This window comes from Amblyraja radiata, chromosome 8 (assembly GCF_010909765.2).
Source record: "Amblyraja radiata isolate CabotCenter1 chromosome 8, sAmbRad1.1.pri, whole genome shotgun sequence".
Classification (NCBI taxonomy): Eukaryota; Metazoa; Chordata; class Chondrichthyes; order Rajiformes; family Rajidae; genus Amblyraja; species Amblyraja radiata.
The window spans coordinates 56,002,503-56,579,218 of record NC_045963.1 but is presented as its reverse complement, the minus strand read 5'-3'; the positions used below and the strand labels follow the sequence as shown (position 1 = coordinate 56,579,218).

Here is a 576,716-nt window from a genome sequence, read left to right as displayed (position 1 = left end):
TGATGGCCTTGGTCTCAGCTCAAAGGGTCCAGTCGCTATACAAATTAAGACTGGACAATATGGTAACATCAACTGACAAGATAACATTCAGAATCTTGGAGCTGGTCAAACAGAGCAGACCGGGAACTTCGGGACTGACTTTGGAATTCCGGGCATACCCACCTGACCTCCGTTTGTGTGTCATCTCACATCTATTGATTTATCTTAGGACAACAAAAGCCTTAAGAGGAAGCGAAATGGCATTATGGGTTAGCTTCAAACAGCCTCATGGTCGGGTGTCAGTACAGACCATCTCAAGATGGCTCAGCCAGGTTCTGGGGGCTGCTGGGGTGGATACTGACATTTTTAAATCTCACTCCACCAGGGCAACAGCAACATCGGCGGCCAGAAATATGGAGGTACCAATGGACCATATTCTGGCAACAGCAGGATGGGCTATGGAAAGGACTTTCCAAATATTTTATAACAAGCCGATATATAATTTAGCCCGAGGAGTGAGTGAAGCATGGATTGTTCCACGGCTTGAAATCACAGATCTTTAAAATCTTCACGTAGTCACTCACATGACTCCGAAGTAAAATAGTAAGATTAAACGAGAACTTACCAGTTTGAAGTTTGATCTTTATTTTATGAGGAGTTACGATGAGGGATTATTATAAAGGTCAACTGGTGTCCTAGTTCTTCTTATCTTACTATGTTTATTTCAATTACTATTACTGTGATTCCACACCGTTGCTTTTAAGAATGTCGCGCATGCGTGCTGGCGGGGTCTTCACGTAAGCCCTCATCGTAACTTCTCATAAAATAAAGATCAAACTTCAAACTGGTAAGTTCTCGTTTAATCTTACTATTTTATAGTGTTACCACGGGCACATTGTTATGTATTGCTTAGTAATTGTAGATTTGTTTATCTGATGGATTGAAGCTTTGCCAACTGTAAATGCGACCGCTGAGACTACAGTGACACTTATTTAAAAATAAATCATACCTCGCTTTGGGCTGCCTACCGTTATTATTCCCGATAACGGTTTCCACTTTATTTCAAAGATTAATGAAGAATTGTGTCAGCATTTTAACATTAAACAGCAATTCCACACACAGGCCACCGGAGTGGTCAAATGGAGCCCTGAAGTCTAAATTGGCTAAATGTGGTTTTGCAGAACTGCAAAGGGTGTTATGACTAAAAAGGGAAGAGGGCCGACACCAAGTAGTACTGCACAGAAAAACAAGTCTGTTCTCGACAATAACAACTGGTGCAAGGAATGTGCTGACTGTGTGATTAAAGGGCCTGTCCCACTTGCATGCGAAGTACACGCTAAGTACGTGCTAAGTTCGCGCTAAGTTCGTACGTGACTTAATTTGCGTCATGCTTACCAATCAGCTGTGCAGGAAGTGGGCCGACTGAATTTGGGCATCGCACGGCGTCGGGCGGTGACGTCATCACGCAACGCCATGCCGGGGGGTGACGTCATCGTGCAACGCCACGCTCTAGGCGTACGCCGTCAAGACGCTGCGTACACCATCAAGATGCTGCGTACGACGTCAAGATGCTGCGTACAACCGCAATGCGCCTGCGTGCCGACAGGCCATTGGCACGCAAAGATTTTGGCCACTGCAAGAATTTCAGAGCCCCACGCGATGTCGGGACCAGCCCCGCACAACTGCGCACTTCTAAATGGGACAGGCCCCACGTGACCATACGGTGCCCTTGCATCTCAAGCGACCACGAGGTCGTGTAATTTGCGAGGCAAGGTCACGTAAGTGGGACAGGCCCATTATTGTGTGATTAGCTGGACCCGTGAATATTCATGTATAAATATACAGCCTGTGGCCAGAATAATTGAGTGGGACCGCGAGGGGTAACGAGTATGTAACCATATTTGTCTCTGTGGGACTGGGTGGGCTTGTACCGGCTGGAAATGTACAATGATACGCTTCTAGCCGGCAGCATGTCAGACTATGAGAAAGGGCACCATCACCCTAATCTACAAGCAAAAGGGGGAGATAAATAATATAAGGAATTGGAGACCATCACATTGTTGAATGTTGATTACAAGATCCTGTCTAAGGCCATCGCCAACTGGGTCAAGTCTGCTCTGGGAACAGCCCGTAAATGACAGAGTCCTCTGTGACAAAGCTGTTCAGACCAAATCGTGACAGGGACCCTTGCAAACCTCTCCAGACTAGCTTTGCAAATCCTGCCAGGAAAATCTTAAACAGCCTGGTGCTGCTGAGAGATACCATTGCCTACATAAAGGACAGACGGGTGGATGCCTGCTTAGTCAGCTAGGACAAGGAGAAGGCCTTCTACAGGATATCACACACGTACATGGGGGACGTACTCTCCAAAATGGGCATTGGGGTGGGAATCAGAAATTGGATCCATTTGCACTACACAATATCTGTAGTGCAGTCCAAATCAATGGGTGGGAATCAGAAAGCTTTCCCATCAGGTCTGGAGTCTGTCAGGGTTGCCCTCTGTCCCCTGTCTTGTTCGACTGTTGTATTGAACCTTTTGCTGAGACCTTCAGGAAGGATGTGAGCGGAGGAGTGACATTGCCAGGCAGTGGGGGCACTCAGGTCAAAATCTCCCTGTACATAGACAATGTCGTTGTCTTCTGCTCGGATCCAGGGTCGGTCCGCAGATTGATTAGCGTCTGTGAACAGTTTGAGTCGGCCACGGGAGCCAGGGTGAACCGCAGGAAGAGCAAGGCCATGCTCTTTGGCAACTGGCCCGACCGATCTTCCGTCCCCTTCACCATCAAGCCTGACTTCTTGAAGGTGTTGGGGATCTGGTTCGGGGGGCGCAGGCATGCGACAAGAATTAGCTGGAGTGGATTGCCAAGGTGGGGAAGAAACTGGAGCTGTGGAAGCAGCGCTCCCTCAATAGCGCGAAAAACCTGGGTCATCAGGTGTGAGGTACTCTTGGGGCTGCTGTACCTGGCGCAAGTGTGGCCTATCCCTCCCTCCTACGCCATAGGGATCACCCGGGCCATCTTCCAGTTTATCTGGGGGTCTAAGATGGACCGGGTGTGATGGGCCACAATGTACAAGTCAGCAGACAGCGGGGGTAAAAGCGTGCCCAACGTCGCCCTCACCCTGATGGCCACCTTCGTGTGTGGCTGCATCAGGTGGAGTGGAGAGCCATGTCACTACCTGCTGAGGTTCTACCTGTCCCCGGTGTTGCAAAGGATGGGCCTGGCGCAGATGCCACGCAATGTGCCAGTCAGCTGGGCATTGCTGCACCCTCTGTCATTCATGGAAAGGTTCTTCCGGACCAACACCTTTGACTACGTCCATCGGTTAATGGTCAGTACGGAATATCCTGCAGGCACTGCAGGGAAATGACTCCATGGATCCTGTGGGGTGGTTTCCAAAGCAGATTGCCCAGCTTGTCTGGCAAAAAGCCTCATCACTAGAACTCACCAACAAGCACCAAGACCTGGTTTGGCAGGTGGCGATGGGGAGCTCTCCTACTCAGATCACCTCTGCACCGGCGGAACCTCACTACCAGCGCACGCTGCCCTCGGGGACGGCTGCTATGGAGAGGAGCCGGTTGCCCACCTCTTTGCAGAAAGCGGATTTGCAAAGCCACTCTGGAGAGGTTTGCAAGGGTCCCTGTCACAATTTAGTCTGAACAGCTCTGTCACAGAGGACTCACGGACGGTGATTTACGGACTGTTCCTAGGGACACATTGAGAGACTGACATTGAGTGCTGCTGGAATGTCAGCAAGACGCTCTTTGTTTTGCCCGAGCTTTGTTGACCTCCCAGCAGAGCGAGATGTCCGTCAGGGATTGTTGCCGACTGGCACGCTGCAGACTGCAGGAGTACGTGCTGAGGAACACACTGAAACTCGGTTCAGCCAACGCCAAGGTTCTGAGGGGGAGGACCGCAGTCGAGGGTCCTCCCATTGCTCGACATGGTGGGCAGGGTGTGGTGGAGACGGCCCTCAAAAATAAGGGAAGAGATTCCACACTAGTGGGCCACATGAGTGGCAAGGGTGGGGAATAAATTGGTGTCATTTGTGTAAACAGTATTGAATGTTTGTCTAGCCTCCAACAATGTCTGGAGGACAACAGTGATGACAAGAGGCATGAGTTCCACAAGGCATTGAAACAGATTGGAACAGCGTGTGAAGATACACAGACGGACATGGTGCATTGTCATAGTCGCATTGAATGGGTGTTGCTGCACTGGATGAAGTACTTGAAGGCGAGGGAGGACTATTTCGCATGGCTGGTAAAGATAAACAGAAGCTGGAGTCTGATCTTGAATCCCAACTGACCTTAAAGGACAAGAAGCGTCAGTTAATCCATCACAAAATTCTGCTGGGCAGCATCTTTAAACATGGTGGTATCCAAATTTTACCAGGAGGCGTTAAAACAAGCCTTGGAATGTGAAATTTGCAGGCGAAACAATCCGATAAAGATGATAAAATGTTCAAAGGGAGTGACACCAATGCCAGGCCGACCCTTCAACTGTATACAGATAGATTTTACTACGTGAAGACCCCGCCAGCACGCATGCGAGGCATAGCGTCTCACGCAGTGCAACAGCGACGGGCGGGGGAAGAGCTCTCCCGCAACAATTTTTAAACGGGTCCTACAGGTAAGTTAAGCTTATTCTGAGGTCGTTATTTCAAACCCTTGCTGTGTTCTCTGTTTTCAACGAACATGGACAAGGGAAGAAAACTAAAGAAGGTCGCGCCCCATACGACTGTGATGGCCCAGGAGGGTTCCAGCAGTGGGGGAAGACCGGCACTCGCTGCGGTCCACAGTTACCGACTCAATCATTGCTCAGCCAAGTCCAACTCCGCAAGCTGCTCAGCTCAAACCACCGCAGCGGGTTGGAGGCAAGGCGAAGCAGAAGTCGGTCCAGCCGATAGACTGGGATGAGTCCGGTCAGGAGGATGCGCTGCCCGAGAGCAGCAAAGGTGACTGTTTATCCCGCATGGAGTGGTTGATGGAGCAGATGCTCCGGGAGATGGAGCAAGCTCGCCATGGGAGTGCTCGCACTCCCACAACAGCACCGTATTCGGCGCTGTCCATCGCATCTCCCTCGACAGAGGGGAGCATTGGGGGCCAGGGCTGGGCTGGCCTGGAAGAGGGGCTCGTGGCTGAAGATACCAGCAGTGTGCTGGGGGTGCAGGACCAGGAAGAGCTGCTGGGAGTGGTCAACAGGTTCACGGTATCACCATGAGCGGGACAGCCGTTGCAGTCAAAACTGGCGGCCAGTATAGACTACCTGTCCTTCCACCCACTGGAGGAACTGGTAGTCAATGAGACTATGGACAAATATACACCTCCGGAGAACTGCATCTCGCTAAATGTACCGGCCGTTAACAGCCAAATCTGGGGGTACATTGGGCTGGGCATAAGAACCCAGGAGGTGAAGCTCCAGAAAGTCTTAAAGCTCCTGACGTCAGCAATAACGTCCTATGCTCGTTCGGTTGATGGGGTCGAAATGACCGATAACCAGCAGGACACACTGGCTCTACCGTGTAACACACAGTATGAGATAAACTGCCTACGGAAGGACGCCATCAGACCTGCCCTCAATCCCAAATTTGCAGGGTTGTGCAAAACTGCAACTGCACAACCACAAATACTGCTGTTTGGGAAGGACTTGTCGAAACAAGTCAAAGATTTGGACGAAGAGTCGAAAGCCGTTGGGCTTATGAGGGCAGGTCCGGGAACGAGTAAAGCCACACAACCCAGGCAGCAGCACCCCTATGCGTCCACCAGCAGGCGTCAACACCAGGGTGCTGGTGAAAGCATTGGGGCCGCACATCAACCCCGGAGGTCTTTTATAGGCCAGGGCCCAGAGCGGCCCTCATGGAAGATGCGCCAACCCCACACTCCGGCGCCTCGACCAGTGAAGAAACAGAGGCCGAAGAAATTAATACACTACCGGTAACCATGGAGGTAGGTAGGTCTGGTTCCTTCCAGAACATAAAAGATGTAGGGCCTGTACTAACAGGGGGAAGGATACACTTGTTTTAGGAAGCATGGAGGACTATTACACTTGATAAATATATACTACAAAGTATTCAGGGATATAAAATTGATTTCATCCAAAAAAGTATGCCACCAGTTCAACATGTACCTCACAGGGAGTTTGTACTCTCACAAGGGGAAAAATGCGAGGGACATGCAGAACTGGTGAGGTTACATGCAAAAGGAGTCATAGAGAAAATGGAACATGACTCTCTGGAATTTGTATTGAATATTTTTACAAAAACCAAGAAAGATGGTGGATGTCGCATCATCATTGACTTAACTACACTGAATACTTTTGTTAGGTATATACATTTCAAAATGGAAACATTTGTTACTGCCAAACAATTAATTTACAAAGGATACTTCATGGCATGCATCGATTTAAAAGATGCATACTATTTAGAACCCATTCATAAGGATCATCGTAGATACCTAAAGTTTAACTGGATGGGGCAACTATGGCAGTATAAAGCATTGCCTAATGGGTTAACATCAGTCCCAAGACTGTTTACCCAGATATTAAAACCAGCCTTGGCAATACTAAGAAAACAAAAACATATTGTCATGGCATATCTTGATGATATTTTGATAGTGGGGAAAACCCTGGAATTAGCTAAATCAGCGGTACAGCTTTTATCCGGAGTTCCGGAAACCGAAAAGCTCCGAAAACCGGCCATTTTTTCCAGGATGTCGTCTGCACACCAAAGCGCGCGTTTGGCGCCAAACTTGACCCGAAACGACCCACGGTCTGGACTACTGTAGCGGCTGCCTCCTCCCCAGAGACCGGGGAGATACTTAAACATCTGTAAATCATTCCTTAAATGTTAGTCAGTAAGTTTGGAGGGTTTTTATGCCATAAGTTTTTAGGTCATGGGGGGGGGGGGGGTGAAGGGGGAAACTTTAATTCTTAAAGAGCAGCCACAGCGCTCCGGAGCTTACCACACGGCGACCCGGTAAGGCATTGCCCGCTCCCCGCTGGTATCCAGCACTGTGGCCGCCGACTCCCAACATCGCGGAGCTGGGGCTGCGGGCGTCCGGTCGCGGGCGGCGCTGGATTTGGAGCGCCGCGCAGCCAGGGGTAGACTTGCCGGGGCCGGAGCTACAACCGGCGCCGCCCACGGCCGGACGCCCGCAGCCCCAGCTCCGCAATGTTGGGAGTCGGTGGCCACAGCGCTCCGGAGCTTACTGCACACCGACCCGGTAAGGCATTGCCCGCTCCCCGCCTCTCCGACCAGGTAGGGGACTAAGAATTAAAGTTTCCCCCTTCACCCCCCCACCCACCACATAAAATCCCTCCAAACTAACTGACTAACATTTAAGCAATGATTTACAATGATTCCCCGGTCTCCGGGGAGGAGGCAGTCGCTCCAGACTTTTCAAGCCGCCCGCGCTACCTACCTAATCTACGCTAAAAATCTTCCATTCCGAAATCCAAAAAATTCCGAAATTCGAGAAGTGTCTGGTCCCAAGGCTTTCGGATAAAAGGTTGTGCACCTGTATTAGCTACCAAACATCTGTTTGAAACACTGGGGTTTGTCATACACCCAGATAAATCTAAGTTGACACCTTCCACAACTGTGCAAGCGTTAAAACAACATGCAGGTCATCGACCTATGCAATTACCAAAAGGTGCAAGCGTTAAAACAACATGCAGGTCATCGACGAATGCAATTACCAGCTAAAGCAATTTCAGAATTACAATTGGTGGAAAGAAAACATTTGGCATATTTCCAGCCCCATCGTTATCAGAAACCCAGCATTCACATTACAAACGGATGCCAGTGCTCAGGGCTGGGGAGCAACTAACATTATATCTAGTACTGGTGGCAGATGGAACATACAAGAATCATCACTACTACAGACACTGGGTATAAGTTATTTAGAAATGTTGGGTGTGTTTTATGGACTAAAAGCTTACTGTTCAGCTATGCACCATTTGCATGTCCGCCTACAAATTGACAACACCACAGTGGTGGCTTATATTAACCACTAGACTAAGTGGGACCCATTGGGTCCCAGCATCACACGGGAGTGCTGGTCACCCAATGCAATATTCCAGCTCTTCACCAATTCCAATATTGCTCGCCATTGGGAAAGGTCTTTCTTTTGCGCTAGTATGGGTGTTGTGGGCCGAAGGTACTGGTTTCCTGATGGCTAGTATAGACATTGTGGGCCGAATGGATTCTTGGGCTGGCAGCTCAGTCACTGAGGCCTAGCAGTACAGTCTCTCGTTCATTTTGTACAAATTCATTTTGTAAACACAAACTTTTTAAAAGGTGAGGCAAACAATTTGGCAGCAGCCACCCAACAACCAAAATTCATTTTGTGAACACAAACTTTTTAAAAGGTGAGGCAAACAATTTGGCTGCAGCCACCCGACAACCAAAATTCATTTTGTGAACACAAACTTTTTAAAACGGCGAGGCAAACATTTGGGCAGCAGCCACCCGACAACCAAAATTCATTTTGTGAATACAAACGTTTTAAAAAGGCGAGTCAAACAATTGGGCAGCAGCCACTTTACAGCTGCATCGAGGGGACTCACCGTGGAGTAGACGTGCGTTCAGTGTTATTCGCAGCTCAGAGAGCCGTGACCCTCTCGCTTCCTGGGTCTGGCAGAGACTGAGTGAGGGACTACACTTCCGGGTTTTATAGTCCCTCCCCCGTCCCGCCAGCGGGGGCAGCAAAGAGAATGGGGAATTTAAAAAAAAACATTAATATCTCTCTGATTTTTCATCGATGGGAAAAATCCTCCGGTCCCGGAAGGCGGAGGGGAGCTCTGAGCGAGGTGGCCAAAAATGACGGCCATAGGTGACGTCATTCTCTCGGAAATCGCAGCATAGTGGTCCAAAAGCGATCAAGATCAGATATGGGTGGAATAAAATCGATATCGTGTGACGATCTGGTCAACACAATCTGGCAAAGGTTTCGACAGACATATTTGGCTATCAGCAACTTACCTACCAGGTAAGCTCAACACAGTGGCAGACACCAGGTCACGAAAATTTAATGACAACACCGAATGGATGTTGAACCATAAGTTTGCTGATATTACAAAGCGGTATGGTACACCTGATATCGATCTCTTTGCATCCAGACTGAATCACCAGTTACCAACATATGTCGCTTGGGAACCAGACCCTGAGGCAGCAGCGATGGACGTTTTTCGCTGAATTGGGGAAAAATAATTTCCATGCCTCCCCCCCCACCCCCCCCCCCCCCCCCCCCCCCGCCTCATCAGTCGGGTCCTACGCAAAATACAAATGGACTCAGCTTCAGGTATTTTGGTAGTACCCGACTGGCCTACACAGCCATGGTTCCCTGTGGTCCTCGACATGGTCTCTGAACCACTCATGACCATTTCCAAAAGACCAGATCTATTGGTCCATCCTGTTACGGGCGAAAGTCACCCGTGCCATGACAGGATAAATCTGTTGACTTGCAGAATTTGAAACGGCCTCTGTTGGATCTGGGATTATCGGACAGGACCATGAACATGATCACGGCGGCCTACCGAGAATTGATTAAGAAGCAGTACCTCTCCAGCATTCGGAAGTGCTGCTCGAGGACGGGTAGCATCCAGATCAGCTACAATTACCAACGTCCTGGAATTCCTATCCAGCCTTCACTTCGATGAAGGACTGAGTTACAGCACAATTAACAGTGCTAGGAGTGCTCTGTCAGCATATTTATGGCAGGCACCAGGACAGCAGTGCATAGGATCTCACCATCTGGTTGCCAAACTAATGAGGGGTATCTATAACACCAACCCCCCCCAGACCAAGGTACACCCAGATCTGGGACGTCCGTGTCGTCCTGACATTACTAAGGGGTTGGTCACCAGCCAAGTCCCAGTCCCTGGAACAGCTCACTCTAAAAACCGTCATGCTGATGGCCTTGGTCTCAGCTCAAAGGGTCCAGTCGCTATACAAATTAAGACTGGACAATATGGTAACATCAACTGACAAGATAACATTCAGAATCTTGGAGCTGGTCAAACAGAGCAGACCGGGAACTTCGGGACTGACTTTGGAATTCCGGGCATACCCACCTGACCTCCGTTTGTGTGTCATCTCACATCTATTGATTTATCTTAGGACAACAAAAGCCTTAAGAGGAAGCGAAATGGCATTATGGGTTAGCTTCAAACAGCCTCATGGTCGGGTGTCAGTACAGACCATCTCAAGATGGCTCAGCCAGGTTCTGGGGGCTGCTGGGGTGGATACTGACATTTTTAAATCTCACTCCACCAGGGCAACAGCAACATCGGCGGCCAGAAATATGGAGGTACCAATGGACCATATTCTGGCAACAGCAGGATGGGCTATGGAAAGGACTTTCCAAATATTTTATAACAAGCCGATATATAATTTAGCCCGAGGAGTGAGTGAAGCATGGATTGTTCCACGGCTTGAAATCACAGATCTTTAAAATCTTCACGTAGTCACTCACATGACTCCGAAGTAAAATAGTAAGATTAAACGAGAACTTACCAGTTTGAAGTTTGATCTTTATTTTATGAGGAGTTACGATGAGGGATTATTATAAAGGTCAACTGGTGTCCTAGTTCTTCTTATCTTACTATGTTTATTTCAATTACTATTACTGTGATTCCACACCGTTGCTTTTAAGAATGTCGCGCATGCGTGCTGGCGGGGTCTTCACGTAAGCCCTCATCGTAACTTCTCATAAAATAAAGATCAAACTTCAAACTGGTAAGTTCTCGTTTAATCTTACTATTTTATAGTGTTACCACGGGCACATTGTTATGTATTGCTTAGTAATTGTAGATTTGTTTATCTGATGGATTGAAGCTTTGCCAACTGTAAATGCGACCGCTGAGACTACAGTGACACTTATTTAAAAATAAATCATACCTCGCTTTGGGCTGCCTACCGTTATTATTCCCGATAACGGTTTCCACTTTATTTCAAAGATTAATGAAGAATTGTGTCAGCATTTTAACATTAAACAGTAATTCCACACACAGGCCACCGGAGTGGTCAAATGGAGCCCTGAAGTCTAAATTGGCTAAATGTGGTTTTGCAGAACTGCAAAGGTTGTTATGACTAAAAAGGGAAGAGGGCCGACACCAAGTAGTACTGCAGAGAAAAACAAGTCTGTTCTCGACAATAACAACTGGTGCAAGGAATGTGCTGACTGTGTGATTAAAGGGCCTGTCCCACTTGCATGCGAAGTACACGCTAAGTACGTGCTAAGTTCGCGCTAAGTTCGTACGTGACTTCATTTGCGTCATGCTTACCAATCAGCTGTGCAGGAGGTGGGCCGACTGAATTTGGGCGTCGCACGGCGTCGGGCGGTGACGTCATCACGCAACGCCATGCCGGGGGGTGACGTCATCGTGCAACGCCACGCTCTAGGCGTACGCCGTCAAGACGCTGCGTACACCATCAAGATGCTGCGTACGACGTCAAGATGCTGCGTACAACCGCAATGCGCCTGCGTGCCGACAGGCCGTTGGCACGCGAAGGTTTTGGCCACTGCAAGAATTTCAGAGCCCCACGCGATGTCGGGACCAGCCCCGCACAACTGCGCACTTCTAAATGGGACAGGCCCCACGTGACCATACGGTGCCCTTGCATCTCAAGCGACCACGAGGTTGTGTAATTTGCGAGGCAAGGTCGCGTAAGTGGGACAGGCCCATTACTGTGTGATTAGCTGGACCTGTGAATATTCATGTATAAATATACTGCCTGTGGCCAGAATAATTGAGTGGGACCGCGAGGGGTAACGAGTATGTAACCATATTTGTCTCTGTGGGACTGGGTGGGCTTGTACCGGCTGGAAATGTACAATGATATGCTTCTAGCCGGCAGCATGTCAGTATGAGAAAGGGCAACATCACCCTAATCTACAAGCAAAAGGGGGAGATAAATAATATAAGGAATTGGAGACCATCACATTGTTGAATGTTGATTACAAGATCCTGTCTAAGGCCATCGCCAACTGGGTCAAGTCTGCTCTGGGAACAGTCCGTAAATGACAGAGTCCTCTGTGACAAAGCTGTTCAGACCAAATCGTGACAGGGACCCTTGCAAACCTCTCCAGACTAGCTTTGCAAATCCTGCCAGGAAAATCTTAAACAGCCTGGTGCTGCTGAGAGATACCATTGCCTACATAAAGGACAGACGGGTGGATGCCTGCCTAGTCAGCTAGGACAAGGAGAAGGCCTTCTACAGGATATCGCACATGCACATGGGGAACGTACTCTCCAAAATGGGCATTGGGGTGGGAATCAGAAATTGGATCCATTTGCACTACACAATATCTGTAGTGCAGTCCAAATCAATGGGTGGGAATCAGAAAGCTTCCCCAGCAGGTCTGGAGTCTGGCAGGGTTGCCCTCTGTCCCCTGTCTTGTTCGACTGTTGTATTGAACCTTTTGCCGAGTCCTTCAGGAAGGACGTGAGCGGTGGAGTGACATTGCCAGGCAGTGGGGGCACTCAGGTCAAAATCTCCCTGTACATAGACAATGTCGTTGTCTTCTGCTCGGATCCAGGGTCGGTCCGCAGATTGATTAGCGTCTGTGAACAGTTTGAGTCGGCCACGGGAGCCAGGGTGAACAGCAGGAAGAGCGAGGCCATGCTCTTTGGCAACTGGCCCGACCGATCTTCCGTCCCCTTCACCATCAAGCCTGACTTCTTGAAGGTGCTGGGGATCTGGTTCGGGGGGCGCAGGCGTGCGACAAGAATTGGCTGGAGCGGATTGCCAAGGTGGGGAAGAAACTGGAGCTGTGGAAGCAGCGCTCCTTCAATAGCGCGAAAAACCTTGGTCATCAGGTGTGAGGTACTCTTGGGGCTGCTGTACCTGGCGCAAGTGTGGCCTATCCCTCCCTCCTACACCACAGGGATCACCCGGGCCATCTTCCAGTTTATCTGGGGGTCTAGGATGGACCGGGTGTGATGGGCCACAATGTACAAGTCAGCAGACAACGGGGGTAAAAGCGTGCCCAACGTCGCCCTCACCCTGATGGCCACCTTCGTGTGTGGCTGCATCAGGTGGAGTGGAGAGCCATGTCACTACCTGCTGAGGTTCTACCTGTCCCCGGTGTTGCAAAGGATGGGCCTTGCGCAGATGCCACGCAATGTGCCAGTCAGCTGGGCATTGCTGCACCCTCTGTCATTCATGGAAAGGTTCTTCTGGACCAACACCTTTGACTACGTCCATCGGTTAATGGTCAGTACAGAACATCCTGCAGGCACTGCAGGGAAATGACTCCATGGATCCTGTGGGGTGGTTTCCAGAGCAGACTGCCCAGCTTGTCTGGCAAAATGCCTCATCACCAGAACTCACCAACAAGCACCAAGACCTGGTTTGGCTGGCGGTGATGGGGAGCTCTCCTACTCAGATCACTTCTGCACCGGCGGAACCTCACTACCAGCACACGCTGCCCTCGGGGACGGCTGCTATGGAGAGGAGCCGGTTGCCCACCTCTTTGCAGAAAGCGGATTTGCAAAGCCACTCTGGAGAAGTTTGCAAGGGTCCCTGTCACAATTTAGTCTGAACAGCTCTGTCACAGAGGACTCACGGACGGTGATTTACAGACTGTTCCTAGGGACACATTGAGAGACTGACATCGAGTGCTGCTGGAAGGTCAGCAAGATGCGCTTTGTTTTGTCCGAGCTTTGTTGACCTCCCAGCTGAGCGAGATGTCCGTCAGGGAATGTTGCCGACTGGCCCGCTGCAGACTGCAGGAGTACGTGCTGAGGAACACACTGAATATCGGTGCAGCCAACGCCAAGGTTCTGAGGGGAAGGACCGCAGTCGACGGTCCTTCCATTGCTGGACATGTGGGGCAGGGTGTGGTGGAGACGCCCCTCAAAAATAAGGGAAGGGATTCCACACTAGTGGGCCACATGAGTGGCAAGGGTGGGGAATAAATTGGTGTCATTTGTGTTAACAGTATTGAATGTTTGTCTAGCCTCCAACAATGTTGGATTAATTGTTTTGTATTGTTCCTGTATTGTTTATATTTATTACTTGAATAAAGTCTATTTTGAAATTTAAAAAATACTGTGGTTGCTCTCCCACTTCCGCATGCATAATAAAAAGGGATTGTTACATTCTTAAAGTGATTAATGTCGTTTGTTGTCCGATAGCGGATAGAACCTTAACATTGGCGTAGTCGGCAGGATTTCGCTGGGAACCATCTCCGACGACTGAGTAAGTGGCTGCGGTCGCCTCGAGGTAAAAAGTGCACCATCAGATCTATTGAGTCTGAACACCCGAACAAAAAGATTTTCGACTATTGTCGGTAGCTTTATCCAAATGTTTGGGAGACGAACCTTGGCCAGTAGGGGGAACATGGAATGTTGAGACTATTAAACAAACAGAAGGCTAATTGCCATGATATGATTGAGTCACAAAATAAGCAACATTGGTAACAAAAAAACAGGTGCCAAAACGAGAATTCCCCATGGATCCATTACCTGGCATAGCGACCCTGTTCATTGATGAAGAAGAGGAGGAAAGCGACTTAGAATGGAGCGTTCCTCCACCCCCTTATGCCCCATACCCCAAGCCCAGGGCAGCCAAGCAGCAGGAGGACCGGGACGCTGACTGGTTCCCATCGCTAAAATGGCTGTGCAGGGAACAGAGGAGGATTTTGAAACTTTCTTCACAAATGTTCAGTCCTGGTTGAAAATAATCCAGGAACGTTTGCAAGTCACTGACAATGTTGAAGGACCAAAGGAAGCTCCGTACGCCAGGCTGAAGGAGACTGAGGAAATCTTGGCTGAGGAACCTGTAGGAAGAATGAGGATACAGTTGGTACAGGTAAAGGCAGATTTGCTCCTGGAGGACAACAGTGATGACAAGAGGCATGAGTTCCACAGAGCATTGAAACAGATTGGAACAGCATGTGAAGATATACAGACGAACATGGTGCATTGTCATAGTTGCATTGAATGGGTGTTGCTACACTGGATGAAGTACTTGAAGGCGAGGGAGGATTATTTCGCATGGCTGGTAAAGATAAACAGAAGCTGGAGTCTGATCTTGAATCCCAACTGACCTTAAAGGACAAGAAGCGTCAGCGAAATCCATCACAAAATTCTGCTGGGCAGCATCTTTAAACATGGTGGCATCCAAATTTTGCCAGGAGGCATTAAAACAAGCCTTGGAATGTGATATTTGCAGGCGAAACAATCCCAGAAAGATGGTAAAATGTCCAAAGGGAGTGACACCAAAGCCAGGCCGACCCTTCGACTGTATACAGATAGATTTTATAGTTACCAAAGGCACATTGTTATAGGTTTTGCTTAGTAATTGTAGATTTGTTTATCTGATGGATTGAAGCTTTGCCAACTGTAAATGCGACAGCTGAGACTACGGTGACACTTGTTTTAAAATATATCATACCTCGTTTTGGGCGGCCTAACGTTATTATTTCCGATAACGGTCCCCACTTTATCGCAAAGATTAATGAAGAATTGTGTCAGCATTTTAACATTAAACAGCAATTCCACACACAGGCCACCGGAGTGGTCAAATGGAGCCCTGAAGTCTAAATTGGCTAAATGTGGTTTGCAGAACTGCAAAGGGTGTTATGACTAAAAAGTGAAGAGGGCCGACACCAAGTAGTGCTGCAGAGAAAAACAAGTCTGTTCTCGACAATAACAACCGGTGAAAGGAATGTGCTGACTGTGTGATTAAAGGGCCTGTCCCACTTGCATGCGATTGCGTGCATTTGGAAGTGAAGTTCACACGAAGTTCGTGCTAAGTTCGCGCTAATTTCGCACGTGACGTCATTTGCGTCATACTTACCAATCAGCTGTGCAGGAGGCGGGCCGACTGAATTTGGGCGTCGCATGGCTTCGGGCGGTGACGTCATCACGCAATGCCACGCGGTAGGCGTACGCCGTCAAGACGCTGCGTACGCCGTCAAGACGCTGCGTAGGACGTCAAGAAGCTGCGTATGACCGCAATGCGCCTGCATGCCGACAGGCCGTTGGCGCGCGAAGATTTCGGCCACTGCAACAATTTCGGAGCCCCACACGATGTCGAGACCAGCCCCGCACAACTCCGCACTTCTAAGTGGGACAGGCCCCGTGCGACAATCCGGTGCCCGTACGTCTCAAGCGACCACGATGTCGTGTAATTTGCGAGCCAAGGTCGCGTAAGTGGGACAGGCCCTTTACTGTGTGATTCGCTGGACCCGTGAATATTCACGTATAAATATACTGCCTGTGGCCAGAATAATTGAGTGGGACCGCGAGCAGTAACGAGTATGTAACCATATTTGTCTCTGTGGGACTGGGTGGGCTTGGACCGGCTGGAAATTTACAATTATATGCTTCTAGCCGGCAGCATGTCAGACTATGAGAAAGGGCCGCATCACCCTAATCTACAAGCAAAAGGGGGAGATAAATAACATAAGGAATTGGAGACCATCACATTGTTGAATGTTGATTATAAGATCCTGTCTAAGGCCATCGCCAACTGGGTAAAGTCTGCTCTGGGGCGGGTCATCCACCCGGACCAAACCTGTGCTGCGCCCCAGGAAAATCTCAAACAGCCTGGCGCTGCAGAGAGATACCATTGCCTACATAAAGGACAGACGGGTGGATGCCTGCCTAGTCAGCTAGGACAAGGAGAAGGCCTTCTACAGGATATCACACACGTACATGGGGGACGTACTCTCCAAAATGGGCTTTGGGGAGGTAATCAGAAATTGGATCCATTGCAATACACCGATATCTGTAGTGCAGTCCAAATCAATGGGTGGGAATCAGACAGCTTCCCTGTCAGGTCTGGAGTCTGGCAGGGTTGCCCTCTCTCCCCTGTCTTGTTCGTCTGTTGTATTGAACCTTTTGCTCAGTCTTTCAGGAAGGATGCGAGTATAAGTGGAGTGACATTGCCAGGCAGTGGGGGCACTCAGGTCAAAAGCTCCCTGTACATAGACAATGTCGCCGTCTTCTGCTCGGTTCCAGGGTCGGTCCGCAGATTGTTTAGCGTCTGTGAACAGTTTGAGTCGGCCACGGAAGCCAGGGTGAACCGCAGTAAGAGCGAGGCCATGCTCTTTGGCAACTGGTATGACGGATCTTCCATCCCCTTCACCATCAAGCCTGACTTCTTGAAGGTGCTGGGGATCTGGTTCGGGGGGGCGCAGGCTAGCGACAAGAATTGGCTGGTGCGGATAGCCAAGGTGGGGAAGAAACTGGAGCTGTGGAAGCAGCGCTCACTCTCTATAATGCAAAAAACTTTGGTCATCAGGTGTGAGGTACTTTTGGGGCTGCTGTACTTGGTGCAAGTGTGGCCTGTCTCTCCCTCCTACGCCACAGGGATCACCCGGGCCGTCTTCCAGTTCATCTGGGGGTCGAGGATAGACCGGGTGCGATGGGCCACAATGCACAAGACGGCAGACAACGGGGGTAAAAGCATAACCAACGTCGCCCTCACCCTGATGGCCATCTTTGTGTGTGGCTGCATCAGGCAGATCGTAGAGCCAAAGCACGTGGGCATCAAGTGTCTCTACCTGCTGAGTTTCTACCTGTCCCCGGTGTTGCGAACGATGGGTCTGGCGCAGATGCCACGCAATGTGCCAGTGAGCTGGACATTGCCACACCCCCTGTCATTCGTGGATAGGTTCTTCCAGACCAACACCTTTGACCACATGTCCATCGGTCAATGGTCAGCACGGAACGTCCTGCAGGCACTGCAGGAAATGACTCCGTGGATCCAGTGGCGTGGTTCCCAGAGCAGGCTGCCCAGCTTGTCTGGCAAAATGCCTCATCACCAGAACTCACCAACAAGCACCAAGACCTGGCTTGGCTGGCGGTGAGGGGACCCTCCCAGTCAGATCCTTCCTGCACTGTTGGAACCTCACTACCAGCGCTCGCTGCCCTCGGGGACGGGGGCTATGGAGAGGAGACGGTTGCCCACCTCTTTGCAGAAAGTGGATTTGCAAAGCTAGTCTGGAGAGGTTTGCAAGGGTACCTGTCAAGATTTAGTCTGAACAGCTCTGTCACAGAGGACTCTGTGATTTACGGACTGTTCCCAGGGACACATTCAGAGGCTGACATCGAGTGCTGCTGGAAGGTCATCAACTCGGTGAAAGACGCATTTTGTTCTGCCCGAACTTTGTTGACCTCCCAGTGGAGCGAGATGTCCGTCAGGGAATGTTGCCGACTGGCCCGCTGCAGACTGCAGGAGTACGTGCTGAGGAACACACTGAATATTGGTGCAGCCAACGCTAAGGTTCTGAGGGGGAGGACCGCAGTCGACGGTCCTTCCATTGCTGGACATAGGGGGCAGGGTGTGGTGGAGACACCCCTCAAAAATAAGGGAAGGGATTCCACACCAGTGGGCCACATGAGTGGCAAGGGTGGGGAATAAATTGGTGTCATTTGTGTAAACAGTATTGAATGTTTGTCTAGCCTCCGAGAATGTCGGATTATTTTTTTTGTATTGTTCATTTATTGTTTATATTTATTACTTGTATAAAGTCTATTTTGAAATTTAAAAAATACTTGTGTTGCTCTCCCACTTCCGCATGCATAATAAAGAGGGATTGTTACATTCTTAAAGTGACTAATGTCGTTTGTTGTCTGATAGCGGATAGAACTTTAATATTGGCGGAGTCGGCAGGATTTCGCTGGGAGCCATCTCCAACGACCGAGTAAGTGGCTGCGGTCTGGCTGGGACCTCGAGGGGAGTAAAAAGTGCACCATCAGATCCATTGAGTCCATTGAGAACACCTGAACGAAACGATTTTCGACTATTGTCGGTAGCTTTATCCAAATGTTTGGGAGATGAACCTTGGCCAGTAGGGGGAACATGGAATGTTGAGACAATTAAACAAACAGAATGTAATTGGCATGATATGATTGAGTCGCAAAATAAACAACATTGGTAACAAAAAAACAGGCGCCAAAACGAGAATTCCCCACGGATCCCTTACCTGGCATAGCGACCCTGTTCATAGATGAAGAAGAGGAGGAACATGACCTAGAATGGAGCATTCCTCCACACTCTTATGCCCCACACCCCAAGCCCAGGGCAGCCAAGCAGCAAGAGGACCGGGACACCGACTGGTTCCCCTCGCTAAAATGGCTGTGCAAGGAGCAGAGCAGGATTTTGATACTTTCTTCACTAATGTTCAGTCCTGGATGAAAATGATCCAGGAACATTTTCAAGTCACTGACAATGTTGAAGGACCAAAGGAAGCTACGTAAGCCAGCCTGAAGGAGACTGAGGAAATCTTGGCTGAGGAACCTGAAGGAAGAATGTGGATACAGTTGGTACAGGTAAAGGCAGATTTGCTCCTGGAGGACAACAGTGATGACAAGAGGCATGAGTTCCACAGGGCATTGAAACAGATTGAAACAGCATGTGAAGATACACAGACGAATATGGTGCATTGTCATAGTCGCATTGAACGGGTGTTGCTGCACTGGATTAAATACTTGAAGGTGAGGGAGGACTTTTTCGCATAGCTGGTAAAGATAAACAGAAGCTGGAGTCTGATCTTGAATCACAACTGACCTTAAAGGACAAGAAGCTTCAGCTAATCCCACAAAATTCTGCTGGGCAGCATCTTTAATCAGACAGTTTTACTCGAGCGTCTTCTCCAGGAATCGGAGTCCTTGTTCACCAAAACCACAGATGAGATTCTCAATAAAGAATCTCAACAGAAATTAAAATGGGATCACGGGGAACTTGAGATGAAAGCCAAGCAAATGGTGACGAATTTGTAAGGACATGTGCAGCAGCATCAGGTTTATCTGGACAACTGGGAGAAATTCCAAAACTGGCTGCAGTTAATGGCAGAAAATCGCAACCGTTGCATGACCCACAGGAGCAGCAAGCATCACCTGGATGGATCACTCCGGGAACTGTGGGATTTGTGCAACATTCTCAGCAGCAAGAAACGAGAGCTGGACAATCTGCAGAACCAAGCTGAAGCTGTGATACGGAACACATCCCCCAAAGGAGCAGAGAACGTTGTCAGAGGCCTGGAGAAACTGAGCACGGACTGGGAGAAGCTGAAACTAAAGTGTCGACTGGCGGAAGGCCCATTGCAGCTGGCGTGGCAGTCCTTGCTGGAGTACCTGTCCAGGGCTGAGCAGCTGGAGAGAGAGAGGACTGAGTTATTGAACTGATTAAGGACCCTGGATCTCCACATCCCTCCCAAGATACAGACCCTGGAAGAAGAAGAAAGATAAAGAGAAGGAGCAGAAGTGTCTGTGGGAGAAGTAGTTAAATCAGGGGCTGAAAGGGCTAAAACCAATAAACGACTCCAGCCTGAGGGTGTCTGGAACTACCCCATGAGAGCAATGCCAAATCCCACACTGTTTTCGCTGAGCCCCTGCACCCGGATAGCCAATACCTATTGGACTTCGCCTAAGAGGGGCGACAATACACCTGGATACGACTACCCTAGGGATACATCCATTCACCCACAATCTTTCCCCAGACTCTGAGCGGCCAGCAGACAACTCTCCGATTGTGGTGATACAATATGTTGACGATCTGCTCCTGGCCACACTTCCCTCTGGAAGGCGACTCTGGACTGTCAAAGCCACCACAGACAGACATAAAAACATCGTTTTTCCACGAGTAGTAGCTCTACTCAATAACCAAAAGTCTGTAGCCTCCGTTTCTTCTGGTATTTTATTTCATTCACATGTAATGTGACCTACTGAGAGTTGCCTGGTTCATTCTGGAAATTGTAAGAGGTTACAGACCTGTCGAGCAAGCTTTGGAGTAACCCAACCCTGAAGAGAACCCTCATCCCCACAGGTACACAAGACACACTCCGAACAGCCACTGCTGTCGTGCAATATGCTCTATTCCACCGTCTCGTTTCCATAGTTTTAATACTTAAGATGTAGAATACATTTACGAAGTAAAGTAGGGGAGCAAAAAGGGGAGATGTGATATCCCTCTTAAAATATTGCACAGGAGACGGTGGAATAAATCTCGTACAGGTCAACAGTATGCCTGCACAAGCATCCTTTGCTTTGCCCTGTCAGCCCAGGGCATTGCTGATGGCTGTGCGTTATTGTGATGCTTTCATCCTTTGTAAAGTGCAGAATTATTTCTGTGAAGTTACTTGCATGATCTGTAAAGTTCAACTAAATGGCTTCGTCTGTGCCGAGTAACTCAATGACACTGTGATCTATTAGACCTCAAGCATTGAACTAGTTAATATTTCCTCCAACTGAGGTGAGGAAATCTTCAAATTCTTGGTAGTTAATAGTCATCGTGAAACAGGAATTGTTCTTAAATTTGTGGAATAGTGGTGTTGTTGGTGAATTTATAGATGGCTTTAGTACTGTGCTTATCCACACTGTCATGGGTGTAAAAAGAGTAGGGGGGGCTAAGGATACAGCATTGAGGTCACCTGTGTTGATATTCAGTGACAAGGAGGTGTTGTTACCAATCTGCGCTAATTGAGATCTGCCAATAAGAATGTCAAGGGTCCAATTGTCAACAGCGGTAGGGAAATCCATGCCTTAAGCTTGGTGATGAGTTTGGAGGGGATGATAGTGTTGAATGCCGAGCTGTAATCAGTGAACAGCAGCCTGATGTATGTGTTCCTATTTTCAAGATATCCCAGTTTAGTTAATGTAGGTATGTTGCAATGCCTACCTGAAGCGTCGCTGAAAATCTGTCCCAGCCCGTGTGCGCGATTTTGGCGCCGTTTAGAGGGGGGCGGGTTTAACACGCGATTTTTCACTAGGCTGTTCAAATCGAGGATGTTCAGCCTAGTTAATTATTAACGAAAAATCGCTGGAAGATTCCGTAGCTGGAGCTATTATTAGTTTTAAGGGCTTTCTATACTTGTTATAGTAGGTTAAAAATTAACCTCTAAACCCGCGACCGCCGGCAACCGGCCGGATCTCATACAGGGGACAGCAGAAGGTAGGCTGTTTATTTTTACGTTAAAAAGGGCTTCTTAAGATCCCTTTATACAAAGTTTAATGTTGCGAGTAGCTAATTTTGGGCCCATTATATCCCTCAGTATTTTTCTGGACATTTGGGGTACAAATCTACCGCAATGTGAACATTCTAAACCAGCGCGTTCACAGGATCCCACTAGAAAGCTGATTTAAATGGATTTTAATTTACAGCAATTGAACAATAAATTCCTTCCATTTGGCCTATAAATTAATGTAAATGAGACTTAAAAATCATGTTTTATTGTGAATTATTTGTGAATATTATTTGGACACTTAGGCTATTTAAAAATGTTAATCATTTATTAAGAAATGGATAGATGTTTAGATCTAGTAATTGAAGTTTGGAATTAGCTACAATTGGGTAACTAACTAATTATATGCTTTAATTTCAGGTCATCCAAGTAAGATTATTTTATATTTGTTTCAGAATGCTTCAATCTATGATAACTGAAATTTTCATTCAGTTCTCTTAATTTGGAAGAAAGTTATGGGCTTTTGACTGTCCACGATCACAGCTTTTTAGTTATGTCCATAGAAAATCAATAGGGAACTAGAGATGCTAATTTCCGAGGATGAAAATGGCCATAACTTTTTAAATACTTGAGATATTAAAGTGAATTAGGTGTCAAATTAAACTTATTTTTATGCTTTATCTGATGGGGTAAATTGCAGACTTGATTTTTAAAATCTCAAAATGTTGTAACATTGCTAGTTAATGCACTTAGATTCCAAAACTGGGACCAATCTCTGATCAGCTACCATGCATGTCCTTATGAAAGGTCTTGGGTAACATTGAATGGAACCTACCTCCCTGGTAGATGCATAAACGGGATCTTAATGATCACCCAGCCACAAAATGTTCATTATGGAGAGTTGTGACGTAGTCTTCCAGTCATTTCACCCTTTGCCCCATGGAGTCTCACCAACCATCAAGACCCAGGCACAGTATTTCCATTTTATTCGTCCAAAATTATCAACAACTCCCCAGTATCTACCAGTTATCTCCATATTTACATGACATTACACAGGCCAATTAATCTAGCATCCCGAACATCCCAGGGTAGAAATATCAAAGACTAGATTCAACAGTGGCTGAATGGGAGAAGCCAGAGGGTAATGGTGGATGGCTGTTTGTCGGGTTGGAGGCAGGTGACTAGTGGGGTGCCTCAGGGATCTGTGTTGGGTCCTTTGTTGTTTGTCATGTACATCAATGATCTGGATGAAGGTGTGGTAAATTGGATTAGTAAGTATGCAGATGATACCAAGATAGGGGGTGTTGTGGATAATGAAGAGGATTTCCAAAGTCTACAGAGTGATTTAGGCCATTTGGAAGAATGGGCTGAAAGATGGCAGATGGAGTTTAATGCTGATAAATGTGAGGTGCTACACCTTGGCAGGACAAATCAAAATAGGACGTACATGGTAAATGGTAGGGAATTGAAGAATACAGTTGAACAGAGGGATCTGGGAATAACCATGCATAGTTCCTTGAAGGTGGAATCTCATATAGATAGGGTGGTAAAGAAAGCTTTTGGTATGCTAGCCTTTATAAATCAGAGCATTGAGTATAGAAGCTGGGATGTAATGTTAAAATTGTACAAGGCATTGGTGAGACCAAATCTGGAGTATGGTGTACAATTTTGGTCGCCCAATTATAGGAAGGATGTCAACAAAATAGAGAGAGTACAGAGGAGATTTACTAGAATGTTGCCTGGGTTTCAACAACTAAGTTACAGAGATAGGTTGAATAAGTTAGGTCTTTATTCTCTGGAGCGCAGAAGGTTAAGGGGGGACTTGATAGAGGTCTTTAAAATGATGAGAGGGATAGACAGAGTTGATGTGGACAAGCTTTTCCCTTTGAGAATAGGGAAGATTCAAACAAGAGGACATGACTTCAGAATTAAGGGACAGAGGTTTAGGGGTAACATGAGGGGGAACTTCTTTACTCAGAGAGTGGTAGCGGTGTGGAATGAGCTTCCAGTGGAAGTGGTGGAGGCAGGTTCGTTGGTATCATTTAAAAATAAATTGGATAGGCATATGGATGAGAAGGGAATGGAGGGTTATGGTATGAGTGCAGGCAGGTGGGACTAAGGGAAAAAAGTTGTTTGGCACGGACTTGTAGGGCCGAGATGGCCTGTTTCCGTGCTGTAATTGTTATATGGTTATATGGTTATGGTTATAGAGGGCATAGCTTTAAAGGGAAAGGGGCAAAGTTTAAAATAAATGTGTTGGGCAACAGTTTTACACAGAGGGTGGTGGATTCCTGGAACGCGATGTAGGGGTGGGGTGAAGGCCTATATGATAGTGGCATTTATGTGGCTTTCAGATGTGAAGATGGGATATTCAGGGGATGGGGAGAGGGGGAGGGGGGATATTGATTATGTGCAGGCAGATTAGATTAATTTATCTTGGCTTCATGTCTGACACGGCCATTTGGGCCAAAGGACTTGTTTCCGTGCTGTTCTTTTCTATGTTCTATGTTCTATCGTTTGAGAAGTGGGAGGAAACCCACATGGTCACGGAGCGGGCATGCAAACTCCACACAGACAGTACCAGAGCTCAGCATTGACTCAGGGTCACTGCACCTGTGATCCAACGGCTCCACTAATTGTGCCCCTGCAACATCCCAGAGTCTGAAGAAGGGTCTCGTCCCGAAAAGACACCCATTCCTTCTCTACAGAGATGCCGCCTAACCCGATGCGTTACTCCATCATTTTGTGTCTGTCTTCAATTTAATCCAGCATTTGCAGTTCGTTCCTATACACCATCCCAAAGTTTGTCAACCCCAACTCACCATGACATCACCAAACTGAATTGTTGAGAACTTGCATCTTCTAAGAACAGAACACTCTACCATTCTTGATTTGACCTTTGGCCCGAGCTTGATCTGACCTTTGGACTAAGCTGTCAATCCACAGGACTTTGATCCTTCTATTATCAGAAAATCTGCCTCAACACTGTAGAGAGAGTACAGGCCCAGTGCCGACAAAAGCTCATCATACGTTAACCTACTCATTCCTGGGATCATTCTTGTAAACCTCCTCTGGACCTTCTCCAGAACCAGCACTGGAGAAGCGAAGGCTGGTACCAGAACCAGCTGAAGTTGACCTACCCTAACCCAGAAGGTTCAAAACTGGTTTTGAATTAATATTACGCATTGTTCCTCATTCCTCAATAATGACGGAAACATTACTTCTTCTTCTTCTTGCGTTTGAGTCAGCAGAAGTGCGCAGCAGGGTAATGCCATCTTGTTCGACATCCGTAGGTTCCCGCCCTAAAAAGGGCCCATGCAAGAGGAAAAAGTCAGAAAATGGAGAGTCATCAAAATCCAAGACTGAAGCTTAAACATTCCTTTGTTTAAAGCTGCTGCTGTCTCTGTTTGTTGTCGTTCGCCTGACTGAGGTCAGTTGACAGGGCTCACCACGGGGAGGTCAACAACCTGAGTCCCAGGAAACATTACTGACTCATTATGTCATTAGAATAGAGCCATCCAGTACCAAGCACTGATGAGAGAAAATGAATCATAAGGTGCACAGTAAACGTGTGAGGAATGTGATTGATAGAAGAAAAGATAAGGTGCAAGTTGACTTAATTAGGTCATCTCATCCACATGTAACCATGACATACAGATGATATAATTTGTAGATAAGGGGGTAGAACATAGAATAGGACGTAAATTCAATAAACCCAATCCTGGCCAAAATACCTGTTGACTCAGACCATCATAATTGATACCAGACTTAGAAATAATCCATGCCCGGGGACAACATGTTCAAGATCAAGCCTCTGAGCAGGGACCACAAGCTTAGGTTGTAGAATAAGGTGGTCCATTTTTAGATCACAACTAGACCAAGTGGGACCCCTTGGGTCCCGTCCCCTCAACGCGTGATTGTGGGGGGTGGCCTGCGGTGTCACACACACTAACCACCCCCACCCCCCCCCCACACACACACTAACCACTCCCCTTGATATTATATTAATATTATTCATTCCCTCCTTTTACCCCATCCCCACCCTATCCATTCATGCATAGCCCCCAACTCACAGGCGCTTCTAGAGAATGAGAGGGAAGGGGTAGAGAGGGAGGGAAGAGAAAGAGGGGACAGACACTGAGAGAGAGGGGCAGAGACAGAGCGGGGCAGAGATGGAGAGGGGCAGAGAGAGAGGGGTAGAGAGAGAGAGGGGCAGAGAGAGAGAGGGGCAGAGAGAGAGAGAGAGAGAGGGGGGCAGAGAGAGAGGGACAGAGAGAGAGGGGGGGCAGAGAGGGGGAGGAGAGAGAGGGGCAGAGAGAGGGGTGAGAGAGGGAGGGAGGAGGTGAGAGTGGAAGGGGAGGAGAAGAGGAGGGGGTTGAGGAGGGGGAGAGGGGGGAGGAGGGGTGGGGTGAGGAGGGGAGGGGGAGAGAAGTGGTGGGAGAGGGGGGGAAAGTGGGGAGGGGGGGTGAGAGGGGGAGAGGGAGGAGAGAGGGGGAAAGGGGAGAGGGAGGAGAGGGGGTGAGAGAGGAGGGGGAGGAGAAGAGGAGGGGGGTTGAGGGGGGGGGGAGGTGGGAGGGGGTAAGGGGGAGAGAGAGAGAGGGGAAGAGAGGGGGAGAGGGGGTGAGAGATGAGTGGGGAGAGGAGGGGGAAGGAAAAGGAGGGGGAGAGGAGGGGGGATGAGGGAGGTGAGTAGAGGGGGTTAGGAGGGGGGGGAGAAGGGGGGGAGAGGGGGGGAGAGAGAGGGGGGGGGGGAGAGGGGGGGGAGAGGGGGAGAGAGAGAGAGAGAGAGAGAGAGAGAGAGAGAGAGAGAGAGAGAGAGAGAGAGAGAGAGAGAGAGAGAGAGAGAGAGAGAGAGGGGTGAGAGAGGGGTGAGAGAGGGGGGAGGAGACCGGGGGAGAGAGAGGGGGGGGGAGAGAGAGGGGGGAGGGGGAGAATAGGGCGGGAGAGGGGGGAGAGGAGTGAGAGGCCCGGGGGGAGTGGGAGAGAGGGCAGAGGCACAGAGAGATGATGCACGGTGTCACAGGGCAGGGCTGGTTCCCGAATGCAATACACCCTCACTACAGCTCCAGGATCTGCTACGGCCCAGGTCGATTCTGCAGCAGCAACCTCCCCACCATACGCCGATCCGAGGACCCTGAGCGAGGTGGGCACGGCCGTTGACCAAATGACTGCGAGTTCGGCAGCTTCAGTGCAGGGCCTGACTTGCTCGTTCTTTCTGCGTCTTTTGAATAACGGAGGGGAGGAGGGAGAGGTGGGGGGGTGGGAGGGAGAGATGGGGGGAGGGGGGTAGTAACGTCACTCGCAGCGCGAGGAAGATGGCAGCAAGCAGACCCATTGTGACATCATCAGCGAAAGACAGTCATTTTTATTCAAAAGGTTTTGTCCGATTTTTGAACATTTTCAGTAATAACTCGAGAAATAAAGCAGGAAAATTTCAGATAAGGTGTTTTTGGACTCCACGGGAAAAATGTCTACCGGAATATGTAAAAATTTTACAGTTACCGCATCGTTTTTTTCTTGAAGATGTGATCACACACTCACACACATACGCACACACGCACACGCACATGCATACGCACACATAAATACACATCCAAGATCAGAGTTTTATAAGTATAGAGATGTATGGGGATATCATGCAGAGCAGCCAAATTAAATAGCTCCCCCATCAGCATATTCTAGGGGTACTGATGAGGACTGGGCCAAGAGGCTTGAGATTATGTAAAATAATTATTCGCAAGCCTTAGAAGAGCAGGAAGAAGAAGAATGCAAGGACATGTTCCTGTACAAGGAGTCAGTGCAGCCTCCCCAGTACCAGTTCCCCATCAAGTATTTAGACCATTAATAGTCCAAAGCTTAGAATGTTCTCCACCTCAAACTGATGCTGAAGGAAATTTACATTAATTACTGCATTACAAGCATTCTGGCAAAACCGTACTCCCCAGCAAATCCAGTCATTCCTACTGCTGTTATTTCCTGTGACCTTGGTATCACCCCCAAATGAGCATGGAAATCAAAATTAAAAATATAATCAAAGATAATCATAATCAAAGTTAAATCCTGGGTCAATGGCAGTCACAACATCCCAACACACCAGCCCCGCAGCAGGAATGAGGTAATCAACAACCCGGCCAAATTCCTCAGGGAACACCTACCTACCTGAGGCAGGAACACTCCTCCACAAATCACATAGTTAGACATGAGAACTAGTCCACGCCTAATGCTTTGTTCAGCCTCAACCTTTGAAGAACATGTTTAAAACAACATATTTATAAAAAAGACAGAGGCAACATTTAGAGCCCTGTAGATATTATGGAAATGAACATCGAACTCAAGGTACATTAAGAGGGACATCTCATCATTCACAACCCCTTAAATTAAATACGAGAGGTCAGGGCAAACCCCAACAGACCACTCCATCTTCTCACATCACATTTGAAACGGGGAAAGTAAATACAGGCACTATCCAACAAAATGTGAAAAGGGAAATGAGCAATGTTAAGATAATTCAAACACAACACAAATATTTCAGTCGGGAATCAAAGTGCCCAAACCAAAGAATAGGATAAAGAAGGGTCTCAACCCAAATCATCACCCACCTTCTCTCCAAAGATGCTGCCTGTCCCACTGAGTTACTCCAGCATTTTGTGTCTATCTTTTGGATAAAGGTCTGGACAAACCTGACCCTGCTATTTTGATGCAGGTGCAGACATCTCCGTAGTGAATTCTGATATTATTAAAAACATTGAACCTGAGGATCCGACAGGGAAAATTATAATTACAAGGATAACTGGAATAGAGACAAAATGTCCAATTTTCAAATTGCCCATAAAGATATAAGGGATTACGCTGACGATAGAAGTTGCCTTAAAATCACTGGACCAACTTTCCCCAGGTCATGTGAAACTAGCTCTTCTAAATACAGGACCTGATGCCTCCTACTGGAATGTACAATTATTTAACCAAGAAATGATGCGACTGTACTCAGTGAACAACCCATTAATATTGAACTGCAATTAGGTACCATCGGGATTAAACACTGAATGCAATATTTTAATATGTTTTATATAATACTACGATCTTCTACATTGATCAGACCAAGTGGATGGCATGACAATTAAGTCAATAGGGGCATCACAAAATGCACCATCTCACACTTGCTTGGATTAAGTTCCATCTGCCATTTCTCCATTTACATCTTTAACTGATCTGTATCCCACTGTATCCTTTGATATTCCTCACTGTCTGTAACTGCCAAATAATATAAAATTTAGGCTATCCAACTCCATATTCAACTATGGTGTTTAATCTGAACTTTAGCCTCAGATCCTGTTGGATCCACAGGACGTTTGACCCTTCTGTAGACAGGACATTTATCTGCCTCAGTGCTGTTCAAACTTAATGGCCAAGCAGTCATGAGCCAAGACTCCTTGTTCACGTGTCCGAGAGATGAAATCTCACGAATTAAGTTGTTGATCCATCTTTTCTGAGTGTCCACTTGATGTAGATATGCTCATTAAGAGAAACCACCTCTCAGTATTAATCCTGTCAAACCCTTTCAGAATCTTATGTAGTACAATAACATGATTCAATCTCAGGCTGAGCTATCCATATACTTGTTCCGTCTAAGCCTTTGACACTGAGCAATTCCCAGTAAATATTGGATAAGTTAAATTCATCCACAAAGACAATCATGTTGCTTTGGCTTCTTTCGGTAATTGAATTGAATTGAATTAAATTGAATTGAATCCCTTTATTGTCATTCAGACCTTACGGTCTGAACGAAATTTCGTGCCTGCAGTCATACATACAATCATACAATAATAAACAACACTAAACACAAATTAACATCCACCACAGTGAGTCCTCCAAGCACCTCCTCACTGTGGTGGAGGCAAAAATCTTAGGGCTGCAGTCTCTTCCCTCCTCTTCTCCCTCTGCACTGAGGCGATTCCCCACCGGGCGATGGTACAAACAGTCCCGCGGCTCACCGAACCCCGCAAACGGGCCGGTTCAAACACCGCGGCCCGGGGTGGTCGAAGCTGCCGCCCTCCAGTCCAGCGGACGCAGCCGCTGGCCCACGGCTGAACCCAGGACTCAGGTCACCTCCGCCAGAACGCCGTCCCAGCCACCCGATTACCGTTCCAGCCCCGAGTCGGATCGCCCTCACGTGAGTGCTGTTCCTCCCTCGAGCTGGGCCGCTCCGACGGGAGTGCCGTTCCTCCCTCGAGCTGGGCCGCTCCGACGGGAGCGCCATTCCACCCTCGAGCTGGGCCACTCTGACGGGAGCGACATTCCACCCTCGGGATGGGCCGCTCCGACGAGAGCGCCACAGCCCCTCACGAGAGAGTCTCAGCCCCGCGCCAGGCCGCCCTCACGGGAGCGTCACAGCCCCTCACGGGAGCGCCGTTCAGGCCCCGAGCTGGGCCGCCCTCACGGGAGCGAGCCCAGGGTGAGTCCTGACTGGCTGCCTCCGGAGTCTCGAGGTTGCCAGCTCCGCCATTAGGCCTCAGCGCAGACGGAGGCAGAGAAGGGGGATACGACAAAAAAGACGCATTCCCCCGAAGGGAGAGACAGCAAGCCCCGTTTCAACCCCCCCCCCCCCCCCCCCACATAAACACAACCTAAAAACCAAAAACTTAACTAGACAAAACGAAAAAAAACAACACAAAAAAGTAAAGACAAACGGACTGCAGGCGAGCCGCAGCCGTTCACCAGCGCCGCCACTTCCGGAGTAGTGGTATAAAGTGGTATGGAATAGAGTAATAAACTTAGCTACCCGAGGGGTGGATAGTGGCACAGCGGTAGAGTTGCCGCTTACAGGGCAAGAGACCCAGGTGCAATCCTGTCTATAGGTGCTGTCTATACGTAGTTTATACGTTCTCCCCTGTGGGTTTTCCCTGGATGCTCCGGCTTCCTCCCACACTACAAAGACATACAGGTATTTAGGTCAATTGGCTTTGATAAAATTGTAAATTGTCCCTAGTGTGTAGAATAGTGTTAGTTTACGGGGTGATCGTTGGTCAGCGTGGACCTGGTAGTCCGAAGGGCCTGTTCCTGTACAGTATCTCTAAAAGAAGTAAGAGGGGGAAAGGAAAGTGGTGTGAGGGGGTAGAAGCATGTCAATTTAATGTATTAGGATTTTTTGGAAGGCTTTCAATAAAGTCCCATGCAGGAGGCCGGTTGGCAACTTCAGAGCACAGAGAATATGAGGTAATAGATTGACCTGGATTGGAAATTGATTATTGTAACAGAAAGTAAAGCATCGGAATTAACAGGTCATGAAGTTATAGAGAAGTACACCATTGAAAACGGTTCCTCAGCCCCCTGACTCTACGCTGAGCATTAGCCACTCATTTATTTATACAATATATGACACAAAACAGGGTATCTTGTGGAATCTTGAGGAATGGTGGGTGACTCCTATTTTATATGCTCTAATATTTCCTCAGAAAGCAATCCATTTGTTTTACCATAGCCTTGCTCACAGAGTCCAATTTGTCTCATGATCAGTTTTATTGTTCTCAGCCAGGTTTACAACCTCCTATGTTTATCTTTACTCCCAGCCAGCTATGCCTTCTAATCTAAACACACCCTAAACCTAATTCACTGCCCCTCTTAGCATAATCTTTGTTACTTTCACTGTGTTGGCCTCTTTACTCATCATGCTTCTCGCATATTGCAAAAGTCCAATTTTCTTATAATCTTCAGAATTTTCTATATCACCCTAACGCAACCTACAGTAAATGTTGCTCATAATCCAGATGTGGAAAGGAAAACAGCTTGTTTAGTTTGTTTAGATTGTGTGTGAACCACATCAGAGAGACAATTCAGTAAAACATATTTTAAGTGATATATTTGCTGCACTGAGTGGAGAGAATGCCAAGACCCACTGGCATAATTTATCAATTAAGTTTATTTTCACGAGTATCTCAACAACCTGATATCCCATTCCGCTAGGAATTGTTGCATTACATTGTCAGCAAAAATGAAGAGTGTAATCTGAGACATTAGCTCCACTTCACTCGATGTTGAGTGTTTGCAGCACGCTTCTTTCGTTATAATGGAGAAAATGTTGGCATTGTGGAAAACATGGGAAAAGATGAAAGTCAGAAAATGTAGAAATGGATCAGTAAAGTTCGATGGACGATAAAATTAATATTTATTTTTGATTTTTGTACATTCAGCACAATATCTTTGAATTATATGTCAATTCAGTTTCAGTATTAAATCTAGTTAGCATTTTCATTCTGTTTTGTGGTTCGGTATTTGAATAAAGATTAGTTTTAAAATATGTAAATACAGACTTTATCCAGTACCACAACGAAAATCATTGGTTTCTTTCAATTGACAGTTGAGTTAAATAATCCATGAGTCGTCATTTACAAATATATTGTATGCTTTCGAAACCATCCAGTGGAACACGTTGGCCTACATTTTGCATTAGTAGTGATGGTGCAGCCAGTGATATTTGCCATTATTGCATTGTGGACCCGGCACAAACATCTACACATGCATGTGCATTTAGGCATCTGCAGCACCAGTGCAATTATCTCTGGAACCTGCATCTGATTTATCAACACATATAACATATAACTTTAGAAACCAATGACATGGTGAGATCTTCGGAAAAATTTACAAACTTTTTATTAATGTAAACAAACTCTGAAAATGTTAAAGGACTAATAAGTCATAATTCTGCTTAACTAAGTTTTCAGCTTTAAAATATATCTTATGCACATGGACTGCAATACACATACACAAATATTTCAAACATTCAATGGATTATAAAATAATACGATTTTTATATATTTTTTCTACTTTTTCAGTTTGATTATTTGTCGGCATCCAATTTCATCACACATCAATCTTACATTCATTTTTTGAAGATTTATAAAATATTTAAGTGTTAGTCTGCGATTGCACTGTTTATTTAGGAGCTGGGAATGTTTCCATGCCCCTGCTGCTTGATGGTCGCAATCTTCCGGACCTCGGGCAGCAACAGAACTGACAAGTATCACCAGCACTGAAAAAGAGTATGACAGAGACATCCAGGCCTCTGAGCGAAACTTTATTCCACACTAGCAATTGCCACTGACCATAAAATAGGAATTAATGACTCATATTGTACACAGAACACTGAAAACACATGCGCACACACACAAACACACACACACACACATCTGCCTGCACGCACGCATACATACACACGGGCATAATACAGCACAATAAAACTCACCCATACACAACACACTAAACATTTGCACCCACAGTATAAACAACACACGTGCTCACGCATATCTACCAATGAACTGAAATGATATAATCTATAAATAGCCATTATTTGCTTAAAGCACAATAAGACCATAACTTTAAGAACAAGTTATAATCATAATATGATTCTTTTTAATCTGCAATTTGAGAAGGAGAAGGATAAATCGGAAGTGTCAGTGATGCAGTTGAACAAAGGGGACTATGAAGGCATGAGTGGGGAGCTGGCCAAGGTAGACTGGAAAGGGATCCTAGCAGGAATGGCGGTGGAACAGCAATGGCAGGAATTTCTGGGCATAATCCGGAAGACGCAGGATCATTTCATTCCAAAAAGGAAGAAAGATTCTAAGGGGAGTAGGAGGCAACCGTGGCTGACAAGAGAAGTTAGGGTAGAATAAAACTAAAAGAAAAGATGTATAATACAGCAAAGAGCAGCCGGAAACTAGAGGATTGAGAAACTTTCATAAGACAACAGAAGGAAACAAAACGGGCAATACGGGCTAAAAAGATGAAGTACGAAGGGAAGCTGGCCAGGAATATAAAGAAGGACAGTAAAAGCTTCTTTAGATATGTTAAGGGAAAAAGAGTAGCAAAGTCAAATGTGGGTCCCTTGAAGGCAAACACGGGTGAAATTATTATGGGCAACAAGGAAATGGCAGAAGAGTTGAATAGGTACTTCGGATCTATCTTCACAAAGGAAGATACAAACAATCTCCCAGATGTACTGGAGGACAGAGGATCTAAGGGGGTAGAGGAACTGAAATAAATTTTCATTAGGCGAGAAATAGTATTGGGTAGGCTAATGGGACTGAAGGATGATAAATCCCCTGGGCCTGATGGTTTGCATCCCAGGGCCCTCAGGGAGGTGGCTCTAGAAATAGTGGATGCATTGGTGATCATTTTCCAATGTTCAATAGATTCAGGATCAGTTCCTGTGGATTGGAGGATAGCTAATGTTATCCCACTTTTCAAGAAAGGAGCGAGAGAGAAAACGAGGAATTACAGACCAGTTAGCCTGACTTCAGTGGTGGGAAAGATGCTGGAGTCAATTATTAAAGAGGTAATAATGGGGCATTTGGGTAGCAGTAAAAGGATTAGTCCAAGTCAACATGGATTTATGAAAGGGAAATCATGCTTGACTAATCTTCTGGAATTTTTTGAGGATGTGACAAGTAAAATGGATGAAGGGGTGCTAGTGGATGTAGTGTATCTAGACTTTCAGAAAGCCTGTGATAAGGTCCCGCACGGGAGACTGGTGACTAAAATTAGAGCACATGGTATTGGGGGTAGGGTGTTGACATGGATAGAAAATTGGTTGGCAGACCGGAAGCAAAGAGTAAGAGGGAGTTAGATGTGCCCCTTGTGGCTAAAGGGATCAGGGGGTATGGAGAGAAGGCAGGGATGGGATACTGAGTTGGATGATCAGCCATGATCATATCGAATGGCGGTGCAGGCTCGAAGGGCCGAATGGCCTACTCTTGCACCTATTTTCTATGTTTCTACAAGTGAACGGGTCATTTTTAGAATGGTAGGCAGTGGCGAGTGGAGTGCCGCAAGGCTCGGTGTTGGGGCTACAACAGTTTACCATATATATTAATGATTTGGAAGAGGGAATTAGGAGCAACACTAGCAAGTTTGCGGATGACACAAAGCTGGGTGGCAGTGTGAACTGTGAAGAGGATGTTAGGAGGTTGCAGGGTGACCTGGACAGATTGAGTGAGGGGGCAGATGCGTGGCATATGCAGTATAATATAGATAAATGTGAGGTTATCCACTTTGGCGGCAAAAACAAGGGGGCAGATTATTATCTCAATGGGGTTAGGTTAGGTAAGGGGGAGGTGCAGCGAGACCTGGGTGTCCTTGTACACCGGTCACTGAGAGTTGGCTTACAAGTACAGCAGGCAGTGAAGAAAACTAATGGAATGTTGGCCTTCATAACAAGAGGATTTCAGTATAGGAGTAAAGAGCAAAGATCCTATAGCGGAGCTCTGCTATAAGATCTTTGGTAAAGAGGTTCTTCTGCAGTTGTACAGGGCTCTGCCGAGACCACATCTGGAGTATTGTGTACAGTTTTGGTCTCCTAATTTGAGGAAGGACATCCTGGTGATTGAGGCAGTGCAGCGTAGGTTCACAAGATTGATCCCTGGGATGGCGGGACTGTCATATGAGGAAAGATTGAAAAGACTAGGCTTGTTTTCACTGGAGTTTAGAAGGATGAGGGGTGTTCTTATAGAAACATATAAAATTATAAAAGGACTAGACAAGCTAGATGCAGGAAAATGTTCCCAATGTGGGGCGAGTCCAGAACCTGGGGTCACAGTCTTAGAATAAAGGGGAGGTCATTTAAGACTGAGGTGAGAAAAAACTTTTTCACCCAGAGAGTTGTGAATTTATGGAATTCTGTGCCACAGAGGGCATTGGAGGCCAAGTCACTGGATGGGTTTAAGAGAGAGTTAGATAGAGCTCTAGAGGTTAGTGGAGTCAAGGGATATGGGGAGAAGGCATGCACGGGTTATTGATAGGGGCGATCAGCCATGATCACAATGAATGGCGATGCTGGCTCAAAGGGCCGAATGGCCTCCTCCTGCACCTATTTTCTATGTTTCTAACAAAGATATGTACATGCGTTGGAAAATGTGGCCAATGCAATGGTAGATGAAGTTTGGAAAAGTTTAAATGTTGTACTATGGGAGGGCAAAGAATGCAGAAAATGCAGGATTCCAGAGCATTGAAGTACAGAGGGATCTTGGTGTTCAAGTCCACACTTTCCTGTAAGTGGCAACACAATTAAAGGTGTACAGCTTGGTTGCCTTCATTGGTTTGAGTGGTGAATGTAAAAATCGGAAAGTCATATTGCAGCTAGAAAGTCCTTCTGTAATGCATGACCAGAGCTGGAGACAATTTTTTTGAAGACGTGACCAAAATTATCGATGAGGGCAGAGCTGTAGATGTGGTATATATGGACATCAGCAAAGGATTCAACAAGGTTCCGCATGGTAGGCTGCTCTGGAAGATTAGATCGCATGGGATCCAAGGAGAGATAGCTGAATGGATGGAAAATTGGCTTCATGGAAGGAAGCAGAGGGTGATGGTCGGACTGGGGCCTGTGACTAGTGGTGCACCTCAGGGTTCTGTGCTGGACCTGTTACTGTTTTTCATCTACTGTATATCAATAGACAATAGACAATAGGTGCAGGCGTAAGCCCTTCGAGCCAGCACCACCATTCAATGTGATCATGGCTGATCATCCCCAATCAGTACCCCATTCCTGCCTTCTCCCCATTTCCCCAGACTCTGCTATCTTTAAGGCCCCTATCTAGCTCTCACTTGAAAGTATCCAGAGAACTGGCCTCCACCACCCTCTGAGGCAGAGAATTCCACAGACTCACAACTCTCTGTGTGAAAAAGTGTTTCCTCATCTCTAAATGGCTTATCCCTTATTCTTAAACTGTGGCCCCTGGTTCCAGACTCCCCCAACACCGAGCACCAACAACTTCCAGCACCGAGCCTTACGGTACCCCACTAGTCACTGCCTGCCATTCTGAAAGGGACCCGTTAATCCCTACTCTTTGAAAAAATTGGATGAGAACGTACAGGGCAAGATTAACAAGGTTGCAGATGATACCAAAGTGGATAGTTTTGCAGATAGTGAAGATGGTTGTGAATCCGTTCTTCAGACTGAAGAAACATAGAAAATGGGTGCAGGAGTAGGCCATTCGGCCCTTCGAGCCTGCACCGCCATTCAATATGATCATGGCTGATCATATTGAAGGGTCTCGACCCGAAACGAAGTCACCCATTCCGTCTCTCCAGAGATGCTGCCTGTCCCGCTGAGTGAGTTACTCCATCCAGCTTTTTGTGTCTATCTTCGCTGAGGACTTTTTTTGTTTGGCAGTTGGCCGCAGGGCAGTGTTGAGATCCTGGAAGCCTGCGTGAAGGAAGAGCTGCACACTCCCCACTGCGCTGGAGAAAGATCGCCGGCTGAGAAATGCAATAACACTGGCAACCTTTAGAAAATAGGTGCAGGAGTAGGCCATTCGGCCCTTCGAGCCATTCTACCCTTTAGCCGGGGGACAGGGACCGGGACGGGAATAGACGTGTTGATTGTGAGGATTAATGATCAGGATCAACGCATGAGCATGCTGATAGATAACCCAGTGGAGTCAGGTCAAGCTAATCCCGGGGATTGTTGATGAGTACACTAAAGGCATTGACAAGGATAAGCGCAGCCACCGTGGCGGCTCCGTGCAAGACTGGAGCGAGGAGCAACGTGCCCTGGGACACGGCGAGGAAGGCGCTGTGACCGGGAACCAGCAGGTAAGTATAAACGGATCGGAAGATGACCGCGGTTGCTTCATAGCCAAACGGCCGGAGTGCGGGGCTGCCCGTGTTGTTAAGGGGATTGATTATTTTATTCTCAATCAATCCTTCCACTTCCTCGAAAGTTTGCCGTTCGTCGTTGTCGCTCGTCCCCCTGCAGCTAATGAAGAGAGAATCCACCGACAGTTTCCTCTGCAACTCCCTCACGGTCAGGTGTTTTGCGGCCCGCTCGGGTTTCATCTCCTTCATGAAGGCGAAGGAAAAGTCGCGGTTGTACACCAGCACGTCCTGCCCCTCCGGCGGCGTACGGTCACCGAGGCAGGGGTCGCGGTTGTGGTCCGGCGAGGCGGTGCAGCAGAGAGCTGTCCACACTGTCCTGGGCACCGACACCTTGTTGTTGATCTTGGTCCTGGTGGGGTTGGCGGCGCCAGTCAGCAGGTACATGGTGCGGCCCGACTTGCGGCACACCCGCGACAACCTTTCCGCCACAGCCTCCACCTCCTGGTACCACTTCACGTTGGCGCCGTGCTCCTCGGGCACCGCGTTGGTCAAGGTGCAGGTAGCCGTCGAGCTCTCTTTGTCGTTCAGTGCGAAAGGGTAGAGATGTCCCCGGTCATACCCCGAATCCTGGTAATCTGCATCCGTCGCCTGCTTGGTGCTGCGAGCCTTTGTGCTGCTTCTCATATCATTGCCCGCATTTTGGTTGTCGATCTGTAATCAAAACATAATTGCCCATTATAACCCGAACGTTATACAAGCGGATACACACGAATTCCATAAGACATTTAGACATATATTAGATTAGCAAGGGTTGAGAGGGAAACTGGCCAAATGCAGGCATATGGGACGAGCCCAGATTACCAGTTGGGCTAAAGGGCCTGCTTCAATACTGTATAGCTCCTCTAACTCCATTGCTGGATTTGCCACGGTATGGAAGGCTATGGACTAAGTGTGGGTAAATTGGATTAGTATTACTAGTTGGCGTGGCCACGGTAGGCTGAAGGGCCGGACCGTATGATTCTATAAAGTACAGGACTGGGGGCTGGGAAACACCGCTATATAACATCAAGCAACCAGCTGGATTGTGAGCAAAAGAGCACTTCAGTGAATGAACTAATTTAATGTAGATCATTACGATGTGTTGCATTTTGAGAAGTCAAAACAGAGAGGAGGACCTTCATAATGAATAGCACGACTCTGGAAAGTGTTGCAGAGCAGTGGGATCCAGGAATAGGGTGATTTCACGAAAGGTCACTGGATCATAGATCCTCACCCACGTGACCGCAAAATCCAACTGGGGTACAAACGTCACTTCCAGTACATGTTATTGATGCTGGAAACGCGCACTTTCAAACCTGTTAAAAACCGCGAAAACGGCCCGTTTTTGAGCTGTAAATAACTGTGCCAGTCGGGGTGACCGTGAGGCACAGCTATCCTGCTTTAGAGTCCAGAAGATAAAGAAAAACGAAGGTAAAGACAAGAGAGCGCTGAAGGGGCAACAACAGCGGAAGTTGTTGGCCGTGCAGATATAAAGATCGAAAATATCGGGAATTATCGCGTTTGCTCACTGCATTTCATCAAAACATCAATAATGCCTTAGTTTTGATGAAATGCAGCGAGCAAACGCGATAAAATCCCGATATTTTCGATCTTTATATCTGCACGGCCAACAACTTCCGCTGTTATTTTCCCTTCAGCGCTCTCTTGTCTTTACCTTCGTTTTTCTTTATCTTCTGGACTCTAAAGCAGGATAACTGTGCCTCACGGTCACCCCGACTGGCACAGTTATTTACAGCTCAAAAACGGACAGTTTTCGCGGTTTTAACAGGGTTTGAAAGTGCGCGTTTCCAGCATCAATAACATGTACTGGAAGTGACGTTTGTACCCCAGTTACATTTTGCGGTCACGTGGGTGAGGATCTATGATCCAGTGACCTTTCGTGAAATCACCCTATACCGGTACCTAGTTCCCTGAACGTTGTGTCACAGAGATAGGGTGGTCAAGAAGGCTTATAGAACAATGGCCTTCAGTTAGGGTACTGAATATGCTGGGATGTTATGTTACAGTTGTACAAGACGTTAGTGAGGCTGCATTTGAAATATTGTGTTCAGTTTTGGTTACGCCGTTATAGGAACGTTGTTGTTAAGCTGGAAAGAATGCAGAGAAGAATTACGAGGTTGTAGCCAGGATTTGAGGGCCAGAGGTATAAGGAGAGGCGAGGACTTTATTCCTTTGGTATACTGGAGGCTGAAATGTTGAGCCAGGTCTATAACAATATTTTAAAGATATTAAGACATATACATGGATAGGAAATGTTTAGAGGAATATGGGCCAAATGTAGGACATGCATAGCTGGGGCATCTTGCCCAACATGGGCAAGTTGGGGTGAAGGGCATCTATGTGTGTTGTATGACTCTATGAACGTAACTGTGGCAAAAGCAGAACCAGGTTGCTGGGTAAAATTAAATGTCTCCCTTGTCACTTGATATTCATTTACTCATCATCTTCACATAGATCATGGAACAGGAAAATGTCAATTAGTTCCTCGAAGGTACACAAAAAAGCTGGAGAAACTCAGCGGGTGCAGCAGCATCTATGGAGCGAAGGAAATAGGTAACGTTTCCGGCCGATACCCTTCTTCAGACATGGACGTCCAGTCACTCTACACCTCATCTTCACCATGAACGTCCAGTCACTCTACACCTCCATCCCCCACCAGGAATTCTTGAACAATTAGTTCCTCGAGCCTGCTCCGTATTCCTTACTAGTCCTCAATATTCCTTCTCTCCAGAGATGCTGTCTGTCCCGCTGAGTTGTTCCAGCATTTTGTGTCTACCGGCACTCAATAAGTTGGCTGATCCAATCTTGGCCTCAACACAAATTCCATGTTGCCTCCCCACACTTCTTGCAGCTTAACTATCCATCGGTGTCCACCATGAACATATTCAATGGTTCCGCCCTCACAGCTCTAGTTCTGGCCCAACTGCCCAACCCATCATCCCAGCAAGCCATCTAGTGGAAATTATCCGCATTGCCCTCAATGCGAGTGCATTCTTGTTTTTATGTGGAAGCCAAAAATGTTTGCAGACTCCGTGTGAGTTCAGCAAAACGTTCCTATTTATAACCCACGCCCTTGCAGAAGCATATTGGGTGCGTGTAAATACTAGATCGTGGTCTTAATACTAGAATACACTGAGCAATAGTTCTGAGAACCGAAGGTAGACAAAAATGCTGGATAAACTCAGCGGGTGAGGCAGCATCTATGAAGAGAAGGACATATTTCCTTAGCTCCATAGATGCTACCTCACCCGCTGAGTTTCTCCAGCATTTTTGTCTACCTTCGGTTATCCAGCTTCTGCAGTTCCTCATTAAATAAGTTCTCAGAACGGATCCGTTTCACTGCGGTCCAGAGACGGAAATCCGACTTCCTTGCGGGTGGATCTGTCCTTAATTAGGCTCCACACTGACTGATGTGATGTCTGTAAAAATAATCTCCAGTTCAGGAATGCGCGGTAAATTGCGGGGATTGCCCGGTGCCCGTTGAAGGATTAAAAAAAAAGTTACACAAACTTTCGCTTGGGGATAAAAAAGTACCTCCCATGTTATCGGCGAGTTGGAGCAGGCACCGGCGTGAGAAGAATGCACTTAAGGTTCAGCTTCCTCCGGGTTTGATCCGGGACGTTATAAAACTCTAGCTAACATGCCCTTCGAGTTGATGTTTAAACTGGGACCCTGGTCACTGTTTGGGACAGAGGAAGTGACACCTCGAAGCAAGTAGCCAGGCTTATGACAGGTTTACCTGCGGTTCGTGAAACCAAGGACTGGGTCTGTAAGCTTCGCTCTCTCCCATGGAGCAGGGGTACCTGTAGGCGGAGTACACCGGGATCCGCACGTCTGTCCGGTACAGTGTGGCGAAGTGATAGTGGTTCTTGAAGCGCTGACAGATCCTGAGCCGGCTTCTGCCGAGGAATCCCTGCGGCGGGATCTTGTTCTGAAAGAACCAGCCACACTCCTTGAAATCCTGCACCACTTTGCCCCGCACCGTCTCGGGGTAACCGGCCGCCCACACCAGGGACAAGAGGAGAACGGGCGCCACCATGTCTTTCCCGGTTTAAAAAAATGCCTTCCGCCGTTCCTGTCTTGTGCTGCATTGGCCAATATATGACCCCACTTCCTCTGGTGTTACCACAGCTGACGATAAATGTCCCTCCCTCCCCAAAGCACTCAATCAAGGGACAAGGGACAAGGGACAACTGCTTCTCAAACCAAAGTCCCCGTTCTCTATGGCGGATTACTGTAAGATTTAACTGTCCCTCCTTTAAACCTCCATTTAGACTAGTGGGGAAAGGTTATTCGACCAGCGATCACCCCGTACACCAGCTCTACCCCACACACGAGGGACAATTTACAATTTTACCAAAACCAATTAACTTATAACCCTGGTACACAAAAATGCTGGAGAACTCAGCGGGTGCAGCAGCATCTATGGAGCGAAGGAAATAGGCAACGTTTCGGGCCGAAACCCTTCTTCAGAACTTATAACCCTGTACGTGTTTGGAGTGTGGAAGGAAACCAGAGCACTCGGACAATCCCCACGCAGTCACGGGGAGAACGTGTAAAGTCCATACAGACAGCAGCCGTAATCAGGATCGAACCTGGGTCTCTGCCACAATAAACTGTGCCAACCATTTTATTTTATTTCCGTAGAACATTCCGTCCATGTAGACTATGCCGAATCACAAGGCAACACACATTCCACATTCATTTTTCATGTGACCTATTCTGCCTACATTTCTATGAACTCCCCTGATTCCACAACTCACCCACACACCGGTGCGGTTCACTGCAATCCCACGCCTTTGTTACGAGAGAGGATATCGGCGCACTCGGGGGAAACCCACACGGCCACAAGGAGAACAGGCAGACTCCACACAGACAGCGCTCGAGGTCAGGATCGAACCGGCTCGCCGCTCCCTGGCGCTGTGAGGCGGTGGCCCTCCGTTCTGCCCCATATGCCCCCCACCCAGCCACCTTCTCTCCTCTCAACAACAGTTTCCCTTTGTAACCCCCCCCAACAAACAGGAGTCCTAACAGGCCTTTTGACCCCTCCACCTTTCTCCAACAGGGTGGCATTCAGCCGCTGCCACTTTCCCGTACTATCCTCAAATCCCTTGATTTCCACCCATATCCAGACATCTATTTATCTCAGTTGAATGGAATAATAGAGCCACAGTCATATGGCACAGAAACAGGCCCTTCACACAATGCATCCATGCCAGCCAAGATGCGCCTATAAACTAATCCCACTTAGCCGCACTTGGCCAGTATTCCTTTAAATAAAAAAAATCCATAAAGTGCTGGCGTAACTCAGCAGATCAGGCAGCATCTCTTGAGCACCTGAATGGACAACATATCATGTCAGGACCTTTTTATGGCCTAACCGTGGTAGTATGGAGAAAGCTAGCAAGGAGGTGGGGGCAGGACAAAACCTGGCAAGGATACATGGAAGAAATGGATTTTGGTTTATACCAAAGATGGACACAAAGTGCTGGAGTAACTCAGTGGGTCAGGCAGCATCTCTGGAGAAAAAGGATGGGTGACATTTTGGGTCAAGATCCTTCTTCATACTGAATGTAGGAGGGGGGTGGCAAAGAACTGGAGGCAAGAAAAGACCAGGACCAATCTGGGCCGGCAAAAAAAATGGTAGACCCACTGTTGGCTATGGGAGCTGTGAGCTCAAGAGGGATACAATGTGGTGAACAGTTGAACTGGTTAAACAACTAGGGCAGAGGACGGAGGCAAGGGGAAAGGGGATTATTAATAGAAGTTACTTAAAAATGAGAGAATTCAATGTTCATACCACTGGGTTGTAAGCTACCCAAGCAAAAATATGAGGTGCCGTGCCTCCAATGGAGGAGGCCCAGGACAGAAAGGTCAGTATGGGAATGGGAATGGGATGGGGAGTTGAAATGTCTGGCAACCAGGAGAACGTGTCGCCCTCGGTGGACTGAGCACAATTGTTCATCAAAACAGTTGCCGAACCTGTGTTTGATCTCGCTGAAGTTTAAGGAGCCCACATCGGATGCAGTAGATGAGGTTAGAGGAGGTGCTGGTGAACCTTAGTCTCATCTGAAAGGACTGTCGGGGTCCCTGGATAGAGTCGAGGGAGGAGGTATAAGAACAGGTGGTGCATCTATTGTGGTTGCGGAGGAAAGTCCCTGGGGAGTGGGTGGTCAGACAGAGGAATTGTGAGTAAGGTATAGCATCTTTAGCATGAGAGAGAGAGAGAGAGAGAGTATGTGAGAGAGAGTGGCATTTCAATGACATGAAATGTAGACAGAGCAATCAGGGGAATTAGAGGAGGGCACCACTAAAAGGGGAATTAGAGGAGGGCACCACTAAAAGGGGAATTATAGGAGGGCACCACTAAAAGGGGAATTAAAGGAGAGCACCAGTAAATGGGGTTAGGAGAGAGCACCAGTGAATAGAGAATATGTCAGAGCAGGGAGTGTCAGTGAGAGATAGAGGGTGTCAGTGAGACGGACGGAGTGTGTCAGCGAATGAGATGGAGTGCATGTTAGATGGGATATAATGTTGAGCGAGATATGGTGTCAGAGAGTGATAAAGTGTCAGTGAGAGAGATGGTGTGTCAGTGACCGAGAGAGATGGAGGGTGTCAGTGAGCCAGAGAGAGATGGTGAGTGGGTGAGAGAAATGGAACGTGTCAGTGACAAAGATATGGAATGTGTCAGTGAGTGAGAGAGGGACGGATTATGTCAGTGAGAGAGAGAGTGATATGTAGAGATACAGTCACTGAGGGCAATGTGGTGTGAGTTAGTGAGAGAGATTGTCAGTGAGAGTATCAGTGAGAAAGAGAGTGCATCAGTGAGTGAGCGATAAAGTGTGTCAGTGAGTGAGAACAAATGGGGTGTGTTGGTAAAAGAGAGACGGAGAAAAAGAGAGTTAGAGAGAGAGAGGGAGAGAAAGAGAGAGAGAGAGAGAGATAAAGAGGGAGAAAGAGAGAGAGATGGATTGTGTCAATGAGATAGATGGTCATTGGAGTTTGATAGTGGAAGAGAGAACGAGAGAGAGAGAACGAGAGAGAGAGAGAGAGAGAGAGAGAGAGAATGAGAGAGAGATAACAAGAGAGATAATGAGAGAGAGACAGAGAGAGACAGAGAGAACCGATAGAGCGAGAGAGAGACGATATAAGATAGAGACTCTCACTCTCTCTATCTCTCTCGTAGCGATCTCTCCCTCTCTCTCTCGCTCTCGCACTCTCTCCTCTCTCTCTCGCCCCTCTTCTCTCTCTCCCTATCCCGTCTCTCTCGCTTCTCGCCCTCTCTCTCTCTCTCTCTCTCTCTCTCTCTCTCCCTCTCTCCCTCTACCTCTCACTCTCTCTCTCTCTCTATCTATCTCCCTCTCTCCCCTTTCTCTATCTCTCTCTCTCTCTCTCTCTCTCTCTCTCTCTCTCTCTCTCTATCTCTCTCTCTCTCTCTCTCTCTCTCTCTCTCTCTCTCTCTGTCTAGGAGAGGTGTTTCAGTGAGAGAGATAGTTGGAGTATTTCAGTCAGTGACATGTATTGTGCAGTGTATAAGGAGGGACGGAATATGTCAGTGAATGAGTCAGTGAAAGTCAGATAGAGAGATTGAGTATCAGAGGAACAAGAAGAATATTAACAGTAGTGAATATTAGGGAGCTCGCAACATTTTCAGTTTTTATTTCGGAGTTGCGGCATCTGCGGGATCATGAAACCCATGTGATCACAAGGAGAACGTGTAGACTTGACACGCAAAGACAGCACCCAGGGTCTGTATCGAATTGAGGAATTAGGGGCAAGCACCAGTAAATGGACAATTCAAGGAGGGCACCAGTAAATAGGATTTTAGAGAACACCTGTAAATGGGGCATTGGGGGAGGGCACCAGTAACTGGGGAATTAGGTGAGGGCAACAGCAAATGGTGATTATGGGAGAACACCAGTATAGGGAGATTATGGGAGAACCAGTAAAGGGGGAATAACACAAGAGCAGGGGTGTCAGTGAAAGAGAGAGACGGAGTGTGCCAGTGAGAGAGATGAAGGATGTCAGTGAGAAAGATGGTGTGTCACTGAGAAATGGATTCAGTTAGAATCGGAGGTGCAGGTGAGGTGCTTGTGCAGGATTCCCAAAAAGTTAATCTGCAAGTCGAATCGGTAGTAAAGAAAGCAAACTCAATGCTACATTTATTTCAAGAGGGCTTGTATACAAAAACAGGGATGTAATGTTGAGGCTCTATAAGGCGCTGGTAAGGCCACATTTGGAATATTGTGAACAATTTTGGGCACCATATCTGAGGAAGGATGTGCTGGCTCTGGAGAGGCTCCAGCAGAGGTTTACAAGAATGATCCCACGAATGAGTAGGTTAACCTATGATGAGTGTTTGTCGGCACTGGGCCTGTACTCGCTGGAGTTTAGAAGAATGAGAGGGTACCTCATTGAAACATACAGAAGAGTGAAAGGCTTGGTCAGAGTGGATGTGGAGAGGATGTTTCCACTAATGGGAGAGTCTAGGACCAGAGGTCATAGCCTCATAATTAAAGGACGTTCTTTTAGGAAGGAGATTCTTTAGAGGAAACATTTCTTTAGTCAGAGGGTGGTGAATCTGTGGAATTCTTTCCCACAGAAGGCTGTGGAGGCCAAGTCAGTGGATATTTTTAAGGCAGAGATAGATAGATTCTTGATTAGTTCAGTTATCAGAGATTATAGGAAGAAGGATGGGGAATGGGGTTAGGAAGGAGAGATATGTCAGCCATAATTGAATGGTGGAGTAGACCTGATGGGCCGAATGGCCTAATTTTACTCCTATTCCTTATGACATGAAATGGACCCTTTTGCCCAACGACCATGCCAACCAAGATGCCCATCTAAGGCACGAACAAGGTCTACGAATGTTCCTGCTACATAGAATCATGTAACAGGGGGAAATACCATCAGATCCACTGAATCCATGCTGAGCTGTCAGTCCATTTTCAGGATTTCCCCACAGGTTTAAGTAGTGGATTGCCACAGCCACAAAATGCCTCAAGGATACTCTCGACTAATCTGGGGATAGCTGATTAACGCTTTATGAATGCAAGTGGTGATTTTCTCATAAAGGAGCCAATTTGCGCCAGTTGTTGTAAAGGAAAAGAGCAATAGTTTGGATGAAACTACAGTTCCCGGCAAACACTGGAATGCTAACAAACCACCATTTCAGGTTCAAAGCGACATCCCATGTAAAAAGGGGTGATGTCATCCGGCGCAATGCAGTGTTTTGTTTGCCTCCGCCCTGGCCACCTGACAGCGAGCTGTTGTGTCCCGATTTGAGAGCGGTTTGCATCGGGTGGGAAACGTCTCCGTTAAACTCCCCTCCAGTCTGAGCTGTGAATGACTAGTCGCGGTGGCCAAGGACCAGGGCAGAGACAACGACTGCTCTCTCTCTATCTCTCCATCTCTCATCGAGATAGGAAGCAGCACTGAACGAGGCAGCATCTCCCACTGGCCCGGCAGCGCACAGCTCGATCTTCAGCAAGGAGATGAAGCTCACTCAGGGGCCCGCTGGTCTGCTCTGGTTCCTGCTCTTCCATCTCCGGACGGTGGGTGGGAAAGTGGTCAATGATTTCCAGGAATGCAGCTGGTTCTTCCAGGGTAAGGTCCCACCCCAGGGATTCGAAAACAACAGCTCGGACAACCTGGTCAGGATCTGCCAGAAATACAAGGACCACTATCATTTCGCTACGTTGTACCGGACGGACCTGCGGACCCCGGTCTATTCCGCCTACAGGTATCCCTGCTCCATGGGCGAGGAGGAAGAAGCTCACAACCCCAGTCCGTGGTTTCACGAACCGCAGGTAAACATGTCCCCGACCTGTCTGGTCACATTTCTGAAAGAACAAAGGGAAAAAAAAACGTTCCGATCGAATCCACGTCAAACATGACATCCACAAATTAACAATCAAAATACCAGGGGATTGGGGTAGAGAAGTTAAGGATAAACTCCGCGCTGCCTTCGTTATCGGAGCTGACAGATTTAAGATTACTCTCATAAGGGGAGTTGGTCGGTGTCTTTACAGGGTGAGCTTTTGTTATTCGAGCAGGTGCCGTACGAAAGGCAGTACAAGTGTCATCCCAAAGAAAATTGGATCAATAATTAAAAAGGAAAAAAAAATGCAGCACATTGGAGAGGGGGGTGGGGGGTGGGGAGAGAAACTGGGACTAAATGGTGGGTCGATACAACGATAAATAATGAATGAATTTAAAAAAAGTTAATTACAATTGGCAATTAATTGTGAAACAGGTTTTTGTAGCAAATTAATGAAATTAATAGTGCAGTGATTCAAGAGTATGTCCAGCACAGTGGGGAGATGTGTAGGGAGGAACTGCAGATGCTGGTTTTACACCTAAGATAGGCATAAAATGCTGGAGTAACACAGGCAGCATCTCAGGAGAGAAGGAATGGGTGACGTTTCGGGTTGATACCCTTCTTCAGACTGAAACGTCACCCATTCCGTCTCTCCAGAAATGCTGCCTGTCCCGCTGAGTTACTCCAGTTTTTAGTGACTATCTACAGTGGGAGATGTGTGGGAAGTAACTGCAGATGCTGGTTTACACCGAAGACGGACGCAAAACGACACAGGCAGTGTCGCTGGAGAGATGTCACCCAATCCTTCTCCCCAGAGATGCTGCCTGTCCCGTGTAGTTATTCCTGCATTTTGTGTCTATCTACAGTGGGGAGATGACTGGCCATCGTAGAACATAGAACAGCACAGCACAGGAACAGGCTCTTCGGCCCACACTGTCTGTGCTGAGCAGAATGCCAAGAAAACGTAATCTCCTGCCGTCAAATGACGTATACACCTCCATTCCCTGCATACCCATGTGCCTTTCTAAACTGCTCCTAAATGCCACAACCATTTCTGTCTTCATCACCACTGGCAGCGTGTTCCGGAGACCCACCACCCTCTGTATAAAAAAAACATTCCCCACGCATCATCTTTAAACTTTCACCTTAAAGCTATGCCCTCTAATATTATATGTTTCCACCCTGGGCCCTGGGTTATGTCTACGCTGTCCATGTCCCTCATCATTGTGTACACTCCCCTCTGGTCTTCCCTCAACTCTAGCATTCCAGAGAAAACAAGCCAACTCTGTCCAACCTCTCCTCATTGCTAATGCCCTCTAATCCAAGCATTACTCAGGTGAACCTCCTCTGCACCCATTCCAAAGCCTCCACATCCTTCTGGTAACAGGGTGACCATGAAATTGTCCAAATGCAGCCTAACTAAAGTCCTATAAAAAGGCATCCTGATTTCCTGATTCTTCTATTCAATGCCCCGACAAAAGAAGGCAAGCACACCATATGCCTTTTCTATCTATTCTATATCACCATATTCTATCTATTTGTGTTGTCACTTTCATGGAGCTACGTACTCAAACCCCAAGATCTCTCTGTACATCAATGCTGCTAAGGGTCTTGCCATTAATTGTATACTTTCTTCTTACATTCAATCTCCCAAACGGCAACATCTCATATTTGCTTGGATTAAACTCCATCTGCCATTTTTCCATCCACATCTGTAGCTGATCTATATCCCATGGTCACAGACCTCCAACCCGAGTAACACCCTTCCACCTCAACCCTTTGTCTTCTATCAGTAAGCCAGTTCTGAATCTATAAGACCAAGTCACTGTGAATCTCATGCATCTTAATCTTCTGGATCAGCCTACCATGGGGGACTTTATCAAATGCGTTACTAAAATCCATGTAGACAACATTCACCACCCTATCCTCATTGATCACTTTCATCAATAAAACTCAATCAAGTCAGTAAGACAAAGCTATGCTGGTTGTTTCTAATTAGCTTAATCCCTTCCAAATGAGAGTAAACCCTATCCCAAAGACTCCAGTCTAATAACTTTCTTTCCATTACCATCATCCATCTATGGTCTCCAGTATGGGCCTGGCATTTGTTGCCCAACCCCCCCCCCCCCCCATGAGTGTGCACACTATATAAGTAGATTGTGAGGCCGAATGTTTCAGTTTAGTCTATAGTCACGTGTAACGAGGTACAGTGAAAAGCTTTTGTTTCATGCTACCCATTCAGCGGAAAGACAATACATGATTACAATCGAGCCATTCACAGTGTACAGATATGTGATAAGGGAATAACGTTTAGTGCAAGGCAAAGACAGTAAAGGGGAGATTTAGAAGATCACAGTTAACATAAGAAATATAGGAGTGGAGATTAAAAAGTGTGGAGGGATTGTAATATATGATTGCAGATCTGCTTCTATGGCTAGTACACAAATAATCACGTGGCTTGGGCACCATTTTGATAGTAGGAATGTTTCTTATCTTTGGATGATGTTGGTTTCAGATCGATGATCTAAGTTTACCGGATGAGATGGTGAACAACATAAATTCTCATGGTGAACTGCAGGCGTTGAACTCAGACTATGAGGACGAAGAGTACCAACGAGGACATATGTATCCATTCAGTCTTAACAATAAGACAAGTGCCACAAGCACCTGCACACTTACCAATGCAGTCCCCATGACCCAGGGGGACAACATGAACTGGTACCATGAGGCGGAGGCTGTTGTTGCAAAGCTGGCGAGAACATGCCATAAATCCGGCCGGTTGATGTACCTGGTGACAGGATCTGCCAATCCCACAGAGAAGAAACTGAAGAACAGGGTTTCAATACCGGGATCGGTCTGGACAACCTTCTGCTGTACCTTCCCGCAGGATCAGAATAACGACCCCTGTCAGAGTAGCCCCGTGAATGAAGAATTGGAAGGAGAGCACGAAGTGACGTACGACAAAGACTTTTCTTACGCATTTATGAAAGACTTGGAGTCTGAGGCAAAACCAGAATATCTAACAGTGTCGGAGGTTCAGCATAGACTGGGTGTGGACAATATCTTCAACGGCTGTGGTACAGATAGCCAAGATGAGGGAGAGATTTCTAAAGAGATAGAAGAGCTGATAAATCAAATTAAAATGAATATAGATGGTCAGGAGATAAAAGAAGACATTGTACCACAAATGCCTTCAGAAGATAACATTGCAACTGATGATGATGACTTGGTGATGAAACAAAATGAAACCCCAATGGAACAGACCAGGGAAGAGATTAACGAGGCCATTTCGCCATCTATCATAAACATACTGTTGGCTCCCTTTGAAATGTTTGCCAACGCAACAATGACCTTGGCCCATCTCGTTGCAGCTGTTCTCCGAGTTTTCCAAGTTTTGGCAGTAACATGTTTAAGGATTCCTTACGGGATCATCTACGACAGTGCCAGCTGTCTCGCCATCATGGCTAAATATTTATTTGTCACGGTCTTCTCAGTTCCACAAGATCTCTTGAGCATTATGTTCAGCATTGCATCAGACACTGCTAATGCCATCTCCTGTGTTGGCAGGTTGTTCAAATATCTTGTCAGAATTTTATAAATGTTTGTGCAGAGACTGGTGGTTTGTGAAGGGTTTGACTTTCATATGGAGAGACTGTTTGTCAATCGGTCCCAACTTCCAGGGGTCACTGATGATCACTACGACAGGATTCTACTCTTGACGAGTAAATGAAATACTATCCTTAGCCTTCACGTATAGCAGGAAGATTTTCTTCAGTTTTAATATTGGTTGACATATACCCCTCGCTAATATGGATTATCTAATCATTGGAGTGCTGTTTGAGAGCTTGTTGTGTTCAAAGTGGCTGCTGCATAACATATATCTCAACGAGGACTACACTTCATATCTCTGTTATGAAACATTAACAATGTTCTTTCTCTTTCCGCAGATGCTGCCTGGCCTGCTGGGTTTTCCAATAATTTCTGTTTTTAGTTCGCACATCAAGCATATGCAGCATTTGCTTTGGTGTGCGTCACAAATATTTAAAATTGATTGTAAAGCAAATGGGAACATCCTAGCAACATCAATCTTCCAGCATTTAAGTTTACAGCGCATGGAGTTTCATTATTAAATTACTGCAAGGGAGAGTCTCTGAAGGGAATATTAAATTAATTATTCGCACTGATTTGTGAAACCCATGCGCTTATCTACATGGCTAACTAATTTATTTCGGGAAGGATTGGGAAAGTAATTGTGAGGGTCTTGGTTCCTCTCAGCTGGCCAGCTTGTTCATGAAAAATTAATGCTTAGGTCAAAGCCCTGTGTCGACTCTGTCATCTTACAATAATGAAGAGTAGTTAACCATTCAAAGACACTTATCTTCATTCAGACAAAATTTTGCTCCGACTATAGAAATATCAGAATGGTCAAAGAGGTTGGTCTTAGGAAAAGGTAGATAGGTTTAGGAACCTTTACCTATAATAAGGAAAGGGTCAGAGGTACATGGCACACACAGTCCTAAGTGGGAAATATATTGCCATTGCTTCACTGTCACTGGGTCAAAATCCCAACAGCTATATGGGAGTGCTTTTACCAAAAGAACTGCAGCAATTCAATGAGGTGGCTCTCTGTTACTGCCTCAAGGTCAGCTGTGTACAGACAATAACGCTGGCTTTGCCAACAACACTCATCGCTCGAGAACAAATACTACACATAAGTGTTTAAGGGAAGGTTTCTGAATTTCATCAAGCAAGAAGAAACATTATACATCAAAGTCTCGGCAGCTAGCGTCAGAGACTCTGCAACATGTGGCTGGATATTACTGCATGCCAGGCTGCTCAAAAGGAACAAAACACTTATGAGCATGAAACACATAATTCAAACTGTGAAACTTAGATTTAATAATTGCTATAACAGCATTATTTTGAGAATAACGAAGAAAGTGGATAAGTGCTGACAAATTCAAAACGCAAAGAGATGGATATTTGAGGGGATGGGGAAGTAGGGGGACCTGTGTGAGCTTAAACTGGTCAAACAGACCATAGTGTTTTCTATTTGTTCCTTACCGTGCAAGAACCCTGAGGTCACTCAGACCTCACCTCTGATACTGAACGTGTTCATGATTACACTGGAAAATCGTTTCCCCGATTTCGTTTTTTGTTACCTCCTATCATCACCAAAACCTGCCCAAATCTGAAATATAGAAATGTTTAATTTATTTTATTGTAATAGGTAATATTGTCGGAACTCACACAAGAGTGTAAGGGGAGCAGTTGTCTGTAGTAGATGTTATCTGTATGGATTTTGTGATGGGTTTGACTTATACTGTAATAAAAAAACTTACAAGGATGCATGTTGTTTTTACAGTTTTGTGGTGTTTACCAAGACCAGGGATCTCCCAACTATGGGCCTTGAGCTTGACTGGTGTGCAGCAACTTTTAACTTCAGGATGCAGCTTACGATTTTGGGTGGAGTCTGAGACAGACCTCCATGGATGGTTGATACCTTGGGAACAACCAGGAAGAGGGATGAGACATGGAGAGAGGCTAAAGTGGGGTGGTGTGGGTGCCAGAGAAAGGTTTGTGATCACGAGTGGGATTGGAGAGAAGGACAAGATCTGGCTAGTCGCCAGAGGCAAGGGTTGGTTAGAACTTTGAATTGAGATCTGAGGGATGATGGTGACATGAGTAATGGAGGTTGGAGAGCATTATTCGACCCATCATGTCTGCGCTAAAATTCAATATGATCAGGGCTGATCTTCTATCTTTTCCAGCACCAACTCCCTATGCTCAAATCCTTTAAAATTAGAAAACCTATCAGTCCCTGCCGTGAATATATTTAGCAACAGAGCATCCAAACATATATCGTATAATTAGATGCCAATTAACCTACAAATGTGCATGTCTTTGGAATATGGGAGAAAACTGAAGCTCCCAGAGCAATATGGTCTCCATATGGTCACAGGGAGAACGTACAAACGCCACACGGGCAGCACCAGTAGTCAGGATCAAACCCGGGTCTCTGGTGCTTTAAGGCAGCAGCTCTTTTGCTAAGCTATAAGAGTGTGTTAGGCAAGCTGGGCAAACATGGGGCACCTCAGATCATCTACAACTTCTCTCTTGTGCACATATCTTCGAGCAGCACTTGAAGGCCTGTGCTCAAAAGCTGAGATTCTGATGTATTGCAGGCAGTGGATCACAAGGAATGGCGGTGCTGGCTCGAAGGGCCGAATGGCCTCCTCCTGCACCTATTTTCTATGTTTCTATTTTAATTTCACTTCCCTCACATTTACTCACAGTCAACTACATATTGATTTGGGTGCAAATTTCATCAATGGCCAAGAATCAAGAAACTGTCAGGTTATATTGGAAATATGAAGAGATTCATAGCTATAAGGTATCTAGGTCTTGATAGGCATGGATGGAATGCGCTGAGGGACCTGTTTCCATGCTGTATGACTATGAGTGCTACGTAAGATGGTGGAAAGTTTTACTTGAAAAAGACAAAGGGTTAAATCAGAAATACTCATCTGTTCAATACTTGGCAGATTTGCCTAGTATTGCTGCGACTTCATTTACTTGTTATGTATTAAGTATGACAGGACTTCTAAATATATTTTGTACAGAAATCCACACTATTACTGTACAAAAATACAGTCCACAACTAATTGTGACACAGCCAGTAGAGCTGCTGCCTCACAAAGTGTAGCAAATGAGGTTCAATGTTGACTTCCATTGTAAAGTTTGTACATGCGCCCTGTGATGGGTTTCCTCCAGGCATTCCAGTTCACTCTCACCCTCCAAGGACACACGGGTTGCTAGTTTAAATGGCAGCTGTACATTGCCCCGAAAATTAGAGTAAGTGGTAGAATCTGGGAGGATGAGGGAGGTGGATTGGAATATGGGAGGATAACACAGGATTAGTGCAAATGGTGTTTGATGATTGGCATGGGCTGAAGGGCCTGTTTCCATGCTGCAGGATACTGAAGAATGGTGAGACATTTATTGAGGGAGTTAATTAACCTGATACATATTCAACAAATTAAAGATATCAGACAAATTAAAATGGAATAGCAGATGTTTTAAAATGTATGACTTCACATATATCATTTGATTATCCTTATGAGAAAGGCAGAATATAAATTATTTTTCATCATAACATAGTTCCATCCTAAGTCATGGATTTTTAGATGCATTTGCTAAACAGAAGAAATGATTATTAGTTTTCCTGACATTAAAAGCTTGCATTTGCACAGTGCCTCAACCCTGCAAACATCCCTGGAGAAAACAAACAAGGAGAAAGGAAATAAAGGAATCCACATCCAGAAGCTCAGGATGCCAAAATATAATTAAAGCTGATGCACGTTCTTGCACTTACTGGTAATAACCCACACTACAAAACTCAATTTCACCAACTCTCTGTAACTGAAAGTAAAAACACATGTAATTAAAAGCTGCATTGCTGAATTAATTGTTTCATTCCCTTTGCAATTTATTTGATTCCCTCGTCACCAAAGCAAGAACATTGAGATTTTTTTTTTTGTCAAATGGATGATATTAAGACTTTGTGGTAATGTCTTTAAGGGCATAGATGGTTTGAATTATTAAAGTGAAAGTAATGTCCATTAAACAAACCACTACTGGGATCTTGTTCTTGCAAGCTTGCTTGACCATTGCGCCAGTTCGCAGAATGACAATGCTGAGGGGTGTGGGGAGGTTGGTATTTATTTTACCATGGGAAGACTGCCCCTTCCTGAGCAATTATTAAAATTGTCTCCATTGGCGTTGGCAACGGCAATTCCTATCGCATTGCTGTAACAATGATTGGCCCATTGTTTGTGAAGAATGTATATATGACGGTGTATATTCCTCTGATTAATAACGGGATTGCAATGGGTCTGCCAGCAATACCAACATTGAGAAAGGGGCGTTGGTACTGAGTACATTGCATTCGACTCAGTAGTAACAAGAGACAAGAAGAGGATGCCAGCAAGAGGTTGGGGTTGGTAATGGCTCAGGATATGTACCTCCTCCTCCTTCCCGGGGACCCCGGTCAGGTGCATTCCTTGGACCCTGTGGAAAGGCCAGTGATTCATACAGCGTGGAAACAGGCCCTTCGACTCAACGCCCACACCGACCAACATGTCCCATCCACTCTAGTCCCACCTGCCAGATTCCGCCGATATGTGTGGTACCAAGGGAATCCGACTAATCAGCGGTACACAGGCAGAATGGGTTGAACGGGAGACCCAAAGGGGGCGAAGAGCGGCAAGCCGACGACCTGGAACAGGCTGAAGACACCCACACTCACTGGGTCACAGGTAAGAGAGCTGACGGTGGAAAAGTGCAAATTTGGCAACACTCGGGTCAGAAGAGTATGGCCAAGGAATTGGAAACCATTAGACACCACTGCCAAAACCCAGCCACAAATTACACCAACGAATCCGCATATTTTAGCGAAATGGTCAAAGCAACGAGAGCCACAGACACAGACTGCCCAAGCAATCAGTTCAAGAACCCATTACTGCCCGTGAACTCGACACTATCCTGACTACACAGCTGTGTCTCCTCCACGGTTCCAACCCCACGGTCTCACAACTGCCTGCTAACCCCGGACCAGATGCTTTGCCTGCTGCTTCGTCTCCCCGGCCGCTGCCGAGGTCTTCATCCTCACCCTCAGACCTGCAGTATCACTCCCTTCTCCTATTCAATCTCCGGTGAATGGAGAAAATGGTGGATATCGTACGCGTGCAGATGGCGTCTGCTAGCCGAATCCAAAGTACCTTTGAAATGTCTGTTTAAGAAGGAACTGTAGATGCTGGAAAATCGTAGGTAGACAAAAATGCTGGAGAAACTCAGCGGGTGAGGCGGCATCTATGGAGCGAAGGAAATAGGCGACGTTTCGGGTCGAGACCCTTCTTCAGACTGAACTGTCTGTGAACTGTCTTTATAGTATATATTATATTAAATGTATCTTATATAATCTTGTATTGAAAATAAGTTATATCTTAAAAAGTCTGATTAGGCAGTAGGCCTCTCAGGTCATTTGGTCACAGGTCATTTGCTCTTTCTCGATGTCACATTCTTGTGAAGTGTTGTAATGACATGACTCAAGATTTATGGACTGGTTATACATCCAAGACCACGAGGCTGGAATAATAATGGATTCTGTATTAAGTTTGATAAGTTTAATCGCATACTGTAGTTGGAACATTAGAGGTGCGAATGAGCCAATTAAGAGGGGTAAAATTCTGGCACAATTAAAATCATTAAACACGGATATTGCTTTCCTACAAGAAACGCATTTGAAACAACAAACTCAGATCAGATTAAGGGCAAACTGGATAGGTCAAACCTACTACTCCGCATTTACTTCTAAAGCAAGAGGCACGGCCATTATAATTCGGAAAGGTATACCTTTTAAATTAAAGAAGTCCATATCTGATAAAGAGGGAAGATACGTTATAGTCACGGGAGAAATTTATAATATACCATTAACTATGATAAATATTTATGCGCCTAATTTTGATAACCCCCAATTTTTAAAGAAAATAGTAGATATAATTGCAGAGCATAATTATCAAAATATAATAATGGGGGGAGATTTTAATTGTGTTGTAGACCCATATTTAGATAAATCAATAAAGGTAGGGAAGCGTCTTGTTAAAACTAAGACCTGTGAATTTTTAAATACATATAAAAAATAATAACATAACTGATGTTTGGAGAATAGCAAACCCAAGTGGAAGGGAATATTCGTTTTACTCATCGGCTCATAAAACTTATTCACGAATTGACTATTTCTTATTGGATACAAAATTAATCCCGTACACGACTAAACCATCATACCATAATAGTATTATTTCCGATCATTCACCACTGACTTTTATACTTAAAATCGAGGGAATGCCGGGTATAAAACCTTTTTGGAGATTCAACGCACAAATATTAAATAACCCACAGGGTTATGAGTATATAACAGAACAAACAAAAACATTTTTCGAGATAAATGAGACGCCGGGTATTTCTGTATCGCTATTATGGGAAACCTTTAAGGCATACATTCGCGGTGCTATAATCTCTCATCAAAGTTTTCAAAATAAAGAAAATAAAAGAGAACTTCAGCGGATAGAACAGGAAATAAAATCACTAGAACTGGACAATGCAACTGACCCAACCATAGATAAACATAATAAAATAACATTATTGAAATATAATCTCAATAGAATATTATCGGCAAGAGTAATAAGACTATTCCAAATTACAAAACAGGCACACTTCGAATTTGGGGATAAGCCACATAAATTATTAGCGAGGCAACTGAAGCAACAAGAAAAGGAAAATACTATCACTAAAATTAAATCTGATAAGGGTGAACTTCTAACATTACCAAAGGATATTAATAAAAGGTTTGCCCAATTTTATCATAATTTATACACAACTAAAATAAATACAGATGATAGTAAAATTACAATTTTTTTAGATAATTGCAACCTTCCTAAATTGGATAGTTTAGAACAAGAGGAATTAGGAGCACGGATTACTAGTGAAGAAATAAAACAAATAATAAACTCATTGAAAAATGGGAAGACCCCAGGACCAGATGGTTTTAGTAATGAATTTTATAAACGATTTCAGGAGTCAATTGTACCAAGATTACTCAACTTATACACGCAGGCTTATACCGAAAATAAACTGCCAGAAACTTTAGCAGAAGCAACAATGACGCTTATACCAAAAAAAGATAAAGATTTAGATGAACCGGGTTCTTACAGAGCTATATCACTTCTAAATACGGATCAGAAAATCTTAGCAAAGATTCTAGCTAGAAGACTGAATAATTATATTAACAAATTGGTAAATCAAACGGGATTTATACCCAAAAGACAATCATTTAATAATTTGAGAAGGCTTTTCAATATAATGTACTCTCACAAAGAGGACATTGAAGATATTTCAGTTGTTACGCTGGATGCAGAGAAGGCATTTGACCAGGTAGAATGGCAGTATTTATATAAGGTACTCCAAAAATTTAATATGGGAGAGAATTTTATTAGATGGGTTAAACTACTTTATGATAAACCTACGGCAAGAATATTAACTAATAATATGTTATCTCCAAAATTTTATTTAACAAGGGGTAATAGTGCCTTATCACCATTGCTATTTGCCCTTATGATAGAACTGCTGGCTGAAAGGATTAGAAATCATCCGAATATTCACGGATATAATACTAAGGACTCAAAGAATAAAATTTCATTATATGCAGATGATATTCTTTTATATATTACTAATACACAAACGAGTATCCCCACCTTATTAACACTAATTGAAGAATTCGGTTCTTTTTCAGGATATAGAATAAATTGGAATAAAAGCGAAATTATGTCTTTAAAACCACAGGATGCGAGACACCTATTAAAATTCCCTTTCAAAATTGCAACAGAAAAATTCAAGTATTTGGGTATTCAAATTACGAGAAGACACAAATCATTATTTAGCGCCAATTTTATGCCACTATTAAATAAACTGAATGTTATGATTAAATTTTGGAAAACGCTCCCGCTCTCATTGATAGGTAGAATTAACGCCATAAAAATGACTTTCTTACCACAATTAATATATTTGTTTCAAGCGATCCCAATATATATTCCAAAATATTTTTTCAAAAAACTAGATTCTAATATCACTAATTTTATATGGGATTATAGAGCACACAGAATTCAACAAAAGCATTTGTGTAAACCTAAAGAAGTTGGGGGTTTATCATTACCTAACTTTACGTATTACTACTGGGCAGAGCATATTAAGAACATAATGTACTGGTTGGATAGTTCCACTCACCAGTCAGAGTGGATAAGAATGGAGAAAGAGGAGTGTTTCCCGTACGATATAGGAACGATCTTGTTCTCACCGATAAAATTGAATAGTATAATATATAAGAAGAACCCAATTATTCACAATACAATAAGAATTTGGAAACAAATAAAATTATCCTTGAAATTAAATAATCTATCAGTACTAACCCCAATATTGAATAATCCTGCATTCAAACCATCTCTTATCGATAAAACATACAAACAATGGGATAGACTGGGGATTAGGAAAATAGGAGATATGTATGAATTGGGCAAATTGTTATCATTTCAACAATTAAAATCAAAATTTAAACTGAATGATAATCAATATTTTTAATATATACAGATATGTGACTTTATGAAGAAATATATACATAGATTTCAAACTATATTTTTAGACCCTTTAGAAGAAGCAATGAATATTAAGGCTGATTCACAAAAACTAATATCATATTTTTATAATAGTATATTAAATAGAGAATTACCCTCAACAGAAGCACTAAGAGAAGATTGGGAACATGAACTAATGATAAAGATCCCGAAAGATAGATGGGAAAAGTATCTGATGAACACACATAATTGCTCCATTAATGCAAGACATAATTTAATTCAATTTAAATTATTACATAGACTATATTATTCAAAAACGAGGTTGAATAAATTCTACCCAAACGTCTCTCCCAGATGCGATAAATGTTTGTTTCAAAACGCCAATATAACACATTCATTTGTAGGATGTACAAAGCTGAATAAATTTTGGAGCGATATATTTGATATATTTACAAAGCTCTTCAAGTCAAGAATAGAACCTAATACGGAATGGATTATATTTGGAATAATAGTAGAAGATATCAATTTAAATAAAGACCAAAATGTTTTTTTTAATTATGGGTTAATAATTGGAAAGAAATTGACTTAAATTTTGGAAAAATACAGCTATACCAACTATTAAAATGTGGATTAGGAATATGATGGACATAGCACACCTTGAAGAAATGAGACTCCGCCTAATAGATAAATATGACCAATTCTTAAGGAGTTGGTCCCCTTTCATCGACTTTTTGGAATCATGTGATGCAGCGGTATCATAAAGATTACTGATTCCAGGTCAGGTCGTGGATAGATTTACATCTCCGAACAAAGACTTGAAAATTTCTTTTTTAAGGGTCTTTTTCTCCTATTTCTACTCTCTATTTTTTCTTTTCTTATATACACACTTCACGTTTTTCTATTTTCTACTATCTATTCGTCTTCTTTTTCTTCTCTCTATTTTTTCTGGTTTTTTTTACTTCCTTTTCAAAAACATAAAACTAGAGGTTGTACATAGAATGTATTACGTTATGACATAGTTGGCACCTAAAATTAGGTACCACTGTATTGTTTTGTACTGTATTAACTTCTAATAAAATAAACAAAAACAAAAAAGAATTCTGCAAAAAAAAAAAAAAAAGTTTAATCGCACACATATTGAGATAAGAGGTGATACATTTGAGCATGTTGTATCTTTTATTTTTATATATATGTATCTAAGAAAGTAACTTTGTTTTGATCTGAGATAATCAGTGGTCTGTAGATGTAAACATTCTTTTGAGTAATGCTGTTGGTGAGAAGTCATAAAGACGCCCAATACAAGGTAATGTTAGTTTAACTATGAATTATAATGAGATCATCTGGGAAATATATTGTGCTTTAATTAGGATTATAAACATTAGACCCCTGTGTTTAGATCTGTAGTTTAATAGGTAACATTCTTCCCCAAGACGTATAGAGTTTAATGGGAACAATGTCTTGTTTATATAAATTGAGTAACCACTGTATCTCTTATATTTTGAGAAGTGGGTTCTGGGAATTGTCCACTTTTCTTGGATATCACTTTGTTGGAATGAAACGACTGATCAAAGAAGTTAAGAACACATGGCAGGCGATGGGCCACAAAGGGGGAGTCGTGTGACTACCTACATCAGTTGCAAATATTGAAATGTACTGGGAAGGAGGAGATAAGTAGGAGCAAGTGATTGGCTGATGATGAGGGAATGTTGGAAAATGATTGAATATGGAAATGTAACAGGGGTGAGGCATGCAGTTAAAAGTGGTATAAAAAGAGATGATCCTTTGTTTGTGGCTCAGTGAGCTCCACGTGGACTGATGACGTAGGGGGATCCAACTTTTGTTTGCAAATAAAAGTTTAAACTTCTTGAAGAATTCTCCGCGTGGCCTGAATTAATTTGAGTATTGAAAACCACGACATCTTCTCACCTGCTGCTCTCACAGCGCACAGTACATTAAATAAAGTGCACTCCCCTCATATTGGTGTTTTTTCTATGTACTCCACTATATGCTTGTTTAATTCTAATTTGATTATTTCACGAGGAAGGATGCAGATCAACCATATTAATCTCTGTCAATGTAACCTTCACCACATATATTATGCATGATACATATTCCACCATGTAATCCAGTTCAGGATTTGAGTAGTCAAGTCAAGTCACTTTTATTTCTATAGCACATTTAAAAAACAACTTTCGTTGACCATAGTACTTTACATTGGTGGGGGTACTAACGTTATACAACATTGGTTCATAGATTAAGTACAAACATAAATACATACATATAGCCCTCCCTCAGAGGACGTCAAGAAAGGCTTGAGAGTAAAGATGAGTTTTAAGTCTCGACTTAAAAGAGTCGATGGAGGGGGCAGTTCTGATGGGAAAAGGGATACTGTTCCACAGTCTAGGAGCTGCAACCGCAAAGGCGCGGTCGCCCCTGAGCTTAAGCCTAGACATTCAGTATGTTCAGTAACCCCAAGTCGGCCGATCTGAGGGACCTGGAGGTGGTGTGGTGGGAAAGCAGACTTTTGATGTAGGTGTGGGCAAGCCCTTTAAGGGCTTTGTAGACATAAAGAAGGATCTTGAAATTTATTCGGAATCGCGCAGGGAGCCAGTGGAGAGAGGCCAGGATCGGGGTGATGTGGTCCCTTTTTCGGGTGCCCATCAGGAGTCTCGCTGCACCGTTTTGGACCAGTTGCAGGCGGGACAGGAAAGATTGGCTGATGCCAGTGTAAAAGGAGTTGCAGTAATCGAGGCGGGAGGAGATAAATGTGTGGATGATCTTTTCAAGGTCATCTGTAAGGAACGCAGTTACTGATAACAACCCTGTTCATCCCTGAGCTCGGCAGTCCGCAAGATGTCACAATGAGTGCAACAGTGTGTATTATTCTCTCCGCATTGGTTTCAATAAATGCTTTGTGGTTCACCTATAGGCTGTGGGACGAGCATCGAAAATGTGTCTAGAATTTAACTTTCGTGACCCATGTCCGGGAACTACTTGAAATTTTGCAGATTTAGATAAAATATAATTGAGAAGGAAGTCATAACTCGTAAGTGCCAAAAGTTACACATTAATTAATTAAGCTAATTAGAAAATGAGATCGAAAAAGTAAGCGCCATCTAGGGTTCAATGCTCATATTACTATGGGGAGCCTAATTCCATGCTGCTGTCTATTTAAACCATATATATATATATATATATATATGATGTGTATATGACTGTAATTATATATAATTGTATTATATAAAAATAATATAATTAATTTAATTGTGTGTGTATTTTGCATGAGATTGCTCCTGAACCAGCCTAATTAATGTGTGAGGGCAGTTCCTGTGCGTTCCCCCGTTTATTGAACCCCACTGCCAGTGTGCATAGTGGGGGTCGTGGCCATAGTGGGACTGGGGCAGTGCCACGCTGGGGGAAGTCTAAGGCATCTTCCACGGAGAGAAAGATGACCAACCCTCACTCGCCCCCCCCCCCCCCCCCCCCCCTTCCAGAGCTGCCCATGGCTGGAGCTGGAGCCGCTTTGGGACCGGCTGCGGGCTCCGTACGTGTGGCCGCTCAGCGAGTCCACCTCGGGCAGCATGCCCTTCTGGATCATCATGGTGATGATGGTGGGGAGCAGTCTGCCTGCTCGGGCCGCCTTCAGCACCCCCATAGTGCCGGCTCCGTCAGTCCGCCCGCTCGCTCGCTGCAACACCGGCCGTCCGACACCCCGACCCACCACTCGCAGCACCCACCGGTGGCCCGACAGCCCGACCGACCCCTCGCGGCACCCACCAGCCTACCGACAGCCCGACCGATCCTTCACAGCATCCACCAGCCTACCGACAGCCCGATCGACAGACTGAACAACTGATTGACTGACTGACCGACCGACCAACTGACCGACTGACTTCTTACTGACCGACTCACTGACCCTAATCCTAGCTCTACATTTGTTAGTTATCATTTTTATTTAACAGTTCACATTAATTGTAAAACAAAATTATCAGCAAGGTTAGCATTATCTTTATTCCTTCGAAACCTTGCTGTTCTTTTGATATGCTCGGGAATACGGGCTGAAAAGATAAAGTACGAGGGGAAGCTGGCCAGGAATATAAAGAAGGACAGTAAAAGCTTCTTTAGATATGTAAAGGGAAAAAGAGTAGCAAAGTCAAATGTGGGTCCCTTGAAGGCAGACACGGGTGAAATTATTATGGGCAACAAGGAAATGGCAGAAGAGTCGAATAGGTACTTCAGATCTGTCTTCACTAAGGAAGACACAAACAATCTCCCAGATGTACTGGAGGACAGAGGATCTAAGTGGGTAGAGGAACTGAAAGAAGTTTTCATTAGGCGAGAAATAGTATTGGGTAGGCTAATGGGACTGAAGGATGATAAATCCCCTGGGCCTGATGGTTTGCATCCCAGGGTCCTCAGGAAGGTGGCTCTAGAAATAGTGGACGCATTGGTGATCATTTTCCAATGTTCAATAGATTCAGGATCAGTTCCTGTGGATTGGAGGATAGCTAATGTTATCCCACTTTTCAAGAAAGGAGCGAGAGAGAAAACTGGGAATTACTGACACGTTAGCCTGACTTCGGTGGTGGGAAAGATGCTGGAGTCAATTATTAAAGAGGTAATAATGGGGCATTTGGATAGCAGTAAAAGGATTAGTCGAAGTCAACAGATTTATGAAAGGGAAATCATGCTTGACTAATCTTCTGGAATTTTTTGAGGATGTGACAAGTAAAATTAATGAAGGGGTGCCAGTGGATGTAGTGTATCTAGACTTTCAGAAAGCCTTTGATAAGGTCCCGCATGATTGGTGATCGCTGGTCGGCTTGGACTTGTTGGCCAGATGGCCTGTTTCCATGCTGTATCTCTGAACTCAACTGGGGATTATTTTCTCACCTTCTTGGTTCTGATGAAGGGCTTGGACCTGAAATGTTAAGGTTTCTTTCCACACATTTAATTTTCTAATTGAAAGGAAAGCAAGGCATGTTCAAATCAGGACAGGGTGTTTCTTTAAGAACTTGGGAGATGACTATGTCCCCATTATCTCTTCTGTAGGGCAGAAGACACAAAAGCTGGAAAGCACTTGTAAACAGATTAAAGACCAGCTTCTTCCCTGCTGTTATCATACTATTGAATGGTCTTTGCATAAGTTAAGGATGAAGTCTTACATGTACCTTACGGAGCCAGAACCCAGTTAGATCCTGACCATTGGTGCGGTCTGTATGGAGTTTGTACGCTCTCCCGCGAGCTTTCTCCAAGATCTTCGGTTTCCTCCCACATTCCAAAGACGTACAGGATTGTAGGTTAATTGGCTTGGTATAAATGTAAATTGTCCCGAGTGTATGTAGATAGAGTAACAAGAGACTCAGGGACCTCTCGGGAATAAAAGCGGTCACCTGTGTGGAGCCACAGGAGATGGGCAAGGTCCTCAATGTGTATTTCTCCTCTGTATTTACAGTAGGAAATTGGAGCAGTCACTGGAAGTGTCATGAGAGCAATCAGGGTTACCGTCGAGGAAATACTGAAGGTACGGTCGTGTTTGAAGGGAGACAAATCTCCGGGGCCTGATCAGATATATCCGTGGACATTGCAGGAAACTAGCGGAAATTGCGGGAGCCCAGGTTGAAATTTATGAGTCACCCTTAAATACAGGAGAGGTGCCAGAAGATTGGAGGGTGGCAAATATTGTGCCTCTTTTCAAGAAAATGCTAGGAATTATAGGCCGGTGAGCTTAACATCTGTAGTTGGTAAGTTACTAGTGAGTATTCTGAAGCATAGGATATACATGCATTTGGACGGGCAAGGGCTGATTAGGGACAGTCATAGAAACATAGGAAATAGGTGCAGGAGTAGGCCATTCGGCCCTTCAAGCCTGCACCGTCATTCAATATGAGAGAAACATAGAAAATAGGTGCAGGAGTAGGCCATTCGGCCCTTCGAGCCTGCACCGCCATTCAATATGATCATGGCTGATCATCCAACTCAGTATCCTGTACCTGCCTTCTCTCCATACCCCCTGATCCCTTTAGCCACAAGGGCCACATCTAACACCCTCTTAAATATAGCCAATGAACTGGCCTCAACTACCTTCTGCGGGAGAGAATTCCACAGATTCACCACTCTCTGTGTGAAAAAAGTTTTCCTCATCTCGGTCCTAAAATATTTCCCCTTTATCCTTAAACTGTGACCCCTTAACCATATAACCATATAACAATTACAGCACGGAAACAGGCCATCTCGACCCTTCTAGTCCGTGCCGAACACGTATTCTCCCCTAGTCCCATATACCTGCGCTCAGACCATAACCCTCCATTCCTTTCCCGTCAATATAACTATCCAATTTATTTTTAAATGATAAAAACGAACCTGCCTCCACCACCTTCACTGGAAGCTCATTCCACACAGCCACCACTCTCTGAGTAAAGAAGTTCCCCCTCATGTTACCCCTAAACTTCTGTCCCTTAATTCTCAAGTCATGTTCCCTTGTTTGAATCTTCCCTACTCTCAGTGGGAAAAGCTTATCCACATCAACTCTGTCTATCCCTCTCATCATTTTAAAGACCTCTATCAAGTCCCCCCTTAACCTTCTGCGCTCCAAAGAATAAAGCCCTAACTTGATCAACCTTTCTCTGTAACTTAGTTGCTGAAACCCAGGCAACATTCTAGTAAATCTCCTCTGTACTCTCTCTATTTTGTTGACATCCTTCCTATAATTAGGCGACCAAAATTGTACCCCATACTCCAGAATTGGCCTCACCAATGCCTTGTACAATTTTAACATTACATCCCAACTTCTATACTCAATGCTCTGATTTATAAAGGCCAGCACACCAAGAGCTTTCTTTACCACCCTATCTACATGAGATTCCACTTTCAGGGAACTGTGCAGTTATTCCCAGATCCTTCTGTTCACCTGCATTCTTCAATTCCCTACCATTTACCATGTACGTCCTATTTTGATTTGTCCTGCCAAGATGTAGCACCTCACACTTATCAGCATTAAACTCCATCTGCCATCTTTCAGTCCACTCTTCCAACTGGCATAAATCTCACTGTAGACTTTGAAAATCTACTTCATTATCCATTAATTTTTAAATTTAAAGACAAATATGGACTTGTTCTGGACTTCCCCAACATCGGGAACAATCTTCCTGCATCTAGCCTGTACAACCCCTTAAGAATTTTGTACGTTTCTATAAGATCCCCCCTCAATCTTCTAAATTCTAGCGAGTACAAACCGAGTCTATCCAGTCTTTCTTCATATGAAAGTCCTGACATCCCAGGAATCAGACTGGTGAACCTTCTCTGTACTCCCTCTATGGCAAGAATGTCTTTCCTCAGATTAGGAGACCAAAACTGTACGCAATACTCCAGGTGTGGTCTCACCAAGACCCTGTACAACTGCAGTAGAACCTCCCTGCTCCTATACTCAAATCCTTTTGCTATGAATGCTAACATACCATTCGCCTTCTTCACTGCCTGCTGCACCTGCATGCCTACTTTTAATGACTGGTGTACCATGACACCCAGGTCTCGTTGCATCTCCCCCTTTCCTAATCGGCCACCATTCAGATAATAATCTATTTTCCTGTTTTTGCCACCAAAGTGGATAACCTCACATTTATCCACATTATACTGCATCTGCCATGCATTTGCCCACTCCCCCAGCCTATCCAAGTCACCTTGCAGCCTCCTAGCATCCTCCTCACAGCTAACACTGCCCCCCAGCTTCGTGTCATCTGCAAACTTGGAGATGTTGCATTCAATTCCCTCGTCCAAATCATTAATATATATCGTAAATAGCTGGGGTCCCAGAACTGAGCCTTGTGGTACCCCACTAGTCACTGCCTGCCATTGTGAAAAGGACCCGTTTACTCCTACTCTTTGCTTCCTGTCTGCCAGCCAGTTCTCTATCCACATCAATACTGAACCCCCAATACCGTGTGCTTTAAGTTTGTATACTAATCTCTTATGTGGGACCTTGTCGAAAGCCTTCTGAAAGTCCAGATATAACACATCCACTGCTTCTCCCTTATCCACTCTACTAGTTACATCCTCGAAAAATTCTATAAGATTCGTCAGACATGATTTACCCTTCATAAATCCATGCTGACTTTGTCCAATGATTTCACCACTTTCCAAATGTGCTGCTATCCCATCTTTAATAACTGATTCTAGCAGTTTCACCACTACCGACGTTAGACTAACTGGTCTGTAATTCCCCGTTTTCTCTCTCCCTCCCTTTTTAAAAAGTGGTGTTACATTAGCTACCCTCCAATCCTCAGGAACTACTCCAGAATCTAAAGAGTTTTGAAAAATTATCACTAATGCATCCACTATTTCTGGGGCTACTTCCTTAAGTACTCTAGGATGCAGCCTATCTGGCCCTGGGGATTTATCGGCCTTTAATCCATTCAATTTACCCAACACCACTTCCCGGTTAACCTGGATTTCACTCAGTTCCTCCATCTCATTTGACCCCCGGTCCCCTGCTATTTCCGGCAGATTATTTATGTCTTCCTTAGTGAAGACAGAACCAAAGTAGTTATTCAATTGGTCTGCCATGTCCTTGTTCCCCATGATCAATTCACCCGTTTCTGACTGCAAGGGACCTACATTTGTTTTAACTAATCTTTTTCTCTTCACATATCTATAAAAGCTTTTGCAGTCAATTTTTATGTTCCCTGCCAGTTTTCTTTCATAATCTATTTTCCCTTTCCTAATTAAGCCCTTTGTCCTCCTCTGCTGGTCTCTGAATTTCTCCCAGTCCTCTGGTAGGCTGCTTTTTCTGGCTAATTTGTACGCTTCATCTTTTGTTTTGATACTATCCCTGATTTCCCTTGTTATCCACGGATGCACTACCTTCCCTGATTTATTTTTTTGCCAAACTGGGATGAACAATTGTTGTAGTTCATCCATGCAGTCTTTAAATGCCTTCCATTGCATATCCACCGTCAACCCATTAAGAATCAATCGCCAGTCTATCTTGGCCAATTCACGTCTCATACCCTCAAAGTTACCTTTCTTTAAGTTCAGGACCCTTGTTTCTGAATTAACGATGTCACTCTCCATCCTAATGAAGAACTCAACCATATTATGGTCACTCTTGCCCAAAGGGCCACGCACAACAAGACTGCTAACTAACCCTTCCTCATTACTCAATACCCAGTCTAGAATAGCCTGCTCTCTCGTTGGTTCCTCTACATGTTGGTTTAGAAAACTATCCCGCATACATTCCAAGAAATCCTCTTCCTCAGCACCTTGCTACCTATTGCTTCTACCCTCATTTTACACCCCTCTGTCTCTACGCTCACACATTTAAGAAACCCTTTCCCTTTAACTCCATCCTCCACTATCCCATTCGACACCCCACCCCCCATATTCAGTTTAAAACCACCCATGTAGCAGTGGCAAACCTGCCTGCCAGAATGCTGGTCCCACACCTGTTAAGATGCAATCCGTCCCTTTTGTACAGTTCCCCCTTACCCCAAAACAGATCCCAGTGATCTAAGAATCTAAATCCCTGCCCCGTGCACCAGTTCCTCAGCCACACGTTCAGGTCCCGTATCTCCCTGTTCCTGCTCTCGCCAGCACGAGGAACTGGAAGCAAACCGGAGATAACAACCCTGGAGGTCCTGCTTTTCAGCATTTTTCCGAGCTCTCTAAAGTCATGCTGCAGAATATTCATCCCCTTCTTTCCGACATCGTTTGTGCCGACATGCACTACCACTTCCGGATGTTCACCTTCGCCCTTGAGGATTTTCTGCACTCTGTCCATGACATCCTGGATCCTGGCACCAGGAAGGCAGCACACCATCCTCGCATCCCGTCTGTTGCCGCAGAAACCCCTGTCCGTAGCTCTCACAATGGAGTCTCCCACTACAATGGCATAGCCTGCCTTAGGCCTTTTTGGTTTTGGCTCAACAGCCCTATTCGCATCGCAAGCCAGTCCGCCGCTCAGTGTAAACACGTCTTCTGTCCCGACAGCTTCTAAGTGGGTGAACCTGTTCACAAGAGGTACAACACCCGGGGACGTTAGCATTCCATGCTTCCCTCCCTTTCTCACTGTCTCCCACCTTCTCTCTTCCAGTACCTTAGGTGTAACAATCTTACTGTAGGACTTGTCGAGGAACGACTCAGTTTCTCGGACGAACCGGATGTCATCCACTTGCTTCTCCAGTTCCCCAACACGGTCCTTCAGCTCTATCTGGATGCACTTCTTGCATTTGTAGCAGCCAGAGGCACCAGCGGTGTCCTTGACCTCCCACATACTGCAAGCATTGCACTGAATCAGCTTGCCTGACATCTCCTTCTTTCCTCTCTATCTCTCAAGCGTTTTGCGTGGTCTCCTCTCCTCAGCCTCCTCGCCGAAGACTCTCGAGGCAAAGACTCACACTTCCCTCACAAGGCCGCTCACTCACTGCCGCTCGCTAAGAGCCGTCTTGCTTAAATTGACTGATAAATTGCCTGATTTACCAATTTACAAACCTCAGTTTACAAATTCCTCAGTTTTCAACTGTTTTCCCGGCACTGACTCACTTCTCTCCTCCCACTCGGGCTAGAGCCAATCAGTCGTATCTCTTGCTGATCATCCAACTCGGTATCCTGTACCTGCTTTCTCTGCATACCCCCTGGTCCCTTTAGCCACAAGGGCCACATCTAACTCCCTCTTAAATATAGCCAATGAACTGGCCTCAACTACATTCTGTGGCAGAGAATTCCAGAGATTCACCACTCTGTGTAAAGCATGTTTTTCTCATCTCAATCCTAAAAGATTTCCCCTTTATCCTTAAACTGTGACCCCTTGTTTTGGACTTCCCCAACATCGGGAACAATCTTCCTGCATCTAGCCTGTCCAACCCCTTAAGAATTTTGTAAGTTTCTATAAGATCCCCCCTCAATCTTCTAAATTCTGGCGAGTACAAGCCGAGCCTATCCAGTCTTTGGTTTTGTTCATGGGAGGTCGTGTCTCACAAATCTGACTTGAGTTTTTTGAAGACGTGAGCAAAAAGGTTGATGAGGGCAGAGCTGTAGATGTTGTGTACATGGACTTTAGTAAGGCGTTCGACAAGGTTATGGCAGGATGCTCTGGAAGGTTAGATCTCATGGGATCCAAGGAGAGATAGCTGAATGGATAGCAAAATGACTCCATGGAAGGAAGCAGAGGGTGATGGTGGAAGGTTGCTTCTCAGAATGGAGGCCTGTGACTAGTGGTGTGCCACAGGGTTTGGTGCTGGGCCCGTTACTGTTTGTCATCTACTTTAATGATTTGAATGAGTACAGGGTAAGTTTGTTGATGATACAAAAGTTAGTGGTTTTACAGATTGTGAAGAAGGATGTGAACGATTGCAGCAGGATCTGGTTCGATTGGCCAGGTGGGCAGAGGAATGGTTGATGGAATTTAATACAGAGAAGTGTGAGGTGTTGCATTTTGGGATGTCGAACAAAGGCAGGACCTACACAGTAAATGGTAGGTCTCTGGGTAGTGTTAAAGTGCAGAGGGATCTAAGAGAACAAGTGCATGGTTCCTTGAAGGTCGAGTCGCAGGTTGATAAGTTGGTCAAAAAGGCTTTTGCCACTTTGGCCTTCATCAGTCAGAGTATTGAGTTGGGAGGTCATGTTGCAGTTGTATAAGAGTTGGTGAGACCACATTTAGAATATTGTGTTCAGTTCTGTGCACCGTTATAGGATATTGTCAAGCTTGAAAGGGTTCAGAAAAGATTTACGAGGATGGTGCCAGGAATATAGGGAGAGGTTAAGTAGGCTGGGTCTCTATTCCATGGAGCATAGGAGGATGAGGGGAGATCTTATAGAAATATACAAAATCATGAGAGGAATAGATCGGGTAGATGCACAGAGCCTTTTACCTAGAGTTGGGGAATCGTGGACCAGAGGACATAGGTTGAAGGTGAAGGGGAAAAGATTTAATAGAAATCTGAGAGGGTAACTTTTTCACACTGACAGGGGTGGGTGTATGGAACAAGCTGCTAGAGGTAGTTGAGGCTGGGACTATCCCATCGTTTAAGAAACAGTTGAACAGGTACATGGGTAGGACAGGTTTGGAGGGTTGTGGACCACACGCAGGCAAGTGGGACTAGGGTAGCTGCAACATTGTTGGCCAGTGTGGGCGAGTTGGGCCGAAGGGCTTGTTTCCACACGGTATCACTCTAAAACTGTTTGAGATGCAGGGTCAAGAATTTTATTCTCTCAGATTCTTTCACCGCTTGCCATGAGAGCAGCATGGTAACCAGTGTAGTATCTAGACAGCTGGAGTTCTCACTGAGGTATGCGTTCATAATTTAGAGTAAAGGAACAGTTGCAATATCCATCTATATAAAGTTAAAATGAGTTGGAAGAATAACTGAGGTAAATGTTTAGGTAATTAATTCAGTACAAACATTGCTTGTCTAAGGCAGCAGCAACAAGGGGAAAAAAAAAATCAATTATTGGAAATCAGCCCAAACCATCTGCTAATCATTATAAACACCTAGTAGCAATAGTCATAGTGAGGGTAGAAATTTATTAGTGTTACTTTCCTGGAAAGAAGACTATTAAATTTCCCCCCATGTTTTGACTATGATATTGCCCCGCCTTTTCCATGGTTCACATTTTGAAGCAAATTTGGAGCTGAAAAATGTAAAGACCAGGTCTCTTACATTCTCTTAATCCATGGGAATATCAAGAGGTCTTTGCTGACTAGGGTTAATCTATATATTCTAGTTTGGTGGGGAAATAATTCCTGACCTCAAAAATATTCAAGACGTTGTGATGACAATAGCAAGTTTGCAACTGTGACAACATTTAGTCGGAAATAATTAGACTAACTATTCACATCAGAACTTTCGAACAAATTGTCATTTATGTCACCCTACATTTCAAGCCATTAACGGGTTGTTTAATGAAGTCAAGAGAAAATTAACAGCCAATTTATGCACAATATGGTCCAAGAGAACCATAAACTATTGAGATAGAAATGTTGGGCAGGTTTCCTGGAAAACTCTCATGTTGTTACATCGAGTGGGGAAGACAAATGCATCCATGTAAGGTGGCACGCCCATCAATGCAACATGCCATCACCACTGCACCAAAGTGTCCGTCGTGGTGCTGGAGTGGAAGTCAACCTTCAATCATCTGATTCGGAGACAGGAGGGTGAATAACAGAGCTGATGGTTCATGATGCCACATGGGATGTCACACTTTGAGCCCCATACCTAAATAAACAGAAGCTGTGCAGAGATAATTCTCAGAAAGTGTCAAAAAATTGATGGTCATATAATGATTATCAGTCAATCATAGTGCTTTACTTGGATGAAACAGAGTACATTTCCATGAAAACTGGCATTACAAATATTGCTGCAATATTACCATAAACACATGGTGATACCAGCTTCTATAAAAAAAGGGAAACCGTGTTAAGTAAACCAAGCTGAAATGCTGGAGTGCCTGCTGGTCGGTACATGACACCTAATGGTCCACAAAAGAAAAAAAAGATTGGAGTGGTCATGGTGAACAGCCATGTCAATCCACATCTTTGTCTTCGAGAAAGAAGAAAATGAACAAAAAAATGCAGATGGTAGAAATACAAAATAGAATGTTGTAGCTGTAAAAACCTAACAGCTCAGGAAGCATCCGTGGAGTGAGAAACTAAAATAATGTTTCAGGTTGATGGCCATTGATCAGAACCAATGAAAAGTCACTGACCCAAAAATGCTGGCAGTTTCTCTCTCCACAGGTGCTGTTTGGACTGCTGAACATGTTCTTGCCTTTCTCATCCCAAGTGAAGCATTAAAGTGAAGCAAGGATATAAATCCATGACCCTTTATTGAAACAAAACTGAAGCCCTTACCTTGAGACTTAAAAAAAAATATTGAAGATGAAAATTAGATTTTAAATGAATTTCAGCACAAAGCCCAAAGCAACAAGGGAAATTATTCCTGCATTAACAATGCAATCAGCATTTGGATGTATTAGTTGTGGACCAAATTATATAGAAACTGAACAGTAATGCATGTTGTCAAGGTTTTCAAACAACAGTACTCTGATTATATAATATACCAAATGCAATTGAAAAAACCTTAAAAAAAAATTTAAAACCCATGTTTTCTTTTAATATATAAAAGTGGTTGAAAGTTGTTCAGGTCCAGCATTCACATAGCTTCAAATCATACTATGACCTCATACCTTTCAGAAGTCTATGATGCTTTTGACATTAATTTTGAGTATATGTAGCTTAACAAAGGAAGTGATAGTAAGCTGAAATCCTTTTCAGGTCCAACACTGCCTTTATGTTTGCAATTTCATATACTAGCAAAAACATTCATGTTCTCCTGATATTTTCTTTAAAAAAAAAAAATTGTATTGAAAAAAAATCCAAAGCCTCAATATTTTTCTCCACATCATCCTCCATCTCTTCCTCGTCCCCAATACAAAAGAATTGGCAGCACAAACACCGACAACAATCTCACTGCAACTGTCCCCCCCCCCCCACTGTCAAGCGTTTACAAACTGCATTCAATTAAATTGCTCACCAGAAATAAATTCAGTTAATGCAAATTCAACTATCGCACTCCTTATATTTTCCCCAAGGGGTAATCATTTCAAATTTTGCCATTGAAAAGTATCAAGTATGACTTTTGAAGCATTCAGTTACTTAGTGGAGTGAACTTTTCCTGTATCAAAAAATTCTATGAAAAAGGCATGGATCCCATTTAATTTCAGACTTTTCCTCCTTCCCACCCGACAATGAAAAACTCATTCACATGTTTTTGTCTCCAACAGGCTGTGAGTAACAATGTAGGATCCCTGGACTGACTGCTGCTAAAGGGAGTGTGCTTCAGACACACAGTAATCTAGGGTGGCAAACTAAGGCTACATTGTACAATACTGCAGATTTATTTTTATACAATTTCCAGCAATTGCTTGCTATATTTTTTTTAAAAAACGATATCAAGTTCTTTAATTACACGATAACGTTGGGTCTCAGTTTATTCCCTATCCCTTTCAAGTTATTCATTTTTTGTTTTTTTCCCATTTTCTTTCTCATCGTCTGTTGAGTGAAGGCGTTTCCGCTTGCTGCAGTCAGCCTGGTTTTTTGCAGGCCGTGGTTTAAAGGTGATGATAATACAAGTCATGTTGTCACATCCAGTTCCATCTCCTGATGTATCAGGTGCCAAACAGTGATCCAGCAGCTGTGAACATAGAAAGAGAATGGATGCTGCAATATTTGAAGACTGCACACAAAACCAAATGGAAGTATTTTCTTCAGAGGATATAATTAAAATTTCCCCTATGGCCTACGTCATTGTGCACTTGGTAAGTTAGATTCTTGTTCCAAGTTTACATCTGCCCATGTAGTACATACCAAGGGAATGGGATTGCTTTGAGTTAACAAATAAAATAATGTAGACTAATGATAGGAAACTACATAGAGCATAACATTCTAACTGCATATTTAGACTATTGTACACTAATTTTGCCTGCTTTAAACAGATGGCTTTCTATCATGTGCATATTAATGGCACAGTTACCATCAGTCCATGTGACCATAATACTTTTTACTCCTTTTATTGCCTTGTCCTGAAGCGAATAGGATTAGCGTATTTGTGCAGGAAGGAACTGCAAAACCAAAGATAAACTCAAAAGGCTGGAGTAACTCAGAGAGTCAGACAGCATCTCTGGTGAAAAGGATTTGGGTCAAGAAGAGTCTCCAGCTTTTTGTGTCTATTAGCATATTTTCTAGTTGCTCATCAACAAGCCACATTGAACCAGTTGGTTGAAATATTGAAATGTACAATATCCAACATACTGATTCCCAAGCTATTGTATATTAAAAAGATGTGTAATGGTGGGCAGATATAGCAGAGATAATTTAATGGGGGCAAGTATAGCTGAAGTGTAGGATGAGGCAGAAAGAAGAGGAGGAGGATTAGAGAGGGGATCAGGAATTTTTAGAGGTGAAAGGATTGAATGCAAGGTCAAGCAGATGATGATAAATGTTATTGTAATATGAGACCCTCTCATTATCTCATGCCATTTATTAACACAAAGGAATTCTATTTTCTTATTATTCAATTGGACTTTAGACCCAAGCTAAAGGTAGATTAGCAAGGTATGTTAATTTCTGAGCTTTTACAAAGGAATTGGTCTAAATTTAATTAAATGGAAAAAAGTCTGCAAATAGTTAAATTTTCTGTTTTGTTCAACATCCCTCTAAAGGGAGAGTGCCAAATATAGCATATTTATTGCTGCACATTTCAATACTTTCAAAAATCAGAATACTATATTTGACTGAACAGGATGGAATCAATAGATGGGGATGAATGCATAGACTGACACAGGAAATTAATATATAAATATGGATGTTGTCCCTCCCTAATCTCTAAACTACTAAAGATGGACACAAAACGCTGCACTAATTCAGCGGGCCAGGCAGTATCTCTGGATAAAATGGTAAGTGACGTTTCAGGTCGGGGCCATTCTTCAGGCTGAGTGGGCGTGTCCATTTATCAAATGCTCTGCAGCAAAAGACAATTTTCATTGAATTAACGTTTTTAGCACAACATTCTCATGAGCACCTTTCCAAGCCAAGTATTAATTTAGTTGGGCAAACCTGGACTGAAGATAAACAAATTTTGGAAAGTGGGCACTTAATCACAGATTCATACTGTACAGAAATATTCTCTCGGGCCCAACTCGTTCATACTGACCAAGATGCCCATCTAAGCTGGTCCCAACTGCCTGTGTTTGACACATATCCCTCAGACCCCTTACTATCTGTGTAGCTGAATAAATGTCTTTTAAATGTTGCTATTGTACCTGCATCAATTACTTCCTCTCACAGCTCATCACATATGCCATCACTCTCTGCAAATAAGTTGCACCACAGGTTCCCTATTAAAGGTTTAGGAATAGGAATACTTTATTGTGACATGTAGCTAGGCATAGTGAAATTCTTTGGGAAAAAGACTGTGCATTTACCCTGTCTATGCTCTCATGATTTTGTACACCTACAAAATCATCCCTCAATCTCCTACACTCCCAGGAATAATATTCAAGCCAGGCCAATCTCCACAAATAACTCAGTCTCTTGAGCCCTGGCAACATTCTCATAATTATTTTCTGCATTCTTTCCAACTAAATGGCATCCTTCCTATGACAGGGCGACCAAAATTGAACACAACGTTCCAGGTGCGGCCTCATCGACATTTTCTACAATTGCAAAATAATGTCTCAACTTCTATGTCCAACGTCCTCACTGATGAAGACCGGCCAAAAGCCTTTCCTCCACCCTATTTACCTGTCACTTTCAGAAAACAATGTACATACTCCTAGGTCCCTCAGTGCAACAATACTCATGTTGAAAGTATGACCCTGGTTTAACTTCCTAAAATGCAGCACATTTCATTTAACCGAATCCATTTGCTATTCCTCGGCTGTCTTAATCAGCTGATTGAGATCCCGCTATAAATCTGCATAAGCCTCTTCATTGTCTGCAATACCACATTTTTTAGTGTTATCTGAAAACCTACTCACCACGCCTTGCACGTTCACATCCAAATCGTTGATATAAATGACAAACAACAATGGACACAGCATCAATTCCTGAGGTACACCACTAGTCAAGAGCTTCCAATTTGAAAAACAACCTTCCACATCACCTTCCATTTCCTACTATGAAGCCAATTATGTATCCAATTAGCTAGCTCTCCCTCTACCCCAAAAGATCTAATCTTCTAGAGTAACCTACCATGCATAACCTTGTCAAAGGACTTAGTGCAGTCCCTATAGATTACAGGTGTCACGCTGACGTCATCGGCCTTCCTGGTTATCCTTTTTTTTAAAAGGGTAATCAAATTTTTGAGACGCATACAAAGTTGACTACCCCAAATCAACCCCCGTCTTTCCAAAGGCATGTATATCTAATCCCTCAGAATCCCCTCCACTAACTCAACCATCACAAATGTCTGGCTTATTGGTCTATAATTATGCTATGCAATCCCTCTTAAATAAAGTCTACCCTCCAGTCTTGTGGGATCTAATCCGTGGCTAACAACAATGCATATCTCAGCCATATCCGAGACACGTATCTCTACAATTTATTTTTTAATTTCCTTCTGTTCTTGGATGTCTCCGATTTATCTACCTTCATCTGTTTTAATATGTACAGCACCTCTACTGTCTCAAAAACATCCGCATTACTTTCAGCAAGGCCTTTGATAAGGGTCCATATTGGTAGGCTACTCTGGAAGATTGCATGGGATCCAAGGAGTGCAAGCTAACTAGATACAGAATTGGATTCTTGGCAGGAAGCAGAGGGTAGTGGCGGTGTTTTTTTGGATTGGAAGCCTGAGATTAATGATGTGCCCCAGGAATTGGTGCAGGGCAAATGCTGTTTGCCATCTACATCAATGATTTGGAGGAGAATATACAAGGCATGACTGGTAAGTTTACAGGTTACATTAAAATAGGTGGCATCATGGAAGGTGAAGATGGTTATTAAGAATTGTAGCAAGATTTTGATTAGCTGGGCAAATGGACGGCAGAATGGCAAATGCAGGTTAATTTGGCTAACAATGGGGCTTTACATTTTAGGAAGTCAAACTAGGGCCGGACCTTCACAATGAACGATAGAGTAGGGACCTGTGGAGTATTGAAGAGCTCAGTGATCTTGCAGTATATAAGTATACAATTCTCTGAAAGTGGCATCGTAGATAGATAGGATGCTGAAGGCAGCTTTTGGCAAGCTGACCAAGCAGTCAAGTAATTGAATAAAAGTGGGCATGTTATGTTTCAGTTGTACAGGATATGTGATGCTGCATTTGGGAGTACAGACACTCCCCAACTTATGTAAGGGTTATGCAAGTCGGAAACAGAAGTGCTACTGTGCACACGTGAATTTACAATCCGATGCGGATATGACGGGTGGAGCTCTGGTGCGGAGACCGGGAAGGCCAATAGTGAAAACAAACACTTGGCAGTGAACAGGTTAAATCTTGTATCTGCCTCAACTACGTCCTCTGGCAGCTCATTCCATATACATTTGCGTGGGAAAAGTCAGGGCGGTCAGTCGGCTTAAAGAATTGCTAACAAAAGTGCGAGTTTATGCAAGTGGCTTATTACGAAAGTCAGGGGAGTGCCTGTATTGTGTTCAGTGTTGGTCAGCCTATAGGAAAGATGCCATTAAGCTGGAAAGGGTGCGGAGAAGATTTACAAGGTTGTTGCCAGAACTTGAGAGCCCGAGCGATAGGGAGAGACTGGGTAGATCTTTAGTCTTTGGTGCGCAGGAGGCTGAGGGTGATCTTAAAGAGCTACATAAAATCATGAACAGAATAGATTGGGTGAATGCTTTCTCTTAGGGTAGGGGAATCAAGAGCTAGAGGGCACAGGTTTAGCGTGAGAGGGGAAAGAGTTGATAGAATCCGAGAGGCTACTTTTCCCACGCAAATGTATATGGAATGAGCTGCCAGAGGACGTAGTTGAGGCAGATACAAGATTTAACCTGTCCACTGCCAAGTTTTTGTTTTCACTATTGGCCATGACATGTGTAAACTCAGGGGTGGCATTGAATAGGTTAAAATACATTTAGACAAGTCATATGACAATAAAATACTCTTGACATATGCTGTGTTTCTCCAGCATTTTGTTTTTTGCTCAAGATCCCATCACCTGCAGTCTCATGTTTCTCCCAAGATGCTCTTTTCCCCTTAATATATTATAAAACCTCTTCAGATTCTCTGTCAAATCTACCCCATGCCCCCTTTATGCACCCCCCGATTTTCTTCTTACGTATACTCCTGCATCTTTTATATTGGATTTCCTTTTAGTCGAGTTAATTTCTCTATCATAATTCACCAAATACCCAGAAATATCCTTCCTATATAATCTTGGCATCAGCCCCTACCTCTTCAGATATGGAAGATAGCATCCTCAAATCTCCATTCTCATCTTGCTTGTTGATGCGTTCACTGATGAAATCTACAACCTCTTGACTGCTCAATACATTCCTGAAAGACAAAGCAATTTCTGGAGTTGCAAGATCCATTTTTTTGATTAGAAATAGAAGCACAGAAAGATCATTTGGCTCTTCTATCACATCTCCAATTCCAGGAGGCTAAGGGAGCCCAAATTGAATTAAGTAGGATAACATTTATGGGCAGAGATAAAGATTTCAATACGTGAAGAAAGGGGATCAAGCAATGGACACGATGATTGTGGGTTGACAACGGCAGAAGGAGATTGAAAGACAATCCTGAAGGATGTAATCCATGTAATCAAAAAAATTAATTACAGTAAAGGTGTCAGTAATGGCATGGATGTATTTTGGCAGCAGATTGTATATAAATAGGTAGACTTTGTGATGGAAATAGATTCAGATCCGATTCAGATTCAGATTCAACTTTAATTGTCATTGTCCGTGTACAGTACAGAGACAACGAAATGCATTTAGCATCTCCCTGGAAGAGCGACATAGCATATGATTTGAATAAATATTTACATTAGCATATATGCAGACAGTGTTTTTACTGTGGGAGGAGTGTCCGGGGGGGGGGGGGGGGGGGGTGATTGGCAGTCACCGAGGTACGTTGTTGAGTAGAGTGACAGCCGCCGGGAAGAAGCTGTTCCTGGACCTGCTGGTCCGGCAACGGAGAGACCTGTAGCGCCTCCCGGATGGTAGGAGGGTAAACAGTCCATGGTTGGGGTGAGAGCAGTCCTTGGCGATGCTGAGCACCCTCCGCAGACAACGCTTGCTTTGGACAGACTCAATGGAGGGGAGCGAGGAACCGGTGATGCGTTGGGCAATTTTCACCACCCTCTGCAATGCCTTCCGGTCGGAGACAGAGCAGTTGCCATACCATACTGTGATACAGTTGGTAAGGATGCTCTCGATGGTGCAGCGGTAGAAGTTCACCAGGATCTGAGGAGACAGATGGACCTTCTTCAGTCTCCTCAGGAAGAAGAGACGCTGGTGAGCCTTCTTGATCAGAGTTGAGGTATTGTGGGTCCAAGAGAGGTCATCGGAGATGTTAACACCCAGGAACCGGAAGCTAGAAACACGTTCCACCTTCGTCCCCTTAATGTGGATGGGGGTGTGCGTGCCGCCCCTGGACTTCCTGAAGTCTACAATGAGCTCCTTGGTCTTCTTGGAGTTAAGGGCCAGGTTGTTATCAGCGCACCATGCTGCTAAATGCTGGACCTCCTCCCTGTAGGCCGACTCATCGTTGTTGCTGATGAGGCCAATCACCGTTGTATCATCTGCATACTTGATGATGGTGTTAGTACCATGTACAGGTGTGCAGTCATAGGTGAAGAGGGAGTAGAGGAGGGGGCTCAGCACACAGCCCTGTGGAACGCCGGTGTTCAGGGTGAGGGTTGAAGAGGTGTGCTTGTCTAACCTAACAGACTGTGGTCTGTTGGTTAGAAAGTCCAGTATCCAGTTGCAGAGGGAGGGATCGATGCCCAGGTTACCGAGTTTGGTGATCAGTTTAGATGGTATAATGGTGTTGAATGCTGAGCTGTAATCGATGAACAGCATTCTTACGTAAGTGTCTCTGTTGTCGAGGTGGGAGAGGGCGGAGTGAAGTGCCGTTGAGATGGCATCCTCCGTACTCCTGTTCTTGCGGTAGGCAAACTGATAGGGATCCAGCGTGGGGGGTAGGCAGCTTTTGAGGTGTGCCAGGACCAGCCTCTCGAAGCACATGGTGATGATGGGGGTAAGTGCAACTGGGCGGAAGTCGTTGAGGCTTGCCGCAGTGGAGTGTTTTGGCACTGGCACGATGGAGGTGGTTTTAAGGCACGTGGGGACAACTGCTTGGGCAAGTGACAGGTTGAAGATGTCAGTCCAGACGTCTGTCAGCTGTGCAGCACAGGCCCTGAGCACACGCCCGGGGATGCCGTCAGGGCCAGCAGCCTTGCGTGCATTAGTCCTACTCAGTGCCACGTATACGTCGTAGGGGGTGAGTGTGAGGGGTTGGTGATCGGCAGGGAGCACAGCCTTGATGGCTGTCTCTAGATTGTCCCTGTCGAAGCGGCCATAGAAGTGATTAAGCTCCTCAAGGAAGGAGGCGTCGCTGGATGTGGGGGTGGTGTTGCACGGTCTATAGTCCGTGATGGCCTGGATGCCTTGCCACATGCGTCGGGGGTCGGAGTTGTTGTTGAAGTGCTCCTCAATCCTGAGCTTATGGCAGTGCTGGGCCTTCTTGATGCCCCTCTTCAGGTTAGCCCTGGATTAGCTGTAGGCTCAAGCATCGCCTGACCTGAAAGCGGTGTCCCGTACTTTCAGCAGTAGCCTGACCTCGCTGTTCATCCATGGCTTCTGATTCGGGAATATGGTCACCTGTTTGAGGGAGGTGACACTATTGATGGTGGAGTTTATAAAGTCCAGAACAGAGGATGTGTAGGAATCAATGTCCGTGTGGGAGTCAAGGGTGGCCTGGGCTGCAAACGCCTTCCAGTCAGTGTTTCCAAAACACTGCTGAAGTGTGAAGTCCGCTTCCTCTGACCAGACCCTGAACTGTCCTCACAGTTGGTTTAACCCGTCTGATGAGTGGGGAGTACTTAGGGAGCAGGAACAATGAGACGTGATCAGACTGACCAAGGTGGGGGAGGGGGATGGCTTTGTAAGCTTCAGCCATGTTGGTGTAGACTTTGTCCAGTGTCTTGTCTACTCTAGTGGGTAAGGAGACATGTTGGTGGAATTTGGGGAGTAGTCTTCAGGTTAGAGTGATTGAAGTCACCCGCAACAATGAAGGCTGCCTCGGGGTTGTGCGTCTGTTGATTGCTAATGGAAGTATGCAGCTCTTTCATTGCAAGCTTGGCATTAGCATCAGGAGGGATATAGGCTGCAGTCACAACAGCGGAGGTGAACTCTCTGGGCAGATAGAACGGTCTGCATCTAACCAAGAGGAACTCAAGATGATCAGAAGCTATTGAAGAAAATAACAAATTTAGTTTTAGTTTAGTGTAGAGATACAGCACTGTAACAAGCTCTTTGGCCCACCAAGTCCAAACCAACACATTCACAAAAGTCCCATGTTATCCCACTTCCACATCTACTCCCTACACACGAGAAGCAATTTTTGCAGAGCCCAATTAACCTGCAAACCCATACATTTATGGGATGAGGAAGGTAACCGGAGCACCCGGAGGAAACCCATGGCGATCACGGGGAGAACAAGCAAATTCCGCAGACAGCACCCGAGGCAAGGATCAAACCCGGGTCTCTGGTGTTGTGATGCAGCCACTCTACCACACGAGTTACTGTGCTGCCCTTTAATGAATCGAAAAAAATGTAAATTACAAACAGTAACCCAGCCCAATGGTTATCAACTCTTTGGAATAAAAGTCCAACTTATTCACACTTAGCAAAATATTGATTCCAGAAAAAAAGCCCAATGACATGCTGTTCCTTTTAAGAAATTGGGATTGCTGAACTCTAATTTATCTCAACATTATTAAAATTGCTTGAAATATGAAGGTGTAGACGGACTAAGAATGCACAGGATCTCACTAAAATAATAAAAACAAGAAATCAATACTTGCCATATTCCATCACAGGCAATCACCATGAAGTCATGGTTATCACTTAACGGCAACAACTTGAGATCAGGTAGCGCAGAGATCATCTGCTCCTCTGGAGGAAGGTTCTTATTCCTCTTGTAGAAGTGATCACCTACAACAACAGTTATAATTAAGTGTCAGAAGACACCAATGTTTCAATGCAACAATTCCATGCCAGACATTGCACTATTTTGCTTTTATGCTGCTTCGATTCCCATTCATTTTGAAGTGGGTCATTTTCCAGTGTCGTATTTCAAATTTACGCCATCTAGCAACCTTTTTTTCCTTTACCACGATCTCTCTACTGCTCTGGAGAAGTAATCTGCATGTTAATCAGAAAGCTGCAACGTGTTAGAAAATACACAATGCAAACTTGAATTGGGCATCATCCGTTATGTAATTTAGTGGTAAGCCCCAAACCTTACACTTCCTTAAATACTGGCAGCAAGCATCAGGGAAATGAACTCCCCAGATCTTAACAGAATTATTGCTTAAGAGTTAATTGAGAGGCCAATCCAATAAGCAGATGGAAGTATGCATTTAACCCATGACAAGGTTCAAGGATTGTACATAACAAAATAAATCTCAATGGAATATGAGGAGATTATTGTCAATTCTTCAAACTCCAAGTTCTGATATTAATGATGAAAGTGATGACACTGTTACTGGTCTACGCTTAGAAATGTAAGTAAAAACTGCAGTCATCTCTTTAATGATGTTGCAATAAGTTGCAAACAAGTTTCTGTGTGGGATCATTAATTGAGGGTTACATTGCCAAAATTAATTTTACATAATTCCATAAGGGGAAAGATCCTCTGGACTGACCCAAGCCCACACCCCAGAAATGGCTGTGCATAAATGCACCACTTGGTCTAATTCACTGTTTTCTTTGGTGAACAAATTTAAGCATGCATTCCCCACCATGTCTTCATCTCAAACTTTTAGTGTGATGTATTTGATATCACAGCATCTCACATACAACATACATAAAAAGGGGCATGCAATACATTTAACAAGCAAGAGCACGTTTCAATTTGCAATTTTAGAATTTAAGGTCAATCTGGTACAAAACTAGGTACAATATTTCAAATTGGATTATTTTTCAGTGATATTATTTTATTTATTATTATTATTTTTTTATCCTTTTAGTGATGTCTCCTAATTTGAGGAAAGACATTCTTGCTATTGAAGGAGTGCAGCGTAGGTTCACGAGGTTAATTCCCAGGATGGCTGGACTGTCATATGATGAAAGAATGGAGCAACTGGGCTTGTATTCACTGGAATTTAGAAGGATGAGAGGATATCTTATAGAAATATAAAATTATTAAGGGTTTGGATGCGCTAGATGCAGGAAACATGTTACCGATGATGGTGGGGGGGGGGGGGGGGGGGGGGGTCCAGAACCAGGGGCCACAGTTTAAGAATAAGGGGCAAGCCATTTAGATTGGAGATGAGGAAACATTTTTTCACCCAGAGAGTTGTGAGTCTGTGGAATTCTCTGCCTCAGAGGGTGGTGTAGGCCGGTTCTCTGGATACTTTCAAGAGAGAGCTAGATAGGGCTCTTAAGATAGGGTAGTCAGGGGATATGGGGAGAAGGCAGGAACGGGGTACTGATTGAGGATGATCAACCATGATCACATTGAATGGCGGTGCTGGCTCGAAGGGCCGAATGGCCTACTCCTGCACCTATTGTCTATTGATATAATTTGTTGTATTCTTTAACGTTTGCAATGAATAAAACACATTTCAATATATAATGAATTCTGACAATGTAACTTCCATTCCCTCATAGATTCAATTAATGATCTCTACAGTTTTCACATGCATCCTTGGATTACATATGTTGAAAACTACAATACAATGCCTAGGAGCAAAATCAGACCCATTAACCCCTCAAGTCAACGTGTAAGAAACAACTGCAGATGCTGGTAATCGAAGGTAGACACAAAATGCTGGAGTAACTCAGCGGATGAGGCAGCATTATGGAGAGAAGGAATGGGTGACGTTTCGGGTCGAGACCCTTCTTCAGACTGATGTCAGGGGAGGGGGCGGGACAAAGATAGAATGTAGGCGGCGACAGTAGGACTGGTGGAAGATCTAGGAAGGGGGAGGGGATGTAGAGAGAAAGCATAGGCTATCTGCAGTTAGAGAAGTCAATGTTCATACCGCTGGGGTATAAACTACCCAAGCAAAATATGAGGTGCTGTTCCACCAATTTGCGTTGGGCCTCACTCGAACAATGGAGGAGGCCCAGGAAAGAAAGGTCAGATTGGGAATGGGAAGGGGAGTTGAAGTGCTGAGCAACCGGGAGATCAGGTAGGTTACGACGGACTGAGCGGAGGTTTTCAGCGAAACGATCGCCTCAAGTCTGTTCTGCGACTGATAGTATCACGACTGATCAAATCAGTGGCCTCGATACCACTCTTCTGCTTCTCCCTAAATTTCCCTGTAGTTTAAATACCTGTAAATCTCCACCTTGAAAATAATCTATGACCCTACTACACAGATCTCTGGGATTGAGAATCCAAAATAATTTTCTCCTCCCCATCTTGTCAACACCCATCATATTAATTCCGAGGAGGATCAGAATATTTCACAAAAATCACGGAGTTATGCAGGACATGAATTGTGTAAATAAGGCCTTTGTTCAGATTGACCATCAAGCAACATTTACATTGATTTCATTTTATTAACCTAAATTCCGATAATAAAACTGGTCCCACCCCGCACCGAATGTTCTACCACTCACTTACATTAGTGGCCAGTTAATCTCCTATAATCCACATTTTTAGGATGTGGGTGGGATCCAGAACACAAACAAAAACCCACAGGGTCACAGGGAGAGCGTGCACATACACAAAGCATCGGTCAGGGTTGAACCTCAGAGTTAAGACAGCAGCTCTAGTAGCTACGCCATTGCGTCATCCATTCTTCTAAACTGCAATTAGTATAGACCAAATTGACTGAATCTTATTCAATATTCATCCCACCATTTAACCCAATGAATAATCACTACAAAACAGAAACATAGGCAATACGTGGACAAAAAAAAACATGTAGTGGGAAGTTGCAATATTGTAATCCAAAAGAGGCCATGGAGATATTCAAGAGAAGATCAGCAACTTTTATCATTTGGTATATAATTGGTGAGAACCAGCAATGAAGACCAAAATAAATGAATGAATGAATAAGTTTATGAATTAATTAATAAGTTTATTGGCCATGTATGTACACATACAAGGAAATTGCCTTGGTGCTCTACTCACAAGTAACATTTAAAAAAAAAATTACCTATTGCCCGAGAGAGGTTTAATCCTCCGTTCACTCTCCCATCTAAAGTAACTTTTCCACCAGCATTCTTAATCCTGGCCAGTTCCACTTCATCCTCAGGTTTGTGGTCATAGGACATGTCAACAGCCTTGCCACACTCTGAAACAACACAGCGGGAATCCCCAGCATTGGCTACTATCAACTGTTTCCCACGGATGAGTGCCACGACAGCCGTTGTACCACTGTCAGAACCAGGCTGGAAGACAAAATACATTTTAATGACCATTTCATGTTTTCAGATGGGACATATTATAGTAACTCCTAAAAAAGTAACACTCATGTTCTAGTTTGAACACATTTAATGCATGGCATGGACCTGCTTTCCAAAATGTGGATTTCATGAGTAGAGTCTCAAGTGAGATATCCAAGTATTTCTAAATATGACGTATAAAGCAGCTATTGAATGCCACAATTGTCTTCCAATTGTCTACCAATTCTGTATTCATGCCTACTATATTCTGTTGTGCTGAAGCAAAGCAAGGATTTCATTGTCCTATCTGGGACACATGACAATAAACTCTCTTGACTCTCTCGACAATACAGTGTAACAAAAAAAGAGTCAATTTTTTAATCCCACTAAAATTTTAGAAGAAACAGACTAAAAACAATTTCTGCCGACTGTTTGCCAAGGCAGTTTTTTTTATTCTTGATTGCCAAAAGATAAAAAAGTTAGAGCTCATAGGATGTTATTTTTCCACATTTTATCTATTGCATTTGCAGATCCAGCTTCTGATTATTAACCTTGACAATGATCGTACAGAGCAAGAAGATGCAAAGTTCAGTTCCCAGTGTGCCAAGGCTGCTGATCTCAGCCAACATTATCGTGGAGGAAATAAAAAGATAATTCCACTGTGCGAGCAATGGATAAGGAAAATGTTTAAAGTAAGACAGACAAAAAGCAGGGGATATGGGAAAATATCCACATAACAAGAATGTTATCTGCACTCAGTGTGAATGTTGGCAGCCTCAAAAAGGCTGGCAGCACCATCAAGGATCCACACCATCCTGGACACACACTCATCCCTCCGCTGCCTTCAGGTAGAAGATACAGGAGCCTGAAATCTGTAACATCCAAGTTCAGGAATAGATGCTTCCCCTCAGCCATCAGACTATTAAACTCAACTCAAACAAAAATCTGAACTTTAATAGCCTATTGCACTTTATATAAACTCTCATGAACTCTTGAACTTGAAGTTGGAGGAAACTGCAATAATAGGTTGGTTGATCGCTTCACAGGAACATGCTGCCTGTCCCGCTGAGTTACTCCAGCATTTTGTGCCTATATTCAGTGTAAACCAGCATCTGCAATTCTCTCCAACATCATTAAGACATAACAGTTTTCAATTGCAAAGTTGTTTGTGGCATCTTGTAGCGCAAAAATTAATCATCATCACCTTTCCCAAATACAATCATCATTACACTTCTAAAGTAACCGCTGACTTTTGGATGCTAAGGAAGTAATACAAAAGCTACAAAATAAATCAGGATATCTTGCATGCGTTTCAACCCCAATAATAACATCATGAGAAAACAATTAGAGTGACCATAATTAAGATACAATTATTTCTGAACACAAATTTGTTCTCAATATTCTTTACAAAGTCCGAGGTAGAAAGATAAGAATGCTTTTTGCAATTTTTAAGCACCCACATAATTGCTCCTCCTGTTATTCTAAAATAACTTGCCTATACTTTGTCAAAACAGAATAAAGCAATTTACTCTTGGAATCTAATCTCACTCAAATGATCTAACAACAATATTTGTAAGGGCAGCAGAGCTCACGTTAGCTGGGCAGATGGTCATACCCAGAAAGCCAAACTATAGCCAAACTCCACTTTGCTCTCGGGTGCTGAATTAAATTTTTATTAAAAACTCTTCAAAGTGATGATATGTTGATATCTGATCTTGTGGGATAAGAGACAATCATAGTGAAACAGGTCCTTCGGCCCAACTTGCCCACACTGGCTAACAGGTCCCAGCTGCACTAGTCCCACCTGCCTGCATTTGGTCCATATACCTCCAAACCATGTTACTGTCTTAACAGTTTCTTAAATGTTGGGATAGTCCCAGCCTCAACTACCTCCTCAAGCGGAGGCAGCTTGTTCTATACACCCACCACCCTTTGTGTGAAAAAGCTACCCCTCAGATTCCTATTAAATCTTTTCCCCTTCACCATAAACCTATGTCCTCTGGTCCATGATTCACCTACACTGTTGCAAGAGACTGTGCATCTTCCCGATCTATTCCTATCATGATTTTATACACCTCTAAGATCACCCCTCATCCTCCAGTGCGCCAGGGAATAGTCCCCGCCTACTTAACCTCTCCCGATAACTCGGACCCTCTAGTCCTGGCAACATCCTTGTAAACCTTCTCTGTACCCTTTTCAGCTTGACAAAACTTTCCTGTAACACAGTGCCCAGAACAGATAATTTATGAAAAAGGTGAGGACAGAGAGAATTTCAAATATTCTTTCTCAAAGGGCAGTGAATATTTTTGAGGCAGAGTTGACAAGCAAAGAACTGAAAAGGTTCACCTGTAGTGAGATTACAATCAGATCAGCCTTCATTTTACTAAGTGATGCAAGTATGTGGTAATGTTCACAACATTATACATTCGAAGTGTGTCTCAGTAAAAGGGACAATAGGACACCATAGATGACCCTTCTCTAATTTATAAGGACCTACCTCCTCTTTACCATCCATTCCAGGCAACATAATGTCATCTTCCTCTTCTGCATCATCACTCTCTTCTTGATCCTCTTCGTCCTCTCCATCTTCTTCCTCCTCCTCTTCGCCTCCTTCACTACTATATTCCTCTTCCTCTTCACTGCAGTCCTGCCAATGAAAGATTTCAAAAAAGCTCCAATTAATATCCTTATGATCAGAATAGTAGAAAAATATACAACTGAATTACTGCAAATAATTTAATGTATTGGAAAGGATTAGTGATGGAACAAATATAGTCCACATTCTGCGAGGTAAAAAATAACCTACATTTGGATCTTCAGTTAGAAACATAGAAAATAGGTGCAAGAGTAGGCCATTCAGCCCTTCGAGCCAGCACTGCCATTTAATATGATCATGGCTGATCATCCAAACTAAGTAATTGAATGCTAAGTAATTAAACACTCTGTCATTAGGGCCAGCATTAAACAGTCAAATGCAGCAGACCTAGTCAACCACACACAGGCGTGATATTCACCTCCAGAAAAAAAAGTAGGAAGTATTGGCCAGGGGTCCTAGAGGCCGGCTAGGCCCCCTGCGGGGTCTAGGGACAGCGCCCCGGTGGGGGATTCAGGGGGCTCCTGCATTTTCAATAAATTGAAAGTAATTCCTAAGCTTTCTGCTGGTAATTTACATAACAGAAGCTTGGAATTTTTTCGAACACAAAACCAGTAAAATAATCCCCAAGATAAATATATTCATGAAATAATTGACATACAGCTAAAAAGATCTTTACAAAAAATGTTACCTGAATTTCTAAATGAGCTATTTGTAGAGATGCCAAAAGAACACAAAAGTAAAACCCTCACATTACCTTAGAAAGGTACCATCTCAAGGCATAATTATGCACAATGTTGCAAGGCAGTTAACTGTCAATACACTGATGTCACATCTACAACGCGAAGTAGGTAGAAAACTAAAAACCTCTGCCAATAACAATGAAAATAAAAATTCCCAATATAAACAGAAAATCACCAGAAAGGGGAGGGGGTAGCCGCTGCCCGGGAGGTAGGGCCCCGCATCTCTCTAACCCCCACTATCATCGCCAGTACCATTCCATTTCCAGTCGCAGCTCCATATGGGAAACACAAATCACTGTTGTGTTAATTTATTTATTTTCCCCACAAGAGAGGAGGGGGAGGGGACCCACGCCCCCAACCATCTGTCTTAGCTGTCCGGACGTCCCGGTCACCCCGAGCCCACGCTCCCGTTGTGTCCCCGCATCTCACCCGCTCGCGCTCCGGTTCCCTCCGACACACGGACACCGTAACAGCTCGCATGGCACCGCCAGGCTGATCTCAGCAGCAGCCAAAGAGAGTCGTTGTGTTCCCTCCGCCCACAGCCTTCCGCGTGTCCCCCCCACTATTGGCTGACCTTGCTGACTTCCATCATGAATCACAAGCTTGCCCGCCTCTAGACCGGTACCTCCACTGACTCTCCTTCCCTCACCCTTTTATTTTACGATCTTGCCAACTAAACTGTCAAAATGGGGCACAAAAAATTGAAAAATCTGATTCATTGTTAGGAATTCAGATTTAAATCGGAAGAATTTGCCTGTACAAAGCAAATCTTATATAAAATCAATCAATGTAGGAAACACACAACAGGTGAAGCAGCACCTGTCGAAGGAGAAACAGTCTACAGTTCAGGTTCGAAACCCTTCATCAGAATAAGGGGGGAAAAGCGAAAACAAATTAGTAACAGAAGTCTGAGCAAGGATAGTAAAATAAAGGGAATATCTAAAAAAGAATGAGGCCCAATGAATTAAAGTGTCAGTTAGAAACCTATTATGCTTCTTTGTGTTTTTTTAATGTGTTGCGAATAGCATGGCTATGGGCCATGCCAGCAGGCCCGACTATACTAATATAGAAAAATTGAAAATGAGCCAAACTAATGATGGGTAGAAATGGCCAGTTCCAATAGTCAGAAAGAAAGAATGAGTTAGACAAAGTTGGAGAATTCACTATCGGTACAGATGACATTGATAGGCTCCATGAAGGTGAGAGCAGAGCAGAAATTGGCAGCCAATACAATGAAATTTAAGATCTGTATGAGAGCAGGAAGCAGCACCAATGCAGTAATCAATTTATGGATGAAGGAGTGGTCGAGAAAGACAGAAACAAAGACTGCTCTGCACATCCTTCCAAAGGACAGACGTAGGAAGGAACTGCAGATGCTGGTTTACTCCGAAGATAGACACAAAATGTTGGAGTAACTCAGCGGTACTGGTACTAAAAGATAGGTGGAGCTTGGGCCCATGCAAGTAAGCATTGTGGAAATGAAAAAAATCAGCTACTGCTTCTCTTGCAGAGTAAATCCTAGAAGAATTTAACCAAATCATGGAAACCACTTAAAAAAAATATTTAAAAATCTCAATGTCAGCAAATGAGGTAGGCAAATGATGCTGCAGTCAGCATCATCTATCTATCTATCTATATTTAAAACTCTGTAGCTGTGTGTGTGTGTGTGCGTGTGTGTTTCTGCCTGGCTGTCTTGTGGGTGCCAGATTCGGCCTTTGATTCCATGCTGTGCCAGCACTCCGTCATTAAACTCCGTCATTTTTTCCATGTCGCTAGCTCATTCATTTTACATCCGATTTTGCACTCCTCAAAACATTTTTTCTTTTTATCTACCCTTTTAAAAATAAAATCATACAACCACCCCCCCCCACTCATTTTCTCGCCTCCTGCTGGTCAGCAACCATAACGGCTGCTGACGCACGCACTGCCTCAGAGACGCCGCCATTTCTCACAGCCGCTGCCAACGGCCGCCAGCAGTCTCTCTGTCTCTGCCCTCTCTCTCTCTCTGTGTCTCTGCCCTCTCTGTCTCTCTTTCTCCCTCTCCGGAGACTGCCGCCGCGGGCAAAGCCCGGTTCGACGACCGCCCGCCGCCTCACTCGGGATCCTCAGGTCTATCCCCGCCCGTGGCCCCCCACCAGTCCATGTCTGGTGGGGACGCTGCTGCCTGGGCTCGAGCAGAGTCTGGAGCTGGAGTGAGCGCCCGCTCAAACCCCCCCCCTCCCCTCCTTCACCCCCATTCTCTCCTTCCTTCCCCCCCCTTCACCCCCACTCGCCCTCTCCCCGCAGACAGAGCAGAACGCCGGCTGTTGCCAGAAGCGCTACAATAGGCACTGCTGGACTCCAGCCCGCCCGCCTGCCCGTACACTCCAACCCCCCCCCCCCCCCCCCCGATTCTCAAACTGCTCTGCAGATCAGGAGGTCACAGCCGGTCACCGGCTTGAACATGGCGGCAGCAGTTAATGTCGCGCGGGGCATTACTCCCTCTGGGAAACCTGAAATTCCTCCGTTGATCGCAGGCCCCGTCCGACCCACCTGCTCACCGAGTTCAGGTCCGCCCTCTACCTCTCTCTCCCCCACCTCTCTCTCTCTCTCTCCCCCCCCCCCCCTGTCCCCCCATCTCTGTCCCCCCCCTGCCCCCCCCCTCCCCCCCCCCCCGCTCTCTACCCCCCCCCCCCCCCTTTAGACGTGCCTGCGAGTTGGGGGCTATGCGTCAGTAGATAGGGCGATTATGGGATAAAAGGAGCAAATGAATAATATTAATATATTAACAAGGGGGGTAGTTAGCGTGTGTGGGGGTGCTTAATGTGTGTGACACCCAATGCCCCCCCCCCCTCAACTGCACGTTGGGGGAACAGACCCAATGGGTCTGCACTTGGTCTAGTGAAACTGAAACGAGTACAGTGTTCAAGAAGGAACTGCAGATACTGGAAAATCGAAGGTACACAAAAATGCTGGAGAAACTCAGCGGGTGCAGCAGCATCTATGGAGCGAAGGAAATAGGTAACGTTTCGGGACGAAACCCTTCTTCAGACTGATAGGGGGTGGCGGGGAGAAGGAAGGACTGGACAAGCTAGATGCAGGAAGATTGTTCCCACCCGGAGCGACAGGGCACATATGTGAGGATGCTATTTGTAGACTACAGTTCTGCTTTCAATACTGTCATCCCCACCAAGCTCACTTTCAAGCTCGTCACTATGAAACTGGATCCTGAATTTCCTGTCGGAGCGTCCACAGGCAGTGAGACTGGGCCCCCACCTGTCCTCCACAATTACTCTGAGTACTGGCACATCACAGGGTTGTGTACTGAGCCCCATCTTCTACTCCCTCCTTCCTGCATTCGCCACGAACACCATCATTAAATTTGCGGATGACACAACAGTGATCGTGCTGATCTGCAATGGCGATGAATCAGCCTACAGAGCGGAGGCGCAGAACCCGGCGAGCTGGTGCTCAGAGAACTACCTGTCCCTAAATATAGCTAAGACCAAGGAGCTGATCATCAACTTTAGACGGTCACAGGATGATGGTACGCTCCAGCCAGTGGAGAGAGTGTCCAGCTACAGATTTCTGGGCACATGCATTTCAGAGGACCTCACGTGATCCAGTAACACCACTGCACTGGTCAAGAAAGCACAGCAACGGCTGTTTTTCCTGATGATGCTGAAAAAAGCTGGTCTGCCCCAACAGATGCTGATGACTTTCTATTGCTGCACCACAGAGAACATCCTAACATACTGCATCTGTGTGGTATCTTAGTTGCACAACAGTGGATAGGAGAGCTCTTCAGCGGGTCGTCTCCGGAGCACAGAAGGTCATTGGGATACAGCTCCCAGCCCTGGAGGACATCTACAACGCATGCTGCATTAGAAAAGCCATCAGCATCTGTAAGGACTCCACACACCCATGCCACCGCCTGTTTGAACTTCTTCCATCTGGCAGACGTTATAAGGCCTTTTACGCCCGCACCTCCAGACTGAGAAATAACTTTTTCCCTACAGCTACAACTGTACTGAATCAGTCTGCTAAGCGTCCCCCATAATCTGTCTTTGCCCCCATAATCAACTGGCACAACTGACTTATCTCAACACAGTGACAGCTGCTGTAATTTTTAACAGTGTATATGGTCCTATTTGTACTTTTACCATATTTATTTATTTTACAGCATCGATACGGAGGTTGCAATCTTAATCTCGTTGTTCTTGTATAAAGATATATTATTATTATTACGTTGGAGGAGTCCAGAACCAGAGGCCACAGTATAATAATAAAGGGAAGGCCATTTAAAACTGAGATGAGAAAAAACTTTTTCACCCAGAGTTGTGAATTTGTGGAATTCTTTGCCACAGAAGGCACGTGTTTCTATGGCACGTGTACTAATCAAGAATACATCTCTCTCTGCCTTACGTATGAGGCAAAGATCAAAAAGAAATGATCCGGTGCTCAATTCCAATCACAAAATCAGATGCAACACGTCTCAAGGCTTAAAGTCAAATACTGAGCAAGCCTAACCTTTCTTCAAAAGCCTGAGTAGTTTTAGATACCTCCGAGCAATAAGTAGCGGACCCACAAAAATAGGTAACTCAGTCTCTATCTCTTAGATCCCTCTTACTCTCAAAATTAACACAATAAAATGAAAACGAAATGGCTACCTCTTCACTATCTTCCTCCTCTTCTTCTTCTTCAGCTGCTTCTTCCGATTCATCCTCACTGTCCTCAAAGAACATTGACTTGGTTGCTCGCTGAGATTTATCAGAGGAGGAGCAGGATGGCCCAGCATCAGCTGTGGATGACGATACTACGGCCTCTTCCGTGCTCTTGTCAGGCACGGCAATTTCTTTTTCCAAACTGGATCCGGTGCTGCTGCTCCCATTCCCCAACCCAGCTTCCTCTCTCCCACAATCAGAGCTTGATGAGATTCCTGCCGCTGCTTCGGATTTCCCATTTTTGTTCCCTGTTTCATCCACACTGACTTCACTACTCTGCAGCTCTCCATTAATTTCCTTTTCAGTTTTGTTTTTGTCTCCAGCTTTGGACAATGGTTTCTTAATACCGGGTGAAATTTTGCTCTTTGCAAGTTTGGGACTGTTCTGGTTTTGTCCATATCGAGTGAGCAATTCTTCAATTGTCATTGTTGCCTCTTCATGCAAAAGTGCAGCCTCCTCATGATCAACTGAAGGATAAAAACATGTATTAGTTACAAACAAATAGAGAATATGTAGGTTGAGGATTAAAGCAGGCAAGTGACAAAGAGAATGCATTTATAGGGGGGTTGCACGCAAGGTCATCGGGTTAAAGAGCGTGACGCACGGAGCATCTCAATCCTTCTGGAGTACAAGGCAGCTTCCGGCATACACTAGCAAAACACTAAACATGTACTTTCTTACCTGTTAAAAACCGGCAAATTGGTCAATATTTGCGCTGTAAAAAATGGGTATCCATGAGAGAAAACCGCCAAAATCACTGCTGCTCACTGACTTGTGGTGAAAGAGCAGCGCGCCAGCGGATTGAGGGCAAGTACCAGCCCACGACCGCCCGGAGCTGGAGTCACGCTCCAGTCTGAACCCGAGCACCAAGATGTAAGCGGCCGAATGAGCGCATCTCTCGAGACAGCCCCCACTCTCCCCCCCGGGGTCAGCGCCGTCTGGCCATGGCCACCACCCGCCCAGTCTCCCCCTATGCGGCTGCATTGTGGGTCGGCAGCGCCCACACACAAGGTTCCAGGCAGCGGACACATGGGGCTATAAACCCGGCAACGTCCCGGTCATCTGCAGCAGAGTTGGGGATAGTCTGGTCCCTCCGCCGATCCAGAGTCACTGACAGTGCTGCACCAGCACCTGAGCCACACACCGGGGTGATTCACCCCCCCCCCCTCCGACCCCCACAACCGCATGGGGTGATTCACCCCGATCCCCGGATCCCGACTCACACACCGGGGTGATTCATCCCCCGACCTCCATCACCACATGGGGTGTTTCACCCCCCCCCGACCCCCACACCGGGGTGATCACCCCGATCCCCGGACCCCCACCACCATACGGGATTCACCCCTCCGGACCCCGACCTACACACCGGGGTGATTCACACCCCCCCCAACATGGGGGGGGACAGACGGCCCGGGGTCTGCGAGTGTGGAACCAGTCAGAGCGGAGTCCGGATGCTGGGACAGAAGACGGGCACACTGTACTGGCAGCCAAAGTAACTGCTTAACTGACGTTCACCGCTTGTACTCCAGAAGGCGTTGCGTTGCAACAGTACGGGTCACGGGTCGTGACCTTGACTGCCGTCCAACCTCCCTATACTGTTTGTGCATATAAAAATATACCTAACAGTTCCAGAAACATTCATGCAAAATTTCATGAACATTTCATAATTTCACACCATTTTACCACCCAGACAATTTTTCATATTTTGCCAGACTGCCCATGTTTACACTGTTCTTTATTAGTGCATGCCCGTCACTTATCGTGTTTCTATTGACTACTCTTTTGTTCCTATTGGCATTTTTACCCTTATCACTTGCCTCTTTTATATATTTATGTTCAAGCTATTTATTGGTTTTTAAAATCAACACTGGGAACTTAGACGACAGAAGATTATCAGAAAAGAAAGCCATAAATCTATCAATATTGAAATCATTTAACTTAATACATCAAATGGTGTGGCGTAGGTCTGGGTGGTATACTTTACAAAAGCGGGGTGACAAACAAAAGTATCAAGCTTGGGAGCATCGTTTCTGTGATAAATTATTTTAAGTTGTACTAGACCAAGTGGGACCCGTTGGGTCCCTGTCACATGGGAGGGCTGATCCCCGAACGCAATATTGCACCACTCACCCATAGCCCCCAACTGGCGGCTGACGGGTTCCCATAGTGACGGCAGAGTTCCACGTTGTGACGCGAGTCACGGCAACCCTCCCTACGTGTGCCTCGCCATCCCTCTTCCTACCCCTATCCTCCTCAATTCCCCCTCATCCCCAGCACTTCCTCTCACTCCTCTTCACCCTCCCCCTTCTTTCCCCTCTCCTCCTCCTCTCCATCCCTTTAAACTGATTTAAAAAAAATGTAAATGATATCCCATTGTGGTGTCATTGCGGAGGGGTGGAACACTGCTGACAGCAGTTTATGTAAATGAGATCCCATTGTGACATCATATGCTGCTTACTGCTAGTGCGTTCGTGATTTATGTCAAACTGGATTTTGTAACGTTTAAAATGTGAATAAAGTGTAAAATGCACCATCAATCTGAACAAAACTTGATAGATCACACACCAGGCCAATGGTGAGTGAGTAAGGTGGGCCAAAAACTATAGCGCTAATTGTGTACCGTTTTGGCGTAATTTAAGGATCACACCCCGCAGACAGACAAACATAGAAACAAACAAGATGAAAGTTTTAGTAATATATCAGAGCAAGTGCAGACCCGTCTGCTCCCCCAACGTACCCGTTCCCTACCCGTAGCCCCCATGGGAGGCGTGGTCCCCCAACTCACTCCGTTGCCGAACGTAAGATTCCAGTACTCCTCTGCCTCCCCCAGCATTGCACTTCCCAATTAAAATACCAATTGACCCGCCCCCTCCTGTCCTGCCAGGAGCTTTGATGGCAAAACTGTTGCAAATGTCGGGTGCACTTGCTGTGATATGCCATTGATGTGAAAAGTTCAGTGTGTTCCTGTCTTGCAACTTTGTATCGAAGTGTGTTGGAAGCTGTGAGGAATTATTTTAACAGTAAACATTGTTTTAAATTCAAAGTCTTTTGATATTTTTAAACATTTTCAGTAATAAGTTGAGAAATAAAGCATGAAATGTTCAGATAAGGTGTTCCCGGCCTCGACAGGAAAAATGTCAACCGGAATATGTAAAAATGTTATCGTTACCACGTAGTGTTTTCGCGGAAATGTAAAGACACAGACACGTACAAGATCAGAGTTTTAATAAGTATATGATATGTTAGATAGATATTTATTCCATTGCTCTGTTCATTTTGGGACAGGAGGGGGGAAAAGTACAAATAATAGCTACCCAAATATCTCATGATGATCTTTCTCACTATAAAAAAAATGTTCAACTGGCTTTTACTGTCCCCCTCTCCAGCAGAAATACAATGTCTCTTCAACCTATTCATAGTTGTTCCAATAGGAATTCTCTAAATGCCTCATTCTTTTAAATGTAGGTTGTTCTTTTACGTTTTATTTTAGTTTGAGGGATTGTGTGGGAAAGGCATGGTGGGAAATGGAGAGAAAAGAAAAAAAAAAACACGAATTGTTGAAGATAGTTCGGAAAAATGCAGAACAAAATCCAATCTTGGTTTATCATGTCAAATCACAGTCAAAACGGAAATCAAAGTTTTTAGGATCACTGTACACAAGCTGGTCCTTAGCACGCAAAAACAACCATACAATTTATTTATAATATATTCCGTGCTTACAACTGCCTTTACTGAGATGAATTATCAACCCGGAGAATGGGTTCCACTCCATTCAGAAATCAGTTTAGTTCCAACCTACCGTCATCTTCATCAGCAACTTTCTCGCCATCATCCTCACGAGGACGGCCCGCAAGTTGGGCAAGCTCTTTGATTACCACTTCTTCTGTCAACTTGCTGTCTATGCACAGAAAGGCATCCTCCAATGCCTTGAATGCAAAGGTAAAAAACAGTTAAGGAAGACATTTTAATGCTAATTTAAAGTTGTGAAATATCAATCAGACATTGGAAGGATGACCACATGAGAAAAGAAAAATCCTTCTGGAGTTGAATTTTTGGGGTAGCTAATGTGCAAACATAAATTGCAGGTTTACAGACACTGTGGATTGAGTTGAGAAATTGTAAAGGCAAGAAGACACTAATTGGTGTTATTTACAGACCCCCAAATATTAGCCCGGATGTTGAATGTAAGTTGCAGCAGGAGTTAAAACTGGCATACAACAAAGGTAATGCCACTGTAGTGATGGGGGATTTCAATATGCAGGTAGACAGGGAAAATCAGGTTGGTTCAGGACCCCAAGAAAGAGAGTTTGTAGAATGCCTCCGAGATGGATTCTTAGAGCAGCTTGTAATGGAGCCGACCAGAGAAAAGACAATTCTGGATTTAGTGTTGTCCAATGAACCAGATATGATAAGAGAACTCAAGGTAAAGGAACTGCTTGGAGGTAGTGATCATATGATTAGTTTTAATCTGCAATTTCAGCAGGAGAACGTTACATTGGAAGTGGCAGTGATGCAGTTGAACAAAGGGGACTATGAAGGCATGAGAGGGGAGCTGGCCAAAGTAGACTGGAAAGGGACCCTAGCAGGAATGACGGTGGAACAGCAATGGCAGGAATTTCTGGGCATAATCCGGAAGACGCAGGATCATTTCATTCCAAAAAGGAAGAAAGATTATTTTTTCATGGCTGATCGTCCCCTATTTTCCCTTTCCTAATTAAGCCTTTTGTCCTCCTCTGCTGGACTGAATTTCTCCCAATCCTCTGGTAGGCTGCTTTTTCTGGCTTTTTCCAAGGGGCCACGCACAACAAGACTGCTAACTAACCCTTCCTCATTACTCAATACCCAGTCTAGAATAGCCTGCTCTCTCGTTGGTTCCTCTATATGTTGGTTTAGAAAACTATCCCGCATACATTCCAAGAAATCCTCTTCCTCAGCACCCCTGCCAATTTGATTAACCCAATCTATATGTAGATTGAAGTCACCCATTATAATTGTTTTACCTTTGTTGCACGCATTTCTAATTTCCTGTTTGATGCCATCCCCAACTCCACTACTGTTAGGTGGCCTGTACACAACTCCCACTAGCATTTTCTGCCCCTTAGTGTTTCGCAGCTCTACCCATATCGATTCCACATCCTCCAAACTAATGTCCTTCCTTTCTATTGCGTTAATCTCCTCTAACCAGCAACGCGACCCCGCCTCCTTTTCCTTTCTGTCTATCCCTCCTGAATATTGAATATCCCTGGATGTTCAGCTCCCATAGCCATGTCTCCGTGATCCCAACTATATCATATTCATTAATACCTATCTACACATTCAACTCATCCACCTTATTACAAATGCTCCTTGCATTAAGATACAAAGCCTTCAGGCTTGTTTTTACAACACTCTTACCCCTTATACAATTATGTTGAAAAGTGGCCCTTTTTGATTTTTGCACTGCATTTGTCTGCCTGCCACTTTTACTTTTCACCTTGCTACCTATTGCTTCTACCCTCATTTTACACCCCTCTGCCTCTCTGCTCTTGCACCCATCCCCCTGCCACATTAGTTTAAATCCTCCCCGACAGCACTAGCAAACACTCCCCCAAGGACATTGGTTCCATTCCAGCCCAGGTGCAGACCGTCCTGTTTGTACTGGTCCCACCTCCCCCAGATTTCTGATTTAAGAGTTCCAGCATCTGCGGTGTTTTGGTTTCTGAAAATTCGCATAAGCAAATTTGCTTCAAGCAGAGCATGGGGAACAAATGTAATTCATCAGTGGAAATACTACTTAACTAAATGCTGGAGCCATGTGAATTTACATAGCTCTTTAGCATCACCCGGTGGCAGAAATATTAAATAGTAAAGAATTAAATAATCTAATTAATGGTTGTCCTGCCATTACCATCTACCGTAGAAAGTTAATAAAATGTCCTAGCCTCTCTCAAAGATGGATGGATGATCATTAAGATGAGCCAGTGAGATCCAAAATGACCCCTGGGGGAGGAGGGGGGGAGGAGGGGAGGGGGGGGGGGGGAGGGGGGGGGGGGAGGGAGGGGGAGGGAGGGAGAGGGAGGGAGGGAGGGAGAGAGAGAGGGGGGGGGAGAGAAGGGGGGGGGGAGAGAGGGGGGGGGGAGAGAGGGGGGGGAGAGAGAGGGGGGGGGGGAGAGAGAGAGGGGGGGGGAGAGAGGGGGGGGGGGCGAGAGGGGGGGGGGGGAGAGATGTGGGGGGGGGAGAGAGGGGGGGGAGAGAGAGGGGGGGGAGGAGAGAGGGGGGGCGGGAGAGGAGAGAGGGGGAGGGAGAGAGGGGGAGGGAGAGAGGGGGGGAGGGGAGAGAGGGGGGAGGGGAGAGAGGGGGGGGAGAGAGGGGGGGGGAGAGAGAGGGGGAGGGAGAGAGGGGGGGAGGGAGAGAGAGGGGGAGAGAGGGAGGAGGAGAGAGAGAGGGGGGAGGGAGAGAGGGGGGGGGAGGGAGGGGGGGCGGGGAGGGAGAGAGGGGGAGAGGGAGAGAGGGGGGGAGGGAGAGAGGGGGGAGGGAGAGAGGGGGGGAGAGAGGGGGGGGGGGAGAGAGGGGGGGAGGGAGGGGAGAGGGGGAGGGAGGGAGGGGGGAGGGAGGGGGGAGGGAGAGGGGAGGAGAGGGGGGAGGGAGAGAGGGGGGAGGGAGGGAGGGGGGGGGGGAGAGAGAGGGGGGGGGGGGGGGGGGGAGGGAGGGAGGGGGAGAGGGAGGGAGGGGGGGGGAGGGAGAGAGGGGGAGGGAGAGAGGGGGGAGGGAGAGATGGAGAGAGGGGGGAGGGAGAGATGGAGAGAGGGGGGAGGGAGAGATGGAGAGAGAGATGGAGAGAGGGGGGAGGGAGAGATGGAGAGAGGGGGGAGGGAGAGATGGAGAGAGGGGGGAGGGAGAGATGGAGAGAGGGGGGAGGGAGAGAGGCCCGAGCGAGGCACGGGGCGATCTGAGGAGCAAAGATCCTATAGCGCTATAGGCTCTTTGCTGAACTGCCGAAAGCAGTGGACAACCAGCCGATCGTGGCTTCCGCCAGCGTTACAGACGTTCGGGCCGCGGACACGGAGGTGGTCCCCTGTGATGGGTAGAGAGGAGAGGGGAGAGAGGGAGGGTGGTGAGAAGAGAAGGGGGGGGGTGGTGGAGGATAGCCGGGCGAGTGAGAGGGCTGCGAAAAGCTGCAGCTGAGTGAGCGGGCGGGGGAGGGAGGGGCGTGGCTTCACAAGCTGCACCGACAGTGATGCTCACCTCCGGATCTGCAGAACAAAGATCCTGTAGCGGAGCACAACTATAGGATCTTTGCTGCAGAACATTCTTGTTCTTTCTGCGCCTTTTGAAGAATGGGAGGGGGGGGGGTGTGGAGTAACGTACCTCGTGGAAAACTGCGCATGCACGCTGACAGCAGCTGCATTAATCCACAGCAGCTGGGCGGCAGTCAGATTTTAAAAAAAGCAGCGGGGGGACCAGCCGATCGTGGCTTCCGCCTGCATGACAGAGCTGGGCCGGGGGGGGGACACAGACGATCGGGCCTCCTCGGAGAGGAGTGACGGATAGAGAGCAAATATCCTATAGCGGTATAGAATCTTTGGTAGAGAGGAGAGGGGAGAGAGGGAGGAAGGAGAGAGGAGGTGAGAAGAGGAGGTGGGGGGGGGGGGAGGAGGGGAGCCGGGCGAGTGAGTGGGCTGCCAAATGAGAGAGACAGACGCGGCTTCTGACTCTCTGGAAACCCACAGCTGGAATGAGCGTGCAGGCGGGCGGGGGAGGAGCGGGGCTTCACGAGCTGCGCCGGCAGCGAGGAGACGGTTCAGCGCATGAGGCGCCACTGACCCCGAGATCTGCAGAACAAGGATCCTATAGCGGAGCGGAGCTGTAGGGGATGGGGAACGGGGCCTGGATTGGTGGGCATGTGGGCATTGTGACGTCAGCAGCTGGCAAGCGCCGATTATTTTCGAAACGTGAGTTTTGTGCACAACTTTATTCAAAATCTGGGGAAATAATCGACCGAATTTAGAGAGGAGTGGATTTCTGAAATCATACTCATTTGGGAGGCTATTTGGGTGGAACTGAGAAGTGGGAAAGGTGTAGCAACACTTATAGGGGTGTATTATAGACCGCCAACTGGGGAACGAGAATTGGAAGAGCAAATTTGTAAGGAGATAGCAGATATTAGTAGTAAGCACAAGGTAGTGATTGTGGGAGATTTCAACTTTCCACACATAGACTGGGAAACACATTCTGTAAATGGGCTGGATGGTTTGGAGTTTGTAAAATGTGTGCAGGATAGTTTTTTGCAGCAATACATAGAGGTACCTACTAGAGGAGGGGCAGTGCTGGACCTCCTGTTAGGAAATGAGACGGGACAGGTGGTGGAGGTATGCGTTGGGGAGCACTTCGGGTCCAGTGATCACAATACCATTAGTTTCAATATAATTATGGAGAAGGTCAGAACTGGACCTACGGTTGAGCTTTTTGATTGGAGAAAGGCTAACTTTGATGAGATGCGAGATGATTTAAAAGGAGTGGACTGGGACATTTTGTTTTATGGGAAAATTGTAGAAGAGAAATGGTGGACATTTAAAGGGGAAATTTTAAGAGTACAGAATCTTTATGTTCCTGTTCGGTTGAAAGGAAACAGTAAAAATTGGAAAGAGCCCTGGTTTTCAAGGGAAATTGGACATCTTGTTCGGAAAAAGAGGAAGATCTACAATAATTATAGGCAGCATGAAGTAAATGAGGTGCTTGTGGAGTATAAGGAATGTAAAAAGAATCTTAAGAAAGAAATTAGAAAAGCTAAAAGAAGATATGAGGTTGCTTTGGCAAGTAAGGTGAAAGTAAATCCAAAGGGTTTCTACAGCTATATTAATAGCAAAAGGATAACGAGGGATAAAATTGGTCCATTGGAGAAACAGAGTGGGCAGCTATCTGCAGAGCCAAAAGAGATGGGGGAGATATTGAACAATTTCTTTTCTTCGGTATTCACCAAGGAGAAGGATATTGAATTATGTGAGGTAAGGGAAACGAGTAGAGTAGTTGTGGATACTATGAGTTTCAAAGTAAAAGAAGTACTGACACTTTTGAAAAATGTAAAAGTGGATAAGTCTCCAGGTCCTGACAGGATATTCCCTAGGACATTGAGGGAAGTTAGTGTAGAAATCGCCGGGGCTATGACAGAAATATTTCAAATGTCATTAGAAACGGGAATAGTCCCCGAGGATTAGCGTACTGCGCATGTTGTTCCATTGTTTAAGAAGGGTTCTAAGAGTAAACCTAGCAATTATAGACCTGTTAGTTTGACTTCAGTGGTGGGCAAATTAATGGAAAAGATACTTAGAGATAATATATATAAACGTCTGGATAAACAGGGTCTGATTAGGAACAGTCAACATGGATTTGTGCCTGGAAGGTCATGTTTGACTAATCTTCTTGAATTTTTTGAAGAGGTTACTAGGGAAATTGACGAGGGTAAAGCAGTGGATGTTGTCTATATGGACTTTAGTAAGGCCTTTGACAAGGTTCCTCATGGAAGGTTGGTTAAGAAGGTTAAACTGTTGGGTATAAATGCAGGAATAGCAAGATGGATTCAGCAGTGGCTGAATGGGAGAAGCCAGAGGGTAATGGTGGATGGCTGTTTGTCGGGTTGGAGGCAGGTGACTAGTGGGGTGCCTCAGGGATCTGTGTTGGGTCCTTTGTTGTTAGTCATGTACATCAATGATCTGGATGAAGGGGTGGTAAATTGGATTAGTAAGTATGCAGATGATACCAAGATAGGGGACTAGGGGAGATTATGTGTTCGGCACGGACTAGAGGGGTCGAGATGGCCTGTTTCCGTGCTGTAATTGTTATATGGTTATTATATGGTTGTGGATAATGAAGAGGATTTCCAAAGTCTACAGAGTGATTTAGGCCATTTGGAAAAATTGGCTGAAAGATGGCAGATGGAGTTTAATGCTGATAAATGTGAGGTGTTACACCTTGTCAACAAAATAGAGAGAGTACAGAGGAGATTTACTAGAATGTTGCCTGGGTTTCAACAACTAAGTTACAGAGAAAGGTTGAATAAGTTAGGTCTTTATTCTCTGGAGCGCAGAAGGTTAAGGGGGGACTTGATAGAGGTCTTTAAAATGATGAGAGGGATAGACAGAGTTGATGTGATCAAGCTTTTCCCTTTGAGAATAGGGAAGATTCAAACAAGAGGACATGACTTCAGAATTAAGGGACAGAAGTTTAGGGGTAACATGAGGGGGAACTTCTTTACTCAGAGAGTGGTAGCGGTGTGGAATGAGCTTCCAGTGGAAGTGGTGGCGGCAGGTTCGTTGGTATCATTTAAAAATAAATTGGATAGGCATATGGATGAGAAGGGAATGGAGGGTTATGGTACGAGTGGAGGCAGGTGGGACTAAGGGAAAAAAGTTGTTCGGCACGGACTTGTAGGGCCGAGATGGCCTGTTTCCGTGCTGTAATTGTTATATGGTTATAAGTTAAATCCCTACCGAAATTGTAAAAATCTCCGCATTTTTGCGTCTGGTTTTCGAGGAGATACGTTTCAAAGACAAAATGTCATACACCCACACAGTTTTAAAAGTATATAGATAGATATTCCCTTATTTTTTGTATACTGCATTTTAGACAAAATTCACAATGAAGTCTTCCTCAGTCTCCTTCAATCCAAGAAAAAAAAATCCAAACAATCCAGTAAGTAACTTCATAACTGAAATTTTCCAATTCTGGCAACATTCTGATGAATTTCCTCTGTACACTCTCCAAGTGTAATTAATTTCCTATTGTATGACAATCAGAACTCCAGTTGCCACCCAATCTAATCTCTTTACAAGTGCTGCCTGAACTTGCTAAATGCCGTTTCTGCAACACCCTCCAAACCCACAGGCTGGAGAAGTAAACTAACATCAGCAACTCTCCTCAGGAAAAATCCAGAATTGACTCCCCAACTATACTTGGTTTGCCCCAACACCGCATTCTACTCCAAGATCTGATAAAGCAACAGGTTACCAGGTGGCCAGAGGGGTATTTGTACGTTATTTGTTCTTTTGCCCATGTGCACTGGGAATGAGAGTTGACATTTGTAACCTTCTGTCCATTTGTCAGAAGCACACAGAAGCCCAGCATAAATGGTGTAAGTCACAGGTCACTTCCCAAAATACCCACCCATCTACCCTGTCAAGCACCTCCTTGCCCCACTTGTGACAGACTCTGTGGGTCCCAACTCAGACCTGGTGGAAACAAATCATTCTGAATCCATGTGAAATCTCTAAAGGAGTGATATTCCCAATATCACTAGACTTTCTATTTTGGGGAAGAGAGGAGAGGTAATGCTGGATCAGTGCACACGAAACATCATTCTCCAAATCTGCCACTGTGATATGGATTATGCATGTGAATTTTTCTTAAATCAACAAAAACAATTTGAATCCTAATCATCTGGACCAGGTTACTGTTACAAGCCTTGTTGCTCAGATTTCAAAAACAGCATGTTTTAAAATGTGAAAATTATACCTTCTGCAATTTTCCATTTCTGTAAGCTTGTTGATCCTTAATAACGTCTGGCAGATACTTTGCACAGTATAGTGCCACCTCTTCACCTGAAAGAAAGTAATTAAAATACAATTTATTTGAAAGGGAGGAAACATATCATGCAAAGGGAATGGAGTTCCCAGCACGGCCTGTGGACTTCGGGAGGAAGCGGCCCTTTCAGAACTCCAAGCCGCTGAGAGTGTTCTTCTGTTCCGACGCCGGAGTTCTATCATCCCGGTGAGAGGGCCTGAAACATTGGGCGGTCCGTAGCGGCGACTGCGGAGGCTTCTATAGGCCCCGACCACGGGTGAACATCGAGGAAGTGGACTGAACTTTGCTGCCTTCCCTCACAGTGGGAAACGTTGATCCCGCTGTGGGGGGATGTTTTTTATGTTTAATGTTCAATTCTATAATGTTGTGTTTATTTCATATGTGTGCTGCAATGGCAACTCAAATTTCACTGCACCAATTGGTGTATGTGACAATAATGTCCTTAATCCTTTAAGTTGGTGAAGGGTGTTTAGGATGTAGTAGCATTATTGTGCTAGAGTTGAAAGGACAGAAGAAACAGAATTGTAAACCATTCCACATTTGATGACATCGCCCTGGTCCTACACGCATCCCTGGAACATCTGGATAAGAAAGACACCTCAGACTTCTATTCAATTAGACAACAGCTCTGTTGTTAGCACCATTATCCCATCCAAGCTCATCACCAAACTCATAGAACTTGGAGTCAGCACTCATCTCTGCAACTGGAGCCTCGACGTCCTGATCAACGGACCACAATCAGTGGGGAAAGGGGACAAATCATCCTCTACGATAATCGTAAACAGTGGTGCTCCACAAGGATGTATTCTCAGCCCTCTTTTCTAAACCTCATACACTCACGGCCATGCAGTAATTATTCAATTAAATCTACAAATTTGTGGACGGCACTCTCAATCTCACAAGACAACGGAGGTAGTAATCGACTTCAGAAAGCGAATCGGTACACATACCCCAGTATGCATTGACGGCACCGAAGTAGAGAGTTTGAAAGTTTTAAATTCCTTGGAATAAATATCACCAACAACTTGTACCAGACCACTGATATCAAAGTAATGGCCAAGAAAGCACGCCAATGCCTCTACTTCCTTAGGTGGTTTAGAAAGTTCAGCACGCCCCCAACAACTCTTACAACTTCTATAGATGAGTCATAGAAAGTATTTTATCAGCATGGCATGGTTTGGGAACAGATCCATCCAAGACTGCAAGGAATTGCAGAGAATTGTGGATGCAGACCAGACCATCACACAAACCAACTTCCCTTCAATCGACTCATTTACACTATGTATTACCTTGGCAAGGCCAGCAGCATAATCAAGGACGAGTCTCACTCGCGTCATTCCCTCTTCCCCCGTCTCCCATCAGGCAAGAGGTACAGAAGTGTGAAAAAGCATACCTCCAGATTCAGGGACAGTTTCTTCCCAGCTGTTATCAGGCAACTGAACCACCCTATCAACAACTAGAGAACAGGTTTGAGCTACCTCACTGGAGGCCCTCGGACTATCTATAATTGGACTTTGCTGGACTTTATCTTGCACTAAACTTTATTTCCTTTATCATGTATCTGTACACTGTGGATGGCTCGATTGTAATCATATGTAGTCTTTCCACTGACTGATTAGCACACAACGAAAGCTTTTCACTATACCTCAGTACACGTGATAATAAACTAAACAAAACAATGACTTCACAAGCATGAAAACCCCAGCTTGGGAATATAGACTAATTATAGGGGTTTAACATTCAGTCCCAGTTAAGAGGGAAACCTGATCTCACAATGTCAAGCAGAAAAAGAGCAGCTGATCAGGCTGCTCCTGTGGAGAGAAATGGGCAATTGATGTTTCAGGTCGAGACTTTGTTGATCTAGTTTGTTAGGTCGGGGGAGGGGGTGGTAGCAGGGGCAGCGGATGAAGGTAAGGGCAAGAGTGTACTTTTTAAACTTGAGAGTTATTAAAACTGCAAACGTCAAACATCAAATTTGAAGCTTCCAGAAATTACTGGAGAGTGTTTACAAGATAGCTTTGTCATTGTTTTCTGCTTTTTGAGAAATTGCAGCAATGTAGATTATTTGCATCGACTTTGACTCGTGTTGTTCATAAAGGCGATCACTTTGGTTATAGCACAGATCATGAGATGTAGAATTAACCTATTTCGCAGCAAACTACTTACAGCAAGGTAACTGTCAAGTTACCTGTCGATTAAGGTGGCAGAACACATCAGCATGAACTGTCCCTGACTAAATCGAATTGAAAAATGTTTTCTTGTACAGATTTATAAGCATAGATAATCACGTGTTACAGCACAAATACAAGAACAATAAAATGAGAAAATATGAAATCGGAGCCTCTTGAGACACACAAGCCACGTTTACAGGCTTTTATTTATCTCATAATACTTCAGTACTGGCTAGGCTAGATAATTTGATTTTTTTTGTGCTTTTACGGCTTAAACTCACAGGAGTCAATTAGCACTGTAATAAATTTAACATATGACGAGGTAGAAACATGAGGAATTAAAATGACTGAATCATTCCCAAAAAACACGTTCTGTACATGCACATTTTATCAATGGAAAATGTTTGTGGAAGCCAGCACCATTCACGACTGAACGGCTGCAAACAGCAAATGAAAGGAATTATCCATATTCCTGTCAAAGCCATATATTTCAACTGCTCGAGGGGGTCAGAGAGGAAATTTTATCCATTTCATTTTTTTATTGCCAGGCTCGTGTTTGGGGGGAAAGATGGAAGGTGATGCTGAATCACTGTGCACCAAGCATCACTGTTTTTACATATTAGCATCAAAAGGTGAAAATTGTATGCAATGTCATTTTCCTCAAGCACTGATTGTGGGGAAGTCAATACTGGGAACAGTTTAATGGTGAAAAGGATAATAACAGGTCTTGTAAGGAGTTTATTCAGATTCACTTTAAAAGGCCCATTTTTGTTATTGATACTGCTGTATAATCCTACCCCCATATACATAATCTTACATGAAGGAAGGCACAAAAAATTACATTACAGGAAAAATATACGATTCCCCATACTCTCTTACCTCCATGACCATCATAGACTGCAAACATAGCAGTTTCACCATCCAATTCAGGTATACAATTGTGGGCATCCTAAAGCAAAAGAATACAACATATTTCAATCAACCGACACAAAATTGAATAACACAAAATAGCTTGCTATAACTAATGTACTTATAAGACCCAATAGTCTGCATGCATGGTTCATCAGCTATTATTAAATATAATTTTAATAACTTGAAATGTATGTGAGAGCATTCGGTGTCAATAAATCTTAAATAATCTGAGTTTTATTTCTAACTTTCCCAATTCAGCTGAAAGGTGATCAACCAAAAATATTAACTCTGTTTTTCTCTCTCCTTTGACTGCCAAGTTCTTCCAGCATCTGCAATAGGTTGCTTTGGAAAATGGAACCAAGCACACCAATGCCTCCACTCCCTTAGAAAGGAAGGTTGGCATGCCCCGAACAACCCTCATCAACCCTCTCCACTCCATCTGCCCGCCTGTCCACGATGGGGTTCAGAGCCTTCTGTCGTTCTGCCCCTCGCCTCTGGAACTCTCTCCCATTATACATCCGTACCATAGTGTCTCTCCCCACCTTTAAAACCTCCCTCAAAACTCACCTATTCAGACTGGCCTATCCCACGTAACTTTCTATCAAATTCATGGATATGTTGTTTTTGTTTCCTTTTATTTATATATTTGTAATTTGCTTGTTTTAACTGTAAGGTGTCCTTGAGTGTTCTGAAAGGTGCCCATAAATAAAATACATTATTATTATAATGTCTACAGATGCTCTGTAGAAAGCATTTATCAGGATGCATCATAACCTGGATTGGAAACAGCTCCATCCAAGACAACAGAAACTGCACGGTTACAGACATAGACCAGGCCATCACACAAACCAACCTCTCTTCCACTGACCCAGTCTCTACTTCACGTTGCCTAGGAAATGCTGCCAGCATAATTAAGAACCAGTCTCACCCCCGTCACTCCCTCTTCTCCCCTCTCCCATCAGGCAAGATGCACAGAAATCTGAAAACTCAGAACTACAGATCCAGGAAGTTTCTTCCCAGCTGTTAGCAGTCAACTGAATAGTCCTGTAGAATGTGGTCCTGACCTCCTATCCACCTCAATAGAGACCTTTGAATTATCTTTAATTGGACTTCAATGTTATATCTTGCATTAAATGCTTCGGAGTGGCGGCGCGGCTCTGGCTGCAGCGGCTCACCGGCAGTCCTGTTTGTTCTGTGTTTTTTGTGTTGTTTATTTCGTTTTTGGTTAGTCTAGTTTTGGTTTTTAGTTTGTGTTTGGGGGGGGGGGGGGGGTTGAAACGGGGCTTGCTGTCTCTCCCTGCGGGGGAATGCGACTTTTTTGTCGTATTCCCCTTCTCTGCCTCCGTCTGCGCTGAGGCCTAATGGCGGAGCTGGCGACCTCGAGGCTCAGTAGGCAGAGCCCGCCAGGACTCGCCCTGAGCTCGCTCCCGTGAGGGCGGCCCGGCTCGGGGCTGGAACAGTGCTTCCGTGAGGGGCTGTGACGCTCCCGGGTGGGCGGCCTGGCCCGAGGAAGGAACGGTGCTCCCGTCGGAGTGGCCGAGCTCAGGGAGGTATGGCGTTCCCAGCCCGAGGGAGGAGCGGCACCCATGTCGGGGCGGCCCAGCCCGAGGGAGGAGCGGCGCCCATGTCGGGGCGGCCCGGGGAAGAAGCGACGCCCAAGTCGGGGCGGCCCAGCCCGAGGGAGGTACGGCGCCCATGTCGGGGCGGCCCAGCCCGAAGGAGGTACGGCGCCCATGTCGGGGCGGCCCAGCCCGAGGGAGGTACGGCGCCCATGTCGGGGCGGCCCAGCCCGAGGGAGGTACGGCGCCCATGTCGGGGCGGCCCAGCCCGAGGGAGGTACGGCGCCCATGTCGGGGGCGGCCCAGCCCGAGGCTGAAGACGGCACGATACTCACGTGAGGGTGGCTGGGACGGTGTTCTGGCGGTGGTGGCCTGAGTCCGGCCGCGGGCCAGCGGCTGCGTCAGCAGGACTGGTGGGCGGCAGCTTCGACCACCCCGGGGCGCGGTGATTGAGCCGCGGGACAGTTTTTAACATCGCCCGGTGGGGGATCGCCTCAGCGCAGAGGGAGAAGAGGAGGGAAGAGACTGCAGACCTAAAGACTTTTGCCTCCATCACAGTGAGGAGATGCTGGGTGGACTCACTGTGGTGGATGTTAATATGTGTTTATTGTTGTTTTTTATTGTATTGTATTGTATGTATGTATGACTGCTGCAATTTCGTTCAGACTTCGGTCTGAATGACAATAAAGGCTATCTAATCTAAAAATGGTGTACCTTTATCGTTTATGTGTGGACTGTGGACGACGATTGCATTCATGCATTGTCGGTTCTTTAACTGGACAGCAAGCAAACAAAAGCTTTTCACTATACCTTGGTACACATGTAATAAAGTAAACCATAATTCCCAGCTTTAGCCAGTTTCCTGGTGGTGGGGAAAACCTAAAGGGCAGGGTTAATTGTTATGTAAATATTTGTTTTTTATCTTTTGCATTTCCTGAATATTGCTTATGACCCAAATGATTGATTGAAAGATACAGCATGGAAACATTCCCATCTGCCCAGCGAGTCCACGCCAACCATGACTCATACGCACACTCGTTCTATGTTATCCCACTTTCATATCCATTCCCTACATGAGGGGCAATTTCCAGACGGCAATTAGCCTACAGTACCGCACTTCTTTGGAATGTGGGAGGAAACCGAAGCAACTGGAGGAAACCCACAGGTAGATCATGCAAACTCCAAACAGACAGCACCCAAGATCAGGATTAAATCCGGGTCTCTGGTACTGTGCGGCAGCAGCACTGCAAACAACTACACGGTGCCGCCCCAAATAAATAAAAAATGCAAATTTTGCGTTTTTAAGTAGGATGGAAACTACAAGTGTAAAGAAACAATTACAAATTTACTGTTTTCAGTTTTGGTGCCTCATTACCAAAAGAATGTTAATTCAATAATATTAACATTACTTTAAAAGTAAGACACGCAAAAACTGCAAACAGAAAAATCAGAATTCTATCTTAGTTTTCTTCTGAAACAAGCATTTTCAGTTGTTGTTTAGAATACGTCTAAAAAAATGTCTTAATTTCCCAAAATAGGGGAAAAGATTGTCTTTTTAGTAAACAAAGTTTTACCATCCCCCCACACAAAAGGACTGATGTAAATTAATACTAGATTCATCAAGATAACGAAGCATGGTCTTTAAAGGCAAATATAAGAAGTTTTTAAAAAATCAATTCACATGGAATTACACATGCCAGATGTTTCAAGGTGACGCAAAACGTCAAAGCACCTCGGGTTTCACAATTTACCATTTATCATTAGGCCATTTTTAAATGATGCAGAATTATAGAAATATTATGACACTGGAGGAGACCATTCTGTGCCAGTCAAGAAGATATACCCAATGGAATCTGAGCGTCTGATAATTGATTTGTTGCTCATATAGAACATATCCTAGCACATTCTAGATGTGGTGAGCATTTTTGCCTCTATCATCTTTTGAGCCAGAGTTATGCAGCATGGAAAAAGGCCCTTCCGTCCAACTCGTCCAAGTTGTCTACTTGACCTAGTCCCATTAGACTACTTTTAGCCCATATGTTTCGGATCCATGGATTTTTTTCAATATCTTATTTTCTTTTCATTTGTAATTGTACCCACTCTTCACTTCCTATGGCAGCTTGTTCCACACAAAGGGCTCGAAATTAGCGGTTGCCCAGGTGCCAATGACCACCCAAAGTGCCGCCGGGCAACCTAAATGCCAAGTCATTTTGCACAGCTTGGCAATGCAGATACTGGTTTAGATAGACACAAAAAACTGGAGTAACCCAGCGGGTCAGGTAGATTCTCTGGAGAAAAGGAATGTGACGTTTCGTGTCGGCGGCGGTACCAAGCTGTAGTGCGGAGCAAAGATACCAGGTGCAGGGTGACAGAGGGTCGGAGCGAACGGCATGCCCCGCACACCGGCTCCTCCTCCCGCCCTGATTGCTTGCCACTCCGCCATATCCGCTTTCAAAAGAAACCCTCCCGCATGCAGAGGCTGGGAGGGAGGAAGAAGGAGGCCTCCTTACGCCGTCTGAGGCACCTCCACCGCTCGACCCCGCACCTTCCTGTGGGCTGGCAGAGGAGGGGTACGGTGGCGAGGAGATCCTAACTGCAACTTGGCGGTGGACAGTGACAGCCAAGACAGGGACCGCCACAGCCAAGATGATGCCGTCCGTGTCCGATGAGCGCTGACCTTCCTTCCTCCCCACCTCCCCTCTCTCTCTCTTGTACACCCCCTCCACCCCCCTTATCCTGAGACCCCTCCTCTCCATCCCGCACTGATCCCCATTCCCGCCTCTATTCAGTCCTCATTGACATCCCCTGTGCTCCCCTCCCCATCTAACGCCCCCCCCCCCCCCCAAATCTATTCATCCTGCGCTGATCACCGTATCCACCTCAAGTTGATTCTCATGCCACCCCCCATCCATCCTACTCTGGTTCCCCAATTCATCCTGTACTGACCCCCTTGCCCATTCATCCTGCACTTTTCCTCCATCCATCCTGTACTGATCCCCCCCATTCATCCCGCACTGACCCACCCTCCATTTACCCTGCACCCATCCCCCCCATCCATCCTGTTCTGATCCACCCACTCATCCTGTACTGATCCCCCTCATTCATCCTGTACTGATCCCCTCATTCATCGTGTACTGAACCCCCCATCCATCCTGTAGTGATCTTCCCATTCATCTTTTACTGAACCCCCCATTCATCCTGTACTGATACTCCCATTCATCCTGTACGGATTCCCCCATTCATCCTGCACTGATCCCTCAATCATCCTGCACTGATTTCCCCATTCATCCTGTAGCGAGCCTCCCATTCATCCTGTAGCGATCCACCCATTCATCCTGTAGCGATCCCCCCCATTAATCCTGTACTGAACCTTCCATTCATCCTGCGCTGATCCCCCTGCCCCATCCATCCTGTACTGATCCCCCCCCATTCAAGAAGAATGGGGGGGGATCAGACTGAAGAAGGGTCTCGAGCCAAAACGTTGCCTATTTCCTTCGCTCCATAGATGCTGCCTCACCCGCTGAGTTTCTCCAGCTTTTTTGTCTACCCCCATTCATCCTGTACTGATCCCCCCCCATTCATTCTGTACTGATCCCCCCCATCCATCCTGCAGTTTCTCCCCGTCCATCCCGTACTGATCCCCCCATTCAACTCCTCTGACATACCCCGCGCTCTCCCCTCACAATTTTACCTACTCCAACCAACACACACTAATTCCCCTGCCTCAATCCATCCATTCTGCAACGATTGCCTTCTCAACCCCCCCCCCCCCCCCCCCCCATCTATCCACCCCGCACTGATTCACACACCGCCCCCCCCCCCCCCCATTGTGCTGGAAATGTCTTCAGAGCGAACACCGACTATGTTTGATAACGGAATGCAATCAAATGTGTTTTAATTCCCAATGTTATTATTTGTTTTAATCCATAAAGATGGATTCATTAAATTGTGAACTCGTGAAACATTAAAACCGCAGTGTTCGATTGTCACTGCTACCGCTGACACGTTATTACAGAATTCATTTTAATGGCAAAGCAATGCTCTTAATATGGAGTATCAGTACTGTAGTTATTTAATGAGCAATATTCACAACTATACGTTGGATTTATCTAGGTTTTACTTCTACAGTCGGTCATATACATCATAAATTTGGTCAGGAGATATTTCAGTTGAAATTTTAACGTTAATTCTGAAGTGGGAATGATGGAAACAGCATTTATCAATAATTTTCTTCATTGCTGTTCACAGCACATACATCTAATCTGAATGTCCGGTAACGTGGCGTTTTGACACCTTTAAACATATTACCAAAAGACCATTTGCTGCCGTTATGTCCTTTCACCATCTCTTGTCAGTTAGTGCAATGTTTAACCTGTCAGATGGGTATAGTCGGTTTTAACAGCTATGATCATAAAATGCCTTTAGAAATTTCCTTGCAACCTGTATATTTTGTTGTGGATAAATTATGTGGGAAGCGAGAGTGTTTCTGTACCAATAGCAATAACGACCCATGCTATGGCCATATCATGATAATTTTCAGTCAATTCACAAAAAACATGCTTGCATCAATCTGTAGTGTGCATGATTAAGCATATATATTACCATGGTCCAGGTTTTATTGACACAGGTTGATCATACGCTGAATAATCCAACCACATTTTTGTTTGGAAGTGGAAAGAAATAATAGAAATTGCATTAATTGCAATGTGTAAAAAGAGTTGAGATACTGTATTATAATTTTGCTGCATGTCATTGTGGTATATATCAAAGATTATAGAGCAGAGCAAGATAGACCACTCCTCCGAAATCCAATGGGCTGACATGTAGTGCGTAATGGAACGTCACGGCCGCCATTTGTTTATGCCAAACGCGACATCTTTGGTAGCGGGGACGGACTCCACAGTTATCAAATCTTACATCAGGTCGTAGGGAAAAGCAAAGATACTAGAGGCTCCTCTAGTATCTTTGGGGGAAGAGGACGTTTCCTGCACTCCTGAGTTGATCCAGGACTGATTCTCGGTCCCCCCGATACCAGATGAAGGCGGCCGGCGGGAGAGGCTCAAGCATCTGCCCGTGGTCGGCGCTCCCGAGGCAGCGGGCAATGCTCCTGTAGTATCTTTGGTGTAATCCGTTCCAAAGATTGATCCGCTCTATCATCTTTGGTGTAATCAGTGTTGTAGGGAAAAGTGTGTTATATATAATCGATCACTTCACATATTTAGTTAATATTATTGTAAATTTTATTAATACTATTGTAAATTACAGCTCAATAAAATGGCGTCATGCCATACCCATCTTTGGAGTGCAGAAGTTTAAGGGGGGACTTGGTAGAGGTCTTTAAAATGATGAGAGGGATAGACAGAGTTGACGTGGATAAGCTTTTCCCATTGAGAGTAGGGAAGATTCAAACAAGAGGACATGACTTCAAAATTAAGTGACAGAAGTTTAGGGGTAACATGAGGGGGAACTTCTTTACTCAGAGAGTGGTAGCTGTGCGGAATGAGCTTCCAGTGGAAGTGGTGGAGGCAGGTTCGATTTTATCATTTTAAAAAAATTGGATAGGTATATGGATGGGAACGGAATGGAGGGTTATGGTCTGAGTGCAGATAGATGGGACTAGGGGAAAATAAGTGTTCGGCACGGACTTGTAGGGCAGAGATGGCCTGTTTCCGTGCTGTAATTGTTATATGGTTATACCCATGTCATACTACGCTTTTTTCGCAGAGTGGCGCATCTTGCTCTGCTCTATAATCTTTGGTATATATTATGTCCTGATTGGTGCATATGTTTAGTTTGTGACTTTATTTCAAGCAGAAATAATATGTGAATGCTTCATTGAGCATAATTCCGACTGGTAACTACGCACTTCGTCCGAGCACATTATTGCACCCGTCATGCAAGCCGTCTTAAATGACCACCTAAACTGTCATTTGGCAACCTAAAAAGCTGCCTAGGTTGCCCGGCTGGCAACAGGGGAAAAAGGTTAAGTGAGAGTCCTGACACACCCACCACCTTCTATGCCATATGAAATCTTTCCCCTCACCATTTTAAATATCTCTAATCTTAAATATATCCAAGAACAAACAATTCTCAGTGTATCCAGCTTGTACTTATAGCTCAAGCCCTGTGATCCATGTACCATCCTTGTGAATGTTTTCTGCATCCTTTCCAGTTTAATGACATCCTTCCTATATCCAGGTGCACATAATTCTCAAAGTGTGGTCTCACCAACAACTCGTACAGTTGTGACATTATGTCCCAACTCGTACTCAATGCTCAGACCAATGAAAGCTAGCGCATCAAATGCCTTCTTCATTTTCCATTCCACCTGTACCTCCACTTTCAGGGAACTATGTACCGGTACCCCAAGGTGACTGTTCTACAATACTTTCCAATGCCCTACCATTTATGTCCAGAGAAATCCAGAATTGTGCCACCCCCAGGTGAAAAGCTTTATCCTTGTATTCCCTCGTATTCTTCTAAGAATTACTTTAAGCCCATGCCTCCTAGTTTTTAATCCTTCCACAAGCACATTTTAAAATAGATAAGATAAGGCACAAAATATCCATACCCTTCTATATCTTGAATCTTGATGTGCCTGTCAAAATGTAATGATTACTAGACTAAGTGGGACTAGTAACTTAGTCTAGGTCCCTGTCGCACAGGAGGCTTGGTCCCCCAATGTAATATTCCACCATTCACCAATAGCCCCCAACTGCAAAGGCGCACCTCATTTCCCCTCATCCCTAGCACTCTCTCCCCTCCTCTTCACCCTCCCTCTTCTTTCCCGTCTCCTCCTCCCCTTCCCCAATCCCTCCCTCACCTCTCTCCCTTCCCCAACCCTCACCCTCCCTCCCTCCATAACTCCTCTCGCCTCCCTACCCACCTCCTATTCCTCTATCCACCACCCCTCACCTCCCCCCCATTATCCCTCCACACCTCCCTCACTGCCCTCCTCTCCCTCTATTCTCCACTTTAGACATTAAAATCATGCTGAATATAATTAACAGAAATTAATATGGTAAGCATTTTGTGGCCAATGGCCATGGCAAAACATGAAAGAATGTGAAGATGAGGATGGATCTTCTGAAAGAGAAATCCCTGGCTGGTTTGAACATTTCAAGAAATGTACAAACATATAACATTCATCTTGTCTGAGAGGAAACAAGTACAGATATGATAATGGCAGAACATTTCCCCAATTCTCTTAAAGAAGTGTTTAACATAGAGTCCACAGGTGGACTTTTTTTGAAAGAGGACAGCCTCACATGCATTTATTTCTAGGGATGGGAAACTGCTCAGGGCTTCAATCATCTTACTCCTCAGCTTGGAGACAACGTTAAGGGTGACCGCAAGCATGTCTCTGTCATTACATAATTCAGATATGAAGCCAAAAAAGATAAATGGAATCGATGTAAGCATCAGCATTAAGCCAGACGACTTAATTGCTGCCAGTGGAACAGGGCTGAGAGACTTGGAGGATAATTACTATAGTCTTGAGGATAAGACACAAAATGCTGGAGTAACTCAGCGGGACAGGCAGCATCTCTGGAGAGAAGGAATGTATGATGTTTCAGGTCGTGACCCTTCTGCAGATCGAGTCAGGGGATTGGGAGACATAGGCATATTGAAAAGTAAGGTATGAAAACAAGAGATCAAAGAAAATGTAGAATGGATCATCGTGAGAAAAGGTGGTTGTTGAGCTGGAGAGCAGGAGGAATCACAGAGAGGGTGCAGCGAGAGAGAGTGTTGTGGAAATTTCATTGGAGAGAGGAGAACTTCTTCAAAATAAGCATACTCCAGCATTTTGCATCTATCCAGTGTAAACCAGCATCTGCAGTTCCTTCCTACACAAACTATGGTCTTGGATATCTTTGGGAAAAAAATAGAAATTACTATCTGTACGAATTTATCTGAGATAATTAATGCATATGCAAGATTGTTTCGAAGATCTTGACAACAGTGTGTCTGATTAACTTGTAAAAGCAATTTAAAGCTAATAATATTGGCTCCTTTTTTTTTACAACAAATTGCATCAAAGTGCATTTCTTTTAAAAAGCGTCAATCTTTATGATTCCTTGCAGTTATATTTTATGTCATCACGATAAGGGGAAGAAAATAGAAAAAGATACCCCCTCCGGAAAATAATCATTGCCATTGTGCCACTGTTATTCAGCCTGTAATCTGGTATGGATAACTAATCTACTGAACAACAGATGTATAGTTTGATTGAAGAATAACCAAAATTCTTCTTCTAGTTAATAATAGATTGGCTTGCAGTGCAAATTCGTATATGAAGAGATACAGCTGCACTTTATATAGTTTACTCACAAAGAGGTAGGTGCTGGTGGCCAAATCAAAAACAACAAAACTTTAAATTTATGACTTCCATCAGACACGAGGATTGATTTAATTGCCAGCATCAACCAAGTAGTACTGATAGTAGGTTACTAACCAAAGTAAAAATTACAATCCTGAATATGAAGATGCTGAACAATTTCATTGTTCCATCCGAGACATTCTTGCCATAGAGGGAGTACAGAGAAGGTTCACCAGACTGATTCCTAGGATGCCAGGACTTTCATATGAAGAAAGACTGGATAGACTCGGCTTGTACTCGCTAGAATTTAGAAGATTGAGGGGGGATCTTATAGAAACTTACAAAATTCTTAAGGGGTTGGACAGGCTAGTTGCAGGAAGATTGTTCCCGATGTTGGGGAAGTCCAGAACAAGGGGTCACAGTTTAAGGATAAGGGGGAAATCTTTTAGGACCGGGATGAGAAAAACATTTTTTCACACAGAGTAGTGAATCTCTGGAATTCTCTGCCACAGAAGATAGTTGAGACCAGTTCATTGGCTATATTTAAGAGGGAGTTAAATGTGGCCCTTGTGGCTAAAGGGATCAGGGGGTATGGAGAGAGGGCAGGTACAGGATACTGAGTTGGATGATCAGCCATGATCATATTGAATGGCGGTGCAGGCTCGAATGGCCGAATGGCCTACTCCTGCACCTATTTTCTATGTTTCTATGTTTCTATATGACAAAACACTCTTGACTAGCCCAGTGGTGAGGAAAAGATCAAACTGAATGGGCCCAGTAACCACAAAGAGGTAGAGGTAGCCCCGCCACATCATGATGCCCTATTTTTTGTAAAAGAGGTGTAAATAGCTAATAACCAGGTCTGAAAAGGATTCTGTGTGAAGTACTTGGTCAGAAAATGTATAAACATTAAACCAACATGTACAATGGATGCTTTGATGATTTCTCTCTAGGTGTTGTAATCATGTTAATTTAAACAGGCTTATTAGGCATATTAAAGCAGGCAGTCCATGTGCATGTGATAAACAAAACACTGTAAATGAACTAAATCGAAAATGGTCATAAATGATCCAAAAGACAGCAATGAAAAATAAACATCACTACATCAGTAGTGATCCAAGCTTTTGCATTTTTCATTGTTGTAGTACTCTTTACATACTTTATTGACCTAGTTATTAAACTACTTTACCCAATGAATTGCTTTATAATTTGGTTGAATAAAAGACCTTGTTAAGATTCCCCTATCATATTTGCAATACATCTTTACTTACAAATTACTACAAATGTTTGTGTTCGATCTTACAGTAACCATCCTCCATAAACATTCCATAAACACATAAAAATTGTTCAAAAATGTAATTCATATCATTGATGTTTGAAGAATTAGAAGTAAAAATGTCTCATCTATGGTCACATTTGAATCAAACTGCCATAAAATTCAGTAACATGCACTTTGCTTTAAAAAATATAGCTGCTACATTTTTTTTGTAGATCAGATAACACAAGTCAGTAGAAGTGACACTATCATCACCTCCATAATTCTACCTTGCTGCCAAAGAAACTTGATTTCTAAATGCAGTTACTGAATGATTTTGCAAATAGCAGGACTGAACTGAAGTTAGCAGGTCTTCAATGTGATTTGATGCGAGCGAAGCATGATCGTGGTTTTAGCTATGAGTACTTTCTGTTTAAACTGTTTAATTACAGGGATTTTGTGTGTGTTGTCAGCAAGTGGACCAGATAATGGCCTTCCTCGTCCTGTTACTTCAGGGACCTATTAATGCATATCAGATAGCAGTTAAGAGCCAAATGCATCACAGTGGGGTTGGGAATCACGTAAGGGATGAGAAAACATTGTCCCATCCCTGCATGACATCAGAGAAGCAGATAATTTGTATTCAACAATATTTAAATGGAATTTAAATTCTCCAACTAGCAGTATAGCATTTCACACAATCATTATCTCAGAACTATGGATTATTTTGAGTGGATTTCTTAAATATATTAGGTTGGCTAATTTACAAGCAAGATGCTGACATCATGCATGTTATTCTGCCTTACACCTAAACAACCACTGACGTAAAGGCTTCATGTATAAATGTATGAAGTGCGATTGTACAATTCGAAATAAGCACTTAATTGTCAAACACAGGCAAACCTGCTGAGTTATAACCTGCATGCTTTTGTTCAAGGTTTTCACTTTGTCTTCTTTGTGTTTTAAACCAGCCAAGTTTCTTACCATGCCTATTACCATCTGCACAATTTCTGGTGGGATTTCGAATCCAAGGTTGCCAGTCTCAAACTACCACCTGTGAACTGCCGAGCAGCTGATTACTTGGCTAATACTAGCAAAGGAGTTTCAATCTGTATACAACAAATGCTACAGATGATACCCGAGACAAAGTTAAATCTAAAACAAAAGACTTTGTTGGCAAAGTGTGGCGAGGTTAAGGTCTTGAAGAAAAATACCAGTTACCAATACTGGGTAAATTATCAATTTGCAACCCTCTATTTCCTTAAAAACTACAAGCTTGAAAACACTGACGAGTCCCAACAACTTTTATATAGAGAGCCATGAATTTAAAAATACACCTCGTTAACCGAACAGATCGAATACAAACCTAAACGTTGGCGCTTTTTTTTTAACCACAGTGGAAAAAACAATTTTGGGGATCACCTTAAATCGCTGATGTTAAAACAAGTTTTCGATTTTCGTTTTCCATAAAACAATTTAGTTCGATCTCGAAGATGGTATTTAATCGCCATATTCACACACTATCGTTCATTGTTATGAGTGGAAGGAACAAATTATTTGGATTTAAAAATAGATTTCGATTGTTCCCATCTGTCAACCAACACCATTAAATACAGAGCGAGAAGATATAACACGATCAGGGCTAGGCGAAGCCCCAGATACAGGCCCCTTGCAGATAACGTGTTTGTGTGTATGCATTCATTCAGTCTTCACTCACCTCCATGGAAACCCTCCAGCCTTGCATGGCCGAGACGCCGAAGCCGAATTTGTCGGTGGATCGCTCACTGGAGCTCTTCACCGTGTTGGGTTGAGACAGGTAAGCGCCCATACTTCTTGTGCCCGGCGGCCTCCGTGTACTCCTCCACCTCCAACAACAACAGCAGCAACAGCAACCTCCTCTTGCCGCCGCACAGACGAGCTCAGGCCGCTTTCCCCCCGTGCACAGAGGAGGAAGCGCTCAGCCGGACGGATTGATTGACGGACGCGCCGGGACCAGCGCTCACGCACGCACGCGGGATGGGGGTAGGGTAGCCGGTCACCAGGGCAACCGACGGGCCCACCGCCGCGGCTGCAGCCTGAACCTTCAGCACTCAAAGCCCCTCGCTCGCTGCCACGCACACCCACCCCCCACCTCATTCAATGGCTCGGGAGCCTCTCCACCGCCTCACGGAAGGCTTTTTAAACAAAGACTCGACGCACAATGACCTGCCGGGGCCCAGCGTTCCCTCAGCCTGGACACAAGTACAATTATCCCGTTGTACTCTCGGAATCGTCCATAGTATTTTGAAATTAAAAACAAATAGATTTTTATATATATATTTTAAAAAAACCCGCTGTGAGTCGCGTGGGAGGTGTTTTCTTTTAATGTATAAAAAAATCTGCGGTCATGTGACGCTCCGAGAAAAAAAAAAACCGGAGCTATAAGATCGTTGGTTAAACTCGTGCGTCACGTCCGGAAACCGATGGCGGCATCCCTTGCTCCCGGATGTGAGGTGACGCGAAGCGCGGGATTTCAACAAGCTCTTCAATCCCGGAAACTAGGTAGAATTGTACTTCCGGAACATGACTTTCCAAGTATATTTAATTATATTTACTATGCACAAAAGTATATAAAAGTATAAGTATAAAAGGACATTCTTGCTATTGAGGGAGTGCAGCGTAGGTTTACAAGGTTAATTCCCGGGATGGTGGGACTGTCATATGCTGAGAGAATGGAGCAGCTGGGCTTGTACACTCTGGAGTTTAGAAGGATGAGAGGGCATCTTATTGAAACATATAAGATTGTTAAAGGTTTGGACACGCTAGAGGCAGGAAACATGTTCCCGATGTTGGGGGAGTCCAGAACCAGGGGCCACAGTTTAAGAATAGGGGTAAGCCATTTAGAATGGAGACGAGGAAACACTTTTTCTCACAGTGAGTTGTGAGTCTGTGGAATTCTCTGCCTCAGAGGGTGGTGGAGGTCGGTTCTCTGGATACGTTCAAGAGAGAGCAAGATAGGGCTCTTAAAGATAGCGGAGTCAGGGGATATGGGGAGAAGGCAGGAACGGGGTACTGATTGGGGATGATAAGCCAATGGCCTACTCCTGCACCTATTGTCTATTGTCTAAATGTGCGTTGATATAGAAATACTGTTAAATAAACTGTAAGAAAAAAAAGATGCATTTTATGTCGTTAGATGGACGGAACATCAAGTTACACAATTTTAATTGTGTATTTTTAAATTATGCTAATTCTTGTAAAGCATAATTTGACTTACAAACTTGCTCATCCTGTTGAGTTCCTTTGGAAGTATACCATAAGGTTAAGGTAGACACAAAATGCTGGAGTAATTCTGTGGAGAGAAGGAATGGATGACATTTCAGATCGAGAGCCTTCTACAGACTCAAAGTTAAGATGGACATCTAAAACGAAGCAGAAAATTCTGCAAATACTCAGCAGGCCATTCTGCATCTGTAGATATTTCTGACATGACCATCCATCAGAATTTGAAAAGGTTAGAAATCAAAGATGCTCATAGGTGTCAGAGTACGGGGCGGGGTAGTGAAAAGAAAATGGGCTGAGTGGATCCAGCATGATCTGCTTTCATGTCATGTTATATCATGTGAAAGAATAATACAGATGGTGGAGATCTTGACTGAGAAAATGCTGAGGCCTTATTAATCTGGTTTACTAAACATGATTGAATTGTGGAGTAGACTCGATGGGCCGAATGGCCTTATCTACTCCTATAACTTGTAAACTGATCTGCCAGGAGTAGTAATTAATAGAGATGCAATTCTGTAGCTGCAAGGAATTGTCTGCAATTTCTGGAAATATGAAATTGAATCGTGGGTAGTGAGACGTAGTACCAAGTGGAGTAAGTGTTGGTGGAGAAAAATTTGTGAACCAGGGATTTGTGGAGCAAGTGGTCCTTTTGGAGCTGAAAGGAGAGAAGGATACTTGCATTTTATGGTGTTGTGTTGAAGGTGGTGGAAATTCCAGAGGATGAACTATTGAATGTGGAGTCTGGCAGAATGCAAGGTGAGCAAGAGGGAACCCAATATTCAAATTTATAAGAAGGTAGACAAAAAGCTGGAGAAACTCAGCGGGTAAGGCAGCATCTATGGAGCAAAGGAATGGGTGATGTTTCGGGTCAAGACCCTTCTTTAGACTGATCAAATTCAAATTGATAAGATCAGTTTATGAAATGGAACATGGGTGTTGTGAGCCTTTCTAGAATTGTAGTGGAAGAACATAATTGGGAGAAAAAGTAAGTAATCTCAGAAGGACTTGGATGGAAGCAGAACAGATGGAAGTGAGCAACTGTATTAGATTCCTTTAGAATCCAGGTGGGAAGAGATGTAGTAATATACTGGAAATGGGTCGCTAACATTCCTTGAAGCAGAACATTCAGGAATGGACAAATGCAAGTTAGTGCAGACTGGACATTGGCAGGTCAGGTCCATCTGATTGGGGATGATCAGGTACTGTTGAGGATGATCCGCCATGATCACATTGAATGGCGGTGCTGGCTCGAAGGGCCGAATGGCCTACTCCTGCACCTATTGTCTATCTGTCTTATTTTCCAGAAAACCATGAAAGATCAACAAACTAGTTAAAAGTGGTGGCCCTAACTAGGACTGAAACCTAGACTTTGTGTTTAAGAAGGAACTGCAGATGCTGGAAAATCGAAGGTACACAAAAATGCTGGAGAAACTCAGCGGGTGCAGCAGCATCTATGGAGCGAAGGAGATAGGCAACGTTTCGGGCTGAAGAACATAGAAACATAGAAAATAGGTGCAGGAGTAGGCCATTCGGCCCTTCGACCCTGCACCGCCATTCAATATGATCATGGCTGATCATCCAAATCAATATCCCAAACCTGCCCTCTCCATATCGCATGATCCCTTTAGCCACAAGGGCCACATCTAACTCCCTCCTAAATCTAGCCAATGAACTGGCCTTAACTACCTTCTGTGGCAGAAAATTCCACAGATTCATCACTCTCTGTGTAAAAAATGATTTGCTCATCTCGGTCCTAAAAGACTTCCCTCTTATCCTTAAACTGTGACCCCTTGTTCTGGACTCTCCCAATATCGGGAATAATCTTCCTGCATTTAGCCTGTCCAACCCCTTAAGAATTTTGTACGTTTCTATAAGATCCCCCCTCAATCTTCTAAATTCTAGCGTGTACAAGCCGAGTCTATCCAGTCTTTCTTCATATGAAAGTCCTGCCATCCCAGGAATCAGTCTGGTGAACCTTCTCTGTACTCCCTCTATGGCAAGAATGTCTTTCCTCAGATTAGGAGACCAAAACTGTACGCAATACTCCAGGTGTGGTCTCACCAAGACCCTGTACAACTGCAGTAGAACCTCCCTGCCCAAAACGTTGCCTATCTCCTTCGCTCCATAGATGCTGCTGCACCCGCTGAGTTTCTCCAGCATTTTTGTGTACCTGAAACCAAGACTGTTCTCTCCACTTCCTACATTCCTTCCCTCGTATGGTTCCATTTTGTATCTTCCATAAACTGCAGCCCTTTGATGACCCCACTTATCACTTCTCGCCATCTCCACACTTCTCGCATCCATCTGCCAATCAGCTCCTCCTTGCCAAGATCCACCTATCACTTGCCAGTGTTTGTCCCATCTGTCCTCTTTATACTGGCTATCTCCTTCCTACTATTTTAGTCCAGATGCAAGGACTCAACCGGAAAGTTGACTGTCCATTTTCATTTATAGCTGCTGCCCAACCTGCGGAGTTCCTCCGGCAGACCTTTTTTTTGCTCCGGGTGTCAGCTTTTGTCTTTTGTGTTCTCTGCTACCAACTTCCACCCCTGCCCGTTTACAAATTTGGAGGTGTTTTGATATTTGACAACAAATGTTGTAAATATGCAGCAGAAACTGCTGCAGATTTACAGCAGCGGCGGGGTTTTCTGTTTACGTATATATCGGGGGGGAGAGTGCAGTGGAGAGAGAAGTTTTTTTGGCCTTCCATCACAGCAATGTGATGGATGTTTATGTAAATTATGTCGTGTCTTGGGTCTATTTGTTTGTAATGTATGGCTGCAGAAACGGCATTTCGTTTGGACCTCAAGGGGTCCAAATGACAATAAATTGAATTGAATTGAATTGAATTTTATCCTATATACACATTCTGATAATGTCATTGACCTAAAGCATCTTATTTCCATTTCTCATCATAGATTTTGCTATGAGTACTTTTCTATGCTTCTCATGATTAAATTCAACTGTGTGTAAAAGCAAAACTTCATGCAGATGCTGCCTGATCCACTGAGTTCCTCCACAACTGTGTTTTTCTCTCAGGATTCCAGCATCTGCAGTTCCTTGATTCTAGACTTCATTTTGTCCATATCTATCACGATTGGTGGGGAAGCGATGCAATGTTGATTGGGCATTGTGGCTGTCAATCATTCAGGGATTGTAAATGGCATCACACAGAAACCACTGTCAATCACAGTCAGAGTGAGGCCCAACACAAATTTCGCTTTGGCAGCGTGACATAACATAGTGGTGTGATATTGATTTCTCTAACTTCAAGTAACCCTTGCTTTCCTTCTCTCCCCGTTCCTCCCCCACCCTAGTTCTCTGACTAGTTTCACTGTCCTTCTGATTAATTTTACTGTTTGCCTCGATGTCACCAGGACTTTCTCACCACCAGGCCCCAGGTAGTCAAGCTGGGAGGAAATACATCAAAGTCCCTCACCCTGAGCACAGGATCCCCCAGGGTTGCGTCCTCAGCTTCCTACTGGACTCCCTGTACACACATGACTGTGTGGCTAGGTTCAGTTCCAACTCAATAATCAAGTTTGCTGATGACACTGTGGTGGTGGGCCTGATCTCCGATAACGATGAAAAGGCCTACCGGGAGGAGGTGGCTGATCTGGCACTCTGGTGTCAGGACAACAGCCTCCTCTTGAATATCAAAAAAACGAAGGAGCTGATCGTGGACTTTAAGAGGGCACATCATCCGAGGACGTACACACCATTGAAGATAAATGGGGATACTGTGGATAGGGTGAGCTGCTTTAAATACCTGGGAGTCCACATCTCTGAGGATATGACATGGACATCACACGCTGCAGCACTGGTGAGTAAGGCAAGGCAGCGCCTTTACCACCACAGGCAATTGAGGAAATTCAGAGTGTCTCTGAGGATCCTCCAGTGCTTCTACTCAGCTTCTGTGGAAAGCATCTTGTCCGGAAATATCACGATTTGGTTTGGGAACTGCTCTGCCCAGGATAAGAAGGCTCTGCAGAGATTAGTGCGTTCGGCCGAACGAACTATGGGAACTACACTCGCCTCCCTGCAGGAACTATACATCAGAAGGTGCAACTCCAGAGCCAACAAGATCATGGGAGACCCCTTCCACCCCAGCAACGGACTGTTCCAGCTGCTACGGTCAGGCAAACTCCTCCGTTGCCATGCTGTGAAAACGGAGAGGATGAGAAGGAGTTTCTTCCCAGAGACCATTAGGACTGTAAACTCCTTTCTCACCAGGGACTAACTTTACTGTATCATTTTACTGTTGTGTGGTGTCTTTTTAAAATTGCTGTTTTTTTTCCTCCCACAAATATGTAATATGTGAATATGTGATTCTGTTCCATTCTGTTTGTAGTTTGTTTTTTTTTTTTTTGCACAATCCGTGAGCATTGCCACTTTTCATTTCACTGCACATCTCGTATGTGTATGTGACGAATAAACTTGACGACTTGACCTTCCCCTTAGCTCAACAATAAACCATTCTACATCTCCTTGATGATCGTCTGCTTTGATTTGTATTTTCACACTGTGCATGCTCTTTGTACCCTTCCATATCTCGAGTTTCCCTATCCCCCGACTCAGTCTGAAGGGTCTCGACCCGAAACATCACCCATTCCTTCTTCCCAGAGATCCTGCCTGTTCTGCTGACTTACTTTAGCATTTTGTGTCTATCTTCATATAGATGCTGCCTGATCCGCTGAGTTCCTCCAGAACTTTGTTTTTTGCTCAGGATTCCAGCACCTGCAGTTCCTTGCCTCTAGACTTCATATTGTCCAAATCTATCACCATGTGTGGGGAAGCGATGTAATGTCGATTGGGCACTGGATGTTAATCATTCAGGGATTGCAAGTGGCATCACGCGGAAAACGCCATGTCAATCAGACTGAAGATAGACACAACATTTTCGAGTAAATCAGCGGATCAGGCAGTATCTCTAGAGGAAAGCAATAGGTGACTTTTCATGTCCAGACCCTTCTTCAGACTGAAAGTCAGGGGGAAATGAAATGGGAGATATAGAAGGTGATACAGAGAGATATAGAACAAATGAATGAAACAAATACAGCAAAGTCCATTGTTAGCTGTGGGCTAGGTGATAACGAGTTGGAAGACAAGGGTGGGGGAGTGACGGATGGTGTAAAGGTTACTTCATAGCAAAAGGATTTGAGTATAGGAGCAGGGAGGTTCTACTGCAGTTGTACAGGGTCTTGGTGAGACCACACCTGGAGTATTGCGTGCAGTTTTGGTCTCCAAATCTGAGGAAGGACATTATTGCCATAGAGTAGGTATGTTGCAAAGCCCACCTGAAGCGTCTTTGAAAATCTGCCGCTGCGGGTGTGCGCGATTTTGGCGCCGTTTAGAGGGGGCGGGTTTAAAACGCGATTTTCTCTAGGCTGTTCAAATCGAAGATGTTCAGCCTAGTTAATTATTAACGAAAAATCGCTGGAAGACCCCGTCGCAAAAGCTATTATTAGGTTTAAAGGCCTTTTATAATAGTTATAGTAGTTTAAAAATCAATCTCTAAACCCGTGACCGCCAGCAACCGCAGGGTCTCATAAAGCAAACCACAGAAGGTAGGTTGTATATTTTTACATTAAAAAGGGCTTCTAAAGATCCCTTTATACAAAGTTTAATATTGCGAGTAGCTCATTTTGGGCCCATTATATCCCGCAGTATTTTTCTGGGCATTTGAGGCACAAATCTACCGCAATGTGAACGTTCTAAACCAGCGCGTTCCACAGGGACCCACTGGAAAGCTGATTTAAATGGGCATTTATTTACAGCAATTGAACACTGAATTCCTTCCATTTGGCCTATAAATTAATGTAAATGAGATTTAAAAATCATGTTTTATTGTGAATTATTTGTGAATATTATTTGGACATTTAGGCTATTTAAAAATGTTAATCATTTATTAAGAAATGGATAGATGTTTAGATCTAGTAATTGAAGTCTGAAATTAGCTACAATTAGGTAACTAACTAATTATATGCTTTAATTTCAGGTCATCCAAGTAAGATTATTTTATATTTGTTTCAGAATGCTTCAATCTATGATAACTGAAAATTTCATTCAGTTCTCTTAATTTTTAAGAAAGTTATGGGCTTTTGACTGTTCACGATCACAACTTTTTTGTTATGTCCATAGAAAATCAATAGGGAACAAGATGCTCATTTCCGAGTATGAAAATGGCCATAACTTTTTAAATACTTGAGATATGAAAGTGAATTAGGTGTCAAATTAAACTTATTTTTATGCTTTATCTGATGGGATAAATTACAGACTTGATTTTTAAAATCTCAAAATTTTGTAACATTGCTACATAGAGGGAGTGTAGAGAAGGTTCACCAGACTGATTCCTGGGATGTCAGGACTGTCTTATGAAGAAAGACTGGATAGACTTGGTTTATACTCTCTAGAATTTAGGAGATTGAGAGGGGATCTTATAGAAACTTACAAAATTCTTAAGGGGTTGGACAGGCTAGATGCAGGAAGATTGCTCCCGATGTTGGGGAAGTCCAGGACAAGGGGTCACAGCTTAAGGATAAGGGGGAAATCCTTTAAAACCGAGATGAGAAGAACTTTTTTCACACAGAGAGTGGTGAATCTCTGGAACTCCCTGCCACAGAGGGTAGTCGAGGCCAGTTCATTGGCTATATTTAAGAGGGAGTTAGATGTGGCCCTTGTGGCTAAGGGGATCAGAGGGTATGGAGAGATGGCAGGTACGGGATACTGAGTTGGATGATCAGCCATGATCATATTGAATGGCAGTGCAGACTCGAAGGGCCAAATGGCCTACTCCTGCACCTAATTTCTATGTTTCTATGTTTACTTGAAGTTAAAGAAATCAATATTCATACCGCTTTGGTTTAGTTTAGTGATGCAGCGCAGAAACAGACCCTTCGGCCCACCGGGTCCGCACAGACCAGCAATCCCGCACACCAACACTATCCTACAATCTTACCAAAGCCAATTAACCTACAAACTGGTCTCGACCATTCCCCTCCATACCTGTCCCGCTGAGTTACTCCAGCATGTTATGTCTATCTTCGATTCAAACCCGCATCTGCAGTTCACATTTAACCTACACACCTGTAGGTTTGTGTGGGAGGAAACCGGAGCACGGTGGGAGAACGTACTAGCTCCGTACTGACAAGCCGTGATCAGGATCGAACCCGGGTCCCTGGCGCTGCATCACTGTGTTAGCAGGGCGAAACATGAGGCTCTGTTCCTCTATTTGCGTCCGTCAATAAAAACGTACCGCCCCGCCCCCTCCCCCCTTGCGTCATCGGGCTGGCTCAGACCGTGCGCGTGACATAACCGTTGGGAGAAGCTCCTTGGCCGTGACGTCACTGGCCACGGCCATCACCGTCCCGCCTCCAGACGGAGACTACCCGACGCCGATTGGCCTGCTCAACTGTCAATCATCAGAACGTCAGACGCCCGGGGGAAGTGAGCGGGGCGGCTTGAGCGTCTGAACGAATGGAGTTGATGGTGCGGTCGCCATTAACGTGCTGAGAGGAACGGCCCGACCAGACTTGGCGGCGCGACGGACGACTCCACAGCTTTAGTTCATCACTCCGCGAAAGCAGGGCGTGCGTAACGCTCACCGAAGTCTCTTTTTCTCCGCTTACCCTAGAGCCGGTGTCCGAATAGCAAGGCCGCCGCTGGGCTCCTTTCGGAAGCGGTTAGGAGTGGAAGGGGGAGAGGCGCTGCGCTCGGGAGACGACGAGGTGATGTCGGAAGGCGAAAAGGCGGTAGCGGTAGCTGCAGCCGCCGACAAGGCAGCCGAGGCAATGAATACGACGGCCGAGGTGGACGACGAGGAGGAGGAGGAGAGCGAAGACGAGAGTGAGATCCTGGAGGAGAGTCCGTGTGGCCGCTGGCAGAAGCGACGGGAGGAGGTGAGACCCGTGAAGGAAACAAACCTACCCCCACACTCATCACCAAGCACGCCAGGCCCCCTTTTAAATCTTTCCATTTGCCCAAGGAGCCTTCAATGCCCCAGTCGAGACACATTTTGACGAACCTTCACATTCCAGCTATGCGCAAGGCTCACGAAGTAAAACAAGGGCAAGTTGATGTCAATTGTCTGTGGAAGTTCTTGACTTTTCGGGCAATCCCCGCAAGAATTGAGCCTTGGTAGCTGCTGCTTCCTATTCCACTACATTTCAATTCACTGTAAAAACACTAAGCCCCCGGTGCTGTTTTTTTTATATGATTAGTCCATTGAGATTGCGATCTAGTGTCGTCCCGTTTTTTAAAAGGGCTGCCGATCTTTTTATGACAAGAGATTGCGAATACTGAACAAAAAAACATAAGTGCTGTCGGACTTTAACGGGTGAGGCAGCAACTATGGTGGGAAATGAACAGACGACGTTTCGAGTCGGGTCTGAAGAAAGGTCCCGACCCGAAACTTCGTTTGTCCATTTCCCTCTTCAGATGCTGCCTGACAAAGTTCCTCCAACAATTTGTTCTTTGCCTTTTTTAATCCTAAAGTTCTCACTCGTCAGAACAACATAGTTTGGAATATTGGAGACAGATTTGCTGTGTAACCTATTGTTTGTAATCCTATTGTGGTTTTGTTTTGTTGACAAGAGACAGTTATGGGTAAGGATAGGTGCAAAATATACTCATGATTTTCAACTTGTCTAGTTCAATTAGTGTGCAAAATGATATTTCAATTAAAGCTCAGGTCTCTCGATAGTTTTGGCAACAAAAAAAACTCCCTAAATCTGTCAATTTCATTGGATAAAATTCAGAATTGTTTTGCATACCACTAAATGACAATCCTATCAACAGCCTACTTTTTGCTAAGTTAGAAATAATAAAAAAATAATATGTTTATATCTGAATCCGGACTAAGTTTCAGACCGCACATCTTTATCACATGGACTGCTTCCCTTTACATTTGTAACATTAGTTGTCACTTTATCATTAACCTGTTGTTGAAAGTCTTTTGCAGATTTGGCTCTTCTACTTTTTTGCTGACCGATCTCTTGGTCCTCAACATTCATTTAGCTACAAAGATTTTCATTCCTCCATTAAAGTTAAAATTGGTATGTAGCAAATGTAATGCTGTGATTGAGATGGGAGATTTCAACATGCAGGTAGACTGGGAAAATCAGGTTCTCCAGTACTGGACCCCAAGAAAGGGACTTTGGAGAGTGCCTTCGTGATGGATTCTTTGAACGGCTTGTATTGGAGCCTACTAGGGAGAAGGCAATTCTGGATTTAGTATTATGTAATTAACCGGATTTGATAAAGGACCTCGAGGTTAATGAGCCATTAGGAGGCAGTGACCATAACATGGTCAGGTTTAATCTACAATTGGAAAGGGAGAAGAGTAGATCGGAGGTGTCAGTGTTGCAGTTGAATAAAGGGGACTATGGGGCCATGAGGGAGGAGCTGGCCAAAGTTGACTGGAAAGATACACTAGCAAGGATGACAGTGGAACAAAAATGGCAGGTGTTTCTAGGAATAATACGTAAGGTGCAGGATCAGTTCATTCCTAGGAGGAAGAAAGATTCCAAGGGGAGAAAGGGACGGCCATGGCTGACGAGGGATGTCAGGGACAGTATAAAAATTAAAGCGAATAAGTACAACGTAGCAAAGATGAGCAGGAAGCAAGAGGATTGGGTAATGTTTAAAGAACAACGGAAGATAACCAAAAAGACAATACGGGGAGAAAAGATGAGGTCGAAGGTAAGCTAGCCAAGAATATAAAGCAGGATAGTAAAAGCTTCTTTAGGTATCTGAAGAGGAAAAAATTAGTTAAGACCAAAGTTGGACCCTTGAAGACTGAATAAGGTGAATTTATTATGGGGAACAAGGAAATGGCAGATGAGTTGAACAGGTACTTTGGATCTGTCTTCACTAAGGAGGACACAAACAATCTTCCTGATATAGTAGTGACCAGAGGAACTGAAGGAAATCCACATTAGGCAGGAAATGGTGTGGGATAGACTGATGGGACTGAAGGCTGATAAATCCCCAGGGCCTGATGGTCTGCATCCCAGGGTACGTAAGGAAGTGGCTCTAGAAATTGTGGATGCATGGTGATAATTTTCCAATGTTCTATAGACTCGGGATCAGTTCCTGTGGATTGGAGGGTAGCTGATGTTATCCCATTTTTTAAGAAAGGCGGGAGAGAGAAAACGGGGAATTATAGACCAGTTAGCCTGACATCGGTGGTGGGGAAGATGCTGGAGTAAATTATAAAAGATGAGATAGCCAGTAACAGGATCGGTCCGAGTCAGCATGGATTTAAGAAGGGGAAATCATGCTTGACTAATCTTCTGGAACTTTTTGAAGATGTAACTAGGAAAATGGACAAGGGAGAGCCAGTGGATGTAGTGTACCTGGACTTGGGGGTAGAGTGCTGACATGGATAGAGAAATGGTTGGCAGACAGGAAACAAAGAGTAGGGATTAACGGGTCCCTTTCAGAATGGCAGGTAGTGACTAGTGGGGTACCGCAAGGCTCGGTGCTGGGACAGCAGCTATTTACAATATACATCAATGGTTTGGATGAAGGGATTCAAAGTAACATTAGCAAATTTGCAGATGACATAATGCTGGGTGGCAGTGTGAACTGTGAGGAGGATGCTCTGAGAATGCAGGGTGACTTGGACAGTTTAGGGGGGGTGGGCAGATGCATGGCAGATGAAGTTTAATGTGGATAAATGTGAGGTTATCCTCTTTGGTAGCAAAAACAGGAAGGCAGATTACTATCTAAATGGCATCAAGTTGGGAAAAGGCAAAGTATAACGGATCTGGGGGTCCTTGTACATCAGTCTATGAAAGTAAGCATGCAGGTACAGCAGGCAGTGAAGAAAGTGAATGGCATGTTGGCCTTTATAACAAGAGGAATCGAATATAGGAGCAAAGAGGTCCTTCTGCAGTTGTACAGAGCCCTAGTGAGACCACACCTGGAGTATTGTGTGCAGTTTTGGTCCCCTAATTTGAGGAAGGACATTCTTGCTATTGAGGGAGTGCAGCGTAGGTTTACAAGGCTAATTCCCGGGATGGCGGGACTGTCATATGCTGAGAGAATGGAGCGGCTGGGCTTGTACACTCTAGAGTTTAGAAGGATGAGAGGGGATCTCATTGAAACATATAAGATTGTTAAGGGCTTAGACACGCTAGAGGCAGGAAACATGTTCCCGATGTTGGGGGAGTCCAGAACCAGGGGCCACAGTTTAAGAATAAGGAGTAGGCCATTTAGAACGGAGACGAGGAAACACTTTTTCTCACAGAGAGTGGTGAGTCTGTGGAATTCTCTGCCTCAGAGGGGCAGGTTCTCTGGATGCTTTCAAGAGAGAGCTAGATAGGGCTCTTAAAAATAGTGGAGTCAGGGGATATGGGGAGAAGGCAGGAACGGGGTACTGATTGGTGATGATCAGCCATGATCACATTGAATGGCGATGCTTGCTCGAAGGGCCAAATGGCCTACTCCTGCACCTATTGTCCATTATGGTTTCAGTGCCATGTGCAACATGAAAGGCTACTTATTCCCATATCTGTGCTTACCTAACAAAGTTGTAAGAAGAGAGAGGGTTTAAGAACTGGATTACGTTGAGTGAAAGGAAGAGAATTCCAGAGCTAAAGGGCCTGTTTAGTTGCAAAGGAAGTATCATAGGAACTGATGGATGTAAAACGTGCTAGAGATTTGACAGGATAAGAATGTTGAGGAGGAAAATATCTACAGTTGACATGACAGAGTAAGAAGCACTCCTGTTCGCTGGCGTTGGAACAGGAACTTAACAGGAGAAACCAGTCATGGAATTATATAACAGAAGATAGTTGTAAATCTACGTATGAGCAATTTAGTGGGAAATGTATTGTATGTTTGTCATGTGCAGGATATGAATCAGGATATAACAAAATTTAGAAAATCAAAATTTTATATCATCAATGTTTACATATGAGTAAATCAAAACCTGGTGAAGATAAAGGATTCAAATCAGTTTTTGTATTTTCTCAATTCAAGTCCTCCATTTTACAATTTAATACTTGCTGTAAAATGAATGCACAAACAGCACTAAAGGAGTTGGCATGGGAGAAGTTGTAATCTGTTTTTCTTATCACTCTTTCTCTGCGTAAAGATATGGTTGTTGTGCAAATCGGTGTATTCCAGCTATTTCTAATGAGTTGTGGATGTCTGACACGAATTGGGTTGATTGAGGAGATGAAGAGGTAAATAAATATGATCATGCTGCAGATGCAAAGTTTATTTTTTCGTGTCCATTGATTCTTGGGCAGGAACTTGCAAACTTGAAAAAGGATGTGAGGGACATTTTGGACCTTAATCTCCAAGCAAGATATTTATTTTGCATTTGACACATTGAGGGTTCGGGAGCCTGTAGTTTGTGGGCATCATAGGAGCCAACACTAGGGAGCACACCTATAGATTGAGGGCAATAGCCTGTAACAAATTGGTCTGTGTTCTTTAACTGTAGTGCAAGCCTTCTGAATGTTGCACATCTATTTGAAATTGTTTATATACATATGATAGGGCAGCTAATCTCCTGGGTTGAAAGAGAAGGAGAGCTAATGTTTTTTGATCTAAACTGCACCTCGTGTTATAGAATTTAAAAAAATTCCGCTGGCTTGTTTACATTTTAATTTTCCTCTTACCTGCAGGGAGACTTACTAAAGATGTTTGTTTCCCGAATCACGCAAGCTGAATTTTGGACTTTAAGTATCCATTTAACTAAATTCTAGCTCTTGAGTATGAATCCAGCTGCTCAATTACATCAATATTTAGTTAATGGGAAGGCCTAAGGCCAATAGTTTTACTTGGTATGGTAATTAATCTGTATGGTTTAAACACTTATGGTCAGGTAGTGCTATAGGACACTAAGGATATTGAAGAGAGAAGGGTAAGACGGTTGAACAGGGAGATTCACTCTGCTAAAGTCCAGGTCAGAGGGTTTAATGAAGGTTGGAAATAGTACTCCAAAAAGGCCAAATATGATCTCCATAAGGCTTTCAGGAATGCCAAAAGAGAACTTGAAAACAAGCTTGAGGCTCAATTCAATCCAGCAGATAGTGTGAGTATGCTAGGACCCGAATACCATCACAAGCTGCAAGCCAAATTCTGGGGCAATATCTGGCAACACCACATCACTACCAGAGAAGTTGAAAGCCCTTTTATGTCTGTTTTGAGCAGATAAACAAAGTTCTACCATGATGCGTCCCTTCATTATGCTGGCGTTGCCCCATACATCTTGGTGGCAGAAGTCAGATCTCCTTTTTGAAGCAAATTGCCTGTGAAGTGAATTCTTACTCATCCCAAGAGCATTGATTTGATATGCATAGTAACAGCAGGGTACAGTTCATAAGTTCATTTATTGTCACATACACCAATTGGCCCGGTCAGTCATACAATTTAAAAAGACTCAAAAAAACACATTTTAACATAAACATCCATCACAGTGACTCCTACACATTCCTCACTGTGATGGAAGGCGAAAATAAAGTCCTTCCCTTGTTGTTCTTCCTTGGTCTGGGGCCTCGAGCCCCCCGTTGACGGGACGGTCTTGAGTCCCGTAGCCGGCGGCGTTCGGGGCCTCCATGTCGAGGCGTTCAGCTCCCACATCGGGGGGTTGTCAGCTCCCCCGCGCCGGGCGACCAAACCTTGTGTCGGTGCTAGAAGAAACTTCTGTGGCGTTGGAGGTCCCGACTAGCCTCTCCCGAGACTGTGAGCCCTTGATGGTAAGTCCGCAGGCCGTGGTGGGAGCGATCCCAGGCAAGGGATCTGCTCTGATGGTAAGTCCGCGTGGGGCTCACGAAAGTCCGAGGCGGCTCCAGCGATGGTAGGCCGCAGAGCGCGGAGAATGTGATCCGAAAAATGATCACATCTCCGGGAAGGTAAGGACCTGAAAAAAAAGTTTCCGTTTCCCCCGAACCCCCCCTCCCCCCACATAAAACAAACAGAAGAACATTAAAACAAACTTTAAACAATGCTAAAAATAACAAAAAGGACGAAAAAACAAACATACTGCCGGCAGGGCTGCCATCTCCCTTACCCGGGGCGCCCCCTACAGGAGCAAAGACCAAACCACATTAGATACTTCCCAACATATTTGCTCACCAAGAGACAATGTATACTCAAAACACAACTCTGGCTTGGTATACGATACTTCCGCTCAATTGGATTATTCCCCTTAAAGCTTTACTTCATGTTTACTTCTATGACTGCTGACTAAACTTGATTGTATTCCAAACCCCCAAATAATTTTCACACTAATCTTACTAAAGATTCAATTGTTTATTGTCGAATGCCATGAAATTCCTTGTTCACATGAAGTTCAAGGTAAATTGTCTTCATATAGTAAAGATAAATAAATCATTAAAATACAACAATGGCAGAATAGTTCATAAATTGTAGTACAAAAATTATGATGGTATAAGCGAGTAAGGTAGTATGAGTAAGTAGGCTGCCCATCGGGGAATTGAGAGCGAGGGATAATTGGTTCAGGAGTCTAATAACAGTGGGAAAGAAGCAGTTCTTGCATTTGAATGTATGGACTTTCAAGCTCTTTTCTAAGAATGTAGAAGAGAGAAAAATAAATAGCTGATATGGCAGGCAAGTAACCATAACAATACTTCCAGCAAGCTTGGGCACTAAAGAACAGAGCAGTTGCCATATCAGGTGGAGATGTATCCCATCAGAATACTTAAGTTAACATATTTGTAAAAGTTTGAGAGAACCCTCTTGGACTACCTGCTTCTTCCCAATCACTAATTCTTCCCGACTCCAACTGGTCCAGAACGCAGCCGCCCGACTCATCACCCACACCAAATCCTGGCATCACATCACTCCAGTCCTCAAAAAACTTCACTGGCTTCCCGTCTCCCACCGGATCACCTACAAAATCCTGGTCCTCACCTACAAAGCCCTCCACCATCTGGCCCCCACATATCTCATTGACCTCCTCTCCCCCTACCAACCCTCACGGTCCCTCAGATCCACATCAGCTGGTCTCCTCTCCATCCACAAGTCCAACCTCCGCAGTTTTGGGGACAGAGCCTTCTCCAGGGCAGCTCCCAGGCTCTGGAACTCCCTCCCCCAACTGATCCGCAATTCCGTGTCCCTCCCCATCTTCCAGTCCCGCCTCAAGACCCATCTCTTCACCTCTGCCTATCCTTAGCCCCACGTCCCCGTCCCTTTTCATCTGTGCATTAATTGCCTCATGCTGTGTTTTGTATTGAATTCTGTCTTTACTTTGTGTACTAGTCATGTCTCTACTATTTATTTCATTCCCCTTACATGTTTTTCCTATACATGCTCAATTTTTGTAAGGTGTCCTTGAGACTCTTGAAAGGCGCCCATAAATAAAATGTATTATTATTATTAATGAAAGTAAATACTTTTGAACCTCTTACCTTTTACCCCGCCCCCCTCCCTTCAGGCCGTAACCAACTCTTGCAGACATTAAACACTAGGTTGATCTGACAGCATAACCCAAGGTTCTCAATCTATTTTCAATACTGAGTCACATCATTGTTATTGATCCAGCTAACAATAGTGATATCGTCGGAAAACTTGAAGGTCGTGTAGTCATAGGTGTCAAGTCAAGTTTATTCGTCGCGCACGAGATGTGCGGTAAAATGAAATGTGGCAATGCTTGTGGATTGTGCGAAAAACTACAAAACAGAATGGAACTGAATCAGTAATTATATATTTGTGGGAGAAAAAAAAAGAGAAAAAAAACAGCACACAACAGTAAATTGGTACAGTAAGTTAGTCCCTGGTGAGATAGGAGTTTACAGCCCTAATGGCTGAGAAGAAACTCCTGTATATGGAGTAAGTCATTGGCATATTACCATTTTGTCTTTATATAAAATATAACGGTGACAGGAATGTTTTGAGGCACGTGCATCCAGATTGCACCACTATTTTGTTAGCAAGTATTTGCAGCCAATTTTCACTCTTTCACTTGTAATGCATCCTACGATATTCAATTTAGCACAACCTACTCATTCTCTGTACTTGAACCTAGATGGACTTTTTTTTGAACAGGCTTCACTGTCAACTTGATTCTGTCCTTGGCCAATCTTTTATTACTTATACAATAGCAATTATTGCTCATGCTCTGCATTTCACTCCATGTTTCTCTTGCAAGTAGGATTGACGCCAAAACTCTATTTTGTGCTGCATTGCCATTAAGACTAATTATATTATGCGTGTAAGCAATTCTGTAGATGATACTTCGATTTTCCTAGCCTAATCTGCATTTGTTCTAGCCTAATCTGCAGGGAAAAGTTGAATCAGTTGTCATCTAATTGAATGACAACACTTGTTCAAGGGACCAATTGGGGGCAGAGTTCCTTTCACAGCGTGTGGAGAGTCTGTGCCGGGGTAAAGTTGCGGGGAGGGCAGGAGTGTTGAGAAGTAGGAGGTCGGGGATAATGCCAGTAACTCACTCACCGCTGCTTCGGGCGCGGAGCCACCGCATTGTAGCCGGGGATAGAAGCAGCTCGGGTGGCTGTGATCGGCCGCCGGGACTCGACAGTAGAACTGGCTGCCACTTCCGCGGCTTCTGCTGGCCCGCTCACCTCTGGCATTGCTCTCCATCTGAACACCTCTCGCCTGCTGCTCGCCGACTTCGCTCATGCCAGCCGCATCCCGTAAATCCTTAAATTCCCACAGCCATATAACCTCAATCGCGCTGTCGGAATTTAAGGATTTGCGGGAAGCGGCTGACATGAGTGAGGCCAGCGAGCGGCAGGAGAGAGGTTTTTAGACAGAGAGCTGCCAGAGGTGAGCGAGGACCGGCAGAAGGCGCTGAGGTGGCGGCTGGTTCCGCTGTCCGGCCCGGCGGTCGCTCACAGCCACCCGAGCTGCTTCTCACCCCCTGTCCTCAATGCGGTGGCATTGCACGCCTCCGTGCAAGGAGCATCGCCAGTGGCATGATCCCGACCCCCTCCTTCACAACATTCCTGCCCTCCCCCCAACTTTACCCCGGGCCAGACTCCCCAAACGCTGTGAAAGGAACTCTCCCCCACACCCTGGAAAATACGGTATTTAAAAACGTAAAGCACCAAGAAATGTACTTACCACATTATCGATGCATGAACTCCATTCTTCTCTCTTTGTTTCCTAAGATGCACTTAAAATAATGACAATCCATATTTGAAAACCCCGCCAAGAAACTAGCGCTGCGCATGCGCAGTAGACTGCTGCACCTGCGCAGTGCAGCAAAGGCAGAATTTCAGCTGCCTTCAGCCCCGCTTGAAGTTGATGGCTTGAAAAAGCGCTGACGGCACGTGGGCTGCACAGACCTTCAAGAGTTACAAGTGCGGCGGATGAAAGGCACGGAGAATGATGCCTACCTAAGAGATCGATATCTTAGATAGGCATAATTCTCCCATGCCTTTACTATTTATATTACCTTTTATAATTTTAGTCATGATAGGCAGTGCCTACCCTGACGGCACGTGCCTGGCTTGTCCGTAGCGGCGACTGCGGAGGGTTCAAGGCCCCAACCACGGATGAACAAAGCAGGAAGATTGACTTATTGCCTTCCATCACAGTGAGGAATGCTGATTCCGCTGTGATGTTTATGTTAAACTCTATAATGTATTGTGATCTTTTTACTTGTATGGCTGTATGATAACTCAAATATCTCTGTACCTTAATTGGTGCATGTGACAATAAATGTGAACTTAAACTTAAGCATATTGCATCAGTCTCTTTCATCATAGGGTATGGAATGTATTAGAGAAACTTTGAATCTCAGTTTAAAAAAATTGATTCAATTTTTCAGAAATAAAATTGGACAAATAGACGTTTGTTTATTCTTGGAAGAGAATAATGTAATCCATAGCTATTCATGTGCATTTTGGGATCCACATGGTAAAGAACCATTGTTGCTTTGCCTCAAACATGTTGAAGAGGTGTTGAGCAGGGTAATTATGGACAACAACCTTAACAAATGAACATCATAGTGTCAGAATAACTCAACTATCCAATGCAAGGAATGGTAAAAAATATTTGGTTTGCTGAAATGCACATCATTTTCAATAAATATTTCCATTTCCGAATGTTTTATCTAAGACTAAAGGGTTATCTCAGCTACATTTTATTTGTTTAAGCGATAAAGGAATATTAGCATTCTTGGAGCTGATGCAGTAAGTGGATGTTTTGTCAAAAGAATTGTGGGGGATATTTAGTTTGCTTTGCACTATGCTGGGCACAATGCAGAAGGAAGTCTTTTTGCGTCAAGTAGTCATGTTTAAAGGTAACCCCAGCTCTTGTTTAATAGGGAAATCTTGGAGGTGCTTGGAAATATATATTTTTCGGATTTGAAGGCCTTAATTCAACGAGCAGACAAATATATTTAAGCAAATGCTTATCAGTAAAATTGCTAACTTGGTTGCCATAATCTGCTGTAAAATGGCCTCAATTCTAAAGTGCCTATCGTGTTTTCAACGAGCAATAGAAGAGCTCCTTGTTTAGGTAGGCTAGAGTAGCGAAGTGGCTTATTTTGGTTCCTGATTTATATGAATATGGCAGTATTTAATATGTAGATTGGACTTCAAGTTCTCTCATGGGAATGATAGAAATATTTCAAAATCAAATCCTGTACATTCCAGGCTAAGGTTTGGCATTCCATTTTGGAATTTGACTGACTTGGTGTGAATATGCAGCATTTGTAATTCAGATCCCTAAATGAGCCTTTTATTTTGCTTTGCCCTCCCAAAAAGCTCTCTTGAATCTCTTTTAAAAAAAAAACAAAAAACAAATGTCTCCATGTTATTTATTTCCCCTTTGGGGGTAAAAAGCAAAGTGATGGAGGAGCTCAGTGGGTCAGGCAGCAATTGTGGAGGGAATGGACAGAAGATTTATGTTGGCACTTTTCTTAAGTCTGAAGAATGGTCTGGGCCCAAAACACCATCTGTCCATTCCCTCCACAATTGATGCCCGATCGGCTGAGTTCCTCCAGTACCTTTTTGCTCAATATTCCAGCATCTGCAATTTCTTGTTGTCAACTTATTTTCAATTGTGTTCATTTTATTTCATTAGTGCATGATAAAATTAATATTTGACTAATACTTGGCACTCATTTTGGAAGGGGTTTGGGTTTTATGACCAGAGAGGATTCAGAAAATTAATTGGTGTCTGGCTTCTTCGATGGTTAATATTATTTATGTTAAGTAGCCATGTTCATTCATTATTTTCTTTTGCTTTTTAAGTAATTATTAGTTTGACAATTTTGTGCATCCTGTGATGGAAATTCCTAGAATTCTCTCCACATCTCCCACTCAATAGATGCTTTTACCTGTCCAAGGTAGACACCAAATGCTGGAGTAACAGCGGGACAGGCAGCATCTCTGGAGAGAAGGAAAGGGTGACGTTTCGGGTCGAGACCATTCAGACCTGTCCAGTTGTGATGAATTGTTCCTGACCAGAATTATTGACCTTTTCTCTGCCCATGGGTGTTACCTGATGTAGTGTGCTGCCTTTGTTTCATGTTTCCAGTACTTGAACTCCTTAGGAGTTTTTTGTGCTCCTAAATAATTCCCCATTTTGGTTGACAAATGGGGATCTATACAAATGCAATGTACCTGGTTTAAATGTTATCTATTATCTGTATTAATACCAGAGTTGTAGAAGTGTGATCGCTATAATAATTTACACAGTTTAGATACTTGTGACACTGTTTTCTGTTGTTCTGGGATTAGTTAGATGGGGATTAGGCTTTACTAGTTCAGCAGTCATTGTTAGTTCTCAAGACATGGATAATGTGTTCATCTTGTGATCTGCTTTTATGGTGAACTATTCTAATTCTGGCATGTGAGGTTTTGTATCTTCGTCTGACTTGCATTTTGGTAGGAAAACAATGCTGGAGTTTTATTCGCTCCTTGCTAATAATAAGTTTCTGGAAGATTATCCTGCTCTGTGGTTAGTTGCCCATGAGGTTCAGTTTTCTTCCCACGTATGTAGATGTTTTGTTTCCAAAATGAGAATTAGTGTTCTCCTTGAGCTCAGCAGGATTGGGGCATTTTGGATTGGGGTGAAATATGGTTCAACGGGATATCCACATCCTGCAGAGTCAGTCAAGATCATTCTGGACAGAAAACCCACTCAGTAAAGCAATATTCCTCCAATTTTTCTTGTTCTTTGAGTTGGCCATCTCTTGTCATTCATTAACAATGGCAAAATGTGTAATCCTTGCTGTAAATATTACAGCAATCTGTCATGGACCAACCACATTAAAGCGACAAACAAGAAGGAACATCAACACCTACTTCCTCAGGAGACTGATTAAATTTGACACATCTTCAATGACTTACAAACCTTTACAAATGCGCCAGAGAAAGCATGCTTTCTGGTTTCATCATAGCTTGGTTTTGGAATAGCTCTTTCCAAGATCACATGAAATTGCAGAGAGTTGTGGATATAGCTCAGTCCATCACAAGGACCAGATTCAATCTACATTTTACATTGCCTCAGGGAAATCAGCCAGCATAATCAAAGACCCTTCACACCCCAGTCATTCCTTCTCCCTGTTCCCATTGGGATGAAGATACAGAAGCTTGAAAGTGCACACCATCAGACTTGGGAACAGCTTCACCTCTATTATCATATTTCTGGGTGGTTTATCCCATATGCTCGGGCACTGACCGATTCGCCTCCCACCTCATTATGGATATTGGGTCTCTAGAATTGATGTGTTACAATGCTGAAAACTATATTGTGCAATCTGTATCTTTCTCTTCGCCTACCTATTGTATGTTTGGTTTGATTGTATTCATAGATAGTATTATCTGATTTGATTGAACAGGATGCAAAACAAAGCTTTTCACCATATATCATACGTGACAATAATCTAAAGTTATTTTTTGGGGCTGTGATATTTCCACATTCAGATCTGTTTTTTGGGGAGCCTGACATTTCTAGTAGTGAACTTCATATTGAGCAGTGAGTGTTGTCTTGGCATGACAGTGTCATACAGGCCTGATCGAATTACATCTTGAGTAATATAAGTGGATAAAAGGCTTTGTAGCAGTGACATGAACACTAATATAAACAGACAGGTTTGCAGGCAATTGTAGCATATTTGCTCTTGTGAGCTCGTATGTTTGATTGATTGGGCTCAGGCACAGATGACTTTGCATATTGCCTGCCATGGCACTGTCAAGAACATCTTCTGTTGTTTTGCTGATCCTTAGGCTTGCACATGGTCTCTGCTGTTGATATGTTACCCTGGAAAGTTACCTGGAAATACTTCTGAGAGATTACATTTAGTATGGGTAAAGGCAGGGGAGAGGAACGGTGGGGTCTGGTGATTAGTGATAAAGCATTACTAGTTTTACTTGTCCAAAGTTAATGCACACTAACATTGAGGCGGTGAAAAGAAAAGAAAACTGTAGATATTGAAGTCATAACACAAAAATAGAAAATGCTGGAAATACTCATTAGGTCCTGCTGCGTCTGAGGGAAGAGAAAAAAATTGCAGTTTCAGTAGAATTTTGACCATATTACCCATGTCCCTTGCTGGATAGAAAGTATGCATAATAGCAGTTTATAATGTTTGAGTTCTGTGAATATCTATATCTTGCCAGTCCTGAGCTCGATATTTTGCCTTGAAGTTAAGTTTCGGACGCCATTGTTTCCCAGATTGCTGTTCGATCCTCAACTGTTTTTTGAAAATTACTTCTAAAATATACGTTAATATATAAATTTACCTTACAATAAATTATTCTAGAAAAGTTTTGTCTCCCTTGGGATCAAATCCTCTGATTAGTCTGTCTTGATATTGTTGTTCCCGCATTCTCTGTAACAAACTGTTCCCTGCAGCTGCCCTGTCTTTGGAAAACGTCCTTATCTGTTGGTTGCTAAGCAGCACATATTTTAAACTGTCATAGCAGTTTTAAATTTAGTCTTTGTCTTTGTGTCTTTTTTTTAGCTTTCCTCCCAGCTATCTCTAATTTGTTTATTCAAGATTTCTGGATCATTTTAGATTTACTGTACAGATTGTAATATTTTAACAAAACACATCAATACCACCACCTTGGGGGCAATTGATATTGACACTAAAACCTTAATTTGAGTAGAATAGATTGACTGATATAGGGAAAATATTCCTTTTACCTGAAGTACCTGACGTGTTTACTACCCAGTTCTCCACCTCACGTGCCTTTCTTTACATGTTGAAGTTGGATGGTACCATTGTATCATGTCTGCAATTGGGCAAGTCATTCAGTGAGAAATTGGGTATAAAAATCCCATCCTTATTGATTAAATCTCTCTGAAATTCCGAAGCTTTAAAACTTTAACTTTTTTTAATCGACAATAGAAACACATGGTGTTGTTTCTTTTTTTAGTCATGTATATCTATACTTGCTTAGGTGGTGCACACGGCATTTTACTTGATTGGAAGTGAATTGACATGCTCCTGAATGGGTTGAGCTTGACAAGTTCAGATGGCATATGTAAATGCTGGAGAATTTCAGACATTTGTATTCCATTGCCTAACTCAATGAAGAACTGATGGCACTCATCCCCTGGTCTTTTGACAGTTCCTTTTCTGTCTATTTGATGTCGACACCACCTCTCGTCTCATTCCAACTTTTTAGAATCATGACGATGACTGCTGAATGAATAAACATTTCCTGCAGCTAATTATAGGAGAGTCCATAGCCATTGTCTAGATATCTGTCATAGACTTCATTACCTAGCTGGTGATGAGGAACAGGTTTACGTATCTATACCTTCACATACTGAAACAGTAATTTATGGGTTAATGAGTCACTTTCTCCATACTTGTACTCTCTTCTGCCAGGCAAAACTTATCCTTGCCCTGAACAACTTCCCTTTTGATTCCTCTAACTTTTTACAAATCAACGGTGTGGTCATGGGCACTGACATAGTCCCTAGCTATGCCTGCCTTTTGGAGTCTTTGAGTCATAGAATCGTAGCACAGAAAAACCTTCAGCTCAACTTGCCCATGCCAACCAAGATGCCCCACCTAAACTCGTTCCATTTGTCTGCATTTGTACCATGTCCCTCTACTTTTCATTTCATGTACCTATCTAAATGTTTTTGTGCCAAACCTACTCTGGCGCAACTGCCAATGGATTCTCTGCATTGATGCCTGCATTGATGCTGCCTCCTGTACCTGTATGAAACTAATTTCATTAACTTCACCACCAACTTCCACCCTGCCCTCAAATTCACGTGGACTATTACCAACATCTCCTTTTCCTGATATCTGTCTAAATTGTAAGAGACAAATTATCCACTTGCTACAAACCCACTTATTTTCACAGATATATAAACTAACTCCCCTGTCTCTTGTAAGGATGTCATTTTTTTTCTCAGTGTCTCCAACTCTGAGATGAAGCTTTCCATTCCAGAACATCTGAAATATTGTCCTTTTTCAGAAAACTTTGCTATCTCCTGCAATGGTTATTGGAGTCCTTACCTGTATCTCCTCCATTTCCTGCACTTCTACCCACACACTGCCTCCATCAAGAAGGAACAGGAACAGACCTCTCTTCATCCTTAACTTCCATTGCAGGAACCTCTGCATCGAACACACCGTTCTTTGATATTTCCACCAGCTTTAATGTAATGTCACCATCAGTCATCTTCCCCTCTCTGCACACTCTGACACCTTGGTTCGTTCACCATTTACCTTCGCTCTCCAAGTACTTTTGTCCTGCAAACATAGGTGGTGTCACCTGTTCCTACACGGTCTCCCTCACCTTCATCCAGATACATAAACGACCTTTTCAGACGAGATAAAGATTCACATACACCTCCAATCTCTTTTATGGCATTCCATGCTCTTGATGTGGTCTCCAGACTAGGCAACGCTTTACTGAGCACCTATACTCCATCCGCAGTGACCATCTGGAGCTCCAAGTTATAACCCATTTAATTTCTCTACCCATTCCCACACTAACCTGTCTGCCGTGTGCTTCCTCCATTGCCAACTGCAAACTAAAAGAACAGCACCTCGTATTCTGCCTACATAGCCTACAACTCAACGACATGAATAATGAATTCTCCAATCTTAGATATCTCCCTCTGTCCATTTTTCTCTCTTGTGATCTACACAGATCCTTTCACCAAATGCCCTTCTTTCCAAACCTCCATCCAATCTCTTATTACCCAATTTCACCTTCCACACATGCCCCATCTTCCTATCACCCCATATTCTTTCCACTGGATCCCCATCCCCTCTTCCCATTGTTCCCATTTACGCACATCCCTCCCTTATTCCACTCTTCCTTTCTATTACATTCTACAATCTGCAACCCTTCATCTCTACTAATTACCTCTCAGCCTCTGTAACTACCTTCACTCTTCTGTCCTCCATGTGACAACATCTGCTGATCACTCCTTCTTACCCAGACCCACCTATCACTTGCTAGCTCTTGCCATAATCTTTCCACTCTTGCCTATCTCCTCTCTAGTTTTTCCAGACGATTTTGTTGATTCAAATCACCCTCTGGAATATGTTCTAGATGTGTAGTTGGAGGACAAAAACATTTAAAAAAAATAAAATTGTTTTTTATCATAATTAATTGACATGGCAGATTTTAGTGAAAATGAACACCAAATTGTCTTATTGATTCTGATTGTAGAAGCTGGATGTTTATTCTTTATTCAAGGGTTTGTGGAAATCCAAAGCTGATTCTTATTGGGAAGGTCAAGGAAAGGGTGAAATCAAGAATTAAGATGTAGTTTAAGATACAGATGAACATTTGATCAATTTTAAAGGTCATTATTGTTTGAAATTCTATACTCTGGGCCTAGAGAGCTGTGAATGCTGAATCATTGAGCAGTTAGACAAGATTCTAGGTTGAAAGTTGAGGGTTGTGAAGAAAATAGTGTTGGTTTATTATTGCTTCATGTACCAAGATATAATGAAAACTGTTTGGCATGTTTTGCAGTACAGGTAAATAACATGCAGATGATAAAAAGGGCAAGGGCCACAATTGATAAGCGTGTCAAACTTGAGCATATCACATGTTTGACATTTCATTGTGCTAGAGATTCATAATGAACTATACACAGGACCTCTAGGTAATGGGTGTTTAGAAACCAAAATCTAAATACCATAAACAATATTCAATAATTAAACACTTCAGCAAACCTGGTTCTCTACTTCTGAAAAAAAAAGACTTCTATCTGGAGTAACTCAGCGGGCCAACCAGCATGTCTTGAGGGCATGGATATGCGATATTTTGTGTCTGGACCCTTCAGACTGATTGTAGTAGAGGATAGAAAGATGGAAGAGATTTCTATTTTCTAAAATTTCTAAACAAGGTTTTATTTAAAACTATTACGTGTTGAAATGGAGGACAAGATTTGGAAGAGCAGTGCTTAATGGGAATGTTCAGATGCTTAATTAAAATTATCACATAGAAACTAGTGCTATTACAAGATTTTACAAAATGAGGAAGTCAATAGGGTGAAAGAGGAAAAGGCTGTGCAGAATGTCCTTTTTCAAAGGAAATGTATAGATGCTACCGCTGTGCAATGGTATTTTGAGATGTTTCTGGGTGATGTAGGCCTAAAAATGTAAATCATCAAGAAAGCGGATTTGAATGAAATATAGGTGCTGGCTAGGATAGGGCATCCGAGATGTTAATGCCCAGAAGCATGGAACTGCTAACATGATCCACCTTGGACCCACCATTGAAAACTGGCATGTGGTCTCCCAACGACACTTTCTGAGGTAAACGATTAGTTTCTTAGTTTTGTTGATCTTGAGTGAGCGGGTGCTGTTGCGGAATCACTTAGTGCTTTATTTCTTGCATGTATGCTGACTCCGCACCACAGCCAATCACAGTGGTGTCATCAATGAATTTATAAATGGCATTGTAGCTCGACTTAAACACAGCCATGGGTGTCAAGGGACTAAAGCATGGCAATATGCTCACAATATGAAATGCACCTAAGTTGATGGTCATTGAGAAGATGTTATTGGCCTGCACTGATTAAGATCTGCCAATGAGGGAGTTAAGGTTCCCGTTACAAAGCGAGCTACTTGGAGCTTGGTGATGAGTTTCAAAGAGTTTTTCGCATCAAACACCAAGCAGTATGCTCTTGTTATGTAGGCGTCCAGAGCAGAGTGGAGAGTTTGTGATATAGCATTTACTGTTGACCTGTTGTGGCGATGGGAAAATTGAAGTGGATCCAATTCTTTTCTGAGGCAGGAGTTGATTCGCACCATAATCAACATTTTTAAGCACTTCATTGCAGTGCCAATGGATGATGGTCATTGAGGCAGAACACTGTTTTTCATTTTTTCATTCTTCACCGGTGTTGTTTGACCTGAATTTTTTTTTAAATGCTGAAAATAATTTCACTTTTTCAGCATATGCAATATTTGGATTAATGTAGGGAGTAACCTACTTGACATCAAATGTATATGTAGTTGTACAGTAGGCATTCTACGTTTAATTTAATGTTATTTCCACTTTCCAACAGCTCTTGATTCAATTAGTTTTACTACAGTCGGAGATCTAATTGACATTATTGTATCATAATATAAAACTAGCCTCAAGAATAATTAATTTACCTTTATAGCAGCTTACTAAAGTTGTCTATCTGATTTACTTTGACATTTCTCTCAACATGTTGACAAATATATTTTCTTACAGAGCATGTCCAGTTGAAAAGCAGTATCGCTTTATATGAGGCCTGTTCCCAGTAAAACAATCCAATCTATATTCTTGGTGATTCATTGTCATTCTATTTTTTTTAATAGTTACAGTTCCTTACCAAATTCACCAGAAAAGATTTTAAAAGATTTGCAGTGATGGGCAAGCAGAAGAATTTCTGAAGTTAAATCACATTTCAGGCAAGTGAAATTGTGATCTACCTCCAAGAAGGATATGAGTTACAGTTAATGATGCTGAATATGAGAATCTTGAAAGCAGAACATGAAAAGTTTTTTGGTGCAAGAATGCATACCATAATAAAATTGATATAGATAATTCTGATTTATTTGCTATTCTTATTATTTTGGTCAGCCTTGGAGCTGTCATTTCCCAATCAATTCGCTTTTATGAAAGATTCTGGCTAACTATATTTTAATTAAACGTGCTGCAAAATCTTGTTCTTTAAATTCAAAGTTAGTGTTTCTTTCATTTGCAAAGTTAATGAAGCTGATACCAAATTGCTTACTGTACAGAGGAGTTGACAATTGATAGTGATATCAAGGAAATAACTTGTTTAAGAAGGAACTGCAGATGCTGGAAAATCGAAAGTAGACAAAATTGCTGTAGAAACTCAGCGGGTGAGGCAGCATCTATGGAGCGAGGTAGAGTCTGAAGAAGGGTCTCGACCCGATACGTCCCCTATTTCCTTCGCTCCATAGATGCTGCCTCACCCGCTGTGTTTCCCCAGCATTTTTTGTCTACCTTCAAGGAAATAACTGATCTTTTACATCAGTTAGTAACCAAATGTTTGGTGCTTTCTATCTTTGTAGTTTACTTGGCAGGAAAAGGGAAGAAAAATATCAAACATGAGATTGTTAGCATGAATTTGAAAGGTTTGCCCTTTAACACTACCTCAATCTTCAATTTACAAAAAAAAGCCTCTGAAAGTGCTTTTTTCCTTTTGATGTCTTGTCTTCAAAATGGCACTTTCAAAAACAGATCTTCATTAGTGACTGGACTGGATTAGATACTCGAGTTCTGCAATGCTGTATGTGGTGTCAGGATCAAAGTTTTGCCAACTGCGAGTCAAACTTGCGTGTGCTTTGAATTGACAGTTGTAAAAGCTAATTTACTGATCTACATTTTGAACTTATTCTAGGTGAACCAACGGAATGTCCCTGGAATTGACAGTGCATATTTGGCAATGGACACTGAAGAGGGAGTGGAAGTTGTATGGAATGAAGTCCAGTTCTCAGAACGAAAAAATTTCAAACTACAAGAGGTGAAAATAAAGTTTTAGATTATTTGATACGAGCTATTAATAACTTTTATTTGGTTGACTTTGTATTTTCAAGTCATAATAATTAAAATGATAAGATGATTACAAATATTTTATTTCCTTATAAGAAGTATGCTATTTCAACTGTTCCTTGACAGCACCATTCAAGAATTTGAGCGATTTATTTTTAATATGCCTTCCCTCCACTATATTCCCTATGCTGAGAAGAAATCAAATTTATGTTGATCCTTTGTAATTAATGTATTCTGATTTTCAGGATAAGGTTAGAGCTGTCTTTGACAATCTCATCCAGCTGGAGCATCTGAACATAGTGAAATTTCACAAGTACTGGGCAGATGTGAAAGAAAATAAAGCGAGGGTAAGCTTCCTGATGGCAATTATTTTATCAGACTGTCATGTATGATAGAATGACAGAAAATAAATTTCATAACTATTATTTAACATTTTCATGAAATGCTATAGTTTTAATTGTTTTTAATATTGCTGTATGTAGCTAGATATTTGATAAGTGTGAAATATTTGGGGGAAATACAACTGATTTATATTCTTCAGAGTTGCAAACTGAATTAAAGGGATGGTATCATAATGGATTGTGTGTGCATCGATTCAGTAGATATTTTAAATATATTTGACACAGGAAAATATTTTGTTCCTTCAGGTTATATTTATAACAGAGTACATGTCATCAGGAAGCTTAAAACAATTCTTGAAAAAAACAAAGAAAAACCACAAAACGATGAATGAAAAGGTATGTTGTACATTGCCACTGGTAAGATAAGATATGGGAAGATAACCATTTTGCCATAAAATGCTAAGCAAGGAGCATCTCCAGCAAAACCACCTGCCATTGACCTTCAGTCGCATTTACCGTTACCCCGTCCTCCAACCACCTGGGAGTCATCATTAACAAAAAAATAATTGGATAAGTCACGTAATTATTTTATCTAAGAACAAGTCAAAAGCTGGGTATCCTATGGTAAGTGACTCGTTTTCTAATATTTTAAAACATCGCCATCTACAAGGAGATCAAGACTCCATCAACCTGGAAGAATGTAGCTCCACGACACACCAGTATTGCTCCCTTTCTGGACAAAATGGCATTAATTAGGCCACAACGATACTGGAGGCACAGCACTTTATATTTGGGTAACTTGCAACCTAATTGTGTGGCCATTAAATTCTCCACTTTTAGGTAACGAACTGACAAACCCCCCCCCCCACTCCTTTAAAAAATATATATTTTCCCTTCTTGCCTCCCTCTTCCCTGTGTTCCACATTAACTTGCACTTATTTCTCTCCCTCCCCTTCCACAGTCCAAATGTATTGTTACTTGTTGAAGCTATTTCAATAGTGCCTACCACAAACCCATTTAGAAGAAAAGAACAACATACTCCGGGAAACACCACTGCCAATCCTTTACCAATCATCTTGGAATTCTATTCCCATTTGATCATCACTAGATAGAAATCCTGGATCCTTAACCGCAAACCTGAAATCACCATCCGTTCAAAATAGCTTGCTTTTTCATTTCAAGGGCAATTAGGGATAGACAATAATTGTTGGTCTTTAATGTTATCATGAATCAGTCCAACATGAGTAAGTAACCCTCCCAATAATTTTAATATTCTTCCCTTTAATAAGGAATTGTTGTTCTTCATTGAATGTTTCCTGGAAGAATCACTCAATAGTATAGGTACAGTTTTTAAGCTTGGTTTGGCAAGGCAATGCAATATCATTTGCCAAGGGTGGGTCAGTGGCATAATCACAAACTAAGCTAGTCAAGTCTTGAAACTGTTGCTAAGTTTTGTCTACAACAGCATATAAGTAGAAGCTCCTTAACTTCATTCTTGCAGTTCTGTCAATGACTTGAAATGCTATCAATTGTGCTTATTCCTTTTAATTTTCATTATCTTACATTATGGAAACTGTTTTATTGGCCCGCTGTGTTCATGACAGGCAATGATCACATGCCTATATTAATATGTAGTTTTCTATGCTCTGGAGATTCAAGTGCTCATCTAAGTTATTAAACAGTGAGGGTACTGTCTCCTGCAAGCCCTTTGTAGTGTGATCCTGATTTCAAGCGCCATCTGAGTTTTAAAAAAAATCATCAACTTCAAATATAGTTAAACCCATGCCCTCTGCTTAAAGACAACTCTGCCAATGAGAAAAAGAATCTCTTTCTATCCTATTTATGCCCTCTTAATCTTGTACACCCCATTCAGGTTCCTCCCTCAGACTTCTCTGCTCAAAGAAACACAAACTCTGCTGCTCTAAGAAAAACAAGCTCTGCCTATCCAAACTCTCCTCATAGCTGAAGGACCATTTCAGATAATATCCAGCTAAATTGCCTCTGCACTACTTCCAGTTCAATGACGTCCTTATTAGGTGTGATGACTAGAACGGTGTGCAGTACTACAGCTGTGGTGTAATCAATGTTTTAAATAGTTCTATCATAAATCTACCCCCTCTCATATTTTATTCCCTGGCTAATGAAGGCAACAATCTGGTATGCCTTTCTAATCACCTTTCCTCACCTTTTATTTCCCCAGGGTTAAATTCTATTTGCCTTTCTCTGCAACTGAATACTAACTCGCTCCTACCAGCAAGAACAATTTTCAAATCGTCTGTAAACTTACCAATCATGCCTTCTATATTCACATCCACATAATTACCTTGTATAACACAAAGCATGAGCTTAGCATTGATCCCTGTTGACCAACGCAGTCACAGTCTTTCAATTAGAACAGCAACACAACCATTGCCCTTTCTCCTATGACTTGGTCGGGTTTTGATTCCAATTGTCCTGGATCCATTGGTTCTTTTGGACAAGTTTCCAATATTATTAATTTCTTCCAATAATTATTAGGATGTCATACTTTAATAATCCACCACCAATGCTTGCTTTGTACTCTACCAAGTTTATTGGACTGTGTTGTAAACCTAGTCCGAACATGGATAAAATATTTAAAATGTGGGAACATTGAGAGTAGCTAACCATGTCATCAAGTCTCTTACAAGAATCTCATTGAAACATATAAGATTGTTAAGGGCTTGGACAAGCTAGAGGCAGGAAACATGTTCCCGATGTTGGGGGAGTCCAGAACCAGGGGCCACAGTTTAGGAATAAGAAGTAAGCCATTTAGAACGGAGACGAGGAAACACTTTTCCTCACAGTGAGTGGTGAGTCTGTGGAATTCTCTGCCTCAGAGGGCGGTGGAGGCAGGTTCTCTGGATGCTTTCAAGAGAGAGCTAGATAGGGCTCTTAAAAATAGTGGAGTCAGGGGATATGGGGAGAAGGCAGGAACGGGGTACTGATTGGGGATGATCAGCCATGATCACATTGAATGGCGGTGCTGGCTCGAAGGGCCGAATGGCCTACTCCTGCACCTATTGTCTATTGACAGCATGAAATTAATGAACCGTTAGTAAATATGTTATTGGGAATCAGAGAAATGTTCAATTACTAATAGCAACCATAGAGTAGAGTTTTTTGGATGCTGATCTCTATTCCATCACAGCGCTGGAGAAATTCCATCGAGTAGTGTCATGGAATCAACTATCCTTGGCTTCCTTGGTTTTAAGATTCTAGAATCTGTAGCCTTTATGTCACATTGTATGGTAAAGTTGCGCACTATCTTGACTTGAATATATCATAATTGCTTCATTTGGTCAAACTGAAACTTCAGACTTGTATTGTGAGGTACTTTCGCCACAGAAAATTTGGCAACTCAAAGTAGCTTCCCACTAGCACCATGGGCAAGTAGGTATGAGCAATAAATCATGGCCATTGCCCCTTGAATGTATTTTTTAAACTGTAGGTATATCTGAAATCATTGCATCATATTCACTTAACCAGTGCTGCTGCTGTACAGAGTATAAATTACAATAGTTTTTAACCATGTTGTGAAAGGTAAAGATGAAGAAATTGGGACCAGTATTTGGACATTTTGTAACCCTCAAAGAATAGATATCCAACCTAATCAGGCATATTTGATTCCAATATATTTTCTATTTTGCCTTTACCTTTTAATTAACTTAGCAAATGGTTGGGTAAATTGTGGAGCCCCTTGTAGATATTTGCACCATCTTTAATCACAGAAGACTTAAGATGAGAGGCATGAGACTTAAGAGAGACCTTGGGTAACATTTTCGTCTGTATCGGACATGAGCTGCTAGAGGTACCTATAAAAGCGGATACAATTACAACTTTTCAAAGACATTTGGACAGGTATTGGGATGGTAATATTTCAGAGGGCTTTGGGCCAAATGCAGGCCGACTTGGTCGGCGTAGAATCTGTGGGCCGAGGGGGTAGTTACTGTGCTGTACAGCTCATTGGTTCTATTAATAAAATCACAAAAGTGTACCAAAACCCTGTTTCGTTCATTCACTGTGAAAAATCAATAAAAAATGTCTGGTTTGGAAACCTGACAGGTTCGCTTTATCTGCAGTGTAGGATAAGTGGAAGATAGGATGCAAGCGTTTAGCATTTGTTAGTGACTTACTCATCTGCAGTTTCCTTTATTTAGTAGATATTGGTAGCATATGTGGTGAGAGCAGGTATTGAGGAGGGTTGTTCTGGGACTCCAAAGCTTTCCCGAGGTGTCGTGGGCCTAACTTAACAATCCATCAGTGAAGGTAGGTGCCCACTTAGAGTCATAGAGTGATAGTGTGGGAACAGGCCCTTCAGCCCAACCTGCCCACACCGGCCAACGTGTCCCAGCTACACTAGTCCCACTTGCCTGCACTTGGACCATATCCCTCCACACCTGTCCTATCTATGTACATTTCTAACTGTTTCTTAAATGATGGGATAGTCCCAGTCTCACCTACCTCCTCTGGCAGCTTGTTCCATGCACCCACCACCCTTTGTGTGAATAAAGTAACCACTCTGATTCCTATTGAATCTTTTCACCTAGAACCTATGTCCTCTGGTCCTCGATTCCCCTACTCTGGGCAAGAGACTCTGTGCATCTACCTGATCTATCCCCTCATGATTTTGTACACTTGATAACCCAAATAATATACTTGCATCTACACGATCAGTTATGTGCTTGTTAACGTAGGTAGCTGATTATTACATATAGAGTTAGTTTTTGTCCTTAGTGTAAGTTTGTATAATCAGTTTAGATCGTGCTTTGAGCTTGGTTTTCTTGGCTGAGTGCTTATCCTGGTGTTGTAGCACAAGTACTTTGTATTGTAATTGTAATGGTGAAGTGAAATCAGTTTTGAAATCTTGTCTTTCTCTTGCTGGCTTTTGGTGCAAATGTTTGACTGTCTTGATGCATCCCTGAATACCAAAAGGCGCTATGGTTTAGTAAATCAGAGTGATAACATGCTTTTTCTGCAAATAATGATCTAAACTGCTCAAAAGTGCCAAAATTAGGTTTGATTCAAGGATTGCTTCATGCTTTAACCAGAAATGGGAAAAGATGTATTTCACTTCAATTAGTTAAACTTTTTTTTAAGGTTCATGTTTGACTGTAACTTTGATCATTTCTATGTAGGCCTGGAAGCGATGGTGCACACAGATTTTGTCTGCCTTGAGGTAAGAAGTCTGTTCTGGAATGCATGCCCAGCCTGTCAAGAACAGATATCAAATTAGATAATGTTTAAAAAATATTTAAATTATTTTTATTTTAAAGAAACTTAAACATGATGCAAATGTTCCACTTTCCTAATTTATAGCTCTCACATTGTAAGGAAAAGGTCATTTTGTATGGTACCATTATGCTGATTTTATAGTGTCTTAGTAGTTTAGAAAAATTCTGTGCATATTCGAAGTAACCAAAAGGTTGGAGTTTTTCTGTTTAACCAGCTACCTCCATTCCTGTGATCCTCCCATCATCCATGGCAATCTGACTTGTGATACAATATTCATCCAGCATAATGGACTTATAAAAATTGGGTCTGGTAAGTATCAGAAACTAACTTGCAATATGTTGAATCCATTTAGAAATATGAAAGACAATTAAGAAAATGGAAATTGATTTGGTTCATCAAGTCAGTCTTTGAAAAAAATTATAGATTAATATTTCTGTTTGGCCAGTTTAACAATGCAAACAAAAAATATTACTCTTGCCCTTTCTTATTAGCACTGTATAATGTTTAATTATTTTATGCTAATGGAATTACAGATCATTTCAATCAATAAGTGGCAACATTTGTTTTTGGGAAGTCGTTGAAGGAACCAGCCATAACAATACCTTGTCATCTAGGTTGTATACTTGAGAGCATGCATGTGTCTGCAAACATTGACAATGCTTGTGTGGACCAAATCAATGTCAGTAGATTGTGCTTAGCCACCAAACTGGAAGCATCGGGTTTAGACTAATCAAAATCTAATGTCAGTGTACATAGTCATTTTTCTCATTTTATTGATTTTCAACCTTTACCCTTTTCCTCGTGTTTGATTTTCAATACCTCTTATTTTCTCATTTCTTTGGTCCCCATCTGGTTTACTTATTCAGGGTTCAATTTTGGGTGCAAAGTTTATATTTTAAAAGCTTTAAACAAGTTACTTAAAAAAAATACTTTTATACCCTTAATAATATGTGCTACATTTACTTTCTGTCTCCTGCCCCCTTTTTCAAATTCAAAATGTGATGACTAATTATTATCTTAGCTGTTATTGTAGAGATACAAATAATCAATGCCGATTGAGCACTAGCTGGAATTTAGTAACTTTGGATTAAAACTTAATTTTGTATGTTGATAGAGATGTCTTTGTTTAGAAGGAGCAAGTAAATAAAATAACTGACAATTGCAGTGCAATAAAACTCATGGTTTGAATAATAAATTAGGTTAATGTCACAATGATCTGTGTGAGGACAACCATTGACTTTTTTAATTTGCTGTATTTTGTATGTACAGTTCAATCAGGACACGATTATAATGGGAGTGAGTGAAAATGGCATTGCATTTTATGCATGGCTAACTTATGCATTTGTGCATGTTCCAGATTGCTTTGGGCTTTGAGGAAAATTCATAATAATGTCCATTTCAACTTCAAAGTTAACAATGCTGTGAATAAATCACTCTTCATGGCTGTTTTTTTTTTTTTCAAACTCAACCTTTGGCAGCTATTTGGTGTTTTATCTGTTACCACTTAACTATAGACAGCATCTGAGTGGCTTGCTTTGGTGAATGAAGTACACCAGAAGTCTGTTTCTTTATGTGATATTTAAACTTGCAAATACTATAGTTTTGTCACTGTGAAATAACTTTAATTGAGCCCTAAATTCAGACATGGAAATTGACATTGGAAGTCAAGAGTCAAGTTTTATACTACCAATGTAGGTAACACATGAGCTGTATCTTTACCATGTTTAAGAGGGAACAGCAGATGCTGGAAAATCGAAGGTAGACAAAATGCTTCAGAAACTCAGCGGATGAGGCAGCATCTATGGAACGAAGGAAATAGGCAATGTTTTGGGTCAAGATACTTCTTCAGACTGATGTGAGGGTGGGTGGGGGGGGGGGGGGTGGGGCGGGAAGAAGAAAGGAAGAGGCGGAGATATTGGGCTGAGCGAGAGCTGAGAAGGGGGGGAGAAAGCAGGGACTACCTGAAATTAGAGGTCAATGTTCATACCGCTGGGGTGTAAACTGCCCAAGTGAAATATGAGGTGCTCCTCCAATTTACGGTGGACTTCACTCTGGCCATGGAGGAGGCCCAGGACAGAAAGGTCGGATTCAGAATGGGAGGGGGAGTTGAAGTGCTGAGCCACCGGGAGATCAGGTTGGTTATTGCGAACAGAGCGGAGGTGTTGGGCGAAGCGATCGCCAAGCCTACGCTTGGTCTCACCGATGTAGAGCAGCTGACACCTAGAGCAGCGGATTCAATAGATGAGGTTAGAGGAGGTGCAGGTGAACCTCTGCCGCACCTAGAAAGACTGCTTGGGTCCTTGAATGGAGTCAAGGGGGGAGGTAAAGCTACAAGTGTAGCATTTCCTGCGGTTGCAAGGGAAAGTGCCAGGAGAAGGGGTGGTTTGGGTGGGAAAGGACAAATTGACCAGGGATTTACGGAGGGAGCTGTCTCTGCGGAAAGCCGAAAGGAGAGATTCAGATTCAGATTCAGATTCAATTTTAATTGTCATTGTCAGTGTACAGTACAGAGACAACGAAATGCATTTAGCATCTCCCTGGAAGAGCGACATAGCAAATGAATAAATAATAATAAGTGATATTAAGTGTCCGGGGGGTGGGGGGGTGATTTGCAGTCACCGAGGTACGTTGTTGAGTAGAGTGACAGCCGCCGGGAAGAAGCTGTTCCTGGACCTGCTGGTTCGGCAACGGAGAGACCTGTAGCGCCTCCCAGATGGTAGGAGGGTAAACAGTCCATGGTTGGGGTTAGAGCAGTCCTTGGCGATGCTGAGCGCCCTCCGCAGACAACGCTTGCTTTGGACAGACTCAATGGAGGGGAGCGAGGAACCGGTGATGCGTTGGGCAATTTTCACCACCCTCTGCAATGCCTTCCGGTCGGAGACAGAGCAGTTGCCATACCATACTGTGATGCAGTTGGTAAGGATGCTCTCGATGGTGCAGCGGTAGAAGTTCACCAGGATCTGAGGAGACAGATGGACCTTCTTCAGTCTCCTCAGGAAGAAGAGACGCTGGTGAGCCTTCTTGATCAGAGTTGAGGTATTGTGGGTCCAAGAGAGGTCATCGGAGATGTTGACTCCCAGGAACCTGAAGCTAGAAACACGTTCCACCTCCGTCCCGTTAATGTGGATGGGGGTGTGCGTGCCGCCCCTGGACTTCCTGAAGTCTACAATGAGCTCCTTGGTCTTCTTGGAGTTAAGGGCGTTGAGGAGATGGGATGTGGCCAGTGGTGGGATCCCGTTGGAGGTGGCGAAAATGTCGGAGGATTATTTGTTGTATATGACGGCTGGTAGGGTGGAAGGTGAGGACAAGGGGGACTCTGCCCTTGTTACGAGTGGAGGGGATAGGGAGTGAGAGCAGAGTTACGGGGTATAGATGAGACCCTGGTGTGAGCCTCATCTATAGTAGAAGGGAACCCCCGTTCCCTGAAGAATGAGGACATGTCCGATGCCCTGGTGTGGAACACCTCATCCTGGGTGCAGATGCAGCGTAGACGGAGGAATTGGCAGTAGGGGATGGAGTCCTTGTCTCACCTTCCACCCTACCAGCCTAATCGTCCAGAAATTTGAATCACTGCCTTGATTCTTGATTAGTACAGGTGTCAGTGGTTATGGGGAGAGGGCAGGAGAATGGGGTTAGGAGGGAGAAATAGATCAGCCATGATTGAATGGCGAGGTCGACTTGATGGGCCAAGTGGCCTAATTCTGCTCTATTCCTTGTGACTGCCCACCTGCATCATCTGTCCTATTCCTTCTGTAGTAGCATGTTACATTGAGAATAATCCCGAGATTACAATTTTTGCAGTCCCGCTTAAAACCCTTTAGCCAAATTCCCTGTATTCACTCTGAGGACGAGTTATAAGGAGAGACAGAATAGGCTGATTTTTTTTCCTCCCCTGTTGAGCAGAAGAGGCTGACTGTATATAGGGTGTACAAATGATGAAAGGCATCGATGTGGTGAATGATTAAAATCATATTTTCATGGGTAGAAAAGTTAAGAATTACAGGGCACAGATTTAAGATGAGACGAGCATTATTTAAGAGACTTTGGACAATTTCTTCATGCATACAGTAGTAGGCATTTTGAACAAGCTTAAAAATGAAACTAGAGGCGGGTACAATGATGTTTAAAAAGACATTTAAACATGGACGTGGCTTGGAAAGTTTCAACAGGGAACGGGGGAAAAACGTGGGCAAATGATACTACACTAATTCGCCTGTAAAAGCTCATCCTTGAGGAAGAGTTACACCATAGGACCCATTTTGGTTATTTTGGATTGACTGTACATTCTTGAGCAAGTATTTGAATCTCTTTGATATTCTCTCCCCTACCCGCCCCTCCTTTGCCACTCTCTCTAAATTGATCGATCTCCAATCTCCTTCTTCACAGTTCTCCTCCAAACTTGTGGCTATTTTACCTGGAACTCCTTACTTAAATCATCCCAGATACGCTTATACTCCTGTCACAATGCAGAAATGGCCCTGACATGTAGATCTGATTCAGGAAAAGTAATGTTGTCCTCTGATGTGGTGAGTGTGGAAATAGAATCTGAAAAGAGCAGTATTAAGTGTACTTGGCCCTTTTGCTTTTGATTGACAGAGGGCAATTTCATTTTTTAGTTAATTTGATCTCAGTAATAGGGTGATTTCACGAAAGGTCACTGGATCATAGATCCTCACCCACGTGGACGCAAAATTTAACTGGGGTGCAAACGTCACTTCCGGTACATGTTATTGATGCTGGAAACGCGTACTTTCACACCCGTTAAAAACCGCGAAAACGGTCCGTTTTTGAGCTGTAAATAACTGTGCCAGTCGGGGTGACCGCGAGGCACAGTTATCTTACTTTAGAGTCCAGAAGATAAAGAAAAACGAAGGTAAAGACAAGAGGGAGCTGAAGGGGCAACAACAGCGGAAGTGGTTAGCAAACATTGGCCGTGCAGATATAAAGATAGAAAATATCGGGAATTATCGCGTTTGCTCACTGCATTTCATCAAAAGTAAGGCATTATGTTTTATCTTTTTTAATTTGTTATATAAAAAGTTTTAAAAGTGAAAAATCCATCATTAAAATTGCAAAATCTTCCATGGTTCTCAGGTGGGTTTTAACATGCGAAAAGAAAATGCTTTTGAAGCTACATTTACCATTTAAATAATCGTAAACCATAAATGCGTTTTGAAATGAATTTTACTCAGATGCAAGCTAAGGAATGGGATAATTGTCAGCTGTTAATTGGATAATAATAATAAAATGTCCTGATTTTGTCCAATTAACAGCTGACAATTATCCCATTCCTTAGCTTGCATCTGAGTAAAATTCATTTCAAAACGCATTTATGGTTTACGATTATTTAAATGGTAAATGTAGCTTCAAAAGCATTTTCTTTTCGCATGTTAAAACCCACCTGAGAACCATGGAAGATTTTGCAATTTTAATGATGGATTTTTCACTTTTAAAACTTTTTATATAACAAATTAATAAAGATAAAACATAATGCCTTACTTTTGATGAAATGCAGTGAGCAAACGCGATAATTCCCGATATTTTCTATCTTTATATCTCCACGGCCAATGTTTGCTAACCACTTCCGCTGTTGTTGCCCCTTCAGCTCCCTCTTGTCTTTACCTTCGTTTTTCTTTATCTTCTGGACTCTAAAGTAAGATAACTGTGCCTCGCGGTCACCCCGACTGGCACAGTTATTTACAGCTCAAAAACGGGCCGTTTTCGCGGTTTTTAACGGGTGTGAAAGTACGCGTTTCCAGCATCAATAACATGTACCGGAAGTGACGTTTGTACCCCAGTTAAATTTTGCGTCCACGTGGGTGAGGATCTATGATCCAGTGACCTTTCGTGAAATCACCCTATTGTTGTGCTGGTGCCGAGGTTGAATGAGATTGCCATCAGCTCCTCTGTTCGGTGATTTCTTTTTAGATATTTCCCATATAGGTTACTGTTGAATCATCTTCCATCACCCTTTCAGCTGTCCATTTGAAGTTGAAATAAATTACCAACAATAAATGTTCTCTACATCTTCCCTTTGGTATTAAGATATTTCCTGAAGTGTGAGGTCCAGAAATGAACTGCAACTGATGCTTTATTGTTAACCAATAATTTGTGTAACATTTATCTTTATACATGAGATCATATAATTATTTTGAGCAGCAGGATCAACAGCTAACTACGTTCCTCCAATGCCCAGGTCTCTCTTACTGAACTTGAGTGGAAATAATTTGGTTTTGATGTAGCCCTCACTCACGAATGGACCACTCTTAAAGTTCTAGCATTGTCAGATAAGTCTAATTTCTCAGGGGGTGGATCATATTCTAGACCATTCAAAGAGTCCCTTTTATTTTGTTAACTGAATGTTTTGTTGCTTAAAATTAAGCTCATTCGTGCACTCTTCTCAGTAGCTTAACATAGACATCAATGTCCTTGCACACAGTCATCACTTACGGATTGACCTTCTTTGAAGCTTGGGTAGTTCCAAATGTGTGCAAGATTACCACCAGTGTTTTAATCAGGCAGAGTTTCAGTTAATCAAATGTTTCCAGACAAACGTGCCACTGCATGTTCAGCCAGATGACTCACAGGTTGCCACTGCACATTTAACTAACCACATCCTCACTCAGAAAAAAAATCAGCTGAATTGAGAAGATTCTCTGTCTATAATGATGAGACTCAAGTTCTGTTGACTCTCAGGTTGTGATAATCTGCTTGGCATAGCACTTGGAGCATTCATTGGAGTTATAAAACCTGCAATCCACGTGTCATTATAATCTTTTACGGCAAGACTGTCTCGATCTTTATAAAGGAGCTTTGGTACTTCGATTCCTTTAATCCTGATAAAATAGGTACAATTTCTACGATATCCACCTACACCTCACCTACATCTACAAGTACCTCGGTAAAATCGTCCCACTACTGGGACACCATTCATTGATTTGTAATGGACTTGGATAGAGTAGATGTGGAGAGGATGTTTCCGCGTGTGGGAGAGTCTAGGACTAGAGGTCATAGAATTAAAGGACGTTCTACTTCTAGGAAGTAGATGAGGAAGAATTTCTTTGGCTAGACACAAGCTGGAGTAAGTTTGCTGGACAGGTAGTGTCTCTGGAGAGAAGGAATGGGTGATGTTTTGGGTCGAGACCCTTAGTCAGAGGGTGGTGAATCTGGAAGTCTTTGCCACAGAAGTCTGTGGAGGCAAAGTTATTTGGATATATTTAAGGCAGAGATAGATAAATTCTTGATTAGTACGGGTGTCAGAGTTTATGGGGAGAAGACAGGAGAATGGGGTTAGGAGGGAGAGATAGATCAGCCATGATTGAATGGCGGAGTAGAGTTTATGGGCTGAATTGCCTAATTATACTCCTATCACATGATCTTATGATTAATCCATCAGTTGAAAAAGGTTTGACATCACCAGGCAGGTGTGTTTTATTTTTAACTTGAGTATGTTCATAGAAATATAGAAAATACATGCAAGAGTAGGGCATTCGGCCCTTTCAGCCAGCACTGCCATTCAATATGATAATGCTGATCATCCAAAATCAGTACCCCGTTCCTGCTTTCTCCTCATATTCCTTCATTCTGTTAACCTTAAGGGCTATATCTAACTTGAATACATCCAGTGAATTGACCCCCACTGCCTTCTGCTGCAGAGAATTCCAACTCTCTGGGTGAAAATGTTTTTCCTCATCGCAGTCCTAAATGGCCTACTCCTTATTCTTAAACTGTGACCCCTGGTTCTGGACTCCTCCAACATCGGGATCATTTTTCCTGCACCTAGCCTGTCTAATCCCTAAAGAATTTTATGTTTCTATGCTCTCATCCTTCTAAATTCCAGTGAATATAAGCCCAGTCGATCCATTCGTTCATCATATGTCAGTCCCGCCAACCCGGGAATTAACCTGATGAACCTACTCCCTATTGCACTCCCTCAATAGCAAGAATGTCCGTCCTCAAATTAGGAGACCAAAACTGCACCCAATGCTCGAGGTGTGGTCTCACCAGGGCCCTGTACAACTGCAGTAGGAGCTCCTTTCTCCTATACTCAAATCCTCTCGCTGTGAAGGCCAACATGCCATTTGTTTTCTTCACTGCCTTATTTATGATTTATTTATGGTTGATCTCAAATTTCCATTGTGCGAATGGCTCCATCTCTACTTCCCAGAGATTCTTGCCAGATCATTCAGCACTGCGTTATTATTCTTCTATTAGTAGATGTAAGATGTGTTATCCATCCAGCATAATGCTTGCATAATTGAAAACAATAAGATTACACACATTTAATTGTGGTCAACATGGCTTGATTATGATTTTTTGCTAGTTGATGGCCACCATAAGGTTTTGGTTTACTCTCACTCCCTCCTGACTTTTCATGGATACTGTTTAAGGGCATCTCTCCAGAGATTATAAAAAAAAATCCAAAAAATAATTGTACATCTATTGCTTTAACTACATGTTTATGTATTATTATACTGGTTCTTGGGATTTTGTTTCTATTAATACCCGAGATCTAGGCATCACAAGCATTACTATTTATCATGGCAAATGTGTTAGTCAACTGGCTTCTTGAATTGCTGTACTCATTTGCATGTACTCCCAAGGAGTGATTAGGTAGAAAACTCTTTTGTCTTTTGGCCTACTGATGAAGAAGGAAAGCTAATTATATTTTTAAGCAGATTTGGTGTGTGACATGATCGTACAAATGGCACTCCAATTTCCTCTTTGCATCGATTAGAAGAATTGAAAAAGCTTCGTCACTTGCTGCAGATGGTGTACACTATAGCTATGGTTCATTGATGGCTGAAAGAATGAAAGATGGAATCCCCCTTGAGTAAGGTAATTTGTCATGTTGCTATAGGTCCAACAACTTGCAATACCCTACTGCAAGCTGCCAGATTTCTCTAATATAAAAATAATTGACAGAGCCATGCATAAGGGTGTCCTTGGGATGCAGAGAAGTCTTCATATCCCTAGGACTATGTAGGGTCATCGGACAAGAATAGTGTAGAGAAATTGTTGAAAGTCAGTTACTATATCCTTTCTTTTGGTTCTTTGCATGCTGCACAGCTTGTGTGGGCTGGTCTTTGTCATTTTAAAAGTGGTTGATATGGAGCCACTCTTGGACTGTAATTCCCATCCAGACTTTATTCTGTCTTTGTTATCCTCAATGCTGCTCTCAAGTGTCGTTGAACATGGAATATGATTTATTAGCTGAATGAGGAGAATTGTGTTTGATAGAGATTTCATGAGAATGGGATGAATCTTGGGAACTTCTCAGGGCAGTTCCTTCATAACTTTCTGCCAATTGTGCCTTGATATTTCAGAGCATTTGTCCTTCCAGTGGGACATAATGAATGGAGGGATTATTGCAAGAGTCTAGGGTGATGTCTGAAATGTGTGGTTAACAGTAGCAATGTAAAATTATTGTTTGTCCTATTTAGTCATGTTCGATTAGTTTGTCTACAGAGCTACCTGGCTGCTTAACACTTTGTCACATCGAATTACTTTGTCTTCACCATTTTGGTCTTGTCTTATTAGTTTCACACACCTGAATGGCTTGTTAAATCACAGTTAAGTTAGCCACGTATTGGAGCCTCAGCAGTGAGTTCCTGGACTTGAGTATTTGAACATTTGGGTTTCATCCCACCCTGGAGATGTGTGCAAAAATCAAGACTGGCGGTGTCCTCTTTTTCACTCTCCCAGGTGAGCATGAGATCTCAAGGAGAGGTGAACAGGCTTTTCCTGTGAAATTTAAAAAAAAAATGTAGCTTCTCGATCGTCTAAGAGTATGAGAGATTACATTGTTGACCCCTCTGCATATTTAAATATCTTAATTTTTAGTTTGTCATTGTATTGTAGATTAAACTTTTGCATTATCTGTAACTTTGAGAGCTACAATCAGTTTTTGCTTACATTCAGTTGTGGCCTATTGTGCGTTTGGTCGACTGATAGTGAGCTAAATTTATTTTAACTAGATGTGGAAACCACAAGTGATCTTGCATCTGGGAATACATTTCAATCCTTTCAACCATAACCAATTTTGCATTGATATCAAAGTTGAAATGAGAAACCTAGAGGGCGATATTTTCCTATTAGCTAATCAGCAAGCTAATGCATGCTTTTAGGTTGGTAGTGTAAAAAAAAGTAAATAGTGTCAATTCTTTACATGTGTGCTCAAGAACAATTGAGTCTGTTTCTTGGCTCTAGTATGTTTTAGGAGAGACTTAGGCTGTGGGCCGAGGAGCTTTTTCGTTCAGGTTCGTGACCCAACTCACGGAACTACCCGAATTTTTAACATTGTGTAAAAATATTATATAAATCATACCTGAAACTTGTCAAGAACAGTTGGTAGGCCGGTGAGTGCTGCGAAGGGTCAGTCGGGCAGTTGGTAGGCTGGTGAGTGCTGCAAAGGGGCCGGTCAGGCTGTCAGTAGGCCGGGGGATGCTGCGAGGGGGTCGGTCGGGCTGTCGGTAGGCCGGTGAGTGCTGCGAGTGGTAGGTCGGGCAGTTGGTAGACCGGTGAGTGCTGTGAGGGGTCGGTCGGGCTGTCGGTAGGCCTATGAGTGCTGCGAAAGGTCAGTCGGTAGGCCGGGGAGTGCTGCGAGGGGTAGGTCGGCCTGTGAGTGCTGTAAAGGGTCGGTTGGGCTGTCGGTAGGCTGGTGAGTGCTGCGAGGGGTCGGTCGGGCTGCTGGCCAGCCGGTGTTGCAGCGAGCGGGCGGACTGACGGAGCCGGCTCTATGGGGGTGCTGAAGGCGGCGTGCAAGGCAGTGCTGCTCCCCACCATCATCACCACGACGATCCAGAAGGGCATACTGGTCGAGGTGGACTCGCTGAGCAGCCACACATACGGAGCCCGTAGCCGGTCCCAAAGCGGCTCCAGCTCCAGCCATGGGTAGCTCTGGAAGGGGGGCGAGTTAGGGTTAGTATAGGGTTAGGCATTTTCCGCTCAGTGGAAGATGCCTTAGCCATCCCCCAGCCTGGCACTGCCCCAGTCCCACTATGGCCATGACCCCCACTCTGCACACTGGCAGTCAGTGGGGTTCAGTAAATGGGGGAACCCAGAAGAACTGCCCTCACCCATTAATTAGGCTGGTTCAGGAGCCAGACCTCTGCTGCAGTCTCATTAAAATAAAATACTATATTAATTAAATTATTTTTATATAATATAATTATATGATTACAGTCATATTCACAAGTCACACACAAACACACACACACACACGCACACACACACACAGATGGTATTATAATATATGGTTTAAATAGACGTCAACACAGAAATAGGCTCCCCATGGTGTAATATAGGCATTGGACACTAGATGGCGCTTACTTTTTCGATCTCATTTTCTAATTAGTTTTTAATTATGTGCAACTTTTGGCACTGACGAGTTATGACTTCCTTCTCAATTATATTTTATCTAAATCGGTGCAAAATTTCATGTAGATCCGAGATATGGGTCACGGAAGTTGATTTCTAGACACATTTTAGATGCTCGGCCCACAGCCTAATTATCCAAGCCCAACAATGTTTTAGGAGATTATCCAAGCCCAACAATTCTAGACACCCAATTCTCATGCTTCCTCAGGAGGAGGCTCTTCTGTCCATCGCGTTCATAATGGCTCAAAATAATCTCATTTCTTTTCCACTTATTTCCTGCAGCCAATTGCAAATGCTGATCAATTCCACTTTGATTATCCAACACTAAGGAATTATTTACAGTAGCTATTTAACCTACCAACAGCACATCTTTGTGATGTGTGAGAAAAGCAAACATGTGGGGAGAACCTTTGTCATGGAGAATGTGGAAATCCCATATTGTTCCAGCAGTAAGGATGGAATCCAAAATGCTGGAACTGGGTGACAGCACTACCTGAGGCACGACTGTACTATCTTTAAAGATAGTTCCAATTGCAATTCTATGTTTTATTTAATTCTATCTGGTATAGAAAGATGTCATTAAGCAATTTCCTCATTCTTTCACCGGGAAAATTGTATATTTATGTGGGTATGTTTATTGTTTCTCACATTTTGAGAGATTATGTTGGCGGGTGGACAGATACATCGATAGGAATGATTTTGAGAAATATGGACCGTATGCAGTCAAGTGAGACATGCCCAGAATGCCAACTTGGTGAGCATGGACAAAGTGGGCTGAAGGGCCTATTTCCTTGCTGTCCAGTACTCTGACTTGATTTGCTATGATTCTTGATTATTCATCAGTCCAAATTTCAATCAAATGTGTTGCTTTGCCCATCCAACAGTACAACCATTTCAGGCTTGCACATGGTCACAGCAGTTTATGACAATTTCTGGAGTTCTATTCCAGTTCTCTAAAGTTGCATGGTTCTAGATGTGGGTGTGAGAAATGTCTAATTTGAAAATGATAGAATTCATTACTGCTGTCAAGTCATTGGAAGGTGCTGGCCATTTAAAAAAATAAATTAAAAAAATTCACACTATAGTATCTGTCAGATTTCACGTTCGGGTTGTCAATGACTGAAATATAAATCAACTTTCCACATAGAAAATTATCCGATACTTTTGAAACTATAAAACACTAACACTTCTTTGCACATTCCATCTGCTAAAAAACATGCCATCAATGCTTCTCCCTCCATGGGCAATTATTGCCTTTTCTCCATTTTCTTTGTAATTAAATTTTAGTAGCAAGGTAAAACGTGTTTGATATGGAATTAATCTCCTTTTGATCCAGATTATTGTGGTAAGTAATACTTGTCCTGCCTGCTAGGGCTCAAAATCATGACGAACTTTTAAGAAAAAGTAAGCTAGACTAGATTATTGAACTAAATTTCTTGAATTTCAAAGACTCCTTGTCCTGTACCAATCTTTCCCTTTTGCCTTCCTTCTCAGTGTCCCTTTTGCCTTTTCTTCCTCCCACTCCTTCCCATCTCCCTTCATCTAGCCACAGTAAAGGCAGTGTCTTGTTTGAAGCTTCTGGTGGTTCTAACCCAGCTGTTTGTATTTGTGAATGCTCGCTGTTCCATCACTCATCAATTTCTTGTTTTATTTCCCGCTTACGGCCGCTCTGTTGCGAACAGTCTTTCATAGGATATTTGCTAATGGTGAGAAACTACTCGGCTCCTGTGATGTGACTGTATTGTTTTGTTTGTCTTTAGCTTAAATGTGCCAGTGTAAGCAATCTATGTTGGGAATGCTTAGCAGTCTTAGCTCTTGCATGAGTGCATGTATTTACACTAAAAATCATTGTTGGCTTTATGGAGCTTTTTTTAGACATAGTTTTTAAATGATTTGAGTTCCATAAAGTGACATATTAACTTTTTTCAGTAAATGTAGATGCTCCTGTGGTATCTGGCAGTGACGGTGTGTTACAAGTGGTTAACAATATCCAAGTGTTCTCAGGATGTATTCTTTTAGCCATTAATCAGGCACACAGCAGCAAATACATTAATCTAAATTCATGAACCAAAATACTGCTGATGCTGAAAATCTGAAATAAAAACAAAAAAAAGTTGTAGACGGATCAGAAGGCATCTGAAGAGAGAAATTATATTTCTTCCAGTCCATGACTAGGTCTGATAAAATATTGAAGACCAAAATCTTGTGTCTCCATCAACACAGAATACTGTCTGATAAATAGAAAAGCGAGAAGCTCAAAATTATTTTCCAGATTATTCCTATTCATATTTTTCCTAATTTTGAATGAACAGTTCCAATTCTGTTGATCTTTCTTATGTGGAATATTTGCCAATTTTGGCACTTAAAATATTTACTTCATTTGGTGCTTAAAATATTTACTTCATCTTCCTTTCATAATATTCAGCTGATTAATCTCAGGTGGATTGGTGCTGATATGCAACAATTGTCACTTTGAAAGAAAAATGTATGAAAGCATTTGTGGAGGAAGGAAGCACATATCCTGACCTCAAACCATGTACACACTTTGTAATAAGTTGGTGGCCTTTTCTTATTGTACTTATCATATTTAATGATCGAAGCATTTCTCATTCTTAAAATAAATTTGGAGTTCCGAAAGATGTTCTATTATGATCATGCTATTATGATCCTTGTGGACATTTTCCATGACAATATATCTGCTAACTGGCAGAGTGAAAGAATCCTCAGTAATATGATCATTTACTACGATTTGCAGTGGTACAAATGAGTTCCATGGCAGTGGTATGAACTGTTTCTTCTTGCCATTCCCAAAAGAAAAAAACCATGACCTAATGCCATGTCTTAAACACTGAAGTCCACTCAAAACTGAAGAAGACATGTTAAAATGACCAGCAGGTATGGTTGAACTCCATAGATAATACAGGTGCACAACCTTTTATCCGAAGATCCAAATAACGAAAACCTCCGAATAGCGGCCATTTTTTCGGTCCTTGAAGAAAGGTCCTTGAAAACGTTCACCGAGGGCGGCCCGCAGAGGTGACAGCGGAACCTCCGGTCGGTCCTCGAAGAAAGGGGAACTAAATCCCCATTCATAAAAGAGAAGATGAGGGTATATTGCGCGGGAGGGTTAATAATTGACAATATGCTGCTGCCTGCCCACTGAATTAAAAAGTTCCCACGGTAGACTCACGATACACAGTGTTTCGTGAGTCTTGCGTGGGAACTTTTTAACTCAGCGGGGCAGGCAGCAGCAGATTGTCGCTCGCTTCAGTATCACCCCACCTACACCCCTCTGCTTCCCGGCCATGTGTGTGACCCCTTCCCTCCCCTCTCCAGCTCCCCGCCCATTGCACCGGCGCGGGGGCTTTGCACTGTCTTCACGTCGGCGATTGCAGCAGGACCGTGCCAGGACCAATTGGACACCGACCACCAGGCCCACCGCAAGCACGGAGATCCCAGAGACCCACAGCCAACAGCAGCCCAGCCCAGCCCCACTCCAACTACAGAGGAACCTGGGTTGCGGATGACGGGGTGCAGCTCGGGGCGTCGTAGGGGCCCATCGGGGAGCGGCCACTCAAAGCCACGCCGGGAGATGTAGGGCCCTGCCCCGGTCTTGATGTTGGAGCCCCCGGCGGGCGCTAGCAAGTCCGCGGCAATTTACAGCCGCGCCGGGCGTTGTAAGGCCCCCCTCCAGGTCACTCTCAACCCCGTAATTCGGGCGGGAGAAGTCGCCGCTGCCGGTGCCCCGCAAAGCAGTCTCCCACCGGAGACCCGCGAGCTCCCGGTGTCACCATCCACCGGAGTCGGGTCGCAGCAGCTCGCCCCCGCAACTCTCCACGCTCCGAAGCTGGCTAGCTCCACGGAGGTAGGTCCGTAGGTCCACAGCTCCCGCCGCCGCCCACCGACCCCCAGGCCCACTGCAAGCACGGAGATTCCAGAGACCCACAGCCAGCAGCAACTCCAGCCCAGCCCCGCTCCAACTCCAGAGGAACACGTAGGGGCAGAAGCTGATGGTGTGCAAGGTACGTCTTGTTCTTGGGGTGGCGGATGAGGGGGCGCAGCTCGGGCTGTGGGCGAACTGCCACTTGTCGCTGTAGCGGCCAAAGATCATAGAGGAGCTCCTCTATGATCTTTGGTAGCGGCCCATCGGGGAGCGGATTCCTCTGGAGTTGGAGGGGGAGGGGGGTATTGTGCTGTTTGATCGCCCCCTGCTATCCCAGGGACAGGGAGACACAGCGGCTTTTTAGACTGGTGGGCAATCACTTCCAAAGTTCTGCCCACACAGTCAGTACACTTCTCCTACACTGTATTTCATACAAACATTTATTCTGCAAGAAAAAACGACATTGAAGACTCAAACTCGCGATCGAGTAACTGCCAGGATCAAGGCGCAAACTCGCGACCTTGCGGATATGAGCCGAGCACTCTACCACTGAGCCAGCCATTAAAATCTACGCTAAAAAAATTCCATTCCGAAGACCGACAAATTCTGAATTACGAAAAGTGTCTGGTCCCAAGGCTTTCGGATAAAAGGTTGTGCACCTGTACTATGTGATTTCATACAGTGCCCTCCGTAATGTTTGGGACAAAGGCCCGTCATTTATTTATTTGCCTCCACAATTATACTCCACAATTTGAGATTTGTAATAGAAAAAAACCACATGTGGTTAAAGTGCACGTTGTCAGATTGTAATAAAGGCCATTTTTATACATTTTGGTTTCACCATGTGAAAATTACAACAGTGTTTATACATAGTCCCCCACATTTCAGGGCACCATAATGTTTGGGACACATGGCTTCACAGGCGTTTGTAATTGCTCAGATGTGTTTAATTGCCTCCTTAATGCAGGTATAAGAGAGCTCTCAGCACCTAGTCTTTCCTCCAATCTTTCCATCACTTCAATCTTTATTGCTGTTTATAAACATGAGGTCAAAAGTTGTGCCAAGGAACGTCACAGAACCCATTATGAGACTGAGAAACAAGAATAAAACTGTTAGAGACACCCGCTAAACCATAGGCTTACCAAAATCAACTGTTTGGAACATCATTAAGAAGAGAGCACTGGTGAGCTTACTAATTGCAAAGGGACTGGCAGGCCAAGGAAGACCTCCACAGCTGATGACAGAAGAATTCTCTCTATAATAAAGAAAAATCCCCAAACACCTGCCCGACAGATCAGAAACATTCTTCGGGAGTCAGGTGTGGATTTGTCAATGACCATTGTCCGCAAAAGACTTCAGAAACAGAAATACAGAGGCTACACTGCAAGATGCAAACCCATTGGTTAGCTGCATAAATAGGACGGCTGGGTTACAGTTTGCCAAGAAGTACTTAAAAGAGTAACCACAGTTCTGCAAAAAGGTCTCGTGGATAGATGAGACGAAGATTAACTTATATCATAGTGATGGCAAGAGCAAAGTATGAAGGAGAGAAGGAACTCCCCAAGATCCAAAGCATGCTACCTCATATGCTTGTGGATGTTTGACAGAATATTCGGTGACATGCTGAATCTTCTCATACTTGTGAGGAATTGGAGGCATTGTTGAGTTTTCATTGTGATTACATCATTGTGCTATCCCCAGGATAGATGATCAGAGATGGTATGCTCAGGAACTTCTAGCTGTTTACTCACTTCATTTCCAATGAAGGCGGGTGTATAATCCCTCGGCTTTCCCTTCCTGAAGTCAATAATCTGCTGAACGCACAGCCCTCCACTCATTCAGGAACAATTCCATCGTTGTTATTAAACCTGTTGACAAGGGAGTTGCCATTGTAGCCTGTCAGTCTGACCTCTACCATGCTGAGGCCAGTTGCCAGCTCTTGACTGTATTGGTGACTGGATAACACGCCACAAAGGCTTTTCGCTTCCTCGGTACTCGTGACAATAAACTAAACAGACACCTCATACCTACCCCATGACCATGACCCCACAGTCGAACACCAGGCCATCATCTCCCAAACTGTTTCGGATCTCATCCCCTCTGGTGGTTTTCCCCTCCAACGTTATCATTCATCAGCCCTGCACTGCCCGCTTCTGTCTCCTTCCCAAAATCACAAACAGCACTGCCCTGGCAGGCCCATTGTTTCTATCTTCTCTTGCCCCACAGAACTCGACTTCAATACCTTAATTTCATCCTATTTCCCCCTTGTCCAATCCGTTCCGACCTACATCCAAGACACCCCACATGCCCTTCAACTTTTCAATAACTTTCAATATCTAGACCCCTGTTGCCTCATCTTTACCATGGACATCCAGTCTTTTTACATCTCCATTCCCCACTATGAAAGTTTCAAGGCCCCCCAATTAATTTTCCTCAGCTCTCCAATGCCTGGCAGAACTCGCCCTCACAAGCTTCTCCTTTGACTCCTGTCACTTTCTCCAAGTTAAAGTTTTAGCCATGGGCACTTGTATGAGCCCCAGCTATGACTATCTTTTTTGTCGATTGCATTGAACAGTCCTTGTTCCAAACATAAACTGGCACCACCCCCCAACTTCTTTTGAGTATAGGAGTATTGAGTATTTGAGTATAGGAGCAGGGAGGTTCTACTGCAGTTGTACAGGGTCTTGGTGAGACCACACCTGGAGTATTGCGTACAGTTTTGGTCTCCTAATCTGAGGAAAGACATTCTTGCCATAGAGGGAGTACAGAGAAGGTTCACCAGATTGATTCCTGGGATGTCAGGACTTTCATATGAAGAAAGACTGGATAGACTCGGCTGGTACGCGCTAGAATTTAGAAGATTGAGGGGGGATCTTATAGAAACTTACAAAATTCTTAAGGGGTTGGACAGGCTAGATGCAGGAAGATTGTTCCCGATGTTGGGGAAATCCAGAACAAGGGGTCACAGTTTAAGGATAAGGGGGAAATCTTTTAGGACCGAGATGAGGAAAACATTTTTCACACAGAGAGTGGTGAATCTCTGGAATTCTCTGCCACAGAAGGTAGTTGAGGCCAGTTCATTGGCTATATTTAAGAGGGAGTTAGATGTGGCCCTTGTGGCTAAAGGTATCAGGGGGTATGGAGAGAAGGCAGGTATAGGATACCGAGTTGGATGATCAGCCATGATCATATTGAATGGCGGTGCAGGCTCGAAGGGCCGAATGACCTACTCCTGCACCTGTTTTCTATATATCTATGTTTCTTAGCCACATCTACAATTGCATCGGGACTTCCTCCTACACCCATGCAGAACTTGTTGATTTTGTTAAATTTACCACTAACTTCCACCCTGCCCACAATTCTCCTGGACGATCTCTGATAATCGCATTTCCCTTTCTAGATCTCTGTCTCCATCAGAGGCGACAGACTACTGACTGATGTCTACCACAAACCTACAGACTCCCACAATGATCTAGATGACACTTCCTCCCACCCTACGTCTTGTAAACGCGCTATCCCCCACTTTTAATATTTCTGTCTTGCCGTATCTGCTCCCAAGATGAGGTTGAGATTTGTAATAGAAAAAAATCACATGTTGTTAAAGTGCACATTGTCAGATTTTAATAAAGGCCATTTTTAAACATTTTGGTTTCACCATGTAGAAATTACAGCAGTGTTTATAGCCATGCTCAATTGGGTTCAGATCAGGTGATTGACTTGGCCACTCAAGAATTGTCCTTTTTTAGCTTGGAAAAACTTCTTTGTTGCTTTAGCAGTATGTTTCGGATCATTATCTTGCTGTGGAATGAACTGCCGGCCAATGAGTTTTGAGGCATTTGTTTGAACTTGAGCAGATAGGATGTGTCGAAACACCAGAATTAATTATGCTACTACCATCAGCAGTTGTATCATCAATGAAGATAAGTGAGCCAGTACCTTCAGCAGCCATACATGCCCAGGCCATAACACCACCATGTTTAGGTGGTATGCTTTTGATCTTGGGAAGTTCCTTCTCTCCTCCATACTTTGCTCTTGCCATCACTCTGATATAAGTTAATCTTTGTCTCATCTGTCATCAGCTGTGGAGTTCTTCCTTGGCCTACCAGTCCCTTTGCATTTAGTAAGCTCACCAGTATAAACACAACTGTATTTTCTACATGGTGAAACCAAAATGTATAAAAATGGTCTTTAATAAAATCTGACGAAGTGCACTTTGACCACATGTGATTTTTTTCTATTACAAATCTCAAATTGTGGAGTACAGAGGCAAATAAATAAATTATGGGTCTTTGTCCCAAACATTATGGAGGACACTGTACCTGCCCAAATGTCTTTTAAATATTGAAAATTATACCTTCCTCAAAACATTATACCCACTATCCTCAGTGGAAAAAAACATTCTCTAATCCCTTTGTTTTCACACACTGGTTTATGTTATTCATATATTTCTATTTCCTTGCATGGGTTCAAAACTAATAACACAGCTGACATCCAATGAAGGACTAGTTGCAAGGTGAAACCAGGTGGCATAGTATATCTGGCTGGATGATTAAATACCCATGTGGATCAGCTGGTTGGAGTATTAAAGGATGCAAGTGCTTTGCAAGGCTGGTTATAATTCAAATCAACTCCTGCGTTATGACCTGGATTGGCTTCAATTTGCTTGCTGCCATAACGGGTCCATACAAAATGCTATCTCACTGGATCTCTTTTCTGGACCATTGGCGTAATATGTACACCTACAGTACATCAGTCTGTTGTTCATGACTACAGCTTGGCGTTCAACACTATAGTCCCCTCTAAAGTAATCTCAATACTGCAAGACCAGGGTCTCTATTCCTCCCTTTGCAATTGGATTCTTGACTTCATCAACAAACTTCAATCAGTGCAGATTGGTAATATCTCTCACCATCAACACAGGTGCACCTCAAGGCTGTGTGCTTAGCTCTCTGCTCCCTTTTCATGCATGAATATGTGGCTAAACACTGCTCCAATGCTATCTATAAATTAACACAACACCACTGAATCACGGGTGGTGATGAGTCAGTGTGCACAAAAGCACTAGAACAGCTGATTGAGTAATGCTGCAGCAACAGCCTGCAGCTCAACATTAACAAGATGGAAATAATTGTTTACTTCAAGGAGATGTCAGAAGACAGCATGCCAGTTTTCATTGGTGAATCAGGGGTAGAGAAACTTAGCAGCATCAAATTCCTAAGACGTTGACATCTCACATGACCTGTCCTGGACTCTACACAGATGTGATCACCAAGAAAGCACGCCAGTGCCTTTGCTTTCTTGTATGTTTAGAGATTCGGCATGCCATCAAACCAACAAACTTCGACAGATTTACAGTAGAATATATCCTGATTGGTTGTATCATGGCCCCCTGGTACAGCAATTCCAATGTGCAGGAACTCAACGCTGCAGAGTGATGGACGTAGCCATCATGGACAGAACTCACCCCACCATCAAACGTTCACGTTAGAAGCTGCCTCAAGAAGGCTGTATCAAAGACCGTTCTTTTCTTGCTGCTTCCCTCAGGCAGGAGGTTCAGAAGCCTGAAATCACCCAAGAATTCCCCAAGAAAACATACTTTCTGACAACCATCAGATTCTTGAAGCGACCTGCACAGCCCTAATCCAACCTCAGCAATGGAACACTATGTACAACCATGGACTTGTTTTCTCATTGTTTTACACTAATATCTTGCTTTTTTGCAATTTTTTTGTTTTCACTGTCTTGCAGAACTTGTGTATAACTTTTTCTATATTATCTGACTATATGCCTTTGATGCTGCTGCAACGAAGACTTTTAATGGTACCAGCTCCTCACTTGCCATGCATATGACAAACTCAACTTGAATCCTATATATTCGATGATCTGCACAAAACTGGCTGAAGAGAAAACTATATTTATGGCTTGGCTATTCGTGTCGATATTTCAAAGTATAGTCATACAGCGTGGAAACATGTCCCAGCTACGCTACTCCCACCTGCCTGCATTTGGCCCATATCCCTTCAAACATGTCCAATCCATGTACCTGCTTAACTGCGTCTTAAACGATGTGATAGTCCCTGCTTTAACTACCTCCTCTGGCAGCTCAATCCATTCACCCACCACCCTTTGTATGAAAAAGTTACCCCTCAGATTCGTGTTAAATCTTTTCCCCTTCACCTTAAGCCTCTGTCCTCTTGTCCTTGATTCTCATACTCTGGGCAAGAGACTCTGCATCTACTCGATTTATTCCTCCCATGATTTTATACACCTCTATAAGATCGCCCTTCATCCTCCTGCACTCCAAGGAATAGAATCTCAGCCTACTCAACCCTTCCCTACAGCTCAGACTCTTGAGTCCTGGCAACATCCTTGTAAATCTTCCCGCTTGACAACATCTTTCCTATAACATGGTGCTCAGAACTGAACACAATACTCAGTACGGCCTCACCAACGTCTTGTATAACTGCAACAAGACCTCCCAACTTCTATACTCAATACTCTGACTGATGAAGCCTTTTTGACCACCCTATCTACCTGCGACTCCACATTTAAGGAATTATGTGCCTGCACTCCTAGATTCCGCTGCTCCATACCACTCCCCAGAGCCCGACCATTCACTGTGTAGGTCCTGCCCATGTCAGACTTCCCAAAATGCAACACCTCGCGTTTATCTCTATTAAATTCCATCAACCATTCAGTCTGCCTGGCGAACCGATCAAGATCCCACTGCGATCACAACCATCTTCACTATCTGTAATACCACCTACTTTTGTATCATCTGCAAACTTTGTTGTATATTACAATAAATCAAGTATTAGTGGTGGAACCAATATTATAGATGTGGAAGTAACCGGAGCAAAACACCTATAATAAGCAATGTGGTAATAACTAGATCTATTTATTAATAATAATAATAATACACTTTATTGTCATTGTAAATACATACAACAACATTTCAGGCACACTGACCGAGCGGAGCAGTGTTGTAGTTGAAGAAATAGTAAGGCCAAGGAATGGGACAAGTCGTACAAGTTGTCTTTGTGTTGATTCACTGTGATACGTTTCTATTTTTGAAATCAGGTTGTGCCTTGGTTTAAAGTAACAGAAAAACAACACAGCTGATGGTACAACACAGCTTATTTTCCTACCTTTGTTTATGCTGTTTCCTTCTGAAAGCCTTGTCTCAAATCTATTTGCACCACCATTACAAAGACCAAGTTTCATGCCATTATCGCATCACCCCTCTTTTCACCCCGTCCCCAAAATAACAACACAAAATTGTCGATCTGTGGCCCTGACCTGCGACCAATCACATTAATGGGGACAGCTTTTCTGATACAAACTTGATTAAGCATCATTTTGAACTTGTTTGCCCCCAAGGTGATCTTCCTGAACTTCTCTCATCCAACCTTGCATTTGAAATTCCTCATCACAATCTACATGTTTTGCCATTTTTTTCAAATAACATGCTAACTTGGCAATGGAATTAGAATTTAAGCATCCTTCATGTCTTCTTACTACTGAGGATCTGATAATGGATCAATATATAGTCCTTAATTTCTGAGTGTTTTATTTGCACATTTTTGCTAAAGTGCATTTTGATCCTTTGCAGTTTGTGATTTTGATTTACAAAGCGACTTTAAACAATTAGCCTGCCGCTCTCAGCACCTCCGATTCCAATGGACCAATTTTGGCTAGCTGCCTTAATTTCTGTAATTTCACTCATCAAAAATGGTTTCCAGGAGTGCATCCCTTACATAAATTGATGAATTACTGAGTAATTTTCATAATCTGCATTTCAGTGGTTAACAGACAATGAAGTAATTCAGAAATGTTCTCACTCCTGTAAGAAATGTATCTCTTTGTAAGGTCATGGGTGTAGCTCAATGAGAGAAGTAGATGAGCATTATGGAGTATTGTTACAAAAATATAGCAGTGAGCGAATGTTCTGAGATTCTATTATCTATTATCTGAATGGTGGCCGATTAGGAAAGGGGGAGATGCAACGAGACCTGGGTGTCATAGTACACCAGTCATTAAAAGTAGGCATGCAGGTGCAGCAGGCAGCGAAGAAGGCAAATGGTATGTTAGCATTCATAGCAAAAGGATTTGAGTATAGGAGCAGGGAGGTTCTACTGCAGTTGTACAGGGTCTTGGCGAGACCACACCTGGAGTATTGCGTACAGTTTTGGTCTCCTAATCTGAGGAAAGACATTCTTGCCATAGAGGGAGTACAGAGAAGGTTCACCAGACTGATTCCTGGGATGTCAGGACTTTCATATGAAGAAAGACTGGATAGACTCGGTTTGTACTCGCTAGAATTTAGAAGATTGAGGGGGGATCTTATAGAAACTTACAAAATTCTTAAGAGGTTGGACAGGCTAGATGCAGGAAGATTGTTCCCGATGTTGGGGAAGTCAAGAACAAGGGGTCACAGTTTAAGGATAAGGGGGAAATCTTTTAGGACCGAGATGAGGAAAACATTTTTCACACAGAGAGTGGTGAATCTCTGGAATTCTCTGCCGCAGGAGGTAGTTGAGGCCAGTTCATTGGCTATATTTAAGAGGGAGTTAGATGTGGCCCTTGTGGCTAAAGGGATCAGGGGGTATGGAGAGAAGGCAGGTACAGGATACTGAGTTGGATGATCAGCCATGATCATATTGAATGGCGGTGCAGGCTCGAAGGGCCGAATGACCTACTCCTGCACCTATTTTCTATGTTTCTACATTATTTGGTTATGATGGATCCTCCAGAAAATGTTACTTTAAATTGAAACAATTGAAGTGTTATGATCATTTTCAGTTTTCAATTCCTTGTTCTCTTTATACACAGCCATGCAAGTGCAGTAAACCTTTTGTTGATGTGTTTTGAGAAATTCTGAACTATAAACACTCAAGTTCCCAGAGGTCTGTATTTTCTAAGGGAATTATTTACGTAAAAATTATCATGTGGTAGCTTATCTTGTTGTTTCTTGGTTAGTATTCATAATTTATTTTCTGCCAATTATTACCAGCAGAGATTTTGATCATAGGATTTGTAGCATGGTGTGTTCTATGGTTTTAGTTGTGACTTATGTTCAGGTGTTAACTGACAGCATAAAAGATGCCGCCTGTTAGGTGGAAACTGCAGATGCTGCAAATCTGAAACAAAATTCAGAAAATAAGCAGGAGTTCTGATGTTGTGAGGAGAATAGCTGTTAACATTTCAGGTACCACGCACCCTGCACCACGACGCGTCTTCGACCTGATCCTTCAAATCAATTACCTTTCTAACAGCCAGTCTTTGACCGTGGCTTATTTTCCCACAGAGGCTGCTTGGTCTGCTGAATGTTACCAGCTGTCAGATTCTGGACTATCAGAGTTTTATTGTTGGGTAGACACAATGCTGGAGTAACTCAGCGGGTCAGGCAGCATCTCTGGAGAGAAGGAATGGGTGACATTTTGGATCGAGACCCTTCTTCATACTGATCCTCCTCTCCTAGAGTTTTACTGTGCTTGTTTTAAAAGAAATAATAATGTAGGACTGCAGGGAGAAGGCAGGTGAATATGGTGAATGCTAAATGGAGGATACACACTAGTGTATTTTGGTTGGACCAAATGATCCATTTCTCATTTCAATTTTATATGGTGATGGATGATCTTTTTTTTTGTAGTTTCATTTTTGAAGATTAGATTAATGTTGAGTTTGTTTGTTGCTGTTTTGTTATGAACTATATCTAAACGGGTACCAACATTTATTAATTTATTAAAATTTCTAAATTAGAATCAAATACACAGGACAAGATGTTAAGAAGTCCCTTGTGCCAATAGGTGGGGAGCATTTCACGACATTCGTTGATTGTTGAGAGTGGTAGACGCTCAACATCGGTGGGGGGGCGGGGGGGGGGGGGGGGGGGGGGGGAGTGGATATGTATATCTTGGCCTGGGTAACCTTCAGGACAGTTGGGCACAGGACACATCATCAGTAGTGTACCCTTGCATCACTGGGTGTTTCGGCCTTTTAACACTATACACCCTCCACAAGGGCGGCCCGCTGCAGGATGATCAGCCCTCAGCGCGTGTCCCGTGTCAAACCGTCCCAAAAATTCACCCTGAAATACTTGGGGCCCAGCATGGGTCTTTCCGCTTGAGCCAAATCCACCGGCTGCTTCTTTCAGCCGCCTCTGAGAGTGATCTTATGGTCTTCCGCAGAGCCTGACCGTGGATTCCAAGCTCCTTCAGCAGTCTGATGGTAGATGACGCAACAAATCCTCTGCATCCCACTTCAACTGGATAGACTTTGGTGTTCCAGCCACGCTGCGTTGCCTCTGCTGCAAGCTCTGCGTAACGCAGCTTCTTACGCTCATAGGCCTCCTCAACAGAGTTCTCCCATGGAACTGTGAGCTCTATGATGTAGGCAGTCTTCTGTGAAGGGGACCAGAACACCAATTCTGGCCTGAGGTTGGTGGAAGCAATTTCAGGTGGAAAAACTAGTTGTCGGCTGATGTCCGCCAGCATCCTCCAGTCGCGGGCCCTGCATAGGTTTCCTTCTTCTGATCTGGTGGAAGGATGTTTAGATGTTTTCTGTCCTTCTCGGACAAAGGTTGTTGCCCTTAGGGGGGGGGGGGGTTGCTTGCTCTCGGAGGCAAGGAGTTGGTCGCACACCGCCTGTTCTCAAGGGCTGATGCCAGGCTTTTTAGTACCTGATTATGCCGCCACGTGTATCTCCCTTGCGTGAGGCTGGTCTTGCAGCCTACCATGATGTGTTTGAGGGTCGCTGGAGTTGGGCAGAGGGCACAGGTTGGATCCTCGCCGTACCACTGATGGAGGTTCTTTGGTGATGGAAGCACGTCATAAGTCGCTCTGATGATGAAGCTGATCTTGCTTGCTTCCATTTCCCATAGTTCTTTCCAGCTGATCTTCCTCCGCTCCACACCTTCCCACTGCATCCATTGCCCCTGTTTGGCAAGAGAGACCGCCTTTGCACTTCTTGCGGCCTCCTCTTGTCGCCGCACCTCCTCGACCACCAACTCTGATGTTGTGGCCTTTCGCCAAGTTGGTTTACTTGTCGTAAGGCCAAAGCCTCCTCTTCCCTGCTGGACTTGCCCCACGATGTCTTTGTGTCTCAGGGCTGATGAAGCTTGCTGTACTGCATCAGATGGTGTCCACTTCCGGCCAGTTACTAGGGGCGGCGCAACAACACTGATGGTCTTGTCTCGAGTCCCTCAGTGTCATCTGAAGTCTTACTTTAGAACACTTGTATTCCTCTGTTAGACTAGTGAGAGGTAGTTCCAGGACCCCTTTGCCATATAGGCCGATGTTAGTTAGACATCGTGGGACCCCGAGCCATTTCTTCGCGTATGAAGTTATGGTTCGCTCCATCTTCTCCACAGTTGTTATTGGGGCTTCATAAATGGTCAGTGGCCACATTGTCCGAGGAAGGAGTCCAAACTGTAGGCACCAGAGCTTCAGTTTCCCAGGCAGTAGGGTCTGATTGATGTTCTCCAGGCCATTGACAATTTCTTGCCTTAGTTGTTGCACCTGCTCTTTGTCCTTGAGACTTGCGTCGTACCATCTGCCCAGGCTTTTAACTGGCTGTTCAGACACTGTTGGTATTGGGTCGTCACCGATACAGAACCTTGTGTCTCTAAGCATCCCCTTGACTATGGAGATGCTTCGAGATTTACTTGGTTTGATCTTCATTCGGGCCCACTTGATGTTCTCCTGCAGCTTTCCAAGTAGCCGCTGGGTGCATGCTGCAGTAGTGGTTAGTGTGGTCATGTCGTTCATGTATGCCCTGATGGGTGGCAGACGGAGCCCAGCCCTGGTTCGTTCACCGCCCACCACCCATTTTGAGGCCCTGATGATGACTTCCATGGCCATTGTAAAGGCCAAGGGTGAGACTGTGCAGCCTGCCATGATGCCTACTTCCAAGCGCTGCCATGTTGTACTGAAGTCAGCTGTTGTGAAGCACAGCTGCAGGTCTTGGAAATAGCTCTTGACCAGTGTGGTGATGAGCTCTGGTACATGGAAAAAGGCAAAAGATTCCCAAAGGAGTTCATGGGGAACTGAACCAAATGCATTGGCCAGATCGAGGAAGATCACATGTAGGTCTCTCTTCTCCTTCTTAGCTGCTTGGATCTGGTGCCAGATCATGCTTGTATGCTCCAAGCAGCCCGAAAATCCTGGAATTCCTGCTTTCTGTACAGATGTATCAATGTACTTGTTTGTTACCAGATAGGTGGACAGCCTTTGTGATACAATGCTGACAAAAGATTTTTCCCTCGACGTTGAGGAGACATATTGGCCGGAATTGGCTGATGTCTGACGCATCCTTTTCTTTAGGTATTGGCACGCCGCCGGCCCTTTGCCACGCCTTAGGTATTGTTTGCTTCTTCCACACCACCCTCATGAGCTTCCATAGAAAGCGTAACACATCCGGTGCGTTCTTGTAGAGCTTGTATGGTACTCCGTTTGGCCCCGGAGCTGATGCTGCTCTTGCTCGCCGGACAGTGTTCTCTACCTCTTTCCATCTTGGAGGGCTGGTGTCCAGGTTGAATTCAGGTGGTTGAATAGGCGGGATGTCATGTGGGATGACTAACTGCTCATGCCTTTTCGTGTCTTGGTGGGCCTTTTCCAGGTGTTCCTCCAATTCCCGTTTTGATGTTTTCAAAGTTCCACTTTTTTCCTTTGCGAAGAGGCCTTTGATGAACTTGAAAGGGTCTTTGTAGAACCGTGTTCTTGTGTGTTCTTTCTTCTTGCGAAGTTTCCTCAAGTTCTCTGCTTTTCGCAAGGTTGCCAATCGGCTCTTGATGTCCTCTTGGAGTAGCATGAGACCTTCTCTCTCTGCCTCAGTTGCTTTTTTCCATTGCTTTTTCAACTGTCTCCTCTCTCTGATTAGCCTCTCGATCTCCTGCTGCCTCCTGGACTTGATTGGTGTTGGTAATTTCTTTCCACCTCTCCCTTTACTCACCCCAAACCGTTCTTCTCCATAGCTGTAGATTGTGTTGCCCATCCTTTCAAGCTTTTCCACTGCTGTGCCCGCTTGTTGCTCCAAGATATGTATAAGGTCACTGTTGACCGTCTCCCACTCTTTCTTTACAACAGCTTTGGGCCATTTCACTCCAGGTTTGTGCCCTTTGATCTTTCCCTCCGATGGAGGTCTTTGTCGTTGTTGCGTGGGCTCCTCCACCGGCATTTCTGTGCTTGTATCACCCTCTTCAGTGAAATGGGTGCTGATGCTCTGCGAACTTTGGTTTGAGTCCTGTCGCTGTGCTTCACTCGACTGATTTGACTGGTTGCTTCGTAAGAAGTACTGGTCAATGCGAGGCCCATGTCTCTGCTCTCTCAAGCACCTTTTCCTCCCTTGGTGGATCTTCAAGCCCTTCACTGATGTAATTTTCTCCCAACCACAAATGCACACCTGAAGTTTGTGTCCCGCAGCTGTTGTGGATGTCTCATGTGCCATGCTCTCCTTGTCCATAGTCGTTTCCGTTCCTGGGTCTGTAACCGTGTTATCAATCGGTGAGCCATCTTCCGCCCCCGCTCTCGCAGGCTCTAGGGGTATTCTCTTTAATTTACTTTTAGTAGCATTTAGCGGGTGTCTCCAACTAACTGAAACAGCGTTGGGGACTGCTATCATGGGTAGCTAGCCCATGACGGCCCCAGTGGGGTCTGTTCCCTCCTGTCAGCTGTCTCTCCAAGCTGTCACGTGGACTTTCCCATGTTGTCAGCTGTCCTTTCACAGCAGTCACTGGATTCCAGATTATCAGAATCAAATACACAGGACAAGATGTTAAGAAGTCCCTTGTGCCAATAGGTGGGGAGCAAAATATGATTAAAGATTGCGTACGTGCATTTCGTGCTAGGTTTGTCTGACCATCCAAATAGAAACATCTTGATCAGCTGGTGTTGAAATGATTCCGTTTATAAGTATTCGGAGCAATTTAATCTTGTGACCATGAGGATACACAGCTGTATTCAATTATGTGCATTACACATAACCTTGAACTTTCAAAAACATGACGCATGGAAAAGTACAGCACAGGAGGAAAAGGCCTCTCGGCCCACATTATCTGTGCGGAACTAAACTAATCCCATCTGCCTGCACATGATCCGTATCACACCAGAAGCCTATCTAAAATTCTCTTCAACACCACTACTGATCTGCCTCCGCCATCAATTCTGGCACTGTGTTCCGGTTACCTACCGCCCTCTGTGTATATAAAAAAAGACGTCCCGCACATCTCTTTTAAACTTTAGCCACTTGCCTTCTGTCTGAAGAACTGTCTCGACCAAAAACGTCACCCATTCCTTCCCTCCAGGGATGCTGCCTGGCCCGCTGAGTTACTTCAGCTCTTTGTGTCTATTTTTGGTTTAAACCAGTATCTGCAGTTCCTTCCTACACCAGGGCTCTCGCTTAACTTTTTTCCCCTGTTGCCAGTTGGGCAACCTCGGCAGCTTTTAAGATTGCCAAATGACAGTTTAGGTGGTTATTTAAGACGGCTTGCATGACGTGTGCGATAATGTGCTCGGACGAAGTGCGTAGTTACCAGTCGGAATTATGGTCAATGAAGCATTCACATATTATTTCTGCTTCAAGTAAAGTCGCAAACTAAACATATTCACCAATCAAGACATGATATATACCACAATGACATGCAGCAAAATTACAATACAGTATCTCATCTCTTTTTATACGTTGCAATGAATGCAATTTCTATTATCTCTTTCCACTTCCAAACAAAAATGTGGTTATTCAGCGTATGATCAACCTCGGTGAGACCAAGCGCAGGCTTAGCGATCGCTTCGCACTACACCTCCACTCAGTTCGCAATAACTAACCTGATCTCCCGGTGGCTCAGCACTTCAACTCCCCCTACCATTCCGAATCCGATCTTTCTGTCCTGGGCCTCCTCCATGGTCAGAGTGAGGCCCACCGCAAATTGGAGGAACAGCACCTCATATTTTACTTGGGTAGTTTACACCCCAGCGGTATGAACATTGGCTTCTCCAATTTCAGGTAGTCCTTGCTTTCTCACTCCTTCCCCTTCCAATCCCAGCTCTCCCCCACATCCTACTGTCTCCGCTTCTTCTTTTCTTTTTCCCGCCCCCCCACCCCTCCCGACATCAGTCTGAAGAAGGGTCTCGACCCGAAACGTCGCCGATTCCTTTGCTCGATAGATGCTGCCTCACCCGCTGATTTTCTCCAGCTTTGTCTACCAACGGGATCCCACCATTGGCCACATCTTCCCCATCTCCTGCAGAGACCACTCCCTCCGTAACTTCCTGGTCAATTCGTACCTTCCCACCCAAACCACCCCCTCTCCTGGCACTTTCCCTTACAACTGCAGGAAATGCTTCACTTGTCGCTTTACCTCCCCCCTTGATTTCATTCAAGGACCCAAGCAGTCTTTCCAGGTTCGGCAGAGGTTCACCTGCGCCTCCGCCAACCTCATCTATTGCATCCGCTGCTCTAGGTGTCAGCTGCCCTACATCGGTGAGGCCAAGCGTAGGCTTGGCGATCGTTTCGCCCAACACCTCCGCTCGGTTCGCAATAACCAACCTGATCTCTTGGTGACTCAGCACTTCAACTCCCCCTCCCATTCCGAATCCAACCTTTCTGTCCTGGGCATCCTCCATGGCCAGAGTGAGGCCCACCGTAAATTGGAGGAGCAGCACCTCATATTTCGCTTGGGCAGTTTACACCCCAGCGGTATGAACATTGACCTCCAATTTCAGGTAGTCCCCTGCTCTCTCCGCTCCCTAGGTCTTCCTCAGCCCACTGTCTCCGCCTCTTCCTTTCTTCTTCCCACCCCCCCTCGCACCCTCACGTCAGTCTGAAGAAGGGTCTCGACCTGAAACATCGCTTATTTCCTTCGCTCCATAGATGCTGCCTCACCTGCTGAGTTTCTCCAGCATTTTTGTCTACCCATTCACACAAATTCTGTTATCCCACTTTCCTCACCCACTCCCTGCACATTAGGGGCAATTTTACAGAGGCAAGTTAACCTACAAAGCCAATGCGTCTTTGGGATGTGGGAGGAAACCCACATGCTTGCAGGGAGAATGTGCAAATTCAACACAGACATTGCCCGAGAACAGGATCGAACACAGATCTCTGGCGTGTGAGGCAGCAAGTCCACCAGCTGTGCCACTATATTTTATTTTGCAACACACAAAAAATTATACGTTGATAACTTTGGTTACTAAAAAAAAAAGAAACTATCCATTTTCAGTCTTAAATCTCTAAGTGACGCTATGTCCCCCTTTACAGCTACTGTATGTTTCAAGGCTATTGGGGCAGTACATTGGCCATAAAGTTGCTGCCTAAAATTGCCAGAGACCCAGAATAGATCCTGAATATGGGTGCTGTCTGTATGGAGTTTTGTTTTCTCGTTTATAACATTGTTTACAGAGTACTATGTTTACATATTCTGTTGTGCTGCTGCAAGTAAGGATTTCATTGTTCTAACTGGGATGTGAGAGAATAAAACACTATTGACTCTTAACTTGCGTCGCTGATGTGTGGGATAGAACTAGAGTACGGGTGGTCGGCGTCGACTTGGTGGGCCGAAGGGCCTGTTTCCACGCTGTATCTTTAAATTAAACTAGAAACACTTAAACCAGAGGAAATCTAAAGAAGGGTTTCTACCCGAAACATCACCCAATTTCTTCTATCCAGAGATGCTGGCTGCTCCATGGAGTTCCCCCGCACAATTAAAGCATGGAATAGTCTTCTCTCTACCATAGGTACCCAACCAGACGCAACTAAATTTAAGGTAGCTCTATTCTCCCCCAAGAACCCTTTTTTGCGTAACCCTTTTTTGCATAAGAGTCAAGAGAGTTTTATTGTCATGTGTCCCAGATGGGGCAATGAAATTCTTGCTTGCTGCAGCACAACAGAATATGTAAACATAATACAGAACAGGAGATAAAAGTTCAGTGTGTCTATATACTATAGACCATATATATACACACAATAAATAAACAGATAAAATGCAATAGGCTGTTATTGTTCAGAGTTTGGAGTTTGGTGGTGGTGGGTCCACCAGTTTATATTTTTGGAGGACCAGGAAGCCAAGAAGCAAGAGTTACTCCAGGGAGTTATTCCAGCTCCAGGGAATGATTCTGCGTTGTTTTTCAGCGGTCACGGTGAGGCAGCGACCGGACAGTAATGGCGGCCAGAATTCCCACAATGCAAAGGGATGGAGAAAGTGGCTGACGCCGACCAGTTGCCGTGGCAGTGTGCATGTGCAGGTCTGCAGATGCACACAACCACGGCCGATGATGTGCTGGCCGTGGCAGTGCGCATGTATAAGGCGGACGGCCGTGCCGAGCGGAGACCCGAGAGCTGAGACCCGGACACGGATGGGGGGCGGAGACAGAGATTGACAGAGAGAGATAGAGAGGGGGGCCCACTCAGAATTAAACGCTAGGTGTCCTGGGTGCTTGCCAAGCCGGGCAATATGGCATGGCTTTTAGGTTGCCCGGCGGGACTGTAGGTTGCCATTGGCACCCGGGCAACCGCTAATTTCGAGCCCTGCTACACATACCTTAAACTTATGCTCTTTAGTCTTGGGCATTTCCACCCTGAGAAAAAGCTTCTGACTGTGTGTCCTATCTGTGCCTGGTAACTGTGTATACCTCCATTAGATCTCCCCTCAACATCCAGCATACGAAAAAAAAAAATTTGTGTCGAGCACCCACGAATCCAGGCAACATTCTAATAAACTTCTCCTGCAAACCCTTCCCATTCTTCTGATAACAGGGCTGTGGCGGTCCCTGGGGGGTAGGCCACTCCTTGGATCATCCCCCTCGCCGATTGAGGGACAGGGGCGTTGGTCTGCCACGGAGTTTCCTGACGACACTCCCTAGGGGTTCTGACAAGGGTGTCGTGGTGTGTACTCTGACTGTTGGAATTAAAAAGCTTCTTTTGAATCCGCCTGGCGTCTGGTCTTTTCCTGACCTTGACCAGGCCACTACACTGGTGACCCCGACGTGATTCGAACACGCAGCCTTCTGCTGTGCGATGTCTCCTCTGGAGTTCCGCGACCCATCGTCCCCATCACCTGGCGGCGCAGGGTGTTTGAGGTGCCCCATGGACTTGCGCATCCCTCCATCAGGGCGACAACAGCCCTGGTAGCCTCCCGCTTTATGTGGCACGGGCTGCGGAAGGAGGCGCGCACTTGCATCCCGTGCCAGACCGCCAAGGTGCAACGACACGTGCACGCGCCGTTGCAGGAGTTCCCCATTCCTCAGAAACGTTTCGACCACATTCACGTGGACATCGTGGGGCCGCTGCCGTCGTCCCAGGGCATGACGTATCGATTCACCGTTGTGGACCGCTTCACGCGGTGGCCTGAAGCCATTCCGCAACAACCACCTGTGCTCGAGTATTGTTGCCGCACTGGATCGCCCGGTTCGGTGTTCCACTGGACATAACTTCCGACCGGGGGCCTCAGTTCACGTCAGAGCTGTGGTCGGCCATGGCACGCCTCCTCGGTGTTCGTCTGCACCACACGACGGCGTACCACCCGCAGTTGAACGGCCTAGTGGAGCGGTTTCACTGACAGCTTAAGGGTGCCCTGAGGGCGCGGCTCACTGACCCAGACTGGGTAGACGCTCTACTGTGGGTTTTGCTGGGGATACGCACCGCACCCAAGGAGGACTTGGCCTCCTCCTCCGCCGAGTTGGTGTATGGGTCTCCGTTAACGGTGCCTGGGGAGTTCATCCCGCCGGCACGTGGCCAGGTGGAGCAGCCTTCGGACTCTCTGCAACGTCTTCGGCAGACGGTGGGCAAGCTGGCGCCGGTGCCCACTTCTCGTCATGGGTCCTTCCGTCCGCACGTTCCCTCTGCTCTGGAGGACTGCCAGTTTGTTTTTCTGCGCAGGGATGCACATCGGACACCTCTACAGCGGCCGTACGAAGGTCCCTTCCGGGTCTTGGAACATGGCTCGTCGACTTTCGTCCTGGACATGGGGGGTCGGCGTGAGACTGTTTCAGTTGCGCGGTTGAAGCCAGCACATATTGATATCGATCGGCCGGCGCTGGTAGCGCTGCCCCGTAAGCGAGGCGGCCTCTGTCTAGGGTACCTCCTCCTCTGGCTACTTCGTCCCCCGCACTTGTTGATCAGTCGCCTGTTCCGGGGCCGAGCGTTGTGTGCACCCGGGCTGGCCGCCGTGTACGCCCTCCTGTCCGTTTCGTACCTCGGGTACTTGGGGGGGGGGGTGTCCTGTGGCAGTCCCTGGGGGGTAGGCCACTCCTTGGATCATCCCCCTCGCCGATTGAGGGACAGGGGCGTTGGTCTGCCACGGGGTTTCCTGACGACACTCCCTAGGGGTTCTGACAAGGGTGTCGTGGTGTGTACTCTGACTGTTGGAATTAAAAAGCTTCTTTTGAATCCGCCTGGCGTCTGGTCTTTTCCTGACCTTGACCAGGCCACTACAGGGCGACCAAAACTACACGCCATTTTCTAAATGTACTAAATAAGTCTTGTAGAGCTTCATCATGACTTCCTGGATCTTATTCTTAATGCTCCGACCAATGAAGGAGAGCATACCATTCACCGCCTTTACCAGTCTATTTTCTTGTGGTCATTTTCAGGGAAAAATAAAACTTATCAAGTTCGTAGGACATTACCTGCTGGGTACAAAGCCATACTGACTGTCCTTAATTTGCCCATTTCCTTCCAAATGGGAGTAAATTCTATCCTGAAGAATTGTCTCTATTAGCTTCCCTACCATTGTCATGAAGCTCACATTCTTATAATTCCCTGTATTCTCACTACTTCCCTTAAACAGATGAGCAATATTGGTTACTTTCCAGTCCTCTGGAGAAGTTGCAATGATCTTTGTCAAGGCCCCTGCAATCTTCCCATTTCTTTCAATAGCCTGGGATAGATCCCATCAGGCCTTTGGGATTTATCAACCTTAATGCTGTTTAAGAGCCTCAACATCATCATCTTGATCTGCCCTTGCATATTATACTCCACACTAATCTCAATGACCTCCTTGGTGAATACAGATGCAGTGTATTAGTTTGTTACCTGGCCTACATCCTCTGACTGCAAGCACATGTTCCCACATTTATCCTTGAATGGTTCCACCATCTTCCTGATTAACCTCTTTTTTTAAAGTACGTATAAAAATCTTGTCATTTTCTTTAATCCAACTTGCCAATCACTTTATGGCCCCTTTTGGCCCTTCTAATTGCCATGACTCTCACATTTCAGATGTGGACTTACCCAACAACAAATGCTCTCTATTTCCTGCCTCCTGCCTAATAAGATTGTAATCTTCCTCACTCCAAATTACAGGAAGGAGATGGCGAGCTTAGTAATGTGGTGACACAAGGAACCATAGATGGGGGTTTAAAAAAAAAAGATTAATTCAGCAGGTCAGGCAGCAGCTTTGGAGGACATGAATTGACGACACTTTGGGTCCGCACCATTCAGCGGACTGATCATAGTGGGGTGGGGGAGGAGGGGTGAATGCTAGAAAAGAGGTGGGGGCATGACAGCATGGAAAGTGATAGGTAATCCAAGTGAGGCTGGTTTGGTTGGCAGACCAGAAGGTGTCACTTAAGGAGAAGATATATAAAGCCAGAGGAATAGAATAGGTGAAAGGGAATAAGAGTAGGAGGTCGGAGGCAGAGGGCAGGATAGTGAGAGGAATGGATGCATTCCAGGATGGGACACAAGAAAGAGAGGGGAAAGTAGGACAGGGGGAAACGGGGTGGGATGTTGGCTAAAATTAGAGAATTCCATGTTTATGCCTTTGGGTTGTAAGCTACCCAAGCAGAATATGAAATGCTGTTCCTCCAATTTGCATGTCCTCACTCTGGCAATGGAGGAGGTCCAGGGCAGGAAATTTGGGAAGGGAAGTTCATATAGTTAGCAACTGGCCGATTCAGCAGGCCTTGGTGGACTGATGAAGTGTTTAGCGACGCTGTCACCTAGTCTATGTTTTGTCTTGCCGATGTAAAGGAGGCCATATCTGGAGCACCAAATGCAAGAGAGGTTGGAGGAGGTACATGTGAATTTCTCACCTGGAAGGGAAATTCGGATCCTAGATGGATGTAAGGAAGGAGATGCATGTGAACCTCTGTCACCTAGAAGGACAGCTGGGGTCCCTAGATCGATTTGAGGAAGCAGGTGTTACATCTCCTGTGGTTGTTGGGAAAGTGTCAGAGGAATGAGTGGTTTTGTTGGGAAGGGATGAGTGTTGCTAAATAAATCTTGAGTTGCTGCATTCTATAACCAGTGCCAGCAGCATAATGCCTAAAATAAGTGGGTGGGGTGTTCATCAAGCATTTTTCACATTTAGTGTGATGAGATCTTTATCCATGTAGACAAACAAAGATAATTTTCTCCCATGCATTTTAGATGTGAGAGAGGCTGTGAATAACGGGGAAGTGAGCCACAACACAAAACATATATATGGCCTCTGCCCTTGTTTATTAGCCGTGGCTGGTTCAATTCATAGCCGGTAGTTACTTTACTCTCTAAGGGAATTGATGGAGCTTTGCTTTCATTTATTGATAATTCTTGCAATTATCTACATTTTTGATTATCTAAAAATACTCTTATCTATTAATTACCTGAATGATGGTTGTATGACAGAATCTGAGCTTCCTGGTATTGCTTATTTGGTGAAACTGACTGCAGAACGACATATTTCCAGCAATGGAATGCATTAATCACAAAATTTGAAAAATATATATTTATAATAATCACACTCTAGATGCACAGCCTATTTTGATACTAGTTGTTTAGTAAATATTTGTGAGATGATCAGTATTCAATTTACCTCAACGTGGACATGTTAAGAATTGCAGATGTGAATGATTTAGTCACACTAAGAATTTGTGGAGTGATGCAATCCATTGAACTTTAAATAATTGGGATGAAAGATTTTCTTCGATGAAACAGTCATCAAAACTGGGCGGTATGTTTCATGTAGACAGTTTTTTTTTGTGGGAAGCTTTTCTGTGCAGATTTACTACATTTATGTTTTACTTTAATTTCTCAAGATCTTTAACATAAATGTGCCATATGAGAGTGGCTAATTTCATGAAAATGTCTGAACACCATGATTCAATTCAGTTGGTAACATTATCTTCAGTTGAAGTGTGTACAGCGACTTCATGGGTTACAGCTGACTTGACTTGCAGAAATCCAACCTTATGCAAATTCTCACCTATGTTTTAAAGACATTTTCAAGATACTGCTTTGTGCCCTTCTTTCATGACAGGACACAGTACATATTCCATTTGTCTAATTATGCAAAGTAGTAGGATGAATATTAAATATATTAAAGAATTATAGCAAGTATATGTAGTGATACGATTGGGTTAGCTACAAAAAACAGATTTTGCCTTGCAGAAAAATCAGCACAGGCAAAGAACACTTGTGTAACCTGGGTTTTGCCCACAATTTGTTTCTAATCCCCTGAAGTGAAATTGATATCCAAAAGACACTGGAAATTACAAATGTGATATGTTTCTGGTAAATAACAACAGAAATGGCAATATCATGCCTCCATTGTAATGGACTAGACCAGGCCATGAGGCACACTCATTTCCATGCACTCGCCCTTCCATTTCAGTTGCTTCCAATTTCTCAGACCTCACTCTGAGCTTGCTATGTGCCCATTATATTCAAGATCTCAGTCATCAATTTCTGAAGCTGAGCCCACAAATCAAATCACATCCCTTCATTCCAGTAATGAGCTGAAGTGCACTATATTATGTCAATTGAAGTAAAAGGTTGTTACCAATGAGTTGATATGCATCTGGACCTTGGTTGTGGTTTTCCTATGAGTTCATTCTGGAACTCATTGACCTTACTTGCTAATAGAAAGCAATTTTGAAAAAAGCATGACCATCATGTAGCTTTACTGAATTCACTGGACTGTACACAGTAACGTCAAGACCTTCAATTAGTGAGGCAAATTATCTTGTAGAATGTTTTGATCCCCTGCTTTAGATTGAATAATAAAGCGCAAACAGTGCATAAGCTATTTCATTACTTCCATCTAACCTCTAAACCTTATTTTGCAGTGGCACCTGATACAATTAATAACCATGTGAAAACTTGTAGAGAGGAACAGAAAAACCTGCACTTTTTTGCCCCAGAATATGGAGGTAAGGGCAAATCACAACCATTAATCACTGTCAATGTGGATTGATTATTGATTTTAAATGGGACAAAATCGCTGTTGCTTACAAATGGGGTTGAGGTTTTTTTCATTGCTAAATGCCATCTTCAAATTTCTCTTGATCTTTCATGTAACCTATCGGAAAGTTCCTACAAAAGGATATTAAATATGTGCTGTTTTTGGCTGCATATCAAAGTTCAATTTTTAAATCCTTCTTACCAGTTCTTGCTTTAGAATAACACAATGTTGCTGGATTTCTCGTATAACACTGGGAATACTTATACTTAAGCTTAATGTCACAAGGGGTATACATATTATGCCATGGGTCTTTGTTCCCTTTCCCCATTCAAATAAACAACTAATTATTTACAGTGCCGTCCGTAATGTTTGGGACAGTGTGCTACTGCATATCTATTTGCCTCTTTACACCACAATTTGAGATTTGTAATAGAAAAAAATCAAATGTGGTTAAAGTGCACATTGTCAGAGTTTATTAAAGGCCATTTTTATACATTTTGGTTTCACCATGTAGAAATTACAGCAATGTTTATACATTGTCTTCCCCATTTCAGGGCACCATAATGTTTGGGACTCATGGCTTCACAGGTGTTTGTAATTGCTCAGGTGTGATTAATTGCCTCCTTAATGCAGGTATAAGAGAGCTCTCAGCACCTAGTCTTTCCTCCAGTCTTTCCATCACCTTTGGAGAGTTTTATTGCTGTTTATCAACATGAGGACCAAAGTTGTGCCAATGAAAGTCAAATAAGCCATTAATGAAACTGAGAAACAAGAATAAAACTGTTCGAGACATCAGCCAAACCTTAGGCTTACCAAAATCAACTGTTTGGAACATCATTAAGAAGAAAGAGAGCATTGGTGAGCTTACTAATCGCAAAGGGACTGGCAGGCCAAGGAAAACCCCCATAACTGATAACAGAAGAATTCTCTCAGTAATCAAGAAAAATTCCCAAACACCTGTCCGACAGATCAGAAACACTCTTCAGGAGTCAGGTGTGGATTTGTCAATGACCACTGTCCGCAGAAGACTTCATGAACAGAAATACAGAGGCTACACTGCAAGATGCAAACCACTGTTAGCTGCAAAAATAGGATGGCTAGGTTACAGTTTGCCAAGAAGTACTTAAAAGAGCAACCACAATTCTGGAAAAAGGTCTTGTGGACAGATGAGACGAAGATTAACTTATATCAGAGTGATGGCAAGAGCAAAGTATGGAGGAAAGAAGGAATTGCCCAAGATCCAAAGCATACCACCTAATCAGTGAAACATGGTGGTGGGGGTGTTATGGCCTGGGCATGTATGGCTGCTGAAGGTACTGGCTCACTTATCTTCATTGATGATACAACTGCTGATGGTAGTAGCATAATTAATTCTGAAGTGTATAGACACATCCTATCTGCTCAAGTTCAAACAAATGCCTCAAAACTCATTGGCCGGCAGTTCATTCTACAGCAAGATAATGATCCCAAACATACTGCTAAAGCAACAAAGGAGTTTTTCAAAGCTAAAAAAGGGTCAATTCTTGAGTGGCCAAGTCAATCACCCGATCTAAACCCAATTGAGCATGCCTTTTATATGCTGAAGGGAAAACTGAAGGGGACTAGCCCCCAAAACAAGCATAAGCTAAAGATGGCTGCAATACAGGCCTGACAGGGCATCACCGGAGAAGACACCCGACAACTGGTGATGACCATGAATCGCAGACTTCAAGCAAACAAAATACTACATGACTACTTTCATTTACATGACATTGCTGTGTCGCAAACATTATGATGCCCTGAAATGGGGGGACTATGTATAAACACAGCTGTAATTTCTACATGGTGAAACCAAAATGTGTAAAAATGGTCTTTATTAAAATCTGATAATGTACACTTTAACCACATGTGATTTTTTTTCCTATTACAAATCTCAAATTGTGTACAGAGGCAAATAAATTAATGATGGGTCTTTGTCCTAAACATTATAGAGGGCACTGTAGATTTAAAGAATTATTAAGATGCAAGCTAATTTTATGTTCTACCTGTGGTTAAAAAAATGTTTAATCTTAGTTTTTGTATAGTATACTTATGTAATTTTACTGACGCTTGTTCTGGTAAGACAAGTTCATAAGTTATAGGAGTAGAATTAGGCCATTTAACCCATCATGTCCACACCGCCATTCAATCCTGGCTGATCTCTGCCTCGTAATCCCATTTTCCTGCCTTCGCACCATACTCCTTGACTCTGTCTTAAGACGAGTATGCAGTTTCTAAAGGAAAGGTTTCGAATGGATGGTGGTGGTGGTGGTGGAACAGTCTTCTTCCATTGTTCCAAGTTTCCTCTGGCACCTTTTCTCTCATCAATCTTGCGTAACAGGACTTTTAATGTGTTTGCTGAAGTATTATCTACCCTAAAACAATGACTGAGGTATCACCATATAGGTCTTACCATAAAAATGATGATATATTTCAAAGAGAGAATGCATCTAGCATGACTTTAATCAAAACTTTTGTTAGCAAAAAGAGACATTGGCTTGGCATTATTTTAACTAAAAAAGTCTTGCATCACATGGAAAAAGTAGTATTGATCAGTGATTAGTGAGAGACACCATAAAGGAAATGTTTAATTTTGCCTTTAAAGCACATTTTTGCTTTGTGCCACATGGGACATATATACTGTGCCATGGCTCTTCATGGTGGATCTTTGTTCCTTTTTCCCATTCATATAAACAACTTAATTACAGTAGAACTTCCAGTTGCTGCAATTTTAGTTTGGTATAGCCCAGCAGTGCTATGTTTGATCCCAAGCTTTAAGTGTAGGAAACATTTGGCTTGCTTGAAGGTGTTTTCAGAAATTTAAAAAAAATTCTGATTTTAGGTTGAGACTGGGCCAGAGGCTAGGGGTGGGAGGGGGGTGGGGGGAGGAGACCCGCAACCGCTGCCGAACCGCCACTGGACTGCCTTCGGTCCCCCCCCACTCGAGACAACCAGACCGACGGGGCACCGGACCCCAGGCCCAGCGCAAAGAAGCGCCAACCCCAGCACCAGTGGCCCCAGTGCCAGTTCACCCATGGCCTCAGCCGCTACCCCAGTACAAGCCATACCTTGCATACCACCGGATTCTGCCCCCACGGTACCCGCTGCCACCTGCGCCATGCGCCAGCCTGAGCTCAGCCTCCTCCAGCCCGGCGCTAGACTGGACCGCGCTGCGGGGGGCCTTCAGCCCCGACCAGGTTGGAGCTGGCCCGGACTTGGGGCTGTGCAAGGGAGGGAGAGGAGGTTGCTGCTGCCGCCAGCACCAGCACCACCACCAACAGTGTCCGCAGCTCCAGCGGGCGCCGGCTTTCCATGGCCGGCAGGAGCCCATTCACAGACACTCTCTCCGACCAGGACGACTCCAGCAGCAGCGGCTCCGAGTCGCCCAACGGCTGCCCATCTTCAACAGGATCTCGGTGTCGTACTGAGGGGAGGGGATTAGAGGTGGAGGGCTGTCAGGACAACCTGGCGGGACAGACAGAGCTGAGCTGGAGCCAGCGGCTGCAAGTCCGATGCCACCCCGGACAGGGACGGGACACCGGGGAGGGGACGGGGACGCCCAACAGCAACTCAACAGCATCTGCAGCGACGGAGAGCTGACACCGACTACGGACGAAACGAAGGCCTGCACACGATGCAGCACCACTGTTGCCAATACTGTTTTATAGCTAGTGACATGGCAGTCGGAATACTGAACTCGCTTATTCCGACTGCGCATGCCCAGGCCGTAGGTCACTCTATATAAACATTGGATCGAATCGGGTCTCCCGTGCTGCAAGCGCTGTTCATTTGCTACTGGAGTTAGCTACACTAGTTCTCCCTTCTCCACTGGTCCATGCAGAAGGGCGGCCAGACGTGCCCATCCCTGTCCGGTGGCGGCCCCGGAATTGCAGCCGGCGTGGGGGGCAAAGCCCCTCTCTCGTTCCCTAGTCCCTGCCTCTCTCCTGCCATCTATCTCTGACCGCCGCTCCTTTGCGGGAACTGCTGCTCAGCGATTCCCGTCGCTGCACCAACTGAGACCGTAGCTCTGGGGAGAATCGTACCTTCCCTCCCCCACAGTGAGTGGGACCCGAATCCCTTAGGATCGTCACAGTTCACAGAGTGACCTTGGCGGGCCGGAGACCATCGGCTGCGTCTCTCGCTTTTCCCAGGGACTGTCAGTTGGCCACCTCTGCGCCGGAGCAGCGGCGGCCCACAGCTAGCGCGGAGAAGAAACGCTGCCCCGCCGGGTACACCGACAGCCCCGGTCTGACAGGTCAGCGGAACTCTCCTGCAGACACCACCCCAATAAAAGCCCATTTCCCGTTCCCCATTCCCTGCCTCCTCTCTCCTGCCATCTCTCCCTTTGACTGCCGCTCCTTTGTGGGAACCGCTGCTCAGCGATTCCCATTGCTGCACCGACTGAGGCCGTAACTCCAGGAAGGGCACAGGAGAAGGATGGGGGAGAGGGGTTGTAGTTGCCTAAAATTGGAGAATGTAATATTTACACAGGAAGCTACCCAAGTGGATGAAGGGTGGCAACAGCACCTCGCATTCTGCTTGGGTAGATTGCAACCCAACGGTATGAACATTGAATTCTCCAATTTCGGATAACCCCCAAGCCTCTCCCTCCACCCTTCTTTCCCATCCCCTCCCCTTTCTTCCCTCTTCCCTGTGCTCCACTTGGACTTGCACCTATTTCACTTCGCCCTCTCCCCTTTCTACATTCATTTCTCTAGCTTCACAATTTGCAGCTCTTCAAACCTTTTGGCTGGACCCTTCTGTCTTTTTATCTCTGACCATCTCCCCCCCCCCCCCCCTCCCCCCCGCAATCGGTCTGATGAAGGTCCAAACCTGAAACGGCACATTTATGTTCTCCAGAGATGCAGCCTGACCCTCTGAGTTACTCCAGCACTTTGTGTCAAAAAATACATTAAAAAGTAGCATCTGCAGTTCATTGTTTCTATGACTGATCGGAAGATTGAGGAACTAACCATTAGGTACCTATTTTAGCAGAAATCCTATGCCAGCCCATTTTATTCTCCCCACATTCTCATGAATCACCCTTCGCAGATGCTAACACTCATTAATGTTCAAGAGCAACTTAGTGGCTATTTAATTTACTATATTGCACATTTCTTTTGGGATGTGAGGTGCATGGTTGCGGGAAGAATGTATAAATATCTCAGACACTATTTAATAGCAATGTTACAAAATTTTGAGATTTTAAAAGTCAAGTCTGCAATTTATCCCATGAGATAAAGCATAAAAATAAGTTTAATTTGACACCTAATTCACTTTCATATCTTCAGTATTAAAAAAATTATGGCCATTTTCATATGCCATAAAATTAGCATCTTGTTCCCTATTGCTTTTCAATTGACTTAACTCAAAAGTTGTGATCGAGGACAGTCAAAACCCATAACTTTCTTAAAAATTAGAGAACTGAATGAAATTTTCAGTTATTATAGATTGAAGCATTCTGAAACAAATATGAAACAATCTTACTTGGACTACCTGAAATTAAAGCATATAATTAGCTAGTTACCTAATTGTAGCTAATTACAAAAATCAATTATTAGATCTAAACATCTATCCATTTCTAAAGAAAAGGTTAACATTGTTAAATAGCCTAAGTGTCCAAATAACATTCACACAAGAATTCACAATATAACATGATTTTTAAATCTCATTGTCATGAATTTATAGGCCAAATGGAAGGAATTTAATGTTTAATTCCCGTAAATTAATGGGCATTTAAATCATCTTGCGAGTGGGTTTTTGGGGAACGCGATCGATTGGAACGTTGCGGTTGCGGTGAATTTGAACCCCATATCAGCAGGAAAAAACACTGCTGGTTCGTATGGAGCCAAAATCACATTTTCGCCAATTAAATTTGGATCCTAAGAAGCAAGTTTATATGTAAAATAAATGACTTGCATTATGTTTTGTCCCCTACTTGAGATCCGTCCCGTTGTAGGCGTTGAGGGCGTTAGAAGTAGCTTTTTATTTTACTCCAGCGATTTAATTGTCCCGCAATTTAAAAAAAAAAACTTTTGAGAACGCAAGTCCGGTCGATTGTTCTGCAGCAGCTAGCAGCCCGAGGAAGTTCGCCTTCGACAGGCAGGAGAAAACGGCATTTAAATCCCCCCCTCCCCCCCCCCCCACCTCAAAGGCGCCAAATTTGCGCACACGGCCAGTGGCAGAACTGCAGCGCCGCTGAAGGTAAGTATTGTAACATCGCTATATTTAGGTCCCTGAAGCTATGAGGCACCAATGTGTATAGTGCCACTGTGCTATCCAGAAGCCAATTTAAGACTTGCTTCTGGAGCATTAAAATCCTTGAATGAGTTTTTTAAACTGTAACTTTTAGCATTCTAATGCAGCTTTTGTCTTTTACAGCTGTAACAAATGTGACTACGGCTGTTGATATTTACTCATTTGGAATGTGTGCATTGGAGGTATGTTGTAATTATGGTTGAAATTTGCATTTGAGTGAAAGGAGAAATTAAGTGGGATTGTATGAGGTTATGAGTTTGTCTTTTTGATTGTATTAAAACTGTCCGTAGTTTTATTTAAAAAAGGGACAATTGGTTTTTTTCCTCTTTATCCCTCCCAAATGGAGTTTGGTTTGGAATAATTCTGGTAGGTTTTAATGCTCAGGGTTTTAATTTAGATTTTTAAATAATCTGTTGGCTATTTACTGTACCTTGCTACAGGTGACAATAATAAACTAAACTAATATTGTGAACAAATCATTTTCTATCTTATCAGCCGTCATTCATTTAGGATAACTATCCAAGTATGAAAAATGTAGATTTCAGTTTATTACAAACCGGGCTGCTACCTCAAGACCTAGAGCAACTTCCATTGGCCAGCCCATTTGTGTCCAATTCACATCACTCCTTAATCGTGGAGCAATGGGGATCACAGAGCTGCCAAGTAGTACGGATTTTCCATATTTTGTACGGAAATGCGATTAGAATACGGATGTACGATTTTGGCTGAAGAAGGGTCTCGACCACAAACGTCACCCATTCCTTCTCTCCAGTGTTGCTGCCTGTCCCGCTCAAGGTTTAAACAGTTTTAACGCGTGGGAATTTAAACGAAGCGCTGTGGGTTCTAAATATAGCGCTACCCGCTGGAGCACATAGCGCTAGAGCTTTACACATAGCGCTATGGCCACAGCGCTATGGGTCACAAACTGTTCAGGACTGTTCAGGAGAGACCGAGAGAGGGAGGGAGGGAATAAGGGTAGGGAGAAAAAAAGGAAGGAGAGGGAGGAAGAGAGGAAGCGTGGGAGGGAAAGGGGGAAGGAGGGAGGGAGAGAAAGGGGGAGGGGGAGAGAGAGAGAGGGAGGACGAGAGGGATGGAGAGAGGCAGCGAGGGAGGGAGAGAGGGGCTTCCAAATGGCTTCCACATCATCATCAGGTGCTAAAAGCAGGAAGCAGCCGTTCAAACAGCAGTATACAAAAAGATGGCAATGAATGCACTTGGGTATGACCGCACATTAAAAAAAACATTTTTTTCAGCAAAATTGCACCACGTAAAAATACTGATTTCGTCAGTAAAATACTGATTTTCAGGTACTAGAATACTGAAATGCTCTGACAAAACTTAGCAGCTCTGGGATCACAGTTTGGATAAATAAAGAAATAAAAATAAAACTGGAAAATAAGTTGCCTTTTGAACTTATTGTGAAATGTAGTCAACATATGAAATCACTTTTAGAGAGTTGTGACTGATGGAAACATTCTTGTGATTTCAGTTATTCAAAGTAAGTTAGTGGGGAAAGTAGCAGAATACTACAGGTTTCATTTTAATACTCATGTTTCAAATAATTGAAGTGAACTTTGTCCAATTTCTCCAAATCGATCAATCACTTTTTATTGTTCCAGATGGCAGTTTTGGAGATCCAGGGTAATGGTGAATCATCATATGTGTCACAAGAAGCAATCAATAATGCAATTCAGTTACTTGAAGACATTCTGCAAAGAGTATGTATTACAATATTTGTACTGAAATTTGAAAACTTTGTTTCCAGCTTTCATTAGACTATGTTTTAAGAGGAATTCACTAGATTTAGCTGCAAGAGTATATTTAAAGATTTTGAGTAGGTACTATTTTTGAGAAAATAGAGGCATTGCTGTGCTTTCTTGGCCATAGTGTCAATGTAATTGGACCAGAACAAATTGGTGACATTTACACAGTTTATAATCCACTGGTTGTGAAGAAATGGTCGACCATATCTGATTCACCAAGGTAGCATGCATCGCTTATGATCTAGAGCATTTCTGTTTCTCCAATGTCTGTAGCTACATATCTTATAACAAATGAAGGAGGATATTCTCTTCCCCCCCCCCCCCCTTTCCCTTTCCGTTCCCCCTGTATCCCCCAGTGTCGACGGTTCCTTGGTATACCTAAATTTTACTGCTCCACATCTTCTCGAGAATATTTGTTCTTTAGTTTGACTCTACTATCTTAGTATTTACTGAAATAGATGATTAGATCAGTTGTTTATGGAAGGTCCACATAAACAGTTGAAGTTCACCATAACCTAGAATACTTAGAAGGGCAGTTGATATGTCCTTTGAAATTGTATATTTTTAGACATTCATTATTTAGAGTTTGGATAGAGATATCGGTAAGGGCCATTTCATCTGGTTAACAAAGGCTAAAGGCTTCAAGAGTGATTTTTGGTAGTGTTGCTTGGAATAGTTTAAAAAAAAAAAGAATATGAGCTTTCCATTAAAGATAACCGATTTAGGCACACATAATCCTCCGCCATTTCCGCCACCTCCAACGTGACCCCACCACTCGCCACATCTTCCCATCTCCCCCCATGTCTGCCTTCCGCAAAGACCGCTGCCTCCGCAACTCCCTCGTCAATTCTTCCCTTCCCTCCCGCACCACCCCCTCCCCGGGCACTTTCCGTTGCAACCGCAAGAAATGCAACACCTGTCCCTTCACCTCCCCCCTCGACTCCATTCAAGGTCCCAAGCAGTCGTTCCAGGTGCGACAAAGGTTCACCTGTATCTCCTCCAACCTCATCTACTGCATCCGCTGCTCTAGATGTCAGCTGATTTACATCGGTGAGACCAAGCGTAGGTTGGGCGATCGTTTTGCCGAACACCTCCGCTCAGTCCGCAATAACCTACCTGACCTCCCGGTGGCTCAGCACTTCAACTCCCCCTCCCATTCCCAATCCGACCTCTCTGTCCTGGGTCTCCTCCATTGCCAGAGTGAGCAACAGCGGAAATTGGAGGAACAGCACCTCATATTCCGTCTGGGATCCTTGCGTCCTTATGGCATTAACATTGAATTCTCCCAATTTGGCTAGCCCGTGCTGTCTCCTCCCCTTCCTTAACCCTCTAGCTGTCTCCTCCCACCCTCCCATCCGCCCACCCTCGGGCTCCTCCTCCTCCTCCCTTTTTCCTTATTTCTTTCCCCACCCCCCCATCAGTCTGAAGAAGGGTTTCGGCCCGAAACGTCGCCTATTTCCTTCGCTCCATAGATGCTGCTGCACCCGCTGAGTTTCCCCAGCAATTTTGTGTACCACCGATTTAGGAACATTTGCATGTACAAAGGAAATACTTGATGCTTTGAAGAATTATTACTTTGGATGCAAGGCATTACAATTGATACTAAATGGCTGGATGCAAATATCTTTTGTGTGTAAAATTGTGACTGGTACACAGGAGAAAGCCAGGCTACTAAAGATTTGTCATTATGCACCGGTACAAAATGCAATCCCATTTCTGCTTGAATTTTAAAACACACGGTTGAAACAACTACACACTATTTGAGTTAGTAAAATAAAAAGTTTGAGAAGGTGAAAATATTAATAAATAGAGATTCTCAGTTTAAGCCGAATATGTGGTCAGACGTTGATGATGTCCTTAATTAGAGCACTTGTGATCACAACATGCTCCTGGCAATGAGGAGCTAGTAATAAATGTCAATAATTATCAGTCATTTAAGTGCATTTTTTCTTTCATGATAGGAATTTATTCAGAAATGTTTGGAGGTTGATCCTGTTAAACGACCCACTGCCCGTGAACTTCTCTTTCACCCAGCTCTATTTGAAGTTCCTTCACTAAAGTTGTTAGCAGCACACTGCATCGTCAGTCATCCTCGTAAGTACTTGTGAAAACACAAATTATCGTCTTCAAACCGTTTGAGAAAAATTTGGGTATGAATCCTAAAGTCCACGAGTTGAAATAAATACAGGAATTGCTTGAAATAAATAAGTGAGCTGATCTGGTGGAGAGGAAAGTACTAAATGTTTTACGTTGATTAAATTTTTTTTTTGCAAGGAAAGAATTGGGATGTTTCTAACTTGGATATTTATTTTTGAAAAGAACACATCTTCCAGAGAATCAAGAAACAGACTTTATTGTCATATATGCCTTGTTTGCATAAAGCTCATAGAGTAAACAGTATACATAGTAATGATATATAATCAATTATACAATTAATGATGAATATGAATTAGTGCTAAAAGAACCAAAATACAATAATGGAATAATCAAATGAGATAGCTACGGCTATGTAGCAGGACCTCTGGGAAGTGGATGTGAAAAAGATGATTTGTTCAAGAATCTGACAGTGGAGCTGTCCCAGTCTGGACACCCAGGCTTTTCTGTATCTTCTCAGAAGGAGAGAAAAGGACATGGCCAGGGTGGCAGACATGCTTGATGATACTCCCAGCCTTCTTGTTACAATACACCACAAAGATGGTTTGGTGTCTGCGATAGACTGGGCTGTGTTTGTATTCTCCAAGTTCAGGCAGTCGAAAGCAGAGCAGTTGTCACAACAGACTGTGTTGCATCCCCTCAGAATAATTTCTATAGCACATCTGCAGATGTTCAAGAGAATCTTTGTAGACGATCTGAATCTTCTTAGATGCCTTTGAAAGTAAATGTGCTGATTTGCTTCAGGGTGAAGGAACACCGTTAGGTTGCTGGTGATATGGATGCCTGGGAACTTGAAGCTGTCAAGCATCACTACAGCAGTTCTGTTGATGAAGACAGTGTTGATTTCAATTCCATCCTGCTTCCTTAGGTCAACATCATCTTTTTTGTCTTGCTGACATTAAAAACTAGGTTGTTCTAACACCATGACACTAGGTTCCCAATCTCTTTCATGAACTCCAACTCATCATTGTTGTTGATTTGGTCGACCACAAAGGTATCATCGTCGAATGTAAAAATTGGGTTGGTGCTGTATTTGGCCACACAGTCATGGGTACACAAGGAATAGAAGGGGATTGAGTGGAACCTTGAGGAGCCACAGTGTTGAGGGTCAGGGTGGATGAAAGGTTATGACCAATTCTAGCTGACTAAGGTCTGCTGGCCAGCAAGGTCAGAAGCTTGCTCTCAAAGTTAGTATATAAGCTTTTTCAGTATTATGAAGGCTGCAGAATGACATTTTTCAATGTATTTTTTAATTGACCACAGCCAACTTTCTGTTTGATATTCCTTTGATTAGATCGTAGTTTCTGATTGACCTACGTTTTCAAATCAGTGTAAAGTTGTCACTCTTCCCTAAAGGTCGTTTCATAACAAGGTTTTGGATTAACTCTTTCTCATTGCACCAAACAAGATCTAAACAACATTTTACACCCATAAGTTATCAATATACTTACCAATGTGGCATCAGCCTAAACACGGGCCACTCATGCTCGAACCCTCGTCAGGAGATACGAGGGCGGGCACGTGACGTCATGGGCTAGAGGGAGTGTCCTGGTTCTTAAGGTCTCTCACCGTGAGACCTAGAGGAGTCAACCGGTAGCTGAGCCCGAGTGAACAACCTCGCTCAGCTGCAGCAACACTGTTATTATAGTTAGCGCACCAACCTAACGTGTCACCACTGAATAAACGACTCTTTGAACCGGCCTGACGTCTTACCTTTATTCACCACGTATGGTGCCGCTACACCAATATATTTTTCAAAAAAACCTTATTGTATGCATTCAGATAAAGCATTCTTTATTTCTCCTTATTTATGCAGAATATCCCCAGATATTTCTAAATTCTCTCATAAGAGGAAACATCCACGTATAACCCGTCAAGAATTTGTGTTTCGAGAAGTCTCATTCTTCAACGCTTCACTAGATACAAGCTTAGCATGTCCAACCTTTCTTTGTAAGCCATCCTTAAGTCGCATTTAATCTTTTTCTGACAAATGGGCAATTTCATATTTTTCCACATTAGCCTTTGCCTATTCATTTAATCTATTTGTATTCCTTTATGAGTACCTCGCGTCCTCCACAACTTACTTTACTGCATTTTTTATGTCCGCAGCAAATTTAGCAAGCATACCTTTGGGCCTTTATCCGTTTACAAAATGTATGTTTAAAAATAAATGTTGGTACTCTGTAATACACCAGCTGTTGTATTGTGCAAACCAGAAAACAAAATTATACGTGTTTCGACAGGATCCTCGGTCTATACCAGCACCTTACTTTCTCTGCAATGAATTTCTGTTGTCTGCAATAATATGCAGCACCTTATCAATTGCCATTTAGCAATCTGTTTATCGAGTTCTCTTTGTCCACAGCATGTTACTTCTTTAGTTAGCTCCAATATTTTGGTCAATCTTGATTATACCTTACAAACCATATTGACTTTGCCTCATTGCCTTAAATTCCATGAATGCCTCAAATCCTTGCAATAATGTATTGCATTTAGACACAAAAAGCTGGATGAACTCAGCGGGACAGGTAACAAGCATCTCTGGAAAGAAGGGATGGGTGATGTTTTGGGTCGAGACCCTTCCTCAGACTGTATTGCATTTGCATTTGGCAGGTGCATCAGCATGGCTTGCTTTCTGGTTAGCTCCAGAGTGTGTTTTCATAAGAAACTATCCTAAAGACATGCTATGAACTCCTTATCTACGCAACCTCTGCTCATCTGATATTTCTGGCCAATATGTAAATTAATAAACCCCATGATCAACATTGCAACTTGATTTTTATGTTTTTTATTTCAACATTGTCACTATTTTCAGAAAGGGGTGAGGGTGTTCTCTTGAATGATATCTGGCTGTAACGATTTATTTTGAAAAAAGGCAGTTCATTATTATTTCGTTTTAGGATTGGAACAGTTTTTGCTATATTGAAATGATTATCTATTTACAGGGTGGATATGGTTTTAATTCGGTGTTCTTATTTATAGATATGATCCCTGAAAATGCTTTGGAAGAAATATCAAAAAACATCGACATGACTGCAGTTCTAGCAGAGATTTTTCACCATGACGCAGAAGGCGTACAGATCAGGTATTGTAGACACATCGATCCTATAGATCTGTACTGGAAAGAATTGAACTATTACCCATATTTTCATAATGCTATCTTATAGAAGATGCTTTTAAATTGTGTCATGTTCAAGCTTCACCGACTATCGTGTCCACACTCTTGGGTTTGGTGCAGTATACAGAGTTGAATCTAAATCAATGGGCAAGTGACAGTTGCCCTAAGGAAAATGGTGCTGTAATTATTTTTTTGCTTGTAACAAAGCAATAGCTTGAACAGTTTGGGGTACCTTATGACAGCATGCCAATTCCAATCTGATGCTTCACTTCACAAAGGTTCATCAGCAAAACTTTGTCTCGCCAAATGCATCACAAGAGTATCAGCTTCATTGTGAATCAGCATAGAAGATGCAGAATTTATACCACGTTACCAGAGAACTGTGATGTAATCTTGTTGTGGGATTGCAGAACAGCCTCAGTAGAACACAAGTAATATGAGGATCAGGTAAAGGCCATTCTGCCCTTCGTTCATTTTTCTGCTCCTCATTCCTATTCTGCCATTCCATAAGATCATAGCTGATCTTCTATATCACAACCCTACAAATAATAGATATCTTTAGTCTTCCATTTTTCTTCCCTGTCTCCATGTACCTTCATTCCTTTAACATCTGAAAATCTATTGATCTCGACCTTGCATGATGTCAATAGTTGAACTTACACAGCTCCCCAAGGTAGCAATTTTTGAGACTCAAATACTAGTTCTAGATTCTTCAACCAAGGGAAATATCCTCTGCAAGTCCACTCCATCAAGTCCTTTTTATTTTTTTCAATGGTCACTTCTCAACCTTTAAAATTCTATTGAATAGTAGTTTAGCTCCCTCAATATCTTCGCATATGACAAACGATCCATTCGCTAACACTCTTTCACATTGGATTCTTACTTTGTTCTAGCTTTGTTCAACAGCCTCACCAAAGTGAAGCTCTGTCATATCTGCAAATGCTGGGTGCAATTCAGGTGTATATTGTCCAATCACAACTACTGCGTAAAAAATATATATTTGCTTTATTTTTCTAGTTAAGGTTTTACTATCTTGAACAATGCCTGATACAATTTACTAACATGGCTGAAATCAACCAAATGAAGGGCAAGTTCATTGATTGGATTTAGTGTATGTTAAACCATTGATTTATTTGGATTATACCTAAAATATAAACCTGAACTAACAAACTTTTTTATTTTTGGACACTTAATATAGTTTGTCCAACTCCCAAATATCAAACTCTTTTTTCATTTATTTCAAATTGAGCTGCGGTTTTACATTTTGAGGGTGTAATTTGTTGTCTTTGTTTTCCCACAGATTCTCCCAGTTTCCTGCACTGGAGTTAGATAAATTTTTAGAGGATGTAAGGTAAGAATTCCATGGTAGGGTTGATTTTAATTATTATATCTTGGATTATATTATTTTTATATTCCAGGTTTATTCATTTTAGAGATGTGTGAAGTTGAATGTTCCAGAAGTTGTTTTCCTGAAAGTTGTATATTTGTTTTCTATACCATGTTATATCAGTGACCTTTGATCTTTAACTTCAACCTGAAGGAATGGTATTTATCCTTTGACTGCATTTGGGATGCCCATGCCTCAGCAACCACAGCAGGAGACTGTAACATCACCCATTGTTCCACCATCTGTGAAAACACCTACACCTGAACCTGCAGAACTGGAGACCAGGAAGGTAAGTAGAGCTAATAGGACTTGATGTTTCAATCCCTGTAGTAAATCGGCACTCTTGATATTGGCAGTGGGATTGGGGTGGTGAAAGGTAGGGTAGGTACGTCATCGGGTTCATCAGGTGGGCACCCTCCTTCTTTGACGTTACATTGATAAGCCCACAACGTCTCCAGAGGGGTCAACGGTGATACCTGGCATCCCAGGTACACCCTCCTCAGTTCCATGCACTCCTGTCTCCATCTTGCAGCCCAATTGATGTCTTTCCTTTTATCCAAAGCCAATTGCTGCTTTTTTTTTGCCGAATTTGATAATTGATTGATTATTTAATAGACTGGTCCTAGATGTAGCAACAAATCCCATGCATATGACATATGCCATTAAAGCTCTCCCCTTTGGCCAAATTACTTTCTAACTGAGATTGCTGCCGTGGAAACATTATGTATGCTCATTACGGATATGATGCTGAACTTGGCAAAGTCTCCTGTGTTGTCCTTTCCAATTGACGATAAATGATGAAGGGCCTATTTGAACCACATGCGGCCTCGAATGATTTTTCTTTCATAGGGATAGGTTTAGGTTTTAATTTTCAGGATAGTGAATCGGCACTGAAGTAGCATTATATATCTAGTCTGTTTTTATTCCATGCAACATAGCTCTTATGCAACTTCAATCACCAATCAGTTCACATTGAAGTTGTCTTTTCGAACTGACTTGTATTCTGGTCAGAATGTACTGTAACAACTGCACACTGTTTTGGAAAGGAAGCAAATTTCAGTTGGCATCAAGCCTTGATTTTCCCAAGATTTCAGTAATTTGGTTCTAATAACCAATTCACAATCACAATAATACTTTATTAGCCAAGTATGTTTTGCAACATACGAGGAATTTCATTTGCCGTCAGTCATACAAATAAAAAGCAACGGAACACACAAAATACATTTTAACATAAACATCCATCACAGAGACTCCTCCACATTCGCGGTTGGGGCGATCCCAAGGAAGGGATCGACTCCGATGTAAATCCACGCCCCGCAGTGGGGCCCAAAGTCATTCCAAAGAGGCCTCCAGCTCCATCGATGGTCGGCCGCAGAGCGACCGGAGAATGCGATCTGAAAATTAATCGCATCCAGTAAGATAAGAAACTGGAAAAAAAGTTTTAACACACACTAACAATTAAAAAAAGACAAAAAAACAAACAGACTATGGCGGGGCTGCCAATCGTACGGCACCCCTGGTGGTATATCCGTGATGTATTTATATTTATATGAATTGTAGTTGTATGTATTTGTTGTCATGCTTGCAAGAAGTAATGAAAGTGGGTTTCAATTTTGGAGGATATGGGCTAACATCTCTTTAGTATTAAATCAGAAATGCTGGAAATGTTCATCAGGCCAGTAACATCTGTGGGAAGAGAAACAGAATTCCAGGATGAAAAATGAGCGGTGATCTTACTGGAACATCCAAAATCCTGAATGGGCTTGCAGAGTTAGATTTTGGGATGTTTTCACTTGTGCGATAATCTCAAATGACGGCATAATTTCAAGCATGGAGGCTGTTGTTTAAAACTCTGGTTTGTAGAAATCACTTGCAGAAGTTGTGAATCTGTAGAATTCTCTACCTCAGGGAGTTGTGGTCCAGCTCATTCGAAGTAGTTAAAGTGGAGGTAGCTGGGTTTGAAATTTACGGGATTGACACAAGGATCTGGCACAGAAGCCTGGGAGGATCAACAATATTGAATGGCAGACTATGTGCCTATTGCTGCTCCTATTTTCCTGTGAGGGAATGAGGCGATTGTGGCTGACAAAGGAAGTCGAAGACTGCATAAAGACAAAAGGGAACGCATATAATATGGCAAAGAATAGCGGGCAGCTAGAGGATTGGGAAGCTTTTAAAAACCAACAGACGGCAACTAAAAGAGAAATGACAGAAAATATTAAATATGAAGGTAAGCTAGCCAATAATATAAGATACCAACAATTATTTCAGATATATAGGTGCACAACCTTTTATCCGAAAGCCTTGGGACCAGACACTTTTCGTAATTCGGAATTTTTCGGCTTTCGGATTGGAAGATTTTTAGCGTAGATTTTAACGGCTGGCTCAGTGATAGAGTGCTCGGCTCATATCCGCAAGGTCGCGAGTTTGCGCCTCGATCCCGGCAGTTACTCGATCGCGAGTTTGAGTCTTCAATGTAGTTTTTTCTTGCAGAATAGGAGAGAATAGGGAGGGCTAGGCTGGGATCATTCTCTGCGAGATGATCTTAGTGCGGGAGACAAGTGTAGGAGAGATGTACTGACTGTGTGGGCAGAACTTTGGAAGTGATTGCCCACCATTCTCAAAAGCCACTGTGTCTCCCTGTCCCTCCAACTCCAGAGGAATCCGCTCCCCAATGGGCCGCTACGGCGACAAGTGGCAGTTCGCCCACAGCCCGAGCTGCGCCACCCCAAGAACAAGACGTACCTTGCACACCATCAGCTTCCTCTGGAGTTGGAGCGGGGCTGGGCTGGAGTTGCTGATCTGGGATCTCCGTGCTTGCAGTGGGCCTGGGGGTCGGTGTCCCGATGAGGGCGCGCAGCTCGGGCTGTGGGCGAACTGCCACTTGTGGCCGTAGCGGCCCATCGGGGAGCGGCTTCTGGTGGTCCTGACGTCTCTCAGCTCCTGTCCAGGGGGGTGGCGGGAGACGTCAGGACCAACGGGAACCCGCTCCCCGATGGGCCGCAACAGCGACGTGGCAGTTCGCCCACAGCCCGAGCTGCGCCCCCTCATCCACAACCCGGGTTCCTCTGGTGTTGGAACGGGGCTGGGCTAGAGTTGCTGCTGGCTGTGAGTCTCTGGGATCTCCGTGCTTGCAGTCGGTGTCCCGTTGGTCCTGACGTCTCCGGTCACCCCCCTGGACAGGAGCTGACAGGACGTCTCCGGCCACCCCTGTACAGGACGTCTCAGCTCCTGTACAAGGGGGTGGCCGGAGACATCACAGCCCGAGCTGCGCCCCCTCATCCGCAACCCCAAGAACAAGACGTACCTTGCACACCATCAGCTTCTGTCCCTACGGGGAGCGTGTTCCTCTGGAGTTGGAACGGGGCTGGGCTGCTGCTGGCTGTGGGTCTCTGGGATCTCCGTGCTTGCAGTGGGCCTGGGGGTCGGTGTCCCGTTGGTCCTGACGTCTCCGGTGACTGGCACTGACCTGCTGGCATCGCCGACGTGAAGACAGTGCAAAGCCCCCGCGCCGGTGCAATGGGCGGGGAGCTGGAGAGGGGAGGGAAGGGGTCACACACATGGCCGGGAAGCAGAGGGGTGTAGGTGGGGTGAAACTAAAGGGAGCGACAATCTGCTGCTGCCTGCCCGCTGAGTTAAAAAGTTCCCACGCAAGACTCACGATACACTGTATACACTGTATATCGTGAGTCTACCGTGGGAACTTTTTAACTCAGCGGGCAGGCAGCAGCAGATTGTCAATTATTAACCCTCCCGCGCAATATACCCTCACCTTCTCTTTTATGAATGGGGATTTAGTTCCCCTTTCTTCGAGGACCGACCGAGGTTCCGCTGTCACCTCTGCGGGCCGCCCTCGGTGAACGTCTTCAAGGACCTTTCTTCAAGGACCGAAAAAATGTCCGCTATTCGCAGCTTTTCGTTATTTGGATGTTCGGATAAAAGGTTGTGCACCTGTATAAAGTGTAAAAGAGAAGCAAGAGTGGGCATTGGACTGCTGGAAAATGAAGCTGGAGAGGTAGTAATTAACAAAGAAATGGCAGACAAACTGAATAGGTTTTTAGCGTCAGTCATTACTGTGGAAGACACCAGCAACATGCCATAAATTCAAGAGAGAGAGGACAGAAGGGAGTGCAGTCGCTATTAAGAAGGAAAGCTGAAAAGTCTGAAGGTTCAAAATATTTGTAACATTTGCCGGAGATGTGATTGTTTTCCGGATTGTATCTCCGGTCGCTCTAAGGCCTATCACCATAGAGCTGGCGGCCTTGCTCGATACTGACTGAGCCCCACCATGGGGCCATGGACTTACCATCAGAGCCTGTGATCCCTTGCCTGGGATCGACACTCCAACTGCAGCCTGCATATTTCAACATAGAGGAGCTCACAGTCTTGGGTAGAGACTGATGTCAGGAAGCGCCAAAGTCGCAGAAGGTTCAACTAGCCCCGACCCGGGTCCGATCGGATACTCGAAAAAAGAGATTGAACTTTCTTTTCGCCTTCCATCACAGTGAGGAATGTGGAGGAGTAACTGTGGTGGTTATTAAAGTTAAAATTTACTTTATGTGCCTTGTCGCCTTTTATTGGTATGACTATGCCAAATCAAATTCCTCGTATGTTGCAAAACATACTAGGCTGATAAAGTATAAAGTATGATTATTATTTGGATATTATGAACAGTTTTGGATCCCATATCTGAGGAAGGATGTGCTGGTTGTTGGAGAGGGTCCAGAGGAGTTTTCGAGTATAAGCCTGAGGATGATTGGGTTGACGTTTGAGGAACGTTTGAAGACTCTGTTCCTGTACTCGCTGGAGTTTATGATGAGGGGGGGAAATCTCATTGAACCTACCGAATATTGAAAGGACTAGATAGAGCGGATATGGAGAGGATGTTTCTAGTGGAGTGAGAGTCTAGGACCAGAGGGCATATCTCAGAATAAAGAAACAAGCCGTTAGAATTTAGATGAGGAGGAATTTATTTAACCAGAGGGTGGTGAATCTGTGGAATTCAGTGCCACAAATGGCTGTGGAGGCCAAGTCATTGGGTATTTTTAGTGGAGATTGATAGGTTCTTGATTATGAAAGGTGTCAAAGGTTATGGGGAGAAGATAGGAGAATGGGGTTGAGAGGGAATAATAGATCAGCCGTGATTTGAATGGTGGAGTAGTCTTGATGGGCGCAATGGCCCATTTCTGCTCCTATGTCTTATGGTCAGAACTGGAGAAATAAAGAGCATCTCTTCAGTAATGGATTTAATATAAAAACTGAAATTATTAGATTAATTAATGTATGTAAGAATTGAGCAGCACTTTTTTATTTTCGTAGGTCGTTCAGATGCAATGCAATATTGAGCCAGTTGATGAAGGAGCCAAACATCATGTAAGTTCCTCCCCTTTCTTAAGGTATTGATGCCATAACTTTACAAGTAGCTATCCTAAAAAGACTTTATATTCTATATACTCAGTTTGTGAAATTAATTGAATATCTATGATAATGAGTTCAGTCAGAAAATAGTCACCTATTCATAATTTACTGATCATCTTAACCACACCTCAAACATAGTAATTAGAGAAGTACACACAATGCATATTATCTAACACATATCTATTAGAACCCTTTGACTAAGTAAATTATTTTTTCCTACTTCAAAGTCAGAGTTTGAATGAGAGCGCATAATGTTATACAAATGATGCTGTTAGACAGGAAACACATGTTGCTGTTTGAATGTTACTGGCATTACATACTTTTTTAAAATTGTCCTAAGTCTCCTGGGTTAATGGCATGGAATAAAAATTGAACATAACTTAGTTTTTGGGACACTCCCTTATTTGTTAGTCCGTAAATAATTGATGCCACTTAATTGATGTTAGTTTTAACTTTGTAAATAAGTCTATCTACATAGAAACATAGAAAATAGGTGCAGGAGGAGGCCATTCGGCCCTTCGAGCCAGCACCACCATTCATTGTGATCATGGCTGATCGTCCCCTATCAATAACCCGTGCCTGCCTTCTCCCCATATCCCTTGACTCCACTAGCCCCTAGAGCTCTAACTCTCTCTTAAATCTATCCAGTGACTTGGCCTCCACTGCCCTCTGAATTCCATAAATTCACAACTCTCTGGGTGAAAAGTTTTTTTCTCACCTCAGTCTTAAATGACCTCCCCTTTATCCTAAGACTGTGGCCCCTGGTTCTGGACTCGCCCAACATTGGGAACATTTTTCCTGCATTTAGCTTGTCCAGTCCTTTTATAATTTTATATGTTTCTATAAGATCCACCCTCATCCTTCTAAACTCCAGTGAATACAAGCCTAGTCTTTTCAATCTTTCCTCATATGACAGTCCCGCCATCCCAGAGATCAATCTCGTGAACCTACGCTGCACTGCCTCAATCACAAGGATGTCCATCCTCAAATTAGGAGACCAAAACTGTACACAATACTCCAGATGTGGTCTCACCAGAGCCCTACACAACTGCAGAAGAACCTCTTTACTCCTATACTGAAATCCTCTTGTTATGAAGGCCAACATTCCATTAGCTTTCTTCACTACCTGCTGTACCTGTAAGACAACTTTCAGTGACCGGTGTACAAGGACGCCCAGGTCTCGCTGCACCTCCCCCTTACCTAATCTAACCCCATTGAGATAATAATCTGCCCCCTTGTTTTTGCCGCCAAAGTGGATAACCTCACATTTATCTATATTATACTGCATCTGCCCGCTCACTCAACCTGTCCAGGTCACCCTGCAACCTCCTAACATCCTCTTCACAGTTCACACTGTCACCCAGCTTTGTGTCATCTGCAAACTTGCTAGTGTTGCTCCTAATTCCCTCTTCCAAATCATTAATATATATGGTAAACAGTTGCGGCCCCAACACCGAGCCTAGCGGCACTCCACTCGCCACTGCCTGCCATTCTGAAAAGGACCCGTTCACTCCTACTCTTTGCTTCCGGTCTGCCAACCAATTTTCTATCCATGTCAACACCCTACCCCCAATACCAGGTGCTCTAATTTTAGTCACCAGTCTCCCATGCGGGACCTTATCAAAGGCTTTCTGAAAGTCTAGATACACTACATCCACTGGCACCCCTTCATCCATTTTACTTGTCACATCCTCAATAAAATTCCAGAAGATTAGTCGAGCATGATTTCCCTTTCATAAATCCATGTTGACTTGGACTAATCCTTTTACTACTATCCAAATGCCCCATTATTACCTCTTTAATAATTGACTCTCTACCCCCTTAGATCCTCTGTCCTCCAGTACATGTGGGAGATTATTTGTGTCTTCCTTAGTGAAGACAGATCCGAAGTACCTATTCAACTCTTTTGCCATTTCCTTGTTGTGCCCATAATTTCACCCGTGTCTGCCTTCAAGGGACCCACATTTGACTTTACTACTCTTTTCCTTTAACATATCTAAAGAAGATTTTACTGTCCTTTATATTCCTGGCCAGCTTCCCTTCATATTTCATCTTTTCAGCCGGTTTTGTTTCCTTCTGTTGTCCTGTGAATGTTTCCCAATCCTCTGGCTTCCGGCTACTCTTTGCTGTGTTATACATCTTTTCTTTTAGTTTTATTCTATCCCTAACTTCTCTTGTCAGCCACGGTTGCCTCCTACTCCCCTTAGAATCTTTCTTCCTTTTTGGAATGAAATGATCCTCCGTCTTCCGGATTATGCCCAGAAATTCCTGCCATTGCTGTTCCACTGTCATTACTGCTAGGATCCCTTTCCAGTCTACCTTGGCCAGCTCCCCTCTCATGCCTTCATAGTCCCCTTTGTTCAACTGCATCACTGACACTTCCAATTTAACGTTCTCCTTCTCAAATTGCAGATTAAAACTAATCATATTATGATCACTTCCTCCAAGCAGTTCCTTTACCTCGAGTTCTCTTATGATATCTGGTTCATTGGACAACGCTAAATCCAGAATTGCCTTTTCTCTGGTCGGCTCCATTACAAGCTGCTCTAAGAATCCATCTCGGAGGCATTCTAAAAACTCTCTTTCTTGGGGTCCTGAACCAACCTGATTTTCCCAGTCTACCTGCATATTGAAATCCCCCATCACCACAGTGGCATTTCCTTTGTTACATGCCAGTTTTAACTCCTGCTGCAACTTACACCCTACATTCGGGCTACTATTTGGGGGTCTGTAGATAACACCAATTAGTGTCTTCTTGTCTTAACAATTCCTCAACTCCATCCACAGTGATTCTACCTCATCAGTCCCTATGTCTTCCCTCGCAAAGGACTGAATTTCATCCCTCACCAGCAGAGCTACCCCCCTCCTCTGCCCACCTGCCTGTCCTTTCTATAGGATGTATAACCCTGAATATTAAGTTCCCAGGCCTATACATCCTATAGAAAGGACAGGATCTAGTTAGAAATATCAAAAGATCAATCTTATATTTAAGCTTCATTCTTAAAAAAGTAACTTCAAAGGAAAAAATAGAGGAAACATTTAACATTGGTGTGATTCTCTTCTTCAGCTAACTCTACTCTTGAAACTGGAAGACAAGCTAAATCGCCACCTCAGCTGTGACTTGTTGCCTAGTATGTATTATTCTGATCATAGCTTTGTAAAATTGAGAATTTGTGTTCTTTATGAAATGCATAAGATTTATTTGATGTTGCAAACTTTAAATGACAGTTTGGCAAATTAATTTAATGGAGCATTTAAGAATTAACTAGACCAAGTGGGACCTGTTGGGTCCCTGTCGCACGGGAGGCCTGGTTCCCTGAAGCAACCCGTTCCTCCAACGCAATATTCAACCACTCACACATAGCCCCCACGGGAGGCCTGGTCCCCCAACGCAACCCGTTCCCCACCGCAATATGCCACCACTCGTCCCCCCATACTCCAGCACTCACCTGTACCCCCAACTGTGCAGGGGCTTATCCCCCAGCCGTGCCTCCCCTCCACTTGCTTCGAGGACTTTAAAAAATAATGCAATTGCCCCCTCCCCCTACTGTTCAGCTAAAATCGTGCTGGAAGAACTTTGTTGCAAGCTGGGCCAGCATAAATGATAAAGAGCAAATAACAGATAATTGGTTATTAATAATCAAAGTTTTGTCCGTTGGTTTTGCAAACTGGAATTGTCAATATGATCAGTGACATGAATGGGAACTGACTGGTAGGCGTTTTCTCAATAAGAGCAACATGCAGATTTTACGATCAAGTGACCAGAACTAGACTCCAAAAATTATAAGGAGCTGAAACTGTTACAAATTGTCTGAAGAATGTAAAACAGAAGATTCATAAGTGACAAAAATAAGTTTAAGGAATGAGAAAATAAAACCTAGTAGTTGTTTAGAACTACTAAACAACTCCAAACACAATACACATTGTGGAACAGGTTGGCTATAATTACCAAACATATGAACATGGAAGTCTGAATATGGTCAGTAATACTAACACTTTTTTCTTAATAGATGAAAGCTGTCAGGAATTGGCAGCAGAACTTGTTCAGCTCGGATTTATCAGTGAGGTAGGCTATTTAATTTTGCAATTTGTTAATATTTTTGGAGTTCATCAGTATTACTTTTTTCTGTCCTCTTGAAAGCATTGTACTGACTATTAATTTCATTTCATGGACATGATTGATTGATTGACAGATCTTTCTCTAATTACTTTTACATATAGAATCCATTGCCTTTCATGTTCTGAACAAGATTATTCATATTTATACAGCACAGAAAATGGGAGCTTCGACCCAACTAATTCATGACGATCATGATGCCTATCTGTGCTGGCCACACTGCCTGTGCCTGGCCCATTTCCCTCTAATCCTTCCTTATCCATGTACATGTAGCCTTTTCCACGTTGTAATTGTACATGTTTCTACCATTTATTCTGGCAGCTCATTCCAAATACCCACCATCCTCCAGTGAAAGTAGCTCTCAGCCCTGTCAATCTTTCCCCTTTCACCTTAAACTATGCTCTCTAGTTTTAGATTCCTCCTGTCCTGGGAAAATAGATTGTGACCACTTCACTTTATCTACATCCCTTATGATACTATATACACGCATAGGATCACCCTCAACGTTCTCTGCACTTACAGGGAGAAAAAGCCCCAGTCTATCCAGTCTACTTGTACACTCAAGCCTTCTACTCCCAGTAACAACCTTATGAATTTTTTTGAAACCTTTTTGTAGTTTAATGACATCCTTCCTGTAGCTAGGCAACCAGGATCGCACACAATCCTCCATGTAGTTTAGTTTAATTATTTTTGGTTTAGAGATACAGTGTAGAAACAGGCTCTTTGGCCCACCAAGTCCACAGCAACAAGTGTAGGAAGGAACTGCAGATGCTGGTTTACACTTAAGATAGATACAAAATTCTGGAGTAACTCGGCAGGACAGGCAGCATCTCCGGAGAGAAGGAATGGGTGACGTTTCGGGTTTGAAGAAGGGTCTCGACCCGAAACGTCGCCCATTCCTTCTCCAGAGATGCTGCCTGTCCCGCTGAGTTACTTTAGCATTTTGTGTCTTAAGTCCACACTTACCATTGATTACCCGTATACTCGTTCTATGTATTCTACATTTGCATTCTACACATTAGGGGCAATTTACATAAGCTTACAACCCTGCACATTTTAGAATGTGAGAGGAAACCCACGCGGTCACAGGGAGAACATTCAAACTCTGCACAGATGACACCTATAGTCAGTATTAAACTGCTGTGTCGCCCTGTTGCAACTGCACATGGTCACTGGCCTCCAATCTGATAAAACAACCCTCCATCTCCATCTGTGTAGAACGGAACTGCAGATGCTGATATATAACCGAAGATGGACACAGTGCTGGAGTAACTCAGCAGATCAGGCGGCATTTTGGGAGAAAAAGGATGTATAGCGTTTCGGGCGGGACCTTTGAGATTCTGAAGAGGGATCCTGACCTGAAACGTCACCCATCCTTTTTCACCAGAGATGCTGCCTGACCCGCTGAGTTACTCCAGCACTTTGTGTCTATCCTTCATCTCTATCCTCTCACTTCCCCCAAAGCCAATTTTGTATCAAATTAGATAGTTCATCCTAGATCCCTTGCAGTCTAATCTTCCAGATGAGCCTGCCGTGTGGGACCTTGTCATATGCTAAAATACATGTGCATAAACATTACCTTACTTTACTACCGATTTATTACTAATTTCCCAATTTTAACAGGAATTAAACACCTCTAGATTCTAATGTTGACTATCAGTAACATGATAGTCAATTAGCCAACCAATCTGCATGCCTTTAGGATGTTGTAGGGAGCACCCAGAGGAAACTTGTGTAGTGATATACAACATGCGAGAATGTGCAAACTCCAAACACAAAGCACTCATGGTCAGGATTGAACCATGGTTTCCGACACTGGCAGCAACTCTACAATTATGCAACTCTTCCATAACACTAGATGACCAAAGTGATATATTTATACTGAGCTGGGTTAGAGTGTGATCTTTTCTCCTGTGTCATCATTAAAACAGACTTTGGAGGAAACTATATAAATGCCAATGCAATAAGATGAGGAATATTTATTTTAATTTTATGACATTTTTATGTTTCACATGATTACTTCTTCCCATCTTTTGAACAGATCGATCAGAGTCGATTAACCAGCCTGCTCGAGGATGCCTTCAGCAAATTCTTCTATAACCGGAATGGTTCTATTTCTGACGTCACAGTTTCTTCATAGCTGCGGAACTACTGTGTGACGCAACTACTTCATCACCGGTCTTAAATGGACGAAAGAGGATATCACAGGAAGCCACTGGCTCAATTGCATGTAGTAGTGTGGTGATGTCGAGTTCCCATCTTGAAGTGGTGAACATCCCACCAATGAAAAGTTCTGTTGTCAGTATTATGTCCCATCTGTGCTTCACCCTGTGACTATCGTATTTTATTTAGCAGTAAGACTTGCAGAGCGCTGCCACATTGGAAAGGCGCTTTGCTCTTAACTGAGTAAAGGTGGGATGGAAGTAGGGATTGGGGTGGTAGGGGGAAGGGGAAAAGGCTGTTAATCTGAACACGAAGACTGCAAAGGAGAGAATAAAGTGAGAAGTCTGCACGAAGTGAAGTATCGCTTGATACATCTTTGGGAACTCTTTCAATACATTGTATCGCTTTATATGCCAGTAATGTGCATGTTTCTTCTGTGTTGTATAATCTTTGCACATTTGTTTTCAAGATCCGGAATGCTAGATGATTTTAAATGACAGTGTTCCTGCAAATGCATTTAGGAGGCCATTCCTCTGAAAGTTCCTACTATTTTTCAGTGTTGACATTTTAAAATGGCATGGCTTTTGTGCACATGGAAGTGGGGAATGTAATGGCCATTAAACCAGCAACTGTCTTATATTTTTACCAGCTTAATGGACTTATCCAAATGATTAGTTGAATTTGGATAAACTGTTCTGGATCCAAACACAAAATTGAACTGTTGTACTGTTTTTCTTCAAAATGTATAGAATGCCTGATCAGAAATGAAAATACATTGCAAGTTAATTACGACTTGACAAGATTCAGCTGATATACCAGGGCTGCCTTTGTTTTAATTAATTGCTTTATTGAAGCCTTCCTTCCCAATATTCCCATTCTTCCTTTCTCCCCTTTCCCTGAAAGCTTTATGTATGTAAAGCTGAACATTGATACAGATATGTAATCCTTATTTTGTAGTATTTTGAGTTGTATGGCTGAGGTTGTGTAGTAGTTCTGATGGTCGTTTTGACATGGCAATCGCATTGATCATTTGTTAGCCATGAATTTCTGTGAAGTCTGTTGGCCAAAGGAAGTTGAGATGATTTGTTTGTCTTCTGTTTTGAGCCAAATAGTGTATGGTGAGTTCATAAGCACAATTTCTTGGTTATTTTGGTTTGCAAGCAACACGAAGGGTTAATTTCACTTGCAAGAACCAGTTTGTCAGTAATCATTTCTGATTATCTTGCATTTTCTCAGTTTAGATATAGTTTTGGTATGTGGAATGTTTTTCAACCTTTCTGCATTTAGACAATAGAATTTGAGGTAAGAGAACTGAGATGGTAATTATTGAAGAAAAAATGGGGTTGTTACGGAGCACCTAGGCTTAATTGGAATTTCTGTAATATTTAGAGAATGGCAAAACATTGTATGGTGGCATTGTTCAAAGTCCTAACTGCATTTAATGCAGCATTCACTGAAGCAAATATACTGTACTGAAAAATCAGTGCGTGGCTGTTCTTGTTATTTACCCTTCTGAATTGTGCAGAAAAATGTCATATTTGAGTCCATGCATTAATCTTTTTCTAGATTGCCCCTAACGTGGTTCCTGTAATAAATGGTTGGATGTCAGAGGAAAATTATTCTTACCACACATGAGAAATTTTAAATAGCGATCCATTTATTGAGTTGCATTGCTTGGCTTGAATCTGTCACAGTTTATTCGCACACAGATATTTTTTGCATGTCAGCTCTGGAACTCTTTGGCAATCAGTTCAGAAATGTAAAGATCCAAAAACTGAAGATGTATTGAATTAGCATACTATGTACAAATAGATATTTTACATGTAAGCTTTGTTTCCTACTTGAATCAGATAACGAGTAAGACAACTAATGTCTTGCTAATATATCAAAGACAGTCAGTCAGCTGACCTTGCAGTGAAAGATTAATATTAAACGGGTTTGTCAACTGAACTAAATGAGACATTCCATTGACCGAGACTGAAGCTAACTGCAGCTCCAAGGCTATCGCTGAACCTAAAAGTAATTCTTCCATACTCAGAATCTGCGAATCTTAAATTGCAGGTCCTTTTTACATCTGGGCGTCAACACCTGAATCACTGCCCTATGATGCGAGTCATTTTTGCTGATTGCTATCTGCTTTATCAGCAGGTGACACATAAGCTTAAGGCTCTGTTTGATAGCCATGAAGCTGCTATTCCCATCCATCCAAGTACAATCTCTCAAATACATTTAGATTTATGTGACCAGTTAATTAAAGACTAAACCTATTTGGGCCACAAGGGATGATTGAGCTCACATTTAGATATTCCAGTACGTCATAAAATAAAATTGTCTACTCTTCACTACCTTTGTAAAGACGGGTGTCTAATGGTTAGCATTGAGCCAAAAGGCCTGGTTTTGTGCTGTATGACCCTGGCTTCCATGCTCTTACCCCACTCCTGTTACTTCCTATCACGCCAACACCTGATGAGTTATGTCGTTGAAATTGATTTTATCTTCATTTGAACTTTAAAACAGAAAGCAAACTTTGCCACTTCGCTAAATTTTACTTTTTAATTTCTGAGGACAATTGATGTGTTTTGCTTGTTCCCTTTTTTTCCACATATTAGATTGTATAAAATTCTTACTAATTTGTTTCATTCTCTCAGAAAAAATGTGAGTTTGCAAATTATTTTTGAAGTTTTGGATTGATGTTGGATTATGCATATATTTCTTGAAGTTACTATGGCCTATTGAATCTGCTTGTAAGTACGCCAGAGAGATTGCAAGTACAAGTTGTCCAATACTTCACCAAATGATTGGCACTTGAAATATTAAGAATCAGGTCTAAAATACTGATAACTGTCTTTTTTTTAACTATAAATTGCTTCTTTAAATTACATGTGATGTTACTGAGCAGCAGAAATGCAGGCTACATATATTCTAATTTGAACAGTTTTTTTTCATCCAGAAGCTTGTGTTACCCAATAGAAATTCAACGACTATATTCCCAATATACTACGGACCTGTGGGTAAAATAGATTTGTGGAGGCAGATTATTTTGGTTTATGAGCAAATGACAATAGCAAACTGTTTCAATTCCTAGTTTTGTTTAACATTTTAAGCACTTTTGGATGAAAAGAGTTGTCATCTTAGAAAAAAATATTTTCAATAATCCCATGGGAATGGTAGGATTTTTCTTTGAGGAACTGGAAGTGATCAGGCTGGAAAATCTATTAAAAAAAATTTGCAAAGTGGTTGTCTGAAGAATTATGGGATTTTAGAAAGGGGCTGCAAGTAGCAATTTCTGAGAAGCAATCCAACACAATAGCAAGTTATTTTGTGCATTTTGACTTGGTTTTGTGAACGTTATTGGTACTTTGATTCATTCACAAGAGTTGGCTTTTCCTGGTTAGGCTACCTTTATTCCTAATTCCAGAGGCCTTGCAAGAGTCAATCACTCTGCTGTGGATCTGGTTTATAGTCATGTAATAGGTTTACTATATTTCGGATAAGGATACGATTGCCTTCATTAAAGGATATTGGTGAACCATTGTGGGATTTTTCCACATTTTAGTTGTATCATTGTGCTTTTTTAATTACAAAATGTATTTAGTTATTCCTTATGCTGTGTGGAATTTAAACTTGCATCTCTGATTTATTAGATCTGGCCTTTGTTTACCATCCTGTAACTTTTGCTACCATAACACTTTGGTCTTGCTGCATGACCAATTGTTAACTAAGCAGAAATTGTTACAAAATGATCTTGTACCCATGTTCCCGTTTGAATCCAAAGGACGAATGAGGTATGATGTCTTTATCAATTTTGGCCTCATTCTTCTTTTGATGCACTTTTTTAAATCCTCTATCTTGCAACATGTGCAGGAGAGCGAAGTCATGCTATCATAAAACAGGAATAAGCAGTATAGTGCAAATAATTAACCCCAGGAAGGTGTGGGAAATTCTGCTCCAAAAAGCTTTATTAGCACAAGGTGCAGATGTAATAAAGTGTGAAAAGTGAACACATGGGATAGTCTGGATTTATTTTTATTCTCAAATGATTGTAAGCAAAGCCTTTGCACTGTTTACATGTTATATATTTCTGAATGTGCTGTGATTCTTTCCTTTGGAAAGTTAAGTCCCCACCTTCAAAAAGAAAAATAATAATACCAGCTTGGGATCCATTTCAGTTTTCCTTCAAATATTTCCCATGGCAACATTGGTTCAGGTCTTGGGTTGCAAGTGATTTCATTTTTCTCTACTTTTGAACTGATAAATGTCAATCTAAGATTAATGAGAGAAACTGCCAGAATTGGGAAATGAAGCCTTTGTACACTTGATATCTTCACATCCACAATTCAAAGGTGAGGTAAATTGGCTCAGCCACCCAAGCTGAGAACTCTGGGACTTCAAAACATCGCTTTAATTTTATTTCAACAACGTAATGTTTTACAGAATACTGATTTGTTACAACAGATCTGCTGTGTGCTACATCTGGTTCTCTACTGTGACACATTGATGTTCCATTAACGTGGTTGCGTGAGGGCTGTGTTGTGAGGTGGTCAATGGTTGATATTTCTTATTGTGTAAAGATTATTGCACCATGTTTTTGTTTTGGTGTTCAATTTCTTTCTGTATCACTAATTTCTTTCCCTTTCCCAGGTAAAATTGAGTTATAGTTGAATTTTTAATTTAGTTTTCTGATTTCCCAAAAATGAAAGTATACATGTGAAAAGAGAATGATAAATTGAGGGGTTCATTGTGCGATATAAGCCTTGTTGCCATAGTTGCATTTGAAAGGGCATATCAAATTCCCAACTCGCTACTGTGCCCCCACTTCCCCCAACCACCAAGTCCAAATGAATAAAATAAAATCTTAATCATTAGCTTTGCACAATGTAGTGATGTCTACAATATTTTGTTTTATACTAGTTAAGTAATGTATCAAAGCCCTTATTTAAATATGTAAATACAAATTTAAAAATAACAAAGTGCGATCGAAAAGTTAAAATTTTTTTAATTGGTTCAGTTACACAACTTTCACATTTTGTTCAGCTTTGTTTTCCAATTGTAAGCATCGTAATAAAAAGAGTGCATATTTTCAAGTTGTATGAAATCTTCTTCAGGAAAAGGGGCAATATATTTTGATGCTCCATTCCAGAACACCTTGAGCTATACTCTGGTTGCTCACTTCCATCAGGATTTAAATTTTTCTACGGGGGTTTTACTTCCCAGTGTCCAATCAAAGCTTATTCAATCTTCACTTATGATTACTTTTTTTGAATGCTGTACTGCCAATTGATTATAGATTATTTTTAAAGATACATTTATAAGTGACTGTACCTCCAAAATACTTCATTGGCAATAAAGTACTTTGGTGTATCTATTGATCATGTACTTCAGCTGTATGTTCCTGATCACTCTGAACCCTTTTTTTTTCTTTTAAAATCTTTTTATTCGTTTTTTTTCAAAAGCAAAAACAAAAGAACAAAAATGTAATGATAAACATAACAGTGATATTGATACATGGGGCATTAATGGCAGGTATAGCCTAAATATGAGTCCAGTGTCAAAATACACATTGAATATAGACCTCCCGGTCTCTATGTAAATATAGTTAAGTGTTTAAAAGAGAACTTGTATGTATAAAAACAAAAAGATAAAAAGAAAAAAAAGAGAGAAAAAACGAAAAAAACAAAACCCCTCTAAACTAAAGAAGGAAAAAAAAAAAAAGCAAAACAGAATCTGGGCTGCAAAGAGTCTCAACAGTTTAAGTCCCTGTTTGTCGTCAAGTCCGTTCCACCGTATAACGGTAATTTTTTTTATTATAACAGTTGGAGAGCGGACAATTTATGTCGTATGAAAATGTTGAATAAATCTTCCCCAAGTCCTATCAAATTTAACCAAGGGTTCAACAATGTCACTCCTAATTTTTTCTAAATTTAAACATGATATCGTTTCAGAGTACCAGAGTGTTGTCGGAGGATTAGAATCTTTCCATTTAAATAAAATAGATCTTCTGGCAATTAATGTAGTAAAAGCAATCAGCCGATGGCCGGATCGGGAGAGATGAATAGAATAGAATTTAGCCCAGAAATTGCAGTAATAGGATGAGGTTGTAAATCAATACCTAAAACTACAGAAAAGGTATCAAAAATTTATTTCCAATATTTTTTCAAAAGTGGGCAGGACCAAAACATATGAGTCAATGAGGCCACTTCAGAGTTACATCAGTCACAAGTAGGATTTATATGACCATAAAAACGAGCTAACTTATCTTTTGACATATGAGCTCTGTGAACCACCTTGAATTGTATCAAAGTGTCTGTTGCACACATTGAGGAAGTATTAACTCTTTGAAGAATCCTCTCCTATTTCTCTATAGATAAAGAAATTTGAAGTTCTCTTTCCAATCATTCTTAATTTTATCAAATGGATCTTTTTTTAATTTCAAAATCAACTCATAAATAGTCATTATTAAGCCCTTCTGATAAGGGTTCAGATGTAAAAAAAATTCCAAGATATCGGTTTGATGTGGTAATGGAAAAAAGGGTAGAGTAGCCCTCAAAAAATGTCTAATTCGTAAATATCTAAAAAAATGTGAGTTAGGTAAATTATATTTATTGGAGAGTTGTTCAAAAGACATAAAACAACCATCCGAAAACAAATCACGAAAAGCTACTAATCCCTTCCTCTTCCATAACAGAAAGGCTTGATCAGTGCTAGAAGGTTGGAAGAAAAAATTAGATATGATACGACTCGATAAAATAAAATCATTCAATCCAAAAAACATACGAAATTGAAACCATATTTGAAGTGTATGTCTTAATATTGGGTTAGTCGTATATTTATTCAATCTCATAATTGTAAAAGGTAACGAGGTCCCTAGAATAGAAGCCAATTATAGCCCTTGTATAGAATCACGTTCAAGATTTATCCATCCTGGACATTGGGTATCTTCTAAATAATTTGTCCAAAACGTTAAATAGCGAGCATTAACTGCCCAATAGTAAAATCTAAGGTTCGGCAGTGCCAAACCTCCATCTTTTTTTGATTTCTGTAAGTATTTTTTACTTATTCTGGAATTTTTATTCTGCCATATATATAAGGAAATGTTGGAGTCAATAATATCAAAGAAAGATATTGGAATAAAAAATTGTATTGTCTGAAATAAATATAAAAATTTAGGTAAGATTAATATTTTAATAGCATTGATTCGGCCCGTTAGAGATAAGGACATTGGTGACCATTTAGTGAACTGTTGTTTGATATGGTATATTAAAGGCGTAAAATTGGCTTTAAATAAATCCTTGTGTTTCTTGGTAATCTTAATGCCTAAATAAGTAAAGCATTCGGTAGTCAATCTAAATGGAAACTGTCCATAATTCGAAACTAGATTGTTTCATGGAAAAAGCTCACTCTTATTAAGATTTAGTTTATAACCAGAAAAACTACTAAATTGATTAAGTAGAGCTACTATTGCCGGAATAGATTTCTCAGGGTGAGAATAACAGATCATCTGCATAAAGAGATAGCTTATGTGTCTTATTCCCACGGACAATACCAGAAATATTACGGGATTAGGGAAATATTAGGGGAACCCTTTTCATTAGGCAGAATAGGTATAGCCATCCAGAGGTCCAGGCAGTGAGCTGTCAGGATATCCATCCATGTCAAATGCCTGACTTCCAAAGTAATTTTGTGTCCAAGTGTCCATGGAAATTAGGGTTTCCTGGACTGTTGTGCAACTAGGCTGGCATGCATTCTGAGCAAGGAGGACAATATTTTAAAGTGTTTTGTTACATGTAATTTAAAAAAAAAATGTATTTGTACAAATTATTTTTCAGGTACCTGAACTTCTCAATGCATCTGATATTTTGTCACCAGTTCACTTAACACTGAGGGGATTTGTTTTGTTTCTCTATTTGAAATCATTTCTATTGTAGAATTAATGAGATTCTCCCATACCAAGATGTTAAAAACTTTCTTCTGCTCCTCACCGCCTGATTGCCATTGTCATACAATGTGGAAAAGGGCTCTACTGCCCACCATGTTTTATGTGATCATCTAATTGTTTATAAATGTTCTAAATATCTGCCTCGATCTTAGGCAGTGAGTTCCAGGTTTCAGCTACGCTCTGAGGGAACTAAGGCATTCTCAAATGTCCAAAATCAACCACCCCTTAAACCCTCGTTAGTACATGACTCTCGTTAGTACATGACCGCCTGTGGGAGTGGGGGGGAGTTTTTTTTTACTATGCCCTTTACTGCAATAAGGTCCCTCTCTTTAGCTGCCTCCAAAGTGAAAACTCACCTTCTCCAATCTCACCTCACAGCTGAAATGCTCTATTCCAGACAATATCCCCAGTGGATATCCTCTGTACCTTTTCCAGTGCAATCAGGATTGCACGCAGTACTCCGGATAATGGCCTAACTCATGTTTTACACAATTATGCCTTAACTTTGTTTTTATATTCTGTGCCTAGCTAATGAAGACAGGTATTCTCTCTGCTTTCTTAACCATATTACCAACCTGTGCTGCTGTTTTCAGGATCCTTGAACATGTACGCCTACATCCCTCTTTCTCAATACCCGGGAGTACTCCCATTCATTGCACATACCCGAGCCTTATTAGTCCTCCCAAAATATATCACTGTAGGAAGTTGAAACAGGAGTAAGCTATTCAGCTGGTTGTGCCTGCTCTGCCATTCCATAGGATCTTGAGTATTTCCACATTCCTTGTCCACTTTCCTAACCTTTCCCCAGAACCCTTAATTCCCTTACTGATTAGAATCCTCTGTTTCTGCCTTGAATATAGCCAGGGACTTTATTGGCATAACTTTCAGTGTCAAAGATTTCTAAATTTCAGCCAATCTTCTTGCATCTGAAATGCTGCATCTCCCATACACTGAGATTATGCTGTTTAATGAGGTGAAGTGTTCCTTCAGCATTTATCCAGTCTAATTCCATGTTTCTATAAGATTGCCCCTCATTCTTTCTAAGCTATAGTTAACTTTCTCAGAGGACGCAAGATAATAGAAACCGTAAACAAATGGCTCCTCGAGCCCCGTCTCATCATTTGGTGTGATAGTGGATCTATCAGCCCTGGGTTTCAACTCTGGTACCTGCTCCACAGAGCCCTCAAAGCTGTTTCTTTCCAAAAGTGTATCTGCCTCATTAAATACCTCCAGTGATATTGCCTCCAGAACCCTCTGTGTTACAGAATTTCAGAGATTAACTACCCTCAGTAAAACTAAATTCCTTGTAATGACTGTCACCTTATCGGTAACAATGTTCCCTTGTTCGAGACTTTCCCAAGAGTGGAAACATCTCAACACCTACCCTGCCATACCCTCTTAGGATATGTTTCAATAAGATCATTCCCAATTCTTCTAAATTCCAAAGAATACGGATACAAATGGCCTCATGTTTTGAGATTAAATTCCATCAGCCTTTTCTCTGCCCATTTTACCAACTGATCAATACAATCAATGACTCTTCCCCCTCACCATCAATAATTGGCCCATTTTTATGTAATCTGTAAACTTGTTATGCTTGTCTCCTACACAGACTCCTCCCCCAACCCCCCCACATTATTGGGAAGAGGAAATGGTGCATTTCTAACTCAATCTTACACACATCAATAAATGAGAGTTGAAAAAATGAATGTTTATTTAATCCCCACATTTTATATCTCATCTCAAATTTGAGTAGTGATTTGTAAATTCTGTAACAATTAATTTCTGTAACTCCAACAGACATAATGCAAGCGTACTCCAGGTAGACCCTGGAATATACTCGTTGGCTTTCTATTTCAAGAACAATCGTCACCCTCTGCCTCCAACTACCAAGCCAATTGAGTCTTAAGAAAGGTACCGACTTGAAACTTCACCTATCCATATCCTCTAATGCTGCCTGAACTGAGTTACTAGAGAACATTTTTTTTAAATCAGCATCTGCAGTTCCTGTAGAAACAGAATTGCAGATATTGGTTTACAAAAAAAAAACACAAAGTGCCAGAGTAACTCAATGGGTCAGGCAGCATACCTGAAGAGCATGGATAGGTGACGTTTCGGGTCGGGATCCTTCTTCAGACTCGCCTATCATGTTCTCCAGTGATGCTGCTTGACCCACTGTTACTCCAGCACTTTGTCCATATCTGCAGTTCCTTGTATGTCAACCAAGCCAATTGTTCCAAATTGTCCTGTATCCCGTGACTCTTATCTTTTTGGCCAGTTGCTTATGTGAGACGTTGTCAGCTTTCCTATTAGTCCACGTGGGCTGCGTCGAAACGCTTAAACATCTTGAACAATTTAAGCTAATTGATTAGGATTTTCCCTTGACAAAAGCATTAATCCTGTACCTTGGAATTATTTTCCACTAACTTCCCTACCATTGACATTAGACTCTAGGTGATTTTCATGATTTAATTCAGTTAGTTTATTGTCACGTGCACTGAGGTACATTGAAAAGCTTTTGTTGCATGTTAACCAGTCAGCAGAAAGACAAAACATGATTACATACCTCATATTCCGCTTCGGGAGTCTACATCCTGGTGGCATGAGCATTGAATTCTCCCAATTTTGTTAGCCCTTGCTGTCTCCTCCCCCTCCTATCTCTCCCTCAGCCCTCAGGCTCCTCCTCCTTTTTCCTTTCTTCTCCCCGCCCCCACCCCCCACCCCCCCCATCAGTCTGAAGTAGGGTTTCGGCCTGAAACGTTGCCTATTTCCTTCGCTCCTAGATGCTGCGGCACCCGCTGAGTTTCTCCCGCATTTTTGTGTACCTATGATTACAGTTGAGCCGTTTACAATGTATAGATACATGATAAGAGAATAACGTTTAGTGCAAGGTAAAGACAGCAAAGTCTGATCGAGAATAGTCTGAGGGGCAGTGTAATTACCTTATTATCCATATTAACCAATTTAATTAAAGGTACCACATTAACTTCTGTTCAAGTCATCTGACACCTCTTCTGTATAGGAAAGATATCAAGAATCTGTCTTTGCTCTCAATGTCAGCAAGATGAAAGAGTTGGTTGATGGCCAAAGAGGTCGAGGGGGTGAACAGAGATGCTTTAATTCTCCTTCCCATTCTTACACAGACCTTTCTGTCCTTCGTCTCCTCCATTGTCAGAGTGAGGCTAAACGCAAATTGGAGGAACAGCATCTCATATTTTGCTTTGGCAGTGTGACTATTGATTTCTCTCACATTAGGTAGCCCCGGCATTCCATCTCTCTCTATCCCATCCCCACGCAAGTCGCACTAGCTTCCCATTTTCACCCTGCAAATAGCTTACAATGGCCTGTTTCCTTTATCATCGTTACCTTTTTAGAAACAGAAAATAGGTGCAGGAGTAGGCCATTCGGCCCTTCGAGCCTGCACCACCATTCGATATGATCATGGCTGATCATCCAACTCAGTATCCCATCCCTGCCTTCTCTCCATACCCCTTGATCCCTTTAGCCACAAGGGCCACATCTAACTCCCTCTTAAATATAGCCAATGAACTGGCCTCAACTACCTTCTGTGGCAGAGACTTCCCTCTTATCCTTAAACTGTGACCCGTAGTTCTGGACTTCCCCAACATCGGGAATAATCTTCCTGCATCTAGCCTGTCCAACCTCTTAAGAATTTTGTAAGTTTCTATAAGATCCCCCCTCAATCTTCTAAATTCTAGCGTGTACAAGCCGAGTCTATCCAGTCTTTCTTCATATGAAAGTCCTGCCATCCCAGGAATCAGTCTGGTGAACCTTCTCTGTACAAAACTGTATGCAATACTCCAGGTGTGGTCTCACCAAGACCCGGTACAACTGCAGTAGAACCTCCCTGCTCTTATACTCAAATCCTTTTGCTATGAATGCTAACATACCATTTGCTTTCTTCACTGCCTGCTGTACCTGCATTCCTACGTTCAATGACTGGTGTACCATGACACCCAGGTCTCGTTGCATCTCCCCTTTTCCTAATCGGCCACCATTCAGATAATAGTCTACTTTCCTGTTTTTGCCACCAAAGTGGATAACCTCACATTTATCCACATTATACTGCATCTGCCATGCATTTGCCCACTCACCCAACCTATCCAAGTCACCTTGCAGCCTCCTAGCATCCTCCTCACAGCTAACACTGCCCTCCAGCTTCGTGTCATCCGCAAACTTGGAGATGTTGCATTCAATTCCCTCATCCAGATCATTGATATATATTGTAAATAGCTGGGGTCCCAGCACTGAGCCTTGCGGTACCCCACTAGTCACTGCCTGCCATTCAGAAAAGGACCGTTTACTCCTACTCTTTGCTTCCTGTCTGCCAGCCAGTTTCCTATCCACATCAATACTGAACCCCCAATACCGTGTGCTTTAAGTTTGTATACTAATCTCTTATGTGGGACCTTGTCGAAAGCCTTCTGAAAGTCCAGATATAACACATCCACTGGTTCTCCCTTATCCACTCTACTAGTTACATCCTCGAAAAATTCTATAAGATTCGTCAGACATGATTTACCTTTCATAAATCCATGCTGACTTTGTCCAATGAATTCACCACTTTCCAAATGTGCTGCTATCTCATCTTTAATAACTAACTCCAGAATTTTCCCCACCACCGATGTTAGACTAACTGGTCTGTAATTCCCCGTTTTCTCTCTCCCTCCCTTTTTAAAAAATGGGGTTACATTAGCTACCCTCCAGTCCTCAGGAACTACTCCAGAATCTAAAGAGTTTTGAAAAATGATCACTAATGGCACATGGTATTGGGGGTAGAGTTCTGGCATGATAGAAAATTGGTTGGCAGACAGGGAACAAAGTGTAGGGATTAACAGATCCCTTTCATTAGACAATAGGTGCAGGAGTAGGCCCTTCGAGCCAGCACCACCATTCAATGTGATCATGGCTGATCATCCACAATCGGTACCACGTTCTTGCCTTCTCCCCATATCCCCTGTCTCCGTTATCTTCAAGAGCCCTATCTAGCTCTCTCTTGAAAGTATCCAGAGAACCAGTCTCCACTGCCCTCTGAGGCAGAGAATTCCACAGACTCACAACTCTCTGTGTGAAAAAGTGTTTCCTCATCTCCGTTCTAAGTGGCTTACCCCTTATTCTTAAACAGTGGCCCCTGGTTCAAGACTCCCTCAACATCGGGAATATGTTTCCTGCCTCTAGCGTGTCCAAACCCTTATATCTTATATGTAACATATAACATCTTATATGTTTCAATAAAATATCCTCTCATCCTTCTAAACTCCAGAGTATACAAGCCCAGCCGCTCCATTCTCTCAGCATATGACAGTCCTGCCATCCCGGGAATTAACCTTGTTAACCTACACTGTACTCCCTCAATGCCAATAATGTCTTTCCTTAAATTAGGGGACCAAAACTGCACACAATACTCCAGGTGTAGTCTCGCCAGGACCCTATACAACTGCAGAAGGACCTCTTTGCTCCTATACTCAATTCCTCTTGTTAGGCAGGCCAACATGCCATTCGCTTTCTTCACTGCCTGCTGTACCTGCATGCTTTCATTGACTGATGAACAAAAACCCCAGATCCAGTTGTACTTCAGAATGGCAGGCAGTGACTAGTGGGATACCGCAAGGCTCGGTGCTGGGACCACAGCTATTTACAATATATATTAATGATTTAGATGAACGGATTACAAGTAACATTTGCAAATTTGGAGATGACTCAAAGCTGGGTGGCAGTGTGAACTGTGAGGAGGATGCTATGAGAATGCAGGGTGACTTGGACAGGTTGAGTGAGTGGGCAGATGCATGGCAGATGCAGTTTAATGTGGATAAATGTGAGGTTATCCACTTTGGTAGCAAAAACAGGAAGGAAGATTATTATCTAAATGGTGTCAAGTTGGGAAAAGGGGAAGTACAACGGGATCTTGTTCATCAGTCAATGAAAGTAACCATGCAGGTACAGCAGGCAGTGAGGTAAGCGAATGGCATGTTGGCCTTCATAACAAAAGGAGTTGAGTATAGGTCCAAAGACTAGCGTGGACTTTTCCATGGAAGTGGGGCGAACCCTTGCAGGGGGCCGCCAGAAAGAAGTGCTCCGATCGCTGGCCTGATGACTTTGGCATTGTGGGGCTGTGGTCTGCGGAGCTTCTAGCCGCAGGGGTGGCGTGGACTTACCATCCGGAGCCTGGGATCCCTTGCTGGTGATAGCCGGAGAAGAGCTTTGACCACCGGCCTGCGGCCTATAACATCCTGAAGTCTCAGTCTCGGGTAGGAACATTGCTGATTCGGGCACTCTAGGCTGCGGATTGCTTTCGACCATCCCGACGTCGGAGTTTCGATCATGCCGACGAGAGGGCCTGTGCATCCGGCCGTCCGTAGCGGCGCCTGCGGAGGGTTCTGGAGTGTGGCGGCGCCTAACGACAGCGGCTCGACTGCAGTCCGTCTGTCTTTTAAAAACATTTTGTCCTGTTAAATGTATGTTTTTGATTCTAGTTTTTATTTTTTTTAGCTGAGGATATGTGGGGGGTGGGGGGGGGGAAACAGTTTAACCTCTTCGCTCTACGGAGACCCGACTTTTCCCTGTCGGGTCTCCGGTGTCATTGGGCCTAACATCGTGGAGCCAGCAGCGGCCTCCAACCGGAACCAACCTGAGGGCTCCAGTCGCGGAGCCTGCGGACTTGCCATCGCGGAGCTGGCCGACTTCGGAGTGGGGGGAGCTGTGGTGGCGCGCGGCTGCGTCCCGGCTTCGGAGCTCGTTGGCTCCGACCGCAGGATCGGTGGACAGGAACATCGGAAGCTCGCAGGTCCCTGGTGCGAGACCGGTCTTCGGAGCTCCCGCAATGGCAGCTTCCCCCGCCGGAATTGCGTGGTTTAAAGGACTCGGAGCGGGGCCTAACATCGCCCAGCGCGGCATAACAGCTGCGGGACTTACCATCGCCCGCCAGGGGCTTTAACATCGTGAGCCCCGGTCGCCTCGACGTTACAGTTGGACTGCTGGACCGCCGGAGAAGAACAAAGGGAAGAGATAAGACTTTTGCCTTCCATCACAGTGAGGAGGTGGTGGAGATTCACTGCGATGGATGTTTGTGTTAAGTGTGGGTCTTGGTTTTTTTTGTTATGTCAAGACTGTAGGAATGAAATTTCGTTCAAACCTTGTCTGTTTGAATGACAATAAAAGGCATTCTATTCTATTCTATTCATGGCCCCGATCACGGATGGATGGGAGAGGAGGACTGACTGAACTTTGTTAACTTCCACCACAGTGAAGATTGCTGTGGTGGATGTTTATGTTGAATTCTATTGTGTATTGTGTGTTATTTCAATTGAATCGTTGCATGGCAAATTCATTTCACTGTTGGTGCATGTGACGAATAAATTTGAACTTTGAAGAGGTCCTTCTGCAGTTGTACAGTGACCTAGTGAGACCACACCTGGGGTATTGTGTGCAGTCATGGTCTCCAAATTTGAGGAAAACATTCTTACTATTGAGGGAGTGCAGCGTAGGTTCACAAGGATAATTCCCGGGATGGCGGGACTGTCTTATGCTGAGAGAATGGAACGACTGGGCTTGTATCCACTGGAATTTAGAAGGATGAGAGGATATCTTATTGAAACATATAAGATTGTTAATGGATTAAACATGCTAGAGGCAGGAAACGTTCCCGATGTTGGAGGAGTTCAGAACCAGGGGCCACAGTTTAAGAATAAGGGGTAAGCCATTTAGAACGGAGATGAGGAAACACTTTTTCCACACAGTTGTGAGTCTGTGGAATTCTCTGCCTCAGTGGAGGCCGGTTCTCAGTGGAGGCTGGTGGAGGCCGGTTCTCTGGATACTTTCAAGAGAGAGCTGGATAGGGCTCTTGAAGATAGTGGAGTCAGGGGATATGGGGAGAAGGCAGGAACGGGGTACTGATTGTGGATTATCAGCCATGATCACATTGAATGGCAGTGCTGGCTTGAAGGGCCGAATGGCCTACTCCAGCACCAATTGTCTATTGTCTATTAATATAATTCCATTGTTTATACAGTGAATGCTATGTTGCTCAGTTACAATGATTGTAAAGACTTACCTTCTCCTACATTAGAGTTTGGGATATTGATAGGCATTGTCTCCAATGATCAGAATGAACCAGTAATCATAAAATTCTCATCTTAAATTGCACCATCCCATTTATCTATCACTGCTGTTTATTGAACCTATTTTGATTCCAAATTTGGCAAGGCATTGATTGGAAAGTGTTATTCTTGCTTTCAAATGCTCTGACAGACCTTGTTTCTCCCTGGAATTTCCTCCAGTCCTCTCATCCTTTAAAATGTCTGTGCTTCTGGAAGTCTGCTGGATGAATTCACCGGGTTGAGCAGAATGCGGGAGGAAAGAAATTGTCGTCATTTCTGGTCGGCCACCTGCATTAGTCCCCTAAAGATGCTCAATCCACTGAGTTGCTCCAGGAGTTTGTTTTTTAGCTGCTGATGTGAGCATCTGCAGTTCTTGCATTTCCAAGTAGATCATTAATCCCGATAGGTGGGACAAAGGATGATTTTTGGTTTGTCACAATAAGAAATAATTTGTGCTTTGTTTACTTTTTATGTTAAAACATTGTTAATCATACATAAATGGAATTTGTCACTGAAAGGATTAGTGCGTTACATGCACATAAATTAATGGTAAATGATTAACTGTATCTTAATACTAATTGACTAGGAATAAAGAGCAAAGAGCAGAACATTAAGCATTTTACTGATCAATCCTGACAGGGTGTTCCTGGGTTTAATGCTGAACAAAGGTGAACTGTGACTCATGTAATGTTTTGCATCATTTCCATGTTACAACGACTCCCTCTTCGGGCTATCTTTACAAGTGAGAAGATAAACTGGGTCTTTATTAAATTAATGTTGGTCTGGGCTCAGAGGCTCACCTCTGGGACTTAGGGTTATGTAATGCTGAACCAGTGTGGCTCAAAGGTAGTCCCGAACTGGTTTTCAAAGTGGCTTTGGTAGCTGAAGATGCAGAAACTAGCAATGAGGTGTAGGTACAATGCAAATCTTGTTTGCTGTCGCATCATTGGCACAAGACAACACACAAAAATATAAATTATACATAGGTTCGGCACGATAGTGGAAAAAAAGTCAGCAAAAAAACAAAGAGCAAAACCCAATAAGAAAACAAGTCGAATGAAGTGTTACGTTGCTGAGGTCGGATTCGGGTTGTGGAAATTGATTCAAGAAACTGACAGTTGTAGGAAAATGGTACACAAAAATGCTGGGGAAACTCAGCGGGTGCAGCAGCATCTATGGAGCGAAGGAAATAGGTGACGTTTCGGGCCGAAACCCTTCTTCAGACCGAAACGTCACCTATTTCCTTCGCTCCATAGATGCTACTGCACCCGCTGAGTTTCTCCAGCATTTTTGTGTACCTTCGATCTTCCAGCATCTGCAGTTCCTTCTTGAATACAGTTGTAGGAAAATCGCTGGTTCCTGAACCTGGTGGTGTGGAACCCCGGGTTTCTGTACCTCCTGCCTGATGGTAAGCCCACATAGGCAAACTCGGGTCCCATTATATTGTTCAAAGAGCCAACCTGTTCTCTGTCTTAACTAAAGTGTAGTAACATCACTAAAGTACTATATTACCATCGTCACAATGCAGTTTGTGAGACCTGATAAAGTGTCAGTAAAGAGACATCTTAAATTCATTAACAGTGCTTTGTAAGGCTTTTCCTATTATAGTTGGTTAGTGCGACATGTGAGAGAATGGACTGTGTGTGAAAAATTCTTAGATGGATTACAAAGGATCATGGGTGTATGGAACAAGCTGCTGGAGGAGGGAGTTGAGGCAGGAACTATCCCAACATTTAAGAAACAGTTGGACAGGTACATGGATAGGACAGGTTTAGAGGGATATGGATCAAACGCGGGCAAGTGGGACGAGTGTGGCTGGGATACGTTGGCCAGTGTGGGCAAGTTGGGCCGAAGAGCCTGTTTCCACATTGACTCTAAGGAAAATTTCAAAGGTGCATTAATACCTCTCTAACCTGATAGAAGGGGTGGCTATTATTTAAGTAATGGGTCATGCACTATATCAGACTCGCTGTATGCAAAAAAAAAAAAACACATTATATCCAGAAACCATATGTACTGGACCATAAATTTAACACTTTGTCCAGCTGCGCAAATCAAGAATGACCATTAGACCGTGGACACTTGAAAATGACCTTTTATCTATTCACAATAACATATTTATTATGTTGGTTAATGAACAGTGAATCACTGGACCTGATAGGGAGCACATTTGTCTTTCTTCCTCTAAAGCCTCAACTGATCTGATCTGTAAGCACAATGAATGAAACAAAAACAAAAACACCTTCAGATGTTGGAACTCTGAAATAAATATGGAAAAAAATGCAACATGTTGCTGAACACATTTATCAAAATTCTACAGGTGCAGAAGCCATCACGACCAGCTCCCTCGTCTAGAGGTTGGCTGGAAATTTGCTTGAGGGGATATTGTGAGGCCTCTAGCCAGAGAGAATAGCTTGAGGGGTGAAATCTAGAGGAGAAAATTGTGGATACCATCAATAAGCCTGCCCAGAGTCTGGAAGATACAACCATTGTTGGATGAATAATGGGTCACAATGTGCAGGAGGAAGATCGACAATCTGATTGAATGTTGCCAGTACAACAACCTTACTCTCAACATAGCAAGCCTGAGGAGTTGATGGTTGACTTCGGGAAGGGAAAGCCTAGTGCCAATGAAGCAGTCTTCATCGGTGGGATGATGAAGGAGAGAGTCTGCATCTTCAAGTTCCTGGAAGAGCACATCTTTGATAATCTGTCCTGGGCCCAATACATTGATGCAACACAAAGAAAGATCATCAACTCCTTTGTTTCCTCAGAGATTTGAGGAGGTGTAACATATCAACGGATCGTTTATTAAACTCCTGCAGGTGTAAGGTAGAGAGCATGCTGAATAGTTGCATCATGGCCGGGTTCAGTAATTGGGACGCCCAGGAATGGAGGCTGCGGGGAGTGATGGATCCATCACAGGTATTGACCCCCCGCCATTGAAATGATCTGCAGGAAGTATTGTGTCAAGAAGGCCTCGAATAAACAATTGGTTCATGGTCAGGAGAAGGAGGGTCTTAACAAATTGAAAAGTATGGATTTAGTTAAAGGTAAGTTGCGCAGAAGTTAGTGAAGTCTCCAGAAGAGGTAATAGGCAAGAAAGTTTAAAAAGAGATAAGTCTAATGTCCAGCAAAATGGGGACCAATTTGCGAAGAGTGGTGGTGAATACTAAACGAAAGGTGTTATATTTGAATGCATGCAGTATCCAGAACAAGGTGGATGAACTTATAGCGCAGTTTGAAATTGGCAGGTACCCCATTGTGGGCATTATGTACACGTGGCTCAAAGAGGATCCTAGAAGATTAACACCAATGATACACATCCCATCCAAAAGAAGGTTAGGTGGGCAGGAGGGATGGGGTTGCTCTGCTGTAAAGGATTGAAATTAGCCAGGATAGAGGGAACAAATTACATCAGAATATAATGGCGACACGGTGGCTCAGTGGTAGAGTTGCTGCCTTACACCGCTGGCAGCGCCAGAGACCTGGGTTCGACCTCGACCCCGGGTGCTGTTTGTATGGAGTCTGTACGTTTTCCCCGTGACCTGCGTGGGTTTTCTCCGAAATCTTCAGTTTCCTCCCACATTACAAAGGCGTTTGTAGGTTAATTGGCTTGGTATAAGTGTAAAATTGTCCCTAGTGTGTGTAGGGTAGTGTTAATGTGTGGGAATCGCTGGTCGGTGTGGACTTGGTGGGTCGAAGGGCCTGTTTCTGCGCTATGTCTCTAAACTAAACTGAAGAAGGGTCTCGACCTGAAACGTCACCTATTCCTTCGCTCCATAGATGCTGCCTCACCCGCTGAGTTTCTCCAGTATTTTTATCTACCTTAAACCAAATATACAACTGGCTTGTAAGAAAGGTAATGTTACAATGGTCAAACGGGAATTCAATATGCAGGTAGACTGGAAATAGAATGTGGGAATAGACTAATAGAAACTAATGAAAACTCTCTGCAGGTCAGGTTGCATCTGTGGAGAGACCATCAGAAGATTTCAGGTCAGAGACCTTGGTGGAACAAATGCTATTGAGACCATTATTCCTTGGCTTTTTTTGCCGGTGGGAGGTGTGACTATACATCTTTCATGAAATGAACCTGAAAACATCCATTAAACATTTGTTAACGCAATACCTGTGGCTATTCTCACCGCCATAATACAAATTTGTTTTCTCTTTCCCAGTTCTGATGAAGTCTTCGACCTAAAACGTTTTCTAGCTCCTCCTGTAGTTTGTACTCGGCTCTGGATTGTAGCATCTGCAGTTGTCCGTGTCTCCACAGAAACAGCCTGCCTGACCTGATGAATGTTTCCAGCAGTTTACGTTTCAGACTTCAAGGTCGAAATTATTTTTATTTTGTTTTCATCTTCAACGCTTGGCTAAATTCTCCGCTTGCCCTCCATCGGTTTACCCAGCTGCAGCCAGTGTGAGATGTGTGGACATGTTGCTAGTGGGATGGGGTGACATGTTGCCAGTGGATGGGGTGACATGTTGCCAGTGGATGGGGTGACATGTTGCCAGTGGATGGGGTGACATGTTGCCAGTGGATGGGGTTACATGTTGCCAGTGGGTGTGGTGACAGGTTGCCAGTGGATGGGGTGACAGGTTGCCAGTGGATGTGTGGACATGTTGCCAGTGGGGATGGGGTGACAGGTTGCCAGTGGATGGGGTGCATGTTGCCAGTGGATGGGGTGCATGTTGCCAGTGGATGGGGTGGCATGTTGCCAGTGGATGGGGTGCATGTTGCCAGTGGGGATGGGGTGACAGGTTGCCAGTGGATGGGGTGCATGTTGCCAGTGGATGGGGTGCATGTTGCCAGTGGATGGGGTGCATGTTGCCAGTGGATGGGGTGGCGTGTTGCCAGTGGATGGGGTGACAGGTTGCCAGTGGGGTGACATGTTGCCAGTGGATGGGGTGACAGGTTGCCAGTGGGGTGACATGTTGCCAGTGGATGGGGTGCATGTTGCCAGTGGATGGGGTGCATGTTGCCAGTGGATGGGGTGTATGTTGCCAGTGGATGGGGTGCATGTTGCCAGTGGAGATGGGGTGCATGTTGCCAGTGGATGGGGTGCATGTTGCCAGTGGATGGGGTGCATGTTGCCAGTGGATGGGGTGCATGTTGCCAGTGGGGATGGGGTGCATGTTGCCAGTGGATGGGGTGTATGTTGCCAGTGGATGGGGTGCATGTTGCCAGTGGGGATGGGATGCATGTTGCCAGTGGGGATGGGATGCATGTTGCCAGTGGGGATGGGGTGACAGGTTGCCAGTGGGGATGGGGTGCATGTTGCCAGTGGGGATGGGGTGCATGTTGCCAGTGGGGATGGGGTGCATGTTGCCAGTGGGGATGGGGTGACAGGTTGCCAGTGGGGATGGGGTGCATGTTGCCAGTGGGGATGGGGTGTATGTTGCCAGTGGATGGGGTGTATGTTGCCAGTGGGGATGGGGTGACAGGTTGCCAGTGGGGATGGGGTGCATGTTGCCAGTGGGGATGGGGTGCATGTTGCCAGTGGATGGGGGTGACAGGTTGCCAGTGGGGATGGGGTGCATGTTGCCAGTGGATGGGGTGCACGTTGCCAGTGGATGGGGTGCACGTTGACAGTGGATGGGGTGCAATGTAGCAGTGGAGGGGGTGCATGGGGTGCATTTTGCCATGGATGGGGGTGACAGGTTTGCCAGTGGGATGGGGTGCAAGGTTTGCAGTGGGATGGGGTGCATGGTGCCAGTGGATGGGGTGCACGTTGCCAGTGGATGGGGTGCGTGTTGACAGTGGATGGGGTGCATGTTGCCAGTGGACGTGTGGACATGTTGCCAGTGGATGGGGTGACAGGTTGCCAGTGGGGATGGGGTGCATGTTGCCAGTGGGGATGGGGTGCATGTTGCCAGTGGGGATGGGGTGACAGGTTGCCAGTGGGGATGGGGTGCATGTTGCCAGTGGGGATGGGGTGCACGTTGCCAGTGAGGATGGGGTGCATGTTGCCAGTGGGGATGGGGTGCATGTTGCCAGTGAGGATGGGGTGCATGTTGCCAGTGGGGATGGGGTGCATGTTGCCAGTGGATGGGGTGCATGTTGCCAGTGGATGGGGTGCATGTTGCCAGTGGATGGGGTGCATGTTGCCAGTGGGGATGGGGTGCATGTTGCCAGTGGGGATGGGGTGCATGTTGCCAGTGGATGGGGTGCATGTTGCCAGTGGGGATGGGGTGCATGTTGCCAGTGGATGGGGGTGCATGTTGCCAGTGGGGATGGGGTGCATGTTGCCAGTGGATGGGGTGCATGTTGCCAGTGGATGGGGTGCATGTTGCCAGTGGATGGGGTGCATGTTGCCAGTGGGGATGGGGTGGCAGGTTGCCAGTGGATGGGGTGCATGTTGCCAGTGGATGGGGTGCATGTTGCCAGTGGATGGGGTGCATGTTGCCAGTGAGGATGGGGTGCATGTTGCCAGTGGGGATGGGGTGCATGTTGCCAGTGGGGATGGGGTGCATGTTGCCAGTGGGGATGGGGTGCATGTTGCCAGTGGATGGGGTGCATGTTGCCAGTGGATGGGGTGCATGTTGCCAGTGGATGGGGTGCATGTTGCCAGTGGGGATGGGGTGCATGTTGCCAGTGGGGATGGGGTGCATGTTGCCAGTGGATGGGGTGCATGTTGCCAGTGGATGGGGTGCATGTTGCCAGTGGGGATGGGGTGCATGTTGCCAATGGGGATGGGGTGCATGTTGCCAGTGGGGATGGGGTGCATGTTGCCAGTGGGGATGGGGGTGCATGTTGCCAGTGGATGGGGTGCATGTTGCCAGTGGGGATGGGGTGCATGTTGCCAGTGGGGATGGGGTGCATGTTGCCAGTGGGGATGGGGTGCATGTTGCCAGTGGGGATGGGGTGCATGTTGCCAGTGGTGTGCGTTGCCAGTGGGGATGGGGGTGCATGTTGCCAGTGGATGGGGTGCATGTTGCCAGTGGGGATGGGGTGCATGTTGCCAGTGGATGGGGTGCATGTTGCCAGTGGGGATGGGGTGCATGTTGCCAGTGGGGATGGGGTGCATGTTGCCAGTGGGGATGGGGTGCATGTTGCCAGTGTGTGCGTTGCCAGTGGGGATGGGGTGCATGTTGCCAGTGGGGATGGGGTGCATGTTGCCAGTGGGGATGGGGTGCATGTTGCCAGTGGGGATGGGGTGCATGTTGCCAGTGGTGTGCGTTGCCAGGATGCCGCTTGCGGAAGTGGCTTCCCAGAAGTGATTTCCGGTGCCGAGGTGAGCGCTGACGTCAGCGAGTACCTGGCAAGGTGCGGCGGCGGCGGTGGCGGTGGCGGCCTGGGCTCCGGGCGACATGTGCGGCTTCGGTGAGTGTCCGGGGCGAGCGGGCGGGCGGGGGACGCGCTCTGCAGGGAGGGGGAGGGGGAGGCAGGGCTGAAGCACTTCTTCAATCTACTTTTTGAACGAGGATAGACACAAAGAGCTGGAGTAACTCAGCGGGACAGGCAGCATCTCTGGAGAGAAGGAGTGGGTGACCCTTCTACTTTGGACTAGGAATCGTATCAGCAGTTCTGTCTCTGGTGTAACTGCACTGATCTGTCCCTGATGTTTCTGCTCACGAATGACCCATTGTGCTCAAAATACTGTGATCTCCAAAGCATTGTGTGAACTTTCAACGAATAACTTTAAATCTTAAGGCAATCCAGTAAGGGAGTGGATCTAGTTGGATTAATCTTTCAATGAGTCGGCGCAGGAGTAACTTTTGTTTACAACATAGGTTACGTATTAACGTTGGATTTCCCAACTTTAGGGAACATCCCACCTGACCCCTTTCCCGTTTTTGTCCCTCTCTGGGCACATATTTCTCCTGTCACTACCGTCACCCGCTCCTACCCCCTCCTCCTGCTAGTCTCTTCTCGCACTCCTCCCTATTCCAAGTCTCCAATTTCCCATTTATCCTTTCTCTTGCCTCTCCCCATTACCCTGTTTCAACAATTTATTTAGCGAATGCAAAGTCCTTTAGCCAAGCAGTTGCTTCTTGAACAAGCACACCGTGGGGTTGGGCTGCTGCCCCATTTGTGAAGGCTGGCCAAGCAGGGGCCATGTCCAGTCCTGAATAGCAAAGAAGATCAAAGCCATTGATGGTGTAACGGCCCGCTTCCTCTGTGCCCAACGTGAGTCTCTTGGAGACAGATGACGTCGATGGAGTGTTGGTGGGCGAGGACTTCGATGAGGTGTCGCTTGGCTGCAGAGAGGCCTTCAACATTCAGTTGTAGTATTCGGAGAGCAGGTCCAACTGCTAGGTGCTCTTGAGGCTGGTCGTTGTTGCTGCTTTCGGCTTTGGGATAATGACTAGGATTCTTTGACTTGGCTCTCAGGCGTCGTCTTGTAGAATTTAGTCTGCTGGGAGGATCATTGGCTTCCCCAGGCGAGCCTGGGTACTGACGGGGGGCGCGACGAGAACGCTGATCCATTGCCCCCCGTTTCAACAATATCCCTCCCTTTGTAACCTACCAGGGTGGTTCTCTGAAAAAAGGTCTCAACCAGAAACGTCACCCATTCCTTATCTCCAGAGATGCTGCCTGTCCCACTGTGTTACTCCAGCATTTTGTGCCTGCTGTGTTTCTCTCGCAATTTGTTTTTCTGCTCAAGATTCAGGCGTCTAGAGTCTCTTGCTTCTCCATTGTTCTGGAGTCCACAAGGTATGATTGTCCAAATGGATCCTTCACTCTTATTTTGTGGAATTAGGTGACAATAAAATTATAGGTACTATGTCTCTCTCCATTCTACATTATTCAAGGTATTTTTTGTAAGTTACCTAGTCATAGAGAGAATCAAAAAGTGATACAGTGTGGAAACAAGCCCTTCAGCCCAGCTTACCCATACCAGCCAACATGTCCCAGTCCCACCTGCCAGCATTTGGCCTAACAAAACTGTCCTATCCATGAACCTGTCTAACTGCTTCTTAAATGTTGCGATAGTCCCTGCCTCCATTACCTCATCTGGCAGATTGTTCCATGCCCTTTGTGTGAAAATATTACACCTCAGATTCCTATTAAATTTTTTCCCCTTCATCTTAAACCTATGTCCTCTGGTCCTCAATTCACCTACTCTGGGCAAGAGACTCTGTGCATGTACCTGATCTATTCCTCTCATGATCTTATAATAATAATAATAATATATCTTTTATTGTCATTGCACGTCAGTGCAACGAGATTTAGTGTGCAGCTCCACTGATGTACAAGAAAGGTAAATAAATACAATACATAAATAAACAAGCTGAATTGATTGACGTGACCATCTGAGGGAGACTGTCCAAAGGGGGTGGATGGGGGGGCACTCATTAGGGCCGGTTCAGAGCCGCTATTAGATCACCCCTCATCCTCCTGCATTCTAAGGAATAGAGTCCCAGCCTATTCAATCTCTGCCTATAATGCAGACCCTCTAGTCCTGGCAACTTCCCAAAATGTAACACCTCACATTTTTCTGCATTAAATTCCATCAACCATTCCTCAGCCCACTTGGCCAATTGATCAATATCCTGCTGCAATTTTTCACAATCATCTTCACTACCTGCAAAACCACATACTTTTGTATCATCTGCAAACCTGCTAATCTTGCCCTGTATGTTTCTCATCCAATTCATTGATATAGATGACAAACAGTAAAAAGTCCAGCATCGAACCACTAGTCACAGGCCTCCAGTCCGAGAAGCAACCTTCCGCCATCAACCTCTGATTCCTTCCAGGAAGTCAATATTTTATCCATTCAGCTATTCCTCCTTTGATCCCCTGCGATCTAACATTCCAGAGCAGCCTACAATGAGGAATCTTGTGGAATGCTTTACCGAAATCCATATATACAACATCTGCAGTTCTGCTCTCATCGATCTTTTTGGTCACATTTTCAAAAAAACTCAATCAGATTTGAGAGACACGACCTCCCATGTACAAAACCATGCTGACTATCCCGAATCAGCCCTGGTCCATCTAAATACCTGTGTATCCCATCCCGCAAAATACCCTCGAGTAACTTTCCAACTACAGATGTTAAGCTCACTGGCCTAAAGTTCCCAGCATTTTCCCTGCAGCCCTTCTTGAATAAAGGCACAACATTTGTCACCCTCCAGTCTTCTGGCACCTCTCCCGTTTAAAGACGACTTGTACATTTCAACCAGGGCTCCCGCAATTTCCTCTCAGATTTCCCACAATGTCTTCGGATATATATATGATCAGGCCCTGGAGATTTGTCTACCAGCATACACCATAGTACCTTCAGCACCACTTTGACCATAACACTGACAGCTCTCAAGACACTTCCATCGACTGCTCCAAGTTCCTCTGTCATCCTGTCTTTCTCCTCAGTAAATACAGAGAAGAAATACTAATTGATGATCTTGCCCAGCTCCTGCGGCTCTACACATTGATCGCTTTGATTCCTGAGGGGTCCCACTCTCTCTCTAGCTACCCTTTCCCGCCTTATGTATTTATAAAAGCTCTTGGGGTTGTCCTTAATGCTATCTGCCAGAGCTATCGCCTGGCCCCTTTTTGCCCTTCTGATTTCCTTTTTTACTTTGCTCCTAGGTTCCCGAAACTCCTCCAGGGATACACTTGATCCCAGTTGCCTTTACCTGTCCCAAGCGTCCTTTTTATTCTTAACCAAAGCCCCTATTTCTCTCATCAGCCAAGCTTCCTTACATTTTCCTGCCTTGCCCTTCACTCTAACAGGAACATGCAAATCCTGAGCTTCTGTTATCACACTTTTAAAAACATCCCACGTGGCTGTTGTTCCTTTCTCCTCAAACAACCTGCTCAAATCAACTTGAGCGAGACTTTCTCTCATACCCTGAAATTTTATTCCAAAGAATTAGAATGCTTTTTCAAGTCACAGAGGCATCCACCATGGAACTTCAGCCCACTGAGTTTACACCAACCATCAAACATCCATAGACACAAATCCTGCACGAATCCCTTTTTATTATTCTATCCACACTCTCATCAACTGACCCCACTCCCAGATATTACCACTCACCAAGACACCAGGGGCAATTTGGGCTAACCAACCTACTTGACCTGTATACCATTGGCAGGTGGGAGGAAACCGTAGCACCCTTGGGAAACTCACACATTCACGGAAAATGTACGAACTCCGCATAGTTTTATTGCGTCAAATTTTTTAAAATTAAGTTCCCTTGATAACCGAGGAGGAATTAAAATTCTATTGTGCTTTTCTGCTCCTTGCATCTTGCTTAAAGCAAGTAGGAGTAATGAAATGCTTTTCAAGTGTGGTCATCATTGAAATGTAGGCAAGGTCACCACCACTTGGTGGAGAACAGCTCATCCAGAAAGCCTTGAATCTCAGTCTTTTTTCAGCAACATTATGGTGACATCAACTACTTGTTTGCCTGCTTTCATGTCCCTATCACATGACATTATATCAAGCAACCATAGTAGTGCAAAGTAAGTCGTGTTTCCGTACTGAGATAGGGTTGTTGTTAAGGTTGTGTAGGGTGTTTCAAGAACCTGATGTTTGATGGAAGATGTTCCTGAACCTGCAGGTTACAATTCTCAGGCTTCTGTACAACTTTCCTGATGTGAGCAAAGAAGAGTTTGTGGCCAGTCGTATGGGTCTTTGATGAATAGCTGCCTTCTTGAGACAGAAACTCCTGTGCATTCCTTCGATGGTTGGGAGGTCATTACCGTGGACCAGCAACGTTCACCACTTTCTTCAGCTTCCTTCGCTCTTCTTAGATTGAAGTACAACTGTGCCGACAATCTGGGAAAAATTATGTCCCAAGGTCTCAAAGAATGGCTAGCTTGGGTGTGGCTGGAAGGAAGTCACATCCAGTCAGGCTCACTGGATGTGAGAAAATTTAATAACGGAAAGAAAATCAAAAATGTAACGAGATCAAATGACAAGTGTGTTTTTAGTGAGAATTTTTAATGAGCTGTTATGCAATGTTAAGTGAGAAACGTAAATCGTAGAGATTTGAATAGCTTTATTACTTTACCGAACATTGGAAAGCTGGAAAGATCTCTTGGTCCAGTAAATGCTGTTACTGCTAAGATTCTATGAATGTTTTCTAATCCCAGAAAGGCTGTACCCAACTAAAAGCCCTGTCCCACTGTTAGAGTTCATTCAAGAGTTCACCCGAGTTTGCCCTGATTCGAACTCGAAGATTTACGGTAATGGCCGCTCATAGGTACACGGGGCTCTCGTGGACATTTTTCAACATGTTGAAAAATCTTCACGAGTCTCCCGAGCTTATCGCGTTTCCCGAGTACCTGCCGTTAGCATTACGAGCCGCTATGAGACATCCCCGAGCTCCGAAGTACCCGCTACGTACATTCCACGTGCTTCCACGAGTTTGATTTTTTTTAAATCCCGGGAGAGCTCTTGAATGAACTCATACAGTGGGACAGGGCTTTCATCAAGTCTCCCTGACCTTCAAATCTCCAGGCCTTGCAGCTCTCTGACCTCTTGCTGATTATCATTGCTACAGAACCACCATGTGCTTTCAGATTTCAAGGAATTCCTCTACCACTTTTGTCCTTGAACCCCCTCTCTCCTGTTGCAAACCCAAGTGTCTTTTTTCTTGGCTCAGTTTTGAATGGTATTTGGAAACGTTCCAATAAAAAGCCTGTGGATGTTCTGCTTCATTAGAGATACCAAGTAAATACAAGAGATTGCCAGTTGACAAGTGTTCCAACAGGTCAGATTTAAGGTCAGGAACGAAGCAGAAGAAAACTAGTTAATTGGGCCTTTGAAAAGGGTATTTGATGGAGGGGAAAATAATTTGCTTTATCAGAAAATAACAAGAGGACATTGTCCTTAGAGGTGGCATAGATTTGATGGATAACTGGCTGCATTCTGTGGTGTTATGCTCTTATGGTTCTGGGAAAGATTTCAACCATGGCTATTTTCAGTTCTGCGTGGTTACCTACATGATCAGACTTAAATAATTGGAGACATTCTTGACAGCAACTAGGAATATTCATCAGCTTTTCATTAAAGGGAATAGAACACAGGCTGGAAAATCTATATACACCTGTTGTCTTGATTTCCGTTGAGTGAATAATTGCTTTCAAAAATCTTGGGCCCATATAATTAGATCACACAATCATCAATGAGTTGCTATGTATGGTGCCTTTGACCTTGGTAAACATCCCAAAGTCACTTCAGAGGAAGGTGGCAGAGAGCAGGGCCAAGCCTCGTGGGTTTAGAGAGCTTTGGCAGGTCAGAGGGGTGTGATATGCAAATCTGTAAGGATTCAAATAAAACAATGGATTTGAAGTGTTAAGTGAGAAATTGATAAATATTAATGGTGATGCTAATGTTGTGCTATTACTAACTTTCAAGATGCAAAATAATTACAAGGCATGATGCGAAAGGTGTTCTGCTGGAGCCAATATATGATTGTGCAGTTTGAAACATTCACTGTATTTGTTGTTTTGTGTTGCTCCAAAGATGGGGGCCTGGAAGGAGCCCTTAGTGCTGAGCTGTTGGGATATCAGCTGGAGACCAAGTGTGAGAAAATGTGGAGCCTAATTTTTAGCCAAGGCAGCCCTTTGTTCTACAAAGCGAGGCTACCATTCTAAAGTAATAATGGTGCTGAAAGAGATGAGCCATAGAACACAAAAGCCAGAAGAAAGTATAAGCCATTTGGCCCCTCAAAATTGCTCTACCATAAGATCAAAGCTGATGCAATCTTGGCCTCTATGTCACTTTCTTGGCTTACTCTTTGACTCTTTGAGTGTTAATTCAATGAATTCTGATTTGAAAGAAACTAGTCATGAATCCTATGTGATGCAGATTGGATGTCTTCCATCCCACTAGTTATATTTGAACATGGGAACATTTTCCCTCACTGTCAATAGTGCAAGGGGGATAGGATAACTGAAGAATTTACCATCAGTGTTGTGGTGAAGAACCTTGAAAACAAAGATGACGCGGGAGTCAACGCTCCGAAGATTTAGATTTATTATCATCACGTGTACCTAGGTATGGTGAAAGATTTGTTCTGCATGCTATCCAAAGAGATTAGATATAACATACATAAATACAATCAAGTGGAGCATAAATACAATAGATAGAGCAAACTGAAAGATACAGAGTGCAGAATATAGCTCTGGCATTGTAATGCTTCCGTTCCATAGACAAAGTCCAATACCCACAATGTGGTAGCAGTGAATTGAACCGTACCCTAGCTTATGGAAGATCGTTCAGAAGCCTGATAACAGAGGGGAACAAGCTTTTCCTGAATCCAGTGCACGCTTTCAAGCTTCTGTACCTCTGCCAGATGGGAGCAGGGAGAAGGAGGAATGGCCGAGGTCAAACCTCCCTCAGTGTTTATGTTTCAATAAGATCACTTCTGATTCCACCAGTGGGACGTCTTTGATTATGTTGGCTGCTTTTCCAAGGCAGCGTGAAATGTAGATGGTGTCAATAGTGTGGAGTTTGGTTAATATGACAGCTTTAACAATAGAGACACAGAACACAAAAACGTGGCAGTTTTAAATATTTATAAAGTACCGTTTAAAACCTCAGTTGATATTTTTTAGGCATCACGTTTAAATAGAAATGTACCTGGACCTTGATGTTGTGGGATAGATTTACTGGAAATGGGTAAGGATGAGAATTTCAGTGGCATGGAAAGATTGTAGAAACTTCCTATCGCCAACCACAGATACTGCCTGCCTACTGATTACTTCCAGTTTATAGCTTTCATAGTATTGGAGAAACTAGTTTTCTCTCATAATGGTGACTTGACAAAGAAGTTCAAAATTATGAATCCCAGGAGGGTTGATAGCCAGATTGCATAGACCAAATCCAAACTCCATCCTCGATACTAGCCTTGAAACACAAGCCATACCTCTGCTCTTCCCATTTCAGATCCTTGAATGATACTGTCTGGAATGAATCCATTGTGTCATTTGTAGATGTATCAGCACTTATGAAAGAGCCATCCAGTTAGCTCCACTTCTCTCTCTCATAGCTATCAAAGAGCAGAGCCAACATTGTGGATGCACAGACAATGAATGCATTCAAAACTAAGATACATCGACTTTTGGGTCACAATGAAAATTGGGAATGTGATGATAGGGCAGCAAACTGATTTGAGCAGAATGTCAGGCACAACCTAATGAACTGTGGAACAAGTTCAATAAAGCCTACACCTATTTCTTATCTTATTGTAATAACAACATGGGCCTATAAAATAATGTGTCCAAAGTATGTGACTAGAGTATTACAATACTGAAACTAATGCACAGCCCAAGAAAAGAGGTGTTGGGGATAATTGATCAAAAACGTTGAGATTTTTATGCTTCACCTGAAAAGATTGTTTGGATCATATTACCTCATCTCTTCACTGAAGGTGATAAAAAGCGAGGTAAAGTGATCCAACAATGCTTTCAGTTTAATCAATTATCTGTGTACACTCTTTCCAGCTTATATTCCATCCATTGCGGGCAACATGGTCTGCTCTACATTTGAAACACAAAATGCAGATATGATAATAGCACTATTTTTGTTCATTGCAACATCCAGCTTCTATTTCATTGTTTTTGTACTTCACATTCTTGGTATCTGACGCAACCAGATTAATATAATAATAATAATAAACTTTATTTCGGACTCAAGTTCCAGACAAGGGGCAACATTACATAAAAAATGCATTGCATATTAAAAAATATCATAAAGTACATATAAAATCTTAGTATATCACATAAAAGCATCATAAATTATATATTAAGAAAAAAAAACAAAAACACAATACATGAATTAAAAACCAGAATAAAAGAATGATCAATGTCCTACAACGAGACAACGATACCGGTGTCTCCACAACTGGGATTCGTAGTGTGTAGTGCTAAATCTTATGTTTGACAAGGCCACAATAAATATAGTTGGGTAGAATAGTGGGTTTGGATCAAATGGGCCGAAGGGTCTGTGTTACTGTGCTGTTCAACTCTATAACTGAAGTGGATGTTCTCTTCTGATCCAACAGATAAAGTGAGTGGCCCCCGGCAGTTGATGACGAAGGGCATTGCGCTGATTTTTATTGGGCACATCAACTTTATCATTGGCGCAATTGTCCATGGTACAGTCCTCAGGCACATTTCAAAGCCCAAGGACCATTTGACTATAGAGTATTCATTGGCCAACATATTTTCTGTCATCTCTGGTTTATTGGTGAGTCATTTTGTTTGCTTTATCATGGCAGTGATTTATCTTCCTGCATGGTGTACAGTTACATTTTTTGTGTGAATAAACCAATGCCAATACCAAGAATTGATTTCCTACGGTCTCGTGAAATGCTTTCATGATCCTAATATGTCAGAATTGTTTAAAGCCAATGAAATAGTGTTTACATTGACGGGAAAAAAATGGGCGGACTATGTATAAACACCGTTGTAATTTATACATGGTGAAACCAAAATGTATAAAAATGGCTGTTAATAAAATCTGACAATGTGCACTTTAACCACATGTGATTTTTTCTATTACAAATCTTAAATTGTGGTGCACAGAGGCAAATAAATAAATGATGGGTTTTTATCCCGAACATTATGGAGGGCACTGTATATAGTTTTAATTCTAATCATGTATTGTATGATTTACTTGGAGAGTATGCAAAACAAAGTTCTTGACTGTACCTCAGTACACGTGACAATAATAATCCACTATCCACACTGGTTCTTGTACAATGAGCAAACCATTTGGAAGCAGGAGTGGTTAATATTGATCGTGTGAATGATTAATCAACAATAGGTGCAGGAGTAGGCTATTCAGCCCTTCGATCCAGCACTGCCATTCACTGTGAATCCATCATCCACAATCAGTGCCCCATTCCTGCCTTCTCCCCATATCCCTTGACTCTGCTATCTTGAAGAGCTCTAACTCTCTCTTGAAAGCATCCAGAGAATCTGCCTCCATTGCCTTCTGAGGTAGAGAATTGCACATTCACAACTCTCTGGGTGAAAAAGGTTTTCCTCATCTACATTCAAAATGGCTTACCCTTTATTCTTAAACTGTGGCCCTTGGTTCTGAACTCCCCCAACATTGGGAACATGTTTCCTGCCTCCACCATGTCCAATCCCTTAACAATCTTACATGTTTCAATAAGATGCCCTCTCATCCTTCTAAATTCCAGTGGATTCAAGCCCAGTCGTTCCATTCTTTCGTCCTGCCATCCCGGGAATTAACCTTGTCAACCTAAGCTGCACTCCTTCAATAGCAAGAATGTCCTTCCTCAAATTTGGAGTCCAAAACTGCACACAATCCATGTGTTCTCACCAGGGCCCTGTACAACTGCAGAAGGACCTCTTTGTTCCTATACTCAACTCCTCTTGTTAGGAAGGCCAACATGCCATTAGCTTTCTTCACTGCCTGCTGTACCTGCATGGTTAATTTCAGTGATTGATGTACAAGGACACCCAGATCTCGTTGTACTTCCTCTTTTCCTAACCTGACAGCATTCAGATAATAATGTGCCTTCCTGTTCTTGCCACCAAGGTGAATAACCTCACATTTATCCACATTAAACTGCATTTGCATCCTCATAGCATCCTCTTCACAGTTCACGCTGCCACCCAGTTTTGTGTCATCTGCAGATTTGCTAATGTTACTTTTAATCCCTTCATCTAAATCATTAATGTATATTGTAAATAGCTACAGTCCCAGCACTGAGCCATGCGGTACCCCTCTAGTCACAGCCTGCCATTCAGAAAGGGACCCGTTAATCCCTACTCTTTGTTTCCTGTCTGCCAAACAATTTTCTATCCATGTCAGCACTCTACCCCCAATACCTTTTGCCCTAATTTTTCCAACTAATCTCTTATGTGGGACCTTATCAAATGCTTTCTGAAAGTCCAGGTACATTACATCCACTGGCTCTCCCTTGTCCATTTTCCTAGTTACATCCTCAAAAAATTCCAGAAGATTAGTCAAGCATGATTCCCCCTTCGTAAATCCATGCTGACTCGGACCGATCCTGCTATTGCTATCCAAATGTGCCGCTATTTCATGTTTTATAATTGTCATTGCTGTTCCACTGTCATCCCTGCTAGGGTATCTTCCCAGTCAACTTTGGCCAGCTCCCCCCTCATGGCCCCATAGTCCCCTTTGCTCAACTGTAATACTGACACTTCCCATTTTCTCTTCTCCCTCTCAAATCTATATAATTAAAGTCTCATCTTGACCACTTCCTGTCTGCGCTGTATATTGGTTTTAGAAAAAACACTACCATATATCGCAATGATTTTGGCCATCTTACTCACAGTCCTCTGCTGAGCAGGCCCCGAGAATTTTTCCCATCGATGAAAAAAAAAAAAATTATGAGTATTTAAAAAACCTTGAGATCCTCTCGCCTGTCAATCACCGCGATAAAGGTGGGGGGGGGGGGGAGGGGCAGAACTATAAAACCCCGGATGCCTGGACGTGACTTAGTCACTCTGCAAGATCGTGAGGGAGAGGCCACGACTCTCATTCTAAGCTGTGAATCAACTGAACTGCGAGTCTGCAATGTACTTGCAATAAATGATTTGTTAGCCCTTAATGACAATTCCATGAGTTGTTTGGCCTGCTGCCCTGTCTGTGCTTGAAACTGCAATGCTTTATTAGGTCGGACTGTGTTTGGAAGGAATAAATTCTCTATTAGATCCACTTAGTCTAGTTGTAGATTAAAACTTATCATATTATCATACATAGTGGCTCCTTTATCTTGAGTTCCCTTATCAAATCCGGTTTATTAGACAACACTAAATCCAGAATTGCCTTCTCCCTGGTAAGCTCCAGTACAAGCTGCTCTAAGAATCCATCTCGGAGGCATTCCACAAACATGGGGACCAGTACCAACCTGACTTTCCCTGTCTACCTGCATGTTGAAATCTCCCATAACCACCTTTGCTACATGCCAATTTTAACTCTTTATTTCTACTTGCACCCTATATCCAGGCTACAGTTTGGGGACCTGTAGATAACTCCCATTAGGGTATTTTTACCCTTACAATTCCTCAATTCTATCCATACTGACTTTACATCTTCTGATTGTATGTCACCCCTCGCAAGGGACTGAATTTCATTCCTTATGAACAGAGCTACCCCACCCACTCTGCCCACCTGTCTGTCTTTTCGATAGGACGTTTACCCCCTGAATATTCAGTTCCCAGTCTTGCTCCTCTTGCAGCCACGTCTCTGTAATTCCCACAACATCAAACTTGCCAATCGCTGAGCCTCAAGCTCATCCACTTTATTTCTTATACTTTGCGCATTCATATACAAAACTTTAACTTCAGTATTCATCTCCCCTCTCACACTGGTCACTATTGCCCTGACAGTACTCTCTTATCCCTTCTTGAACTTTCCTTCCCATTAATTCGGGAGTCTTTTGTAACTTTTCCTGTACTCACTTCACCTATAACTCCATCCGTATACTCCCAATTTGTCAACGTATGTGCACATAATCAGTAACCAACAGATACCCAGGAGCGGCAAACTTGACCACTGACACCCATGAACGTTAACTGCCCTTTCTTGTATTTTTGGCTGTGGGTTTGCATTATATTCTTGCTAGCAGAGTTCTCCTGGCAAGATTTACTAGAGTTACGTTGCAAGGTTAACTGCTTGAGAGAATCCAGGGGGTCAGGAATACACGTACATCTGTGTATTTGCATCCACAAATTGTGGTTGAGGCCCTGACATAATTGCTTCAAATCTCTAGGCATGACTAATTTTTGCTTCTGTTTTAAATTCTACAGAGTATTGCAACTGGAATAATTGCTATCTTAGTCTCCAGAAACCTCCTCAAAATAAAGCTGGTAAGTGGTTACATGTTTCCTGTGCATTCAGGCATTTTATGAAGGTGTGATGTTGATTCTGTGTAACCCAATCGCAGTAACTGATGTTATGCAACATTCTGCTCTTTGAATAACATTTGGGCTCCTGGATCGGTGTCTAGTCAGATGAGTTAATGTTCTTATCTCTACTACAGACTGCTGCAAAGCAATAGCCTCTTATTACTTGAATAACATGCACTGTGCATTCTACTCCTTAACGATGAATTAGTTCCCTGTTGTCGAGTTAAAGTATATAATTGTTTTGATGTGTGTTTACTTTTAGATTTGAGAAGGAAGGACTGATTAGGTATGATAAAGTGTGTGTTCCAAATTTGTCAACTGCTTAAAAGCTCTGATTGTTCCAGTAATCCATTCTGATCAGATTGTCTCTCCAAACAGTGTGTAATCTTTGCTGATGTATACACTGTAGCCGCCCTCTGTATCAAAGTTGGTTCTTCTTTCTCTTGGTGAACTTTGACACTTTCTTTTCATTTCCTGTCTATCAGCCAGTCGTATCATCTCTCATTCCGCCCTCCCAACTTTGCTAAATCCCTGCTACTTTTCTTCTCTCATACAACCAATCCAGCCTAATATCACAATCTTACCACTTCCCACAAACTCCCTACACTTCTTTCACCTCAGCTACACGCATCTCTGCATCTGTGCCTATTTTATAACCAGCACCTGATATCTCACCCAACCCCCCAGATAACCAATCCAGCCTAAAATCACAATCTTATCCTCCCCACCACCCCCTACATTCCCTACATTTATTTCAGCTCATAGCTACACCCTTTCTGCCTCTGACTGTCCTATTATCAGCACATGATATCTCACCCAAACCCTTATCTTTAATCTTCCTACAATGACTCAGTGCTCTCTTCCATTGAATCAATGACTCTTGCTGTCAGTTTACTTGCCGTATACAGCCTTGAGCTGGAAACAACACAGAAAACATTGACAAAGGTATTGCCAGGACTCGAGGGCCTTAGTTATGGGGAGGCGAGGGCCTTAGTTGGCCAGGCAAGGACTTTATTCCTTGGAGTATTGATAACTGAGGGGTGATGTTAGATGTGTATAAAATCATGAGGGCAATAGTTAGGTTTAATGCACATGTCTTTTTCAAAGCATTTGGAATCAACAAATGGAGGCATGGGTTTAAGGTGAGAGGGGAAAGATTTAATGGGAGCCTAATGGGCAACCTTTTCAATCAGAGGATAGTATTTGAATGGAATAAGCTGCCATAGGATGTTTTTGAGGCATATATTAAAATAATATTTAAAATACATTTTGATAGATACATGGATAAGAAAGGTTTTGAGGGACGTGGGCAGATAGGATCAGCCTAGTTAAGGGGCTGTCCCACTTGGGCGACTTAATCCGCGGGTTAAGAAGAGTGTCTTCGACCTTCAAGCTCGAGGGCACTCGCCTGGAAAACCTCGAGCTGGATCGACCGTCCGCGTTGAAACCGCGAGCTGAATCGACCGACCGCACACACACACACACATCGCAAAAGCGGGGGAGCTCTGTTTGAAATTAAGAGGAAGGTAAACGGTTGCACAGTGTACGGAAGTCCTTTAGAGAGCACGAGGGGGAGAAGGGGGGAGGGGGGGGGGAGAGGGAGTGGAGATACTTTTAAGAAGTATAATAAAGTTTAGCAGGCATTTTACATTACCGGTCCATTTCCCTGGTCCTGAAAACTCCAATGAGCCAATTAAAATGCCCGGTCAGCGAAGGAGATTGCCTACGGCTGCCCTCGACTGCCTGTGACTAAATAGCAACCCCACTCCACTGCACTATGAGTCAAAAAGAACCATGCCTACCAAATTTTACTTGTGGAAACTTTTCAACATGCTGAAAATCTTTCCGCGATTTAGCTGAGGCCACGAGTATTCGGGAACTTCCCTCGAGCATGAAGGAGAGTTCCAGCGACCTCATAGGACCTCCTAGGACCACGTGTCGACCATGCTGCGAGTTTGAAGGTCGAAGACACTCTTCTAAACTCGCAGATTAGGTCGCCCAAGTGGGACAGCCCTTTTAGACAACTTGGTCATCTAGGACGAGTTGGGCGAACTCTATGGAAAGGTCCATTGTATCGCAGTTTGGGCAAAGCAGAGTGAAGTGGAAGTTGCTTGGGGAGGATGTTGTCATCTGTGTGATGTTTCAGTCAAACTAATCTAGGTGATGGAGCAGCATGAAGTGGAGGTGACAGTATCAGTGATTATTGCCATAGTCACACCTTTAGCGCACACTTCTTTACTTCATCTTCTATCTTGAGACCAGCTCTCTCCGTTGTCATCCCTCTCAGCCTCTCGAGCTTTCTGACATCCGTTTGATTTGGCTGAAATTCCAGATGATGATTGGTGCATCCCTGCACTTGCTTTTTTAGGAGGAGCGGAGGAGAAACAATCATTTGCTGAGGAAGAAAATAAACATAAAAGCAAATAAATTAACACCTTTTGGCATTGGTCTTGAGTTCAAACAAATTAAAAATGTAATTACGTTTAATATTTTATCCCAAACGAACTAAGTATTCCATGGCCCACTGATTATGAAGCTTATCCCAGCCATTGGGACCAACGATGCAGAAATGGGCCATTCAATTTGCCTTGACTATGAAGACCATCAAGTACCTACCTGAGCAAATCTAGTTGCCAGCACTTGGTTCACAACCTTAGTGACTTGGCAGTTCAATTCAAGAGATACTTAAATGTTGTCCTGCCTCCAGCAGTCCCCCGGGCAGTGCGTTCCTATTCAAGCCATCCTCTGGGCATATAAGATTCTTCCACGTCTCTGATAAACCTCCAGCCTCTTACCTTAAACCTGTGCTCTCCATTTCTCAGCACCTCTGCCATGAGAAAAGCTTTCTATTTTCTATTCTGCTATGCCACTCAGGATGTTTGTACAACAGGTCCACCTTCAGCCCCCTCTGCTCCAAGGAAAACAAACCTAGTCTATCCAGTTCCTCCTCATAACTGGGATGCTCCATCTCTGGCAATGTGTTGGTGAATCTCCTCTGCACGCTCAACAAACATAATCTTCCCCTAGAGTGACAAACAGACTATACATGGTATTCCAGCTGTGACCTCTGATGTTTTATAAAACTATACCATAACCTCCTTGCTATTTTATTGTTCGTTCCTGGTTAATTGTCAAGTATCCTATATGCCTTCTTCAATGCCTTTTCTACTTGTCCTGCAGCCTTCAATTATACTTGGAGTTGTTAGTTAATATTCCTTCGGGTTCTATCATTCATTATGTCTTCCTGTTATTGTGTATGTCCTCACAAAGTGCATCAGCTCACACTTGTGAGGATTAAATTTCATCTGCCATTGTTCTGCCCATTTTGCCAACTAGTTGATATCAACATTTAGCCCAAGACCATCCAGATTCAGATTCAATCTTTATTGTCATTGTGCAGTGTACGGTACAGAGACAACAAAATGCAGTTACCATCTCACCCAGAAGAGCGAACATAGAAAAATGAACAGTAAAATATATATGTATGTACAAACAGTAGCAGTAGTGCAATTTTTCTGGGCCCCTATCAACAACAACACCGATTTTGTTCTGGCTGTGTTTGTTGAGGAGGGATCATATCTAATGTATTCCTTTGAATTTATGATGGACCACATTGGAGTTCTGTTGTGTAATGGGCTTGTTGAACTTCTGCCTTTATTTCCACAGCACTGGGGGCTGATGTTAAGCTCTTTGCTAAATTCGTTGATGTCTTTGGCTTGCACGGCTGGACTATTTCTTGCTGTTGTGCTAACGATATCTCAAGGAGGCAGGAACCTGATTTCTGGTTGTAATTCTACAATGGTGCCAGCTATTCCCAGCAAGTCAATGACGATGAACAACTGTCCCTTTGATACAACCCGAATCTATGTAAGTAATTAATTCCTGCTGCCTTTAAGAGGATAATGGGGAAAATGTTGTCTTACCCACCAAACCTACTCCATTGTAAAGCTTTGTTTGAGGGGATTCAGTATGTCGCCGAATACTCCCATGCTGCAAACGCTGTTCAATTGCTACAGGAGTTAGCGACACTAGTTCTCCCTTCTCCACTGGTCCATGCAGAAGGGCGGCTGGATGTACCCGTTCCTGTCCGGTGGCGGCCCCGGACTTGCAGCTGGTATGGGGGGGAAAGCCCCTCTCCCATTCGCCAGCCCCTGCCTCCTCTCTCCTGCCATCAATCCCATTGACTGCCGTTTCTTTGCGGGAACCGCTGCCCAGCAATTCCCGTCGCTGCACCGACTGACGCCGGTGCTTCGGGTCTGTGGAGAATCGCACCTGCCCTCCCCCACAGTGAATGGGACCCGAATCCCTCGGCATCTTCACAGGTCACAGAGCGACCTCGGCAGGCCGGTGAGCATTCGCTGCGCCTCTCGCCTTTTCCAGTGGCTGGTGTTTGGCGCCGGAAGGCAGCTTTGAATATTATCAGAAGGCGTTTCTGTTGGTTGAATTGGGCTGAAGACTGCATATTGTAATATTTTAATCTCTAGGATATCTTCATGTTCTGACCATCCTGCAGTAAATCCTGCAGTAAAAACAAAAATACAATAAAAATAGAAGGCAGCATGAGTGGACAGATTCAATGGCTTAGGCCGATGACTTTCATCAAACATTTATTCTAGTACTTTGCTTTCAAAATTAAATTACTCCCGCTTTACCTTGGATGTTGGACCTTTAGCTGTCATGGTATTGACACTGGACTGACCGCAGCTTTGGCTAAAACTATTTTCCAATCCTGCTTTCTCATCATATTGGTCAATATGCAAAGAATATTTTGAGCTTGGGGCAGGCTGCGTTAAATCAATACATTTGGAGCTGACAGCTTACTGCACTTTGGAGGGCTTTGGATGGCACCAATTTTGGAACCTTTTCTATATCTTCATACAACTCCATTGTACTTTCATAGAAAACAATTAAAGTCATAGTCATATGCCACAGAAACTAATCCTGAATTAGTCCCATTTGACTCATATCCCTCTAAACCTTTTCTAACATGTTCTTGTCCAAATATCATTATACATTGCAGTTTTCTGAATCTAGCACTTCCCCGGCAGCTTGTTTCACGTACCAAGCACCTCTGTGTGGAAAAGATTGCCTTTCAGATCTTCTTTAAATCTTTCCCTACTCACCATAAATCTATGTCCTCTTGTTTACCCCCTCCCCCCAACTGGTGGGGAAAGAAATAGTGACCATTCACATTATCTATGCCCCTCATTATTTTTAAACTCTAAGGTCACCCCTCAGCCTCCTTCACACCTGGGAAAACAGTTGCAGCCTAACGAGTTGCGTTTAGGGTTAGGGTAGAATATCAAGTTTAGTGCAGAGTAGAGGTACCTTCTGAGTTACCCAAGTGTCACTTTCCAACAGTGTAATTTTCCAACTTGGAATCAAGTGGAAGGATGAGAACTTGAAACAATCACAATCACAATAATACTTTATTAGCCAAGTATGTTTTGCAGTCATACAAATAAAAAGCAACGGAACGCACAAAATACATTTAACATAAACATCCACCACAGTGACTCCTCCACATTCCTCACTGTGATGGAAGGCAAAAAAAAGTTCAAATCTCCTCCCTTCTATGTTCTCCTGCGGTCGGGGGCCTCGAGCCCTCCGTTGATGGGTGATCTTCACTCCCGTAGCCGGCGCCGTTTGGGCCCTCCACATCGGGGCGATCAGTTCCTGCATCGGGGGGGGATGTCAGCTCCCCTGATCGAACCTCGGGTCGGGGCTGGTCGAGCCTTTCCGTCATTGAAGCTTCCCGACTCGGCCTCTCCTGAGACTGCGAGCTCTTGATGGTAAGCCCACAGGCCGCGGTTGGAGCGATCCTAGGCAAGGGATCAGCTCCGATGTTAAGTCCATGCCCCACAGTGGGGTTCAGGTCAGTCCGAGGAGGCCTCCAGCTCCATCAATGGCAGACTGCAGAGTGACAAAGTTTGCCCCTATCCCCTCCCTCTTCTCCCCCCCCCCACATAAAACAAACCGGTGAACATTTACACAACTTTTAACACACACTAAAAATTAAAAAAAGACGAAAAAATAGGCACACTGTTGGCGGGGCTGCCAATCGTGGGGTGCCCCTGGTGATGAAATAATCAGTATTCGAGAATTAGTTCTTTGGAGTGCTTTGTCTGGTCTGATGATTCTCTTCTTTGCCCATTTTCAGGACACCACACTGTCCTTATGGATCCCATCGATAGTGCTGTCAATAGTGGAGGGAATCCTCTCCATATGTTGCTTTGTGGTGTCAATGATTCTTCGTGGGATTGGCCCCTGTGCACAGAATGACATGGTGGACCGGGTGAGTCAGGGGTTGAAGGCTATGGAGGCGTGGGATAGGGCATAGGATTTGGGAGTAGAGAATGTTACATATTCATGCTTATTTTAACTGTAGGTAGTGGAGGAAGTATGGTATAATTCAAGAGACAAATGCTGTCCACACTTGCATCTTGTCTATTTTCTTCCACACTGTCTAAATTATATTCCTCATACTATTACACGCAGTGTGGGAGGTGAGAGCACAATATTATATTTGAATGTAACTTGGTTAAGTAAATCACACCGTGCCTACAGATCTTATCTGTTCTGACTAAACTTTTAAAAACTTTGTCCGGAATCTTACTTTTGTAAATCTATGTTGCGAAACAGATCAAGGAGGAAGATCCAACGAAAGGGAAGAAATACAAAGAACTGGAAACTTACAAACTCATCACTGGCAGCCGAGAAATCCAGCTGTAGAAACGTGGGTGAGTGAAGAGACTTTCCTCGTCAGTCAGACGATTTATTGAAGTTACTTGAGGATCTAACCAATATTGCAAACTCTATTTACAGAACATGGTGTGCTGCAAGGCTCAGTGCTGGGACCCAAGTTATTTACAATAAATATTAACGATTTAGACAAAGGAATTAAATGTAACGTCTCCAAATTTGCAGATGACACAAAGCTGGGTGGCAATGTGAGCTGCGTGGGGGATGCTATAAGGATGCAGGGTGACTTGGATAGGTTGGGTGAGTGGGCAGATGTATGGCAAATGCAGTTTAATGTGGATAAATGTGAGGTTATCCACTGGTCACAAGAACAAGAAGCAGATTATTATCTGAATGGTGTCAGATTAGTAAAAGGGGAGGCGCAATGAGACCTAGGTGTCCTTGTACATCAGTCTCTGAAAGTAAGCATGCAGGTGCAGCAGGCAGTGAAGAAAGCTAATGGCACGTTGGCCTTCATAGCGAGAGGATTTGAGTATAGGAGCAAGGAGTCCTACTGCAGTTGAGCAGGGTCCTGATGAGACCACACCTGAAGTATTGTGTGCAGTTTTGGTCTCCTAATTTGATGAAGGACATTCTTGCTATTGAGGGAGTGCAGTGTAGATTCACCAGGTTAATTCCCGGGATGCGGGACTGACATATGATGAAAGAATGGATCGACTGGTCTTATATTCAATGGAATTTGGAAGGATGAGAGGGCATCTCATAGAAACATAAAATTCTTAAGAGATTGGACAGGCTAGATGCAGGAAAAATGTTCCTGATGTTGGGGGAGTCCAGAACAAGGGTCACAGTTTACGAATAAGGGGTAGGTCATTTAGAACTGAGATGAGAAAAAAACGTTTTCATCAGAGAGTAGTGAATCTGTGGAATTCTCTGCCACAGGAGGCAGTGGAGGCCAATTCAATGGATGTTTTCAAGAGAGAGTTAGGTATTGCTCTTGGGGCTAATGGAATCAAGGGATATGGGGAGAAAGCAGAAACAGGGTACTGATTGGCCTACTCCTGCATCTATTTTCTATGTTTCTGTTTCTAACATGGAACATGCCCTTTGGCCTGCAATGTCTTTGCCAAATAAACTATCCCTTCTGCCCACACATAATCCGCATCCCAAACATTTGCGCTTGGCCTGCTGGATCTCCCAGTTGTTAACTATTTGAACTCCCCTTCCCATTCCTGACATTTCTGTCCTGAGTCCCCTCCATTGTCAGAGTGAGGCCACACACAAACTGGAGGAACAGCACCTCTTATTACACTTTGATAACTGGCAACCCCACTGTATGAGCATTAAATTCTTCAATTTTGGGTAACACCACCCCCTTTTTTGACTCTCTTTCCTGTGCCCCACCTATTTCTCCAACTTTCCCACCACCCCCACCCCCGCATCTGTGGGGAGTGAAGCAAAGCTACATTTCACGTCAATATCTTCTCATCAGAAGTTTTTGAATGAAAGAACATAAAAGATTGGAGCAAGAGCAGGCCGTTTGGCTCCTCAAACCTGCTGCATCAGTCATCAAGATCATGGTTGATAAAGGCTGGACCCAAGTAAAGATTTTGGTCGTGCCACGAACTGCCAAAGATCCTTAGTTCAACTTGCTCTCTGTTCAAAAACCAATCAATGCAGGCTTTTAACCCCCTAATTCTATCTGCTCTAACCTTCATGACCAACTTTCTTTGTAGGACCTTATCAAAAACAGTTTGAAAATCCAAATACATCACACCCGTTGGTTCCGCACTTCTTGATGCTATTAGTCATATCCTCAAAGTACTTAAGGAAACTAATTTAATCAAATATAATCCATGCTGTTGGAATAAATATGGTTATTTTTTTCATGATATTCTGTTATTACAAGAGGTCAGTCGTTTCCTTCTTTTTTTTAATTGTGGGATCACATTTGCAATCCTTTAATCCACACGAACAATTCTGGAATAACCAAAGCATTCATCATCTCTATTGCCACCTCTGTCAAAACACTGGGATGTAGTTACTAGTTTGCAGTGATTTATTGGGTTTTAATTCCACCAATTTGTACATTTTTTGAGTTTCTATCTTAAAGGGATAAAAGTAATTAACCTAAATTGTTGACTCTGTTTCTCTCTCCACAGATTTTGGCTGATCCACCAAATGTTTCCAGCATTCTGTTCACACTTCAGATTTGCAGCAAATTTTCATGTTTGTACAGATTTTTGAGTTTAATTGTTAATGATGGTTCTTGAAAAAACAATACAGGTGCACAACCTTTTATCCGAAATTCCATATAACGAAAAGCTCCGAATAGCGGACATTTTTTCGGTCCTTGAAGAAAGGTCCTTGAAGACGTTCACCGAGGGCGGCCCGCAGAGGTGACAGCGGAACCTCCGGTTGGTCCTCGAAGAAAGGGGAACTAAATCCCCATTCATAAAAGAGAAGGTGAGGGTATATTGCGCGGGATGGTTAATAATTGACAATCTGCTGCTGCCTGCCCGCTGAGTTAAAAAGTTCCCACGGTAGACTCACGAAATACACTTTTTAACTCAGCGGGCAGGCAGCAGCAGATTGTCGCTCCCTTCAGTTCTTGGGGTTGCGGATGAGGGGGACACCGACTGCAAGCACGGAGATCCCAGAGACTCACAGCCAGCAGCAACTCTAGCCCAGCCCCGTTCCAACTCCAGAGGAACCCGGGTTGCGGATGAGGGGGCGCAGCTCGGGCTGTGGGCGAATTGCCACTTGGCGCTGTAGCGGCCCATCGGGGAGCGGGTTCCTGTTGGTCCTGACGTCTCCGGCCACCCCCCTGTACAGGAGCTGAGACTGGGAACTGTACCGCCCTTGCCCCCTCCCTCTGCAACTGCAAACAACCCCACTCTCCTGCAAGGGCGGTACAGTGTAGTCTCAGCTCCTGTACAGGGGGGTGGCCGGAGATGTCAGGACCACCAGAAGCCGCTCCCCGATGGGCCGCTACGGCGACAAGTGGCAGTTCGCCCACAGCCCGAGCTGCGCCCCCTCATCGGGACACCGACCCCCAGGCCCACTGCAAGCACGGAGATCCCAGATCAGCAACTCCAGCCCAGCCCCGCTCCAACTCCAGAGGAACACGCTCCCCGTAGGGGCAGAAGCTGATGGTGTGCAAGGTACGTCTTGTTCTTGGGGTGGCGCAGTTCGGGCTGTGGGCGAACTGCCACGTCGCCGTAGCGGCCCATCGGGAAGCGGATTCCTCTGGAGTTGGAGGGGGGTATTGTGCTGTTTGATCGCCCCCTGCTATCCCAGGGACAGGGAGACACAGCGGCTTTTGAGAATGGTGGGCAATCACTTCCAAAGTTCTGCCCACACAGTCAGTACACCTCTCCTACACTTGTCTCCCGCACTAAGATCATCTCGCAGAGAATGATCCCAGCCTAACCCTCCCTATTCTCTCCTATTCTGCAAGAAAAAACTACATTGAAGACTCAAACTCGCGATCGAGTAACTGCCGGGATCGAGGCACAAACTCGCGACCTTGCGGATATGAGCCGAGCACTCTACCACTGAGCCAGCCGTTAAAATCTACGCTAAAAATCTTCCAATCCGAAAGCCGAAATATTCCGAATTACGAAAAGTGTCTGGTCCCAAGGCTTTCGGATAAAAGGTTGTGCACCTGTACTACATTAGAAATTTTTAAAGGGGATAATAGGTTTTTAGTGAATATCTATTAAAATATCTATTGGTTTCCTTGTACTCTTTTTAAACATTTTTTAAATAATCCATGGATTAGACATTGTGGTCATTAAAGTCCAGCATGGCTATTCAAGTATTAATTCTTTAAATCGCTGTTACTTTGAAGCCTATGAATGCCTCTAATATTGATCCTTGATGAATTACCATTGTATTTTATAGATTTTTGTCTGTAATTTTGTGATTTAGTTTCCTTCCCTATCCTCATCAATTCCACATCTTTCTCCCCTACCTTTTCTTGCTCCCCTACACCCCATTATATATTTTTCCCATTGTGTGTTAAAGCAGAATTTGTGGTGTTCCTGTTGTGGTATTTATCTTTCGTAATCACAGCAACATTTGCTGTGGTACTTGCTTAGTAGGGCAAATGTAATTAAGCTGCAGTAATTTGGAATATTTTCAGTTGTCACGGAACTAGTGTGGCATTCTTAGTGCTGAGTTAAGATGGCAAGAATTGTTTCCAATTATTGAGATTCCTCCTTGGTGTTGGGGATTTTGTCTTTATTGCAAGAAACATAGATTACCTGGGGAAGTGGTCCTCATTGTAATTGTATAAGGGTTTGGGGAAACTAAACCTGGTGGGGTAAGTAAAGTTTGGTCTCTGCACCTTGGTGTCAGTGCGGTATCGATTCACTGGTTTGTTTCCTGAGATGAGAAGAATTCGACTCTACAGGTAGAATTAATCTGTGATCTAATGGAGCTAACTTCTATGGGGGATTGATGTGGTTCATCTGGGACTCCCTAAAATTATTCCTTTTCAGAAAAGTTAATGAGTCACCCTGCTGGAGCATTGGGCTTGCTTAATGAGGGAGTTATTAAGAAGTGGGCGAACAGGTTTCTGGGATTCATGTCTGCTGATTTGGATAATCAAGGTGGGTAAAATAATTCCAGGGCTAGGGAGGAGAAATGAACGCATATGGGCGGGGTGGTGAAAAGTGTACATACAACAGTTCCACTTCATCACAGACTTAGAGCAAAGAGTAAAACGTTTCCAAAGATGATGCCCAAGTTGTGAGGTTTATTTGACTTTATGAAATTTAAAGACAGCCTTTTATACAAAGCAGAAGCAGGTATTAAATGTTGGTTCTGTTTACTTTTTTGTTGCGCATGTACAGTTAATACAAGTCATTGTATGCCTATATTGTATTAAATGTCACTGTTTTATTATCTTTCAAATAAAGTTTGCTGATAGATTTTCTCTGCGTCTCATGTTTTGCATTGTTTGATTTTGGGCTTAATGCCAAGACTAAATTAATTATATTCTACATTAAACTGCCAGTGCTTTTTATATGCATTCATAGGGTGCTGGTGATAATGGCAAGGCCAGGATTTATTGCCTATCCTTGAATGCTTTTGAACTGAATGTCAGCCATATTAATGTGTTTCTGGAGTCATTTCGGCTGGACAGCTGCAGGTGACAAACTTCCCCCTCCCTAACAGATGTTACTGAACTGAATATATTTTTAAGGCATGCAGTAATTTTCTCATCACCATAATTTTTGATTATTTCTCCATGCAGATATATTTAATTAGCTGGATTTTAATTCAGTTGCTGTGGAAGCATTTGAATATATTCTTGAATTATTAGTCTATGCCTTTAATCTAGTGAAATAACTACTCGCCCCTATGTCTCTGTGTGAGAGATGTGGATCTAAGTGATGTGAAGTGAAATTTAGGTTAAAACATCAGAAAAGCAAGTGGTTCAGATGAAAGATTCCAGACCTAAAATGTTAACCGTCTCTCTGCCGGATCTGCCGAGTGTCTCCAGTATTTTTTAAGTATTCAAATTGTACTAATTAGTAAGGCTTCAAAATTACTATATTTGTATAATGTGTCATAAGTCATACAACATGGAAGCAGGCCCTTCAGCCCATCAAGTCGGTGTCAACCATCAACTACCCATTTAAACATCCTACCATAATCTCATTTATTTATTCACCCCACATTCTGATTAATTTGCCACGGATTCTACCACTAGCCCTACTCAAATGGAGCAAATATTAACACTAATTAACCTATAGATCTGCACATCTTTGGGATGTGGGAGGAAACTGGAGCACTGCAGGGGAAATCCACGTGGTCATAATGAGAAGGTGCAAACTCCACACAGGCAGCATTGGAAGTCAGGATTGAATGAATTGAGTGAGTGGGCAAGAACATGGATGATGAAATAGCACATGAAATGATTTGGTTATCTGGTTTGCACAAAACAGAAAAGCAGTATACTTGCAAACAGTGAGAGTTTGTTTCACAGACTCAGGATAAGTAAGCTACTTAGAAGTGGAAAGGAGAACTGCCTTCGCTAAGAGGTTGATGATCCTTTGGAATTCACTCCCCCAGAGGGCGGTGGAGCCTTTGTCATTGAGTTTTTTCAAAATAGAAATGGAAACATTTCCTGGAAATTACAGGAATCGAGAGAAAATGGTGTTGAGTTAGAACAGTCATGATCTTGATGAATGGTGAAGCAGGCTTAAAGAGCCAGATGGTCTACTCCTGCTCCAATTTATATTGACTCTAGAAATGCACTTTGACCTTTTACAAAGGGTGGCAGAAATGTAGGACACTAAATGCTGCTCGATCAATGGAAAAATTCAATTTGTTCTCTAATAATGGATGTTGTAAATGCAGCTTGTTTTGATGGTAGGAAGGTGATTTAGTACTTTTTCCCCTTAAACTGTAAGGTCTGAAGCCTTGGATAGACACAAAATGCTGGAGTAACTCAGCGGGGCAGGCAGCATCTCTGAAGAGTGAGGAATGGGTGACATTTTGGGTCGAGACGCTTCAGATTCAAGGTCTGAGGCCATCCTGTGCACTCGAGCATTGCTTTCTATGAATGAAGTTCAAGCATCCAGTTGGATTCCAGTTCTGTATGCTATCCAATTAAATCAGATCATACAAAATCCGCAACATCGCCAAAATCAGACCCTCTCTCACACCTCCCGCTGCTGAAAGACTCATCCATGCCTTCATCTCCTCCCGACTGGACTACTGCTACTCACTTCTCCGTGGCATCAGCTCCACCTACATCAACCGACTCCAACTGGTCCAGAACGCAGCCGCCCGACTCATCACCCACACCAAATCCTGGCATCACATCACTCCAGTCCTCAAACAACTTCACTGGCTTCCCATCTCCCACCGGATCACCTACAAAATCCTGGTCCTCACCTACAAAGCCCTCCACCATCTGCCCCCCCCCCCCCCCATATCTCACTGACCTCCTCTCCCCCTACCAACCCTCACGGTCCCTCAGATCCACATCAGCCGGTCTCCTCTCCATCCACGTCCAACCTCCGCAGTTTTGGGGACAGAGCCTTCTCCAGGGCAGCTCCCAGGCTCTGGAACTCCCTCCCCCAACTGATCCGCAATTCCGTGTCCCTCACCATCTTCCAGTCCCTCCTCAAGACCCATCTCTTCACCTCTGCCTATCCTTAGCCCCACGTCCCCCTCCCTTTTCATCTGTGCTTGAATTGCCTCATATTGTGTTTTGAATTGAATTCTGTCTAATTTGTGTACTAGTCATGTCTCTACTATTTATTTCATTCCGCTTACATGTTTTTCCTCTACAAAACATTACAAAACTACTTGCTAAATTTTTGTACGGTGTCCTTGAGACTCTTGAAAGGCGCCCATAAATAAAATCTATTATTATTATTATAAAACACGAGTAAAATTTAGTCAAAGAAAAAATACCAGAGTGTAGAATATGCTTTACAGCATTGCAACATTACAGTTCCAGAGAAAAAGTACGTTAGCAATGAAGTAATTTGGAAGATCGGGATTACTCCTTTGCTTATAGAACAGTTCAGTATTCTGCTAACAGTGGGAAAGAAGCTGTTCCTTTATTTGTATTTGGTTTATTTTTTTTATCTTCTGCTTGATGGGAGAGGGGAGGAGGGAATGACCAGGGAGAAGAGAGCCCTTGCATTGGCTGCATTCCTGAAATGTAGGTTTGGCTGTACAGTTGTGAGTGTTTTGCGGAGTGTAAGGGGTACATGAGCTGCCCTGGATATGGAAGACTTGACTTCGGGAAATCCAACTTTATGCAAATTCTCCCATGCATTTTTTAAGATGGAAAATAATGTTTTGTAGTTTTCATGAACAATGGGTTAGTGAATATTTGATTAAATGAAAGAATTATATGAATTGTATGCAGTGATACAATCTGGTTAGCTATAAAAAATTGATGTTTCTGGTTACAGACAAATGGGCTTATGCATAGTCCTTGGGAGTGGAAGCTATACATGTCTTTGCTGCCCTCTAGTGATCAATTGTACAACATAGAAGTACAAATAAGTCATTAACAAAAATACTTTGATTTAAATTCTAATTCAAAAATAAAATATATTATGAAACATGGGATTCCTTCCCAAAATTCTCTATCATAGTCTTTTGTTGAAGCTCCTGTGAAATTATTTGTATTATTTTACTATGTACTGTATATTTTAGATGTTGAGCAGTGTTACATCATTGGCTGGGACAATTACTGAACGTCACCCTGTGAGTGACAACATCATGCAATTTTCCTGAAGAGTGAATGTCCTGTTGTCACTGTTAATTACTGCACAAAACTCTTGAAGTTTTAAAGTCCAGCTGAAAACAATCACTGTTTGAGAATGTAGAAACAAGGAACTGAGATGCTGGTTTACAAAAAATAGACAAAGTACAAGAGTAACTCAGCAGGACTGAAGAAGGGTCTCGACCTGAAACTTCACCCATCCATGTTCTCCAGAGATGCTACCTGACCAACTGAGTTATTTCAGTATTTTATGTCTTTCACAGTTAGAGAATAGTGGTAATCTGCCCAGTAGGTTTAAGCAGTTGAGTCTGTCCAGAGCAAGCGATGTCTGCGAAGGGCGCGCAGCATCGTCAAGGACTGCTCTCACCCCAACCACAGACTGTTTACCCTTCTCACATCCGGGAGGCGCTACAGGTCTCTCCGTTGCCGGACCAGCAGGTCCAGGAACAGCTTCTTCCCTGCGGCTTCCCTTCACTACTTAACTCTGCACCTTGGCCAGTCACCCCCCCCCCCCCCCCGGACACACCTTCCCCCAGACAAATTGTGCTACTGCTACTGTATGTACATATATATATATTTTACTGTTCCATTATTCTATGTTCACTCTTCTGGGTGAGATGCTAACTGCATTTCGTTGTCTCTGTACTTGTACACTACACAATGACAATAAAGTTTGAAACTGAATCTGAATCAGTTACTGTAACTTTTAGTCATAACCCGTTCAGGTTACTGTCATTATTTCCTGCTATATGCAATTCTTGCTATCTGTGTGCACCTGAGTACATACACAAGAAAAAGCACTGAATAATATAACCTTGTCATCGTGTTTCAATTTAAGTGCAGATTTTTAACCTTTCTAATATGCTTGGTCTCACTTTATCGTCCTATTTCTCAGTCTATAATTTCCATTCATCATTTGTTAGATTTTATTTTGTTTTTTGTTTTGTTTTGTTTAACTGATGATGTGTTCAGGAGCATCAATAGATGTATTTGTATCAATCAATGTGCTGGTGAAACCAGTGGCGACCAGGAATAGACAACCAAGTATAGGTTGGTGACGACTGGAGAGACCGTGGACAGCTCGGAAAGACGGCAACTGGGGCGGGGCGGTTTGGCAGCCCAAACCGCATCCTCTGAGAGGAGGAGACACAAATCACGCTACAGAAAATCACATGGAAAAATATCCCCAGGGGTGCCCGAGAGGGGGGGGGGGGGAGGATGAGCACCTCAATTTGACGGATCAAAGGTTAACGACTAATGGCAATGGACAACCGACCATGAGTATCAAATGCAGATGTGGTAAGGTTTGCAAGAACAGCCGAGGCCTGAAGATTCACCAGCCCGGATGAAGTGTTTGGAGGGACAGGGGGTGTCACATCGCACAGGTATTTTACCTGGTGAGACGCAGGAGGAGCCGGGCCCGGAATCACCCCATAGAGTCCGAAGCCTCCAAGTGGTGCAACTAGTCCCTCGGAACAGTTCTCCGGAGAAGGTTCGAGTCAAATGGCCTCAGGCCTGCAAGACGTTAGTCTGGCATCAGTTCGACGAGGATGTAGACGTGCTAGAAGCAACTGCGAAGGAAGACGTGGACCGAAGGCTGCGGACGATAACGACAATCATCATCAGCCTAGCAGTGGAAAAGTTTGGAGCAGTGGAGAAGAAGCCGGCCAGAACACCTTTCACCATGAACCAATGAGCAACAAAGATCCACAAGATCCGGCAGGATCTGAAGTCCCTCAAGAAGCAGTATAAAGAGGCCAGCGAAGAGCAACGTCCCCCCTTGGCTGAGCTGCGAACCATACTGAGGAAGAAGCTGATGACCCTTCGTAGATGCCGGAAGGAAAGAGCCAGGAAGCGAGCATCCTTCATAGCCAAACCCTTCGGCTTCACCAAACAACTACTCGGGCAGAAGCGCAGTGGGAGTTTGGTTGCTCTAAGGAGGAGATCGACCGGCACATCCAGACGACCTACAGTGACCCCGTCAGGCAGCAGGAGCTGGGCCAGTGCAACATCCTGATAAAACCACCTCCACCCATCAAGGAGTTTGATAATAGAGAGCCACTCCTGAAAGAGGTCCAGGACGTTGTGAAGAGAGCAAGATCTGGCTCAGCCCTTGGCCGAGTCCCCTACAGGATCTACAAGAACTGCCCCTTGTTACCGGAACGGCTGTGGAAGATCCTGAAAGTCATCTGGAGGAGAGGGAAAGTGGCGCAGCAGTGGTGATTTGCTGAAGGAGCCTGGATCCCAAAAGAAGAAGATTCCAAGAAGATCGATCAGTTCAGGATCATCTCCTTGCTAAGCGTTGAAGGCAAGATCTTCTTCAGCATAGTGGCGATGCGGCTAATCAACTTTCTCTCCAGCAATGGCTACATAGACAGCTCAGTGCAAAAGGGAGGCTTGTCTGGAGTGCCGGGGTGTCTAGAGCACACGGGAGTGGTGACCCCGCTCATCAGAGAAGCCAGGGAGAACAATGGAAACCTGACAGTGCTCTGGCTTGACCTGACCAACGCCTACGGCTCCATCCCGCACAAGCTGATCCAGACAGTCATGGCCAAGCATCATGTGCCAGGCCAAGTGGCAGATCTCATCCTGGACTATTACAACCAGTTCAGCATGAGAGTCTCATCAGGGTCAGTAACATCAAAGTGGCACAGACTGGAGGTTGGGATCATCACAGGCTGTACCATCTCTGTGATCCTTTTTGCCTTGGCGATGAACATGATTGTCAAGTCTGCTGAGCCAGAGTGCTGGGGCCCTCGGACCAAGTCAGGAATACGCCAACCACCAATCAGAGCCTTCATGGACGACCTGACTGTCACCACTGAGTCAGTGCCAGGAGGCAGGTGGATCCTGCAGGGGTTGGAGAAACTGATTGGATGGGCAAGGATGAGGTTTAAGCCAGGAAAATCAAGGTCACTGGTGCTGAAGGGGAAAGTCATGGACAGGTTCCGCTTCATCATCGAAGGGACACCAATCCCAACTGTCTCCGAAAGGCCAGTGAAGAGTCTTGGCAAGGTGTTTAACAGCAGCCTGAAGGATACAGCATCTGTCCAGGCAACCTGTCAGGAGCTGGAGAGTTAGTAGCGAGCAGTGGACCGGTCGGGGCTTCAAGGCAAGTTCAAGGCATGGATTTACCAGCATGGTATCCTGCCAAGGATACTCTGGCCACTGCTTGTCTACGAAGTCCCAACATCTATCGTAGAGAGAATGGAGAGGAAAGTCAGCAGCTTTCTCAGAAGGTGGCTGGGACTGCCGAGGAGCCTTAGCAGCATCGCCCTTGGAAATAACACCAAGCTCCAGCTGCCCCTGAAGTCCCTGGAGGAGGAGTTTAAGGTGACTCGGGCCGGAGAGGTGATGACGTACAGGGACTCCAGCGACCCCAAGGTGGCTCAGGCAGGGGTGGAGGTGAAAACTGGGAGGAAGCGGAGAGCCGGCGAAGCCGTGCTGCAAGCGGAGTCTCGGATACGCCACAGAGTACTGGTGGGAGTAGTGACTCGGGGAAGAGCTGGCCTGGGAATCTTCCCATCTCCCCAGTTTGACAAGGCCAAGGGGAAGGAGAGGCGCAGGCTGGTCCAGGAGGAAGTGAGGGCAGTGGTGGAGGAGGAGAGATGTACCAGAGCAGTTGGATTGAGGCAGCAGGGAGCCTGGACAAGGTGGGAGCAGGCCATGGACCGAAAGGTCACATGGACTGAGCTCTGGCAGGCTGACCCACAGCGCATCAAGTTCCTGGTCCAGGCAGTGTATGATGTCCTGCTCAGCCCATCGAACATCTTCATCTGTGGCAAAGCGGAATCTCCAGATTGCCCACAATGTTCGGGCAAGAGGACGTTGGAACACATCCTGAGCTGCTGCCCAAAGGCTCTTGGGCAGGGCCGGGTACACCTGGCGTCACGACCAGATTCTTAAACCCATTGCCGAAGCCATCAGCATGGGGATCAGCAGCTGCAGATGAGAACGCCCCACCACCCAGATGATCACCTTTGTGAAGGCCGGAGTGCAGCTGCCAAGAACCACAGCAGCCAGGAATCCGTCAGGAATTCTGGCAACTGCGCAGGACTGGCAGCTTTCCGTAGACCTGGTGAAACAGCTGAAGTTCCCACAGCACATTGCCACGACCACCCTGAGGCCAGATATCCTCCTGGTCTCAGAGGCGACCAAAAACATCGTCTTGTTGGAACTGACAGTGCCGTGGGAGGACCGACTGGAGGAGGCCCACGAGAGGAAGATGGCCAAATATGAAGAGCTGGTTATAGACTACCATAAGCAGGGCTGGAAGGCAAGGTGTATGCCCATCGAGGTTGGCTGTAGAGGTTTTGCAGGGCAATCGCTCCACAAAGCCTTGAGTGCACTGGGCATCAACGGAGTGGCGAGGAGAAGAGCCATCAAGAACACCACAGAGGCAGCGGAGAAGGCCTCGAGATGGCTCTGGATCATGAGAGAAGGTCCATGGGGAGGAGCGAATGCCACCTGAACACAAGTCGTGGTCTGATCAACCACGGCTGGGTCGCCTGGGTGAGGGTGTCTGATGTTGAAAGACCAGAAACACCCAATGACCCCAGGTTACATCACTGATGATGTGTTCAGGAGCATCTATAGATGTATTTGTATCAAATTGTTATCTGTGTGCACCTGAGTACATACACAAGAAAAAGCACTGAATAATATAACCTTTTCATCGTGTTTCAATTTAAGTGCAGATTTTTCACCTTTCTAATATGCTTGGTCTCACTTTAACATCCTCTTTCTCAGTCTATAATTTCCATTCATCATTTGTTAGATTTTATTTTGTTTTTGGTCTATATTAATTCCCTGTTTTGGTACATTGCTTATGTAACCACATTTATCAAGGCTTTGAAATTAAACAGGGTGGGAGGATAAGCCTTGGGTTTCTATTGAATATGGTGGAATGGTTAAACATTTTGGAGTCTATTCAACAGTAATAAAAGGTCGTCCAATTGGGAAACTAGGAAAATATTAATTAATGACAGGAGACTGATAGAATGTGAAAATGGGTTGGAAGTGTTGTAAACTAAATGACGTAGTATGGGGGTCTTTGTTTTGGATGTCGCTAATATAAAATAGTAACTTTGTCCCAAAATGCTACCACTGGACATCAAGAAACTATACAATCGACTTTTCCAACACTTGCCCTGTAGCCCTTGAATGCCTTGTGTTTCATGTCCCATCTAAATAACTTGCAAGATGTGAGAATAAATTACCTGTTTCCTCTAACCATGCCCATTTATTCTCTCTGCTGAAAAAAAGTGAAAGAATTGAAATCTCTGCTGGAGAATTGCATATTCCAAATCTCCAGATAATTGAGCACTATCTCTGCAGCTTGGAGAATCCATGGATAGACAAAGAAGAATTAATTTCCAGCAGTAGGTGGAAGGAGTCACGAATGGACTAATGAGTAGGAGGGAACTGCAGATGCTGGTTTATACCGGAAATAGTCACATAGTGCTGGAACAAGGGTCAGGCACCGTCTTTGGAAAAGGAACAAGTGACGTTTCAGATCTGAACCCTTCTGTCTCATTGCTGTCAGAACTCAGTGGCGCAAATGGAGGGAAATGGACTAAAGGTGGGTATGTTACAATACTTACCTTCAGCGGCGCTGCAGTTCTGCCACGGGCCGTGTGCACGATTTTGGCGCCTTTGAGGGGGGGGCGGGGGTTAAAACGCGGTTTTCTCCTATCTTGTCCTGAATTGTATTTTGTTGGAGTGCAAGCTTTTGCTGAAGAATTGTTCCGACGGCCGTTCTGTGTATTTTTTTTTAAATCGCCCGACAAGTTCAGCGCTGTAGTAATTTTAAGATCAGTTTCTAAAGCCGTCAACGCCGACAACGGGGACAGATTTCACGTACGGGACAGGTAAAAAAGCCGTTTATTTTATGTATAAAAGTGCTCTTTAAGATGCCTTTAATTCACATTTTACGTTGCGAAACGGTGATTTTTCCCCCATACGAACCGGCAGTATTTTTCCTAACGATATGGGGTTTAAATTCACCGCAACCGCAACGTTCCAAATGATCGCGTTCCAGAAAAACCCACTCGCAAGATGATTTAAATGGCCATTAATTTACAGGTATTAAACATTAAATTCCTTCCATTTGGCCTATAAATCCATGACAATGAGATTTAAAATTTATGTTATATTGTGAATTATTGTGTGAATGTTATTTGGACACTTAGGCTATTTAAAAATATTAATCTATTCTTAAGAAATTGATAGATGTTTAGATCTAGTAATTAAATTTTGTAATTAGCTACAATTAGGTAACTAACTAATTATATGCTTTAATTTCGTCATCTAAGTAAGATTGTTTCATATTTGTTTCAGAATGCTTCAATCTATAATAACTGAAAATTAATTTCAGTTCTCTCAATTTTTAAGAAAGTTATGGGCTTTTGACTGTCCTCGATCACAGCTTTTGAGTTAAGTCAATGGAAAAGCAATAGGGAACAAGATACTAATTTACGAGTATGAAAATGGCCATAACTTTTTTAATACTGAAGATATGAAAGTGAATTAGGTGTCAAATTCAAATTCTTTTTATGCTTTATCTGATGGGATAAATTACAGACTTGATTTTTAAAATCTCAAAATTTTGTAACGTTGCTACTAAAGGGTTTAGTTTTCTTTCTCTGGAGATTTCTTTAGTTAGAGGGTTGTGAATCTGGAATTCGTTGCCACAGAAAGCTGTGGAGGCTGTAAATGGCTATTTTAAAAGCGGAGATTGATAGATTCTTGATTCGTATGGGTGTCGGGGCTTAAGGGGAGAAGGCAGAAGAATGGGGTTGAGATGAAAAGATAGATCAGCCATGATTTAAGGGCAGAGTAGATTTGGTTACTGAATGGTCTAATTCAGTTCCTGTCACATGAGATAGAGCATGGAAACGGACCGATTGGCACACCGAGATCATGCGACCTCACTAGTTCCGTTTTCTCAGTTTCTCATCCACTCCAGGCACAAGGCCATTTAACCAACAAACCTTTAAGTCTTTGGGATGTGGGAGGAAACCGGAGCACCCAAAGGAATTCCACGCAGTCACAGGGAGAAAATGTTATATCCATACAAATAGCACCCGAGGTCGGGATCAAACGTGGTTCATTGGCACCGTATCGACCCGAAACGTTGTCTGTAACTTTTTTTCTCCACACTGTCTGACTCTGAGTTCCTCTAACACTTTGATTTATTTTCCCCCCTCAAGATTTCAGCATCTGCAGTCTTTCGTGTCTCCATTGAATGAACATAGCACTACAATTGTTAAGGCAATCCTGATCTCCGGAGACTCTCCCAAACAGTGTCGCTGCCAGATTTTCTGGAAAGCCGATCCTCCGGAATCAGCCGATTCCCACCCAAAACTAGCAAAAACTTGTTGAGTTTCACTGTCTGAACAACTTATTATAACCTAGCCCACAGCCAACAATGGACCATTGTGGGCTCCGCCTTTCCGTGATCATTGTTACCTTTTGCTTATCTTTAATTAATTCGTTCTACATCTCTCTCCATCTGACCGTCTATATCTCTCGTTTTCCTTTTCCCCTCACTCTCAGTCTGAAGAAGGGTCTCGACCCTGAACATCACATATTCATTTTCTCCGGAGCCGCTGCCCGACCCCCTTACTCCAGCTTTTTGTGTCCGCCAGCCGATCGGCGCTCCCTCTGCCAACCAACTGCCAACGGCCGATCACTCGCGTTGCCTCCGGAAACAGCCGATCCCTCGCGTTGCCTCCGGAAACAGCCGATCCCTCGCGTTGCCTCCGGAAACAGCCGATCCCTCGCGTTGCCTCCGGAAATAGCCGATCACTCGCAAGCCTCCCGGAAACAGTCGATCCTTCGTGCCTCCGTCCGGAAATAACCGAAGTCTTTGGCTCATCCCCTCCGGCCGCTCCTCCTCCTCCTCCTCCTCCCCTCTGCCTCCAAAAGTGTCTGCGGCCGCTGCCGCCGGCCTTCGGTTCGCTGCTGTCATGGCGATGTGTCGTGATTTGAAACATGCAGCAGAACAGGTGAAACGGACGTGAAGATAGAGGAGAAGCACCTGAGCAGGAGCAAACAAAATCACCTCGGGACATAAAAGTTGCGAGCTTCTACTGAAGATCCGGAGTTGGTCGCCGGTTGCGTCGACATTCAGTATCATTGCTGACCCTGATCCTCCACAATTCAACATCTTATTTAAATACGACGTGACTGTTTCAAAAGGGAGCCTGAAGGAAGTTTTGCTCGGAGTGGGAACTGCAAGCTTCATCGTGCCGGCGTCATGTCCGAATCCAACGTGAAGGTGGCGGTGAGGATTCGCCCCATGAACAGAAGAGGTAGAGATGTTCCACGTTATCACCGTCAAAAATTGCTTGTCCCACTTCATACCCTCCTCTTGGGTCACATCAGAGGATACTAACTCATTGGGGTGGGGAGGAGGAGGTTGGGGGACTTACGGTTTTAATTTAAGTTACCTTCACCGTCCAAAGTTTACCCTCTCCTGATGAATAAAGTTCTGTCGTGTCGTACGAGTCTGCCTATAATTTAAATATTAAAGGATTTCATTAATCGTCATAAATATTGCGTTTGTTCTTGAATGTTTTGCTGATGGCAACACCCGAGATTAGATTTCTTCGCGAAATGTTGCCTCGGATTCCCAAATCACTTTTGATTGCAGATAAATCTGAAATAGTCTCAAGTTGGCAGGTTTTGACGTATCTACTTTTCGTTTATCGTTATTTTATAAGTTTGGGCGGAGGAAAGAAAATCGAGGGCAAGTTGAGTCATCTCATGAATAAAACAAATAAGCTGATTCTGGCTAACTGCTGGGATCACCTGTTGACTGGATTCTGTTGAAGTTATTTATTCCAGCCATTGACCTTGAGGGGCTACTGTTGTGTTTGTTTCTTGCTCTGATAAAGTCCCTTTCTCGGTTACTGCTTAAATTATTGAAGTTGAAGTGATTGTTTTTCTATAGTTAGCACGAACATGAGCAAGTGGTTCATTTGGTTTCGGAATCTGTATTTTGTTTAAATAGCCATAGGTTTTTCATATTTAGCTTTGATCAACCTCTCTCCCCACCCACCCCTCCCCCCCACCCACCCCTTCCCGGTTTTATGTTTGTTTTTTGTTTAATTTTTAACAATGCAAACCAAAAGCAAGATATTTTTTCCTGATTGTAACTGATTTTCCTTTCTGAATGGGGAAACAATTATACAGTTCCTCAGCTGACTAGAGCTGCTTTGTGCTTTGACCAGAGATTTCCTGCTTAATTCTTTGAACGCTTTTGTCTCTTTTAATTAAAACTCTGTTGCCTCTGTATCACAAGCCAAACTCTAACATTAATTCACCTTTTTGGGAGGACACAACTAGTCAAATGCCAAATAAATGTTTTTTTTAATTTAAATATATTCCCACTTGCATTCATTATATTGATACTAGCAAATTGCAATTATTGGTATTAGTCACATGTACTGAGATATAGTGAAAAACTGCATGACCTCCAGTCAAATCATACTGTATATACTTGCAATAAAGCCCTACTCAAGGACAACAGGTAGTGAATTGAAAGAGAAAGATACCAGAGTGCAGAATATATTTTCGCAGCATTATAGCATTCGTTACAGAGAAAGTGCTGATGAAAAAAAATATTTTGTGCTTTTAACAAGCTATTTTGCAGGAGCAAAATATGATGTAAAGAACTGTCGTCCTAGCTTGTTGTAAAGGCCTCTTGCACCCTTTCTTTATTTTGTCCCCCATCCCTTATGACAGTGGTAACTTTCACCAACATAGCTTTGATGAGATGCACACCTTTGCCTTACTCAAATATAGGGTCATATGTGATAGAAGCGGAATTAGGTCATTCAGCCCTTCAGGTCCACTTCTCCATTCATTTGTGGCTGATCTATCTCTCCCTCCTAACTTCTCCCCATAACCCCTGATCCGTACTAATCAAGAATCTATCTATCTGCCTTAAAAATATCCTTAAAAAAAAAAAAAAGCCTCCATGGCCTCCTGTGGCAAAGAATTCCACAGACGCACCACCCTCTGTCTAAAGAAATTCTTCCTCATTTCCTTCCTGAAGGAACGTCCTTTAATTCTGAGGCTATGACCTCTAGTCCTAGACTCTCTCGCTCACGGAAACATCCTCTTCACATCCACTCGATACAAGCCTTTCACTGTTCGGTACGTTTCAATGAGGTCTCCCCTCGTTCTCCTAAATTCCAATGAGTACAGGCCCAGTGCAGTCAAACGCTGCCCTATTCTTCATGAGGAAATGTGTGGCGAATTCTGGCAGTCGATGGCATGTTTTGGAGTAATAAAGTCCAATCTGGAACGAGGAAAGCTAGCAAGTCATGGAGGGGAGTAGAAGGGGAGGGGGGGTGGGGGGGGGGGGTGGGGGAGGGGGGGGGGGGGGGGTGGCGGGTTGGTTGGAGGTTATTTAAAATGTGCGAGTTCAATGTTCATACTATTGGGTGTAATGTACCCAAGCAGAATACGAGGCGCTGTCCCTGAGCATGTGGCCTCGCTCAGATAATAGAAGAGGCCCAGGACAGAAAGCCCAGTATGGGAAGAGGAATTAAAATGGTTTTCAAAAGAGAGATGCAGCCTCTCCTGTCTCCCCATTTAGCTGAAATGCTCCACCCCAGGCAACATACTCTGGTGGACACTGACAGACACAAAATGCTGGAGTAACTCAGCGGGTCAGGCAGCATCTCTGGAGAGAAGGAATGGGTGACTTTTCGGGTCGAGACCCTTCTTCATGGTGAACCTCCTCGATATGCGAAGACCAGAGATATACACAGTACGCTAGTTGTGCTTAATTATTTGTTTACATAGTTGAGCCTGCCCTTTTATACTCTGGCCTGCTTGTCATTGCATCATGTTACCACACTGCTATTTGCATTTGTGGTTCACCAACATTATTCCATATACTTTCTACATTTACATACATACATTCTAACCTATCTTTATATTCCACTTAGTTCTTCCTAATCTGAATCATAGGGATATGGAGATATACAACCTGGAAACAGGCCCTTGGGCTCACAGTCTGTGTTGACTGTCGACCACCCATTTATGCTGATTCTGCATTAATCACGCTTTTTATTCTCACTGCCTTTCGATCAACTTCCTACACCATAGGAGCAATTACCATTCACCTACACACTAGGAGCAATTTACAACGACCAAGTAACCTACCACCAACATATCTTTGGAATTTGGGAAGAAGCAGGAGCACCCAGAGGTTGAGCCTAAAAGGTGCACAAACAAGTTGAATCAGGGGTCACGGGAGGGGACATGCAAACTCCACAGCAGCAGAAGGCCGCGGCCTTTGTTTGGCAGGACGCAAGACCTGGAGGAAGCTGCCACTGAGGCGACCCCTGCTCATTGGACCCGACGGATCACAGCCTGGAAGGGGAAGCCCACCGAGCTGGCCCCTCCCTTCCCCTGAAGGCCAGAGACCAGGAGGAGGTAGCCGGTTGGAGAGGAGAGCTTGCCTGGCATGGGCACCACATAAAATCTAGAGCGTGGACTGGATTTTGAAAATAGCACCAGAACCTGGTGCATCTTGCATGCGGAATCAATAGGCTATTTCTGGATACATCCCTGGTGCTTTGAGTTAGGCTCTGCGTTGTCACTGTGCTGCCCATTGAATGTTCTACCTCATCCATCCCTAGTACCATCGACCACTTTCACATCTGCTTCTGGATTCTGGTGTTTATTGTCATGCTAATTTAATTAAGCTGTCCCCAGTCACACTAAATATCCTCCCTGCAAGAACATTGTCTCAGTTTTATTGAAGTGCGGCACGTCTGTTTGCAAAAGAAAAGGTGCCTCCCACTTTAGAACTGATCACAAATGTCCCAAGTCTCTGAAGGCCTCCCACTGCACAGTGCCTCACAGCACGTACTAATTCTCCTTATTTTCCAATTTTCGTCCACTGGCACAGATGATGTGGTCCTTGCTGAAATCTTCACGTAATCTCTCAAAACAGACCACTGGTTACATTTGCAGCCTCCCTGGTCTCTGGACGAGTTCCATTCCACATTAGACATAAAAACAGTTTTTATCCACGAGTAGTTGCTCAACAGCCAAAAAATCTGTAGCCTCCCTTTGATCTGGTATTTTGTTGGTTCACATGTTTGATCAATGGTACTTTATCATTAATGTTTTATTATTATTAATGTTTAGTGTTTTCTGAGTCATTCGTAACTGTCACTGATGTCATGTTGTTACTTGTGGGCGGAGGACCAAGGCAAATTCCTTGTATGTGAATACTTGGCCAATAAACCTACTTACTTACTTACATTAGGCAGTGAAAATGAATGAGTTACTTGAATATTTTTTTACCGATATTTTAAAAAGTTGATTTTATACACAATTTTATAAAATACAATAACATATTCCTATAGAGGTGGCTTACCTCTGTTTTCTTGGTGGTATATCTCGTATCAAGATTTTATTTCAATAAAAATAATGCTTCTTTTGGATTATTTTATGTTCGTGGAACATAAATGGTGCAGCACTTTCTCGGGCATGATTTCAAAGAATTGCTGAAGGCAGATGCTGGCAGAATTCAATCGTTTGCAAACAAATAGTGTGTTGTTTTCAGTGTCAGAAAGACCAAGTCAGCATCTTTTCTTGACAAAAAGTTGACTGTGATGTTGCCCAAATGCTTATATCCGTTAACACTTCAATTAGGCATGTCCTAATCCTTAGTTTGTGAGCTGCATTCAGAGGAAGAAAAATAACTGGCATTTGTATTATATTCTTCACATCTTTGTGACATGTTAAAATGCTCAATGGATGGATAATTTTGGTTTAGTTTAAGTAATAGTTAAATTCGCCATCAAATTTGTCCAAATCAATCGCCCACAGACAGAAAGAGAGGCCAGACTTGCATTTTTCTTTTGCACTTTTCATGAACTGGGAGTTTCCAAGAATACTTAACATTTGTTGAACTACTGTCTGGACGAACATTCAAGTGCTGAAGTAACTCAGCAGATTAGGCAGCATCTCCAAAGGACCCTTTTTTAGACTGTTAGCAGTGGGAAGATAGGTGGGAGCAGGACATAGCCAGGCAAAAGGTTAGTTGATACAGACTATAATATCCTCTATCAACTCTTTCCCCACCCAACCCCCATCAACTGCTACAATCAGTCTGAAGAAGGATCCTGACCCGAAACATCACCTATTCATGTCCTCCAGAGATGCTGTCTGACCTGCTGAGTTCCTCCAGATCTTTCTTTACACTAGTATCTGCAGTGTCTCATGTCCACAGTCAAGATGAGAATATCGTTTTCTTGGGAAGTCCATTGTGATTGAGAACTTGAATTCCGTTTTTTTTCTGGATGACTGATGATGCCATTGTGAGTCAGATGGGGCAGGAAGTGCCTGACGAGATAGGGGGTGAAAGAGGAATGATGCACGGAATCGATGTCATCAGTACTGTGCCTCATGATCCATATCAAACTGTCATAGACCAGAGACTGCTGGGAGTTAGTGGGGATGCTGTATTTTTCTTTTCAAGAAGGCTTTGTGCACATTGTTGAACCTTTACCTCTGTCCACCTTGGCATATCATGTCTGGTGTTAGGCAATGTGGTCTTTCTTATGAAGTCCACTGAGTGTAACCAGGGCTTCATTGCTGTGGATGTTAGCCTGGAAGAGGACACTGACTTAAGTTTTACGTTTTTTTGGCAATACTGCAATATTTGGATATCTTTCCAGTGCCTTGAGGTGCCTGCTACAGCTAGCACAGGTTTCAGAAGCATACAGAAGGGGAGGGCTCGGTGCAGGTCTGAGGTCTTGATCTTCACACATCTTCGTCATTAATCAAGCAAAGGGTTTCTGGCGCATCGCAAGCTGTGGTTAGGTTTGGCATTGATATCTGTCAAACTGAGAATTGCTCTGGAGAAACAGGATGAGTTATAAGTTTCTATGGGTCTACCTATGAGCATGTATTGTCAAAGAGTATGTTGCAGCAGGGGTAGGTTGGTAGAGGATATTTCTCCTGTGTATGTTGAATCAAAGGCTTGTTCTTCATATCCTTCAGTAAATGATGGCTTGGGGCTCAGGCAGACGCATCACCTTCCATATGGAAAAAGTTGCCCCTCCTATTTAATCTTTCCCCTCTCACCTCAAACTTATAATAATAATAATAATAAATTTTATTTATGGCGCCTTTCAAGAGTCTCAAGGACACCTTACAAAAATTGAGCATGTAGAGGCAAAACATGTAAGGGGAATGAAATAAATAGTAGAGACATGACTAGTACACAAAGTAAAGACAGAATTCAATACAAAACACAGTATGAGGCAAATAATGCACAGATGAAAAGGGACGGGGACGTGGGGCTAAGGATAGGCAAAGGTGAAGAGATGGGTCTTGAGGCGGGACTGGAAGATGGTGAGGGACACGGAATTGCGGATCAGTTGGGGGAGGGAGTTCCAGAGCCTGGGAGCTGCCCTGGAGAAGGCTCTGTCCCCAAAACTGCGGAGGTTGGACTTGTGGATGGAGAGGAGACCGGCTGATGTGGATCTGAGGGACCGTGAGGGTTGGTAGGGGGAGAGGAGGTCAGTGAGATATGGGGGGGGCCAGATGGTGGAGGGCTTTGTAGGTGAGGACCAGGATTTTGTAGGTGATCCGTTGGGAGATGGGAAGCCAGTGACGTTTTTTGAGGACTGGAGTGATGTGATGCCAGGATTTGGTGTGGGTGATGAGTCGGGCGGCTGCGTTCTGGACCAGTTGGAGTCGGTTGATGTAGGTGGAGCTGATGCCAAGGAGAAGTGAGTTGCAATAGTCCAGTCGGGAGGAGATGAAGGCATGGATGAGTCTTTCAGCAGCAGGCGGTGTGAGAGAGGGTCTGAGTTTGGCGATGTTGCGGAGATGAAAGAAGGAGGTTTTAATGACATGGCGGATGTGAGGCTCAAGGGAGAGGGTGGAATCAAAGATCACGCCAAGGTTGCGGGCCTAGGGAGATGGGGAGACAGTGGTGCCGTCGATGGTGAGAGTGGGGTTATTGATTTTGCTGAGTGTGGCTTTGGAGCCTATGAGGAGGAATTCTGTCTTATCGCTGTTGAGTTTGAGGAAATTATGTTGCATCCATGTTTTTATAGCTGACAAACAGGAGTTGATATGGGAGAGGGGGGGGGTTGTGGGGGGATTTGGTGCCAAGGTAAATCTGGGTGTCATCAGCATAACAGTGGAAGTCCAGATTGAAGTGGCGGAGTATCTGACCAAGGGGGAGGATGTAGATGATGAAGAGGAGGGGGCCGAGTACGGAGCCTTGGGGAACGCCTTGAGTGACTGCGGCTGTAGCAGAGGTGTGGTTGTGGAGAGAGATGAAGTGGGATCTGTTGGAAAGGTAGGAACGGAGCCAGCTGAGTGCAGAGCCTTCAATGCCGAGGTCTTTGAGTCTGGTGAGCAGGATGTTATGGTTCACTGTATCGAAGGCTGCGCTCAGGTCGAGGAGGATGAGGATGTTGAGGGAACCAGTGTCAGCAGAGGTGAGGAGGTCGTTGAGGACTTTGAGGAGAGCAGTTTCTGTGCTATGGAGGGGGCGAAAGCCAGATAGGAGGGGTTCAAGTAGGTAATACGCAAGGTGGTGGGAATGAAGTTGCGACGCAACGATACGCTCCAGGGTTTTTGAAAGAAAGGGGAGGTTTGAGATTGGGCGGTAGTTAATGAGAGAGGAGGGATCAAGACCAGGTTTCTTTAAGATTGGTGTAACGGCAGCAGTTTTGAAAGCGGAGGGGACAATTCCTTGGGACAATGAGGAGTTGAAGAGATTAGTGAGGTAGGGGCAGAGAACGGGGAGGCAGGACTTCAACAGGGGAGTGGGGAGAGGGTCGAGGGAACAGGTAGTGGGTTTGGAAGAGCTGATGAGTTTGGAGATTTCAATAGGGGTGACCAGGTCAAACTGGGAGAGGAAGCAGTGTGGAGGAGGGGTAAGGAGGTCAGTGGAGATGTTGAAAGGAGGGGCCTTAGTAGGTGGTGGAGTAGATGCTGGGGAGTCGGGTACAGGGGATAAAGATTGATAGATGGTGCTGATTTTATCAGCGAAAAAGTGGAGGAATGAGTTGCAGAGAGCCGGAGTAGAGGTAGGGATAGTGTTGGCTCGAGGCTTGAGGAGGTTGCCCACTGTGGAGAAGAGGGTTCTGTGGTTTAGGCAGGGATCGGTGAATATGGAGGAGAGGTAGGCAGATTTTGCAGCAATGAGGGCATCTTTGTAGTCAGTGAGGTGGAGTTTGTAAGCTTCAAGGTGGACTGTGAGAGATGATCTCTTTATAAGTCGTTCGAGTTGGCGACCAGTCTGTTTCAGTTTACGAAGTGCAGGTGTGTACCAGGGTGAGGATGTGTTGAAAGTTACGGTTCTTGTTTTGAGGAGGGCCAGAGTGTTGAGGGAGGTAGACAAGGTGGAGTTGAGATGGTTTGTGAGATCATCAGGTGAGATGGGGGTTGAGTCCAGGGGGAGAGTGGTGGAGAGCAGGTCAGAGAGATGGTGGGAATCAATGGATTTTAGATTACGGAAGGTGAAACTTATGTCCTCAAGTTTTTGATTCTCCTACTCTGGGTAAAAGACTGTGCATGCACCCTATCTAATCCCCTTATGATTTTATATACTTCTGTAAGATCACCTCTCAGCCATGTTTATTCCAAGGAATGGGACATCTAGCTTGCCCAACCTCTCCCTATAGCTCATGCCCTCAAGTCCTGGCAACATCCTTGTACATCTTCTCTGCACTCTTTCCAAATTAATGACATCCTTCCTATAACGGGTAATGAAAAATGAACAGAATATTCCAAATGTGGCCTAACCAACGTCTTGTACAACTGTGGCATAACACCCCAACTTCTATACTCAATACCCTGCCTGATGAAGGCCAATATAGCGAAAGCCTTCTTAACCACTCTATTTACCAGTGACGCTACTTTCAAGGAACTTGGTACCTGCACGCCATGAATCCTCTATTCTACACTCATTCACTATGCCCAGGTTTGTCTTCCCAAAATGCAACTCCTCGCACTTTTTCTCTGCATTCAAACTCATTAACCATTCTTCCAACCACTTTCCCAGCTGATCAATAGGTTGTTGTAAGTTTTAACCATCTTCACTGTCTAGTATACCACTCACGTACTGCAAACGTACTAATTGTGCCTTTTACATTCTCATTTTAATCGCTGATATAAACCACAGACAACAATGGGCCCAGCTCCAATACCCTGAAGCACACCACTAGACATGGGCCTCCAGTCTAAAAAACAAGCTTCCACCATTAATCTCTGCTTCCTTCCATGAAATCAGTTCTCTATCCAGTATACAGTACTGAAGGTTGAGTTCTCCATCCCACTTCCGAATTAGGACTAGCAGAGAATGTGACTAATGGATTTTTATGCAATTTAACCTCCCCAATCAAACTTGAGCCTAAAAGGTGCACAAACAAGTTGAATCGGCAGTAAGACACAATCTTAGTATTTATTTCAAGAGGTCTAGAATACAAGAACAGGGATGTAATGCTGAGGCTTTATACGGTGCTGGTCAGGCCGCATTTGAAGTATTTTTGGCACCATATCTGAGGAAGGATATGCTGGCTCTGGAGAGCGTCAAGAGGAGATTTACCAGAATGATGATCCCAGGAATGAGTGGGTTAACATATGATGAGCGTTTGACGGCACTGGGCCTGTACTTGCAAGAGTTTAGAAGGATGAGGGAGGATCTCATTGAAATTTATTGAATAGTGGAAGGTTTGGATAGAGTGGATGTGGATGTTTTCACTAGTGGGAGAGTCCAGGACTAGAGGTCATTGCCTCACAACTAAAGGACGTTTATATAGGAAGGAGATGAGGAGGAATTTCTTTAGCCAGAGGGTGATGAATCTTTGGAGTTATTTGCCACAGAAGGCTGTGGAGGCCGCGTGAATAGATATTTTTAAGGCAGAGATAGATAGATTCTTGATTAGTACGAGTGTCAAGGGTAATGGGGAGAAGGCAGGAGAATGGGGGAGTAGACTTGATGGGCCGAATGGCTTAATTCTTCTCCTATCACTTATGACCTTATAACAGAAGCGTTTTGATGAAGCCAAGTTGAGATGGTTGTATTTGGTTTCAATAATGCCATTGTTACTGTATTTGCTTATCAGGAATCTTTAAACAGGATATCATTTGTTTATCTATATCTGTATTTTCACATTTGAAGCTACTTAAAAGTTGGAACAACCATTAAATGTGAACATTGTGGCGTCAGCCTATACACAGACCACTTATGGTCGAACCCTCGTCAGTAGGTACGAGGGCTGGCACGTGATATCATGGGCTAGGGGGTGTGTCCTACTACTTAAGGTTATCTCACCTCGAGACCTTAGGATTCCACAGGTAGCTGAGCCCGAGAGAACAACCTCGCTCAGCTACAGCAGCAATAATAATTATGTTAGCGGACCAACGTAACATGTAACACCTGAATAAAACTACAGTTTGAACCTGCCTGACGTATGGCCTTATTCACCACGTTTGGTGCCGCTACATTGGTGCCCCCGACTATCCAAATTGAAATTTGGATTTCCCCTGACGCACGCAGCCTCGGGAGACCTGATGTCTGCAGCCGGCTGCCCAGCCCTGCAGAACAACGCTGCCGCCAACTCGGCCCTGCAGTAAGGTATGCCGCTACATCTGGGGCTGCCACCGCTTCCCCACCAGCTGCTGTTCACCGGACCTGAGAAGCCGCGGCTGCCGCCGCTCTCCCGCTCCCGGCAACGGACCAGGCCCCACATTCAACCCCCACACTGTTTATTGCACAAACTTGGGTCCAGCATCCTCCTTGTAGCATCCTCCTTGTACAGACTGCCGTCTCTGAACCCTTCTATTTGCTCTTGGTTGTGGGTCAATTCAAAGCTGCCAAGACCAATGGAGGGGCCTGGTTAACTTTTATTATCCCTGGTCCTGATATGTAACTCCAGAAGAAATTGCTTCATTCAGAAGAGAGATCTCGATTCGAAACATCACCTATCCATGTTCTGACAGATGTTGCCTGTTCAAATTCTGTATGGAATCTTTCTCTTTTGGTCTTCCAACATAAACATTATTTGCTGTGCCAGGGCTCTGAGAAATGGTGACATTACCGTGCCTTAACTGGCTGTAAATATGTATTAATTCTACACAATGTTCTGCATGCCCAGGACATGTTTCCATTAATATTTGCATGGAAGTGCTTTGAATTTATTACATTGGGATCGCAAGCCTTTGCTGTACATGTCCATCGTGAAGTTTTGGGCACTCCACGCAGACACACGCAGGCAAATATTTCAAAATGCATTCATTTATTTGCATACATCTCAAGCTGCTGATACTAACTGCTTGACATTCTGAATTGGGATTCAGATGTCAGTGAGGCTATAATGTTAAATCAGGCCTTTTCAACTTGCAAGCAAACAAACTTAAAACTGGACAAATCAATAGGTATGTAACCCATGCAAAAATGACTGACTGGTTGAGGGTTCAAAAGTTTGAGAATCTGACTGGTAGAGCAAAAACTAACAGATTAGTTGCTAATAGAAACATAGAATATAGGTGCAGGAGTAGGCCATTCGGCCCTTTGAGCCAGTACTGCCATTCAATATGATCTTGACTGATCCAAAATCAGTACCCCATTCTTGCTTTTCCCCCATATCCCTTAATTCCATTAACCCTATGAGCTAAATCTAACAGTCTCTTGAAAACATCCAGTGAATTGGCCTCAATTGCCTTCTGTGGCAGATAATTCCACAGATTCACAACTCTCTGGGTGAAAAAGCTTTTCCACATCTCAGTCCTAAATGGCCTAACCCTTATTCTTAAACTGTGACCCCCCGTTTCTGGACTCCCACAACGTCGGGAACATTTTTCTGCATCTAGCCTGTCCAATCCCTTAAGAATTTTATATGTTTCTATAAGATACCCTCTCATCCTTCTAAATTCCAGTGAATACAAGCCCAGTCGACCCATTCTTTCCTCATATGTCAGTCCCACCATCCTGGGAATTAACCTGGTGAATCTACGCTGCACTCCCTCAATAGCAAGAATGCTCTTCCTCAAATTAGGAGCAAAACTGCACACAATACTCCAGGTGTGGTCTCACCAGGGCCCTGTACAACTGCAGAAGGACCTCTTTGCTCCTATACTCTTGTTATGAAGGCCAATATGCCATTAGCTTTCTTCACTGCCTGCTATACCTGCATGCTTACTTTCAGTGACTGATGTACAAGGACACCCAGGTCTCGTTGCACCTCCCCTTTTCCTAATCTGACACCATTCTGAAGCAGGGTCTCGACCCGAAATGTTACCCATTCCTTCTCTCCAGAGATGCTGCCTGTCCCACTGAGTTACTCCAGCTTTTTGTGTCTATCTTCGGTTTAAACCATTATCTGCAGTTCTTTCTTGCACTATTCAGATAATAATCTGCCTTCCTGTTCTTGCCATCAAAGTGGATAACCTCACATTTATCCACATTATACTGCATCTACCCACTCATCCAACCTATCTAAGTCACCCTGCAGCCCCATAGCATCCTCCTCACAGCTCACTCTGCCACCCAGCTTTGTGTCATCCGCAAACTTGGAGATGTTAAATTTAATTCCCCCGTCTAAATCATTAATATATATTGTAAATAACTGGGGTTCGAGCACTGAGCCTTGCGGCACCCCACTAGTCACTGCCTGCCATTCTGAAAAGGACCCGTTAATTCCTACTCTGCTTCCTGTCAGCCAACCAGTTCTCTATCCATGTCAATACCCTACCCCCAATATCATGTGCTCTAGTTTTGCACACTAATCTCTTGTGTGGGACCTTGTCAAAGGCTTTTTGAAAGTCCAGATACACCACATCCATTGGCTCCCCCTTATCCATTCTACTTGTTACATCTGCAAAAGATTCAAGAAGATTAGTCAAGCATGATTTCCCATTCAAAAATCCATGCTGACTTTTACAGATCCTGTCACTGCTTTCCAAAAATCTTCAATAATTGACTCGAGCATCTTCCCCACTACCGATGTAAGGCTAACTGGTCTATAATTCCCTGTTTTCTCTCGTAAAAAGAGGGGTTGCATTGGCTATCCTCCAGTCCACAGGAACTGATCCAGAGTCGAGAGAACATTGGAAAATGATCACCAATGCATTCACGAGTTCTAGGGCGACCTCCTTGAGTACTCTGGGATGCCGACCATCAGGCCCTGGGGATTTATCTGCCATCAGTCCCAACAGTTTACCTAATGCCATTTCCTGACTAATGTTGATTCCCTGCAGTTCCTCCCTCCCACTCGATCCTCAGTCCACTAGTATTTCTGGGAGATTGTTTGTGTCTTCCTTAGTGAAGGCAGAACCAATGTACTCGTTTAACTGTTCTGCCATTTCCTTGTTTCCCATTATAAATTCACCCGTTTCTGACTGTAAGGGACCTACATTTGTCTTCACTACTCTTTTGCTCTTCACATAACCGGAGATGGATAAGAGCTTCAGATCCTGTGTCTGCTTCATTTAAGTTTGAGGAAGGACTCTTCAATAAGTATGTGGAAATTTCGTCACCTATAAAGCATTGGGATATATCGTAGAGGCAACAATGCAGGTATCTAAAGATTACAAGAAGGATAGGTAATTCAAGGTTTTACTATTTTATTTATTTTGATACAATCATGAGAGGAGTAGATCGGGTAGATGCACATTAGAGTCTCTTGCCCAGAGTAGGTGAATCGAGGACTAGAGGACATAGTTTAAGGTGAAGAGTAAAAGATTTAATAGGAATCTGAGGGGTAACTTTTTCACACAAAGGGTGATGGGGGTATGGAACAAGCTGCCAGAGGAGTTGGTTAAGGGAGGGACTATCCCAAAGTTTAAGAAACAGTTAGACAGGTACCTGGATAGGACAGGTGTGGAGGAATATGGGCCAAATGCTGGTAGGTGGGACTAGTGTAGCTGGGACATGTTGGCCGCTGTGGGTAAGTTGGGCTGAAGGGACTGTTTCCACACTGTATCATTCTATGACAAACTAGACTGAGATTAGAGTTTTAGTGTCGATGGTATCTTAGAAGGTTTGTTTCAGTGAGGGATCTCTTGCAAGCAATAGTATGAAGTTAAAATAAAATGTGATGTTGAGTTACATAGGGACAGCATTCTCTTTGCTCAAGGTACCATTGATCCGAACTAAGTATTCCTCTTATTCCCGATGTTTGTCTTGCTTCCTGTCAGATTTCTGAAACTATGAACTGGTGGCTGATTTGAAATTCGTTTTATTCTGTCCTTTCTAATTGTTTCTACCCTGTCTGTACACAGTTTGAAGAATGCTTACACCCTTTGCTTCTCATTTGTTAATATGTGCATGATAATATTTTGTAGGCCAAGTGGGAAATTGACTCAATCCTCCAATCTGACTTTAAAGACTCTTCTCTAAAAGGAGCAAATTTCCTTGGGATAATTAATTAATTAGGCATTGCCTCAATACTTGATAAACCAGATATCTGGTATTTTATGTTGAAGTCTAGCCTTTTGGTTCTTAATACCATCATGACTAGAGATTCAGTAACTTTTATTCTTTTGACCTTACAGATCAGAGGTGTGGACAGAAAAGAAATATAAGAATCTAATTGAGTTTCCTTGTTGATTTTTCCCCCCTTCTTAATTATGTTCACCTATTGGTGGGTCAAGGTCAAGGTGGGGCACATATATTTCAAATAAGTCACTTTGCATATAAGTGGTAATGGTTATTGGTAGAACCTTCAATTGCTGAGGGCCATCAGTATCACATTTAACACTGGCTGAATTCTACTAAATTAGCAGACGTCATGAAGGGGCTTTATTATTCAGTTTAGTTTAGCAGGTAATCAGGACATATGATTAAGATGAACTGTCAGAGAACACCAACACAGTGAATATGCTCATTTAAAGATGTTGGGAGATCACTCTTGCATTGCATATATTCTTGTTGTGACTGATAATTACATGACGAGAGTTATATAACTTGTTTGCTAAATTGATTGCATACTACATCCTTTCGTTATGCCAATGACAAGCTACGTTTTTGAAGTTACCAATGATAAACAGTGGGATTTAAAGGTGCAAATTAACTGAGATGTTTTTATTTATTATGAGCATTCCTTGCTGCCACATTATACAGAAAAGCTGTCAAGTGTACATTGTAGGTACACAAAATTGCTGGGGAAACTCAGCGGGTGCAGCAGCATCTATGGAGCGAAGGAAATAGGAAAAGTGTACATTGTACCTTCTTTGGTGTAATGTTTTTTTTTTTAAGATTACTGTGAAGATTTCCCATGGCTTAATGGATAAATAGACTGGTGCTGTTTGTGAAATTCCCTAACTAATATTTATCCTTTGCTCAATCTTGCTAAAAAAGAATATCTGGACATTTGGAGGAGCTTGCTTTGTACAAATGGATCATATTACAAAGTAACGAGTCGTCAAAATATATTTCATTGGTTCTAAGGTGCTTTGGTACATCCTGACACAGATCTGAAAGATACCATATCATTTTCAAGTTTTTTTATATGTGGACATCTACACAGGAAATCAAGGCAATGATTGCAGGCCTGTGACTTCTGCTGAAAATGTATTTGTGTGGAGTGGAGTTTGGAATATTTTTGCTTATGCCTATGCCTCACCTCCTCTCAACTTGCAACCATGCTGAAAATCAGAAGTCTGATATTCTTTGTCGAGCAAGAACCCATTAATCAAGAGGGAGGTGGTATACGACGCAGTACAGATGTTAACATACTGCTTTTTGGTTCTGAATAAGCACTGTTTCATGAATATTTAGTTTAGATGGTTATAAATTGCTAAAGGAGACACAAGAGCCTGCAGTTTCTGGAACGTGGAGCTAAAAAGAAGAGGCCCTGATGTGTTCCCTGAAGTGGGGCCTTGACCTGAAACGTGAACCATTCCTTAACCTCCACAGATGCTGCTTGAGTTCCTCCAACAGTTTTTTTTTTTTGCGGTGAGTTGCTAATGAGTTCTTTATGAAGTAATGAAAGTTGTGAAGGGCGAGTCACTGTGAACTACTATTACTTCACAACCAGTTGTTACTGTATATGTTTCACCATAGTGTGACTGGACTCGGAGGAGATCAGTTTATATTTGTATGTTCAAAGTATGTAAATGACACTGACAATGCCATGGTTATTATCCAGTTGTAGCTGCTCTGAGGGATAGTCTGATATCAGCCTGGACCCTGTGTGGGTGATGGATCACTTCCCTTAAAATCATTTCCCCAAAATCTAATGGCTTTCAATCACACACGAAGTATGGTTAGAAAGTATATACAGGCTTTGAAAATGTCACCTACTTGTCAGCCCACAAATTAAATGACTTGTTGAATATAATTTTGCACCAATTTAAATCGTGGGTTGTTAACCCAGTGTACTACAGCTGTGTGAGGACAACAGGAAATGATAAAAAAAATGAGACATTAACGGTAAACAAGGTTTTGGTGATTTTTGTTATATACATTTTTCACTCAATTTACATCTCCCTTCAGGGATCACCTGTAAGCAGGAATATTGAGGTCTTATGAGTTAATTAAAAGTTACATTTTATTGTCCAATGCATTTCGTATCCCCCAATGGACTTGCCAATATCTTGTAAATAATCAGCACAAGAATTATTGGTTGCTCTGTTTGCATGATTTTTTTTTTGCAAGTGGATTCAGCAAGTGGATAAAGCAAGTGGATTCAGCAAGTGGATAAAGCAAGTGGATTCAGCAAGTGGATAAAGCAAGTGGATTCAGCAAGTTTAAAACTGATGCTGAAATCTTGAGTAAAACACTAATGCTGGAGTAACGCACCATCTGTGATGGAAAGGGACAGATGACATTTTGGGTTGGGAACCCTTCTACATACTCAGTTTAAAACTGAACCAGTTTGCTAAACTTGGCTAATTATTTGGTTTCTTGCCTGTATGTTGTAAATGGAAGTAGGCGACATTTAGCTTAGTTGCTTTGGTTAGTTGACTTATTTATTTTCATGGGTACAGTGGAAAAACATTTGTTTTGTATGCTGTCTAGGCAAACCATACTGTGCCTGAGTGCATTCAAACCATATGTGTAGGAAGGAACTGCAGATGCTGGTTTAAACCAAGTGATTTCTATGGTGTGTCATTGAAGACATGCCAAATCTATTTAGTCTTCTGTGGGAGTAGAGGCGTTGTTGTGGTTTACACATAGAACAGAACAGGAAGATGTCCCTCGGCCCCCAATGTCAGCGCCAAACATGATGTCAAGTTAAACTAATTTCTTCTGCCTGCATGTAATCCATATCCCTCCATTCCCTGCATATCTGCATGCCCATCTTCTATACCACTATTATATCTCCTTCTACCACCACCCCTGGCAGCGAGTTCCAGGCACCCACCACTCTTGTGTGAAGAACTTGCCTTGCATATCTCCTTTAAATTGTGTCCATCTTACTTTAAAACTATACCCTCTAATCTTTGACTTTTCCACCCTGGGAAAAGGTTCTGACTATCCTCTCTATGCCTCTCATAATTTTATATACTTCTGTCAGGTCTCCTCTCTACTTATGATATGCCAAAGTAAATAATCCGAGTGTCCAACCTCTTCTTATAACTAATACCCTCTAATCGAGGCAGCATTCTAGCAAATCATTTTTGCACCTTGTCCATAGCCTCCGGATCCTTCCTGTAATGGGGTGATCAGAATTGTGCACAATACTCCAAATGTGGCCGGATCCAAGTCCTGTGAACCTGCAACATGACTTCCTCTGGTACTCAATGCTCCGACCAATCGAAGCCAAGCACAGCAAACATCTTCAATCTATTTGTGTTGCCAATTTCAGGGAGCTATGGACTTAGACCTCAAGATCCCTCTATGCATCAATGTTGCTAAGCGTCTTACAATTAACTGTATACTTTCCCCCTTGCATTCTTCTGCTCAAAGCACAACACATCATACTTACTTGGATTATACTGCATATACCATTCTTTAATTTCTGTAGCTGATCTATATCCTGCTGTATACTTTGACAGCCTTCTTCATTGTCCACAACTCCACCAATTTTGGTGTCATCAGCAAACTTATTTACCATCGCATCTACATTTACATTCAAGTCATTTATCACAACAGTAGAGATCCCTGCACTGATCCCTTCAGAACTCCTTTGGTCACAGACCTCCAGCCAGAATAACAACCCTCCATCATAACACTCTGTCTTCAATGATTAAGCCAGTTCTCAATCTAAATGACCAAGTCACTGTGAATCTCATGCATCTTAATCTTCTGGATCAGCTTACCATGGGGGACTTTATCAATTGCGTTACTAAAATCCATGCAGACAACATCCACCACCCTACCCTCATTGATCACCTTTGTCACCTCCTCAAACAACTTGAGTTCGTAAGACCTGACTTGCCACGGATAATCTGTCTACATATCTGTTCCTCCATATCCATATGGATATTGGAAGGCCTATAGTATAATTCTATCTATTGGGCCTTTTTTTAATTTTTCAGCTCTACCCATATTGCCTCAATGGAAGAAACCTCTAGTACGCCGCCATGACGTCTCTATGATTCATAAAGCAACTCCTCCACCTCTTTTACCTCATTCACTATCACGTCTGAAACTTCGAAACCCTAGAACATTGAGCTGCCAGTCCAGTCCCTCTTGCAACCAGTTCTCCGTAACTGCAACAACAATGTAGTTCCAAGCACTCATCCAAGTTCATCTATTTAACATACTTTTACATTGAAATGAGCACTCCAGCTCATTGGTTCAAACGTATTGCTTAGCCGTTCCTTGCCTGTTCTTTCTTTGCGACTTACTGATCATACCCCACTGCTTTTTCATCAGTTCTTCCATTTACTGACCGTCTACTCTGGTTCCCACCCCCTGTCACTCTAGCCATACTTTCTTTGCTGCAGCATCACTGTGGTTGGACCAGGACAAATTGTTGGTGATATTTATGCAGTGGAACATGTTGTTGACCATCTTCACTGCAGCATCATTGATGTACACAACCCCACTTCCTAAAGTCGATGACCGGCTTCTTGGTTTTGTTGACATTTGTTGAGGGAGGGATTGTTGTTTTGATACAATACTACTAATCTCTCTATCTCCTTCTTTGGTCAGTGTTTGTCTTGCTGAGGGAGTTGGATAATTCCCTATGTATCCAATGTTATTACATCCTGCTCTCATTTAAAATATCCATCATGGAGGCTGACAGTATTTTGTGCATTTTGTGCATGACCCAAGTTGCTATTCTATGTGCTTTGGGGTTGGGGTGCACTGCAACGTCCAAGGTTTGAGTTTGGAACTATTGTGCTCCTTTTTACCCAGTTCAAAATTGTGCACAGCCTGGTATTGGAGATTGAGAGTCCCATGCTGCAAACAGTTCAATAAGGTCAGGTGCCAGGGGCATATTCCCTTACATAGCTGATCAATAAATAGCCGGGATAAAATTGTCAGATGCAGACAGAGTAAATTAGAGACTTTTGTAAAACATAAGATGGATTGTGCTCAGTGTTACATAACGATGTGAATCCTGATTATTGCACTTGATGCTTGTGGCATACTCCACAAGGGTATTTGCGACAGTAAAAATAGCATTCCACTTTGTCAGTCCACAGTCTACACTGCGCACAATATTACAGTTGATTTATTGTAGAACCAGTGTAGCAAGGCATCTGTTGCAGAAGTTGCTGAGCATGCTGTGACACCAGTGAATTGCTCCACGCAGATAGTTCCCAAAGAAATAGACTGTTGTTATCAGTGCTGAAAAGACCAAGTCAGCTTCTGTTGACAAAAGTTGATTGATTTATGTCCAAATGTTGACAGGGATATTAAGCTCCCTTCAATTGCAAATTTCCTATTTTTTGGCTTTAAAACTGTGCTTAAAGGAGGAATGAAATGGCATTGATAGAATTAGCAGCACTTGTTCACTTGGGCAAGATAATTTTTATTTGAGGTACATTTACTCAGTGACAACATTGTAGGCCTGCAAAAGCTACAGAAGTATTCACGTTGCTACTGGTGAGTGCAAAAGCAATGTGGACAACTTTATTACTCAATAAGCGAGTTCGGTATTCCGACTGCGCATGCCCAGGTCATAGGTCACAAGCGAAAAGCAGTCTCGGCAACGGTGGTACTGCATTATGTGCACGCTTGCGTTTCGTCCGTGGTCGGGGTCAGGCCTGGCTCTCCGTCGCTGCTAGTGCTGTTGAGATGCTGCTGAGCCATCTCGGTCCCCTCCCCGGTGTCCTGTCCCTGTCCGGAGGTGTCCGGGGTGGCCCTGGGCTGGCGGGGCGGCCCTGGACTTGCAGCCGGCGCTGCAGCCGCTGGCTCCAGCTCGGCTCTGCCTGTTCCACCTGGTTGGCCGGCGACCCTCCACCTCCACCACCCTCTCCTCAGTCCGACACCGAGATCCTGCTGAAGATGGGCAGCCGCCGGCCCTGGTCGAAGACGGGCGACTCTGAGTCGCTGCTGCTGGAGTCGTCCTGGTCAGAGAGAGAGTCTGCGGATTGCCCGCTGGTGCTGTTGGTGTTGGCGGCAGCAGCAACCACCTCCCCCTCCCTTGCCCAGCCCCAAGCCCAGAGTCCGGGCCAGCTCCAACTCCAGGTCGAGGCTGAAGGCGTCCACAGCGCAGCCCAGTCGAGCACCGGGCCGGGGGAGGCCGAGCCCAGGCTGGCGCTCTGGCGCAGGCGAGGCCGGGGCCCTTGCTCCTCGGGGTTGTGGATGAAGTGTCAGCAGGCACCGTAGGGACAAATGCCGGTGGTGTGGAAGGTGCGGCAAGGTTCGGTCTTGTACTTGGGGTGGCGGTGAGGGAGCGCAGCTCGGCCAGGCCGTGGGCGAACTGGCACTTGTCAACGTAGCGGCCCATCGGGGGGCGGATTCCTCTGGAGTTGGAGCGGGGTTGGGCTGGAGTTGGCCTGTGGGCCTGTGGGTTCTCCGTGCTGGCTGTGGACCTGTGGGCCTGTGGGTTCTCTGTGCTGGCTGTGGGCCTGGGGCTGCTGGTGTCATTGGTCCGAGCTGTCGGTTGGCCCGGCGAGGGAGGCGGAGGTGAGCTGGGGTTGGTGCTTCTCTGCGCTGGCTGTGGGCCAGTGTCTCGTCGATCCGGACGTCTCCGGCCGCCCTCCGGTCGGGGATGGGACACTCAAGTTGGGGGGGGGGGGACCGGGGACGGTCCAGTGGCGGTTCGCCAGTGCTTGCGGCGCCAGGGACACGGGGTCGATCCTGGCTGCGGATGTGGCACGGTTCTGTGTGCGTGCAGCTGCCGAGAGCCGGTCCGGTCTCCCCCCCACCCCACCGTGTCTCCCACTCATATTTGCCCCTTCTATCTGCCCCCTGACAAATACAAACTTTAAAAAAGACAAAATATCGGCCCCAAACTATACTCATTGAATCTACAGAGCTTCGTTCGATTTTTTTTTTAATAGCGTTTTACTTTTGACAAATCCCATGATTCCATGCATTTTTTCGGAATACCGAACTCGCTTATTAGAGCGGCCTTGCTATGATTTATTCCGCTCCATCCTATTACATCAACTTTACATGACCTTTACCTTTTAGATTATGTTAATCTCCATTTCATAAGCATTTGAGACTTGCCTCTGTGCTACCAATCCATAGCCATCACTCAAGCTCTTTGCCTGTCTATGTAGAGGGAAAAGGGTCAAATCGATAGAGATGGGTAGATGTACCAAGGAGGTTAGGATTACACATACTGTAGGAAAAGCAATTAACTTTGTGACCGACTAACACTGAGCATGTGATGGGGGTTTGATGGTCTGAGCTGATATTGTCAAGATAAGACAATGATATGCTGCCTGATTCATCAAATTTCTTGACATGTTGTCTCTTAATTACAAAACTCTCAGCATATAATGGAACTTCAATTCAACCAAGTATACAGGGTATATTATTTGGAAGAGATTACAGGAGAAGATTGTTAAGGACTTTGGTTCTTGAGCAATTACTACATTCTGTAATTACCAAAAAAAAAGAATACTCTAAAAGAATAAAGATTGAGCTCAATGTTTTCCTTACTCCAATTTATTTTGTGATACCTAAATTATATCCACACGTAACTGACAAGTATTTGGCAAACGATGTGTTACTTTTGATCATTTTATTTTCTTTCTACTCTGTTTTACTTGTAGCACAGCATGTTCATTTCTCATCAAAACATATGCACAATATTTTCTTCAGTTTGTTTGCAAAGAGGTTGAAGGAAATGTATTCATAAAATTATATCCAAATTGCACCAATGTGGTTACTTTGTACCAATATATATTTAAAATTATGGATGTACTTTTTGTGTGCTGGATGTCATTTAAATGCAAAATATAGATAGATATGTATGTGCATGTATATGTGTATATATACAATTTCCTTATTCATTGAAATGTTGGATGCAGATGCTGGTAGGTTGAAAGCTCCTCTTCCCCCTACCCACCCCATCCCTCAGATGGAACAAGTTTGTCCTGTGGATCTGCTCTCACTCTCCCTTTCCCCAGGTGGAACAAGTCGTGACTATCAATTTCACTGTCTCCACCACATCTGCTCCCAAGATGAGGTTTTCTATTCCAGGATATCAAAGATATCCACATTCTTTTGTAAACGTAGCTTTCCTCCTACCATCATAGATGGATCCCCTACCCGCACCTCCTCTGTGTTCCATAGTTCTGCTCTCACTCCTCCTCCCCAGATGGAACAAGGATCTAACCCCATAATCGCTCCCCCTCTGCGTCCAACGCATCATTCTCTGGCATTTTCGCCACCTACAATGTAATTCCACCACCAGTCACTTCTTCCCATCCCCACCCTCTGTTTGCTTTCTGCAGACACTGCTCCTTCTGCAACTCCTGGTTCACTCGTTCTTTTCCACTCAAACTACCAGGTACTTTCCCTTGCAACCACAGGAGATGCAACGCCTATCTGTTTTCCTCTTCTCACAAGTTCATTCAGGAACCCCAGCAGCCTTTTCAGATGAGACAGATACATGCTGCCTGCCACCCCCACTGCCAGATTGAGGCCACATGCAAACTGGACTCTTATTCTGCTTGGGTAGCTTACAACCCAACGGTATGAACATTGTACTCTTCAATTTGAGTAACTAACCAACAACATCCTTTTTCCCTTCCTCGTCTATCCCTTACTGTGGTTTCACATTTTGTCCTCCTTCTCTTCTTTTCTCACACCCTTTTGTCCTCTTTCCATCTCTGCCGTTTGTCCACCTATCTGCCAATCAAACCCTCCTCGCCTGTATCCTTGCCAGGCTTTGTTCCGGCTCCACTTTGCTTCCATCTTTCTCCCCTCTACTCTATCGGTCTGATGAAGGGTCCTCACCCAAAACGTTGTTTATCCATGTCCTGTAGAGATGCTGCCTGACCTGCTGAGTTTCTCCAGCTTTTATGTCTACTTTTGTAAATCAAGATCTGAAATAGCAAAAGGATTTGAGTATAGGAGCAGGGAGGTTCTACTGCAGTTGTACAGGGTCTTGGTGAGACCACACCTGGAGTATTGCGTACAGTTTTGGTCTCCTAATCTGAGGAAAGACATTCTTGCCATAGAGGGAGTACAGAGAAGGTTCACCAGACTGATTCCTGGGATGTCAGTACTTTCATATGAAGAAAGACTGGATAGACTCTGTTTGTACTCGCTAGAATTTAGAAGATTGAGGGGGGATCTTATAGAAACTTACAAAATTCTTAAGGGGTTGGACAGGCTAGATGCAGGAAGATTGTTCCCGATGTTGGGGAAGTCCAGAACAAGGGGTCACAGTTTAAGGATAAGGGGGAAATCTTTTAGGACCGAGATGAGGAAAACATTTTTCACACAGAGAGTGGCGAATCTCTGGAATTCTCTGCCACAGAAGGTAGTTGAGGCCAGTTCATTGGCTATATTTAAGAGGGAGTTAGATGTGGCCCTTGTGGCTAAAGGGATCAGGGGGTATGGAGAGAAGACAGGGATGGGATACTGAGTTGGATGATCAGCCATGATCATATTGAATGGCGGTGCAGGCTCGAAGGGCCGAATGGCCTACTCAAGCACCTATTTTCTATGTTTCTATGTAATATCTATCGTGTGTCAACACAGGCAGACAGTGGTAAAAAGGAATCTGGTATGCTTGCCTTCATAGGTCGAAACATTGAGTACGAGTCAGGAAATTATGTTGTGGTGTAATAAAAATTTGGTTAGGCCACATCGTGAGGTTAAGAGGATTTAATTGTCATATGTATCAAACTGAAACAATGAATTTCTTACCTGTGGCAGCATAACAGGTGTGTAACACAGCACTCAATAAAACAGATAACAATAAAACAAACAAAAAAAGCTTTTTTGGGGCCTACTCCTACACCTATTGTCTAATGTCTTAAAAAAAACCCATTTTGTGCAAAACACAAAACCCCGAAGACCCTGGTGCAACCAAGACAGTTCATTGTTTGAAGTTTAGTTGGTGTTTGTAGTGTAATGTTCAATAGCCTGATGATTGTTGGGAAGAAACTGTTCCTGAACTTTAAGATCACAGTTTTCAAACTCCTATACCTTCCCGGTAGCAGGAGTGAAATGAGAGCGTAGCCAGGGTGGTGTGGCTCCTTGTGGGGTCCTTTTTTTGAGGTAGCATCTGCAATTGATCCTAAAGATGGTGGGGAGGTCAGTAGCCATGATGGACTGGACAGCGCCCGCCAGTTTTTGTAATCTCCTTTGTTCCTAGGCGTTCTAGTTGTTGCACATGGCCGTGATGCAACCAGTCAACGCTCTCTATCATACACTGTAGAAGTTCAAGAGAGTATTGGTCAACATACTGAATCTTCTACAGAAGTGGAGGTGATGATGCACATTCTTTATAATTGCATCAATGTGCTGGGTCCAGGACATATCTTCAGAAATACACACTCCCAGGAACTTGAAATTATTGACTCCTCTCATCATTGACCCATCAATGAAGACAGTTCTGTGGATCCTTGGCCTTCTAAATTCAACAATCAGCTCCTTGGTTTTATTGTTGAGAGCAAGGTTGTTGTTCTGCCACCATTCAATCAGATGATTGAATTCTCTTGTACTCTGACTCATCATTACCTGTAATTACCTGTAACAACAGTGGTGTCGTTGGCAAATTTAATATGTACATTTGGAGCACCGTGTGCAGTTCTGATCATCCTATTCAAGGAGGCTTTGGAGAGGGTGCGGACAGCGGAAGTGGTTCACTAGAATGATGCCTAGATTAGAAGGTATTAGCCATGCAGAAAGGTTGGGCAAACCTTAATTGTTTTCTCTGGAGCATCAGAGGTTCTGGGTTCAGGTTAGGATTACACATACTGTAAAAAAAGCAATTAGCTTTGTGACCGACTAACACTTAGCATGTGAAGGGGCTTGAGGGTCTGAGCTGATATTGTCGAGAAAAGACAATGATATGATGCCTGATTCATGAAATTTCTTGACGTTGTCTCTTAATTACTAAACTCTCAGCATATAATGGAACTTCAATTCAACCAAATATACAGGGTATATTATTGGGAAGAGATTACAGGAGAAGATTGTTAAGGACTTTGGTTCTTGAGCAATTACTACATTCTGTAATTACCAAAAAAAAAAAGAATACTCTGAAGGAGTAAAGATTGAGTTTAATGTATACCTTACACCAATTTACTTTGTAATACCTAAATTATATCAAGTGTTGATCCACACATAACTGACAAGTATTTGGCAAACGATGTGTTACTTTTGATCATTTTATTTTCTCTCTGCTCTGTTTTACTTGCTCATGCTCATTTCTTATCAAAACATATTCACAATATTTTCTCCAGTTTGTTGGCAAAGAGGTTGCAGGAAACGCATTCATAAAATGATATCCAAATTGCACCAATGTACTATTGCACAATGGATGTACCTTTTGTGTGCTGGATATCATTTAAATGCGAAATATATATAGATATTTATGTATATGTGTGTCTACTTGTATCTGTGTGTCTTACCTGTAGCACAGCATGCTAATTTCTCGTCATAACATATGCACATATATATATATAATATATACAAACTCTGCCTCCGCTACATCGACGCCTGCATTGGTGCTACCTCCTGCACCCACACACAACTCACTGACTTCATCCATTTCACCACTAACTTTCATCCGGCACTTAAATACACCTGGACCATTTCCGACATTTCCCTACCATTTCTTGACCTCACTATCTCCATCACAGGTGATAGACTACTGACCGATATCGACTATAAACCCACTGACTCACATGGCTATCTGGACTACACTTCATCCCACCCTGCTTCCTGAAAGGACTCCATCCCCGACTCCCAATTCCTCCGTCTACGCCGCATCTGCACCCAGGATGAGATTTTCCATACCAGGGCATCGGAGATGTCCTCATTCTTCAGGGAACGGGGGTTCCCCTCTTCTACCATAGATGAGGCTCTCACCAGGGTCTCTTCTATACCTCGTGATTCTGCTCTCACTCGCCATCCCGCCACTCGTAACAAGGTCCTCACCTTCCACCCTACCAGCCGTCACATACAACAAATAATCCTCCGACATTTTCGCCACCTCCAACGTGATCCCACTACTTGCCACATCTTCCCATCTCCTCCCCGGTCTGCTTTCCGCAGAGACCGCTCCCTCCGTAACTCCGTGATCAATTCGTCCCTTCATTGGAGCAGCTGGGCTTATACACTCTGGAGTTTAGAAGGATGAGAGGGTATCTCATTGAAACATATAAGATTGTTGAGGGCTTGGACACGCTAGAGGCAGGAAACATGTTCCCGATGTTGGGGGAGACCAGTACCAGGGGCCACAGTTTAAGAATAAGGAGTAAGCCATTTAGAACGGAGATGAGGAAATACTTTTTCCCACAGATAGTGGTGAGTCTGTGGAATTCTGTGCTTCAGAGGGTGGTGGAGACAGGGTCTCTGAATGTTTTAAAGAGAAAGCTAGATGGGGCTCTTAAAAATAGCGGAGTCAGGGGATATGGGGAGAAGGCAGGAACGGGGTATTGATTGGGGATGATCAGCCATGATGACATTGAATGGCGGTGCTAGCTCGAAGGGCCGAATGGCCTACTCCTGCACCTAATGTCTATTGTCTATTCCCACCCGTACTACCCCCTCTCCGGGCACTTTTCCTTGCAACCGTAAGAAATGCTACACTTGTCGCTTTACCTCCCCCGACTCCATTCAAGGACCCAAACAGTCTTTCCAGGTGCGGCAGAGGTTCACCTGCACCTCCTCCAACCTCATCTATTGCATCAGTTGCTCTACTTCAGTGAGACCAAGTGTAGGCTTGCCGATCGAGAGTGGCATTTAAAAGGCTTTTAAATAGACAAATGGATATGCAGGAAATGAAGGGATGTTGATTACACACAGGCAGAGGAGACTAGTTTAAATTGATATCATGTTTGGCAAATATTGTGAGCTGAAGGACCTGTTCATTGCATTGTACTATTCTATGTAATCACTGATTTTCAATGCCGCTTATGTACAGCTAAGTACCCCTAACAGGCTTGAGATGAATTGTCATTTCATCTGATTTGGTGGGGTGTTTGAGGTGGAACATCAGTCAGGACTCTAGGAGAATTGCCTGTTGAGAAACTGCTATGGTATCAATTGCATTTGTTTCATCAGGAGTTTGGGTTTCAGTTTAATCTCATCTGAAGCATGACACAGCCAATAATGTAGCGTTACACAGGACCTCAATGCGAGAGTCGAGCATCAGTGTAAATTACAGACATGCCTGTCTTAAGTTACTTTGAATCAACAGCCTTTGCACCCCAGCAACAGAGTTAAGCCGGACTAAATTTAGCTGGTCCAGAATTTGGTATTTTGGTAAATTCTGATGTTTTAGACTGGATCTGTTTGAAAGACTGTTTTGTGTCCAGGTGTCCTGTTGATGGATGCCATGGAATCCAGTGGAAGAATGTCGTCTTTCTGGGGTTTGTGCTCTTTGATCCTGTGTTAGATTAGATGGTGTGGACCAGCGAATCACTAGATTTCAATGAGAGTTTAGATCTACGGCAAAGATCTACCACTTTTTCGCTGATAAAATCAGCACCATCTATCAATCTTTATCCCCTGTACCCGACTCCCCAGCATCTACTCCACCACCTACCAAGGCCCCTCCTTTCAACATCTCCTTTCAACATCTCCACTGACCTCCTTACCCCTCCTCCACACTGCTTCCTCTCCGTTTGACCTGGTCACCCCTATTGAAATCTCCAAACTCATCAGCTCTTCCAAACCCACTACCTGCTCCCTCGACCCTCTCCCCACTCCCCTGTTGAAGTCCTGCCTCCCCGTTCTCTGCCCTACCTCACTAATCTCTTCAACTCCTCATTGTCCCAAGGAATTGTCCCCTCCGCTTTCAAAACTGCTGCTGTCACACCAATCTTAAAGAAACCTGGTCTTGATCCCTCCTCTCTCATTAACTACCGCCCAATCTCAAACCTCCCCTTTCTTTCAAAAACCCTGGAGCGTATCGTTGCGTCGCAACTTCATTCCCACCTCCTTGCGTATAACCTACTTGAACCCCTCCAATCTGGCTTTCGCCCCCTCCATAGCACAGAAACTGCTCTCCTCAAAGTCCTCAACGACCTCCTCACCTCTGCTGACACTGGTTCCCTCAACATCCTCATCCGCCTCGACCTGAGCGCAGCCTTCGATACAGTGAACCATAACATCCTGCTCACCAGACTCAAAGACCTCAGCATTGAAGGCTCTGTACTCAGCTGGCTCCGTTCCTACCTTTCCAACAGATCCCACTTCATCTCTCTCCACAACCACACCTCTGCTACAGCCACAGTCACTCAAGGCGTTCCCCAAGGCTCCGTACTCGGCCCCCTCCTCTTCATCATCTACATCCTCCCCCTTGGTCAGATACTCCGCCCCTTCAACCTGGACTTCCACTGTTACGCCGATGACACCCAGATCTACCTCGGCACCAAATTCCCCCCACAACCCCCCCCTCTCCCATATCAACTCCTGTTTGTCAGCTATAAAAACCTGGATGCAACATAACTTCCTCAAACTCAACAGCGATAAGACAGAATTCCTCCTCATAGGCTCCAAAGCCACACTCAGCAAAATCAATAACCCCACTCTCACCATCGACGGCACTACTGTCTCCCCATCTCCCAAGGCCCGCAACCTTGACGTGATCTTTGATTCCACCCTCTCCCTTGAGCCTCACATCCGCCATGTCATTAAAACCTCCTTCTTTCATCTCCGCAACATCGCCAAACTCAGACCCTCTCTCACACCTCCCGCTGCTGAAAGACTCATCCATGCCTTCATCTCCTCCCGACTGGACTATTGCAACTCACTTCTCCTTGGCATCAGCTCCACCTACATCAACCGACTCCAACTGGTCCAGAACGCAGCCGCCCGACTCATCACCCACACCAAATCCTGGCATCACATCACTCCAGTCCTCAAACAACTCCACTGGCTTCCCATCTCCCACCGGATCACCTACAAAATCCTGATCCTCACCTACAAAGCCCTCCACCATCTGGCCCCCCCATATCTCACTGACCTCCTCTCCCCCTATCAACCCTCACGGTCCCTCAGATCCACATCAGCCGGTCTCCTCTCCATCCACAAGTCCAACCTCCGCAGTTTTGGGGACAGAGCCTTCTCCAGGGCAGCTCCCAGGCTCTGGAACTCCCTCCCCCAACCGATCCGCAATTCCGTGTCCCTCACCATCTTCCAGTCCCGCCTCAAGACCCATCTCTTCACCTCTGCCTATCCTTAGCCCCACGTCCCCGTCCCTTTTCATCTGTGCATTAATTGCCTCATATTGTGTTTGAATTGTATTCTGTCTTTACTTTGTGTACTAGTCATGCCTCTATTTATTTCATTCCCCTTACATGTTTTTCCTCTACCTGCTAAATTTTTGTAAGGTGTCCTTGAGACTCTTGAAAGGCGCCCATAAATAAAATTTATTATTATTATTATTATTAAAGAAGGCAAAGGGGAAAGTAAAATGAAGCGCAGTGCTGGGAATACTCAGCAGGTCAACACGTGGAGAAACAAAGTTAACGTTTCAGGTCGATGATATTTCCTCATATGAAGAACAGTCAATGACAATGAGTTTTACGTGGCAGAGAAAGAACGGGGAGGGTTTAGTCAACGTCCTCCCATGCTTTCTTGAAGGTCAGGTAATTCACAGTCTTATAATATCCAACATTATGAGATCTGGAGTGAATGAGCATAATAATTCAGCAATTTAAAAGTTGTTCTCTTCATATCTGTGAACTTTTGAGTTATGCAATTAAGGAGATTTTTTTCACTTCATCGCTCTTAAAATTAAAAAATTTTAATAGGACAGTTTGTCAAGTGCTCCTCCGATTCGAAAAGGTGCTAAGCAGGTACAATCTTTTGTTTTCATCCCTGATTTTTTTTTTAAATCTTTAATTTTAGTTTTTGTCTAAAATTTAAACAATGGTCCTAATATTAGCTGCCGTGGCACCAATGCCAAAATATTCAGATTGGTGGCAAATAAAACTCATGCCAGGTGTATTATTGCAATTGCAAGGACTCAGATATTTGGTAAGTTCCTTGGTGCTGCCCTTGAGCTCAAATGTTTTGAGTGATTGAAATGTTATGTTTTATTGTATCAGAGCAATGTTTATGATTTAAAATAATTAAAAAGTAATAAGCTACAGATGCTGGAAAATCAGAAATAAAAATAGAAATGCTAGAAATGTACTGGTCGGGCAATATCGATGGGTTAAAGCAAAACAGTCAAAGCTTCAGATGAGAAACCTGATTGCAGGTTTTAAAAATCATCGAAATGGAAACTGACCCTTCAGCCCAAATCCACGCTGGCCAGGATGCTACATTTATACGCTAGTGCACCTGCCTGCATTTGGCCCGTATCCCTCTAAACTTTTCCTATCCATGTATCTGTGAAATATTGTTATAGTACCTTTCTCAATAATCTCCTCTGGCAGCTAGTTCCATAAAGTTGCCTTTCAGGTTCTTATTAAATCTTTCTCTCACCTTAAACATGTGTCCCATGATTCTTGATTTCCCTACTTACCCAACCTATTCCCATAATGATCATATACACCTCAGTAATATTCCCCCTCGTCCTCCAGATCTCTAAGGAATAAAGTCCTAGCCTGACCAACTCCACAGTTCAGGGCCTCAAGTCCTGGCAACATCCTCATAAATTTTCTCTGCACTCTTTCCAGTTATAGCAGAGTGATCAACACTGAACACCGTACTCTAAATGCAGTCTTACCAATGTCTTATACAACTGTAACATAACATCCCAACTTCTATACAATACCCTGACTGATGAAGCCCAATATACCAAAAGCTGCCTTAACAACTCTATATATCCGTAAAGTCACTTTCAAGAATATAAGTACCTGCACTCCTAGATCCCTCTGCTCTGCAACACTCCCTAGGGCCCTACAAAGGCGCTGCCTTGGTTTGAAATGCAACACCTTGTACTTATCTGCATTAAACTTCATTAACCATTCCTCTGCCCACTTGCCCAACCAATCAAGATCATGCTGTAGGTTTTGATGACCATCTTCGCTATCTACGATACCACTCACTTTAGTGTCATCTGCAAACTTGCTAATCATGCTTTCTACATTCTTATTAAAATCATTGATATAAACCACAAAACACAGCTGGGTCCAGCACTGATCCCTGAGGCACACCACTCGTCACAGGCTAGTCTGAGAGACAACCATCCACCATCACCCTCTGCTTCCTTCCATGAAGCCAATTCTCTATCCAGTTGCCAAGCTCTCTCTGGATTTCTCGCGAATTCTCTCTCCATAAATGCTGCCTGATATTTACCATTGTTTTTACTAATGTTTATAGTCATGAATAAAGAAAATAAATTGGAAAATCTGCATTAAAGAGTGATGATGGGTGCATGGCATATTATGGCTTTTTGTCCCATATTGAATAGTCACTGAAGGTGGTTTAGTTGCCTTTCTCTGTTTGGGGAAGTGGTATGGAACACTATAGAGACGAGCCAAATCATTTTAGGCGAGTGAAGTTGGAAGTACACTGATTTATTTTTCCCTCTTGCATTTTACAGTATTTTGTATCCTCCCTCCATTTTAATCATGTGTGAACTTTGTCCTTATTTCAATGAAGTGAAGCTCATTATTCGCTCAGTTAATAACTAGGACAGTTTGCATATTGTCTTGAGGAATGCAATAAAAATAACTGAGAGCAATTTTGTGTAACCTGAATATGTTACCACGTGAAGCATTGAATGTTTGTTTAATTGAAATCAATTTTTGATTTTAGAAAATAAATCCTACTGATCGTGTTTCTTTCATCTTTAATTATGTTAGCTTCCTCCTACCAGTCATAATTGCGACCACTTATTTCTGGCATCTTTCCAATTACTTATTTCTGTATCCTTTCTATTAAACTTGGCTGCCATAGTGGTTGTGTGTTCTGGACTGCAGACAATATTCATTATGGCAAGCAATGTCTGGTACAAATTCAACTGTGAGATACATGTCATCTGGGCATTTGATTCTTCATTTCCAGTTATAAAACTTTGGCTGTGGATGTTGTCCTATTTTGAAACATTTAAGCTTGGTCCCATACAAGTGGTTCACTAATATGCCTTTTCTTAGCGAGTTCAGTCCAGTGCAGCTTGGTAGATTTACTTGCAGTGAATTGTAGTCATGGTTTGAAACAGCTTAGGAAATGGCACAGTTGACCAGCTGAGGCATAGGGAGAAGTTGAACCTTGGTTTAATTTCTGACATTAACCAGATTAGTTGCTGTCAGATTGGTGTTTGGCTTCTCTGCTCTTGGATTGAAGAAGGGAACCCGTACCAGAAATGGTGTTTTGATTGCTCTCCAGTCTTTGGAACAAGATGCCAGCATGAGCCTGTATATGATTGTAACACTTTCTTTCCATTCAAATCCTGCCATATGCTCTGCAAGGAATTGATGTCTTCTGACACATCCAAATAGCAATATAATTTGTTCATTAAATCTAACGTTCTACAATTTGTTCCATGTGTCTGCTTCTGAGCTCTTAAATGCTGGTTTTACTGCATAGCTCCAGTTGTCGGTTCATGAAATGTTGGCATGGAGTTGAAAGGGCCTCCACAATGTAACTTTGTTAACTTAATAATTTAATGTTATTAAGTTAAACCTACTGAATAATGAAAGACCTCAATAGAATAGATGTGGAGAGGATGTTTCCAGTAATGGGAGAGTCTAGGACCAGAGGACACAGCCTAAGAATTAAAGTATGCACCTTTAGAATGGATATGAGGAGGAATTTCTTTCGGTAGAGGGTGGTGAATCTGCGGAATTCATTGCTACAGATAGCGATGGAAGCCAAGTAAATGGGTAATTTTAAAGTGGAGATTGATAGGTTCTTGATTAGTAAAGGCATCAAAGGTTATGGGGAGAAGAATGGGGTTTAGAGGAAAAAATAGATCAGCTATGATTGAATAGAAGGCAGACTCGATGGGCCGAATGCCCTAATTCTGCACCTTTATCTTATGGTCTCATGGTTTACATAAGCACAAAATTAGCCAGATAATGCAGTGATATTTGGAGCTAGAGAATGCGGCATGGTTGCCCTTTACAATCATAAAGCAAAAATACCACAGATGCTGCAAATTTGAAATAAACACGAAAGACTGGCTCTACTCAGATTAGAGAAAAACTGAGAAAGAGTCAACATCAGAAGTCGGAAAGATAAGTAGATCTCTGGTCTGAAATGCAAACAATATTGTTCTTTCTCCCTATGGCTGATACCTGACCTGTTGACATTTTTCCGCACCTTGTTTTATTTGGACAAGTAGCATTCAGTTGGGGGGAAAAACAAGAAATCGGGAACTCAGCAGGCCAGTGTGGAAGGAAATGGAGAAGACAACGATTTGGTTGGTGCCTTTTATACTAATGGAATAGAGAGTGAAGTAGCTGATAAAGAGAGATGAGGGGCAAGAACAAGCATGTAATAGGTGGATGCAGGTGAGGCGCAGATGGATGGAAATTGTATCGCAGGCTAGGGGTGAAGTGGAGAGAAAAGGGTGCAAATGGGGAATCGGAAAAGGAAAGGAGTGAAATGTACAACTAGAGAGAGGGATAGTGGATGGAAGAGAATGGGGGTGGGGGAAATGGGAATGTTGGTGAGATGAACAGGTTGGTGGATGTATCTGGATCCACCTGTCGCTTGCTAGTTATTGCCCTTCTCCTTCCCATCACCCTACCTCTCTTCACCAGCTTTCTCCCCACTACTCCATCAGTCTGTAGAAGGGTTCTGCTCTGAAGTGTCAGCTGTCCATTTCTCTCAAATGCTGCTTGGCCTGCGGAGTTCTTTTTGTTCTCGTCTGTATGCCTCTTGCCCAAATAAAACAAAGTGCTGGAAATATGCAACAGCTCAGGTGATAGCTGGAGGGGGAAAAAAATTGTTTGCATTTCTAGCTCGTGATTTATCCATCTTTCTGACCTCTTATGTCCATTGTCTCACCTTTTATTTGACCTAAGTAGCCACTTTGTTTTTATTTCAGATTTGCAGCAGCTGTGAAATGTGAAGGCCAGCTATACATTGGTCGCTGCACTTTCTGGCTAATTCTTAATAAATTATTAAATTAACTGAAAATAATATTATGTAGGCCCTTTAACTCAAATTACATACCAGCCTTTTCTTCACTACTTTGTTTTTCACTCAAGATTCCAGGTTTTAGTCTATCGTGTAACCATACAGATGAGAAAACTCATTGCACCCATCAAAGCATATATATATTTTAAATTTCTCTATAGTTGTTATTTATTCCGCATACCCATCCGTCCGGTCCCCTTTCTGTGTGTTCCTTGCCTTCCTATGTTCTGTCAATGTATCTATAGAATAGATTTTGTAGACTGTATATGAAGTGTGTTGGATCACAATTTGTTGCAGTGTTCACTTTATTGGGATAGTGTGTAATATTTCAGTCTGTCCCTTTCACATTAGTATTTGAGTATGCTGAGCCAATAGTACAGAAGTACTGAGAATAGCACAGAAGTAGCAAATAGCACTGAAGTAGCAGAAATTGGCACAGCAGTATTTCAGTTTGCTCATTGCAGCACCATGATATATTAAATACTTTTTGCCATCCAGGATCTGAGTTGGTTGCTTCATCCACAGCACACCTTATGCATAACAAAAAAAGTGGGGGGGGGGCTTATTATTTCTGTGCTTCTGTGTCATTGAGCGCAGTTGGCCGTGAAATGAATGCAGTCTTGCATGCTGTATCTATGAAACCCTGGTCAAATATATTTTTAGCAAAGTGGTGATCAACTGATCACAGTTCGCCATTTAGCAAATAGACATATCTGTACTTGAACATTGCTACCCATCTGTAGTGTGAGGCTCATCCCCATGCATTGAACAACTGCATTTGTTAGTTCTATGTTGATTCTGTTACTGAGAACAGTGACATTCTGTGGAAGAATTCCAAAGCTGATGGGAGTACATCCAGTTCTCAGTTATGCAAGTTTAATTGGACGTTTGGGCTAACATAAGAGTTTTTTTTTGAAGTATTGTCAAAAGTATATATTTTTCTGCTGTACTCTGCTCGGGTGACATTAACCAAAAGCTTTGATATAGGCCATTGACCTCTTGTCTTCATGCTAACTTCTGGAATTCTAATTTTTCTCTTTTCCAGTACTCTCTAATAACAAATCTTGCAGCAAATTTGTTGGTGATTATTATTGATTACAAAATGTAGGGAGTAGGTTTACTGATTTTCAAACTTGCTCTGAATTATTGACAAAAGAGATGCTGATGAGAATGTGCATGCTACAGACCAATGCAAAGTAGCCACATCTCGGCTGTACATCTATTTACCTGTTGATCAGTATTCCTTATCGACCATTTCCCATTTCCCATGCTGCATGGTTTTTCCAGCCTTGGATTCTTGCCAGAAAGCAAGTTTCATGAACTCTGGAAATGTTTCTTTCTTTGACTGAACAGTTGTTACATAAACCTACATGGTGACTGATTGGAATCGGGCTGTGAACTAACAGAAGTGGAATAAGCCTGTAATACTTAATCCTGACCTTCTCTGGAACCTAAATGTGCATTTGTTTTGCAGCTCCCTGGATAAATTTGGTGCTGCAATGGCCAGTTTACTGAATTTTATTCTTAAGTGTTACGATCGTTGTAGATACCACCTGTGTCTCATCTCATAAGATCTCAGATATGCATCATTTGCAAACTTAAAAAGATGTGAAGATTAAGATCAGTAATCACATGTATGGTTGAAGTGAAGAGATGGGGGGAACCTGGGTAGGGAGTTGCTGTGAGCTGGAACTCAATGGGACATGAGTCGGTAACGGGGACATTCTGCGGTGAGAAGGATGTAAAGATTCTGAGAGAACACAAAGGTGATGCAGATCATAGGATGAGGCATGGTTATGTAGTAGGAAAGTAATTGTATGCATTACATAATATATTTCTGTTACTTTATGATGAGCTGCCTTTTATATACATCTCACTAAATTTTATTTTCCAGTGTTCCTCCAAGAAAGTTTTATTTGCTGGTCCACATTTGTTTCTATAAATAATGCATAATTTCTCTTCATTTTAGAGATGGATTTGAAAACCAAATGTATTGTGGATGTTGAAGGCAATCAGACCATCATATCTCAGGCCAATGCAAACCTCAGTAAAGGAGATGCCAGGTAAACTGTCCTGCACTTTGCATGCTGGTGATTCTTTTGCGATGTCTTGCATCTTGGAAGAGACTGTTGAGTACCCAGCATACGATACATACCAACTTTTGAAATATCATTCTATGTAATGCATACATCACCATAATTCTCAGTATGAAATGCTATTAATTCTGAATCTAAGCATGTTAACATACACTGATGGCTGCCTGTAGGTGAACAAATGTTATGTCTGTGATGGATTAATTTAGCTGTATGTTTTCTTGCAATTTCTTTCGAGTTTTATAAGTTGTGAGAAGGTTATTAAAAAGCAAGAGGGTGCAGAACATCACCGTTAAACATTGCATCTCCTATTTCAACGACCAGAGAAAAAAACATGTTTGTACTTTTAAAGAAGTGTCATCTTTACGATATAATTCAAAATTTTGCATCAATAGATCCATAATATGAACCCCCTTCAGTATTACCATTGTTGTATTTGTTCAACTCTTTTCACATTTCCTTAGTAATTGAAGCTGCCCAGATTTGTGTGCAGCAAGGACCTAGTCAACATTAAGGCATGGACTGATAACCGACAAGTAATGTTGCCACCACAGAAGTTGCAGGTAATCACCTAACCTGGACATTCAATGACCATCACAGAGTCCCCCACCATTAATACATTGGAGCGAGGGGTCACCACTGACCAGAAATTCAATTGGACCAGTGATGGGAATACCAGAACACTTTGAAGTTTGTATTCTGCAGTGAATGACTTGCGCCCTGACATCCCGGCCCTTTGACCGTATTATCAGGAACACACACTTGCCTGGATAGGTATAGCACCAATATCTCTCAAAAGGCTCAACTCTACTCAGGAGACAGCAGCTCATCGATTGGTATCAAACTCTAAACATTTATTCCCCCCGCCACTCTGCAGTGGCAGCAGTCTGTAAATGTTCTGCAGTTACTCACTATAATCCATGGGAACACCACCATCTGCAGGTTGCGTGATATTCTGACTTGGAAACATATTAAGAGTCGTTCATTATCACTGCGTCTAAATCCTGGAACTCCTTGCCCAAAATCACTGTGGGCATACTTTCACCTGAAGAGCTGCAGATGTTCAAGAAAATTGCTCACCATCATTTTCACAAGGTCCATTTAAGGATGGGCAATAAATGCTGGTCTTCCAGGTGATGCCCTTATACCAAAATGAATGACATTTCTTTCTGCAGTTGTACAGAGCCCTAGTGAGACCACACCTGGAGTATTGTGTGCAGTTTTGGTCCCCTAATTTGAGGAAGGACATTCTTGCTATTGAGTGAGTGCAGCGTAGGTTTACAAGGTTAATTCCCGGGATGGCGGGACTGTCATATTCTGAGAGAATGGAGCAGCTGGGCTTGTACACTCTAGAGTTTAGAAGGATGAGTGGGGATCTCATTGAAACATATCAGATTGTTAAGGGCTTGGACACACTAGAGGCAGGAAACATGTTCCCAATGTTGGGGGAGACCAGAACCAGTGGCCACAGTTTAAGAATAAGGAGTAAGCCATTTAGAACGGAGACGAGGAAACACTTTTTCTCACAGAGAGTGGTGAGTCTGGAATTCTGTGGAATTCTCTGCCTCAAATGCCGGAGTATATCTCTGCCAAAAATGCCGGAGTATATCAGCGAGTCAGATGTAATTTCTGGACATGGATAGGTGGTGTTGGAGGCAGGTTCTCTGGATGCTTTCAAGAGAGAGCTAGATAGGGCTCTTAAAAATAGCGGAGTCAGGGGATATGGGGAGAAGGCAGGAACGGGGTACTAATTTGGGATGATTAGCCATGATCACATTCAATGGCGGTGCTGGCTCGAAGGGCCGAATGGCCTACTCTTGCACCTATTGTCTATTGTCTATTGAAATAAAAATGAATTCCTGGTATACTATTCCTGGTTTACTGTATACTATTGAGCAAGGAATTCCCTGTGTGAACAAAACAAAAATGCCGGAGTATATCAGCGAGTCAGATGTAATTTCTGGACATGGATAGGTGGTGTTTTGGGTTGAGACACTTTTTGCAGACTGTTTGTTGTAGGGGGGAGAGACCTGTAAAAGATGTGAGGTGAGGACAAAGCCTGGTTAGTGATAGATAGATACAGCTGCAAGGGGTTTGAATTATGAATTGTTGGATAAAGGCTGGAGATAAAAAAATAAGATATAAGGACGGAGGATGATTAAAAAATAAGATAAAAGGGTGGAGGATGAGGAGAGATGAAACGTGAAGCTCAAGGAAGGGTTATATGTGGAAGCAGGATAGTGGGAGAAATGGTAACACATCAGTGGGGAACAGTGGGGAAAGAAGGTGGGTTACTTAAAATTGAAGAATTCAGCGTTCCTCATGTTGGGTTGTAAGCTGCACAAGTGTAATACGAAGTGCTGTTCCTTCAGTTTGTATGTTGCTTCACTCTGACTATGGAGGAAGCTCTGTGGAAAAAGGTCAGTATGGGAAGGGGAGTTAAAATGGTTAGGAACCAGGAGATCCAGCAGGACTAAGTGGACATAGCTCATGTTCAGCTAAACGGTCGCCTAGTCTACACTTGGTGTTGCACCAAATGCAGTAGATTAGGTTTGAGGAGGTGCATGTGAACCTCTGTCTCACATGGAAGGGCTGCTGGGGTCTCGGGCTGATGGTGAGGGAGGGGGTATATGGTCGGATGTTACATCTCTTGCTGTTGCAGGAGAAATATCCTGGGGAGGGGTGGTTTGGGGAAGGAAGTGGTTAACAAAGGAGTTGCTGATGAAGTGGCCTCTACAGAAAGTGCAAAGGGGAGGGGATGCAAAGATATGACTGGTGATGGGATCACTTTGAAGATGGCGGAAATATTGGAGAATGATTTGTTGGAGGCGGATGGTGTAGAGGTGAAAGATAAGGACCAGGGGAACGCTATCCTTCTGAACTGTGGGGGAAGAGGAGAGAGACCAGAACTATGGAACACAGGAGATACGGGTGAGGGATACATCTACAATAGCAGGGTGGACACTATGTTTATGAAACAAAAAAGGACAGGTGTCCAAGAGTCTCATCTTAGAAGCAGATGTGGCAGAGACTGAAATTCTGAGTAGGGGATGGAGTCTTTGCAGGATGGGAGGAGGTGCAGTTGAGATAACTGTGAGAGTCAGTGTGGAACAATACTCTGCACTGTGAACAGGAAGAGCACTGACATTTGGTGTTAGAGAATTCTGCAATTGTCTAACCCAAATGAATGTGAAATAAATTGTGTGAAATTAAATAATGTGTGAACAACTTAAACACCAGAATTAGGAGTCACCTTAGAATTTACATTGTGCTTTTGTTTGTTTTCTTTTGGATTTTTGGTTACATCTCTAATTAAAAAATGTGTTCGTTATCTAATTATTATTACTGATAATATATCAAAATATTTATAGCATATTTATGTGTGATAGTATTGCTGTTGATTCAGCAACTTCCATGCTTCTAGATTATTGCTTGGCATGTTGACTGGTGTGTTTCGTAACCCAATCCTTTTCACTCCTGTCTGCGTGCTCAGCATATCCTTTGGGGCTCAGGGAGGCAGTGATATCCAGCTAGAGATTGATCATCATTGCTTGCAGATACACATGAGAATGTAATTGTTTTGGTTCCGTCTCCCTATGGAAAGACACTTTGATGTAACTGAGCTTACAAAATGGCTGGTGAAGCCTTTTAAGACCACTCCATTTGCTTGTACTTTATGGTAGGGGTCGGAGAAATTCTGATGGGGTTGTCCCACTGGGCTGCCCCAAAATCACTTTAGCGGTAAAAGGTTGGAGCAGACATAAAAATATGAATGACATGAGGCAAACATTGGTAAAGTAGTATAATATTTTATTAAAACACTCTGAGATATTGTTGCATTTGTCATTTTTGATTTCACACCTTCTGGTTACAGTGCTTGCTAATAGTCTTGAGTATAGCCTTTTTTCTCTGCAAAACTAATCCACACATGTGACCTTTCTAATTAGGATTGTCACTGAGAGTGCAATAATAGTTGATCTCCAGCACAATATTTTTTTTGTACATGATATCTAGTGTTGGCTTTGAAGGGAGTCTCCTGATCTGAAGGCGTTGAGAAGATCGCCTTCAACGAGCTTCTCAACGCCTTGTCAGACTCATTGTTGGAATGGTTTTATTTTAATAAAAAATAATTTTGTAAGTGGCATACATTGGTAAGAGTATTCCAAAATTCAAACAATATGTGATAAAATATAGCGCCCAGTGGCAATTAAAATTGCCGTTATTGGTTGTTAAATATGGTCATTGATTCACTCTTTCCACTGCAGACTGGAAGCACTGAATATTGTGCCAATTTTATATTAAAACAGTTTGCAGCAAATCATGCTGGTTTGCATTACCAGATTCTGTTTATAATTTCCTGTTTGGATCTTGTTTTTCAAAGGTACTCTTTATTAGACAGCCAAAGGCCACACTGAAAGTGGTAGTGAATTTTATCCATTATGCATGTCTTCATTGAGAGATGGCTCCCAAACATGTGATTGCGTCACGTCTCTCCAGGAGCTTGTTGTGGGACAGTCTGTTGTACAGCAGGGACATGTTGGTGGAGGACTTTTTTGATTTGCTGTTAAATGCAAGTGCATTCTCTTGTATGGTTCAGCGAATGAGTTGACCATTAATTGGAGCATTGTTTTTATGCGTTTGAAACATTAATTGATGTAAAATTGGTTATACTGGGGTGGTGACGTAGATTGATCAGAATCCAAATTTATTCTGTAGATTAGCTTCACTCTAATCGGAAATTTGTGATGAGGTTGTGGCGTCAGCTGATAGTCAGACCACTTACGGTCGTACCCTCGTCAGTGGTTACGAGGGCTATCACGTGACGTCAATGGTTATGGGGAGATCTCACCTGGAGATCATGAGTCGACAGGTAGCTGAGCTCGTCAACACCCTCGCTCAGCAGCAGCAGCCACGACACAGTATGTTAGAGGACCAAACTTGCATGTACACCAATCATGTAATGTCTGAATAAAGCAAATGTTTGTTCACCACGTTTGGTACCGCTACAAGGTGTAACATTATGATGCGAACAGGATTACAATCGTAGCAGAAAGCTCAAGGTCTATCATGTGGTAAAAGAAAAGGAGGGGACATGAGCTGCTTGATAAGGCAGAGGAGGCAGTTTTATCAGCATATATCTACTTCCTAAATTATTTGTTGCTTCTGCATGCTATCTTTCGGCGATGTGTGTCCATTTCAGGAGTCTAGTGTCGGGTATTCAAACAATGTAGCCTATGCTTTGGAACCCACTGACTGTAAGTAGTGCTGGGGATGCTGACATGGAGGTCTATGGATCCCATATTGGCCTTATCAGCCACCTCAGATGCCACAGAAATTGAATGGAGGCAGGTCGTCCTCAACATCTGGAGATTGAATAAGTAGAAGAAAATGTAACCAGTGGAAGTTGATTTGCCCATCTGTTCACTAAACCATGAATTGGTCATGGCCTAGAGGGCCAGGACCATTTTTAACTTGTTGCCAGTGTTACTTAGTATTTATAGTATGAATGACTACTGTGCAAAGTATCTCTTCCAATTTGTTTTCTTTAAATGTTTCCATTTTACTTCCTACAGTTCCTTTCCTAATTTTGAAGATCAACCTGTTTGGGATTAATGTAATTGGGTGCTTGATGATCAGCGTGGAATCATTGGGCTAAAGGGACTATTTCCTTTATCTCTCTCCGTCTGCCTATTTTCAACAGGGATGGGGAAGGAATCGTCGGGGGGGGGGGGGGGGGGAGGGGGGGGGGGGGGGGGGGGGGGGGGGGGTATTATTGAATAAGAAAGACAGACAAAAATATAACATGGGAATAAATTAATGACTTTGCAGATTGGCATGATTCTAACATATACTTCAATATCAGTATTTGTGCTGTGATACATTTCGGTGTGAATATAAGAGTCCACATACTTATTGGAAGTAGCATTCAGAAGCAGAAGGATATTCAAGTATGTACCCAGATTATTAAATTCAGTGATGCAATTTGTCAAGGCATAATAAAACCAACTGAACATCTGCCTTGAAGTAGTTGGTTTCCATGCCAGGAGATACACTTGAATTTGGTGTGTAGATTATTTTATGAGAAACAGAATGTAAAAAACACAGAAGTCCAAAGAGAAATTGAATTTGACTGGATTAAGGAGACCTCTGACAAATGACGACTGTGTAAGAAGTCTACCCTTGAAAAAATCATTAACATTTTTACAATAACACAAGACTGAATTGTAGAAATGTGAAATTACTTTCCTGTTTCTTCCTTTCCGTCCCCCACCACACCAGATGCCGTGGAAGGTATAATCATCAAAAGAACTGCATTTCGGTCACGCTGCTAACTAGAAATCAGTTAGCTAATGGCAATAAATCACCATTTGTGCTATATCTGGCGCTAAAGTATGTCCTATGACCCTTTTCAGCAACAATGTAATAGCATCCAGTACTTAAGGAGGAGCCATCTTGGTGAACGGCTGCTAGCAGCAGCCGTCCGTCTTAAATTCGTTTTTTTTTTAGTTTTTAGTGAGTCCTGTTTTTTTGTTTGTAGGGGATATGGTCTTTTAATGTGGGGGGGTAGGTGTTACTTTATTTATAGGTCCCTACCTGGTCGGTGTGGCAGCCTTTTTTCCGGGCTGCCCGTCGACCCGTCGGCGTGGCCTACCAGCGGGCTTGGAGCGCCGTTTCTTGGCGGGAACCACCCAGCACCTCGGCCTGCGTGGCGGCACTGCATTGGAGCGCTGGAGCGCTGGAGCGGAGCGGGCGATGCCTTGCCTGGGTCGCCGCGCTGGAGCTCTGGCGAGCTGGACCGCCGTGAGCAACATCTCCGGGCTGCGGGTTTGCGGAGCGGAGAGGCGGCGTGCGTAGAGGCGGCAAGGCGGCAGTGACGAGAGCGGGCGCCGACTTTTTCATCTGGAGCCTAGGAGCGCCAAACCGGCGCGGCCTTGTCGGCTTCGGCAGCCGCGGGCTCCAACCAAGAAGCGGCCGTTCCAAGTGGCCCAGCCGCCGAAAGGACTCTCCCGACGCCGGGGCAAGACCACCCGGTGAGAACGGCCAGGGACATCGGGCCTCCGTAGAGGCAATTGCGGTGGCCCCAATAGGCCTGACTTTGGGGTGAACATGGGGTGGGGACTGGACATTGTGCCTTCCTCCACAGTGCTATCCACTGTGGGGGGATGATTTTTTTTTTGTCTAACTGTAGTCTTGTAGGTCTGTGTCCAAGATGGCTGCCGTGAAGGGAGAGTGGACGCTGGCACGAATTGGTTGCCGCTGCTCTCTCTTCACACTGTGTTTTTGATTTTCTGTTTTTGGATTGAATTCTGTTTTTAATTTGTGTCATTGTGATGTCTTTAATTACTTGTTTTACTCCGATTATATGTTTTTATTCCGATTACTATGTAAGGTGTCCTTGAGATTTTGTATGAAAGGCGCCCATTAAATATAAAATTTATTATTATTATTATTAAGTTGAAAAAAGGTTTAAAAAAATATCTTCTATCTTCAAAACATGTAAGTACTTGCTACTTATAGTACAACATTATTCTTGCAAGAATTTTTTAGTACTCTTAACATTTGGAAATTAATATGAAGGGAAAAAAACAGGTTAGATGAGATATGATTCTACATCTGTCAGACTAATGTAGTGACATGCTTTTTATGATATTTTTATTAGTGTAGAGATGTATAGAAGGCCACAAAGTGAAATGGAGTGGTTACATTTGAGCACTGTACCATTTTAAACAAAGGTACAAATGTAAAATTGATACCAGTTGTCTATAGGGCTAATATTAGGAAGCACTTTGCATATAGTGATAAATATTTAAAGTGGTTAGGTAGGCTAATGGATGCAATACCTTACAATCAATCAATCAATCAGGAAAATTATATAATGAGATTATTTTAAGTTCTATAGCACCTAGGGAAATTAATAATCTAATTCATATATATATTTTCTGATAGTTTTTTTTTGTTTGATAATGCGAATTATCAATGTTCTAAATTGTGTAGGCCATGAATAACAGGTTACTTTTATAGTACAATTGTACTACTTTTATATGATCTATAGAGGATGTTTGCATCAGGTTTTTCATTGTTCATCTTTAATAGAAAGATTAATTGAAAACTTACCGTTTGAAGTTTGATCTTTATTTTATGAGAAGTTGAAGTGAGGGATTACGTGAAGAGCCCGCCAGCCCGCATGCGCGTCAATCTTCAGAGCAACTGTATGAAACCACAGACTAGTTGCAGAACTTAAACTATAAAAAGATTAACGACCTTAGACTTACCGGATGATCTTTATGAGAATCAGGGTTGGGAGTGGAGGGCACGTAATCCGTCACTTCAACTCTCATAAAATAAAGATCAAACTTCAAACGGTAAGTTTTCGTTTGATCTTTCTATTTTATATCGAAGTCATGTGCGTGACTACGTGAAGCTTTCAAAGCTCTGTGGTTTCATGCAGTGAGCCAGTCTATATGTGGACACACTGCACCGATCAACCATACATACTTCATGGAAACATGATGTTAGTTCGCAACCATGTACATGCTTTAATAGAAACAATCCCTTTACATCAGGGATAAATACTCGTCTAATCAACACAACGTAAAATTCTATGAGCAAATAAACCAGGCCTGTTAATTGGTTTAGTGTAAAACTTCTGAAAAGTGCGCTCATCGGCCCATCCTGCTGTCGCAAGAATGTGATCCAGCGGAACCTCCATATTATTTGCTGCCGAGGTAGCTGCAGCCCTGGTAGAGTGAGACTTGAAAATATCACTATCCACTCCCGCATCTGCTAACACGCATTTTATCCACCTAAAAATGGTTTGCACCGTTACCCTTTTGTGTGGCTTTTTATAACTTATGAAGCCAGCCTGTTCGCTATCTCAAAGGTTTTTTGTAACCTCAATGTATTCCTTAACATAGGTAACCACACACAATCTTCGATCTGGTGTGTACGCCAACAGCTCCAATTTGTATCCCAAAGCACCTGACCTGCTCTGCTTTATTAATTCATCTATATAAAAGAGCACTTTTTTTGTTGGATATAACCGCGTTATCCAGTCGCAGTTTCTGCAAAGACTGAACTCGTTGTGCTGAGACTAGAGCCATAAGCATAACCAATTTGTGCGTGAGCTGGGCCAAAGATAACGGTGCGACTGGTGCCAAATTGCGAAGCAGCCTTAACACTATCTTAACATTCCATACCTCATGATATCTAGGCCTTGGAGGGTTTCTGTTAAAAACACCTTTCATGAATTTAGATACCAATGGGTGATTGTCCACAGTTTGATGTCCAGATCCGAGCACTAAATATGATGATAAGGCACTACGAGCAGTGTTAATAGCACTGTAACTTAACTCTTTTGCAAAATATAAAGTTGAAAGAAACTCCAACACATCGGCTATACCCCTATAAAGTAATTTATTTGTGCCTTCTCACAAAACTGCTCCCATTGTTTGATGTATGAGCAGTACTGCTTCCTTGTGCCATCTCGCCAAGCTGCAGTTATTACGTCAACCGTCCGGTTGGATAGTCCTAGCCCCACGAAAGGCCTTCTTAAATTTGATGCGATCATGCAAAGGATGAGGCTCCCGAGTGACAGGCTGAATTAACATATGCTTATGCCTGTGAACAACCATGGGCAGTTCCTTTAATAATCCCTTTAATAATGGAAACCATGGTTACGTAGGCCAATTAGGAGCTACTAAAATACCTGATGCATTGTCTTGCATTATCTTCTGCAAGCATCTTCCAATAAGGCAGAATGGAGGGAAGGCATAGAACAACATTCCCCCCCAGTCTATAGAAAATGCATCTACCGCTTCTGCCCCTGGGTCTGGTTGCCAGGCTATATATCGTGGCAATTAATTATTAAGTCTGGAATCAATGTCTGGTGTTCCATAACGAGCTATTATATTGTTGAATACTGCCTGATGCAACATCCATTCAGTTTGATCATTGAACATCCGCGATGTAGCATCTGCTACCATATTTTATCTGCCCGGCAAATGAGCAGCTGAAATCCAAATGCTCCTATCTATGCAGCAAGCCCAAATAACTTTTGCCAAAGCATCACAGGATAATGATCTACATCCACCCATGTGATTTACATATGTCACCGCTGTTGAGTTATCCAATTGTAGTCTAATATGCATACCATGTACCTTTCCACAATATGCTTTCAAGGCATGAAATGCTGCCAACGTTTCCAAATAATTGATGCCATATTTTTGACCAAGGCGTAACTCCTCCTTGTTCCATCTACCACCACAACTAGAGATGGTGTTAGTTGCACCCCATCCTAGTTCACTAGCATCACTCTGCAGTGTTGTTGTGGATTTACTTGGTAGAAAGCCGCCTGAACAATGATGAATATTCACATTCCACCATTGTAATTCAGCTTTTGACTGACAACAACTGCATAGGTCTGTCAAAATGACCTTTGTGCCTGATCCTTTTCACGCTCCAGATTACGATAATGCATAGGCCCATAACATGCGGCTGGGAAGGCAGCTACTATCTTGCCAATTACCCTTGCAACCTGGCGGATAGATGGCCTCTCATTAATCAGTAGATTTGAACAAGCCTCTACCAAATTTTGTTTTTTCTCCATGGGCAGGGTCACAGACATCTCTGCCGAATTGATGACAAGCCCTAAATAAGAAATAGATCTTGTCGGTATCAGCCTGGATTAAGCTGGATGAATGAGAAATCCCAATTTCGCAAAGATAAGTTTGGCAGCTGAAACAGCTAGCTTCCCGACTATCAGAATGTCATCTATATACCCAATAATAATAAGCCCCTCAGCTCTGAGTAGGACAAGCACTGGTTTAAGAAGTTTGGTAAATAGCTTAGGGGCTGCGCTCAAACCATTAGGTAAAACCTTAAATTGCCACAACTGCCCCAGCCAGCTAAACTTCAGATATTTCCTGGGATTCCTATGAATAGGAACCGAATAATATGCATCCTTAAGATCTATGGATGCCATAAAACAATGCTCAGTAATCAGTTTGGTGGTGTGGAAATTTTCCATTTTTAAATGTTTATACTGCACATAAGATTTGAAGCTCGCCAAATCAAGAATAATACGGCATCCTCCATTTTTCTTCTCCCTTGAGAATATGTTAGAGATATATTCCTCTTTCTCGTGGACTGACCGCTCAATCACTCCAATCAATTTATGCAATGCCTCTATCTCTGCTTGCATATCCAAAGTTTCCTTTTTGGAACGAATATACGCCGGTCTCGGCATATCTTGTCGAGGTGGAACCGTGTCAGCCAAGAACTCAATTTGGAACCCATTATGCTATGCAGTATAAACGGATCAGAGGTTATCTGTTGCCATTCATGTAAAAATGTCTTAACCTGCCACCAACATGAAATTCCTCCGCACACCCCATGTGACTGATGGATGCACATCCACCTACCTCAATGGTCATAGGAGGTTTATCACTAGGGCCAGCAGACCCTAAGTTTTGTTCGATCTCCTTCCCTTTGCTCTGATATCTTGACCCGCTGGGAACTGGGCTGATGCATCTTCCAAGACGGACGAGATGTTGCTGGGCCTAAAAAAGACCTCTGGCTGGGTCTAAATTGAGCAGACCTGGTATTCCCACCAGCCTCAGAGAACCGATTCCTGCTGGTTGTCACATAGGGGTGATATCGCCGGAGTAGAGGAGTCTTACCCATGTAGGGTGTTTTAACCATGCCAGCAGCAGCCTTCAATTCATCCTGCAAGTCTTTGACTTGCTTACACAAATCTTCTCCGAAGAGATATTTAGCAGGCTGAACATTACTGGCCCTGCATAAGTGTGCAAATTTAGGGTTTAATTCTGGCCTAATGCCATCTTTACGGAAGCAGTTTATCTCAAAATGAGTATTGCACAACAGTGCCATCGCATCCTGCTCCGTTCCGACAGCTGAGCCAAATCCACTGACCTAGCAAAGGCCGTAATTGGAGTCAGCTCTGTAAAAATCTCCGATACCCCCCTCATCAGAGTGGGAGGAATATTGCAACCCTGAGCCAGGTGTTGCCACTTTGTGTAATTAGTGAAATGTGGATAGAGTGATTAGTAAAGGACATGGGCTGCTAAGTATTAAAAAAAATGCAGAGTCTCTTGCCCAAAGTAGGGGAATCGAGAACGAGAGGAACAGATTTGTCGAGGCTGTGCAATGGTAGAAGACATTCAAGGATGTTGTCAAACCCTCAAAGATGGAACATACCTTATGACTTCTAAGAATCCCTGGACCATGACAACTAAAGTGGAGAAGGAGCTTTTGGGGTGGCATTGAAAAGCCTAGGCCCATGCATCAGAAATGTATGAAAACCCAGCATTAATGGCAGAGGGAGTCACTACCTCCCAAAATACTCAGCAGCCTTCACTTTAACCACCACCTGCCTCATTTGTGGATCCCACATTGGCAATATCAGTAACCTCAATTCATAGTATTGCAGTAGAAGCAAATCTTTAGTCCAAAGGATCACCCACAAAAAATATTATTTCCATACGTTGGTTGCATGGTTACATACAGCCACTCCCCAACTTGTGTAATAGGTGACTCGTGTAAACTTGCACTTACATGTGCAATTCTTTAAGTCTACTGACGCCCATGTAGTCTCTGTGTCGGAGCTCCCCCTTTGGCTCTGTGCCAGAGTTCTCCTCACGACCTCCACATTGAATAGTAAATTTACAGTTGCACAGTAGCACTTCTAACTTGCATAATATTAAACTTATGCAAGGGTCCACAGGGCTTAATGTACGTAAATTGGGGAACATCTGTATTTGCTAAACATAGAAATGGCATAATTTAATTAAAAATCCTATTGGGTTTTCTCCATTTAAAAAAAAATGCCAATTTTTTCAAGTTTACCCTTATGGACCTGTCCCACTTAGGCAACTTTTTAGGCGACTGCAGGAGACTATGCAGTCGCCACATGGTTGCCACATGTTCGCAGGTGGTTGCCGGGGAGTCGCCTTCATGGTCGTGAGGCGTTCCCGCATTCTGGGAACTCTGGCCTCATTATGGTCGCCACAGATTTTATCCGGTGAATTTCATTTGCTCATTGGGGGAAAAAAACGTAAGCAGTAGTTTTCAGAACCAAGGATAACTGATGTTAATGTCCGCCGAGCTTCACAGCCATGTATCTCTGGCTTCTTAAAAGTTGTCTCCACTACTTCTCCCCCCCTCTTTTAAAGGACTTATCGTACACTGTGCTTTTTAGCTTCTTAATTACAGCGCTATCCTTCCTGTTCATTGCGGTCTGTGTCTGTATCACATTGACTTTGCACCATGTGAATTTCACTCAGACAACGCTCCCCTCACTTGCCCTGTCCCCTGCCTGTATAACGGGCTGGTGAAGGAAGCAATGTGCTTGTGTGTGTGTGTTCTACTCTGACAGTTGTTCCAGTTGCCGGTTTTTCAGGTGACTGTGGGCAACTTGACAGTCACTAACATTCGCCTGAAAAATCGCCTAAGTGGGACAGACCCATTAGACTTATTAACGTGGCTAGTTTTTGCAGAGATTCTTTTAACTCCCAGTATAAACTAACTTGCTGACTGCTGACCAGAGCTAATGTCCTTCTGCTTTAGCAGAACTTAATAGCTGTAGATATGCATAGAATTTCTTAAGGCATATTTCTTGTCTAAAGCAGGGAATTGAGTTGCTTCTTGAAAGAAAGTTCTTTTTTGCATGCTTTTTATTTGATGAAATCTGTTTGATATTTCCTAGAAAATATTTAAATCTGGATAACCCCAAGATCTGCATGCAATGGAGATGGAGTAACCATGCTCCGCTGGAGAGCCTGACATTTGGGGCACATGCCTGATTGGTATTTGTGATTATTGCAAAAAGTTCCATTTCCATGATGAAACTTCATATTTTGTGCAGCTTGCTAGTAATTATTTACTGAAGTGTGTTTGTTACATGATGAAGTTGGGTAAACTTTTAGCTTGCTGTTGCCTTAACAGCAGCAATGTCCATTTACATAGCCTCTTTAATATTACATTCTTGTGAAGCACCTTGGGAACATTTTGTTACCAACCAGAAATTTGATGTGTGGCACACAAGGTGGTATCAGGCAGCTAATCAAATATTTGATTGAAGAATATGTCAAAAGTTGAGAAGTGGAGCTGCTTAAAGTATTTCCGAAGCAATTTGGAGAAGCACACGGGTCTTGAGAGGTGATGATGGAGGAGGACACTGAAATAAAGCGGGATGATATTATGGATGGATTTAAATGTACAGAAATATTATAACTGTTTAACGAGGAGCCAGTACAATTTAGTTAGTGAAGTGATGGGTGTATGAGACATAATCAAAGTTAAGAAATGGTATTCTGCTTGAGTGATCTTGTTTGTGGAGAGTAGAAAAATAAAGGTCAACCAGGAGTTTGTTGGAATGGTCAAGTGTCTAGGTGAAGGCATAGAGAATTTCAACAGTAGATGAGTTGCATAGGTGGCGTTGGGTGATGTGGAGGTTGAGATAGGTGGTCTTAGCAATGTTATGAGGTTGTCAACCCGAAGTCCTATGTGATAGATAGCTGGGCTCTGACAGAGATTTGTGCGCCTTGATTGGCTGTGGGAGAGGTGCCAGAAGATTGGGGAATAGCAAATGTGCCTTTATTCAAGAAAGGCAGCAGGGATGAACCCGATAACTATCGGCCAGGGAACTTGCATTAAAGGTGGGGATGTATTGGAAACAATTCTAAGGGACCAGATTTATTTACATTGAGAAAATCAGGGACTTGTTTGGGAGAGTCATCATGGCTTTGGAGAGACACCGGGTTACGTAAGGTAGAAGTGTCCTTAAATTATCCCCGTAATTAACTAATGGAATTAACACATTCATTAACAACACCACAAAACATTTCTAATACCGTGAAAAATTATTTTAATAAGGGAAAATCTGTGTAAAGTTGGATTTCAGTAAGTCAGGTTATCTACAACTAAGGAGACACTGTATTCTCCAGTCCAGGCAACACCTTAGTGATCACCTTGGTGAACTTCTTCTGCACCTTCTCCTCAGCCTCCAAATCTTTCTTATAATGTGGCAACCAGAAATGCATAAATGTGGCCCAACCAAAGTTTTATAAATCTGCAATGTGATTTACTAACTTTTTTTATTCCATGCTGTGACTGAAGTGTACTGTACTACACTATGCAGTGGTGTTACCATTTACAGGGAACTATGGCATTGCATCCCACGATCCTCTGTTTATCAATGGTCATAAAGTTCCAGCCTTTTCCTGCATACTTTCCTGTTGCATTTTAGCTCCTAAAATGCAATACCTCACACTTGTCCAGGTTGAACTCTGTACACATGTCAAATGGATTTAATTTGCACCCTGTTGGATCCTTCGGCAGTGATCTTCATTATTCACAATTCCACCAATTTGTCTATCATCTGCAAACTTACAAACTCGGATAACCTATATTTTTGAAAGCTAAATTAACAAAGCAGCATTGATAATATGTAACCAAAAAGGCATCCTGACGAACTCGGCATCTGTGCAAGCAAATTGATAATAGACGTATTGGCTTGAGATCCTGCATCTGGGCTAAGTTCCTCCAGGAGTTATATTTCCCAGATTCCAGCATCTGCAGTCTCTTGTGGGTCTCTCTTGATAATATCTAATTGGTATTGGAAGTAGTGCAAAATTAGATAATATTGGTGCAGTTTATACTGTTTCAAATCTGTGGACTGCCTCATTTCTTATTTCATGAAACTTCTCCATATTACAATAATAATAGAATCAGTTATATGTGGTTAAGTTCAATATTATATTGTCACAAGATAAATTGATTTTTTTAACAACACTGAAATAGATCCTTTGGCCCTACTCGTCCATGCTGACCACGATGCCTGTCTGAGATGTTTCTATTTGACTGAATTTGGCCTGCATTCCTCTGAACATTTTCTCACTATGCACCTGTTCAAGTGTTTGTTCAGCAGTATAATGATCAAAGAACAGTTCTATTCATGTTGTAGTGGAAGTGAATAGTGTTTATCCATCTGACACATAATTTCCATAATTTTCCTTCAATCTTGGGGTAGAGGGAGGTTCGAATAGATATTTGCTGATTTGATAATCTGCCAATTGTTTCTTGGAAGTAAAGCTTACCTTTGCAGAGTTATGGTGTGGAAAACCAACACTGTCTGTGTTTTGATCGACTTGCAGGCATGTTTTTAAACCTGCTTTTGTTCCTTAAGTAACACAATTTGAATTGTCGCTAATTTTTCTCTGGTTTGGACTAACTGATTGGGCTTCAAGGAATCTGTCCCACTGATTGTTTTTTTTAGAACATAAAACAATACAGCGCAAGAACAGGCCTTTTGGCCCACAAGATATGTGCCAAATTATTACCTTGAAATAAGGTCATATTTTAAAAACACACCATAGACAAATTTGCATTTGCTTTATTTGATTTCATCCAGATGTTGTTCAGTCAACATTATTGAGCTCCATCAACAATGTAAAATAGATTTTTTTTCATCTTATTGCAAAATTGGAAAAATGAATTCTATCAAAGAATTGGTTGTAAGACAGATCACCGGAGAAAAATGCAAGACACCCAAACTCATTTCTGTCAGAGAGACGATGTGAAAGAATGCGATTATTGGATGATGAGTTATATTGTTATGTGCAGGTGTATGCTGGAATTTGATCATGAACTGCTTTTATTGAGAGAGGAATGAATGCTTATTTTGAAAAATATAAAACTATATTTTTTGAGACGGCTATCCAGGACATTGTCTGAAAGTTCAGAATTCTGGGGCAGACTTGAACTTGTAAATTGCATGTTGTGATGTAGCATTTGCACTCAGAGTTTTAAAATGTTTAGTTGGGATCCCCTGGAGAGAAGGGAGAGATCTATAGAGAAATAGCTATCTCAAGATCATACTTCTATATGAATTCACTGTTTTTTTTATCCAGTGGTACAATTCAGTCCACTTAATCTAGTGGGGGAAAAAAAGATCTACTACTATGATGATCTCCAAAGGAAATTTAACTATTTGGTGGACATGATATAATTAATAAATCCATTCTCTCGCTTTGATCAGTTGATATTTGTCCTAACCCCTAAATGATGGTTTCAGTGCCCTGTTGAGTGTGTACAAGCTCTACATGTGTAATATAGCTGGATCATTTCCCCCACCCTCTCCCCACATCCCTGTAAATTATTTCCTTTACGTACTTTTGGAATGCTCCAATAGAATTTTTCTGTAGCCTTTACGCACTTACAGGCCTCGTTGTTTGAAACTGATCTTTCTTTTGCGAATGCCTTTCTTTGTCCTTCAGTATTCAACTCTTCCCTAATTAGGAACAATGTTTCAACATCTACCCTTCATCATTTTAAATTATCCATCTTATTTTCATAAACCCTCACATGTTCCAGTGACAAAACAAGTAACCTCTGTAGTCTGTCCATGTAATTGATGTCCTCATTCTCATAATCATTTTTTTATTAAATCTCTACTGCATCTTCTCCAAAGCTTTCCCATCTTCCATAAAGTGTAATGCTCAGAACTGGATACCTTTGTGTTATTATTTTGTTTCTTCTTGATCCTTCAGAGAAAGATACTAAGAATATAAAGTTAATGTTTCCTTTTATTATTGTCTTGCTCACATTTTTGTCTTTGGTGTGCCATCATTTTATGTCACCTCCCTATCCAGGTATAAAATCTGTTATAGGTTTGATATATATTTGCAGCCAATTTTTTAGATGAACATTTGCATCTCATTATGATTTGTCTCATTTGTTGCTTTTGATAGCTTTTGCGATTCACTGCTTCTCTTGTAAGCTTGATAATATCTCTTAGCTCATTTATTAACTGTGGGACCTTGTTATGGGCATGTGTGGCTTTGTAACACCTGAACTGTTTTTTTGAATACATCTCACCATTTGTAAGATTAACATAAATTTGACAGCCAGGTTTTCTGCTATTAAATTGCCTCTCATCAAATGGGAGTTTGCATTAATTTACATCATGTCCTATTACACCCTTCTCCCTGTCAAAAACTTAGCAAGTTCATTCATTTCATGATGAAACTGGACATCTGTTTTGAGTTAGTTGTATTGAGAAATGCATTTAAATACTGTGCGGATAGAACAAATATACTGGTTTGATAAAATGACCCTTCTCTGCGTGTTTATGGGAATTTTATTTTGAGACACGAGGTTAGTAGATATTGAATCGTGTTTTCTTGAGTAATTTTCTGGACACTTAAATAATTAGCTGACTACACATAATATGAAGATTTAACCTTGCAATCGTGCCTTGCAGTAACTAAGCAATGTTTTAAAACTTGTTAAGAAACATATTAAAATGTAATCCTTGTGAGGTTCTTATTTTGATATTCACGCCTTTGAAAAATGGCTTTTGAAAAAGTTAACATTGAGAGAACTATTAAACTGTCTCCAATATTGCAGCACTCTTTCAGAGCAAAATTAAAGGGTCAGTCTTTAATAGCTTGCGTTCAGGATGTGAGTGATGTTAACTGCTTATTTACTGCACATTGGTTAGGCTAAAGAGACGACACTCAATGCTGCTTGAACCGCTAAGTTTGCGATTGTGCTCCTACTATAGAATTTCAATTTGGTCAATCTCGTGCAAGAGAGAATGTTTGTATCTCCATATAACTGGTTAAGCAAGACTTACCGACTGGCGATGCTAAAAGGGAGTAGAGAAGGGAGAAGCAAATCTCGGGGAAGTACTTAAGAGACCTGAGGGGCAACTTTTCACACAGTGGGTGGGCCTGATATGGAACAAACTGTCACATGAAGTGGGAGAGCTGGGTACAATTATGACTTTTATACATTTGGACAGATATGTGGATAGGAAAGGTTTGGAGTGATTATGGGCCAGAGACTGACATGGAGCCAGCTCATTTAGACAACTTGGTCAGCATGGACAAATTAGGTTCAAGGGCCTATTTCTATGCTGTAAAACTCTGACCCTGGGCGACAACATTAAAAATTTAAGCCTGAGTTACTTTTACTTTGGAGAAGATTTCTTTTTTTGGTTATTGTTAATTGTAATTGGAGGCCAGGCCATGTTTTGGATTGCAGACCATGTCTCCAAGTTGGATCCAAAACTAGATTTTTTTTAAACTAGTTTCAAAACAAATGAAAATGCTGCAAGCTCTATTTTTAGCTGGTTTTGTGATCAATTTTAATTGTGATGCACCATTTCCACATTGAAACTTTGCGTTTTGTTCTGATAACAGGCGCAGTTATTTGCTATTACCTTGCACCAAGCATTACAGGTGCACAACCTTTTATCCGAAAGCCTTGGGACCAGACACTTTTCGTAATTCGGAATTTGTCGGTCTTCGGAATGGAAATTTTTTAGCGTAGATTTTAATGGCTGGCTCAGTGGTAGAGTGCTCGGCTCATATCCGCAAGGTCGCGAGTTTGCGCCTTGATCCCGGCAGTAAACTCGGTCGCGAGTTTGAGTCTTCAATGTAGTTTTTTCTTGCAGAATAAATGTTTGTATGAAATGCAGTGTAGGAGAGGTGTACTGACTGTGTGGGCAGAACTTTGGAAGTGATTGCCCACCAGTCTAAAAAGCCGCTGTGTCTCCCTGTCCCTGGGATAGCAGGGGGCGATCAAACAGCACAATACCCCCCTCCCCCTCCAACTCCAGAGGAATCCACTCCCCAATGGGCCGCTACGGCGACAAGTGGCAGTTTGCCCACAGCCCGAGCTGCGCCCCCTCAAGAACAAGACGTACCTTGCACACCATCAGCTTCTGCCCCTACGTGTTCCTCTGGAGTTGGAGCGGGGCTGGGCTGGAGTTGCTGCTGGCTGTGCGTCTCTGGGATCTCCGTGCTTGCAGTGGGCCTGGGGGTCGGTGTCCCGTTGGTCCTGACGTCTCCAGCCACCCCCCTGGACTGGAAACTGTACCGCCCTTGCCCCCTCCCTCTGCAACTGCAAACAACCCCACTCTCCTGCAAGGGCGGTACAGTTCCCGGAGGATGGCAGGTGGCCGGAGACGTCAAGACCAACAGGAACCCGCTCCCCGATGGGCCCCTACGACGCCCCGAGCTGCGCCCCGTCATCCGCAACCCAGGTTCCTCTGTAGTTGGAGCGGAGCGGGGCTGGGCTGGGCTGCTGTTGGTTGTGGGTCTCTGGGATCTCCGTGCTTGCAGTGGGCCTGGGGGTCGGTGTCCCGATGAGGGGGCGCAGCTCGGGGAACGGCTTCTGGTGGTCCTGACGTCTCCGGCCAGTTTGCAGTTTTCCTCTGGAGTTGGAGCGGGGCTGGGCTGGGCTGCTGCTGGCTGTGGGTCTCTGGGATCTCCGTGCTTGCGGTGGGCCTGGGGGTCGGTGTCCCGTTGGTCCTGACGTCTCCGGTGACAGTGCAAAGCCCCCGCGCCGGTGCAATGGGCGGGGAGCTGGAGTGGGGAGGGAAGAGGTCACACACATGGCCGGGAAGCAGAGGGGTGTAGGTGCGGTGAAACTGAAGCGTGCGACAATCTGCTGCTGCCTGCCCCGCTGAGTTAAAAAGTTCCCACGCAAGACTCACGAAACACTGTGTATCGTGAGTCTACCGTGGGAACGTTTTAACTCAGCGGGCAGGCAGCAGCATATTGTCAATTATTAACCCTCCCGCGCAATATACCCTCACCTTCTCTTTTATGAATGGGGATTTAGTTCCCCTTTCTTCGAGGACCGACCGGAGGTTCCGCTGTCACCTCTGCGGGCCGCCCTCGGTGAACGTTTTCAAGGACCTTTCTTCAAGGACCGAAAAAATGGCCGTTATTCGGAGGTTTTCGTTATTTGGATCTTCGGATAAAAGGTTGTGCACCTGTACTTGCAAATCAAAGTGTGTGGGTTGGTGCTTGCATTCAAAATTGTGGTGACAGCATTTAGTTAGTAGAAAATACTTTCATAATAAAATATCAGAGTACTACTTCCATTTTCATATTTAAGGTAGCACCCCACTTAATCTTCTGCAGATGTTTGTTCCTTTTTTTGAGAATTTTAAATTCTTCATAAAGAAAGACATGCTCTGTCTGAAGAAGGGTTTCGGCCCGAAACGTCGCCTATTTCCTTCGCTCCATAGATGCTGCTGCACCCGCTGAGTTTCCCCAGCAATTTTGTGTACCCTCTTTCAACATGAAGTAGTTTTCACCTGGATAGCATTCCCCTAATCCCAGTCCCTATCAAGGTGCTTTAAATGCATTAATTGTGTTAGAAAGTGTCACAGCACATTTGCATGCAGCACTCTCACAACCCAACCACATTTTATTTTGATGATGTTAATTGAGAGGTACAGCGCCCTCCATAATATTTGGTACAAAGACCTATCATTTATTTATTTGCCTATGTACTCCACAATTTGAGATTTGTAATAGAAAAAAATCACATGTGGTTAAAGTGCACGTTGTCAGATTTTAATAAAGGCCATTTTTATAAATTTTGGTTTCACCATGTAGAAATTACAGCTGTGTTTAAACATAGTTCCCCCCCCCCAATTTCAGGGCACCATAATGTTTGGGACACATTGGTTTCACAGGCGTTTGTAATTGCTCAGGGTGTTTAATTGCCTCCTTAATGCAGGTATAAGAGAACTCTCAGCACCTAGTCTTTCCTCCAATCTTTCCATCACCTTTGGAAACTTTTATTGCTGTTTATCCACGTAAGGACCAAAGTTGTGCCAATGAAAGTCAAAGAATCCATGATGAGACTAAGAAACAAGAATAAAACTGTTAGAGACGTCAGCCAAACCTTAGGTTGACCAAAATCAACTGTTTGGAACATCATTAAGAAGAAAGAGAGCACTGGTGAGCTTGCTAATCGCAAAAGGACTGGCAGGCCAAGGAAGACCTCCACAGCTGATGACAAAAGAATTATCCCTATAATAAAGAAAAATCCCCAAACACCTGTCTGACAGATCATCAGGAGTCAAGTGTGGATTTGTCAATGTCCACTGTCTGCAGACGACTTCATGCACAGAAATACAGAGGCTACACTGCAACCACTGGTTAGCCACAAAAATGTGATGCTGGAAAAGGTCTTGTGGACAGATGAGACAAAGATTAACTTATATCAGAGTGATGGCAAGAGCAAAGTATGGAAGAGAGAAGGAACTGCCCAAGATCCAAATCACACCACCTCATCTGTGAAACACAGTGGTGGGGGTGTTATGGCCTGGGCATGTATGGCTGCTGAAGGTACTGGCTCACTTATCTTCATTGATGATACGACTGCTGATGGTAGTAGCATAATAAATTCTGAAGTGTATAGACACATCCTATCTGCTCAAGTTCAAACAAATGCCTCAAAACTCATTGGCTGGCGGTTCATTCTACAACAAGACAATGATCCCAAACATACTGCTAAAGCAACAAAGGAGTTTTTCAAAACGTAAACACGGTAACTTCTTGAGTGGCCAAGTCAATCACCTGATCTGAACCCAATTGAGCATGCCTTTTTATGTGCTGAAGAGAAAACTGAAGGGGACGAGCTCCCAAAACACGCATAAGCAAAATATGTCTGCAATACAGGCCTGGCAGAGCATCACCAGAGAAGACACCCAGCAACTGGTGATGTCAATGAATCGCAGACTTCAAGCAGTCATTGCTTGCAAAGGATATACACCAAACTACTAAACATACTACTTTCATTTACATGACATTGCTGTGTCCCAAACATTATAGTGCCTGAAAAGAGGGGACTGTGTATAAACCCTGCTATAATTTCTGCAGAGTGAAACCAAAATGTATAAAAACGGCCTTTATTAAAATCTGACAATGTGCACTTTAACCACATGTGGGTTTTATCTATTACAAATCTCAAATTATGGAGTAGAGAGGCAAATAAATAAATGGTAGGTCTTTGTCCCAAACATTATGGAGGGCACTGTAAATGCTGTCCATAACATTGGCAAAACATCCTATTTCTGACTAGTTCTCAGTATCTTTTGAAATTGTTAGCGAATGTGAATGATTGTACATTCTGATAAATGCAGCAACTGCTATATATGTGGCCAGTCACTTTAGATGTTTTTCTTCATTTTCTGGACCATATTTTAATGCATGATATATTGACTTTGAAGCAACATTGAATTACACAGATTCACCACTCTCTGACTAAAGAAATTCCTCCTCCTCTCCCTCCTGAAGGTGCATCCTTTTATTCTGAGGCTACGGCCTCCGGTCCTAGATTTTCCAACTCTTCACATCCATTATCCAGGCCTTTCACTATTCGATAAGTTTCAGTGTGGTGTCCCCCCCCCCCCCCCCCTTCCAAACTGAGTACAGGCCCAGTGCCGTCAAACACTCATCTTCTGTTAACCCAATCATTCCGAGGATCATTCTCGTAAACCTCCTCTTGACCCTCTCCAGTGCCACCACATCCTTGGATATGTGGCCTAACATTGCTCTCAATACTCCAAATGCTGTCTGACGAGCGCCTTATATGACGAGCGTCTGTGGAATTCTCTGCCTCAGAGGGCGGTGGAGGCAGGTTCTCTGGATGCTTTCAAGCTAGATAGGGCTCTTAAAAATAGCAGTCAGGGGATATGGGGAGAAGGCAGGAACGGGGTACTGATAGGGGATGATCAGCCATGATCACATTGAATGGCGGTGCTGGCTCGAAGGGCCAAATGGTCTACTCCTGCACCAAATTGTCTGTTGTTTATTATAAATCCTCAGCATTACATCCCTGTTTTTGTATTCTTCTTGAAATAAATGCTAGCTTTGCATTTGCCTTCCTTACTACTGATTCGACTTGCAACTTAGTGTGTTTTAATTTTGTCCAAATCATCATAAAAGCTCAATTTTTGCTTCTTTTCACTTGTTTTTTGGAGTAGCCTCAACTGGTACTCTCTTAATACAGAAGTCTCTGCCCATGGCTGAGGAATCAGTCAATTCCAATTTGTGAAGCTTCAGTGCATGTATCTATGAAGCTCACCATAAAGAGGGAGACAGCAAGGTAATGGGATCTTCAGTCTGGCATGCAGATTTAAACCAGCATCTGCAATTCTTTCCTACACATGTATGCTAACCATCTGGACTAATGCTTTTTCTATATTCTCCCCACATTCTCATTAGCTTCCCCCCATGCACCCTCAATTCTACTGGTCACCTGCATACTAGTGGAAAATCCCAGTGGCTAATTAACTGACTGACCTACTTGTCTTTTGGATACAGTTACAGAGAGAATGTGAAAATTCCACAGAGACAGCATCCAAGGTCAGATTGAACCAGAGTCTCTCGCTCTGAAGCAGTAGCTCTATTAGCTGCACCACTGTACCAATTGTGTATGCAATCATGAACATAACTCTAACATCATTTCTGAGATTAATAGATTTCACTTTGGAGAATCAAACTTTAAAATTAAATTGTAATAAATTCATATTGTTTCCTTCACCAAGTAGATGCAGGCAACACATTTTTGAAAGAGAAGTGAATTGTTTGGTGAGAGGGTACTCTGTGTTCATAAGGTCATAAGTGATGGGAGCAGAATTAGGCCATTCGGTCCATCAGGTCTACGCCGCCATTCAATCATGGCTGATCTATCTCTCCCTCCTAACCCCATTCTCCTGCCTTCTCCCCATAACCCCTGACACCGGTACTAATCTCGTACACCGTACAAGTGTTATTTGGGAGAAAATAAAGAACTGTGTGCCTTGACATTGTATGAACTGGGGAGGAGTGAGAAATTAAGCACTAATGATACATTCATAATTGCTAATTTCATAGACAGGTCTGGTCTTCAGCTGCTGTATTTTATGTTTTATATCTCATGTTCTGACTGCCAAGTGCCACTTCCCCAGCTGAAACTCCGTTGCTCTGGTTACGATGTCAGCTGCCAGTGTGTTGGGAGCACAAAGAGAGTCTAGATACTGAGGCCATAGATTTAGGAATGTTTATTTAATTTGAATCCTTTCAATCGTTGTAAACTTTATGCAAATAAGCTTAGTCTAACAGTCAATATGCCTGGCTCACCATTTAGGGTTTGCCAGATGAGAACCCGGTTTTAAATATACTTGTACATAATAGCACATATTCATCCAGGCCACCTGCTATATTTATGAATATGGTCCACAATGCAAATTCTACTTTGAAGACATAGTTGTGTGCTCACCGATTTTGTTTTGTAGGTAGAAATACAGAGGTGACATTAAGGTTTAATAGGACCAAGCCATTAAAAAGCAACACCTAAAGATAATACGAATATAGAAGCATTGCAAACATATAAGATTGTAAAGGGTTTGGACATGGTAGAGGCAGGAAACATGTTCCCGATGTTGGAGGAGTCCAGAACCAGGGGCCACAGTTTAAGAATAAGGAGTAAGCCATTTAGAACGGAGACGAGTAAACACTTTTTCTCACAGAGAGTGGTGAGTCTGTGGAATTCTCTGCCTCGGTGGTGGAGGCAGGTTCTCTGGATGCTTTCAAGAGAGAGCTAGATAGGGCTCTTAAAAATAGCGGAGTCAGGGGATATGGGGAGAAGGCAGGAATGCGGTACTGATTGGGGATGATCAGCCATGATCACATTGAATGGCGGTGCTGGCTCGAAGGGCCGAATGGCCTACTCCTGCACCTATTGTCTATTGTCTAAATCTACGGTACTGTGGCAAAGGGATTAGAATATATAACTGAAATGTAATATTGAAAATAAATGTTGTGCAATCTTTGAACACAGTTGGTGTCCGCAGATTTAGATTTGAAGATGAAGGATATTTGGTAATAGCATATAATGGAAGGTTGGTAGGATGTTGTATGGTATTGAAATTTTGAATTGTAGTAAGGAGTTACAAGTATGAAGAGGCAACCTAAAACGTTTAGACTTTTTAGATAGGAGATTCCAAGATTAATTTGTAAAAATGTTTAAAATGAAGGCTCAAAATGGATAGAAATAAACAACTTTTGCTGAAAATGTTGGAAGTTTTATTGTCCATCTCTAATTAACTAACCCTTCCCCCTCCCCTGCTGAACAGAGGATGGCAGATTGTGTTTAACAATAATCCAATAGTTCCAAGGCTAGTATTATCCTGAATTTAAATTCTCCAGTTGTCATGGTGTGAACTGCTTTACTGGCAGTTTGGGTAGTAATTGATTAAATTGCAGAGATCTTAGAAGCCATAAGATTGAAATGCATGACAGGAGTTGGCGTTTAAAGCAGAGACTTTCAATCAACAGTTTGAGTTAAGTATTGATGAATTTCAGCAGTGAAGGGTAAAGGATGAGGATGGAGATGGAGATGGCACTCTCCTAGTCAATAATGCATTTGTTGGGGGGAATAAAAACGTCTTGAAACAGATGTCCAAATCGAACAAAGGCCTGTGTTCTGAGTGATCGTCTGAGTCTGGGATAGTATGTGGAAAGATGAAAGGGATTGTGTAAAAGCTGGAGAATAGTGTGACAAATCTTAACTGAATGTAGGATGGAATGTAGAGCACAGAGTGTTGAAGTACTGAGAAGGATGACATACCTGCTACTTTAATTATCCTACATAGAGAAGTATATCCTGTAAAATGTGATGCTGGAAATATGAGCAAAAATCGGCTGGAGGAACTTGGCATCTGAGGAGAGAAATGGACCGATGGACAACTGTTATCAGGCAACTCGTCATCAGTCCTCTCATCAGCAAGAGTGCGGTCCTGACCTCCTATCTACCTCATTGAAAACCTTTGAACTATCTTTAATCGCACTTTATTGGACTGTCTTGCACTAACTGTTGTACCTTTTCTCCTGTATCAGTGGACAGCAGCTTGATTGTAATAACATATAATTTTTTTCTTTGACTGAATAGCACGCAAACAAAAGCTTTTCACGGTACCTCAGTACACGTGACAATAATAAATCAAACCAAACTAAGATGATGTTTCCAGATCTATCTTCAGGCAATGCAGTAGGAGGGAATAAGCTGGGAAAAGAGGAGGGAGTAAGTGACAAAGGCTAAAGGTGAAATGGAAACATTAGGATGTCAGATAATGAAAGAAGAGGAAGCATGGATTGTAAACCCAGAGGGAGGGTTGTGAATGGAATGGGAGAGAGGAGAAGGATAAAAGAGAAATATGAGACTTAAATGGAAGATAAGTGTATGGAGGGGAAAAGTGCAGGGTGATTAGAATAATGGGAGAAATGTGTGCACTGGGGTTTGGAGGGGGGTGTGGATAAAGAGAGGTGGATATTGAAATTGGAGAAATCAATGTTCATACAGTTGGATTGTACTACCCAAGTGGAATATGATTTGCTGTTCTTCCAGTTTGCACGCGGCCTCACTTTGGCAATGGAGGAGGCCAAGGACCGAAAGTCAGTATGGGAAGGGGAGTAAAAATGATTTGCAAAGGGAAACTTCAGCAGGCCTTGGTGGACATAGGTGGCCACAAGTAAATTGGGTGAACAGCATCTCATATTCTGTTTGGGTAGCCTCGTATCCAACAGTAAGAACATTTAACTCTTTAATTTCTAATAATACCCCCTACTCTATCTCTTTTCCTGCCTTGAAGAACACACATTTCTCCTACCATCTCCCAACATCCTCGTCACCTTTTATTCCTTCCTACACATTCAAATCACCTTGCCCCTTTCCGCTCCTCCGTATGCTCATCTCCTGTCCTCGAGTCTCATCATTCCATTTTATCCCCCCTTTTTTTCCCTCCTCTCTGCTTCAATTTCCTTTCTTTATTGGTCAGATGCATATACAGCCATTGTTTTGGTAGACATACAGTAAGTATATACGATACGATAGAAGTTTATTTATCCCAGGAGGGAAATTGATCTGCCATCAATCATAAAAACACAAAATACATGAAACATGAAATTAAAGTGACAAGTGGAAAGGATTGGGGATGTGCAAAGATTGAGGAGGGGAGTCAGTCTCAGTCTACCCCACCACAGATGGGAGAGGAGTTATACAGTTTGATAGCCACAGGCAAGAAGGATCTCCTGTGGTGTTCTGTCCTGCAACTTGGTGGATGCATACAATGCCCGCTCATTCCAGCTCAGTTAATGCTGAATGATTCGGGTCTTGCATCGAAGGGCCAAATGGCCTACTCCTGCACCTATTGTCTATTGTATATGGGTGATTCTTCAGTAAGTGTCTACTTTGGTGTCCTGCTACTTTGATGCTGTATATAAGGAAAATCTGTAATTCCATCCCATTTCTTCTTTTTCTATATTGTTAATAAACATAAATAATGATGAAACCCTAAATGAATAAACTGTTATTTTCTAATTGTTCGAACATTTCCTAGCAATGGAGAGGAAGTCAATCTCTCTGAAGATGTCACATTTGGCTCTATTTCCCTTTTTTAAGAATAGCGACTGTCAGCGTAGGGAAGTCGGCAGAGATTTCTGCAGATTCACAAATTTTAAGTAGCAAATAGTTTACATGTCAGTGTTGCTCCATCTGCTTTCAGTATCTCAGCTAGTTTGCCATTAGGAGCTGATTATTTATTCTTCCTAATTTGCCTAATTGCTATTCAGACCTCCTCGGGTGTTGATGGGCTGGTAATGTGTTTCCAAACGAAATAGAAATTTACATAAAAATGTTCAAGCGTTGATAACTTGTATGTTAACTCTTTACTTAAGAGTTCATTCCATAAATGATTAATCTTTGGAAAGCCGCTCATTTTAAAATCTCTTTATTACTGCTAATCTATCTATATATTACTAAAACTCTTGTCTTGTTTGGATGTCTGCCTGTCTGTCTGCGTGTGTGCGATCTCAAGGAACTACGCCAAAACGGTACACAATAGCGGTACAATTTTTGCACCCCCTTACTTACCTTTGTCCCATGGTCGTTCGTGCCAAGTTTCCTTCAGATTTGATGTTATATTTCACAAGTTATTGATATTTACAAGATTAAAAAAGCAAACTTTGAGAATAACTGACTGTGCTGTGAAATATTTCTAGCAGTTGCAGGTATGACGTCACAATGGCATCTCACAGTCCTCCAATCACAATGGGATCTCATTTACATATGCTGCCGTGAACATTCTGCCACCCGACAAAGACATCACAATCGGATCTCAGCTACCACCCGACAGTGCCTTGGGGTAGACAAAAGGAGAGGGAGGGAGAGGTGACAGAGAGGCAGATATAGAGATAGAGAGAGACAGATACGGGGTTAGTGTGTGGAGGGGGGCGGGGGCAGCCCACAATGGGATCAGCAGCTTCCACCTCAAGGGGGGTAACAATGGAGTGAGATTTTTAAAAAAAATCAGCTTTAATCAGATTCTTGGGGCGAGCTTTCCTTTATTAAAACAAATTAAATAATTTTCTTTGTGTGGGGGGGGGAGGGGGGGGGGGATGAGATGGGGGAGATCCACGTGGGGTTTTTCATTGTGTGGGAGGGGTGAAATAGGGGAAGAGGATTCATTTCCAGAATTTTCCTTTATTAACAAAAAATAAAATGGCGCCCCCAATTGCCCTGCCCCTCCCCTGTTTACTTAAAAAAATAAAACGGCGCCCCCACTTGCCCCACCCCTCCCCTCATGTTTACGTTAAAAAATAAAACGGCACCACCACTTGACCCGCCCTTCCTGTGTTTGCTTAAAAAATAAAATGGTGCCCCCTCTTGCCCCGCCTCTCCCGTGTTTACTTAAAAAATTAAACGGCGCCCCACTTGCCTCGCCCCTCCTGTGTTCAGTGCTGGCAGTTGCAGCTATGACATCACAATGGAGTCTCACTGTCCTCCACCTGACATTTGCAACAATGTTGCCATCATAGAACACTAAGTTGTGGTCCTGCCAGCAAGTGACTGAACAGGAGGGCGAGGGGAATTTGAATTGTAAGTGCTGGGGGAGGCAGGGGAAGTACAATTGGAATTTTGTTTAAAGTCTAGTGCTGGGGGAGGCAGGGGAGTGGTGGAATCTTACGTTGGGAAACTAGTTGCGTTTCGGTTCCAGGCCTCCCGTCGGGGCTATGGGTGAGTGATGGAATATTGCATTGGGGGAACGGGCTATGTTGGGGGAAAGGGTGAGAGGTGGAAGCAGGATGCATTGGGAGAACGGGTGAGTTGTAGATTATTGCGTTGGGGGAACGGGGCTAAACGGGTCCCACTTGGTCTAGTATATATTACTAAAACTCTCATCTTGTTTCTATCTATGTTTGTGATCCCATGTGATCACGGACCTATGCCAAAACGGTACACGATAGCACTAAAATGTTTGCACCACCTTACGTTTGTCCCGTGGTCATTTGTATAAAGTTTTGTTCAGGTTGATGTTATATTTCACGTTATTGACATTTAAAAGTTAAAAAAAAACACTTTTGAGAACAATAACTTGACAGATGCTGTGACAGTTGATCAGAGATTCTGGCAGTTAGCAGCTATGACGTCACAATGGGATCTCACGGTACTCCAATCACAATGGGATCTAATTAACATAAGCTGCGTGAACATTCCTCCATCCTACAATGACATCACAATGGGATAAGCTCCACCCAGTGCATTGAGTGGGGGAGTGGATGAGAAGAAATTTTATTTAAACATTGTGTTTAGTGGGGAAGTGCGATAGGGGAGAGGTGAGGGAGGGTGTGACTGAGGGTAGGGAAAGGGAGGGAGTGGAGGAGGAGAGGGGAAAGAAGAGGGAGGGTGAAGACGAGGGGGAGGGAGTGTCTGAGCCGCGCCTGCGCAGTTTGGGGCTATGGGTGAGTGGTGGAGTATTGCATTGTGGGAATGGGTGAGTGGTGGAAATGGGTTGCATTGGGGAAACGGGTGAGTGGTGGAATATTGTGTAGGGGGAACGGGGGCCCAACGGGTCAGGGAGTTTCAAAGTAAAAGAAGTACTGACACTTTTGAAAAATATAAAAGTGGATAAGTCTCCAGGTCCTGACAGGATATTCCCTAGGACATTGAGGGAAGTTAGTGTAGAAATAGCAGGGGCTATGACAGAAATATTTCAAATGTCATTAGAAACGGGAATAGTCCCCGAGGATTGACGTACTGCGCATGTTGTTCCATTGTTTAAAAAGGGTTCTAAGAGTAAACCTAGCAATTATAGACCTGTTAGTTTGACTTCAGTGGTTGGCAAATTAATGGAAAAGATACTTAGATATAATATATATAAGCATCTAGATAAACAGGGTCTGATTAGGAACAGTCAACATGGATTTGTGCCTGGAAGGTCATGTTTGACTAATCTTCTTGAATTTTTTGAAGAGGTTACTAGGGAAATTGATGAGGGTAAAGCAGTGGATGTTGTCTATATGGACTTTAGTAAGGCCTTTGACAAGGTTCCTCATGGAAGGTTGGTTAAGAAGGTTCAACTGTTGGGTATAAATGCAGGAGTAGCAAGATGGATTCAACAGTGGCTGAATGGGAGACGCCAGAGGGTAATGGTGGATGGCTGTTTGTCGGGTTGGAGGCAGGTGACTAGTGGGGTGCCTCAGGGATCTGTGTTGGGTCCTTTGTTGTTTGTCATGTACATCAATTATCTGGATGAAGGTGTGGTAAATTGGATTAGTAAGTATGCAGATGATACCAAGATAGGGGGTGTTGTGGATAATGAAGAGGATTTCCAAAGTCTACAGAGTGATTTAGGCCATTTGGAAGAATGGGCTGAAAGATGGCAGATGGAGTTTAATGCTGATAAATGTGAGGTGCTACACCTTGGCAGGACAAATCAAAATAGGACGTACATGGTAAATGGTAGGGAATTGAAGAATGCAGTTGAACAGAGGGATCTGGGAATAACCGTGCATAGTTCCTTGAAGGTGGAATCTCATACAGACAGGGTGGTAAAGAAAGCTTTTGGTATGCTAGCCTTTATAAATCAGAGCATTGAGTATAGAAGCTGGGATGTAATGTTAAAATTGTACAAGGCATTGGTGAGACCAAATCTGAGTATGGTGTACAATTTTGGTCGCCCAATTATAGGAAGGATGTCAACAAAATAGAGAGAGTACAGAGGAGATTTACTAGAATGTTGCCTGGGTTTCAACAACTAAGTTACAGAGAAAGGTTGAATAAGTTAGGTCTTTATTCTCTGGAGCGCAGAAGGTTAAGGGGGGACGATAGAGGTCTTTAAATTGATGAGAAGGATAGACTGAGTTGATGTGGACAAGCTTTTCCCTTTGAGAATAGGGAAGATTCAAACAAGAGGACATGACTTCAGAATTAAGGGACAGAAGTTTAGGGGTAACATGAGGGGGAACTTCTTTACTCAGAGAGTGGTAGCGGTGTGGAATGAGCTTCCAGTGGAAGTGGTGGAGGCAGGTTCGTTGGTATCATTTAAAAATAAATTGGATAGGCGCATGGATGAGAAGGGAATGGAGGGTTATGGTATGAGTGCAGGCAGGTGGGACTAAGGGAAAATAATTGTTCGGCACGGACTTGTAGGGCCGAGATGGCCTGTTTCCATGCTGTAATTGTTATATGGTTATATGTTATATGGAGTTAGGGAGGGGAGAGGGGTTATGGAGGGTGGGAGGGAGTGACTGAGGGTAGGGGAAAGGAGAAGGAGGGAGAGGTGAGGGAGGGAGTGGGGAGAGGGGAGAGAAGAGGGAGGATTAAAAGGATGGGGAGGGAGTGTTGGGGGATAAGGGGAAATGAGCCGCGCCTGTGCAGTTGGGGCTATGGATGAGTGGTGAATATTACGTTGGGGGAACGGGTGAGTAGTGGAAATGGGTTGCGTTGGGGGTAACGGATGAGTGGTGGATTATTGCGTTGGGGGAAAGGGGGCCCAACGTGTCCCACTTGGTCTAGTGACTGATAGACTTGTGTACAAACAATCAGAGATGGGGAAAATTCTACCAATTCGGCTAAATAATTTCAGTGTTTGGAATTTAACTTATTTGTTTAACCGGGTCCATTGTGATGTTAAATGTATGCGAGTACCATTTGTTTGCTGTATAGACTTCATTGTCTTTCTATGGCACGTCTCCCAGAAGCTGCATGCAATGCATGGAGAACCTAATAAGTTTACTTTGATTAAATATTTATGATTTAGAAAAAAAAACAAGGAGAGAATGAAACGGGATATTGTAATGTGGTCAAATGCTGCAAATGCCACATGAGTTCCAGCAATGTTTATATTAGGCAAAATGGTATTTGTATGCGTATAACAGTTCATGTGACACTATTGGCTGCTGTAAATAAATCTAGTGTTTGTACTTTTTAGAGGTACTGAAACACAATGCTGGCACCTGTAAAAAGAGATTATTCGTCACAAAAAAACAGGGCTTAACAAAAGCCATTGCAAATTTTGAAAGATAATAATGGAAAGATTGTAAAATTATCACTCAAAAGACCTCAAGGTCTTTACTGGTGCCAAGTGGAGAGGAAGACATGAACTGACTCCATCTTGTGCAGTGTAAAACTGGAAGTATTCCAAACTAAATCTCTCCAACAGTGAATGCGATAGAAGACTGCTTTGTTGCATCTTGAGTGAAGCTAATAACATCCATGCAAACTATTGAGTAGAGCAATAATCAGTTGAATTTGGACTCAAAGATCTGTTGTAATAGACGTGTTTTGAAGTTTTCAGTATTTTGTTTGGTTATGAAACAACTAGAAATCAGATGGAAACTGACCTTCCTCAGAGTACAAAAGAGAGACTGGGCCTCAGCAAGCCACAAGATTCCAGCAGATTCTTTTAATCGATAAATGCACAAGGTTCAGAAAGTCTGCTCTGATGCTAATTAAAAAGATCTTTCTGGTGGACAGTTTTGGATATCTAAAGGTTTCTGCCTATCAGTCGAGGCATCGTTTCAACTAGTGGAAAATCTACATCATACAGACTCTGGGTTTAGCAAAGCTCCCTGAAATATTATTTATGGATCAGTACAGGCTGCTGAAAAGAATTTGATTGTTTTGCTTAATTTGGCACAGTATATGCATTGTGTTAGTATTTCATTACTGATCCCTTTCAATTCTTGTGTTTTTTTAGTATTTAGAAATATAATACTTTTAATCTGAACATAGTGTTCTGATAATGTAGCATTTATGAACGGGATGAACCGTGTTGTTGATCCTGTGATGTTTCTGGTGTATTGTTAATTATTAGTTCATTTGTATAATTGCATATAAAGTTGATGCAGGTTTTAGTTCATCCAAAACCTGTTGCTGTGAACAATCCCGTTGACAGGATTTTCTGGACTAAGAAGGTGCAGCACAGAGCATATCTGAACAGAGTGCCAGAGTAAGCAAGAATAATCCAACATGATCAATTAACCAAGACAGGATAATAACCTCAGACATGACTATTTTCTGCCTTAGGAAATATTGTGAAGCAACTTAACACAAAACTTAGATTATCTGGAAACATTAGAATTTTGGTCGTTCCTGACTAGCAGATTTTCTGGACCATTGGATTAGGCTCCTGTTTTCCCAAACACGCTTCCTTTTTTTTAGCGTTTTATACAGCTTTATAATTTTCCAATGAACATGGAAAATATACAAGCACTCTGGACTCCAACTCCTGCTGCAAACCTACCCCTGTTCTTGACCACAGATGTTCTAGACCCTGACTCCAGCCACACGCCTGGTCCACGATTCAGGACCCTGAATCCAGGCACACACCTGGTATAAATATAAAATTATGAAAGGGAAGATGGCCAGAGTTTATTTACTATTGTAAATATGTCTGAAACAAGAGGGCATAGCTTTAGATGAGAGGAAGAAGGGTTAAAAGGGATCAAAGGGGTACATTGTTCAGCAAGGAGTAGTTGGTATCTGGTGAAGGAAGTGGTGGAGGTAGTAACAGTAACCATATTTAAGAGGTGCCTGGACAGGCCCTTCGGCCCCCTGAGTCTGTGCTGCCCAACTATCACTTGTACACGAGTTCTATCCAACACTGGGGACAATTTGCAGAAGCCAATTAACCTGCAAACTTGCACATCTTTGGAATGTGGGAGGAAACAGGAGCAACCAGATAAAATCCACGCGGTCACAGAGAGAATGTACAGACGGCAACAGTTGTCAGGATTGAACTCGCGTCTCTGGCGCAGTAGGGCAGCAACTCTAGCTTTGTGCCACTGTGCCGTTCCTAATGACTCAAGAATGGTTAAGAGCTTCAAGTTCCTTGACATAAATATTTTAAAAGCTTGAATGAATACAAATATTCCTATTCCTTGTAAATTTTAGGATTTTCTATTCCACACCCAATTCTCTCCGTGCCAGTCTTCTCTTGGAACAATAATTGTTAAAAAACTGGAGAATCTGGCACTCTGAATCTGGTTGAAAGTGATTTCATTTTAGTAGTGTAATGTAATGGAAGGTCAGTTGGTTATATTGGAATTTGGCTCTGTCCACATCCCATAGCCTGTCAAAGTAAATAAACTTTGTCTTGTGTGTGGAAAAGCAAGTACAAGAATAGAATTTTCTTTTTGTGTATTTTGGATGTTTTAAGTGAATAGTTTTTTGTTAAAATAAGTCCGTTATTTGAGATGCCTATAAATGCTGTTTTTAGAAACATTCTTAATATTGTTTATTTCCTGAGGCAGTATTGCTGATATATGCATATTTTACAATAATAAAAATGTCTTCTGTTAGAATACACTGTATTGCTTTAGTTTGCAATCTGCACACAGTTTTGGGCACAGTTTGGAGTACGTCTTCCTTGAGTTTGGAGATTGTGATTTCAAATAATTTGCTGGTGATTTAAATGGTGGTCTCTTTATCCGCATAGCTTCACAAAATAACTAAGATGATATAGTTTCAAAGTGCACTGGATGTGTGATATTCAAATCAATAATTGGGCAATTCTGGCTTGATACCAGAGAAAATTAAGCATGAAATCTTCCAGGCTGTCATTTTTTTTAGCATGATTTCCCACGAGGGAGGAAAGTATTTTTTTCACTCATGTGATTGACTGCAATCTGAAAAGAACCGACCCCAAGGTTCTGTTAAATATGTAGGTTCAGAACAAGCAAAGTTCCAAAGTCAACTATTTTTCCCAATTAGTATAATAGTTCAGTCCTTCTCTATATTAGATATGATTTTGGTGGGCGGCGCGACTCTCGTCAGCAGCGGCCTCTGCAGTCCGTCTGTGTTTTATTATTTTTTGTCTCATTTTTATGTAGTTTTTGTTATTTTTTTTGTTGGGGTATGTGTGTGTGGGGGGTGGGGGTGGTGTGGGGGGGAGGGGGTAACTTTAAAATCTTTCCCCTGCACGGGAGACCCGACCTTTTCTTTGTCGGGTCTCCGTTGTCGTTGGGGCTGCAACGTGGAGCGGCCTCCAACAGAAACGACCTGGGGTTCCAGCTGCGGAGCTGCCGACTACTCACCGTCACGGGGCTGGCCGAGTCCGGAGCGGGTGGAGCTGTGGTGGACGCTGCTGCCACCCGACCCCCGGAGATTCGGAGGCTGCAACTGCGGGTTTGGCGGACGGCGGCACCGGGAGCCCGCGGGTCCCTGCTGGGTGACCGCTTTTCGGGGCTTCCGCAACGGCGACTTCTCTCGCCCGAGTTGCGGGGTTGAAGAGTACCTGAGCGGGGCCTTACACCACCGCCCCGCGTGGCTTGGAATGGCCGCGGGACTTTGCGAGCGCACGCCGGGGGCTCTAACAACAAGACCCGGTGTGCGGCCTTGCATCACCCGGCGTGGCTTTAATGGCCGCGGGACAATCGCCATCGCCAGCCGGGTGCTTTGACTTTGACTCTGACTCTGACATCGGGGGGGGAGAGTGCAGTGGAGAGATAAGTTTTTTTTTGCCTTCCATCACAACGATGTGATGGATGTTTGTGTAAACTGTGTTGTGTCTCAGGTCTTTTTGTTTTGTAATGTATGGCTGCAGAAACGACATTTCGTTTGGACCTCAAGGGGTCCAAATGACAATAAATTGAATTGTATTGAATTGTATTGTATTGTATTGTATTTAAGAGGTGGTACACAAAAGGTTTGAAGGAGGTAAAGGCACAGGATGCATCAATTCAATGTATGCCACTGAAGACCCCTTCATGCAAGTGCATAATCATTACTGCAGTTAGCTAAATACTAGCGCCATCTACTAGTATGGAAAGTGGCCCAAGAATGACCTGTTCATAAAGATTAATGTACTGGAACTTTCTTTTAATCCAGTGCCACAATCAAATTGCTTAACTCAATTTATTGGGTTTTTTACAGAGGAAAAAAAAGGGCATGATTGTACTGACGTGCTTATTTAAAAAAATAATTATGTAATTTAAATCATATTTAAAGTTATTTGATACCATGTATAAATATTTTCCTCATTGATAGACCTTCTATAATCTAGCTCCATATCCTACTGTGTAACGGTGAGTGTACCATTCGACTATAGGGGAGGCCAAGTTGAGGATCTGATGACACAATCATGCTGTTACTCAGACTGCCTATTTCCATTGTCTAACTTCACCCCTGCCTCAACATGTCTCCTGCTGAAACCATCCTCTTTTTGTTACCTGGCTGGCTTTGTACATTCTACTCTCTAGTTTTGGGACCATCCAAAATATGTCTCCCAGCATCTGAACTTGCACCAAGTCCTGTTCAGCTTTCATCTTTGCACTCATGGACTTACAGTTGATATCTTTGCCCTTGCTTGTCCTACCCATTCATAATTTTGCCTTTCTTATTTTTGTATTCTCTTTCGGCCCCACAATTATTGCTCCCACTGCCATTATTGGTGGTGTCCCTGGATGACATGGCATTACACTTTGGAATACTTTCTCTTAATTCCACCACCTTTTTTTCCATCTTGCCCTCCTCCCCAGCATACATGTTAAGAAACCATCACCTCAACCAAGCTATCTTCTTCTGGTTGCTCAGTATTGATTTTTTGTATGATAATGCTTGTGTGTAAATCCTTTGGGGCATAATTCTAAATTAGAAATGCAATAGTTATTGATTGCTTTGAGGATTATTGAGACGGATCATTGTAAAGGTACTGAGTTTGATGTTCTTGAGGATGCAGATAATTTAATAGAGGATATTGAATCACATTTTCTTGAAAATTTGCTGGTCTGATTCCCTCATGCTATTAAGCACAAAATAATTGTAAATATAACCATATAACATATAACCATATAACAATTACAGCACGGAAACAGGCCATCTCGACCCTTCTAGTCCGTGCCGAACACATAATCTCCCCTAGTCCCATATACCTGCGCTCAGACCATAACCCTCCATTCCTTTCCCATCCATATAACTATCCAATTTATTTTTAAATGATAAAAACGAACCTGCCTCCACCACCTTCACTGGAAGCTCATTCCACACAGCTACCACTCTCTGAGTAAAGAAGTTCCCCCTCATGTTACCCCTAAACTTCAGTCCCTTAATTCTCAAGTCATGTCCCCTTGTTTGAATCTTCCCTACTCTCAGTGGGAAAAGCTTTTCCACGTCAACTCTGTCTATCCCTCTCATCATTTTAAAAACCTCTATCAAGTCCCCCCTTAACCTTCTGCGCTCCAAAGAATAAAGCCCTAACTTGTTCCTTCCTAATAATCCTTAAAATAATCCTTCCTAAAGTTTATTGGATTATCATTGATAATCCCGAATTTCTGTCATTCTGCGAGGAACACTTAGTGGGATTCCAAGTACAGCATTTCAGCCACTTTAATATAAATGTCATCAGTATATTTTTCTTTTGCATTCCAATCTGAGGTATCACTTCAGTTTATTTTGCTTTGCCTTTCACAGATTTTTAACTCTGTTCTGTGGTAGATTTTATCCTCGTCTCCTATCTTCTATCATCGCCCCCTTCCTTGTCAATTATCACAACATTTCTGCTGCAACACCTCCATCGCATGTATCTTTCTTCGCTATGTTGTTCCCAAACTAAATGAGCAATCTTTCAGTAAAAGAGATAGCACAAGAGGAACACAGTAAGCCAGGTAGAATCTGAGGAAGGACAGATGACATTTGGGATCGGGACACTTTTTTAACTGAAGAATCTTTCAGGCTTCTTTCACTGCTTGTGTTGGTTGCAGGGAAATATCAGTACTGTAGTAAAGTTGACATGCTTCTCTTTCCTTTGCTTCTCTTTTTAGAAGTTGGCAAGCTCTTTCCTAAGGCATATTTATCTCATGCTTGATGTAGCTCAAATTCGGGTTTGAATTGTTGAATTCTGCCCTGCCTCCACCTTGGCTTCTTCCATTGCCTGGAGCTCTGAGATTTTTATTTACTCCCCCGTAAATATCTGACCTACCAAAGCATTGAAACTTTCCTTCAACCTACCCACTGAACGGAATTATTAAAAGTAGAAATGCTTATTTGGAATCTGGCCTAATATTTGAATAGATTTTTAAAGAGATTAATTTGCTGAGATTTTATATTTTTGCACAGGATTTTCAGCCACAGGCTTTAAATCCAGTCACATACTAGATATTTCAATAATTATGCAACATGGGAGTTATTTAATTTTCTTGTTCCAACTTGCTATTTGGTGATAATTGATATTCAGGAATTTCCAGTTGTCAAGAGAGGGATTCCAACCACACCTAGCTTCCATGATCCTATTGATCTAGACATTTAAAAATCAAAACACAAACCTGTATACCCTGGAACTCTGAAATAATAAAAGGAAATGCTGTCTAACATCTGGAGCATCAACTCTGTTTCTCTTTCCACAGATGTTGTCTGATCAGCATTTTCTCTTTTTATTTCATACATTCATCTGAGGTATTGTTGTGCTTGGATAAGTGACTCAAGGTATTTAAAGTCATTCAGACGGTATATTGGTTTATACAATCAAATCATACCCATACACGAGTACAAATCAAGCCAAACACATGTAAAACCAAGAAGGGGAAGGGAAAAAATACCAGAAAATACCAGTGTTATAGCATTAAAGTTACAGAGTGTGCAAACTAAATGTGCGAGGGCCACAATAAGGTATGTAGGAAGGAATTGCAGATACACAAAATTGCTGGGGAAACTCAGCGGGTGCAGCAGCATCTATGGAGCGAAGGAAATAGGCGACGTTTCGGGCCGAAACCCTTCTTCAGACTCCGGGTTTCGGCCCGAAACGTCGCCTATTTCCTTCGCTCCATAGATGCTGCTGCACCCGCTGAGTTTCCCCAGCAATTTTGTGTACCTTCGATATTCCAGCATCTGCAGTTCCCTTTTGAACAGGAATTGCAGATGCTGGTTTAAACCAAAGATGGACACAAAATGCTGGAGTAACCAGCAGGGACAGGCAGCATCTCTGGAGAAAAGGAATGGGCGACGTTTCGGGTTGAGACCCTTCTTCAGATTGGTTAGGGATAAGGGAAACGAGAGATATAGATGATGATGTGGAGAAATAAATAACAATGAATAAAAGATATGCAAAAAAGTAACGATGATAAAGGAAACAGGCCATTGTTAACTGTTTGTTGGGTGAAACCGAGAAGCTGGTGCAACTTGGGTGGGGAAGGGATAGAGAGAGAGGGAATGCCGGGGCTACCTGAAGTGAGAGAAATCAATATGCATACCACTGGGCTGTAAGCTGCCCAAGCGAAATATGAGATGCTGTTCCTCCAATTTGTGTTTAGCCTCACTCTGATAATGGAGGAGACCTAGGACAGAATGATCTGTGTAGGAATGGGAAGGAGAATTAAAGTGTCCAGCAACCGGGAGATCAGGTAGGTTCAGGCGGGCTGAGCAAAGGTGTTCCAAGAAATGATCGCCCAGTCTAAGTTTGGCCGTGCCGATGTATAAGAGTTACAATGGATGAGGTTGGAGGAGGTGCAAGCAAATCTCTGCCTAACCTGAAAGGGCTGTCGGGGACCCTGGACAGAGTCGAGGGAGGAGGGAGAGGAACAGGTGTTGCATCTTCTGTGGTTGCAGGGGAAGGTACCTGGAGAGGGGGTGGTTTGTGTGGGAAGGGATGAGTTAACCAGGGAGTTGTGGAGGGAATGGTCTCTGTGGAAGGCAGAAAGGGGTGGAAATGTGAAAATGTGGCTAGCGGTAGGAACTTGTTGGAGGTGGTGGAAATTTCTGAGGATTATGTGTTGTTTGCGGCAGCTGATGGGGTGGAAGGTAAGGACTAGGGGGATTCTGTCTCTGATAGAACCAGGGGTAGAGGGAGCAAGGACAGTGCTGTGGGGTACTGAGAAGACATGAGTGAGGGCCTCATCTATGATGGGGAGGGCAAACCCCGTTCCCCAAAAATGAGGACATCTTGGATGTCCTGGTATGGAATACCTCATCTAGGGCCAGATGCGGTGTAGACGGAGGAATTGGGAGAAGGGGATAGAGAGTATGTTGGGAGATTGGGACCAGGCCCTTAATTTGTGAGAGGTCCATGTATTAGTTTGATGACAGCGAGAAGTAAGTTGTTCCTGAATGTGGTGGAACGTGCTTTCAAGCTTTTATATCTTCTGCTCAATGGGAGAGGGGAGAAGAAGTGTAAATAGCTTTCCCATTCACAATCACAATAATACTTTATTAGCCAAGTATGTTTTGCAACATACGAGGAATTTCATTTACCAAGTCAGTCATACAAATAAAAAGCAATGGAACACGCAAAACACATTTTAGAATAAACATCCATCACAGTGACTCCTCCACATTCCTCACTGTGATGGAAGGCAAAAAAAAGTTAAATCTCTTCCCTTTGCTCTCCCGTAGTCGGGGGGCGTTGAGCCCTCCGTTGATGGGATGATCTTGACTCTCGACGAGGCAATCAGCCCTTGCATCGGGGGTTGTTAGCTCGCCCCCGTCGCTCCGTCATTCCTGCTAGGATCCCTTTCCAGTCTACCTTGGCCAGCTCCCCTCTCATGCCTTCATAGTCCCCTTTGTTCAACTGCATCACTGCCACTTCCGATTTAACGTTCTCCTTCTCAAATTGCAGATTAAAACTAATCATATTATGATCACTACCTCCAAGCGGTTCCTTTACCTCGAGTTCTCTTATCATATCTGGTTCATTGGACAACACTAAATCCAGAATTGCCATTTCTCTGGTCGGCTCATTACAAGCTACTCTAAGAATCCATCTCGGAGGCATTCTACAAACTCTCTTTCTTGGGGTCCTAAACCAACCTGATTTTCCCAGTCTACCTGCATATTGAAATCCCCATCACCATAGTGGCATTACCTTTGATACATGCCAGTTTTAACTCCTGCTGCAACTTACACCCTACATCTGGGCTATTATTTGGGGGTCTGTAGATAACACCAATTAGTATCTTCTTGCCTTTGCAATTCTTCAACTCAACCCACAGTGACTATACCTCATCAGTCCCTATGTCTTCCCTCGCAAGGGACTGAATTCCATCCCTCACCAGCAGAACTACCCCCCTCCTCTGCCCACCGGCCTGTCCTTACTATAGGATGTATAACCATGAATATTAAGTTCCCAGGCCCGATCCTCCTGCAGCCATGTCTCAGTAATCCCCACAATGTCATATCTACCAACCTCTAACTGAGCCTCAAGCTCGTCTACTTTACTTCTTATACTTCGCGCATTCATATACAATACTTTTAATTCCTTACGCATCTCACCTTTCACATCGATCTCTATTACACTTGGCCATACTCTCCTATCCCTTTGTGAGCTTCCTTTCCCGTTAATTCTGGGGTCATTAACCATCCCTTTACTCTCTTTCCCTTTAACTCCATCCTCGACTATCCCATTTGATACCTCACCCCCCTTATTCAATTTAAAACCACCCATGTAGCAGTGGCATACCTGCCTGCGAGAATGCTGGTCCCCCACCTGTTAAGATGCAATCCGTCCCTTTTGTACAGTTCCCCCTTACTCCAAAACAGATCCCAGTGATCTAAGAATCTAAATCCCTGCCCCCTGCACCAGTTCCTCAGCCACACATTCAGGTCCCGTATCTCCTTGTTCCTGCTCGCGCCAGCACGAGGAACTGGAAGCAAACCGGAGATAACAAACCTGGAAGTTCTGCTTTTCAATTGAAGGTTCTGTCCAAATGCATGGAATTATCTATCACTGGTTCTGATTGAGCAAGATTTCCCTTTTTAATGCTAAGCAACAATATGTTTGGGAACAACAACAATGTAGAGTAGTCATCAGATTGAACAAGGCTGTTCTGTGTTTTGTCAGCGCTAATTTTACAAGCAGGTATGTGAAAGGCGTTGGTCATGGACATTGAGCCAGGAGCTTAATAGTTTAGTTCCTTATTACAACGTAATTACTTTCAACTTTCAGTCAGAGCCTAATATGCCTCCGAAGAGTTAACTTGTGCATGTTAAAATGAAGAATAATGGCGCAGTCCCAATTCAGATTGTTAACTTAATTCTCAAGTGTCAGAGTTGAGAATTCAATGCCCAACTAAAACATGGGCACACTTTCCGTTTTCATCCTACAGCTAACAATGGCCTGTTTCCTTTATCATCATAACTTTTTTGCATATCTTTCATTCATTGTTCTTTATCTCTACACATCACCGTTCATATCTCTTGTTTCCCTTATCCCTAACCTGTCTGAAGAAGGGTCTTGACGCGAAACGTCACCCATTCCTTCATTCCAGAGATGCTGCCTATCCTGCTGAGTTACTCCAGCTTTTTGTGTCTATCTTCGGTTTAATCCAGCATCCGCAGTTCCTTCTTACAAACTTTTTAACTCCTTGGTAATTGCGCTATTAGTTTTACAAGATGTAAAGTCAAGATCTCTCCCAAAAGATCAGCTCTTTAACTAGCTTTGATCGGGTTCATTATATAAACAATTAATTTTCAATCTTGGCAAATATGAAATAGGATTATTTATAGATTGTGGTTGACTTTTCTGTCCCCAAGCTGATCTCAATGTGAAACAGTTGGTTAAATTTCTGTTGAATTACGAATAGAATTTCATGAAGCTGTCACTATTTTAAAATACAGAGTCTTTTTATCATGTCTTCCTTGCTGCTCTGATGGTGAAAAGTTATTTTTCCATTTACTTGGTGCCCACTTGGCATTTCAATCATTAACTGGCCATTGATAGTTTTGGCAAGTAACTTGATCTGAAGATTGAAAATAACCCAGAAAAGACGTAGTCTTCTGCCTCGTTGAGCAGGAGCTGATATCTTTAATTTGCAAAGCCTTGCTCGCTGTATTGTCTGTAATTCATAAGAACTGATGCTAATTGTAGTGGCAGGGCTCGAAATTAGCGGTTGCCAATGGCAACCTACAGTCCCGCCGGGCAACCTAAAAGCCATGCCATTTTGCCCAGCTTGGCAAGCACCCGGGACACCTAGCGTTTAATTCTGAGCGGGCCCCCTCTCTATGTCTCTCTCTCTCTGTCATTCTCCGTCTCCGCCCGCCACCCTTATTCGGCTCTCGGCTCTCGGCTCTCGGCTCTCGGCTCTCGGCTCTCGGCTCTCGGCTCTCGGCTCTCGGCTCTCGGCTCTCGGCTCTCGGCTCTCGGCTCTCGGCTCTCGGCTCTCGGCTCTCGGCTCTCGGCTCTCTCCTCATCCGCCGGCACGGCCGGCCGCCTTATACATGCGCACAACCACGGCCAGCACCAAAGATCCTATAGCGAGGCTCGCTATAGGATCTTTGGCCAGTACATCATCGGCCGTGGTTGTACGCATGTGCCGACCTGCACATGCGCACTACCACGGGAACTGGTCGGTGTCGGCCACTTTCTCCCTCCCTTTGCATTGTGGGAGACCTGGCCGCCATTCCTGTCTGGTCGTTGCCTCACCGCGACCGCTGAAAACCAATGCAGAATCACTCCCTGCAGCTGGAGTAACTCCCTGGAGTAACTCTTGCTTCTTGGTTTCCTGGTCCTCCAAAAATATTCGAAATGGAATTTAAACTGGAGTGGACCCACCACCACCAAACTCCAAACTCTGAAAAATAACAGCCTATTGCATTTTATCTGTTTATTTATTGTGCCTGTTCTGTATTATGTTTACATGTTCTGTTGTGCTGCAGCAAGCAAGAATTTCATTGTCCTATCTGGGACACATGACAATAAAACTCTCTTGACTTGGACTTAAGCAAAAAAGGGTTCTTATACCTTAAATTTAGTTGTGTTTGGTTGGGTACCTATGGTAGGGTGAAGATGCTTTAATTGTGCGGGGAAGAAATTGGGTGACGTTTCGGGTAGAAGCCCTGCTTTAGATTTCCTCTGGTTTTAGTGTTTTTAGTTTAATTTAAAGATGCAGCGTGGAAACAGGCCCTTCGGTCCACCACGTCCACGCCGACCACCCATCACCTGTACACTAGTTCTATGCCACACATTAGCGACGTAAGTCAAGAGTCAAGAGTCTTTTATTCTCTCACGTCCCAGTTAGAACACTGAAATCCTTACTTGCAGCAGCACAACAGAATATGTAAACATAGTACCTGTACTCTGTAAACAATGTTATAAACGAGAAAACAAAACTGTGTATATTTATATATGAATATATAACTACACACACACACACACACACACACACACACACACACACACACACACACACACACACACACACACACACACACACTTCCCCTCCTGGGATTAATAAAGTTCTATCATATAGTATCGTATGTGTAGGAAGGAACTGCAGATGCTGGTTTAAACTGAAGAAAGACACAAAAAGCTGGAGTAACTCAACAGGTCAGACAGAATCTCTGGACAAAAGGAAAATATTACGTTTTGGGTTGGGTCTGAAAAAGGTTCCTGCACACCTTTAAAATGTGGAAGGAAACAAGAGCACCCGGAGAAAACCCATCCGATCAAAGGGAAAAGGAGAAAACGCCATACAGCAGCACCCATATTCAGAATCAATTCTGGGTCTCTGGCAATTTTAGGCAGCAACTTTATGGCCAATGTACTGCCCCATAGTCTTGAACTGAATTCAAACATACAGTAGCTGTAAAGGGGGACCTAGCGTCACTTAGAGATTGAAGACTGAAAATGGATAGTTTTTTTAGCAACCAAAGTTATCAACGTATAATTTTTTGTGTGTTGGAAAATAAAATATAGTGGCACAGCTGGTGGACTTGCTGCCCCACATGCCAGAGATCTGTGTACGATCCTGTCCTCGGGCACTGTGTGTTGAATTTGCACATTCTCCCTGCAAGCATGTAGGTTTCCTCCCACATCCCAAAGATGCATTGGCTTTGTAGGTTAACACAACTCTGTAAAATTGCCCCTAATGTGTAGGGAATGGGTGAGGAAAGTGGGATAACAAAACTTGTGTGAATGGGTAGACAAAAGCGCTGGAGAAACTCAGCGGGTGAGGCAGCATCTATGGAGCGAAGGAAATAGGCGACGTTTCGGGTCGAGACCCTTCTTCAGACTGATGTGAGGGTGCGGGGGGGGGGGGGGGGGGGGGGTCGGGAAAAAGAAAGAAAGAGGCGGAGACAGTAGGCTGTGGGAGAGCTGGGAATGGGAGGGGAAGGAGGGAGAAAGCAGGGATTACCTGAAATTGAAGAAGTCAATTTTCATACCGCTGGGGTGTAAACTGGCCAAGCAAAATATGAGGTGCTGTTCCTCCAAGTTGCGGTGAGCCTCACTCTGGCCATGGAGGAGGCCCAGGACAGAAAGGTCGGATTCGGAATGGGAGGGGGAGTTGAAGTGCTGAGCCACCGGGAGATCAGGTTGGTTATTGCGATCTGAGTGTAGGTGTTGTGAGAAGCAATCGCCAAGCCTGCACTTGGTCTCACCGAGGTTGATCATACGCTGAATAATCCAACCAGAATTTTGTTTGGAAGTGGAAAGAAATAATAAAAATTGCATTCATTGCCACGTGTAAATAGAGATGAGATACTGTATTGTAATTTTGCTGCATGTCATTGTGGTATATATCATGTCTTGATTGGTGAATATGTTTAGTTTGTGACTTTATTTGAAGCAGAAATAATATGTGAATGCTTCATTGACCATAATTCCGACTGGTAACTACGCACTTCGTCCGAGCACATTATCGCATGTGTCATGCAAGCCGTCTTAAATGACCACCTAAACTGTCATTTGGCAACCTAAAAAGCTGACTAGGTTGCCTGGCTGGCAACAGGGAAAAACATTTAAGTGAGAGCCCTGAGTGGTTCACAGCAGTACAATTAATGAGATAGTATTTTTCATTGTAGAAGGATGATCCATGTCAGATTTCTAGCTTTTCATTTAGCTTTTGCTGCATTTAATTTTTTGTGAACGTGATACACCACAAAGGTTGGAAAATATATTGGATCCGAGACAGCTAATTAATCTATTCTTTGCTCCATAAGATTTGATAATCATACACACCTATAAAGAACTATTGTGCTTTCTTTAACATTGTAAGCAAACAGGACAGGTATATGAACACGTGTTTGCTTCTTGCACTCACAGTTGCGTAATTTGCACAGACTTATTTCTGAGCTCGGAATAGAATAATGCCTCAGCAAGTGTCACTATTGGACGGTTAAATGTTCAGGTACTCTTTTGTCAACTGCGTTACTTGTGTAATAGGCTTGTACATCCTGCAGGTGAGGTCAGAGCAGAGTAAAGATGATCTGAATTTCATGAACGCAGTGAAATTGCTGACATAAAATGCACATATTTCCCAGTGTGGAAGCGAGGAATCTTGATATACTCGCCCCTCTGCGGTATGTACTTTGATATATCAATAAGTAGTCATTTGGTGTAGGTATTTATACACACGGGGAAATTTACAGCTTCCAATGAACCAACCAGCACTATTTTGGGGTATGGAAAGAAAGTGAAGCACCTATAGAAATCCATGACATAGAAACTCTGTACATAGAGCAAGCACCCAAGGCCTCGATTGATTGTAGCTGAGAGGCGATGGTGCTAACTACTGTGTCACGATACACCACCATTTTCATCCTGCTTGTGTTCGAATCTTATAAAACGTTCTTATTAGGAAGCTAGTAAAATTCTTGCCCACAACATTTAATTAAACCTTTGGAGCTTATTCGCACTGCATTATTGTTTTATTACATACAAAATCCCTTTGAGCTCTCTGCTCTGACAAAAAGATACTCCTGCAGACCTTTGGTATTAAGCAACTCAGCAAAATAAATTAAATTCTCTTTTCTAGCCGTCTGTGTGACCTATTTCAGGAATGTTTTGGGGTAAAAGGCTCTTATTGTGTGTATGTATGTGTGTGTTAACAGTTGCTGCTTGTGTTTGTTTGCTTGTTGAGTAGGAAAGAGGTAGGAATGAAACTGCATCTTTTGAAGGAGAAGTGAAGAACATACAGTAGTTATATTTACTTAGTGACCCAAATAGGAACGAAGTAATGGAAGTATATGTGCCAATTACCCTTTTTTTTTGTCAAACTTGATAACATATCATCAATAATAAATCCATATTTCATCAAGCTGAACTAAAGTAATGCAGATTGATTTAGATGGTAACATTGTTTCAGGTGTTTTGAAAGTAAATATAACCCTGATCATAATGGAAAAAAATGGAAATTTCGACTGCAGGCTAGAAATCTGGAAAATGTTGGAGATAATTGGTTAGGGAGAGACTTTTCCAAGAACACAGTTATGGATGTAATAGAATGTGCTTAATTTTATATCTTCCATTAATTGTTCTAAACCTCTACTTGGTGAGCAGGTGACTCACAAATGACTTTTTTCCAAACGCATTCCATTTCTTACAGAAAATAATATTGATTCTGCTTCTTTTCACAAATCATTTATTATTATTATTATTATTATTATTATTATTATTATTATTATTATTATTATTATTATTATTATTATTATTATTCCATTAGGGAGAAACTTAACAGTTGAATCGCAGAGTCAAAGGGTCATACAGCACAGAAACAGGCTAACCAAGTCTGTCCAAGCTAGTCCGATTTGTCTATGTTTGACCCATATCCTTCTGGCAAGACGTATTATGGTACCTGGAATGAGCGCCTGAACTAGATGATGTGACCTTGGTATATTGGTTCTTTCCAAGTGCAATGGTCCCCCTGAATTAGTCAACTATAATGTTAGGGTATACCATCATTTCATGGAGGGGAATGGTTGAATCCACAACTTCTAAGCAATCCTACCAAGCTAAACTATGCAGCTGTACTGCAGTGTGTTAAAACCATTTTAATGTATGGCTGATTCACTGCTTCTTAAGTTTAATGTGTTCTCTTGGGTTTGGTATTTGTGTATATAAGGGTCAGGTAATCACGTTGTGGAAAATCATCCACAGCTATACTGACCAATTCTTGGAGTCAAAAGGCAAAACATGTCAATTGAAGAAGAGTTTCGGCCCGAAACGTTGCCTGTTTCCTTCGCTCCATAGATGCTGCTGCACCCGCTGAGTTTCTCCAGCATTTTTGTGTACCTTCAATAAAGCTTGACCACCAAATGTATTCTATATTTGAATCTCTTACAGTGGATAATACCAGCCTCTTTCTTTGTATAAAATGCAGACATTATTGCAGTTGCATAGTCAGAAATACTTGTACAGGCTAAACTTTTATTCCTATTTCTTTGCTGATGGGTTGAAATTTAGAAAATGAGTAAGTAAACCCATCTGCATATAAAACTTGGCTAGTAGCCCTCAGTTGCTCAATAATGAAACTGCTTTCTGTTTACGGAGGAGGTGCCGAAACCAATCTGTTAATGCACCATGTGCAAGGGACTTTTTTAAACAAGGGAATTCAAGTTCCCTTATTTGCATTCTAAATGGGCATATTATTCCTGCTGCAACCACTTAGGACCACTTATGGACAGCACTTGCAGTTTTGTAGTTTATGTTTGCTTTTATTCTTTACTATTACAAGTTAGGAAAGAATCTGTTCTTAGAGCAAGGCAGCTGTTGTTTGACTCCTGAAACGTGCTAATTATGTTGCACAGAAGGATCTGTTTGGCCGGTCATGCTGCTGAAAGCACTTTGAAAGAGCTATCTGATAACCTCTGTCTGTCTTTCCACAACCTAGTCGGATTGTGTTTGAAAGATGTTATTACGTTTGTAAAACCTGTGGTGACACTGGTTCAGGTTCACTACCTTAATTTATCTACACCCCTTTTGCACACAATAAAGTAAATATGGGCATTACAGTGTGTAGGTTATAAACTCCTTGTGTTCTTAACCTATCAAACAACTATTTGTTAACCTTTAATGTCCTTTGTGTTGTGTCTGAATTCTGTATACTTTAAATACTTTATTATGGTAATGCATTTTTTAAATTTTCATTTCTCTTTTCTAAACAAAGCAGATTCCTTTCTCCAATCTCATTTTCCCCTCTACTCTGTATGAATTGTTTGAATTTGTTTGAATTGCTTGCGTTAACTCCCCTTATTAGCCTTCAGCCTCTCCCATAACACCAATGTGACTTTGATAAAAGTATGGCATTCATTCTTGGTGTGTCTGTAGTTGAGTATATCTTCCTCCTCTAACATCTTCCTCTATCTTCCGGCAGGGTAGCACAGCAAATATCTGGCTCCATTTTGTCAACCTTCCTAGTGTCACATTGTTTCAGAACGCCCAAAGATTGAGTTACCATTTCATGTCAAAGAGGAAGTGTGTTTGACCTGAAATATTAATGGAAGCATTAACTTGTTCTCTTCCCATAGAAGTGGCCTGACCTGCTAGGCTTTTCCAGAATTTTCTGTTTTTGGTTTAGATTTCAAGCATCTGCGGTTTTGTTTTCATTTTCCTTTGATCCACCTTTGGAGCACAGGGACCCGGCGAGGGGGAACTGCTTGAGAGAGGGGGGTAGAACAATGGACAATGGAGGGTCCGGTGTGGGGGGGCTGCCGTGGGGGAGGGTGGGAAGAACAAATGGGGAACGGGGGGGGGGGGGGATTTGCAACTTTGCAATCATTTGTCATTTTGTATAAATTATTTTGATGAGGATGTAATTGGCATGGCAGTAAGTTTGCAGATGATGCCAACATTGGTGGTATCATGGAGAGCGAAGAAAGTTGCCTAAGGTTATAACAGGAATTAGACCAAACGGGAAGGTAGGCAAAGGAATAGCGGATAGAACTTAATTTAGACTAGTGCAATATGATCCATTGTGGAAAGTTAAACCGGAGCAGAACATACACGGTGAATAGCAAGGACTTGGGGAGTGCTGTAGAACCGAAAGACAATAGGTGCGGGAATAGGCCATTTGGCCCTTCGAGCCAGCACCGCCATTCAATGTGATCATGGTTGATCATCCTGACAAAGGGGTACGTACTTAGTTACATGAAAGTACATGACATCATATAACAGCTGTACAAGATGTTTGTGAGATTGCTTCTGGAGTATTGTGATGAGATCTGGTCGTCATATTGTAGGAAGGATGTGATTAAGCTAAAGCGGATGCAGATAAGATTCTCAAGAATGTTGCCACGATTTGTTGGCTTGCTTTATAAGGAGAAATTGGAGAGGCTGGGACGGTTTTCCCTTAGTGAAGGAGGCTGGGGAGTGAATCTGGAGGTTTATAAAATCAATGGGGCATAGATGGTTGCAGCTTTTTTCTATGGTAGGGATGTCTAAAACTAGAGGGTAGAATGATTTAAAGAGGAGCTGAAGGTCAAGTTTCTCACACAAGGTGGTGGGTATATGGAACGAGCTACCCGGGGAAGTGGTAGAGGTGGGTACAATTATCATGATTAAAAGATAGGACAGTTTGGAAGGATATGGGCCAAAAGCAGGCAAATGGGGTTAGCTCAGACAGATATATTGGTCAGGATGGACGAGTTGGCCTAAAAGCCTGTTTCCGTGTTGTACGACTAAGGCAATACTACCGATGTGGTCTCACCAGGACCATGTATATTATACAGTATCCTTTGGGGTATTTGTTAAAAACCTGGCTTCCAGCACCAGTCCTGGTAGCCTGTTCCAGGCACCCACCACTCTCTGTATGTGTAAAAAAAAAATCTTGCCCTGCATTTCTCCAACCTCAGGTAACCTCTAGAAACTCTTCTCCCCCATTTTTCCACTCCTTCCCCTCTGCTGAGCCCTGGTTGACCTACATTCCTAAACAATTTGTACCTCATCAATCTTCCAGCTTCACAATTCGCAACTCCGTAATCCTTTTCTCTCATACCTCATGTGTTCACTTCTGTCCAACCTCCTGCCTATCAACTCCCTGCTCGACTGTGTTCACCTTTGACCTGCCATGCTTTATCCTGCCCCTTGCCAATTCTAGCTTTCTTCTCCTCTCCCCCCCCCCCCCCCCCCCACCCACCCTACAATCAGTTTGAATAAGGGCCCTGACCCAAAACATTAACTATCCATGTTCTCCAGGAATGCTGTCCGACCTGCTGAATTACTCCAGAATATTGTATCTTTCTTTCTCCTTTTAAATGTAGTCTCTCTCTCACCTAAAAGCTATGCCCTCTAGGCTTTAACATTTCTTTTCCCTATTTATTTTTATTTTGTCTTCATTCCTATTTATTCCCTTTTTATACACCACTACTCTTTGCTCCTTGGTTTGCCTTACGTGTTTGGCAAATGTAATTTGAGTGTGTGTGTGTGTGTGTGCGCAAGGGAGTGACTGTGGATGGACAGATGACACTGCTTGCATATTTATATATAGTGCATATATTTTGCGCTTAAATTAAATGGTTCAAATGATTGTGCAAAAAAGACCCATCTGTGATTCACTGAGGCACGTTCCTGGTAATAAGGAAGCACATGGAATAAAATATCCCCACCCGAAACTTGATATTTATTTTGTTGTGATTGGATTTCAGTGGCGTAAATTTAAGACATGTTAATTAAAAACTCTTAGTAGTCATTTGTGACTGAAAGTGCAGCAAAAGAAGTGCAAGAGATTAACTTTGTCATTTAAAAAGTCGAAGGAGGCATCCAGTTGATACAGTGTCAATTAACTGATCAATGCATTCTTCCAAGGACTTTTTCGAAGGGCTTGTAATGACATAAAACATTGCCCAAGTAATAATATTTATTCCAAGATGCAATCTTGATTGTTGAATTGCATAACTTGGCACATAGATCCAGTTGTGACCATAAATTAATTAATTGAAAAATGGTGGTCTGGTATGTTTATGTTGAAGCTTTTTCCTTTAATAGTTAGGATTTTTTTTTTGTCTAATTGTAGTCCTGTAGGTCTGTGTCCAAGATGGCTGCCGTGAAGAGAGAGTGGACGCTGGCACGCTTTGGCTGCCGCTGCTCTCTTCACACTGTGTTTTTGATTTTCTGTTTTTGGATTGAATTCTGTTTTTAATTTGTGTCTCTGTGATGTCCTTTTTACTTGTTCTATTCCGATTATATATTTTTATTCCGATTACTATGTAAGGTGTCCTTGAGATGACTGAAAGGCGCCCATTAAATAAAATTTATTATTATTATTATTAGTATGCAATGAATTTTTTTCCACGGCACTTGATATTTTGGGAGTTCATTTAATTTTGAACTTAAATATTTGTACTGCAGGTTTATCATACATTCTGAAACATTTGTGACCAATATATTGATACTTTTTCTGATTTGTACATTGATAGAGTTAAGGATTAACTCAAGTACAGTTTCTTGGTAAACAGCTCGAGGAGTTTTTGTATTGAATTATTGTATGTTTGAATTCGTGCAGACTTTTCAAACTGAATATAATCAAAAATATTTTCTTTTTTTTCCATCAATTGAAAAAATACGGATGTCATGATTAAACAGAAATCAACCAAAGGTAGGCTGTGATTTATGTTTTTCTTGTGTTGGTGGAGGAGGAAGTGAGATGTACCTTTACAGTGTTGTTTACCATGTTTAAGAAAATCATTATATCCTGCCCTTGAAAAGTTGAATAGTTGACTAATTACAAGAGCATTTCAAAGATTAGGAATTTCACAGTGATTCCTGATTACCCAAGTGACATCTACTCCAGCTGCATGGTGCAAGTTAGGATTGAGAAGAAATTATCTGCACTTGTCAGAATGGGAGAGGCTGAAACAATATTTAAGTCCAGCGCCATCTGAAGCAAAGTAATCACTGTAAAGTTCATTCAGTACTTTTGAAACATTCATACCTTAATCACTAGTATAATGTGGTTATAGGATGTACCTTCTGTCGGGTGTAGTCCATCAGGTCAGCGTGGATCAGCAGCATATTTAAGCCTCTAAACCCTTCATGCCCTTTATCAAACAGCATTGTTTAGAGCAGTGGTTCCCAACCTTTTTTAGCTCATGGCCCCCTTGGATTCTTTTAATTTTTCTGTGCCCCCCCCCCCCCCCCTTACATTATTACCGGAAAAAAGTACTTCAATATTATAATACCTTCCATAAAAATATCAGTGTCTATTAATTGCATATATATTCTCTTTTATTCTATTCCACAAACATCAAAAATATTTAAATTACATAGATTTAAATTTATTAGAACTGAAATTTAGGAGGCAACAGGGTGGTAGCTCTGTGGCCCCCTTCATTGAACCTGTGGCCCCCTAAATCCCAAAATTTGTCTGTGGCCCCCCTGAAATTTGCCATGGCCCCTTTGGGGCCATATGGTCCCAGGTTGAGAATCACTGGTTTAGAGTACAGTTGTTATAGTTCAAGATGGTAACTGATCACACTACCTCAGGGCAACTTTCATTGCTTTCCTTGCCAGTAACCCTCAAACTAAAATGCTGAATATGTTGGTATTAAAGTGCAGTGCCCTGGCATTCCAAACTATATTTACTTCAAATCGGTGTAGTGCAAAGAAAATGTAATTGTGCAACGAATGGCTGATGACAAACTATGTTATGTATAGTATAAAATCAATGCTCAATGGCCATTTAATGTAATATAATATCTAGCTCAATGGCCAAGGGTGTCGTTGACATTAGCTATCTTTTATGAATGTGGCATGCAGTCGACAGGGGAGCCAGTCTACAGAAGGCTGGAGAGCAGGAACCCACTAGTTTGAGCAATCGCTCCATAATTTAACCAGGTAAATCCTGGTAAATGAATGCTACATTGCACTGAGAAAGTATTCAGACCCGTTCACTTATTCCACATTTTGTTACGTTACAGCCTTATTCTAAAATGGATTAAAATTTTGTTTATCATCAATCTACACACAATACCCCAGAATAAAAAAGCGAAAACAGGTGTTTAGCTAATGGAATGCTGGCCTTCATAACAAGAGAATTTCAGTATAGGAGTAAAGAGGTTCTTCTGCAGTTGTATAGGGCTCCGGTAAGACCATATCTGGAGTATTGTGTACAGTTTTGGTCTCCTAATTTGAGGAAGGACATCCTTGTGATTGATGCAATGCAGCGTAGACTCACGTGATTCAAAAGGTCAAAAGGTCAAAAACTTTATTTGCCATTTGTGCTTACACACATAGGAACTCTTGTGCGGTTATTCAGAGAGTCAAGTCAAGTCAAATTAAAAATTAAAAAGACACACAAACCCTATATCAGGACATCAGTTCATTTTGTTTTGTTTTGGCCAAGAGTCTCACTGTTGCAGGGAAGAAGCTCTTAAAAAAGCGTGTTCTGTTTGTGGCGATGCTGTCTGCTCGTCTGTGCCTGAGGTTGTATGTGCAGTTTTTGTGTTTGAGCAGGGAGTGAGCTGGATGTAGTGTGTCTCTGATGATTCTCTCTGCTCTTTTTTGACAGCGCTGTGTGTAGATTGTGTCCATGGATGGCGTGACTGTCATATGAGGAAAGATTGAAAAGACTAGGCGTGTATTCACTGGAGTTTAGAAGGATGAGGGGGAATCTTATAGAAACATATAAAATTATATAAGGACTGGACAAGCTCGATGCAGGAAAAATGTTCCCAATGTTGGGAAGTCCAGAGAGTCCAGCCACAGTCTTAGAATAAAGGGGATACCATTTAAGACTGAGGTGAGAAAAAACGTTTTCACCCAGAGAGTTGTGAATTTGTGGAATTCCCTGCCACAGAGGGCAGTGGAGACCAAATCACTGGATGGATTTAAGAGAGTGTTAGATAGAGCTCTAGGGACTAGTGGAATCAAGGGATATGAGGAGAAGGCAGGCACGGGTTATTGATTGGGGACGATGATCACAATGAATGGCTCGAAGGGCCGAATGGCCTCCTCTCGCACCTATTTTCTATGTATCTATGTTTCTCTATGTTTCATGGTAAACACTCTAACCTTGCCTTTGGCGTTCTTTTTAAATCTCCGTTCCCTCCGTTATATCTTGATTTTCTACAATACAATACCGTTTATTGTCATTTGATCCTCAGTTCAAACAAAATTTCGTTTCTGCAGTCATACGAACAAGAAAAAAAAAAACATACACATCATAAACAAAAGATGGAAAATTTTATGTTTAATGTATGATGCGGACGCAAGTTTTGATACATCATTTGCATTATAATTTGTTTTGCTTTTATATAATTGATCAGTTTCTAAATGCTGGAAATCTGAAATAAAGACAACATGGCAGAAAGATGTATCATGGCACGGAATTGAAATGAGCGGAAAAGGTTGAGTTAATGTGTCAGATTGATCTTTCAATTTTGGATTGAAATTTGGAGTAATAATGATGGTTTCAAAATAACGTTTTTAAGTTGGCTTTAATTGATTTTTTTTGAAGTTATATGAATATTTTTTCAATCTTTTTCAATTTTGTAACTCCAATATGAAATACAAATGAGGCATTCATGGTGGTCCTTTATCTGTAGGTTTTTGCATACGATCACTGTTTCTGGTCGATGGATGAGTCTGTTAAGGAGAAGTATGCTGGTAAGTTGCTGTTATAAAGTTTTGTTTTACAGCTGTATGGGTTGAGAGCTTCATTTATAATGGAACCAAGGCAGTAACTTTTGGTTTTGTTACTGAAATTCTATCACTTTACTACCATTCATGCCCTTTGATGTTCCATGTTATAAACAGAAGTGCGTCAGTGATCACAAAAAACGCTCAAGTACTTACTAGCAGTCATATTATGAGTTACTTGCTCTCTGTCGATTAAGTTTGAGTTTTTACCTATTCCTCATTAGATTTCTTAAGTTAATGAACTTCAGTCCCATTCTCCCCTCATTCCTCTGTAGCCCTGCAATTTGTTCTTTTTTACACGTCCATCAATTTCCCTTTGATTCTTCACTCATTTACACTGAAGGGTAATTTGCAGTAGCCACTCAACACATCAGGATGTCTTTGGGGTTGGGAGGAAGACAAGGCAGGACACCTGGCAGAAACCCAAGTGGTTACACGAGGAATGTGCAAACCACATTCCAACACACCTGAGGTCAGAAACAAATCTGAGTTTCTGGAGCTGTGAGACAGCAGTGTTGCTTGCTGTGCCATTGTACCATCCGGCAAAAGCAAAATACTATAGATGCTGGAGATGTGAAATGAAAAGTAAAATATGTTGTACATATCAAGTAAAGACGGCCCTTTTGCAGAGAGAATTATAGTTAATGTTTCGCTCGTCAATCTTTAATTCTACTCTGATGACTCTTGACCTCCAGAGTATTTCCAGTGTTTTCAGTTTTAATCTCTTGCTGGATATTGTGGTTATTTTCTGGTTTGTGATGGTAGCACATCCTTAAACATCCTTAATCTCCAGCTATAATTCCCTCTGAAAATGTTTAGTTCCTTTTTGAGTTTGAAATTTTTTTTTTCATCTTTGTTCAAAATGCAATAACGTGTTGAGTTAAATGTTCATAATTTGCACCGATACGTGAGAAGCAAATGATGGTGGCATTTTAGCAAAGCCCATTTCTGACAGGAACCAGCATTTGTATATTTACCATTGGACATCAGTAGATAATATATCATCACAGAAACATAAATTCACCCAAAGACAATTAAAAAACAATTCTAGATGTTGGATCTCTGAAGAGATGACAATCGGATTAAATCATGTCTCTGTAGAGCAATAGAATTAAAGATATATTTTAGTTAAGGAGCACAGAAACGGGTCCTTTGGCCAACCTTGTCCATGTCGTTGGCACACTGGTCTTGTCCCATTTGTCTGCATTTGATCCATTGCCCTCTAAATTCTTCCTACCCATATACAAATGTCTTTGAAAAGTTGTAATTGTGTCCACTTTGATATTTGTCTCTGGCAGGTCATTTCAGATATGGCTACCCAATCAGTGGAATAAATGTCCCTGGGGTCCCTCTTAAAACTTTCCTCAATCAACTTAAGCGTACGCCCTCTAGTTTTAGAATCCTTTACCCTCAGGGGAGAAAAACTAAGTGTCCCTCTTGTACACCTCAATAAGGTCACCCCACAGCTGCCTATGCTCAAAAGGCAAACGTTCCAGTCTATCTAACCTCTCCCTATAACTCAAGCCTGCAACCCCACGTGACACCTGGTAAGTCTTGTCTACACCCTTTACAACTTAATGTCATCCTCCCTGTGGCTGGGTGACCGGAGCTGCAAATAGTACTCCAAGTGTGGCCTCATCACGACTTGTATAGCTGCATCATTATGTGCCACGTTTTGGTACCCCGGCACCCTTTCCAGTAAAGGCAAATGTGCCAAATGCTTCCTTCGCTACATTGCCCACCTGATTGGCCACTTTTAGCTAACCATCACCTTTGCTCCCAGAACTCACTCTTCTGCAGCATTCACCTTCACTTTACCTTTACTTGGGTTAAAGTGAAGGGGATCTCCTAAATGTACATCGTTTGTACTTTACAAGTTCCCCAATCTGATTTCAATGGGTGAAAGTCTGGGTTCCTGGCAATGTGTTTGGCAATTTCTATTCCTTGGCTTTTGACCATGCATGAGACTTTGCTCCTGTTTTATTGTTTTTAATGTTTTTTATTGTTTTTACTCTCTTTTTTTAATGTTTTTATTGTCTTGTAATAATTTTTGTTCATGATTAGTCATGTACAGCACTTTGTTGCAACAGTGGTTGTTTTTAAAGTGCTCTATAAATAAAGTTATTATTATTATTATTATTATTATTATTATGATTATTATTATTATGTGTAGTTCTCTGGAGAGGCTGCAGGAACAGATTTACCTAATCCAGAGTTCTGATGGAAGGTCACCAACCTGAAATATTCAGTATTTTTCTCACTCCATAAATGTTGCCTGATCTGTTAAATATTTCCAGCACTTTCCATTTTTTGTCTTATCCAGAATTTTGATTGGAGAGTGTGGGCTTGATAACCTTATTCCCCACCTTGGGGGAGATAAGGTTATATTCTTGCACCATTGTGCGTGGCTAGGAAAGAGAAGGGTAGAGATACGGAAAAGAAAAACGTACCACCTGGCCCACAAGCCATGCTGACTTGGTAGTTCTTCATGAGGGCTGAAACGCCCATGCAGCTGCTGTCAAACCTGTAGAATTGGTTAAATCAATGACTGCCGGCCTAATTCAAATTTTTGATTTGTCATATCACCTCCTGGGAGCTGGTTGGCTAGTCTTCTATTCTCTGTGTCTCACACCCTACTCTGTTAAATGTTGAAATGGACATATGGATCAGTTTTCAGAATTATTAAAATGATCATATCAGGCCTTAACCCTAACTCCTTTGTGAATACTAAAACACTAATGTTTCACTTCAGTGCCTTGTCATCATTTGAGTTATTGTACAATGTGCTTGCTTATATTTCCATGCATTCCACAGAATGTTTGCCTTGCTCTTTTTTGTCTTAAATCGTTGTTCATTTAGAAATATTCAGTTACTCTTTATGCTTTATTTAATTTTTACCCACCAGGTCAAGATATGGTCTTTAAATGCCTTGGTGAAAGTTTACTACACAATGCCTTCCAAGGATACAATGCTTGTATATTTGCTTATGGGCAGACTGGTAAGATGATGCTAAATCTGTAATTCTTTCCATCAAGTCAATTAAAAAAATATCCTGTAGTGATTATTAGCACATCTTGGCTCTCATGAAATTAACTAATTCATTTTTTTATTGAATGACGCTAAATATAATTTAATGGATATTTATGTGATTCTCTAACATATCTCTATCAAGTGGTTTTAATATGAACAAGTGCATTTGAAAGAAAGTATTATCATTTTACACTGTTCACATTTACTTTGCTATCAAACAAAGAGACACTGAGTTTATAATGTGCAGTTGATCCTGTTAACTATTCATATACCTGTTTGATGGTTAGGCTCGGGTAAATCGTACACAATGATGGGTTCAAAAGATAAGCCTGGTTTGATCCCCCGGTTGTGCAGTAAGCTGTTTGAACGGGCGCTGCAAGAGGCAAATGAAGAGCAGAGCGTTGCAGTTGAAGTGTCATTTATGGAAATCTACAATGAAAAAGTCCGGGATTTGCTTGATCCAAAAGGGTAAGTTTTGGGATAAAATCACAGTAAATATTAATACATCAGGAATGGGTAGTTTTATACAGAACTCAATTAACAGCTTTTTTTCTTTCATCATAAATAGATTCTCTGTAAGTGATGGCCATAATAGTCTAATACGATGTTCAGCAATAATGATATTCATACAGCATGGAAACACACCCTTTGGCTCAACTCACTATGCTGACTAAAATGCCACACTTAAGCTGGTCACATTTGCCCATTTTTGGCCCATATCCCTCTAAACCTTTCCTGTCCATGAATCTGTCAAAATGTATTTTAAATGTTGTTATTGTACCTGCCTCAACTACTACTTCCTGCAGCCCAATCTCAGACACTCGAATCCAGGCGACATCCTTGTAAATCTTCTCTGCACCCCTATCAGCTTAATTGCATCTTTCCTAATGCAGGGTGACCAAAGCTGAACAGAATATTCCAAGTGCGGCCTCAGCAAAGTCTTGTACAACTTGTAACATAATGTCCCGACTTCTGCACTAAATTTCCTGACGAATGAAAAACAGCATGTCAAAAGCCACCTTCATCACCCTATCTACCTGCAATGTATATGTGGAATTATGTTTTGTAGTCCTAGATCCCTCTACTCAACAACACTTCCCAGGGCCCGACTGTTCATTGTGAGTCTACCCTAGTTTGACTTCACAAAATGCAAAACCTCACACTTATCTGCATTAAACTCTATTAGCCATTACTCAGCCCACTTGCCCCGCAATCAAAATCATGCTATATTTTTTTTATCACTATCTTCGCTGTCTACAATACCGCATATTTTTAGTGTCATCTGCAAACATGCCTTAAAATAGTTGCACCAATTTCATTCTGAGCATTCACACTTCCTCCATGTGGCAAATTTATATGTTCAGCTGCACGAGTCCCCCTTACTGGCAAGAGATCGTTGGGTTTCTTATTTGGATAACAGGATCCTGCAATAAAATGACTCTCGCACTACAACAGCAATCTGCCATACATGCACCCATTCCAGTTGGTTGGCCAGCTACACCACGACCATTCCTCTTCAGTGAAGTCCTGTCTTGGCTTACACATCAGTTTTAGTTTCATGTCTGCAAAAATGCTTATTATTGTTCTTTGACATTCACAGCAGAAATCTGACATTTTGTCATTTCATTGGTACTTAAAATAACTTTTTATTTTCTTGCTCCTGGTTTATTGAATCCCCTTGAGTATATTGAATAAAATTGTTTTAAATTTCAATAGCGTCAAATAATATTTTAGATACTTTTTCCTTCCCAGTGGTTTTAAGTTATTAATGACTTTAAAAGCATTTAAAAATAATTGCATACTATATTGAGGAATCTTATATGGATACTAAGCCATCACTCACTTTCTCCAATGAAATATTAATCATCGTGCACTCACAGGGAGACACAAGGTGGGAGATCATCAGATGCATTTATTTGCTTGGCTGCTCCGTGCTCTTCATGAAAGGAGCAGCTTTGTCAAAGCTGTGAGACCAAATTGTATGCTTGAGTATTCTACAGCGTATAGAAAACGAAAGGGAGGAAAACAAAGATAATGATAAAGATTTTGATTTATAAAAAGGAACAAAAAAATGAAACCCGGTTAATTGGGAATATCTCTTTGGCCTGACGATGATTGGAGAAGCAATTAAAATCATTGTTAAGTCAAAACTGTCAAAAAGGCACAACAGAGGATGTACTTCCTGCGGCAGCTGAGGAAGCACAGTCTGCCACAGCCAATGATGGTCCAATTCTACATGGCCATCGTAAAGTCTGTTCTCACCTTCTCCATCATGGTCTGGTTTGGCTCAGCCACCAAGGACGACACCTGGAGGCTGCAACAAATCGTCGGATCTGCAGAGAAGATTATTGGCTGTAACCTTCCCTCCATTGATGAACTGTACACTGCAAGGGCCAGGAAGCGAGCGGGCAAGATCATCTCTGACCCCTCTCACCCTGGCCACAAACTCTTTGAATCACTTCCCTCTGGAAGGCGACTCTGGATTGTCAAAGCTGCCACAGCCAGACATAAAAATAGTTTTTATCCACGAGTAGTTGCTGTACTCAACAGCCAAAAATCTGTAGCCTCCCTTTGATCTGGTATTTTGTTGGTTCACATGCTTGATCAATGGTGTTTTATCATTAATATCTTATTATTATGAAAGCTTAGTGTTTTCTGAGTCATTCGTAACTGTCACTGTATGTCATGTTGTTCCTTGTGGGCGGAGCACCAAGGCAAATTCCTTGTATGTGAATACTTGGCCAATAAACTTACTTACTTACTTAACTACTTACTTAATTATCTTATGAGTTACTGCAGGCTACTCTAATTTCATCTAATTCGACCTTTGTTTGCAGCCGGTGACTTGACCCATAGGGTATTCTCCACTGGATGTTGGTCACTATTTGCTAGTGTGTGAAGTTCTTTTGTGATCCTACCTTTACGGAGAATTGTTTGCCTCCTTTGAGGCTGCTACAACAGGCTACTTTGTGCAACTTTGATAAAGCAAACTTTTTTTTTGATACAATGCCCTCTAGTGTTGGACATTTCCACCCTGGAGGAAAAGATTCTGACTTTCTACCCTATCTATGCCTCTCATAATTTTATTTACTTCTATCGCTCCCCTCAACCTCTGTCATTCCAGATAAACAATCCAAGTTTATCCAACTTCTTCCTGTAGCTAAATCCCTCAAATCCAGGCAGCATTCTGGGAAACCTCCTCTGCACCCTCTCCAAAACCTCCACATCATTCCTGTAATTGGGCGACCAAAACTGCACGCGCTACTCCAAATGCAGCCTAACCGAAGTCCTATAGAGCTGCAGCATCACTTCCTGACTCTTATATTCAATAGGCAAGCATACCATGGGCTTTCCACACACAATCTAAGCAGACCTTTTTGGATATACTTAACAAATTCTACCCCCATTTAATCCTCTTGCCCTGAGTAAGTCCCAATGAATATTCAGGAAGTTAAAATCACCCACTACAACAACCCTGTGGTTCTTTCATCCTTCTGTAATCCGTCTACATATCTGATCCTCTTACCTCCTGCTGGCCATTGGGCGGCCTATAATATAATCCCATATGTTTACATGGGATATGTTGACAGGGATATGGGCCAAACACAGACAGGTGGGACTAATGTAGACACGACCTGTTAGTCTGTGTGGGAAAATTGGGCTGAAAGACCTATTTCTGTGCTGTATAACTCTACCATCCTGGCCACACACTCATCTCACCACTGCCATCAGGAAGAAGGTGCAGGAGCCTGAAAACTGTAACATCCAGGTTCAGGAACAGCTTCCCCACAGCCATCAGGCTATTAAACACACCGAATAAGCTTAGTCAAACGAGGTAGACCAAAATGCTGGAGAAACTTTGCGGGTGAGGCAGCATCTATGGAGCGAAGGAAATAGGCAACGTTTCGGGTTGAAACCTTTCTTCAGACTCTGAGCTCTGAGCTCTGAACTGCAAAAGACTATATTATTATTTGTTATTTGCACTATATTTGTTATTTATTGAACTCTTTCTTTTTTTTTCCCATTATGTACAATGTTTACATATTCACATATTCTGTTGTGCTGCAGCAAGTAAGAATTTCATTGTCCCGTCTGGGACATATGACAATAAAACACTCTTGACTTGATTCTCTTGATGTTGGTGCCCCTCCAGTTCAGCTGCAACCCGTCCCTCTTGCACAAGTCACATCTGCCCCATATGAGATCCCAATGGTCCAAAAATCTGAATCGCAGTCCCCAGCACTAACTTCTCAGCCACATCATCTGTCCTATCATCCTATTGCTATCCTCACTAGTACATGGTGACTTGAGTAATCCAGAGATTACCACCCTTTAGCATTTTAACTTTTGCTTAACTCCCTACATTCTGCCTGCAGAACCTCATCCCTTTTCCCACCCATGTCATCTGTGCCGATGTGCACAACGGCTTCTGGCTGATCACCCTCCCTCTTGAGAATGTTTCGCAGCTGCTCTAAGACATCCAGTACCCAGGCATCAGGGAGCCAAACAGATCATCCAGGAGTCCTGTTTGTTGCCACAGAATCCCCTGTCTGCCCCTCTTAACTATCTAGTCTCCTATCACTATGACTCTGCCTGCCTTCACCTTACCCCCCTGTGCCTTAGAGCCAGGCCCGATGTCCAGACCTGGCTGCTACTGCTCACCCCTGAACGGGCATCTCCCTCAACAGTATCCTGTTTTGCTGGGTAATGGCCACAAGTGACTCCTGAACTATTTTCCTTCTTCCTTTCCTGGCCGACACCCATCTAGTCTCTGTGTGACCACCTCTTGATGGCTCCAGTCTATGACTTCCTCACTCTGCTAGATGAGCCTGAGGTTGTCCAGCTGCAGCTACAGTTCCCTAACACAGTCTTTAAGGAGATGCACCTGGACTACATCATCTGCAGATGTAGTCCTTGGGGACAGTGGCCATCTTCTTGAGTTCTCACGCACAGGTCGAGCACTCCACTGCACCAGCTTCCATCCCACCTACACCAGGACCAAGTTTCACTCTGAAACAAACAAAAAGTGACAGACCAAACCTTATCCCGAAGCCTCTTGAGCCAAAGCCTCAATGCCCCACTCTTACTCTGTGCACTCCTTCTATGGCCTCTTCGCTTTGGCTTACCTTCCTTTTATTGGCCATTTAGCCAACTTATGAGACTAGCCTTTTTAACTTGCTCCTGTTCTCGCAGGAAAATCCCAACAGCTGAGACCACCAACTAGGATGAGTGGGCATGTTTCCATGTTACATAAGAGCATGATTCGATATGAGTTCAGTCATTCCCTCTATTATATTTTCCATATAGTGCCACTATAATTTGTATTGTCAATGTTTTTTAGAACTTTAAATTATTTAAATAGAAAACCCAAGGCTTAAAATGAAAAAGGAAGAGCTGAATTACAATCATCTGAATGTTTTTACATTTTCATTTATTGCTATTTATGCTAATAACACAATAATTCATTCTGTTCCAACCTAAATTGTAGTGTTATCATTTTGTCCATCGTTATCTGTTAGAAATGTAGGGAGTTCAAGTTATGTTAGCATAAGAACATTTGAAGCATGTTCTTTACTTGTACTAATGAAGTATCTTCTAGTTATCTTCTATTGTGTTTTGTTTGATCACTTGTATATGCAGAAGTCGCCACAGCTTGAAGGTGAGAGAACACAATGTCCTTGGTCCTTATGTGGATGGTTTGTCTAAACTAGCTGTGACAAGTTACAAGGTAAGGATGATAATTAAACCCCGTGGAACTCTTTTTATATGCTAGAGAAGCAACAGTTTTAAGGTGATGGGACAAAATATCTTTTGGGTAACAATTGAAATGGGTATCCAAGGAAAATGTCTGGTTATTCACTGCCACGTCCTCCAGTTAAAATTAAATGCTCAAAATTGGAAGTCTATACTATTGAATATTGCCTTCCTGCTACTGCTTTATTCTACTACTCTAAGAGATGTTATTTTAGTCAGAGGAAAAATCTAATTTCACCTCTGGTAAATATGATTAATAAATATATTAACCAGAGGTGCATCAAACCTTAATTGAACCTTTTTGAATACTTTTGATATTTTATGGTTATGGAAACTTTCACTTACATGATTTGGTCTGGATGACCTTGTACAAGACAGGAGCCTAGTAGGAGTGGGCCAGTCAGCCACTTCAGCCCGCTCTGTCATTCTGTAAGACCTCTGTGGATCCAGTCTTGGTCTCAACGGCACTTTGCAGCCCCTTCTTATCCATTATCTCCTTTGCTTTCCAAATGTCACGACTTTAGGATCCCATTTGCCAACGTTTGGCCCATATCCCTCTGGAAATTTCCTATCTATGTACCTGTCCAAATGTATTTTAAATACTGTTAAAGTACATGCTTCAACCATCTCCAGTGGTAGCTTGTTCCATATATCCACCACTTCCACTGAGTAAAAATCGTTGCCCCCAGGTTTGAATTAAATCTTGCCCTACTCATCTTAAACCTATGGTTTTTCATTCCCCCAGCCTGGGTAAATGGCTCTGTGCATTTACCCTATCTATTCCCTTCATGATTGTATACACCTCTATAAGATCATCCCTCAGCCTCCTATGCTACAAGGACATTTCTAGCTTTATCCCTTAAATCCTGGCAACATCTGGTTGATTGGTTTAATGGATGGATTGAAGCCATAATTTATTGTATCCACTTTTACGAAGGTCAGGAGTCTGATGGGCGCCATGAGCAGTTAGCAGCACATACCTGAAAGTGTTTCACAATCAAGTATGCTGCATTAAAATAACTTGATAATTTTCCAAATATGAAAGAAAATGCTGGTACCAGCAGAACATATTCCAGTATCCTTGGGGCAGGAAAGAACCATAAGATCATATGTAATTTAAATTGGCAGTAATTCTTATAAAGCATTACACCCTACTCATTTGATTATTTTTCTTGACGTTCAAAAAAGTGATTGTGTTCATGGAACACATGAAGCAGTCATGCATGACTGTGGACATGCATTTTCTAAGATCATAGTTGTAGCATGCAGTCAAAAACGATTAGGAGAAAGTATTTGTATGCACACTTAGTTACCGGTGAACGGAGAATTGGAGGGGGGGAGGGGGGGGGAAGTAATACTGTGTGGCGAAAAATAAATTTAAAGAATAATCCAATTTTTCTTGTCCATTAGGATATTGAATGTTTGATGTCAGAAGGGAACAAGTCCCGAACAGTTGCGGCAACCAATATGAACGAGGAAAGCAGCCGCTCCCATGCAGTATTCAACATTATTCTAACGCACACACTATGCGATCTCCAATCAGGGGTGAGGACTTGGATGTTGGTAATGACATGAATTATTTTAGTTCTTCTCGCTCAAGATAGACTGGGTGTATATGTTTGATAGATTGGTGCATATGTGCTTCGCAACAAACTATCAAAAATCAATGTTTAGTTTATTGTCACGTGTACCGAGGTACAGTGAAAACTATTGTTGCATGCTACCCAGTCATCAGAAAGGCAATATGTGATTAAAATCGAGCCTTTTACAGTGTATAGATACATGATAAGGGAATAACATTTAGTGCAAGGTAAAGCCAACAAAATCCGCTCAAGGATAGTCCAAGGGTCACCAATGAGGTAGATAATAGTTCAGCACTGCTCTCTGTTTGAGGTAGGATGATTTAGTTGCTTGATAACAGCTGGGAAGAACTGTCTCTGAATCTGGAGGTGTATGTTTTCACACTTCTATACCTTTTGCCTGATGGGAGAGGAGAGAATAGGGAGTGGCCAGGGTGCTACTTGTCTTTGATTATGCTGCTGGCCTTGCCGAGGCAGCGTGAGGTATAAATTGAGTCAATAGAAGTGAGGGTGGTTTGTGTGATGGTCTGGGCTGCCTTCACAATTCACTGTTCCCAAACCAAGTTGTGATGCATCCTTATAAAATGCTTTCTATGGTGCATAGAAGTTGGTGAGAATTGTAGGGGACATGCCGAACTTCCTAATCCTTCTAACGAAGTAGAGGCGCTAATGTGCTTTCTTGGTCGTTGTTTCAATATGGGTGGTTCAGGAGAAGTTGTTGATGATTTTGACTCCTAGGAATTTGAAGTTTTCAACCATCTCTTCTTTGACACCTTCAATGCAAACTGGGATATGTGTATCGCTTCGCTTTCGGAAGTCGATCACCATCTCCTTTCTCTTGCTGACATTGAGAGAAATTTTGTTGTCTCAACACCAGAACACGAGGTTCTCGATCGCCTTCCTGTACCCTGACTCATCATTATTTGACATCCGCCCACAATGGTGGTGTCGTCTACGAATTTGAAAAATTTGAAAATTGAATTATGTGCATGGCTGCACAGTCGTGGTTATACAAGGAGTAATGAAGGGGACTGAGAACTCATCCTTGTGGAGTACCAGTATTGAGGATTATCGTAGACGATGATTTGTCCCCTATCCTCACTTATTGGGGTCTGTTGGTCAGGAAGTGGAGGATGCGTTTGCAGATATGAGTGCTGACACCAAGTCATGTTTGGATGGTATAATGCTGCCAAAGACAGAGCTGTAGCCTATAAATAGGAATCAGGAATCTGATGTATGTATCTCTCTTATCCAGGCATTCTAGGGATGAGTGTAGGGTTAGGGCGATGGCACCGTTCGTGGACCTGTTGTGGTGGTAGGCGAAATGCAGTGTATCAAGGCCGCTTGATAGACTGGAGCCTTCTCCAGTGGCATAAGGAGCCTTTCAAAACATTTCATGATGGTGGCTGTCAAGGCCACTGGCCGGTCGTCGTTTAGGCATGAGATCTTGCTTTTCTTTGGACAATGGTCACCGGACAGGTGGCAAAATGGGGGAAATTTGTGTTAAATAAATAAAGCGATGGCTCCTGAAAGCCAGAGGATGGTCAGGAGAAAAGTATGTCCCCCCCTACACTAGTCCCACCTGCCTGCATTTGGCCCATATCCTTCTAAACCTATCCTATCCATGTGCTTGTCCAAATGTTTTTTTTTTAAAGTTGTGATTGTACCTGTCTCAACTATCTCCTCTGGCAGTTTGTTTCATAAACCAACCACTCTGAAGGGTGAAATCACTGTAGAGCCATTTCTGACCTGATTCCAATCATCTTTCTATAGACCTTGGGTGAGAAGGTGAGCAAACTGAGCCTGGTGGACTTGGCAGGTAGCGAGAGAGCAGCAAAGTCAGGAGCTGCTGGGGATCGACTGAAGGAAGGAAGCAACATTAACAAGTGAGTCACTGATGATTTTACTGATTTTACATCTGTCAATCCAATCATTGACATATGTTATATGGTTATATGCTTCTAAAATGGTAACATTTCAAGGAATGTTTTGCAACAAATGTCATCATAGAACAACATTAGTAGAGTTAGACATAAGAAGGTTATTTAAAAACAAAAAATGGCTTTAACAACGTGTTGCATTGTAACTTTCATCTGGTGCCATGTAGCATCCGTAACGTTTACTTGTAATGAATAGGAATCTACTCATGTTTGAAAAGAATTTAAAGTTTATTTGACTTGGGACCTTGAGTTTGATGTGTTCCTTGCCCGGACTTAATTTTTTACAATGATATTAGGTGTGGGTGGGTCTGGGGGGGTGTGTGTGTGGGTGTGCGTGTGCGTGTGCGGGTGTGCGTGTGCGTGTGCGTGTGCGTGTGTGTGTGTGTGTGTGTGTGTGTTTGCCCCCCCCCCCCCCCCCGTGTCCCCTCTGGGAAACCTGCCCCCCCCGGCGCAGCAAGCGAAGCCCTTCCCTCCCTCCCGCTGCAAACCGAGCGCCCCTCTCTCCCCCTCTCTCTCCCCTCTCTCTCCCCCTCTCTCTCCACCTCTCTCTAACTTCCTCTCTCTCCCCCTCTCTCTCCCCCTTTCTCTCCCCCTCTATCCCCCCCCTCTCTCCCCCCCCCTCTCCCTCGCTCTCTCCCCCCCCTCTCCCCCCCCTCTCTCTCCTCCTTCTCTCTTCTCCCCCCTCTCCCTCCCCCCTCTCCCTCCCCCCTCTCCCTCCCCCCTCTCCCTCTTCCCCCCTCTATAATATCAAAGGGGGTAGTTAGTGTGTGTGTGGGGGTCGTTGGTGCGTGTGACGCCGCATGCCGCCCCCCCCCAGCCCCCCCACCGCAACCGCGCGTTGAAGGAACAGACCCAACGGGTCTGCACTTGGTCTAATACATAACTAAAACTCTGATCTTGTTATCTTCCGATTTGTGCGGTTTTTCTATTTGCGCGTAAACGGTACGCGATAGTGCTACAATTTATTCACCAGCTCACTCACCGTTCTCCTGTGCTGTAAGTGCACCAAATTTCATTCAGTGGCATAATGTAAAAATTAGCGAGGTTTAAAAATCTTAAAAATCGCGCATGCGCAGATCGATCTCCTCTCCTGCCAGTCAGCACCGCGCGGATTAGCCTCTTCTGTCACTCCCCGGAACGGCACGCCCCTTCCTGCACCATTGCGTCTTTACTGGAGCTGAGGGACTCTCTGGATGGCCGGCGGAGGTCTCAAACCAGACACAGTTCTCGGAGGGACCAGAATTGGCCCGGCCTGGCCTGGCGCAGCCCATCCCTGCGCGGATTCGGAAATGTCGCCGATGTGGCCAAATGGAAAGCAGAGATTCTGATCCCGGCAGAGAACGACCAGCGACCAGCGCCCACTGTGAGTCCCCACCGCACCGCCAGCTCTAGCCCCTTCCCCCCTGGTCCCCCTCGCTGATTCTTGCCCCCTCCCCCATGATACCCTCTTCTTCCCATGGCCTTCCCCGCCTTTTCTCCGAGCTCTCTTCCCCCCTCCCCCCCCACACACCCCCCTCCCCCACAGCCACCTCTGCCCACACACCCCCTCCCCCCACAACCACCCTCCCCCCACAACCACCCTCCCCCACAACCAGCCCGTCCACACCCCCCTCCCCCCACCCCCCCCAGCCCCCACTCCCTTCCCTCCACAACCCCCCCCGCCCACACACTCCGTCCCCCCACAACCACCCCTCCGCGCACACGCCCCCCCTTCCACCCAACACCCCCACCTCACACCCCACTTCCCTCCTCCCCCCCCCCCACCCCTCCCACACATGAAGAGGGGAGGGAGTTTTGGGGGATGAGGGGAAATGAGCCACGCCTGCGCAGTTAGGGGCTATGGGTGAGTGGTGGAATATTGCGTGGGGGGAACGGGTTGTGTTGGGGGGGAACAGGTGAGTGGTGGAATATTGCGTTGGGGAATGGGTTGCGTTGGGGGACCGGGCCTCCCGTGTGACTGGGACTAACGGGTCCCACTTAGTCTAGTTTATGTTTAAATCCCTCTTAAATGTATCTTTGGCTGCTATGCTTTTTGAATATCAAGGTTTTGTTTTGAAGGCATTTGTTTGATTAATCACTACCTATTTGTTTGCCTGCTACTTATAGCTGGAAATTATTTTATTGACCCTAACCCAAATCTGTATTTACCTTATTTGAATTTCCCCTTTGATTTTATCTTTTGTTTTTATCTGGATTACAACATCTCTTGGTGATAATAATGCAGCTCGCTATCAATTATGAGAAGCCTATTGATATGTGAAACCTCTCTGACTCATCACTTGTCCATCTTCTATTTATATTTGTTTCTTCATGGCCACTCCTGTGATTCATGGCCACTCCTGTGATTCATGGCCACTCCTGTGATTCATGGCCACTCCTCAGTGGAGAAAGGAGGTAACTAGCCAGAAGGTTAAGCAGATTTGTATGAAACCACAGTTGAGGTGAAGAGCTTTGATCTTTGAAAATGGGAAGGGGGTTGCCAGGGTAAGACATTGGAGAGGACAGTAACCTAAAGGCTGAAGGAGAGTGAACAGGTGAATAGGAAAAGGCCAATGTCAGATGTCACGTTTAATCATAAAAGCACCAATGTCCCACCAACATTACTGATGTAATCTGACAAAAATGGAAACCTAAGACATGGGGGTTACATTGGAGATTGGTTTTAAAGAAGAATGGACAGATAAATATAATTGGATTTCCCAAGGATCCATGTAAATTGAGCATAGACCTTTGGGCAGTGGAGGGATGAAGAAAGAGGAAAGCAGTGTTTGGGGATTGTACATTTGAGAAACATTACAGAGAAGGCAAGGGATGAGACTTTTAAATTGGGGTCGTTAGGAATTTTGGGGCAACATGGATTATGAAATATGATAGAGTTTGAAAGCTGACATTTGATCAGGTACCAGTTTTACTGGTAAAATAATCAAGCCTGTTATTTAAGAAAGATTATTAGACAATATTGAGCAGCACTTGGTGCAGCCAGTAGTGCATTGCCTCACGGTGCTGGAGACAATTCAATCCGGATCTTTGTGCATTCATCCTGTGACTGTAAACTGCCCCTAGTGTTTAAGAGAGTCGATGAATCTGGGAGGAGATGACGAACAGGTAGGTGGTGATGGTTGGTGAAGACTAAAATGTATGATGAGCTTGCTACTTTTAGTTTAGTTTAGAGATGCAGCACAGAAACATTCGGCCCACCGAATCTGCAGCTATCTCCGCACTTTAATACAAGCCTACACATACTAGGGACAATTTCACATATACCGAGTATACGAACCCAAACCAATTAACCTGCAAACCTGTACATCTTTGGAGTATGGGAGGAAACTAAAGATCTCAAAGAAAATCCACGCACAAACTCCATACAGGGAGGAGGAGCCATCTTGGGGAACGGCTGCTAACCAGCAGCCGTCCGTTTAATTCATTTTTTTTCCAGTTTTTAGTTAGTTTTGTTTGTCGTTTTTTCGGAGAAATGGACTTCTTAATGTGGGGGGAAGGAGGTAACCTTACTTCTAGGTCCCTACCTGGTCGGTGAGGCAGCTTTTTCTCTGGGCTGCCCGTCGACCCGTCCTCGTGGTCTACCAGCGGGCTTGGAGCGCCGTTTCCTGGTGGTGACCGCCCAGCACCTCGGCTTCGGTGGCGGCACAGCGCTGGAGCGCCATCGCGGAGCGGAGCGGGCGATGCCTTGCCTGGGTCGCCGCGCTGGAGCTGTTGTGAGCTGGACCGCCGAGAGCAACACCTCCGGGCTGCGGGTCTGCGGAGCGGAGTGGGCGGCGCCGACATTAACATCGGGAGCCTGGGAGCTCCAACTCGGTGCGTCCTTGTCGGCTTCGGAAGCCGACAATCCCCTGCTAGGAAGCGGCCGTTCCAGGTGGCCCAGCCGCTGTGAGGACTCTCCCGACGCCGGGGCAAGACCACCCGGCCAGAATCGGCCAGGAACAGCGGTGGCCTTAATAGGCCTGACTTTTGGGAGAACTGGGGTTGGGGACTGGACTTTTGTGCCTTCCCCCACAGTGGTAACCACTGTGGGGGGATGATTTTTCTGTGTGTAAGGTACTTTGTTAGTCTGTATCCAAGATGGCTGTCGGAAGGGAGAGTGGACGCTGGCGCGCTTTAGCTGCTGCTGCTCTCTCTTCACATTGTGTTTTTTTGATTTTGTGTCTTTGGAGCGATTTCTATCTTTAATTTGTGTATTGATGATGTCCTTATTATTTATTTTTCTACGACTATATGTTTTTTTCTCTTCTGTTAATCTTTGTAAGGTGACCTTGAGATTTGAAAGGCGCCCGAAATAAAAATAAAATAAAAATAAAATGTATTATACAGACAGGACCCTAGTCGCGATTGAACCCGGGTCTCCGGTGCGGTAAGGCAGCAACTCTACTGCTGCGCCACTGTGCCGTACCCTAAATATTCACCAACATTAGCATCAGTTTGCACCACTAGAAATGACAAGTCAAGGCTCCTTATTGATAATGTTCTTTGTGCTGACTTTTTTTTCCAGATCCTTAACAACTCTAGGTCTGGTAATCTCTGCTCTGGCGGATCAGGCTGCTGGTAAAAATAAGAACAAGTTTGTTCCCTACAGAGATTCTGTACTGACCTGGCTACTCAAGGTAAACTGAGAGTTTATAACTGGGCACTGCTCCTCAATGTAATGAAGATACAAACAGCTCGCAGCTGCTAGGAATTGTACCAGGATTTGTACCCGATTCTCTGTATAAGGAGAGTTTGAATGCAGAGTGGCTAAACAGTTGTTCAAGGTGCAGGAGGGTATGATGAGATTGAGCTAATTGGCCTATGTCTTTTTAAAATTCTGAACTAACTCTGGGTGTTGGGCCACAGGGTGAGAAGTGGAGGGAAAGAGGTAAATATATAAGATACAGCAATCCCTCTGTTCACATCTTGTGCTGAGAAGATTTGAAATGAGCTGCTGTGTTCTTGCTATTATATTGAATGGAATGTGAAAAGAAAAATATAAATTAAATGATGGGGGAAACAATGAGCGTATAGTCATAGGACTGGTGTAAAAGCCTATTTATAGTTAACTTTGCCAAAGGGTAGATTTAGAATGTGGACAATGATCATGTGTCAGTTGTTATTCACACAGACTGCTGCGGAGGCCAAGTTATTGAGTATTTTTAAAGTGGAGATTTATAGGTTCTTGATTCGTGAGAGCATCCAAGGTTATGGAGAGAAGGCAGGCAAATGGGTGAAAAATAGACCAGCCATGATGCAGCAGCCATGATGAGCCAAAGGGTGTAATTCTGCTCAATGTCTTATGGCCTTGTTTTTGTATTCCTAAAAAAGTAATAGTCATACAGCACGGAAACAGGCCCTTCGGCCCAACCATGCTGACCAAAATGCCCCATCTAATCCAGTCCCATTTACTCATGTCTGACCCATATCCCTCTGAACCTTTCCTATCCAAATTTGATATACTTGTACCAGCTGAGCAGCTAATCACTGAAGAATTCCCATGGTCAGTAAATTGGAAGCTAAAGGCTCTAATTAATTATTTTTTATTACATTCTACAGGGAGCAAAATTGAACACTGAGACACACTGAAGGTTATGGAAGCTGAACATTAAAAATTGTATAAATCAATTACATTAAAAAAAAAAATGATATGTTGAATCAATTGAGGGAATTAGATTCTTAATTAAAAATTGTGTAATTTAGGCAAAAATGTGGTTTAACAGCAAGTGTGGCTTAGAATGCCATTCCACATTTTAAAAACTCAATTACATTGTGTTTAACGTAATGTAATAATTGCAGGGTTTTTTTTTAATAGTTCTTGAAAATTGAAGTCCACAAGTTTTGACTGATTACCTGAGAGAAACCTACACAACATTCCCTATAGGAACAAGGAATCACTAACAAAAATGCTGGATTTTTGCATTTAACCACACATACCTGCACTCCGAAACCTGCTGTCAGATTTGCTTCATTATAACATTGAATACTGATAATCTGGTTGTTTGAATTGTAAATCTGGGTCTTTTTGAAATACTCTTTCAATAGTTGTTATTCCTGCTCCCCAACAAATAACCATTCCACATTTAACCATGAAATTGATTTGACCAAGGAGGTAAATGGGACATACTAATCCATCCCCACTTTGTTCATGTACACATATCTTGTGGAGCACTTCATTGCCTGGTGAACAAAATTATAATTTTTGTATTTACTGATCATCTTTGCACCCCTTTCATGGAGTCATAGAATCATACAGTGTGGAAACAGGCCCTTTAGCCCTTTCCCTCTGTTTTCCCCCATTCCTGCCATTAGCTTTGTCTGATACAGACCACTTTCTTCTCAGTAATTTTTTTTTGCACAGAAACGTTGTATGTGTGTTGTGAACCATCAAGCTTTTTATATTTCACAAGTGCAGAAATGTATCCTTAAAACTTTTAAGAAACAATTCATATTCAGAAGCCAGTGTTCGTTTCTATGTTAATATGTGAACTCATTGTGGCGAGTTCAGCTTTAACTGTATCTTCACACACTTCATTGTTTTTTTTTCTGTAAAAATGTAGGACAGTCTTGGTGGAAATAGCAAAACAGCAATGATTGCAACGGTTAGCCCTGCCGCCGACAATTACAACGAGACGTTGTCAACTCTGAGGTACGCAGACAGAGCCAAAAATATTATTAATCATGCTGTGGTGAATGAAGATCCTAACGCCCGGATCATCCGAGAGCTCCGTGAGGAAGTAGATAAACTGCGGGAACAACTCTCCAGAGCTGAGGTACGGTGTGCTAGGAATCCTCGATTTTATGCATTTGCGAGGAATAGTTTGACTGCTTTGCAGAGGACTATGAAGTAGATATAACTGTTGAAGTGATTGCCACTATATCAGATATTTCGCTAAATATTAGATGCAGAGAATATTGTGTTACAGAGTGCTTCTCATCAGAAGGCATTTGACTGATCCAGATATCACAATTAGTTCATGCACTTGGATGCATGGTATTCAGTTATTTAAATTTGCTAAGATCCCAGGTCTAAATCGTAGCTAGAGTTGATTGGCAAAATTGTTTTAATCGAGTGATTGGAATACTGTGGATAGAATAGAAAAGGCGAATTCCTTGGCTCCAGTGACACCTGCTGGCAAATGTTTGCATTAACTTTTGGATTACGGTATTCAGTTTGGTGTAAATTGTATTGTCAAATACAACTCAATACAAGGTCCTTTTATTTTTCAACTTGACACTAACAACTTTCCCACAGTGTGAAAAACATTAACAAAATGCATCTAATCTAATTGAAGAGGTAATTTAGAAAATTGTCAATCTTTGTCTCAATGATTTTTGATGCCATCAATATCTAAAGATTACATTAGATAATAGATAAATGCACTTGGGTGATGCAATTTATTTTATTTCTTTGGGAGATGATGGTAATTTATGTACTTTTGTTTTGTGCCCTTTTTGAAGTTTGGTTAATGTGAAAATTAAAATAACTATAGATAGAAACATCGAAACATAGAAAATAGGTGCAGGAGTAGGCCATTTGGCCCTTCGAGCCTGCACCACCATTCAATATGATCATGGCTAATCATCCAACTCAGTATCCTGTACCTGCCTTCTCTCAATACCCCCTGATCCCTTTAGTCACAAGGGCCACATCTAACTCCCTCTTAAATATAGCCAATGAACTGGCCTCAACTACCTTCTGTGGCAGAGAGTTCCAGAGATTCACCACTCTCTGTGTGAAAAATGTATTTCTCATCTCGGTCCTAAAGGATTTCCCCTTTATCCTTAAACTGTGACCCCTTGTTCTGGACTTCCCCAACATCGGGAACAATCTTCCTATATCTAGCCTGTCCAACCCCTTAAGAATTTTGTAAGTTTTTATAAATCCCCCCTCAATCTTCTAAATTCTAGCGAGTACAAGCCGAGTCTATCCAGTCTATAAAAGCAGAATATGATGTGGCTACTCATCAGGTGATATGGTAGAGGCCAGTGAACTTTTATCAGAACCAATATCAAGCAAATTCAAAGATGCAATCAAAATTATGAATTAGTATGAAAGATAGATGTGATTAAGCGTCATCGAATATGACCTTTTATAGTCAAGAAATAAAAAGAACACTGAACAAGAAGAAAGGGCACAAAAAGTGCTGGAGTAACTCAGCGGGTCACAAGTCCATAAGTCGTAGGAGCAGGGCTCCATCAAGTCTACTCCACCACTCAATCGTGGCTTATCTATCATTCCCTCTCAAACCCATTCTCTGGCCTTCCCATAATCCTTGACACCTTTACTAATCAAAAGTCTGTCAATCTCTGCCTTAAAAATAACCAACGATGGCCTCCACAGCCATCTATGGCAATGAATTCCACAAATTCACCACCCTCTGACTAAAGAAATTCCTCCTCATCTCCTTTCTAAAAGTACGTCCTTTTAATCTGAGGCTATGCCCTCTGGTTCTCGACTCTCCTACTAGTGGAAACATCCTCTCCACATCTACTCTCTCCAGGCCTTTCATTATTCGGTAAATTTCACTGAAGTCCCCCCTCATTCTTCTAAACTCCAGCAAATCAGGCCAAGTGCTGTCAAATGCTCATTATATGTTAACCTAATCATCTCCGGGATCATTCTCGTAAACCTCCTTTGGACCCTCTCCAATGCCATGATTGGGCCCCATTCTTCAGATATGGGGCCCAAAACTGCTCGCAATGCTCCAAATGCAGTCCGACCAGTGCTTTATAAAGCCTCCGCATTATATTGCTGTTATAATATTATAGCCATCTCGAAATAAATGCTAACATTGCATTTGCCTTCGTTATTGCTGATTCAACTTGCAAATTAACTTTTTGGGAATTCTGCACCTGCACTCCCAAGTCCTTTTGCACCTATGATTTCTGAATCCTCTCCCTATTTAGAAAATAGTCTATGCCTTTATTCCTACTACTAAAATGCATTACTCGATATTTTGCTATTGCGTATTCCATGGGTCAGACAGCATCTGTGGAAAACATTTTAGAGGGCCCTTTTTCAGTTTAATTGTAGGGGGGGATTTCCAGGTGAATTTGGGGGAGGGTGGAAGTTAGTGGTGAAGTTAATTAAATTAATGTGTTCTGCCCTGTGCATAACAACACCAATTTTTTTAAATGTACATTTATGTACAGGGGGTTCTTCCGTAACATGTTCTATAATGCAAATTTGAAATAATGTCATTGATGAATGAGGGAACAATATTTGTAATACGCAGGCCTAATTTGGATTTCAATCGGGAACTAGAGAATCACTTTGAATGCAGATAGACATACAGAATGCAGAAAAATTCCTTCCTTGAGCATCTTCAGAAAAATGCAGATAGACACCAAATGCTGGAGTAACTCAGCGGCACAGGCAGCATCTCTGTAGTGAAGGAATGGGTGACGTTTTGGGTCGAGACCCTTCTTCAGACTTCAAAAAACCCTTCTTCAGAAAACGCTGTTTCCATACAACCTCCCTGCTGTAATCAGACACCAATGTCTCTTCAGACACAGCTGCTACTCTCACCACAGGAGGCCATTTGAAATTGATAAGCGATCACTGAATTTATTGAACAATGTTGCGTACAGCATTTTGCATTTTGCAGTAACAAAAATAAACCGTTATCATTAAGACCTTTACTTTTGAAAATCATGTGAAAAATAATTGTGATTGCAGATCTGAAACACTTTTACCACTGACCCTCTTTTTCTCATTGCCATCATTAACATAACATAACTTTCTCTAATACTAGATTTCTTAGGGATGTAACTATCATGTTATAGCAGTACTATTTAAGTGAAGGTATTTAATTCTGTGCTGAGTCTAGGATCTGTAATCCACATATTTGAAAAATGAAGTCCTGTTCCTCAAGTTTGTGTTAAGTTTCATTAGACAAGCTGAAGACATTTCTATATGAGAGCTGGATATCAATTTTAAATTAGCAGAGTTAGAGGCTCTCCATGCCCCTATTAATCCCATTGGAGCCCCTTCCTCAGTCTCCTCCGATCTAAGGTTAGCAAACTGAAAGCCCCAGCCTGTCCTTATAATTAAAATGTTTCAACCCAGGCAACATCCTGGTGAATCTGCATCGCCTGCAATACAATCACATCCTTCCTGTAGTTTTGCAACCAGAACTGCATCATGCTCTGCCAAATTGATTTTTGGGATGTGCAATTGATGTACGAGGAGGGATTAAACAGACTGCATTTATAATCTCTGGATATTTCATTGGAACATGGAGAATTCAATGGAAATGCTTAGCGGAAAAAGAAGCATCCATTGGGGAAGAACAGAGTAGACAGTGCAGGTGCAGATATTTTTCTTTGGAACTGGAAAAGTGAGAAAGTCTATGTGTTGGATGTTGAGGAAGAGTGAATTATTTATGTAGGAAAGAACTGCAGATGCTGGTTTAAATCGAAGGTAGACACAAAATGCTGGAGTAACTCAGCAGGACAAGCAGCAAATCTTGAGGGAAGGAATGGGTGACTTTTCGGGTCGAGACCCTTCTTCTGACTGAATTATTTATTTATGAATTATTTATGATAGAGTGCAGATCAAAGACAAATCTAGGCAAAATAATTGGAATAGGAAGGTACTGTACATCCGTATTGTTTGAACAAGGTCAAATATAGAGAAGTTAGAGAGGGATGGGGGACTGCGAATTAAAATTAAAGAGTGGAACCTTAGATTTGCCTTTTAAGCTGAATGGAGGTATTGTTCTGATAAGTGGACATCCAGTTTGCATCTGGTTTCTCCAATATAGGGGACACCACATTATAAACAGAGAGTATAAGATGCTCAATTAAATATGGAGTGAACACTTTGCAGGACAGCTCTGAGCCTGCATCCAGTTATCAGTCACTTCTATTCTCTATCTTGACCTTCGCTATTGCTCTCGTGATGGAGATGCAAGATTATGTTAATCGTGAGGAACAGCATCTCATCTTCCTGTAGGACTTGTTTAGTAGATCCAATATTGAATTTAACAATTTGGGGAACACATTCTATAATTTCTCCCTCCACAGATGTTACTGTACTTTCTATCTAGTTTTATTTCCTCTTCCGTCTCCAACTGTGGTTTTAAAGTGATTGTTACCATCAGAACTTTGACCTGAGCTCAATCGCAATCACAATAATACTTTATTAGCCAAGTATGTTTTGCAACATACGAGGAATTTCATTTGCCAAGTCAGTCATACAAATAAAAAGCCACAGAACATACAAAATACATTTTAACATAAACATCCACCACAGTGACTCCTCCACATTCCTCACTGTGATGGAAGGCAAAAAAAAGTTCAAATCTCTTGTTTATTCTCCCGCGGTCGGGGGCCTCGAGCCAACCGTGGACGGGGCAATCTTGATTCCCGTAGCCGGCGGCAGGCCCTCCACGTTGGGGCGATCAGCTCCTGCATCGGGGGGGATGTCAACTCCCCCATGCCAGCGATCGGACCCCGTGTCGGGGCTGGTCGAGCCTCTGCGTTCGTTGGAGCTCTCGACTAGCCTCTGCCGAGACTGTGAGCTCGCGATGGTAAAGTCCGTGGGCCGCGGTTGGAGCGATCCCAGGCAAGGGATCGACTCCGATGTCAAGTCCACGCCCCGCGGGGGCGCTCAAGGTCAGTCCAAGGAGGCCTCCAGCTCAATCGAGCGATCGTAGACACGATCTGGAAAGTAATTGCATCTCCGGCAAGTAATAAATTGAAAAAAAGTTTCCCCCTCCCTCCACATAAACCAACTGGAGAACATTTACACAAACTTTAAAAACGCACTAAAAATTAAAAAAAAATATGAAAAAACAGACAGACTGTTGGTGGGGCTGCCAATCGTTCGGCAACCCTGGTGGCATCATAAGTCATAGAGTGATACAGTGTGGAAACAGGCCCTTCGTCCCAACTCGCCCACACCGCCAACAATGTCCCAGCTACACTAGTCTCACTTGCCTGCGCTTGGTCCATATCCTGTCCCATCCATGTACCTGTCTAACTGTTCTTTAACGATGGGATAGTCCCAGCCTCAACTACCTCCTCTGGCAGCTTGTTCCGTACACCCACCACCCTTTATGTGGAAAAAGTTACCCCTCGGATTCTTATAAAATCTTTTCCCTTCACCTTGAACCTATGTCCTCTGGTCCGCAATTCCCCTACTCTGGGCAAAAAACTCTGTGCATCTACCCGATCTATTCCTCTCATGATTTTGTATACCTCTATTAGATTCCCCTTCATCCTCCTGCGCTCCAGTGAATAGAGACCCAGCCTCCCCAACCTCTCCCTATAGCTCACACCTTCTAGTCCTGGCAACATCCTTGTAAATCTTTTCTGAACCTTTTCAAACTTAACAATATCTTTCCTATAACATAGTGCCCAGAACTGAACATAATATTCTGAAGAAGGGTTTCGACACGAAACGTTGCCTATTTCCTTCGCTCCATAGATGCTGCCTCACCCGCTGAGTTTCTCCAGCATCTTTGTCTACCTATAATATTCTAAATGCGGTCTCACCAACATCTTATACAACTGCAACAAGACCTCACAACTTCTATACTTAATACTCTGACTGATGAAGGCCAAAGTGCCAAAAGCCATTTTAACCAATTATTTCCACTTCCCAAACTTAAAACACTTATTTTTTCATTTTTCCAGAAATGTCTGGCCTGAAACATTAATTCTTCGGCTCCCTAAAGATAATGCTTGACCTGCTGAATATTAATATTTTCTGTTTTTATCTTGGATTTATTGCTCTGATATTCCTGTGTATTTTGACAGGATAGATGCAAGGTTATGGGTTCTAAAACTAAGGATACCATTCCCAAAGTAGGAGTATGACCATTTAGGACTTGGTGAATAGTGAATACATGGAATTTTCTACCCAGGAAGGCTTGTGAAGACTTGGTCGTGAAGTGTATTAAAGCCAGGGATTTGTAGATTTTTGCATATTCTGGGATTTGTGGGATATGGGGTTAGTGCAGGAAAGTGGTGCTGAGATAGAATATCACTCTTCATCTACAAGAATGACAGAAAAGGCATAAGTTGCTGAGTGGTCCATGCCTGTGTTTATTTCTCGCGTTCTTGTGAACACTTTGTAACAAATTCAATTGGCCTTTCTGTACCAGGCAATGAAATCTCCAGAGTTGAAGGATCGTTTGGAAGAGTCTGAAAAACTAATTCAAGAAATGACAGTAACCTGGGAAGACAAACTGAGGAAAACAGAAGCCTTTGCACAAGTATGTGATGAAGTATTACCTTCCTTTGAGTGCATTGATGAAGTCTACAATGAAACATAATCCGAATGTTTGATTCAATGGGTGTTTGCATCCTGTCTAGACTGATGAGATCAGGATGCATTAACCTGCTTTGTCATGTTAAATGCTTCTTCTGATAGTTGTTGATTACTCAGATGATCATTGTTTTCTTTGGGTTTTTAGTTTTAGCGATGGTGCATTTCTATGATTCTAAGGTCACGTTTTGGAGGTTTTCTCTTTTTTTAAATATTAATTTCTTAATCGAAGTTGCAGTTGATCTGATCAGTTTCTTTTGTATCTTCAGTCAATGACACACTATTGTGTTGTACTTGTTATTAATTGCAAGACAGTCAATAATCTAATCAATGAGTTTAGATAAGACCTTTTGTTTTTGTTGTCTGAATCTTTAGTCAGTAACTGGCTTGTAATTCTGTACAATTATCTGATACTCTTTACACTGCTTTTAGCAAATTATAGCTTGTAAATGGATGATGAGAATGTAACTAAATTTGATCGTAATCATTCAGGGGTCAGTGTCTAAAAGAGGATCCATTTAATTCACAGGAACAGTGACTTGAGTCTTGTCAGTTACTTCCTTTCTCTTCAGAAGAAGAATCACTGTACACTATTATTCCCAGTCGGAGACTATGTAAATGAATCACATCATCTGTCTGTATTACAGGAACGTCAAAAACAGCTTGAGAGTCTTGGCATTTCTCTTCAGTCCTCGGGAATCAAAGTTGGGGATGACAAGTGTTTCTTGGTGAATCTGAATGCAGATCCAGCCTTAAATGAACTGCTTGTTTACTACTTAAAGGTAATATTCCTTGCTGACATTGATACTTCTGTAATTCCATTTCTGACTCGATTTAGGCTCTTTGTATTTCTTCTGAGGCAATTCTTTGGGATTGAGGATGACTAGATTCAACTCTAGTTTTGAGGAGTGAAAGATACCAGAATTTGTTTCAAATTTATGGGCCATAGCACACCAACTAACCCATGGGTTTGACAGTGTGTCTTGGTCTGAAGGCAAGGAGATTGACTCCATCTTAGCACTTGTGTACAGGCAAGCTTGTGCCCACACTCTTCTTCAAACCAAAGATCTTAGAGCAGAGCAAGATAGGCCACTCCTGCGAAATACAATGGGCTGACGTGTAGTACGCTACGCAGGGGATCCTGGGCATTTTTTACCGCCCATTTTAGTAACCGGAGCCTACCTGACCCGACCCGACTCGCAGTGTAATCAATGTTGCGGGGCAACAGTTTGTGTGTGTGATATAAGGTTAGATTCATAATTCTGTCAGTTCATACTTCTTGTCAAGAATAAAATTTGACTCGGGTAATTGTCTTTTTTAATGTTTTTTCAATCATTTCTTTTTAAATGGCTCACAAGCAGTGTTTGAGTTGATTTTGTAGTAACCGGAACCTACCCGACCCGACTCGCAGGGTAATTGACATTGCGGGGGAAGTTTTGTGTGTGATATAGGGTTAGATTCATAATTCTGTTAGTTCATAATTCTGTTAATTCTTGTTAAAGAATAAAATATTTCTAAACACACACATACATGAATGGGATATAAATGTATATAATCATATAACACACACTATTATATTTCTTCTGATCCAATGATGAACTTTATTTCAGACTAGACAAGGGACATTAAATAAGAAACATTGTAAACCTCCCCGCAACTTCACACACACTAGGCCTTATCCCACCCCTCAACTCTCCCCCCCCCCCCGGCATTTCCTCGCCTGCCCCCACACTACAATGTCTCCCCCCCTCCTATGCCCCTCTCCCCGCTGCCCCGGGCCGCGCACCCCCTCTCCCCGGGCCGCGCACTCCCTCTCCCCGCTGCCCCGGACCCCACACCCCCTCTCCCAGGGCCGCACACTCCCTCTCCCCACTGCCCCGGGCCGCTCACTCCCTCTCCCGCTGCCCCGGGCCCCACACTCCCTCTCCCCGGGCCGCACACTCCCTCTCCCCGCTGCCCCGGGCTGCTCACTCCCTCTCCCGCTGCCCCGGGCCCCACACTCCCTCTCCCCGGGCCCCACACTCCCTCTCCCTGCTGCGGAAACAAAGATCCGATCTTTGGCCGGAAGCAAGATGGCGGAACAAGATGGCGGAGCAAGATGGCGGAACAAGATGGCGGGGGCTGGTTGCTAAAATGGGTCCTATAATCACCCATGAATCTGCCCATGAGCGTACTACGCGTTTGCGTGAGAATAACCCATCTTGCTCTGCTCTAAGATCTTTGCTTCAAACCACTTCCTTCCAACTTTCCCAGCCCCTTCCTGATCCCCTCCCTTTGTCATCCTGTCCTTCCTCAGTCTTCCTCCCTCTTTCCCTCTTCCTCTTTCTGCTTCCCTCTGTCTTCCATCCTAATACAGCATTACATACATGCCAACCAGCAAAATACATAGGGATCTTAAACCAATGGATAAGACTGAAGCTCTATATCCTTAATGCATGTGGTGCCATCATTTTCTTCATCCTTTTTATCACTTACACTTTTCTGTATTCCTTTCTGTTACTGTCCTTATTTTGTTCCGTCCTTCCTTTCTGGAATATCTTAACACTAAAAGATCTAAGATGGCGCCCAACTCTGGTGACTATTTGTGTACTAGTCACAGAAGTGGATCTTCAATCATGCATTACAATCGCTCCACTCTTTTAAATCTCTACTCCAACTACAACATTTCTTACTATATTCACATTATTCACTTTATAATGTATCTGTACACTGTGAATGGTTCAATTGTAATCATGTATTGTCTTTCCGCTGACTGGTAGCACACAACAAAAGCTTTTTACTGTACCACGATACACGTGATAATAAACTAAACAACTCTGTTTCTCTCTGTATCTGACCTAAATATTCCATCATCTTCAGTTTTTATTTTAAATTCATAGAGTGCTTTGTTGCCACATGCAGAGCTAATGATAGGACACTCTCGCTCATGGTGTTTCTAATACTTTCTGAATTACTGATTGAAGGATGCTGGTAGCCCACTGCTATCTTGCTGTATTTTGGACATTGAATCTCAAACTTGAGTATAGTTTTGATTGCATACTTCCCAGTAGCAATGAAATAATGTGCAGTAGTTGTCTGATTCTTGTTTTGGCTGTCTTTTTTTTGGCTCGTATACTGAAAACAATAATACTCTAAATAAATACTCTAATGAAAGACTGAAAACTGAACATAGATTTTCTTTTTTCTACAGTATGATACATTTATCTATGAAGAGCTATTTGTGAATTATTGCATTGGTCTAGCATTGTTTACAATTAGACTTTAAAATGGTGTGATTTTCCAACATTATTATCATACACATTTCTTAAGCTTCCTAAAACAATTCTGTTTTCTTCTAGGTGGAACAACAAGGGAAAAATGTAGACAGTAATATAAAGATAAAACGTTGTAGAATTTTTTGGGGGTATTCCATTCACCTTTTTTGTTTTTGACCTTTCCTCCAATTTGAAGCAATAACATTTGTGCAAAGAGTCTTCTCTCTGCTTTGTCCCCAGAAGTACTGCATTGTCGATTCTGGTTCAGAACTATTTGTACATTATCATGACTATATAAATAATTCTGTTCGTTATATTTAGTAAATTTTACAGCACAAAAGGAAGTTTGTCATCTCTTTGAAAGAACCAACTAGATAGTCCCACAACCTTGCTCCTTTCCTTGAAATGTTGTCTCCCAAGTATTTCTTCAAGGAAGTTTGTATTAAAACAATTTCCAGTATCTTTTAAACTATTTGTAATAACTTGTAAGTGTTCCGTTTGTTGAAAAGCATGTTCAGGCAAGAGTATTTAATATGTACTTTTGTATTTATTTGGCAGAATCACACACTCATTGGCTCTGATGATTCCCAGGATATTCAGCTCTGTGGAATGGCAATACTTCCAGAACATTGTATCATTGATATTTCTCCAGAGAGACGAGTTATTCTCACACCAAAACAAAACACTAGGTGCAATTTTGAATAATCTTCCTTAAGATTAATAATTAACTCGTTTGATCCTTATTTCTAGTTTGAAAGTATGTGCTTAACTGTTGTACCTCGAACCAAATCCAACCAAGTGAATTCCTTCAGTAATTTGTTGCAAGGTTTACCATCCATTGAAGTCCTCTCAGGTGCGCACTAGTGATTTTGCTCACCTAATTTAGCAGTAGCTACGGAGAGAGAGAAACAGTTAATGTTTCGGTTCAATTACCTTTTATCAGAGCCGAGAAAAGTTAGATACTATATTAGTTCAAAGTTGCATAGGAGGAGGTGAGAGGCGGAAAGAATAAAGGGCAAGTTCTGCGAAGAGGGCGGAGACCAGATAAAGTTGAATTACACAAGTGGTCATGGTGCTAATTAAGAGATGGTGATAAAGGTATGTATGGAGGTGGCAGTAAATGTGAGGAAATGGTGACTGGATAAAATACAAGAGATAAAGTACCAAAGGCTCGAGATGTAAGAAAAACAACTGGAAAAGCTGATCATCAAAAATTGTTGAATTCAATGTTGAGTCCTGAAAGCTGCCATTGGTCACACTGGAAAATGTCATACTGTCTCTTAAGTTTACATTAAATTTCATTGAGTAAGTGAATGCCCAAAGGCGCAAGTCATGGTAGTAGTGAGATGGTGAATTATTGAAAGGCCACTGGAAACTTATAACCATATAACAATTACAGCACGGAAACAGGCCATCTCGGCCCTTCTAGTCCGTGCCGAATACTTACTCTCACCTAGTCCCATCTACCTGCACTCAGACCATTACCCTCCATTCCTTTCCCGTCCATATACCTATTCAATTTATTTTTAAATGATAAAATCGAACCTGCCTCCACCACTTCCACTGGAAGCTCATTCCACACAGCTACCACTCTCTGAGTAAAGAAGTTTTCCCTCATGTTACCCCTAAACTTTTGTCCCTTAATTCTCAAATCATGTCCTCTTGTTTGAATCTTCCCTACTCTCAATGGAAAAAGCTTATCCACGTCAATTCTGTCTATCCCTCTCATAATTTTAAAGCCCTCTATCAAGTCCCCCCTTAACCTTCTACGCTCAACCTTAACCTTGCAGATTAAATTGAGGTGTTCTGCTATGTGGTTACCCAAATGGTGTTTAGTTGTCCCTCGTGTAGAGGGAATGATTTCATTCATCACCCACAGTTTTTCCTGTCTTTCATGCCTGGTTCAGTTGCCCGTTTTCTAAAACTTGGTTTCTTTCACTTTTCCCAGTACTGATGTCATTGACTTGAAGCTGTTTCTCCCTCCATAAATTAACATTTGGCAGTTTTATTTAAAAACTTAAAGTCTGCAGTATTTTCCTTTAGGATATTGACATTATACAGCTTCCATATTCATATTAACACATGAACAAAAAAATGTCATCAATACCCTAAAGTGACCAAGTTCTTTGAAGCCCAGGAAAATATGTCCAAAAGACAATTGAGTTACCATAAACTCAGGTGTTTAGCTTGAGAATTGTAGTCATTTGAGTGATATTTTAGCAAGAATCTCTAATTTCCTTTTTCAGCCGAAGTATGCTTTCCTGGAAGTTGCCAATTGCTGTTGAAAAATCCATTGCCATGTCGTTATCAAAGTATATTCATTTCTTGGAGCTGTAAAATAGCAGTAATGTTGTATTGCAATAGATACTGTCAGTCTTGTATGGGTGTTGACTAGTTGCAGAGCATTCCCTGCATTCTTTATGTGTTGTTCATTCCGATCGCCTACAGTTACATTTTTTTTGTATGAACACTGTTGCAAGGAACTTAGCTAGTTCATTTATTTACTTGCGCTTTCGCAATACCACTGGTTGTATCTTTTTATTTCTCTTCCCAGAACATTTGTGAATGGTTCCCTATTAACCAGCCCTGCACAGCTTCATCACGGTGATCGAATCCTCTGGGGTAACAACCATTTCTTCAGGTAAATTTGAATGAAGTACCTTAATTTGTTCAATCAGTTCTGTATTTGTGTACAAACTTATCATTGAGCAAGGTTTTAGTTTGTGTTCTGTGCAGTGCAATAACTCAAGTACTGTGGAAAATGTTTACAATATTAATTGATTGACCCTCAGGTCTGAGGGTGGCCTGGTTCCACTGCAGCTTTATAGGTTCTCAGTTGATGACAAGTTCCTTTGGAGGATCTGCTGATGTTACTCAGGTGGTATGGGGGAAGCTTCAAGGATTATTTGTGCTGTGTGATCCTACTGTTTTCCCTTGGTTTTCATGTGCTCCCAGTGAAGAGACTGGTTGGTGCCATATACTTTCCTTATGCTTTTCCAGGGATCTTGACTTGGGGATACAATTGGTACTAAGGTTGTTGCATTTGTTTAGCCGTGCTCCAAATATATTTTTGAAGTATTTTCTCTAGACTGCTGGGCTTTGTTTTCCATGATGCAGCTTTGAGAAGGGATACTTAATCCAGGAGTCCAGTGACAGGAATGCAAAAGATAAGGCCCAACTCAACAGAGTTCATCGATCATGATCAGAGACTTGTTTAAGAAAGAACTGCAGATGCTGGAAAAATCGAAGGTAGACAAAAATGCTGGAGAAACACAGCGGGTGAGGCAGCATCCATGGAGCGAAGGAATAGGTGATGTTTCGGGTCGAGACCCTTCTTCAGAATTCAGAAATCAGAGACTTGATGTTTAGGATTTTGTCCTTGGGAGTTCATTGACATTGATATATGCATCCTTCCATGGATATATGCATACATCCTTGCAGAGGTAACGTTGGTGTAAACTCACTGTTTTGAGGTGCGTTCTTTAATTTACCTGTGTCTGTACTGCATATTGAGGGTTTGAACTATCGCTTGCCAAACCGTGAGCTTGGTTTGTGTTGCTGGTTATCAAATATTCTTATCCTTAGCTGAATGAGTACCCTATTGCGCATAGAAGCCTTGTGGTGCAGCTGGAACATTTACTGCTTCACAATTCCAGGGTCCAGTGCTGACCTTGTGTGCTGTCTGCATATAGTTTGCATGTTCTCTCTGTGACCACGTGGGTTTACTTCAGGTGTTCCAGTTTCCTCCCACATCTCAAAGATGTGCAAGTCTATAGGTTGATTCACAAGTAAAGTGACCCAAATGTATGTGGGTTGTAAAATTATTGGGAATGCAGGGAGAAAAAGTTACAGGGACAATTGAATGGGATTGCTCTATGAGCTGACATTGACTTGATGAACTGAATGGGCTCCTGCATTGTAAGAAAATGAGGAAATATACTGCATAGCTGAAACAATTATGAATTACATGATTAAACATGTATGTTAGTTATTAGTAGTGAACAAGTGAATTTTGCTAGCCTGGGTGGACACTCTATTTTGTTATTGCATAAGACAGTGGATAAGCATCATCACATTCCAAAGCCTTTGTGAAACCTGTTCAACTGCATTCTGCAAAATTCCAACTAATTGTAATGAGGACAAGGTATTACTACTGTCTTCCATTTCCAATTAATACCTGCCGTAGAACTGAAGCCTGAAGATGAATAACAGCTGCCAATCCAACACGTTGAGAGTGGAAATTTCTAAAGCCTTTTGTAAGTTCCTCACAGCAAATTTGTGAAGTTATTTCTATTCTTTACAGAATTAACCTGCCGAAAACAAAGCCATTGCAAGAAGACGAGGGACAGGACAATTCGATGAAGCAAAGTTCCAGTAGTGAGCAACTGGATGGGGATGGCGACAGTGCAAGTGATGGCTCCAGTGAGAATAATTACAGCTTTGAGTTTGCACAGATGGAGGTCACGATGAAAACCCTTGGAAACAATGGTGGGAATAGAGTACTTATTTGCTTGCTAAAATCAAGTTGCTAAAATGTAGAGATAGTTTAGTATATGTCTCATTGTATTATATGATATAAGGCTAAAGGCATGATTTATTTCATTGACAGATGCAATGCAATCAGTGCTGCAGAGGTTGGAACAGCAACACGAGGAGGAGAAACGCTCTGCACTTGAACAACAACGCCTCATGTACGAGCGGGAAATGGAGCAGTTACGCAGGCGTTTGTCACCTGAGAAACATTACCGTAGTATGGAGCGCCTCTCATTCAATTCCCCCAGCACTCAGCAGCGGCTTCGCCTGTGGACAGAGGAGAGGTGGGTCATTGTCACGATAAAGGTTATGGCCTTGAGGTGTGGTTTTATAACAATGCTGAAACCTATAGATTCCTATCTACTGTTACCCTTGAATGTATCCTGCAATTATGTAAAGGTAATGTAAATTGCCTCAATATTTGTGATTCGCATACATTTCCATCCAGTGAAAAGGCCAGAATGATATCGCAGATAATCAAGGAACAGCACTTATTTCTTTACATTGTTCTAATTCTTACAGAGAGGCAATGCTGAATCACAGTCTCATGAAGTTGCAGGAGCAGATCGCCAAGGCTAATCTTTATGTTCGTGAGGCAAATTTCATTGCTGAAGAGATGGAGAAGAAGACAGAGTATCAGGTGACTCTGCAAATTCCAGCATCTAACCTTGATGCTAACCGAAAGGTAAACATTTAATATGCTTCAATTTTACTTAACACTGGAGGATGAATATTTCCTTCAGTCAGTTTTTCTAATATTCCCGTGTTGAACAATGACCATATTTCACTAGTATTTAGTTGGTTACCAAAGCTACCAAATTGGCTACCAAAGACTTTGGGATGTCTTGTGAGTTGAAAATATGTGATATGAATGCATGTTAATTAAATTACTGAGAGCTTAAAAATAGCCTGTGGCTAATGACATTTTACTTTGTTCAGTACAGTAACATTAAGCAATATATCCGAAGAACCTGTTTTAAAAAATAAAGCTATTTGGATATTCTCACTCATGGATGTTAAGTCATTGATGATTGGAGGAGGCAACACTGCTCGGAGGGAACAAAACCTTCGAGTTACCTTGCCTCTGCAGGAGGATGCTGACATTGTGAGGGATATTGTGTGAGCAGTGGCATTGTGGTACTTTATCGTAGGGAGGAAAGGTCGGGTTACATCTCAGGGAGAGATGCTGAAGAATGTAGTGGGGAATTATTTGATTAACAGTTGATGAGTGATTTGATGTGAATAAGATCCATGAAGAAAGAGCAATTGGCAACAGATGCAGAGCAGGTTCAATGCCAGAGTCAGGAAGCTGGATGTAGGAATGTTACAACATTATGAGATTTTAAAAATCAAGCCTGTAATTTATCCCATCAGATAAAGCATGAAACAAACTTTAATTTGATACCTAATTCACTTTCATATCTTCAGTATTAAAAACATTATAGTCATTTTCATACTCGGAAATTAGTATCTTGTTCCCTATTGCTTTTCCATTGACTTAACACAAAAGCTGTGATCGAGGACAGTCAAAAGCCCATAACTTTCTTAAAAATTAAGAGAACTGAATGAAATTTTCAGTTATTATAGATTGAAGCATTCTGAAACAAATATGAACATCTTACTTGGATGACCTGAAATTAAAGCACATAATTAGTTGGTTACCTAATTGTAGCTAATTACAAAATTGACCGTTGTGACGGAAATAGTAATAAACACCGAGACTACCTTGAAAATTCAAAAAAGTGATATTCTCAAGATCAGAATTTTTTTTTTCACAAGTTTTAATTGATTTTTCACAGAGATATATGCAAAACAGTGCAACACCATCACCATAAATAAAACAAAATAAGAAAAGCAACAATCAAAATAAATAAATAAATAGGGGGGAAAGCCAAAAAACAAAAAGTAAATAAATAAAAAATTGGAATGAGAGCGTGTGGTACATTTACCAAATAAAAAAAATAAAAAAAACATTTATTAGTTATCTGGAGATATTTCCATATTCGCACAAACATACCAACTAGTTCTATATAACACAATCTTCCCATATCTAGCTCGGCATTTATCTAGTTGGTGTCATGGCTCAAATAAACGGTCCATTTTTCCCAGATCTTCTCAAATGAATTCTCCTTGACTCTCAAGAAATATGTCAGTTTCTCCATAGTAAAGATGTCTCGCACAATTTCTAGCCACTGTTCCTGTTTTGAACTTTAATATTATGGTATTATATGCTGTAAGTCTAACAGACAGGTAAAGAAATTACAATTTCTAGCAAAAGTCTTTATGGAGAAGATCAGTTGCTAGGTGGTACATTGGCATATCATAATCAGTAGCATCTTCATACGCCTCGGATTGTAACCAATAAGAAACTCTGTACACCTTGTTTTTCCTCAACTTTTCAATTTTGGCATTGTAAACTACAGGTTTTTGCTCTTCAAACCACGCATGACATACCTTTCTGCCCACTACTTTCCCATTAAGAACGTCCTGTAGATCATCACATTTGGAGTAGTCCAAATTCGGATTATCTCTGCGAATGTTGTCTAAATCTTTCTCTTTTGCTGGGCAATTGGATTGACAATTTTGCATTTCTTCTTTGCTACCAAAGAATTAAATTAATTCTGCCATCTGTTTAAAATGTAACAATAAAAAAAACACTGAACAGCATTAACAGAAACAAGTTATTATTTGCAGTTTTAGAAAAAAAGGTAGAATAGATAAAGTTAAACGGCAAAATAAATAGTAAATACCCCAAAAAAAAATCATTCATCAGTTTCATCTAATCAATTCATCTAAATTCAATTACTAGATCTAAACATCTAGTTCTTAAGAAAAGGCTAAACAATTTTAAATAGCCTAAGTATCCAAATAATTTATATGCCAAATTATATGCCGAATAATTATTTATATGCCAATTTATATGCCAAATGGAAGGAATTTAATGTTTAATTCCCATAAATTAATCCAGAAACATCCACTCTCAAGATAATCAAAATCATTATTTTTTGCACATTACATCTGACTAAAACTGTACTGTGGATATTTAGTATGAAAATATTGATCATGGATAGACAATCACAAAATATAGATGATTTAGATGTTCTTATGACCTGATTGTGCAAAAAAATAATGAATTTGATTATCTTGAGAGTGGATGTTTCTGGAATGTGATCGATTGGAATGTTGCCGTTGCCATAAATTTTAAGCCAACGTTGGCAGGCAAGACACGGCCGATTCGTAAAATGCCTAAATAATTTTTTACGCATCATAAGATTAAAATGAAGCCACACCAAAAAGCAAGATAACATATGAAATAAACGACATACCTTTTGTTTTGTCCTGCACTTGTTATCCGTGATGTTGAAGGGGTCAGAAGTCGCGTTTAACTTCAATGCAGCGATTAAATCGTCCAGCAATAAAAAAAAACTGGAACGGAAGCCCGAACAATTTTTCTTCATCAGCTAGCAGCCCGAGGAACTCCCTCTCCGACAACCAATACAAACCTGCAGTTTAATCCTGCCCCCCCCCCCCCTCCCCCCAAAGCCTCCGGAATCGCATGCACAAGCAGTGGCAGATCTGTAGCGCCGCTGATGGTAGGTTTTGTAACAACGCTACTGGATGTTTGAAAAGGAGATTGGACAGATTTTTGCCTGTAGGATTGGATGCCAGCATAGCTTGAATGGGGAATGGTCACCTTCATGTTATTATAATATGGTCTTTAAGTCTTGTGTTGTACCAGATGAATTTCCCACGATATATCCATGGACTCCTATGGCCTCCTACGGACTCGTTACGAACATTCTGCGAGTTTGAAAACTTCGGAGAATTTGTGAATAACTCGGGGAAAGTGGGACAGGCCCTTTAGTCCTTCAAAGAAATTCTTGAAGGCTCCTCGGTGGTCTTTTTTAATGTTCTGTTTCGTTTCAATTGTCAGACTCTGTACTAGAGAACTAAACCAGAACAGAATTCTTCTTTATGTTGCTTAAATTGGGCAAGATAAATGAAATTTCAGCATGTTAGTTTTGTACTGCTGCAATCATTTATTTTTTCATCAACAGCGAGATTCCATTCTGAGTGAACCTGCGATTCAGGTACGGCGAAAAGGCAAAGGCAAACAGATCTGGTCACTGGAGAAACTTGAAAACCGGCTAATTGATATGCGTGAGCTTTACCAGGAATGGAAAGACTGTGATGAGGACAATCCCGTAAGCAGAAAATTTGTACTTGTTTTACTTTGGAATGTGGGAATGCATAGGCTGCTGCCACTATGAGGGATACTGTGTGAGTAGAGACATTATAACACTTTATTGCAATGAGGAAAGGTTTGGTTAGATCTCGGGAGAGAAGCTGAAGAATGAAATAGGGAATTATTTAATTAACGAAGGACTAACCCCAAAACATGTCAGGGAGGCTTTCTGATCTTATCTTGCCTTATGGGGTTGGGGTGGGGGGGGGGGGGGGGGGGGGTGGGGGGCTGGCTATATTTGCCATACTTCTGTGCAATTGCAGTCCCAGAGAAATATAGTTGACATAAAAAACTATCGCTTTCTTAACAGCAAATAGAAATGGACAATAAATGCTGGCCTGTCCATGCTTCTTGGATCCCATGTAGGAATGAAAAGAATCAGCATGTTTCTTTTGTATCTCCAGCCAAGCCTAGTGTCCAGATTTAAAATTAATCCCTTTTGAAGTTGTTAAATGTGAACTAAATGTTCTCCTGCCTTGCTCAACTTAGTGTAAATTTAAAAAAAAATTGAAGCATTACCATTGTGTGAAGGATCCTGAAGAACCATATGGCGATGCTGCATGTGAAATTTCCATGTAGGTTTTATGCAACATCACCTGAGATGTCAATTTAGGTATCTTAATTTCACTCTTCCCTCGTTTTAAGCAGTTGAGTGAGCAAAGACCAAACTCAACAAGTGAAAACCAGGTAAAAGGGTGGTTCAGTGCCGCAACTAAAAACAGATTGGTAGGTTAATTGGCTGTTGTAAGTTGTGTCTCGTGTGGAGGTGAGTAGTAGCGTCTGGGGGAGGGTTTCCATGCTGATTGACTCTTGTTAGTTCATCCATTTCAAGGCTTAATTTCTTTATCAAATTCCTTGAGACTTCGCTGGCCTCTTGTATTTGTGAAAGGAATAATTTATGTTTCCAGTTTTAGGTAATAATACAAAGGTTTACAAAATTTGAACTGCTTCATGTAAGGTTGAAAGTTTAATGGTCACTAAAGCATTAATCTGTTTCCTAATTAATTTATTAAGAATGGAAAGTAGTTTTAATGTTGAATCCAAACTCTCCTCTGATAATCCACCAATATCTTTGAAATGAATTGCTCTAACGATATGAGAATTGTTTTGACTGGCCAATTTGCATTGTAGAATTTGAACTCACAACCTTGTAACTTGGAGGAAGGTGTGTACCAGTTGAACCAGCTGTCAAACTGTGGTGGAAGGAGGGAAGGGTCTCATTTGTCTCTTTGTCCCATAGAAAGAAACCTTTAAGGGTAGCTTGCGGACAATTTGAACATCCCAGACACAAAATCGAATTCTGAAGAAGGGTCTCAACCTGAAACGTCACCCATTCCTTCTCTCCAGAGATGCTGCCTATCCCGCTGAGTTACTCCAGCATTTTGTGTGTATCTTCTATTTAGATGCTCCTTGTATATTTGACAGCAGCTTGAGATAAATTAGCATTCTTCAATAATGTATTGACAAAGCTGTAATTCCAAACTCTTTTTCCCTCCAAGCTTTCCTGGAGAGAAATTTCACAGCAGTTGCGAAGGCTGTGATGTGTATTTCTATTTTATGACCTCAACTTATCAGGCTTTGAACCAAACATTGTGTCTTCTATTCACATCTGTGTTCATGGTTGTGCCTATTCATTTACTTCTGGTATCGACCATCTGCTGAAGATTGTGAGCTATAATTTCCCATATTGGTAGAGCCCACATTGCACCATGAAGTTATTTCCAATGAATTATGGAAAATAATATGAGCCAAACATATGTATTTCCTAATCTGGCATTTTGCACCTTAAAGTGTTTTGTAGAGTTTGGTCAACTGTCTAATTTTTCTCATTGTGTGTGTGTGTGTGTTTGATTTTGAGCTATATTCCTTCTGTGAAGTGCATTGGGATGTTTTATTACATGAAAGGAATTATGTAAATACATATTGCACTTCTGTGGATAGAGAATGTTGGGATTACACAGGTCACTCAATATTTCTTCTTATTTCAGATTTGCACATAATAGCTTTTTTTGTTACACATACAAGGCATTAACGACTCCAAATATAATTGTTAATCATATTCAGTTGGTGGAAGGAATCAGTTAACTATGTTCATGGACTGTTGGGTAACTGATTTTGTATGCATTTTTGCAGATGATGTGGTCTTACTTCAAGCGAGCTGACCCATTCTTCGACGAACAGGAAAACCACAGTTTGATCGGGGTTGCAAACGTATTCTTGGAGTTGCTGTTTCACGATGTCAAATTACAATATGCAGTACCCATAATTAATCAGAAGGGGGAGGTAGGTAATGTGCAGATGTCATTGGAAACTATTGTTAGTCCATTTTCTACAGGGATTCCACCTGGTGTTGAGTCTTAAAATGTTAATGGCAATGAGAATCTGTTGATTGCAGTGTGATGAAATGCTCTGCTTTTATAGAACTGGTATAGGAATGGGTCCTTCGGCCCACCATGTTTGTGCTGACCATTATGCCAATCTAAACTAATGCCATCTGAATGCACGTGGTCTGTAGCCCTCTTTTCCCTTCCTGTTCATGTGTCTAAATGCCTCTAAAACATTGTCATAATGTTTGCTCCCACCACGTCCCCTGGCAATATGTTGCAGGTACCTACCACTCTGGGTAAAACAAAAGTGCTTGCCTCACAAATCTCCTTAAATGTTTCCAACTCATCTTAAAGCTATGTCCTCTCATTTTTGAAATTTCCACCAAGATTTCTATTCCAGTGTAGAGATACCAGCATTATAAAAAGCCACTAAACTTATGGAAATAGAAGTAGGTGGGCCTGTTTCTATGCTGTACAACTGTAACCCCAGATTAGGCAATTGGAAGGAAGTTGGTACCTGAAAAGATAAAGTGGTATTTCAGACTAAAGTCCTTCACCAGACAGTGAGCCTTGCCCAAAATATTATTCATTCTATCCTTTTGAAATGGCAACTGGCCTATTGTGTACTTAATTTTTACATCAAGTTTTCACCATGAGTTGTGTTGCCTATTTATATCAGTGGATCATTTTGTTACATTTTGAATTGGAGTGCAGTTTTATTTTTAGCCTGGTATACATTTTTACAGTTAAATGGAGGAATGGCTTTGGTATCTATTTAGTGTAACTGATTACATGGAGCATTCCAACATGATAACCTCTAGGCCTGTAATCGGAAGTGCTAAAAGCTATCTGCAATGCTATTTTAATCTAGTAACTGAAAAACCTACAAAAGTCGTATGACAGTTGCGTACCAGATGCCTGGAAGGAAAGCCAGTATTACTGTGCGGCTTGACTATTCTGATTTCACCCTTACACAAATGCTCATTATTTTTCACGAATGGTTATACTGACGGATAGTTTCTGAATAAGGCTATCATCTTGCTATCTTCGCTGCCAGAATGTGGCTATCTTCGCTGCCTGAAATTGTCGTGAAGGATTTTGGCTGTTCTTGGTCAACATGTAGCAGCTTAATTTTTTCTACATTAGCAGGTTAATATTTTCTACAGAATGTAATTATTGGAGATGTTTTGAGAGAGACTGTTGTTAAACAAAAACACCATGGGCAAGCTCATAGTTAACGAGGAGAAATTCATTAAAAGTTACCCTTTTGGTTTGTGAATATTAATTGTATGTAAATTTTAGTGAATGATGAGAGAATTTTGTGGCCGCTGGCTGAGCTGTATTATTTGTCTTTTTTAAGGTTGCAGGACGTCTCCATGTAGAAGTGGTGCGAACAAGTAGTGACTTCAACGATCACATTGCCGGTGGAGATGATGCATTGGATGACGGAAATGAAAGTGAATTGCAGGAGAAGGAGATGTCACAAAATTTCACATGCAGAGTACGTGTCACTCAGTGCAGGCTTTCCAGTCTGTGGCTGTAAATCGCTTCTTATGAGACATTGGTGTATGAAAATTGATTGAGAACTGTATTGTAGGTGAAGCAATTATTACTGCTGTAACAAAATGAAGAACCAGAATAAATTACATTACGGCCACTTGCTCCACTTTGGAAAACTAACTTTCATGATTTGGCAACCCTTATTTAGCCTTGGATGACATTAATATTGTCATGGAGGTTGGTCAAGGTGAAAATACAGAGTGTTGTATAATAAACACACTAGGTTTGCTCAGACAGCGGGGGAAGGCAGAATATAAATAATTCAATCATGGGTTTATTAAACAGCAACCATTTAGATTTTCACCATTCAATGGATGAGAGAGTGTGTGCCATAGTCTACTTCAATTCGCCCTCTTTGCTTGTTCCTCTTAATTCTATGACAAACTTTTTTGTGATAACTAGCTGAAGTACACTTACGCATTTGAAATCTGCACTCACCTTTGATAAAGTGAATAATCTTATTCACTGACAGGAAGATCAAGAAGAAATGTGGATATTGATGAGGAAGCATGCAATGTGGATATTGATGAGGAAGCATGCAATGTGGATATTGATGAGGAAGCATGCAATGTGGATATTGATGAGGAAGCATGCAATTTCTTATTGCTTATCCCTCTTCCTTCGCACTCCCTTTTCAAAATAATCACAGTTTAATTAAAGTGTATCAAAGTTTCTTTACTGCCTGTCCTACTCTAATGCCCAGACTCCATATGGGTTAAAGAATTTCTTGATTAATAGGCATTTTGGCCTGTTTGTACTATTTTCTTATGCATCCTCTTATCAGTTATGTACTGGTTGATATTATTTTGCAAACCATCGTCGATCCTTTATCTTTGAATAATGTGTGCTAAATAAGTATAACAGTGAACATCCAAATTTATATGACTCTTCGACTACTTTTCTCCACCAGATAAAAATTCTTCAAGCCACAGGCTTGCCTCGACATTTGTCAAACTTTGTTTTCTGCCAATACACCTTCTGGGAAGTGGCAGAACCAATCATGGTTGCACCAGAGGTGGATCCATCCTCTTCAACCCCTACTGGCAAAGATCCAGAGTGCATGGTTGTTTTTGATCACTGTAAGGTAAGACGCTCATTGGACTTTAATTCACAAAAAAAAATTGTTTGAATTTGAGTTTAGTTTGAATTTGAGTTTAGTTTATTGTCACGCGTACCGTGGCGTGCCAACCAGTCAGCAGAAAGAACATACATGATTACAATTGTGCCATACAGTGAACAAGATGCATGACGAAGGGAATAACGCGTAGTGCAAGGTAAAGTCCGATCAAAGATAGTCCGAGGGTCTCCAATGAGGTCGGAAATAGTTCAGGACTGCTCTCTAGTTGTTGGTAGTAAGATTTTTTTTGCTGTGGATTTTGAAAATCCCACCGATCTATCGATACTTTGCTGGGGAAATGATATGGATTGGAGAGATTTCCTCATATTTACAGTTAATATCAATTGTGATACATTTGCTTCATGCAAAATCTTAGTTCTTTGGAGGGTACATATCAGCGGAAAGGATTGGCATCAAAACATTGACGCACCATCTAGAATGCTGAAATTGCACAGCAAGACCGTGACCATCCGGAGGAAATGAGTTGGTGTTTTCAGTGTAATCCTATATTAAATATTGACCAGCACCAGAAATAGAAACTTGTCTTTTTCAATTATACTTAAATACCACTCACTATACTGCTGGTTATTTTTATTCACTTTTTTTAACTACATTTGTGATTTTATTTTTTATCAGTTTATCACTGTTAAAAACCCGCTCTGAGTTTAATATTCTCAAATCTTCCACAAGTAAACATGCGAACATTTTTTTTTGTTCTCAAATCTGAAAAATATCCTTGTGAGAAGCTGTCTGCCCTGTTGGCACATTACATTGATGCATAATTACTTTCTATTGCATCTTATCAGGAATTCTCAGTCAATGTTTCTGAGGATCTGTTGGAATATCTCTCTGAAGGCGCATTGGCATTCCAAGTCTATGGACATAAATCATGTGATCCTCGAAAAACCTATTCCATATGGGACTTGGGAATAATACAAGCCAAAACACGATCCCTGCGGGACAGGTGATTATTTCGGATTTAACTATCAATTTTCATTAGGATGTTGTAAAGTATGATACTGCAATCTAACTACAACTGGTTTCCACTCTTCCCTTGGCATCTACTTGTTCATTATTTTGATATTGGTTTAGTTTTGTCCCTTTCACACTGTCTGCAGCAGTTACTTGTTTTGCTCATCATTTCTCCTTTTCAATTTATTGTTATTGTTCATCAATTGTTCATTTAAAGCCTTTCTAAAAATATCAATTTTATGTCTACTTCAATGTTACACAATTACTTAGAGCAGAAATTTGAATAGTGCCATACCTTATAGTAATCTTCAATTCCTTTACTCGTTTGCTGAAGCTATTTCACGAAACATTATAAAATCAACCATTATCTGTTTGTGCAGTTAGGCTTTTTCTGGTTTTTTTAATCCATTAATTACCCTTGTAACTTTCTTCTTTAAAAAAAAATGTATTAACAGGTGGAGTGAGGTGATGCGGAAGGTGGAGCTCTGGATCCAGATCTTGGAGCTAAATGAGAATGGGGAGTATGTTCCCGTGGAGGTAACGTCCTCCAAGGATGTTTCCACTGGTGGCATTTTTCAATTACGTCAGGTAATCAATAAATGCTGGCCTGCCAGTAATGTCCAGATCTCAAAATTTAAAAGAAAAATGTCTAAACTGTTCATTGTGTCAGTACAATATCAAATCCCAGACTGTAATGATCTTGTGAAAAGCCTGTAGTTTCCTGATTTTTCTTAGTAGCTCAACCTTTTGCCACCAGGTCTCAAACTCGTGGCTCCTCATAGCATAGCTATACAACATGGGAACAGGCCCTTCGGCCCAACTCATCCACATTAACCAAGGTGTTTTCTTGAGCTAGTCGTATTTGCCTGCAATCGGATTGTATCCCTGTAAATCTTGTGTATGTGTCTAATCATAATTGCACCCTTCTCTACCACGTCCTCGAGCAGCTTGTTCCATATATACATTACCCTCTGAGTGGAAAATGCTTTTCAGGTTCCCTTTTAAATCTTTTCTCTGTCAACTTATACCTGTGCCCTTTATTTTTAGACTCTTCTACCCTGGCAAAATGACTGTGACAATCCATTTTGATTATGCCCCTGATTTTGGAAACCTCCATGAGAACACATCTTTGTGTCTCTGTTAATTGCAATGTGTCTCAATACTGTGTGCAAATGTAGCTGATTTGCATTGGATCTCTTGTTTGTTAGTGTAATTGGGCAACAAAACATTTTCCAACTCTGAGCTTGAGCACTTAAATCCTTTCCATCCGACGCAACATAAAAAACACTTTTTAACCTTCAGCCCATTTTTATATACATAACTAAAGTTCGCAGTTAAGTATCTGATGTTTTCAGTTGATTCAAGGTTTTAAGGTCAGCTTATTGTCACATGTACCGATTAAGGTACAGTGAAATTTGAGTTACCATACAGCCATACTAAGTGAAAAGCAGCAAGACACACAGCCACATAAAATAAAAGTTAACATAAACATCCACCACAGCGGCTCCCCACATTCCTCACCGTAATGGAAGGTAATAAAGTCCAATCTTCTCTCTCTTTATTCTCCCGCGGTCAGGGCTGTCGAACCATCCACAGTCGGGGCCATCAAAGGTCCCGCAGCCGGTGATCCGAAGCCCTCGCTTCGGGGTGATCGAAACTCCCTCGTTGGGACGATTGATACTCTCTGCGGCTTGGAGCTCCGAATCGGTCTCTAACCAGGGACCACGGGCTCCACGATGGACCCAACATTATGGTGCCCTGAAATGGGCGGACGATGTATAAGCACTGCTGCAATTTCTACATGGTGAAACCAAAATGTATAAAAATGACCTTTATTAAAAGCTGACAATGTGCACTATAACCACATGATTTTTTCTAATACAAATCTCAAATTGTGGAGTACAGAGGCAAGTAAATAAATGACGGGTCTTTGTCCCAAACATTATGGAGGGCATTGTATCCACAAACAGAGCTTAGTCTGTGTAGTGAGCTGTTCATGGTAAGGTAGAAGTGTTGACCTGGCATGCAAGTGGGATAAGAAAAACTGAGCTAATATCATATGAAAATGAAAAATGTTGGTAAAACTAGGCAGGTCAGGATAGGAAACATGTGGAAAGTGAAACAATTGTGCTAAGGGACCCTTTGTCAGACCTGAGACAAAGGTAAATACGTTAATCTAGTTAGTCACGAAATGTGAGTGAAACCAAGGAAAATTTCTGAATTGTCTTGACTGCAATTTAATTATCCTCTTTATGCCTGATGGTCATACATGGATTTGAAATATGACTGATGGAAAAGTATTGGCTTCTGTCCATGCTTTTGAGAATGAGCAGTATTTCAACATTTATAACAATAAGCAAAACTATCCCCTGCAGGGTCAGTCTCGACGTGTGCAAGTGGAGGTGCGGTCAGTGCAAGACTCTGGGACACTGCCTTTGATTGCTGAAGACGTATTGTCTATTGCTATGGGATGTGTCAAAATGAGACCTGCTCGGACTCAAAAATATCAAGATACCCACTTGGTAAGATCGGTTACTAATGCCAGTAACAATGTTACATCGATGAGTTCAGGTTGATACAGAAGGGGTATAGAGATTAGTTTTAAAGTTTCATTGTGAAAGCAATTGATTGTCTGCCTTAACAGTACTAAATACATTTAGACCCTGTCGTAGAAAATCTCTGTTTCATAAGTTAGATCTGCTGCTGATTTTGTTCTCGTTTCTGATTCGATTCTAACTGCATTCTGTGAATGTCAAATCTATCCAATATTATGAGCCCAAAAACTGCCAATTCTATTACCAGTAGATATGACATTGCACTTATCTTCCAGCTATGATTTTCAGATACATTGGTCTCATAACTTTATCTTAAATTGCTTATTCAAGTAGTAGTATGCATAACTCAAGTAAATGAGCAATTCTTTGAAATTGTGTTTTGTTTTGAACAGGAAGAAGAGGATGATATGGACAGTTATCAGGTATGGTTTGGTTGTTCTTAAATTCTACTTATTGTTGTTTTTATTTCATGCTAACCTTTCTCTCATCTGCCAACTGCATTAGTTAAGTGATTCGCACAGTTTCCATTAATGCATTCAACCCTAGCATTTGAGTTTAAGGCTGCGTGAAATGTGAAACTTGTTCCTGAAACTTGTATTGAACTTCAGTAAAACATTGTAGGAAGCAGAAGATAAATGTGGGAGTTGGGCAGAGAACTAAAGTGAAGGGTGGCTGGATGCTTGGATCACCCTTGTGCACTAAACAGAATTATTCAATCTCTGTTCTTTCCATTCCCATATAGAGGTGACCGCATCCTAACAAGGGAATGTAAAATATTAACTTGAAAGATATCAAAGTAAATTGCTAATCTACTCTGAGTGTGTGAGATTCAAAAATGTCGGAAGATGGTAGGTCATAGTGTCATAGAGTCATACAGTGTGGACACAGCCCTTTGGCCCAACTTGCCCACACCGGCCAACATGTCCCATCTGCCTGTCCCATCTGCCTGTGTTTGGTCCATATCCCTCCAAACCTGTTCTATCCATGTACCTGTCTAACTGCTTCTTAAATATTGAGGTATTCCCAGCCTCAATTACCTCCTCTGGCAGCTTATTCCCTACACCTACCACCCTTTGTGTGGAAAAAAGTTATCCCTCAGATGCCTATTAAATCTTTTCCCCTTATTCACCTACTCTGGGCAAGAGATAGTGCATCAACCCGATCTATTCCTCTCATGATTTTATACATCTTTATGAGATCACCCCTCATCCTCCTGTGCTCCAGGGAATAGTCCCAGCCTACTCAACCTCTCCCAAAAGCTCTAGTCCTGACAACATCCTCGTAAATCTTCTCTGTACCCTTTCTCTACCGTAGGTAAAGAGGCAAACATTACATTTCCTGCTCTTGCATAGATTGAGTGCCTGAAACACACTGCCAAGGGTGGATGCGGAGGCAGATACAATAGTGGCATTTAAGAGACTTTTGTATGTGCCCATGGACATGCAGGCAATGGAGGGGTATGGATTATGAGCAGGCAGATGAGAGTTGGTCTTGACATCATGTTTGTCGCTGGCATTTTGGGCCGAATGGCCATACTGTTCTATGTTTTATGGAGCGGCATGCAGAAAGTGAATAGGGCTTTACCCAGGGTAGGGGAAAGCAAAACTAAAGGGCATAATGATAAGGTGAATGGGGAAAGATTTAAAAGGGATTCAAGCAACTTTTTTATGGAAAGATGAGAATGTAGATGGCACGGTTAGTGAGTTTGCGAATACCACTAAAATTGGTGGTATAGTGGGCAGTGAAGCAGATTATTTAAGATTACAATGGGATTTTGATCCATATTGTATCATGTTAATCACGATCCAGTTCTTAAACCTAAAAAAGTATTTCCCGTAATACGAATATCACTGTACCTTAATTGGTACACATGTCAATAAAAGACCTTTGAACATTTTGAACCATTATGCCGCCAATATTAGTGTTATCCGCAAACTTACCAATCATGCCACCTAAATTCACATCCAAATTGTTAATATAAATAATGAACAATAGTGGATACGTCACCAATTGGTGTGCACACCATTTGTTACAGGCCTCTCGTCCAAAAATAGATTTAAAACACCACCCGTCAAAACCAATTTTGTGCAATTGGTGACCTTGCCGTGGATCCCATGTGATCTAACCTTCCAGGCTAGCATTGCATGCAGTACCTTGTCAAAGGTTTTGCTAAAGTCGATGTTGACAACATCTACTGTGCTGTTCTCTACCTTCTAGCTCGCCTCTTCAAAAACACTCAATCAAATTCATGATATACGAAGAGAATCAGATTCAATTACTTAATTTATGAGACATTTAGACAGAATTTTAAATAGGGGAGGCATAGAAAGATATAGTCCCAATGTGGGCATATGGGATTAGTCTAGATGAGCAAAAAAGTTGGTATGGACATGGTGGAATGGACTGTACTTTCTGTGCTGTACAACTCCATGCCTTTGTTGAAGAGAGGATGAGCATTAACTCAAGTTTTTCCTACTTATTGTAGGAGAGAGATTTGGAGAAGCTTCGTCGGAAGTGGCTCAGTGCATTGACAAAGAGGCAGGAGTACCTTGACAAGCAGCTTCAGAAACTCAATAGTAAACTGAGTAAGCAATTTTTGATAACCTAATAATACTTCATTACAACTTTTCTTACTTGGCAGTCTATCTACTAAATTTCTTGTTTCAGTCAGCCCAATTTGTGCTCTTAGCTCTTAATCCTTCTGCTCTACGAAGATGAATTCATCTACCAGAAGTCACTGGCGAGGCTCCGTATCTGTAAGCTTGAACAGTGTAAGCAAGATTCTCAATGTATCACACCTGGTTAATGTATTCTTCTTATCCAGTATCCAGACTGTTGGATCGATCAAATAGGTAATTTCTTCATAGAATATACTTGCAAGAAAATTCTATAAAGTTCATGAATTTCAAAAGTTTAGGAAGTAATCAAACACTCTGAGTTACGTAAGATGTTACCTACGTGCGTAATGTTGTGAATTTCAGACATAAAAACAGACAATGCTGGAAACTCTTTTCTGACAGTCAGAATCTTTTTCCAATAATCGTAACCATTTACCCAGAATGGAAAAATCAAATACTAGAGGGCATTGCTTCAAGGCAAAAGGGGCAAAGTTTAAAGGAGATGTGTGGGGCAACTTTTTTTGCACATAGGTAGTGAGTGCCTGGAACGTGCTGTCGGGAGTGGTGGTTAGGGCATTTAAGAGACTCTTGGAAAGACATAAGGATATTGGGGAATGAAGGGATATGAATTATGTGCAGGTACTGAAGAGATGGTCTTGACATCATGTTTGGCACAAACATTGTGGGCCGAAGGGGCTATTCTTATGCTGTACTGATCTGTTCTATAAAATGTTCAGCAGGTCAGTCAGGATCTATGAAGGGTGAAACTGAGAATATTTTGGGTGCAATATCTTTCATTAGACAGGAAAAGTTATCAATCAAATGTGTTTTGAGCTGCAAGAAAGGGGGAGGAATGATGTGCACAAAAAAGAATGTCAGAGATTAAATGAATGGAGAGGGCATGGTGGCTGAGAGATGATGGTGAATACTTTTTAAATGCAACTGGTCTGATGAGAGATGAATGAGAATAGAAGAGAGAAAATAAATAAAAACTACTAGAAATGTAAGGACTAAAATATGCTGAAAATATGAAATAAAATGGATTGCAGGAATTACTCAGGCTGGTGGCCTACATGAAGAGGGAAATATTGAATGAATAAAAGGATATTTATCTGAAAGTCTTTAATATTGGCTTGTTGAATGTAATTTTGATGGTGTAACTGATTACAATGTCCTATGTCTCACAGACAAGTCTGAGGATGATGCAGATCGAGAGGCACAGTTGCTGGAGCGGAGATTGACTCTGACAGAAGAGAGGAATGCTGTACAGGTCCCATCAGCTGGGAGTGGAATCCCAGGTTCCCCAGCTAAATGGTTTGTCCAAAAAATGTTTGAAGACTTTTTTTTTTGATAATACTAAATGCACAATCAAGTAATTGACGCACTTTGTATTTGGTCCATATCCCTCTATACCTTTCCTATCCATGTACTTGTCCAAATGTTGAATATTGTTGTACCTGCCTTACCTGCTGCAGCCGAAGATTTTTATATCGTTCAAGAGATTACTCCCTCTAGCCACTAAATGGACTACATGGTTAAGGGGAATGTCTTTATACGCATGCGAGCTCACCGTTAGAGACCTTCAGAGCTTCTTCACAGACAAATCTTCCAAAACACAGTCTTTTGATTGATAAATTCTTTATTGTTGATGAAAAACAATAAGATGCATCCAAAATTTTTCCGACTTGTACACTATAATCTTCATAAAAATCCAGCTTATCACTTTAAAGGTTAGAAAATTCCTCGTGTCTCTGTTACGCTTCGCATGGTCGAAGGGGAAACCATCTCCATGCTGGTCCCAAACTAAACTAAAAACTAAGCTTCTTAGCAAGAAACTTAGCCCCAAACGCGCCCAAAATACGTCATAAATCCCACCCACAATATAATGTATAGTCTACAATTTAAAGACACATGCCATCTTTAATGACACGCAAAACAAGCCAAATGGCCACTACACCTGCAACATCTCACTTATCTGCATTGAACTCTATTAGCCATTCTTCAGCCTACTTGTCCAGCTGATCAAAATCCTACTGTAATTTTTGATAACCTTCTTCACTGTTAATGATGTCACCTACTTTGGTGTCTTCTGCAAACTTACTAATCATACCTTGCACGGTTTTGTCTAAATCGTTAATATAAACCACAAACAGCAATTGGCCCAGCAACGGTCCCAGAGGTACACCACTATCAACAGGCCTTCAGTCGAAAAAACAATCTTCTACCACCATTCTGTGCTTCCTTCCATTAAGCCAATTCTGTATCCAGCTATCTAGCTCTTCCTGGATGCCATGCAATGTAACCTTCCGGGGCAGCCTATCAAAGGCCTTACCGTCATATGTAGGCAACATCTATGGCCTTGACCTTGTTAACCACCTTGGTTATTTCTTCAAAAAACTCTTATCAGCTCCTGTGACACAATCTCCTATGTACAGAGCCACATTAACAATCTCTAATTTGCCTCTATCTATCTAAATGCATGTATATCTTATCCTTCAGAACCCTTCAGTAATTTACCTACCACAGATGCTAGGCTCGCCTGTTCCCAGGATTTTCCGTGGAATCCTTCTTAAATAGCGGCACAACATTAGCCATCCTAACTTTACCGGCAACTCGCCCATGTCTGACGGCGATTTATATATCTCCGTCAGGCTCTTGCAATTACTTCACTAGGTCCCCTAGTGTCCTTGTATATATCCGAGCCGTCCCGGGAGATTTATCTTAGGACATCCAGCACCACCTTGACCCTAATCCGGTTGTCTTCAGGACAGAGAGTAGAAACAAGGAATTGCAGATGCTGATTTACCAAGGAAAGAGGAAATGCTGGAGTAATTCAATGGGTCAGGCAGTATCCCTGGAGAACATGGATAGGTGTCGGGTCAGGAGTCCCATAGAGTGATACAATGTGGAAACCGGCCCTTTGGCCCAACTCGCCCACACCGGCCAACAATGTCCCAGCTACCCTTGTTCCACTTGCCCTTGCTCTTGGTCCATATCCCTCCAAACCTGTTCTATCCATGTACCTGTCTATCTGCTTCTTAAATGTTGAGGTAGTCCCAGCCTCAACTACCTCCTCTGGCAGCTTGTTCCATACACCCACCATCCTTTGTGTGAAAAAGTTACCCCTCGGATTCCTATAAAATCTTTTCCCCTTCACCTTGAACCTATGTTCTCTGGTCCTCGATTCCCCTACTCTGGGCAAAAGATTCTGTGCATCTCTCTGATCTAATCCTCTCATGATTTTGTATTCCTCTATAAGATCTCCCCTCATCCTCCTGTGCTCCATGGAATAGAGACCCAGCCTACTTAACCTCTCCCTACAGCTCACACCCTCTAGTCCTGGCAACACCCTTGTAAATCTTTTCTGAACCCTTTCAAACTTGACAATATCTTTCCTATAACATGGTGCCCAGAACTGAACACAATATTCTAAATGCGGCCTCACCAACTGCAACATGACCTCCCAACTTCTTCAGACTGATAAGACCTATTTTTGAAGAAGGGTCTCGACCCGAAACATCACCCTTTCCTTCTCTCCACAGTTACTCCAGCTTTTTATTTCTATCTTTGGTTTAAACCAGCATTTGCAGTTCCTTCCTACAGATATCTTCTGGATTATCCTTAATCTTATCTGCAGAGCTATCACTTGTCCTCTTTTTGCCCTTCTGATTTCCTTCTTATGAATGCCCCTCGGTCTGAAGAAAAGTCCTAACCCGAAACGTCACCTATCCATATTCTCCAGGGATGCTGCCTGACCTTTTGAGTTACTCCAGCATTTTATGTCTTTCCTGTCCTCTATACATCTCCGTTAACTGTCCCAATTTCCCAAGTCTTCATGTCTTTCTCTACAGTATTAGCAGTGGAGAAATATTGAGAACCTTGCTCATCTCCTGTAGCTCCTCACATAGATGACCACATTGGTTTCTCTGGGTCCCTATTCTTTCTCTTTCCATCTCTAGTTATCCTCTTTCCTTTAATGTACTTTGCACATAAAATATCTTTGGATTCTCCATAATCTTGTATGCCGGAGATATCCCTTTTGCCCATATGATTTCCTTCTTATGTATCTTCCTAAGTCCTTTAACTTCTCCTGGGATACAATTGATCCCAGCTGCCTAGACCTATCCTATGCCTCCTTTTTCCTGATTAGAGCCTTAATTTCTCATGTCATCCAAGGTCTTGCAGCAGGATCTTGATCAGTTGGGCCGAGGATGGTTAATGACGTTTAATACAGATAAGTGTGAGGTGTTGTATTTTGGGTAGTCAAACCAGGGCAAGGCCTTCACAGTGAATGGCAGGGCTCTGTGGAGTGTTGTAGAGTAGTGGGATCTCGGAGTGCAAGAACATTGTTCCCCGAAAGTGGCGTCACAGATAGATAGGGTGGTCAAGATGGCTTTCAGCATATTGGCTGTCATCTGTCAGAGTATCTATATACGTATAAAACTCTGAGTGTGTGTATGTGTGTGTGTGTTCGTCTACACATTTATCACGTGAAGTCAAAAATGACATTATCTGAAAAAATCGTATTCTTTCTCGAGTTATTAATTAAAATGTTCCACGTTTTCAAAATACTTAGAAACTCGTCTGCCTTTGGCTGATGGCGTGATTACATCACAATGGCTGAACGTTGTGTTCACGCGCTGCGAGTGACGTCGGCCGCTTGCTCGCAGCCTGCTCGCTTTTCGCAGCCCGCTTGCTCGCCCGGCTCCCCTCCTCCTCTTCCCCCTCCTCCTCCTCTCCCCCATTCTCCTCTCCCCCGTTCTCCTCTCCCCTGTTCTCTCCCTCCTTCCCCTTTCCCCCTCCCCTCTCCCCCTCCCCTCTCTCCCCCTCCCCTCTCTCCCCCTCCCCTCTCTCCCCCTCCCCTCTCTCCCCTCCCCTCTCGCCCCTTCCCTCTCTCCCCTCTCTCCCCTCTCTCCCCTTCTCTCTCTCTCCCCCTCTCTCCCCTTCCCTCTCTCCCCTTCCCTCTCTCCCCTTCCCTCTCCCTCTCCCCTTTCCTCTCTCCCCTTCTCTCTCTCTTCCTCTCCCTCTCGCCTTCTCTCGCTCCCCTTCTCTCTCTCCCCTTCTCTCTCCCCCCCCCTCTCTCTCTCCCCCCCCTCCCCTCTCTCCCCCTCCCCCCCTCTCCCTCTCCCCTCTCCCCCTCTCCCCTCTCTCCCCTCCCCTCTCTCCCCTCTCTCCCCCTCCCCTCTCCCCTCGCTCCCCTCCTCTCTCTCCCCCTCCCCTCTCTCCCCCCCTCCCTCCCCTCCCCTCCTCTCTCTCTCCCCCTCCCCTCTCTCTCCCCCTCCTCTCCCCCCCCCTCCTCTCTCTCACCCCCTCTGTCCCCCTCCCCCTCCTTTCCCCCACTCTCACCCCACTCCCCTCCCCTTGCCCCCCTTCCCTCCCCCTCTCACCCCCCCCCCCCTTGTATGTGTGGGGGATGGTTAGTGTGTGTGTGACAGTCCTTGCCCTTATCAATGACGATTTTGAAGCTAAAAAACTGTAGCCTCTGGTCCCAAAAGGCAGGCCCACCAACACTTCAGTGACTTGCCCTTCCCAATTTCCTTTGTGCTCTCCCTTGTAGTGTATCTACACATTGTCTAAGTAAACTTTCCTGAACACATTTCAACCTTTCCTGATAAATTAGTTTATGTTCGAGCAGTCACATTTATTTTCCTCAACTTCGAGGCCAGAGGTTTGATGAAATAAATCATTAATTTTTCCATTTAGGAATAAGTGATATTAATACATTTTATCTTGATGTGCCTTTTCTGCAGGAGCCCAGCAGCTGGAATGGAAATGCATGTTCCTGTTGTTTTTCTTGACTTAAATGGTAAGTCATTGGAACCCCTTCCCATTGCCATTTACATCCGAGCAAATTAATAAAATCGGTTAGCTTTCATCAAATTAACGCAGTCAAGACTCGATTTTAGTTTATGACAAGTACTCAGTATTATTAATGACAAATAGAGACTTGTGGTTGGAATTAATGATGTGAGTCTATTATTTACTTCTACCATGTCTTAACTACATTCTAGGTTTGGACCACTGTTTATAGCCTGTATTAGGCATGGTAATTTGAGCATAGGCTCTGGAGCTTAGATTAGTTCCAAAGCATGTGGAAGTCTTATGTTCTTTCTCCATTTTTTTCCTATGAAGTACTTCTGGAAAAATACGTAATATTTTTTCCCAAGCTCACGCTAGGGTAAAAACTGAGTTCAAGCTTCAGACTTTTTCCTACCCCAGGCATCCCTCGCCAGAATGAATATTTCTTGAACTAATTTTTTTCACCCATGGGCTTGCACTTATTTGTGTTCTTGGTCTCAAATACCGTTTGCTCAAAATTGGCTTTTTTCTTTCTTCTCCGAGCTTCAAGAGAGAGAGAGAGAAGGAATTGTAGTAGCGGGACACATCCCAATCTCCATTCTTTTCATTCAAGATCTTCACTTTCATTGAGTCCATCAATCTGTAGACATCTAGACCAGATTCTCAATATGTGGATACCAGACAGAAATGGCACTAATTGAGGAATTATATAGAGATCAATGGTAAAAAAAGTCCTCGTCTTTCTGATTGCGTAACTGATTGTGCTGTTTCTCCCAACTCTTTTTCTTATCCTTCTTTAGCAAATGATTTCAGTTCCCAGGAAGATCTTGATGGACCAGAGCCTGGTGGACTGGATGCCAGCCTTACAGACGAAGATATTGATGACATTTTAGATCTGCAAATTGCAAAACATCATGAAACAGAGGTGATGTAACCTTGTGATTTGATCTCAAATCTGAAAATGTGGAAGAGAATCAGGCTGCAAGCTGTAAGCGACAGGAAAGTTGATGGGAAAAGTGATCAGGTGATGGAAGGGGAGCATCATGAATTTGACAAGCAGATACCTGAATCAGAAAAAGAACAATTTTCTTATTGCTGTGGTATTGAGTGGCTGACAAGACCTGAGTGCTTGAGTAGGGGCATCGGGAAGAAGGGACTCTGTAAAATATGCTGCTCTTAAGCCATTTAGGGCTTCATTGACAAGATTGGCTCCCTGGATCTCACAGGGAGCCAATGAAGGGAATATAATACTGGAGTGATATGTTCCCTTTTCTTGGTATTTATTAAAAGCCGGGCTGCGGCATTTTGAATGAGCTGTAACTTGTTGGTGAATTTTGAATGCAGACCGGTAAATAAGGCATTACAGTATTCCAAGTCTGCTTGATCTGAAAGCATGTATGAGTTTTTTGGAGTCATGTTGAGTTAAGAAAGGCCGTACTTTAGCAATATTTCTGAGGTGATAGAATGCACACTTTGTTACCATATTTATGTGAGATTTAAAATTAAGATCGTTGTCAATTTTTATCCCCAGGCTTGTGACTTCTTGTTTGACATGGGCAGTCACATTTCCCAGTTTACCGAGTAACATCTCTCTCTCTTGGGTTTTGATCCAAGTAATAAAATTTCTGTCTTGTCATCGTTGAGTTTAAGAAAGTTTTTAATGGAAAATAAACAGGAGGTCAAAGAACTTAAAGCATTTGTATCAGTGGGTTCGACAGAGGTATAACTGAGTGTCATCTGCATAACTTAGAACATTTACATTATGATGTCTGATAACTCCTACTAGCGGCAGCATATACAAGGAAAAGAGAACGGGCCAAGGCAGCTACCTTGTGCTACACCAAAGGGTATATCATGCAACCGTGACACATAGACCATATAACCATATAACAATGACAGCACGGAAACAGGCCATCTCGGCCCTACAAGTCCGTGCCGAACAATTATTTTCCCTTAGTCCCACCTGCCTGCACTCATACCAGACCCCAAGGCTTACAAAGTACTTCCTTCCACTTATATACGATAGGAACCAACTTAGCACCTGGTCTGACAGGCCGACCCAGTTTTCCAGGCGATCTATAAGAATACTGTGATCTATGATGTCAAAAGCTGCTGTGAGGTCCAAGAGGATCGTCCTTTGTCCTCGACAGTGCTAACTCTAAGGTCACTGACTATCTTTTATCAGGGCAGTCTCAGTGCTGAAATTTGCTCTGAAACCAGACTGGAATTTCTCTAACATGTCATTTTAGAGGTCTAAAATGACCTCCAGTGAGAGAATTTTATAGCAGTTGTAGGTTGTTTTTCATTACTATTTGATTTATCAAAAGTAAATCATCCCCATCATAAAAATAATTGCGAGACTAAACAAATCAAGGGGTTACATTTCTATGTGAAATTGAAAGAATACAACAGAATAGAATTAAATGGAATTGGGGTACAGTTTCACTTTTTCATTCCTAATGTATAACCAAATTTCCACCAAATTTGTGACCAAAAGTTCCCTTAGCAGTTTACTTTTGCTCAAGATTGAAGCATCTGCAATATCTTGTCTCTCCTTTAAAATCATTCCCTGGTTAACGCACAATAATGCTTACAGTTTCATATTTATATCTTCTTTTATGGAGTAGTTTGTTGTAACTTGTATAAGAAATTGATAGGTGGTAAATATAAACAGATAGTGAGAGGCCGACCTTTGTTAGAACTCTGACCTGAAACATGATATTTGTTTCTCTTTCCACTGATGCTGCCTGCCTGCTAAATGTTTCAAGGATCTTCCTTTTTTATTTCAGATTTCCAACATCTGTGTTTCTTGATTCCAGTTGCATGTAGTAAATACTTAGTTTTGTTTTTAAATTGTTTCCAAAAGGTAAAAGCAGAGGCTTCATGGGATTCCAATGTCCATAACTGTGTATCACTGAGCAAAGGGACGCCAGTCGATGAGCGGGTGTTCCTCATCGTGAAGACTGTGGTGAAGCTAAGTCATCCCGCTGACATGCATCTGGTGCTACGTAAACGCATCTGCGTAAATGTCTACAGCCGTCAGGTACAGACAAATCTGCTGGTAACAACAAAATTCGGCTTAGTTTTACTTGCTAGGTTTTAGTAGAAAATGGTGATCAAGCTAAACTTAATTAAATATTTAAGACTGACCTCCCTGGTGGCTCAGTTCATTATGGCATTTCCCAATGTGGATTGTTTTGGATTAAGGGATGGATAAAGTCAGTCGTATGTGCTCCTGATTGATGTTCAGTGACCCTATTAGAAAGTATGCTGACCAACATTGATTTAAGGACATTGGGGTTTTGATGCACGGTTCAGGTGGGCGAAATACCGTATCAACAATCAGCCATACACAGACAGAGAAGGATGAGGTGGTGCTATGTGTGAATGTAACAGAAGAGTGTTGGCATTGGGATTTTTGTGAGCAATAAAGAAACGAAAAGTGTTTAAGAAAAGAAAATTGTATTAGATTCTAAATTCAATAAATCATGATTTAGCTATGATAGTCTTGGTTAGAAAAGCATCCGTTTCTCCAGCATTTTTGTCTACCTTCGATTTTCCAGCATCTGCAGTTCCTTCTTAAACGGGGTACTTAATGAAGTTGTTTGCTGGAAGCTTATGTGACTGTATATGTTTAAGCATCACAATTTACATGTGCAAACTTGCGGGTCCCTATATCTGAGCCGTGAGAGTTGGACCCAACACTAACAATGGGGTTGAGTTAGTTGGAGGTGTGTGCGCTCCATATCGGATAAATGGCAACTCCAACTCAGTAAAATATTACTAACTTAATTTGATGTTTCGGATGCAATGATGGGTTCCACCTGAGTGGAACACACCATTAACCCAGAGCGCTAGAAGTGTTTTGTTGGGTTTGTTTGCCTCTTGCCCTTGACCTGATGGCCTATTGTAGAATGTAATGACATGTCACTTATATTAAGAAATGTAATTCCAGGGTTTTGCACAAAATCTCTTGAGAAGAATGTCCCACAGGAGTACACTGAACACATGTGGGGTGACCTTTGAGATTGTCTCCAATATTCCAGAGGTATTTAAACATTAAGTGTGTTTCTGAGATGTTTTCTGAACTTTGTAAAAAAAACTATCTCTGTGTATTTCATTAAATGTTACTTGTGTCTATGCACGTGGTAAACATTGAAAGGGGTTCTCGGGGAAGGTTAATTTAACACAAGTGTTTATTGTCTGCATGCCTACTAAATAGACCATAGAAGCCTGAGAGGTATATAATAATCATTTACTCAGGCAGTGTGGAAGTCAAGCTGAGACATTCATGGGGGATTTCAATAAGAATAAATGGGGAGAAACTCTTTTGCTGAAATGAAGGCCAATGATTAGAATAATCAGGAAATTATCACAAGAACCAGGGAAGAGATGAGGGCATTTAAAAAAAAAAAAATGTTGGCAACCGGCCCAGATCCAGAATATACAGTAAAAGAATGGTGGAAGCAGCTTTAATGCTATCTTTCAAAAACATAGATATTTATAAAGTGGAAAAATTAGTTTGCCTCGTGAGTAGAAAGTAATAGAAAGTGGGACAAATTGCAATGGACAGTTGAGACTGGGTGCACGATAGTCGAAGAAGTTTTTTTCTACACTCCCGTTTAATTACGGGAGTGACAGTAATAGCTATTAAATATAAGATAAGCAATCAAAAATGTTCCCCTTCCTGATGCTTAATATTCTCGTAATAATCTCAACATCCCTTAAATGACCCCATTTTTGTGGGTCTAAGGAAAATATTACCAGTCACTCCAAGCAGCTGAAGTCCCATGATTGGTAGCACTTCAAATAAATATTATTTTTAAAGCCTATTTGTTTTTTCAATTTTCCACACAGTATTCCAGCTTGGGGGTATTGTCAGGGCTAGGAAGTATTACATAAAGATTCACTCCAACTCTTCTCGTTCCTTTACAAGATGAACTCCTTATAGTTCCAATCTGCCTTTTCATTAGATCCTTTGAGACTAGGGATCGGCAAGATTGATTGCTTATCTTGAGCCTGAATGATGGGCATTGAAGGTGTAGCCTAGTCAGACCACTCTGCCATTTCAACTCGATAATCTTGAATTTCTTGCTGGATGTCTAATGGTTAAATGTGCATTCTCAAAGCTTTTGTGGTTTACTTTCAGACAGCATTTGGGTACTTGAGACTTTACTTTAGACATACAGCGCGGAAACAGGCCCTTCGGCCCACAGAGTCCCTGCCGACCAGTAATTTCCCCATACACTAACACTACCCTACACACAAGGGACAATTTACAATTTTACCAAAGCCTATTAACCTACAATCTTTGGAGTGTGGGTGGAAACCGGAGCACCTGGGGAAAACCCACACGGTCACAGGGACAACGTACAAACTCTGTATAGATCTCACCTATAGTCAGGATTTAACCCAAGTCTCAGGCGCTACAAGGTAGCAACTCTACCATTACTCCACAGTACTGCCCAATATGGTAATATGCACAATCGAGCCTTTCCTTTCTTTCTTAGGATGCTCAAGCATCTGAAGACCGTGAAACCCTGGCCCGGATGGCAGCGGAACTGGAAAATACGGAGTCAGCTGAGAAGGAAGCATACATCGAGAAATATCTCCGCAGTGTGATGGCAGTGGAGAACATCCTTACACTGGACCGACTACGTCAGGTGAATGTTATGAAATAAGGTTGAAAATCAATAAGCTGATGCTTACCCTCTCTTGTGGTACTACTTGTGGAAATCCTTGAGTACTTTTGCTTTTCCTTGATGTGTGCAGATAAGAAGGTTACATTTCTAGGAAGGGGCATTGGAATCCAATCCAGATTTAGTAGTAAAGTAATTGGTGTGATATATATATTTGCTATGTTGTGTATTGCTCAGAAGTAGTTCTGTAAAAGCAGACATCAATTTTTCATTAGGCAGTTATTTTGTTCATTTTTTAACATTTATTTCATTTTTTAATTGATAAGCATTTCTACAAACCTGAAAAATAAGGATTGTGACAACAAATGCAATATTGCTGTTTAAACACAAGTCATTACAAATGCAATTGCTCTGTTTTTTGCATTTCTATATATGTATACTGGACCACTGTATACCCAAATGTAGCAGAGAAATGCTCTTCCACCATGGTCCAAACAAGGAGTGCCGTTCTTGCTTCACTCATTCTGTTTTACACACATCAATGAACTCCAATTACTAAGGATGAAGATATATTATAGTTGTTCTGTGAAATCAACATTTATCAATCCAATTGGTTGTATTCTACCAAGTCTGGTTATGTAGAGCCTTGATTAGTGGTGGATTTTCCTCTCCTATAATTGAAGCTGATCAATAATGTTAGGTTTCTTTACCTCACATGCCTTCAGTGGTAACACCCATTTCTGCTGTATTTATTTATTTTTGATATGAATTATTTTTCCATTGGAGCTGCTGAGCTTTCCAGCCAACTAAATGTGCTCAGCTTTGAGATCATGAAATCTCAGGCAATGTCAGTATAACTGATTCTTGGTTGCAATCCGTCAGTGACAGACCTGAATGATGTTCTGCTGTCAAAGCTCTGGAACCCCTTTGTTTTGATATCCACATTGCCACCCAGAGTGAGACATGACTGGCAGGAAACAGCCAGCTGAACAGATATTGCAGTGGGTACACTAAGAGGGGCAAACTGGAAAAAGATTGCCTTTGTAAGAAGGGTCTCCCACCCATTCCTACTCTCCAGAGATACTGCCAGTCCCGCTGAGTTACTCCAGCTTTTTGTGTCTATCTTTGGACCTCTTCATGAAGGTGGCTTTGGTTTCAGGAATGAGACAATGTCTAGTGTCTCAGTGCCTCTGTCTGCTTAACAACACTTCACGAAGGAGAGTGGAGCACGAACATGCTGGGGATAGTATTGAAAATATTGAATCTACCCACTAGAAGCACAAGAAACCCAGCATATGTGGCAGAAAATGTTCACTGTGATAGCCACCTCATCACTCACCTGCTCTATCTATGCTAGAACTTCCCAGATAGTCTCATCAGTCACTTCAAACATCAAAACAGTTGAAGCAATTCATCCTCAATCCTGAGGGATTATCTAAGGAAAGATCAAGAAGGTAGTAATGTTTGACTTTAGACCCAGACAAGGTAGAAGCAGCGTGTGTAAGAAGGAATTGCAGATGCTGGTTTAAACCGAAGAAAGACACAAAAAGCTGTAGTAACGAAGCGGGGGACAGGCAGCATCTCTAGAGAGAAGGAATGGGTGACGTTTCAGGGGTCTGAAGTAGGGTCTTGGCCTGAAACGTCACCCATTCCTTATCTCCACAGATGCTGCCTGGAATGTATAATCATTATTTTCTGCCAATTATTTTTGTGTATTTTAAATTTTCTGAACTTTTAGCTTCCACTTGTTAACACTGTTTCAGCAGAATATTATTATTTTGAAGGGAATTGCTCATCTGTCCAACTACTGGTTTTTCAAATTGTTTAGCCAGATGATATCCTTGATGGCCCAAACATATCTGAAGACTTTGAGAAGGCCAGTGGAGTGCAGTTGGAGGAATTAACTAATGGAATGAAAAAGTGGTTGGAGTGTAGAGTGATGTTTATTGAATTATTTATAAATCTGTGCAAGGGCTCTGGTTCCCTGCCCACCAATACATTACGTTCATTGAAGGATAATAAAGGGGGCATATGAAGGGCACATGAATTAGCTTAGGTTTTCTTCACGATTCCGATAAACAATGGCATAAGTGCTCAGAAACAAGATGCGTAGATGAAGATAGACATAAAAAGCTGGAGTAACTCAGCCGGACAGGCAGCATCTCTGGAGAGAAGGAATGGGTGACGTTTCGGGTGGAGATCCATCTTCAGACTGAGATGCAGATTAGCTCAATCTAATTGACTAATGGAACAAGCACGATGGACTGTGTGTTCTCTTATGCTGGTTGCGAGTCTAGCAAGGTGTAAATAAATAAGAGAATTTTGCTCAATGTGATGCTCACTTTGACCCTCTTGAAACAAACATATAAAGACACACATGAAGTCCATTAGCATTGTGTAATGGGTCTCCAGAAGGACAATGACAACAAGAGAGGAGGAGGGAAATTGGCAAAAGAAGTTCTGATATTGAAAAGCCAGCTGCTTGCTTCTGTGATGAAGTGTCAATTTTACAACGTGGAACTGCAGATTTATCTGTGTTGTCTGGTCTTGTCCTTGTCCTCATTCTGTGCTGTTTTTATTTTTGCTGTTTTGTGAACAGGAGGTTGCAGTAAAAGAACAATTAAACACAAAGCGTAAATTGACCAGAAGGTGCAACAGTTCTCCAAATGTCAACCGGGTATGATCTTGTTACTTTTCCTCTCTGCCCATGTGAAGGTGCTTTTCACCGTGTTGCTGTGAGGGTATTATCCTTCTATGTGTCTATGGAGACTACACGATTAACACAACTAATGTACTAAGCAAAGATCTTTGTGAAGGGTAGTTATCCAGTATACCTGTCGCAGATTCTTTTAACAAGACTTTTAAAGTTTAGGCGATGTATCTGTTCAAAGGTTCTTTATTAGTCACACACACCAATTGGTGTAGTGAAATGTGTATCGCCATTGCAGCACATAAAAAAGAAAACAACATAACAATAATAAAGAAATTTAACATAAAAAACATCCCCCACAATGGTTCCCATTATGAGAGAAGGCACAAAGTCCAGTCCCCATCCCCATGTCCACCCCATAGTCGGGCCTATTGAGGCCTCCGCAGTCGCCTTTACGGAGGCCTGATGTTCCAGGCCCTTCTCGCCGGATGATCGTGCTCCGGCGTCGGGAGAATCATCACAGCGGCATGAGAACCCTGGAACGGCCGCTTCCTTACCAGAGACGCTTCCGAAGCCAATGGGCTGGATGGAGCTCCACCATTGGCGATCTCGGCAAGAGATCCTAGGCTCCTGATGTTAAAGTAAGCGCCGCTGCCCGCGTCTGTGTGTGTGTGTGTGCGCGCGCGCGCGTGTGCGGTGTGTGTGGTGCGTGTGCTGCACTCTTGACACTCGCCGTTCCACTTCCCGGTTTTTCAGTGAGTGCCGCGAGCTTGACACTCTCCAGCAGTCCGCTGAAAAATCGCCTAAGTGGGTCAGACCCTTAGCTGATATATAGTAATAACATTCATAACTGTCTACAAATCATGGTTGTCCATTGATTACAGTTATGAAGCATATTTAATGTGGCAGCAAATAGTCCATTAATCATGTAAATTAACAAAATTTGGCCCTTATTTACTGTCCAATAGCATGGAGCCCATGTTTGACACTGCTTAATTTATATATTATATTATTGCATTATATATAATACCATGCAGGTACAACAGGCAGTGAAGAAAGCTAATGACATGTTGGCCTTCATTGCGAGAGGATATGAGTTTAGGAGCAAGGAGGTCCTACTGCAGTTGTACAGGGCCCTGGTGAGACCGCACCTGGAGTATTGTGTGCAATTTTGGTCTCCTAATTTGAGGAAGGACATTATTGCTATTGAGGGAGTGCAGCGTAGGTTCACCAGGTTAATTGGCGGGATTGACATATGAAAGAATGGGTTGACTGGGCTTGTATTCGCTGGTATTTAGGTTGAGAGGGGATTTTATAGAAACATATAAAATTCTTAGAGGATTGAACAGGGTAGATGCAGGAAAAAATGTTCCCGATGTTGGGAGTGTCCAGAACCAGGGGTCACAGTTTAAGAATAAGGGGTAGGGCATTTAGGACTGAGATGAGAAAAAACTTTTTCAGCCAGAGAGTTGTGAATCTCAGGAATTCTCTGCCACAGAAGGCAGTGGAGGCCAATTCACTGGGTGTTTTCAAGAGAGAGTTAGATTTGGCACATAGGGCTAAGGGAATCAATGGATATGGGAAAAAGCCGGAATGGGGTACTGATTTTGGATGACCTTCTTCTTCTTCCTGCGTATGGCGTTCACAGCCTAAAGTTGCAGGACAACTTGTTCTATTTGATCTTATTTGATTATGCACGCCGGGTTGATTGCATTTGTCGAAACAGGGCAGATCACGTGAAGGTTGCAATCTTCCACCCCATTTTGGATGATCAGAGATTAACATATTGAATGGAAAGGGCCGAATGGCCTACTCCTCAAAGGGCCGAATGGCCTACTCCTGCAACTATTTTCTATGTTTCTATGAAAATATTTTTCTTATTGCTGTTCCAGCACTTCGACAGCAAAGCCCTGATGAAATCAATGCTGGCATGAACACAAAACTGCTTAATATAAACTTCGACAGACGATTAAGCCGTAACTGTCGAGCCTGTCACAAAGCAATAAATGCCTCTGATATTAATGTTTATTAATTTTTGATAGTTTAAAAAAATTAAATAGAAAATTTATCAAATAAATTTAGCGTTAAATTATACAATTCAAAAAATCTAAATTTGTAATTTTTTGTGTATAATTAAAATTGCAATTAATTATCCATTAATTACAGCTATTATTTAAATTATCCAATAGTTTAACCACAAACGTGAAGTACAGTGTAAGAACTAGCCGCGAAGGCCAATGGTTCAATAATGCACCATATGTCATATGCATGATGCATTGCTCAAATTTGCTAAGGCTTCTTTGATAATATCTTCCAAACCCATAATTTCTGCCAATATGCGCAAGGCCAGAAGACTGTTTGAAGCAGCATCACCTGCAAGCTCCACTTTCAGTCAAAAATTATCATGACAGCAATTCATCGCCAATCCTTTCATCTTAGTGCGTAATGACATATGGAAGTATTTTCACCAAATGGATGAATTGATTCAAGAAAGCCACCTCCTAGACTATATTGGCTTTGGCAGCAATGTCCATATCCCATGAATGAATTGAAGAAGAAAATATTGATTTTGCTTTATTTTTTGTTTTGATACTCGACATGAAATATCTGTTATCATGTGCAGGAAAAGGAGATTAGTTTAACTTGGCGTCATGTTTGGCACGAATATGTGGGCCAAAGTGCCTATTCCTGTGCTTTTCAGTTCTGTGTTATATGTTCTATGTTCTATTGCGTCATGTTAGGAAACAATTGGTTGTGTACACTTCCTCCTACTTTTCTCACAATTCGTTGAATATGTTGGAAAATCAAATTATAATACAATTTTAGACTTTAATTGTTCTCACTTTCACAGTCCCAATTTAGATTTGCAAATTCATGAAGTTATACAATATGGAAACAAACACTTCGGACCAAGGTGCCTATCTACACCAATCCAATTTGCTGCCATTTGACCCAAATCCCTCTAACCCTCTCATATCTGTGAACCTGTTCAAAATGTCTTTTAAACACTGAAATTGTTGCTGCCTAGCAGCTCAGTCCATATATCTACCATCCTCTGTGTGAGACATCTGTCCCTCAGTTCCCTTTTAAATATTTCTCAACTCATCTTAAACATGTTCCCTCTACTACTACTCCCCTATTCTGGGAAGAAAATCATGGCTCTCCGACTTATCTATGCACCACATGATTTTATTAACTTTTACAAACTCACCAAAGTCTCCTTCACTCCAAGAAAATCAGTCCCAGCCTCCCTAGATGTGGCAGAACAAAGAGTTATCCTTCATTTGGACATGTAGACCTATTGTAATGTTGAATAGTTGACTTAATATTCTTGTAACATGTGCCTCTCTTTAACTTTATTGCTTTAAAGTTGTCTGGAAGCCGTCATGACCTAAATACAAGATCCAGCCTTGAACGCAATAAGGTAATCGCTTTGTGTAGGAAGGAACTGCAGATGCTGGTTTAAACCGAAGATTGACACAAAATGCTAGAGTAACTCAGCGGGACAGGCAGCGTCTCTGGAGAGAAGGGATGGGTGACGTTTCGGGTTGAGACCCTTCTTCAGTCTGAAGAAGGGTCTCGAGCCAACACATCGCCCATTCCTTCTCTCCAAAGGTAATCACTTTTCTGCTCTACATCAACTCCGAGAATATATATTAATCTGCACCAATCAATAACATCCCGTGACTAACAAAATTAAGTTTAGATGATTAACTCCAGTATAGGAGTAAAAACCTCATTAATTGAATCCGGAGTAAATAGATCAGGAGGATGCCATTCAGCCCCTTGATCTTGCTCCATTATTCAACAAGATTATGGCAAATCCAACTTGGTTTGACCACTATTTTACTCTTTTCCCGCATCCCTTGATTCGTTTCCTGATTAAAAATCTATCTCAGCTTCAAGGATTCAGCTTTCATAGATCATGGGCAAGGAATTCCAAACGCTCACATCCTTTTGATGGAAGAAATGTTCCCTCATCCCTGTCGTCGTTAGGTTCTCTCTTTTTCAGATTATGCTTTCCGGTCGATCTCAGACTGCCCCATTGGAAGGGGGTAATCCCAGCATTCCAAGAAGGAAATCAGGAATCCAAAAAGGGGGCAGGAGATCGCTCTCGCAGAAAAGATTAAGGAGAATTCAGAGATTTTATGTATTTAAGGAAAAAGTGTAACTAGAGAGAGAAAAGGGCACCTCAGAAACCAAAGTGGTCATATGTGTGGAGCCATAGGAGTTGGACATGGTCTTCAAACAGGAAGCAAAGAGTAGGAGTAAACGGGTCCTTTTCACAATGGCGGGCAGTGACTAGTGGGGTACCGCAAGGCTCAGTGCTGGGACCCCAGCTATTTACAATATATATTAATGATCTGGATGAGGGAATTGAAGGCAATATCTCCAAGTTTGCGGATGACACTAAGCTGGGCGGCAGTGTTAGCTGTGAGGAGGATGCTAGGAGACTGCAAGGTGACTTGGATAGGCTGGGTGAGTGGGCAAATGTTTGGCAGATGCAGTATAATGTGGATAAATGTGAGGTTATCCATTTTGGTGGCAAAAACAGGAAAGCAGATTATTATCTAAATGGTGGCCGATTAGGAAAAGGGGAGATGCAGCGAGACCTGGGTGTCATGGTACACCAGTCATTGAGAGTAAGCATGCAGGTGCAGCAGGCAGTGAAGAAAGCAAATGGTATGTTAGTTTTCATAGCAAAAGGATTTGAGTATAGGAGCAGGGAGGTTCTACTGCAGTTGTACACGGTCTTGGTGAGACCACACCTGGAGTATTGCGTACAGTTTTGGTCTCCAAATCTGAGGAAGGACATTATTGCCATAGAGGGAGTGCAGAGAAGGTTCACCAGACTGATTCCTGGGATGTCAGGACTGTCTTATGAAGAAAGACTGGATAGACTTGGTTTATACTCTAGAATTTAGGAGATTGAGAGGGGATCTTATAGAAACTTACAAAGTTCTTAAGGGGTTGGACAGGCTAGATGCAGGAAGATTGTTCCCAATGTTGGGGAAGTCCAGGACAAGGGGTCACAGCTTAAGGATAAGGGGGAAATCCTTTAAAACCGAGATGAGAAAAACTTGTTTCATACAGAGAGTGGTGAATCTCTGGAACTCTCTGCCACAGAGGGTAGTTGAGGCCAGTTCATTGGCTATATTTAAGAGGGAGTTAGATGTGGCCCTTGTGGCTAAGGGGATCAGAGGGTATGGAGAGAAGGCAGGTACGGGATACTGAGTTGGATGATCAGCCATGATCATATTGAATGGCGGTGCAGGCTCGAAGGGCCGAATGGCCTACTCCTGCACCTATTTTCTATGTTTCTATGTTTCAATTAGTATTTCTCCTCTGGTTTTACCAAGGAGAAAGACTTGAACACTGTGGAATTTGGCAAAGTTAATGGAGCTTGTTTAAGGACAATTCCTATCACAGTTGAGGAAGCGCTGGATGCCCCAAGGCATATGAAGGTAGATACATCTCCCAGGCCTGATCAGATATGTCAAAGGTCACTGTGGGAAGCTGGAGAAGAAATTGTAAGTGCCCTGGCTGAGATGGATAAATCCACATTAGACACTGGCGAGGTGTTGGAAGATTGGAGGATTGCTAATGTGTGCCTTTATTTAAGAAGGGCTGCAAAGAAAAACCTGGGAACTACAGATCAGTAAGCTTATCAACTGTGGTAGGAAAGTTTCTGGAGAAGATTTGGAGGGATACGATATACATCTATTTTTAAAGACAGGTTGATTATGGATAGTCAGCATGGTTATGTGCATGGGAGGTCATGTCTCACGAATTTGATTGTGTCTGAAGAGGTAACCAAGAAGATGGAGAGTAGGGCCATGGATGTAGTTTAAATGCACTTCAGCAAGGCCTTTGATAAAATTCCACAGGGTAGCTGCTCTGGAAGGTTAGATCACAGGATTCATGGCGAGCTAGATAACTAGATACAGAATTGGCTTCATGTTAGGAAGAAGAGAGTGGTGAGGGAAATAACTTTCGGATTGGAGACCAGTGACTATTGCTGTTCTCAGTGATCAGTGCTCAGCTCATTTCTATTTGTCATCTATATCAACGATTTGGATGAGAATGTACAAGGCATTGTTTGTCAGTTTATAGATAACGCTAAAATAGTTGTATTATAGACTGTGAAGATGGTTATCAAGAATTACAGTGCGATTTTGATCAGCTGGATAAGTGGGTTGAACAATGGCTAAAGGTTAATTCAGATAAGTATGTGATGTTGTATTTTGTGAAGTCAAAGTAGGACAGGATCATTACAGTGAATGATATGGACTGGGAAGTGTGATATGGACCGGGAAGTGTGGAGCAGAGGGATCTAGGAGTATGTGTACAAAGTTCCAAGAAAGTGGCATCGCAGGTAGATAGTGGGTGAAGAAGGCTATTGCCACGTTGCCCTTCATCAGTCAGGGTATTGAGTGTAGAAGTTGGGACATTATGTTACAGTTGTGGAATATATTGGCGAGGCCGCACGTAAATATGCCAGGAATCTGAAGGACAACTTTTTCACACAGGATTGTGGGTGTAAGGAAAGTGCTGCCAGAGAACATAGTTGAGGCACATACAATATCAACATTTAAAAGTCATTTTGAAAATGGGACCAGCGAAGATAGAATATCTTGGTCAACGTGGACTAGTTGGACCATATCTCTCCCTCTCCCTCTGTTTGTCTCCCTCTGTTTGTCTCCCTCTGTTTGTCTCCCTCTGTTTGTCTCCCTCTGTTTGTCTCCCTCTGTTTGTCTCCCTCTGTTTGTCTCTCTGTCTCTCTCTGTCTCTCTCTGTCTCACTCTGTCTCTCTCTGTCTCACTCTGTCTCGCTGTCTCTCTCTCTCTCGCTCTCTTTCTCACGCTCTCCCTCTCCCCCTCTCTCCCTCTCCCCCTCTCCCCCTTTCTCCCTCTCTCCCTCTCTCTCACACACATATTTTCTCTCACTCTTCACCTCCCGCTCTTGCCCTCTCACTTTTCGGGATTGAATTACTTCAGTTCCTACACAATTAACTCACATAAGTACAGAACTTCCCCACATACCAAGATAATTGTGCTATAAGAAATCAGTGGGAAGAAAAAATAAGGGTTATTTCTTTAAACGTACATTTATAATTTTCCATGTGCTTTTGCTTTTTTATGGCAGGAAGCCAAAGCTGGAGGTAAAATGCCTAATGAGTCTTTCTGTATTTTACTGGGTAGAGTCGATGGGAGAGTCACCAAGACATATCCATGGGTGCACCTCAGTCAAACAAGAGAACACCTCCGCACCGTTCGCCAGTGTCCCGCCGTTCAATGCCGCCCCAGTCACAAGATGCAGGTGAGACATCCGGTGGCGCTGTTACTGGCTGCCTCCGCCCACGGTCTGGTTGTCTGTTTGTTTTTTTTGTTATGTTTAAAGTATGTTTTTTTAGGATTTTTTCAGTATTTTATGTGGAGGAAAGAGGGTATGGTAAGGGGGAACCGTCTTTCAGACTTCTTGACGAGGTGTGACTATTATCTGAGTCGCACCCTCGCCCCCCTCCACGCAGCGTACTAACTAGATTGGCGCGGCCTTTCCTGCCGGGACTGGACCAGAGCTTCAGCAGCGGCGGCGAGGCGCTGGAAACATCGTGGAGCGGGCGAGGCCTTACCTGGGATCGCCGCTTGGAGCTCCGGAGTGCTGGGCTGCTGCTCCAACATCGCGGAGCTGTGGGTGTGGAGCTCCCAACGCGGGCGGCGCTGACTTTAACATCGCGGAGTCCTGGGACCCTTTGCCGGGGGTTGCCAGCGCAAATCTCCGCCCAGCGCGGCCTGTGGACATCGCGAGCGTCGGACTCCGGTGGAAGGTGGCCGATTCAGAAGTCCAGGCCGCTGAGGATGTTCTACCTTTCGACGTCGGGGTTCCATCGTTCCCGGCGAGAGGGCCTGTACATCGGGCCACCCGTAGCGGCGACTACAGGGTGCTCGGGTGGCCCCGACCACGGGTGAACATTGGGGAACATCAGTGAGGAGGTTGACTGGACTTTGGTTCCTTCCCTCACAGTGGGGAACTTTGGTGCCGCAGTGGGGATGTTTATGTTGTTCTGTGTTCTGTGTTTTTGTGTTTTTTTATTATTTGTATGACTAAGGGAAAAATAATTTTGTTGTCTATTAATTGAAGACAATAACAATAAATTGAATCAAATTTTTTCAGCCAGAGAGTTGTGAATCTGTGGAATTCTCTGCCACAGAAGGCAGTGGAGGCCAATTCACTGGATGTTTTCAAGAGAGAGTTAGATTTAGCTCTTGGGCTAAAGGAATCAAGGGATGTGGGGAAAAAGCAGGAATGGGGTACTGATTTTAGGTGATCAGCCATGATCATATTGAATGGCGATGCTGGCTCGACGGGCCGAATGGCCTACTCCTGCACCTATTTTTCTATGTTTCTAATGGAGCTGAACTCATCTAAGCAAGTGGAGAATATTCTCCCACACCCCTGACTTATGCTTTGTAGGTTGCGAAAGGCTTTGAGGTTTGCAGAGTTGCTTGCTTCAGTGTACACAACCTATAATCTGTTTTTGAAGCATAGCATAGATATGTCTGGCTAGATTTGATACCGTGTTGTAAAACCTGACTATTTCCCATTAATATTATGAAATTGTTACCTGGAACTAACTATTTGTCACTTTTCCCCAAATGCCACTGTGCTGGAATGATGGAATCTGTGCTATGGTAAGGAATTCCAATTCTATGCCAGCATCATTCAAATTTTACATCAAATTGATAGCACTCATGAGCTTGAAGTTATTGCAGTCTGCTCCGTTCTTCCAATGTGTCTTCTTCTCAGTTGTTTGTTGGTGGGTATAGCTTGAAGGCTAGGGAGGGGGACAAGTATTTTATTGTCGGAGCCTGGAATGTGCTGCTGGTGGTGGAAACATATACGCCAGTGACATTTAAGAGGCATTTAAGTACGCACATGGACATGCAGGGAATGGAAGGATATGGATCACATATGAGGCGCAGCCTCATCTATGATGGGAGAGGGGAACCTCCGTACCCTAAAGATGAGGACATCTCGGATGTTCTAGTATTCTACAATGGCCTGTTTCCTTTATCATTGTTACTTTTTTGCATATCTTTCATTCATTCTTCTTTATCTCAATACATCACCGTCTATATATCTCTCGTTTCCCTTATCCCTAACTAGTCTGAAGAAGGGTCTCGACCCGAAACGTCACCCATTCCTTCTCTCCAGAGATGCTGCATGTTACTCCAACTTTGTGTGTCTATCTTCGGTTTAAACCAGCATCTTCAGTTCCTTCTAACACATCTTAGGAGGGCTGTTGAGAGAAATTGATTGTGCTTTGGTTTGACCTCCACGTGATGAATACTGAAATGCTTGCAGAAGAAATTGCCTTCTGGTCATCCTTACTACCCTAATTACAGAGAAATATGTGAAGTAATGGAATTTATTAATGTCTCGCACTCTTTTCATTTCTTTCTCAGACTCGTTCGCAGTGCTAGCAGCGTCTTACTTGAATCCAGTGAAGGCTTTTGTACCGCAGATGCCCAAACTTCTCAAATCACTTTTCCCTGCTCGAGACGAGAAGAGAAGATCTGCTTCTCCACAAAGTCGGGTGAGAAATACGAACTCTGGAAGCTGAAATATTGTTTTTTTTCTCTTAGATTTATTTTGGATTCTTTAGGTGATGGGGGTTCGGCCAATAAGGACTTGAATCACCATGGCTCCCTGTTGAAGGAGGCCAGTTAGGGGATAATAAAAACAAAGTGTCAGTCAGAAGGCATCGGTGGAAAACATAAAAACATAGAAAATAGGTGCAGGAGTACGCCATGGGGCCCTTAGAGCCAGCACCGCCTTTCAATATGTTCATGACTCGTCATCCAAAATCAGTACGCTGTTCCTGCTTTCTCCCCATATCCCTTGATTCCGTTAGCCCTAAGAGCTAAATCAAACTCTCTAAATCATGTTTTAAGTCAGAATCACTTGGTCAGAAGTAAGCCAAAAAGATTAGGTCATTTTAAATTGCAGAAAATGTGAAATTAGGGCATTAAGTACAGTGAGAAATTGAATCATCTTTTTTGTGAAATAAACGGGCCATATAATTCATTGAGCTGTCTAGTTTGGAAGAAATGTATGTTATTGGACCGAGCCTCTGACGTTTCCGTGTGTGGAATATGGAACCACAGTGATTCGCGAGTGGTTTATCGCCACTTGGGTTGGATTGCTTAGTTGGCACCGAGTTAATTTATGAAAAAGTTCACCTCTAATCAAAAAAGCAGGAGCGCGATGGAATGCTCTCCACTCTCTCCTCCAACACTCAAAGCTCAAACTGTTATATTAAAAAATAGTTTTCTTGAATGGCATACCATCCAACCATCATTCTAAAAATCTACTCCCTCCCTAGTGATGGAGTGTATCTCATGTTCGCCATCTACAGGATGAACTGCAGCAACCAGCCGAGTGCTCCTGTGCTGTGAACCCCTCATTCTCAAGGATCCACCCCGCCACCTATCCAGACTTGGAAATATGTTGAAACTCTACACAGTCAAATTGCAATCCCCACTGTTTTGTGAGGGTACCTTCTCACACAAGCAGTAGTGCTTTATAATGGTTCCTCTCCATCACTTCCTGGGTTATTGAGTATGGGTAATATATTCTGTTCTTCTGCGTACAGTTTTCGTCTCCTAATCTGAGGAAAGACATTCTTGCCATAGAGGGAGTACAGAGAAGGTTCACCAGACTGATTCCTGGGATGGCAGGACTTTCATATGAAGAAAGACTGGATAGACTCGGCTTGTACACGCTAGAATTTAGAAGATTGAGGGGGGATCTTATAGAAACTTACAAAATTCTTAAGGGGTTGGACAGGCTAGATGCAGGAAGATTATTCCCGATGTTGGGGAAGTCCAGAACTAGGGGTCACAGTTTAAGGATAAGAGGGAAGTATTTTAGGACCGAGATGAGAAAATCATTTTTTACACAGAGAGTGGTGAATCTGTGGAATTCTCTGCCACAGAAGGTAGTTGAGGCCAGTTCATTGGCTATATTTAAGAGGGAGTTAGATGTGGCCCTTGTGGCTAAAGGGATCAGGGGGTATGGCGAGAAGGCAGGGATGGGATACTGAGTTGGATGATCAGCCATGATCATATTGAATGGCGGTGCAGGCTCGAAGGGCCAAATGGCCTACTCCTGCACCTATTTTCTATGTTTCCCATTCCTGAAATTGGGCATGACTGAATTGTAAACTAAAGTATGGCAAGATAAGTAAACTATCATGAATGTGGCAGGTATGAGAAGTAGGCACAGCTCTGCCACAATTTCACTCGAGCGAACCAGTATAAGAGTTAAATAAATCCAAGTATCAATCATATTTTCACTAGTGTGACATTGTGTGCAGCATGTGATATGAAAAGTTCAAGGAAACACTTTTAAATTTGACTAGAAATAAGCAAGAAATATGCCGACTGAGTTTTCAATATGGACAAAATATTGAAATATTCAATAATAAATTCAACATATTAGGTATTGAATACCTTTCTCAAACGTTTGGTGGACTATCAAGATCCCTCACATGTTAGTTATTGTTACTATTTTCTTTGTTTTATGTTGCTATTTGGTTTTTCAACCTAACCCACCCCTCGCCTCCACCCGCCCCACCCGCTCCACCCGCCCCACCAGCCTCCACCCGCCCCACCAGCCTCCACCCCCCCACCAGCCTCCACCCGCCCCACCCGCCCCACCAGCCTCCACCCCCCCACCAGCCTCCACCCGCCTCCACCCTCCCCACCAGCCTCCACCCGCCCCACCAGCCTCCACCCGCCCCACCCGCCCCACCCGCCCCACCCCGCCCCACCCGCCCCACCCGCCCCCACCAGCCCCACCCGCCCCACCAGCCTCCACCAGCCTCCACCCGCCCCACCTGCCTCCACCAGCCTCCACCAGCCTCCACCCGCCCCACCAGCCTCCACCAGCCTCCACCCGCCCCACCCGCCCCACCAGCCCCACCAGCCTCCACCCGCCCCACCCCGCCCCACCAGCCCCACCAGCCTCCACCCGCCCCACCAGCCTCCACCCGCCCCACCAGCCTCCACCAGCCCCACCAGCCTCCACCCGCCCCACCAGCCCCACCAGCCCCACCAGCCCCACCAGCCTCCACCGCCCCACCCGCCCCACCAGCCCCACCAGCCCCACCAGCCTCCACCCGCCCCACCAGCCCCACCAGCCTCCACCCGCCCCACCAGCCTCCACCGCCCCACCCGCCCCACCAGCCCCACCCGCCCCACCAGCCCCACCAGCCCCACCAGCCCCACCAGCCTCCACCGCCCCACCCGCCCCACCAGCCCCCCCCGCCCCACCAGCCTCCACCCGCCCCACCAGCCCCACCCGCCCCACCAGCCCCACCCGCCCCACCAGCCTCCACCCGCCCCACCAGCCCCACCAGCCTCCACCCGCCCCACCAGTCTCCACCGCCCCACCAGCCTCCACCCGCCCCACCAGCCTCCACCAGCCCCACCAGCCTCCACCCGCCCCACCAGCCCCACCAGCCCCACCAGCCCCACCAGCCCCACCAGCCCCACCAGCCCCACCCGCCCCCACCAGCCCACCAGCCCCACCAGCCCCACCAGCCCCACCAGCCCCACCAGCCTCCACCCGCCCCACCAGCCCCACCCGCCCCACCAGCCCCACCAGCCCCACCAGCCCCACCAGCCCCACCAGCCTCAACCCGCCCCACCAGCCCCACCAGCCCCACCAGCCTCCACCCGCCCCACCAGCCCCACCAGCCTCCACCCGCCCCACCAGCCTCCACCAGCCTCCACCCGCCCCACCAGCCCCACCAGCCTCCACCCGCCCCCACCAGTCTCCACCGCCCCACCAGCCTCCACCCGCCCCACCAGCCTCCACCAGCCCCACCAGCCTCCACCCGCCCCACCAGCCTCCACCAGCCCCACCAGCCTCCACCAGCCCCACCAGCCCCACCCGCCCCACCAGCCCCACCAGCCCCACCAGCCCCACCAGCCCCACCAGCCCCACCAGCCTCCACCCGCCCCACCAGCCCCACCCGCCCCACCAGCCCCACCAGCCCCACCAGCCCCACCAGCCCCACCAGCCTCCACCCGCCCCACCAGCCCCACCAGCCCCACCAGCCTCCACCAGCCTCCACCCGCCCCACCAGCCCCACCAGCCTCCACCCGCCCCACCAGCCCCACCAGCCCCACCAGCCTCCACCCGCCCCACCAGCCCCACCAGCCCCACCAGCCCCACCCGCCCCACCAGCCCCACCAGCCCCACCCGCCCCACCAGCCTCCACCAGCCTCCACCCGCCCCACCAGCCCCACCAGCCTCCACCCGCCCCACCAGCCTCCACCAGCCTCCACCCGCCCCACCAGCCCCACCAGCCTCCACCCGCCCCACCCGCCCCACCCAGCCCCACCCGCCCCACCAGCCCCACCCGCCCCACCCGCCCCACCCGCCTCCACCCTCCCCACCAGCCTCCACCCGCCCCACCCGCCCCACCAGCCCCACCAGCCCCACCCGCCCCACCCGCCCCACCAGCCCCACCCGCCCCACCAGCCCCACCCGCCCCACCCGCCCCACCCGCCTCCACCCTCCCCACCAGCCTCCACCAGCCTCCACCCGCCCCACCAGCCTCCACCAGCCTCCACCCGCCCCCACCAGCCCCACCAGCCCCACCAGCCCCACCCGCCCCACCCGCCCCACCCGCTCCACCCGCCCCACCAGCCCCACCCGCCCCACCAGCCCCACCAGCCCCACCAGCCCCCACCGCCCCACCAGCCCCACCAGCCTCCACCCGCCCCACCCGCCCCACCCGCCCCACCCGCCCCACCAGCCCCACCAGCCCCACCAGCCCCACCAGCCCCACCAGCCTCCACCGCCCCACCAGCCCCACCAGCCTCCACCCGCCCCACCCGCCCCACCCGCCCCACCAGCCTCCACCGCCCCACCCGCCCCACCAGCCCCCACCCGCCCCACCAGCCCCACCAGCCCCACCAGCCCCACCAGCCCCACCAGCCTCCACGCCCCACCCGCCCCACCAGCCTCCACCCGCCCCACCAGCCTCCACCGCCCCACCAGCCTCCACCGCCCCACCCGCCCCACCAGCCTCCACCGCCCCACCCGCCCCACCAGCCCCACCAGCCTCCACCAGCCCCACCCGCTCCACCCGCCCCACCAGCCCCACCCGCTCCACCCGCCCCACCCGCCCCACCCGCCCCACCAGCCTCCACCCGCCCCACCCGCTCCACCCGCCCCACCAGCCCCACCAGCCTCCACCGCCCCACCCGCCCCACCAGCCTCCACCCGCCCCACCAGCCTCCACCCGCCCCACCAGCCTCCACCCGCCCCACCAGCCCCACCAGCCTCCACCGCCCCACCAGCCTCCACCGCCCCACCAGCCTCCACCGCCCCACCCGCCCCACCAGCCTCCACCCGCCCCACCCGCCCCACCCGCCCCACCAGCCTCCACCAGCCCCACCCGCCCCACCCGCCCCACCAGCCTCCACCAGCCCCACCAGCCTCCACCCGCCCCACCAGCCTCCACCAGCCCCACCCGCCCCCACCCGCCCCACCCGCCCACCAGCCCCACCAGCCTCCACCCGCCCCACCAGCCTCCACCCGCCCCACCAGCCCCACCCGCCCCCACCCGCCCCACCCGCCCCACCCGCCCCCCCCGCCCCCCCCGCCCCACCCGCCTCCACCCGCCCCACCCCGCCCCACCCCGCCCCACCCGCCCCACCCGCCCACCAGCCCCACCAGCCTCCACCCGCCCCACCCGCCCCACCCGCCCCACCAGCCTCCACCCGCCCCACCTGCCTCCATACTGGAGCAGACCATTAAATCGTCTACAAGTTTAGGTTTATTATTGTAACATGTACCAAGGTTCAGTGAAAAGCTTTGCCTGCTATCCAATCAGACTGCCTCCACTTTTTTGAGAAAAATGTCCCTTTTGGTCCGCTTTCTCTCATCTTAAACTTGTGCTCTCCAGTTTTACATACGCATGCCATTGGAAACAGACTCTGGCTATCTACCGGGCTTTGTATTCACTCACTACTTTACTGAAACATACCTGTTATTTTGTTGTAGGATTGTGAATATTAAATTCTTAATGAGTCCTATTCTGAAATTAATTACAAGGGTTGCTGTATGATACAGTGATTTAAAAGGAATCATTGGCAGCGTCAGTGTTTTGATTTGAATTCTGCCGTAATGGGTTCATGATAATTATTATTTTGTTCCTGTAGCCTCTTCCACAAATCTTGGTGCAAGCTGCTAGCCTTGATGATGGTGAACAGAACAAAGTTGTAAGTATCAAACTCGGGTTTAGAAAGGTCTAACTTTACAACATATACTTTGGCTATTGCTCTAACATCGCTGAATGGCTACAGTATTTGCACTAAATTCTGAATGATGAGAATATATACAATCATCCCATATTTCGACTGCACACTAAACAGTATGTACTTTTAAAACTGAGAAAATAACTTGGTTGAGATAAAGTGTAAATGGGTTGGTGTTGAATGAGTTGAAGAGGAAGATTCAAGGCACAGTGTAAGAGATATTTTAAGGAAACCTTTGAGGACAGCGTAAAGACGAGACGAGATGATATTAAGTGACTAACAGTGCTTCATAATCAGATTGCTCTGAGCTTGTTGGCTGGGATGTAGAGGCTGAGACATTTCCTTTGCTGTGCAGTGCAAGGCCAAACAAGGATTAGAATATATCAACAATTTTTTTTAAAAGCCATCTTGACTGACATGTACAAGTTGGGCCTTTTTTCAATCACTAAAACTCATATTAAATCTCCTTCCAGAATATTTTTTATTTAACCTTTTATAGTCGGGCTACTGTAATTGGAAATTGATTTTCATGGCATCACAAGTAACTACAGTTTAAACAAAACTTCTGAACAACCTTCTGAGGTATTTGCTTAGTTGTTGTATAAATGCAAGGACCTTTCTTTTAAAATTGCTTTTGAAAAATAACCTCATGCCTTTAGCTCATTAAGGAAAGACCAAACCTGTTTTTCTCAAAGGATATGTTTAATGTCAGTTTGGCATTTCTCCTTCATGCTCCCACCCACCCTCTTTTGTGTTACCTCATGAACTGACCCCCCCCCCCCCCAGGTATCTTCCTCCTGTTAGGTGAACAGTGTGGGATTGACAAATGGTGTCTGAATCATGAATCATGGTGTATCTCCATGTACACTTGCAATCATGCATATAGTGACTTGACTGAATAGCACGCGAAATAATTTTTCATGGTACCTTGGTACACATGACAATAATAAACCAATTCCAGTCTACTGAATGAAATGTCCAAATGTCTAAAGTGTTAGTGAAGAGAAGGGAGTGAACTGCACTTGGGAAAACGTGGTGTTTCTGTACATTTCCATCAGGCTCACGAAGGAATTGTACCTTGTGCCCCGTTGGTGCTGACTGAATCCACCCAACCAACAAACACTCGAAGAGTTCCTTTGAAAAGTGAGACTGCAGTTGCACCAACCCATAAACCCCACGAAGAACCTCAAAGTCCATCCAGCGAGTCTTCAAGTGGTTACTTCTCCCACAGTGTTTCCACGGCAACTCTCTTTGAGACGAGTATGACGACAAACAGTGATGCCAACTTGCTCCTGTCTGAGCAGGCAACCTCACAAGCTGACCTGCCCGCCCAGTCAGAAAATCAAAAGATATCAAGCAGCGAGATTTCGGCACGACTGGGCCCTGAGGTGGAATTGAGTTCCTGTTCTGCTGAGTGCGAAGGTAACAGAGCTCAGAATGTGCAGCAAAACCCAGACACGGATGTTGGGAAGGATCGTGTAAGCTTTCCAAATCCATCAATAAACCCTGAGGAACCAACGGCAGCAGATGATACAGAACATTTCTCATCAGTTGACACTAAATACAGCTTCTCTGCCACTGAGACAACTGCCCCATCATTGACTATGATGGTCAGTTCCCCTGCACCCAACCAAATGTCCACACCGCATTCCCTCCAAGCTGACACATTACAAGATTTATCACCGGTACAGAAGCCAGCATCGGCATTGACCAACTTGAAACCTGAGGTGAAATCTGTTGAGACGCAACCCAAATCCATTGCTTCTAATCCCTTCAAAATCCAGAGAGTGAGAACGTCTGAGTTGAAATCGTTCACTGGAATCTTGGCTGATGAAGGTATGAGCCAAGATTTTGATGGTGGTCATGAAGGCGAAACAGTGCCAACGGAACTGTGGCCGCCTATAGCCTTGAACTCTGCTGTGGCTGGTGCACTGGAGGCAGATGGTGGATTATCGACTGTAAGTACAAGGGATGATGATGATGATGATGATGACGATGATGATCGTGAGTTATCAAGCGAGAAACTTGAAATTGTTTCAGATTCCGAGGAAGCTGCTGAAACAATCCCTGAGTGGCTAAAAGATGGGGAATATGTCTCAGTCGGCACAAACAAGACTGGTACAATCAGGTATATAGGACCCACGGAATTTGCCGATGGAATTTGGATTGGAGTTGAGCTGGATGTGCCAGCAGGTAAGTGACTGGGAAAAGTTTTGGCTGGTTTCTTTTTTTATTAAGGGAGAGCTCTCTTCGATGTTTGAAAGTACTCCTCCTCCCATCTTAATTTCAATACTTTCATTTAACTTTCAATCCAGTCCCAAGATTATGCAAGAATCAATTATTGTACAGTACACATTTGGTCGTACTTTTTCATTTTCCTTTCGTTGTTCTGCTCACTGTATCTGGAAGATGCTTCTTAGTTCAGTTTCTGTGTTACATAAATATTTAATATTTAGCAGCAATGCAATCCACAACATTTTGATTTCCATATTTGGTCATTTTTATTCTAATGGGTAATAAATGGAGGAAAGCATTAATCAGTTGCGTTGATGGAATGGCCATATAACAGTATTGCTTGACAGTATCATTTACCATTAATCACCTTCATCCAGCAAGTAAGAATCGTATGTCAGTATTCAAGTCATAAGGCATCCGTCTTTGTTTACTTTGGAGATACAGCATGGAAACTAGCCCTTGAGTCACCGAGTCCATACCCATCACCCGTTCACACTATAGACAATAGGTGCGGGAGTAGGCCATTCGGCCCTTCGAGCCAGCACCACCATTCAATGTGATCATGGCTGATCATCCCCAAAAAAGCAAAAGGAATTTCACTACATCTAGGTGTATGTGACAATAAATCAACCTTTGAACCTTTGAATCAGTACCCCGTTCCTGCCTTCTCCCCATATCCCCTGACTCCGCTATTTTTAAGAGCCCTATCTAGCTCTCTCTTCAAAGCATCCAGAGAACCTGCCTCCACCGCCCTCTGAGGCAGAGAATTCCACAGACTCGCCACTCTCTGTGAGAACTAGTTCTATGTCATCCCACTTTCATGTCCACTCCAGACATATTACGGGCAATTTTACACAAGCCAATTAACCTACACATCCGCACATCTTTGGGATGTGGGAACAAACTCATGTGGTCACAGGGAGAACGTGCAACTCCTCAAAGACATCACACAAGGTCAGGATCGAACCCGGGTTCCCGACGCTGTGAGGAGGCAGCTCTACCAGCTGGGCCACTGTGCCACCTTTCAACATTCTTTATCACGGTGCCTGTATATATTACTAGTCTATATTTATCCATGGCCATTAAGGTGAGACATAAGCTGTATAAGCAAATACTGAAGCTGTAATATTGATGGGGAAAGGCAGCCTAGTTTCTCCAAAACTCACTGCCTTACTTTCTCCCCAAAAATGACTTTTATATCAAAATTCTGTGCCAAACGCTCTTTGCAGCATCCTGTGCTTTCAACCCTCTTGATGAATGAAAATTAGCACCATTATTTTCAATATTGGCAAAAAGCAGAAGGATTTTTTTTTAATGATCTTGAAAGCATCCAGAGCATCCAGAGAATGATCTGATCTTGCAGCTGAGAGTTTTGTTTTATAATCTGGGACTTGTTTGTGGAAAACTGCTGCCATTTCATTTTAAAATAATTTTCTGATTAACTTTTCATCTGTTCTTTTCTCCCAGGGCATGAGTGGAAGTTGTTCTGCTTAGGTTGATGTGTAAATGAATGCCTTGGGGTGTTATTTGCCCTACCTTGAGTGTCTCTGTGTGGAAATCAAAAATGTGTGTGCTATATGACTGTCTTTTGTGGCACTTTAATGAAATATTTAATGGTGCTGGTTAAATGGTGCTGGGCAGGAAACTGAGGAATCCATAATCAAAGTGCCTTTAGCAATGAGTTTGTCAATTAAGAACATTTTTGGTAAACTTGCTTCTCAAGTAGAACATGAGTTGTGTTGTGACATTTTCTACTTTAGAGAGTTTCTTGCTGCCATGATCTGCTGCTGAATTGTTGAAGAGATGATCCATGGGATTATAATGATTTATTCTGAACAGTGAACAAACGGTAAACAGTGTAAAAGAGGCATACATTTTATATTTCAGGGAGAAACGACGGCTCGGTTGGTGGAAGGCAGTATTTCCGATGTAATCCCGGCTATGGAGTGTTAGTGAGGCCCAGCCGAGTGACTAAAGCCAGCGGTTCAGCAAAACGCCGCAGTGCTGGGCTCCGGATACAACTGGTTGCTGCTTCAGACAATCGGAGAAGTGGCAGCTTTTCAAAGTCCAATCCAAACTTGTCGGCTCTCACTGCACTTGCCAAATCCGAGAGCGGAGCGGGACTCCGATCGGGCGACAAGCCTCCAAGGAAGAGTGAGCATAGGAAATCCTGGTCATCTGAACAAAAACCTTTGTAAGAAATGATCTAGTGAGGTGAATGTTTGGAGCTCGTTGGCAAGGATTCAGAACTGCACATCCAGAGATGACTTCTTTGATCTAAACCTGGTGCCTTTTCCAAGAAACACCCCATCCCGAGGATGCAAATTCCCTAATGTTACTCGGCTCTTGTGTCCAAATTTACTTTTTTTTTCCCTTTCTGTATCTGCTGTTTAACTGCTGCATTGGTAAAATGAGATGACATTGACTGAGTTTTTGAGCTAGAAGAGGGAACTGTTTCAGTTCAAAGGTTAACACATTTGTTTTTCCTGTTGCTTTTATCTGTTTGGAAAAGGAGTGAACGGATGAAAGAGAGAAGAATGATTTTGCAAAAAGTATTTAATTCTTGCTGGGTTCATTTTGGTTGGAACCGGATGCCAGTTCAATTCTATGTGTCAGTCTTTATTGAAGCACAATCACAAATTCTAGGTTGAAAATCAGGGGCTGAATTCTATGTCCATGTATTATATATTTTTTATCAGTTCCCCTTTATTTCCCAGTACATGTAATAAACTTACCTGAGAAGTTCATAAACAGTGGGACTGTATATTTAGTTAGTAATGTTTAAAAGTTAAATGTATATTGGGATTGCAAAAGAATGTAACCAGACACAACCAATAGCTCAGATTCCTTGATGCTGATCCTAAAGAGCACAGAAATATTAGGAGATCAACTACTGATGGATTTTGTATAGATCCCAGCGATCCTGTTTCTTAAAGTGCCGATTATCTCTGGGAATGTTGTTATTAAACTTCCTGCCTTGTAACCAGCTTGTTACCTCCGAAGAAGTGACTAGGAAAGCAGCCATTGTAAAATGACTTCATACGTCTTGAGATGTGTTTTCCAACAACGATTTCCTCTGTACAACTGCACTAAGTTACAGTGTCCGCTTTTAACACGGGTTGAATCTATTCTGATTAAATACTTACTTTTGCCTTTACAAATTGCAGTTAGAAAGATACGCATTGAGCATTTGTACAGAAATGGTGTTAGCTGGAGCAATATAAAATTTGTTCCTGGACCTGGTCAGCGGAAATTGACATAAATGGACTTGTAGGTTATAGGATGATATATTTGTCATTGTGGGCAGCATTGCAACATATGAAGCTCTGAGTCATTATTCACATTTTGAAATTATTTTAAAAAAAAGTTCATGATTGTCATGATTTAATACTCTGAATATGCCTATGCTCAATTTCAAACTTTTACATTCATGTTTTAAATGCTACGTATTTTATCACACACACTTTATCCAGGGTTCTCGGATTAATTCCAGTTTGAAATATCTGTTTTGTGTGAAGTTGGGGATTGTTCTTTGTATTGACGTTTCTCAGTAAGTTAGCAATCTAGTGAATATTTTGCAGGCACTGTAGAAAGCCTTGTTCTGTGGGTTTTATTTTTTTTAAAGATGTTACATTTCTTTTCTCTATTGGCAGGGGAAAGTGGTGTAAAATTCTAACAGGCGGCCTGAGAAATACTAGCAAGGAACAAAGTGCTGGAGGAATTTAGGGTGAGGAATTGTTGGTTATGGACGCATCTTCAGACTGAAGCATCTTGACCCGAACCATCAACTGTCTGTTTCCGCCACAGATGCTGACTGACCCGCTGTGTTCCTCCAGCACTTTGATTTTGTTTCAAGGGTTCAGCATCTGCAATCTCTCGTGCCTCTGAGAATTATCCTGCCTACAATACAGGTCTTATTATGGTTAAATTACTACTGCCTAATGTATGGTCATTTGCTGATGTTTAACTCCAGAGGGCAGAATGAATGCTGCTGCCTGTGGCCCGCTAAAGATTACTTGCTGGAATAATTTCTTCATGAAAACAAAATGAAAACTAAGCATTGTTTAGCTGTGTAATATAATGCACTTGACATTGTGAGAAAGTTTAAACTTTCTTTAATACTGCATGGTGCACTGAGCGGCAGAGCTCATTTCTATGAGTTTGTCACATGCATGGTTGACATATTAATTCCATTAAATGCCTGTAGTCTGGGATGAAAGTGAATGCTTTCTGCCGGGTGTATATTAGATATAGAGACACAGGGAAACGCAGATGCTGGAACCTTGAGCAAAACACAAGCTAGGCCCTCTAGTATTTGATCTTTCCATTCTGGGAAAAAATTCTACCCTATCTATATTCCTCTCATAATTTTGTCTACTTTCATCCGGTCTCCCCACAACCTCCGGCATTCCAGAGAAAATCCAAGTCCGTCCAACATCTCCCTCCCTTGTCTGCACCCTTTCCAATGCCTACACATCCTCCTTGTAATGGAGGCGACCAGAATTGCATGCAATATTCCAAATGTGGCCAAAGCAAAGTCCTGTAAAGCTTCATCATGAATTCCTGGCTCTTATACTCAATGTCCTGACCTATGAAAGCAACCATATGTCTTCTCAACCATTCTATTTATATGTGTTGCCACTTTCAGAGATTTGTGGATGTACCCCAAGATCCCTGTGTACATCCCTCTGCTGTTAAGGGTCATGCCATAAATGTCTTGCAGAGCTGTAATGTGACGTCCCAACTTGTTTATCTCAATAGCCAGAAGTTCCTTTCATCATTTTAAAATAAAATCATTGCAACAGCTCTGTCAACTTAGGGGCACTCTGTAGTGATTGTTGTAAAGTGCAGAGGACAGTGCATCCTTAAATGCCATTCCTCAAAAAATGTAATCGAAATGACTGAGGTCGGAGTGCTATGTGTGCTTGCCTTGCTGAAGATTTCTGCAAACAGCTGTAATATTTTTCTGGCTACATGAGTACAACAATAGAACATTTGATTGCAGATCCACTGAGTTCCTCCAGCATATTGTTTCTCGCACAGAATTTCAACATCTGTAGCTCCTTGTGTCTCCATAAAGTATTGTGTTTGTTGGAAATACTGCCAGTTTCCCACTGTTGCTGATTCTAGTCAGGTTAAGTTGCTACGTGTGTGTGTGTGTGGCTGTGCAATGGTCTTCAATACGTGTCTCCATGAAAGACACTGGAGCGAATACAGCTCAGCAGTGTACACAAAAGACCTTTGTGCACAGTTGATAAGGTAAATCAGATCCGCTGATAAACATTTGTCCACAAATGCCAGAGATTGACAGTGACAGTAAAATTACAACTTTAGTGACTGTCCACACTTATGTGGGAATTTTTCTTAATTGTGCTTGAATGGCATTAGAGTTTGGTTCGCAGCAGTCCAATTCTGTTTTTATTCAGAAAATAAGCAATGGCACTTGAATGTAACACGCACAAGCAGTACAGAAGGCAAGTGAGGTTCTGTTCTATTCTTATATGAAACATGTTCATGTGAATGATTGTAATAAGTGGATTGGCGGGCCCTGTAAATCATTGTTTCTTTTCTTTGAAGGATTTTGGAATAGTGACAAAGTGACCAAGATTATGTCCTTATAGCTGATTTGCATTGTGGTTGGCAACTTTTAGGCTCAGCTGGTGAACTATAATTTGCTTATACATTAAAGTCTTTGATACAATTAATGTATTTACTCTCGCACATCTTTAATTACTGTTAACTGCTTCAGTTTGGAGGTCACTATTATCTTGAAGCCATTTGAACAAGTATGCATAGTTGCATCTTGTAAATTCGGAACCAACAGAAACAGCCATAACTCAACAGGTGATCAGTGTTTGGAATTACCGAGAGGGAAAGATATTGAAAGACAGAAGTCCAATATGCATTTGATTCAAGGCTGGGTTGTTCAGTGTAGAACAAGGAAAGATTTCTGATGTTTTTGGTGTGAGTGTATAAGCAAACTGAGCTGATGTTGTCATTTTGAATTGACTATGATTTAAGAGTATTGGGTCCAAACATTGCACCATTTTTAATATAAATCCTATTTTATAAAATTTGAGGCCTATGACATAGATGAACTGACTGCTACTGTACAATGTTATAACTATCTATTGTAACCAGTGTGCGACAGACCTTTTTAAATTAGTTATTTATTTACGTTGTTTGAATTCTGTAGAGCAATAACACAATTACTTTTGCAAAGCTCTTGGAAAGCGCCATTTAAAAAAGAAAAAATATCTTCACTGATGCTGAAGGGATTTGTGTATGGAAGAACAACCCTTCATATTCTAAGACAACAGTTGTGTGGAGTTTGGCAAGGTTTTAATTTAACACTAATTGCTGGTTGCAGGCTGGTGGAATTATTTATAGAGTCCTGTATGATTTGTTAATCTGTCTATCTGCTGGGATTGTAATGGAAAGCAGATTTTGAACATTTGAATGTATGTAATAATTTGGGTATTTAAGGGCTCAATGAAATTGGTGCTTTGCCATCTTGTTGCCTATCTAAAGTTCTATTATGTACTTAAATATTCTGTATAATATACTTAATTGCTGAAAGATAATAAAAGTATAAATGTACAAAATATATGGCTTTCAAATTAATGATTGTGTGCATAGAACAAGGGTGTTTCTGCAAGATGCATATTAAAGTGTGTAGGAAAACCATTGCTTCCAGACAACCAGATAAATCCTACACAAAATACTGCATTTGGTGGAAATCTCATGAGCCCTCACACGATGGGCAAGGCAGCACCTGTGAGAGATGAAAATATTTCAAGTAATTCTGATGAACGGTTGTGATCTGAAAGATTTGCTCCAGTGTTGGTGTATTATGCACTTTTTGCAACCTATTTTTTTATATTCAAGAATAATAACTCTTTTGATTCCGACCAGCCAGAGTAATCTTTCAAAATCGGTACTTATTCGGCAACCTAGAGCTGAACAGTTTTATTGCTCAAAGAAGCAGTGATGGGAAACCATAGCATAACAATGTATCTTTTGGACCACCTGTAGCTGTCCTTTGTGTTTGTTATGCTAAACAATTATTTCCAATCATTTCTGTTTCTCTCCATTTAACTTAAATCTGTGTAATCAGTAGAACCAAAAAAACAAAAAGTGAAATCCCATTTAAAAAAATAACATAAGACAATTTAAATTAGTTTATTTTTCCTACTTAGTACAATACAGAGATTTTACCAAAATTGTACAAAATAATAATTTGTTAAAACAAACTGTACAAACAGCATCATGACATTTTTACTCTTTTTTGCAGAACAGTCTACTGTCCAAAAAAGGCACTAATCCAGAATAGGAACAGAAAATGTATACAGGACTCAAATGAAAATACATCTGCTGCTCAGTATATAACATTTGTTTAAAAAAAAATCTAAGGCTTTTAAAGGTTAATCCTGGTCAGCTTCTAGTTTGGAAATCAAGTGACTGTTTCAATACAGACCTGTTACATGTTCTGCACTGCCTTCACCACCTTCCACCCTGCCCCCCCCCCCACTAAAAAAACACATCAGGTAAGCCTGCTTTATTTTTCTGGGTGGTGATGTTGATCCCATCACCTGGTCTGGCTATGGAAAAGCAAAGATGACTAAAATTATTTTATTGGAATTAGTTATGACCCATTTGATTTGAATATTTTAAATTGTCATTTACTTGATGTGACCGAATGAAACTTTACCTGTAGTACCCAACAGATGTTTCGCTTGTGGGTGAATCTATCTGCTTGGTTCTTACTATCAGAGTTGAAGGGCAATTGCAAGGAGTATGTAATTTAATAATTATGGGAAACAAACACCCAATTTCAATGATTATACTTCAAAGGGCAAACCATGATGGCTTGCGGCCAGACGAGTACTTCAAAATATACTCTTGCTGATATCAACACTTGTCACCCAAAACATTGAGAATTGGGCAAAAACTAGTGTGGAATGTCAGTGTCAACTACTTGGTTGCTGGTCAAAAGGCTCTAGGAATCTGAACTTGCCCTATTGTTCATCACAGATGGGGAGATCTGGCTCAGCTATACCATAGGAACAATATTTCTGCAGATGAGTGTGGGGTGATCTTCCTCTCCTGACATTGTTGCCTTGACTAGGAGGATCAAGATTCCTTTTGGAATTGGTTGAAGGGAGGTGATGAAGCTTTCAGAACACCAACATCTAATGTCTACTCGTTCAGGATCTTGAAATAATAGGAAGAATATGATTTTTTATGTTTTCCACTTCACCAGAATGCTGAGGTAGGGCGAGAAATGTTCATCTCTGTACATTCAGTCTAGCTATCACTTTCCCTTTTAAGAAAAAATAAATTGATAACATATAGTAACTGGAGAGGTTAAAAACATGAATGCTCATAGGATTGGTTGAGGCAGAACCCATTGTTGTTTTCAAAGAATACATAGTAAAAAATAAGTGGGTCTATCATGATCCAGTGGTTTTGAATTGTCCTAACATAGATAAGGATGGGAATCTTGGTTCAACAATGATTTGCTCAGCCTCTAGCTGTACCAGTCTTTCCCCCAACAATCAAATGGGTTTCTCTTAACAGATGATCAGGGGTAATTGGTTGAGACAAGTTGGTCCAGTCATTAAAGAGCAATGTTAGTACATGTAGCATATTTTATCCATTCTAGTTTTTTTAAACCAAATCCAGATGTTACAACTGTTTCAGGGTTGGCTTGAAGACCCTGACGTGTCATTCCGATCCATCAATTTCAAAGTTAACGGGTCCTTAAAATACTCTGATCTGAACTCGTCATCCGTCATTCGAATTGAGCTACAGCTCTCAAAAGTGTGTGGTGGAAGTGCTGTGCGAATCCCTCAGTCATTACTTGCCCATACTCGAAGGTTTGACCAACAAAAATAAGAATGGATCATTCAGTTCTTTGTACGCTGCCCTTTTAAAGGACGTTTTTTCCCCTAATGAATGTAAATTTGTTCTTTACTACCAGCGAAAAAACACAAACATAATCAGGCTCTCTCACTCTGGTGCCAGCTTTAGTTTTCTGTTCAAATTAAAATGAACTAACAGCTAACTTTGGAAGTGGCTTAGTATGTACCAAACATTTGAGACCTGGATTAAGGGAGGAGCAGGAACTGTATTACGGACACGTAACACACAAAAAGCGCTAAAATAGCACATGCAACAGGTGCATGACTGGAAGGACTCTGCTACCCCTTAATCTGTAGCACATTCCCTTTCTGCTTAGCAGAAAAATACATGAAAAGACAAATCAAAGAACTGTGTGTCTAATCCAGGTACGTACAGTGCTCTCCATAATGTTTGGGACAAAGACCCATTATTTATTTATTTGCCTCTGTACTTCACAATGTGAGATTTGTAATAGAAAAAAATCACATGTGGTTAAAGTGCACGTTGTCAGATTTTATTCAAGGACAATTATTTTTATACACTTTAGTTTCACCATGGAGAAATTACAGTTGAGTTTATACATAGTCCCCCCCATTTCAGGGCACCATAATGTTTGGGACACAGGGCTTCTCAGGTGTTTGTAATTGTTCAGGTGTGTTTAAATGCCTCCTTAATGCAGGTATAAGAGAGCTCTCAGCACCTAGTCTTTCCTCCAGTCTTTCCCTCACCTTTGGATACTTTTATTGCTGTTTATCAACATGAGAACCAAAGTTGTGCCAATGAAAGTCAAAGAAGCCATTATGAGACTGAGAAACAAGAATAAAACTGTTACAGACATCAGCCAAACCTTACGCTTACCGAAATCAACTGTTTGGAACATCATTTAGAAGAAAGAGCACTGGTGAGCTAACTAATCGCAAACGGACTGGCAGGCCAAGGAAGACCTCCACAGCTGATGACAGAATAATTCTCTCTATAATAAAGAAAAATCCCCAAACACCTATCCGACAGATCAGAAACACTCTTCAGGAGTCAGATGTGGATTTGTCAATGACCACTGTCTGCAGAAGACTTCATGAACAGAAATACAGAGGCTACACTGCAAGATACAAACCACTGGTTAGCCACAAAAATAGGATGGCCAGGTTACAGTTTGCCAAGAAGAAGTACTTAAAAGAGCAACCACAGTTCTGGAAAATGGTCTTGTGGACAGATGAGACGAATATTAACTTATATCAGAGTGATGGCAAGAGCAAAGTATGAAGGAGAGAAGGAACTGCCCAAGATCCAAAGCATACCACCTCATCTGTAAAACACGGTGGTGGGGGTGTTATGGCCTGGGCAGGTATGGCTGTTGAAGGTACCGGCTCACTTATCTTCATTGATGATACAACTGCTGATGTTAGTAGCATAATGAATTCTGAAGTGTATAGACACGTCCTATCTGCTCAAGTCCAAACAAATGCCTCAAAACTCATTGGCTGGCAGTTCATTCTACAGCAAGACATTGATCCCAAACATACTGCTAAAGCAACAAAGACATTTTTCAAAGATAAAAAATGATCAATTCTTGAGTGGCCAAGTCAATCACCCGATCTGAACCCAATTGAGCATGCCTTTTATATGCTGAAGAGAAAACTGAAGAGCCCCCAAAACAAGCATAAGCTAAAGGTGGCTGCAATACAGGCCTGGTAGAGCATCACCAGAGAAGACATTTCTCTGTCAAACACATTTCTCTGTCAAATGTGTCAAACACATTTCATTGTACCGATGACCCTGTGTTAACCTACATATGGCTGAATAAAACTGAACTGAAGACACCCAGCAACTGGTGATGTCCATGAATCGCAGACTTCAAGTAGACACAGATTGCATGCAAAGGATATGCAACAAAATACTAAACATGACTACTTTCATTTACATGACATTGCTGTGTCCCAAACATGGTGCCCTAAAATGGGGGGACTATGTATAAACACAGCTGTAATTTCTACATGGTGAAATCAAAATGTATAAAAATGGCCATTATTAAAATCTGATAATGTGCACTTTAACAGATTTTTGCTGTTACAAATCTCAAAGTGTGGAGTACGGAGGCAAACAAATAAACGATGGGTCTTTGTCCCAAACATTATGGAGCGCACTGTAAATTTCAAGATTGGGCTAAAAATGTATGGGTAGGCAATGAGTACCTAGAAAGTTATTGGTCATCTTGTGAGACAGTAATAAGTACATAGATGATTAATCCAGTGTCTTAGACAATAGACAATAGGTGCAGGAGTAGGCCCTTTGAGCCAGCAATGCCATTCAATGTGATCATGGCTGATCATCCACAATCAGTACCCCATTTCTGCCTTCTCCCCATATCCCCTGACTCCGCTGTCTTGAAGAGCCCTATCTAGCTCTCTCTTGAAAGTATCCAGAGAACTGGCTTCTGCCCTCTGAGGCAGAGAATTCCACAGATTCACAACTCTCTGTTCTAAATGGCTTGCCCCTTATTCTTAAACTGTGGCCCCTGGTTCTGGACTCCCCCAACATCGGGAATTTCCTGCCTCTAACGTATCCAAATCCGTAATAAACTTATATGTATCAATAAGATAATTAATCAAAGACAATTGCTACTGTTTCTGGACGTAATACTCCAAGTCACTAGGTAAAGCTCTTAAAAATAGCAAACTATTTGACGCAATAAGGAACCATGTCACGAGGTGACGCCTGTATGGTCGTGAGTAGTCGCCCAAAGAGTCGGACCTTTTTCTGGTCCACGCTGGATTTTCAACATGTTGAAATTTTTCGGAGACCTGCTGCAACTATGATGGGTGCCGGCAAGTCGTCGAAAAAAATCGCCTAAGTGGGACAGGCCCTTAATGGTTTTTAGGGGCATGCTCTCCTGGGTTTAATGATCCTCGTGTTTGACTATTGTTGATGTTTCCACAGTATCTAAGAACTGTAGTTAAATACCTTGTCAGGGGTCAGAACCAACTTCACTGATCAGAGGGCAGCAAAGCGCAGGAGCTGTACATCAAAGCATTGACACATCCTGTAACAGTGTATGGTAAGCACTTCCTCATTTCCTGTGAAATGACACTGCTCACAACTCCTCATGGCTGTGCACACTAATCTGGAACTATTCCAATGGTTTAATTTACTCAAATATTTTTACCTGATATTGAGTGAACACTGCCACAGTCAAGGTGAATCTAAGATTAAGAGGACAAAGACTCCAACTTAACTTCCTGGATTGCACTGGTGAAGTAGCTGTATGTGTCATTGGAAACGCCAGCATTTATCACAGTATGCTGTGTCTACTGGGTAGGTCAGACTGAGGAAGGGTAAGATTCCTAAAGGACACGTGAATACCAGAATTTACTGGAATCCAGTGATTCCCTCACCATCATTACTGATACCATATCTCTTTCATTTAATTTCAGAGCATCAGTCCAGATCTCTGGGTTACTAAGTAACATCACCACCATGCTGATGCTGCCGTGTGGCAAAAGCTGTAATATTTTAAGCAAGGTGTTAACTTGTCCAGAGTTGAAGTATAATTTTCAATAGCAAAGACATGTTGTATGGTTAATAGAGTACAGGCAAAGGTGCTGCACTTAGAGTGTCAGTTGTGTAATCACAATTTTTAAAATCAGGCAAGAACACTCCGAAATGCTAAACCCAATGTTTGAAACAATGAAGACACAAAAGACTGTAGATACTGGAAGCTTGAACACAAAAAAAAACCCAAATTGGTGGAACAGTTAATATTTCGAGGATCATTAAACCTAGGAGAGCATGCCCCTTCAGACTGAAGAAGTGTCCTGACCCTCCAGCAGTTTGTTTTTTGCTTATGAAAGAATGAGCTCTCAGAGAAAACGATTTTGAATCTGACCTGGACCCATGATAATACTGAAGGGCACGCTCGTGTGGAGGGACCTACTCCTGCCCCAATTTTTTTTTGTGTGATGAAGATTTGTACAAACCACTCATTTTTCATTGCCCCATCATAAGAGCTGGAGAACTATCACAATAAAATGCCCTCAAGATGTCCCTCATGAGTTCACATCCCCAGGAAGCAAGTGAAATTAGGTCTGTATGCAGGCAAACACAGGAAGATGGCACAAACAATAAACGAGATAAAGAACAGCTCTGACATTGTTGGATGTGAGATGAATGGTGACTTGCATTCGGCTTCAACTTGCATTTTAGTGAATACTACCTTTTAGTCTTTAACATGGTTGCTGATCAAATACATCTGCTGCTGCTGCTCTTCTTCAATGCAACTCTTGACTCTGCTACTGAATCAAGTACTGAGCTCAGAATTAACCAAAGCAGGAGAAAGCTCTTCATCCCTTCTCACCTGCTCCTCAGTGAAGGAATGCCTTAGAGGAAATTTCTGCCTGTCCACTTCAGGGTGCTGAAGAATAAAGATGATGAATTAGACCAAAGGGTGAAGAGATTATTGTTGTAAATGCAAAAAAAGTTGATGCTGTTTTCAAGTGATGTCACGTAGTGGTACTTGGAAGAGGCACGAGTCATTAACCTTGGCAGCCCCTTGGGGTTGAGATTGTAGTTTCTTAAGTGATTCAAGAGATCCATGTGGGACCTGCAGGCTCTACCTTAAGTGGGACACATCGGTAGATGGGATGGTTAGGTCCTTGGGAAACAGGTACGAAGAGAAGCCAGTTCCTGTGATCTAAGGCTGCTAAATGGAAATATCCCATCCAACTGGTGAATGTGGGAGAGAGTGTTTAAGATGGAGAACAAGATTATTTTCATTGTAGTTCTTTTGACCAATTTAATAGCATTTAATCACAGCAGGTCCAAGACTAATTTTATATGAGATCGCATTAGTTTCCACTTGCCTGCGAAAAATGGGTCTACTTTATGAACACAAACATCCAATTGAAAAGTTATGATTTTTAGGTTTATTTGGATTTCATAGTAGTCAGTAATTTTTCAATTTATGTCCTTAAACTATAGAATCACTGAATTTATAATGTACACGTGATTTCAGTGATCTTTGCTAACACAGCTGCTTCTGTATTTGAACAACACCCCAGGTGCTAAGTATTCTTTGCTTATAATAGAGGTAGGAAGAGCACTAATGCATGGACAAAATTAATAGCCCAATATTTAAACTGCACGTTTTCCATTATTCCATCGTGAATGGCATTGTAAAAATGACTTAATATCTCCCACCACAACCATCGAAATCAGATTTGGAAGTCTTTCATACTGATTGTGAGATCAACCAGTGCACAAAGTGGATTCTACATTTAACTCCATAAAGTTTGATTCATGATTATTAACAATGTGAAATATTTTGTGATGTTTGAAAGCTGGAAGAATATGCCAGCTGAATCTCTCTGGTCAAGTATCCTTGGGACCTGGCAGAAAATCCAGACCATGGAAATTGCCCCTGATCATCTTCCTCCGAATAGAACTGTTCATTTTAAAGTAGATGCTGCAGATGCTGGTTTACCAAAAAAAAGTGCTGGAGTAGCTCAGCGGGTCAAGTAGCATCACTTGTGAACATAAATACGTGACATTTTGGGTCCGTCTGACTCATTGTGCGGGGCTGGGGAGGGGGCTGGGGGGGAGGGGGAAGAGGATGGAGAGGAGGGGCAGGACAAAGTCTGGATGATAATAGGTTAATACAGGTGAGTGAGGATTTTGATAGGATGGTTGGACATCGGCCAGAGATGAAAAGACAAAGTGTGAGTCAAAAGGATTGAAGGGTTGCAAATTGTGAACCTAGAGGAAGGAATATAGGTGGACAGGGGAGTGGGCAAAGACTAAGTAACAGAAATATCACTGACAGGAAAAGTTGTGTCCCCAGGTTCCTCCATTGCTAGAGAGGCTACACGCTAACTAGAGGGAAAGCACCTCATATGAGGTATGAACATTGAATTCTTCATTTTTAGGTAACTACAAACCTCCCCCTCTCACCTAAACACCCTCTCTCTCTCGTGCCCCACCTAGACTCGCACCTATTTCTCCCCTCCATTCCCCCGCAGTCCCTCCTTTAGTTTCACAATTTGCAACTCTGCAATCATTTTGTACCAGACGTGTCTTTTTATTTCTGGCCTTCGCCCAAACAGTCTGCCTATCAACCTCCTCCCCCCCCATCCAAGCTTCCTTCCTTCCTCTACCATCAGTCTGAAGAAGGGCCCAAACCCAAAACGTCACCTACAGTGCCATACATAATGTTTGGGACAATGACCCATCATTTATTTATTTGCCTTTGTACTCCACAATTTGAGATTTGTAATAGAAGAAAAATTACATATGGTTAAAGTGCACATTGTCAGATTTTATTAAAGGCCATTTTTATACATTTTGGTTTCACCATGTAGAAATTACAGCTGTGTTTATACATAGTCCCCCTATTTCAGGGCATCATAATGTTTTAGACACATGGCTTCACAGGCGTTTGTAATTGCTCAGATGTGTTTAATTGTCTCCTTAATGCATGTATAAGAGAGCTCTCAGCACCTAGTCTTTCCATCACCTTTGGAAACTTTTATTGCTGTTTATCAACATGAGGACCAAAGTTGTTCCAATAAGTCAAAGAAGCCATAATGAGACTGAGAAACAAGAATACAACTGTTAGAGACATCAGCCAAACCTGAGGCTTACCAAAATGAATTGTTGGAACATCGTTAAAAGAAAGAGAGCACTGGTGAGCTTACTAATCGCAAATAGGACTGGCAGGTCAAGGAAGACCTCCACAGCTGATGACAAAAGAATTATCCTTATAATAAAGAAAAATCCCCAAACCCCTGTCCGACAGATCAGAAACACTCTTAAGGAGTCAGGTGTGGATTTGTCAATGACCACTGCCCGCAGCAGAATTCAAGAATAGATATACAGAGGCTACACTGCAAGATGCAAACCACTGGTTTGCCGCTAAAATAGGATGGTCAGGTGACAGTTTACCAGGGAGTACTTAGTTCTGAATCACAGTTCCGTAAAATGGTTGAGTGGACAGATGAGATGAAGGTTAACATATCAGAATGATGGCAAGAGCAAAGTATGGAGAAGAGAAGGAACAGCCCAAGATCCAAAGCAAACACCTCATCTAAAACACAGTGGTGGGGGTGTTATGGCCTGGGCATGTATGGCTGCTGAAGGTACTGGTTCACTTATCTTCATTAATGATACAACTGATGATGGTAGTAGCATAATGAATTCTAGACACATCCTATCTGCTCAGGTTCAAACAAATGCCTCAAAACTGATTGGCCGGCATTTAATTCTACCACGAGACAATGATCCCAAACATACTGCTAAAGCAACAAAAGAGTTTTTCAAAGCTAAAAAAGCCACTCACCCAATCTGAACCCAATTGAGCATGCCATTTATATGCTGAAGAGAAATCTGAAGGGGACTAGCCCCCAAAACAAGCATACTCTAAAGATGGCTGCAATACAGGCCTGGCAGAGCATCACCAGAGAAGACACCCAGCAACTGGTGATGTCCATGAATTGCAGACTTCAAACAGTCATTGCATGCAAAGGATATACAACAATATACAATACATGACTACTTTCATTTACATGACATTGCTGTGTCCCAAAAACTATGGTGCCCTGAAATAGGGGGACTATGTATAAACACTGCTGTAATTTCTACATGGTGAAACCAAAATGTATAAAAATGGCTTTTATTAAAATCTGACACTGTGCACTTTAACCACATGTGATTTTTTTCCTATTACAAATCTCAAACTGTGGAGTACAGAGGCAAATAAATAAATGATGGGTCTTTGCCCCAAACATTATGGAGGGCACTGTATCCATTGTCTCCAAAGCTGCGGCCTGACCCACTGAGTTACTCCAGTACTTTGTCTATTCATTTTAAATACAGACGCTCTTAGGTCATGCAGGAGTTTTCAAAATTGTTGGTAACTCAAAGCTTCCCCAAGTCAGAAGCACTGTTGGCCAAGCTGCACTGGTAGGATAATTAGCTACCACTTAGTGCAGATCATAGTTAATTTTAGATCCGAGTTAGAATTAGGTAATTAGTGTAGATCTATACTGCAAGTTCAAAACATGCCAGACCACAGAATGCTGGGCTACAGTGTTTCAACCTCTACTCTCCTTTACAGTGGGAGAGAGATAATTTACAGATAAAGGCCCTTCAGCCCACCAAGACTATGCTGACCTTCTAGCATCAACATACAATATTCCCATATCCTATTTTAATTCTCCCCACATTTCCATCAACTCATTCTACCCTTCAATGGTGGGGAAGTCTTCAATATGAAACCTTATACCTGTTAGCTAAGGAGAGAAGTTGGGGTAAATGGATGGATTTGAACATATTCACTGAATTGTAAAAATGAAATTATATAAAACCGCACATGTCCAATGTGACCTAATGTGCATTGAAAATGCTGCAAATTCTCATGATAGCAGGTGGCATTTGTCTATATAACTTCAACTTTTTGTTTATTCCAACTGATTTTTCTCTGCAGTTGCTATTCACTTGGAGAGTATTTCCATTTTTTTCTGATTGTTACGGATTTCCAGAATCTGCAGAATTTTGCTTTTTTTGTTTCATGCCACCGAAGTCAATAGTTCTATTACCTGGGACATCAATCTAGTTGCCAGTATGACTATTTGTGAACCATGCTCATGTTTGATTACCCACCCACCCCATTCTCTATGCCAATCTGGAATTCTGACTAGAATTGAATGTTATGAGTTGGGCTAAAGACATTTAACAAACATCTCTTTACAGGAATCAGATAAAATTATAAGTTAACACGTGGAAACATGATCTTTCACCCTTTAGTTGTCCATCTCTTCCCTTCCACAACTTTCCTGGGGCATGGAGAATCTCGCTGGAAAGATTCTTCTTGACTTCAATACCTACCAAACACAGAACCTGTATAAGTACTGGATAGAGTTGAGCTGGTGGGGAAATGGCAGGGTTGGCAAGGAATACCCATTCCTCCACCTGTACATGGGCAACTCACAATCAACGCAGGTCATTTGTGATGTAAAGATTTTCAGGATAAGACTTGTATCTGAGAATTCTTCTATTGGAGACTGGCCATGTTAAGGCATGAAATGAAACACTACTAATGAGTCCCTCAGGGTTTTTCTTTGGACCATGCAAAATGTCGGACCTCCTTTAATACAAAGTGGCTCATCAATGGTATGTTGATTGGAATGATCTTTTGCCTTGAATACCACCGGTGTCTGCTGCATCAATGTTGATCTAAGTGGTATTCACTTCCTTTTGCAATTTCATAAAAGTGATCAGGGATTCCAACTGGGAGCAAACATGTTCTCTGCCAGGTCCCTGCTGCAGCTCAAGATCCTGGGCTGGTTGTGGAGCCACATCCTTCTTACATGCAAATCCAATACAATCTGATGTTTTATTGCATTTAGTCTCAATGACTTTCATTTGTCCGTCTAGTTTCAACAACAGTGGTATGTATGCAGATGGTTGGTGCTGTTATAGCAAGTCCCCATTCAGACATTAGCAGCTACCTTTGCCCATCCTATTGACAGCACATTCAGGTATTTTGTTGGGTTTTGTGTCAGAACAATCTGCAAGTTTTGTCAAGTCAGTATGAAGGTTGCCACTCGCTGCAACTGTTCCCTCACTTCCTACAAGCAAAGAGATGGGCATGTACACCCTCTGTTTTATTATCGGCAGTCCAATATTTTTCTGAGGCAGCCAGAGCTTGTAACCCTTCAGTCCCCAAGTTTATCCTTGATTGCAGATGACACAGCCGGATCAAGTATTTCCAAACAGGCTTCGGCAAGGAAGGTGTATTGTGATCTAGAAGCATTAAGATTGGAGGTTAAAATCAGCACAGCCATTGCCGAATATTTCTGAAAAGCTAAAACTCCCTCAGTTAGACTGAAGGGGACATTTGCGAAGGTAGTGGCCGGTGGTGCTAAAATAGCAGGGTCTTGAGAAGCATTGCCTCGAGGTTACAGGTGCTGGGCTCAGGAACACTTCATGCTGGGTTGAGAGGACCCCTGGAATGTTTGCAACTGCAGGAGCATCTCCAGGCAGGACTTTGGAGTGCTGCTGGGTGACAGGCACAATTTCTGCCCATGGCTCCGAGCAGGATAACTTACTGCAATCGAATGAAGAGAACCCTATTAACTAGTTCAAAATAAGATCACGCACAGATATATTGAGATTACATTAAGGATAGGGTAGTCCAATGATGTACCAAATCTCAGTTTTTTTCCTACAGCATTTCAGTCATCTTCAACCACTTCTCTCTTTATTTCACCACCTCCTTGTCTGGCAAGTGCCAGGATGGAATGATTGACTGCAGCCATTTCGACAGCTAACGAGATGGGGTCTTGCTGGGGATCACTGTGACTTGTGTTCTCATCCTGTGTTTAGAAAAGAAATTGTTCATCAGGCGAACTGGGCACTTGTCAAAGTTCTCCTCCCTTACCTCCTGTTTCTTTTTTGAAGAGGCCAGGATATGAACAGATGCCTCTGCTAGCAATATCAGCAGGTTGTGGCTGGTGATCAGAAAGCAGATATTGTGATCGTCTCTACAAACCCTGCCATCCCTATATCCTCCCATTCAAACCTCCCCCCACCCCCTCCTTACATATCTTATCAGGAAGATTGCAATGATTTCACTAAGATCTCAACAAAGATCTGTAACAGAGCAGGAATTTAAACCATGGATCTTAATCATTTATACATCTCTGTACATGAACATTTACCCTATCATAACATTTTGCAATTTATTGTAAATTTTCCAATTTAGAAAATAAATATCAGCAATAAAATAAACTTCATAGTCAAACTTTGCAGTATACAGTTTGCAAAATATCAGCACCAGAGGACATTGGGCAATGGCATGGCAAATGAAATGGTCTTGTGTCTGTAGAGTAAGTGTGGGATGCAGTCAGCCAAGAGGCCATCATCCCAATCAGTGGCCATGCTGCATGAATTGTCCCGAGAATTACTGCCTCCTTTGGCAATTTGTAGTTTCCGCAACTACCTCATTGGTTTAATAGGTTTAAGAATTAATCACATATTGGTATCTGTAAACTTTTCAGTCATATCACATAATACTTATTCCACAACATCTCTTGCACAAGTTTCAAATACCAAGGGGACCTGTGGGTGGATTCTATAGGGGACTAGGTTTCACTTCCAGTTTTTAATCTCTCACGTAAAATTAAATGGCTGCAGGATAAGGGGGTAGAAAATCATGATGGTCCAACTATACAGTGGGTGGCACAGACTCATGATCCAGCTGCTCTTTGGGTTTTATCTGTTCCCTTATCAGAAGGATATTAATGCACAGCTGGGATTTGTACAAATGTTTTGCAGCTATCATGGATAAATTGTGGTGGCAGAAGATTCAACTAACAAAATATTGTGGTGAAAGTGAAATTATGAGAGTCATAAAACACTAGTTGTGTGTTCAGTTCTGGATTCCGCCATATAGAATGGATGAGACTATTTACTAGAAATGGCCTGAGAAAGTTGGACCTTTGGTTATATGGGGATGCTGCGGTTTAATCTCCTTAAGTTGAACAAAAGAGGCAGATTTAATAGAAATATTCATGGGTGGTTTTAACAGAATAAAGAAGAAACTGTTTCCAGGGCAGAAGAGTCAATACTCAAGAACACATTTGATTTGAAATACAAAACAAAACACAGAAAACACATTTTCAAATATCCCATGCAATATTGCAGTCTGGGACATGCTACTAAAACATTAGATCATAAATTGCAAAAGAGAGTTTGATATAGATCATTGATAGAGATAGTAGAACCAAAGAAGGCAACTGTGGGGCAAATGCCCTCGTTTGCTACGTTACTTTATGATCTGCATCCCAACTTGGATATGGAATATGTACACAGGACTGATGAAGCAGACTTGTTTTGACATAATGCAACTCCATAGGTTTTAAGGTAGACAAAAATGCTGGAGAAACTCAGCGGGTGAGGCAGCATCTATGGAGCGAAGGAAATAGGCAACGTTTCGGGCCGAAATCCTTAAGATTGTTTTGAAAAGAGATAAGTTTGAACATTGTGGAAGATATTAAATTGGAATTAGACAAATTACAATGTTATCAGGCAGGAGCTAGAGAGAGTAAATCGGGAGCGGTTGTTATTTGGTAAGTCTACATCTGACATATTTAAAGGCCAGTTGATTAAAGTTGATTGGATGTCTAAGCAGGTTGTAAATATGGTCAAAAGAAAATGAAGCCTATGCAAGGTTGAAGAAGATGAAATCAGACAGGGCCTTTTGAGGAATATAAAGCAAGTAGGTGAGAACTCAAGCTGACAATTAGAAGCATTAAAACAGGCCATGAAATAGCATTGATGACTCAAATTATATAAAATCAAGGCTTTTTACACACATTAAAAACAATAGGGTAACCAGGAAGAAGGTATAAAAGAGAGAATTTGTGCTTGGAGTCCAAAGATGTAGGTGAGGTACTAAGTGAGAACTTTACATCTGTATTCACCAAGGAGAAGAACTTGGAGGAGAGTGAGATCAGTTGAAAATACTATGCTATACACCAGGCAGTTTGAGGTGGTGTTGGGGATCTTGAAGAGTATTAAGGTGGATAAATATGCAGGGCATGATGGGATCTATCCTAGGCAAGAGAGAAGATTGCAGGAGCTTTGACGAAGATCTTCTCAACACAGTTGAGATCCTGGAGGATTCGAAAATAGCTAATGTTGTTTCTTTAAGAAATAGGGAGAATCCAGGAAATTATTGGCTAGGAAGCCTTAAGGTAGTCGTATGGAAGCTATTGGACAGAATTCTTCAGAATAGGTTTACTCCCATTGGGAAGGGATTGTGTCATTAGGGAGAGTCAGCATTGGCCTTGTACATGGCAGGTCATATCAGACTAACTTGATTACATTTTTTGAGAAGGTGACAAGCAAAATCGATGAGGGTAGGGTGGTGGATGCTGTCTTGGGTTTTTTGCACTAAGAATTTTGCACTAATATTGTGGTTATTAGTTTATTGAATGTTTTGTTTATTATATCTTATCTATGTGTAGAGCACAAAGCGCTGGACGGCAGGTCTGGCAGCTTCTTTGGATGACACGGAGAGATGATATTTTGGGTTAGGATCCTTCTTCAGTCTGAAGGCTCTCCAGTTACTAAGTTACTCCAGCGCTTTGTGTCCTATACAGGATTCTAGCATCTCCAGTTCCTTGTGCCTACAATATCTCTGTGCACAGCAGGCCTGTTATGCTGCTGCAAGTAGGAATTTTGTTGTTCCATTGTCGGTAGATATGATAATTAAACACTCTTGACTCTTGGTCTGACTTCACTCTTGTCTATATGGATTTTAATAAAGCACTTGATAAAGTTCCACAGTGCTGGATTAAGTCAACGGGTCAGGTAGCATCTCTAGAACATGGATAGGTGATGTTGTGATTGTGACTGATAGACTGATTGTGTTGGGGGGGGGGGGAGAGAAAGAGAAAGCTGGAAGAGAGGTGGGGGCAGGACAAAGCCTGACAAGTGATAGGTGGATACAGGAATGGGGAGGGGGGGATTGATAGTGTAGACCAATCATATTATGAAGTTTTATAACAGTGTCAATAGTACTTTATACAGATAGGTAGTGGTTTCAACAAAGGCCAGAGATGAAAAGACAGTGTGAGATAAGGATAGAAGAGATATGGTGTGAAGCCAGAGGAAGGAATATAGGTGGATGGGGAAAGGGGAATGAGAAGGGGAGAAATGGTGCAAATTGAGATGAGGCACAAGGGAAGAGAGGGGGGAAAAGGCGAGGTGGGAGGAGAAGGAGAAGAGTTGTAGGTAGTTACCTAAAATTGGTGAATTCAATATTCATACTATTATCTGTAAGCTACACATGCAGAATATGAGGTGCTGTTCCTCCAGTTTGCGTGTGGCCTCACTCTGGCATTGTAGGAGAGCAAAAACGTCAGTGTGAGAAGGGGAATTAAAATGGATAGCAACCAAAAGAACAAGCAGGTATTGCACTCATTTTTCACCTTCTCCCTATTCACCCTCCATAATTTTTGGGTCAAAGACCCATCATTTATTTATTTGCCTCTGTATTCCACAATTTGAGATTTGTAATAGAAAAGATCACATGTGGTTAAAGTGCGCATTGTCAGATTTTATTAAAGGGTATTTTTATACATTTTGGTTTCACCATGTATAAATTACAGCTGTGTTTATACATAGTCCCCCCATTTCAGGACACCATAATGTTTGGGACACATGGCTTCACAGGTGTTTGCAATTGCTCAGGTGTGTTTAAATGCCTCCTTAATGCAGGTATAAGAGAGCTCTCAGCACCTTATCTTTCCATCACCTTTGGAAACTTTTATTGCTGTGTATCAACATGAGGACCAAAGTTGTGCCAATGAAAGTCAAAGAAGCCATTATGAGACTGAGAAACAAGAATATAACTGTTAGAGACATCAGCCAAACCGTAGGCTTACCAAAATCAACTGTTTGGAACATCATTAAGAGGAAAGAGAGTTCTGGTGAGCTTACTAATCGCAAAGGGACTGGCAGGCCAAGGAAGACCTCCACAGCTGATGACAGAAGAATTCTCTCTATAATAAAGAAAAAAAAACAAACACCTGTCCGACAGATCAGAAACACTCTTCAGGAGTCAGGTGTGGATTTGTCAATGACCAATGTCCGCAGAAGACTTCATGAACAGAAATACAGAGGCTACACTGCAAGATGCAAACCACTGGTTAGCTGCAAAAATAGAATGGCTGGGTTACAGTTTACCAAGAAGTACTTAAAAGAGCAACCACAGTTCTTGTGGACAGATGAGACAAAGATTAACTTATATCAGAATGATGGCAAGAGCTTGGAAGTATGGAAGAGAGAAGGAACTGCCCAAGATCCAAAGCATACCACCTTATCTGTGAAACATGGTGGTGGTGTTATGGCCTGGGCATGTATGGCTGCTGAAGGTACTGGCTCACTTATCTTCATTGATGATACAACGGCTGATGGTAGTAGCATAATGAATTCTGAAGTGTATAGACACATCCTATCTGCTCAAGTTCAAACAAATGCTTCAAAACTCATTGGCCGGCGGTTCATTCTACAGCAAGAGAATGATCCCAAACACACTGCTAAAGCACCAAATAAGTTTTTCAAAGCTAAAGAATGGTCAATTCTTGCGGCCACGTCAATCACCCGATCTGAACCCAATTGAACATGCCTTTTATATGCTGAAGAGAAAACTGAAGGGGACTAGCCCCCAAACCAAGCATAAGCTAAAGATGGCTGCAATACAGGCCTGGCAGAGCATTACCAGAGAAGACACCCAGCAACTGGTGATGGCCATGAATCGCAGACTTAAGGCAGTCATTGCATGCAAAGGATATGCAACAAAATACTAAACATGACTACTTTCATTTACATGACATTTCTGTGTCCCAAACATTATGGTGCCCTGAAATGGGGGGACTATGTATAAATACTGCTGTAATTTCTACATGGTGAAACCAAATGTATAAAAATGGCCTTTATTTAAATCTGACAACGTGCACTTTAACCACATGTGATTTTTTTTCTATTACAAATCTCAAATTGTGGAGTACAGAGAAAAATAAATAAATGATGGGCCTTTGTCCCAAACATTATGGAGGGCACTGTATATTCCTTCCTCTGGCATCACAAGTCATACTTCTGTCCTAATCTCACATTTTTTGTCTCTTCTTCTCCGACCTCTGTCCAACCATCTACCTATCAAAAAAAACCTTGTCTGTATCTGCATCACTTGCCAGGCTTTGTCCTGCCCCCACTTCTCTTCCAGCTTTCTACCTCCTCCCCCCTCCTCCCCCCCCCCCCCCTCACACACACACAATCAATCTGCAGAAAGGTCACAACCTAATGTCACCTATCCATGTTCTCCAGAGATGCTGCCTGACCCACTGAGTCACTCCAGTACTGTATTTTTTTTTTGGAAACCTGCATCCGTGTGTTTCCATTCAATAATGGTAGTAGTCCATGGAAAGACGATTCAAAACATTAAGATGCACAGAATTCACAGTGACTTGGTCGTATGGATTCAGAACTGAAATGCTGATAGCAGACAGAGGGTTGGAGTGGAAAGGTGGAGGTCTGTGATCAGTGGAGCTCTGAAGGAATGCATGTTGGTACCTCTGTGTTTGAGATATGAATTGGATCTAAATGTAGATGGGTTGGTTAGTAGGTTTACAGACAAAACTAAGATTCCTGCAATTGCGGAATATGAGGTAGGTTGCCAAAGTAAATCAAGTACAGAAATGAACAGAGCAGATGGAGTTTAATCCAAGTAAGTGTGATGTATTGCATTTTGGGAGATTAAATGTAAGGGGGATGTATACAATTAATGCAAGACACTTCAAAGATTGATTTATAGTGGGATCTTGGCATCCAAGTCCATAGCTCCCTAAATGTGGCAACTAAAGTAGAAAGAGTGGTAAGAAGGCATGTGGTATGCTTCCCTTCATTGGTCGGGGCATTGAATACAAGAGTGAAGATTAGGCAGACAGATGGATTGTTCTGAAACATCAGAGATTGAGGGGAGACCTGATGGAAATACATAAAAAGGGTAAACAGTAAGAAACTCTTTCCCTCGTGGAAATATCAAAGGCTAGAGGTCATAGCTTTAGGGTCAGAGGGACAAAGTTTAAAGGTGTGAGCAGAAGGTTTTTTCTTTTTTTTTTTACACACAAACACACACGATGGCTGGAACAGGCTGCCACGGGTGGCGGTGGAGGCAGATACGATAGTGACGTTTAAGAGGCTTTTAAATAAGCATGTGGATATGCAGGGAATGGATATATATGGATGATGTACAGGAGATGAGATTGGTTTATCGTGGCATCATGTTTGACCCAGACATTGTGGGCCAAAGGGCCTGTTCCTGTGCTGTACTATTCTGTTCTATGCAGTTTCTTTGATAAAGGAGCCCACTGCAGGTTCTTGTCGTGTGAGATACAACAGGGTTAGCAGAAGCTGCGCCCCTGTACGTCAAGATCTTAGTGTGATGAGAAGATTATTTAAGGAAAGAGTGCAGAAAGCTGAAAAAATACCCAAACTCTCGACAAGCTAACAGAATACAAGTAACAACCTCTACCTGCTCCATGAAATCACTTCCATCGATATCGTCGCTATTGGAATGTCCACCTGGGCTCTGTACATCAATACCATGGGTTTCTAGGATTGCTGCTTCTTTGAAAAAGCAAAATTTCCATAAGAAAATATCACTACATAAAACTGCAACGTGCTTAGAAGCCAGAACAGCTTCTTGGTAGCCCAAAATTACCAGCTACATGTATATGACAGGAGAGGTCAAACACCTGATTGAAAATAAGACAACAGCCACAGTGAAAAGGATGGCGAGTCAAATACCCTTTCCTCCTTCTCCCAATCCTCACAAAGCATGCAGGCTATTGATATGCATGCACTGGCTACAATCACTGCCAGGGCTTCTCCCCACAGTCATATCTTTCTTAAGATATGCACTGGCATGTGGCCAGTGACCACGCCATTTTCTGCCAATTAGTGTGTGCAAAAATCAAAATGCTGGAGGTACTCAGCGAGTCAGGCAGCATCTGTGGAGGGAATGGACAAATTATGTTTCGGGTTGGGATACCTAAGACTGAGTGGTGTAGGGGAAGAAAGCTGGAAAAGTGGTGGTAATAAGCAAGGTGTGGCAAGTGGTAGGATGAAACATTTGAGTGAGGGCGAGTGGCAAAGGCTAGAGGTAAACAGGAGACTAAGGGGTGTCAGATAAGGAACGACAAGGAGTGGAAAGTAACTTGGGAGGAAGGGATAATGATGAAAGGGGATAAGGGGGGGGGAGGGGAAAGTGGGAGATGAAAGGGAAGTATGGGACTGAGGGATAGGAAATGAGCGTAAGGAGATGGGGCAAGGAGTAAGGTTGATTGAAAGCAGTCCAAATGATTTTCACCAGACTCATTCTTTAGTTGTACTATCAAGAGGCTTGACAGTTTCACCTTTATTCCTTGGTATTTAAAAGATTCTAAGGGGACTTTGTCCCTTTCACGTCAAAGCTATGCCCTCTCGTCTTTAACATTTCCACCCAGGGAAAAAGGTTCTGACTGTCCACCTTATCTATAATTTTATACACTTCTATCAGGTTGCCCCTCTGCCTCTGACACTCAGCAAAAACAAACCAAGTTTGTCCAACCACTTATAGCTGATGCTCTCTAATCTTGGCAGCAGTGTGGTATACCTCTCCTGCACCCTCTCAAAAGCTTCCATATCCTTCCTATAATAGGACCAAAATATACATAATACCCCAAAAGCAGCCTAATCAAAGATTTATAAAGTTGCTTCCTGACTCTTATAGTCAATGCCCTGACCCGTGATGGCAAGCATACCATATGCCTTCTTTCCAATTCTATCTACTTGTGTTGTGTGCCTTATACCTGGAAGCACATTGTATATCATTCTGCATCATATCAACCATCAGTTGCATGCAAAGATAGTTCATTGCAAGGAGCTCGTTCATTAAGCCATACTGTTTCCAGCAACATTACCAATATTTGCTCTCCTCTTGATCTCCTTCCTTCGATTGGCAAACCAGTTGTAGACTTTCAAGGCAGTCACACGTTCAGAATCTGTCAGCTTCCTGCCTACAACAACAACAATAACAAGTGCATTACTTCTGAGTCTCAGTACAGGAGTCACAGAGGGTAAGCGGGCATGACCAGAATGGCACTGCTCAATGGTACCACTGCACAACATGCATCATGCTTATGAGAGTGTTCACGTCGTGGCCCTGTTTCTACCAATCGTTCCACCACCACGCACAAGAAGCGTAAGAAGCAATTGTATGCAGATGCCGAGAAGTGTGTTCAGCTCTGGTTGAACAATCTCTAATCTTGTGATGTGGACTCAATAAGACTCCACATCACAATAACTATATAACTGTATAATAAAATTTCAAAGTTCAAAACTTTCACAAATTTGAGTAAATAAAGCCAAAATCTGACAAATAGCACATCGACAATGAAAGTTGTGCAATTTACAATAATCAGCTGAAATACTATAAACTGTAAGTCAAATCCACTGTTTATGTTGCGTTGCATAATTATGTAATATTAAATCACCTTGTAAGTTCAAATAATACTTAGCTTAACTGTTGTGCTGTGCCGTGGTTTCCTGACAAACAGCTTCTCATTAATAGCAATCGCCCTGATTATCTCTCTTCAGCATCAACCAACAGAACCCAATGCAATGCCAGCACTTAAGTGGGCAAGTATAGTAATTCAATAATGGAGTGGTTGGGTACCAAAAAAAGGGAATTCTCCACATAAATCCATCGTCTCCGATGCCAATGCCTTTGCATATAGTCAAGCTTTGAATATGATGGACCCGGTGTTATTGATAGATTAAAGACGGGTGTGCATTAGTATCTTTTGTGGCCTCAGGATATCCTCAACTATTTTACAGCCACTGAGGTGCATACATTATTTCATGGGGAAGTACAGTGCCCTCCAAAATATTTGGGACAAAGACCCATCATTTATTTATTTGCCTCTGTACTCCACAATGAGATTTGTAATAGAAAGAATCACATGTGGTTAAAGTGCACATTGTCAGGTTTTATACATTTTGGTTTCACCATGTAGAAATTACAGCTGTGTTCATACATAGTCCCCCCACTTCAGGGCACCATAATGTTTGGGACACATGGCTTCACTGGCGTTTGTAATTGCTCAGGTGTGTTTAAATGCCTTCTTAATGCAGGTATGAGAGAACTCTCAGCACCTAGTCTTTCCTCCAGTCTTTCCATCACCTTTGGAAACATTTATTGCTGTTTATCAACATGAGGACCAAAGTTGTGCCAATGAAAGTCAAAGAAGCCATTGTGAGACTGAGAAACAAGAATAAAACTGTTCGAGACATCGGCCAAACCTTAGGCTTATCAAAATCAACTGTTTGGAACATCATTAAGAAGAAAGAGAGCACTGGTGAGCTTACTAATCGCAAAGGGACTGGCAGGCCAAGGAAGACCTTCACAGCTGATAACTGAAGAATTCTCTCTATAATAAAGAAAAAAAACCCAAACACCTGTCAGTCAGATCAGAAACACTCTTCAGGAGTCAGGTGTGGATTTGTCAATGACCACTGTCCACAGTAGACACCATGAACAGAAATACAGAGGCTACACTGCAAGATGCAAACCACTGGTTAGCCGCAAAAATAGGATGGCCAGGTTACAGTTTGCCAAGAAGTACTTAAAAGAGCAACCACAGTTCTGGAAAAAGGTCTTGTGAACAGATGAGACAAAGATTAACATATCAGAGTGATGGCAAGAGCAAAGTATGGAGGAAGAAGGAACTGAACAAGATCCAAAGCATACCACCTCATCTGTGAAACACGGTGGTGTGGGGGTGTTATGGCCTGGGCATGTATGGCTGCTGAAGGTACTGGCTCACTAATCTTCATTGATGATACAACTGCTAATGGTAGTAGCATAATGAATTCTGAAGTGTATAGACACATCCTATTTGCTGAAGTCCAAACAAATGCCTCAAAACTCATTGGCCGGCGGTTCATTCTACAGCAAGACAATGATCTCAAAACATACTACTAAAGCAACAAAGGAGTTTTTCAAAGCTAAAAAATTGTCAATTCTTTAGTGGCCAAGTCAATTACCCGATCTGAACCCAATTGGGCATGCATTTTATATGCTGAAGAGAAAACTGAAGGGGATTAGCCCCTTAAACAAATATAAGCTAAAGATGGCTGCAATACAGGCCTGGCAGAGCATCACCAGAGAAGACACCCAGCAACTGGTGATGGCCATGAATCGCAGATTTCAAGCAGTCATTGCATGCAAAGGATATGCAACAAAATACTTAACATGACTACTTACATTTACATGACATTGCTGTGTCCCAAACATTATGGTGCCCTGAAATGGGGGGGGACTATGTATAAACACAGCTGTAATTTCTACATGGTGAAATCAAAATGTATAAAAATACCCTTTAATAAAATCTGACAATGTGCACTTTAACCACATGTGATTTTTTTGTATTACAAATCTCATATTGTGGAGTAGAGAGGCAAATAAATAAATGACGGGTCTTTGTCCCAAACATTATGGAGGGCACTGTAGCAGGCCCTTCTTTGCAATATTGCTTTGGGATTGTTAATTTTCATGTGAATAGACAGACAGGGCTTCTATTTAACACATCAGAAGGACACTGCCTGCACCTGGACATTACTTTGTCTCTAAAGTGAGCCATGAGCATATGGACCTGCAACCTTCTGACAGTGGGCCAAGAATGCTACCTGTTAAGCCATGCCAATTTCTATTTCTAAGGTATAAATGTTTTATCTTTTGAACACAACTCTTTACCTGGCTTCTGGATGACTGCATTGCAGGCATTTGAAATCTCCTCTCTCTTGGCTTCATCAGGGTACTGGTTTTCATTGAAGTAACTGCAATTAAGAAACAGGTTACAAATTTTATAAATGCAACAGATAGAATGGAAAACTAAACCAATGGCTGTAAGTAATCAATTACACCATTGTGAATTTAAATCTGCAGATTAAATGTGGGAAGAGCTTGAAAATTAATTGACATTCCTGGCTTTCATAACCTACGTTGCACGTATTGCATTCACTGTGGCCAGTCTTGCTCCTTGCAAGATTCTGAAGGGGAACATCACAAGAGCACAGGGGATTGAGGAGCATAACTGAGAAAAAGGCAAAAAAGGAACATGAGATAGCACTGACAGATAAAATTAAGGAGAATCCATTATCCATATATTATTTTATAATATATTAAAGCAAAAAGGGTAATTGTACATAGAATAGGGCCACTCAGAAACCACATGTGATTTATTTGTCCATGATGACTAGACAGCTTGGGAAAAATTAATGGCAATTTTTTTAAGGATGTTCATATTACAGTTGAGATGTTGAATGTCCTAAAATGCATAAAACTAGATAAATTGGCAGGACCTGATCAGACATATCCAACTACACTGGGCAGTTAGTGAAGAAAATGTAGGATCCTGGCTGAGGCACGTGAATCAACATAAGACAAGGATGAAGGTAGACAAAAATGCTGGAGAAACTCAGTGGGTGAGGCAGCATCTATGGAGCGAAGGAATAGGCGACCTTTCTTCAGACTGATGTCGGGGGGGGGCGGGAAAAAGAAAGGAAGAGGCGTAGACAGTAGGCTGTGGGTGAGCTGGGAATGGGAGGGGAAGGAGGGAGAAAGCAAGTACTACCTGAAATTGGAGAAGCCAATGTTCATACCGCTGGGGTGTCAACTATCCAAGGGAAATATGAGGTGCTGTTCCTCCAATTTGCAGTGGGCCTCACTCTGGCCATGGAGGAGGCCCAGGACAGAAAGATCGGATTTGGAATGGGAGGAGGAGTTGAAGTGCTGAGCCACCGGGAGATCAGGTTGGTTATTGCGAACTGAGCGGAGGCGCCCGGTGGCTCAGCACTTCAACTCCCCCTCCCATTCCGAATCCAACCTTTCTGTCCTGGGCCTATTATGTTCAAATTTGATCATCCTGCCATATGAAATAGGCCATTGAAGTGGAAAGAGTGCAAAGATGATTTACGAGGATTTTGCCAGGACTCGAGAGTAAGCGGGAAAGATAAGGCAGGGTGGGGCTTTATTTATTGGAGTGTAAGAACTACAGTGCATAGGTTTAAGGTGACAAGGGAAAACTTTAATAACAACCTAAGGTGCACTCCTTCACACTGAGGGTGATGGGTTTATGAATCAAGCTGCCAGAAGTAGTTGAGAGAGATACATTGGAACATTTAAAAGACATTTGGACAGGTGTACACATAGAAAAGTAGAGGGATATGGGCCCAGCATGGGGAATGGCAGGATGGGGGATGGATATACAGCTTGAATGGTATGGACGAGCTGGGGTGAAGAGCTCATGTGCATGCTGTATAAATCTATGGCTCTAATAAAAGCCTTTATGTTATATCATAGCACAAAAAGAAAAATAAGGCCCCTCAACCTCCCACCATGCCATTGAATATCACGGCTCAAGGTCAATTACACTCTCCTTCTCACAGCCATCATTTCCCATAATACCCAATAAGCCAGCAATCGCAGTCTTGACTTTACTTGGTACTAAACAGCAACTAATCTAAGCAGATAACATTCCATCCTGATATTGTGGCCCATGCGTTCAGCTTTTAGGCCAAGCGGAACTACTGCATCTCCCATGAAGGCTATTTTTTAGATTTGTACATTGCAGGCAGACAGTTTCTGCATTTCTCCTGACTAAATCCTTGGCCCACTCAGCCTACAGAAGCACCTGACAGCAGAATTCGAGCTCTTCACAGAAATTTGGCAAGTCTAATGACTTGGATTCATCTTTCGATATCCAATCTCCACCTCACTGCAAAGTACACTTCAATGGATGTGCATTAATGCAACATCTTCAAAGAACAGCTACAAGAAGGAATGCAAAGACCTCAGGTGGAAGGAGGGGGGGGGGGGGGGGGGGGGGGGGGAGAGGTGTGCTTTAAGCAGGTACCTTTCCATCACAGTGAGACATTCCTTGCGCCAGGTGAAGCGACTACCCCTGCGGAGTCGGAAGTTCCCTGGTGTGGTGACGTTGGCTGGTGCCGACTGCTTCCACTCCAGGTCTTCTGTGGTGGAAGAGGCAGGTCTCATGTTTAAGGTAGCTCCTCCAAAAATAAAAGACAGCCACTTAATGATCATAATGTATGATCCAAAGAGGAAGGTTATGAAGACAAAAGAGACAGCAGTTGCTGGAATCTAGAGCAAAGAAACCGAATGCTGGAAGAACTCCATGGATCGTAACATCTATAGAGGCAAACGGTGTACGTTGATGTTTCGGGTGGAGAGTGTGTGGGAGAGTGTGTGGGATGGGAATTTGTTCTCCTGAGTTCCAAGTTCTCCTCCCACACCCACTCATCTGTTCACCTAGTTATTTTCTCCCTTTGCTCATCTATCCCACCCCCCAACCCACCCATGCCTTATTTCCTCCCCTGTTTGGTTCCACTAATCACCCATCAGTCCCTGTCCCAGCGCCTTTCGAACTGCTACATACTGGGAATGTTGCCAGTTCCCTCAGTCCCAGTATAGTATCTTGACCCAAAACAGCAACTTACACAGATGCTGATTGACCCGCTGAGTTCCTCTCACATTCTGTTTTTTGTTGGAGGAGGGTTATTTCTGTTTCATTTGCCAGCAGCAATTCTCACCTTCTGATTGGTTGCAAGTTTGAAGATTGCTTCAAATAATCATGACATTTATATTTCTCCTGCATAAAAGTATAGAATTGACCCTCACTAGAGCAACATTTGAAACATTACTACCACCATGTTTTGGGCTTAAGACCAACTTCTTCCCATTAAACATTTCCAGCCCCAACTCTCACACTCCCTGGCATCACAATTGGAACACTTCCTCTCCCTCAGTCTCATATCTTGCAAACCATACACAGTTCTAGAATGCAAGTTCCTTGTTACCTGGTTACAAATCTAGGTAAAAATTGCCTTTTCTCCTGGTCTTCGTGGTTTTCCGTACAGCCTGCCTTAGTCCTGTCACCTCAGTCCCACCATAATGAACAGTGGCAATAAAATACGAACAGCTAAACTATAGTTACATTTCCATCCTGATGTGTGATTGTGTTTACCGTCGGGAACTGTAGCCGTGTCAGAAATCTGTACTGCTCTTAGTACCATCAATAGTCAATTCATTCTGCATTCAAATGTCCATTGTATTTCAATCACACCATTGTTGGATGAATAACGGGTAAAGGTGAAACGAGAATGATATACAGGAGAAGATAATTTGATTGAATGCAGCCAGGATAAAAATCTTGTTCTCAATTTAGCAAGACCAAAAGAGCCGATTATTGACTTTAGGGGGGGGGGGGGGGGGGGGGCATGAATAAATGAATGATACCTATTGTCACATGCACCTAGGTATAGTGAAATGCTTTGTTTTGCATACAACCTAGGCAGTACACAAGTGTAACCACGTTTTAGCACTGACAAAGTTACAACCATACTGAACAGTCCTATCTACGCCCCACCCCCGCAGGGTCCCCTCATTGTTCTCGGCAGTCCACCTCGCTCTTGGTCCCCCCTTAATCTCAGCGGCGTGGTTCCTGTCGATGCCGGTAGCTCGGGGCCAATTCAGAGTCCACGGTGGGCGAGCCAGGCCAACAGGCGGATCCTTCATCATATAGAAGCGGCGGGCCAGCCAAGCCTGCCATGAATCCATCATCGTCAGTGGGATGACAGTGGAGAGAGTCAACAACTTCAATGTCCTGGGCAGGTATATCTCTGAAATCTATCCTGGGCCCAGCACATTGGTTCAATCATAAGGAAAGCTCAGCAACACTTTGAGAGGTTTTGGTATGTCATCAAATACTGTATCAAACTTCTTCAGTGTACAATATTGATTGGTTGTATCAAGGCCTTGTTTGGTGCTCTGGAACAAAGGAGACTGCAGAAAATGGTAGACGTTGTCCAGTTCATCACAAGTACTGACCCTTCCATCATCGAAGGGATCTACAGGAGATGCTGCCTCAAAAAAGCAACTAATATTACAATAGACACACACCACCGTGACCACAATCTCATCTCATCATTACGATTGGGAAGAAGGTACACAAGCCTGAAAAACCTCCAGTTTCAAGAACTGCTTCTGCCTGTCAACTATCAGGTTGTTGAACACTAACCACTACCTCAGCAACTATGATTTACTTTGGATTTTGATTTGGTTGGCCTGGTTATCTAGTATTATTAATTATAAATTAGTTGTATTATTGATTATTGCATATTTATTTCTGTTATTAGTGCAGCAAGTATGAATTTCATTGTTCGGTAAACATATGACAATTAAATACTCTTGATTCATTTGATACCTCAACTCTCAAATCACATCTAGACACCAGTTCACATAACCTGTATTCACAACAATTCAAAATTATTTTGAGTGCTAACTAAAACGGGAATTATCCAATACCTGGACTCGTCTTCTCCAGAAGGTACCATTTGTACAGCGTCCGCTTCTTGGGCTCACTCATATCTAGTCCCTGTTGTAAGAGCCATTGGGAAATGAAGCTTCGGCTCATCCCTGAAACCATACAAAAAACTTTCTCAATTAATGTTCAAATGCCCACTGCAGTCTTCTCTCCCAATATCCATTCTTGCCCAGGACTAGTCCCATTGGATCCAGTGACAGATCTCTAGTGCCTTCCCACAAATGATGCTACCTCCACTGTGCAGGCTCCAGTTTTTGCAAGCCTTCAGCAGCGGCACTGTAGTCAAAGTCGATCCTGAATTGCCCAACACCTACACACTTCCCAGATGGAGTCATGGGAACGAGAGGGAGAGGGAGAGGGAGAGGGAGAGGGAGAGGGAGAGGGAGAGGGAGAGGGAGAGGGAGAGGGAGAGGGAGAGGGAGAGGGAGAGGGAGAGGGAGAGGGAGAGGGAGAGGGAGAGGGAGAGGGAGAGGGAGAGGGAGAGGGAGAGGGAGAGGGAGAGGGAGAGGGAGAGGGAGAGGGAGAGGGAGAGGGAGAGCGCAAATGCATTATTTCCACAGCATGGTTGCTGGTTCTAAATTGCAGCCACTGAAAAACAGCATGCTAATTAAATAAATTAAAACTAAGAGGACAGTTATCAGATCTGGAAACAGCTAGTGCGAATGTTTTTTTTTTGGAGGGTTAATGAGTATGTCAAAAATAGGAGTTTTTTTAATACATTATTTAGGTGGACCTTTATATTTTTGACAACATTGGTAATAATAATGGTAGGGTTAAGCTATTCCCTGTCATAACTTGAAAATAACTTGAAATATATGAGAAGTTAATGGTGTGTAAAGCAATAATTAGTTTCCTTCGTTTACAGCTTGATAGATTACTATATATAGTATTGTTCACATTAAAGTGTGAAAATGAATGTTCAATCTTTATTCAGTACTGTGCAATATTAAAATAATTTTCTTTTATGTCTTGGTTTGCAGCGAGTCTTAAATGTATGGTTTGTTCAGCCAATTTGATGGCATCAACACTTTCTTTGCACCATAAACCCTTCCTAAATTCCCATCCTACAAATGATCTTCCCATTTTGCTCTTTGACCACTACAACCCTCATTTGCACTTTCTGCATCTTTAAACTCGTTTTGTCTCAACCACATTACATTTCTGAAAGGAGATTCACCAAAAGCACAAATACTATCTTCTCTGCATTTATGCTACCTGAATTTCCAATTACTTACAAAATTCTTAAGGGGTTGGACAGGTTAGATGCAGGAAGATTGTTTCCGATGTTGGAGAAGTCCAGAACAAGGGGTCACAGTTTAAGGATAAGGGGGAAATCTTTTAGGACCGAGATGAGGAAAACATTTTTCACACAGAGAGTGGTGAATCTCTGGAATTCTCTGCCGCAGAAGGTAGTTGAGGCCAGTTCGTTGGCTATATTTAAGAGGGAGTTAGATGTGGCCCTTGTGGCTAAAGGGATCAGGGGGTATGGAGAGAAGGCAGGTACAGGATACTGAGTTGGATGATCAGCCATGATCATATTGAATGGCGGTGCAGGCTCGAAGGGCCGAATGGCCTACTCCTGCACCTATTTTCTATGTTTCTATGTTTCACTTTATATTTCCTATTTCCTACATTTATTCTGTTCTCCTCCCTCCCTTAAATTATAGCCATGGAGCACAGTTATGATATACATAAATGTAGGACCATTTATTAATTCAGCATTGCATTGCTGTTTTCTACCTGGTACTAGATCATAGCTCTGAGTTCTCAGATCACTATCCACCCATTTAAATCCCCATTAAACAATCACTGCAATCAAACTTGCTACATACTGTCTGCAGTTGGCAGGACATCGCTCAATAATACAGTATCTCCATTCTTGGTTATAAGATATCATAGGTATTGAAATCAAATTATGTCAATCCATCCTTTTGCTTATCAAGATCAAGAAAGTTCAATCAGAATAAAATGCTGTGAATTTATGCTCTTAGCTTGGATAAGGAAAATGATTACGTTGTTAAACTAAGACAATGACTGTATAGAAGTAAGGCAAAGTTAAAAGCACTGCTATAAAGGAAGAATGGTCTGGCTAATCCTAGTAATCATATCATCTCACAATCATCACATTTTTGGGGTACAAGAACTGAGCTGAAATCTCTTGTCACAGACAAAATGAGGAAACTAATCAGCAACACAACTATTAAGCAATTAAGCAACAGATGACCAAGGGCCAAGATGCAAAGTAAGAAAAGGCATACATGAAATGTCAGGCCACAATTTCAGGGCGGTAGGAAGGAAATGTGAAATTCAGTAGTGGTCAAGGCGAACCTATTGAAGAGCGGCTCTGAATCTGGTGATCACTGAGTCCCTTCTATCCAGCATTGAAGCAATCACATATTAATGCTATTAATACCACTTCAATTTATTCACCTCTATACCTATGCAGTAAACCACTCTAGCCAGACTGACACTCGCATTAATTTGTTCTGTTCAACAAATAGCTGCCCGGAATGATTGCCACCCATCCAACTAATTCCCATTTTCCAAGTTTATTTACTGGACAAGAAAGGGATGGGGGTTTTGAGAGTTGGGAAGTTATAATTAGCCCAACAAGCTGGCCCCAGTTTGGAACGTTTACATGGACCTCCTACTATGTTGTGTTTTAGCTTCAATGCCAAGGACACAGCAAGAGTTTTGCATACTACCTGTTAAAAGTGTACATTGAGTTCAAGCACTTGCTCACCTGTGACCTGGCCCACGATAGTCTGGGAAATCATCCGATTGGAAAGAAAGCTCTTTATCTCTTCTTTAATAAGGGTGCTATCTCTCCTACAGAATGCAAATAATAGGAGGGATTGGGAGGTTGGGTGAGAGCAGGGGTGGAAAAAGAAATAACATTAAAAGCATGTTTCCAGAAAGCGTTTAGATTTTGGAATTCATATTTAGTTTCAAGCTAGGCAAAAAGTGAACAGTCTGCCCCAACAAAAACCAAATCACAAAGTTAACATTATTAGTTAAACAAGAGACACTCTTTCTGCCCAAAGAATGTGGCAGCAGTTTATAAAGCATTTTAATTTTGCATTCCATTTAATATATATTTTTTATCATTCATTTTTACCTGGTCTTTGCAGAAGACTCTCAGCCAAGTGAACGTTTCACCATTCCTCAAACACTCCCATCAGATGCTGGGTGATGTGATAATTTCACGATCCTAACAGATGTGACAATTTCACAATCCTAACACAGCCCAACTTTGTGAGAACTCTCAAAAACTTTTAAACAGTTAAGGTGGACACAGAAACAAAAACTGCACATCACCAAAGTGATTAAATAACATTCAGTTGTCTCATACAATTGCGTGTATTACTGGAACATTCAGCACTCATAGCACCATCCAATAAGATACCTATTCTCTTCTTTAGGCATTTAGCTTCACTTGCTTATCCCATGTCTGGTAAAAGACCATCAAGCTCAAGTTTAAAATCTGCTTATCACATTAGCTTCTTTTGTACACTGTATCTCAACAAAATTATCTAACAGTCATTTTGAACTGACCTCATAAGTTCCTCAACTTTCTCATCCAGGTCCATCTCTTCTTCCATTGCATGATAGCTGCATGTCCTCTGGTTGACGTTACTATTGAACCGACTGGGCGATAGCCTACCATTGATCACTGGCAGTTTCTCATTGTTCAGGCTCTCCCGACCATTCAGGTGTGTACTGCATGGGGGAGGAGAGGTATCGTAGCTGTTGCTAGGTGATGGAGATGCACCGCTGTACGGGGTCTGTGTTGCAGCTGTGACAAAGGAGGATGAGGTGGTGCTGCTGCTGTTGCAGGAAGCGTGGCTGTTTCCATAGCCGTGCCGCTTGCCAAATTTCTCCACATGCTCCTGGTCAAGACGGTCCAATGTCTCCAAAGCGTGGATGATATCACGTTTTGTCATGCCGCTCCGCCGGAGCCGCTGCAGCAAGTCAATCTGCTCTATTGTAAACCTAGGCTCATCCGTGTAGTGTGACATTGTGGGACTGCTGTGGGAAACACAAAAAAAGGCCATTACGTCAAATCCATGTGATGGAGAAGAAGGGAGGAGGACAAGAGGGCAGGGAGAGAAATATATGCCTCAGTTGATGGCCACGTGTTTCTAAGAAAGGGAAGACATGGTCACAGGACCCGAAATGCAAGCCCACAATGTTGTGTATGTTAACATCCACACAACAGAGCCTGGCCTCCAGTTCCCCTACATCTCCATGCTACCTATCCAATGTCATGGTTGTCAGCACATTATGCCACAACTTTGAAAGTTATGGTGTGTTCAGGGAAGATTTCTGCACTGACTTAGATGAAGAATCTTGGCTTCCGGAGGAAGACTGACCGATTCTCATGAGCAGCTAATGGCCAGGGTCTGAAAAGATGCAATTCTCTGAAGGTGTTATTGTCAAGGAGGGACTAGGGAAAGCAAACTCCATGTCATTATTCTAGAAAGGGTGCAGAAAAGATTTATGAGGACGTTGCCAGGACTCGAGAACCAGAGCCATAGGAAGAGATCGGGCAAGTTAAGATTTTATTCCTTGGAGCGCAGGATGCTGATAGGTGATTTTATCGAGGTGTATAAAATCATGATGGGAATTGATAGGGTGAATGCCCAGAATATTTTATCCAGGAGAGGGAAATCAAGAACCAGAGGACATAGGCAAGGTGAGAGGGGAAAGATTTAATAAGAACCTAAGGAGCAACTTTTTCACACAGAGGGCGGTGGTGTATCGAATGAACTGTCAGAGGAGGTAGTCGAGGCAGCTTCATTTAAAAGACATTTGGATAGGTATGTGGATAGGAAAGGTTTAGAGGGTTATGGGCCGCATGAGATTAACTTAGATGGGGCATCATGGTCTGCATGGACAGTTGGGCCAAAGGGCCTCTTTCTGTACTCCATGATTCTAAGACTATGACTCCAACACAACCTTCCTCCTGACAAAACAACCCCTATTTTGTTAAAGACACAAGACCTCATGGCAGCAACCCCAATCGTAGCCTAGGTATTCATGTCATGCTACTCTATGGGCAAGAGATCTCAAAATGTCTGTATGGCTCATGCCATGATAAGTTACATTGATAGTTGGACTGGCTGCTGCTTTCATTAAACTAGCCAGAGAGAAACAAAAAATCAATACTTACGGTCTTAATTGACATGAGTATCTTTAACTCTTTCTCATCAAGTTAGTTTAGTTTATTGTCACATGTACCGAGGTGCAGTGAAAAGCTTTTGTTGCGTGCACAAACTATCTAATCCAGCCTTATTTCCATCTCAGACTAACCAGAAGGCCAAAAGCCAACAAATGCTCAGGAGTAGACCGTATCACTGCTGAACATAGAGAGATATAACACAGTGATCCCTATCTTCAGAGACACAGACTACCTAGAGTAGGAACCAAAGCACTGGAATGATATCATGTTTACAAAATCCTCCAAATTCGCTGTCAGGATACGTGGACCAATATCTGCTGACCGACCACCCCAGGCCAACATCCCCAGCATTGAATTGTTATTAATTCTCGTTGGATCTGATGGGTAAGTTACATCATTTTGCTTGAAATTCCAATGCACCAAGATGGATAGAGGAAAGGGTCCAAGATTGCTCTTGAAGCGTTCTTGAGAAAACATACCTCCCAAATAACTGGTGGGAATCACTGGCCCATAACAATGTACAAAGCAAGATAGGTAGGTTTGCAGAAGGCATTAAAATAGGTGGCATCATAGATAGTAAAGATGGTTATCAAAAATTACAGTAGGATCTCAATCAGTTGGGCAAATGGGACAAGGAATGGCTAATGGAGTTTAATTCAGTTAAGTGTGAGGCAAGGCATTTTGGTAAGTGGAACCAGGACAAGACCTTCATGGTGAATGGTAGGGCCCTGGGGAGTGTTGTAGAGCAGGGAGATCTAAGGGTAGAAGTGCATAGTACCCTGAAAGAGATATCACAGGTAAATAGGTTGGTGAAGAAGATTTTTGGCACATTGACCTTTATCAGTCAGGGAATTGAGCATCGAAGTTGGGGCATTATGTTACTGTGGCCACATTTGGAGTATTATGTACAGTTTGGTCACCCTGCCATGGGAGAAGCACAACTAAGCTGGAAAGGGTGCAGAGAAGATTTACAGGACTCATGGAGCTGAGGTGGGTAGGCTCAGACTTTATACCTTGGAGCGCAGGAGGTCCTATGTAGGTATATGAAGTCATGAGGAGAGCGTGAATGTATAGTCTTTTTCCCATGGTTGGGGAATCAAGGAGAAGGAAAGATTTAATGTAAGCGGGGAAAGATTTAATGGGAACTCGAGGGACAACCATGTCACACACAAGATAGAGGGTTTATGGAATGAGCTGACAGAGGAAGTAGTTGAGGTAGGTACAATAACAATATTTAAAATACATTTGTCCTAGCTTATCCAACCTTTCCCTATGGATAAGAACAGCTATGAGGGACATGCGTCAAGCACGTGTAAATGAAACTAGCTTCGATGTGGCATCTTGGTCAGCATTGAAGAGTTGGGCTACAAGGTCTGTTTCTGTGCTGTCTGATTCTATGACTCTATAAGTGCTCAATATGGGGAGCACCATGAGGGATGGCACTTAGAAGACCGAGGCTTAAGTGGGAACACACAGCAGCCCAGCATAAATGGCAGGAGGAGTGCATCATCACCCAAAGTGCCCACCCACAGCATCACCTCTAGTAGAGTCTGGGGGTTTCACAATCACCTCAAAAACCTCAAAATAACAGGCCCAGAGTGGAAGCAAAGAGCTACCCAACAAGATTATCCTGCCTTTACCTTTTAACAGAGGCCAAATAACAATTAGTATCCAACAACGGGAACAGGACAGGATGTGTAAGAAGTAAAAAAATCGCTCAGATGTTAACAATGTTTTTGTGCCAATACACAACATGTTAACGTTGTGGCAATGCACAAACCATCTTGATTTATTACTTCAAACTGTTTGAACTGTGCAACAAGCCTGTAATTAATATTGATTTATCCAAGCATAACTAAATGCTCTCCATACATTGCAACTTCAGAAAGATAAAATGTGTAACTTTATATGCAAATCCTTTATGGCCATCTTCTCAACAGTTAAATCCCCATAAAATCTTAGCAATGCACATGAAAAAAAAGTACAACTGAAGAAAGACACAAAAAGCTGGAGTAACTCAGCGGGTCAGACAGCATCTCTGGAGAAAAGGAATAGGTGATGATTCAGGTCAAAATCCTTCTCGATCTGAAACTTCAGACTTTCTTTTCTCCAGATATGTTGTCTGATATGACTGAGTCAGCTTTTTGTGTCTATCCTCGCTTTAAACCAACATCTGCAGTTCCTTCTAAACAAAAAGTACAAAATCTAGTTTACATTAAAAGCGTAAATATACTGTACATTTTCAACAATCTGCTGGCCTCAGCCTTAAATAGAAATGCTAATAATAAACCCAAACTCCTTATGACATTAGTGTCATTGCTTTAACACAGATTTATTGTTTGGACATGACCTTCACATGAACAAGTCTATTGCGTTTGATGATTGTTTACCTTTTCTTTCAGCATTTGTCCTATGTCGTGAGGTCCATGGAACTTTCCCCTGCTGCTACAAAGTTGTGGAACGATGAGCTTGTTCATGGAATGCTGGTCGGGATGTAACGATCCATCAGCTGAGAAGTAAAAGTGAGAACAATGCAGTACAGTTAGGAAGACCCTGTAATTATGTCCAGCAACTGTAATACATGTCGTCCTGCAGTCTTCAAACTACCAAGTGCGCTTTGAGTAACAGTTCTTCTTATAAATACAGCTACGAAATAGTCTGGAACTCTCACTCCTGGCAAACACGATAGCTCCAAACTATCCTCTATTTATCAATAATATTATACTGATCTGTTTATCAACCATAGTATATTAACGCATCTCAATTAGATAATTCGATCAACTCACTTCTTATATGACACAGAAGTACAAAGCTACAACATGAAAACATGTCTTTCAATTGGTATTGATTGTTGTGTATTTGGTGCTTGGAACGGACTTTAAATAACAATCGGACACGGGAGTAAACTAACAAGCTTCTTTATTCCAGGACGCCACCTTGAGTCTCCCCAGCGCAGGCGTACCATTGCGCAAGACATCAAATGTGTTAATTACATTACATACACCACACGCCTCTCCCTTTAACTTGGAGGCAGGTAACACCATTTCTATTACATACACCACATTGATCAATTATTGTAACGTGTACATTGTTTTACATGTTCTCCAGGCAGATCATGTCACAAACAAGTACATCAGGTCGCGCAGAAGAGAAACTAAACAAGAGTGCAGAAGGTAGCGTTACAGTCCCTCAGTCTGTGTCAGCAGTTAATCTCCACACAGGTTTAAAGTTCCAATCACAATTTTCCCCAGTCACCCTTTACTCAGCCAAATACTTAAACAACTTGAGTACTTACTATTTTCCTTTCACAGAACTATATTGGCTGCTTAGCAAATAAAGTCGCTGACACCGAGCGCACCGTCCAGGGGTGGTTGGGAGTCCTGTAACCAGGCGTGAGCAACCTGAACTCTCGGCCGTTGAGCCAAGGAGGATAACCTATGTCGCCGCACTTGGCAGTGTCGGACCCTCCAAAGACTGAGGAAGTGGAATTGGTGGAGGAAGAATCAGGAAAGGTCTGGGTACAGTATTCCCAAAAGCTGCCGGAAAAGGGGGAGATTGTGGCGCACGGACCGGGTAATACGCGATGTGTAGCTTTGCCGGGGGAACAGTATACTTAAACACCCAGAGCCTAACTAAAGAGAGTGAGTGTGCTTGTTCCCCCATTACAAGGCAACAAGTGACCGATACGCTGTAGGCCCACGTGCTCACGGAGGAGTATCACCAGAACTGAACAGTCCGTCACCAGATACCAGTGGAACACTCTGACCCAAGTACCTTGTGACGGACATCGGCTCCATCACTATTGTATCGGGCGGTATGATACCCTGAGACCAATACCCTGGAGGGGATGCTGTTATCTGCCATATGTAGTACCCCACCTGAGACACTTGCCATCTTTACTCTCATACCCCCGGCGATGACATGTGAAATGGGCTATTACAGAGGCCGAGCAAGAGGTTTGGGGCTTTTACATTTCCCTATGGTACTGCAAAGTTGGCAGGGGAAATGGCTTCAGCCAAGGAGGAAATAGCCAACAAGGCGGCAGATGCCCTGAGTGGGGTAAAAGAGGCCATCACAGAACTATCAGCGGAAGTAGTGGCCATTCGCACTGTAGCCCTACAGAACCGCATGGCCCTAGATTTCATCTTGGCTGAGAAAGGGGGCATATGCTTTGATCGGGAGGGAGTGCTGTACTTATATTCCAGATGATTTAGAGAACATCATCAACCTCGCTGATCACATCCAGGATGCTGTGGAGAAGATTCAAAGGGTCAGAAAACACTGACTACAACCCCCTGGGAGGATGGTGGCCTTTTGGGGTGTTTGGAGGCTGGTGGACAACAGTGGTGCACTGGGGACTGATCTTCGGGACAATCTTGCTGGCAATTATATTACTGCGTTGTAGGCGCGGATTGGTATCACGACCGCGTGGACTTTACTAAAGCCTGTGGTCCAGGTGTAACGAGGTAACGCCTGCGGGTCGCATGTGATGGTAACTAGACTATTCGAGGGGTGTAATGGTTTTTTTTTAAAATCAAAATCTTTTTTATTTAGTTTTCAGGACATAACAAAGTGCGAATTTGTCTATTTGTTACAGACAGAGTGTACGAAATGAATAAATAAAAAACAACTTATGCTAACATATAACAAGACAACAATAAAAGAAAAATGAGATACCAAAAATAATCCCTCCCCAGTCACTGCCAGTGAGCAAATGCAAATATCAGCCTGTCACAACAATAATCGACGATAAATGAATGGGTAGACTGTTAAGCTGTTAAATTGTGCTTGATGATCAAGCATTTATAAAGTCTGGAATGCATTTAAAAAAGGTCCCCACGCTTTCTGAAACCTTCCATTTGAATGTTGAAGTGAGGACCTGATTTTCTTGAGCTTTAAGCAGGACATAATATCTGTCAGCCATTGAGTATGAGTGGGCGGGGTAGGTTCCGTCCATCTGAGCAGGATTGTTCGCCAAGCCAGAAGAGAAGCAAAAGATATAGTGCGGCGTTTATCTGCAGTTAATCTAACCTCCTCACCAGTGACCCCAAAAAGAGCGATTAGAGGCTTTGGTTCCAATTTGATATTTAACACCTGGGATAATGTATGAAAGACCTCTAGCCAGAACTTGTTAAGGCTGGGGCATGACCAATGCATATGGATAAGAGAGGCTTCAGAAATTTTACATTTAACATAGAATGGACTAACCTCAGGGTAAAAAGTAGATAATTTGGCTTTTAAGATATGAGCCCTAGACAGTGACGAGCACATAGAGAGGTGGAATTAACCAGTTTAAGAATGGAACTCCATGTATCTTCCGAGAGAGAGGAGCCCAAATCTTCCTCCCATGCTGCCTTGAGCTTGTCCACGCCTTAGATCCAACATCCTGCCATATAAAGCTGAGACAAGTCTATTCTGAGATGGGTTTAAAGAAAGAACTGTATCAACAAGGGTTGTGTCTGTTGGTATAGAAGAGCTGGGCAGTTTATAGAACACATAATGTCTTGTTTGCAGGTAGCGGAAAATATCTGACTTTGGAAGATTGAATTTGTTGCTTAATTGTTCAAATGATGCCACAGTGTTACCCATAAGCAGGTCCTTGAAGCGCACAATACCCTTCCTATGCCATTCTTTAAAGCCAGGGTCCTGAGTTGATGGTTTAAAAAGGTGGTTTGATGCAATAGGGCTCAGTAGAGAAAAGTTATGCATCCCAAAACATTTCCTGAATTGAACCCATATCCTCGAAGAGTGTTTAACCACTGGATTTTTTACAGATTTAATTGAGGGGAGTGGAAGTGAGGAACCAAGTAGTGCAGGTATGGACATATTATCATCTGTGTGTAATTCCATGGTTACCCAGTCAGGGCAATCGGGCTGGCTGTGAAAGAAAGACCAAAATGCAAGGCAGCGCAGGTTAGCAGCCCAATAATAAAAGCGAAAATATGGGAGATCCAGGCCACCAGCAGCCTTGGTTTTTTGAAGGTGGGTCTTATTAAGACGAGGCCGCTTAGCTCTCCATATATAGGAGGAAATAACTGAGTCAAGATGGTCAAAGAAGGACCTGGGGATAAAAACCGGTAAAGCCTGAAAAGAGTACAAAAATTTTGGGAAAATGGTCATTTTGATTGAATTTATCCAGCCGACAAGTGACATTGACAAGGGTGACCACTGTGTTAGCGTCTGTTTGATCTGGTTTAACAGAATGATAAAATTCTCTTTGAAAAGATCTTTGAGGGGTGGAATGTTATCCGAGAATTTTGCCCGAACAGTCTGTGACTCATAGCGCTATGTTTAAAGCCCATAGTGCTGTGGCCAGTAGCATTATATTTAGAACCCATAGCACTGCAGCCGACAGTGTACCCACGCGCGAAGCTGACAGCACTGTTAAAATTTTGCGCGCCAAGTCTGTAGCGCTGTGTGTATTGCTTTGCGCGGCAAGTCTTTAGTGCTGTGTGTATTGCTTTGCGCGGCAAGTCTTTAGTGCTGTGTGTATTGCTTTACGCACCAGTCTGCAGCTGATAACGCTTTGTTTACAAAGGGGGGGGGGGGGGGGCTTGCTCGGATGCAGTCCCCTGCCATTGGTTGTAGTTCGAATTTGGAAGCAGCGCTATTGGCCAGGACTTACCGGCAGTCCTTTCAATAACTGATTTCTCCAGAAGTGGCGGCGCTGTTAACAGCTGCGGCTCGCCTGCAGTCTGTCTGTCTTTACTTTTTTTTGTTGTTGTTCTTTTTGTCTTGTTTTGGCTAAGTTTTAGTTTATTAGGTTGTGTTATGGGGGGGGGGGGGGGTTGAAACATGTTTTTTTGTCTCTCCCTTCGGGGGAATGCGACTTTCTTGTCGTATCCCCCATCTCTGCCTCCGTCTGCGCTGAGGCCTAATGGCGGAGCTGGCGGTCTCCAACCTGCGACCGACCAGGACTTACCAACTGGCCGTCTTCGGGGCTGTAGCGGCGGTGGCCCGACTCGCTAATGCGGCGTTCCAGCTTTCGGCAGCGGCCCGGAGCTGAGACTGCGGGACTCGGAGCTGATGCAGCGGGACTCGGAGCTGATGCAGCGGGACTCGGAGCTGATGCAGCGGGACTCGGAGCTGATGCAGCGGGACTCGGAGCTGATGCAGCGGGACTCGGAGCTGATGCAGCAGCCCGGAGCTGATGCATCGGCCCAGAGCTGAGACTGCGGGACTCGGAGTTGATGCAGCGGGACTCGGAGCTGATGCAGCGGCCCGGAGCTGATGCAGCGGGACTCGGAGCTGATGCAGCGGGACTCGGAGCTGATGCAGCGGGACTCGGAGCTGATGCAGCGGGACTCGGAGCTGATGCAGCGGGACTCGGAGCTGATGCAGCGGCCCGGAGCTGAGGCTGCGGGACTCGGAGCTGAGGCAGCGGCCCGGAGCTGAGGCTGCGGGACTCGGAGCTGAGGCTGCGGGACTCGGAGCTGAGGCTGCGGGACTCGGAGCTGAGGCTGCGGGACTCGGAGCAGAGGCTGCGGGACTCGGAGCTGAGGCTGTGGCGGGCCGACTCGGAGCGGAGACGGCGTTCCGGCTTTCGGCAGCAGCGACATCACCACGGAGGTCCACTGGACTGGAGGGCGGCATCTTCGGCCTGGATCGATCGCCTCAGCGCAGAGGGAGAACAAGGAGGGAAGAGACAGAGACTAAGACTTTTGCCTCCATCACAGTGAGGTGCTTGGTGAACTCACTGTGGTGGATGTTAATTTGTGTTTATTGTATGTTTTGTTATTTATTGTTACTGTGTATGACTGCAGGCAACGTAATTTCATTCAGACCGAAAGGTCTGAATGACAATAAAGGAATCAAATTCAAATTCAAATGTATAAAGGCAGGCACGGTAATCCATAAGGTAGTTCTTGACTAGAGGGGTTCACCGACGGGCTGGGTTGCGATCAGCGCCGCGGACGGAGGCCGAGAGAGAGGAAGGTATGCTGCTGTAAAACGGGCCCCTGCGCATACCGAGATATTGTTTTTGTTCGCTATCGTGCCAATAAAACTGATTTGTAACTGAACGGACGAGTGTGCCTTTTTTCTGTTCTACCAGTCAGATCCTTGAACCTGTTCTCTTGTAACACCTGTTATCACCGGATCCCAACATTTTCCAGACAATTGATATCAGACTAAAGGCTTGTCTCTCTCCCTACTTTCTTGTCATTCGCAAATGTTGGTATAGAGTGATAGTGTGGAAACGGGCTCTTTGGCCCAACTTGCCCACACCAGCCAACATGTCCCAGTTACATTAGTCCCACCTGCCAGCATTTGGTCCAAATCCCTCCAAACCTCTCCTATCCATCTACCTGTCTGCTTCTTAAAAGCTGGGATAGTCCCTGCCTCAACTACCTCCTCTGGCAACGTGTTCCATATACCCACCACCCTTCGTGTGAAAAAGTTACCCCTCAGATTCCTATTAAATCTTTTCCCCTTCACCTTAAACCTGTCCCCTGGTCCTCAATTTACCTACCCTGGGCAAGAGACTCTGTGCATCTACCTAATCTATTCCTCTCATGGTCTTATACACCTCTCTAAGGTCACCCCTCATCCTCCTGTGCTCTAAGAAATACAATCCCAGCCTAGTCAACCTCTGCTGATAGCTCAGACCCATCCTCATAAATCTTCTCTGTACCATTTCTAGCTTGACAACATCTTTCCTATAAATCACAGTGCCCAAAACTGAACACAATACTCTAGATGTGGCCTCACCAACGTCTTATACAACTGCAACATGACCTTCCAACTTCTATACTCAATACTGGCTGATGAAGGCCAATGTGCCAAAAGTCTTTTTGACCACCCGATCTACCTGTGACTCCACCTTCAGGGAGCTATGCATCTGCATTCCTGGATACCTCTGTTCTACAACACTACCCAGAGCCCTACCATTCACTGTGTAGGTCCTGCCCACGTTAGACTTCCCAAAATGCAACACCTGACATTTTTCTGCAATAAATTCCATCAAGCATTCCTCAGTCCACTTGGCCAAATCGATCGAGATCCTGCTGCAATTTTTCACAATCATCTTGACTATCTGCAAAACCACCCACTTTTGTTTCATCTGCAAACTTGCTAATCTTGCCGTGTATGTATCTTTTTGAAGTCTAAGGAATTTTGTCAGTTCATAACCAATGTATCCATTCTCTGGAACCACCTCTTACAGAACCATAGGATGGAGGCAATCATATCCAGGGAATTTATCAGTCCTTGGTCAAATCAGTTAGTCTGCACTTGGGTCTCCCAACATTATTTTAATTCCTTAGTCCTCAATTATCTCTTATTTTGGTTGGCTTCTATGTGTGAAAGCATATTTTGTTTAGTTTCTCTACCATTTCCTTACTCTGATTTCCCTGCCTCCGTTTCTAGGAGATAACCAATTACTTCTATTACACAAATTCATCGTTACACTTTTCCAAGAGCAAGTTACCATTTATTACCATACTTCTTGCCAATGTTCTTATTTTTATTTCTCTCTTTAGTGGCCTCTAATATTCTCACAGGACCAAGGCCAATTGCTGATCTTGGCAACACAATTTAAAAGAATCAATTTCTAGTTGTGTCTAGGTATATTGTTCGAAGAAATTGTCTCTAATGTAATGTATTCTATAAAATAGTTCTAAAAATTCCACTTGCCAATAATGCTCTAAGTCTACCTGAAGATTAAAGTCTCTGATAGATCTTAACATTGTCCCGAGGGTCTCAGTACCAATATCCTAGAACTGGGATGATTGAGAGTCAACAGCAACACTTTCTTCTTAAATGCCAAACTCAGTCAAATGCAACCTTGATGTGAAGGGCTTAGAAAGAACTGCAGATGCTGGAAAAATCGAAGGTAGACAAAAGTGCTGGAGAAACTCAGAGGGTGAGGCAGCATCTATGGAGCGAAGGAATAGGTGATGATTCGGATTGAGACCCTTCTTCAGACTGATGTGGAGGTGGGGCGGGAAGAAGAAAGGAATAGATGGAGTCAGTAGGCTGTGGGAGAGCTGGGAAGGGGAGGGGAAGGAGGGAGAAAGCAAGGACTACCTGAAATTGGAGAAGACAATGTTCATACCACTGGGGTGTAAACTGCCCAAGCGAAATAGGAGGTACTGCTCCTCCAATTTACGGTGGGCCTCACTCTGGCCATGGAGGAGGCCCAGGACAGAAAGGTCGGATTTGGAATGGGGGCAGTTGAAGTGCTGGGCCAACGGGCGATCAGGTTGGTTAGTGCGAACTGTGTGGAGGTGTTGGGCGAAGCGATCGCCAAGCCCACATTGGTCTCACCGATGTGGAGCAGCTCACACCTAGAGCAGCGAATGCAATAGATGAGGTTGGAGGAGGTGCAGGCCGCACCTGGAAAGACTGCTTGGGTCCAAGAGTCTCCTGAGCACGTCTTTGGTACAGCTTTTACATTCTCAGCTAACAAGATTACACAGAAACTTGATTAACAATGAAACTAGGTCATGATTATGGAGCGGAGGTTACAGAAAGACTTAATTACATAACAAAAAACTAGGTCTTGATTACAGAATAAAATGATTATCCACAAGTCTAACTTAGTTGATAGTAGATCCAATTTTCTGTTACAACAATGAGTGCACGCTATAACATAACCAATGAACATCTTGAAACTGCTACATTCAATGTCTCTACTTTTAGAATTTGTCTGCGATTCCCTGTCACCACATTAGCACAATCCACATCCCCATTTACTAGTTATTAGCCCTCATTATTTTTTCCCCTACAACAAGGTCACAATGAGGCCTGGAGTCAAATGGCCCTGGTGAAAACTAAGATGAGTATCTGTGAATAATTTATTGTTGAACAATGCCATTATGAACAACACCTCCTTGAGTTGTAATTAAACAAAATGGATTTGTGGACAAGACATGTCTGGGTAATTTTTCAGTTACTGGACAGATGCTAGTGTTTTAACCATACTGGAATAGTTTGGCCACAGGCACACCTAATTCTGAGGTACAAACGTCAGTGCTACACCTTGGGTCTGATCTGGTCCCATAACTGTATCAGTGATCTCTGTTATATATCACCTGGAATGAACCAAATATGCAGAAGACCAAGTTCTGTATTATGTAGATTTCTGGTGGTGGCTAAAAACAACCTCTTCTGGCTGAAGAGGTTGAAAAAACTTCAGCTTCATCTTTGGCATGCAGAGCTCTCACTTAACTTTTTTTCCCCCGTTGCCAGCCGGGAAACCTAGGCAGCTTTTTAGGTTGCCAAATGACAGTTTAGGTGGTCATTTAAGACGGTTTGCATGACGCGTGCGATAATGTGCTCGGACGAAGTGCGTAGTTACCAGTCGGAATTATGCTCAATGAAGCATTCACATAATATTTCTGCTTCAAATAAAGTCACAAACTAAACATATTCACCAATCAAGACACGATATATACCACAATGACATGCAGCAAAATTATAATACAGTATCTCAACTCTTTTTACACATTGCATTTAATGCAATCTCTATTACATGGAAACATAGAAAATAGGTGCAGGAGGAGGCCATTTGGCCCTTCGAGCCAGCACCGCCATTCATTGCGATCATGGCTGATTGTCCCCAATCAATAACCCGTGCCTGCCTTCTCCCCATATCCCTTGAATCCACTAGCCCCTAGAGTTCTATATAACTCTCTCTTAAATCCATCCAGTGATTTGGCCTCCACTGCCCTCTGTGGCAGGGAATTCCACAAATTCACAACTCTGAGTGAAAAAGTTTTTTCTCACTTCAGTCTTAAATGGCCTCCCCTTTATCCTAAGACTGTGGCCCCTGGTTGTGGAGTCACCCAACATTGGGAATATTTTACCTGCATCTAGCTTGTCCAGTCCTTTTATAATTTTATATGTTTCTATAAGGTCCCCCTCATCCTTCTAAACTCCAGTGAATACAAGCCCAGTCTTTTCAATCTTTCCTCATATGACAGTCCCGCCATCCCAGGGATCAATCTTGTGAACCTTCGCTGCACTGCTTCAATCACAAGGATGTCCCCTTCCTCAAATTAGGAGACCAAAACTGTATTAGTTCTTTCCACTTCCAAGCAAAAATGTGGTTGGATTATTCGGCGTATGATCAATGTGTGTCACTAAATCCTGGACCATTGTAATATATATGCTTAACCATGCACACTACAGATTGATGCAAGCATGTTTTTTGTGAAGGACCAAAAATTACCATGACATGGCCATAGCATGGGTCGTTATTGCTATTGGCACAGAAACACTCTAGCTTCCCACATAATTTATCCATAACAAAATATACAGGTTGCATGTAAATTTCTAAAGGCATTTTATGATAATAGCTGTTAAACCCGACTACACCCATCTGACAGGTTAAACATTACATTAAATGACAAGAGATGGCCAAAGGACATAACTGCAGATGGCTGAAGGAGGCCTCCCCCTCCCTCCCTCGGCGTGCGGGAGGGGTTATATTGAAAGCGCCGTTGGCAGAGTGGCAGGCAGCAGCCGCTATCAGGGCGGGCAGGGTGCGGGAGGAGGAGGAGATAGAGCCGCAGTCACGGCCGCTGCTGCCGCTGTTCGGGGCCCGTCATTCGCTTCGACCCTTCGTCACCCTGCATCTAGTATATTTGCCTCCCACTACAGCCGTCGCCAACACGAAACATCACGCTCTTTTTTTCCAGAGATACTGCCCGACCCGCTGAGTTACTCCAGTTTTTTGTGTCTATCTTTGGTATAAACCAGTATCTGCAGTGCCAAGCCGGGCAAAATGACTCGGCGTTTAGGTTGCCCGGCGGCACTTTGGGTGGTCATTGGCACCCGGGCAACCGCTAATTTCAAGCCCTGGCATGCGTTAGGCTCTACCATTGGAAATGTTCTGGGAAAATCCACCCACCACCCAGTCTGAAGAAGGGTTTCGGCCCGAAACGTTGCCTATCTCCTTCGCTCCATAGATGCTGCTGCACCCGCTGAGTTTCTCCAGCATTTTTGTGTACCTCCCATACAATTAACGTTCCTTTGTGGTTTCCTTTGGTCTTCTCAGGAGGTATATGATGTTTCTATTTTTGGTATTCACTGCAAATTGTAACATAAATTCCTCTATAACTGATCAATAACAACCACAATGAATAGAAAAGGATTCCGAAATGGATCAGTAGAAGATTTCCATCCACATCTGAGCAAACTATGCAGTTATTTATCCATTTCAACTACATTTTAAGATGTATATGTTTTTTTTATTGTTACTGTTACATGTACCAAGATATAGTGAAATACTGTTTTGTGTTCTGTCCAGGCAGATCATACCATAAGTACATACATGCATCAAAGTAGTACAAAAGAAAAATACATTGCACATGGTATGACAGCTACAGAGAAAGTGCAGATAAAAAAAATGCAAGGATCATAAAAGGATATATTGGGAGAAAAAAAATAAATCACCTGTTTGTGAAAGAACCGTTAAAGAGTCTGATAACAGCAGGAAACCTGCTTTCAAACTTTTGTATCTTCTGCCTGACCAGAGAAGGGATGCAATGATGGGGACAGGAGCATTCCTTGGCGATGCTGCCTTCTTTCCCTCGACAACAGGAGTTGTAGACAGAGTCAATGGAAGAGAGGCAGGCCCGCATGATTTGACTGGGTAGTGTTTATAATCCTCTGCTATTTCTTGCAGTGTTGTGCAGAGAAGCTGCTACCCCAAACTGTGATGCAGCCCAATAGAATGTTTCCTATGCTGCATCTGTGAAAGTCAATAAGAATTATTGGGGACATGCTGAATTTCCTCAGCATTCTGAGAAAATAGAGCTGGTGGTGTGCTATCTTGACCATAGCAGCAATGTGGTTGGATCAGGAGAAATTGTTAGTGATGTTCATGCCCAGGAACTTGTAGCACTCAAGCCTATCCAGCTCAGCATTGTTGATCTAGATTAATTAACCTACCTATGGCATTTCAGAGGAAACAGGAGCATCTGGGGGAAATCTACACTCATGGTAGAACATGCAAATTCAACAAAGAATGCACCAGCATTGTACCCAGTTTGTTGGAGCTGAGAGGCAGATCCACCAGCTGTGCCACTGTGATACCAACACAGAGTACTTATTAAATCACTTGGTTTATTTTTGATCATCTAATTAATGCCATAACTCCTCACCCCTAGTTTTGCATCCAACCTAATAATTATCTTCTCGCAGTTATATTTGGTTTGTTTGTTTGTTTTTTCTTATTTTCTCCAGAACTATCTCACTACTCTCTTAACCACTTTCAATGTTCTCATTATTCATGCTCAGGCTATAAATTGCTATTACTATCCAATGCTAAAACTATGAGTATTCCAATATTTTAAAAAAACTAATCTGTACCATCTGAAACCTTTTACAGACAAATTTCACCGTTGACCTACTTCCATGTTCTTCAGTTTGTTCTTTGTCTACATAAAATCTGTAATTCTATTTGTGTTCTAAATGTTCACATCAAGTTTTACCAATTTTAATGTAAACCTTCTGGTGTATCAAACTAGATAACTACTCCCAAGCTATTCATCATATCAGCTCATCTGCACAATCAATAAAAAACTGCTGGAAGAATTCCGCAGACAAATGGACAGACATTTTGAGACAGGACCCTTCTTCAGACTTTCCACAAAGTTCCTCGAGTGTTTTAATTTTGCTCAGGATTCCAATTTCTTGCATCTTCACCGGATTAGTGCCTGGATTGGTGGACTTTAGTTATGGAGAGAGATTGGAAAGGCTAGGTAGACACAAAATGCTGGAGCAACTCATCGGGACAGGCAGCATCTCTGGAGAGAAGGAATGGGTGACGTTTCGGGTCGAGACCCTTCTTCAAACTGATGTCAGGGGAATGGCGGGACAGAGATAGAATGTAGTCGGAGACAGTAAGACTGGTGGGAGAACTGGGAAGGGATGGAGAGAGAGAGAGGGAAAGCAAGGGCTATTTGAAGTTAGAGAATGAGTATGCTCATACCGTTGGGGTGTAAGTTACCCAAGCAAAATATGAGGTACTGTTCCTCCAATTTGCGCTGAGCCTCACTCTGACAATGAAGGAAGCCCAGGACAGAAAGGTCAGATTGGGAATGGGAGGGGAAGTTAAAAGTGCTGAACAACCGGAAGATCAGGTAGGTTAAGGCGGAGTGAGCGGAAGTATTCAGCGAATCGATCGTCCAGCCTGCGCTTAGTCTTGCTGATGTACAGGAGTTGACACCTGGAACTGCGGATACAGTAGATGAGGTTGGAGGAGGTGCAAGTGAACCTCTGCCTCACCTGGAAAGGCTGCCGGGAAAGGTTGGGCTTGTTTTCCCTGGACCAAATCAGATTGAGGGGTAACCTGATAGAAATATATAAAATTGTGAGGCAATGGGTAAAGTAGATAGTCAAACTCTTTCAATGTCAAGAAAAAGATTTAAGATGAGAGGAAGGAGTTTTAAAAAAGGATTTGATAGGCACGTTTTAAAAAAATACACAGATATAGTTGATATCTGGAACACATTACCAAAAGGGGTGGTGGAATCTGATACAATGATCACATTTAGGTGACATTTAGACAGGTACCTGAATAAACAAGGCATAGAAGGAAACGGACCTAAAGCAGGACAAATAGGATTAGTGTAGATGACACAGTGGGTGGGCCTAAGGACCTGTTTCTGTATCAAACAACTCTGACTCTTAAATATATTCAACAACTGAGCATTTATAGCACACTAGGTACATTTTCCCAGGTTCACAGTATTGAAATTATGTCCAATCCCTTATTACCTGAGACGATGTCCTGTTCTTTAGTAAAAATCAATACAGGTGCACAACCTTTTATCCGAAAGCCTTGGGACCAGACACTTTTCGTAATTCAGAATTTGTCGGTCTTCGGAATGGAATTTTTTTAGCGTAGATTTTCATGGCTGGCTCAGTGGTAGAGTGCTCGGCTCATATCCGCAAGGTCGCGAGTTTGCGCCTTGATCCCGGCAGTTACTCGGTCGCTAGTTTGAGTCTTCAATGTCGTTTTTTCTTGCAGAATAAATGTCTGTATGAAATGCAGTGTGTTGAATGAAATCCTGAATTTGTAAATGTGCCCGCAGCATTGAATCACCTCTCGCACTCATGTCACCCTAGCGGGGCTACATGCCCTTAGGCGGCCTAGCTCGGGGATTCTTGAATCCCCGAGCTAGGTCGCGAGTTTGCGCCTCGATCCTGGCAGTTACTCGGTCGCGAGTTTGTGTCTTCAATGTAGTTTTTTCTTGCAGAATAAATGTTTGTATGAAATGCAGTGTAGGAGAGGTGTACTGACTGTGTGGGCAGAACTTTGGAAGTGATTGCCCACCAGTCTAAAAAGCCGCGGTGTCTCCCTGTCCCTGGGATAGCAGGGGGCGATCAAACAGCACAATACCCCCCTCCCCCTCCAACTCCAGAGGAATCCGCTCCCCGATGGGCCGCTACGGCGACAAGTGGCAGTTTGCCCACAGCCCGAACTGCGCCCCCTCATCCGCCACCCCAAGAACAAGACGTACCTTGCACACCATCAGCTTCTTCCCCTACGTGTTCCTCTGGAGTTGGAGCGGGGCTGGGCTGGAGTTGCTGCTGGCTGTGGGTCTCTGGGATCTCCGTGCTTGCAGTGGGCCTGGGGGTCGGTGTCCCGTTGGTCCTGACGTCTCCGGCCACCCCCCTGGACAGGAGCTGAGACTGGGAACTGTACCGCCCTTGCCCCCTCCCTCTGCAACTGCAAACAACCCCACTCTCCTGCAAGGGCGGTACAGTTCCCGGAGGATGGCAGGTGGCCGGAGACGTCAGGACCAACAGGAACCCGCTCCCCGATGGGCCCCTACGACGCCCCGAGCTGCGCCCCGTCATCCGCAACCCAGGTTCCTCTGTAGTTGGAGTGGGGCTGGGCTGGGCTGCTGTTGGCTGTGGGTCTCTGGGATCTCCGTGCTTGCAGTGGGCCTGGGGGTCGGTGTCCCGATGAGGGGGCGCAGCTCGGGGAACGGCTTCTGGTGGTCTTGACGTCTCCGGCCAGTTTGCAGTTTTCCTCTGTAGTTGGAGCGGGGCTGGGCTGGGCTGCTGTTGGCTGTGGGTCTCTGGGATCTCCGTGCTTGCGCTTGAAAACGTTCACCGAGGGCGGCCCGCAGAGGTGACAGCGGAACCTCCGGTCGGTCCTCGAAGAAAGGGGAACTAAATCCCCATTCATAAAAGAGAAGGTGAGGGTATATTGCGCGGGAGGGTTAATAATTGACAATCTGCTGCTGCCTGCCCGCTGAGTTAAAAAGTTCCCACGCAAGACTCATGATACACAGTGTATCGTGAGTCTACCGTGGGAACTTTTTAACTCAGCGGGCAGGCAGCAGCATATTGTCAATTATTAACCTTCCCGCGCAATATACCCTCACCTTCTCTTTTATGAATGGGGATTTAGTTCCCCTTTCTTCGAGGACCGACCGGAGGTTCCGCTGTCACCTCTGCGGGCTGCCCTCGGTGAATGTTTTCAAGGACCTTTCTTCAAGGACCGAAAAAATGGCCGCTATTCGGAGGTTTTCGTTATTTGGATCTTCGGATAAAAGGTTGTGCACCTGTACTAAAGTATCCATTAGTTAGTCCACCTTGCCCTGCACGTCTAACCATCTCACATTCTTTATCCCCAATACGTTGTTACTGATTTTCTATTTACTGTTGATGAAACATTTTCAATCTTTCTTTTACCTTAATTGACATTGTGGGGTGGGAGATTGCAACCTTCACGTGGTCCACCCTATTTCGACGAATGCAATCAACCTGGCGTGCACAAACAGAGGATCAAACAGAACAAGTTGGCTTACAACTGTAGGCTGTGCACACCATACACAAGAAGAAGAATTGACATTGTATTCTCATTTGTTATTCTTATTTGTATCTTTGCTACCACTATTACTGTATTTACCCTGGTTTTCGCTTGAAAGTACATGACAAATAAAAAATTAAAAACTAACCAGTTGACCCTGCATTCTTGCTCCACCATAAGAACATGGTTGATCCTTTATCTTAATATTATTTTCTCACACTTAAAATGTAGACAAAGAAGTGCAGATGCTAGTTTACAAAAAAAGGCATAAAGTGCTGGAGTAACCCAGCAGGTCAGGCAGCATATCTGGTGAACATGGATAGGTGATGTTTCAAGTTGGGACTCTTTCTCAAATTGATTGTGGTACTATCAGTCTGAGGAAAGGTCCCAACTTGAAATATCGCCTATCCGTGTTCTCCCAAGATTCTGCCTGACCCTCTGAGCAATTTCAGCACTTTGTGTACTTTATTCTTACACTTAACGTCATCTTCCCTGATTTCATAGAAACATAGAAAATAGGTGCAGGAAGAGGTCATTCGGCCCTTCGAGCCAGCACCGCCATTCATTGTGATCATGGCTGATTGTCCCCAATCAATAACCCTAGCATCAGTATCCAAACATCTCTGCCTCAACCCACTTGGATGGAGAATTCCAAAAACATGTTATCTTATGATTTACCACCCCCTGGTGAAGAAATCTCTTTTCATCTTAGTAGTGAAATGGACAAACCTTTTTTCAGTCTGCGAACTCTGTTTTTAAACACCCCATCGAGGGGAAACATCATTCCCGCATCTATCCTATGAAGCCCGAGTCAGAGTTATGCAACACAGAAGCAAAACTTTTTAAACTTTCTTTTAACTGATTTTGTAAATTTTGATTTTGGGTAACATTTTTTGGGTAACAAATTAAAGAGAGTATAGGTCGAGATAGCTTAACCTCTCAAAGGACAACTTCCCCATCAAAGTAATTAATCTGGTGAATCTTATTTGATCTTAATCACCAGCATATCCTTCCTTAGATAGGGAGTCCAGAACTGCACACAATATTCCAGGTGCAATTTTACCAGGACACCAGATACACGTTAACACTGTTTTTACTCTTGCTGGCCAGAACCATTGAGGATAATTTAGTAATTTGTCCTTTCAAGGTTTCACTTTCAAAATTCCCTAGCATCCTGAACTCTAACCACAGGAATTCAATATATATGCTCTCTGTGTTACCAATACCAATTTCTACCATATTTTCTCCCTACAAAAATCTTGCAATATTTCCGTGTTGCTATTTCTTTTGGAACTAAGGAGGCAAAATGATGCAAGGTTGCAGAATTACCTTTCTATTCCCCATAATTGAGCAATCTCCAAAAGTGCTGCATTTTGTGCTTCACTGTCCTCCACTGTGTAGTCTTTTACCTTGCCTAATGGTGCCATGGGCAAGACAGCAAACCTTAAGAATCACCATTCCTCCATCTCCATTGCCAAGATCCAGTTTGATTATGGAACTCACTAAAGACTTCTGCATTTACTGCCTCTTTGGCCACCCAGTTAGGAATTGGAAAACTCAGTGACGACCACAAATTAAAGTAAATTGTAGATATTTGCTAACTATTGACTATTAACATTTATTTCACAGCTTAAGTTTTAAGTTAAAATCTATGCGCTTCGATATATTTTGGATTAAGGTGTACTTCCTTAAAGCTTGTAACACCGAGTAAATTCTCAGAGTTAGCTAACTCTACAACACCACCATACTGGGCTGGATCTCAAATAATGATGGAAGGAAGTACAGAAAGGAGATTGAGAATCTTATAACCAAGACAACTTCTCCCTCAATGTCAGCAAGACAAAGAAGATTGTGATTGACCTCAGGAAGCAAAGCAGTTCACACACCCCAGTATACATTGATGGCAACAAGGTAAAGATAGTTGATAGCTTCAAGTTCCTCGGAATAAATATCACCAGCTATTGGACTGGACCAGCCACATCGAAGCTATGGTCAAGAAAGCACACCAACACCTCTACTTCCTTGGAAGGCTTAGGAATTTGGCATGTCCCCCACAAACAGTTGTGGACGCAGCCCAGAGTTTCCCGCAAATCAACCTCCCTTCCATTGACTCCATCTACACTTCACACTGCCTTGGCAAGGCCACCAGCGTAATAAAAAAAAAGTCTCACCCTGGTCATGCCCTCTTCTCCCCTCTCTCATCAGGCAAGAGGTACAGAAATTTGAAAATACATACCTCCAGATTCAGGGACAGTTACTTCCCAGCTGTTATCAGGCAACTGAACGATCCTCTCACCAGCTTGAGAGTGACCTGACCTCGCATCTACCTCATTGGAGACCTTCGAACTATCTTTATTCGGACTTCATCTTGCACTAAATGTTGTATCCTTTATATGTGAAATGTGGACAGCTTGATTGTATTCATATTTAGTCTTTTTGACTGAATAGCACGCAAACAAAAGCTTGTCACTGTACCTTGGTACATGTGACAGTAATAAACTAAACTAAGCAAAGCTCAACTAAACTAAACTAAACTAACTTGGGTGGCCACGATCTGTCATGTTGACAGCTTGTTTAAAGTGATTTCAGTAACTGGAGACATGATGTACACACATGGGGCTAAGTTTTTATAAATAACTGCAATAGCCCACAAAGCAAACACTGTTAACTTCTGTATACCTTTATACCATATCCCAGTAATCCCAGTTCTTACTTGGCAACCTGACAATGAAGCACTATTTGAACTATTAAACTATTGCTCAGTGATGACCACAAATTAGAGTAAATTGTGGGCACTTGCTAACTATTGACTATAACATTTTGTTTACTTCACAGTTTAAATTTTAAGTTGAAATCTACATGCTTCAATATATTTCATATTAAGATCTACTTCCTTAAAACTTGCAATGTTGAGTAAATTCTCAGAGTTAGTACTGCTAAGATTTACACCATTTACATTCTCTTATACGTTGATATCTCAATTCCAGTTATTTCATTATAGTAAACATCCTGCTAAACTCAAACCCAAAAAGGGAGGATATAATAATCCTTGCTGACAAGACCTTAGCCCAAATTTAATTTGAAGCCTCCACAACTTTCTGGGTCTTTATTAGCATCTTCAGACTCTGTGATTTTGTAAGAAACCTTTAAAAAATAAATCTTTCAATGCCAATCAATCATTCAAAAGAAAATACTTCAAGCTGTAAATTAATTTTTTGCTAATTACATTAAACATGATCTATTATTGCAGAAAACTGTCCTGCACAATTTTGTGAAATTGTTTCTTAGACTGATTCTTTCCATGCGTATATCGTTACATTTTGTTATTGACCCATCAGGTCAGAAATAACTTCAATTTATCTACAAAGGAAATGCAGTACAGATCTTAGATAAAGAATTATAAGATACAAGTTTGGAGAATAAACTATGGTACAGGCCAGAATAGCCGATTTTGCTATTCCAATTAATATGCAAAAGTACAGCACCAAGTCGCACTTGATGACTTAGATATATTAAATTATTGGATGAGTAATCAGAAATCAGGACTACTGCGGTAGAGAAACAAATCTGAATCTCAACACAGCAGCTACAGAATTTTAATTTGTGATTGCAAACATTTGGAATAAACCAGAAGGAGTACCATTGTTATGACCTTTTTAAACCAATTTATTTAATTATTTAAATGCCAGGCTGCCAAGTCAGCTGCTTGCATAACTCCAGAATTAATATGTTCATGGACAAAAAGGAATAAACAAAGGAGCTGAAAGCATGGCAGGTCATTAAGAAAGGCCTATGTTTGCAGAGCCGCAGGAGTTTTGACCGCCCAGATCAAGGGAGCTTCGACCGCCCCGACGTGGGGGCTTCGATCGCGACAATAAAATACCTTTGAACCTTTGAAGAAGAAATTTAATTTATTTTCATCCCAGGATAAACAGGCAGCTGTGAGCTTGCTCATTATGTCCACATCCAACAAAAGGATAAAAAGGTACAGCATTGACCACTGACTCATACATCAAAATCTCAATTCCTGTTATTTCATTATAATAAACATCCAGCTCAACACAAACCCAAAAAGGTAGGATATTATAATCCTTGTCAAAAAGATCTTAGTATTAAAATGACACACCTCAATCTATACAAAGCCAAATGCTCAAGAGCCCCATGTTAATAGGTAAACGACAGAGGCTAAAACTTTAGAAATGAAGATTAAAATAGCAATATATGAAGACAGATGCCCGTTGACTATACTCGAGTAGGTTCTGCCTATTCGATGCAGATAATGCTGCACATCAGGTGACAAGTTAAAACCAAGGTCCATCTACATTTTGTGAAATCTGGAAATCTTAGGATATTTAACAGGAGAAAGTTCCCCAAGCCAACAGTATTCATATCCACACAATTGGAAACATTTATTTGTTGTACGTGCTACATTGTTATATTGAAATTGCTACCATGTTTATTGACAAAATGGAACTAATTTGAAATTATCAAGCTGTAAAGTGCTTCACCAATGAGAGGACATGAAAAGGAGCCCAATTACAAACATTATTCTGTCAAACAACATGACATGAATTCCAAAATGAAAGACAATAAATTCAATCACATGGAAATCCTGGAAAGAGTACAGGACTGTATAAAAGGGTTAGGAAATAGTGTACTCAGAGGCATAATGTCATGAAAAGGAAGTATACACTAGCTAACCATCGATCAATATTCTAACTGAGGAATAGGAGATAGGAATAGTTGTCATCTTATATTGTCAGGTTTAAGAAGGTGGCAACAGATGGAGGTTATGAGGAATATAAAATGAAGAGGAAAGAACTCAAGCAGGCAATTAGATAGGCCAGGACGTGTCATGAAATGTCATTGCAGGGCTCGAAATTAGCAGTTGCCCAGGTGCCATAGACCACCTAAGGTGCCGCCGGGAAACCTACACGCCGAGTCATTTTGCCCGGCTTGGCACTACAGATACTGGTTTATATCGAAGATAGACCCAAAAAAATGGAGTAACTCCGCGGGTCAGGCAGCATATCTGGAGAATAGGAACGTGTCGGCGACGGCAGTATTGCGGTGCAAGGATATTAGGTGCGTGGTGACGAAGGGTCGGAGCGAATGATGGGCCCCACATATCGGCGACAGTGGCTCCATCTCCTCCTCCTCCCACACCCCCCCCACCCTGATAGCGGCCGCTGCCTGCCACTCTGCCAACGGCACTTTCAAGACAACCCCTTCCGCACGCCGAGGCCGGGAGGAGAGAGGGAGGGGGAGGCCTCCTTCCACCGTCTGAAGCAGCTGCACCAAAGATCCTATAGCTATAGGATCTTTGAGCTGCACCACTCAGCCCCGCACCTTGCTGTTGGCTGGCGGAGGAGGGGAGGCGGTAGCGAGGAGATCCCAACCGCCTCCCCCTTTGGTGGCGGCACTTGGCTCATTCATCCTATAATGATCCCCTCATTCATCCTGTACTGATCCCCCATTCATCCTGTACTGATCCCCCATTCATCCTATACTGATCCCCCATTCATCCTATACTGATCCCCTCAGTCATCCTGCAGTGATCCCCCATTCATCTTTTACTGATCCCCTATTCATCTTTTACTGATGCCCCCATTCATCCTGTACTGAACCCCTAATTCATCCTGTACTGAGCCCCTCATTCATCCTGCACAGACCCTCCAATCCACACTGTACTGACCCCCCCCCATTCATCCTGTACTGATCCCCCCCATTAATCCTGCGCTGATGCCCCCCCATTAATCCTGCGCTGATGCCCCCCCATCCATCCTGCACTGAACCCCTCCATTCATCCTGTACTGATCTCGCCCATTCATCCCGTACTGATCCCCCCCATTCAACACCACTGACATCCCCCGTGCTCCCCCCTCACAATTTTACATACTCCAACCAACACGTACTAATTCACCTGCCTCCATCCATCCATTCTGCACCGATTGCCTTCTCAACCCCCCGACCCGCCATCTATCCACCCCGCACTGATACACACTCCCCCCCCCCACCCCCGACCCCATTGTGCTGGAAATGTCTTCAGAGCGAACATTGACTATGTTTGATAATGGAATGCAATCAAATGTGTTTTAATTCCCAATGTTATTATTTGTTTTAGTCCATAAAGATGGATTAATTAAACTGTGAACACGTGAAACATTAAAACCACATTGTTCGATTGTCACTGCTACCGTTGACACGTTATTACAGAATTCATTTTAACTGCAAATCAATGCTCTTGATATGGAGTATCAGCACTGTAGCTATTTAATTAGCAACATTCACAACTATACGTTGGATTTATCCAGGTTTTACTTCTACAGTCGGTCATATACATCATAAATTTGGTCAGGAGATATTTCAGTTGAAATTTTAACGTTAATTCTGAAGTGGGAATGATGGAAACAGCATTTATCAATAATTTTTTTTTAATCTAGTGCGTACAAACTGGGTATCTTCATGGTGTTCACAACACGTACATCTAATCTGAATGTACGGTAATGTGGCATTTTGACACCTTTAAACATTTTACCAAAAGAACATTAATTCAGGATTTATTGACACAGGTTGATCATACGCTGAACCACATTTTTGTTTGGAAGTGGAAAGAACTAATAGAAATTGCATTAATTGCAATGTGTAAAAAGAGTTGAGATACTGTATTATAATTTTGCTGCATGTCATTGTGGTATATATCATGTCTTGATTGGTGAATATGTTTAGTTTGTGACTTTATTTGAAGCAGATACATATTATATGTGAATTGAATTGAATCCTTTATTTGTCATTCAGACCTTTCGGTCTGAACGAAATGTCATTGCCTGCAGCCATACATGTAATAATAAACAACACACAATAAACACAAATTAACATCCACCACAGTGAGTTCACCAAGCACCTCCTCACTGTGATGGAGGCAAAAGTCTTAGGGTTGCTGTCTCTTCCCTCCTCTTCTCCCTCTGCGCTGAGGCGATACACCACCGGGCGATGGTAAGTCAGTCCCGCGGTTCAAGCTCCGCGGCCCGGTGGTGGTCGAAGCTGCCGCCCTCCAGTCCAACGGACGCAGTTGTTGCCACGGGAGCTCCGGAAAACAGGCATCAACCTGTGACCTGCGAGCTCCCGACGATGTCATCCACTGGCCCGCTGCCGAGCCCCGGATTCAGGTCGCTGCCGCCAGAACGCCGCCTCAGCCACTGGAGCACCGTCTCCGCCCCGCACCGGGCCGCCCTCACGGGAGCGCCTCAGCCACCAAAGCACCGTCTCCGCCCCGCACCGGGCCGCCCCCACGGGAGCGTCTCAGCCCCGCACCGGGCCGCCCTCATGGGAGCGTCTCAGCCCCGCACCGGGCCGCCCCCACGGGAGCGCCTTCCAGCCGGTAGCCGGGCCGCCCACATGGGAGCGCCTTCCAGCCCCGCACCGGGCCGCCCACATGGGAGCGCCTTCCAGCCCCGCACCGGGCCGCCCTCACGGGAGCGTCTCAGCCCCGCACCGGGCCGCCCTCACGGGAGCGTCTCAGCCCCGCATCGGGCCACCCACCCGGGAGCGCCTTCCAGCCCCGCACCGGGCCGCCCTCACGGGAGCGTCTCAGCCCCGCACCGGGCCGCCCTCACGGGAGCGTCTCAGCCCCGCACCGGGCCGCCCTCACGGGAGCGTCTCAGCCCCGCACCGGGCCGCCCTCACGGGAGCGTCTCAGCCCCGCACCGGGCCGCCCTCACGGGAGCGTCTCAGCCCCGCACCGGGCCGCCCTCACGGGAGCGTCTCAGCCCCGCACCGGGCCGCCCCCACGGGAGCGCCTTCCAGCCGGGAGCCGGGCCGCCCTCACAAGAGTGTCTCAGCCCCGCGCCGTCCACCCTCACCGGAGCGCCGAGTCATGCCGCTGCCCGAACGCCGCTGCAGCTCGAAGACGGCCAGCCTCGCGTTGGTAAGTCCTGGCTGGTTCTACCTCCGGAGCCTCGAGGTCGGTCGCAGGTTGGAGGCCGCCAGCTCCGCCATTAGGCCTCAGCTCAGACGGGGGAAGAGAAGGGGGATACGACAAGAAAGTCGCATTCCCCCGAAGGGAGAGACAGAAAGCCCTGTTTCACCCCCACACACATAACACAACCTAATAACCAAAAGTTTAACTAAACAAGACAAAAAAAACAACACAAAAAAGTAATAACAGACAGGCTGCAGGCGAACCGCAGCCGTTTCACAGCGCCGCCACTTCCGGAATGCTTCATTGAGCATAATTCTGACTGGTAACTACACACTTCATCCGAGCATATTATCGCACGCCTCATGTAAACTGTCTTAAATGACCACCTAAACTGTCATTTGGCAACCTAAAAAGCTGTCAAGGTTGCTCGGCTGGCAACAGGAAAAAAAAGTTAAGTGATGTCCAATACATCAGGTCATGTCTCACTAACTGGATCGCGTTTTTGGAGGAAAAAACAAAGGATGAAGGTAATTGGTGGATGTTCTATCCATGAATTTTACTAAGGCTTTTAATAAGGTCAAGTCAAGTTTATTCGTCACATACACATACGAGATGTGCAGTGAAATGAAAAGTGGCAATGCTCGCGGACTTTGTGAAAAAGACAAACAAACAACCAAACAAACTACAAACAGAATCACATATTCTTTTACATATTAAATATTGTGGGCGGAAGGAAAAAGGTTCAGTAAAGTTAGTCCCTGGTGAGATAGGAGTTTACAGTCCGAATGGCCTCTGGGAAGAAACTCCTTCTCAACCTCTCCGTTCTCACAGCATGGCAACGGAGGCGTTTGCCTGACCGTAGCAGCTGGAACAGTCCGTTGCAGGGGTCTCCCATGATTTTATTGGCTCTGGAGTTGCACCTCCTGATGTATAGTTCATGCAGGGGGGCGAGTGAAGTTCCCATAGTGCGTTCGGCCGAACGCACTACTCTCTGCAGAGCCTTCTTGTCCTGGGCAGAGCAATTCCCAAACCAAATGGTAATATTTCCGGACAAGATGCTTTCCACAGCCGCTGAGTAGAAGCACTGGAGGATCCTCGGAGACACTCTGAATTTCCTCAATTGCCTGAGGTGGTAAAGGCGCTGCCTTGCCTTACTCACGAGTGCTGCGGCGTGTGATGTCCATGTCATATCCTCAGAGATGTGGACTCCCAGATATTTTAAACAGCTCACCCTATCCACAGTATCCCCATTTATCCTCAATGGTGTGTACGTCCTCGGATGATGTGCCCTCCTAAAGTCCACGATCAGTTCCTTAGTTTTTTTGATGTTCAAGAGGAGGCTGTTGTCCTGACACCAGAGTGCTAGATCAGCCACTTCCTCCCGGTAGGCCTTCTCATCGTTGTCTGAGATCAGGCCCACTACCACAGTGTCATCAGCAAACTTGATTATTGAGTTGGAGCTGAACCTACCCGCACAGTTATGTGTGTACAGGGAGTACAATAGGGGGCTGAGGACGCAACCCTGGGGTGATCCTGTGCTCAATGTGAGGGACTTCGATGTATTCCCTACCATCTTGACTACCTGGGGCCTGGCGGTGAGAAAGTCCAGGGCCCAGGCACACAGGGGGGTGTTGAGCCCTAGTTCCAGTAGCTTCTCGGCCAGTCTGGTGGGGACTATCGTGTTGAAGGCTGAACTGAAGTCTATGAACAGCATCCTCACGTAGCCCCCCTTCTGGCTGTCCAGATGGGAGAGAGCGGTGTGCAAAACCTGGGAGACCACATCGTCCGTGGATCCGTTCGGACGGTATGCGAACTGTAACGGGTCCATGTTGCGAGGGAGGAAGGCGCAGATGTGTTTCTTCACCAGCCTCTCAAAGCATTTCATGACTACCGAGGTAAGTGCCACCGGATGGTAGTCATTCAGACAGGTCCCTCATAAGGGTCAGGATTCACAATTACTTTATCGTATGGATTTGCAACTGGCTTAGTCAGAAGACAGGAGGTTGTGGTGGGATGTAAATATTCTGGATAGAGGTCTGTGGACAGAGGGGTTTGCAGGGATCTGTGCTGGGATCTCGTCTGTTTGTGATATATACAAATGACCGAGACGTAAATGCTAATGGGTTGGTGAGTAGGTTTGGTGACGACACCAAAATTGGAGGAGTTGCAGACAGTGAAGAAGGCTTCAGAAGGTACAGCAGAATATAGATCAGCTGGAAATGGGCAGAGAAGTTGCAGATGGAGTTTAACCCGAGCAAGTGCTGTCAAGATTGCACAGAAACCTGATTAACGGTAAAACAAGGTCTTGATTACAGAATGGAGGTTACAGAAAGATTTAAATAGGTAACAAACTAGATCTTGTTTACAAACTGGAGGTTACAGAGAGACTTAATTACGTACCAAGCTAGGTCTTGATTACAGAATAAAATTATTATCCACTTAGTTGACTGTAGATCCAATTTTTTGTTTCAACATTGGGTGCATGCTATAACATAATTAATGAGGCTCCTAAAACGTGGGTGCTGTCACTGCTGCATTCCATGTCTTTACTTTTAGTCTTTGCCTGTGGTTCCCTGTTACCACATTAGCACAATCCACATCCCTATTTACCAATTATTAGCTCTCACTATTCTTTCCCCTACAACACTGTTGAGGTGGCCGCATAATTGCCGCACATTTTGTCGGTCAAATACATCACAGTTGGTATAAACTGATGTTTAAGGTGGTTAATTGGGCATCAATCAAGCAGGCTGCTTTTTGCCCAGATGCTATCCAGTTATTGGAGCTACAGTCAATCTCTGCAAGTAGACAATATCCCATCACACTCTTGCTTCGTGCCTAATAGATGATGGAAAGCTTTTGGGATGCCGGGAGCACTGTGACTTACCGCAGGATATCCAGTCTCCATCCTACTCTTGAAGTGACAGTATTGATGCATTCAGGGCTCTAAATTAGCGGTTGGCCGGGTGCCATTGACCACCCAAAGTGCAGCCGGGCAACCTAAACGCAGAGTCATTTTTCCCGGCTTGACCCTATTGTGCTTCATGGTCTTCAGAGCGAACATTGACTATGTTTGATAACGGAATGCAATCAAATGTGTTTTAATTCGCAATGTTATTATTTGTTTTTACACCTTTAAACATATTACCAAAAGAACATTTGCTGCAGTTATGTCCTTTGGCCATCTCTTGTCAGTTAGTGTAATATTTAACCTGTCTGATGGGTATAGTCGGTTTTAACAGCTATTATCATAAAATGCCTTTAGAAATTTCCTTGCAACCTGTATATTTTGTTATGGATAAATTATGTGGGAAGCAAGAGTGTTTCTGCACCAATAGCAATAACGACCCATGCTAAGGCCATGTCATGATAATTTTCGGTCCTTCACAGGGAACATGCTTGCATCAATCTGTAGTGTGCATGGTTAAGCATATATGTTACCATGGTCCAGGATTTATTGACACAGGTTGATCATACGCTGAATAATCCAACCACATTTTTGTTTGGAAGTGGAAAGAACTAATAGAAATTGCATTAATTGCACTGTGTAAAAAGAGTTGAGATACTGCATTATAATTTTGCTGCATGTCATTGTGGTATATATCATGTCTTGATTGGTGAATATGTTTAGTTTGTGAGTTATTTGAAGCAGAAATAATATGTGAATGAGAAACTCAGCGGATGCGGCAGCATCTATGGAGCGAAGGAAATAGGCAACGTTTCGGGCTGAAACGTTGCCCATTTCCTTCGCTCCATAGATGCTGCTGCACCCGCAGAGTTGCTCCAGCACTTTTGCCTACCTTCGATTTTCCAGCATCTGCAGTTCCTTCTTGAACATAATATGTGAATGCTTCATTGAGCATAATTCCGACTGGCAACTACGCATTTCGTCCGAGCACATTATCGCACGCGTCATGCAAACCGTCTTAAATGACCACCTAAACTGTCATTTGGCAACCTAAAAAGCTGTCAAGGTTGCCCGGCTGGCAACAGGGAAAAAAAGTTAAGTGAGAGCCCTGTGCATGTGGTTCATTTGAGCTTCTGGTCAATAGTGAAGCCCAGTATGTTCTTCTTCTTGCGTATGGGGTGCACAGCCTAAAGTTGTAGGACAACTTGTTCTATTTGATCTTATTTGATTGTGCACACCAGGTTGATTGCATTCGTCGAAACAGGGCGGACCATGTGAAGGTTGCAATCTCCCAGCCCCCAGTATGTTGATGATGGTGCACTCAGCAATAGTAATAACATTCAAAATCACAGGTAGTTGACTGAACTCTTTTTTTTATTGAAGATGGTCTATGCCTGGCACTTTTTTGACAGGAGTTCTACTTTCACCTGCTGAATGACTGCAAATAGAAATGAGCAATATGCAATCATTTGTGAACATTCTTACTTAGAGTCATGGAACGTTGCAGCATGGAAACAGGTCTTCCAACTCAACTTGCCCATGCCGACCAAGATGCTCCATCTGCACTAGTCCCACCTGCGTTTGGCCCATATCCCTCTAAACCTTTCCTCTCAATCTACCTGTCCAGCTTAGATTGGCAACTGCTCTTCCCAAGACCGCAAGAAATTGCAGTTGGACGCAGTCGAGAACATCGTAAAAGTAACCCCATCGTTACCACCTACATTTCATCCGGGAAAGCAACCAACATAATCAAGGACCACTCTCACTTTGGTCATCCTCTCCCATGGGGCAGTCTTCCCCCCTCTCCTGTCAGGCAGAAGAAACAAAAGCTTGAAAGCACATATCACTAGATTCAAGGGCAACTTGTTCCCAGACTCCTGAATGGACCTTTCATATGTCAAGGACGAATTCCTGATCTTCCAATCTAACTAGCTGCAGATCTTGCATTTTTTTAATCTGCATTTTCTCTATAGCTGCGACACTATATTCTGCCTGTTTCCTTTCACGTTTGCACTACCTATTGTACTTGTGTATAGCTTGATTGCACTAATATATGATATGATTTGCCTGGATAGCATGCACTAATACAAACACCAATGAGTGCCTTGGGAAAGCATTGAGTTCAAAATAAACACCACGTGTAACTCAGATTGCCATGAAATTTCTTTTATGTAGCAGTTTTCATAAAAAACAACCAAAGGGGCTTTACAGAAATTGCATATTTCTAAAATGTGGTCACTGTTGTAATGCAAAAAAAAAGTGACAACTGATTTGCACATTGCAAAGTTTCACAAACAGCAATATAATAATGACCAGAAAATTCATTTTAAAGTGATTGTTGGCAAAGTGTTAAAAGTGTATATTACATCCACTTGGAAGCAAAACACAAACAGGAATGATCAACTATTTAAATTGAAAGATTTAACAATTTGAGGCTCAATCCATAAATGGCCTTGTCATCCCATATTTTTTAAATTAATTACTGTTTACAGGATCAAAACAATTAGGCCACTACAACAAATGTGGCTTTTAGACAACAAATTTGTAACACTCTTGGAATTTGTCTTGGTATTGTATAATATATTATGGGTAAGGACCAGCTCCGCTAGGCGGAGGAGCGTATCAGAGACGGGGATTGGTTGGTTCTCCGGTCGAGGAAGAAATGGAGGGCTTTGAGACCCTCCTGGTGGGGGATGGAGGTGTAGAGTGACTGGAGACTACACTTCTTCCCACCCTGCTTCCTGTAAGGACTCTATCCCCTACTCCCAATTCCTCCCTCTACGCCGCATCTGCACCCAGGATGAGGTGTTCTACACCAGGGCATCGGAGATGTTCTCATTCTTCAGGGAATGGGGGTTCTCCTCTTCTACCATAGATGAGGCTCTCACCAGGGTCTCTTCTATACCCCGTGAGCCTGCTCTCACTCCCCATCCCCCCCACTCATAACAAGGGCAGAGTCCCCCTTGTCCTCACCTCCCACTCTACCAGCCGTCACATACAACAAATAATCCTCCGACATTTTCGCCACCTCCCACGTGATCCCGCCACTTGCCACATCTTCCCATCTCCTCCCGTCTGCTTTCCGCAGAGACCGCTCCCTCCGTAATTCCCTGGTCAATTCGTCCCTTCCCACCCGAACCACCCCCTCTCCGGGCACTTTCCCTTGCAACCGCAAGAAATGCTACACTTGTCGCTTTACATCCCCACTTGACTCCATTCAAGGACCCAAGCAGTCTTTCCAGGTGCGGCAGAAGTTCACCTGCACCTCCTCCAACCTCATCTATTGCATCCGCTGCTCTAGATGTCAGCTGCTCTACATCGGTGAGATCAAGCGTAGGCTTGGCGATCGTTTCGCCGAACACCTCCGCTCGGTTCGTAATAACCAACCTGATCTCCCGGTGGCTCAGCACTTCAACTCCCCCTCCCATTCCGAATCCGACCTTTCTGTCCTGGGCCTCCTCCATGGCCAGAGTGAGGACCACCGTAAATTGGAGGAGCAGCACCTCATATTTCGCTTGGGCAGTTTGCACCCTGGTATGAACATTGACTTCTCTAATTTCAGGTAGTCCTTACTTTCTCCTCCCCTTCTCAGCTCTCCCTCAGCCCTCTGGCTCCACCTCCCACCTCTTCCTTTCTTCCTCCTGCCCTTCCCCCACCCTCACATCAGTCTGAAGAAGGATGACCCGAAACGTTGCCTATTTCCATTTACAAACAAGCTCAAATTGTGTCACAAAATTGTAGTTATTGGGGGTTTGATCGTTAAAGTGAAATATAGTATCTGTTATCCTTTGTGAGAAATAAAGTATTACATAGTATCAATTTAAAATCACACAGTAATGACAGAATCTCTGACTTTCAAATTGCCACAGCACACTTAAGAGTGCTGCATTCGTTAAATAAGACTTTAAAAATCGAGATATAAATTACACAGTAATCATAGCAATAAAGTTGTCACATTTAAGAATATCTGCCCCCATGATCTTTAACAGAATATACACGATATTGAAAATCATTGATATCATAACTCAGACATACTTGATTATTATACAGGTGTTTAGCCTCCACAAGGAAACTAACTAAGTCACCAAGTAAAATACAGTACAGAAGTCCACCACAAACTTATTTACCCAAATGTCATTGTGGAGATAATCTTTCATAACTTTCAAACAATAATGAAAATCTTGTATTATGAACTGTTACGTCTTATTCAAATGTGGAACCACTCGTTCAAGGTGTCACTTATATATTTTGATGTATTGTACTTTGGACAAATCACTCCTTGTATCTTAAAAAAAAAGCCTACAAACACACTGATAGAGAAAAAAAACACATTTGCCCCTAAAATTCCTCTGAAATATAGTTCAGAGAACACGAAGTTCAGAGATATTTATGCAAAAGCACAAAGACGTAAAAACCACTTCACTTCCACAAACATAAACAAGCAATTTAAAGCTCTAAGCAGAAATAAAACACTCACCACCTTCTCAGCTTCCTCTATGATTAATGTAAATAACCTCATCTATTTAAATGTAAGAGAATGATTTTCAACAAGAAGTAATTCTTTCATTTAGACGCATATATTCGATCAAAAAGTTTTTTAAATCTCCAATTGAGGAGTGAGCAGCAACGCCTTTGTCTGCCCCACAACCGCCATGATCAACAACACCAAACTACCACAGAAGAGGCCCCACAAACACAGGGCGACACCGGCGCTCTCGCGAGGGCCGCTGGGAGTTGTAGTTATTGACCTTGGGCGCCCCGCCGTGTGACTCGCGCAAATCGGGTCAAACGGGGACTACGACCCCCGTCAAACCTTGCGCCGGCCGACGCCTGCGTAGCCCACCCGGTCGGAGCTCACTTCCTGTTCAACTTTGACTTTCTCGGGCTTCTGATGAAAACTGTTCTTGGAGGATGAAGCTGGTGAGGAATTTGAACTGTTTTTATTTCAGTTGTTCAGAGTGAGAGGGAGGAAAGGGTGTGTTATTAAATAACCCCATCCCCTTAAGAAGTTTGGTTCGTGTAGAGAACCAGTCCAACCAGTGGTAGAGGAATTATATATCAAAGGTAGACAAACATGCTGGAGTGGAGAAACTCAGCGGGTGAGGCAGCATCTATAGAGCGAAGGAAATAGGCAACGTTTCGGGCCGAAACCCTTCTATGGTTTAACAATCCTAGAGGAAGGATTCTTTCATTAAATTGACGCATGAGTAACCAGTCGAGAAGATTTGTGAAGTCAGAAGCTAAGTGAATGCGTTACAGTACTGAGGGAATTAAAGCTAACATTCTGACGTGATGCTATCTGTTAAGGTGAAAGAAACATCGTGCTGAATTGAAAAAGAGCAGGGAAGTTCTCCTCTAGGGTCTTGGACCCATATTACTTCTTCAACCAACTTTTACTAACTGCAGACGCTGGAACCTGAAACAGCTGATGGAGGACCTCAGTATGACAAGCGGCATCTCTGGAGGGAAAGGGATGGCCGACGTTTTGGGTTAAGAAGTTGCATCAAGGCTATGTGTAAAGGGGTGAGGAAGGGGGTTGTGACAAGTGAACCCAGATGGGTGGCTTGCAGCGCCGGAGACCCGGGTTTGTACGTTTGCACGTTCTCCCCGTGATCGCTTGGATTTTCACCGAGATCTTCGGTTTACTCTCATACTCCAAAGACGTACGGGTGTGTAGGTTAATTGGCTTGGTGTATGTGTAAATTGTCCTTAGTGTGTGTAGGATAGTATTAATGTTTACGTGGATCACGGACTCGGTGGGCTAAAGGGCCTGTTTCCGTGCTATATCTCTAAACTAAACTGAAATGAAGCCAGGTGGGGTGAGGGAAGGGTGGAGGTAGTGACAGGCTGGGAGAGTCAAGAGTGTTTTATTGTCATATGTCCCAGATAGAACAATGACATTCTTACTTGCTGCAGCACAACAGAATATGCAAACATATGGTTGTAGTATTTAATAGCCTGATGGCTGTAGGGAAGCAGCTGTTCCTGAATCTGGATGTTACAGTTTTCAGGCTGATGACAGTGGTGAAATGAGTGTGAGGCCAGGATGGTGTGGGTCTTTGATGATGTTGGCTACCTTTTTGAGGCAGCGACTCCGATAAATCCCTTCGATGGTGGGGAGGTCAGAGCCGGTGATGGACTGGGCAGTGTTCACAACTTATTGCAGTCTTTTCCGCTCCTGGACGTTCAAGTTGCCGAACTAGACAATTATGCAACCAGGCAATATGCTCTCTACTGTGCATTTGTAGAAGTTCAAGAGAATTCTCTTTGACATACAAAATCTCTGTAATCTTCTCAGGAAGTAGAGGCGCTGATGTGCTTTCCTTATAATTGCATCAGTGTGCTGGGTCCAGGAAAGATCTTCAGAAATATACACGCCCAGGAATTTGAAGTTTTTGACTCTCCCCACCATCGTCCCATTGATATAAACAGGATTGTGGGTCCTGATCAGTAGACACAATATAAGGGGTGCAGATTCTGGAATCTGATAAAAAGGAAGGTTAATGTGTAGAACCAGATAATGGAGGGATGGTGGGCAGATGGGAATGATATGAGTGGGGTAGGGGATAAACTGTTGAGTAAGTGGGTGATTTGTAGATGGAACTACATGGGGGGGGGGAGAAAAATTGAGTAACAGGGGACTGAGGTGGGGATAATGTGGGACCCCATACTTCTAGAACTTTATAAGGCAAACGGTCAGGTTGTTTGGATTGAGCCGCTGAGTTCCTCCAGTACTTTTGCTCTAGATTGCAGCATCTGCTGTTCCTTGTCTCTACCTTAGTCTTTGAGATGCTTAAGCAAGACACGTCCTCTGCAGTGAAGAAAATCACAATAGTTTGGACCTCAGTGAGTGTGCACGTGCACAAGTGCAGTGAAATATTTTGTTGTTGATTGAAGTTCTTATTTTTGGGAGTGGACGTGATAACAATTGAAGAGTCTCAATTATCATGCAAACTGACCGCACCAATTAATCACAGATCTCATTTCCTCAGGGAATAGGTTTCCAAAAACCATAGTTTTCCAAATCATCATTGATATTATTTCCTTAGATTGATCATTGTTCCAAAAATCAGTCTCTCAGACAAATACACACCTCATTGGACTTTTTCTCCAAACTGTAGCAAATACTTCTATATCCAAATCATCCCATATGTATACCAGCTGAAATTTCACCCTTCACATTTTCGATCCAATCAAGTGTATACATACTATCCTGTTATTCTTGTTGCATCCTGAGATCTATGTTTAGTTCTATACACTGGCACTTCGGTTCTTCAGATCAGTCTCTGTTGGACCTCGGCCTTCTGATACATGTAGATTTAAAAAAATCCTTAATGGCACATATATTGGCTCCTGGATCTCCTGGTCAATCTATAAGAGTTAAACAGGCCCTTTGGCCTAATTCTCCATATTGACCAAGTTGCTTACCTGAGCCAGTCAAATTTGCGTGAGTTTGGCCCATATCTCTCCATACAGTTCCTACCCAAGGACCTGTCCACTTCCTGTGGAAGCTTGTTCAATGTACACACTACCCTCTGGGTGAAAAAATTGCCCCTCGTTCCCTTTTAATCTTTCCCCTCTCTAAGTTGAGAGAATGTGAATCTCTTTCTGTCTAGTTTTAGGCTTCCCTAGCTTGGGGGAAAAAGACTAACCTGAACTCATGAGTTTATTTATCATTCAGCCATCAGCCTCCTATGCTCCACCAGCCTATCCAGTTGTTTCAAGCCTTCCAGTCCCAATATCATCCTTGTAAATCCTTTCTGCATCCTTTCCAGATTATTGTCATCTTTCCTACAGCTACAGAAATGCACACACCTAGTTCTTAAGTGCAGTGAAGACTTGTATAACAGTAACATGACAACCCAACTCTTGTACTCATTGTCTTGACCAATGAAGGCAAACATGCCAAATGCTTCCTTCACCATCTCGCCTATATGTGCGGCACTTTCACAGCGCTGTACATAGTCACAACAACTTACTGGAAGTCCTGTTCTGGTTTAACTTGCCAAAACGTATTAGTTTGCACTTGTGCAAGTTAAATTCCATCTGCCAATCCTAGGCCCACTTGATCTAGATCCTGTTGTAACCTTAGATAATCTAAAGCACAGTAAAGCTGCCCTGTTTGTTCTGGTGAAGAAACGGTGAATCTTTTTAAAGGTGTAAACATGCTGGAGTTGAAGGCAGACCAGGCGCTGTGGATGTAAGAGGACTTGCCAAGTTGATGTGTTCATTGAATAGAGTTTACTTTACAGAGATATTGAGTCCTGCATTATAGATTTTCCTGCAGCAGAAGTTTGTTAATCACTGTTTTGGGGCCAGATTGATGGAGGTAACAGAGTCTGTGGATTGTTGGAATATATTACATCCAATTTGTAGACTAGAAGCTGTCACAAATCAGGAAGCTAATGATCAGACAATTACAGTGATGATGCTTAATGAGTAAATATTGGTTAGACTACTTGATATTTCCATGTTGTAAGACTATTACTAGATGTATAAAATGTATCTAACTGCTTCACCTGTCAGGAAAGCAACCAAAAATGTGAAGGGAAGGATTTCAGTTGGAATCCACATGGGATACTTGGATGCACTGGTAAGGATCTGGTAAAAGAGATCGATTTTAAGGAGTTTTAAGACCAAGAGTAGACCCTGGTCTGTTAATATCTTCTCAAGTGGTTGTGTTGTTGGGTTTTGAGTTACTAGAGCGGAATAGATGTTCAGGCTGCCTGTCTCACAGCTACGGTGACCCGAATTCAATCCTGACCTTCACCACTGCCTGTGTGGAGTTTGCCCTTTCTCCCTGTGGCCACATGTGCTGCTTGTGGGTGCTGCAGTTTCTTCCCACTATCAAAAGATGTGCAGATTGCTTGGCCACTGTAGATTACATGTTGATAGAACCCAGGAAGACCTTATGAGAATGTGATGAGAATAATTAGCATAGGATTGAAATAAACTGGTCCTTGGTAGTTGGTGTGGCTCAGTACATCAATGGAGCTTTTTCATGCTGTATGATTATCTTACCTGTGAAAGAACATTATGATTACGTAACTGCTTTCAACTGTCGGAATAATTTAAACGAGATGCGTGTGACAGTTAACTTCTTTATTTGTAATAACTTGTCAGGCAAGGAGAACAATCAAGGAAGAGACTGTACTACAAAGTCAAAACATGCAGCCTTTTTTATATCATATTTGGCAGGGACATATGTGCAGAGGGTCACGTACATTTGTTCACACGGTTGGGTATTGTGATCCAGTATTCTGCCCTTCATCCCTAGCAGCACGGCCATATCACTAAAAAAACTAGACATGCCGGTGTCCAAGTTGTTGACTTTGTCGGTTAGTATAACCAGACATGTTCAGCCTAGCACAGAAGGAAAACTTTACTGGATTAAAGTTCAATTCCCACATAATAAAGTGCTGCCCATGATCATGAATGAATGAATCTCTTTATTGTCATTGCACATGGTACAACAAAATTTAAAAGTCAATCCCACGGTGCGATTCACAAGAGCAATTTTAAATATATAAGAAAAGGTAAAAATATATACATATAAAAAAAAATTACAGATAAATAACAATACTGCTGCAGCTGAGGTAGAACCATTCAGTTGAATGTGAGTGTTATTTTGCATTTTGCATTGTTAAGTTCACGTATGGCTATGGGGTAGAAGTTGTCTCTGAGTCTGTTTTGTGCGAGTTTTGAAAGACCTGTACCGTCTGCCAGAGGGCAGCAGGTGGAACAGGTTGTGTCCAGAGTGGGAAGGGTCCTTCAGGATGTTGGCTGCCCTGCCAAGGCAGCGAGAGCTGAAGATGTCCTTCAGGGAAGGCAGTGGGCAGCCAGTGATTTTTTGTGCGGTGTTGATGACCCTTTGAAGGGCGCTCCTGTCCGCTGCAGAGCAGCTGGCATACCATGTGGTTATACAGTACGCCAGCACACTCTCGATGGAGCAGCGGTAGAAGGACACCAGCAGCTTCTCCTCCAGGTTGTTTTTCCTGAGGATCCTCAGAAAGTAGAGTCGCTGCTGGGCCTTCTTGACTGCTGTGGTGGTGTTTGTAGTCCAGGAGAGATCCTCTGTAATTTGTGTGCCCAGGAATCTGAAGTCTGAGACCCTTTCCACACAGTCCCCATTGATGAATAGGGGTTTGGGGGCTGCACTGTTCTTACGGAAGTCTATGATAATTTCCTTTGTTTTTGTGGTGTTTAGGATGAGGTTGTTGTCTGAACACCACGCTACCAGTCTTTGGACTTCCTCCCTGTAGGCTGTCTCATCTCCTCCTGAGATACGTCCAACCACAGTCATGTCGTCCGCAAACTTGACGATGGTGTTGAAGTTAAAGGGCAACCATTTATAGAAATCGGAGCAATACTCATGTTTGTATTGGTGGTTGGATTTTATATGAGTGGAGTTTTGATACAGGAGCATGGCTGCCCGCACCACCAGACTTAAGAACAGTTTTTATCATCATGCCATCAGGCTTCTGAACTCATAAACACATCATATATGTTGATTATTTCATTTATTATTGTCTTTTACGTACCAATGTCACTTATCTTATCTTTTTTACGTTAATTTTATCCTTGTAATATCATTGCTGAGGTGACCCGTTGTCTTGTCAAAAACATTTCATTGTACCGTTGACCCTGTGTTAACCTACATATGACAAATAAAAACTGAACTGAACTGACCCTGCTGTTTGTTGATTGGCCAAAGTGTTGAGCCCTGGCAGGTTTGTTTGGATTCCAGGGTAAATGTTGCATTATTCAAGTTAAGATAGCTTCTTCCAGAAGCTTCACTTGCAACAATGTATTGGCCTGGGGGAACTGTTATTGGTCTGGGGAACTGTCTATAATGTACTGATGTAATTAATATAATTGATTGGATTGTAAAGAGACCACCCCTCTGTAGTTCGGCCCCACAAGGTTCGGGGACCTATAAAAGGCAGACCCCATGAGGTCCGTTGTCGATCTTCTGGAAGAGCTCTTGGGACTGCGTAACCTTTTGGAGTGTTTCTGCTTGCACGAGTCTGAAGTGCTTGGCCTGGCAGATACAAGAATTGAATCCGCGGCGGTTTAGGTATCGTATAGGGGAATTTGTTGTGCAATCCAAAAATAAAGATTAGTTCCAGTGCTTGACTCAGTGGTTTTTGACTGAACTAGACTGGAGCTTGAGAGGAGCGTATTTACAATAGCATCCTCCTCACAGTTCACACTGCCACCCAGCTTTGTGTCATCTGCAAATTTGCTAATGTTACTTTGAATCCCTTCATCTAAATCATTGATGTATATTATAAATAGCTGCGGTCCCAGCACCGAGCCTTGCGGTGCCCCACTAGTCACATTCCTTCCATTCTGAAAGGGACCCGTTAACCCCTCCTCTTTGTTTCCTGTCTGCCAACCAATTTTCTATCCAGGTTAGCACTCTACCCCCAATACCATGTGCCCTAATTTTGCCCACTAATCTCCTATGTGGGATCTTATCAAATGCTTTCTGAAAGTCCAGGTACACTACATCCACTGGCTCCCCCTTGTTCATTTTCCTAGTTACATCCTCAAAAAATTCCAGAAGATTAGTCAAGCATCATTTCCCCTTCGTAAATCCATGCTGACTTGGACCGATCCTGTTACTGCTATCCAAATGTACCGCTATTTCATCTTTTATGATTGACTCCAGCAACTTACCCACCACCGATGTCAGGCTAACTGGTCTATAATTCCCTGTTTTCTCTCTCCCACCTTTCTTAAAAAGTGGGATAACATTAGCTACCCTTCAATCCACAGGAACTGATCCTGAATCTATGGAACATTGGAAAATGAACACCAATGCGTCCACGATTCTAGAGCCACTTCCTTAAGTACCCTGGTATGCAGACCATCAGGCCCTGCGGATTTATCAGCCTTCAGTCCCATCAGTCTACCCAACACCATTTCCTGCCTAATGTGGAAGTTAAAATAGTGCCAGGATTGTAGCACTTAGCCTTTGGACGGGTGGATATGATTCATTGTTTATGATTGAATATGAATTCATACGTTTATCTATGAAAGAACAATCCTTGCTGTGAATCTTCTGTGGAAAAATAGGAAAATTATGCCTTTCCAGTACAAAATCATGCACATTTATTCCATTGCAAACAGTTATTTTCCTGCTACATAAATTTAATTGGCATTCACACAAGAATGATTCTGCATCTATTATTATTTACTTTCTTAGTGATATGTTTTCTGTATTTATGAGTACATGTCTATTTGTGTTTTTTGAGGAATTAATGCTCTTTTGCTTCCTCCATCAGTACTGCTTATCTGGTCATCCAACTTTGCCATGCAATATCCTGAAGTACAAGTCCACCACCATCATGCTGGACTGTGGGTTGGACATGACGTCGGCCCTCCACTTCCTCCCTTTGCCACTTGTCCACAGGTATGTTTGTTCATGGAACTTGTTTAACTGGGTTCCCTGTCATTACAGGGTGACACTCGAACTGTCAAATCAAGAGCTACCTGATGTAAAATTGCAATGTCCAGATTAAGAATGGTGGATTAAATGCCTAGCTCCTGCTGGATTGCTTTAATTAAACTGTGATAACTCTGAGGATGAACAATTGACATCGGTTGCCAACAGCTCTGACCGATAAGAATAAACAAGTCATCCTTGAACCTGAGCGGATGCCTCAGAGAAAAAAAAACAACGTAACTAAAATGCTTTGACTAAGATAAGACACATTTCAAAACCATAAATGGTGGAAATACTCAGCAAGTCATCAACTTGGACTGTTAACTCTGTTCCTCTATCCATAGATGCTGCCTGACCCGTTGGGTGTTTCCAGTATTTACTCTTTTTATTTGAGATTTCCAGCACCTGTATTTTTTTAATTTAAAAACTATATTTGTGTTTCTTCTTCAGCCCAAGGCTTTCTAAACTACCAGGCTGGATTACAAAAGATGGAAACACTATGTTAGAAAAGGTACAGTGAAAAAAATTATTATGAACAATTTGAATTATTAAGGGCCTGTCCCACTTTCACGATCTAATTCACAACCTCTGCCGAGTTTGCCCTTGACTCATACTCGCAGCATGGTCGTCACGAGGTCGTAGGACGTCGTAGCAGGCCATGATGCTAGTCGTAGGTACTCGTGGCATCAAGTAGGTCAGGGCGTTTTTCTAGCATGATGAAAAATGTCCACGAGTAAAAAAGGTCGTGAATTAGGTCGTGAAAGTGGGACAGGCCCTTTATTCACAGAAATCTGTTTTAATTAAAGCCTTCTACTTCTATAGGGACGACAGATGGCACAATGGGCTAAGTGTTCGGCTGGCAACCGGAAGGTAGCTGGTTCGAAACCCGCTTGGAGTGCATACTTTCGTTGTGTCCTTGGGCAAGACACTTCACCCACCTTTGCCTGTGTGTGTCCTTGAGCAAGACACTTCACCCACCTTTGCCTGTGTGTGTGGATGTAATTATGTGAAGCACTTTGGGGTCAATGCAAGTTGACTAAAAATGTGCTATATAAATAAAGAAATTTAATTTAATTTAATTTATAATGAGGTTTATAACCTCTTGACATCCCAAAACACAGTACTACATCTGGTCTAGTTGGTGTTATCATGTCCTAATAATCTCTGAAAGTGATTTAAAAGAGGTTGTTTTCTTTGAAATAGTGCCATTGGATCCTTTATGCCCTGCCAAGAAGTCAAACAGGGTCTTGGTTTAAATTTATTTTGGAAAGACCACCTCTGAAAGTGCAGCTCTCACTCAGTACTATAATACAAGTGCCAGACTTGTCAGGAATCACACTGAAACCTATAACAGTTTGACTGGGCAAATATGCAACTAACTAAGCCACTGCTTTCAGTAATTACTAAACACTATCCTTTCTTAAGAAGGATAAGCAACATTTGATATATTTCTATCTTTTTTTCTGAGTTCTCGGTCTGTGTTCTTGATCAAAGATAGTGACTTTTTTCTCATCATGTGAAATACTTGAATAACCACTTTAATAACCACATATCTAAAGATTAGAATTGTAGATTTGGGAAATGTTTTACATTAACTGTACAAAACCTTTGATTTGAACACATTTGACAAAAGATATTTAGTTCTGGACGTAGAAAGCATGCCTTTGTCATGGAAGGTGTGTTGTGCGGATGCAGAAACAGGTTACCATGATTTCTGTAAAGTAGAAAGGTGAGAATTTATTTTATTTGGATTTTTAGGATTTTGAAAGAAATTGATAAGATGAATGGAATTTTTCAGCTGGTGATATCATCTTAAAGTTAAAATCAAACATTAAGTAGTTCTTGAGAAAAATGTCACATTAAAGTTTGTAGAAAGGGGAGGTGAAACTGTCACCCACAAAGCACCAGGTTTTGGCTTAATAATTGAATTCACTTAATGAATAGATTTTATTTTGGTATATGTGTACAAAGAGATACAAAGCTTTGAGGGGCAAATGGTCGTGAATGCATTGAATATTAAAACAGACCAGAGGAATGAAAGATCTACTCCTTTCTTATGTTCTGATAACATTCAGTTCAAAATCGGCTGTTCTAGTTCAAGGTCAGTTTATTGTGACATGTACCAGTTAAGGTAAAGTGAAATTTGAGTTACCATACAGCCATACTAAGTGAAAAGCAGGAAGACACACAGCCACATAAAAGTTAACATAAACATCCACCACAATGGATACCACATTCCTCACTGTGATGGAAAGCAATAAAGTTCAAGCTTCTTCCTCTTTCTTCTCCCGCGGTCGGGGCAGTTAAACCATCCGCAGTCGGGGCGATCAAAGCCCCCGCAGCCAACGATCGAAGCCCCAGTAGGGGTGATCGAAGCTCCCGTGTTAGGGCGGTTGAAACTCTCTCCGTGGCATGGAGCTCCTGAATCGGCCTCTTCTTACCAGAGACCGCGGGCTACACAATGTTAAAGTCCGCAGGCCCCGCGTTGGAGCTTTGGTCCCCGGCAAAGGGATCGCAAGCTCCGCGATGTTAAAGTCCCGCAGACTCCCACGGCTTGGAGCGCCAGGTCGGTCTCCAGGAAAGGCGGCCAACTCCACGATGTTAGGCCGCAGTGAGGACGGAGATACGATACGGAACAAAATCGTGTCTCCGTTGAGATAAGAGATTGAAAAAAAAAATTCCCCCAAACTCCCACCCACCGCATATAACAAACCAAGGAACACCAAACATACTTTTAACACGTACTAAAATTAACAAAAAAAGAAGAAAGGACAGACAGACAGTTGGCGAGACAGTTGATGAGTTAAGGATATTTCTGAGTTGCTATTCTATGATTATCATGGAGTAAATGGCTTTTTTAAGAGGACTTCTTAGAGTTGTAGTAAAGTGTGATACATTGGCAGCAAAGATATTGGGGGTGAATTTATCCTTTGGTGTCATTATTGCATTTTGACATGTTGACAAAGCAAAGGAAGAAATCACAGATGCAACTTTAAGATGACCATATGGTCATAGGTGATAGGAGTAGAATTAGGCCATTCGGCCCATCACGTCTACTCTGCCATTCAATCATGGCTGATCTACCTCTCCTTCCTAACCCCATTCTCCTGCCTTCTCTCCATAACCTCTGACACCCGTACTAATCAAGAATCTATCACTGCATTAAAAATATCCACTGACTTCGCCTCCACAGCCTTGTGGTAAAGAATTCCACAGGTTCACCACAGATTGAAGAAATGTCTCCTCATCTCCTTCCTAAAAGAGCGTCCATTAATTCTGAGGCTGTGACCTCTGGTCCTAGACTCTCCCACTAGTGGAAACATCCTCTCCACATCCACTCTATCCAGGTCTTTTATTATTCTGTAAGTTTCAATGAGGTCCCTCCTCATCCTTCAAAACTCTAGCGAGTGCAGATCCAGTGACGCCAAAAGCCCATCATAGGTTAACCCACTCATTACTGGGATCACTATATTGCGTTTTTTATTTATTAAACATTTCTGTTTATTATATTATCTATTGAGAGCTGTGGCTACAGACCTGTTACGATGCTGCAAGTAAGAATGTCATTGATAAAACAAATTGCTCGAGTAACTCAACGGGTCAGGCAGCATCTCTGGAGAGAAAGGATAGTTTTAAGACAGAGATAGATAGATTCTTGATTAGTACAGGTACAGTATGGGGAGAAGGCGGGAAAATGAGGTTAGGAGGGAGAGATAGATCAGCCATGATTGAATGGCAGAGTAGACTTGATGGGTCGAATGGTCTAATTCTTATGATATTATGTTTAAGAAAGAACTGCAGATGCTGGAAAAATCGAAGGTAGACAAAAAAGCTGGAGAAACTCAGCGGGTGAGGCAGCATCTATGGAGAGAAGGAATAGGCGACATTTCAGGTCGAGACCCGAAACGTCGCTTATTCCTTTTGATCGTTTAGTGTAGTTTATTGTCACTTGCACCAAGGAAAAGGGAAAACCTTTATTGGTGCATGCTAACCAGTCAGTGGAAAGTATACATGATTGCCATCGACTCCACAGTCAAAAAGGCACAACAGAGGATGTACTTCCTGCGGCAGCTGAGGAAGCACAATCTGCCACAGGCAATGATGGTCCAATTCTACATGGCCATCGTAGAGTCTGTCCTCACCTTCTTCATCGTGGTCTGGTTTGGCTCAGCCACCAAGCACGACACCTGGAGGCTGCAGCGAATCGTCCGATCAGCAGAGAAGGTTATTGGCTGCAACCTTCCTTCCATTGATGAACTGTACACTGCAAGGGCCAGGAAGCGAGCGGGCAAGATCATCTCTGACCCCTCTCACCCTGGCCACAAACTCTTTGAATCACTTCCCTCTGGAAGGCGACTCCGGACTGTCAAAACTGCCACAGCCAGACATAAAAACAGTTTTTATCCACGAGTAGTTGCTCTACTCAACAGCCAAAAATCTGTAGCCTCCCTTTGATCTGGTATTTTGTTGGTTCACATGCTTGATCAATGGTGTTTTATCATTAATGTTTTATTATCATTAATGTTTAGTGTTTTCTGAGTCATTCATAACTGTCACTGTATGTCATGTTGTTACGTGGGCGGAGCACCAAGGCAAATTCCTTGTATGTGAATACTTGGCCAATAAACGTACTTACTTACAATCGAGCCGTCCACAGTGTATACATACAGGATAAAGGGAATAGTGTTTAGTGTAAGATAAAGTCCAGTACAGTCCGATTAAAGATAGTCCGAGGGTCTCCAATGAGGTAGATAGTTGCTCAGGACTGCTGTCCAGTTGGTGACAGGATGGTTCAGTTGCCTGATAACAGCTGGGAAGAAACTGTCCCTATATCTCGAAAACTGTCCCTTATAGGTAACGTTTCAATAGACAATAGGTACAGGAGGTGGCAATGGGATATTAGTAAGTAATGAATGATTCATTGATCATTTTGACATTTGTTGGCTCCTGCATACAGCAAGTGGATGTACACTAAACTGGCCTCTTTATGTATTGATATTTCTGAGAAAATTTGCCACTGCCCTCCATAATGTTGTGGATAAAGACCCGTCATTTATTTATTTGCCTCTGTACTGCATAATTTGAGATTTGTAATAGAAAAAAACATAATCCCCCAATTCCAGGCTCCATAATGTTTGGGACACATGGCTTCACAGGCGTTTGTAATTGCTCAGGGGTGTTTAAATGCCTCCTTAATGCAGGTATAAGAGAACTCTCAGCACCTAGCCTTTCCTCCACTCTTTCCATCGCCTTTGGAAACTTTTATTGCTGTTTATCAACATGAGGACCAAGGTTGTGCCAATGAAAGTCAAAGAAGCCATTATGAGACTGAGAAACAAGAATAAACAGTTAGAGACATCAGCCAAACCTTAGGCTTACCAAAATCAACTGTTTGGAACGTCATTAAGAAGAAAGAGAGCACTGGTGAGCTTACTAATCGCAGGGACTGGCAGGCCAAGGAAGACCTCCACTGCTGATGACAGAAGCCACTGTCATCAAAAACCCAAAACCACTACAACCGGGTAGAGAGCAGAAGATTGAGGGTAAAAACAACCATTTTTAAAGTGTAATCATTAACAAAGTAGACAGTAAATTATTACAAAGTCTCGAAATGCACAAAATATGCACAGGATATGCACAAAATACTAAACTTAACTACTTTCATTTACATGACATTGCGGTGTCCCAAACATTCTGGTGCCTTGAAATGGGGGGGACTATGTATAAACACTGCTGTAATTTCTACATGAAACCAAAATGTATCAAAGTACCCTTTATTAAAATCTGACAATGTTTACTTTAACCACATGTGATTTATTTTTTTCAATTACAAATCTCAAATTGTGGAGTACAGAGGCAAATAAATAAATGATGGGTCTGTCTCAAACATTATGGAGTGCACTGTACCATGTTATTCAGAAACATTTAGACATTGACTTGTAATATCATGCATATAAATGTAACTCCCACTAATCTCCATTTTGTTTTACAGGAGCTGAAAGATTGTGCTGGGCGGGTGTTTGTTGACTCAGTACCAGAATTCTGTCTCCCTGAGGTAAAGGAATGATTGATTGAAAACTTTACACAAGAGCACACGTAGCAACTGATGTCAGTTGTAAAGCATTACATTTCTATTCATACTGGTAGCTCCAGTAGAAAATGGTGGAGTTAATTCACAGTCGTCGTGGCTATCCCTCGAGGTCGGGGATGATGGTCTACGTTCTGTTCTTTTTATGGACTCTCAGGTGTCTTATGAGTCCAATCCTGGCTTTGAAAGTTCTTTGGCATTCACGGCGCCTAATTCCAGATGGCAAATTGGGCTTTGGTTGTTGCTGCCTCTCTTTCTGTTTTCTTCTTCTTTCTTCTAATTCTGCGCATCTCTTGGCTTCGAAGATCGCTGCTCCTTCTTGGATGATGGTTCGCCAGAGTTTCCTGTCCTTGACATTGGTTTCCCAATTGTCGATGTCACAGCACATCCAGCAGTAAAGTTGTGGAATTGCATCGAAACCTATTAGCCAGCAGTAACAATGTCGGCGTTCAGGAATTGCATGCCTAACATAGCTTCATTACATGAAACAGCTGTATTGTGATGTTCAGGTTGTGTGGCAATGAGTGGTGAAAATTACTGCAGTCGCATTGAAAAGCACAGGTCTCATCTTCCCAGAACATCACTTCCAAAAAACCTGTCGCCAGGCCCTATTGGTGTATATTTTTAAGGACAAACCAGTATTTTTATCTATTGAGATACGGATAATATTCACTTAAATATGCCTTCTCTACTAAGGGTAAATGTAAACAGTACTTAGCAGTAGAGTTATTTTTGCTTAGTAGCTACAGTCCCGTGTAATACTTCACAACCTCTATTGCAGACGGAGTTATTGGATCTGTCCACTGTAGATGTGATCCTGATATCAAATTATCACTGCATGATGGCTTTGCCCTACATCACAGAACACACTGGCTTCACTGGGACAGTGTATGCTACTGAACCCACAATGACGATTGGAAGGTAGGTGCTTAAACTCTAAAGAAAACTGTATTTCTTTGCCAGAGCCTGTCGCCTCTCCTAGGGATCAATGGTTCAATGGTACTTTATTTGTCACCTGTACTGAGGTACAGTGATATTCATTTTTGTATACAGTTCAGCACAAATATCACTATACATGAGCACTTCGATGTATCTTAGATGAGCATCTCAGATACAGTACAAGTGTATAGCACTAGTAAACTGAATCAACAGAGTCGGCAGTCATTGGTACCATTTACTAGTCCGAGTTGTTGTAAGTGCAGGATGCTTGAGCTGACCATGAAGGCTCATTGTCCTAGCAGCGCTGCTGGGTCAGCCTGGCCATGCATGGCCGTTAGTATCCTCCACCACTGTAGGCCGTGTCCGGTCCACATGCTTGGCTTCTTAGAGCGGCACCTGGACCAGCCGTGCCCCAGGCTGCTGCAGATCCACTTCGGATCTTAACCCATGCTAGTGTGTTACTCCACAAGCATTATTTGCCCATGTGGAAAATCAAAAAAAGTCGAGGATGCTGGATATCTGAAATCAAACCAGAAAACAAATGAAGCACTCAACAGACGAGACAGCATCTGGAAGCAGAAATAGAAAATCAGACTTAACATTTCAGACTGCAGACCTTTCGTTGGAACTAATGAAGTGCTTTGCCTTTCACATGATCTTCCTCAAAGGGGCTGTCCCTAAATAACCTATGCTATGAAAAATCATATGAAATGCAAAGGTAACAGCTATGTAAATGGTCACACTAACATATGGGAATACAGTTTATAATCATTAAAGTTTTGTGGTATGCTCTCCACCATAGGCTACTCATGGAAGAGCTAGTAAGCTTTATGGAGCGTGTACCAAAGCCACAGTCTGCCACCCTCTGGAAGAACCAGGAAATGTTCAGGTGCAGTGAGTAGAATATTTTCTAGTTAAAACTACATAAGTTTTGATATTTTTACTTCTGTTGAGTTTTGAGGATCCGTCCAAAAATTTTAACACCTTTACAGTTGTTCTTCAAACCTTTTCTTTATTCTGTGCACTCTGTGTTATTTTGCTTTAACGCAGAGCTAGTGCAAAATCATTGAGCTGAATAACCTCCTCTGTAGTGAGGATTCCATGTGCACCTAAAAACGTGTTGAGTATTTGGCCTTAACAGATTGTACTCCACATGAATCTGCCACATGTTTCCATTTGACCCACATCAACGCATCCCTCCATCACTATAATTTTCATGTGTATATTTAGATTATTCGTCAATCCATCAATTCAATAAATCACTACTTATTTTGATAAGTTCCACACTCTCACCACTCTCTGGGTAAAGGAGCTGCTCCTGAACTCCTTTTTGTTATTCCTCAATGGGCTATGCTGTTCTTCTTTCTAGGCACTTACCTGCTCCTCTAAAAGATGCTGTGGAGGTTTTGACTTGGAAACGTTGCTATACAATGTCAGAAGTTAACTTGGCCCTAAGTAAGGTTCAGCTCGTAGGGTATTCTCAGAAAATAGTAAGTACCTGTTTATCATTTAAATTAACCTCTTGGGAGAGGGATATAAAATGACAATGTTTCATAAAGCTGGCAGCAATTAAAAGAAGTGGTTGAATAAGCACTGGGTGAAACCCTTCAACTTTACTCAAATGCCTTGCTTTTTGGTATCAGCTTATTATTGTCATGTGTATTGAGATGTAGTGAAAACCTTTGTTTGTATACCATCCAGTCAAATCATATTATACTTGAGTACAATGTGAGCTTCTCTGCTTCTGAACATGAGGAAGGTCATTGATGACACAGCTGAAGCTGGTTGGAATGGGAATTCTAATTCAATCTATGTCATAGGCATTCTGTCCTTAACTTTAATTATTTGTATTATAAATTCTGATAACCTATAAAATGCAAACTGCGCATATAAATTTGTCAGTCTGCATTTATATAATTCAAGGTTTTTGTTTAGGTTAGTTTATTGTCACGTGTACCGAGGTTTATTTCTGCAGCAGATGAAATTAATTTTGACCTGGATTATTGTGCAGGGGATAACAAAATTAACTGATTTCCTGATTACTATCCAATGATATCCACTGAAACATGTATACATGTGGATTTGAAATGAGGACATCAGTGGATGTATGGTGGTAGAATAGCTTGCCAGTGGTTACTATCCTGCCTTAGAGTGATCAGCCATGGTTTTCAGATACAGTCTTGTGTGGGTGTGGAGCAGTGGGTTGGGGGTGGTTACTGTGGTAGCAGGGGAGCTGTGAGAGAGACTTTGGTGTTTAATCTGCTATTTTTTATTGTGAACTATCAGGAACTGTTTGGTGCAGTGCAGATCACTCCTCTTAGCTCGGGTTACTGTCTAGGAAGCTCTAATTGGATCATCCAGTCGCACTATGAGAAAGTGGCCTATGTCTCGGGATCATCACTACTCACTACCCATCCACAGGTAACTATTAACAATTGAAAACATGCACTCTTTCAGCCCCTGTGGTAAGTTTTTCATCTGTGTCTTCAAAGAGCAAGGTTATATGTGAGGCTTCGATGGTATGACACATTCCAAATTATTGTCCACACCTTTGTCTTCCATTCTTGACCTCACCTTCATTAGTAGAAGAACATCTTTCTCAACCAACATCAATTTTCATTCATGTTGCTTTGATCACATTCGTGAAGTGGCGCAACCCAGTTTACAATTTTGGATTGAGGGAATTGGGAGAAAATTAAAGAAGGGCATGATGACAAAATATGCTCAAACTACTAACACTCAGACATGGTGTTAAGATGCTCAGGTTTATAAGTTGTTAGTAACCAGATAAGGATGTTTAAATCATTGTCTTGGGATTCCTTCACAGGAGGTAATAAAGACGTACAGATGTGCATTCTAACCAATTAGTAAATTAATTGATAACAAGATTGGTGTTGTTCTTGGAGAAATAAAAGATATATAAAGATAGCAGCTATTGGAAACAAAGCCTATTCTTTTGTTAGAATAGGGATACACGAGAGTGGTGTATTTCAATGAAGAAGGGAGCAAAGCCAGTTAAGAATAAATAAGGTGGAAATGCACACAGGAACTCGATTCTTTTGGCTTACAGGGAACCTCCTTGGGTCTAACTGAGACCCATTAGCCTTTAAGCTCCCATCACATGCTCAACGATTAATATTGTAGACCATGACTGAAAAATAAGGCAAAGTACTCTTCCCAATAAGATAACAGACTGAACTACGTGCGTGTACGTACGTGAGGATGCTCTTCATTGACTATAGCTCTGCATTCAATACGGTCATCCCCACCAAGCTCACCACCAAACTCCACCAGCTAGGCCTCAGCTCGCCGATATACGATTGGATCCTGAACTTTCTGACGGAGCGACCGCAGGCAGTGAGACTGGGCCCGCATCTGTCCTCCACTATCACCCTGAGCACCGGCACACCACAGGGCTGTGTACTAAGCCCCATGCTCTACTCCCTCTTCACTCATGACTGTGTTCCTGCATTCGACACCAACACCATCGTGAAGTTTTCAGACGACACAACAGTGATTGGGCTGATCACCAACGGTGATGAACCAAAATACAGAGCGGAGGTGCAGAACCTGGCGGACTGGTGCGCACGTAACAACTTGTCACTAAACACCTCCAAGACCAAGGAGCTGATTATTGACTTCATGAGGTCCCATAATGGAGAATACGCCCCAATCTCCATTTACGGGGAAAGTGTGGAGAGAGTGTCCAGCTTTAAGTTTCTAGGCACTCACATTTCAGAGGACCTCACATGGTCCACCAACACCGCTGCGCTGGTCAAGAAGGCACAGCAACGACTGTTCTTCCTGAGGACATTAAAAAAGACTGGTCTGCCCCAACAGCTGCTGACAACCTTCTACCGCTGCACCACAGAGAGCATATTAACGTATGGCATCTCTGTGTGGTATCTCAGCTGCACGGAGGCGGAGAGGAGAGCTCTTCAGTGCGTCGTCCACAGAGCGCAGAGGATTATTGGGACACAGCTACCAGCCTTGGAGGGCATCTACCACACACAGTGCCTCAGGAAGGCCGTCAGCATCCATAAAGACTCCTCACACCCTTGTAATGGACTTCGAACTACTTCCCTCCGGCAGACGTTATAAGGCCTTCTACGCCCGAACCTCCAGACTCAGAAACAGCTTTATTCCCAGAGCTATAGAGGCTCTGAACTGGCCCTGCTGAGTGCCTCCCATCCTCCCTGGACTGTCTCCCTCAGATGGTCACGTCACACAGTTTATTTCTTTATTTTATTTTTTGACATCGGTTGGAAGCTGCATACTAAATCTCCCCACCAAAATAAAGCCCAATATATCATATTCTCTCAAATAATGTTTAAATTTAACATCTGACAATACGCCATCCATTGGGCACCTCATTAGACCGAAGATCATGACTCCTTGCGTCAGCCTTTCTGCTGCAGCGGCATATTGATTCCATGGCCATCCGAAGGGGGGTGCGATGGGTGCGGTCGCATCCCCCTTTTGTTCCCAAAGGCTGCATTTATCCCATAGTCAATGTTACTAAAACAGATGATGAGGTCTTTGCGCAGTACTATTAGTGGGATCTAGCTGTCGCAGGCTGGGTCCACAAATGGGAGGTGTCGGGGAAAGTTGGGGGGGGGGGGTTGGAGAATGGGAGAAGGGGGGGAGAAGGGGATCTGAGGGGAGGGAGTGGGGAAGGGGGAGAAGAGTGGAGCGGGGGAAAGGAAAGAAGGGATGGAGGGGAGAAGGATAGGGGGGGAATGGAGAAGGCGGGATTGGGGTGGGAGGCGGGAAAAGGGGAGTGGAGGGGGGAGGGGAGAGGGGAGTTCAGTCTACACTCACTGAATCCATCTCTGTGAAAAGTTAAAGATGGTGATTGGATCTGGAAGCGGACCCAATACATCTGTAAATAAAACTGGACAGACATCTTTTCATTTGCACAATTGATTTTATTGTATTAATTTTAATATATTAATGTTTAAAATCCATGCATTGAAGGAAGAATATTTTACAGCTAATCTGTGGTCCCTAACCCCAACCCTAACCAGTCATCACCCGCAGGACAGCATATGTCAGCGTGTGACAGGACACACGACATGATGAGACACACAGATGTCGCCCCTGGATTTTGAACATTCCAAAATCCAGGGGCGACAGGGAGTCACCGCGCGTCACTACACGTGTCACCACGCATCATGCCGCATCACGACCCTACCACGACTCGACAACCTCTTTTCAGGCTGTCGCCGAAAATGTCACCCAGGTGGGACAGGCCTTTCACGCTGCGAAACTTGAGGGCAAGGCTTTCGAAGGCGGCGTTGGCGGCAAACTTCTCCCATGGCCAGGTTCTCGATCACCTCGGGTTCGAGTCTGCAGTGCTCGAAGAAACTGTGCAAGCTCGAGCGGGCTTGGGAGAAGCGGTAGCTGAGGTCGGAGTGCGAGCGACGTAATCCGCTTTCACCAACCTGCCGCTTGAACGGCTCCTTGGGGCGACCTGATGCTGCTTCTCGTGGCACTGCTGGCGTGGTTACTTGTGCACCCTGGGATGCTGCTGGCGAGGCGACTGGTGCTTTCTGGGGTGCTGCTGGAGTGGTTACTTGTGCACCCTTGGGTGCTGCTGGTGTGGTTACTTGTGCACCCTGGGGTGTTGCTGGTGAGGCTGCTGTTTCTCCCTGGAGTGCTGCTGGTGTGGTTACTTGTGAACCCTGGAGTGCTGCTGGTGTGGTTTCTTGTGCACCCTGTACCCTCTGCTAATTCTCCTCCTTCTGATGCTGCTGCTCCCGCTAGAACCGGGCAGCAGCCGCCGGACCAGGTTACCGCCACCATTGAAACTGCGGGCGCTGCTGGTGGCCACCGCTCCCCGCACGAACTCGCACTTCTGCTGGTACATGACCAGTAAGTCAGGCCTGAGCTGCCTCTTGGAGCTGGAGCGACGCACGATGTCAGGCGGGAGCCCCACAGTTGTTGCTGCTGCCCCGCTGCCACTACTGCTGCCTTCCTCGGAGGCAGAGCTGCCCAAACCATTGGGCTCCATTTTACACCCCCTCGCCGTCTGGCTCTTTGAGTACTTGGCCTTGTCGCCAGCCAGTCTCTCCATGGCGCTCTTGTTACGAGTGGGCGGATGGGGAGTGAGAGCAGAGCTCCAGGATAAAATTGACACAAAGCTGGATGGTAGGGTGAACTGTGAAGAGGATGCTATGAGGATGCAGGGTGACTTGGACAGGTTGGGTGAGTGGGCAGATGCATGGCAGATGCAGTTTAATGTGGCTAAATGTGAGGTTATCCAAAAACAGGAAGGCAGATTATTATCTGAATGGTATCAAGTTGGGAAAAGAGAAAGTACAACGAGATCTGGGGGTCCGTGTTCATCAGTCACTGAAAGTAAGCATGCAGGCACAACAGGCATTGAAGAAAGCGAATGGCATGTTGGCCTTCATAACAAGAGTGGTTGAGTATAGGAGTTAAGAGGTCCTTCTGCAGTTGTACAAGCCCCTAGTGAGACTACACCTGGAGTATTGTGTGCAGTTTTGGTCTCCAAATTTGAGGAAGGACATTCTTGCTATTGAGGGAGTGCAGCTTAGGTTCACTAGGTTAATTCCCGGGATGGCGGAACTCTCACATGTTGATAGAATGGAGCGACAGGTCTTGCATACTCTGGAATTTAGAAGGATGAGAGGGAATTTAATGAAACACATAAGATTATTAAGTGTATGGACACGCTAGAGGCAGGAAACATGTTCCCGATGTTGGGAGAGTCCAGAACCAGGGGCCACAGTTTAAGAATAAGGGGTAAGCCATTTAGAACGGAGATGAGGAAAAACTTTTTCACACAGAGAGTTGTGAATCTGTGGAATTCTCTGCCTCAGAAGGCAGTGGAGGCCAATTCTCTGGAGGCTTTCAAGAGAGAGTTAGGTAGATCTCTTAAAGATAGAGGAGTGAAGGGATATGGGGGGGGGAAGGCAGGAACGGGTTACTGATTGTGGATGATCAGCCATGATCACAGTGAATGGCGGTGCTGGCTCGAAGGGCCAAATGGCCTACTCTGCACCTATTGTTTGTTGTCTATAAACTTTAGAGAAGTCAAAGTGCTATAAATTCAAGGAAGAAGAATTATTTAAAACATTTTTTTTGCAGCCCATGGAACAAACTTCCTTGAAAAATAGTGATGTCCTCATCCTGACTGGATTGACTCAAATCCCCACTGCAAATCCTGATGGCATGTTGGGAGAATTCTGCAGTAACTTAGGTAATTAAAAAAAATAATGTCATGATTTAGCTTCCATGGTGTTGGGCTTGGAATGTTTTGTTCTGCATTTGCTCTGAAATATTTTTTTAAGTATTGTCAATCTTGAAACAAAATTTCAGTTTGCCCATACATCTTCTGAAATGCGGGTAGCACACAAGGGTAACTGTGTGCAGTCCAAACACAAACAACCCATCCTGTTTAATCTAATCCCAACAGAACTTCTATTTTGCTCATCCTCATAGCCTCAGTCAGCATCAGTTTAAGGCATTTATACTGCTCACCTCAGCCATTTTATGTGATACCAAATTCCACATTCTATCCACTCTATAAGCAAAAATATTTCTTATTAATTTTTTATTGAACTTATTAATAATCAACCCTCATTACTTTTGGAACTTCCAGTCACCTCCTCACCCAGCTACCTCTGTACGCTAATGGCCTAACAAGCTCGCTGGATCTCTACTTTCTATTTCTGACCTGTGTTCTGTGGTTCCGCTACCTGCCACTATTTCAGCTGCTAAGTCCGAAGATATGAAATCCCTCCTTTATATCCTTCTCTTCCTTTTGAAATGTCAATTGTTTTGGTCATTTAGTCCAGTATCCTTTTCAGTGGCTGAGAGTCAAACATCTGGTTGATGACAACTATTAGGACCCTTAGGGTGTTTGATTATGTTAGGTGTTACATAAAAACGCTCTTTGTTATAATGCATTTGTGTGGGTTTTTCCCCACATTTAGCTGTGACCATTCGAAGTGGGGGGAATGTCCTGGTTCCGTGCTATCCTTCTGGTGTAATATACGACTTGCTGGAATGTCTGTACCAGTACATCGATTCAGCGGGACTATCCAGTGTCCCATTCTACTTCATTTCTCCTGTAGCCAACAGCTCACTGGAGTTCTCCCAGATCTTTGCAGAGTGGTAAGTGTGCAACAGTCATTTATTCAGTTCTGGTGAAGTTTCATTTTCTGATACATTCATTCTGATTCCCTCCCCAAAGAAGGATGCCTGCAGAGTATTTCTAGTGTTTCCCATTTTCATTGATATAGTTGTTGAGATGTGAACTTTGTTGGCAGGACCAGCATTTAATGCCTATTCCTGACAGTGTGGCGGTTAGTGCTGCTGCCTCATGGTTCCAGACTCTGGTTGGATCCTGCTATTGGGACAGTACGGGGTTTGTACGTTCGCTCTGTGGGCTGTGTCCAGGTGCTCCAGTTTCCTCTCGCATGCCAAAGGTATGGTGCTTGGTCGATTAATTGGCCAACTCAAATTAGTCCCCATGTAGTTAGGCGATAGGAGAATAAGGTGGTGTGGCATCAGTTAATGGCAATGCAAGAAGGAAAATACAATTCGCGCAGATGGGTACTTGGTCAGTGCCGATGTGGTGTTCTCATAGTGACACTGAGATTGTTAGTTATTCCTTGAACTGAACAACCACACAGACAGGTCTGGGGTCACAGGTTAGAATGGTTAAGACTGACCGATTTCCTTGCCTATGAATATGCTACCAGGAGTGGTGGTGGTAACATACCCGATAGAGGGTTTTAAGATGCTTTTGGATATGTGCAGGGAATGGAGGGGTATGGATTATGTGCAGGCAGATCAGTGTTTGATTTGGCATAATGTTCGCCACAGACATTCTGGACCAAAGGGTCTGTTCCTGTGCTGTACTGTTCTATGAGCCAATGGATTCCTCAGACAAATGAGTTTGAGTTTGAGTTTAAAAGTTAGAGATCAAATCTTTAGTCCGTCAACCTGTGGAAATGAATTTGAAATTCATCACAGGAATTTTAATTTGTGGTGAATTTAAAATTATTTTCTACAGGATTGATTGACGAAAGATTTGATACTAGTACTTAACCACCACATAATGAACAGGACATTCTAAGTAGATATTTAATTGTCATGTGAAATAATTATTGTGGATGTTTTTTGAATAGTTTTGGTTCAGAAATTAATTTTATTCTTTCTCTTGGCAATGTAATATCACTTACAACTTAGGCCAAAATGCGTAACATCTCATCACTTTTATTAAGTTTTATTGTTAGTTAAATATAAATTCTCAGTATGCCATGATGGAACCTGAACTTTGAACCCTGAATCATGAGTTCAGCTTGTTAGATCTAGGAATGTAACTACTTTATCGTATCTTCTTTGTGTAAGAGACACACCTCAGTTCGTTATTTTATTTATGGCAGAATATGGACTCCTAACTGTTTCAGTTTTGCCCCTCTCCCATTTAAGGCTTTGTCACAACAAGCAGTCAAAGGTTTACCTCCCAGAGCCACCATTTCCACATGCAGAGGTAAGGACCGAGCTGAACTTGGAACAACCTTTCATTACTTCTAATAAAAATACATTTACAAAGCACAATGACTGTCATAAACACAGTGACATTTCTGGAGAATTATATTTTTGATGGACAAAGGAAAGTGATTCATCATTTAACCATAATTTCCAACAAATGTCCCATTTTACTTCTCTTTCAGTGACAATTTTGTGTATGTATCATGTAGCTATGAACAGCTTGATCCACGGTAGATGCTAATTCTGAAAATCCATTTTTTAAAGTAAGGCAGTTGTTAATAAATGACAGTCTACTCAAGGTTAGCTTTTATTGGAATGTAAAGGGCCTGTCCCACTTAGGCGATTTTTCAGTGGACTGCCGGCGACTGTCAAGTTCGCGGCACTCGCCTGAAAAACCGGGAACTGGAAGGCGACTGTCAGAGTGGAGAGCACACGCACACGCACGCACATCCGCCCGCAAGGATGGGAGGGGAGTGCTGTTTGAAATTTACATGGTGCAAAGCCAAGGTGATACAGACACACACCGTGATGAATAGGAAGGTTAAGACGGCAGGCACAGTGTATGGTAAGTCCTTGAAAAGAGGGGGGGGGGAGAAAAGGAAGAGAAGGAGTGGAGACACTTTTAAGAAGCCAGACAACTTAATAAGCCAGAGATACACAGCTGTGAAGTTTGGCGGCCATTTAACATTTAACGTCGGTTATCTTTGGTTCTGAAAACTCGTCCTTATGTTATTTTTCCCCCAATGAGGCAATGAAAATACCGGGTCAGCAAAGGCAATAAACTAAAACTACCTATGAGTACCTCGACTATGCATAATTACATGGCGACCCCACTACAACAGCACCTATGACTACAGGATTATCGATTTTTTCCATATTGGTCACAGAAATTTTTTCGACATGTTGAAAAATTTGCGGTGACCATACTGAGGCCGCGACTAGTTCCCAGAATGCGGGAACTCCTCGCGTCCATGAAGGAGACTCACTAGAGACCACCAGCGAACATGTGGCGACCATGAGGTGAGCGCAGCGTCTCCTGCACTCGCCTAAATCACCTAAGTGGGACAGGCCCTTAAAGGTTTGAATTATCAAAATTCTAAAACTTGGTACATAATGTACTAAGATATGCCTATGCTTCCTCACATCCTATCCCACTCCCCTGCCCTACCCCCACCTCTCAATCCTCTCTGCCTATCACACCAATCTTAACTAATTAATTATTGGCAGGTATAAGAAATGTGCTATAAAATATATTTTTATAGCACTGTGAGATTCAAATTCACAAATGCTCAGAGACAAAGTCAGAGAAACAAGTTTATCTCATTTATTACATTTCTGCGCAGAAAAGGGTGCCCCTCTGTCGCCCTGTAGAGGCACACCGAAGATGGAGATGCTTTCTATCTTTATACATTTCAGTTCACTATTGTCACACCCTCATCCCTCCCCATTGAGCTTCTTCCAATCATAACATAAAGCCCAGATTCCCACGAGAACGTCAAAGACACCTCCCCTATCATGCATCGCATGTGCATTTAAATTAGGCATCTTGTCATAGTGGGCGTGAGTACATATTCATGCAAGTTCCCCTCCAGTTTTGACCCGTTCCAGTTTGCTTATCGCCCGAACCGCTCCACAGAGGATGCTATCTCCTCTGCAGTCCACCTGAGCCTACAACACCTGGAGGAGAAGAACACCCACGTGCGGATGCTGTTTGTTGACTTCAGCTCAGCATTCAATACGATAATCCCCCAGCATCTGGTGAGCAAACTGGCACCCCTAGGATTCAATACCACACTATGCAACTGGATCCTGGATTTCCTTTCTGAAAGACCCCAGTCTGTGCGGGTGGGGAAGAACACCTCCTCGGTCATCACACTGAGCACCGACTCCCCTCAGGGCTGTGTCCTGAGTCCGCTGCTCTTCACATTGATGACACATGACTGTGTCGCCAGGTCCACTACTAACCATATCATCAAATACGCGGATGACACAACAGTAGTGGGCCTCATCCGCAACAACGACGACCAGGCATACAGAGAGGAGGTGGAGCAGCTGGTGAGCTGGTGCAGCAGGAACAACCTTCTAAATGTGGACAAAACCAAGGAGATTGTCGTCGACTTCAGAAAGAAAAATCAGCCCAGTCACACTCCGCTGTGCATCAACAACTCAGCAGTGGAGCAGGTGAAAAACATCAAGTTCCTGGGAGTGCATATAACGGATACCTTAACTTGGACCACAAACATCACATCTCTGGTAAAACGGGCACAGCAGCGTTTGTACTTCCTCCGCAGGATGAGAAGATCTCACCTCCACCCTCCCATCCTCACCACATTCTACAGAAGCACCATTGAATCAGTCATGACCAGCTGCATCTCTATGTGGTGCGGCGGCTGTACAGCTGCGGACTGGAAGTGCCTTCAGAGAGTGGTGAGGACAGCGGAAAAAATCATTGGGACTTCTCTTCCTTCCATCATGGACATTGGTTACAAACGCTGTCTGACAAGAGCTAAGAGCATTACCAGATCCCCCACACACCCACAATATGGACTGTTTACACTGCTGAACTCTGGGAGGAGGTACCGCAGCATGAAGAGCGGGACAACCAGGTTCTGCAACAGCTTCATCCCCCAGGCCATGAGACTATTGAATTCACAATCAAATCGATTCCATAACTTTCTTATACATTGCCACTTTTAATAACTTTCCTACATATCTATTTTACAGAACTATGCACATGAAGCACTTTTTATGGACACACTAAGCACTTTTACTGATCGCCTGATATAAATGTTATATTCTGCTGCTACTTTGAAGAGTCAATGCAACGAAATTTCGTTCAATGTGCACTGTGTCTATGTGTATATCTGAATGACAATTAAAGTTAATCTATCTATCTAATCTATCTATCTAGGCATGCGTGGATATGTTTGACCTTTTGTACTTCTCAACTTTGTTCTAATTTCTCTTAAAACTTCTACTGAAGTATTTCTATTGCTACTTTTTATCTAGAATTTCTCTCTTGTTCTTTATATCGTTACTTTCTATTCTACTAGCAGTCTGGCTTCTGCTGACACCTTATTTATTTCTAAGTTATATTTCAAAGTTCTAGTATAAATCAACCATCTCTATTAACCCTTTTCTCACAGCACCTTTCACAATCTCAGAAGTCCAACGACAGGCAATTAAATACTTTTGATATTTCCATCCTGGGAAAAAGGTTCTGACTGTTACTGAATGGCGGCACAATGGCGCAGCGGTAGAGTTGCTGCCTTACAGCGAATGTAGCACCGGAGACCCGGGTTCGATTCTGACTACGGGTGCTTGACTGTACGGAGTTTGTACGTTCTCCCCGTGACCGGCATGGGTTTTCACCGAGATCTTCGGTTTCCTCCCACACTCCAAAGACGTACAGGTTTATAGGTTAATTAGCTTGGTAAATGTAAAAATTGTCCCTAGTGGGTGTAGGATAGTGTTAATGTGCGGGGATCGCTGGTCGGCGTGGACCCGGTGGGCCTGTTTCCGCGCTGTATCTCTAAACTAAACTAAAGAGTCTCAACCCAAAATGTCACCAATCCTTTTTCTCCAGAGATGGTGTCTGACCCATTGTTACTCTAGCACTCTGTGTCTATCTTTCTACCCTATCAATTTTATATACCTCTATATCAGGTCTCCCCGCAACCTTCGGTGTTTCTGAAAAAACAATCCAAGTCTGTCCAACCTCTCCCTGTAGCCATTATTCTAGGCATCATTCTGCCTTATTCAGTCCCAGACTTTCTATTGTTTGTCAATTTACAAATTGACAAACAACAGAGGTTCTAGCACAGATCCCTGCAGAACTCCACTGGTCATAGATCTCCAGCATGAAATAGTACACTGAAAGAAAGACTAGACAATGTCAGCGGAAATTGGAGGAACAGCACCTCATATTCCGTCTGGGGTCCTTGCGTCCTTATGGCATTAACATTGAATTCTCCCAATTTGGCTAGCCCGTGCTGTCTCCTCCCCTTCCTTAACCCTCTAGCTGTCTCCTCCCATCCGCCCGCCCTCGGGCTCCTCCTCCTCCTCCCTTTTTCCTTCTTTCTTTCCCCACCCCCCCATCAGTCTGAAGAAGGGTTTCGGCCCGAAACGTCGCCTATTTCCTTCGCTCCATAGATGCTGCTGCACCCGCTGAGTTTCCCCAGCAATTTTGTGTACCTTCGATATTCCAGCATCTGCAGTTCCCTTTTGAACACTAGACAATGTCATTCCAGTTTGCTTTTGTTTGTTACATTTTTCACCCACCTTTCTTATTTTCAGCTGATTCAAACCAATAAACTAAAGCACTACCCCAGCATCCATGGGGATTTCAGCAATGACTTCAGACAGCCCTGCGTAGTGTTCACAGGCCACCCTTCCCTCAGGTTTGGAGATGTTGTCCACTTCCTGGAGCTGTGGGGAAAATCGAGCCTCAACACCATCATTTTCACAGGTAACGCGAAGACTATTTCTCGTCCAGGATACTAGGAGAAAATTAGTGTTGATATATTGAGTACACTTTGTATTAAGGTCGAGGAAGTGCTGCATGTCCTAAAAAGATATAAGTGTAGATAAATCTCTGGGGCCTGATCAGATACACCCAGGGAAACTGGGAAGCTAAAGAAATGACAGGAGCACTACTGAGAGATTGAAAAGCATCATTAGACATGGTTACAGTGCCGGAAGACTGAAGAGTGGCTAGTGTTGTGCCTCTATTTTAGAAGGCCTGCAAAGAAAAATGTAGGCTGATCATCTGTGGTAAGCAAGTTACTGGAGATGATTCTGATGGATAAGATAGACATATATTCGGAAAGACTGGGTTGATTAGGGATAGTCAGTATGATTTTATGCATTGGAGAACGTGTCTCACAAATTTGTTTTTAGTTTTTTGAAGAACTAACCAATTAGGTTGATGAGGGCAGGGTGGTAGGCATAAGCTGTATTAGCTTCATTAAGGCCTTTAGTAAGATTCTACATGGAAGGCTGCTCTGGAAGGTTAGATTGCTTGGGATCCAAGTAGAGCTATCTGGTTGCAGAATTAGCTTGACTAGTGGTGTGCCTTAGATCGGTGCAGGACATTGCTATTTATCATCTAATTTGAGTGAGAATGTATAAAACAAGATTAGTAAGTTCAGTGCTTTTTTTTGTACACAAGGTACCTGTAACATGTATCGTTCCTTGCTGTTGGTGTCATCCTATAAACTGCTTAATCTGTTTAAGAGCCTGACTGGCTAATTTTTAAACTTTAGCAAAGTTTGTGTATAAAATTCTAAAACATCTGTTAATTTGGTTTTTAATTTTTTAGAGATGCCAGTACATTGCATACTGTCACAATAAAACACTGTTTGCAGATGACTAAAATGGGTAATATTGTAGATAGTGAAGATAATCATCAAGAATTACAGTGGGACCTTGATCAGCTGGACAAGTGCGCTGAGGAATAGCAAAGGGTGTTTGGTTCAGATAGTTGAACTATTGCATATTGCGATGTCTAGCCAGGGTATGATCTTGACAGTGAATGGTAGGGCCCAGGGGAGGGTTGAGGAGCAAAGGGATCTAGGAATACAAGTACATCGTTCCCTGAAAGTGACGTGACAAGTAGATGAAGGATGGTGAAGAAGGCTTTTGGCATGCTGCCCTTCATCGGTCTATACTAAATATAGAACCTGCGACATTTATAATTATTTAAAACATTGCTATAGTATAATAACACTTGGTATGACCTTGCTATAGGCGACATGGCACACTTGCTATAGGAAACTTGCCATTAGCCTGCAAAGAGTGCAGATAGATGACAAGAAAATGTAAATCTTGCCAGGACTCGAGGGCTTGAACGATAGTTTGGGTGTAGTAACAACATTTAAAAGAGAGCTGGAAGATTACATGGGAAGAAAATTAGGAGGGATATGGGCCAAATGTAGACAAATGTGATGAGCTTAGATGGGGCATCTTGGTCAGCATGGATGGGTTGGGCTGAAGTCCTGTTTCGTGCTGTTTGACTGTGACTCTATAACTCTTTGCCAAAGAAGAAACCAGAGCAACTGCAGGGTTGGCACAATGGTGAATGCAGATGTGTTGACATAATCGGACCCAGCTGTGGGCGGAGATGCATATATATCAGATTCCCTTCCTTAAAGGACTCAATGAATCAATTTTATGTCAATTGAGTATTTTCATTATTGATGCTAGCTTTGCAATATTTAATAATTTATTGATTTTATGCCACTGCTATGGCACTTTTTGAGCGTTCTTATCAGAATAATAATTTTCTGTACCGTCCTATGTTCAAATTTAGGGATTAATAGTTCAGACTCTGATTTCCAGACTCTCAATTTTCCAGCAACGATAGTCTTCATTTGGTACGAGTATGAAAACAATTTGCTTTGTATGCCATCATAACCTGATGCATTTGACTTGTGTTCTAGAACCAGATTTTTCTTACTTGGAAGCATTGGCACCATACCAGCCACTGTCTATGAAGTGTGTCTACTGTCCAATTGATACACGATTAAACTTCATCCAAGTCTCAAAATTATTGAAGGAAGTTCAGGTAAAGCGAAAAAATTACTGTATGGATGAAATCGTGTTTTGCTATTGTTTAAAGGTGAAAAAAGCATAAACAGAAATCCTCAAATAATTAGGGTGCTGGGTTCAGTAAGTAAATAAAGTCATACGATTGTGTTTTAGCAATTAAGGGTTGAAGTGGAACATAAGATTTGGGTTTGTGGTGTAAAAATTTTGAATTGTGGCGATGAATTGTTTGACATAGATTTAGCTGTGGAGAGAAATTAGTTTAGTTTATTTATCGTCACATGTACATTGTCACATGCACAGGTACAGTGAAAATATTTTGTTGCTTGCCAATCAGTCAGTGGAAAGACAATACATGATTACAATCAACCCATTCACTGTGTATAGATACATCATAAAGATAATAATGTGATAATGTTTAGTGCAAAATAAAGCCAGTAAAGTTTGATTGAAGATAGTCCGAGAGTCTCCAATGAGGTAGATAGTGCTTCAGGACTGCTTTCCAGTTGTGGTAGGATAGTTTAGTTGCTTGATTCTTGCTATTGAGGGAGTGCAACGTAGGTTTACAAGGTTAATTCCTGGGATGGCGGGACTGTCATATGCTGAGAGAATGGAGCAGCTGGGCTTGTACACTCTGAAGTTTAGGATGAGAGGGGATCTCATTGAAACATATAAGATTGTTAAGGGTTTGGACACGCTAGAGGCAGGAAACATGTTCCCGATGTTGGGGGAGTCCAGAACCAGGGGCCACAGTTTAAGAATAAGGAGTAAACCATTTAGAACGGAGACGAGGAAACACTTTTTCTCACAGAGAGTGGTGAGTCTGTGGAATTCTCTGCCTCAGGGCAGTGGAGGCGGGTTCTCTGGATGCTTTCAAGAGAGAGCTAGATAGGGCTCTTAAAATAGCAGTCGGATATGGGGAGAAGGCAGGAACGGGGTACTGATTGGGGATGATCAGCAATGATCACATTGAATGGCGGTACTGGCTCGAAAGGCCGAATGGCCTACTCCTGCAATTCTTGTCTATTGTCTATTGATAACTGCTGTCCCTGAATCTGGAGGTGTATTATATCTCATTTGTGGTGGCATACTGTGGTAAAAGTTGTTTAAGTGCCCCTAGAATGGGTTTCTTTACCTACCCTCTTGTCAGTAAATGGCAGGATGTCAGTATGATGTGGGTAGGCAGTTCATTTCCACTCACTTCACTCTCTTGTTTTATTTTTCCAGCCATTGCATGTTGTATGCCCAGAGCAATATACTCAACCCCCTCCTGCGCAATCTCACCGTACCGATCTGATGATTGACTGCCAACCCTCACCAATGGCTTACCGGAGGGCTGAAGTACTGACCCTCCCCTTCAAACGGCGCTATGAAAAAATTGAGCTGATGCCCGATGCAAGTATTTATTTAACTGAATGTTTCTTTTATTGTTTTCACATCGTTTTACCTCATCAATTTTTCCAAATCGAAAATAATCCATGGGATTGGTTGGAAAAGTGGAGGTCAAGGTTCAATCATAATTGTTTTGATTGGCAGAAGTGACTAAAGAGATTAATTCTAACCATTTTATGTTTTCAATCTATGCACCATTCCTATTGAAAACATGGTTGTTTCTATGTGTACTGAAGGACAGTTAGAGAGTAAGCTGGCAACCGAATGGCTAAGGATAAAATTCCAGTAATCCGCTCTCCAGCTATTCAGAAATCCTAAAGGTTCGGCATCTGGCTGTGCTGAAAGAAAGAAATGAGAGATTTAATGCAGGCAAGTGGGACTAGCTCAGTTTGGCAACATGGTCAGCATGGCCAAGTTGGTGGAAGGGCCTATTTCTGTGCTGTAGAACTCGTACTCTGTTTCCCGTGCTCTCTTTAAACTTAGAAGCAAAGATCTTATAGCAGAGCAAGATGGGTTACTCTCACGCAAACGTGTAGTACGCTCATGGACAGATTCATGGGTGATTATAGGACTAATTTTAGCAACCAGTCCCCGCCATCTTGTTCCGCCATCTTGCTTCCGGCCAAAGATCGGATCTTTGTTTCCGCAGCGGGGAGAGGGAGTGTGGGGCCCGGGGAGAGGGGGTGTGGGGCCCGGGGAGAGGGGGTGTGGGGCCCGGGAGAGGGGGTGTGGGGCCCAGCGAGAGGGGTTGGGGGCCGGCGAGAGGGGGGTGGTGGGGCCGGGATGGGGGTGTGGGCCGGGGAGAGGGGGGGTGGGGGCCGGGAGGAGGGGGGTGGGGGCCGGAGAGGGGGTGTGGGGCCGGGGATGAGGGGGTGGGGACAGGGGAGAGGGGGTGTGGGGACCCGGGGAGCGGGGAGGGGAGTGTGCGAACCGGGGAGGGGAGAGGTGTGCGCGGCCTGGGAGAGGGAGGGGAGGGCCCTGGGCAGCGGGAGGGGAGTGAGTGGCCCGGGAGAGGATAGAAGGGTGTGGTGCCCGGGAGAGGAGTGGCGGCCCTGGCAAGCGTTAGAGGAGTTCGCTGCCCGGGGAGAGGGGGTGTGTGGCCCGGGGCAGCGGGGTTAAGAGCATAGGAGGGGGGATACATTGTAATGTGGGGGCAGGCGTGGGAGTGCCGGGGGGGGGGGAGAGTTGAGGGGTGGGATAAGGCCTAGTGTGTGTGAAGTTGCGGGGAGGTTTACAATGTTTCTTATTTAATGTCCCTTGTCTAGTCTGAAATAAAGTTCATTATTGGATCAGAAGAAATATAATTGTGTGTGTTATAGGATTATATACATTTATATCACATTCATGTATGTGTTTATAAACATTTTATTCTTTAACAAGAATTAACAGAATTATGAATTAACAAAAGATGAATCTAACCCTATATCACACACAAAAACTTTCCCCGCAATGTCAATTACCCTGCGGGTCGGGTCGGTTCCGGTTACTACAAAATCAACTCAAACACTGCTTGTGAGCCATTTAAAAAGAAATGATTTAAAAAACATTAAAAAAGACAATTACCAGAGTCAAATTTTATTCTTGACAAGAAGTATGAACTTATAGAATTATGAATCTAACCCTATATCACACACACAAACTGTTGCCCCGCAACATTGATTACACTGCGAGTCGGGTCGGGTCAGGTAGGCTCCGGTTACTAAAATGGGCGGGGAAAAATGCCCAGGATCCCCTCCGTAGCTACTACACGTCAGCCCATTGTATTTCGCAGGAGTAGCCCATCTTGCTCTGCTCTAAGATCTTTGCTTAGAAGGGCCTTGTTACATGACCCATTTAAACCTGGAGTTTAATTGGAAAATTGATTATTCCACTTCGCAACATTTAAAGAAATTGTAAATTAAATATGCGATGGAGCTAATAGATTAGTGTCCTGTTATCTGAACATATGCTAATTGTGTATGCCAGGCATTGTGGAGTAAAGGAGTTTTGGTGCATCTATGTGATAAAGGATGCACATTTTTGTTATACAGCAGTTAGCACCAGTCTTAAAATGCCTTGGGAATCCTGTGTGTGGAGTTTGCCCAAGCACTACCACACACCCCCCCCCACCCTCCAAAAAACATGTTCAATGGCATAGGTTTTCGCTAAGTGCTCTGGTTTCCTCCTACTTTTCAAACATGAGCTTAGGGTTTAATTATAAGAATATCTGGAAATAATGAGATGGAAATGAGACTGAGCGATTGCTTGGCATGTGGACAGCTGAAGGACCTCCTCCTACTGTACTGTATTAAGTAAATACGTCAGCTGCTGGGTGATAGGATGGTTAAGATGAATGTGGGGCAAGTCAGCTATTGTCAGTACAAACTATCTGCTGCGAGCAGTATCAAAGATAATTGCACTTAAGTGACATTACTTGTGTGGAATGATTTAAATCAGTGGGTTCTGTGATTATCATGTATTTTAATCAATTTTTATTTTCAAGAGTTCTATACTTAAAGGAAAGCAGCCTTTTGCACTGTTAGGGATGCCGTTCCTCAAGTAAGGTATTATACTATCTGCCCTCTTATGTGGTGCGAAAGCTTCTGAGGCAGGGGATTCGCTCCACTTTATTCCTCAGTCACCAGCACAAACCAGATTATCTGATCATCCCTCACTTTGCTGATTCGTTGAAACTTACTGTGTACAAGTTAGCTACCGTGATTCCTGCACAGCAACAACGACTTCCCTTCAGAAAGTCATTTATTAACTGTGCATTCTGTGGTGATAAAAAGCACTAAGTGCATGATCTTTCTTTTAACTTTCTGGTACTATCGCTGTTTTACAGCTTGCAGAATCTCTCATCCCTTCTGAGATCAAACCCGGCATCTCTATGGCAACTGTGTCTGCAGTACTGCAAACCAAAGACAACAAGCACATACTTCGCGTAAGTGATGTAACAAGAATGAAGTTGTGTTAGCCCATTCAACTTGAAGGATTTGATTTATTTCCCTCAATTCCACAATTTATCTGAATAAACTAGTGCACGATGCATGTCATATACTTTATCTTTCTTCCTTTTTCTATTTACTCTCAAACCCCCTTCACTGCCCATCCACCACCAAAGCCAGAATGGAGAGTAACAGTGCTATTTATTACTTTTGTACATTTTTCAATAGTTTCAATAGCTCGGATAATATTTAAACTGAATGAAGATATGTTAAACCAAAGGGATTGTCTGCACTTTCACAAGGACATAAAACTTACATGACACAGCTTGAAAAAGAGCAAATGGTTTACTGAATAACTAGTTAATATTTATTTTCAATCAACATCACTAAAATTAATTATGTGATCACTTGAGCTGTTGCTGACAGCATGAGCTTCCAGTGTGCAAATTTCTTGTCCTGATTCCCTATACTACAAGTGGAGTTTTTAAATTCTTTTAAAGTATTGGGGTTTGCAGACTGTGCCAGCATTTATGCCTCCCCCTGATTGCCCCAAGAAGGTGGTGGGGAGCTACATTCTTGGACCGCCGCTTTCGGTGGAGATACATTCATAATCCTGTTAGAACTTCAACCCAAAGCATGTTGGACTGCAAAACATTTAGAAATGCACAGTATAAATACAAGATCTTTCGATGGATCTCTTGCCTTTCTTTCTTTCTTGCACTTCTCATGGCCGCCTTTCTCTATCTTCTGATATTTTTTTCCATTGATCAACCTGTAATTGAAACAACAGCAATACCTTAGAATAATCTAGACCCACCTGGCTCCATCTGCCTGTTATCCTTCACCCTTCATCCACTAGCCCCTGTCTCACCACACCCCCTCTCCTGTTTCTACTGGCTCAGTCCTGATGCAGGGTCTCAACCCCAAATATCAAAAATTCCATTCCCACCCTCCACCATAAATGCTATTCAACCTGCTTCCAGCAGCTTGTATTTTACTCCAGATTCCAGCAGCTGCAATCTTTTTGGCTCGCCAGTAATTTAGAACTACCAACTGTAATTATGAAATCGAATTCTCCAGGCACTTCATCATAATATCTACCTGATTTTGAAGTGAACTTTAATTTTATGGCTTACATAAATCAAAGTAGATGCAGATGCTGGAAATCTGAAATAAAAAATGTAATTACATGATTAAAAAAATAAAATATATAGAATAGGATAAATTACAAATTATTAATGAAGGAATTTGGGTGATGTGATAAATTTATTTTTCTTGTGTTTATTGCCTTGTTTAATGAATTATATCCAATTCTGTCTCACGCAGTCACTTCCAAAACCAGTGCAGCAGCCAACTGGCAAGAAGAGGAAACGGTTAAACGATGAGATCCCTGAGTTCAAACCACCCAAACCACTGCTGTGTGGCTCAATCACCATTGAACAATTTGTACAGAGCTTAGAAAAGGTAAATATATGCAGTGTGGTCTGAAGCAATTCCTGCACGTCCCAGTTATCATTAAAACAGATTATCAGGTGGTTGTCACTTTGCTTGATGAGCACAAGTTAGTACATTGTCCGTAAAGTGCCTTAGTGCATTGTGACAGGCACTATCTAAAGGCAGGTCATTCTAAGTATCAAATCACGTACTGTAATGTGCAATGTAGATAGAAGATCATTAATCACAAATTTTTTTGAGAAATTATCTCCAGATGATTATTTGGTTCATTTTCTTAAATAACATTTAGTATATTAATCGATGACTGGAACCATCTTTTACTGATCCTCAATATTGTCTGCAGAAAATATTACTTCAAACATAAGCATTCAATCAATACAGTCATACAACACAAACACGTGTTATTGACCCTTTATCTCGTCATAATAAGACTTGTCACAGCAAAGATATTTCCATTATTCCATAACACAGCTTAATGGACTGCTTTTTAGAATCCACTATTCTGGAGAAGTGAATGTACCTATCCAACATATGGAACGTATTCATTAGTTATGCAGTATTTCTGTAATTTTACAGAAATGCAGCTTTGTTATAGCATGGAAAGAGGCTATTCGACATTTATTTAAGCTCTATGTACGAGCAATCCAGCTTATTGAGCAATTTGTATAGAGCTTAAAGGTAAATATCTGTAGTGTGGTCTGAAGCAATTCCTGCAAGTCCCAGTTATCATTGTGTCACTCGGGTTAGCTGTGCCTTCATCTGCCAAGACTGTAAACTGTGGAATTTCCTCCTCGTAGCTCTCTATCTCTATTAAATTAAGTTGCTCCATATAACCTCATCCCTTGAACAAATTTATAGCCACTTGTGCTGTTTATGCAGCTGTGCATAGATGTTTTACTATGTAGGTCCTCCCCTGGTTACAACAGGGTTCAGTTGCTGAAAACTGTTTGGAACAATGTAGCCACGACCCAAATTCCCACCCGGCAGAAGATGCCTGCAGCCCCCAGCAAATCCATCCTTTGTGTCTCCACATTTTCGTTTGGATGTAAGGGCTATACATAAGTCCGGCATTCGTATAAATGGAGTTGTTATTACTGACCTTATTGAAGGTGTGGAAATTGCTGATGTTAAGTTTAGTAAGGCTAGAGCAAGAAATTAGTGCAGCACTTTCTCGATGGTAGTGACCTTGCCTGATTGAAATTGCCACATTATACTGTAACCAAGGGTTTCTATCACAAGTAGTGAGGTTGTTCTCTCTGTCTCAGATTGGGTTAAGACCACTTCATGCCTCCACACAAAAGCATGGTTAGTAATAAATTGTCTCAGGTTAACACTTACCCCAATGCCACCTAACTGTACTGGAAATCTTTTTAAAAAAAAGATTGTTCTTGGTCAGTGCCATGCATACAGTACATGTGGAGGGAGTGTGGAGAAGCTCAACTGTCCACAGAAACCAACGAGCTTAAACAAAAGAAGGCCTTGCATATCTCACGTTCACCAATCAGCAAAGAATGCTTATTGACATTTACGAGATATTGCAGTGCATGGAGTTTCTTTTGAAAACAATTTTGAGTAGATTTTCTCACCCTACCAATCGAAGTGGCATCAATGGTGGTACAGTTGTTTGATCCTGTGGGAAGGATACTTAATGGTGGAAGGGAAATCTCAACCCTAACATCCATGTTCCTGTGATGTGGAGCCCTATACGGCGTAATAAGACACAACTTGTACCTTCCATTGTGGTTGAAGGCACAACTCACACCAGTTACCCACGCAGTAAATCCTCCTCTTCTTCCTTCACAGCACGGCATTACTGATGTCAAGGTTGAGGACACACCAGAAGGACACATTGTTCACCTTCAATCTGAAGACACACTGATTCAGATTGAAGAGGACTCGACGCACATAATTTGCGACAACAACGAGCCACTTCGCACCAAACTTCGAGATTTAGTCCTCAAATTTCTGCAGAAGTTATGAGCTTCTCTGTGACTTTCTTTTTAGTGGCTTCAGGATTTGGGGCTTGTTGATGGGAGCACGCTGCAACTTGTCAATAGAGGATAATGTGTGTAGTTGGGACTAATAGTTTCCAGTCCCTCAAGCCAGATCTACCTTTCAATAAGTTAATGACTTTTCCATCTACAACTCCATTTACCTGTCTTGGTATGTATTCTGTGATACCATTGACCAGAAAAATGTTGGCAGTCTCCATTTTGACATTTTCCTGGGCCCACCCCATTCCAGCTTCAACGGAATATTTTGCGGAATAAATAGTCCCATTTACCTAAAGAAATTCTTCCTGACTCCACCCCCTGAATAACCTGGCTCTCATTTTAAGGTCATGTTCCTGTTCTTAACTTCTATACAAGGAACTGATTTGTTCTTCTCCCTCTTCCCCAATCAAATCCTTCAAATGTATTGAACACTGCAATTAGCCCCTTCTTCTGTTAGGTGATAGATACAATTGTACAATAGAATCCTCGAGTGAAGCCTGCAAGTTTATAAACTTCAATCTTAATTACAACCAGATGAAATGTTGAACTTGCTGACAAAGACACTTTTTGATCAAAACTGCAGATGGTGGGAGTTATTCCATTAATGTATAATGTTGTGGCTCAGCTGGTTCAACTGCTGTCTGAGTCAAAGGGTTATGGGTTTAGGTCTGACACCATATACCCGTGTACAAATATCGAGGCTGACACTTCTGTTCAGCAGAATGATGCCACATATCTGGTCGTACTGTCTTTTTGGAATGTTAGGGTGAGACCTTATCTTCATTCACATGAAGCAGAAAATTCGCCAATATTTCTCCCTCAGCCATTATCATTAAAACATATTATCAAGTGGTTGTCACTTTGCTTGATGAGCACCAATAAGTACATTGTCCGTAAAGTGCTATCGTGCATTGTGACAAGCACTATCTGAATGTAGGTCTTTTTAAGTATCAAATTACGTACTGTAATGTATTATGTAAATAGAAGATCATCATTAATCACAATTTTTTTTTTAAGAGAAATTATCTCCATATTATTTGGTTCATTTTTTTACATCATTTGCTAGATTAAGCGATGACTGGAATCAATTTTTACTGATCCTCAATATTGTCTGCAGAAAATATTCCTTTGAACATAAGCATTCAATCAATATAGTCATACAACACAAACATGTGTTATAGGCCCTTTATCTCATCATAATATATCTGCATAAGACTTGTCACAGCAAAGATACTTCCATTATTCCAGAACACAGCTTAATGGACTGCTATTTGGAATCCATTATTCTGGAGACGTGAATGTACCTTTCCATCATATGGAACATATTCATTAGTTATGCAGTATTTCTTTCTGTAATTTTACAGAGATGCAGCTATGTTATAGCATGGAAAGAGGCTATTCGACCCGTAGAGTTTATTCAAGCTCTATGTACAAGCAATCCAGCTTATCCCACTCCCCACCTTTTTCCCCATAACCCAAGAATTTCAAAATTCAGATACTTGCCCATCTCTCTTTAAAACTGCAATTAAATCTGCTTAAATGTACTACACCTGACAGTGCATTCAAGACCCCAACCACGTGTAATTTTATTTTATTTTTGCAGTTACCTCCAACCTTTATCCCCATATTGACCCCTCACCCAATGGGAACATTTTCTAAATACATTCTTCATGATTTTAAATACTTCTGTCAGATCCCCTTACAACCTCCTTCATTCCAAGAAAACAATCCTGGCTTTGACATTCTCACCACATTGCCCTCCATCGTGGGGGAGTTCACAGATGAGGTGGTATGCTTTGGATCTAGGGCATTTCCTTCTCTCCTCCATACTTTGCTCTTGCCATCACTCTGATATAAGTTAATATTCGTCTCATCTGTCCACAGACCTTTTTCCAGAACTGTGGCTGCTCTTTTAAGTAATTTCTTGGCAAACTGTAACCTGGCCATCCTATTTTTGCGGCTAACCGGTGGTTTTCATCTTGCAGTGCAGTGACGTCTTCTGCGGACAGTGGTCATTGACAAATCCACACCCGACTCCTGAAGAGTGCTTCTGATCTGTTGGACAGGTGTTTGTGGACTTTTCTTTATTATAGAGAATTTTTATGTCATCAGCTGTGGAGGTCTTCCTTGACCTGCCAGTCCCTTTGCGATTAGTAAACTCACCAGTGCTCTCTTTCTTCTTAATGATGTTCCAAACCGTTGATTTTGGTAAGCCTAAGGTTTGGCTGATGTCTAACAGTTTTATTCTGTTTCTCAGTCTCATAATGGCTTCTTTGACTTTCATTGGCACAACTTTGGTCCTCATGTTGATAAACAGCAATAAAAGTTTCCAAAGGTTATGGAAAGACTGGAGGAAAGACTAGGTGCTGAGAGCTCTATTATACCTGCATTAAGGAGGCGCACACACACCTGAGCAATTACAAACACCCGTGAAGCCATGTGTCCCAAACATTATGGTGCCCTGAAATGGGGGGACTATGCATAAGCATAGCTGTAATTTCTACATGGTGAAAACAAAATATATAAAAATGGCCTTAGTTAAAATCTGACAAGGTACACTTTAACCATATGTGATTTTTTTTCTGTTACAAATCTCAAATTGTGGAGTACAGAGGCAAATAAATAAATGATGGGTCTTTGTCCCAAACATTATGGAGGGCACTGTAAATGCCCTCATCACTGCTATAACTTCATAGTATCATTCAGCACAGAAACAGGCCTTCCATCCCACCATGTCCATGCTAACTATCAAGTACCCATTGAGACTAATCCCATTTACCAGCACCTACTCTCTCTAAGTGACCTGTTGCTTCCTGTGCCCGGTCCATAGCCCTCTATGCCTATGCCTCTCCGCACATTCTCATCAACTGCTCCAGATTCTACCAGGGAGTCATTTACAACAGCTTATTAACCTACCAATTTGGTATGTGGGAGAAAACTGATGGAAACCCATGTGATCGTGGGTAGATTGTGCTGACTCCTCACTTTCAGGACTGAAGATCAGGTTTGAATCCAAGATGCTGGAGCAGTGATGTAGAGGTTCTACTGTGTTGCTTTTATATCTTTCCTAAGGTGTGCTCCCTCCCCAGCAAAGTGGACACAATACTCCAATTGATGCAGAACCAGTGTTTTACAAAGATTTAATATAATTTCTGTGCTCTTGCACTGTTATTCCTCAGTATATAAGCTCAGGGTCCCATATATTTTTCTCAATGCTTTTAAAACTACCATGCCACTCTCAACAAATTATCCACATATATGGGCGGCACGGTGGCGCAGCGGTAGATTGCTGCCTTGCAGCGAATGCAGCGCCGGAGACCCAGGTTCGATCCCGACTATAGGTGCTGTCTGTACGCAATTTAACTACGGGTGCTGTCTGTATGGAGATCTCCACGTGACCTGCGTGGGTTTTCTTCCTCCCACACTCCAAAGACGCACAGGTATGTAGGTTAATTGGCTTGGTAAATGCTTAAAAGGTAAATGGTATCTGACCACCTGGATAGTGTCTTATTAATGAGAAGTCTATAAATTTGGAAATTATGACCTATCCATCAACCTGGTAATACTGGCCCGTGAGGAACATTGTGCACTTTGCTCCAGTGAGGATAATAATAATATTTGTTTTCTATTACATAACTAGATTACTGTTGGTGCTGAACTAGCCCCTTGACTTCTATGGCCATCAATCTTGATGACAATACCATTATATGGCATCCGGTTGAGGAAGTCCACATGTACATCACCTGCATTTTCTTGAATGAAAGAATGAATGATACTTTATTGATACTTACTGATACTTAATGATACTCACCCGGTAGGCGGCCCGACTCTCGTCTGCAGCGGCCTCTGCAGTCCGTCTGCGTTTTTATTATTTTATGTCTATGTTTTTATGTAGTTTTTGTTATTTTTGTTGGGGTATGTGTGTGGGGGGTGGGGGTGGTGTGGGGGGGTTGGGGGTAACTTTTAAATCTCTCCCTGCACGGGAGACCCGACCTTTTCTTTGTCGGGTCTCCGTTGTCGTTGGGGCTGCAACGAGGAGCGGCCTCCAACAGGAAAACCGGGGGCTCTAGTGCCGACTACTCACCTCACCGTCGCGGAGCTGGCCGAGTCCAGAACGGGTGGAGCTGTGGTGGACGCTGCTGCGGCCCGACCCCCGGAGATTCGGAGGCTGCAACTGCGGGTTTGGCGGACGGCACCGGGAGCCCGCGGGTACCTGGAGGGAGACCGCTTTTCAGGGCTCCCGCAACGGCGACTTCTCCCGCCCGAGTTGCGGGGTTGAAGAGCTCCTGGAGCGGGGCCTACATCACCGCCCCGCGCGGCTTGGAATGGCTGCGGGTCTCTGCGCCCGCCGGGGCTCTAACACCAAGACCCGGTGTGCGACCTTGCATCACCCGACGTGGCTTAAATGGCCACGGGACAATCGCCATCGCCCGCCGGGGGCTTTGACTTTGACTCTGACATCGGGGGGGGGGGGGGGGGGGAGTGCAGTGGAGAGAAAAGTTTTTTTTGGCCTTCCATCACAGCAATGTGATGGATGTTTATGTAAAATATGTCGTGTCTTGGGTCTATTTGTTTGTAATGTATGGCTGCAGAAACGGCATTTCGTTTGGACCTCAAGAGGTCCAAATGACAATAAATTGAATTGTATTGTATTATCACATGTGATATGTCACAGTGAGAGTATGCAAAGAGTCGCCACATACAGGGCGCCGACCAAGTTACAAAGTATTCCATTTAGTCCCCAATTGCCCCTCTTTGCTCTCGGCAGCCCCCTTATGCGGGGGGCCCCCCTTTGTTCTCTCGGCAGCCCCCCCATGTGGGTCCCCCTTTGTTTTCTTCGTGTCACCCCCACCTCGGCCCCTCTTTGTTCTCGACGGCATGTCCGACACCCACTGCATGCCCATCAGTGTCCCATTCTCCATTGTCCCTGTCTGTTACTTCATTAATAAAACACTATCAAATTTATCAGTCACCATTTAATTTTAACAAATCCAAGGAGACTCTGTCTAATAAACCAACTTTTGTCTGTCAATCCTTGATTATTGTTTCAAAAGATTGCCCCACCACCAACATTACAGCTTTACCGCCACCAGTACCAGCCCAAATCTACAGTTGTTTAGCCTTTGCAACAGCCTTCGTTAATTACTTCAGCAACCTCGGATGCATCCCATCTCAACCAGGTGATTCAGTCATGTTAAGTGCAGGTGGCTTTTTTCAAGCGCCTCTATCAATTTTTATCCAGATTCTTAACTCTATCTTCATTTGCTGAGACCCCAGCACCAAGATTTGATGATTCCTCGGGGAAATATTTGTATTTTGCTACAATTTTTTAGATTTGTGTATATATATATTTATAACTGCATTATTTGGTATAAGCTGTGACAGGAGAAAAACTGAATCAAAACCAGTGAAGTACAAACTTGGAGCTGATATCAGGACCCGCTTCCTCTTTGCAAAAAGCGATGTATATTTTGAATAGAAAAAATGGCACTGAAAAACTACAAAAAAACTATACTCAGGTATAATCACTAGATAGGTGTTAACTAGAGTATTATGGGAACAACCCTCGCGAATGAATATAATTGTCCTGAAGAGGGTCCAATTGGTATTTATTAGATTGTAAACAAGAATGGGGAGATTGTAGAGATGTTGGAATTATTTTTAAACATGCATGAAGGTGATTTAACAACTAAATAAAAATTCTGAAGAATTGGATACAGAAAATCTGTTTCAACAAGTAGGATGTTCAATATCCATATTCAATATGCGTGCAAGGTGCTGGGGTGGATAAGGAGAATTTGTATAAAATGTAAAATACATAATGTCACCTATTCTTTTTCTCCAGAGATGCTGTCTGACCCGCTGATTCATTCCAACTTTTTGTGTCTATCTTCGGTTTAAATCACATCTGTAGTTCCTTCCTACACATAAAATTATCCAATGTGCTCTTCCTGAATGGGTAGTGAGGGTAGATTCAATAATCTTTCACAGGGAACCGGAGACGTGCTAGAAAAGGAGACATTTGCATGCCAATGGGGAAAGAACAAAGGAATGTCACTATTTACATTGCTCTTTTACAGAGCAGGCACATTCAATGGATTGAACACTCTCCTGTGATTTATCATTGCATGATTTAGTCACGTTAACCCAAGCCAGAGCCAAAAACAGAAACACTGGGAGCACCCAACTCAAGCGGCATCTGAGGAAAGAAAACCAGTCAACATTTCGGGTCTGCAATCCTACTCGGACTGAAAAACTTAACTGTTTCTCTCCATAGATGTCACCTGACCTGTTTTATTCTAGCATTCTCTTATTTAAAAAAAAAATATTTGCAGTATTCAGAGTTTTATTTTTATTTTCAACCCATAGCAGAAATTCCCTTCCTTTCTATTACTGCCAGTTAACTGACAACCAATTTGTGAAGAAATGCATAAATAAATAGTATTAACATTTTTTCCATCGCCTTATCGTGCTGTCTAACCAGAATATCTAAAATTCTGTACTCCCCTCGAGTAAAATGTTTGGGGAATGTTTTCATTTGTAATGCCAAACAAAGGAAGACAAACTTAGAGCTTCCCCAGCCTTTCGCCAACTTTAAACTAATTTGTTTTCTTTCCATTCCTGTTCTGACAATTATGACCTGAAACATTACGCCTGTTTCTCTTTCCACAGGGCAACATGGTGGCACAGCGGTAGTGTTGCTGCCTTGCAGTGCCATAGACCCGGGTTTGGTCCCGACTATGGGTGCTGTCTGTAGGGAGTTTGTATGTTCCCCCCGTGACCGTGTGGGTTTTCTCCAGAATCTTCGGTTTGTTCCCACACTCCAAAGACGAACAGGTTTGGGGGTTAATTGGCTTGGTATATAACTAAAATTATCCCTAGTGCATAGGATAGTGTTAATGTGCGGGGATCGTTGTTCGGTACGGACTCACTGGGTCGAAATGCCTGTTTTCGCGATGTATCTCTAAACTAAAAAAAACGAAATATGCTGCATGACATGCTGAGTGTTCCCAATATGTGTAGGAAGGAACTGCAGATGCTGGTTTATACTGAAGATAGGTCTGTTCTCAATATGTTCTGCTTTTATTGCTTAAAGAATGTTTGGATCAAAATATAGTCTGTGTACAAAGGTTGACAGGTAGGAGACCAGAATCAAGCATTTGTTTAGATATAAAAGGACCTTCTACATAGTGGCTGGCACGGCTGTTTATTAATTCATGCAACATTTGCAGTTTGCCCAACTTTGTCCCTGCACAGACTGACCTATGTATTCATCCCAGTGAAAGTTTAGTTTTTCCTGCTCTTTGAAGTTACTTCAAACGATCAAGTAGTTACCTCTCAGAGTCAAAGTTCTCTCAACTATTTACATCAGAAGATTGGCGATTACAGACAGATGGATGGCTGCAAGATTCATACTCTATCAGCTGACATTTTAGCTCGGAACTCGAGAAATAGCTTAAATTACATTATCTCAGAATTCCAAAATGTCTGGTATACTTTTTCTTTTTGACAAAAGAAACAGAAAATTGCGTGAGACTTTTGTTCCCCCTATTATTTAAACTTCCACTCTCAACTACCTCTGTGTTCCTCCAATTTTTTTTCCACATTTGTATCCCTGATTTTAATAATTTCACATCGAGTCTTCAACTGTCCCAGACTTAAGTTCAAGAATTCTTTTCCTAAATCTTCCCATTTTGTTCTTCCACTGAAGTAATTCCTTAAAATCTTCTGTTTGACTAAGATTTTGTGGTTTGGTGTTTGCTTTGATAATGCTTTTATGAAAACATAAGCATTTTTAGCACAGAAAAATATCAGCACAGACATTATGGGTTGCATGGCTTGTTTCTGTGCTGTACTATGTTTGTTTGTACTATGTTTGTTGCTTTTAAAACTTTGAGATCCCTTGTTGTTTTTATTGATTCCAGGCAATGGAGATAGGAAAGATTTTAATCTTTGCATTAACTGAAAGACACCTTCAATCTCAAAAAATGAATTGTGACTTTTACGATTAAACGTTTTTAATATCATTTAACGCACATCTTAAAATTTGGGAAAACACTGGGGAAAACACATGACCGTGAAGTTGTATTATATGTTTCTAAGAGCTCTTAGTGTTAACAAGAGTGACTTATGCAAAATTGATATCCTGTGTTTGTGTGGGAATCTCTGGCAGAGTGGCTGGTCACCACTAACCACCAGATGGCAGTGTATCATCTGCTCTCAAACATGCCTCACGTTTTTCTCTATACTGCCAGTTTGTTTTCATATGCCTTGATCATATTTGTTCAGTTGCTGGACTTATAATGCATAGGCCTTATCTATCCTCTGGCAAGCTATGCAATATAACTGGATGCACTACCCCAGGTTTAAACCTAACAATCTTACACTTGGTCCAGTTCCTCCTCATGAAACACTGTGGATCTGTATTAAATTGAGAAAGCTATACTGCGGTGGTCACAGAATCATGCCATTCAGAGAATGTCATAGGTTGTCAATAATGATTGCAAATGTGCTCTTTTCCCAAGACAGTACAGACCCTCTGGATAAGGCAGTGGAGTGGTATAGGGCAATAGGAAGTCTCAATCCCATTTACCCGTATGATGTTAAATTATACATGGCCTGCATATTAACACCTACCATCTGATGAATCAGTTCTCCACATTTGGAATAAGCTGCAGATTAGGATCTTCAACATCCTTCATCAAGAGTGTCCCAGTATGGCTGATTTCTGAGGACATAGTTGTCGATGAGTTTTGGGCAGGTGGTGAGAGTACCATTGTGAGGAATAAACCTATTAGATCTAATTCTCAGCAATCTACCACAGATGCTTCTGTCCATGACCACTATATTTGCTGAATATATATTATCTGCTAAGGATAATATATATTCCAAGGAACTGTCACAACTCCAAGGAAGATTGTGGTAGCAATAGAGAGATGCAGAAGGGATTCTGTAGTCATATGGAGGAATTAGATAGGCTGGGTTTATCTTTCTTGGAAATAGGCAGTAAGGGTTGACCTATGGAGATTTATAAAATTATGAGGGGCAAAGATGGGGTATACAGTTAGAATCTTTTTCTGAGGGTACGAGAATCTAATACCACAGGATGCAGGTTTAAGCTGAGCAATGAGATATTTGAAGGAAATCTGATGGATACGTTTCTCTCACAGTGTGGTGAATATCAGGAACAACCTGCAGAGGAGGTAGTGGCAACCAATATAATTTTTATGTCAAAAGATATTTGGGGGGTACTTTGGTAGGAAAGACAAAGAGGGATACAGGCCTAATGTGGGCAAATGGGATTTGTGTAAGTGAGTATCACAGTTAGAATGGATAAGAGGTGCTGAAATGTTGTATGATTCAATGAAAAGCCAGGTGTAATTAATTACAGCTGATTACCAGTCCTGTTCAATTAGACTCCTATTCGGCCCAACTTGCCCACGGTGACCAACATACCTCATCTAAACTAGTCCCACCTGCCTGCATTTGGTCCGCATCCTTCTAAACCTATCCTATCCATGTACCTGCCCAAATGGGTTTTTTTAAACGTTGTGACAATTAATGGAAAAGTGGGTGAAAATGACTCCGATGTGCTATCAAACTACACTTGGTTATCAACAATCTGTCCAATGATGCTCAATTTAGTTTCACGACAACTTGGCTCATAACTCAATTCATCCTAAATCCAAGCTTGGTAATAAGATCTGAATTCCAAAGATGTAGTGACAATAAGTGAGTTTGGTATTCTGCCTGCATAGGTTATTCGCGATAAACATTCTCGACAGCTCAGCTGCTGCGGGCATACAGACCTGCGTTTCATCCGTAGTCAGGATCGAACCCGGGTCTCCGGCACTCCAAGTGCTGTTGAATTGCTACTGGACCGTCCCTGCCCCCTCCCGAGTGCCCCATCCCTGTCTGGGGACGGCCGGAGATGTCCGGGGTGACCCTGGACTTAGGGGACACTGGCCCGGAGTAGTGGCGGCCCCAGGCTTACAGCCAGCGCGGAGAAGCAGCACTAACTCCACCTCAATGCTGCCTGTCCCGCCAGGTTAACCGACAGCCCTGGACTGACGGTTAACCCGATTGAAGCAAATAGGTTAAGAGGAGTTGTTAAATCATGATCAGTTTAGATTGTTAAATGGAGAGGATTGGGGATAAGACAATATAACTGAGGGAAAAAATGCTCTTATGAAGGGTGGTGATGAGTTTTTCCCCAAGGTAGACGATTCTAAAACAAGCGGGCATAGACTTAAGGTGAGAGGGAGACATTTAAGAAGGATCTCAGGGGCAACTCCTTCACACAGATGGTGGTCC

General features: G+C 43.3%; 9 protein-coding genes, 1 long non-coding RNA gene and 1 pseudogene across 29 annotated transcripts; 7 read left to right on the top strand and 4 right to left on the bottom strand.

Moving 5' to 3' along the window:
- Positions 1 to 14,572: 14,572 nt before the first annotated feature.
- LOC116976498 (nesprin-3-like) lies at positions 14,573 to 21,660 on the top strand (the record flags this gene model as incomplete). Its single annotated transcript, XM_033026390.1, is given in 4 exon segments — positions 14,573 to 14,988; positions 19,475 to 19,531; positions 19,533 to 20,081; positions 21,613 to 21,660. Coding segments are annotated over 4 exon segments (1,044 nt in total), but the record flags the coding sequence as incomplete, so codon positions are not given.
- Positions 21,661 to 36,966: 15,306 nt separating this feature from the next.
- Positions 36,967 to 41,646, bottom strand: LOC116976254 (endonuclease domain-containing 1 protein-like). Its single transcript, XM_033025965.1, has 2 exons — positions 41,289 to 41,646; positions 36,967 to 38,200 (listed from the first exon to the last, which is right to left on the bottom strand). Exons 1-2 carry the CDS (start codon positions 41,586 to 41,588, stop codon positions 37,343 to 37,345), a joined length of 1,158 nt encoding a protein of 385 aa, XP_032881856.1. The 5' UTR covers positions 41,589 to 41,646; the 3' UTR covers positions 36,967 to 37,342.
- A 5,088-nt stretch (positions 41,647 to 46,734) lies between these two features.
- LOC116976253 (endonuclease domain-containing 1 protein-like) lies at positions 46,735 to 51,453 on the top strand. Its single transcript, XM_033025964.1, has 2 exons — positions 46,735 to 47,358; positions 49,885 to 51,453. Exons 1-2 carry the CDS (start codon positions 47,044 to 47,046, stop codon positions 50,965 to 50,967), a joined length of 1,398 nt encoding a protein of 465 aa, XP_032881855.1. The 5' UTR covers positions 46,735 to 47,043; the 3' UTR covers positions 50,968 to 51,453.
- Positions 51,454 to 72,830: 21,377 nt separating this feature from the next.
- ppm1g (protein phosphatase, Mg2+/Mn2+ dependent 1G) lies at positions 72,831 to 122,828 on the bottom strand. The gene is made up of 10 exons (XM_033025963.1): positions 122,157 to 122,828; positions 109,273 to 109,342; positions 106,154 to 106,239; positions 98,466 to 98,592; positions 94,613 to 95,133; positions 89,125 to 89,274; positions 86,399 to 86,633; positions 83,090 to 83,219; positions 79,452 to 79,554; positions 72,831 to 74,739 (listed from the first exon to the last, which is right to left on the bottom strand). Exons 1-10 carry the CDS (start codon positions 122,265 to 122,267, stop codon positions 74,557 to 74,559), a joined length of 1,716 nt encoding a protein of 571 aa, XP_032881854.1. The 5' UTR covers positions 122,268 to 122,828; the 3' UTR covers positions 72,831 to 74,556.
- An 8,290-nt stretch (positions 122,829 to 131,118) lies between these two features.
- On the top strand, positions 131,119 to 227,128 carry nrbp1 (nuclear receptor binding protein 1). 2 transcript variants are annotated; one of them, XM_033025961.1, is made up of 18 exons: positions 131,144 to 131,601; positions 151,490 to 151,612; positions 151,887 to 151,988; positions 152,289 to 152,378; positions 157,139 to 157,179; positions 157,450 to 157,544; positions 170,297 to 170,320; positions 195,537 to 195,620; positions 202,052 to 202,110; positions 203,548 to 203,646; positions 205,653 to 205,785; positions 208,828 to 208,930; positions 210,264 to 210,314; positions 210,504 to 210,639; positions 215,670 to 215,723; positions 218,836 to 218,899; positions 219,779 to 219,834; positions 221,927 to 227,128. In XM_033025961.1, exons 1-18 carry the CDS (start codon positions 131,434 to 131,436, stop codon positions 222,023 to 222,025), a joined length of 1,581 nt encoding a protein of 526 aa, XP_032881852.1. In that variant the 5' UTR covers positions 131,144 to 131,433; the 3' UTR covers positions 222,026 to 227,128. The 2 variants fall into 2 exon arrangements, with proteins under 2 accessions (XP_032881853.1, XP_032881852.1); XM_033025962.1 differs by lacking the exon at positions 170,297 to 170,320 and having other exon boundaries at positions 131,119 to 131,601.
- LOC116976250 lies at positions 160,127 to 176,570 on the bottom strand. The gene is made up of 3 exons (XR_004412911.1): positions 176,467 to 176,570; positions 171,892 to 171,896; positions 160,127 to 160,137 (listed from the first exon to the last, which is right to left on the bottom strand). It is a non-coding gene; the product is annotated as an uncharacterized LOC116976250 (long non-coding RNA).
- An 18,217-nt stretch (positions 227,129 to 245,345) lies between the features above and the next one.
- Positions 245,346 to 266,894, top strand: krtcap3 (keratinocyte associated protein 3). The gene is made up of 7 exons (XM_033025960.1): positions 245,346 to 245,428; positions 254,071 to 254,255; positions 257,822 to 257,881; positions 261,587 to 261,787; positions 264,081 to 264,215; positions 264,563 to 264,660; positions 266,785 to 266,894. Exons 1-6 carry the CDS (start codon positions 245,416 to 245,418, stop codon positions 264,650 to 264,652), a joined length of 684 nt encoding a protein of 227 aa, XP_032881851.1. The 5' UTR covers positions 245,346 to 245,415; the 3' UTR covers positions 264,653 to 264,660; positions 266,785 to 266,894.
- Positions 266,895 to 274,186: 7,292 nt separating this feature from the next.
- On the top strand, positions 274,187 to 277,356 carry LOC116975768 (annotated as a pseudogene).
- Positions 277,357 to 280,745: 3,389 nt separating this feature from the next.
- On the top strand, positions 280,746 to 460,999 carry kif13b (kinesin family member 13B). 4 transcript variants are annotated; one of them, XM_033025957.1, is made up of 40 exons: positions 280,746 to 281,200; positions 317,441 to 317,534; positions 370,936 to 370,948; positions 373,896 to 373,956; positions 376,895 to 376,987; positions 377,307 to 377,487; positions 382,660 to 382,747; positions 384,184 to 384,318; positions 386,127 to 386,239; positions 390,798 to 390,909; positions 392,833 to 393,045; positions 399,388 to 399,498; positions 400,199 to 400,333; positions 403,364 to 403,494; positions 405,360 to 405,446; positions 407,109 to 407,293; positions 407,415 to 407,622; positions 407,861 to 408,023; positions 411,397 to 411,543; positions 413,718 to 413,867; positions 415,272 to 415,412; positions 416,382 to 416,555; positions 417,395 to 417,552; positions 418,016 to 418,148; positions 419,936 to 420,082; positions 420,508 to 420,537; positions 422,601 to 422,700; positions 423,921 to 424,047; positions 428,484 to 428,539; positions 429,333 to 429,457; positions 431,399 to 431,575; positions 432,488 to 432,580; positions 434,043 to 434,195; positions 436,771 to 436,848; positions 440,192 to 440,245; positions 444,024 to 444,141; positions 446,301 to 446,419; positions 452,064 to 452,123; positions 453,218 to 454,352; positions 456,282 to 460,999. In XM_033025957.1, the coding sequence occupies exons 1-40, from the start codon at positions 281,146 to 281,148 to the stop codon at positions 456,590 to 456,592; spliced, it is 5,964 nt and encodes a 1,987-aa protein (XP_032881848.1). In that variant the 5' UTR covers positions 280,746 to 281,145; the 3' UTR covers positions 456,593 to 460,999. The 4 variants fall into 4 exon arrangements, with proteins under 4 accessions (XP_032881848.1, XP_032881849.1, XP_032881850.1 ...); XM_033025956.1 differs by having other exon boundaries at positions 280,747 to 281,200; positions 446,289 to 446,419; XM_033025958.1 differs by lacking the exon at positions 440,192 to 440,245 and having other exon boundaries at positions 446,289 to 446,419.
- A 4,785-nt stretch (positions 461,000 to 465,784) lies between these two features.
- Positions 465,785 to 527,778, bottom strand: hmbox1 (homeobox containing 1). 16 transcript variants are annotated; one of them, XM_033025951.1, is made up of 11 exons: positions 527,560 to 527,778; positions 496,871 to 496,989; positions 492,854 to 493,327; positions 492,042 to 492,127; positions 489,280 to 489,390; positions 486,812 to 486,965; positions 484,651 to 484,733; positions 481,817 to 481,912; positions 480,388 to 480,482; positions 473,728 to 473,797; positions 467,594 to 467,706 (listed from the first exon to the last, which is right to left on the bottom strand). In XM_033025951.1, the coding sequence occupies exons 3-11, from the start codon at positions 493,315 to 493,317 to the stop codon at positions 467,699 to 467,701; spliced, it is 1,167 nt and encodes a 388-aa protein (XP_032881842.1). In that variant the 5' UTR covers positions 493,318 to 493,327; positions 496,871 to 496,989; positions 527,560 to 527,778; the 3' UTR covers positions 467,594 to 467,698. The 16 variants fall into 16 exon arrangements, with proteins under 16 accessions (XP_032881838.1, XP_032881839.1, XP_032881840.1 ...); XM_033025952.1 differs by having other exon boundaries at positions 480,388 to 480,479; XM_033025953.1 differs by having other exon boundaries at positions 480,388 to 480,476.
- Positions 527,779 to 527,928: 150 nt separating this feature from the next.
- Positions 527,929 to 568,277, top strand: ints9 (integrator complex subunit 9). Its single transcript, XM_033025938.1, has 17 exons — positions 527,929 to 528,002; positions 535,373 to 535,500; positions 535,984 to 536,044; positions 541,526 to 541,588; positions 542,403 to 542,542; positions 543,363 to 543,449; positions 543,930 to 544,050; positions 544,847 to 544,981; positions 549,674 to 549,785; positions 550,522 to 550,702; positions 552,026 to 552,086; positions 556,385 to 556,556; positions 558,529 to 558,653; positions 559,862 to 560,029; positions 562,851 to 562,949; positions 564,280 to 564,417; positions 566,212 to 568,277. Exons 1-17 carry the CDS (start codon positions 527,994 to 527,996, stop codon positions 566,386 to 566,388), a joined length of 1,977 nt encoding a protein of 658 aa, XP_032881829.1. The 5' UTR covers positions 527,929 to 527,993; the 3' UTR covers positions 566,389 to 568,277.
- The last annotated feature ends 8,439 nt before the right edge of the window (positions 568,278 to 576,716 follow it).

Bases quoted from the DNA above. Each gene is read 5' to 3' on its own strand.
- LOC116976254 (XM_033025965.1), bottom strand. From the start codon at position 41,588: ATGGTGGCGCCCGTTCTCCTCTTGTCCCTGGTGTGGGCGGCCGGTTAC. The intron at 38,201-41,288 runs GTAAACCTGTCA...TTTTGATTACAG, and splicing joins CTTGGTTTCACGAACCGCAG to ATCGACAACCAAAATGCGGG.
- LOC116976253 (XM_033025964.1), top strand. From the start codon at position 47,044: ATGAAGCTCACTCAGGGGCCCGCTGGTCTGCTCTGGTTCCTGCTCTTC. The intron at 47,359-49,884 runs GTAAACATGTCC...TGTTGGTTTCAG, and splicing joins CGTGGTTTCACGAACCGCAG to ATCGATGATCTAAGTTTACC.
- ppm1g (XM_033025963.1), bottom strand. From the start codon at position 122,267: ATGGGCGCTTACCTGTCTCAACCCAACACGGTGAAGAGCTCCAGTGAG. The intron at 109,343-122,156 runs GTGAGTGAAGAC...CTTTTGCTTTAG, and splicing joins GCTGGAGGGTTTCCATGGAG to GATGCCCACAATTGTATACC. The intron at 106,240-109,272 runs GTAAGAGAGTAT...ACTTTCTTTCAG, and splicing joins AGTCTATGATGGTCATGGAG to GTGAAGAGGTGGCACTATAC.
- nrbp1 (XM_033025961.1), top strand. From the start codon at position 131,434: ATGTCGGAAGGCGAAAAGGCGGTAGCGGTAGCTGCAGCCGCCGACAAG. The intron at 131,602-151,489 runs GTGAGACCCGTG...AACTTATTCTAG, and splicing joins GGCAGAAGCGACGGGAGGAG to GTGAACCAACGGAATGTCCC. The intron at 205,786-208,827 runs GTAAGTACTTGT...TCTTATTTATAG, and splicing joins CTGCATCGTCAGTCATCCTC to ATATGATCCCTGAAAATGCT.
- krtcap3 (XM_033025960.1), top strand. The intron at 257,882-261,586 runs GTAAGTGGTTAC...TTATTTCCACAG, and splicing joins ACCTCCTCAAAATAAAGCTG to CACTGGGGGCTGATGTTAAG. The intron at 264,216-264,562 runs GTGAGTCAGGGG...GTTGCGAAACAG, and splicing joins AGAATGACATGGTGGACCGG to ATCAAGGAGGAAGATCCAAC.
- kif13b (XM_033025956.1), top strand. From the start codon at position 281,146: ATGTCCGAATCCAACGTGAAGGTGGCGGTGAGGATTCGCCCCATGAAC. The intron at 382,748-384,183 runs GTAAGGATGATA...CTTGTCCATTAG, and splicing joins TAGCTGTGACAAGTTACAAG to GATATTGAATGTTTGATGTC. The intron at 420,538-422,600 runs GTATGGTTTGGT...TACTTATTGTAG, and splicing joins ATGATATGGACAGTTATCAG to GAGAGAGATTTGGAGAAGCT.
- hmbox1 (XM_033025939.1), bottom strand. From the start codon at position 493,317: ATGTCACACTACACGGATGAGCCTAGGTTTACAATAGAGCAGATTGAC. The intron at 489,391-492,041 runs GTGAGCAAGTGC...GTATGGTTTCAG, and splicing joins TATCGTGGGCCAGGTCACAG to GGATGAGCCGAAGCTTCATT. The intron at 480,483-481,816 runs GTAATGTTGCTG...GCTTTTTCAAAG, and splicing joins CAAGAGGAGAGCAAATATTG to AAGCAGCAATCCTAGAAACC.
- ints9 (XM_033025938.1), top strand. The intron at 536,045-541,525 runs GTACAGTGAAAA...TTTGTTTTACAG, and splicing joins GAAACACTATGTTAGAAAAG to GAGCTGAAAGATTGTGCTGG. The intron at 543,450-543,929 runs GTGCAGTGAGTA...TCTTCTTTCTAG, and splicing joins AAGAACCAGGAAATGTTCAG to GCACTTACCTGCTCCTCTAA.